Source organism: Mustela erminea, chromosome 11 (assembly GCF_009829155.1).
Source record: "Mustela erminea isolate mMusErm1 chromosome 11, mMusErm1.Pri, whole genome shotgun sequence".
In the NCBI taxonomy this organism is placed as follows: domain Eukaryota; kingdom Metazoa; phylum Chordata; class Mammalia; order Carnivora; family Mustelidae; genus Mustela; species Mustela erminea.
In genome coordinates this window covers 105,712,997-106,289,712 of record NC_045624.1, presented here as the reverse complement: position 1 = coordinate 106,289,712, position 576,716 = coordinate 105,712,997, and the positions used below count along the sequence as shown (strand labels likewise).

General features: G+C 41.7%; 2 protein-coding genes and 5 long non-coding RNA genes across 8 annotated transcripts; 2 read left to right on the top strand and 5 right to left on the bottom strand.

Moving 5' to 3' along the window:
* Positions 1-125,341: 125,341 nt before the first annotated feature.
* LOC116569583 (AP-2 complex subunit beta-like) lies at positions 125,342-127,319 on the bottom strand. The gene has a single exon (XM_032305907.1). It carries the CDS (start codon positions 127,202-127,204, stop codon positions 125,732-125,734), a length of 1,473 nt encoding a protein of 490 aa, XP_032161798.1. The 5' UTR covers positions 127,205-127,319; the 3' UTR covers positions 125,342-125,731.
* Positions 127,320-151,819: 24,500 nt separating this feature from the next.
* On the top strand, positions 151,820-522,762 carry POU6F2 (POU class 6 homeobox 2). Of its 2 annotated transcripts, none has more exons than XM_032305906.1 (10): positions 151,820-152,092; positions 152,840-153,011; positions 277,308-277,399; positions 280,440-280,668; positions 403,245-403,594; positions 468,705-468,842; positions 494,763-494,969; positions 507,460-507,628; positions 516,607-516,775; positions 520,371-522,762. In XM_032305906.1, exons 2-10 carry the CDS (start codon positions 152,846-152,848, stop codon positions 520,765-520,767), a joined length of 1,917 nt encoding a protein of 638 aa, XP_032161797.1. In that variant the 5' UTR covers positions 151,820-152,092; positions 152,840-152,845; the 3' UTR covers positions 520,768-522,762. The 2 variants fall into 2 exon arrangements, with proteins under 2 accessions (XP_032161797.1, XP_032161796.1); XM_032305905.1 differs by having other exon boundaries at positions 520,263-522,762.
* Positions 312,228-326,387, bottom strand: LOC116569586. The gene is made up of 6 exons (XR_004277088.1): positions 326,338-326,387; positions 324,876-324,968; positions 322,935-323,065; positions 321,909-321,911; positions 316,922-317,065; positions 312,228-312,392 (listed from the first exon to the last, which is right to left on the bottom strand). It is a non-coding gene; the product is annotated as an uncharacterized LOC116569586 (long non-coding RNA).
* Positions 378,357-403,581, bottom strand: LOC116569587. Its single transcript, XR_004277089.1, has 3 exons — positions 403,497-403,581; positions 383,611-383,745; positions 378,357-380,160 (listed from the first exon to the last, which is right to left on the bottom strand). It is a non-coding gene; the product is annotated as an uncharacterized LOC116569587 (long non-coding RNA).
* LOC116569585 lies at positions 427,937-434,428 on the top strand. Its single transcript, XR_004277087.1, has 2 exons — positions 427,937-429,057; positions 429,790-434,428. It is a non-coding gene; the product is annotated as an uncharacterized LOC116569585 (long non-coding RNA).
* LOC116569588 lies at positions 469,199-479,471 on the bottom strand. Its single transcript, XR_004277090.1, has 3 exons — positions 479,406-479,471; positions 472,184-472,307; positions 469,199-469,593 (listed from the first exon to the last, which is right to left on the bottom strand). It is a non-coding gene; the product is annotated as an uncharacterized LOC116569588 (long non-coding RNA).
* On the bottom strand, positions 494,965-500,578 carry LOC116569584. Its single transcript, XR_004277086.1, has 3 exons — positions 500,033-500,578; positions 499,295-499,383; positions 494,965-495,826 (listed from the first exon to the last, which is right to left on the bottom strand). It is a non-coding gene; the product is annotated as an uncharacterized LOC116569584 (long non-coding RNA).
* Positions 522,763-576,716: the final 53,954 nt, after the last annotated feature.

The following is a 576,716-nucleotide window of genomic DNA, read 5'->3' as shown; positions in this document are numbered from 1 at the left end:
AAATTTTACCACTCATAAAAGATTGGTTTTTATTCTTTGTGTTCCAACTCTGTTTCTTCTGGCACTAAAGTGGGCACACCAATTTTCTTTTGATTATGATTTACATAGATCATTTTTGTTTTTATTTTCAAGCTTATGTTTCTTGTAGATGACATAGAGCTGGATTTTGGGCTTTTTAGCCAATCTGACAATATTTCCCACTTTCGTAGATTATGTGGTCTGTTTTATGTTGATGGCTGCTTACACAGATGGATATATTCCTATCTTATTTTATGCAGTTTTTTTCTATGCAATAGGCTGGGCAGGCAGAGCAATTCAGGGGGCCATTGCAGAAAAGATTTCAGTGCTTCTTAGTCATTAAGAGAAGGCCAAGAAAACCTCTGTGGAGGTTTGGACCGCAGATTAATAAGCAAAGGGAGCATTGCGAGGAAGGAGATTTTAAAACTAGTCAGGGAAAGTTTTTGAGTAGGGGAACTGTTACAGGCTGAATTGTATCCCTCCCAAAGTTCACATGTTGAAATCTTAAGTCCTTGTACTTCAGAATGCGATTTGTATTTAGAAACAGGGTTGTAATTAGTAGTAGTATATGTGGTCACGTGTGTGGGCCCTAATCTGACATGAGGAGTATTTTTATAAGAAGAGGCGATAAGGGGGCACCTGAGTGGCTCAGTGGATTAAGCCTCTGCCCTCCGCTCAGGTCATGATCTCAGGGTCCTGGGATCAAGCCCCGCATCAGGCTTTCTGCTCAGCAGGGAGCCTGCTTCCTGTCCCCTCTCTGCCTGTCTCTCTGCTTACTTGTGATCTCTTTCTGTCAAATAAATAAATAAACTCTTAAAAAAAGAAAAAGAAGAGGCGATAAGGACCCAGACACACACAGGGGAAGACCGTATGAAGACACAGGAGAAAGCAGCCGTCTACAAGGTAGGGAAAGAGGCCTCAGAAGAAACCAGCCCCACTGATGCTTTGAGCTTGGACTTTCAGCCTCTGGGACTGTGAGAACATAGGCTCCTGCTGTTAAACCATCCAGTGCGGGTACTTTGTGATGGCTGCCCTAACAGATTCACACAGGGACTGGCACCTTGTGATTTACTTAAATATTTAATTTCGATTACTGTCAGGTAGTCACCCCCAAGTTTACGTTGTGTGTCAAACAAACATCAGGTTTTATCATGTAGAGAAACTACTGGTAGATGATCCGGCTTTTTAATAGGAAAATACTAAACACCAAGTGAAAATATTTTAATCTGCTGTTAAGAATGGCTGAGATTGGTAAGAAAAATATGGATTAATGGCATTTAATTTCTTATGCCTTGGACTGTCAATTTGAAGTCTATTTTTTAAATTTATTTTATTTATTTTTTATTTTTATTTTTTTAAGTCTATTTTTTTTTAAAGGTTCTATTTGTTTATTTGACAGACAGAGACCACAAGCAGGCGGAGAGGCAGAGAGAGAGAGGGAGAAGCAGGCCCCCCGTCAAGCAGAGAGCCCGACTCAAGGCTCGATCCCAGGACCCTGAAACCACGACCCGAGCCGAAGGCAGAGGCCCAACCCACTGAGCCACCCAGGCACCCCTAAAGTCTATTTTTTAAAAATATCTTTTATTTATTTACTTTAGAGAGAGGGCCAGTGAGCACGGGGTGGGGAAGGACAGAGGGAGAAGCAGGCTTCCCGCTGAGCAGGGATCCTGATGTGCAGCTATATCCCAGGATCCTGAGATCATGACCTAAGCTGAAGGCAGACGTTTAACATAATGAGCCACTCAGGTGCCGCTATTTAGAGTCTATTTTATGAAGCATTCAGTAGTTAGAACGTTACAGGATCAGGTGTTCTACTGGGTAGCTAAGTTGTAGCTGATAGCTGTGGGCTGGTTTCAGTCTACAGTCTTGTCTTGCTGTCATCCTTAAAAAGACATCCTTAGATCATGCCTATCTTTTGGAAGAGTTGGGCTGGGTGGTCTTTCAAATTTTGTTTCTTTCAAATTTCATATTAGACGACTCTGCTGCTTCTCAGTCTGCTCTGTTTACCATGCTCAACATTAATGCCACAGGAATCTTGAAGTTGCAATTATTTTCTCAGGCGGGAAGTATTAACCTTCAAATACTCATACGCAAGTTATAGGCAATGCTATTGTCTGTGTTCGGTGGTTGCAAAACTAAGATTTCTTGACATCCTATTCATGGCACTGGGTGGTTAAAGTAGTTGTTCCCTTTGATGCCCTTCAGCCTGCTGTTGAGGAAGACATAATTGTACCCACAGAGGGAAATGTGTTGGAAATATTCAAAGCAGGATATACTTAAAGTACCTCGAGTTGAATAGAATTACATTATTCAAGCTGAAAACCTTATGAAACATTTGTTACAGGGTTCCTTAACCAGTGAGATGTCTCATTTGGAGGGACATGATAATGATTTGTTATTTATCATGAAGGGTGCTTTTTATATCTGTAATTGAATAAAGTACATAGCAAGAGATGTCTCAGATCAGAGTTTTTTCAGAGTAGCAGCAGTGGCTTCAAACACAGTGTTAATCATTTGCTCTGACGGGAACACAAGAAATAACAAAATATCAATGGTTTCATTTTGATCGATGGTTTCCAGCTAGTTACTGAGCACGTGGTAGATATTGGTAGATATTCTGAGTTGAGGAGTACAGAATCAAAGGACGGTGTTAAGAGAAGGTAAACATCCTAGTTTGGGAGGGTTCAGGAGAGTACATTTAGAAGAACTGCAGTATAGCCAGAGGTCAGGATTTACACAGCTCAAAAAAAAAAAAAAAGAAAAAGTACAGTAAGAACCCAATACAAAAGCCGTCCAGCAAGAACCTTAGTAGGAATTGTGAGGAAGTTATAAGAAGAAAATTAGAAAAATTAAGTTGAAACTTGAAAAAAAAGATAAAAGAAAGTGAAAGGACACCTGGGTGGCTAGGTCAGCTAAGTGTCTGACTCTTGATTTTGACTCAGGTCATGATGTCTGGGTTGTGAGATCGAGCCCTGCGTGGGGCTCTGCCCTGAGAGTGGAACTTGCTTAAAATCTCTCTCTCCTCCTGAACTCCTCCATCCCTGACTCTCCTTCTCTTAAAAAGAGAGAGAGAGAGAGAGAGAGAGAGAGAGAGAAAGAAAGAAAGAAAAGAACAGAAAAGAAAAGAAAAGAAAAAGGAAGTGAATTTAAGTGGGGATCTTGGATGACTCTCTTCATATAATGAAGATATCAATGATTTGCGAATTAATGCAATCCCAATAGATACATTTGTGGTATATTTCTGGCGATTTCTCTTCCCTTGGTTATGCTTTCCTGGAGATACTAAATTTTATAAAAAGAGTGTATTTTTTAAAAATCAGAAATACAAGTTATTAGAATTTTACTCTGCTCATAATTACAGTAAAGTTCCTCTGTGGGTAATCTCAGGATCTAGTGTCTTTAGTTGAAACTGCAGGGCTACTCTGCTGTGCGTCTCTGGGAGTACCATTCTCATCACAGTTTATATGAGTATCACTCTCTGGAGTTGTGCAGTCCACAGCCTAAACTACTGTACAGGTTGACCTGACCTGGAACACTGAGTGATTTTTGTTCTTGCTTTTCCCCGAACTCCAAGGAAAGCCTTCTCTTCTTTCTCTTTAAAACCAAAACAAAACACCCCATTTATTTTTAGTAGATAATTTACTTTACCTGAGAGGTCACATCACCAAGATTGAAAGCAGGATTGTCGTAAAGCTCTGAAGGTATTTTAAAGCTTTCCATTGTTTTAATGAAAAAACAGCACACCCCATCAAGAAGTTTCTGAACCCTAGCCAGAACTCTTCACCTAGAAGGGAATTTAAGTGCTGGTGTGTTGGAAAGCCAGTCATTAGCTGCCCGTCACTCAGCTGACTGGTAGCAGCAATGATGCCAACACTGATTACAGATAGTGCTGTATAGAAAGGACAGATTTCGGCTTTAAGAAACCTACTGAATGATTAACTTTTGTGAGTATGTAATTCCATACTTCTTTGCAAAATCTAAATATCCAATACAGTGTACATTTTTGGTTTTTCTCATAAGTTCTAAACAATGTTTGTTTCCTGTGTCCCTCACATAGCAACAGCGAATCTCCTGTCCAAGTTGCGCATGCCACCTAGATTTCACAGAGGCTGCACATGTGTTTTCTTTGATAGGATCAGAGCTTTAACTTAGTGGACCTACTGTTTCCTTAATAATTCAGTGAAGAAACAGACATGGCCCAGAAAGCATGTTTTACCCAGCAATGTATTAAAAAGAGGTTTTCCAGCAAAAAAAAAAAAAAAAAGAAAGGTAGAATAAAATGTGGCAATAAATAAAACTGACCCAAAAACTTGTAAAAAAAAAAAAGAGAGAGAGATTTTAATTTCCCAAATTTTTCTACTGAACATTTAGTTTTGAAAACAAGGAGGAGATTAATTTTGAAAACAGGACGTTTTTATTTGGTGAATTAATTTACTAACGAAAATAAATAATTTTCAAATTAATCTTAATTTTAATCACAAGTCATACAGTATGAGGCTTATAATAGAAAACAGCCACGCCTTCCTAGCTTCTTCTAGCAAGAAGCAACAGGTTTCGAGCTTAGTTTTCTCTTTTGCTATTTGGCAGAGAATAACTTTCTCTTCCTAAGATAGTTGCAAACCATAATTCCTGATTTAGTCTTTTATTGGGGCTTTATAAGCATGACTATCAATTAGGGTCCATCAGGAAAGTACCAGTTGGAATAGCCATGTGCACTGCTGTAGGCAGCCGCCATAGAATCTTCTCTCATTGAGTGGTCTATTCCAAGTAAGTGACTTTTCAGATCAAATGGGTCAAAGTTGTACCTTAAAATTGGTACCTAATATCTAAAGATGCCCACAAAGCTTTTTGACTCTTCTTATGGGTGCACGATTTGTTGCTTACTTTGGAAGAAATAGGCTCACATGCTCTATAATACTGAACCTTCAGAAATATCAGAGCCAGAACCTTGAGACTCTGACTCTAGAGATTTACCCACACCTTTCGGTATGCTGATATGTCACCAGGGTATCTAGGGTTCCTGATTCTTCTACCTCTCCATGCCCTTTCAGTAGGATGTCATTAAGATAGTGGACCAGTCTGATGTCACGTCTTGCAGGAATAAACTTGAGTTCCTATATTAACACAAAGCATGAAATTGCAACTATTGACTATGTAGGATTCACTTAGGGGGTTTTGCTTCATCTCTTTTCCTCAGTCCTCAGTTTTGGGGTGAAATATCAAAACTTGAGGTCTACCTTATGCTTATTTCTAATCTATCTCTTAAGTCATTATTTGTGTCACCTGTATTACCTTTCGAAATCAAGTTGCAAAACCAGATATCAATAGGGCTAACATCATCCTTTAGGATCATATTATGATCTCCTCAAACCCCTGTCTGTGGAAACTCTATGGTTTTACCAAGATTTCTAAAAAAAATTCAGAAGTTTGCTTTCATCCAAATTACTTACGGTTCTGGGTTTTTAAAATTCATTTTACATTCCTAGCGCACTGTCTCCCAATCATACAACAGACCTCCTTCTCCTTAAGTCTTCCATCCTTCAAAATGCTACTCAGCCAGGGAGGAGTTCTAGGTAGCATAAAGCCCGTGGTGGGAAGGTGGGGCGTAGAGTTGGGCTCCTTCCAGTGCTACAGAGTGATAACCCAGAGCACAAGACGTTTGTTTTGCCTGTTCCTAGGAAGCCTCAATACTATCAGCTCAGTTGCAGTCCTCACCAAGGTGTGCAGCCCTTTCCCTCTCCTCTCTTCGTGGCACCCACACTCAAATTCCCACTCAATGATTAATGACATTACTGACTATGTACTCACTGCCTTAGATAGATTGTCCACCCTCGCAACCCTGTGAGTTGGGAACAATCATCCCCATTTTACAAGTGGGATATTGGAGGTAGAGAAAGACTCCATAAACTGACCTGAAATACACATTTTATAATTATCTTTACTTGCTATCTAACCAGGCTTACTAAAACACTGCCGTAAACAAAAGTTTCTACGTTAGGAGGAAGTCTGGTGCTAGTTGATAAAATAGATCTCCTTAACTCATCCACTATGTGTACTTAGCCATGACCCCATGTTCTATAGGTTTTATTGCTCTCTGTCTCTTCTTTTGGACCTCTTGGTACCCAGACTTGAATTCCTTACCTTTGGTTACTTTCACTGAGCTAAAAAATATTTATCTGGGTCACTCTGTGTATGCATATGTGTGTGTGTGTGTTTGAGACTTACTTTTTTTAGAGCACTTCAAGGTTCACAGCAAAACTGAGAGGAAGGAGGTACAGAGATTTCTTATATCCCTTCTGCCCCCCCAACCCATGTATAGCCCCCCACTACCAACAACCCCCTTTATGACGTACTTTATGACAACTGATGCATCTCACTGATGTATCTTTATCACCCAGAATCCATGACTTTAGAGGTCTTGACTTTGGTATTGGTATTATAAATTGTCTGGGTTTAGACAAATGTGAAATTACATATATTCATCATTATTTTATCATATAGAATATTTCACTGCCCTAAAAATGCTCTGTGTTCCACCTATTCGTCCCAGGTTCCCATTCCCTGATTCCTAGCAACCATGATCTTTTTACTGTCTCCATAGTTTTGCCTCTTCCAGAATGTCATATAGTTGGAATCATACGGCATAGAGTTGTTTTTTTTTTTTTTTTTTTTTCCAGATTGGCTCCTTTCACTTGGTAATATGTATTTAAGTTCCCTCCATGCTTTTTTATAGATCGATAGCTCTTTTTTTGTGGTGAGGGGTGGCTACTAAACAGCATTTCACTGTTGGGATAAACATGTTTATCCATTCATCTACTGAAGGACATCTTGGTTGCTTCCAAGTTTTGGCAAGCATGAATAAACAGCCATGTGCACGGCTTTGTGAGGACATAAATTTTCAACTGCATTGAGTAAATACCAAGGAGGAAGAACGCCAGATCATATGGGATGAGTATGCTTGGTTTTGAAAAGAAACCACCAACCTGTCTTTCAAAGTCCCTGATCCATTTTACATCCCCCCCCAGTAATACATGAGAGCTCCTGTTGCCACACATCATCACCAGCATTTGCTGATGTCAGTGTTCTGGATTTTGGCCATTCTAACAGGTATGGGGTGGTATGTCATTGTTGTTCTAATTTGCATTTCCCTCATCATAAATGATATGGAACATCTTTTCATATGCTTATTTGCCTACTGTATATTTTCCTTGGTGAAGTGTCTGTTGAGGTCTTCCACCCATTTTTAATCTGGTTTTGTGTTTTCTTTTTTAATCAATTCTTTGGGTAATTTTTGGATCAAGAATATAGTAATAATATAGTAATATCTTAAATTTTTATGTTCCTGAGAACATCTCTCTGTTTTCCCACAGAAAAAATAATACATTGACTGAATGTAAAAATGCTGTAGACATTAGCTTAATATGATCTCTTTCTTTTGGATAAAAGTCTGATATGACAGGGGTACCTGGGTAGCTCAGTTGTTAGGTATCTGCCCTCAGCTCAGGTCATGATCCCAGGATCCTGGAATGGAGCTCTGCATTGGGCTTCCTGCTCAGTGGGAAGCCGCCTTCTACTTTCACTCCCCCAGCTGTGTTCCCTGTCTCACTCACTCTCTGTGTCAAATAAATAACTAAAATCTTAAAAAAAAAAATTCTAATGACAACATAAATTCCAAATATTTTCAAACATCCCAAAGTTACTAACAAAGAAATGGGAAGATGAGTGAGAAATCAGGTATGACAAATTAATTAAGACATTGCAACTATCTTCTAGAAGAAAACAAGGCAAATTGAGAGGAAAGAAAATGTATTAGACTTCACTAAGAAAATTTTTAGATTTGAAAAAGACCCAAGATAGAAGATTAAGCACAAAAACCATGTGCCAAGAAAAATTAACCATGAAAGAATTTTTAAAAAATCCAACTTGCGAACTATTTTCTACCCAACAGTGGGAAGATACTAAGAGGCCACACACTATTTTTATTTTCAATTACTTGTTGAACTTCCGAAGGGAGTGGTACCAGATAGGAGAGCTGGAAAGAAATGAAACAGGAAGCTCAGGGCCAATTTTATAGCTACTGAAAATTATCTACTGAAGAGAGAAAATAATGCATTAAAGAAAGAGCTAAAATGTGGTAGAATAGACATTCTACACAGGAGATTTAGAATAAAAAGTAAGTAATATTTCTGGGCCATGGATGTTCATTGTCCCAACTCAATCCCCAAAGACCCGTGAGAACCCAAGTGGTTTAACAAAGAACCCAAACTATCAACACCCAGCCCCCACACCACCCATTTTTAAATGGGAATGATTCAGTAAGTGTGTATGTATACCAAAATGAGAGTCTAGAAAGACCCTGCCATTCCTATTCTTGGCAAAATCATGGATATGGATGTGAGGGCCCCATTCCAACATGAAGAACTAAAAACCAAAAATGAATCAACATAGAACCCATGGAAGCATCTTGCAAAGATATTTAAGAAATAAATAAGAAAAATGTAGACTGCCAACCACAGATTAAGGGTATTTTTTTGAAGAATTAGAAAAGATCATTTTTGTACAGAAATAGTAACTTAGGGAAATTTCAAAGAACTTGAGTGCTGTGAAAGCACCAGAGAATATGTGATATAGTAAGAAATGAAAATGGAACCATTAGAGCTATAAAAAATGGTAGATATAAAACTCATTACATTTTTTTGTTTCAAATATCTTTTACAGCAAGAGACATATAACAGGATAAATACAGCTAATGTGATCTCCCTTTCCTTTCTAATCCTTCCATCCCCAAACATAATCACATTCTAATTTGGTGTGTTTCCTTTATACCTTTACTACAAATATATGTGATTATAAGTAATGAATAACATTATTTTATGCTTCTGGAATTTATATGACCCCTATCATTATATAAATTACATATTACTGTTGTAACTCATTTTTTTTTAAACTAAGAACTACCTTAAAAAAGTTTTTTTCCACATTGATCTATTTTGGTCAAATCATTGTCTAGCATTTCATTGCATAAATAATCCTCAGCTTATTCATTTTCCTACTGATATTAGGATTTTCTTTAATAACCTCTTGTTATTACAAATAGCTCTGGAATACGTATCCCTTTATTTCTCCTTAAGCTCATATAGATACAAAATCTCTTCCAGAGAAGACTCCTAAAAGGGGGTCAAAACTATGTACAACTTTGATTTGACAATGTATTGTCAATATTTCTCTAAATTATATTCTCATCAGAATGTTAATTGTTCTAATTTCCTACCACCCTTGCCAAACACTTGACAGTTTATAACATGAAATGGTAACTCAGAGTGATTTCAATTTGCATTCCCTGATTGCTATGTGGTTGAACAAATTTTCCTAAGTTTCGTAGCCCATCATGAGTCCAGTTATGTGAATTGCTCATTCATATATTTTGAGATTGGGTTAATTGGCTTTTCTTATTGATTTATTAGCCCCTTCATGGGCTAAAGGCATTGCAAATACCTTCTTGAAAAGGAATGACTTTTCTTTTAATGTTTAAAATTGTTTATTTTGTTAGGTAGAAATCTATAACTTTAAAATGCACAGAATTTACCATTTGTGATTTGTGGTTTTATGTCTAAAGACACTATTTCTTCTCTTATGTAATAGAGTAATCTCATGGATCTTCTCAAAGTTTAAACTTTTTCCTTTTCATAATTAGGCCTGAGAAATTTTTTGAAAAAATCGTAAATGTTTGTTGAATTTTATCAAATGCCATTTCTACAACTATTGAAATGTACCAATGGTTTTTCTGCTAATCTGTCTATATAATTTAATACATTAATAGATTTTCCAATTTATTGGGAATGCAAGCCTTTTTTGCATTCACAACACTCCTACTATTTATGATATTCTTTGATTACTAGTATTTTAATATGATGAGAAAAAGAGATAAACCCCAAATAATTTGCATTTCCAAATACCAACCCAAGTTAATGAGATAATCTAGAGGGCAACTTGGAAGAAAAGGAGTTGTCCTTGCAAAAGTTATTTTGTAAATAAGATAAAAAAGTGACTTCCAAATTAACTGTATAGTACAATGCAAAATCACCTATTTATCCAAGGCATTGCTGCATTTGGTTTTTAACATTTTATTAGAACTTGGAGGCTTTGGTTAAGTGAGACTAATGTATCATTTTCCTTTATTGTAAGTCCTTGTCCAGCATGTTAAAAAGATTGTAACAGGTTATAAGAGAGTTATAATAATTACAGATTACTCATTCCTTGAATATTCGTTAGGAGTGTGAAAATACCTGGGCCTGACACCTATGATGGGTACATACTAAACTACTGATTTTTCATCATTTAAAAATTTTCTGGTAATTTAGATTTTTACATGACATTGTTCATTTCAACTGTTTTCTAATGCATGGGCATGAAGTGTTATAAATTGTTATCGTTGCAGGGTTGCAGGGTTGCAGGGTTCTTGTCACGGGGTGGAAGAATGAATCTCGCCAAAACAAAAGGGTGAAATGAAGGGAAAGTTTATTAAGGGAAGGTGAGAACAGAAAGAAAGAAAAATTCTCTAGAGTGAGAGAGGTCCCAAATGGTTTGTCACTGAGGTTTTTTATGCTTGGTCTTTTGTAGAAAACTGACCAGGAAACTTGGTAAATACCTTGTCTATAGCACGTAAGACAAACAAGGAGGATTTGTAAATACCTCATCTATACTTAGAACAAACAAGGTCCATCTGTTATGTTCCCTGCTCTCTGGTTACTATCTTGTTTATAACACATCTCCACACCTGGGATTTCTTTGAGCCTAGTTATGTAGCTCTTTACCTTTCTCTCCCTACCTAGCCTCACCTGTCCCTTACTCATTATGATTCTAAAATCTCTCTTGGATCTCTGATAATCTTCACATTTTTAACCCTAAGATTGTTCATTTTCATGTTTTCATTTTTGAGATAATCATCACAGTCCAATAATGTCCATTTTATTTGTTTTGTCAAGACAACGAAAGAGCTTTTCTGTGGAAGGGAAGGGACATCTCTTCCTCTAGAGAATATCTTTAACTAATAAATGAAGGAATGATAGGATAGACAATCACCATTTGGTGAGCACCACAGTAATAAACTTGCAGGCAAGAATCATTAATAGATGCTAAAATTAATAGGTCAAAGTTTGATTTTAAAAATGGGATATTTGTGAGTCTTAAATTATCTCCCCACAAGATATGTGTTAAGTACAAAGAGTAAAGAAGGCACCTTCCATTGGAGAAACCTCCCAGAGATCACCTTACCAGGTGATCAAAATTAACATTCTTAGTAATGAACTATACTGACATCATGCATCTTCTGTTATAAGGAGGAGAGCATATGTTGTTTCTGTGGACATTTTGCCAAAACATGCTTAACTAAAGTTTAAATATAAGGAGCATCAGATGAACCCGAATTGAAAGACATTCTACAATATAGTTCTTCAAGATTCTCATGTTTATGAAAAACAAAGGAAGAATACCAACTTTCCCAGATTAAAGAAACTTCGAGAGCACAACCACTGAATGCCGCCTGGAACCCTGGATTGAATCATGAGCCTAACAAAAAGCAACAGCAGACACCCTGTAGATAGAATAGTTAACGGTATAGTATTAACTGCATTAATTTCTTGGTTTCAATAAAATTTTTAAAAAGATTTTTTTTTAAATTTGAGATAGAGCAAGAGTGAGAGAGAGAGAGAGCTTGCACAAGCAGGGGGAGCAACAGGTAGAAGGAGGAGCAGGTGCCCCACTGAGCAGAGAGCCAGATGCGGGGCTCCATCCTGGGACTCCCGGATCACCACCAGAGTCAATGGCAGATGCCCAACTGACTGAGCTACCCAGGTGCCCCTTGGTTTCAATAATTTCACTATCATTAGTAAAGTGTAAGTTTAGGCAAAAACTGGGTAAAGGATATATGGAAACTTTCTGTGATATTTTTGCAACTTTTTTGAGTCTGAAATTGAATACAAAGTGAAAAGCAAAAAGCAACACCCCAGCTATTGTATTTTCTTGCTTCTCCCTAATGTCAGTGGTTACTTTTTTTTTTTTTTTAAAGATTTTATTTCTTTATTTGAGAGAGACAGAGAGTGAGTGAGAGAGAGAGCACACAAGGCAGGGGGAAAGGCAGAGAGCAGGAAGCCTAAGGGGAGACTCCATCCTAGGACCCCGGGGTCAGGACCTGAGCCAAAGGCGGAGACTTAAACGACTGACCACCCAGGCGTCCCCATGGTTACTCTTATTATTTCCTTTTTATTATTCATTCATTCATTCATTCATTTATTTTGATTTACTCTTTTTCCTTTTTTTTTTCCATTTTTAATTTCTTCAGTTGGATGCTTAGCTTGTAATATTTAATTCTCTGCCATGTCCTGCAAGGGTCTTTGTGTTGGTCATGTGTTTCTGCATAAAAAACGATCCCCAAAGTTGGTAGTTTAAGACAACAAACATTAGTAACCTCACGATTTCTGTGAGCCAGGAATCTGGGCTCAGCTTAGCCAGTTTCTCAGGCTCTGGGGCTTTCAAGAGGCTGTAGGGAAGGCTCTAGCTGGGACAGCAGTGAGCTCAAGGCTGGAGCTGGGAAGGAAGTACTTCCAGGCGCACCGACTGGGGTGTTAGCCGATTTTAGTTCCTCACGTGTTGTTGCACTGAAGGCCTCAGTTCCTTGCTGGCTCTTGGTTAGAGGCTGCCCCGGGTTCCTTACCCCCATGGGCCTCCCCTCACAGCAGCTCTCTGCGAGGCAGCTTCAACAGTGAGCAAGGGAGAAGAGCCAGCAGGGTGAGCAAGATAGAAGTAACCATCTCCTACATCTCCATGTTCTTATGTTCTATTCATTGAAAACAAGTCATTAGGTCCGGCTCACACTCAGCTGGACGGGATTACACAAGGATCAAAATACCAGGGCATGGAATGAAGAGGAACCGTTTCCGAAGCTGCTAACCACAGTATTTGAGGATATATATTTGCACTCTTATTACATTTCATACACTGATGTCATTGTGATGATCTCACTGTTCATTCTAAGTATTTTATAATTTCCAATATAATCATATCTTTAATCCACAAATAATTTCATTAAAAACTTTATATATTTTATTTATACCATCAAATGTTTTGCTTTATACTTTATACTTACAATGTATACTTGTATACATTGTATATACAATGTACAAAGCTAAGAGTGTATATTTACAATGATGCATTCCTTTAATATTTTTTCCATTCTTGCCTTCTATTAAGTGGATTATACTTTATTTACTTTTATCTCTATTGGCTAAGTCATATTACTATTTATTATTATTATTATTATTAGTAGTAGTAGTAGTAGTAGTATTGCCCATAAAAATTTAGCATGCATACTTTATACCTACAGATGATCAATTTTTATAACTTTCTTCAGAATAATAAAAGACCTTTCAATATTTTAACTCCAATTTCCATTCCTCCCATTTTATAAGTTACAGTTTAGTACTCTAATTCCACCTTATATTTATATCTAATCCACCATTAATGATATTTTACTCTTTCCCCTCCACTCTTTGCTTACTTAGATCCATCCATGGTTTTGTTTCAGTTTAGATTTTTTTTAAAATTGTCTGCACTTTAAATTGTGGTTGTTTGTTTTGGAATCTTTGGGGGGGTTTACAACTGGTTCTTGAATCCTTTGCTCTGTTTTCATGTATACGATCATGATATTTCATGTATACATGTATACAATATGATATACATGATATTTCATGTATATCATTCATGATATTTCATGTATACAATCATGATACTGATTTCATGTCTACAAGAAAACTGAAGAGTATAGTTCTTTTAGCAACACTTCCAATACGTTGGGTATATGTTGGACCCCCTTTTGTTCCTGTTTCTTAAGTGCACTTGTATAACTGTCATCTTGTGTTTGAGCTCCCCCTTTTCACTTCACTGTCTGCACTTACATTTGCTATTTAGTCTGTCCCTCAAGCTTTGAGTATAGAGAAGTTTTTCATTACTAGAAGATCTGATTCTGTGACCCTCTTCTTTTCCACTGGTTTTCTTCTTTCTTTAAGATTTAGTACCTTCTTTCATTTGTTTAGTTATTACAATCATACCCACTTAATCTTTTTTTTTTGAGAGAGAAAGAGAGAGGGAGAGAGAGAGAGAGAGATTGTGCACGAGGGGGTGGGGCAGAGGGAGAGGGAGAAGGAGGAACTTAATCAACCTCCATGCCCAATGCGGAGCCTAGGGCAGGAGTTGATCTCAGGACCCTGAGATCAGGACCTAAGCCAAACTCAAGATTCAGAGGCTGAAGAGACTGAGCCACCCAGGTGCTTCCCATTTTATTATTTTTCAATCTAAAGTGTGTGGGGTGTTTATTCTCCTGTTTGTTTTTTCTGATTTTTCCTCTTGGTGGATACTTTTGTCATATATTTTAATTTTTTTTTAATTAGAAGCTCATTTTTTAAGTTTTTTTTTTCCTGTAGGAATTCTATATGCAAAAAAATTATGACACTATCTTCTATAATAGTTTTGTATTTGCTTCTGTTGGCTTCCCCAGGTAAGTCATAAAGCTTTGGATGAATTTTCATTATAATACAATGTAAATAAACAGAAGAAGTAAATTCATGCTTCAGACTATTTCTAGTTGCTAAGACTAGCTTTGGGTTTCAACCAATTGGAAAGATGAGCTATATAAAGATGCTTGATTCCATTTCACATCTATCACTACCCAGAGGCCTCATTATCTGACCTTAACAGGGCAATAAAATCCCAGTCCCTCTTCATTACCAAATATAAAAGCTCATTCCCTTTAAGAAACGAAACAAATGAAAAGGGGAAAAAAGAGAGTGAGGAAAACTGAGAGAGGGACTCTTAACTATAGAGAATCAAGTGATGGTCACCAGAGGGGTGGCAGTGGTAGGGGGATGGGTTGAATAGGTGATGGGGACTAAGGAGGGGGGGCATTGGTGATGAGCGCCAGGTGTTGTATGTGTTGAATCACTAAATTCTACACCTGAAACTAGTATTACACTATGTTAACTAATTGGGATTTAAATAAAAACTTGAAAAAAAAACCCCACCTCTTTCTTGGTGTTTTCTTGTGAACTCGATTGCTTGCTATGTAGGTTTCCCACTTTCTCCCTATTTGTTTCTCTAATATTTCCCTTCCTTCTGATCAGACCAGTTTTACTTCTAAAAATGTACTGTTAAATGATATCCTAACATGTGACATGTACAGTTTGAAGTGGGCTCAGCAGAATTACCTGTCCAAGGAAAGATCCACACATTTGCTGGGACTAGTGTGTCCCCAGTGGGAGATACTGCATCCAAGCCCAAAATTTCAGACAGATGGGAATGCCCAAATTTTCCAGATACTCATATCTAAACACAGACTATTTGGCACTAAAGCAGCTTTTTTATCCTCAAATCCTATAAGACCACTCATACTTTCATGAATGGTAACCATGACAACAGGAAGGGGGCCCTCTCCTGAAACACGGCCCTGTGTTGGCCACATGGGCCTCACCCAACCGAGCAGAAAACCATAGAAAGGAAAAGGACTAATAGATTTAAGTGATTATATAATAAATGCTAAATATGTATAGCAGAGAAAGAAGGTTCAAATGATACATACACAAAAAATGAACAAAAAATACTCATTTCCCACAAATGAAAGACTGAATATTTTCAACAAAAATAGCTTATCTTGTTTCTGAAAAATAAATCACTAGACAGACAGACATAAAATAACCAAGAATAAGTTTCATTTTATGCTATATTTTACTTATTCTCTAGGGTAAAATAAGCACATAATTACATTAATATTATCTTGAACCACAATATTTATTATAAGAGAAAACAAGAGATGAAAGCATAAAATAAGTTACAACAAATCTCTAATCTTAAATTTTGAATTAGAAATATCAGTGTGAACTCAGGATTTTTCTCCCTTACAATTTTTCTTCCTAGTTTTGACCTCTGAAACAATGTATAATCAGTGCTTCTATGTACCTTTCTTCTCTAAACAGAACCTAGAGCTGCTATAGTAAATGTATAGGAATATTCTGGAACATCTTGGCACAAAAAACAAGGAAGATACCAAAGGCTAATGGATTGTGTCGAAAGTACATACTGCCAGCTTGATGGGCTCCCATGGCAAAAGATGCGACAATTTGAACATCAATGAGAATAATGATTGCAATTGTTTAAAACTCACTAAAAAAATATAAAATTCTCTGAGTTATTAGGCATATTAGAAAAAGAATAAAAAAAGAAAGAAAGTATAACTCATTGCACAATATCGGAGGTTACCAGGGCACAAAATCATTTTGAAAACTGATAACAAAAGGAAAAGAACAGCATTTATCCTGTCTTTGCAGCATGAACTGTGTGTTTCAGAAGAATCAAATATCTTCAGTGGATGGGAGCATGCTTTGGTCTGTATAAAACCTGTTAATAAGTGCAGAAAGAGTTCCAGAATTCAAAAAAGCACCGTTTTACAACTTCTAAAAAATAACCACTTCAGACAACTTTCATCAATGGGCTATCAGACTGCTAGATGAAATGTCGATGGAAATTTTTATAATGAAGGAAACAGTGTCAGCACCTGAACCCTGAACCCAAGTACCTCTTAAAAGTGAGACAACCAGACTTGAAATGCCTTCTACTAAGATGCAGTGCGAAACGATAGCACCATCCACGATGAAATTTGAGTCTGAAATATAAGCAGCCCTCCAGACCCAACTCCCAGGAGAAACAAGTTAAATCATATTCAGAGAGAACAGTTGGGAAAATTCAGAACAGGGAACAGATTCACTTTTTTCAACATTTAAAGCAAAAAAAAAAAAATTTAAAACGAAGAATGTTTTATAATAAGAACTTAATGCGAAACTAAGCAATATAAGAAAATACAAATAATGAATTTGAATTTGAATTTGAATCTTATTTGAATCTTTGTTCAATCAAACTGACAGGAAAAAGACATTTTTGGATAAAATATCGATTTTGAAAGTTTGAATATGGGCTGAATATTATAACATTGAACATTAGATAATATGAAACATTATTAAACAACTAATAGTATTAAGTAGGAATGTAACCAGCTTTTATAATGTAAGAAAATGTCCTTTATTTTTTTAATCCACACTGAAGTGTTTAGGGGTGAAAGAACATGACATCGGATTTCCTTTAGAATACTTTCCCCAAAAAAGCAAAGTCTATTAATGTGGATGGTTGTTGGGGTCAAAGGGTAGTTACAGAGTTTCCTTGTACTCTTTTGTGTATTCTGAAATTTTTCCTAATAAAAGCAACAAAAGAGAATGATGTGTCTCTTAGCAGAAATTTAAAGAAGAAAAAGGAAAACTCTTCAAGTAGTTATGCATATGAGGCTGGTCACCCACAAAATTTATTTTCCTCTGATAAATTAAACAGCAGGAAATCAGAAATCATGGAGAAATGTCTAGAAGGGTTGCCAAAAACATAAGGCAATCCAAGGCCCCTTTACCCAACCAGGAACTTAATTACAATTAAGGCTACAGAGAAAATGCATTTAAATATGCAATCACTCAGGATTGTAATAGCCTAAAAATCCAGTTTGGAAAAATAATCCAGTCTACTTCAAATTAATCAAAATCAGGAATCTATGAATGGGGGATTTGTGTTATGGTGAAAAGCACGAGTCCAGTCAATCATGAGATAATTCGAAATAATTGTGCTAATTATTTTTGTAAAACATGATGTAGTTTTGAAAAATTAATGATAAGGGATGCCTGGTGGCTCAGTTCATTAAGTGTGTGCCTTTGGTTCAGGTCATGATCCCAGGGTCCTGGGATGGAGTTCCTCATCGGGCTTCATGCTCAGCAGGGAGCCTGCTTCTCCCTCTGCCTGCCCTTCCCCTGCTTGTTCTCTCTCTCTCTCTTTCTCCCTCTGACAATAAATAAATAAAATATCAAAAAAAGAAAATTAATGATAGAAGAGCGCAGTATTCCTTAACATACCTTTATAGTATTTATCATAATTATTTATAAGTTTATTTCACTAAGATCTGACTCCACTTAGCAGTCTATAAACTGGTTAACAACAGCAGGGGCCACTTTCTAAAAGTGTGTTTAATTTTCATCACAGCAGGCTCCCAACGTCTAACATAATGCCCCCCACATAATAGGAATTTAATAATTTTTTGAATAAATAATTAAATAATAAATTGCAATTATTCATTAAGGCAAAATCCCCAAAGATGAATATAACATCTCAGAGTTGGGAAAATTTTACTTTTTAGCAGCCTTATTAAGGTATAATTAAAACACAACAGACCGCCATATTTAAAATGTACACTTTGGTACATTTTGACATGCGAGCCATGATTATATTCCTTGGAACACTCACCACAATCAGGGTGGTGAACATATCTATCATCCCCAAATGTTTTTTTGGGACACTTTTAACTCCTCCTTGCTCTTCCGCATTCTGTTCCCGGCCCCGTGTACAGGTCAAAAGTTACCAACTAGCATGTTTTAAATACGGCAGCTTGTTGTATATCAATTATACCCTTATCTGCTGTCTGTTGCTATACACTAGTTTGCATTATTTAGAATTTTATATATCCAATCATACAGTAGGATTTTTTTGTACTATTTTTTAATCTAGCATCTTCTACTCCAGATAATTATTTTGAAATTTATTCATGTTGTCACATATATCAACTGTTCAATTATTTTTTATTCCTAAGTAACTTTACAAATAAAGGTGTTATGAACATCTGTGTACAAGTCATAGAATGGACATACGCTTTCATTGTTCTCAGATAAACACCCGGTAGTGGAAAGGCTGCACCATGTCAGAGATCTGTTTTTAACTTTTTAAGCAATCCAAACTTTTATAAAATGGTTGTTCCATTTTATATTCCCACCAGGAGCATAAGGGAGTTCCAGTTCCTCCACGTCTTTGCCCTGATTTGGGATGGCTCGAGCCATTCCAGTAGGAGTGCAGTAGCTTTATTAGATATATAACTTGCTGGTATTTTCTACCATTCTGTGGTTTGTCTTTTCATTCTCTTTACAGAGCTTTTGAGAAAAGTAGTGTTTTTAATTTTTTTTTAAAATTTTTTATTTTTTATAAACATATATTTTTATCCCCAGGGGTAGAGGTCAGTGAATCACCAGGTTTACAGACTTCACAGCACTCACCAAAGCACATATCCTCCCCAATGTCCATAATCCCACCCCCTTCTCCCAAATGCCCTCCCTCCAGCAACCCTCAGTTTGTTTTGTGAGATTAAGAGTCACTTATGGTTTGTCTCCCTCCCAATCCCATCTTGTTTCATTGATTCTTCTCCTACCCACTTAAGCCCCCATGTTGCATCTCCACTTCCTCATATCAGGGAGATCATATGATAGTTGTCTTTCTCCGCTTGACTTATTTCGCTAAGCATGATACGCTCTAGTTCCATCCATGTTGTCGCAAATGGCAAGATTTCATTTCTTTTGATGGCTGCATAGTGTTCCATTGTGTATATATACCACATCTTCTTGATCCATTCATCTGTTGATGGACATCTAGGTTCTTTCCATAGTTTGGCTATTGTGGACATTGCTGCTATAAACATTCGGGTGCACGTGCCCCTTTGGATCACTACGTTTGTATCTTTAGGGTAAATACCCAGTAGTGCAATTGCTGGGTCATAGTGCAGTTCTATTTTCAACATTTTGAGGAACCTCCATGCTGTTTTCCAGAGTGGCTGCACCAGCTTGCATTCCCACCAACAGTGTAGGAGGGTTCCCCTTTCTCCGCATCCTCGCCAGCATCTGTCATTTCCTGAGTTGTTGATTTTAGCCATTCTGACTGGTGTGAGGTGATATCTCATTGTGGTTTTGATTTGTATTTCCCTGATGCCGAGTGATATGGAGCACTTTTTCATGTGTCTGTTGGCCATCTGGATGTCTTCTTTGCAGAAATGTCTGTTCATGTCCTCTGCCCATTTCTTGATTGGATTATTTGTTCTTTGGGTGTTGAGTTTGCTAAGTTCTTTATAGATTTTGGACGCTAGTCCTTTATCTGATATGTCATTTGCAAATATCTTCTCCCATTCTGTCAGTTGTCTTTTGATTTTGTTAACTGTTTCCTTTGCTGTGCAAAAGCTTTTGATCTTGATGAAATCCCAATAGTTCATTTTTGCCCTTGCTTCCCTTGCCTTTGGTGATGTTCCTAGGAAGATGTTGCTGCGGCTGAGGTCGAAGAGGTTGCTGCCTGTGTTCTCCTCAAGGATTTTGATGGATTCCTTTCGCACATTGAGGTCCTTCATCCATTTTGAGTCTATTTTTGTGTGTGGTGTAAGGAAATGGTCCAATTTCATTTTTCTGCATGTGGCTGTCCAATTTTCCCAGCACCATTTATTGAAGTGGCTGTCTTTTTTCCATTGGACATTCTTTCCTGCTTTGTCGAAGATTAGTTGACCATAGAGTTGAGGGTCTATTTCTGGGCTCTCTATTCTGTTCCATTGATCTATGTGTCTGTTTTTGTGCCAGTACCATGCTGTCTTGATGACGACAGCTTTGTAATAGAGCTTGAAGTCCGGAATTGTGATGCCACCAACTTTGGCTTTCTTTTTCAATATCCCTTTGGCTATTCGAGGTCTTTTCTGGTTCCATATAAATTTTAGTATTATTTGTTCCATTTCTTTGAAAAAGATGGATGGTACTTTGATAGGAATTGCATTAAATGTGTAGATTGCTTTAGGTAGCATAGACATTTTCACAATATTTATTCTTCCAATCCAGGAGCATGGAACATTTTTCCATTTCTTTGTGTCTTCCTCAATTTCTTTCATGAGTACTTTATAGTTTTCTGAGTATAGATTCTGTGCCTCTTTGGTTAGGTTTGTTCCTAGGTATCTTATGGTTTTGGGTGCAATTGTAAATGGGATTGACTCCTTAATTTCTCTTTCTTCTGTCTTGCTGTTGGTGTAGAGAAATGCAACTGATTTCTGTGCATTGGTTTTATATCCTGACACTTTACTGAATTCCTGTACAAGTTCTAGCAGTTTTGGAGTGGAGTCTTTTGGGTTTTCCACATATAGTATCATATCATCTACGAAGAGTGATAATTTGACTTCTTCTTTGCCGATTTGGATGCCTTTAATTTCCTTTTGTTGTCTGATTGCTGAGGCTAGGACCTCTAGTACTATGTTGAATAGCAGTGGTGATAATGGACATCCCTGCCGTGTTCCTGACCTTAGCGGAAAAGCTTTCAGTTTTTCTCCATTGAGAATGATATTTGCGGTGGGTTTTTCATAGATGGCTTTGATGATATTGAGGTATGTGCTCTCCATCCCTACACTTTGAAGAGTTTTGATCAGGAAGGGATGCTGTACTTTGCCAAATGCTTTTTCAGCATCTATTGAGAGTATCATATGGTTCTTTCTTTTATTGATGTGTTGTATCACATTGACTGATTTGCGGATGTTGAACCAACCTTGCAGCCCTGGAATAAATCCCACTTGGTCGTGGTGAATAATCCTTTTAATGTACTGTTGAATCCTATTGGCTAGTATTTTGGTGAGAATTTTTGCATCTGTGTTCATCAAGGATATTGGTCTATAGCTCTCTTTTTTGATGGGATCCTTGTCTGGTTTTGAGATCAAGGTGATGCTGGCCTCATAAAATGAGTTTGGAAGTTTTCCTTCCATTTCTATTTTTTGGAACAGTTTCAGGAGAATAGGAATTAGTTCTTCTTTAAATGTTTGGTAGAATTCCCCCGGCCCTGGGCTTTTGTTTGTTAGGAGATTTTTTTTTTTTTATTAAAGATTTTTATTTATTTATTTGAGAGAGAAACAGTGAGAGAGAGCATGAGCGAGGAGAAGGTCAGAGAGCGAAGCAGACTCCCCATGGAGCTGGGAGCCCGATGCGGGACTCGATCCCCGGACTCTGGGATCATGACCTGAGCCGAAGGCAGTCGTCCAACCAACTGAGCCAGCCGGGCGTTAGGAGATTTTTAATGACTGTTTCAATCTCCTTACTGGTTGTGGGTCTGTTCAGGCTTTCTATTTCTTCCTGGTTCAGTTGTGGTAGTTTATATGTTTCTAGGAATGCATCCATTTCTTCCAGATTGTCAAATTTGTTGGCGTAGAGTTGCTCATAGTATGTTCTTATAATAGTTTGTATTTCTTTGGTGTTAGTTGTGATCTCTCCTCTTTCATTCATGATTTTATTTATTTGGGTCCTTTCTCTTTTCTTTTTGATAAGTCTGGCCAGGGGTTTATCAATTTTTTTAATTCTTTCAAAGAACCAGCTCCTAGTTTCGTTGATTTGCTCTATTGTTTTTTTGGTTTCTATTTCATTGATTTCTGCTCTGATCTTTATGATTTCTCTTCTCCTGCTGGACTTAGGGTTTCTTTCTTGTTCTTTCTCCAGCTCCTTTAGGTGTAGGGTTAGGTTGTGTACCTGAGACCTTTATTGTTTCTTGAGAAAGGCTTGCACCGCTATATATTTTCCTCTCAGGACTGCATTTGTTGTGTCCCACAGATTTTGAACTGTTGTATTTTCATTATCATTTGTTTCCATGATTTTTTTCAATTCTTCTTTAATTTCCCGGTTGACCCATTCATTCTTTCGAAGGACGCTGTTTAGTCTCCATGTATTTGGGTTCTTTCCAAACTTCCTCTTGTGGTTGAGTTCTAGCTTCAGAGCATTGTGGTCTGAAAATATGCAGGGAATGATCCCAATCTTTTGATACCGGTTGAGTCCTGATTTAGGACCGAGGATGTGATCTATTCTGGAGAATGTTCCATGTGCACTAGAGAAGAATGTGTATTCTGTTGCTTTGGGATGAAATGTTCTGAATATATCTGTGATGTCCATCTGGTCCAGTGTGTCGTTTAAGGCCTTTATTTCCTTGTTGATCTTTTGCTTGGATGATCTGTCCATTTCTGTGAGGGGAGTGTTAACGTCCCCTACTAGTATTGTATTATTGTTGATGTGTTTCTTTGATTTTGTTATTAATTGGTTTATAAAGTTGGCTGCTCCCACGTTGGGGGTATAGATATTTAAAATTGTTAGATCTTCTTGTTGGACAGACCCTCTGAGTATGATATAGTGTCCTTCCTCATCTCTTATTATAGTCTTTGGCTTAAAATCTAATTGATCTGTTATAAGGATTGCCACTCCTGCTTTCTTCTGATGTCCATTAGCATGGTAAATTCTTTTCCACCCCCTCACTTTAAATCTGGAGGTGTCTTCAGGCTTAAAATGAGTTTCTTGGAGGCAACATATAGATGGGTTTTGTTTTTTTATCCATTCTGATACCCTGTGTCTTTTGATTGGGGCATTTAGCCCATTAACATTCAGGATAACTATTGAGAGATATGAATTTAGTGCCATTGTATTGCCTGTAAGGTGACTGTTACTGTATATGGTCTCTGTTCCTTTCTGATCTACCACTTGTAGGCTCTCTCTTTGCTTAGAGGACCCCTTTCAATATTTCCTGTAGAGCTGGTTTGGTGTTTGCAAATTCTTTCAGTTTTTGTTTGTCCTGAAAGCTTTTAATCTCTCCTTCTACTTTCAATGATAGCCTAGCTGGATATAGTATTCTTGGCTGAATGTTTTTCTCATTTAGTGCTCTGAAAATCTCATGCCAGCTCTTTCTGGCCTGCCAGGTCTCTGTGGATAAGTCAGCTGCCAATCTAATATTTTTACCATTGTATGTTACAGACTTCTTTTCCCGGGCTGCTTTCAGGATTTTCTCTTTGTCACTGAGACTTGTAAATTTTACTATTAGGTGATGGGGTGTGGGCCTATTCTTATTGATTTTGAGGGGCGTTCTCTGAACCTCCTGAATTTTGAGCTCGTTCCCTTTGCCATATTGGGGAAATTCTCCCCAATAATTCTCTCCAGTATACCTTCTGCTCCCCTCTCTCTTTCTTCTTCTTCTGGAATCCCAATTATTCTAATGTTGTTTCGTCTTATGGTGTCACTTATCTCTCGAATTCTCCCCTCATGGTCCAGTAGCTGTTTGTCCCTCTTTTGCTCAACTTCTTTATTCTCTGTCATTTGGTCTTCTATATCACTAATTCTTTCTTCTGCCTCATTTATCCTAGCATTGAGAGCCTCCATTTTTGATTGCACCTCATTAATAGCTTTTTTGATTTCAACTTGGTTAGATTTTAGTTCTTTAATTTCTCCATAAAGGGCTTTTATATCTCCCAAGAGGGTTTCTCTAATATCTTCCGTGTCTTTTTCGAGCCCGGCAAGAACCTTGAGAATTGTCATTCTGAACTCTGGATCTGACACATTATCAATGTCTGTATTGATTAGGTCCCTAGCCTTCGGTACTGCCTCTTATTCTTTTTTTTGTGTTGAATTTTTCCTTCTTGTCATTTTGTCTAGATAAGAGTATATGAAGGAGCAAGTAAAATACTAAAAGGGTGGCAACAACCCCAGGAAAATATGCTTTAACCAAATTAGAAGAGATCCCAAATCGTGAGGGGGGAGAAAGGGGATAAAAAGAGGTTCAAAAAGGAAGAATGAAGAAAAAAAGAAAAAAGAAAAAAAAAGAATTAAAAAAAAGAAAACAAATAAGAAAAATATAAAAAAGAAAAAATATATATATTAGATAAACTGGTTAAAAAACGTTAAAAAAGAAAAAGGTAAAAGTTAAAAAAAAATTTACCAGAAGGCGAGAAAAAAACCAAAAAATTAAAAGAAAAAAATTAAATTAACTGCAAGACTAAAAAAAATCACAGGGAAAAAGCCATGAGTTCCGTGCTTTGCTTTCTCCTCCTCTGGAATTCTGCTGCTCTCCTTGGTATTGAAACCGCACTCCTTGGTAGGTGAACTTGGTATCGGCTGGATTTCTTGTTGATCTTCTGGGGGAGGGGCCTGTTGTATTGATTCTCAAGTGTCTTTGCCCCAGGCGGAATTGCACTGCCCTTAGCAGGGGCCAGGGTGAGTAGTCCCCTCGGGTTTGATTTCAGGAGCTTTTGTTCCCTGAGCGCTTTCCGTAGAGTTCCGGAGGACAGGAATACAAATGGCGGCCTCCTGGTCTCCAGCCCGGAGGAGCCGAGAGCTCAGGGCCCCACTCCTCAGTGCACCCTCAGAGAACAGCACCAGTTACTCCCGTCTGCCTGACCTCCGGCCGCGCTCCGAGCTCACCGAGCCTGCGACCGGTTCAATGTTACAACGAGCTGTGAGCTTACTGTTGGCTCTGTCTCTGTAGCCAGCTTTCCCGTTCCAATACCCGCAAGCTCTGCGACACTCAGACACCCCCGATCCTTCTGTGACCCTGCGGGACCTGAGGCCACACTGACCTCGCGTGGGCTTCGCCCCGGTTTAGCCTCTGGAGTGATGTCCCTCAGCGGAACAGACTTTTAAAAGTCCTGATTTTGTGCGCTGTTGCTCCGCCGCTTGCCAGGAGCCAGCCCCTCCCCCCGGGATCTATCTTCCCGTCGCTTTGGATTCACATCTCCACCGGTCCTACCTTTCAGAAAGTGGTTGTTTTTCTGTTTCCAGAATTGCTGTTCTTCTTCTCTTCGATCTGCCGATGGATTTTCAGGTGTTTGCAATCTTTAGATAAGCTATCTAGCTGATCTCCGGCTAGCTGAAGTAGTCTCAGCCTGCTACTTCTCCGCCATCTTGACTCCTCCCCTCAGTGTTTTTAATTTTGATGAAGTCCAGTTTATCATATTGATCTTTTTTGAACTGTGTTTTGGTTTCATGTTAAGAAATCTTTACCTACTCCATGACAGTGGAGGTTTTTCTTTTATTTCTCCTAAGTATCTTATAGTTTCAGGTTTAACATTAGGTCTCTGATCCACTTTGAGTCCCATTGTCTTATAGTGCATAAGGTACAGCTCAAAATTCATTTACTTTATACATGGAGCTATCTAATTGTTCCAGCATCATGTGTTGAGATTATCCTATGAATTGGTTTTGCATTTTTATAAAAACTCAGTTGTCCATATACACGTGAGTCTATTTCTGGGCTCTCTAATATGTTCCACTCATCTCTTTTGCCTGTCTTGATGCTGGTACTACAATACACTGTTTTGATAATAAGTCTTCATATCAGCTAATGTGGGTCCTCCAACTTTTTCATCATGTTCAAGGTTGTTTTGGTTCTTCCAGATACTCCGGCATTCAGATGAATTTTAGAACCAGTTTGCCAGTTGCTACAAGAAAGTCTGCTCTGCTTTTGATGGTTACTGCATTGACTCCATAGATCAATTTTGGAAGAACTGATATCTTAACAATATCGAGTCTTCCAACCTATACAGCATAATAAATCTCTCATTTATTTAGGTGTTTAGTTTCTCTCAAGCAATGTTGGGTAGTTTGTAGGATACAGGTCTTTCACATTCTCTGCCAGATTTATCCCTACAGAATTTCCTGTTTGAACACCATTGTTTCTTAATTTCAATTTCTGATTGCTTCTTGCTAGTATCTAGAATTGCAATTGATTACTCTATATTGCTCTTGAATTTGGCAACCTTTCTGACCTCACTTATCAGTTCTAGTAGCTTCTGGGGGTAGATTTCATTAGCTTTTCTACATCAAGTTTTAAAAGGTTAGTTTTAATACAATAGAAGTATAAGTATGCTAGTTTTCCTTAACTTTCATGGGAATGGGAGGAGATAGGGATAAAGACATTCTGAGCCCTTTTTCTGTAAACAAAGCAGGGAAAGGGGGGTGGTGATACCTGAAAGAGATGCTGGGGGCAGGTGCTTTAAGAGATAATCTAGAGTGTTCATTATGTTAATGGGAATGATCTGCCGGAGATAGGAGTTTTACTAATGGAGGAGAGAGAGGGTAAAACTGTAAGGACAAAATCCTAGAGTAACTGAGAGGAAATGAGATCTTATGCACAAGTGGCAGCGTTCTTACTCAGAAACAAGGATGGGTCAACCATTATAGCAGAGGGAAGGGAGAGACTTCAGTAAAATTGCCTGCAGATTGGCAGTTTCGGTGGCAACAATGGGTGGACATTCTCCACTTCTGCAGCTTTGGTGAAAGCAGAAGGGAGGCTGTCATGGAGAGGATGGAGGGGCCCAAGATTGCTACAGGCTTAAGAGGGAGAAGGAAATGTGGAATCGTCAGTTGGAAAGTGAAAAAAGGAACTTGACTGGGAAAATGGAGTCATGGACTGAAAGCAGCACCAAAGGCTCCTTTGAGGTAAACGTGTTTGAAGTGAAACCAGGGGGCAGGACTCTGTGTCCTACCCCTCCTCCATTCTTCTGCAAGAAGAGTCCAGGGATTGTTGTATTGAATGTGGGCTGGGTTCTGCTATTAGTATGACAGGTGAAGTAGGGGTCTTGGGTTCAGTTAGACAATCAAACTCATGAGACTCAATGGGCTTCACTTTGGGTTAAGAACGAATAAGTGATGGGCAATACAACGTGTGGAGTGATAGCATAGAAGATGTGTATGACTCCTCTATGAACGTGATTTCCCAGTCATTCCGCACTTGGGAATTACCTAGTCCCCAGATGACATCACCTTGGGGAAGCCATGGGCTCGGGATCTCCCCAGCTCTTTTACCTAGCTGGCCATGAAGCCTCCTCAGGGGCAAGTTCTCAATTTACAGTTCCCAAAGGCTTGGTCTGGTGCCTAGTCCTCCACCAGATTTTCATTCTTCAATCTGGCATGAGGTGAACTCCTAACAATTCTTTGCATTAAAGTTGCAAGTGGCCTCAACCACTAGTCAAATTCTCTGTCCATGAGGCTAGAGGAACACTCATAGAAACAGCTGGCAATCCTTTCCTTCCACCAAGAAAATGATTGTAACTATGACCCATGAAATGTAAGCTTTTTTTTTTTTTTTAAAGATTTTATTTATTTATTTGACACAGAGAGATCACAAGTAGGCAGAGAGGCAGGCAGAGAGAGAGAGGAGGAAGCAGGCTCCCTGCTGAGCAGAGAGCCCGATGTGGGACTCGATCCCAGGACCCTGAGATCATGACCTGAGCCGAAGGCAGCGGCTTAACCCACTGAGCCACCCAGGCACCCGAAATGTAAGCTTTTTAAGGAGGGAATGACATCAAGGACAATAAATAGTTGTTGGTGGGCTCTGGGTATGATGAGGAGCGGGTGGCTGACGTGGGGTAGGGACGAGAGCTCTGAGGATGAGCTGCTGAAGGGCTAACGTCCTGGAAGGGTTGTCCACTGGTGGGTAAACCAATAGAGATTAAAGTAGATTAAATGCTACATTTTTTACTACGTGGGTTTGTGCTGCTGCTTCTAGGAAGTGTTCAATTTGTGCTCAAGGAGACTGCCAATACAATGGGTATTTAATAAGATTTATCATTTTGTTTTGTAGCCTTTAGAATAATCTGTTCCTTTAAGTGTGATTTTTGTGTTTTAAGCTACATTCTCATCTTATTTCCAGATCAACTCTCCTCTTCACTCGGGCCCAGCCAAAGGCCCGTCTTCACTGGACTCTTTCTTGCTCTCAGCGTCCCTCCTTCTGGTGAATCCCACCATTGCTGCAACAACAGCATCTGTAAATATGAATTCATTCACTAATGTGATGTGTGAAACAAAACAAGCTCTTTGCAGGGTTTTATTGATGTGCTTCTCATTTCTGTTTCTATTTGTGTCCTCAAATTTCTGTATGCTATAATAAACACAACTACCATAGTTCTTCTCTATGCCAAGATGACCACCTGTTCTTTTTATGTAGTTTTATATCTTGCAAGTGTTCTTTCTCATTGAGGAACAGTGTTTCCAAAAATCAACACTCTGCCTTAAACTCCAAGTCATATGCACTATATTCTGTAGGAGGAAAGAAAGAAAGTGGAAGAGGGAATTACAATTTGTAAGAATGTCCCATTATTCCGGGCACTGGGACAGGCATTTATGAAATGTTCTCTTCCAAAACTCTATACAACCAGGGCACCTGGGTGGCTCAGTCGGTTAAGTGGCTCGCTCTTGATTTCAGCTCAGGTTGTGATCCCAAGGTTCCAGGGTCAAGCCCTGAGTCCAGCTCCACACTCACAATGGGTTCTTTCCTTCCCTCTTCTTCTGTCCCTCCTGCTGTGTATGAACTCTCTCTCTCTCTCTCAAATACAGAAATGAATCTTTAAAAAAATAAATTAATTAAACTTTATACACTTATTAGGCCAGCTGAAGTCAGCCTGTCCTTTGACATGTAAATAAAATGTATGCCAACCTCCCTATCATGCATTACTCAGGGATTCGAGAAAGAGTAGTGAATTCTCAGGGGTTGTTACGGTAGACTTCCTTTTTATTTTCCTGCTTTTCACCCAGCATTCATTCTCCTTTTCCTATAACTCCCGATTGCTGTTATACGTGTTCAGGGCTCCTGATTCTGTCTCCAGCCAAAGATCACCACAGTGGGTCATACATCCTAGGTGAAGCCGTCCAGTGTGTTCTGCCATCAAGGGCTGGATGTATAACCTAGTCTGGTCTAATCAGAGAGAATCTCTGGGCATTTGTTTGGACATCTGAAACAAAAGCCCTGTTTCAGATGATATGGCTAATGGTGTGGTGTCAGGGCTGGCACAGTTAGAACCATTGCTCTCTTGGAGGAAGCCATCTGAGCCAAACTGATGCTCAGACTGAAAGAATCAAGAGACTGATGGAGAGATGTAGCTCTACTGACATTATAAACAGTTAGATCAAGCCAGACCCGAAGCTTACCCACTTCTGCACTTTCCAATGTGGTGAGCCAGCAAACTCCCTTTGTTATTCGAAAAAGCCAGAGTCTGGTTTTGCATTTCTTGCATAACAAATACTAGTTTACCTGCTGTCACTCATTCAGGCTCTGCTGGAACTCATGACATCTCACTTCCTGGGGCTCTTCTGTCTGCTTATGGTGACTGACTCAGATGTGGCATTAAGCTCTTCCTTCAGCCAAAAAAAAAATTATCTCTCACACAAGGGTTTGTGTGTGTAGCAGAGTTTGCTGCAGGTTTGGGAATCAGAGTATATGCAGTTGCAGGGAAAAACAACAGTGGCAACAACATATTAAAAAAAATACTGAATGTTAGCGATTCTTGCTTGTAAGAGTCTCTCTGATTCACCTCATGGGGTATGGTGGGGAACATCTCACCCACTCCCACGCTCTCAGGCTACTTGCCCTTCCTTTCTGTTCTTCCTGACCCATAATTTAATTTTATTTAGCTCTGTCTTTGTTACTTTGTCTTCTTCTACCTTGTCTTTAGACATTCCTGGCTAAGCAGTTCATCAAATATTTTCCTGAAGAAATAAAATTCCCTCCCTAAAAGGATAATCCTTTTAGAATTTGGACTAGTGTGGTACATGATTATGCTATGATACACATTAGGTTCTGTTTCATGACTGTCATCTTTTTTTGGTCTAGTACTTCAACTGTAGTTTTATAATCAAATAGCTATTTCAGAAGCATACACTGTATTTTTTATGTTCTGTGTTGATTTGTCTATTTGACTTGGGGATTTGGTAGATACAAAATGTTGTCACTGGAAAGGTTATTAAAAGCCCAACACCTTGCTCAGGCACAATCCTGTAAAGTTGCTAGTGGTAGAGATGGTAGAGGAACCAGACAGTTTTGCTCCTTTGGACTTGACTTTGAGGCATGTGACTGTCACTAGGGACGCTCCTGAATTACTGAACAAAGGGTTGATACTCATCACACATTTATATGGCATAAAACTTTTAAAGACTCTAATGATTTTTACAACACTCCCATCTAGGAGGCGTTTGATAGCTCAGTTTACCCAGATATAAAATTATCGTTTTAGGTGGGTTCATCTCTAAGAAACTTTGCCTCCATAAAAGTCAAAATACTTCAATCACTGTCCTCATTTGTAAAATCAAGATAAAAAAAAGTCTGCCTTCTACAGGTGATGTGAGGATGAAATATGTGTGTGTGTGTGTGTGTGTGTGAAGTGCTTAGGATAGTTGGCATATAGTCAATACTCTAGTATGTCTTCAATTCTCAAACTTTTAGGTCTTGGGATTTCTTTACACTATTATAAAATTTTCTAGCACCCCAAGATGTTTCTGTGTTGTGGGTTACATTTATCAATATTTACTACGTTACAAATCAAAACCAAGAAGCTTTTAATCATATTTATGAAGTCATTTAAGGTAGTTACATAATAACATAATTTTTTTAATGAAAAATAACCGTAGTTTTCCCTAAACAAAACAATTAGTTAGAAAAGTGACAATGTTTTACATTTTTGTGAATCTTGGTAATGTCTGACTTACTAGAAGATAGTTGGAACCTGCTTCTTCGTTCAGTCTGCTCAGAAATCACACGTCGGAAGCTTTGGGAACGTCTGTTATACTCTCCTCAGAAACCGAAAGTGGAAAGGAAAATCGCACTTTGACGTTATTTTGAATGAGCTCTGACCTCGAGGACCCTCTGAAGGGATCTCAGGAACCATCAGGAGTCCTCAAATTAAACTGTACCTTGAGAACCACCCCAGTACTTCCTGTTTTTATTGTTATAATTATTGATGAGAGTGTTGATGATGGAAATTAATGCCCCGAAATTAGAGCTGTGGGTTGTGAAGTTCTCGCACTTGGCTCCACGCACCCGTTCATTTAGAAATCTTGTCTGTAACAGACAGGAACGCGTTTAAGTCAAAGCGCTGTTAACCTATTGAGATGAGGAATAAAAAGACAGTAGTATTTAGCTTTTTCAGGCATGTGGAGCTATAGCCATGAAATAAAGAGGAAAAAGTCTCCCTGGCGTACTGTAAGGAGACAGAGGCTGTGTTTGTACCGCCGTGGAGAATTTTCATGAGAAGTTATGTGTTAGCATTTGGACTCAGGCGCAACACTGCGGATAGTACAGTGAAACCCAGGAGCATTTCAAAGCCTCTTTCTGAGGATGTGCAGGCAGCAGAAATATTTCTGCCCAGCCACAACCAAAGCACTTCTTAAAAGGGGCAAATGGAAATTAAGGGATAATTGGCTACTGGCGCCAACTTCTTCTGTTTGCGATCCGGATGCAATCTCCTGGTAGAAAAGGTGACGAAGTCTGGGGTGTGATCAGGCATTAGTATGTTCACGGGTCCGGAGTCAACAGGCTTTTGGACTCTCAGCTAGTCATTTGAAAGGTAAAATCTTGTCGCTGTCTTTCGGGGGGAAAGCAGCAATCCCAATTCCTGTAGTAGATGAAAACTGCATAAAAGGTCCTCAAGGTCAGTAGCATGTGACTCAGCACAGCCAAGCCGCCCCCAGATCTGCAGTCCTGGGTCTTGGCGGGTCAGAGTGACCCTCCTCCCACGCTTCTCTTCTAAAAGTAATCATATTGCTTTGGGTCCTTATCCCATGCTCCTTTTCCCTAGAAATATGAAAGTAACAACAACGAAAGATCCCAGGGTACAGATTAATTATAACTGCTCAGGGGCCTGTGGAAGTAAAATCTGTCTCCCGTTGCTTAAGGAAACTAACAGATGGAGGATAGAAAGACCGTCCCAGAGAAATGGTCTACAAAACTCGAAAGTATAGCAAAAAATGTGGTATTGAGGGGAGTACAAAGAGAGAAAGCAACAGATCATTCCAGAAACTGATGGCACCCAGTGAAACCCCAGGAAAAAACAGACCATGAAGAAAGAGGGCAGGAGATGTGTCTGACAGTGGCAAACCTAAGACTGTGAGGAATGGAGCCACGGAGAAGACTTGACTATGTTCTACGCCCCTAGGACTGTCTCCTGTCCACCTGTTACCTGGTTCCTACATCAGCCTTGATGTCACGTGACCGCAGCATGGTGGGCATACTCTAGAGGATGCTCTGCCATGATTCATATTTTAGGAAGAAGGCCAAAGTCATGAGGACACATAAGAAGAATGGGGGGAACCATTCTTCCCCCATCTCCCCCCATTTCCCCCCCAAGATCTGGGGGAAAATATAAACAAATGAGCCAGAGGAAGGGTGAGGTTTGTCTTGGAGAGACCAGCAAGCTGAAGAATGGAAAGCAAAGAGTAATAAAGAAATGAGAAAATAAAAATGGAACAAAGGACTGAACAATACACATGAGAAAGAACAGATTTTAACAGAGAAAAAGAAGAGGAATATAGGATTGAAGTAACCCCACGTGTTGTGATAGCATGATTGAAAATGTACCAAGTCCAATCAGAGTCGATTCCTCTTGGTGACTTCTTAAACCTTTGCTTCTTTTGGTTTTTCTGTTCTAGTGGTTCTCAGCTACATTATCTCTTTTTACCTTAAATGTTGCTAGGATTCCTTGAATGACAGATGTGACCAACAACTCCAACTGTCTCCTGGTCCCCTGCATAGCATTGGTCTCTCAGGTTTGGTGATTAAGAAATGAAGGGTGTCCTATCCTGGGAAGCTGGGGAATTGGTCTGATTTGTGGTGACCTGTTGCTTCTTATATTCAAGATCACCAGCTGCTGAGAAAGGGCAGGTATGTCCAAGCTTTGAGGCAAGGAGAGAAAGCACCATATTTGCTGATGGGAAGGGTGAATAAATTCACTTAATCAATTTTCCTTGCTAAATTCTAGTATGGAAGTAGGAGTAAAAATTAGTTCGCCCTTCTTTGGTTTTTTATTGTTCTAACCCTAAAAATGGCGGCCACCCACACGGATGGAGGAACAGGAGCTTTCGTGATGCTATTCCCTTTGCCCTAAATAGAAGATTCCCTCTGTTTCTATCACAGTCAAAATCCTTCCACCCATCTTCCTCCGTTCCCAGCCAAATTAATCTTTCCTACCCCTCTGGAGTCTTCCCATATGGGAAAATGATTAACATTTCCTGGTTAACTTAAAAAGTATAACTCAGTAGCTCTTAGGAACTATATCTCCCCAAATTCTGACAGTACCATTGAGGAGTTAGAAGATGAGAAACTCAGGACCCAGGGAAGTGTCCAGTTTCCTGAGGCCATGCCTAGTCAGAGGGTAAGGGTTAGAGAGGACCCAAACCCAAGCCTGTATATCATGATACCTAAAAATAATAAGCATCTTTCACCAGAAAAAAAATCAAACAATTCTCTCAGATAAATCTTTTATGCATTCGGCTTATTTTTTTAAAAGCAATTTATGCTGAATTTAAGTCATTTATATGTGTATCTGTGTTTCCCACTAGATTATGAATTCTGTCAGGAAGTGGGTCTTATTTAAGTCTCTATATTATCCAGCAAGCATATTAGGAGATCTTATTCACAGTAAATATATAAGTTGTTAGTTGGATAATTCAAAACTACCTTTGTGTTTTTATCTGTACATCCTTCTTGCCATGGCCATGCTATACCTAGAAATTAGTCCCTCCGGATTATTTGGGCAGGGGCTTAGGGTCCCAGCCAAACTTTCTCCTTTGGCGAAAGGAGATGCCTTAATTCATGCTGTCTGAAGACTCTTCATTATGAGGACTGGTTCTTAGGAGAATGGCTCTAGCCATCAATTTTACTTTTGTTTCCTGGTAGGAAGATTTTAATCAACTGGAAAACCCCAGAACCACCAACTCATTTCAAAGCAGTCTTATGCAAGGGTCAAGAACCTTGATTTTCCCTCAGAGGAAACTTACCTGCTCCTCTTTGGTCATGGGCAATGTTGTTTTATCTCTCAGACTCTAAATTTTTCACCTGAAAAAGAGGGGGAGGGGCTCATCATTCTTACCCTGAGGATTGCAGTGAAAATAAGTCTCCAACCAAAATGATCATTCCTACTGCCCTTCCTCAACCCTGTCTTCCGCCTGCTCCCCTAGCTCAGTGAGTGGCATCACTAGCTACACGCTTGTACACACCAGAAGGAGACCCGTCTCTCTTTCAAGTTCCACTGTCAACCAGCCACTGGGTTCTGTGAATGATACGTCTTGTTTTGAAACCATCCCCTGCAACACCAGCACCACCACCCCATAGCTAAATAAGCTCACCAAATTCACTTTTATTACCCATCCCCTCAACACACACTCCTAGCTTTTCATTGTATAACCAGAGACATCTTTCAAATTTAAGTGTGAGGGGCCCTGAGTCGCTCAGTGGGTGAAGTGTTTGCCTTTGGCTCAGGTCATAATGCCAGGGTCTGGGGATGGAGGCCCCAGAACCCCACCACCAGCTCCCTGCTTAGCAGGGAGTCTGCTTCTCCCTCTGCCCCTTCCCCTGCTCATGCTCTCTCTCTCAAATAAATAAATAAATTCTTTAACAATTTTTTTTTTAAAAGGTATGAGACTACATGCTTATTCTGATGCTTCCCAGTGCATAAGGTAAAGAATCTTGGATACAAACTAAGAGACTGGGTGTGCTCTGGTCTTTGCCTCCTGCCTTGACTTGCGGTCTGTGCTTTCCTTAAGCTTCTCCAATCAGCCATATACCTCCCCACCATTTGCACATTTCTTTTTCGGAGAATGTTTATCCCTATAACCCCTTTCCCTTTCTCTCCTACCATCTTCGAGTTCTAGTTTAATTCAAGTCAATTGCTCAGGGAAGTTTTGCCCATTTCCCTTTGCTTTGCTCCTTTCCGTTTGCTCACATACACACTAGACACTAGGTCAATTCCTTTGATACAGGTTCTTCTATTAACTCTTTTCCTTTCCTCCATAGTTTTAAGAATAGTTTAACATTTTACATTTCTGTGATTATTCCACAAATATCTGGCCAAACTACTCCAATATAAGACCCCTGAGGAACTGTCAGTATCGCTATACCTCCAGTGCTTAATATAGTACCTAGCACGTAGTCCAGTTTCAATACATAATTGTTGACTGAGTCTGTACTTTATATATAGTAACCATTACCCTGAATGTTACCAGACTCCCGAGTGTCTTCTGAAAAACTCCAGCTTCAGATTCAGAGCAAGTTCAAATCACGGTCCTGGTCCTCTCCAGCAGTTATCTTTTTGTGTCTCCTCTCTAAAATGGGAATGATTGTACCAGCCCTACCGAGCTGTTAGGCGGATCTAGTAAGCTAACGTCGTGTCCAGTGTCTGACCCGTACTTGGCAGGGGGCTCCAGCCCTGTGCACAAGCGAGGACTGTAATTAATACAGGCCAGATGGTCATGTAAATGACCCGAGCGCCGGCACACAGTTGTCCCTTTGCCTACCGGGACCACCCTAATTTGGAGGGTGGAGCTTCCCTGGGGTCTTGGCCTCATCCCGCAACCTGCACCCCGCACGCCCCTCCCCGGGGAGGCGCCCGGGCGCCGAAGATCTCGGCGGGAGGTGGAGCTGCCGCCGACACCCGGGCTCGGACGCTGCGGGGCCGCCGCGCGGCTTCAAGCTGGGCTCCCGGGTGGGCGCGGGCGGCGGGGGCGCGCCTCTGGCAGGGCGGGGGCGCGGGGGCCCGGAGCGGTGCAGGCCGCTCGGCGCGCCCCTCCTCCCAACTTTCCCTGGTCCCGCCGCTCTCCGCGTCCCGAAAGGCCGCGCTGGCAGCGATCGCATCGCCCCCCCCCCACACCCTGCACCGCTCCCCCCACCGTCCCCCCAACCCCTGCGAGCCCGCGGGCTTCGGGCAAGTGTGGCCCGGCCCTCGCCGCTGCCCACGGAGGCCCGGGCCCCCGCGGTCCCAGCTCGGCTGCCGCTGCCTCCCCTCCCCGGCCCGGGGCGGCCGCGGAAACCCCCGGGGAAGTCTGAGGTCTGTGCTACAGGGGCGCGGAAGGACCGGGTTTCCGCGCGAGCTGTGCCTTTTAATCACGTTAGGAGGACCTTCCCAGTCGTCGGTTCCCAGGAGGGCTACCCAGTTGGTGCACGGTTTCGTTTTGTCTGGTGATCGACTGTGTGTGTTTGTGTGTGTGTGTGTGAACCTGTTTATATTGTGGGGCAACTCCTAACGAGAAGTCTGTGAGACTTCAACCTTCCGTTCTTTCCTCTTAAAGCTGTCTTTAGAAATGTTGCAAAAAAAAAAAAAAATGTTCTTTCTTACTTGAAATTCCTTTTAATTAATTTCTGAGCAATGACATAATACGATGCTAGAGTATACACGTGGTCTCTAGTCCGTATTAAACGTTCCTCAAAACCGCTCTACCTCTCCGGCTTGATGTTAGTTTTGAACCTTGAAAAAGCGCCCCCATTTTAATAGCACCAAGTTTCCCTGCAAAATTTTTTCCCACAAGTCAGGAGTATGCCAACTGATGAACTGAAGTTTAAAAAGCCGACACATGCCAATGTTAACAACTTCCCAAAGCCACCAGATTAATAATCACTATTCGTGGCTTTGGATTGCCAAGGGCAACTTGGCAATGCCTATCAGGTTGTGTAGGAAATCGGGTTGTGATCGCAATCCTGAAAGGGTTAAAAAGATCGAAGTTACATACATGTCACCCTTATAACAGCTGACCCATAATCCATCAACAATCTATCCTCAAGTGTGTGGGATCAAATAGCTTAAATTAAATGAAAAAGAGTTGAAATCTTTGTCATCATCTTACATCAGTTTAGATGAGCTGCAAGTAAATCATTTCCTAACCTTTTAGAAAGTGAAAAGTTTAGTGACGACTATTTACACGCTTTGAATATTTTATATTTGAGTGGTCATCACAGTTTACACAAATGATTGTATATATCCATTTCCAATCAACAAATATCAGGGTATCCGTGTTATGCGACGGTTAACATTTCAAGCTTTTCTGTAAAGGTGACGTTATAGAAAACTGCAAAGATTACTGCATCTCGTCCAAAGGTCATTTAGAGAATCTGAAAATAAAATCATTAGGGACAGCTTCTCAGAAGTAGGGTGATGACTTATAATTGAAAAGAATGTATGTGCTAGAGTATCAATCAAAGCCTCAATTATCACATGAAATAGTTAATTATGTTTTGGTTTTGGTTTTAAACACAGGTTGCTAGAGCATTACAAAAAAAAAAAAAAAAATCCTCAGAGGTTTGTTAAACCTTTAGCGGAAGATTACAGCCAATGTTTTGTCTTTGGCGAATAGCTGTTTGTCTCACTTTATTTACTTGGTATTGGATATTTGTCAATGTCATTTCATATCTACAGAAAATTCTTAAGCTCTATGGAGGTAGTGAATGTGTGTGTGCGTGTCTGCCGGAGGTCACATGACGGTTTCATCCTATTTGGTGGAGCAGCTTGACTTTTTTTCCCCTTGCTTTTGGTGATGGTTGTGAGTGCAGAAGTTGATTGACAGATGCATGCTAGAAACCCCCATTCTCCTTTTCAAAGACAACATATGATGGATTGCGATCTCTCAGCCCAGCAGGATACGGGGACCATGCAAGCTGTAATTGGTCAGGTATGGAGTCAGCCATTTCTCAACTCCCCTTTTTTTCCACAAGGGTCTCACCATATGATTCACATAATTCATATTTACAGTACCATCTTTCTATCTGTATCTCCAGCGACCTGCCACGTAGTGCTGAAAGTGCGAGAGGCAAAAGGCACCCAGTAAATCTAGCCAGGGAACCTGAGCCTCAAACTTCCACGCCAGGCTTCACAACAAAAATTAAAACAACAGGGGGAAAAAAAATCTAAGGATGGCTCTAATTTATAATTTGGCCTGGATGTTTAAAAAAAAAAAATCTATGTCTCAGAATTTATTTTCTGTTGAGATGGTGAGCTCTGAAAGAAACTGTGAGGAGAGAATAAAGTGCTATGTTTCCTAGGTAGTAGTTAAAATTGTTCTGTTCCATATTTTTATTTGGGCTGTATTCTCTCTCTTCCTCTCCCTCTCCCTGTCTATATGGAAAATGGAAATACAGCTACACACGTGCCTTTACTTCTAACCCAGATAATGTGGGATGGAGCCTGGTAAACGTGGCAGTGGTCTTGGCCGCTGCAGAGGGACAGGCAGCAAATTAAACACTGCCACACTTCGAAAGGTCCAGGTGGTCTGCTCGGCTTCCTAATGCAATCCAGCACCAGAGCTTTAATAAACAGCTCTATTTAGTTCCCCCTCCCTGGATCCAGGGAGGTGAACTGGTCTGGGGCTGCTGTGATGAAATGCCAGAAGAATCTCTCTCTGAGGCCTCACAAGCTGATTTTTAGAGCTTTGCTGTTCTGTCGTCTTTGTCTTCCAAATGGGTCAGTGAGTCTTGATCTTTCCGTTCGTTCCGCGTTTTCTGTGAAATCGGTACTTTATGTTTGTGCTTAAATGTTTGCGTTGGGAGCTCAATCAGGAGAGGAAGGGATCTTTGTATTTTCATTTGCCTTCCAATAACTGAGGAGGGGAAAGGAATGATAGTGCTCAGCTGCAAAGGAAGGGTGATTTTTCTGTGATGGGGGTGGGGTGAGGAAAATGAGAATATATGTGGTTTCTTTCTTTCTTTTCTTCTTCTGGTAATGTATTTTTGATCTGATTTTTTCTGAGTTATCCAGACTTCCTTATGAACTGTTACCTCATCAGTCTGAATGGGGTTACGAATATTGATAAACTCCTAAAAGTTTTTTTTTTTTTTTTCCTTTGCACACTTTCCAATCGAGACAAGCTGCCAAAGGGATGCTGTGAATTTGTTTGTTGTATGTTAATAGCATGGTGGAAAATATACCGTTTGACTCTGTTTTCAACCAAATTATAGCAAAGTACTTTCGGGTTCTGAAGGCACATGGTTTATTAATACCAGCATGCTTCATAATGTATTTTTAGATGGGAAATGTCAGATACATAATACCTTGTTTCCACAGGCTCACACTCTTAAAAGCAGTAGATATCTGCTTTGGTGGAACAATATTTTTTAAAAATTTGCAAGTTGGTTTTTGTTATATATACAGATATAAAGTGAAGTCTCTGGGCATATATTTGGCAGGGGAAAATATGTAAAGACTGATTTTACAAGTGGCTAATACCCACTTCAGTGTTAAGTGTTCACTGATGAGCAAGTAAGGATATCAAGTTTATCTAAAATAATCCTGACATATAGGATTAAATAAATAACCTGTTAAAAAAAAATGACCTTTTTGTAGATAAATAAGGCTTGAGCTCCTGATAACAGTTTTGTCCTGTTTAATAAAACTTTTCTCAGGTTGCAAACACGTTCTGTCTCCTGCATGTCATGGTGTGGTCATAATCTTGTGCAAAATTACTGTATCTCAGTCCCAGAAAATAAATAGGATTTCATTTCATGTACATTTCCCTTAGTTGGGAAAAGAAACTTGGTTTTTAAAAAAAGACAGGAGAGATATTTTAAACTTGTAATCAGTATTGTTTTTTGGAAATAGTTGCAAATGTGTATACTTTTTAGAAGGTTCAACTATATACTTGAAAAAAGGAAATTGGTATAGATTTTACAGATGCCAGATTTAAGTTTCTGATTTGTCAGGAGTTAAAATTGGTTGTTATTATTACATAGCTTGGTATTTTGTATGTACTCTAATTTTTAGAGACTCACTAGGTCCAGGAATTACGCATGTAATGACTTGTCACAAATACTTTCTAAATAGTTGCATCAAAGTAGCTGCATGTTTTCTGAAGATTTCATTTCTCATAAATTATTTGCTTAAAAAAACTCAGAGATTTTTGTCAAGCTGGTAAATTATAAAAGCAGTTTTTCTGAAGGTTATACAAATTGTCTGTATTAAAAATGTACAGACTACAATGCTTACTTCTTCTGAAACTGAAACACTAGTGTGCAAAAAGAAAGAAAAATAGCAAACTACCCCATCTGCATATCATAAAAGTCAGAAGCCTAAATTGAGCCCCTGTCTATAGATGCAAAATGAAGAGGGCATAGATATTTGAAATGATTTCCTTTTAATTGTTGTAGCACAGATAAAAATACTTTCCCAAATGACTACTTCAAACAATGAAGAGAAAGTGACAATAATATTTACTGCTTTTCAGTCAATCATAATAAAAAAGAAATGTCTTTTTTTCAGCTGTATCATACCTACTCAGCAGGTGTGAATCGTCCCATTTGATCATGCAAATGTTTGTTTGCATTCCTCCTCAGATACATATTAGAATGATAATTATTTCTGCCCCTTTTTTTTTTCTTTTCCCTGTTCTTGTTCTGTTCCTAAGTGGACTTGGGTTAGAAGAGCAGATAATCCATTTTTCAATGATATTTTCCATTCAGAATACTGAAAGATTCCCACGAAATATGATCTTTTAGGTTTTTCATTCATGTCTAGGATCAAATATCCAGTTGCTTCCACTGGAGGGAAAGAGTGGACTTTTCTGTGGTGCTGGCCATGATCCAGCTCGAGAGAGTGTCCTGGCTCCATAGAGCAGATATTGTTCATAAATGTCTTTCCCCCAGGATTTTCTCTCCCCCAAGCAAGCAATTAAGCAGTCTAGTACTTAAGAACAAACTCCCCGCCTAGGATACCAAGATCAAGAAACTTGGTTCATTCATATAGTTCTTGGAAATCAACTGGATTTTTGAGAGTTACCTGTAGCACGCTTCCTAACCCTTTGAACTACAGGGTGGCTTGCTGCCTTCCGATGTTTTTTCAAATCGACTCCAACTAAAGAGTTATTCAGAATCTGAGCCATGGGTTTGAATACGATTTAAAAATGAGGACTCGCATTTCCACCTCTCATGGTCATTAAATGTTTACTGCATTTTTTCTTTTTTGCAGACCTGATCTTGTGAGTGACAGATTAGTTCATCAGTATTACAGACTTCCTGGTTGTCTTTTTTTCCCCCCCTCATCTCATGCAGACGGGTCACTGTGTCCAATCCTCCTTCTGGCACTGCTGTCCCCAGAGGACCCTTGGCCAGCCTGCCATCTTGATGTGCAGGCCTGAGGGTCTGGGCTGGATGCACGCTTTCTTATACTGGCTTCTGCAGATATTACAGAATAGAGGATATTAAATTAGTTCTTAATAAAAACAACAGATGAGGCAAATTAGATAAAGATATTTATCAAGCATATCTGAGAGTTTGCTAGGGATGGGAGAGACACAGCTGGGTAAAAGTGCTCATGGATCCACGTCCAGTGGATGTGGTGAAGGGATCCATGGAAGAGTGGAGAAAGGAGGCTTAGTAGACTGGAAGTGCATTCAAAAGCTTTTGCAGTTTTCCTTATCAGTAAAATGGGTCTTTTTTTTTGTTTTCAAAAAATTAAAAAACCCACTTACACAGTAAGTGTAGACAACTTAAAGTGTTTGAAGGTGGCACGTTAGAAGGGGAATGTCGTCATCTGAGACTGGCCTCAAGTGTGTGCACTGATCAGTGCGTGGTTTCTCGCATGAAGATTTTAAAACAGAAATATTTCGTTGTTGTGGTAGTAAAACAATTGTGTGTGTGTGTGTGTGTGTGTGAGGGGGTTATTTATACTGTTCCTGTTCCCAAAAGTATTTAGCATGGCTCTGAGGACAATATGTTTAACCAGTACATACCCAGGCTGACATGAAATGAAAGTGGCCCAGGGGGAGGGGACCCCGCAGGTATGTAGACCATGCACTTGCCTAGCGTCCTCAGTCCATTTTGACTGATTTTCACGCCCTTCATATAAAAATTATACTTGAGGGCTAACTTAACCCTGTTTTACCCATGCCAAGCCTAACTTGCATGTGCTCTAAAAACTCATTTTTGGAGGTGTGAACGCCCTTTCTTTGGGAAACCAACGTATCACTTCAACGGATTCATATACTTGAGGGCTCTGAAATTGTTGTTTGGATCTAATGGAGAATACTTCTCTTCAGGGTATTATTGGTGAAGAGTATACTAGAAAAATACAAATTAATTAAGGATTATTCTTTCTGAATACAAAATGGTGCCAATGCCCTTTTTATAAGGAATTGAATCAGTACTATGTATTTCCAATTGAGTCAATACTCTCAGGCTTAGAGGAGAGTTGGCTTTTTGTGTTCTTTGAATGGACTCAATTTGTATTACCTTTAAAATATTTTAAAATTGAAGTTCAGGGTGTCACCTGAGCTGTGTTTAAATTGTAAAGCCAATTTTTCCCGTTAAAGTAACAATGTCTCAATATAGTAATGATACTGTACAACAATGTCTTTAATAATACTGACCAAGCCCATGAGAGCTGGTCTTGAAATCACACTTTCTTTTCTATTTCTAAGATCACTGAATGAAACTCTATCAGGGTATAGATTTCAGTGGTTAAGAATTTGAAGCTTTTGGATTCACGTCTCTAGAATATGGAGACAGGTTGCTGGAACACTGAAATATGAGTACTTAACAAAAGAAAGTTTGAATGTAATATGTTTCCTATATATAAGTTCTTCAGTACTTGCTGGGGAGGTGAGTGAAAGAAGGCATCCCTCCGTTGACAGTCACTTTGCCATGTAAACTGCATTTTCCCCACGGGTTGAAAGCACTTTTCTATTTTCGTCTTTATGGTTTGCCAAAATTGGAATTTTAGAAATGTCTGCAAATAGCGAGAAGCTTCGCCTTCCTTGTATTGTGACATCATACCTGTTCCTTTTTTCTAACACCTGAGTAAAAAGTAAAATTGTGAAATATAATGCAAATATCAAAAGATCAGACCTGAAGAAAAATGGGCAACAAGGTAAATACTGACCATCATTTTGAACACTAACAGAAAATTTAAATGATACGATGTTGAAATTCAGTTTTATTTTGGGGCCAAGCTTTTACCTGGGAGGAAGTTAGTAGCTGTTCTCACTATAATTTCGCATTTTCACTGATGTACTTCCTTTTTTTTCTCCTTCCTCTCCCTCCTTTTTTGAGGGGTCTCGGGTTGGTGAAACATATGTCCAAGAAAGTAAATTACCAAACCCCGTTCTGGGATCACATGTCAATATCTGTTCAGAGTCAAGTTGTCTTGAGCTGGTCCAAAATTATAATCAAAATTTGTGCCAGTGGTGCTCTTTACACATTCTTCTGAACTTCAGGTTGAAGAAGGAGCTCTGAGAAACTGTCATTCCATTTCACTAAAATTCATTTTTTCTTTTCTAATATTTTCTTAATCTTCCTGATTCTTCATTGGGAACCAATGATGGTGAAAAATGCCTAATTTTTATCTGATGAATTCCCCTGTGATTTGCCTGGTGTTTGTGTTATTTTCTTTACTTTACCTATAAAGCTATAAATGGCCATATTATTATTTCAGGCCCACCACTTCTAAATATAGAACCATTGCACGCAAAGAAGAGCAAAATAATTGAAAACATTTCTGATTATTTATACCAAAGACAAATCTCCAGGGTTTAAAACAAGTATTTTTCAAATTGGTTGGCTTCAGAAAATAGCTTTTTGTTTTTATCACTAGCTTTAAAACCCCTGTGATAGGAAAGACTCTTTAAAAAACTGAGATTAGCTGTTGTTACTTGGTACTGATTCTAGGTGAACTGCAACCCGATTCCCTTCTGCCACATTTTTTCTAAACAGCTAACCAAAAGCACAAGAAAAAAAAAATTGAAGATCCACAGAATATTTTAAATTTCACCTATTTCAGTGTCTTCCCACGCCCAACCCCAACCAGGGGCTGGATTATTTTGGTGGAGAAAGACGCCCATGCAATTTCCAGCTCCCACCTCCTAAGGTCAGAGATGCAAATAAATGTGTCCACACCTTCAGTGAAGGAAAAGGAAATAGTAACTCAAATGCATTGCTCTGGTGTTTTGCTCTCTTCCTTCACTGTCATCTCTGCCCTCAGCTTTTCCTCTCTTCCCCACGGTAATCCAGAGTCAGTTTGATGAGTAATAAGTGAAAAGTGAATCCTTGTGGGCTGCCTAGGCAGCAAAGGGCATAAGAGAGAGAGAGAGCGAGAGAGCTAGAGAGAGAGAGAGGCGAGACCAGAAGCAAAACAAAGCAGACACGGAGCAGGAAACTCACCAACACTCCATAGTTAATATTTGTGTGAAGTTATTTTGTAAGCTGATTTCATCTCACCTAGTGATTTCCGATCCCAGAAATAAGCAGCGAGACAATTACTTTAGAACAAGACAAATACAATTTTAAAACAAAGCTGAAAGGGGGGGGGAAGCTTTGCAGTACTAGTGCCATGAAACAGGAATTTTGAAATTAAGGAGCACTTGCTCTCTGGAGCTTTTTACTAGAGTTGAACAGGTGCTTGGGCGCCAGGGAAGAGCAGTCTTATGAAAATAGGTGTTTTGTGTGGCTAATAGAATGTTGACTCTGCAGATTGGACAACTTTGATTTTTCAGGACTAATGAGAAAGTATTTGAAGGAGAAAATATCTATGTCTAGCACCTAAAACCTTACAGAAACAGACCTACTTTAAAAAGATTAAATACTTGTTAAACGGTATTTTCTCACCTTTTTAAAATATAATACTTTATTGTTGAGAGTGAGAGGCAAATCGCCAACAGAGAAGCATGGATATCAGAAACCCTAATTAGAATGGAAGGTGTGTGGGGTGGAGGGGAGTAGATGTTTCTTAGATTGTCAGTTGTATTCTTTCAAAATTGGATGTCGGCGTGGGCGTGGATGGGGCTGGGTACACAGTCCTGGGCTCTGGCTGGCCAAACCTGCTACAGATAGACCAGTTCATTTCATAAGCCTTAAATAATACTAGCAAAGGAGGCTCTCTCAGCCTTTTGGAGAAAAGGTTGAGGGTCGGGACAAATGTAAAACCCTGCTTACCGTGCGCGAATTAAGCCAGGAACATCAAGCTCATTTCACTTAGTGTCAGCCCTGATGATTCATCATTATGGTCAGAGCAAACTGTGGTCTCTGGGCTGAAACAATTTTATCCATTTTTTTTTAAAAAACAATGTTGCAGCTTGGATCTTATATCCTTAGGGTTACAATATTGAATTCTGAATCGGGAAACTTAATCTTGCAGCCAGATTTGACAAAATGCTGGTTGAACGGGAGGCAGTAGTGATTGTAAGGATGAAACGCCCCAGGTCAGAATTTGGGAAAAGAGGAGATTTTGTGGAAATTTGGCTGTGTTGGAAGAAGCCCAAATTTGAAAATTTCTCATCTCATATCTGCAGATGGTGTTCAAGGGTCTGAGAAGTACATCTTTGGCTGTATTCATTTTTTCTGTTTCAAAGCTCTCATTAATAGAGTTAATTTTTACACATTCTGAGATGTATTTCTTAGTGTCTTACTGATGTTGCTAATATATAGGTACTGGAAATACTATTCAAAAGGTTTCTAGGAGCAAAAATGAACATTATTGCTCAAATCCAAGACAGTTGTACTGTGTTTCTTGGCAAAATGTTAATACCTGATTCAGGGACTAAAGTTTCTCTGTTTTGAAAACTTTTTCCACTTGTAAACAAACCTGTATGTAGATTTCCAGGGACTAAAGAATTTGGAATAAAAATGAAAATGAGGCAATCAAATTAGTGAAAACACACATTTGGGAATGTGCTTATTTAGGGAATACGTGCTTTTGGGAATACGTGCTTATTTAACTTCTAATAATACAAAAATATTTAAACTGTTTTCAATTTTAATATATAAAAAAATTATGTTCGGTTTAAAATTTAAAATAAAATATGATAAATAAAATATAAAATAAAATAAAAATAAAATATAATCATAAAAATGATTTAAAACACTCTTCCTTTCAACTAAGTTGTTCAAGAGAATGGGAAAATACTTTGCAAGTTCTAGAAATCAGGATTACTGCTGAGTACATAGTTGAGAGAGCTATACTGGGTGATTATTATGGTAATGGATTACCATTACATGGTAATGTACATGTACAAGATACATTTGGTACCTTCCAAAAACAAGGACAATTTGTATTTCCATTTTGTAGCTACTTTTTACAAATGTTGAGACATATTAACTGGGATTGTTTTCTTTCTTTCTACCATAACCCATCAAATAGGAGTTAAATAGCTAGTTCAGGCAAGGAGTGGAGCATCTGAGTAAAACCTACAGAACATGAAGACAATTGTTATATGCAGATGATTGAGGCGAGTTACATAGTAGAATCCTAAGAGTCTCTTTAAATGTTTTATTAAACAAATTATAAAAGCAACATGTGCTTATGACAAACAATTTCAACAACACAGGAGAATAAAAAGTGAAAAGTAAAGTAGCCCATCATTCCACCCCACAAATAACCATCATCAATAATTCATCATATCTTTCCAGAAATTGTCTATGCATGTGTAAGCACAGAATATATTCAAATAGCCCAAGTAGATTCATACTATATACAGAGTTCTACAACTGCCACAGTTTAAAAACATACATTCAACATCTCATATTATTATGAATAGGTTTCCATCTTTCTCCTTGGAATTCCCTCGTACAGGTAGACACTGACCTATTTAACCATTTCCTTTCCTCGTTGAATTCTAACTGACATACAGCATTATGTTAATTTCAGGTGTGCAAGATAGTGATTCAACATCTGTGTGTATTGTGAAATGATCAGCAAAATATGTAACCAGTTCTCTCCTGATGACTGTCTACTTTTCAGAAATAAGTTAGCCTTGGCAATAAGACTAACACAGAGAGATGTTTTGTTTCTCTTAGCTTCCACAAATCCCAGAATCTTCTAACTGGGGTTTGCTTTACCAAAGGAACTCATAAGGAGTATCTTCTAAGAGAAGATGATGAGTGATGTTAGAGGTGAAGGTTAGCTTTATGCCATAAGAATACAGATTTATCATTTCTATATTGAACACTCAAGGCCATGAAAACCCCAGTAAAGATCGCAACATCGTATTTAGTGAAAGAAGTAAGACTAAGTGATAACGACATAGGGAGCCAGTTCTCAATCAGATGCATTTTGACTTTAAAACTTCTGTGTTTGTTTCGAGCCACCAGTTCAGCTGAACAAAACGCATAACTGATTTTCTCACATGGGTCTCAGTGCTATTTATTAAGATAATTGACAGAGATGTATGTTTCCAATGCATGATTCAGTTAGTACACCTAGATTAGTGAAAAAGAGACCAGAACAAATTCGTGGTAATGCATGTCAGTTAAATTCCTGTTTTCTATATTTCATAATGTCAGACCAATCCTTCAACCGTGATTCGTAGGTTAAATAATGCAGTCAGGAGAAGGCCGGATCAAAACCAATCAAACATAGCCCTTGAATTCAGTTAATTTAGGGTTTTGGGGAAGGTGGACAAAACATAGGCTTCTTAAATATTTAAGAGAATGTGAAGTTATGCTTTACATTTCTTTTAGAATTGGTCTGTGCTCATTCATCTTAACCACATCACTGCACATTTACTAAGGAAAGGAAGTGGGTAGTAATCTTTATTTGTGTAAGCAACGGGAGTGTGAGCTAACTGGGATGTCTTTCGCTGTCCAGATTCCCAGCTCTGAGTCCTTGGGTGGGTGGATGGACAAGTAACCCGAGTAGGAAATAATCGTGCTTCATTTATGAGTTTAAAAGTAGCTGGCTGCCTCACGCAGCGCTCAAAAGTGGCTCCCAAGAACAAGTTGCAGAGCAAAGCTTGGGTCCTTCTGCTTTCCTCTGCAATCCACAGCTCTGAGAAGTTAGGTGTAACTCATCATTCCCGTTTTATGGAAGTAGAAACCGGCTCAGAGAGGTTAGATGCCTTCTTCACAGCCATATTGCCAGTGAAGAAAGAAATGAGCTACAAATTTAGAAATCCTTTCTAAGGGTGCACTGTTTTCCTCTAAACCATTTCTTACCCCGGCTGCCTTTTAGAACCACCAGGAGCCACTGTTGGAAAATCTACTGGTATCCAGGATCCATCCTCAGAATTTTTTTTTTTTAAGATTTATTTTATTTCTTTTTGAGGTGGGGAGGGGCAAAGGGAAAGGGAGAGAGAGAGAATCTCAAGCAGGCTCCTGACTGAGTGTGGAACCTGGCATGGGGACACCGAGATCATGACACCTAGGACACGGAGATCATGACCTGAGCCAAAATCAAAAGTTGGATGCTTAACCAATAGAGCTGCCAAAGTGCCTCAGCCCCAGAAATTCTGATTCAATTTATCTGGGTAATTTTAAGGCAACCTATTACAGTGCCTCTTAAATTGAATGAATGCTGTTTTATTTATTTTTTAAAAATTAAAAAAAAATTTTATTTAGTTATTAGAGAGTGAGAGCACAAGCTGGTGGAGTAGCAGGCAAAGGGAAAGGGAGACGCACGCTCCCTGCTGGGTAAGGAGCCTGACATAGGGCTCAAACCCAGGACCCTGGGATCATGACCTGAGCTGAAGGCAGTTGCTTAACCAACTGAACCACCCAGGTGCAGTGAATGAATGCTATTTTAAATAATAAAGTGAGATAATGAAAATTAAACACTGTCTTCCCTCATGCAGGCACACACACAATCATAAATCTATAGCAAAAGAATGGAAGGAGTTTAGTCTGGTATTCGTTGTGTGTGTGTGTGTGTGTGTGTGTGTGTGTGTTTCAGTGGTAATCTTGAATGTTGGAAGCTGTGTTGAATATCTAAGTTAATGTTTAGTAACAATTTTTTTTATCCAGAAAAGAACTGGGTATTTAACCATCTTGAAAATAACAATTATGATAATGATCTACCAATTAGTAAGCACTTCCCAGGTGTTGGGAACATTATAAGCATACTTTAAACCTTATGATATCTTTGTGAGGTAATTACTGTTATTATTTCCAGTCTACCAACTAGGTAACCGAGGAATTGACACAAATTTGTCCCAAGTGACAAAGCTGGAATTTCAGCTAAGGATGCTGGAAGCCTTTAGTCATAGACAAAAATCACAGAAATGAAGCATGGCCATACACATTACCTGTGGGAAAGTATGATTCTCAGTATCATCCCTTGATGAAAGCAGAGTTTATGACAGAAATGCCTTTCGTGTTCCTGTCTCTCCACCGTCCCTTCCTTTTCTCCCTCTCTTTTTCTGTTTTCTCCTCCCCTCCCTTGAGGAGAATCCATGACTTAAGTGTTTCCCACACATGAATTTTATTGTTGGGATCATGACCTGTTGTAATTGGGCTGTACCTGGTGGTCTTTTATACAGAACAAGAGAAGAGACACTGAATGGAAGGATGGAAGAGAAGTTGATCCTCCGTGGTAGGCTTCCATAGAAACAGCTGCTGCTACTAAACAAGGGGTCACCCTGGCCTCCATTTTTTTGTGCTCCGGGAGATGTGCCTTCAGACACAACAGACTTAAACAGAGCACAGCAGGCACTGTTCTGCGTGTATGAGGAACAAAATTCCCCTGGTTTTGGGGAGGGCTTGAACATTTTCAAAACAAATTGATATATTTATATTATGTTATATGTAACATATTATAATATATAAATATGTAAAATAGAAAACAAGTATGTATTTTATATATAATGGTCCTCACTATTTGAGATTGTCTGAGGACTCTGGTTTTTATCTTTTAGCTGATTAACATTCTGTTTTTTAACTGATAACAATCTTACTTGCATTTAAAGTCAGCGAGTTAAATTTATAAGATGACCTTGCTTTCTCTATTAATTCTTCATAAACATTTAAGTAAATTCTAGGGATGCCTGGGTGGCTCAGTTGGTTAAGCATCCAACTCCTGATTTCTGTTCAGGTCATGATCTCAGGGTCCTGAGATGAAGCCCTGAATTGGGGTCTGCTCTAAGCATGGAGCCTGCTTAAGATTCTCTCCCTCTTTCTCCCTCTTCCCCTCCCCCTGCTTGCTCTCTCTCTCACAAAAAACAAAACAAAACACAAACAAAAAAACAAAAACAAAAACATCCAAAGCAAACAAAACAAAACAAAAACAGGAAAAACATAACTCAAACTAAATTCTAGCCGAATGTGCATTGACACTTTGAAACTAATTTTAATAAACTAATGATGTTGCTGTAATTAAGATTATGGTGGTGGGAAGTCTGTGATTCTCCCAAGAAAATGTTTCTTAACTCAAATTTTGGAAAACTTTAATAATATTGTGGCATTTTTCCTGTATCAATTCCTTTTTTTGTTTTTTTAATTCGGGTAAATAAAGGGTTTCTTCTATCCTGCTTTTATTTTCAATGAAATTTCTTCCTGTCAAGCGACATTTTTGACATTTGTCTCCCTGGAGGCAGTTGTGGGGCTGGAAAGGAGAAATCTTTCTCTACCCAGTAAAACATTAATTCTGTTTACATTTGTGTGTAATGGATGTAGGACCAAGTAGAGTTTAGTTTTTTTTTTTTTTTTAAGATTTTATTTATTTATTTGACAGAAAGAGACCACAAGTAGGCAGAGAGGCAGGCAGAGAGAGAGGAGGAAGCAGGCTCCCCGCCAAGCAGAGAGTCCGATGCGGGACTTGATCCCAGGACCCAGGGACAATGACCCGAGCTGAAGGCTCAACCCACTGAGCCACCCAGGCGCTCCTAGAGTTTACTTTTAAGTACCTTTTTAACCTTTACATCTAACGCAGTTAAGTTAGGACCCACGGATATGTGGTTAGTAGTAGGATGGTTTGGTGAAATGAATCACCACAATCCTCAACAAAGCACTCACTGCTTTGGAACACCAGAAGTGAACAGAACACTTGGTAAAGACAGTTTGTGCGGCTCCTGGGTGGCTCAGTAGCCATCTACCTACCGCTCAGGTCATGATCCCAGGGTCCTGAGATTGAGCCCCCTGTTGGGCTCCCTGCCCGGCAGGAAGCCTGCTTCTCCCTACCCCACTCCCCTGTCTGTGTTCCCTCTCTCTTTGTGTCTCTTTGTGAAATAAATAAGTAAAATCTTAAAAAAAAAAATGATAGTGGTTTTGCCTGGAGCTTGTAATCCCCTGTGGTATAATCCATCTTATACCTTGGCCTGCCACCTCTTTGAGACCTACACCTCTTCTCCGTGACCACTGTGCATCACGGGAAGGGGACATGGGAAGGAGACATGGTTGTTGACCTGACAGATGAGCTGAGTGTGGCTAACACCTTGGGCAGGGGCCCAGCACTGGGAGACACTGGGTTAAGCTTGTGGAGAGGGAGTCAAAGTGAGGTGTATGCCCAACAGCAGAATCTACAAGGTGCTCTTAGTTCACTTTTCATTCAAGCTTCATTTGCATGCAACGTAGAGGGGAGTGTGCATGCTGAAAACTTCTCTTCCTTGTCCATTTCTTATACTGTAGACCACCCTCGGCTCTGCTCATTAGAAGAAACAGGGACTTCTAGTGCTGTCTGAAATATAGCAACAAGAATATGGTCAGGGGCGGGGGGTGTTTCCTCTTCTCCTGTGCCACATTCAGAGCACACCAGCCGGGAGGGTGGCTTGGCAGTTACCACGATATTGGTGACAAAAGAACTTTTCTGCATACCTAAATTAGGCTAACCAGATCTGTCAGACTTCTGAACGTCAAGATGGTGACCCCGCCAGGACGTTTCCCTTCCTTGGACAGTGTCAGTTAGAAGCCCTACTAGTAACTTAATTCTCTTATGTTAACTCATGAATGTTGTTTCTCTTTGGCTCTCTCACTTTCTCTCCTATTTTTACCCCAGTTGACCTGGTACAGGATAAATCCATGAATCCTAACGGCTGAACCGTCATCTGGTAGGGTAGGATCATGGCCACGATGACAAATAAATACAAGGCAAGTCAAACCTGACACCGGGACCCTCACAAAACAGTGAAGGATGTGCTAGAAAAAAGAGAGTAGATGAGGATATGAGCTGAAGAATTTGGAGGGCTTCTCATCTATTCACACCTCTGACCCTTCAATATTTCTTGGAAGTTTTTTTCCTCTTTTCAGCTGGACCAAATTTTTATTAGAGAGTTCTGAAGGAAACATCGAAGGCAAGAGACCATGCTACCTCCTGGTTGTTTGGTTAAAATCAGCGGGAAAAGTTGATACCACATCACAGAACAGGGGCTTATCTTATGTTTCTGAGCAAACAAATAGAAGACTGTATCCCTGACCCATGAGCCGTTATTTAAGGTTGGGAAAAATTATGGTTATATACTAATATAAAATAAATCGGTGCCTAATGTGCTCATTTCTTTCACTGGGATTTTAATGGACAGGAAATAAGACCCTTTCTTTAATTCTCAGGTTTATTTTCCCTGTATTACTTACAGCCACATTGAAAAATGTGACTTCATGTCTGCAGCCAGAGGGGCCTGCTAATTGCTTATGGCCCTAAATTTTGATCTTGGGAGATCAAAATATCTCCCAATTTGATCAAAGGAGAGTTTGCATGGGACGAAGAGACCTATTTACGCAGGATTTCTGTCTCCTGTGGGGAGTGGGGTCAAGAGGGAAACAATCAAATTCTTTACTGATGTGGAGGACTATGTGTATCACACTCTTTTCACCCACCAATGCGATACAGAATTCCTCCTCTGTGGGGGTGAGAAGTCCATTCACATGAAAACAAGAGGTCAAGAGATCAGCGCCCCCCCACCCACACCATTTTTCTGGGCAATTCTATGTGGCCTATTTTTACAGGAAATGGGTGGTATTGGTATCTTATTGGAGTTGTTGTCAAACTGAGAATCCAAACAATGGGGTTTGGATAAAATAAGGTCCTGGGATTTCTGCATTTCCCTCTCCTCTGCTGCTGCTTCTTCCTTATCACTTTCTTTCCTCTTTTTCTTCCTTTCTCCATCCCCCCCTTCCCTCCATTCCTTCCTGCCTGCCACCTTTCTTTCTGTGAAATAATTGGCCCACAGTCACCTGAGATGAATTAAAGGAGTTGCTAGAGATGCTATAGGTTTGTCTTCTTTATTCTCACTGTCTTACCCTCCCCTGCCCTCCACTTTTCACAACTCTAAGTCTTTCTGGAGGTACCGGCTGGCATGTCTGGGCACCTGGTACCCGCTGCAGAGCTCTTCTCCGTTACAGCTCTCTCTCTCCTTTCTAGAAGTAGAATGGGCTTCTCAAGAGGTTTGAAGTCTTGAGTTGTCTTTGCTTTAAGTCTCCTCTCAAAATTCCTTGTCTGGGAATTTTTGTATGTGTCTTGTGCTACTAATTTCATTTTAGAATATGGAAATAGGACTTGAAAATTATTTTCCATTTTCATACTGCTTTCTGAAAGGAAAGTGGCTTCCTCACCACACAATTTGTTATTCAGATTTCGTATTGTGTTTAATTTAAGCCACCATCCCCATGATATCCAATGGCTGCTTACTTTTGGCACATCTTAATGTTGAATCTTAAAAAATGAAGGAGGGATACAAGGTCTTATTGAGAAGACTTAAAAGACCAAGAGAGGGAGACTCACCATAAGAGACTCTTGAGTAAAGGAAACAAACAGTGTTTCTGTAGAGGGGAGGGATGAGGGGACGGGGTAACTGGGGGATGGGCACAAAGGCTGGCAGCTGATGTGATGAACACTGGGTGTTATATGCAACTGACGAATCACTAAACTCTGCCTTTGAAACTAATAATATACTATATATTAAGTTAAAAAAAGACAAAGAGGAGTGAGGAAATGAGGGCATAGAATTTGTGTTTCAGAAGTTTATGTTGACTAGCTGTTAAGTTGTATGTGGATCAAATAAATAAGACATGATCAGAACAACACAACTCAGGGACACCTCATAAATCCGATATCATCATTTTCAGAAGTTTTATGAAAATACTCTTATATTTGTTTAGTGATAAAAACAAGTCTGTTTAACACTTCGCCGCTTCTAAACATGTTCCTTAAAATATTACTCTGAGTGGAAATCTTGTATTACTCCTCACCTTAGTAGTGTTTTATGCAACACAAATCAATTGACTGTGACTAATTTTCATCTTTCCAGTCCAGGATATCGATTATTCAAATCATGTTTTAAAACTTTTAATACAAAAGGCTACAGAAGATCCTGTTAAGTTGGCAGCTACACGTGTACTTATAAATTGAAAAAGTTAATGAATAAGGAACATAATGAATGAAGAAATTATTTTGGTACTTAGAAAACAAAGGCATGAATTTAGACTACTCTAGTTGATTCTTGAATAAAATTTTTTTCAAAATAATGCACAAGTACAGTTATGTTAATGAACTGTTTCATAATTTACATTTCAGTGGGATAAGCAAATAGCAATATCTGAATATTTGACATTTAATTTTTTTCTTGGTTTTTCATGCTGAATTTTAAACATAACAATGAAGAGAATACATATACTTATATATGATTGTCTATATATCCTTTTTTAATGAAATAAGTATTGCTATTTTGCATATAAATTGAGGGAAACGAAATATAGGCTTACTTAGAGGGAAAAAAAGAGTTTTACCAGATTAGTAAAAAACTGTTGTTTGTTTGGATGAGTATGGTGCCGAAACAGTTAGGAGCTTCGAGTCTCAAATTAGAATTCTGTAATGTTATAAAATATGAATGGCATCTAAAAAGAAAAACCATGAAAATGTCAGAAATAATGTCTAAAGGCAAAACGGGGATTTTTCAGGGGTTATAGGTTTAGGCTTACAGTTCCAAAAACTGAAAGGAAAGTCCATCTAAGATCTCAAGTGAGACTGAACAATACAGATATTTGAAGTTCAGGATTTTATACACACACACACAGGTATGCACGCATGTATAAATCAATGGTCTTTCCATATAGAAAACCTTTACTTTGTTTTTCCTCACAGAGGTCAAAGCTTGTGAAACCTTCATTTTAATCTGTCAACATGGAATTCCATGGAACAGGATGAGTCAGGTGCTTGAGTTCATGTTTCAGAACATTTGGCCAGAGAAGCAACATGCTCTCAGGAGTTTGAACACTGCCCCCCCCACCCCGGCGCACCTACCCCCCACCTTTGGGGCAGGCAAAATTTAACACCATTCTTTGGTACCGTTACTGCCCTCTGTAATATGCATCTTTTTTTTTTTTTTCCCCTCTCCTAAAATGAGTCTCCTTGGTGGAACAAACATTTTATTCACCTGTAATTCAAAGTATCCGAGGCTAATAAAAGGGCAAACCGATCGATTATATTAGCGCCAATTCTTCTTTGTTAGTCTCAATTAGTTCAGATTTGGATGAATAGCATGTCATCCCTTCCAAAAAGGACGGGAGCCCGAGTTGCAGGAGCGCCCCTGGATGAGGGCGGGAAGCAACAGCCCGGAAACAGGGAAGGCCAGCCTGAAGAGGCGCTGTGTGTATTGTGGTGGGGGCGGAAGGACTGGCAGCTGGCTGGTTCCAGGTGAGGCAAGGGGCCCCTGGGGAGGAAAATGAGTTCTACAAGACCCAGAGGAGAAAGGGAAGGGAATTTAGGCCAGGAGATGCAGCCCCCCGGGACCAGGGTGCAGAGGGAGCGTTCGGGCACAGAAGCAAGATGGTGGTCTGATTGTGACTCTCAGAGCAAGGGATAGAGCAGGACTGGGTTACAATGCTCAGGACAGAGGTGGCTAATGCTCCTGGCAGACCTGAGCGTGAGGCACTGGTCAGCGGCTCTCTGGATAAGGAAGGGTGGTGAGGGCGGAGAAGCAGGCTGGCCTTGTCTGGTTTTCTGTTTTGCCCAGTTTCTTCCCCCTTTTCGGTTTCCCACCCTGGCTCAGCCCCTCCTCAGCTCAGGCCTCCACTCTCTTCCCTGTTCCTTCAATCCCCAGGTGCTCACATGTGCCATTTTGATCTCATCACTCGTCTGCTCAGGCTCCCCTCCCTGCCACAGCCTCTGGCTACTGTGGCCAGATTTGTCCCCTCTGCCTCTAACACCAGCTTATTTTCCTTGGGCCTGACTTCCAGCAGCCCCTGCTCCAGGCCGGTCTCCTCAGATCTCCTTATGGTGCCTTCTACAGGGATTCATTCCCCAGGGGAAATCCTCTGAACAAACTAGCACTTGTATAAGTCACAGCCTAATTCATGAGATCTTTCCTTTATCTCATTGATCTCATTGGGTAGCATCTTTTTTTTTTTTTTTTTAAAGATTTTATTTATTTGACAGAGAGAAATCACAAGTAGATGGAGAGGCAGGCAGAGAGAGAGAGGGAAGCAGGCTCCCTGCTGAGCAGAGAGCAGAGAGCCCGATGCAGGACTCTGAGATCCCAGGACCCTGAGATCATGACCCGAGCCGAAGGCAGCGGCCTAACCCACTGAGCCACCCAGGCGCCCCTCATTGGGTAGCATCTTGATGCCTTTGGGCCTCAATTATTTCTATTTAAAAAGGCATGTTAACTACAGAGTTGCTTCCCAGAGATTCCTTGGGATCACGACTGTGTATTAGTTTTATCTGTGTCTTGAGGTATTACTAGAACTATACAAACCAGTACAATTTCATTAGAAAAATTGAAACTTTGGGCCCCAAGTGATTTTTTTCATACTCAAAAATACTAAAATGTTATTAAAGGAGCTAACTTCCAGGAATTTCACCTCTGAAACTTGTCTCTTTCAGTGGGCTATCTGTATAGCATTTGTTCATCCCACATCCTCGAGAGAATATTGCCGAGTGGTTAGGAGAGAGGGCTGGGATATGGGAATGCAAGCCTTGGAATACCAGGCCCATGACCCTTTACACCTTGGACAACTTACTTGGCTTCTTTGGGCTTCAGTTTCTTGAACGGTGAGGTGGGATATTGAACTTCTCCCCTCAAAGAGTGATTTAACAAGATCATTCATATGAACAAAGTGCAGTGCTGGGTGCACTTAAACACTACCGTGCCTTCACTGTTCTAACAGTTGTCATCCAATGACTTTTCCTTGTCCGTTCCCTCTCTACTGGAACTTTCCTTATAAGAGAAATGGAAGTAGCCCTCCACCTTTGCCTTTTGTGTGTAACAGTGCTGAACACACTTCTTGAAGCTCCTTAGCATCTTGGCTTCCTCTACCCCAACTTGATACTCCTAGTTTTCTTACCTCTCTTCTATTTAACTTGATACTTACTTTGTATCCTTTCCAGAAACAGGCATCTCCCACGGTTCAGTCCTGGGTTCTCTTCTGTTTTCTTCTATATTCCCATCACCTTCAGTAACTTCAACTAGCATTTTTCTGCACATCTGTTCTTGAATCCACTTCCAGCCCTGACCACCTTTTCAACCGTATTGACCTGGACACTCGGTTTCTCCCTTACTAGCATCATGTTGGAACCTAAACACATCTTTCCTACAAACCCATTCCACCTACAAGAATAATGATGAGAACTTATTAAACTCCCACTGTGTGCCAAACAGTGTTCATAACTTTACATGTGTATCTGGCTCAGCAGAAGCAAGTGGCAGAGTTGGGATTCAAACTCTGGTGGTCTATGTTTGTAGCTCTTGATCTGCTCATTTCTGCAGAGGATATCACAGCCTTCTCTTCACCTCAGTTCCTCCCTCTCCCTCACCTCCCACGTTTCATGAATGGGCAGAGCTCTCGGTGTTGCGCTCTCCCTGCCTGCAGAGATGACACAACACCAACACACACACAGGTCGATGCACAAGCTCTTGTTTATTCCCTGGTCGGTCTTTCTCCTCCCCTTGCGGGGAAGTTCCCTTGCCTTATATAGGGCATAACAGCCAATCACAGAGGTGTTCACGTGAACAGGAGGTATCTGAGGCTCATAGGCAGTGGTGGCATGCGGTGTTCATGTGATGAGCACGAGGTCACGTGTGGCCAGGGCGGATGTTTTTTAGGCTGTCTGTGCTGCTCGGGCTATCCAGCCGGCGCCATCTTAGGGGCGCGACCCGGACATCTCGGGATTTACCTGGGTTGGAAATCTCTTTGTCTATTCTTGGTTCCACCCTCTCTTTTCAGACTTTTGTTCCTCTCACTTGGACTACTAAACTAACAGCTGCCCTCCAGTCTCTCCGTTTTACATCAGTGACCTTCAAACATTTCTACTTTCAGAAAAATTTTACACAAAAGCCCTAAATGTAGAGAAAAGTTAGTGGAGCTCTGGCAGAAGTTAGGAGAGGAACCCCCATTCCAACCTGCTCTGTGTTGACTTTGTCCCCTGTGGTGGCTCCTGGTGCCTCAGTGGAAACTTTGAGGTAAAAAATCCACTACTGAGCCAGCTGCTGGATCATTTTTTGATGATACAGCTCTGAGTGTATCCTTCCCCATCTGGAACTCAATGGTTCAAAGTCTCGGTGATGTCCCACTCTGTTTTCCAGTTGTTTGTGTCCTTTCACTGCTCCCACTCTAGTCTAGAGGAACTAGACTGTTCCCTTTCCTAAAACATCATTCCTCGTGTCGTTCAGTTTTCACCACAATTTCTGTTTATTGAAACACTGTCTATTTTTCTGAGATGACAGCTCTTCCAGGAAGCCTTAACCCATTGGCCTAACCATCTGAGCCCTGAGAGAGTGATGGGCCACCTTGTGGCATCCACCTTCTGTTTTGTATTGGGATTATTGTAAATAAGTGTTCAATTTCCCCTTAGATGATACCCTCACAGGGTTTGTCCACTCTGTATCCCTTTGGCACCAGCACTAAACATAACAGCCTTAAACCCAGACCTACTGAACCCAAACATATTGCATATGACGAAAACAATTCAGCCATTCAGTAAGGATTTCAGGGTATTTGTTGGGCAAGTTTTTAGGCCCTGGGGATACAGGGTTCCAGCTATTATGGCACTGACAGCAGGTATGGAATAAGCAGAAATGGTTTTCCTCTGCAGACGTATACATTTCACGTGGTTATAGAAGTTGTAGATGAAGAAGAGGTCATCGAGCCCAATTCACCTAAGCCCCTTGTTTTGCTCAAAGACATGAAGTGATTGGACCAAGGCTAGTGGCCAGGACTGGGTGAGAAAGATCCCATTCTCTAAGCATGATGTCACAGCTTTTGGGCCACCCTCTGATTGGTCCCTAAGCATAATATCTTATTAGTTTAGAAAAATGTGCAAAACAAAGATTGTTCTTTGCAAAATTACCTTTATATCCTGTTTTCTCTGTTTTTATAATGAACTCTTTTCCCTTTCCCCCTCCCACTCTTCCCCCCTATCTCTCCACCCCTGCCAGCTCCCCGCCCCCACCCTAAACAATCACGTGAACAATGTATGTAGTTATGTATTGCTCTACTCCTCATGCCAGTTAATAAATTACCTGTGACATTGCCTAGACCCTGAAACTTCCTGAGGTTAGGAGTCAGGAAAGGAATCTTCTCCCATATTCTTCATCAGGTACATTCTAGCTTGAGCTGTCTTAAGTGATTAAGGTGTGTTAGAATGAATTTTAACAACTCAGGAAGATGGGGTTGCAGCCAAATCCCAAAGAGAGAGGGAGCTTACATGATATATAATATGTCTCATGTTTAAAAAGTATACCTATATCTAGACATAGGAATATTTTGATATTTATTGAAATTTCCTGGAATACAAAGGTATACATTAGAAGACCTGAACATGTATTATAAGCATAGACATGCTCTATAAAATAGTTTTAATGCAAGGGGGATGAGAGAAAAATTTAAGCAGAAAACAAACATGTTTTGATGTTAATTGTTTTAGTTCCTTAAGGGTGAGTTAGAAGGGAGCAAGGGAAGACAGGTAGACCATTAAGCTTAAAGACCCAACAGTGGAAAGCCCAGTAATGGGCATTAGAGGGTTAGCTATAGGAGACTAAGCTAGAGTTGAAGTAGTGGGCATTTGGGGGTCGATTCTAATAACATTTCCACTTTACAGACTTCTCCACATGACATTTGAAGAATATTGTGACAAGTTTCTGCTGTCTAGCCAGAGGAAGGAATTCCCCATTCTTTGCAGAACTGTATGGTCCCAGTGGATATATTTCCTTATAAGCTACTTGAGGCAGGGGCCGTATTTTCCCACAGCCTCTAATACAATGCTTAACACATAGTAGGCACTCAATAAAGATGTGTCAAGTGTATGAATGCATAGGGTTTCCATAAAGGCATGATCCAAAGCTGTTCAGGTGATTCTTACTCCTTTTTTATTGCCATTCTGAACTTATGGCTCCCCTAGCAACTGTAACTTGTACCCCTGGAGCATATGTAGTATTTAGTATTTCTGTATGTGGTGTCAACTCTCATGTCATAATATACTATATATGTAACTGGTTAAGTTACAGTTGTTTTGGGAACCACGGGCTTTTTCCCATCGAAAATAAGCCCTTGCTAGCCATCCTGGTCTGTGACGAGGTAACATTCACTGGATGACCTTTTCATCCTTACCTCCCTCCCCCTGACCTTGGACTCCCAATTTGGTAGATACATCCAGTTTCAAGCATAGGTACTGAGTATAATGACAACACAGTGTTTACTAGCCTTGTGCTAGTTGCACTATGCCATTAATATTTCTTATGGCCACGTTCATATTTACTATTCTTTTATTGGGGGGGTGCTTTTATGTTGACCTACCTTTGGAAAAGAGGGATCAGTTCAAGAGCTGGTCTGGTTCTGTGAGATGTTCCGAAGGACAGTGACATAGAACACCCATGTTTCATCCTCCTGCCTTGTCAACCAAAATGAAAAGCATTGGCTGTTTTCCTAGAGTGGATACTCTTAACTTTTCCTCTTCTGTTCAGCATCGCAAAGTTTTAAAAGGGAGTTTCTTGACGCCTAGAGAATTGACTAAACTTCATCTTAGTTCTTCTTGTAACTCAGCTTTGCAAACAGAAAACCAAAGAAAGGGGGCAGTGTGCCGGTGGGGGGCAGTTAGGGGAAGTGTAGTGGGGTCTAACATTCTCTTCCCCACATGCCCAGAAGCAAGGTGGTGGACATGGGAGCACACTGTTGAAGCGAACTGGCCCCGAGCCAGCAGATATTTCTGCTTGGTGAGTTATCTGTTGTACTCTCAAGGGAAAACCGCAATTTATCTATGTCTTCCTAAATTGAGAGCACCTTACTGTTTCAGGCTGATTTACATATAAGGCTTTTACCCTTCTGGTGATGACTTAAACAGTTAGTGAAACAAGTATGATTCTTTACCAATGCTTATGACACATCAGCAACTAGCATCAGACTCCAGTGTGATTCTTCTGCTAAATGTTCTCTTCGTCCCTTCCATGTCTCCCGCCCTCTCTATTCTCTCAACACGCATGTACGCACACGTGGGGACACCACCCTCCCCAAATGACAGCTAGATACCAATCTCTCTCTTACTTTTGAGCCCTGGCCTCCAGACTGAATGTTTATGATCTTTGTTTCTTTCGTAAGACATAAATGGGTACACTCAAACATATTTGTTGCAATGGAATAAAAATGCTCTGAAATTTTAATTATAGAATATCTAGGAAAGGCTGGACTTAAAGGAGGCTTTTGTTCCCACTACTGTCCATTGGTGAAAACTTCATGGCCCCCATGCACAGGGTCTGGTGCAGTGTCTGTACATCCTTCTCAACATCAACAACACAACCTTCCCTTTTCCTCCTATCTTCCAATACCTCACCTCTTGCAAGTCAAAAATGACCTGTTCTGTGTTCTCTGTTCAAATAGACTGATAAATGAATTTATACCTAAGTGTTAATATGTGAATTACCACACCATATTTATAGTTTAAAAGGAGTTTCATGACATTATAGTGTATTAATCTTCAATATTAATGTAATGATGGAGCTTTCACATTAGGCAGGTGAGACAGATGTTTCTGGGTGAATAGTTCACTCAACCTCTCAACCCGTACCACTTACAAGGCCACTTCCTCTGCCCTTAGGCAATGCTTGTACTTGATAGTGTCTGTATGGGTTGCAGACAGTTTAAAAATGACCGCTTATGGGTCTGGAATCACTCAATTCCCATGCTGAGACATTTTCCTTTTCCTTGTGTCTTTTTTTTTTTTTTGCATTGGGTTAGAGTTCACAATCAGAGTTGACGACAGGTCAATGATGATTGATTAATTAATTCATGTGATTTTTATTGAGTACTGGCTATGGGTCAGGCAATAGATAATGCATGGGGGATAGAATGATAACCAAGATAATTGTGGTCATTGTCCTTACCTAGATTGCAGTGTAGATAAGGAAAGAAATGAAAAACCAGTAAAAAGTATAGAAATAAAAAAGCTGTGATAAGTACCAGGAAGGAGATAAAAATTTTTGCTAAGATGGTAAATTATGATTGAAGGTGTAAAACCCACTTTATTTAGATGGGGACATATGGGAAGGCCATGTTTAAGCTAAATCCTAAAAGTTGAATGGTCAGCTTGTGGGGAATGGGGCTGGTGATGGGGTGGGAGAGATGAGGATGATGATGGACTTGGTGGTGGTGGTGTGATGGTGATGATGGTTGATGGAGGTAGAGAAGGCAACAGTGCTTACAAGCCATAATGACAATTAAAAAAACAAAAGAGTAAAAACAGGTTAAAAAAAAGAAAAGAGCTACATCAAATGTTACTGCTTGACATTTTAGCCAAGAAGACCTAGAAATAATAACGATTAGAATGATATTAAATAACTTATTTAATCGTACCTTTGCCAGGGAACAGTCTACCCTTGAAACTATTCTTAGTAACAAGAGAACAAGAAATACTTCCATAACTTCTGAATTTTCTTTTGTCGATAATGAATCCTAGAAAAATACAAGGTGACTGCTATGATTCTGTTCTTCTTTAGGCAAAATCCCGGAGTTGTGAAAGCAGTTTCTTAATATAGTACTAGTTTTGCCTTGAGGTCAATGATTTTACAAGTATCAGGGAGAAGAATAACATTTTGGGGCAGCAAACTGATTACTGACATGCTATTTTGATAATTTATTGATTTGATCAATTTCTTCAAAGCACTAAGTTTATTTTTTTCTTCAGAGAGAATTTCTGAATACTTCCTGATGGTTATCTCCTTCTTTCCTGCCATGATCTTCCCTCTTTTCCTTCCCCTCCTGCTCCTGCAGAAACAGCCTCAGCATAGAAATGTGTGGATTTCATTAAGGACCAGGTATTAATGTTAAGTGACAATATAGAGATAATAAGTTTTAAAATTTGCTGAGTTGCTGTTGATTATATTCAGTCTTCTGCATTACCTATGGCAGAGCACTAGTGGAAAACAAACACATTTTATTTCTCTTTTGTTTTTGAATTTGAGATTTAAGAACATGGAAAAAATCTCAGCTATTTTTGTTAATTGAAAAAGCAAGTTATAAAACATTATGTACTAAATGTTTCAATTTTATAAATACAAAAACATAAAACATCAAGATTATGATAAAATGTTAATCTCTTACTAAGTGGGATATTTTGAAAAAAATTTTTTTCTTTTTCTAAATTCTAAAATTTCAGCAATAAAAGGGATAACTTTGAAATAAACTACAGACAAAACATTGGCTTGTTTGGGCCTTTGACCTGGTTATTCTGGTCACTTAGAAAACAATCAGAGATTTGGGTGAACAAATTGTGTTCCTCTTGTCACTTATATGAGCACTTGCGCACAAAAAAGAACTACCTAGTGTCTAAAAGGAGGGGAGTGGTTTAATATACAAAGGTAAATCCATAGATCACATGACATCAAAATTATGGTTTCAAAGACTTTGAACGACTATTATAATGTGTAATGTTAAGTGGAAAAAAGTTAGTTTTTGTAGTAAGATACTAATTACATAAAAACGAAAATATATGGGTGTAGGATAAAAGACGATAAATAAATAAGCACACTTTGGCTATGGTAATTTCTAGGTGTGGGGAATCATGTTTCTTCATTTTTCCATGAATAAGCATCCCCTTTAAAATGAAATACATAAATGTATATACATATATAAAAATGTCTTTTTTAACGAGTCAGAACAGGATGACCCAGACAGGAATTATTCAGATGTTTTGGTGAAAATAATTAACCCTTCACCATCTAACTTTTCCTCTGCATTCATCCAGTGGCTCAAGTAAACAATAGCAAATAATAGCCTTGAATTTCTCTGATAAGTTTCCTTGTCAAAACTCTAGAGAAATTCAAAGAAATCCCAAGCTTCAGGGCTGGACTATTGGCTTGTCTAACCGGTCACAGCTCGTAGGTATTGTTGTTCATATGATTATTAGACATGTTACCCACTCTGTGCAATTGATCAGGAGAGTTCAAGCCCATCAGAAAGCCACAGAAGAGTTGCCTAAAGGCTGTCTTGCATACTGGACGTATGGAATAAGAATGGGCTGTACTGACCTCAGTGCTCCTGTTGAGCTACAGGACATACCCATTGTATGAACTGACCAATCGCTTGGACATCCTTGAACCTCTGGCACAGGGGACGAGGACTGTGGACTAGCGGCACCCCATACAGAGGAGGTCCTTATTATACAGGTGACTGGTCAGGGGCACCTAAAGCACATTTGATCCTGACCATCTCCCATCCCAGGGTTTTGACTGCGAAGTAGATACTTTATGTATGCTGTTTACATGAATGGTCCCTGTCTGGGGTAAAAAAGTGAAACCAGGAGGAGTAATTGTATTAACAGTAATAAAAAAAATACTGAAAATCCCGGCTGCCAATTACTGGGCCCCTGCAGCGCGCCAGGCCCTGCAAGAGAGGCTGGGCGTTTGTCTTCCCGTTTACCCGTGGCGCCCACCCCGGGGCTGCTCTGGGACTCGCCTCTTCCTGACGGCTATAGCAGGTGCAGAAACAATGGCCAGGCTCTCGGCGTCCGTGATGTCTAACGCCCTTCACCCCCCCCCCCCCCCCCACCCCGCGGCCCACCGTTCCGTTTTGGTGCGCACCCTGATGGTGTTCCAGCTCTGTCCGAGGCCGATGAGATTCAAGGTGAGAGAAAGAACAAATCCTGTAAGGGAATTCTGTCACTCACCTCATCTTCATAATCTTCCCTGAGCTTCCTCTGTGGCTCACCCTGGTATTGATCGAGTCCCAGGCTGTAGCCGACCGAGGCAGGGGGCTGAAAACCTTTCCGCGCCCCCCGCGCCCCTGTGCCTGTTTCAGCTCCAAGAAGAAAAGCCTGCTGTGAAAACAATCAGTGCATTTGCTTTAGATCTAAGTGATTCCAACTAGGTCGATGCTTCATGCTGATGTGTTGAAAACATTTAAAAAATTTCTCAGAGTTTGATTTCCACGGGAACATTGCGGTATGTGTCTGAGTGTCTGCGGTTGTTTTTTTTTTTCCTCCCCCCACGAAGGCCGCCGACAACTGCTTCCTGCCACAGCACACAAAAGCAGTAGGCAAAGGAGGCTTTTGTCTGCGTGGAGACATCCTACGAATGCTTTTGGGGAAAGGGAGGACGTGTGCACAGGTCTGGTTCATAGCCGCGTGCGATCTTGACCCACGGGGGTGCGGTTTTGTTTGTTTGCTTCGTCCCTGAAGTGAATGTGATCCAGTGTTGACTGAGTGCAAGCGGGAGGGAATGGATGACTCTCTGGTTTGGTTATGAGTTTTGAGATTTTTCTCGCTTTTGGCACAGACTTGTAGCAGGCCAGTCATTGATAATAACGCCTTCTCTTCTATGTGGTCCATCGGATCTCTGCAAGTCTAAGTTTATTTTCAGAAATAATTGGAGTTCTTCATCACATCTTTGCATCGAGTGGTAAAAGAAGCATTATAGAAAGGAGCGATCCCCACCCGAATTAATATTTATTCAATCTCTGCTGGGGGGAGGTGGGACTCAGGACAATATTTAATGATAGAAACACAGTAGCACATTTTCCACCTGAAAAATAATCCCTGGAGGACGGAAGCTTGTACCAGCATTTTGGTGGTGCTGGGGAACATGATTAGGGGTGAGAAGTACAATTTAAAATTGTGGGGGTCAGGACATCCATGCACTGATTAAACCTGGTCGCCTTTCCAAATTCCTCATTAATAGCAGGTTATTAATAGCAGAGCCCAGATCCCTTAAGAGCAAACCCAAACCCAAAACTAATCTACCAGCCACATTTTCCAAATTACTTTTCCTTTATTGGAGATGAGGTCAGAGGACTGACATAGGGGTTTCTGGGTTTTTTTCCATACAGTTCTTGGGAGATCTGTGGCCGAGTCAGAGGGAACTCAGGGGCTCAGTGTTCCATCCGCCAAGTCCTATAAAAACTGCTGTGTGTATCTTTTCAGCTGAGTTTTCTTTGCAATGCCATCATTGAAATCAAATGTTGGGGTTTTCTTCTAGGCAGGAACTCTCTGGGGTTGTGTTACCCTGTTTTCTGTTTACTGTCAAGACACTGAGAGAATGTTCTTATAATGACCCAAGAGGAAGTGGCAAATGAATGCTCTTCTTCAGGTATTTTGTTGATTTTTCAGACTGCCTACCAATAGGAACATTTCCACAAAACCATAACTTGTGAGTTTACTGTGTCAATCTGGGAGAAAGCATGGTCATGTGTTCCCTTTAGTGAAATGAGTATCATCCCCTTTCTGGTCTGATGTACTGTTTCTCTCAAAGGTTAAAATTCTTTTTTTTTTTTTGGCCAGAATTATTCCTAATTCATTGCCTGGTCTTGCCTCTGGTTAGTTCTGTATCCACGAGTGCTACTGGGGTTTAATTTGCTGAACACCTACATCGAGTACATGTTGTTCATACACTGGACTGTTAGAGCTTAGATTCTGAACACAAACTGTGTCTAGATGGCCCCCTGTGGAATTTTTATTTGCTATTTTTATATCTCATTTAAAAGAATAAGATAAAGGGGGTGTGGCTTTCATGGGGAAAGATGCTATAAATCTTTGTGTGTTACTTTACACTTGTATTTTGATAGATCTTTCTATCTGGAAAGCCCAAACGCATTCCGGGGATTAGTTCAGTGAAACTCATAGCTTTCTTATGAAGAAGAGGGGACAAAAATTTCAGCTGAATGTACTCTTTGAAGGCACGAAAGACTTGTGATTAAGGGCAGCCTAGGTCAGTGCTCCTGGGTCTGGGAGCAGGACTTGTCTGCAGCTTTCTAGTTTTAGAAAGTATTTCTAGTATTAGGTATTGCATCTCTAAAATGGGACAACACTTTAGAATGTCTTGATCTATAGAGTTTTAGACCCTGGAGATAATATAATCAGCAGAGTTTGCCGTGATAATGTTATTTTGCGGTGGTCCCTAGCTGAAAGAAAGCATCATTTATGTAAAACTGTGTCCCTTTTTCCCCAATAACAGCATTTGGCTAAAAGCATTAAGAATGTAGAGCTGCTGTAAGCTGCTGTAAGAGTGAGGGCAATAATTCTGAAATGTCATCTCTCCAGGACCATTTCATTCATTTAAAAAACGAACTCCTTGGGTGTGCTGCCGATCTCCTATTTGTACTTTAAATGTACTATCTAGAGCCCTATTTGTAAAGAATTTATGCACTTAATTTATGTACTCAGCTTGTCAAGTTACTTTGTTTCTGGATTTTTCCCCCCAGAGCAATGGGGAGAGTCCACATTGAGCTGCTGCAAAGAGAAAAACTATAGGCTTATAATAAGCTTATACTGGCTCATGCGTGAAGCTTAGGCTACTATAGATTTTCCAGAAAATCAAATATGGATGTTGCAGAAATATCTTTTCTTGCCAGAAGAAGCGACTCATTATGGGACCGTTAACTGTGTATCTCTTGGGAGTGTCCTTAAGCGGTTATTTAAAAGCCAGTGTTTACCAGCAGAACTTTCAGAGAAGCATAACCCGACACTAGCAGTTGAGCAAAGCTGCTTTAAATGAACATTTCCCCACAGGAGATTATTTCAGATGAATCTGTGGAAATGGCAGGTGGCATGGAGTTCTCTTTCAGCTGATTGGAAAAGCAGGTTTTCATGACCGTAGACATATTACATTTAAAAATGAAGGTGAACATACAGTAAAATAAATGGATAAAATTAGTTTTCCAGAAATAATAAGATTTTAGATACTCTACAGCAACTTATAATGTTAAAAATCCTTCTGTGCCTTGGGTAATATGAAGATGACATTACTGACTTGCATGGGATACTTGTGGGTAGGGCATGTCTTACTCCAGCTGATGAATCCCATTAAAATACTGTATGTGGAATCTCATAGATTCAGAGGAAACTGAACTATATAGACTTTTCATACTTGGTCAACTTACTTTTTATTCTTCTGAAACCTTCTAATTGTCAGTATGGCTCAGTCCTAGAAAGGGAACTGCAGGCTCTTGTTTTTGTGTTTCGTTTGCTGGGCTTCCTTGGAACTTGGAGGATCATGTGGAGCTCCGTCTCACACAGGTTGGAGAGCTTTTTTTCACAGAAGGCAATAAAAATATATCCCTGGTTTAATAAATGGTGGGTCCTCCCTCATTCTTAATTTCCTTTTGGCAAAAGCTGAATTATTTCCATAAAGCTATTGCTTCCTTCTTTCTAGCACTAATGACCCTTTTTGGTTTTTTTTTTTTCAGAAGTATGGCATATGAAGATAAATAATTGTCTTCTTTCTTGTAGTTCCCATTCAGGTGACCACTGAGAATATTTAGCTTCTTTTACTTATGATGTTAAAAAAAAAATTGAATTTAAACAATTATATCAGTAACATTGTCAGAATGTTGTATTTCATTGACAAGCAGAATTTCAAAAATCCTTGGATGCTTACGAATTTCTTGTTCTTCAAGTCTATTTTCTCCTTCTGCTTAAAAAAAATATCATGAAGACTATTAATTGTACCTGTAGCTCTAATTATGTCTATATCTCTTTTCTCATGATGTAAAGTAGGAGGTTCAGTTTGGAGGTAGGAGTTGGTTTTTGGAAACAGATTAATTTGCTTATTCATTTGTTTACTCATTCATTCATTTGTTTTTTTCATTCATTTATTCTATTCACTCACCAATAATCAATGGTTATTTGGTAGGATTTTGTTGAATACTGAAGACAAAAGTAAAAACACATGTTTTTTGCCCCCAAAGAGCTTATGGTTTATTGTAAAAAAAAAAAAAAAGTCAACACATAATTACAATGTAATGATATTTGCCTTAATTCATTCAACCTCAAATATTTATTGAGTCCCTACTATGAGCTGAGCACATTCCTAAGAATCATGGTATGAGGAGTAAAGTCTCCGTCTTCTTACCAGACCACCTCATCTGCCACACGTCCCTTTGACTCTGACGTGGCTATTTTGGGCATTGGTCCGACCTTTTTCTGTTGCAATGGCAGAAACCCAAAACAAGCTGTTAAGCAATAGAGGGGCTAATTCCTGGCTCACCTAATTGATGAATCCAGGGATAGGATTATCTTCAGACAGAGGCAGACTCTGAGGTTCAAATAATTCTATTGGGGCTATGTCTCTGTCTCTGTGGCTCACCAGTATTTTCCTTTCTTTCTCCCATTATGTTCTTCTACAGTAGGAAATATGCAATGGTTCTGACTGCCCGTTCAATTTCTGTCTCAATTGGCAGGAGTAACCCTGCTTGAGGCAATGACCTGAACTTATGTGGTTACAAAACCTCACCTGAACTGGTATGTTCAGATCATTCAAATCACTTACATATTTTTTTCTGGAGAAATGTTAATTAGTGCTATGTTCAAGAATGTGCTGGACTATGACTTAATATATATCCTAAGCATTGTATTATGCTTGTAAAATCTCTCAGATTCTGAGTTCTGACTCATATCTTGCTCCAGTGGAATCATATAAGAGATTGTGAGCCCATATAATTAAGTTTTTATATTTATCCGTAAATTGAGTCTAAAAAATCAGGAAAAAATTCCAGTATTTGAAATAGTCACTATAAAACCAAATTAAGTGGTTTTTTGTTTGTTTGTTTGTTTGTTTTGTTATAAAACAACAAAAAAAAGGGCACCTGGGTGGCTTAGTTGGTTAAACATCTATTTCAGCTCAGGTCATGATCCCAGGATCCTAGAATCAAGCCCTGCATCAGACTCCCTACTCAGTGAGGAGTCTGCTTCTCCCTCTCCCTGCTGTTCCCCCTGCTTGTGCTTGTGCTCTCTCTCTCTCTCTAATAAATAAATAAAAATTAAAACAACATCAACAACAAAAAAGTGTATTTTAAGACATAGAATCTTATGTCTTCAAAGCAGGGTCACTAAAAGTAGAAATAGAAAGTTGGAAGTAGGGAGGGAAATGGAGCAGGATATTTTTACTCTCGAATATTTTAATAAGCTTTTGCCTTTTCATGAAGAACATTCACTTCCTCTGCCAAGAAATTCATTCCTTAGAATTCATTTGTTTTTGGAAACACCCTTTTCAGAGTTCCCTGGCTCCAAGTTCTGTTGTAGCCTGGCTTTCCAGATCCCCTGCATGGCTATCTTCTGGAATTTCCTTTCATTTTGCTGCCTTATTTGGTCCGGGGTTTCTTAAATCTCTTATTTTCCTCACTCTTGAATTCCATTTTTTGTTGTTTTTATTCTTGGAGTACATTTTCAAGTAATTCTTTTTTTTTTTTAAGATTTTTTATTTATTTATTTGTCAGAGGGAGCAAGAGTGAGCAAGCACAAGCAGGGAGAGTGGCAGGCAGAGCAAGGAGCCTGATGCGGAACTCGAACCCAGGACGCTGGGATCATGACCTTAGTAAAGACAGATGCTTAACTGACAGAGCCACCCAGCCATCCCTTTATAAGAACAGATCTGTAGATGGTAAATTTTGGGAGTCCCTGCATGTCTGAAAATGACTTTATTTTGTCATTGCTCTTTATGGACAGCTAGAATTTAGTCTCAAAATTGTTTTCACTCAGAACTTACAAAGGCATTGCTCCACTGTTTCGGGCATATAGCGCTACTTAAGAAATGTCCAAAACCAATTTGGTCCTTCTTTGTTTGAAGATATATGTAATCTCTTTGGGAGCTTTTAGGATCTTCTTTAGAATCCTGATGTTCTTGAAATTTTATAATAATGTGTTCAGATTTCCCCCCCCTTTCTTTCTGCTCAGCACCATATAGAATCTTCCAAAATGAAGACATATTCTTTTTGTTGGTTTGTTTCATCTTTGGATAATTTCATTCTTTTTATTCCTTTGGTAAATTACTCACATCCCCTTACTTCCCTACCTCTTTCTGGAACTACTAGTAGATAGATGTGGGTCCTCCTGGATTGAGTGTGCTGAAATTCTTCACATTTTCTGATTATTTGTCATTTTTTCCTAGATTCTGCAGTTTCCTTGACTTTTTCATTTAGTATTCTATCAAACTTTCAAATGTCAAGAATTACATTATGAATTTTGATAAACCTTGTTCTTCTTACCATTGCAAAGTGTTCTTGTTTTATGAATAAAATAATTTGTCAAATCTCCCTCATAAAACCAACTAAAATTATTTTAAGATTCCTTGCTCTTCCTTGAATTGTTTCTCTTTCCTCTAGCAATAGTGGATATTGCTGTTCATTTGGATTCTTTTGGTTTATTTTTTTTAAAGATTTGATTTATTTATTTGACAGATGGAGATCACAAGTAGGCAGAGAGGCAGGCAGAGAGAGGGGGAAGCAGGATCTTGACCAAGCAGAGAGCCCGATATGGGGCTTGATCCCAGGACCCTGGGATCTTGACCTGGGCTGAAGGCAGAGCCTTAACCCACTAAGTCACCAGGCACCCACTTTTGGTTTATTTTTTGCTATAATTTTTCTCAGGTATCTGACAATAGTTAATTGTCCAGTTGTATTTATGAATAAAGCATAGGGTAAGCATTACATGTTGCTTTCATGGCTTTCCTTTGCTACTTAGCTATGTCAGACCTCACCCTAGGTTGTGTGGAACTAGAGTAGTTGAACAGGTTGGGTGTGCCCTCTCAGCCCCAAAAGAAAGTTGGCCCCCACTCTGGGGTCCCATCCTTACTCTGAAAGCCAGTGCCTCCATTTTGAAAAATGTTGACAAGGATCAGAGGGGACTGCCTTATTCAGGCCCTGATTATATAATGAAATATTTTTATCAGGCAATGAGATGAAATATGCAGAATGGTAAGAAAAAGGGGAAAACAATATTAATCTCAATACTCAAATATCTAGTCAGGATATTGTTACATAACAATCAGGTATCACCCATATTATTTTCTCAGTCTACTATTGATGTGATTTCTTTCATTTCCAAAGTCTGTGCAGAAGTGTTAATTTCCACAATTACGGCAGTAAGGACCAAGTGTGGGCTAACTGGTGTATCTGCTTAAGGAGTTTGTTGAGATGGTCTGTATAGCCTTATCCATGATTCCTTTTCATTATTGTTCCCTGGAAATTTGAAAAGAATATGTATTTTACATCTGTAATATATGAAGTTTCTCTCTTACTCTTTCTCCTCAGTAAATCAAACTCATAATTGTGTTATTCAAGTACTCTGCATTTTTTATCTACTTGATCTGTCACATTTTGAAAGAGGCATGTTATTTCCCTTAAGACTGCAGTTTCTGCCAATTTTTCATTGTATTTCTAAAAGTTCTTCGTCTAATATATTTCGTGATTGGTTTGTTTTTTTTTTTTCAGTGTAAAAAGTTTCTTGACATATCTGTTTGGCAGAGTGTACCTTTTATAAAGAATAAATATATAAATATCCCATTTAGCGCATTTTGCTTCACCTTTACTTTAGTAGTAATACCACTTGCTTTCCTTTTGTTTCCATTTGCTTTCGATATCTTCAGCTATTTTCAACCTTTATCATTTTATTAAAATGTTCTCTTAAACAGCCTCTGAAACGAGGTTTGCCTTTCTTCTCTAATTTTAGACATTGTCTTATATACAGAAATTTAGTTCATTCCACGTGTTATGTTAATTGATTTGTTTGGTCTTGGTCTTATTCTTACCTGATACTTTTTATGTTTTGTGGCTTTCTCTCTCTCTCTTTCTCTCTCTCCCTCCCTCCCTTCTTCCCTTCTTTCTTTCCTTCCTTCCTTTCCTGGGAATGATTAATTTTTTTCTTACTGATTTAATTCTACCTCTCATTTATCTTCTACTAGTGAGGGGTTTTTGTAAGAAATGTACTTGGCCAACTTTTTTTTTTTTTAACAACAAAATCTAAACTTGTATTTGTAGCCTTTCTCCATAATCCCAGGATAAAGTTAAGAATTTTAATATTAATTCACTCCATCCCAGTAATGCCATCTTTTATTAAAAATATTTAAAATTTGGGGGGCACCTGGTTGGCTCAGTTGGTTAAGTGACAAACTTGATTTTGGGTAAGGTCATGATCTCTGAGTCATGAGTCTGAGCACAGCATCTGGCTCCACACTGAGCCTGAAGCCTGCTTAGAATTCTCTCTCTCCCTCTCCTTCTGTCCTTCCCCAGCCCCCACAACCTTGCTAGCTTGCTTGTTTTCTCTTGCTCTCTCCCTCCTTCTCTAAAAAAACGTATATGAAATTTTAGCTCCAGAATTTATTAAAAAGAAGTTTATTTTTCCTTTCAAAAATCCTTTCTTCATAATTGATCTAGGTTTAAAAATACATTGTCAGTAATTTCTTACACTTAATATTTATTTTCTTGATTTTATTCCCAATGTATTTCATGTATAGTACAAATTCCTTTTATTCTGTCATAATTATGTTGATTCCCATCTGCCTTAGTGATTTTTTTTAATAGAAAGACCATAGAAGTCTCAATCATTGCATTAAAAATGTGAAAAATTATGATTTATGTAAGAATAGAATTCCAGGAAAGTAGTTCGTTTTGCTAAATATTTCTAGAAATCTTTCTGCATTCCATAGTGTTAGTTGGAAGATACTTGTGAGAAAATTTTTTTGACTTACCTGTAAAGAATTGAGGCATTAAGGACAATGCGTATATTAGTGTGAATATATGTATATACTTTCATTTTTGAGGAATGGCCTGCCTGCAATTTTGGCATATTCTTCCTGTTTTTTTTTTTTTCATGATATTAGGTGATGGTGATAGTAGAGGAGATATTTTAAGTACTGTACGTGTGCAAATAAAATTTGGCAAGCATTTCAAGATTTTTTATATTAGTTTCTAAAATCCAATTCTGGCAACCCACAGTTCTAGCACTTTTTTTCTATACATATTCATGATTTTATCTTTATCCTTGGAATCCAGAAATTTGTCAGGATATATCAGGAGATGGGCCTTAGAGAATAATCCTGCCTTGCTCCTGGAAGGCCTTTGGATAGAAGGACTTGTGACTTTCTTCAATTCAGGAAAAATGTCTTTATTATATTCTAAGTAATGCTTTTCTTTGATTTTCTCTGTTCTTTTCTCTTTTCTTTTGTGATATCTTGTATGTGCTATTTTCTGCATTCTTTTCTCGGGCCTTCCAGTTTTTAATTGTCTTTTCCCCCATTTGCCAATTGTTTCTTTGTCATGCCTGGTAGCTCCCCATCCTTTTTTCTGAATAAAGTGTTTTCTCAAAATCCACTGAAATGGCTTGAATATATGTCTACTTAATGTTGTCCAGTTTCCTACACTGATATTTTCTATACGTGTTGTTAATTCTGATTGCATAGCCTGATTACCTCCACACCCCTCATTTTTTATAGTAAAACACACACATATGTGCATTTCAGTCAGTTTTGACATGTGTGTGTCTTGGTTACCACCAACCCTACCAAGGCATAGAACACTCTCAGGGACCAGAAAGCTCCCTAGTGCCTCAGAGATATTTGTTATTTGAATTTTGTCATTATAGTTTATGTTTTTCTTGTTCTAGAGCTTCATACAAATAGAACCATACAGTGTGTTCCCTTTTATGACTTGCTTCTTCCCCTCAGCATAATGTCTACAAGATGAACCAAGCTACTTTCCTTCCCTCCTCCCTTCCTTCCTCTCTCCCTTCCTCCCTCCTTCCCTCCTTTCTTCCCTCCTTTCCTTCCCTTCCCTTCCCTTTCCTTTCCCTCATCCTTTTCCCCTTGAGGAGTACTGAGGAATATTCCACTGGGAGATAAACTTGGAGGAGTGTACCATTGGCAGATAGACCTTGTTCATCCATTCATCTCTTAAATATTTGGATTGTTTGAAGTTCTGAGCTTCTATGAATAAACTGCTATGAACATTCTTCTGCAAGTGTTTGTAGAGATATATGCTTTCATTTCTTTTGGGTAAATACATAGGAGTGGAATTGTTAAGTCATAGGATAGGTATATATCTTTGTAGGAAACTGCTGGCTTTCCGGAAGGTTTACCCATTTTACACATCTAATAGCAGTGTATGAGAGTCTAGCTGCCTCATATCCTCACCAGCACTTGGTATGTTTGAGTCTACCTTCAGCCATTCTAATAAGTATGTAGTGGTCCTTCACTGTGGCTTAAAAAAAAGATTATGTATTTACTATTTGAGAGAGAGGGAGAGGGAGAGAGAGAGAGAGAGAGAGAGTGTGTGTGTGTGTGTATGTGCATGCATGACTGGGGGTGGGGCAGAGGGAGGAGGAGAGAATCTCAAGCCAACTTCCTGCTGAGTGCTGAGCCTCAGGGCTCAATCCCACAACCCTGAGCTCATGACTTGAGCTGAAATAAAGAGTCCAGTGCTTAACTGTCTGAGCGACCCTCATTGTAGTTTTATGTTGGATTTCCTTGATGAATAATGATGGTGGACATCTTAATATACTTATTGACCATTTGTGTGTCTGCCTTTTTCAAGTATTTAAGTCTTTTACCTAGTTTTTAAAATCCATTATTTATTTATTTATTTTTAAGACTTATTTATTTATTTTAGAGAGAAGGAGGAAAGGGGGAGGGAGAGAGAAACTTAAGCAGACTCCACCATTCATCACAGATACTGATGTGGGGCTCCATCTCATAACCCTGAGATCACAACCTGAGCCAAAACCAAGAGTTGTATGCTTAGCTGATTGCACTGCCTAGGTGTCCCAGAATTCATTTTTAAAGAAAGAATTATTTTGCTGTAGTTTTAAAATATATATGTATGCTAGCCCTTAATGGATATCTGGTTCTATATCTATATCTATAGAGAGAGGATTTTTAAAATCAATTTCTAGCTTGCATTTTTTAAAAGATTTTATTTATTTATTTGAGAGAGAGACAGAGACAGAGAGACAGACTCCCCCTTAGCAGGGAGCCCAATGGGGGGCTCGATCCAGAACCCTGGGACCATGACCTGAGCCAAAGGCAGACCCTTAACTGACTAAGCCACCCAGGTGCCCCTGCATTTTATTTCTAAACAAAAGTTTTTCAGAGCAGATATTTTAGATTTTGATAAAGCCCCATGTGTTATGTTCTTCTTTTGCAGTTGCTGCTTTTTGTATCTTGTCTAAGATGCCTTGTCCCCCAGTGGCCACTTGGCAATATCTGCAATGTCTAGAGACTTTTTTTTTTTTTTTTTTTTTTTTTCACAACTTGGGTAGGTGGGGAGCTACGAGCACCTAATGGGTAGAGGTCAAGGATAGTGCTGAGCATCATGCCATGGACAGGACAGTTTCCTCACAACCCAGAATTATCCAGCTCCATATGTCAATAGTGTCAAGAGAAATGTGGTCCAAATGACTTTTCCATTTTTCTTTTTTTTTTTTTAAAGATTTTATTTATTTATTTGACAGAGAGAGATCATAAGCAGGCAGAGGCAGGCAGAGGGAGAGGAGGAAACAGGCTTCCCGCTGAGCAGAGAGCCCGATGCGGGACTCGATCCCAGGACCCTGAGATCATGACCCGAGCCGAAGGCAGCGGCTCAACCCACTGAGCCACCCAGGCGCCCAGACTTTTCCATTTTTCTTTTGGAGGTTTCTTATTAGGAAGTTTTTTCCATTTTATTCATTTCCAGTTCATTCATTTATAAGGTTTTGTAATCTATATTATACCATAGCTCCATTCATCAAGCATATCCTATATACTCAATGTCTGGCAAGTAGGAGTTCTCCCCACTTTACAGATAGAGAAACTGAAGCCAGAAAGGGATTTTCAGAAGTCAAAGAACCAGGATGTCTGTCCAGATCAGTGTGATAGTTTCCTATAAGGCTCAAAGTATTCTTTGTGTTTATTTTCATATGAAATTTAAATTATCGCTTAAATTACTAATTGTATTTTAATATTATAATTATAATAATACTGATACTCAAAAAAAGGTGTGCTCTGTCTGCATTATGATGATAGAACACTTCAGGTTGAATCATGGGGCGGTAAGGAGATAGATATTTTCATTTACACTTTAGAGAATGCCAGGTTCGGAACAGAAGTCAAGTGCTTTCTCTGATACCCAGGAATGAATTTAGGCAATTTACTGTTCTTCCCTCTATTTTTGTTTTTGTTTTCTATCTGACTGTCCAACTTTCTGATGACTGAAAGTAGTATAGACTAGGTTTCTCTTAGGATTAATAAAAGATATAAGCAATTTTTCCTGACAGCCCAGAAAACAATGTAAATAAATTACTTATGAAAATTGTGGTGTACTTCCAGAGTGTTTTGAGCAATTTGAATGAGTAATAGGAAACATATTTGTATGTGGACACCTTTGATGCTTCTTTGAAAAATATTGGTTACCTTTGATACTACAACTGGATATCTTTCCCAAAATCCCACCCATTACCACACATTGAGCAGGTGTTCTCCAAATCACTCATTAGGCTTTCTGCCATTATCCAACTGCATTGATGTTCTGTGCCCATGTGATGTGAATTAAGATTGTGGTCCCGCAGAGTTCAAAATCCCATTGTCCACAAGAGCTGTTTTCAACCTGTGCCCAAGCCTGAGGAATACAATGTTGTGTCCTCAGGGACCTCCAAGGAGAGCAAAGTGGGGGATTGTGCCCACCTGGACCAAGGTCCTCTAAATTCATTTAGAGCAACTCTGCTATTGTGATTTCTTTTTACATTTCCGAAGTTCAATTTCAAGTGGTTTTATGATTAAAATTGCTTGAAAATTTTTGATATGTGGGACAAAGCACAAACATTTAACACTGAAAAAATGGCAGACTGTGAGTTACCTCTTTGACAATGTTGCTGATCACTTCTGTTTCTCTCCTGCATGAACATGCAACTGGAGCTCCATCCATAGAAAGTTTGTGTTGTTCTGGAATCATCTGAAGGTGTCTTATTTTTTCCATACTTCCTTCTCTTAGTACATGCTGGATTGTTTTGTTTTGTATTCTTTGACATTCCTTTCTATTTGGGGTATTCCCATTCCCGTGTTTAAATTTAAAAGATAACACCAGGGGGGAGGAGTCAAGATGGCGGAGAAGTAGCAGGCTGAGACTGCTTCAGCTAGCCGGAGATCAGCTAGATAGCTTATCTAAAGATTGCAAACACCTGAAAATCCATCGGCAGATCGAAGAGAAGAAGAACAGCAATTCTGGAAACAGGAAAACAACCACTTTCTGAAAGGTAGGACCGGCGGAGAAGTGAATCCAAAGCGACGGGAAGATAGACCCCCGGGGGAGGGGCCGGCTCCCGGCAAGCGGCGGAGCTACGGTGCACAAAATCAGGACTTTTAAAAATCTGTTCCGCTGAGGGACATCGCTCCAGAGGCTTAACCGGGGCAAAGCCCACGCGGGTTCAGCGTGGCCTCAGGTCCCGCAGGGTCACAGAAGGATCAGGGGTGTCTGAGTGTCGCAGACCTTGCGGGTATTGGAACGGGAAAGCCGGCTACAGAGACAGAGCCGACAGTAAGCTCACAGCTCAGTGTTACCTTGAACTGGTCGCAGGCTCGGAGAGCTCGGAGCGCGGCCGGAGGTCAGGCAGACGGGAGTAACTAGGGCGCTGTTCTCTGAGGGCGCACTGAGGAGTGCGGCCCTGGGCTCTCGGCTCCTCCGGGCCGGAGACCAGGAGGCCGCCATTTGTATTCCCGTCCTCCGGAACTCTACGGAAAGCGCTCAGGGAACAAAAGCTCCTGAAAGCAAACCCGAGCGGATTACTCACCCCGGCCCCGGGTAATGGCGGTGTAATTCCGCCTGGGGCAAAGACATTTGAGAATCACTACAACAGGCCCCTCCCCCAGAAGATCAACAAGAAATCCAGCCGAGACCAAGTTCACCTACCAAGCAGTGCGGTTTCAATACCAAGGAGAGCAGCAGAATTCCAGAGGAGGAGAAGGCCAAGCACGGAACTCATGGCTTTTTCCCTGTGATTTTTTTTTAGTCTTGCAGTTAAATTAATTTTTTTCTTTTTCATTTTTTTTTTTTTTTCTCGCCTTTGGGTAAAACTTTTTTTTTTTTTTAACTGTTACCTTTTTCTTTTTTAACGATTTTTTACTAGTTTATCTAATATATATATTTTTTCTTCTTTACATTTTTCTTAGGTGTTTTCCTTTTTTTTTTTAATTCTTTTCTTTTCTTTTTTCTTTTTTTTTTCTTTTTTCTTTTTTCTTTTCTTTCTTCCTTTTTGAACCGCTTTTTATCCCCTTTCTCCCCCCTCACGATTTTGGATCTCTTCTAATTTGGTTAAAGCATTTTTTCCTGGGGTTGTTGCCACCCTTTTAGTATTTTACTTGCCCCTTCATATACTCTTATCTGGACAAAATGACAAGACGGAAAAATTCAACACAAAAAAAAGAACAAGAGGCAGTACCGAAGGCTAGGGACCTAATCAATACAGACATTGGTAATATGTCAGATCTAGAGTTCAGAATGACAATTCTCAAGGTTCTAGCCGGGCTCAAAAAAGGCATGGAAGAGATTAGAGAAACCCTCTCGAGAGATATAAAAGCCCTTTCTGGAGAAATAAAAGAACTAAAATCTAACCAAGTTGAAATTAAAAAAGCTATTAATGAAGTGCAATCAAAAATGGAGGCTCTCACTGCTAGGATAAATGAGGCAGAAGAAAGAATTAGTGATATAGAAGACCAAATGACAGAGAATAAAGAAGCTGAGCAAAAGAGGGACAAACAGCTACTGGACCACGAGGGGAGAATTCGAGAGATAAGTGACACCATAAGACGAAACAACATTAGAATAATTGGGATTCCAGAAGAAGAAGAAAGAGAGAGGGGAGCAGAAGGTATACTGGAGAGAATTATTGGGGAGAATTTCCCCAATATGGCAAAGGGAACGAGCATCAAAATTCAGGAGGTTCAGAGAACGCCCCTCAAAATCAATAAGGAATAGGCCCACACCCCGTCACCTAATAGTAAAATTTACAAGTCTCAGTGACAAAGAGAAAATCCTGAAAGCAGCCCGGGAAAAGAAGTCTGTAACATACAATGGTAAAAATATTAGATTGGCAGCTGACTTATCCACAGAGACCTGGCAGGCCAGAAAGAGCTGGCATGATATTTTCAGAGCACTAAACGAGAAAAACATGCAGCCAAGAATACTATATCCAGCTAGGCTATCATTGAAAATAGAAGGAGAGATTAAAAGCTTCCAGGACAAACAAAAACTGAAAGAATTTGCAAATACCAAACCAGCTCTACAGGAAATATTGAAAGGGGTCCTCTAAGCAAAGAGAGAGCCTACAAGTGGTAGATCAGAAAGGAACAGAGACCATATACAGTAACAGTCAACTTACAGGCAATACAATGGCACTAAATTCATATCTCTCAATAGTTACCCTGAATGTTAATGGGCTAAATGCCCCTGTCAAAAGACACAGGGTATCAGAATGGATAAAAAAACAAAACCCATCTATATGTTGCCTCCAAGAAACTCATTTTAAGCCCGAAGACACCTCCAGATTTAAAGTGAGGGGGTGGAAAAGAATTTACCATGCTAATGGACATCAGAAGAAAGCAGGAGTGGCAATCCTTATATCAGATCAATTAGATTTTAAGCCAAAGACTATAATAAGAGATGAGGAAGGACACTATATCATACTCAAAGGGTCTGTCCAACAAGAAGATTTAACAATTTTAAATATCTATGCCCCCAACGTGGGAGCAGCCAACTATATAAACCAATTAATAACAAAATCAAAGAAACACATCAACAATAATACAATAATAGTAGGGGACTTTAACACTCCCCTCACTGAAATGGACAGATCATCCAAGCAAAAGATCAGCAAGGAAATAAAGGCCTTAAACGACACACTGGACCAGATGGACATCACAGATATATTCAGAATATTTCATCCCAAAGCAACAGAATACACATTCTTCTCTAGTGCACATGGAACATTCTCCAGAATAGATCACATCCTCGGTCCTAAATCAGGACTCAACCGGTATCAAAAGATTGGGATCATTCCCTGCATATTTTCAGACCACAATGCTCTAAAGCTAGAACTCAACCACAAAAGGAAGTTTGGAAAGAACCCAAATACATGGAGACTAAACAGCATCCTTCTAAAGAATGATGGGTCAACCGGGAAATTAAAGAAGAATTGAAAAAAATCATGGAAACAAATGATAATGAAAATACAACGGTTCAAAATCTGTGGGACACAACAAAGGCAGTCCTGAGAGGAAAATATATAGCGGTACAAGCCTTTCTCAAGAAACAAGAAAGGTCTCAGGTACACAACCTAACCCTACACCTAAAGGAGCTGGAGAAAGAACAAGAAAGAAACCCTAAGCCCAGCAGGAGAAGAGAAATCATAAAGATCAGAGCAGAAATCAATGAAATAGAAACCAAAAAAACAATAGAACAAATCAACGAAACTAGGAGCTGGTTCTTTGAAAGAATTAATAAAATTGATAAACCCCTGGCCAGACTTATCAAAAAGAAAAGAGAAAGGACCCAAATAAATAAAATCATGAATGAAAGAGGAGAGATCACAACTATCACCAAAGAAATACAAACTATTATAAGAACATACTATGAGCGACTCTACGCCAATAAATTTGACAATCTGGAAGAAATGGATGCATTCCTAGAAACATATAAACTACCACAACTGAACCAGGAAGAAATAGAAAGCCTGAACAGACCCATAACCAGTAAGGAGATTGAAACAGTCATTAAAAATCTCCAAACAAACAAAAGCCCAGGGCCAGACGGCTTCCCGGGGGAATTCTACCAAACATTTAAAGAAGAACTAATTCCTATTCTCCTGAAACTGTTCCAAAAAATAGAAATGGAAGGAAAACTTCCAAACTCATTTTATGAGGCCAGCATCACCTTGATCCTAAAACCAGACAAGGATCCCACCAAAAAAGAGAGCTATAGACCGATATCCTTGATGAACACAGATGCGAAAATACTCAACAAAATACTAGCCAATAGGATTCAACAGTACATTAAAAAGATTATTCACCACGACCAAGTGGGATTTATTCCAGGGCTGCAAGGTTGGTTCAACATCCGCAAATCAGTCAATGTGATACAACACATCAATAAAAGAAAGAACAAGAACCATATGATACTCTCAATAGATGCTGAAAAAGCATTTGACAAAGTACAGCATCCCTTCCTGATCAAAACTCTTCAAAGTGTAGGGATAGAGGGCACATACCTCAATATCATCAAAGCCATCTATGAAAAACCCACCGCAAATATCATTCTCAATGGAGAAAAACTGAAAGCTTTTCCGCTAAGGTCAGGAACACGGCAGGGATGTCCATTATCACCACTGCTATTCAACATAGTACTAGAGGTCCTAGCCTCAGCAATCAGACAACAAAAGGAAATTAAAGGCATCCAAATCGGCAAAGAAGAAGTCAAATTATCACTCTTCGCAGATGATATGATACTATATGTGGAAAACCCAAAAGACTCCACTCCAAAACTGCTAGAACTTATACAGGAATTCAGTAAAGTGTCAGGATATAAAATCAATGCACAGAAATCAGTTGCATTTCTCTACACCAACAGCAAGACAGAAGAAAGAGAAATTAAGGAGTCAATCCCATTTACAATTGCACCCAAAACCATAAGATACCTAGGAATAAACCTAACCAAAGAGACACAGAATCTATACTCAGAAAACTATAAAGTACTCATGAAAGAAATTGAGGAAGACACAAAGAAATGGAAAAATGTTCCATGCTCCTGGATTGGAAGAATAAATATTGTGAAAATGTCTATGCTACCTAAAGCAATCTACACATTTAATGCAATTCCTATCAAAGTACCATCCATCTTTTTCAAAGAAATGGAACAAATAATGCTAAAATTTATATGGAACCAGAAGAGACCTCGAATAGCCAAAGGGATATTGAAAAAGAAAGCCAACGTTGGTGGCATCACAATTCCGGACTTCAAGCTCTATTACAAAGCTGTCGTCATCAAGACAGCATGGTACTGGCACAAAAACAGACACATAGATCAATGGAACAGAATAGAGAGCCCAGAAATAGACCCTCAACTCTATGGTCAACTAATCTTCGACAAAGCAGGAAAGAATGTCCAATGGCAAAAAGACAGCCTCTTCAATAAATGGTGCTGGGAAAATTGGACAGCCACATGCAGAAAAATGAAATTGGACCATTTCCTTACACCACACACAAAAATAGACTCAAAATGGATGAAGGACCTCAATGTGCGAAAGGAATCCATCAAAATCCTTGAGGAGAACACAGGCAGCAACCTCTTTGACCTCAAGCCGCAGCAACATCTTCCTAGGAACAACGCAAAAGGCAAGGGAAGCAAGGGCAAAAATGAACTATTGGGATTTCATCAAGATCAAAAGCTTTTGCACAGCAAAGGAAACAGTTAACAAAATCAAAAGACAACTGACAGAATGGGAGAAGATATTTGCAAATGACATATCAGATAAAGGACTAGTGTCCAGAATCTATAAAGAACTTAGCAAACTCAACACCCAAAGAACAAATAATCCAATCAAGAAATGGGCAGAGGACATGAACAGACATTTCTGCAAAGAAGACATCCAGATGGCCAACAGACACATGAAAAAGTGCTCCATATCACTCGGCATCAGGGAAATACAAATCAAAACCACAATGAGATATCACCTCACACCAGTCAGAATGGCTAAAATCAACAAGTCAGGAAATGACAGATGCTGGCGAGGATGCGGAGAAAGGGGAACCCTCCTACACTGTTGGTGGGAATGCAAGCTGGTGCAGCCACTCTGGAAAACAGCATGGAGGTTCCTCAAAATGTTGAAAATAGAACTGCCCTATGACCCAGCAATTGCACTATTGGGTATTTACCCTAAGGATACAAACGTAGTGATCCAAAGGGGCACATGCACCCGAATGTTTATAGCAGCAATGTCCACAATAGCCAAACTATGGAAAGAACCTAGATGTCCATCAACAGATGAATGGATCAAGAAGAGGTGGTATATATACACAATGGAATACTATGCAGCCATCAAAAGAAATGAAATCTTGCCATTTGCGACAACATGGATGGAACTAGAGCGTATCATGCTTAGCGAAATAAGTCAAGCAGAGAAAGACAACTATCATATGATCTCCTTGATATGAGGAAGTGGTGATGCAACATGGGGGCTTAAGTGGGTAGGAGAAGAATAAATGAAACAAGATGAGATTGGGAGGGAGACAAACCATAAGTGACTTTTAATCTCACAAAACAAACTGAGGGTTGCTGGGGGGAGGGGGTTTGGGATAAGGGGGTGGGATTATGGACATTGGGGAGGGTATGTGCTTTGGTGAGTGCTGTGAAGTGTGTAAACCTGGTGATTCACAGACCTGTACCCCTGGGGATAGAGTATTATGCCTCCATCAGAAAGGATGAATACCCAACTTTTGTAGCAACATGGACGGGACTGGAAGAGATTATGCTGAGTGAAATAAGTCAAGCAGAGAGAGTCAATTATCATATGGTTTCACTTATTTGTGGAGCATAACAAATAGCATGGAGGACATGGGGACTTAGAGTGGAGAAGGGAGTTGGGGGAAATTGGAAGGGGAGGTGAACCATGAGAGACTATGGACTCTGAAAAACAATCTGAGGGTTTTGAAGGGACGGGGGGTGGGAGGTTGGGGTACCAGGTGGTGGGTATTATAGAGGGCACGGACTGCATGGAGCACGGGGTGTGGTGCAAAAATAATGAATACTGTTATGCTGGAAATAAAAATAAATAAAAAAAAAAAAAAAAAAAAAAAGATAACACCAGTTTGTCTTTCAAACGGATATACCGATTTATGTTCTTCCAGAGCATATATAAGATGGTCCATCGACCCCTGTGCTCTCCAATACTTCGTGTAATCAAATTTGTTAATTTTTTCTAATTTAAAGAGTGTAAAATTGTATCTCATTGTTTTCTAATTGGATTTCCCTGAGTATACATGAGGTTAAGCATCTTTTCATACATTTATTTGCCCTTTCTTTTTTATCTTCTTTGAAAAGTCTATTTTTTTGTTTAACTCACACTTTATATTGTTTTTCTCATATTACATATTCATTAGGTACTTAAAATACTAATATTTTGTCTGTAATGGTCATTCTAAAAATATTATCCCTATTTTTGCCTTAGATTTTTACTTTCCTTATGGTGCATTTTGGTGAGCAGAGCTTTTAATGTTGATGCAGAGAGAATAAATGTTAAAACTATTTTATGTTTGTTGCTTTTAGTGTTGTGATTCAGAAATCTTGACCCACCTCCATGTTTTAAAGATACTCTCTTATATTTTTTAAACATTTAGACTTTTACTGTTCACATTTAAGTCTTCAGTCCACCTGGAATTATTATTTATTTTCATTTGCTGGATACAGGGATCAAATTTCATCTCTTCTTTTCTAAATTGATAACCCAATGTCTCAATCTTTTCTCACTCCTCAATCTTTTCCCAGTTATCTGCCCTGTTACCTCTGTCATAGACTAAAATTTCATTTATGTGAGTGTCTGTTTCTTAGCTTTTAATTTTGTTACTAACATTCTGTCTTAATTAACTCTACTTCATAAAGATCCTGATATATGGAAGGGCAAGTGCCCAAAATCTTGATCAGGTTTTGACTTGAAAGGCTTTTTTAAAGAATTGGGGAAAATTAACATCTTGATGTCATTGAGTTTTCCAATCAATGATCATCATATACCTCCTTAATTAATAGGATTCACTAATATATCTTCATAATAATTTATACATATTCATAGAGAAATTGTACAGTTCTTTTTGTGAGATTGTGAACTCGATCCCAGAACCCTCAGATCATGACCTGAGCCAAAGGCAGAGGCTTAACCCACTGAGCCACCCAGGCACCCCAACTTTTTTTTTATATGTAGAATCATCTGATCCAATTTGTGTGTGTCTGTATATATATATACACACAAATTGGATATATATATACACATATATATACACACATACACAAATTATATGTATAATATGTATATATACATATTATATATATATATATATATATATATATATATATTTGAAACTAAGGATTTAATTTATTTAATAATGATGCGAGGTGTCCATGCTTTAATCTATTCCTGAGTCTCTTGGGAGACTTTTATTTTCTGAAAAATTATCAATTTGACCAGGAATTAATATTTATTGGCAAGCATTGTTCATTTCTCATTATCTTTTCAATATCTTGGTATATTTAAATTTGATAGCATGACTTAATTTAGGAGCTGCTTACACTATCTGTTTTATTTGTAGGTGTATTTCCATTTTTATTCCTAATATGGTTTACTTGCACACACTCTCTCTCTCTCTCTCTCTCTCTCTTTTTTTTTTTTTTTGGTCTAGGTTGTTCTTGCTTCAGATCGGAATGTTTATTAGCTTGTCCAAAGGAGCATTTTTTTTTTTTTTGCTTATCTCTATTGAATCATGTTTTTAAAGTTAGCTGAACTTTCTTATCTCTATTAGTTATTTTCTTCTACTATCTTTGAGTTCATTAACTATTGAAGTGAATGTTTAGGTCATTAATTTCCTCTTTCTTATTTTCCAATGTATACATTGAAGTCTGTAACTTTCCCCAGAAGAACTATTTTCTCTATATCTAACAAATTTTATTATATAGTATATTCATCATAATTCAGGTCTAAGTATTTTAAATTTCTGTCATGATTTCTTCTCTGACCTATGAGTTATTTATTAGATTTTCTAAACATTATCAGATATATGGAGATTCTGAAAAAATATATTTTGACATTGATTTCTTTTTTAAGGTATTATTTATTCATTTGAGAGAGAGAACGCATGAGCAGTGAGGTGGAGCAGAGGCAGGGGCTCAATCCCAGGATCCTGGGATCCTGACCTAAGCCGAAGGCAGACGTTTACCTGACTGAGCCACCCAGGTGCCGCCTTGATAGTGACTTCTAAATTAGTCATATTTTGGTCAAACAATGCAGTATACTTGAAGTTGATTTTTTGAAATTTGAGATCTGCTTTATGACCTTGTTAGTTTGCATAACTGTTCCATGTTTTTGAGAATATTAATTTTATTATTACTAGATACAGAATTCTGTAGAGGTCCATTATCTCAAGCTTGGTACTGGTCTTATTCACATTGTCTGTATTTTATCAATTTTTATATGTTTGTCCTAGCAAAAATAGAGATATATGAAAGAGATATATGAAAATCTCCCACTCTGGTGGTAAATTTAAAAAATGTCTCTACAGGTCCATTATTTCTTTATATATTTTTAGTCTGTTTTGGTGAGATGCATTAAAGTTTAATATTTTTTAGCTTTCAGATGAACAATTATTGCTATCTAGTGATCATCTCTATCTAATAAGTTTTTTCTTAAAGATTATTTGAGTTAATATAGTTTGTCTTCAGCTGTTTTGATTAGTACATGTCTGATATATGTTTCTTCTAACTTTCATATTAACCTTCCTATATTTTATGTTCTTATAGTTTATAAATGTCTCTTTTAAAACAACACAGAACTGATTTTAATAATGTCTGACCATCTCTTTATGAAACGGTGATTTGAAACTGTTTACATTTATGAGGTTTATATAAAATTGGGCTTACTTTTTTCAGTTTATTTTTTATAAACTTCTTATTTTTCAGTAAACTCTACACCCAACATAGGGCTCAAACTCACAACCCCGAGACCAAGAGTTGCACACTCCACAGGCTGATACAGCTGGGTCCCCCTCATTTTCCTTCTTCTCCCCCCACTTTCATTTTTATTTACAATCTACAACTGTTTCTATGCATTTTTCTCTTGGGCTGGGTCTTTTTTTAAAATCCTTGTTGAGACAGTTTGAGTTTTTGCGGTGTCTGTTTCCTTTCTCTCTCATCTCAGCTTCTTATCTCTACTAAACAGTATTACATGCTCCCACACTGTTTTGATTCAGTAAATGGTTACATTTGGTATTTCTACAGGCATATTTAACTTTTACAAAGACCTGAACACTTCTAACTTCTAGCTTCTAACACTTCTAACTTCTTTTAGAAATAATAAACGGATAGTTTAAAAATCTAATTCCATTTACTTTCTTCCCTAGTTACATGTTACTTGTGTTTGATATTTTAGTCATTTTGGATATTCTACAGGTTAGTCATCATTCTTTTATATAGATATGTTTGCTTGGATTTATCTACGTGTTAGCACTTTATTTATATATTTATTTTAGTAAGAGAGGGAGAGAAAGAAAGGAGGGCTAGAGGGGGAAGATAGAGAGAGAGAGAGATTGAGAATCTTAAAACAGTTTCCACACCTGACACAGGACTCTGTCTCACGACCCTGAAATCATGACCTGAGCCGAAATCACGAATTGGACACTTAACTAAGCCACCCAGTCGCCCCATGGTTAGGATTTTAAGCATTTTCATTCTTCTCTCTTAACTACATTTTTTTCCCCCTCAAAGTTCTTATCATGAAAATCTGTTGGTGGTAAATTTCTTTATACTTAACTAAAATGTCTCTTTTTCGCCCCTGTTCTTGAAAGGTAATCTCTGTAGATATATAACTCTTGTCTTCGGTGTTCTGCAGTTCCACTAAAATACGTCCAGGTTCACACTTCTTTTTATTTATTTGTTTTGGGAGAGGTTATGTTTCCTAAATCTGTGAATTTATACTTCCAACCTTTCTGGAAAATTTGGATTAGTCATCTCTTCAAATATTGCCTTCCCTGAATTCTCTGTATTCTCTCCTTTCAAGAATTAAAGATATGTTGAATTTTATGTTATCCACTATGTCTCTTAATTTCTCTTTCTTATTTTCCTTCTGTTAGTTTCTCTGTACCTCACCCCAGAACATTTCTTTAGCTATATCTTTCAGTATTTCAATTCTGACTTTGATTATACCTAATTTGCTTTTAAATGAACCTACCCCACAAAGTGCAGTTGAAACAGAGCTACAAAGGCAGTTTGGCTCTTTAAAGGAGAAGCATCTTGGCAGAGGGACAGCAGGTGTGCAGATTCTGAGATGAGAGTGTGCTGGGGGGTCAGAGGGATTGCAGGGAGGCCAGGGCAGCCACCAGAGGGAACCGGTTGGGGTGGGGGCGGGGGGATAGAGGAGGGGGTGCAAGGCTAGTGGACATACCCTGCATGGCTTCTAGGTCATTATAAAGACTTTGGTTTTTCCTCTGAGTACGTTAGGAAGCCATCAGATTTTAGTCAGAGTGCCATGACACGAACAGCGGATCCTTATTGATGGTCTATGACAAGGGTGACAGCAGGGCGATCAATGAGGAAGCTGCTGAGATAATCTGGGGTGTAGCGGCATGGGCCAAGGCAGATGTGCTAGAATCGGTCACAATTGTTTGGATCCTGGGCATATTTTGATGTGTTGTTGGATTGGCGGCAGGATGTGAGAAAAAAAGACCCATGACCCAGAGACTTTGACCTGAGCTGCTGGAGGGCTGAAATTGCCATTTGCTGAGATGGGGAAGCCTGTAGGAGGAGCAGGTTTTTCAGGGTGAAAAGCGGTCATTCAGTTTTTGACAAGTAGAGCTTAAGAGGTTATTAGATACTCAAGTGGAAATATATTGAGCGAGTAGTTGAATGTTTGGGACTAGCACTTAGAAACCAGCTCTAGGCTGGAATTAAGTATTTGGGGATGTCAGCACATGGGTGGGCTTTCAAGCCAGGAGGCTGGGGAGTGTCTCTGAAGGAGAGAGGATGGAAAGAGCAGAATCAGGAGACCGGACCCACGGGCGCTCTAGTGCTCAGAGGATGGGCCAGGAAGAGGAAACTGCAAGGGGACAGCGGAGGCCTAGAAGGAAAAGGGACATCTAACAATGCAGCGTCCTGGAAGCCAAGAGGGTTTTCAGGAAAAGGAGTGATTGATTTTGTCAAAGGCTGTGAAAAGGTCAAGTCATATGAGAACTGAGAATTGACTATTGGATTTAGAAATGTGGCTGATCTGGTGACCTTTAGCAGAGCAATAGCCAGTCAACAGTACCTACCTCCTTGGGCTGTTGAGAAGAGAGAAACGTCCAGCACCAGCCACCATGTAAACGAGCGCCCCCTCACTGTTGGCATCCCCATTAATCCGACCAATCCAGAGCTCAGCCTCTACCTCGCTTTGGAGGAAACAACTGTTGCAAAGAACGAGCAGTGTTTCCACCCAGCCACGTACTGCTGCCTCAGAGACACAGGGTCTCGGTAACACACGAGTGGACAGAGGACACCTCCTGTGCTCTCCCAGTGACAGAATGCCCTGGAGCTGTGGTCCATGAGGATGGTGGCCAATCCTTTTCCTCTGCTTTGGAGCAGCAGTGGCACTCCAGGCAGACCACAGCCAGGCCCTGGAATATAGTCAGGGGCTGTCTGTTTCGGCTCAGGTCATGATCCCAAGGTCCTGGGATTGAGCCCCACATTGGGCTCCCCACTCAGCTGGGAACCTGCTTCTCCTTCTGCCTGCTATGTCCTCTGCTTGTGCTCTATCTCCCTCTCAAATAAATAAATAAAATCTTTAAAAAAATAAAAAATAAATAAAAACTCCGGGGACGAGTTGTTTGGGGAGACACTGTTGCTCTTACAGCAGAATTAAAATCTTGATTAAGTAAAAAATAGTGTTAACCCTGTCCCCTTCCAATAACTGGCGTGGACAGAGTATGGATTGAGTTCTGCAAGGAGAGAGGATGCCAGGAAAGAAGCTAGGGGGAGCCGATGTTACAAGTTTATGACTGATAGTCTTCAAGAAAACCCTAGGATGTTTAGGAAAAGCAAAGGTGATTGAGAAGGAGTGGTGAGGGGAGTAGGAGGAGAGCCTGGCCAGGGCAGTGCCCACATGCGGCATATGGGTGATCTGTGTTTTAACAGAGAATCTCATTCAGTGCTAAAGAAAGCCTTTATCAGTAGACCAGATGGCTCTGTTAGCACTTCATCTCACATTTGTACACCCAAATAAATTCCAGATGGATTTAACAGTTAAATAGAAAAAGAACTAATATTAAAAAGATAGAATAAAAAAATAGGAGAATATATACCTGCCCTTGGTTCAGGAAGAAACTTCCCCAGGTATAAAGAAGCCCAGGAAAAGCTGCTGAAGTGAAAAGCTAAGAGATTTGGCTAAATAAAAATGTGAAATGTCTATAGGCCAAACATGCTATGAACAAACTTTAAAAGACACTAAAAACTCAAAAATATATGCATGAATATGACAAAGGTTGGTATCATTCTTGTAAACAATTCCCCCAATCGATTACTGAAATAATACTCCAGGGTAGAAAATGTTCAAAGAAATGATAAACACACACAATAAAAAATACATGAAATGTCTAAACACACCCATAAATTAAAAGAAAGTTAAATGTATGAGATGCTATTCTACATCTGAGAAGTTTCCAAAAATGAAAACAATTGACAATATGTAAAATGTTCAAGGAAGAGTGTGTTGAAATGCATGGTACTTAGACCTTTTTTGGAAAAAAATTTGACATTATTTGCTTTAGTCAAAACATTCTGACTAAAATTCTTATGATTATTTAAATTTTTCATATTAGAAACCATTATGTGATTATAGTGATCCAGGCTAAATATGTTGAACAAAATAGACATCTTATTCCCTTTAAATACTGAAGTATTAGGGCACTGGGTGGCTCAGCTGGTTGAGTGCCTGACTCTTGATTTCAGCTCAGGTCCTGATTTCAGGGTCGTGAGATGGGGCCCTGTATCGGACCCCATGCTTGGTATCGAGTCTGCTTGGGATTATCCCTCTCTCTCCCTCTGCCCATTCCCCCACTCACTCTCTCTACAAATTTTAAAAATCTTAAAAAAAATTAATATATTGTAAATAGCTTTAAGTATCCCACCATACACAGTGGTTACCTTAAAAATATTACACAACTGTGATGGTGAGATTCTTGAGGAATATTGAGTGGAAAAATGGCAGCAATATAATCTTTTTTTCCCCTAAGATTTTATTTATTTATTTGACAGAGATCACAAGCAGGCAGAGAGAAAGAGGGGAAGCAGGCTCCCCACTGAGCAGAGAGCTTGATGCAGGGCTCGATCCCAAGACCCTGAGATCATGACCCAAGCCAAAGGCAGAGGCTTAACCCGCTGAGCCACGCAGGCGCCCCCAGCAATATAATCTTAAGGGAATGAAACAAGATAGTAAATAGGCTATATGATACCAAACTTGCCTTAGTATGTACGTATTAAAGAAATATATCATGTAGTGTGACTGTGGGTGATATATTTTTTCTATTTTTTATATACATAGGTAAATATATATATATGCATTTTCCAAATTCTCTTCAATAAGTCTGTGCTTCTTTAAATATTATTTAGTAATATATGAATTCTTATATTATTAGTACTTCTAATAATAAGTGTTATTTTAATGCAAAGAGGCAAAGAGAAAAAAAAAAATAAAACCAAGGAGGGATATTACCAAGGACTGTAGAATTCATCCAGGGCCATGTAGGAGGTAAAGGGGCATTCTCTAAAGCAGATACTTTTTCTATTTTTCACAACTGTCTCTAGAGAACTGATGGAGTTGATTCTTCCCAAGCCTTGAGGAAGTTGGTCCAGAGACATGAATATGATGATTTCCATTTTTGCCTACGATTATCACTGGATCACTGAAATCATTTCCTTGCACAAAGAAAATATCTCCAAGTATAAACAAAATGGGACAAGAAAAACTACTACATTTACCAAAACCTTGATGAAGCAGCTGTGGGCCAGAGGGTGGGCGAAATGGGCCCTTTTGGTGGTTGGCACCTTCTGTGTGTCTCACGGTCACCTCAGGATGTTGCCCAAGAGGCAGGGCCTTTGGCCAGAACCTACCATTATATTGACTTTTAGAAAAATTATCTGTAAGCCTCGTCTTAGAAGCTTAGTAAAGGACAATTCTTAGAATCAGCAAAATGAATTTGTGATACTAAGAATACTTCTCAGGTGTATAATTCAGTTTGAAACAGTATCAGAGAAAACATGTCACTTGAGGGTTCCCATGTGAGTGTAAGCATGAAAGAAAACACCTGCTCCAGACCTCTATGTGTTAGTGTTTTATTCATTAAATGGCCCTGATTTATCCTTTAACTAGGAGCTGAGTTTCCTCCATCCTATCATTGAGCTTTCTTTCTTTCTTTTAAGATTATATTTATTTGTTTGAGAGAAAGAGAGCACGAGCACAGAGGGAGGGAGAGAATCAGACTCCCCACTGAGCAGAGAGCCCAATGTGAGGCTCAATCCCAGGATACTGAGGTCATGACCTGAGCTGAAGGCAGGTGCCTAACCAACTGAGCCACCCAGGTGCCCTTCATTCACCCTCTCTTAGAATTGCTCTTCTCATCTGATAGTTATATCTTGGGACTCCATCCTTTCACAGTCCCTGACTTGAAGATTTTGTGTTTTTATATTTCACTAGTATGTTTTCCTGGATCTGACTTGTGAACCCAAAAGGATATTACCCATTTTTTTTAGATCAATGTTGTGTTTAGGATACTTGAATGAAGACACATACCCCTAAAATGTTTAGAGATGCTAAGAGCTGGTTCTTTTGCCATCCCCACAGACCTTCCTGCGGGCATGAATGGTGGACTTGATGGAGAACCTTAGACTCTTAGAACTCTTCAACCCTCTAGTCAGAACTTTCTCCTTTCCTTTCCTTTTCTTTTTTTTTCTATTCTTTTCTCCTTTTCTCTTTTCTTTTCTTCCTTTTTTCTCCTTCCTTCTTTCTTTCCTTCCTTCCTTCTTTCTTTCTGTCTCTCTTTCTCTCTCTCTTTTTTTTTTTTTAAAGATTTTTTATTTCTTTATTTGACCAGAAGAGAGAGAACACAAGCAGGGGGAGCAGGAGGAGCAGGGGGGAGAAGCAGGCTCCCGCTGATCCATGAGCCCCATGCCAGGCTGGGTCAGAGGACCCTGGGATCATGACCTGAACCGAAGGCAGACACCTAACCGACTGAGCCACCCCGGCACTGCCCGTCAGAACATTTCACAAAGGCCAGATTATGGGAGAGCTTATAATCATAGTGAGTCCTTCTACCTGCTAAGAGAAGTTAGAATCCCTCCCTATTGTACCCAAATGAGCCCCAATATAGCATTATTCAGTAAAAAGTGGGAAAAGGTATTTAATGAAAACACTGCCACAGCCTCGCCCCTGGAAACGTCCTCGCGGATGGAATTCCTCACGCGGGAGCTTTAGCAGGCCAGTGTCTTGAACGGGGTACCTGTGCACGCGTCACACCCGTGTGCTGGGGTTCCACACGCCCATCCTCCTCCTGCCCTTCTTGGAGCCGGGATGCTGTCCCCGAAACGCGGTGCACTGCGCGGCAGAGGCTGCAGTCCCCAAGAGCTGTCCCGAAGTTGACTCCCTCACCACCTTGTCCGGAGGACGAGGAAGTGCGGCCTGTGGAGCCTGCCTTGCGGAGAGTTCGCTTTGTTTTCCAGGACGCAGGCTGTCCCGCATGCTCCGAAGCCCCGAAACGCCTCGCCGGCACACAAGCCGCCTTTTTCACCAACCAGTGTCACGCGGCGCAGGGAGTCTCCGCCACGCGCGGCTCGGGTCGCTCTAACCGGGGGCCTCCCGGGAGCAGTCGGTCCGCTCCGGGCCCGTTTTCTCGTGATGCACATCGTCTGTGTAGATCTTTAGAAAGGCCCCTGCGTGGTAAAGGGCGTGGACACCCCGATCGTGAGCCCGGTGACGATCGTGGCCACACCAGTTCCACGTCATAGGGTGCGTGTGTGACAACACCCGGGTGGGTGCTTTCCTTGGTCTTTGCGTAGGGACAGACAAGTATTCCTGGAAGGACAGTGACCCCCACGATTCTGAGCACAGCACAGCTCGGGTCATTTGAGGCGTTGAGGGAGTGTGCGCCACGCGCGGACGAACAGGCGCCTCAAAGGCACACGGGTGCCTGTGCCGAGTGCGTCAGCGGCTGCGGGGAGAAGCGGTGTGCTTGGAAACACGGTGTGCGTGCGCCTATAATCACATCTCCCTCTTTCCTCTCCACCAGGTTACAAGCAGCTTGTAATTTTCTTTTTCTAGTCGCAGCCAAACATTATAATGGCACACACCGTAAATCAACATCCACACGGAGCGTTGCTGAGCAGATATAAATGTATGTGCGTGGCAGAACTATCCGGGATGACAAAAATAGATCAGAAGTCAAAAGTAGCTGGTCGAGAAACGCTACGTCCTTAGTTTATTGAGATTGTTTGGAGGGACCTAATGTACTGTCACTGAAAGAATAATTTTTCCTTTACAATCTACTTAGCAAAGATTTATCGATCCTTTCCCCCTTCATAGAGAATTACTGATCCATTTTAGAAAATCAGATTTTCACACCTTTCAGGAGAATGTGCCCAGCGCCGATCTCAGGGGACTGCCCGGGGAAGTTGACTTTGACACGCAGTCCCTTGGAGCGCTTGCACCGCAGCCCGGAGTCTCATCACTGATTTGTTGCACCAGGCAGTAAAATACTTTCATACATTTATAGAGAAATGATTGTACTGCAAGGACTTATTTTTCCATGCTAGTGGATGGATTCAGGGTCCCGTATTTGTGTAAACAGCGTTTTTCAGATGTGGTGCTTTTTCTTTTTCTTTTTTCCCCCCTGTCTTCTCGGCTGTGATGTTATGAACAGTGAGGTAAGATAAAAGTTGTTGAAATTCATGCTGCAAAGCCGTGGAATGCTGTGGAATTTCTCCATGTGTCTCTCTGTGTGTGTGTGTGCGTGTGTGTGTGTGTAAATAACTTTTTTGGAGTCATACATTTCTGCTCTCCTCTCATTACCGGAGTACCTGAGGTAGCGAGGGAGCCTGCATGGTATACTGAAGAATGCATCATAACGAAGGTGATTTATTATAATTAAAACAGTGTGGAGGGGAGCTTTGTATTAGATGTATTGTTTCACAGACGAGCTTAATAAAGAGCGTTATTATTAGTTATGGATTTGGGTAAAGGATGTTGTGTTCTGGGAGTCACCTGAGTGTTAGTCAAAGTCTGAAGTTGCTCTTTCAGTCGCTCTGTATCGGGAGGGAAAGAAATGTTCAGTAAATGAGAATTTTAATAGCAGCAGGAGGCTAGGGTGTATGTGTTTGTATGCAAGCAGGAGGGGTCGAGGGGGAGAGAAGGCTAGAGAAGATGACGTGCACCTGAATTGTTGTCGGCAGGAGCAGTTCTAGAATACTTTATTACATATCTATGGAGACAATGGCATAGACTGTAAGTAGCTCCTGTCTCTTGATATAATAATGCACATAAAGTCGGGGTCAGACTGGGTTCGCTCTGGGCTTTGATGCTGCAGAAGGTCACTAGGGGAATCGATGGACCAAAATGAGCCCTGAGTTTCATGCAATCAATGTGATTTTTCTATTTAAAGTGGACACTGCTGGGTGGGAGTCTCAAGCTTCAAATGTGGTTTGGCTCAGCTTTTCGGATCAAGAGTAGATTGCAATGCAAATGGGCTGTTTGTTGATTATCATAATTGAGGTGGGAGGCTACGTGCACATAGAACAGGAGAGGCAGTCTGCAAATGCTTCTTTGGAGTTTGGAGCCCTGTTATTCGAGCAACCAAATTAGTAGCCACTTGACTGGTGGGGGATACCTGGTTCTCTGCTTATGTTGCTAATTTTAATGAATCGAAAAAACAAGTGAACACTCTAAAATGAAAAATAAATTGTTACCAATACAAAATCATTTCTGCATCTTTTCTAGATTCTCTTGATCCACCTATCCATCCAGCCATCTACCTATCCATCATAAGGGTTTGTTGATTAAAAGAAAGGTTCTTTAATGTATATTTTTCATGACTATGACTTACTTATCAATATCATAGCAATATTGTGTCAGTAACATTTGGTTATTAGTATCGTTCCTCTACAATTAAAATTTTTAAAGTTTGATCTGGTCAGAGTGTGGAGGGAAGATTTTTTGATTGCCCTCCAAGCTAGAAGAGGTCTGATTTTGCACTGATTCTTCGGGCTCTCTGAGTCTCTGCAGTAGCCAGCAGTTTCCTATTTAGAAGAACAAATTATAAATGCGGTTTTCCCAGTAGAATGAAAGTTCTGGAGCTGCTGAAGGATCTTTCATGGGTTTCTCTTCATCATGTCACATCACCAGTGAGAGAGGCTTTGTGTCATTTAGGGAAACAGATTGCTGAAGGAAGGCACTGTCGTTTTCTGTTTAGGGGAGAAGGCAAGTGAGGAAGGACCAGGATTTATAAAAATACTCTATGTAAGTCTCTGACGGACACCTTTTTTGTTCTCTCCCCCAGGTGGACTGGCAGGGACACAGATGAGAGTAACTGGCAGATTCTGCATTTTACTTAGGGTAATACTTTTCCTCTTCCTGCAAACAGGGTTCTTCTAATCCACTGAGAAAAATAAGCCAAAGACTCTCAGTTATTGAAAGGGCCAAAAGCTGGAGAAATTAAGGAACATTAATCTTCCATTAAATTGGAACACATTTACCACTGACTTGCTACTTGATGTTTTCTCTTCCACTCTAAGCGACCTGGCTTTTAATTTAAACTTAATTTGATCTGAACTTTCAGATTTTAATTTAGTAAAAGAAGGTGGGAGGAAATAGGTTGAGATCACTGTTGGCCCGTGGTGGAAAGCCACGTTCACCCTCCCTTACTCGGACCTGGCAGCCTTGCCCATTCAAATAGACTTTTATTTATTATTATTATTATTATTATTATTATTATTATTAACCCAGAGCTAATTTGAGTATAGTATATGTAATAGTACAGGTCAAGTACAGAGGTCGAAGTTTATTTGCTGAAACTGGAAAGATGCCCCAGAGAATAGAAGGTGGTAAGACTGTGGGGTGGTGAGGTATTGGAGAACAGATGAAGGATTTTGCCTGTGGGGTATTGGCCGCCCTGGACAGGGGTCTTAGCTCTCAATTATGGGTCTTTTGATTCTTTTGATTCTAGGGTCCAACTGGAACATTTGGGTTTATCCCTCAAAAGTCTTCTTTTAATGACCTCTAGAGATTTTTTTTTTTTTTTTTTTTTTTGCTTGCAGTGCGAATGATTAGGATTTTTTGCCCAACCATTTTGAGTTTGTGTATTTAATTATTACAATCTCCAAACAACTCAGAAATAAAGCTATGGCATTTCAGTGTATGTTTCTATTGGGTGAAACCTTAAGTCTCAGGATTTTGAAATACTATGTAAAGATCTGGTGTGGAAAGCATGGTTTAATTATAATTAATTGTCATCAGTGATGCAGTATTGTCTGACTCTAATTACTGAGCGACTTTCTTACGTGAGTCCTCAGTGTTTATTCTACATAATACTAAATACAAAATTCACTCATGGGCAGAATGATTTTCTTTTCTTTGTCCTATCAGTGGTTTTACAAGACATGTGCCCTTTAAAAAGGAGAGGAAGGGGAAATTTTGAAATTTGCAGTTGTGATTCTTTCCAGAATAACTTTATTTGTGAAAATAATAGGATGCTTAAGTTTTCCCCAACATAGATTTCTTTCTAACCTTGTTTTATTTTTTTAAGATTATCCTTATTGATTTGATAAAGAAAGAGAGAGAGAGAGTGAGTGAGAGAGAGAGAGCACAAGCAAGGGATAGAGGCAGAGGGAGAGGGAGAAGCAGACTCCCCATTAAGCAGGGAACCTGATGTGGAGCTTGATCCCAGGACCCTGAGATCATGACCCAAGCCAAAGGGAGACACTTAACTGACTGAGCCAACCAGATGCCCCTGAACCATATGTTTATATTCCAAGAAGGAACACCTGATAAATGGAAAAGAGGAAATGTACTTTACATGTGAACCTACAACATATGCCATTTTGTATTTTGCAATATATGATATGATATTTATTTATATTTTTATGTTATATTTATCATTCCCTTTATACATACTATTCCTTAAATTTATTATCTTTTATATTTATTATTATATTTATTATTCCACTTAACTCTTTAGTGTCCTAGTATTTTAACTTGGGAAAGTGAAAAAGTACCCTCTCATTAATTACGATTTTGATATCTTTCTTACATAGCTTTCATTTGAAAAATGGATTTTAGAGGCTCAGTCCCTGTTTAGAAGCACAGAGGTCTTTTGGGGAGGGTGAATGGGTGAAAATTAAGCCTGCCTCTGAGATGTTTCTTCCTACAAGATCACCTCTCTTCAGATGAGGATACTGGGGTAATGGGAAAACTCTTAATCTCAAAAGCATCCCTGAATGTGCCACCCTGAAAATTAACCTCATTTATCCCCTTCCCCCACCTTCATTTTTTTTTCTTTTTTGAGATCTCAGGAAAATTGAGGATATAAATTAAAGTGTCCCTTTAGCTGCCCTACTTTATGTGACTGGCACTTACTCAACAGAACCCCAGGCTCAGTGACCTTGACAATCTCACAGAGGTCATATTTTCATCCAGATGAACTGCTCATGTGCAATCAATTCAGTGTCTTAGACCCAAAGAGGCCTTTCCTAGATTTCAGAGATGAAGGCTGCCTTCTTTTTTTTCTTAATATTTTTTGGGGGTGCTCTTTCTGGGAAATTCCCACTTTCCTGTCATGTTTGCTTTCTGCGGTACTTCTCCAGCAATATAGCAGGTGAGTAAAAGAGTATATGATCTTATTCTGCACTTCCATGTTTTTATTTTTATTTGGAGGCATCCCTTCCTTATTGTCAGTAGTGCAGATAAACAAGTCATATTTATTGATTTTTCTCAAAAACTGGTTTAGTCCTAAGGAAAGGGTTTGATCCATGAAGCTCTCTGGAGAGATCCTTTTACCGATCGCCCTGATTGGTTAGAATTACCATCGGTAGAGGTTAGAAAATAAAATATCTCCTCACCACTTATCACCCCAGCTTCAATTAGGCAAAGAGGAAATGTGTAATTAGCAGTTTCCCATAAGTCTCCCACAATTCAAATCTGTTGATGGTCTAGAGCAAGAGGCCCTCACTGGAAACTTACTCTCTTGGATAGTCTACTGAAGGGACTGGTTGAATTGACGGGTGTTGCCCACAGACCCATGCCAGTTGAAGCTGCAGCTAACTGAGGATTCACAGATTAAGGAAGAGAGTTGCTTCTCGATCCTCGAGTCCATCTCGTTTGCAGCATAGGATTGTTCTTTTCCACTGAGAGGAGCCATCTGTGGGACGTTATTTCCCACCAGGATATAGGTGCTGCTCATGCTTTTCTGACATGTCTCCTCATTTTTGAGTCACCCTTTCCCCCTATTTAGCTTATCTAGTCCTTCTGGACATTAAAATCTTGGTGGACATTAAGCTATTTCTAAGGAACTTGAATACTCCTGTAGATATTTGAAGGCCTTTATTTATCACAGAAAATGGTAGCTTTATTTTGCCAAGAGTAAATATATGGAAATCCCAAAAGTTTTATGTGTGAAAGAAGATAACCAGTAGCAAGAATCACCCACAAAAAGTTTCTTTCCCTAAACCTTAGCCTTAAGGTAATTTGGATCTTGGAGAAAAGTCTACCTACTTCTCAAGATGGCTCGACTTTATTAAACCTTGGAATTCAGGGCAGTGTTTATTCTTTCTTGTAGATCCTTTGAAAACCTCTTTAGTAGTGCTGCTGAATTCCTAAAAACTTTGCCTCCATACCTATACTCACTTGAATTTTTCCTGTTCCCTTAATTAAATCATTCAGTCCCCTAGTTAAAACCTAGCTGGTGTAGAGTGTGCCCCAATGAAAATAACACTTTTTTGGGATGACTTTAGTTATACCTTCTTGATTTCTCTTGGGCAAATGAAAAAGCTTCCTCTTACCCTGGCTTCCTCTATCTTCTGCTGATGGAGAATCTTACATCAGTAGAAGGGAAAATGGGGGTGCTTAATAAGGGTGGAAGACCAAACTGCTTACAAAATGCTTTTAGTTCCTTGGGAAGAGGTAATATATAAATACATGGATTAAGGGCATACATTCAAGCCAGTCTGAATTCACATAACTTTTGTTGGACAATTGTATCACAATATTGACTCAAGTCCAGATTAGGGCCTCTGGGGTGCCCCTTTCTCTACTGATTTGCAGTTTATTGGTTCTGCGATTCCATTACTCTCTATCTGATTTTCTCAACATTTCCCTTGCTATTTCACTGTGGTCAAAAGTTCTATTTGGGGATGACAGATACAAGGGGTACTCTTGTTCAGAATACCGGCATCACATTTAATTTCCCTGATTCTGGGACACTCACTTTGTTCTCTACAGTTTATTAAAAGAAGAAGAAGAATCAATAGTTGGGCAACCTTAATAGTTAATTTCCATTGGAATCTGACTTTTTTTTGGTCATCTAAATCTTCTGACAGCGACATCTTTAATTTTGCGAAGTACAGATGAGTCCCCTTATGGATGCATCAAGTAATTGCATTGGGTTAAAGAAAAAAGGAAGAGACTATTTTTTTTCCTTCATTCATTCATAGTAGACATTCTCCCTAATTGCAAAAAGAAAAGTACAATAGCTCTCCCAAGGAATCTTAATTAGTTCAATGGATATATGAGCTCTATCAATTACTTAAACAACTTAAGGAGTGGGGGCGGGGGGGGGGCGTGAAGAGCCATCAGCATTTGGACTGGTGGTCCCAAGTAAAACAATTGGCTTGCAACACAGGTAACGTACTGCACTCTAGTCTCAAGATACCTCTTGAGTGTGGTACCCAATGAAAGATGGCTGAAAATTTGCATTTCCTGTTTTTGAGCCAAGGGTAAAGTGAAGAATGCATTTGGAAATTAGATTGGGGTGTGGGGGGGTGTTGATTAGGGTGTGAATTGCTGAAGCCAAAGCTCCAAGGGATGACTTCAAATGCCTAGGGACTGCAGGTGTCTGGAATCCGGGGCTTAAGCGGTTGTACTGAATTCCCTCACCTGCCTTTTATCAGCAGCTGTATTGACAAGATTTTCATTACTTCCTAAATGTCCTAAATGTCTGTGCTGGCTTGCTTTATTTTTCTTGTTAAAGTTTTATATATATATATATATATATATATATATATATATATATATGCACATATACATATATATGTGTGTGTATATACATATATGTATAAAAGCCATTGGTAGCTCTACCATTTTAGTCACCACCAATCTCATCATCCTTCCCATTTATTAATGGCCCTGTTTCCTCTCTGATCCTTCTTTTCTTCCTGACATATCTGTGAACCCATCTTTTCCTCCTTAAACTCCCTTATCTGGAATTTACCCAGTCATCTGCACTGTCTTTTGTGTCTGCTGCAAGCATCACAGAGCCAACAGTTCTCTTCATATAAGATAATGTGTGTGTAGTAAAATCTATAACAAATCTCTTTTTTTTCTCTACTGCTATAAACACTTACCTATATGTTTTTAGTAAGATGAAGAAATGAAAATTGGTGACATAGTATTGGCCTGAACTGCATTGAATAAAATGTAGTCATCCTCTCTCTAAGATCTATTTTGTAATCTCACATTTCATCAATAATTAATGCCACTCCTAAGAAAATAAACAACACTATTTCCTAAGGAAATAATCTGAAATGGAGGCAGAATTTATGTTAACAAATTCCTCATAAAATGTGAACTTGTTTGAAAAAACTCAAAGCCTTGTGTTTCTGGGAAAAACAACTGAAATACTCCGAAATATTACAGTGAAGTAGAAATAGAAGAAATATGGATAATTTATATTTTCCCTTTATTATTTTTCATATTTTGCAATTTTTCTATAGTCATAATATATTATTTCCTTAATAAAATTCTTAAATCCTAACTTAACTACTGAAGCAAAACATGTTCAGTGGGACAAATTCAAACAATACCAAAGTATGAAAAGTACAAAGTGGCACTTTGCCCTTTGTCCCACTATGGTTCTGCTCTTGTTTCTGTTCACTCTTTCTGATACTTTTTTCTGCACCTCTATGCTTATATGCAAATATACATGCACATATTTACCTACTCACACGTGCATATGTATTTTTTTTATTTTTAAAAAAGATTTTATTCATTTGTTCCAGAGAGGAGGTGTGGAGAGAAGCAAAAGGAGAGGGACAAGGAGACTCCCCACTGAGTGTGGAGCCTGACACAGTCTCAATCCCAGGACCCTTAGATCAAGACGTGAGCTGAAACCAAGAGTCTGATGCTTAACTGACTGAGCCACCCAGGCACCCCCACACATAAAAATAAAAATAATCTCCTATAATGGCCTCCAGAATTTTGTAAGCCAATTAGTAAAGTGTTAGTGGCTTCAATTCAGCCATGGTGAGAGGTTTTACCTCACGGATATCAGCAACACTAATCAAAGCTTCCTCTTTAAATGAGAGCTGGTTTCTCAATATCCCACTGACCCACAGTATATATTTTATTCTATAATTTGCTTTTTGCTTAGTAATGCAAACCATATTCCATGTCAGTACTTACAGCTCTTATCTGAGTCTTTTTCTCGTTGCATGATCTTCTTTTGTATGGCTCTCTCTATTGATAAAATTTTATGCCTTTTCCAGAAACAATACTATAAGATGTATCATGCTTATATCTTTTGATGTATTTGTGCAAGTAATTCTTTTTTTTTTTTAATTTTATTTTTTCAGTGTTCCAAGATTCATTGTTTATACAACACACCCAGTGCTCCATGCAATACGTACCCACCACCTGGCTCACCCAACCCGCCCCACCCCAAAACCCTCAGTTTGTTTCTCAGAGTCCACAGTCTCTCATGGTTTTTCTCCCCCTCCGATTTCCCCCAATTCACTTTTCCTTTCAACAAGCTTACTGAGTATGTATAGTTAACTGTGGGATCTCCAAGTGAAAAGATACACTAACTTCTCCCTTGAAGTGTTTACACATTCATGATAAGCACCACAGGGGCTACAGTTAACTTGATATTCTAGGCTTTTGGTATTTTAGCTTTCTTTTTTCTTTTTCTATAATTTTTCAAATTTTTTTTAATAAACATATAATGTATTATTAGCCCCAGGGGTACCGGTCTGTGAATCTTGTGCAAGTCATTCTATAGGACACATTCTTAGAAGTGGATGTTCTTTGGTCTTAAAACATATACATTTCAAATTTGACTGCTACTGGCAAATTGCTCTCTAAAATCAGTGTTCTAGTTTGTACATCAACCAATTCTCTGTCTTCTAACCACAACCTGATATTATCCATCTTTAAAAACTTTCTAATTTATAGGCAAAATAATTGGTACTCTGTTTAATAAGCTAATCGTATTTTACAAATTTATTGTTCACATACATTTCTTCTTAGTCTTTTGTTACTGATTTATAGGCACTTTTTACACATTATGGATACTACATTTCTGTTATATGTGTAGGAAATATTTTCTTCCAATATATTATTTTTTCTTTTATCTTATTTAAGGCTTCTTTTGCCTTATGAGAGTTATAATCTTGTTTCATGATATCCAAGTTTCCTGTCAGAATTATAGTTTTCTCTAATTAGGCCATAAAATTGTTGGGTAAAGTCCTTAGACTTCTTCCCTCTTTTTTCATGGAAAAGGGCACTTCAATTCTTAATCAAAAACGCAAGGAATGCTGGAATGAGCTCCTCTCTGCTTATTTGCTTGCCCCTGTGAGAGGAGAAATTACTAATTTGATTGGTGAGAATTATGAGTGTTTTGGAGCCAGATTTACAAATGTGTGACTTGAGTATTAAAAGTCATAGTTTTCTGTGGCACCGACTCTTGGTTCTTGGGCATATACACTAAAGCACGGGAGTAGGAGGTAGAGGAGGTGGGCAGAAGAGGATGTGGAGAAAACTGTTGGTCTTTCATCACACAGTTTTATAGAAGGAACTTTTCAGTGCTTGTTAAAACTATGAAAATAAGAGATTTGGGGAGACAAACAAACATAGAACCAGTTAATTAGAATGTGAGTGGTTGGGTTGCCTGGGTGGCTCAGTCGTTAAGTGTCTGCCTTAGACTCAGGTCATGATCCCAAGGGTCCTGGGATCCCAAGGGGTCCAAGGGTCCCCGAATTGGGCTCCTTGCTCAGTGGAGAGTCTGCTTTTCCCTGTCTCACTCCCCCTGCCTGTGTTCCTCTCTTGCTGTCTCTCTCTTTGTCAATAAATAAAAAATAAAAAATAAAATGTGAGTGTTCAAGATGTGAGATACATAGGAAGTAAAACAAATGGCAATTTCATTTATTTATTTACTTACTTGCTTACTTACCTTATTTATTTACTTAGGCTCTGCGGCCAATGTGGAGCCCAGCTCTGGGCTTGAACTTAATGACGCTGAGAGCAAGACCTCAGCTGAGATCTAGAGTCAGATGCTTAACCAACTGAGCCACCCCAGCTCCCCCTAAATGGTGATTTCAAAATGCTACCCCTCAATGTAGCCTACCTTCCTAGTGTTTGTTTTGCTGGTCCGGAAGGATTGGGCTTTTTTGTTCCTTTGGAGTTAGAGAGAGCCATCTGACAGCTTGGCAGGTGGACTGTGGGGAGGAGTGATGTGTGTTACTGACCAGCCAGAGTGTTCACTGGAGGCCGTGAGACCTTCAGCAGCCGTGGTCATGGAAGCATGTGTTGAGGAGCCTCTGTCAGCACCGTCTCTGAGTGACTCTGTGAACAGAGACTCTGGCAACACAGAGCATGTAGCATGAGCATGAAAACAGCCCTGTTTTAACGTCCCTGAGATTCCGATGTCGTTTATTACCGCAGCCTAACGCAGCCTGTGGTGCTGTCCCATCCGCCCGCAAATGGCGTCAGCCCCACCCCTCAGCTCATGCCTTTTAATGTCAGCCTCCTTAGTGGAGTTCGCCTTGCGCCACCTGTCTCCAAGTGGTAAATGGATCTTATCTGAGCCTGCTGGCAACCCAGTGAGATGCTTGCCCCTTCCCTGTTTCAGCTTTTCATTTCCATGTGGATGGCGAAGTCATGCACACTTGACCTGTTTTTAATTGGGGCAGAGTGAATAGAAACCTTTTGATCTTGGGCTCTTTCCTGTGCTGCCTCCAATCAGAAGGCCTGCCTTTGCGGGGAGGGTTGGGGGAGGGGCGCAGGGGGTGGTGGTATCGGGAACACCTGCCAGGACATGAATAAAACTGGCACTTTGATCCCATTGGGCAAGTGATCTTGAATGTGTATATGTTCTCTGTAGGCTGGAACCCAGAGGGGATAATGGAGAGTACTGGACTTTTTAATATTCCACGGAAGATATTCTCCTTCATTTTATTCTTGTAAGAATTTTATATTTAGATCATAGAGTGAAGTTTTAACAAGTTATATTTTGCACATTATTGTGTTTAATGTGACACATTTAATTCAGGAATGCAGTCCTCAACTCCACCACCTTTCAATGTAAAAATGGCAAGGAACTCCATTAGAGAAAAAAATGTAACCCTTGGCAATTTCACTCTCTGGCTGAGGAATGGACACCAATACTGCAAAGTAGTAAGGACCATTTGTGAGAGCAATCTGTGTGACATTATTCTGCTATCTATAAATATGTCCTGGATGCAAGACGACCACAGAGGGTGAACTGCCCTGTACTGCTCACTTAGTGAAGAGAAGGGCTGCTTTCCAAACCAAGGTAAGTGCCATTGCAGTAATGGGGCATCAAACAGGCAAAATTGTATGTGTTGTCAATGGCTACAATGTAATTTCATTGATTTACAATGTTGAAAGTGAAGACATGATTTCTAGCTTCTATAAGGTGTCACATTGGAGTAATTGCACCCCAACTGGATTTTATGACCAGAAAAGAACGTGGTAATGCCCACACAGATTCCTCAGGCTGCCTGCATTTATGGCTGGTGGTAATCAGGGAGTTATTATTAGCAATTGTCATGCTTGAATACTCATCGAAGGCACAGATGTTGTGTGGCTTGGATTGGGTTTTAGGACACACATTTGAATCATCCTAAGAAAAGCATCTTCCTGTTGTTTTCTTGGTTTCATCTAGACTCCTTCTGTCCCTTTGGTCTCCAACTGTCCACATTTTCACCAACATTCTCTGTTACACACTTCAACATACCTCAGGCTCTCCAGTACAAAAAACTTCAGGAAATACTGCTCTCTTTCAGCAGAGCACGTGAGTCTGGAGTAATGTTGTCAAGGTGTGATTCTCATATGACCTGCATCAGAATCACCAGGTTGCTAGGCCTTGACTCAGAGGTACTGAAGTAGACTCTCAAGGGAGTGGGGTCTTGAGAATTACATTTTGAACAAACACCCAAGGAGATTCTTATGCCCAGCAGAGTGTGGGTACTTGGAAGTAAGGAAAGATGAATGTAAGCAATGACTCAAATGAAAATATTAAAGAATGTGTAAGTTTGGTTGCCTGGGTGGCTCAGTTGTTAAGCATCTGCCTTTGGCTCAGGTCATGATCCCAGGTCCCTGGGATGGAGCCCCACATCGCATCAGGCTTCCTGCTCAGGGGGAAGTCTGCTTCTCCCTTTTCCACTCCCCCTGCTTGTGCTCCCTCTCTTGCTGTGTCTCTCTGTGTCAAATAAATAAATAAGATCTTAAAAAGAAAGAAAGAATGCATACGTTTTACTTTCATTATCATCTTGTTTTACATTTGTATTGTACCTTTGTTCAGAGAAACCTGGAAATCCAAGTTTATATCAGCTTTCCAAATAATTTTCATACTGCTTTCAGGCACAGTCACCTTAAAGATTTGTTGTGAATAAGAATTCATGCATAAGAATAGATCTTATATATGTATATTTTATGTAAAGATCTGGTTTGGAGTTCACCTGTGATATTTTCAACACTGAAATGCTTCAGGATATTTTGAGAGAATTGCATCTAATGAAGGAGCAGAATGTAGCATTTATATTGGAAATTAAAACATGTTAGTTTTTCTGAGACTGATCCAAGTTTATAAAATGATCTTAAAAATATTGCCACCTCTGTCGTGAAATAATAAATGTTTTCTGAGGCTGACCACTACTGTGATGTGATTAAATTAGAAATTAAATTTCTCTTCTTACAAGTTGTTGTGGTCAACATGAGATGTCATTTTTCATAGGCTAAAAGTTGCTGACCGAGCCATGAATAAGTTGATAAATATGGACATTTTTTTCTGCAGAAAAAAAATGTGCTCAAGTTAGTATTCAAAGTAATTCATATGATGTTTTATAAGAAGGGTGTGATGTATTTATTTTCATTTTTATTGTTTTGCAATTGTGATTGGTTTAGCTGGGACACATACGAAGCAATAATTACCACCAGCCCTCCTTGAAGGTGCAAAAGATGGGTTCCTATTTGTGATCATTCCACAGGTGTGATCTGACCCATTTCTGAGCCCTTACCAAATGCAAATCTTATCTGATTTACTTTGGAGCAATTGTGTGAAGACAGGCTGGTGTGACAGGTACATGGCTTTCTAGTTTGTGACTTCTCTGCATGTACATGCACCACCCCACACCTTGCAATACTTTTCCTTGAAACTCTTTAAGATTGATAACCCAATATTATGACTCTAGTACGCTCCCCTCTATCAGTTTCAATTTTGCATGCTATGAAGTCGTGAATTCACACCTAGACCCACATCTTGAGTTGAGGACTTGTCAGCACCTTGGTCAGCTACAGGTCCCAGTAGGTGGAGGCCAGAGGAGGGGGCCAGGAATTCCCACCTTCGAATGCTCCAGAGCACTGTGGCTTTCTAAAAGCAAACTGGTGGCCAGTCCATGTATCCTAAGAGGTGGAAGGAGGAGTTTCCAGGCTAGGCTATAGCTCTCTTGATTCTCCTCACCGGGATTCTCAGCACACTGCAATTAGACTTGATGGTATTTTCCAATGTCTGTTTGCCTAAACTTTGCTCTCTTCTGACTTCTCTTCCATCATTACCTGCATTTTCACACTGAGACTAGATTCTTTGGAGTGATGGCCAACTTCAATTAAAAAAAAAAAAAAGAATCTTCATTGAGGCATAATATTCATACCATTCATTCACTCATAGTGAAGGTGCCACTCTGATGATTTCTAGTAAATTTGCAGAATTGTGCAGCCATCCCCACAGACCAGTTTTAGAACATTTCCATCATTCCAGTGTTTCCTCATGCCCACTGGCAACCAGTCTCCGTTCCCAACTCCCACTATTCCCTCCCAACCCTTGATCTGCTTTCTGTTACTACAGATTTGCCCTTTTCAAATGCTTTATTTATCTGGTTTTAATTTAATCTCCACCACATTTTATTTGTCCATTCTCAGTTGATGGACACTTGGATTATTTCCAGTCTTTTGCTATTATAAGTCATGTTGCTATGACCATTCATATACAAGTCTTTGTACGGACATGTGTTTTCGTTTCTCTTAGGTAGATTCCTTGGCGTGGAATTTCTGGGTCATATTGATATAGTTATGTTTCACTTTTTAGGAGAGGGTGTGGAGTTTTGTCAAGTGTCTTTTCTTTTTCATCTATTGAAGTGGTCACATAAGATGATTTTCAGATGTTAAATTGAACTTGCATTCCTAGGATAAATCTCAGTTGGTAATGCTATAAAATATTTTTTAATCTGTGGTTTGTGAATTTTTAAGAGGACTTATGCTTCTATAGTCCTGAGGAACCTTGTCATACGATTTTATTTTATTATGATGTTTTTGGCTCTCATTGCATGATTTTGAGATTCTTTTCTCTCTGCCTGTTTTCTGGAAGATTGGTTTTTGAATGGATGATAGAATTCACTAGTGAGGTGATCCAGAATTAGGGCTTGCTTTGTAGGAAGATTTTAAAATTATTACTTCAATTTCTTTACTAAAGATTTATACAGATTTTCTATTCCTTCTTGAGTCAGCTTTGAAAATTTCTCTTTCTAGAAATGTCCATTTCATCTAATTTGTTACATTTTTTGTTAATAATATCTACTTATTATCTTTTTCATTTCTGTAATGTGTTCTCTATTTTAGTCTTCATTTTGTCAATTTGAGCCTTTTTTCTTTCTTCTTAATTTCACTCAAAATATGTCAATTTTATTGAACTTTTCAAAGAATCGCACTTTGGTTTCATTATTTTCCCTATTTTTTTTTATATTTCTTTGATTTCCATGTGAGCCTATGTAATTTCTTTCTCTGTTCGGGTTTAAATAAAAGTTTAGGTTATTGATTTGAGAAGTTTCTTCTTTTGTGATATAGCTATCAATTTCCCTATATGCACTGCTTTAGCTGCATGCCATACATCTTGATATTTCATGTTTTTGTTTTGATTCAGTTCACAGTATTTTGCAATTCTCTTTGACCATGAGCTTTAAGAAGTGTGTTCTTTAATTTCCAAACACTTGGTGATTTATCAGATTTCTTTCTTTTGTTGATCTATTTAATTTTGTCATAGTCATAAAGCATATTACATGACTTCAATCCTTTGAACTTGTTGAGATTTGTTGTATAGCTGAGCACAAAGATCAGCAAACTATGGCTTGTGGTCATACCTCTTTTTTTTATTTAAATTTTTTTATTTTTTTTAAATAAACATATAATGTCTTATTAGCCTCAGGGGTACAGATCTGTGAATCGCCAGGTTTACACATACCTTCCCCAATGTCCATAACCCCACCACCCTCTCCCTCCCTCCCCACCCCACTCAGTTTGTTTTGTGACACTAAGAGTCTCTTATGGTTTGTCTCCCTCCCGATCCCATCTTGTTCCATTTATTCTTTTTCTACCCGTCAACTTTCTCCACTTTCTCATATCAGGGGGATCATATGATAGTTGTCTTTCTCCGATTGACTTATTGCGCTAAGCATAATACCCTCTAGTTCCATCCACGTTGTTGCAAATGGCAAGATTTCATTTGTTTTGATGGCTGCATAGTATTCCATTACATATATATACCACTTCATCTTTATCCATTCATCTGTTGATGGACATCTAGATTCTTTCCATAGTTTGGCTATTGTGGACATTGCTGCTATAAACATTCGGGTGCATGTGCCCCTTCGGATCACTATGTTTGTATCTTTAGGGTAAATACCTTGTAGTGCAATTGCTGGGTCATAAGGTAGCTCTATTTTCAACTTTTTGAGGAACCTCCATGCTGTTTTCCAGAGTGGCTGCACCAGCTTCATTCCACCAACAGTGTAGGAGGGTTCCCCTTTCTCCACATCCTCACCAGCATCTGTCGTTTCTTGACTTGTCAATTTTAGCCATCCTGACTGGTGTGAGGAGGTATCTCATTATGATTTTTTTTTTAAAGTCTCCCTGCCGAGCAGAGAGCCCGATGCGGGGCTCGATCCCAGGACCCTGAGATCATGACCTGAGCCGAAGGCAGCGGCCTTAACTGACTGAGCCACCCAGGCGCCCCCTCATTATGATTTTGATTTGTATTTTCCTGATGCCAAGTGACGTGGAGCACTTTTTCATGTGTCTGTTGGCCATCTGGATGTCTTCTTTGCAGAAATGTCTATTCATGTCCTCTGCCCATTTCTTGATGGTTTATTTGTTCTTTGGGTGTTGAGTTTGATAAGCTCTTTATAGATTTTGGATACTAGCCCTTTATCTGATATGTTGTTTGCAAATATCTTCTCCCATTCTGTCAGTTGTCTTTTGGTTTTGTTAACCGTTTCATTTGCTGTGCAAAAGCTTTTGAACTTGATGAAATCCCAATAGTTTATTTTTGCCCTTGCTTTCCTTGCCTTTGGTGATGTTCCTAGGAAGACGTTGCTGTGGCTGAGGTCAAAGAGGTTGCTGCCTATGTTCTTCTCAAGGATTTTGATGGATTCCTTTCTCACACTGAGGTCCCTCATCCATTTTGAGTCTATTTTCATGTGTGGTGTAAGGAAATTGTCCAATTTCATTTTTCTGCATGTGGCTGTCCATTTTTCCCAACACCATTTGTTGAAGAGGCTGTCTTTTTTCCATTGGACATTCTTTCCTGCTTTGTCAAAGATTAGTTGACCATAGAGTTGACGGTCTATTTCTGGGCTCTCTAGTCTGTTCCATTGATCAATATGTCTGTTTTTGTGCCAGTACCATACTGTCTTGATGGTGACAGCTTTGTAATAGAGCTTGAAGTCCAGAATTGTGATGCCACAAACTTTGGCTTTCTTTTTCAGTACTCCTTTGGCTATTTGAGGTATTTTCTGGATCCATATAAATTTTAGGATTATTTATTCTATCTCTTTGAAAATAAGTGGATGGGATTTTGATAGGGATTGCATTAAATATGTAGATTACTTTAGGTAGCATAGACATTTTCACAATATTTGTTCTTCCAATCCAGGAGCATGGAACATTTTTCCATTTCTTTGTGTCTTCCTCAATTTCTTTCATGAGTATTTTATAGTTTTCTGAGTATAGATTCTTTGCCTCTTTGGTTTGATTTATTCCTAGGTATCTTATGGTTTGGGGTGCAATTGTAAATGGGATTGACTCCTTAATTTCTCTTTCTTCTGTCTTGTTGTTGTTGTAGAGAAATGCAACTGATTTCTGTGCATTGATTTTACATCCTGACACTTTTCTGAACTTCTGTACAAGTTCTAGCAGATTTGGAGTGCAGTTTTTTGGGTTTTCCACATATAGTATCATATCATCTGCAAAGAGTGATAGTTTTACTTCTTCTTTACCAATCTGGGTGCCTTTAATTTCTTTTTGTTGTCTGATTGCTGAGGCTAGGACTTCTAGTACTATGTTGAATACCAGTGGTGATAATGGACATCCCTACCATGTTCCTGACCTTAGTTGAAAAGTTTTCAGTTTTTCTCCATTGAGAATGATATTTGAAGTGGGTTTTTCATAGATGGCTTTGATAAAATTGAGGTATGTGCCCTCTATCCCTATACTTTGAAGAGTTTTGATCAGGAAGGGATGCTGTACTTTGTCAAATGCTTTTTCAGCATCTATTGAGAGTATCATATGGTTCTTGTTCTTTCTTTTATTAATGTATTGTATCACATTGATTGATTTGTGGTTTTTGAACCAACCTGGCAGCCCTGGAATAAATCCCACTTGGTCATGGTGAATAATCCTTTTAATGTACTGTTGAATCCTATTGGCTAGTATTTTGGTGAGAATTTTCACATCTGTGTTCATCAAGGATATTGGTCTGTAATTCTCTTTTTTGATGGGATCCTTGTCTGGTTTTAGGATCAAGGTGATGCTGGCCTCATAAAATGAGTTTGGCAGTTTTCCTTCCATTTCTATTTTTTGGAACAGTTTCAGGAGAATAGGAATTAATTCTTCTTTAAATGTTTGGTAGAATTCCCCTGTGAAGCCGTCTGGCCCCGGGCTCTTGTTTGTTGGGAGATTTTTGATGACTGCTTCAATCTCCTTACTGGTTATGGGTCTGTTCAGGTTTTCTCTTTCTTCCTGGTTCAGTTGTGGTAGTTTATATGCCTCTAGGAATGCATCCATTTCTTCCAGATTGTCAAATTTGCTGGTGTAGAGTTGCTCATAATATGTTCTTGTAATTGTTTGCATGTCTTTGGTGTTGTTTGTGATCTCTCCTCTTTCATTCATGATTTTATTTATTTGGGTCCTTTCTCTTTTCTTTTTGATAAGTCTGGCCAGGGGTTTATTGATCTTATTAATTCTTTCAAAGAACCAGCTCCTAGTTTTGTTGATTTGTTCTACTGTTTTTTTGGTATCTATTTCATTGATTTCTGCTCTGATCTTTATTATTTCTCTTCTCCTGCTGGGTTTAGGCTTTCTTTGTTGTTCTTTCTCCACCTCCTTTAGGTGTAAAGTTAGGTTCTGTATTTGAGACCTTTCTTGTTTCTTGAGAAAGGCTTGTATCGCTATATATTTTCCTCTCAGGACTGCCTTTGCTGTGTCCCACAGATTTTGAACTGTTGTGTTTTCATTATCATTTGTTTCCATGAATTTTTTCAATTCTTCTTTAATTTCCTGGTTGACCCATTCATTCTTTAGAAGGATACTGTTTAGTATCCATATACTTGTGTTTTTCCAAATTTCCTCTTGTGATTGAGTTCTAGCTTCAGAGCATTGTGGTCTGAAAATATGCAGGGAATGATCCCAATCTTTCAATACCGGTTGAGACCTGATTTGTAACCCAGGATGTAATCTATTCTGGAGACTGTTCCATGTGCACTAGAGAAGAATGTGTATTCTGTTGCTTTGGGTTGGAATGTTCTGAATATATCTGTGATGTCCATCTGGTCCAGTGTGTCATTTAAGGCCTTTATTTCCTTGTTGATCTTTTGCTTAGATGATCTGTCCATTTCAGAGAGGGGAGTGTCAAAGTCCCCTACTATTATTGTATTATTGTCAATGTGTTTCTTTGATTTTGTTATTAATTGGTTTATATTGTTGGCTGCTCCCTTGCTAGGGGCATAGATATTTAAAATTGTTAGATCTTCTTGTTGGACAGACACTTTGAGTATGATATAGTGTCCTTCCTCATCTCTTTTATAGTCTTTGGCTTAAAATCTAATTGATCTGATACAAGGATTGCCATCCCAGCTTTCTTCTGATGTCCATTAACATGGTAAATTGTTTTCAACCCCCTCACTTTAAATTTGGAGGTGTCTTTGGGTCTAAAATGAGTTTCTTGTAGGCAGCATATTGATTTTTTTTAAATTTTTTAAATTTTATTTATTTCTTTGACAGAGATAGATCACAAGTAGGCAAAGAGGCAGGCAGAGAGAGGAGGAAGCAGGCTCCCTGCTGAGCAGAGAGCCTGATGCGGGACTCGATCCCAGGACCCTGAGATCATGACCTGAGCTGAAGGCAGAGGCTTTAACCCACTGAGCCACCCAGGCGCCCTGATTTTTTTTTTTTTTATCCATTCTGATACCCTGTGCCTTTTGATTGGGGCATTTAGCCCATTTACATTCAGGGCAACTATTGAGAGATGTGAATTTAGTGCCATTGTATTGCCTGTAAGGTGACTGTTACTGTATATTGTCTCTCTTCCTTTCTGATCTACTACTTTTAAGCTCTCTCTTTGCTTAGAGGACCCCTTTCAATACTTCCTGTAGAGCTGGTTTGGTGTTTGCAAATTCTTTCAGTTTTTATTTGCCTGGAAGCTTTTTCTCTCTCCTTCTATTTTCAGTGATAGCCTAGCTGGATACAGTATTCTTGGCTACATGTTTTTCTCATTTAGTGCTCTGAATATATCATGCCAGTTTTTTCTGGCCTGCCAGGTCTCTGTGGATAAGTCTGCTGCCAATCTAATATTTTTACCACTGTATGTTACAGATTTCTTTTCCCGGGCTGCTTTCAGGATTTTCTCTTTGTTGCTAAGACTTGTAAATTTTACGATTAGGTGATGGGGTGTGGACCTATTCTTATTGATTCGAGGGGGGTTCTCTTTACCTCGTGGACTTTGATGCTTATTCCCTTTGCCATATTAGGGAAATTCTCTACAATAATTCTCTCCAATATACCTTCTCCTCCCCTCTCTCTTTTTTCTTCTTCTGGTATCCAAATTATTCTAATGTTGTTTCATCTTATGGTATCACTTGTCTCTCATATTCTCCCCCCGTGCTCCAGTAGTTGTTTCTCTCTCTTTTGCTCAGCTTCTTTATTCTCTGTCATTTGGTCTTCTGTAACACTAATTTTTTCTTCTGCCTCATTTATCCTAGCAGTAAGAGCCTCCATTTTTTATTGCACCTCATTAATAGCTTTTTTGATTTCAAGTTGGTTAGATTTTAGTTTTTTTATTTCTCCAGAAAGGGCTTTTATTTCTCCGACAGTCTCTAATATCTTCCATACCATTTTCGAGCCTGGCTAGAACCTTGGAATCATCATTCTGATCTCTAGATCTGACATATTACTAATGTCCATATTGATTACTTCCCTAGCCTTCAGTACTGACTCTTGTTCTTTTTTTTTTGTGGTGAGTTTTCCGCCTTGTCATTTTGTCCAGATAAGAATATATGAAGGATCAAATAAATACTAAAAGGATGGCAAAGACCCCAGCAAAAAGTGCTTTAACTAAATCATAAGATACCCCAAATTGTGGGGGGGGGGGGAGAAAGGGGGTTAAAAGAAGTTAATAAAAAATGAAAACAAAGAAAAACTATAAAAACGAAAATATATATATATATATATATACATATTAGACTGGTGACTAGAACAGGGTTACCCACTTAATTTTGGGAGAATTTTGGTCTCCTAGAAGAAACTACCTTCCCAAATCTTAGAGAATGAAAAACACATATAAGGGTAAACACAATGATGGAATATGACTATAAAGATGCAAAAAATTTTTTTTGAATTTCTAAAAAGGAGTGGATAAGGTAAGTTGGTTGGGAGAATAAAGAAAAAAAAAGTGGAGAGAATTTGCTCAAGCTGGAGACTAGAACAAGCCCAGTGAGAGATCTAGGGTGTATCTTGATCTATTAGAATAATTTGTACCCTAAGTTTTTTAGAAGAAAAAACCCTATATGTATACAAAAAATAAAGTTAGATACAATGAAGGATAAAATAGGACTACAATAATGAAGGTTCAAAAAAAATTTTTTAATGAGAGGTATTGTTAAGATCAACTTAAAAAACGTTAAAAGAAGAAAGGGTAAAAGTTAAAAAATTTTTCAGCAGAAGAAAAAAAATTAAAAGAAAAATATTAAAAAAAATTAATTAACCTTGCAAGACTAAAGAATCATGGGGAGAAAATCATGAATTCTATGCTTTGCTTTCTCCTCCTATGGAATTCTGCTGTTCTCCTTGGTAAATGAACTTGGGCTTGGCTAGATTTCTTGTTGATCTTCTGGGGGAGGGGGCTGTTGTAGCCATTCTCAAGTGTCTTTGCCTGAGGCGGAATTGCACCGCCTTTACCAGGGGCAAGGCTAAGTAATCCCCTCTGGTTCGCTTTTGGGAACTTTTGTTCCCTGAACACTTTCCGTTGAGTTCTGGAGGATGGAAATGAAAATGGTGGCTGCCCAATCTCTGGCCGGAGGAGCCGAGAGTTCTGGGCCCCCCTCTTCAGTGCGCCCTCAGAGAAAAGCACTCAATCATTCCCATCTCCCTGGTCTCTGGCCGTGCTCCGAGCTCACCCCGCCTGTGACCAAGGGTCTCTGTCTCTGGCACACAGCTCTGCCTGGAGTCCCTGAACCCTCCAGATCCCTGGGCTCTTCCAGGGGGGTTCTCCCTGGATCTTATGGAGACTGCACTTACAGAGCAGTGGTCTGTGTCATGGATTGTGGTTCAGGGTAACCCCGAGTTGAGAGCTCACTCCTCAACTCTGTCTCTTTAGCCAGCTTCCCCGCTCTAATACCTGTGAGCTCTGCGACACTCAGACACCTCCCTTCCTTCTGTGACCCCACGGGACCTGGGGCCACGCTGACCCTGTGTGGGCTTCACCCCAGTTTAGCCTCTGGAGCAATGTCCCTCAATGGAGCTGACTTTTAAAAGTCCTGATTTTGTGCTCCATTGCTCCACCGCTTGAGGGGGAGTCGCCCCCCCTCCCCCCGCCGCCCACGGTCTATCTTCCCGTCACTTTGGATTCTCTTCTCCACTGGTCCTACCTTTCAAAAAGTGGTCGATTTTCTGTTTCTAGAATTGTTGCTCTTCTTCTCTTCGATCTCCTGTTGGATTTGTAGGTGTTTGTAATGGTTTGATAACTATCTAGCTGATCTCCTGCTACCTGATGTCGTCTTAGCCTGCTACTTCTCTGCTACCTTGACTCTCATCCATATCTCTTAACTTATTACACTCTGCCTCACCATAATACTAACTGAATTCTACTGTGTCATATCTGCCATTGAGCCCCTGAAGTGAAATTTTTAGTTCAGTTCTTGTTTTGTTTTTTTGTGTTTTTTTACTTCCAGAATTTCCATTTGGTTTTTAGAAATAGTTTGTATATATTTATTGAGGTCCTTTATTTTGGTCATTGTAATGGTACTTTAATTTTTTTTCCTCTTTCTTTTTTAAAGATTTTATTTATTTATTTGAGGAAGAGAGCATGCACACAAACGGAGTAGGGGAGGGGCAGAGGCGGAGGGAGAAGCAGACTCCCAGCTGAACAGGGAGCTCAATGGGGTGCTAGATCCCAAGACCCCAGGACCCTGGGATCATGACCTGAGCTGAAGGCAGACAATTAACCAACTGAGCCACCCAGAAGTCCTTTCTTGAATTCTTAAATGTAATTTCCTTTAGTTCTTTGAACATACATATAATAATGAGTTGAAGTCTTTATCAGCTCCATCTGACATCTGAGGACACTAAGCAATTTCTATGTACTTCCCTTTCCCCCTTCGCTCTGGATAACACTTTCCTGGCTCCTTGCATGGCTTTTTGTTGAATATGGAACATTTTTGGAAATCATATGATAGCAACTCTGGCTTCTGACTTTTCCTTCCCAGAGGGTTATTATCATTGCTGTTTTAAAAAAGTTGCTTAGATCTTTATTTAATAACTTCTTTAGGCTGAATTTTTGGAATTCATATCCTCTGCAGTATGTGGCCACTGATCTCTTGGCTCACTTCTCCCCTCACACCTTGCTCCTGTTTTTAAGCCCAGCCTCTTAGGAGTTCCTCTCTTTCTACATAGCCCAGTGGTGAACCAATGATTGGTCAGAGGTTGGGCTCAAACATCTTAACACTGGTAAATCTCCTCCTCTTAGTTTGTGGGTTTGTATGTGGGTTCCTGAACACATTCAAAGTGTAAACAGTTTTCAGATCTTTTCCTTCTCTTCCTTCCCACCAGACATTCTAGTATCCTCTCTGCCAATACAGGAAGGCTCCTGGTACAAGATAGGTATGTGAATAGGCTGGGCCTCCATTCTTCCTCATGCGTGCACCTGCCCTTCCATCAGTCAAGAATAAGTCAAGAATGTCTCTATGACTGTCTCATTTCCCTGACCTGTTCAAGTTCTGGTTGACCCACGAGGTCTACCAGGTTTGCAACCTCAGGCTATTGGATATGCTGACTGCCCCAATTCATTTGTCATTGAGATTGTCACCACCGATGAAACTGGTAGGCATGGAATTTTCCAACTACTGCTCCAAATCAAGTCCCTTTCCTCCTACAGTTAAGCGGATGGAGTCCCACTGTTTTGACCCCAAATTTAGTAGTTTTTCATTAATCTGTGCCTATTTGTTTGTCTTAAGCATTTGGTCCATTTCTAGGGTACTCTAATTCTTGTTTTTGAAACATTTGTCCAGTTTTATAATAGCTGTTTGGTGACCCCCTCACTCCACCAGTCCACTTGCATTGTATTTTGGGTCCCCACAAACTGTAGCATCTCGGATTATTTCCTGAGAACCTGCATGTCCTAAGTTTAGTCCAGGTCATAAAATACCTCCTGTAGCCCAGTCTAGTGCTCTAATGATGGGGTTCAGGCCTCCTGGAGAAGATAGAATTAAACATGTTTTAAGTCATTTGTATTTTCATTCTGGTGAGCCTCAGGTCATTACTTAGAGTGAGTTTTTGATAGGCAAGGGTGATAGCAGCAAAGGAGGACCCCAAGGAAAGGAAGAACCCCAGTCGTGTTGTAGTGAACACAGACAACTCACTTTCTGTTTTTGTTAAAAATCAAACTGTAGAGCTGGCTACTTTTCATGCTGTTCTATATCCTAATGTATATGTTTGAAAGGGTTTGGTTAGAAAGTACCCATAAGATCCTGTGCTCAATAGTCTACTTGTTAGTTTATATGCACATAATACCCAGAGTGCTGAGGTATCTGCTGGAAACCATCAGAACATTTGAGGAATGTTCATATTTTTGTACCCATGCTTTTCAGAGATACTCTGCAGAAATATTTGTCTTGAAAAAGCAAGTCAAAGCTTGTGGTATAAGAATTGAACAGTGTTTGAGTAGGGCATTTAGTAATAATCTTTGAGACTTTTATGGAGAGATTTTTTTTTGCACTGAGGTGTAACTATTCCTTTCATGTTGATTGCTATCCTCTCCAGGAAAAGGAAGTGTGTTCCATTGAAAAACATGTTATTAAGGCATATTCTCAAAAGCAGTATGGATCTAGTGGGTTGGCAAGGGAGCAGGAAGTGCCTGACAAAGTGTTTGATTCTATCTCCTTACTCAAATTCAATGTATCCATGAGTAATTTACTCCTCTCTAGTTCATTTAGTCTTTCATTAATGAAGCTAAAGGTGTTCTTGTGATGCACAATATTGTGTTGAGAGTTGCAACTCTCAACTACATATACAATCACATACATAATATATTTGCATTTGTATAGCTGTTTACCTCTCACGTACTCATGGCCAGGCTCTTTCCTTCCAGTAACTGTGGCAGGTCATGGGAAAGTGACCACTGAACATTTGAGTGTCAGAGGACCCAGCCCTGGGGCACAGGACCTACCAAATGACACAACTTTCAGGAATCTTGGGATAACAGCAGAAGGCAAGCATAGGCTGTCTTTGCAATGTTTCAGGTGCTGTACTAGACTAATTTAATTTAGTTTAGTTTAATGTCCATTATTCTTAATCTTCAGAAAAACTCCATAAAATAGATATGACTCCAGTATAAACTTGAGAAAAATTTAGACATGGAGAAACTAAATAATAATCCAATGTGACAAGGCCAGTAAGTAGAAAGCAAGATTTGAAATTTCATGTATCTGATTGCAAAGCCTGTGCTCTCACCCACATTGATATATGGCTTCTATGGGCCATTCAGGGAAGCTTAGCAAAATCAAATGTCCCTCATTCATTTAGCCCTTCATTTATTTGTATATTCAGTATTTTTAGGGTGCCCCAAATGTGCCAGAACCATGCTATTTCTTGGCTTGGTCCACTCTCTTAGCTCTTTTGAATGACTAAGATCTTCTGTCCTTGCCTTTGGGCTTTCGGAGCTCCTGATCCCAAAGATAAGGACCCCCAGACCAGCAGCCTCAGCATCATCTGGGAACTTAATAAAAAAGGCAAATTCTTGGGTCTGCACCAGTCCTAGGAATCAGAAACTCTAGGAATATATTGAAGAGGCAGAATCTCTCACCTTCTCTGAAAGGCCATGGCAGGGCCAATCTATGATGGAACAGTCCCTTAAGGATGATGGGAGAGGAAAGGATTGGTTCTTTTGCAGACGTAACTCCCAAAGTAAAGAAGGAAAATTTAAAGACTACATCACAAGTCTATCATATGGACCTTTTATGTTTATTCCGGAAAATAGGTTTTCAATGGGGGTAGTTTACAGTGTATTAACTATATCAAACTTCCTTTTCTACATTTAATTCCTGGTAACTTTTTGTCCATGAAGATACTCTATGGTAGAGAATGGTAATTCTTTTCTCTTTTCTTTTCCTCCTTTTCCCTTTCTTCCTTGTCCCTCTGTCCCTTTCTCCCTATTTCTCTCCTTCTTCCTCAGCTATATGAAATATATATACACATCTGACAATACCACCACTACCCTTTTTCCTCTTAGAAGATTCCAGGGTGAGGATGGATTACTTAATATATAAAATGTTCTTTTTCTAAATACATGAATTGGTCACATGTGCACTGGATGATCTTTAAGCATATAATATATGTAATTGCCAGTTTTTTTATGCCTTTCACCATTAGTTTTACCATTCTTTGGAGGGCATTAGAAAGTCTTCAGGCTGAAATGCTGTATAAATAATTTTGAACCTTCCATGTCTCTGATTTAAAAGAAATCAGCACTGGCAAATGAAACAACAAAATGAAATTTGAAAAAAATATTCCCTTGGGGGCACGTGGGAGGCTCAGTCAGTTGTGCCTCCTACTCTTGATCTCAGCTTAGGTCTTGATCTCAGGATCATGAGTTCAAGCCCCAATGTTGGGCTCCATGCACAGAGCCTACTTAAAATAAAAAATTCTTAAACATTTTTAAAGTTGTATTTCTTCCTTTTATAATCAGAACTACTACAAGGCAATTTTCTACATCTTATATTTAGATATGACTAGTAAAATAATGCCTTTTGCAAACAATAATGATTATTCTCTTAATTATCATTACACAATCCTTTATAAAAAGTTATAAAAGTCATTATCCACTCTCACCCTCACAACAGTCAGTGAAGGTATAATTGTTTCTATTTTATAGGTAAGCCTAATAAGCCACAGGAAGCTTAAGCAACTTACTCAAACCTACAATATTATGGTGACATTCAATAATGGAGTGAATGTAAATCTAAAATGGGGGTGTCATTTTGGATCTCTGATACCTTCAAAATAACCAGGTTTTATTTAATTTTCTGGGATTGAGAGGTAAAACATAGTTATAAATTAATATACGTGACATTTCTTCAAATATGGGCATAGAGTTAGAGCAGTCAAATATTGAGAGGAGAGGGGAACAATGGCTCAGAAAAGGCTGCCCTGAGGAAGGATGTTGGTACAGAGACAAAAGTTGAGCCAGAGACAGCTTGAGCCCTGGTAGGGATTGAGGAAGAGGAAGAAGGAGAGAAATGCTCCTCGCAGAGCATAGGCAAAGATTAGACCTTTTGAAGGAACTGAAATAACAACAGTGTAAGCCCCAGGAAAAAAACTGTAGAAGTTGAAGAGAGGTGGGAGAGGGCACATCGTGTAAGGGTTATTCATTATTCTCCAGATCATAGAAAGTCCTGAAGAATCTTAAAGAGTGCTAGAGTCTGTTGGTGGGGGGAGATTACATGATCACATTTGCCACTGAAAATGATCACTGGGTACAGAGAAGAGAGTAGATTGAATGGGGGCAAAATTACTGGGAAGGGACTTGGGCTAGACATGGTGGCCTATTCCTTGCTCAGCGGGGAGCCTGCGTCTTCCTCTGCCTGCTGCGCTCACCGCTTGTGCTCTCTCTCTGACTGACAAGCGGATGAATGAAATCTTAAATTAAAAAAAAAAATGAAAAAAAGAAAAAGAAATGGTTGCCCATGGGCACAAAGTAGAAACAGTCAAAAGACATCAGGAGAATAAATTTATTAGATTTGGGGATTAAGTGTGGTTGGTGAGCGAGGGGAAATAGTATTTGAATGTGTGGCTTTTAGAATTTTTTTTTTTTTATTTCTTTAAGCTCTAAAAGAGCTGTGTGGTGCTATGATTTATACATCATTTGCAGCTTTCTCTTTGGATATGAGAAAAGATGCAATGGCAGGCTTTCTTCCTAACACAGGAGATGATTCATCATTGTATCCCAGAAGCCACCAGGCTTAGAACACTGCCAGATTTAAATCTTATTTTTTTTTAAGATTTTATTTATTTATTTGACAGAGATCACAAGTAGGCAGACAGGCAGGCAGAGAGAGAGAGGAGGAAGCAGGCTCCCTGCCAAGCAGAGAGCCTGATGTGGGGCTCGATCTCAGGACCCTGAGATCATGACCTAAGCCGAAGGCAGAGGCTTAACCCACTGAGCCACCCAGGCGCCCCTGAATCTTATTTTTGACAGCAAATCCCGCTTTTCTGAACAGTAATGGACATATTAGTAATTTAAAAAAATTTGTCCCTCATAAGTGAGAATACTAAATAAATATGTAATTGAGGTTACTCTGCCTGTTAAGGATGTTTATTCTTAAGCCCTTCAATTAGGCAAATGAATATTTCTTTTTCCTTCAAACCATGACTTTTTCTTCTTCTTTCCCTTCTCTGTTAAGTCCTGTTTCTTTCATTTCATGGTTATATTCTATATGTTTGACCAAAACAAACATTCAAAACAGGTAAATAATATTCTAGACAATGATAGAAAAAAAATACTCCTAAAACTGAAATTAATAGAATGCTTCTAGATCCATAAAAACACAACACACTGTTTTCTTTTTTGGATCTAATAATATTATTGTGTCTTGATGTTGACTGTTCTGTCAATTTTTCCTGAGGCATGGTGGCTCTTTCAAACTTAAGGGTCAATTCTTCTTTAATTTCTAAAAATGTCATTAAATTATGCTTTGTTTTTTCCCAATATTTTGGTTCTCTTATTCTGGTACTCAGTTTGAATATTTTTTGTCTGGATTCCTCCAATAGCTCTCCAACCTTATAAAAAATACAGCTTTTTGTTTTGTTGCCTTTAATTTTGCTTGGCTTTCGGTGCATTCTATTTTTAGCATATCTGTTTTCACAGGTGTGGCTTCAGTTTTGTTTTTATTTTTGTTTTTCTACTTTTCTCTTGAGCTCTGCCAACTCATGTTTTATCTCTGTGGTCTTATCATGTCTTCCCAGAGTTACTAAGTCCCTGTTTTGTATTCTTGTTTTATATAGGTTATTGTTCCATTAGGTTTAAAAATTGATAACAACATATTTTGACATGTTCTTTAAACTCTTTCATGACAGAAGTTTTCTGGTATATGTTCCTTGCCTTTTTTTTTTTTTCCTGGTATCCCATCCTTTTTATAGTTTTATTTTTATATAGATAAAGTTTTGGTTCCTTTTTTTGTTATTACTGTAGGAACTCAGAACTTTCTAGAACTCAGGATTAGAGTGAAATTGAAGCTATACGTGTATATTGGGAGCAGTGATGGTGATGGCAGTGGTTGACAATGCTGTGTCTGTGCCAGCAAAAATTTATTTAGTGACAAGATTCTGCATATGGGGGTGCTCTTTTGGACCTTACTTCTCCCCGTCAACTGAGAACTGAAATAGGCACTGCAGGGTTGCTCATAAGCTGACAATGTGAAATTTTTCCTTACTCTGTCTTACCAGTAGAATGCTTTTTGAAAATATGACTTGTCCGTGTGATTTTTTTTTTCTTTTCCTTTTGGAATCAAACAAGATTGAGAAGAGCTTCATTTCTCTGTCAGCTCCTGTTTCCCAGTTCCATTGTTAAAAAGTAATGATTGTTGGTTTTGACCTTAGAATGTACCCTTCATCTTGGAGAAGGGTGCTTGACAGCATTTTCTGAGCTCTGCAGATGTGGCTGTCCTCTCAAAGTCCTTCCTTACCCCACTATACTTTCACTGCTTTATGGATAAAGGATTTAGTCTTGTTATCTGGTTGAAGGTGAAGTTTGTGACTTCTATTCCTCACTATCCTTACTTCTTTTCATGCCTTTAAATAGCTAATTGGGGAAGCGTCATGTTTACACCTCCATTTTAAAACCAAAAATATAATTATTTTTTTTAATTTTGAAAAAAATGGTAGGTTGTGATTTTAGTCTATTCAAGCTGAAGTTATCAGTCTCAGACTATCATTTGCATAATTGTTTTAGAGTGTTTTTAACACAAAGAAATTCAAGTTTTGTGTAAATTGATATTGTGATTTTTTTTTTCAGTGACACTTTTCCTTGCTTTAATATTTTTTGTCTTTTTCTGCTTTTGAAATGAGCTCTCAATTACAAAATATCAAACTACACTCAAAAATGCCAGCCACTGGCACACTATGGAGAAGCTCACAAGTAAGGACAGATCGCAGCAGCAGGTGGCAGGAGGTGGGACGTGATCGAAGCAGTGGTTACAAATGTTCACAGGAAGCTAAAACTATCCAACAGGTTGTGCCCTAATGTTAGCACAGGTTACACTAGTCACTACCTTGGTGGGCGGCCTCAGTGTGTTTGGGTTCAGATTCTACACGGCAATACGACTTCTTCCAGTTAAGAGTTCTTGGCTTTGCACCAATCACAGCGTGGCCGGAGGGCCCCGGACCAGTCTATTAGTTTTTCAAAATGCTGTCGTAGACCTGATAGATGTACTGGGAGACTTCAGGAGCTCTGCACTTCAGTGACAGCGTATAATTTGGGTTTCCTGGCTGGATACGTAGCTTAGCCAAAATCCAAATACCATTAGTGAGCTTCAGGGATTGGTACAGCATGTCCTGCCCTTCCACATTCCTCTTGGCAATAGTATAAACATTGTTGTTTTGCAATTTGCTGGAAACAATGTCAGCATTTAAATGACATTCCTTAATCTGAAACTGAAGTTCATTTTCATTGGGAATATCCTTCCATGTGGCAAGGAAGACCTGGCGCTCCATTTTGCCATCTTCTACAAAAAGCACATTGAGTGGGATGAGGCAGCTGAAGTAAAAGACATCAATATTGTTTTTCACAGCCACCTGTAGGTTATTCAGAGGTTCCATCTTCATGACTGGGCCCAAGGTGTTGAGAGGCAGGGAGACGTCAATGCTCTGGTTCGGCATCAGTGGTGTATGGATGGCCAGAGGAGTGCTAGGGATGACACCAAAGCTATTCTTGTTAAACTGGATTGCAAAGTCTGTCACGTGTTGCAAAGCTTTGTTGGTGAAGTTCATTTCCATATAGATGTGCCCTTGGCAGTGAGTAAATGTTCCGGAAATCTCCAAGCCTTTAGCTTTTACTGAAGGCAGCCAGACAGCCTTAGGAGCCACATATCCATCAGGTGCCATGCCTATTCCCGTGGAGAGTTCAAACAGGTCATTCAGACCACTGCTGACGACAGCAGGAGTAGGTGAAGGAGCAAAGGTTGCAGGCACTGATGAGGGGATGAAGGACTGTCCCACCAGACTATCTAGTCCTCCTCCCAAGAGATCCACTGCTCCCATCTGCATGGAGGACACCTGTGGCACATTGACTGGGGGACCAAGGTCAAGGTTTAAAAGGTCTCCTAGAAGGTCACCTTGAGAGGGGATGACCTGAGGCTGTTCCAGGTTCATGGCAGTGGTGGTGCCAACAGGGCTGTCACCTGCATCAGTGCTCCCGTGATGTATTGGCAAGTGTTTGCGATGGATTCCATGACTTCCTTCCACAAAAGCATTGGGAGGCTTATGGTACACGGAAGCCAAAGATCCAATGTGGCAGATCAGCTCATCCAGCAGAGTTGGCTCGATAAGATCCGTCTCCTCAGAGATCAGTGGCTTCTCAGACAAGACTACTCCTTTGGCTGTGACAGGGTCCGTTGAGAGAAGGCGCCAATAAATATAGCCCTGGTCTCGAAGGTCAGGATTATCAGAATCCTGTGTTGCCAAACTCAAGACTTGCTGTACCAGCTCCTGTGTTTCTGATGGTTTCTTGAGAAACAGCTTCACGATGGCAGTAGGCAGAGTGAGCTGCACCTGGGTGCTCTCGTCATGAAAACCCTCCAGGAAGGTCTCTAGTAACTCATCTGCATTGTCAATTCTCTCAGCATATTCTCCCACAATCCAAATCATAGCTGCTCGGGTGTCTGGTTCATCCAGCGAGTCTAAATTCTCACACAGAGTGGCAATGATACTTTCATACTTGTTGGGGTATTTGCGAAAGATGTCCCTGATGATGACAATTGCCTCTTGGACCACATAATTTACTTTGGTCTGGATGAGATCAAGCAATGTGCTCACACAACGTTCTGCAGATTGCTCCACTTTGATGGCGCATCCACCCGGATGCACCCCATGGTCCTGACTGCTAAGGCCCAAATTAGAGGATTGGGATCTTCACAGTCCTTCACAAAGCTGTTGACAGCCATGATGGCCATGTCTGGCTGACTCTTGGCGTAGTTCATCAAATAGAGATAAACAAGTTTCTTTAATTCCAGGTTGTCAGTTTGCATACAGTTCACTACATCTGGAAACAGAGAACTAACGTCCTTCCCCACAGTCATGGCAGCAATCACTTTCTTCACAGCCTCCTTCCTCTTTTCTTTCTTTTCATTATTGAGTTCAGCCTTTAATTCAAAGATTTCTCTTTTTTTATTGGTTGTGAAGTACTTGGAGTCAGTCATGGTTTTGGATCTTTAATGTGCACCGGAGGCGAGGGCGGGGGTGGCGGCAGCAGCCAGAGAGCACGGCCAGAGCGGTGTTGTAATGGTTTCCTCGATATTGTGATTTTTAATTCTTTTTTTTTTCACTGCTTTATGATTAGAAAATTGTTCCCTATTCTAAGACTTGTTAATTTTCACATTTTATTGTATTTTTATTTTAGTTTTCTCTTTTATGTTTAGCTTTTTATTCTCCTTGAATTTATTTTAGGTTTAATGTGAAATGAGATTTTCAGTTGAGAGTTCCCCAAGTAGTCATTTTTCCAAAATCATTCACTGAAACTCTTTTCCTTTCCCAGTGATTTGTGGTGTTTTTTATGGTAAGTGTTTTCTAACATAGTCTATTCCTCACATAGGGAGGCTCACACTAGATGTTGGTTTATTACTCCGGATGACGATCGGTATTGTCTCCAGCAGTCTTCCTGTCCACAGCTCCTGGCTAACCAGTGAGGTTAATGAATAGAATCTGTCTGCCTCTTGTGCCCAACAGATCCTCAGACTATAAAGTCTGGTAGACTCAATTTAATGTTTCTCTTCTTCCAACTTTTGGATTTTCTCATCGTTCTATAAAGCCAGTAATGGTGTCTATTTGCTCTTTGTTTAAATGTACCTACAGCATAGCATCCTCCAGCATATATGCTCTTCTCTAAACCACCTGCACTTCCTCTATGTGACTTTGTCTTCCAGAGAGCAATACACGAGCATCTTAGTGAATTCTGTGCTAGGAGTCAACCAAAGTCTTATGGATGAACTGGGATAGTGAAAGGAGCTACTGAGGGGAGGGGGGAGTTAGAAGAGAAATTAGAAGAGAAAACGTGTAAGATTCTTAGTGGTGAATCCTGACGTATCAGGAGTAGTCCAGACACAGGGCAGTTTCCTGCACACCTCAGAGTGCCTACCTTGTGGGAGTGCATTTCTGCAGTGATTTCAATTCATCACCCATCACAGGCACTGCAGCTACTTTGTATCTCCCCCTGGAATTTGGGAAATCATCTTTTTTCATTAGTCTGCATTCTTGTTTCTAGAATTTCATCATTGTCAGGTTCTCAAGGACTAGGATTTGGGGATGAGTGAATCTATCACCATGGAAAGCTGAAACTACAAGGAACAGTTTTAGATGATTCTAATACTTGCAAAGTCTTAGGGAAATTAAATATTTTTATATGATTAGATATGTATGGGGTTAACTTACTTATCAGTTTGGCATTGCAAATAGTCATTAACATTTTCATGTAATTTGAATGATGAAAGAAAGATCTATGAAAATTCAAATTGTGGGTAATTTGTAATTCGGAAAGGAGTTTTGTTAATTTTGGTATTCATGGCTCCTGACTCCAAACTAACACTCAGAATCTTCATTTTAAAATCTTTTTTTTTTTTTTTAAGGTTTCATTTATTTATTTGACAGACAGTAGGCACAAGTAGGCAGAGAGGCAGGCAGAGGGCAGGGGTGAGGGGGGAGAAGCAGGCTCCCTGCTGAGCAGAGAGCCTGATGCGGACCCTGGGATCATGACCTGAGCCGAAGGCAGCGGCTTAACCCACTGAGACACCCAGGCACCCATTTTATTTTTTATATTTATTTTTATGAAAGTCAAGTGTTTAATTTCCTGAAAGGGTAAGAAACAGTCTCAAAGAAGTAGGAAAATAAAAATGTAAAAATACACACCTTTCAGACAGATGCTGTCACAGCAAGCAGAGGTTCTTGGAATGTTCTATGTGGCATCTTTTTGGTAAGCTGACAAAACAGTATGGAAATAATGAAACAGCATAATCATTTCCATGACTTTTCAGAGAATGAGCCAGTCATTCTTATGTGTTCACATAGAAACTCAAATCATAAGCTGCAAGAAGAATTTTGGGATATTACAGATAAGACAAAGCTTTTAATTAAGGAAGAAGGCATGCCAAGGTCCTTGAGACCAAGTTCTCAGATAAATAAATGCATATGTATTCTAGAAGGCTCAGGAGAACCAAGAAAAGAATCATAGGCTGATTGAAAAACTTCACAGACTTGCATGTAATAGTTTAAGTGAATGACCAGATTTCATTCATAGGTGTAATAATACAAACATTTTAAATTGCTCAGAACCGCGATGAGATACCTCTAGGATGCCTACGGTTTAAAAAAAAAAAAAAAAAAGAAGAAGTGGAAAATCACAAGTGTTAGAAAAGATCTAGAGAAATCAGAACCTGTATGCATTGTTGGTGGGAGAAAAAAATGTCGTAGATGCTATGGAAAACAGTAGCAGTGCCTCCGCCTCCAAAGTGAAACATATATTTACCATATAATCCTATAATTATACTCTTAAGTATATTTCCAAGAGATGTAAAAACATATGTATATAAAAACTTGTACACAGTGTCTATAGCAACATTACTCACGACAGCCAAAAAAAAAAAAAAAAAAGGAACAATCGAGATACCCATCAGTCGATAATTCATACAATGGAATAGTATTCAGCGTTAGGAAGAAAAGAAATACTAACACATGCTATGAGTTGAATAACCTTGCCAATACTGTGCTAAGCTAAAGAAGTCAGGAACAAAAGGTCTCATGAGGAATGACTCCTTCTATACAAGATGTCTAGAGCAGGTAATCCACAGAGGCAAAAAGAGAGATTGTAATGAAGTCTTAAGATCCAGCTTTTTGATCTTAAGACTTCATTACAATCTTACAAATTACTAAAAGCCGCAAAGAGTTTTCATTTATGTGGATAACACCTATTGATGTTTATCAAATTAGAAATAGAAGGTGAGGAAATTTTGAAAAATTATATTAATACATTTAATTTTTATATAAATGCATTTGAAATAATAAAGTTAGGTGTCATCATAGATGTTTTTATTATTAAAAACTCTATTTTTCAAATACAAGAATTTAGAAGGGTGACAGTTTTACATTTTGATAATTTTCTTTAGTAAAAATGTTATAGAAGACCATTGCTTCTCTATTTATTCTATTGTGCTATGTTCCTTTGGTGGAGATTTATGAAGACATCAAGTGTCACACAGATAGGTGATAGGAAAGGAAAGGAGTACTTTAGTTGCCTTCTAGGTCAATTGTGATTATTCTTTGATACACCAAAATCTGACAAGTGGCATTTTCATAAAGCTTCATTGCAATGTAGTACCAAAAGCCGTACTAACACCATTTTTGTTCGTTAACATTAAAATCCACTAATCTGTCTTGTGCTTGGAAAGGACCTTTTACCAATGCATAATTTTGCAGCATCATGCATTGGTCATCTGGAAAATATTGATTTAGTGTGTTTGGCAGGTTTTTCAAACATTTCATTGCACAATAAAAAAATTAATATCACTACTTTATTTTATCAGAAGCTTTAAGTATTGGGCAGTTCTTAAACTTTTGGTGGCAAATATGTTTCTTAAATTCTAATTTTCTCTTTAGTGCTTGAATTTTCTCTTTGGAAACACATACCTTCAGTTGGTTTTTTTTTTGAAGTGACAAGCTCATTTCATTCACTCCCCTCCCCAAGTTTGCTTGCCAAATACCCGAGGTTGAAAAACCATAGTTTGTCTATTGCTGGTCTTTCAAGTGTATGACTCAAATAATCATGCAAGTACTTTTCTTTGAAGCAATCATTATACTTTGGTATGCAGCCAAGGTGCTTCATGCGTACTTAAAAAAAATATATGTGTTCAAGGCTTGGAGTTTAATCATATTAACATTTTTGCTGCTCCATCAAGGACATTTTTAAGTAAAATTAACTTTTTAAAAAGATTTTATTTATTTATTTGATAGAGAGAGAGCAAGCACAAGCAGTGGGAGCAACAAGGCGAAGGCAGAGGGAGAAGCAGGTTCTCTGCTGAGCAGGGAGCACAATTCGAGGCTCCGTCCCCGGACCCTGAGATCATAACTGGAGTCAAAGGCAGATGCTTAACAACTGAACCACCCAAGCGCCTCTCTTTTTTTTTTTTTAATTTTAGTGTGAGTTCATGGATACTACAAGCGTAGTTTGGTGCCATTATTATGATTTATGACAAGCCTCCAACAATTTTGTCCCCCATTGCTCTTGCGTCATGAGTATGAATGACAACTCAGTGAAAAGGCAAATAACGTCTAACATTACCATGAAGAGTAGTTAGCGTCGCAACATTACAGCATGACTATGAAAATGATTTTGACCCTGCAGCTACCTTGAAAGAGTCTCAGGGACCCCAGGGGATTTGCTGACCGTCCTTTGAGAACTGCTGAATGGAATAACTTGAAAGGTGTCCCTTTTCTCACGGCATATCGCATTTGAGACAGTTTGAACATGAATCAAACTGTGAACCTTCCTCCACTCTTTTTTCCCCTTTCATATATTATTGCCAAAAATAACAGCATAGAAAGTAGAAGGGAGAAGGCAATTGGCTGTTCTGTCCTGCCCTAGGAAGTTTACCCATGAAGACAGCGAGTGGCGGCAGAGAGAAGCAGAAGCCCACGAGTCCCGCATGCTAGTGACAGCACTTTTCACGTAGGACATCAGAGGGGTGGACGGTCAAGCAGAGGGAGCAGAAGATCCAGTGTCAGTCAAACTCCAGAGAGCTGGAATAGATAGAGAGCCTTTTGTGGGAGAATGGTCATGGCAGGGAAACAAACAGAGTAGACACAAAGAAGAAGAATTACAGGACACTGCAAATGAGCTAGGAGCTCTCCGGTAAGCAACCCCCTGGTTACTGTAATCTTGAGAAACAGGTTCGGGTATCCACTTATGTGGACTTGGAAAATGTGGCCAATGTCACCTTTTGGCTTAGTAAATAATAGCTTGGATAGCTTTCTTTTGAGGTACAGATAAATAGAAAAAAAATTCTAATATTGGACTTATGTAAAGATGCTATGGGGCAAGGACATTATTATGAACACTCAATAAAAACAAGCTTAGAGATGTGATTTATGGTATGAATCAGAAGAAGGCTTTAGAAAATCCATTAGTATTAGGTCACTTGGTTAACAAAATTAGAGGATCAACATGTAGGCTTCCCATTGACAAATTAAGTGAGTGTATAGGGAGAGACTCAACAAAACTCTTGCAAAACAGAACCAGAGCAAGAGGACCTTAAAATGGTGAGAGATACTCATTTATAAAGGACAGAAAGTGGACAACAGTCTAAGATTTCCTGAAGACTAAATGGAAAGAATTTAAAGCATTGGTTATTGCTATAATGATGTAAAACTTGAAACTGAATGGTGGAAAAATACCCAAGAAATGAAGATTGAGAGGATTCTCTCAGTTCTAAGATAATTGGTGAAAGAGACCCACCAATTGGGTCTTTGAACTTTTTTTGCTTTAATAACAAAGAGAAACAGAATAATTTTATAAGAGTGTGATAACAAACAAAAATAAAGTTATTTACAAAGGAACCAAAACTGGGTTAGTCTCAAACGTTCCCATTTAGAGCAAATTTCAGGGGACATTTGAAGAATCTCTGTAGAGTTTCAAGTGGCAGTATAAGAAATTTACTCAGTCAAGATACCTTCAATGTGGGAAGGCATTGGAAAGACATTACCAGATAAATAAGAACTTGGACAATATATCACATGTGTAATTTTCTTTTAGAAATTAGTAAGAGGCAAATAAAAGATGATTCAAAAGGGGAGTCTATTGAACTTGGGCTGCTATTGAACTTAGAACCCAATTAATATAGAGTAGACTAAATATTAAATATTATATATTTAATAGTTAAGAAATTAAATACGAAGACAAAATAATATTGAAAGAGCACTGGGTGTGGTGCAAAAACAATGAATACTGTTATGCTGAAAAGAAATAAAAATAAAAAGTTGCAGAATACAAAAAACTTCTATAATAATAGTAAATTTGGTGTAAAATGCTAAGTTAAAGACTTGAGTGGTTGTATACAGCTATATGAAACCATTCTTTAAAAAATAATCTTAAAGAGAGGTGGTGCTTTATTGGTATCATTATATTCTCAACTACGATAGTTAAAATGAAAACCTAATATATATACTTCTAAATTTTTAAATAGTGACCACTTAAAGGACTAAAAGCAGGATATAAAACTTTAAATTTCTAGCAAAGATCAATACAAACACACAGAAATAAAACAAAAACCAGACAAGATAAATAAAGAGGAAGAGTAACTGAAAAAATTAAAATAAAATGGAAAATAAAAATAATAATTAAATATAGTAGAAATAAAAATAATAAAAAATTATAAAATTATAAATAACTGAAAACAAATGCTGAGATAACTGAAATAAGACCAAATATACTGATAAATGAACATAAATATTTTAAATTTATTCATGAGATACAAACTGCAAATTTGCATTAAAAAGATCCATACACAGGGGTGCCTGGATGGCTCAGTCCTTAAGTCTCTGCCTTCAGAGCTCAGGTCATGATGCCAGGGTCCTGGGATCGAGCCCCGCATCGGGATCCCTACTCCACAGGAAGCCTGTTTCTCCCTCTCCCACTCCACCTGCTTGTGTTCCTCTCTTGCTGTCTCTCCCTGTCAAATAAATAAATAAATAATCGTTAAAAAAAAAAATCCATACACAGGGGCACCTGGGTTGCTCAAGGTAAGTGTCTGTCTTCAGCTCAGGTCATGATCCCAGAGTCCCGGAACTGAGTCCCCCACAGGATGCCCTGCTTAGCGGAAAGTCTGCTTCTCCCTCTCCTCCATCAAATAAATAAATAAAATACTAAAAAAATAAATTAATTAATTAAAATTAAAAAATCCAAACATCTTAGTAACAGGAAGTTTAACTAAAATAAAATATTATAAAAATGGTAAAAGCAAAGGAAAAACAAATGTTTATTAGTAAAATTTAAAAAACAAAAAGAATTCAAGACAAGAAATACTATGGGATAAAAATAAGATAAAATCAATGGCTGACTCCTCATATTTTCTATATAAGAGCAGTAACCATATACATAACTTTGTTATAGACAGAGAAATCGATTTTATTCAAAACAGGAACAAAACAAAATATTTGGAAAGTTTTGGAGGAAAATGTCTGTAATAAATATGAAAAAACCCCATACACGACTGATAATAATAAAAGACAATTTAAATAAATGAAGAAAAAGGATATTTCTTGGTGATGACACTGAGTATTATAAAGATGACATTTATTTCTCCTTTTTTAAATTTTCAGATGTGACAAAAGTGATTCTAAATTTCTCCTGGAAAATAAATAGCTGAGAATATGCAGAAATTTTTTAAAAAGAAGAATATAGTACAGAGGATTTTTGCTCTAATATATATATTACATAATATATAATACACATACAATTAGTATAAATATATCTTAATATAATTTCTAAAATGTATATATTATATATGTTGTATATTTTTATGCTTAATACATACATATGGTATTATGTGTAGTCACACATATGTATCGTACAAAACCAGGCCTGAGTTCTATTAGAATGTTCCCTTAGATTCCATTAGAACTTGGTTTTTGATTAAAAGAAAAAAAAAGCATAATAATCAAATGGGTTACTCAATTAGTTGTGATCTAAAAATGTTCTATTTGGGGAAATTTAACATTTTCAGTTAATGCCATATGCTCACACAAATTCCAGACAGATTCTAGACTTACACTGAAACTAAAAACCATAGAAAATAAAAAAAAATTGGTGAATATGCCTTCTCATGGATGATTTCTCATCATAAAAGCAATAGAATGGGGCATAAGGGAAAGAATTGATAAATATGACTGGATAAGAATTCTTTAAATCTTTCTTTAAAAATCAACATCAAAAAAGTCACAGGGAAAAACAAATTCTAGAAAAAATATTTGGAATTCTTACAGCTTGGAATCAAGATGACTGCCAATTTACATGTTATTTAACTTCATTCATCTCAATTTCATCATCAGTGAAACAGGGATAATAACACTCTTGTTTGTTGAGAGGGCTAGAAATAAAGTATATACTTAGAGTAAAGTAAGTGTCAGCTGTTCTTTCTTGTACTCTGTATCTATAGAAAGTTCAATGTGGAAAATACTTAGACCCTAACAGAAAGACAGGTAAAGGATGTGAGTAATTTATGAAAGAAGAAACTTAATTAGCTAATAAACTTGAAAAATTTAACCTTGCTAATGAGATGCAAATTAAAACAGTAATAAAATACCAGTTTCCATCTAATAAATTAGAAAAAATTAAAAAATATATATAATATAAAAGAGAAGCTTCCTCATACACTGGGAGCATAAATTTCCCACCAACTGACCTTGAAAGCAATTTGGCAATGGGCCACACTCTTTTACCTGTAATTTCACTCCTGAGAATATATTTAAAACTGTCAAAATTTTATTTTTGTGTGAATAATTGGACACATCTTAAATCAAGGGACTCCAAGGTTTTGTGATAACTCAGCTTTATTGATGAAAATAATTTTTGCTATATACTTTAATGTATGTAAGTTTTTTGTTTATGGGTTTTGGTACCATTTATTTTTACCACTTAAAAACATACCCCAAATAGAACTGAAAAAGTTGAAATAAAAATCAAAATTTTAATACTTTCTTCCTGCGCCTTACTTACTCCACTGTTTTGCCTAGTTCCTAGCGTGCAGGGATCCCATTTCAAAGACCACAGCCCAGAATATTTTGCAGTTAGAAAATAATTAAATAAATCATGGCACATCCATCAGTAAAAACTATTTAGCTGTTTGAGATCACAATTTTGGATAATGTTGAATTTGAGAACATGGTTTCTATATAATAATATCTGTGAAGGCGAATGTAGTGTCCAGCTGGCTCCCTGTTTGTCAGCTGGTAGCGCAGGTTCGGTCTGCAATAAATATTTCTTGAAGGAAAAAAGGAATTACAAAAGCAGGACACTAACTTGTATATGCAATGTGGATCTAAAAGTATGAACCAAGATGACAAAAATTGTATACAGACATACTATATATGTGCGTGCATATACACATATTATGCATATATATAATATAGAGAGATAATTTTCAAAAACTCCTACAATGCATTACATAATTATAAACTAAAAGTCAAGGTAGAAATGAATGAAAAAAATGGAACTCGAAATATAACTGTCAAGATGAACGACAATTTTCAAAGGATAAAAACCGAGAATATGAAATAAACAGTTCAAGACCTCAAATTGTATGACTCAGAGGACAGAATAAGAGGCATTCATAGAGGGTTTCTCCAATGTCAAAGTTATGAATCTGGGTAGTGCTACCGCATGCTTCCTTCTGAAAAGCGGGGGAAACTTGATGATGCTTTCTGCTCTCTGTCTGGGTCCTTAGGATATGCCCTTATGTTGGGAGTTCTTGCATGTAAATGTTCTGAAGAGTTTCCTGAGGAACGTGTTAAAAGTGTAGATTCCTGGTTGCCTAGGTTGCTCAGTGGGTTAAGCCTCTGCCTTTAGTTCAGGTCATGGTCTCAGGGTCCTGGGATCGAGCCCCACATTGGGCTCTCTGCTCAGCTGGGAGCCTGCTTCCTCCTCTCTCTCTGCCTGCCTCTCTGTCTACTTGTGATCTCTGTCAAATAAATAAATGAAATCTTAAAAAAAAAAAAAAGGTGTAGATTCTTGAGCCCCTCCCTCTGCAACACTGACTGGCAGGTGTGAGGAAGGGTCCAGGAACCTAACCCTGCGACCTGCCCCAGCTGGGTCTGATGCCCAGGACTTGATACTCACAGTTGGGGGTTGTGGAGAGTGGGACCAAGCCCTTGCCCTGAATCACACAGAATCTCAGCGACACGGCCCATCCCAGAGCGGATGGCGACAGAGAGATGGCGTAGACTGGAGAGGAGGCTAGAAAGGCACACAGAACCCAAAGCTGCCTTATGAAGAGGACTTGAAGAGCAGAAATTCCCAAACTGAAGTCCGTGCAAGCTATTAACAGTTGAAAAGGGTGCTTTTTATCCTGTGGAGATCAGAGAACCCAAGTGACCACAAGAACTTGCTTCCAAAGCCATTCCCAGGCTTGGGAGGGGCCTTAATGCCGAGACTCCTGTAGGTGATGGTCTTTTTCCATGTGTCATCCTTAAGCCCCACTGGGAAGTAACAGATATTATTTTAGATGAAAGAACTACTCAGGTTAAAGTCCCTTTTCTAAAACTTCACTGGGGTCTATCCAGTCGAGTGTTCACAAGGACCGACTCAGTGATGTTGGGGACTCCCGCCTTCCTCACCTGGCCACTCCCGGCTGCACCTGCCCGCCCCTGCCCAGGGGCACTTCGGTAACAATCACGTCAGGCCTCACAGGTGAGCAAGCAGACAGCCAGTACAGGTTCTACCAAAGCAGCTAAAGCCAAGAGACAGTTCATTTGATAAATTTTTCAAAAGAAATTAAGTTGACAGGCTGTGTGATAAGGTAGTAAGAAAAAAAATGTGGCTTAAATTTGGGTTTTTGTAAGATTTGAGTGCATGCCTTCTGCAATCCTGTGTTTAATTTTTTAAATTAAATTTAAAAATTTTTTTAAACATATAATGTATTTTTATCCCCAGGGGTATAGCTCTGTGAATCGCCAGGTTTACACACTTCACAGCACTCACCATAGCACATACCCTCCCCAATGTCCTTAACCCCACCCCCCTCTGCGGCCCCCCTCCCCCCAGGAACCCTGTTTGTCTTATGAGATTAAGAGTCACTTATGGTTTATTGCAAACCTTTATTTCTAACGAAAACTTTGTCTGGAAAAGGGGCCACAAAGAAACTTCGGGAGGTGATGGATGGGTTTATTACATATATTGTGGGGTTGGGTTTACACAGGTACGCATATTGGGTATGCATATGTTCAAATTCACAAATTGCATACATTCAATATGTGCAGCTTTAAAAATATCAATTATAGCTCAGTGAAGTTGTTAAATTGTTTTTTGTTTTTAATCTAGTACCCAAATGACAAGGTCTGTCCCTCCATGCTTCCTTCCTGTCTCCCCCACGAAGCAGCCTTTTGAAAGGTAAATCAGATCCTGTCACATCTTGGTTTCCCCTCATGCTAGGAATGTTTTCCCATTCCCAGATGGTTTCTCCTCATGTTGGGAATTAAATCCCAGGTCCCCACAGTAACCCAGAAGACCCCACCTGATCTTGCCCTTGGCTACTTCTCCGGCACCCTCTTCTCTGGCCTCACCTGCAACCACGCCCACCCACCTGCCCTCAGCCACCTTGACCTCCTGGTCCCTGGAGACCACCAAGCAGACTCCCAGACCAGGGCCGTTTTCTCACTATCCCCTGATGATGTTCCAGAGCCTCCCCTCGCTCCCTTATCTGTGTGACTTCTCTCCTCTTACATGATTTACACACCCACATTCCTCTGCATACTTGACCCTGCTTTATCTCCACTTATAACACTTCCCACTTTCCAGCACAGTGGTACCGCCTCAACGGTGTTTGTCCGTCTCCCAGGCTCATTTCAGTGTGCGAGGGCCTGCATGTGATCCGTCTCGTTCTGTGATTTGTGCCCAGTACCTTGAAGAGTGAATGGCATGGCAAGCAACACTCCCTCAATACATATTTGTCAAATAAATGAATAACCAGCATTTAAAAACACTCCCCCATATCAAAGTTAAATGGGGAGGGGAAAAAAATCTCCCATAATTCTCGCACAACAACAAAGCAAACCGTTTTCCACCGGATCAAAAACAAATGTATTCGATTATTAAAAACTGATTGTAATTGACTATTTTTGTATTGAAAAAACTCGAAATTGGTTTCCCAGCTATTTCAGTGCTCATTTGAATTTACTTTTCTGCTTGTTTTTAACCAATAAGATGATTTCTTGCTGATTTCTTTTTAAGGGAGTCCTCTGCAGCTTTGCTTGACATACCAAGGAAATGAGCTCCCACAAGCAAACCCTGAAAGATGAGAGCCAGGACCCCAGATCCTAAAGGGCTGCCCAGCAGGGAATTAGAGCCATGGGTCCCATAGCTGGAGTTAGGTAAGAAGTAAGGGAACCTGACAACAATCTTTGTCTCATTTGTTTTGTGCAGGAGACAGAAAACTTTTTAGGCCAAAGGCATGGGCATGTAGAGGAAGAATACAGAAGGTCAGAGGAGCAGAAGGAGAAAGGACTGTGTACCCCTGGTACATGGATGTCATTGGAGTAGACCCACTTACCCATCAGATTTGGGATAAGTCAGCCAGCACTGAGTTGAAATTGTCTATTTTCAATCTATTGAGGATTTGTCTGAGCAAATTCATGGCAATGGGTTTAGAATAGGGAAAAAAGGCTTCCAAAGCCACTGAAAAGAGTCAATCGTTTATAAAGACCATAACCCATCTATAGTATATATATTATATACATAAAATCTACATATATTGTATATTATATGTATGTGTGTGTGTGTATATATATATAGAGAGAGAGAGAGAGTGTGTGCCTTACTGATTTGTTAAAAATGGATGTTTTCCTCTGACAACATGTTATCTATTCTTTTTTTTTTTTTTTAGATTTTACTTATTTATTTGACAGAGAGAGAGAGAGATCACAAGTAGGCAGAGAGGTAGCAGAGAGAGAGGGGGAAGCAGGCTCCCTGCCTAGCAGAGAGCCGGATGTGGGGCTCAATCCCAGGACGCTGGGATCATGACCCCAGCTGAAGGCAGAGGCTTAAGCCACTGAGCCACCCAGGCGCCCCAACATGTTACCTATTCTTAATACTCTAGGTACTTGAGGATATTAGGGAAGAGATTCTTTAAAAATATTCAGTGACACAGTAGTAACTCCGATGCTCATCTATACCATAGGGGCAGGCCCTCATTGTCAGTGATCCTGCCGTTGGCTGTATTGATAACTTATTTTTATTGTGGAAGTCATCAGTTCCCAGATAGCTCCCTAAAATAAAGAATGAGGTCCAGAAAAGGCCAGTTGGAGATCCCTGGGCAGAATAGCGTGTTTCTCCGTTAGCGTCCGTAAAACAGTGCTTTGAAGAAAGGATGTTGTGTGCGCGTGTGCGCACACGTGCTCCACGTGCTGGGTGTACATCGCTGTTTTACAGAACGGGAGCGTGAGGATGCCGAGAAAACTTTACGTCTGCGAAAGCAAGTATACTCGGCTCATAGAAGACGCTGAATACCGTTACTCTCTTTCCTTCGCTGTGGTCTGCTGGACGGCGGAATTTTTGATGGTAGCAAATGTTTCTTGATCCTTTCATTCCCCACAGTCCCCAGCACAACAGTTGGCACATGATGAATTGTCAGTAAAATACTTCTCGAGCTACATCCGTCCTGTCTTAGTAGACTTGTCTGAGTACACCCTGATTCAGGACCATCGCCCCAATCCTGCGAACTAAAAAGGACATAAATAAATATTAATAAAAGCCAGCCTTGTTTTAAAGTCACCCTCGATTTCGAAGATTCAAAGGAATATTTAGCTAAGTCTCTTTTTATAGTTTGGGCTGGAAACAAAATATTTTTAATAGTGGTTAGTAAGATAGTTAATGGTGTGGGGAGAACCCCTAAAAACCAACGTCCCAGCTCAGGATTTGTGAGAGCCCAAAACCTCAGGAAGGGGAACATTTAGCTAATCTTTGCAATCACCCTCCCTCCCTCCCCACCCCCGCTCCTTGGAATTATGTTATCTCAGCTCCTTTTAAAAGCTCAGAAGCCTTTTGAATTGGAGCGGCATGTAAAGGACAGTCAAGGGTCACCCTTGGAATATTAAAGGCAAGTGGATTACAGAGAGGGAGGAAGAGGGAGCAGCTGGGCTAGGCGGAGCCCCGTGCAGACCCAGGGCGGAAAATGGGAGGAAAGCTCCCGAGGAGCTGCGCCAGCCGAGAGCGCGTCCGCATGGACGCGAGGTAGTACCGAATATCACAACCCACATTATTCGTGTCCAGGCGCTGCTGCTGCAGTCTGAGAGGAGAGAAAAGCAAAACACGTATTAGCGAAATCAATTAGGCTATGGCCCTTTGAACAGAAACAGAAGGGTTTCTTTAGAGACCGCGGATACAGGAACCTTGAACCCTGAAAAATTAAAAGCCAAGGGACTATTTTAATTCAAGGATCCAGTTGTGTAAGATTTACAGACGGTGGACCGATACTTCTTTCTTAAAATAACAAGGGCTTAAGGTTTATAAATTCCTTCTCAAAAGATGTCAGAGTAATTTACTTTTTAGAAATCCGTGTTTTGACCTTTCTTCCATCATTTATAGGTATTGATCCTTATTTTTGTTTTCTTAAATAAAATCAATGAATATTTAGCGGGGACTTAGTATGTGCCAAGCACTGCCCTAAAATTTGGAAAGGGAGGATGTACAGGGGCAGGCGCCTACTTGTCAGCTCTGATTCCCTCCTGATTTGGGAGGAAGGAGGGGGGATTGGCAGATGGATCATGAATCCCTTTGAAAATGTGCTGAAGACGAAGGAGTTTCTCTGTAAAAAAATGCACACGCGCTCAGTCTTTGTCCGGACAGTTGCTAGACAGAGAACAGTATATACATCTCTGATTATAACTATGCAACGGGGTCAACTGTAAGCACTTTCTGTGGATTATTTATTTAGACGCAAACCTATCTTGAGAGGCATGTATTATTATTCCCCTTTTTTTTCAGGGAAACTGTGCAGAAAGATGTGTTACGACCCTTGCCCCAGGTTCCTCGGGGAGTAGCAAGCGACGCCGGCGCTAGCACAGGCTCTTGGCCCCAGTGGCCAGTGCTGGCCTGGGGACTTGCAAGGTCCCGGTGAGGCTGACCACCGCTGCCCGGGGTGGGCCAGAGCGAGGGCGTCTGTGAGGGGTAGACCAGGTGGTCCGCTGACATTGTATCATCATCTGCGGGAAAACCACCCCAGTATGTTTACAACGCTTAGAAAGATGTGGCTGATGCATTCTTTGGCCAAGCAGTGCCTACCCACATGCCACCACCAGGGGAAAGCTGTACCCTGGCTGAGTGTGGAGGGTCTGGGGTGCTAAACAGGAATTTTGACCCAACTCTGAAGGTGCTCCGAGACTGTCAGGTTTCAGAGCTGGATTTTTTAGGAATGTTAGTCTGTCAGCAGGGGGCAGAATGGATTTTTCTATTTATTTATGGAAATTTGAAACTATAGGGAACTGGGCTATTTTTTGAATCAAAAGTTTTTTGCCCCAACTGTGTGTTCTTTGCCATTCGTGCTGGAAGAACAGAATGAAATGGATCCCCGTATTTAATGTATTATTCATTTAAGTGAGTATTTGCCTCTGAGAAAAATGATGGAGTTAGAGAATTTGTAATAAAATCTTCTTTCTAATATGCTCAGAGGGTTTGGCGACACTTCCCCCTGAATGACATGAGAGCCAATTGTGTAGGAACAGTGTTAGACTCCCCTTGGTGAGTTGGGGATTCTTATGGGGTGAACAAAGGAAATGACAGACCTAAGAGGCCCAGGCTTGGGTTGGGGGGGGTGGGCTCATCTGGGGCCACCCCAAGCTCTAGCATTGGTGCCCTGCTTGGGAGATCTTATCTCTCCTGCCAGTGGTAGCTTTTCTCCTGTTCAACCTCAGTCCTGGGGGAGATGAGGGGAGGAACCTTTCTTATTCCTTTTCAGTGTCTATATTAAATTCTTCCATTTTGTCCTGTGATAAAGTAACACAGCGCACAAGATCAAACTCACATTTTTGGAAGCCGGATGCAAGTCAGTGTGTATGTGTGTGCACATATGTGTACCACATACACTTTCCTTCCTTCCTGTCTGCCTTCCTCACAGTCATTAATCAGTCATCAGTCAACCTATCAATCAATCCAAACACATTTATTAAAAGCCTATTTTGTATCAGACACAATATTCAGAACTCTGAGACTTATTTACCTACAAAAAACTCAAGCATCTCAGCTTGAAGCAAAGGCTTCCGGAAAAGGAAGTGATTAATCAATGGGAAACTGTCATGATTTTACTGCATCAGTGATGCGTCACAAATAGGTTAAGATGGGCAGAACGGAGACCTTTTCTCCAAGTATATTGGAAACTCCACCCAAAATGGATGAGAGGAGCCAATATGGTGGTTCAAGGCTTGGAGTGGAGGCTTTGGTCCTCCCTTGCCTCTCTTGGAGGTCCTGGAGGCCCCTCCCTAAAACCTGAGAGCTTCTCAGTTCAGTGCTCAGTTTGCACACTCTGAAACTAGAGGCAAGGTCTTTCCATTCTGTGAATTTATGGCATCATCCACTTCTGCAGAAGATTGCAAATGTTTGAGATTATATGTAGTGAGTACCTCCAGAAAGAAAGCATTTTTAGGACAGAGATTGGTTGTTCTTTCTTTGTACATTCGAACCACTAAATGCCAGTTCACTTTAATCTGAGTTGTATTCTGATTCAATCCGATACCTATTTGAAGCCATCAGATTATGAAGAATGTGTGAATAGAGGGTGTGCATATGCGGTGTCAATACCACTATGTAACACCATTACCAGAAGACCAGATCTCAAAAAGTCTGAATAGAGCTTTTATTGATGCTTTTTCGCAAAGCAGCAGAAATGGAATTGATGGCGTTATTAAGTTATCAATAACAGTGTCTCCCTTTTTTTTTTTTCCCAGATAAGTAAGTATACATGAAGCCTCAACCACACCATCATTTTAACCTCTTGGGGCCAAAAGAACTCAGACCTATAGAGGTTCAAGGTGATGATCTAGATTTGTGTCTGAGTGCACTCTAGAAGTCCAGAACTCACAGACTCCCATTTGACTGATGGTTACGTTGTTATTCCAACTTAGAGGTTGGTACTGATGAGCTGTTTTGTTTATTTGCTTGTTTCTGTTTAGATGTAGTTCCATCTAATACTCTTATCTTTAATTGGAGTCCTCATAAATGTGTTGATAGTTAACCCTGAACAACAGAAGTATAAGCATAGTGAAAAGGAGGTGGGGCTAGGAGAAAAATAGAGCCGCTGGGTGGTGATTAATAGGGGAGGAGGAGGTTGCTTATTTGAAGTTCCACAAAAAGACAAGAGATGCTTCGACTCTGCCCATATGTACATTTAAATTAAATACCATCTTCTGACATCCAGGCAAATCAGATATTTTGCTGTCTTATTTTTCCTTTCAACATGATTGTGGCCATCTACCTTAACTAAACAAACCTGAGAGAGTGTTGGAGATGGGTGGGGCAGGAAAGAGTCTAATTTGCCTAGACCATCTTCTGAAGAGGGGACCCCATTTCACTCTGTAATGACCTGCCCGCCCCTAAGACAACATTCCTCTAACTGGGGATATATCTAGTAGGGTGGGTTGTGCTGCAAATGGCCTTTTTACACACAGCTGTTGGGTTCTTTCTGGTGGATATGGTAGTCGGTCACGGTTACAGGTAGATGAGGGCTTGCTATGTCCCCAAAGCCTTGCCACCTGCTTAGAATGAAAATAAGCTCTGAGGCCAGATATTGCCATACATACAGACATTTATTGAGCATGCTTTTATTAGCAGATAATGCCCAAATTGTTCGTTCAACCTCTCTCAAAGCTTGAAGAAGTTATAACCATCTGTCGTTTTAGGTGAACCTAGCACAGCATGCCTGGAAGTTCTCTTAAGGCAGATAAGGCAAGATTTCAGAAGCAAGGTCTGTTTCTCTCACAGCATCAGGCAGCTAGAATTCTCCGAACCATAGACTGGATGTGGGATAGTTTCTAGCCTGAAACACTGAGGCAGCAGGACTTGCTAGGTTCTTCATATCCTTTGATTCCACTCAAGGAAGGGGAATGTCCCTAAAATATTTGAGCTAGGGCATATATCTTGAATGTGACTAACTAAATGAAAACCCATTTCTAGCTTCCAGTAAGGCTGGTCAATAAGATTCTAATCTCACGAATATTGATATCAATTATACAAATCAGCAAAATGCAGGGTGAGGGAGTGGTGGATGGTGAATGGAGGTAACTGAATTTGGATGCCTGAGGTATCCAAGCCTGAGGTAGGGTCTTTCTGAGGAAATGGTAGCTCCCAGAGAAGGAGCATTGGTTGAGGCAGCTGACTGAAGCTAGGGTGGAGCTCAGGAGTCAGAAAACCTTTCCTGTCAGAAGACAGAGAGTAAATATTTTCAGTTTTGCAGGCCACACAGCAAAATGGAGGCTGCCTCCTGAGGAAGAAACATGACCTTGGAGAGGCAGCTGCCTTCCGGGGAAGGCAAGTCCTGAGGGAGGACACAGCTGTGAGCCATCTCAGCCAGCACTCGTGGCAGCTGGGAGAAGATAGTGCTGGTGGTGAAGGGGGTTCTGGGAGGCACACCACGGCATCCACCGCAGCGTAGACTTCTGGTGCAGCTGGACCCTGGTCTGTTGGATGCCTCAATGTGGGAGGTGGTGCGATGGAAGGTGGTGTTTCTGTACAATGCATCTATCTTTCTAACCATATTCATGTGCATTATCTGTGCATCACCTCACTCAAGTCTTGCAGGGTCCCCCTTGAGAATAGAAAGCCCCGTTGGTATGGAAACCAAGATGCAGACATAGTGACTCACTCGTGGTCATGCAGGTGCTTGATGCAAAACCAGAGAACATCCACGAGCTCTTGGGAAGCCTCCTTAGTGATTTACCCTCAAACCCAGCCTTTCTTTTGAAGTTTGAATGCCTGCTTGATTTGCACAGAATACTCAGCTTGTTTCTTTTGGGATGGGGTCCAATAATATCCCAGCCACACTGGGAGGTGGGGAGGTGGGGGAGATAGATTAACAGTTGGAAACCTTGGGCTGAGGACAGAAACCCAGGTTGGTATCAACATTTCACTGTGAAAATCTATTGTGAGATGAACAAGAATGTGTTTGTGTAAGCTTTGTAATTAAATTCATTATAATGTAAATTTCTATTTATTGAATATTTGTTAAAAACGGGTTTTTCTGCTTTCTTCAAAACAATTTTTGTTCGCAGTTTAGAAGGTGACATTTAAAATGAAAGACATGGCAGTGGGTGAATTTACGGTATTTTTAGTGTTTTGATCGTTACTAATTTTCAGAATTTTCAACAATAAATATATATACTTACAACAGTAGAAAAAATATAAAAATAAACAATGGTCTTATTTCTTTTCTTTTTTTTTTTTTTTTAAAGATTTTATTTATTTATTTGACAGAGATCACAAGTAGGCAGAGAGGCAGGCAGAGAGAGAGGAGGAAGCAGGCTCCCTGCTGAGCAGAGAGCCTGATGCGGGGCTCGATCCCAGGACCCTGGGATCATGACCTGAGCTGAAGGCAGAGGCTTTAACCCACTGAGCCACCCAGGCGCCCCACAATGGTCTTATTTCTAAAAGTAAAATAGAATGTCTTTACAAATTATTATTAAAAAGAGGAAATATTGCATGGTTATAGAAATGCCTTGTAACTTTCGAAGGAACGATTCTTCAGTACGTTAACTATTTTAATGAGAACCAACTGACTTAATAATATTTCGTAATTGGCAAAAGAAAGATAAAGATTGACTTCATGATCAAGGTAACAAAATTCACACTTCAAGTTTTCTTTCCCAAAACCCATGAAAATCTAGTTTTATCCTCTTAATTATCTGTGATTTTGATTTTACCTCTTCTCAGCAGGAGAAATTAAATACAAAATATGGTGCTGTCTTTGCATCTTAAATGAGCTGTAGGTAAATGCATCAACCTTTTTCTAAATTGAAAAGTGGTCTTCTAAGGGGGTGGGGGAAGGCCTGATACATTTTTTTTCTTTATAATGGATATAATTTTTCTATTGAATTCTAGAAATAGCTCCGTTGAGCATCACTTCACCATACTTTGGCACTTGGCAAACAAGTGAATTGTTTCCTCAGATTTGTGAAACCTGCCTGTCTTGTTTACATTTCCCTCAAAATCTTCTGACTGCTTGCTTCAGAGTTGGTTTGTATGTACATAAAAATATGCTGGGCCCAGTTCAAGCTCGGTTTAGATGGGGGTGGCTGTTTCCATCACGTGGGTGCCACTGGACACGGATGCTTTGCTGAGTTAATCATCTTGCTATCTTAAGTTTCTCTGACTTCTCAAATGAGAATGATTCTGCTTACAAACACTCTGTTGGCTAAATTATTGCAGGCCTTTAGCTGAATTATCTCTTTGTTTATTGGGGGTTATTGCTGACAGCTGAGTGAAGGCCCAAACTGAATCCTCTTCCTTCATACAGTGTCCTATATCTGCTCTTCAGGTAAAGGGGGGATTACAATGGAAATATACAGGGATATATTTTTTTTTATTAAAAAATTGTTTTTATTTTGAGAGACAGAGAGAGAGCACGCGTGCAAGCGGGGGAGGGGCAAAGGGAGAAGGGAAATCCCAAACAGATTCCCATGCTGGGCACAGAGCTGGACGTGGGGCTCAATCTCATGACCTCAAATCATGACCTGAGCTGCACAGGGACATCTGTATTTTAAAATTATATTAAAAGACATCAGGAATTAGTATACAGTGAGAATATAGACAGTTAGTATATGCTAAGTTGTATGTGACCATATAGAAATGAGCTGTAGGTAAAAGTTATTAAAGTGTGGGAAGCACCGGGCAGATGTGTACTTGCTGAAGGCTTCCGGGTAATTATTGCAGCATCATTGATAGTTAGAGCTCTAGTTTACATTAGCAGTAATGTGAATGTAAATTTAGGAGAAACTCTAAAATGAGTTTCAAGAGGCACCAGATCCAGTGGACAATGCAACAGAGATTACAAGGAGAGGTCCTTCCACGTTCAGATGATTTGGGGAAATGCCAGGGTTAAGCAGAGTTGAATTGGTTTCTTTCCTGGAAGTCTCGTCTGTTGCATTTTCCATGCGGGTATGATTACAAAACTCTTTTAAGTAGAATATTTTTTGGGAAAAATGTCCTGGGGAATGCACTTTGGGAAATGCTGTTTTATTCCAACCTTTTCATTTTCCAGATGAGAGAATTGAGGGTATCGGTAGTCAAATGTTTTGCTAAGTTTCTTTAGACCATGAACCTGAATGCAAGCCTGGAAGTTTGACACTATCTGATGTCCTGTCTACTACACTGTATCATCCCATAGATTTCACACGAGCAGTGTTGGACAGAGAAGTGTTTTGTTCTTAGACTCTGCAGGGAGGAAGGCACTATGCACAACATGCTCTGGGAATCAGTTATCCAGGGTTTAATGCCCTTCAGGGTTCATAATTCAAGTTCTGGGACACCCCATGAGTTACTAAATTTATGAGCCTTAGTTTTTCATCCAGTGCCTACTGGGCAGTATTAAAAGATGAATCTACTGAAGTTCAAAATACTGCATCACCACTCACGAGCTGTGTTGGGACAAGTCACTCGGCTTTGCTGAGTCTCAGACCTGTGTCCCTCAAAGGGGGACTAATGCCTTGCACAGTTTGGGTGACATTATATACATCTGAAGTATCTCTCTTCCTTTGAGACATGGGACCGATTTTTGTTCTTTGACAGTGCTGGGATTTCAGTCATCGCTTGGTGGGTGTGATGTTGATCACAGTCCTTTCATTGTAGGACATGGCGAAACTTCTTGTTCAGATTTTGCTCATGGAAGCTGCTTCTCCTGTTCCTTCTTCTCTCAGCGTCTGGCTCTTGGGTCTCTGATGAGCCTCATGCTTCGTCATGGATTGACCTCTATTGACACCCGCCATGTCCTGTTCTTAATACCTACTCGCCACTCCTCCATATTGAACTAGTCATTCTTCCTCTATCAGGGCTGATAAAAGAATTGCAGAGAAGTCCCAGCTTCTTCGCCTGCAGTCATGACAGTTTCTGATTTTTAAGCAAGATGTCTTCGCCACTTCTATTTTTTGCCTCTCTTAGCTATTTCCGTTCCCGCAGGCTGCTGCAGAGGTCCTTGTGCATGGTACCATTGCAACTCTCTTGCATTCCCGCAATCACCTATGTTGGTGCCTGTTGGAAGATCCTTTCTTTGCCCTGGCAGAAAGGATTTTTATGGACTGCCATCCCTTTTGGCAGGGGAAGAATGACTCCTGAGCCGAGTGCTGCTTGAAAGAGGCACTCCCGCATCACTTATGACTGTGCTCAGTGGTTACTGCTTGTGACACATTTTCAAATGGACCCCCCACTGGCTGCAGCTGTGATTAAAAGCTGTCTGCTCTCTGCCTCACTGGGGGTTTGCTGTTTAACCATGTCATGCACATATAGATGTGGGCTACAGCTGCATCACGGAAAACGTAGAGTGTTTTGTAAGATGAAAAATCAAATGAGTACCTGGTTGACAAACTCCTGAATTTCCTAAGCTCGAGTCCCCGAGAGGCACTAGTTGGGAACCGAGCCATGTATGAGGTACATAAAAGTAATTTAAGGAAGAAGAGCTAATGGTCAGTGAACACATACCATCCGCCAGCACATGCTTTGCGCACATCAGCCAGACTGAACGCCTTCAAGATTTAAGTGCACTTGAACTTAGCAGCCGCATTTCGGCTCCTCTGCGTGCTTCAGAATTTAGTTTGACCATTCACAGATAAAACAAAAAGGAAATATTTTTTGTTTTGGGGAAGACTACCCAGATATTCTCCGATACCGTGTTTGGTTGATTCTGGGGTTTGAGTGCCATTCTAAACATACGTTTCCCATGAACGCTTTCTTAAAAAAAAAAAAAAAATGCCGAAATGAGCCATGTGGCCTCAGAGATAGGGTGTCTCAAAGGCACAGATCACAACCCTTCCTCTAGATTAGACAGACTGAGTATTCAGCCTTTTGTGAAGTAAAAATGTCCTGGAATTTAAACCTGGGCTCTTTACTTCAGGTGAGGAGTACACTTCACCAAAAGCGGGAGGCAAAGCCATGTTCCCTTTCCTCCCCACCCTGCTCCAGGAACTGACCCAGAAGAATCCAAACACATTCCCCTAGCTGCCTAGGAAAGAAATCGGGGGTGGGGAGAATTTGAGAATTTCGAGTCTCCTTTCCCCTGCCCCTGCATTCCTCCACCCCTGAGAGTCAAGCACTCCCCATCTCAGTGGCCAAACACAGTCAATGAAATGCTAATCTATCACCAGCAAATTCAGGCTGACAATACCGAGAATCGACCACATTGATGACATTGATTATATTTCAAATATTTACAATATGGTGAGACAAGCCTAATTTATTTTCTAAAGAGTTCAAGGTAGGTATCACCGATCCAGAGGGGGGAAACAATGGAGAAATGTTTGTGGTTGCTATCTGCAATCATCTGATGCTGACAGAGAGTAGTATTTTATTTAGTAATTAACAGTGTAAAGGGGAGAGGAGCTGTCATGTTGGTTCTTAAGCCGGGGAATGTGATGAAAGATGATATCTACGATCTCATCCTTTCCACTTGTTTAGGATTGTCAGGATGAGAAATGTCAGCATTATGAAAGCCCGGCTCTGCTCTTGATATGATAAAACCCTTCAAAAGCCAGTCTTTCTCTCCCTCGTCCCCCTCCTTTCCCTCTCTCTCTCTCTCTCTGCACTTGCTTTTTTATTTATCCTGTTTTGTTAGATGGCAGAAATATAATTCTTTTCTTTTTTCCTATTATAAGCCACCATTTTTGTTTTATTATATGTTTCACAACCCCTAATGCCCCACTGAAAATTACCTTGTTAAATGACAGTGTTTCGAAGCCATGAATCCTTTCCACCATTCCCTCAGAGGTTTGAAACAGTCAACAGACTGTAAAGAATAAATAATAAAAAAGTATTGATTATTTTGATGACTGTGAGATTCAATTAAGTATTAATTTTGCCCTCCAGTGGACCTATCAAGGTATTCAAAAGGGAGGATTCGGCTCAGCTAAATGCGTGCTGAGTGCCTCAGCCTTAAATAGGGAGAAAATGTGTTTACCTACAGTATTTGAAGAAGAAGTGCATTGATGCACAGAGTCCAATATTAAGTGCTGTGCACATTAAGCCCTGGTGACAGTGACATTGTTTTCAGTGGTATGAGTATTGACTAAAGAAGTGCATTTGATGACAGCTTAAACTATTTGTATTGATTAACATTTTCATAGATTATCATGTGTCATATCAAATTCACTTTTCAGGCATGAATACATTAAAAAAAAAATAACCACAGGCATACCGGGACCAATATAAGGATGGGACAAGAGAGCCTGCCGCCCCACCTGCTCCTTTGCTGGTCACCTGTTTCCTGCTCAGGAACCACTTAGGCATGAACTTGGCAATAAATAGCTCCCAGATAACGCAAAAAGGGCACTTCTTGCTTTCCTTTGCCTTCTGCAGCCGGCGTTTGTGCCCAAACAGTATCATGCATCTTAGTTGGCAAATGGAAGAGCCGGCTCTCCTTGGGAAATATTTCTGATCCCAAGACGCCCTCCTAATGAGCTGAAGATAAAGCAGATTCAAATTATTGGGAAGAGGGGGGGAGGCTTGCCTTTTTTGGAGGTGATTTTTTTGCTTTCTTTTTCTCTCATGCTCGGGGCATACGATGCTCTGGGTTTCGGGATTATTGAACACAGTTTGTAAGTATTTTTCCAATTCCTTAAAAAAATTTTTTTAAACCAATTTTCATCTGTTTTGCTGTGTATTGTTTGGTTTAACATGTTCGTTGGCTTCGGGGTCAGCTTCAGTCCCAAATCTGGGAACAGCAAGTCAACTTCTAAGGGTGCTGATGGAATTTACATGAGAAATCTCTTTTATTCCATTGAAAGCCTTTTGAGGACTCTTTTCTCCCTATCTCTTTTCTCTGCTCTGGGGATAGGGTTTAATTGCTTCTCCCCCAGGGAGAGTGCTTCTTAAAATAGCCCCTGGTTCCTCCATAGGGTGCTCCTTCCTTTTGAGTGTGTTGCTGAAGTACAAACCCAGCACTTTCTTTTTTCTTACTGCATTAAAGACTGAACAAGGTGTAAAAACATTCGTACAAAAAAGCACATCCCACAATTAAAGCTGTGTTGGTTAGGTGGCTTTCAAAGAAGTTTTTTTTTCTTTTTTTTTCCCCCTTCTTCCCTCCGAAGCTTCCTGAATCTCTCACATGCTAGCGGAGCTTTAATAGGGTGGGGAGTAATGGAGAACTCCTCGGATCTGTAATAGCTCTTCACTTGACTGCAGCCGGCAATAACAGCGGGAGCAGCCAGAGATAAGAGAGAGAGGAGAGAGGGAGAGTGTGTGTGTGGAAGAGAGAGAGAGGAGAGAGGGAGAGGGAGAGAGGACACGCACACTAAAGCTGCCACTTTTTTTTTCCTCCCCTTCACTCTTTTCCCCCATCCTAGGATCCAATGATAGCTGGACAAGTCAGTAAGCCCTTGCTGTCAGCGCGGAGTGAAATGAATGCGGAGTTGAGAGGTGAGGACAAGGCTGCTACTTCAGACAGCGAGCTGAATGAGCCCCTGCTTGCGCCTGTGGAATCAAATGACAGTGAGGACACTCCCAGCAAGCTCTTCGGTAAGTCTGTCTAGGTATTTCATTTCAGCCCTACCATGTTGTCCGGAAGAGCAATCCACCCCCCCCACCACCACCTTTTCTCTGTTGTTCATTCAATTTTCTTGTAAGTGCTAAAGAGGAGCGTTGCATCTTGGAGGGGCCGAGCCACCGGAGCCCACTCCGGGCGGCTGGCAGGATGTCCTCCAAACTTTTCCCAGCAAGGAACTTCCTCGCTGCTCCTTGGGGCTTGCCAGATACTGCCAGAGTCCCCGGGCTAGAAATAATAAAAAAAAAAAAAAAAAAAAAAAAAAAAAGGAAAAGAAGAAGAAGATGAAAATGGTAATAATAATCAGGAAATCAGTTCCATTGTGAGAATTGGTTAACATTTATTGAATAAATATTGACTCGGTTTCGGGTTGCTTCGCAGCCTTTTGTTAAGGGGAAGGAGAGTTAAGAGTTATTATCTGTAGTCAAAAGACGAAAGAGGGAACTGGGAAATATCGATACAAGTCTCTGTGTGCCAGGTAAACAAAGGTGGCTACAGGAATTGCTCAGAGAAATAACATTTTTGTGATCACGGTTGGAGTGGGCATGTCTCCTTCTAGCAGGGGACCGAGGGAAGAGAAGAGGTCCTTTGCAGCCCTCCTCTGCCCATCTTCCCTTGACCAGGTGTTTACAGGCTCTTCCTAAACGTGCAGGCAGCCCAGGACCTTTCAGGAATCTTTGTTCCGTAAACAAAACAAGAGCGAGCAGAGTGCCACTCCAGCAAAGACATCTGTCATTCAAACAGATGACACTCTGTAAGCCAACTCAAGCAACTGTGATCTCTAATCAGAAAGGGGAGCGGGCTGTTGAGGCGCGTGACCGAGTGATGGATGGCAAGAGATGTCTGGGCTGGAGAAGCACTTTGTGGGATAGAGTGACAGTGGGTTTTCAGAAACCTTGCTCCTGAAACACTTGCTTTTAATTATTTTCCAGTGTTTGTATACTCAAAACACTGAATATGTGTATGTACCTACTAACCTGCTTATACCGATTTATATTAACCTGATATATACCTGATTTTATAGATAGAGGGATAGATAGATAGAGATACATGTATACTAAGCAGAGCGCTGCTGGGTCTCAGGTTAAAAACACAGCCGTGTGCCTGAATGTCAAAGAGAAACAACACCGCTGCATAGACGGCTTTGTTGAGAAAGTCGTTAATTCAGCTAAAAAAAAAAAAAAAAATCCTTAATTTTTTTTTTTTTAGCCTCTAGGAAGAAAGCAGTTTCGGTGTTCAGCAACTCTAGGCCAGCTTCAACAGAGGAGCTTTTCTTTGATTTGAAATGCTCACTCAGTCAAACACGAGAGGGGTGTTGCTGAGAAACTTTCTGTTTCAGATTTTCTATTGGTAAAATATAGCTTTACAGTTCAGAGTAGAATAGATCTCAGTTTCAAGAAATTCTTGTCGAACTACATTTTTTCAAAAAGCAGCAATTCCACCTGCCACATTGATTTTTTTTCTTTTCTACACATAGGCATTAAGGTTTTAGCATTTGCCCTCTAAAGGAATATCTTGTTGTAGTTTCAGTTTTTATGTGTGTAGGGAGAGCCATGTCCTAGAACACTCATTTCCTTTCAGGGAATTAGGGAGAAAAGTCAGATAAAATTATAAATTACAGAAAGGCAAAGCCACGCTCCAGTCTTTCTGATGTTGGGGATGCTAATACTAAGCATTTTGACTTTTAAACAGTAATCAGCTGCGAATTCAACAGAACTGTGGATAGTGGGTTACTTCCTCCTAAACTTTGCATGCATTTTAGAAAAGTAAATACATTTTGGAGACTTTCACTTATAACCCCAACTTGTTTTGTTTTGTTTTTCCTTCAAGTAAACCAATGGAAGGATGATTCATTTGGCTTCTCAATATTTGTTTAGATTTCCCGCTTTTGAAAATTGTTATAGATCTGTTATTTTACCTGGGGAGGGAAATAAACTTAAAATTTTTTTTTTAAAAACCCGAAGAGAGTCAAAGAGGGTTGAATGAAAAGTTCATTGAAAATATAATCAGAAGTGGAATATTTACAGGGTAGAAATCATGGTGGGTGTTCAAAGCACTCATCCTCACTTTAAAATTCCCAACTTCTGAATTTGTGAGAGGGCACCAGGTAAAATCTCCATCTTACATCTATAGTCCTTATAGAGTCACTTAATTTTGTTTGGTCTCTAGAGTGCTTTTTGAACACAGTGTGACTATTTTCCAGTTTCCAGTTCGGTAAAGAAGCAACCAGTAGGTTAGCAGTTTTGAAAACTGCTGGAGAGGTTGGGAGGCAGAGGGACTAGAAGGTCCACTGAAGGAAGCACACCCAATGTTCCCTGAGGCTTCTTGAGCTTTTTATTGTGTTCTATGCTGTTAATATCACCGAGACTTCGCCTTAGAAATCCCAGCTTGTGTAACTGACTTAAACTTTTTAGAATAATTCTCTCCCAGGATTTTTATCAACTTTGGCTGCCCTTAACAAGTGACCATTGAATGGACCATCGTTTTATTTGACATGAATACACTCAAGTGGTTCTGTTCTTATCCGTGGTTTTCATGATCCTCTTAGCCTGACAATGAAGAAGTACATTTTTTCCCGAATAACTGAGAGCATCCAGGTTTAGCTCTCAACCGTGATTTCCTAACACACTCCCTCAAACAGTCACCCTCATGGTATGCGTATTGTGTTCTTGAAAACCCTGCTTCCCATAAGGAAAGGAGCAGATTCAGACAAACTGTGACATCGATGTTCCACTTTTGTGGAGAGACATTTAACAACAACAGGAGGCAAGAAGAGCTCAGTTTGGTTTTTTTGTTTGTTTTTTAGTTTTAGTTTTTTTGTTTGTTTGTTTGTTTTGTACTGTCCCTGAAATTTCAGTATTGATGGATTTCTTTGGTACTTATTCCCCCTTCTGTGCCTCATTGAAATCAGCAGCCCAGAGCACAAGCCTGTTTCTGTCACAGTATGGGCACCTTCAGCCCAAAACTGCAGCAGAAAGGCTAATACGGATGCCCTCTATGGATAAACAAAGGAAATTCCAGGAACCGGTGGGTCTTTTATGCCTCTCCTGAAATTGCACCTCTGCTCTTAACAGCATGGAAAGGGAAACACAGTGTCCAGGATGTTTCCGTGCCCGGTGCAGCTCAGAATACCGGAAGGAGAAAACCAGAAGCCATATGCCAGCCTCAGTAGAAAGTTCAGAAAAGGGCCCTTGTGTTTATGAAGTAATTACATCAGAGGTAACATTTTGCTTAACTTGAACAGCTATGAAGACTCAAGTACACTTAGGAGAGCTGAATCCACGTTTCATTGAGAAACGCGTCGGGAGGTAGTTCTCTGTGATATCATTAAGTGGTATGTTATTTATTCTTGGAAAGCCTGTGAAATAACTGTCTCCTTCTTTTTGGTCCGTGACTGTATTCTGCTGAGCTCTGAGCTGTAGGAAATAGTATGGAGGAGAAGAGACTTGTGTGTCGATGGTGTGTGTGTGGGGGGGTGCTATCAGAGAATGGGGCTCCCCATCTCCCTGGGTTTCCGTTGCAGGATCGAATGAGCGATGGCACACGGGGCCAGCCATTTAATATGTGACCAGTGATGTACATATTCGAAACCATTCTCAGAAATGGCCTTTGGCAAAGGATCTCAAAAGGAAGAGGTTGCTGTGTTTCTCGGGTGACATTTATGCCCCCGTCTAAATGTGGTGCTTCGTTTTTAGTCATGCTCATCAAGAATTCAGTGGTCCCCATTCCGTCAAGTTGGATGCTAAAATTCAAATGGTGGAGCATCAACAACTTCATCGGAAAGATGGCCACAGGAAGGATAAAAGTAATATATATCCCCAGAAAAATATCTGTACTAAAGTTTTCCCATGCAGTCTTGGCTGGAGAAGCGAGAGCGCATAAAACAGGCCCTAAATATTTTCTCCCAGATATATTTGAAATTTGAAAGATGATTTATTAACTGTGCTCCTCCTGGGAGTAGTTTTATTGTTTCAAGATAAACCTCATGATTGCTTTTCTTAAAGTCGCAACGACCTCGGGTGGCTGGGCCCCTGTCTTGCTCCGCTGCTCGTTTGTACCCCACTCTCCGTGAACTGGGCACACGGCTCCAAAGCCCTGAGCTGAGATGTAAACAGAAAAAACATTTACACATATTGGACCCGAGGTAAAGAGGGATGCTTAGTTTTCTGTCATGCTGCTGTGTTTTTTCTGCGTTAAGAGAAATTGCATATAAGGATACGTGCAGGCGTGGGTGTTTTCAGTATCATTTACCTGTGAACTTTCAGATAAGGGTTGAAAGTTGGGTCAGTGATTCTTCCTGGCTGGAAAATGTCCCATCTATAAGGTTTTTCTTTTTCCCTTCCTTTCTGTTATCTTTCTCATAAAAAAATGCTTTATAAGATTTTTTTTTTAATTGCCAGTCAGTTTGACTTGATTAGAATTTATGGCAGTGGAGTCCTTTTCAATGACAAAGGGATAAAGGATTAAATTGTCTTGTCACCCCTTGAGACAGTGGTCCCTGCAGGTCAGCATGGAGGTCACTGGTGGGGCATTATGGGGGGGGGGCTGCTCTTTGTGGCCAGGCTGCCTATGATGGTATCACTGTATGACTTTATTGAAACCTCTCTCTCAAGGTTCCAATGTCTTGGATATTTATAATATTCTGATGAAATATGCTGGGGCCAGTAACCAGGACGTCTGGCTGAAGCCCAAGAAGGATTTAGCTGGCAGGTGATGGGGAATATTCCCTAGAGAAATAAATTTATTTACCTTATGCATTGTACTTCTATATTTTTATGAGTTTTGATAGTCTTTTAATGGAAAATGTACACTATTTTTTCACTGAAGAAAGTGTATGTTGCTTGGGAAATATCAAAGAACTCTACTTTTAACTAAATAATTTGGAGAATAGATTCTATGCCCAAATAGCTATTTAAAAGAAACCAATAGAAACCTATATTTGTGTAAGTAAATGAGATGCATGATAAAGTATTTGTCGAACCTATTGTTTAATAGGCAAACAAACCCTTATGGTGTTTTTCTCTGACTACTGAGGGGGAAATGCACATTCAGATACATTCCTGAACATTTAGGGCAACCTAACGCACCTAGGTATTTCTTTTAAAAAAAATCCACTCTGTGTGTATAGACAGACTTAGTTTTAGTGTTCCTCCCCATCCCCCCGAAAACCATTGTGATACTACCTTGATAAGTAAATCCACTTGAAATAGGGTTAATGTGTACGTTTTGAAATACAAATAAATCATTGGCACTAGCACGGATGTTCAAACTTTTCACCATATTTGTTGGTTGAGCCATGCTCATTTCTAAGTGACACTTGAATGGACGTGGTACGTAACACGAGATTCAGTGGGGACTCTCTTAGTGTCTCCCTTTCTCCCTTTTCTGTTTCTGCCAAGCCTGGGGTGCTCAGGTCAGACATCTGTTTATGGAATAAAGTTCGATACTGCAAGTGTCTGAAGACGTTGTCCGTGCTAACACATTAGCAAACTAAAATGCTGGCATGGTTTTACGTTTTTCTTCTACCTTGGTGGCCACAATTCTTCTATTTTGTTGTCATTGAGTTAAACGGTCCTATATAGGATTGGAAATAAGACAAAGTATTAGAAATTACATTGATCTGCATCATTCCTCCCTTTAAAGGCGTTCATTTTCGTCTTTTTAGCATCTTGGATGTTTCTGACTTAAAGGTTACGGGGCACAGGAGAGGTTTTATCGTTCACCCAGCTCAGTTTATGTCATAATTAATAAATAGAGGTGCATTCCAGATTCAAGCTCCCAAGGCTCGGCCCTTAAGTAGATTGCCTTCTTTCTCAATTACCCGATTTAATTATAGAGATCGCATTCTTCTTGTAAGAACTGGCCAAATAAAAATTTCCCTCACTTGAGAAATGAGACTTAAGTGACTCTATCAAGTGCACCTTGCTTGCTTGCTCTTAGACAGTAAACAAATAATTTGCGAGAAGACTGGTACTTCCTTTGATTGGTGATCTTGCTGGCTTATGTTTGGGGATGAATAATACATCAGATACCCACACATTAAAAAGAAAGTGGGTATGAAGGAGGAAAGAGGAAGGGTGCCGCTCTGCTGTTGGGCTCCTGATAATTCCCAGGCCTTCCCTGGGTGCCGAGACCAGCTGAGGAGCAGTCACGTTTGCCCAAATATGCACCTGGCTCCACTTACCATGTTTCTTGATTTTCTTATGCTAAAGAAAAAGATAGCAAAGTGTTTATACCAAACTGGCACCCTGTCAGGGGGCAATCTGTGTAAAGTTTCCTGCTGTCAGGTTAATAAATTTTTAAAAAATATCCAAAGGCAGACGTAGGGAGAGAGAGAGTTCCTAGTAACAGTTGCCATTCTGCAGCATGGCTCTGGAATTTTCTTGTTTGTTGTCTTCCGAGGGTCTCTACTTCGTTGGTGTTTTTGTTCAGCTTTCCTTTTATTAATGACATTTTGGTCTTACGTTTAAAATGTTTATCCTTTAAAATTTCAAATGTCTTTTTTTTTTTTTTTTTTTTTTTTTAAAGAGGGAAGTGAGTGAGCGTAATTTGTTGCAAGCTGGTGTTTACAGTGGGGCATGTCCCTTCGTGCTATGAGCTGGGCGGTGTTCTGCGTCTGTCAACACTGGACTTCTCTTTGGAAAGACCATAGTAATATTTATATTAAAATTTGTTCAGAAGGAGTATTTGGGCTTTGGCAGTGTGGGGGCTTCTGAGGATGCCTGTTTATTACGCATGTGGACTTGTCTCAGCCTTTTCCATGTGAACTCCCACCTCCTGACTCCCAGAGTCAGATTTTATAAAAATATGAAACAAGTGCAGACTGGTTGGGTAACAGCTCTGCCTCTGTTGTGATACTACTGTGAGCTATCAAAAATCGACTCAGCCATTTTAATGCGAACACAGAGGTCAGCAAGAACAACACTGACTCTCTTTTGGTTGAAGTCTGTCATTCTCAAAGAAATGGGGAAAAAAAAGTTGTTTTGTTAGGTATTCAAAGATCATTTTTAAAAGCCACCTAATAAAGATGCGTAGCTTTTGACACCTCTTTGTAATAGTTAGCTGCTACTTTTTGAACATCCTGGTATGTTATATGAATGTCTTTATTTTATTTGAGAATTTAAAAGAAAAATCCAGCCTCAAATGGCTCTTACAGTCTTGGTGAGAATATATTGGTTTTTATTTTCATTAAAAAATTAGCCACCTGGAACAACAGAACTAATGCAATCTAAGTCACTTTTCTTAGAGGACTGCACTGCCCTCAAAATGAATTGAAAATATAGGGGAAGCGATCACATTACAGTGAAGGAATTAAATGATAGCACTGCACAGAAAGTAAATGCTTAAGTCTCCTTCCATCCTGAAGTTCATTGGAAAGTGGGATTCTGTGATGAAACTTGCCTTCATTGAGATGGTGAAAAAATGTTCTTGGTAATGAACTACAGCAAAACCTGCTCATTGAGCCTGAGGACGAGGTACACTATTAAGGGATTTTTAGGACACTCAGAATGTGCCAGTGGTAGCCACCATGAAAAGATTTCACAATCTCGGGAATGTATTTGTCCTCCTCTGTGCTGTTTGGCATTTCTCAGTGTTACATCTTTTTCTGAAATAATGTTTTTTAGGTGATTGTGCTTTCCAAATCTCTTGCGTTACTTTGATTTCTTCCTATTAATGAGGAGAAATGGTGATACAAGTTTGTGAAATCCAAGAAACTCATATTTTAAGACTAATAATATTAGCCTAGTATTTTAGAAGAACAGTTCATGTTTTCTGTTTTATCACTTCCATACTTTGTTTCCCTGTTTTCTTTCTTCAACACCGTGAATACGTAGTGAATTAATGCAGTGCTATGCATGTAAAACGTGGGTGTGTCTGTGTGTGTTCTATGTGTGTGTGTGTCTATAGCGTATTCTCCGTATTTTCTCTTGTGTTCATGTGATACTTCAGATTTGTCTTACTCACTTTGTCATAGGCATGTCTTTATCATGAAATTAATAAAGCCTAATTTGTAATAATAGGCTTTTTTTTTTTTTTTTAGTTCACACGATCAATTAAATGTGCTTCTTCTGTACCTATGAACTCTCAAAGACATAGTTTCCAGGTAAAATTATCAAAATGAATAGTTTACCAATAAAGGACAACTAATCATATTATATAGTATTGCTTCGGGCATAGTTGGGCTATTATCCAAGCTCTAGTGTCTTGTTTGAAGCTGCTCTTTACTGAGCGGAGGAGACAACAGGATTTCTTAGAATTTGTGCAGTTAATGCAGCAAAGAGATTTGAGCATTTCTTCACAGTTTGATTTATAGGAAATATATATATATTTAAAGCATGCAAAACTTGCCCAAATGAGAGAAAGACACTTGGAATCTAAATATTAGGAACCTGAGTATTTGTTTACTTGTGAGTATAAGCACCAAACATTTATCTTTTTCTCTTTTAAGTAAAAAGCATTTGTTCTCTACACTGAAAACACAATTTTTGCCTGGAAGGATTTCACGGACCTAAATGAACATTTACCTGGACACACATCAAGATAGAATGGGTGTCTGATGCACAATAAAGAAATCACATTTTAAACATTTGCTATTAAAATAGCACGGTGTACTGAATCTCCTTTCGCAGTTCTTGATGGCCACGTATATGCTGATTTGTCTTTGAATAGCAAAATGGCAAGATTTACTTTTATGAATGAATGGTTTGGGGTGACTTATTGCAGGAGAGAATCACCACCGTCAAAGTAGAAGGGCTGTGAGGGATTAATTTGATTTAAAAATGCAAACATGTGAAGCTGTTTATAAAGCATGAAAAATTATTACCACAGAGTGAATTTTTGCCAAAATCAACCAAGGGTAGAAGAGAATAAAAAATCAAATGGAAAAACACATTTTCCTGTATTTAAAAATGTGTAGTGGTATGGGAAGGGGGTGAAATGCCCTTTTCCAAACCTGCATTTTCTCTTTGATAGATCTAATTTCATAGAGCAAAATATTGTGAAATAGAAACATGTCAAAAAAGGAAGCCCGGTATTTTCAAAAGGAGAAGCAGGAAAGAAACAGGGAAAAAAGCGAACATGCTATCCTTTAATCCCTGCATGAATAGTCAGAAAAGAGATTATCTGGATTATGTGGAAAAACTTTCATAAACTTTTGGAAAGAAACCTACATCACTATTTTAGAATTGACTGGCTCCTCTCTTTCTGATGCCTTAGATTAAATCAGGTTTTACTCTTAAGAGTCACCAAAAAATTAGATTCTCAGGGATGCTCGTCTATTTCCTTGCCGTAGGTCAGAATCTCTCTTTCAGCCATTAGAATCCACGTTTATCGTAATTTGCGAACAATCCAATCAGAATCCACAGGCAATCAGAAAAGTGTCAAAAATTGGCTGCCATGCCTCAAAAGGGATTAATGGCTGTGGCTGCCTGCTTAAAATAATCAAACAAGCACACGTGTACCCACGCGCGCGCGCACACACACGCAAACACTCACAAAACCAGAAATGGTCAGATTGGCCATCGCTGATGGCATGGGGATGGCCATACAAGCTTTGGCTGGTGGTCACCTCTCTTGTCATCTGCAGTGTATCAATATGTTTTTATAATGATACAATAACCCAAAACCTGTAACAGTTTATGGTCCTTCTGAGAATTCTTATGGATTCTTAGAGTGATGGAAGTCTGAGAAAAGATCTTGAAAGCATTCACAAAATCTGGCTGGGTGACAGAAAAGTAGCATGCCTGTGATTTAGCTCCTATGGAATCCTGTTGACTGGGAGCATCCTTAAACTTTTAAGTTAAAACAAAACCCGCAAAACAAATGGTAGACACGAAAGGTGCGGGGCGCTTAGAAGGACAGCAGAAATTAGGAAGTGCTAAAGGCACTGAGGGCAAAGGCCAAATTCCTTCAACCCCGTGTTGAACTTGATACCCTTCTGAGACATGGGTTTCCATTTATGCACGGTTCCAAATTCCGCTGTAGGGCCTTTCCTTCATGGGATATCTCAGACTGGGGTGTTGCAGTATCAATTTCCCGGGACCTTTTTAGTCCATGATAAATAAAGAGCTGAAAGTTTGAATCCAGCACGCGTGAGGAAGGAAACAAGCCCCAGGCCAGCAGGAAATAACCACGCGGTCGCATCAGCGTACGCACAGCGACCTCTGTCCTCTTAACGTGTGTAACACTGCTAATTTCTCTGGACTTTTAAAAAATCCGCTTCCACATGAGCTCTCAAAACCCATAAAAGTGTGGCATGTAAAGTAAATTGTTTGTCACTTGCCGACGACCTGCCATATTTATTGTCAGGAGAAATGGACATTAGTTGGAGAAGCAGTTGTTAAAGGCCAAACAATTTTTAAAGATGGCAAAGATGCGCAGCGGCTTTTCCTTTTTCTAACAATGAGCCGCCCCTTCAGACATCAAAAGACAAGATAATAAGACACTTCAAGCACAATTCAAGATTATATTCAACATCTAAAGGCTCATCTCTTGTCAGTTTGCATTTACTCTTCCAAGGATGTGATGCTTCTATCATCTTTCTGTCAAGGGGAGTCTGGCAGAAGAGGCGAGAGCTCTCATTTCACACACTTAGGGTTTTTTATCAAATAGCCCACACTCGTTCTGATTCCACCAAAATGGGGGGATAATTTGAAGGAGGTCAGGAGCAGGCACAAAAATCTCATATTGATTTGTGTGATTAGAAGGCATTAAAATTGCACGTTTATGTTAGTTGCTCAGATGTTGTGTCAGTTTATTTGGTAATACACTTTTGCAGCCTGGGAAGAAGAAGAAAAAAAGATGACTTAAAATTTAAAAAGAGACAGCCGAACGCCCAAGTTGGTTCTTGTAATGTGGCCGTATTTGAACATTTAACAAGTGAATGTAAAAATAATTGAAGGGCTTAGTTTAACAATATTTGAAAATTAGCTTATCTAATGAAATTCTTCATTCAGCACCAAAACAAAACGGCCTAGTTGTACCTATCGGAGGAAAGAAATACATAGGTGAGATTATTTTTTAAATATTTGAAACATTGATTTCATATATTTAATATATAGGTAAAAGGGGATGACATTTTCAATATAAATGTAATTATGAGGCTATTTTATGCTGTCATCAAATTTTTAACATTTGCTGCTCTTTGAAATTACAACATCATTATATTTGTCATTTTACGCCATTCTTAGTATATGTGCCCTTTCCCAGGGAGGGCACTAAAGAATAAATAAAGGAGTTTTAAAATTATTATTATTATTCTCTGTCAAAATTTATCACATTTCCTCCTTTGCTCTGTGACAGTCACAGAGCTATATCAGATAACATTCTTTTTTTTTTTTTTTTTTTTTTTGGTGGAGGGAGTGCATCTGTAGAAGTTAGAAGAGCCAGTTTTTGTCTCAAAATAAAACAACTGATGAAAATAAGACCATGATATCCTGGGATCATTTCTATATTGAATCTTCAAAATTACTTTTCCTAGGAATTTTCCTCAAAACTCTGTGTCTGTGTTTCTTATATTTCTCTTTTATGCTGCGAAGTGTTTTGAAACTAACTTCCCTGCTCTCGTGCTATGTTTCACGTATCAAGACAAAGGAGATGAGCATATGCCCAGTGTAGGTACCTCACAGCGTTGTAGAAACCCATCATTTGTTCTGTTTGTTATATCAGCCTTTTCCGTGCCGTGCAGTGTGTGTGTTCCACATTCAACAGTGAATTCATCCACTCAACAAGCTGTGTGTTCTGTGGTAGGAGCGGTGACGTGCTCTGTGGCCTCAGGGGAGAACACACTGGAGAGAATCAACTGTCCCGTCTTGAACACCCACTACCCTGGATGCTGAGGAGGCAGACAGGGTCGCTCCCTAGCCTAAGACCCACATGGCGTATTGACATTCCGCGTTTCCCATGCCTCTTCGGGAAAGCTTCACCTTCAAAACCATGCGTAGTTCATTGGTCAGAGGCCGAAACAGTTGAGAAAAACAATTACCTCCAAAAAAGTGAGGAGGAAGAAAGGCTTCTTGACGTGATCCGGGACACACTGCGTCCATGATGTTTTCATCCCAGGGTTTGGTGCTTATGCTCTAAAACACAATTGGGATTCTTCAGCCATTGTTTCTCAGTCTTGTCCAAAGGGAGAATGAACTGGATTTATCTTTTCCTCCCCATCTCTCCCGCTTCCTTTCTCCTCCCAAGATTCTTGTTTGTCGTGTAATACAATGTAGTGGGTCCAGGCTTTGGAGGCAGGATGCTTTTTTGTTGGCTGGGTGGGCGAGGTGTGGAGCATGTCCAGGCCTCAGCTTCCCCATTCCTGTATGCAGCCATTGATGGTACTTCCTTCATGGGGCAGCCTGATGTCGAAATGAGGTGACGTGTGTCAAGCCCAGCATTCAACAAATATCAGCCATCCCACACTTTTCTTAAGAGCTGAAACTCAACTTGCCGTTGTTAGAAGGAATCAATTAAATTTTAGCAGCAGATATCAGAAAACCAACAGGGAGATTTCTGAGGCCTGCGGAATTAGCCACACTCCTCCCTGAGGAAGTGTCAGCCCCCAGAACTCTCTGGGCCAAAGTAAAGTTCTGGGGATCTTTTTTCTCCTGGTGATAACACCCCTTCCTTCTTTAGGACATAAGGTACTGCTTTCCTCCACAGTCCGTTGAAGAAAGGATTCAGACTTACAAGTAGATATCAAACAAGTTCTAGAGGAGGCAATAATTCACTTTTTCATCTTGGGGACTATGTGGGCAGTGTGATGGGCAAAGATGGAAGTGGGCAGTTATATATCTTACTCTTCTCTAAATTTAAAATATTGGAGTGTGTGATTCTTTCAAATCATAGAAATTTTAAAAATAATTTTGGCACTGAGAAGTGACATGAAACCAGATGTCCGTGGGCGACAGCAAATGCTTCTCTAACGTGTGGTTAGGTCACTACCCTGATGGCAGCGTGCCTCTCGGTGCTTTCCCTCTGAGGCGAGTTCATTGTCTCTCCAAGGGCACTTGCCAGATCTCAGGCCAAGCCCTTATTTCTTTCCTCCTGGACCACATTGTTGCCAAAATTGAAAGCAAGCATAGCATTTGCCTCAGAGATCTTCTCAGAACATCCTCTGATGTTCACCATAGCAAGGTAAACTCTGCAACATTTCAGAGAAAGAAATATTCCATTGAACTCCCAGGAAGATAGGGGAAGAATGGCTTGCCAGAAGGATTGTAACCAGGGCTCAAAACACTGCTCTTGACCTACACAGATGGGTTTGATTTCTTGTACGCCCATTTCCTCCTCTGTAATGTGAGAAGTCAGATCACATATGACAAGGTGTTGAAAATTATATACCAGAAGGCAAGTGAGGTGCCTGTACTTGGGTGTGTGTGGGGGGGGGGGGTGGAGATTTCAGAAATGTGAGGTTCTTTTGCCCACTTCTTGGACCAATAGTGTTCTCTTTCTCAGGTCTGAGAAATGACCTCACAGGAAGTGTGGATCAGACATTAATGGTCAAACAAGGTAGGTGTTTTAAACACTGAGTTCTGTCTTCCTAATCTAACTTTCTCCATAAAAGCCATACCTGGAGCTAGGTATAGAGAGAATCATCTCTGCTCCAGAAGTAAAGAGGATTAAATTAGCTGTGGGTCTTCTCTGTCCCAGTGGGGAGCTCTCTTCTGTCTCCACAGTAATGCCCTCTTCTCAAAGCGTTGGTTATGTGTTAAGTATTGGAATTGAGCTGCAAGTAGAAATCCATGGTGTCTTCATTCCTTTGAGGATTTTTTTATAGCCAGTGTTTAATTAGGACTTTCTAATCTTCCACAATGAACCCTTTATACATTCTTTTTTAATGAATAAATCTAAAATAAAATGACAGCCTCAAAAAGTCTTTCAAAAAGCCACATTTTTAAGAGCTGAACATGCTGTGAAATTTAAGTAGGTTAAATTGATATTTGAGGCCATATTTAGGGGGCAATATGCTATGACATTTATTAAGGATATTTAGAGATTTTGGTTGATATTGCTAAAACCTACTTCCTTTTATAGACACCACCAAAGAAGTCAGGATCACTAGAAGAGCATCCTTCTGTTGTGGTTACCATGACAACCCCACACATTTTTAATTACATATTTATCCATGCCCCCTGTACATTTGTCAGAAATTATTGGCACTTCTGAGGCACCTATGTGGCTCACTCAGTTGGGTTTCTGCCTTTGGCTCAGGTTGTGATCCTGGGGCCCTGGGATCGAGCTTCTTGCTCAGCAGGGAGCCTGCTTCTTCCTCTCCCTTGTGCTCTCTCTCTCTGTCTCTTTCTGTCTCTCATTCTCTCAAATAAATAAATAAACAAAACCTTTAAAAAATTTTTAAGTAGAAGAGACAAATTTTCCTTGAAGTTCATGCCAGTGACCCTCCCCTTCATATAAAGTGTCTATTTGACAGTTCTGAGTTTCTTTCACTGAGTGTATGTATAGGATGTTTTGTCTCTTACTGGTCCCAGCTTTTATCGCCCTCTGTGATCTTTTGTTTTGGTGACTGTACAGACCTGTCTCCACTTGGCTGTGCCGTTGGGTAGTAATGAGCCTGGAAAGGATGATGTTGGGAAATCTAACACGAAGCTTGGCTCTATTAAGGGTTTGTACAAAGAGAAGGGAACTCCCCTCTTCAGACTGTGCTGTAGATTGGGTACAGGTTTTATTTTCTGAGCCTCCCCTCCAGCTCTGATGTGTGTTTCCCACACCCGTGTCTTCTAACCACAACCTAGACGATACTTTCTTCAAGCAGTGCATTCAACAGCCGAATGGCCCAATTTTTCATATTTTTATGAAAGTTAAGTTGCTGGGTACCTGGGTGGCTCAGTCGGTTAAGTGACTGTCTTTGGCTAAGATCATGATCACAGGGTCCTGGGATCGAGTCCCTCTTCAGACTTGTCCCTTTGCCCCTCCCCCTGGTTGTGCTCTCTCTCTCTCTCTCTCTCTGTGTCAAATAAATAAATAAAATTTCAAAAGAAGAAGAAGAAGAATGAGGAAGAGAAGAAGGAGAAGAAGTTGTTAAGTTGCCTTTTTAATCAGTCCTGACTAAAAGTCAGTGCTTAGGAGAAGAATTGCTTCTTCTAGGTTAAGACCTTTTTCTTTTTTTCTTTTTTCTTTCTTTTTTTTACTGATTTCTCTGCTTTTATGTCTGGTGGCTCAAAAATCTTCAAGACCGTAACATTCTTAGACACCCCTAGGAGTTCATAGCTTACCTTCTGCATTTAAATACAAAAGTGGCACGTATTGCATGGAGCACTGGGTGTGGTGCATAAACAATGAGTTCTGGAATGCTGAAAAGAAATTAAAAAATAAATAAAAATTAAAAAAAATACTAAAGTGGGCTTGTATTAGACCTTTTTAAAGGCGATTTGCCTCATGAAAATGGCAATACTTTTATACTACCTTTTGGAAGGACCCTTAAGGTTCTTGGTCTTATGACCCCTCAGAGAGGGATTTTTTCCTATTCAGGTATCACTCTGTTAGAGAAAAATCTATAGAATCTATATAGCCATACTCTGTTAGCTACCATCACTTCATTTCAATTAGGTGAAAGGGGTCAGGGACAAATAACATTTAATATCTTGATGTGTTCTCTAAGCTGCTTATAATGAACTTATTGAGAGGTTAATTTATTTAGATCCACTTACTGAGTGTGTCCCAGTCTGCTGTCCCTTCCCCTTTCTGTGGTCAAAATGTTTTGGCCAAGCTTCTTGATTTCACACGTTACGATGAATCTTGCCTTCCCTTGCTTTCCAACTATTCCCTCATTTTTTTTAACCTCTTTTGCAGCCATTTCCACTGTTTGCCTAGTATTATAATGACTTGTGCATTTGTCTGCCTCCCTTGCTGGGTAGCAAGCCCCTAGAGGACAGATAATAGATCTTGCATATATTAAATGCCAGATAAATGTTTTTTGAATTGAACTGCTTCTGAATTGGATGTTTCTAGACATCATCCATACCTGGTAAATACTTACTGAATATTAAGGGGAAATAGACTCTACCCACAGGAGTCTACTCTTCAGCTAAAGGAAGAATGTGTGTGTGCGCGTGTGTGTGTGTGTGTGTGTGTGTGAGCAAAAATGAATCACAAAAGGAAGTAAATAAGGGTTTGTTCACATATTCAACAAATATCTATTGAGCACCTTTGCACTAAGCATTGTGCTGAGGGCTGAGAATGTCCTGATGAATTAGACTTTGTTCCTGTTTTCATGGAGTTTATAAATGGTAGGAAATTTACCATAGTGAGAAGTACTTTCCAAGAGAAGCACTGGATGCTAGAGAAATGAATAACTGAGGGCCAGGACTTAGTTTGAAAGATCAGGTATTGTGGTGGACATTGAGTGAACAATTTGTGGGTATTATTTTGGCAAAAGACCCCTTTCCAGTGAAAGATAGTCTTGCTGGAACTATCAACCTAGATGTTCCATCTTCTCCTGGACAAAGAGATTGTATGTTCCCCAAAGTAGAGAATTAGTTTGCTTTCTTCTAGGAAGAGAATTCTTTTTTTTTTTTTTTAAAGATTATTTATTTATTTATTTGACAGAGAGACATCACAAGTAGGCAGAGAGGCAGGCAGAGAGAGAGAGGAGGAAGCAGGCTCCCGGCTGAGCAGAGAGCCCCATGCGGAACTCGATCCCAGGACCCTGAGATCATGACCTGAGCCGAAGGCAGCAGCTTAACCCACTCAGCCACCCACGCGCCCAAGGAAGATAATTCTTGAACTGAGATATCCAAGGACTGAAAAACAGCTGGAGTACATCTAAGATGGCAGTGATCCTAGAAACTGCCTGTAGTTTTTACCACCTTGATTTCCTAGAAGTCTTGATTAATATCTTTTCGAAGATCTAGATGTTTAGCTTTTTGATTCCATGAACAACTCCAGACCCACCCTTACAACAAATCCTCCCCCCCCTTTCTTGTTTTTGCTTAAGTAGGCCAGACTAGGGTCATGTTATAAGCAACTGAATAACACCTGTACTTGTATGTTCATGATCTCCAGAGCTACATTTAGACAAGACATTTTTCTAAGATTGATTATCTCCAAGTTAGAACAGAGAAGCCATTCCATGGGCAAAGGGAACAGAGTGAGAGAGTTGTGTTCAGCTATAAATTTTTCTGATAGGAGGTAAGGAATGAGAAGAATTCTAATTCATCCTGGTAGAAAGAGGGGTAGGGCCAGGTGGAGTGTTAATTACAAAGACTGAAATGGGCCTTCTGAATTAGCTAAGCTGGGAAAGTTTGAGAGAAGCAAGGGCATAGGCTAGAATTCTCAACGTTCTTCCCACTCCTCCTCCCTAGCCTCAGACCTATCCAGAGCACCTACCACCAGCACTAATGCCTTCTACTGAAGTGTCATTGCTTCTTGAAGTAAAATACTGTCATTACAATCATAGGGTTGATCACATTATCTGTGGCTGCATTATTACCCAACCCAAAACTTAGTGGCTTAAACAATGACAACAGTTATTTTGCTCACAAATCTTTGCTTTGCTGATAAGTTGGTGGAGTCCATGCATTTTTCTTACACTTGATGTCAGCAGAGGCTGGGGGTTGGAACTGTCCAAAGGCTTGTTTCTTCACATGTCTGGCGGTCGATGTCAACTGTTGGCTGGGATCTTTTCTGGGGTTGTTGACTGGAATACCTACATATTCTCCATGCGACCTGGGCTTCCTCTCAATGTGGTGGCTGTGTTCCCAGGGCAAAGGGAGAGAAGGAAGAGGAGAATCTGGCTTTTATAAACTAGACCTCTCTGCCTTGTCCTTGGAAGTCAACAGCATCTCTTCCACTACTTTCTCTTCATTAGAATCATGAGTCATTAAGGCTCCCTCATATTCAACAAGAGGGGAACTAGTCTATACTTTTTTGATGAGGAGACTGTCAACAAATTCATGGAAACTTTCAAAATCACCACAAAGGCACTGTTACTTCTACACATCTATTCCTTTTCTTTCTGATAAATTAAAATAAGTAAATGTCATTTTTTTTTTTTGGAGGGGGGCATGTCCCCTTATTAGTGAATAGGTATTCCTAGGGAAATCAGAAGACCTTGTTTGAGACAAGGGTAAGTGAAGGATATCTTCTACACCATTTAGTGAGCATATATCAATATCTTTTAGATATTTGTGTGTCTTGTTCTCCTGAAAGTTACCTCCTTATCACTTTCATTTTTCTTAGAGATGAAGAGGTTTAGTTTAGGTTTTGGAAACTGGGTTTTTATAAACACAAGAAAAATAAAGGAAGTCTCATCTTAGGGTGTCAGGGGTAGAAGGTAGAATCTGAAAGCCCACTATGTCCACACTTATGACAGACCATTGGTTATAGCAAATGAAAACAGATTTCCCAAACCTAACATATTAAGTTCAATACATTTCTCTTTGGTAATAACAGACAGAAATTTCAGTTATAATAAACCATTTCTGAGCCTTTATGTCTACCACTAGACATTCTAAAGAAGGATGTGCTGGTAAAAGGAAGTTGGTATGTTTGAAGGCATTTCATGTAATTATTGTTGTTTGTAAGAAAATCATCTGTACCACAATTTTCTAAAGATCTTTTGAAATTAAATGAATTCTACCTTTGAGGGTTTTGTACTTGAAAATTTTTTTCTGACTATATCTAAAATAATCTTTCTTTAAAAATCTTGAATTCTTAATTGATTCCACATTTCTAATGTATGGAATTTCTATAAAGAAGGATCATCAGGGGCAAGAATGTATGTTCTTGGTATATTATTTTTTGTTTCTTTTTAAAGATTTTATTTATTTATTTGACAAAGAGAGAGCACAAGCTGGGGGAGCAGCAGAGTGGGAGGGAGAAGCAAGTTCCCCGCTAAGCAGGGAGCCCAATGTGGGATGATCCCCAGGACCCTGGGATCACTGCCTGAGCCAAAGGCAGACGCTGAACAGACTAAGCCACCCAGGTGCCCTGTTCTTGGTGTTTTACACAGACAGGTATATACGTGAAATATAAGGTTTTTTTCTAGTTGTGAAAAGTGGGGAGCAAAAGGCTCCACTAAAACTCGGAGTTACCTGTTACTATTTTAAGTATGGATTCAGCAAATTAAAATCTGCTCAGCCGCTCTGAGTTTTTCAAATAGTGGCCAGACTGAGGGGTTTTTATTACCTGAAAAGTCATAAACTGAATTCTGAGGGTTTTTTTCACCATGACAAAAATTCTAGCTCAGAATCTTATTTTTCTTGAACCAGTATCCTCCAGCCCTTCTATCTCTCAGGAGATACATGAGAAGCCAGGATGGAACTTCCCTCAGTGCCAGCCTTCACATGCAATGCTGTCAGCAAATGAGCCCACATGGGAAGGGGAGCCCATGGGAAAAATGTCCAGTTTGTTACTTGTAACCATCCTCTATAGGTCGGGGCATATGCCACAAATATGAAATATGAAATGCCAGTCTACAGAACCCTTCACAGAAAGATTTCCTTTAAAACCAATGAGAAGAACTTCATAGTAAAGTAGATTTCCAAAGCTGTCTACAAGCTAAACTTTTTTTTAAAGATTTTATTTATTTATTTTAAAGACAGAGTGAGAGGCAAACATTTTTCTAAACAAAGATTTTTAGCGGCACCAGGGTGTTATAGTCAGTTAAGCATCTGCCTTCGGCTCAGGTCATAATCCCAGGGTCCTGCATTTAGCTCTCTGCTCAGTGAAGAGTCTGCTTCTCCCTCTCCCTCTGTGTGCACTCTTTCTCTCAAACAAATAGATCTTAAAGACAAATAAAAAATAAATTATTTTTATAGCAATAGCTTAAATGACTATGAAATATTTTATCATATGGATGTGTCTATTTATTTATTTATCTATTGGCTTTGTAGCAAGATAGTGTTTTTTTCATTTTAAATTTTTTTAAAAGATTTTATTTATTTGCAAGAGAGAGAGCATGAGCAGGAGGAGGGGTAAATGGAGAAGGAGAAGCAGACTCCCTGCTGAGCATGGAGCCCAACGACATGGGTCTTTTTTTTTTTTTAAAGATTATTTATTTATTTATTTGAAAGAGATCACAAGCAGGCAGAGAGGCAGGCAGAGAGAGAGGAGGAAGCAAGCTCCCCGCTGAGCAGAGAGCCCGATTCGGGGCTTGATCCCAGGACCCTGGGATCATGACCTGAGCCGAAGGCAGAGGCTTTAACCCACTGAGCCACCCAGGCGCCCCAGCGACACGGGTCTTAAATGGAAGGCAGTTGGGTAATTGACTGAGCCACCCAGGTGCTCCTATATTAGTTTTTCTTTAATAAAAACTTAAAATTAAAGTGTGCTTGGGTGGCTCAGTGATGTGTTGTGCTTAGGTCATCATATTAGGGTCCTGGGATCGAGTCCAGGATCATTAGGGCACCCAAATCCCAAAGCCTTTTCCCTCTGGTAACCACTGGTTTGTTTTCTATATGTGAGTCTCTTTCTGTTTGTTTCATTTGTTCATTTGTTTTGTTTTTTATATTCCGTATATAAATGAAATCACACTGTGTTTGTCTTTGTCTGATTTATTTCACTTAGCATGATACCCTCTAGGTCTGTCCACATTGTTGCATTTGGCAAGATTTTATTCTTTTCTGTGGCTGAGTAATAGTCCATTGTGCATATAAATCACGTATTCTTTATCCATTCATCTAGAAATGGACATTTAGGTTGCTTCCATATCAGTAAATAATGCTGTGAAGAACATAGCATGCAAATCATCATTTATTTATTTAATCCCCTGTAGTTGGACAGTTAGATTGTTTCTAATTTTAATTTTAATTTAATCTCTGTTATATCCTGAATCGTTTTCTTAGGGTTAATTAACTAATTAACTAAGGATAATTACTAGATTAATAAGTATACACATTTTGAAGACCTCCATAAAAGATATGCAAATTTATACATCCATGAACTATATTTGAGACTAACCATTTTCTGAGTCTTTCACTAAACCTGAATTTTTAAAAATTATTTTTGATCCTGGATAATTTGTTAAGTAGGAAATGGGATTTCTTTTCCTTTGCATTTCTTTGATTACTAAATCAGGTTTAAATAGTCTTTTTGTGATTTTTGGCTATTGGTAATTCCTCTGTGAATTTCCTGTTTTGGCTTCTTCTAATGGAGAATCCATCTTTTTTCTTTTTGCTTTATGTAAGCTTTTTATATAAAAGGACACCAGTATTAGTTTTCCCATACTTATAAACTTCCCTAGACTTTGCTACCTAAGAACAAATGAAACATAAAACAAGAATATGGTAGGAAAACATTTCCTTTTGAATTAGCTAGTTATCTAAAGACCAGCAATTTCTATACATGGCAAAATATTATAGTAGTTGTTTTAGTCAGGATCCTGGCAAGAAAGAGAAGGCACACTCAAATTAGGTAAGCTGAGTTCACTAATGGTACTATTTACACAAATTTAGATAGAATGAAGGGAAATATAAGGAATAGTGGAAGCCTCCTCTCCCAAAGATTAATAACACAGTGCCCTTATCACCCTCAACCCTTAGACCTCATCATCCCTGGACCCATGGTTTCTCCCTTTACTTAAAAGGGTAAAGTTATCTTGAAATGATTTAAAGTTATCTTGAAAGGATTAGGCAGGTACCAAAACCTAGAAGGGGAGTGTCATTTGGATAGGACAACCTCTGTTGGATGATACAGGCATTCTTAGACCCCACAGGAAGAGAGATGAGGGAATAAATGTCCCAATTTTGTTCTCTTCCTTCCTTCCATTGACAAAACTCAACTAGAAACCAGAGAGAAAAAGAGGTTTTGATGTAGCCCATATAGGTCAGTTTCCTGGGGCACTGAGCAAGATGGAAAAGAGGAGAGTAATAATCTGGAGAGACACTTGGTTTCTGCACAGTGGAATATAACTGTGATTCTGAAACTGGTCTCAAGAAGGCTCTAGTCCCCAGCCTTGGTACTTAACTGTTACTTAACATCTATGACCTTCACCTGTAATGTGGGGCATACCATAGTACCTGTATCACACTGCTACTGTGATAGTTGGAGTTAAAGCCCTTGATACAGTCTTGACATGTAGTGTATCTAGTATATATGCAGTTGAGGGTCTAAGGAAGCTGGAATGTTTTCTTTCTCTTTCTCTTTTCTACTCTTCTTTAATAATCCCTGTTTCTGTCCTAGCCTGGTGGCTGGTTGAGATTTTGTTGTGCACCCAGTGTTTAAATCACCAGGGGCCAACCTATTCCTTTCCTCAGAGCTCAGCTAGAGAGTTTGTGGCAATGGCTCCCACCCAGAATCCAGACAGACCTACACATCTCCCTGTGGATCCTCGGACCACCGACCCAGGGGAGACTCAGGGCTGCCCTGTGTCATGCCAGATGTTTTATGACATTCCTTTGGCATAGGTACTCTCAACTGTGGCACACACACTCGGGTGCTCTTTCCCAGAGATGCTTTCGACTTGCTCAGAGAAACTGTGAAATAAAATAAATGTACTTCTTACCAGTTAGTTTTTTCTTGTTCTCACAATAACCTTATGACTTGGGTCTCTAGAAGCTATCTACAGATTTTTTTGGGTTTGTTTCAATGTTCTTTTTCTGGATTAAAAAATAAAATAATCAAACCAACAAGCTGAGTATGTGGAGAGGTGTATTAAGTATGCATTAATACATGTAGTTACCTGTACTCCAGATTTTCTAAGTAATAATTTGCAACAAAAAGTATATCTCCTTTGTAGCATTAGTAGATGAATTTCCTGATCAAAACCAGAAGAAAATTTCAAGCATAGAGGTATGAGCAGAAATTACTTTGGTTGTGTATTAGGCTACTTGAGTTTACTGTTGGTTACTAATTTCTGAATGAAGTAAAGATAATTCTATATATAATTATTGTCATTTTAATGTTCACTAATGGTATGAAATTGCCACATTGTGTTTGTTGGTATGAATTCAAGGTATTGATATCTAACCTGAGTTGGTATTTGGGAAGCAATAAATTCTGCCTGATAAATATGAGCATAAAGTGAGATATTCCCTCCATCTGTTTGATGGGGAGTTTAGATTATTCTAAGAGCAACTTTAATTCTTGTGTATGGGCTTACAGTGTTTTTATAGCATTGCTGACAAGAATTGTTTGGTTTCATAGAGTAATTTATGTCACATTTAAATGACTCAGAATAAATATTAGGGATGGTGTTCTGGTACATTTATTTGCACAGTAGGAAATGTAAATCATATGAGTGGCATTACTGATGAAGTTACTTTGGATTTAAATTTTGAGTAATAGTTCCAGTTCGAGTCAATGATTCTAAAGCTCAGGGAGGAGTCAATCAAGGTAGATTCTGAAAACTTGAATCTCTCTCCAGGTCTGTCACCAGTGACATGTTGAAGCCAGCTCACGCTGCCTTGTGAGAGATGATTGTAAACATTCAGGAATTTTTTTTAAAAAGATTTTATTTATTTACTTGACAGACAGAGATCACAAGTAGACAGAGAGGCAGATAGAGAGGGGGAAAGCAGGCTCCTCGCCGAGCAGAAAGCCCGATGCGGGGCTCGATCCCAGGACCCTGAGATCATGACTTGAGCCGAAGGCAGAGGCTTTAACCCACTGAATCACCCAGGCGCCCCACATTCAGGAATTTTGTGAGCCAGTTGTTAAACAAAGTCACTACCAAGAATTAGATTATATACGTCTAAAATTACATAAATTATATTTTAAAACAAAGATAGTAAATGCTCAAAATTCATCATTTCCTAAAATATTTTTCTATACTTTATTAATCTTATGTATTTATTGTATTCGTATGGTAGGATACAATGATATTGTGTATCTTTCCCCAACCTTACATTCAACGAGATAACTTTGGTAGCTTGAAATTGGCCATGGAGGGAGCATACCATGGAAATTTGCAGATGCTAAAAATCAGGACTTCTATTGATTGTGTTATTGATTATCTGGACTTGAGAAAGTGATGGAGAAAATGCTAATAATGGAAATTAAACTTTAAAGAGTGCCGTCTTGATAGGTATTAGATTGTGATGAGCACAAAGAAATAAACAAATATTCTTCTAGTATTCAAAAAATATAATACAGTTCTACAAGGAGATTGCTTACATCATTGATGAATGAGTGAATTTCCAACATGAGACTTCAGTATTTCACTTTCCTTTTGCTAACATAAATGAAACTATCATTCAGTATTCAGTCAGGATATTTGTTAATGGCATGAGTGGCTTTTTGTTGAATCACATAGTAATCAAACACTTATTTGTAGTCTAATTTTGTAACACTGCTGTTGGTGATAGAAACTTACAGTGAATTTTGCAGGAAACAGTAAAAGAACAGAATTAGAGAAGTAAAGAATTTTAAATAAATAATATTGTACATTTTGTTATTATTTGTAAACTGTTACCATTCTTTATAACAGTTTATAATAAATGCAGGCACCTATCTATATGCATAATTTTTATTTTTCCCAGAATGCTGGCTGGGAAGCAGTTGCCAGCGCACAATTGTTTGGACGTTACTAGTTCTTTAACAAGTCTGGGACACTCTGCATCTTAGTCTTAACATACCAGCTGTAGGTTTGTGGGGATCCACACAGAGATTAAAAAGTTTTACTAAGAAAAGTTTGACCCCAGAAATATCCTGAAGACTTTTAGGAAGAATTTCTATAGTAGCATTTTGCCTTTAATACTAATGCATTTTTTGTTTTCCTGAAAGAAGAAACTGTTTATGAATGATTTAGATTTCTGTGGATAGTAAAATTAAAGTGAAAATCTAGAAAATTTAGATGAATATAGCCTTTCTGCCCAACCTCTTAGTTCTTGGGGTTCATGTTTCTCTGCATAAGGAATTGAAGGATAAAAAAGGACTTGAAGAAATATTAAAATCATGGATGTTAGCTATTATATTCCACAGCTATATTATAAGCATATATACATACATTGATTGCAGGTACAGATATAAATATACATGCTATATATAAATATAAATATATGTATGGTATATATATGCATATATATGCTATATATATAAATATAAGCTAAAATGACACAATTCTCTTAAAAGTGGAGAACATTTAGCTCTAGACACTGCTCTGTTTAGAAAGTACAGAAATGCAGCATGTTCAAATGAGAGTGCCCTGGAAAAAACAAAGGATTCACAGCCATGGCACAGAAGGACTGAACAGTGAAACAAAACATTCAGTCTGCACTCAAGAGAGCTTGGAGAGAGGGCTGTAAATATTGGAAAGTTTTATTAAAATGTTGGAGAAAGACTAGGTTTATTCTAGGTGGTTTCAGAGGGCCTAACAAAGCCCAACGGATGGAGTCATGTGTGTGTTTTTTGGGGGGAGGGTAGATTTGGTCCGATGTAAGAAACATTATCCAGTAGTTAGAACTGTCTAAATGAAAATGTGCTTCCTAATGAGGCAGTGATTTCTTCACGTTTGAAGTCCTCAGGAGGGGTTGAGAGTTGTTAAAGATGGGATGCAGTTGACCTCGGACCTTTCCAATTCTGTAATTCTGAGTGACTCGACTTCTCACTTGTATATTAAACACAGAGCAGGAGCGAGTCCTTGTGAATGTGCTTATCTGAAATTTGCTGAACATGGTGCCTTAGAAAGTTAAAAGTTGAAATTAGTCTTGCAAGTATGATAACTGAAATATATACAAGATCATATACTACTTCTAAATGAATGAGCTCAAGTAAAATCCCACTGGAATAAATCCTTCTACAAAGAAGTGCACTCTATAACAAAAAATATTTATGAATATTGAAGGTAGCACATAGCACATAAGCCCTATGATCTCTTAGCAGTAGATGATACCATTGTATTCTATGCTTATACTATTAGTATTCTGCTTGATCACAAATTCCCACTTTGCCATCCCTTTTTTGGGGGATACAGTTATTTTATAACCAATGAAAAGAATAAAGGGCAGGGCAGGGATAAAACATTGAAAACTACTATTTGAAATGATTTGCGACTGGCCAACTATTTCAATAAGTATCCTCATAGAATTGCTTAAGGCATAAGAATTGGGTGGGTTTTTTCCTTCTACTTTTAAAATACAGTATACCCTCTAGGGGCCAATTATAGCTCCCAAATCAGTGGTTTACTTGAAAAAGTTCATAGATCAAATGAACAAAAATGAATCTTGACTGGTACTTTGGAATATTAATTAGACTTGGCATGTAGCAATATAATAACTATGTACTGAAAGGATCTGTGTTGATTAGCAATGCTAATCAGATTTCTAAAGTTTCTGTTCCCCAGAGAAAAGATACTGCCATCTTAAGCTATTATGGATTAGATGTTTATATTTTTAACCCTCTAATTAACTACTCTTGAATTTTACAAGGCGGTTGAAATTTTTAAGTTGTAATTTTACTCTTACAGGAAAAAAAAACACCTATTTCCAGGGATAAGAAAACTCATATGAATATCCTGGTTTTATCTTTGAGCCAGTTTGCAATATAAATTTCAAAGAAATGCAAGATATTAAAAAAAATGGGCAAAACTTTTAAAGTATATCATTGTCTTGACATTAAAATCAGAAAAATGCCCCTTGGTGCCCACTTCATGAAAATACATCGCCATTGTTTGTAAAACAATGAAATGAGGGAGAAGAAACTGCTCTTAGTTTAGTTTTGACTTAATTTGACTTTAACTTAATTTTTTAAAAGATTTTATTTATTTATTTGAGAGAGAGAGTGAGCAGGACAGAGCAGAGCATAAGCTGGGGGAGGGACAGAGAGAGAGGGAGAAGCAGGTTCCCTGCTGAGCAAGGAGCCTGATTTGGGGTTCAGTCCCAGGTCCCTGGGATCCTGACCTAAGCTGAAGGCAGACGCTTACCCAACTGAGCCACGAAGGTGCCCCATTTAATTTAATTTTTTAAGCATCAGAGATAGAAGAGAGAAACACTCTAAGTGTAATGAATGGGTAGAATTTACTAGAGTTTTAATACCACATGACCAAACCATCTTTTCCTGGGGCAAGCGGTGAAGTCATAGAGGTTCATTGCTGCTGCTGGTCTGCTACTGCTTGAGGTAGCTCACTAAGGGAAAAACATACCTCTGCTTCTCCTCAAGTCTGAATAGGAAGGGAAGAAAACATACAAGGAGGTAAAACAGCAAAGGAACAGAACATCTTCCCTAAAATTACGTAGAGGAAACAAGGGCTGAAATGGGCCAGGGTGAAATCAGGGGTCCTGAAGATGTGGCAACCAACCCAGTCGACTCACAAATGAGGAAGAAATTTGAAGGATCCCTGGGTGTGATATCACAGCATCTCCTGCCCTAGATGTGTTTCTTCTCATTGCAAATTGGCTGTTGAGAAACTGAGCCTCTGAAATAGCTCATCTCTTCTTTCTGTAAGCTGGGAAAAGTGCCTCATTTCAATGAAATCGACCCTAGATCAAAGTCCTCTGAGAACCACGCTTACAAGGGAAATTCACCAGAGCAGGTTTGTTTCCAACATGGCGCATCGCTGAGAGTCACAGGCTGACCGAAGGTGAGCGAGCATGGAGAACAGAGCACCCATCATGAGGAAGGAAATTCGAGGAGAATGCCAGGTCCAGAGCACACTTGAGATACGCAAGGGTCAGCAGGTTATAGCTCTTAAGAAACACTTAATCGAATGCTAATTTGGGGCCCACCAGGAAACTAGACAACAGGGTTCAACAAAGAAGGCGCTAATACATGAGGATCTAGGTAAACGTAGATTGAATATGGACACGGGAGTCCACAGAAAAGTGCCGAGATCACACACACACACACACACACACACACACACACACACACACAAATAAACATTACAAAGGAAGTCACTGGGAGAAGCCAAATTTCTTTGTCACTTTTGTCATTGTTAACAACCAAGTGATAGTGGTGGTGCTGGTCATGATTATCACCTTTCATCTGACAGGAAAAATCTTATCCATCTTAGAGTAATTTAAATAAGAGGCAAACTCATTCATCTATTCTGAAGGGTTAGAATGAATATTTGACTGTAGGAATTTAGCATTTACCCTTCATGGGTCAATGGATAGGTGAGTCTTAAAACCTCTTTAGGTGGAGATTATTCTAATAGAAACTTCCTCCAGCCCCCTGCCTTTCAAAGGCCCAAAGCAATATTCCATATTTCTTAGAAGAAATAAGGTCAAATGTGGGGAAAGTGCAGATAAACAATATCATTCACATGGAAATCATCACCTGGACTTAATGAAAAGGTGATTTTTCTGAAAAAAAAAAAAAAAAAGAAAGAAAGAAAGAAAGAAAGAGATGGAATTGATTTTTGATGGTATTAAAGGCCAGGAATTTTATTTAAAAAATTGTTGCTGGCAAGGTACCGAATTATGATTTTTCTACCCTAAAAAAGAAGTTGTTAACCCTTACACCAAAGGAAGATTATTGTCTTTAAATGCTTAATCGTAATAATAAATATTTGTGCTGGAAACACCAGGCTTGCTGTCAGTTGGAGAAATTACTAATGTAGCTCTGCTGACGAGGAATTTTAAATTTTATAGAAAATGTATAACCAAGTAATCGCGCACATACACATGTGAGCACATATGCTGATAGGGAGGTAGGTAGATACGTGTGTAGCGATGGGTTTGTGTTATTTGCTTGTATTCCTTTCATACAGGTATATGTTTTAGTGACATTAGGTAGCAAAAATATATATAGCAGCTAAAAGACATATAATTAGTAGTTTATGTTCCCAGTTGTGGAAGAGAAGAGAGACACCCCAAGTACCACACAGGCGTGGAAGTCAAACCTTTGCAATGATTGCCCCACTCTTCACGTCACAGACAAGGAGTGTGGGATCATGAGCCCCTGATCACGCCGCCACTGAGGCACCCTGTAAGATCTCTTTTTGAAAAAAGACACCTTTGGGGCTCCTGGTGGCTCAGTCGGTTAAGCATCTGCCTACAGCTCAGGTCATGATGCCGGGGTCCTGGAATCGAGCCCCGCAGCAGGCCCCTGCTCAGCGAGAGAGCCTGCTTCTTCCTCTCTTCCCAGCTCATGTTCTCTCCCTCCCTCCAATAAATAAAAAAATCTGAAAAACAAAAAACATTTTTCTCTTTGTATAATGTAGGTATCTAACCCTGGCAGTGGCTCTTCTTCCCGGGATTATGGAAGAATTTATTGGATTATGCACCAAATTCAAACTTGAGCACTTATTTTCATTCGCGGAAAGTAGGAGATCCTTCTGAGACTAAGTAAGCCGTTCACGGCCTTACAGTGAATTGGGGCAAATTGACCCAGCAGAACTATACCTCCATGTGGGCATCTTTGGGCGCTAAACCACTCGGAGGCAGCTTGGTCTTGATATCATGGTCACCACGTGCTTGTTGGTTACTTGTTATCAAGCATTTACAGGTGCCAGGCACTTTGCTAAGCCCTTGACATATACAACCCCATTCATTCTTAGAGACTCTTTGAAATAGGTATTGTCTCTGTTTTGCAAATGAGAAAACACAGAGACAGGCTAACTGTTTAACAGTACACAGCCAATAATGACAGAAGTGGGATTTGAACTCATGTCTGTCTGGCCCCCAGAGCCCTCCTCTTAGCCACTACACTACCGATCTGCATAACCCAGACACACGTGTGGTACCTTCCCCTCACCAACCACCCCAGGCCCTTCTTTTTTCTAGAACATCTTTCTCATTTCCTTCCAACATCAGGTCCTTGAAAATCTCCGTAAAAAAAAACTTCTTATTTTCTTATTTATACCAAGACTTCTGTGTGTTAACACCTCCCAAGAGTACTTGCACATCAAGGAGGGGAAAGTCTTGGGGGGAAAAAATTTTAACTAAAAGTAGAATTTTAGGCAGCAAGTCAGACTGCAATTGTGGGAGTTTAGAGTGGATTAGAATCCTATCCTGAATTCTCTGAAACACCGTTCCGTAGTGGATACCTTCTTTTTTGTATATTGAGCCTGAGAAATCTCCTTTTTCAGGTGAATTACAGCCAGGAGGTCGTGTATTCAGTTGAATATCAATTTTTTGTACTTTGAAAGATAGGCATGTTTCAAGAGAATTCTGTAGCGTGTACCCAGAAAATTACTTTAAAGAAAAAGATTTTATTTATTTATTTGAAGCACAAGCACAGGGAGGAGCAGAGGGAGAGGGAGAAGCAGGCCACCCGCTGAGCAGGGAGCCTAATGCGGGACTCGATTCCAGGGTCCTGAGATCACGACCTGAGCTGAAGGGAGATGTTTAACTGACCGAGACACCCAGGCACCCCCAGAAAATTACTTAATAGCAAGTGAATTAGTGCTTCACTTGTTGTATCATAAATCGTTATGATGATAACTCTGTGTGGTTGCTGACAGTTTGGGTGTAGGGGTATAAGAAGCAGAGAGATAAACACAAATGCTCCACAAAGACAGACACACTTGAATTACCAAATTACCTTGCTGGGAAACAAAGTCCCACACTGACCCCATCAGGGGCTAGACCAAACAAACAAGTAAACAAAACCAAAAATACTACAGTAGACTTTTAGTTAAACATGGGAGACTGAACCCATGTATTTCTCTCCACTTGTACTGAAACATGATGAACATCCCAAAAAAGAATTTTAGAAGTTGTACAACTGTAAGTTCGATGTGGAACCAGAAGGAGATGAGCCTGAATGGGACATGTCTGTGAGCTTTCAGAAGGGAAATGGCTGAGTAACTGAGGAGAGAAAGGCGAGCCTTTCCAGCCAGCAGGAAGAAAAGCCAGCAAGAGGGGAGCCAATCCTCACACCGGAGCTCCTGTGCTCTGTGGACACAGGGATGCCTAGAACTTCCCCACAGGTTGTGTTGGGGTATAGCTGCCAGCAGGACAATTGGCTGGAAGTCCCATAAAGGGCAGTTAGAGCTTCAAGACCTTTCCTGCTTCCCCCTTAGAAGGTTAGAGATTCTTTGCCATCCAGCGGAGTTGGGAGTCTTACTCTTTAGGGAAAATGAAACTGAGAGATTTCAATCCCAGGAACAACCAGAACAGCGAGGAGGAAACACACAGGACTGAAAACAAAGGCGATGAATGAAAAGTTGGACATATGGACGTCAGACCCTTGATTCCTTTTCCCTGCTCACTTTCTACAATGCCAGTAGTTGGTCTTATGCCCTTATACCAACACCGCTATATACCCTCTTAGCAGACGATTAGAGGAATCTTCTTGGGAGAAATGGTACGGTCCAGCAGAAAAGCCCCACAGGCTTGATGTTGGTTGTTTTCTGAAAAATAATGGGTTCTCAGTCTAACAATCATAAGTTGATAAAACTCACCTATGCATAGACCAATCAGCATTTTATCACCCTACTTTTAAACAACTGCTACTATTGAGGAAAACTTTCAATAGGAAGGACAGATAATAAAGATAATAAAGAAACAGGTTTTGAAGAAGGAACTCTGAAAAAAAAAAACATGGTTAACAACAAAATAAAATTTGGAGAAAAGAACAACCTCCTCAGCAACTTGAGACATTACAATGATGAAACAAGAAAAGGATGCTACAGAAAAGGATGTTCAGATATCAAGAAAGAGCTCTTGGAATTAAAAGATGATAGTAGAAATAGAAAATTCAACAGAAGGTTTGAAATGCCTAATTGAAATCTACCAGTTGTTTTCATAACATACAGAGATTGAGCATAGGAGAGAAGAGACTGAAGAGAAAATTAGCCAATAGTACCAGGAAATTCACTGTCTGGTTAACAGGAGGAGCAGAAGAATGAGAGAAATTTAACAACAAAATGACATGAGAACATTCCCCATATATACATGAAGGACAGGTGCTTCCAGATCAAGAAGGTCTACCAAGTACCCTGCATACAATGAATGACAACATATCACCTATCATGACATTTTAGAAGGTTCTACACATTTTCAGAAATAACAGGACACATACTTGGAATTGAGATGGTGGCAGATTTCTCAATAGTAACTCCGCCAGTGAGAGGACAACAGAGCAATGGTTAGGGTCCGAAGCACAGTCAATTATGGGAGCAGGCTATAATTTTCAAACACTCATGCTCAACTTTCAGAAAATGTATTTTTCATATGCTGCTTCTTGGGAAGCTATCAGAGGATGTGCTCCACCAAAATGAGAAGATAAACCAAGAAAGAAGACCCGAGAGTCCTAAAGAGGTTGTGACCTGGGAGATGGGCGGAGAGAATTCCCAGGAGGATGATAATGCAGGGTCTGCAGAACAGGAGGTCCTCTTTGGAAGAGGAAAGAGCTGGAGTGCCCAGGAGTGTCTCTAGGCACCATTAGATGCCTGCTGTGTTCGACAGTGCTGAAGACATTTCACTAAAGAGAAGAAACAACGATTTACTGGTAGAGAATTATTAAATCAATAGACAAATCAATGATTAATTACTGAAAAAGTTTTAAGAAATATATATAATAACTGCACACTAAGAGTCTCAATTGTGAAATATAAATGCATAATAATAATGTAGGCATCAAAAACTGATTTTTTCAGATATTATTTTTATTTTATTATTGAGCCCCGCAGGCTGGGCTCCCTTCTCAACCGGGAGCCTGTTTCTCCCTCTCCCTCTGCCCCTCCCCCTACTTGTGCTCTCTCTCTTTCTCTCTCTTTTCCTCTCTCTGTCAAATGAATGAATAAAATCTTTTTTTTTTTTTTAAAGAATATTTGTCATGAATGGTTCAGATGCAGGGCAATGTGTTGAAACCAAGGGCTTGTGATTCACAAAAGAGGAAGGTGTCTATGACAAATTAAGGTTCCCCATGCAGGGGAGCGGCAGGCCTCAGTTTGATGCCCTGACTTGACATGGCATGAAATAAAATCCAGGCCACGTGGAGGTGGGGTAGGAAGAAGTTGTAAACCAGCTCTTCTCTGCAAGCACTACCAGACATTTACTGACCGAAAAACCCTTTATTTCATGGGTAAGACAATATCAAACAAATTCAGTACCATATTAAACTTCATGTATCTGATTATAGGCCCTATATACTTCAACAGTTGCTTATAACATTAGAATAAGATACCAATGAAGGCAATGGACGATTACCTCTCTCTTTTATGAAAATTCATACTGTGAATAAAAAGCAAGATAATATCATATGTAATATATTTCTGATGATTATGTCAACCTGTTGAGCAATGGAATACATTGTTTTTTCATAGCTACTCTATAATAGAAAATAGCTGAAGGGAAAACCCAAATTTTCTAATTTATTGACTCAACAAGGTGATTTTTTTAAAAGATTTTATTTACTTGAGAGAGAGAGAGCAAGAAAGAGAGAGCACAAGTGGGATGAGGGACAGAAGGAGAAGCAAACTCCCTGCCTCAGGGAGCCCAACTGGGGCTCAATCCTGGGACTCCAGGATCATGACCTGAGCTGAAGGCAGAGGCTTAATTGAATGAGCGAATCAGGCGTACCCAAGGTGAACTCTATATTGGGTGGAAGGGGGAGATTAGATAGATAGATAGATAGATAGATGAATTGATCGATCCAGAGTCCTGGGTTCAAGCCCCACATCGGGATCCCAGCTCGTGTGCATTCTCTCTCTCTCTGTAAAATCAATCAGTAAATAAAATCTTAAAAAAGAAAAAAAAAAAAGGAATAACATAAATCAGAGAAATCTGGGGCACCTGACAGACTTCCCAGTCAACTTGCAAGATTCTGCTAGGCTACTCAGTTATTTTTCTCAATCCCATGAAAGTGTTCTAAGCAACGTGGGTGAAGATGGTCAAAAAGTACAAACCTTCAGTTTTAATATAAGTAAGTCCTGAGGATAGTACTATAGAGTGTGGTGACTTTAATGTGTTTTGTTTGTTTTCATCATGACCCATAATGAAAAAAATGGAAGTTATTGTTGTAAAACTTTTGTTTCAATGAGATCTCTTTCCCATTAATAAGAATAATATTATTATTATTAATATTAATAACTTGGGAAAGTTATTTACCCTTTGTGAACCTCCCTTTCCTCGCCTGACAAGTGGGAATGTTCGTATAGTTCTCACATGATGCTTTCCAGGATTAAATGTAATAATCCCTGTTACAGTGTTTTTCCTAGTTCAGAGCAGTAGATGCTGGTTTTCATTATCAAATGTTTCCTCCCACCCAGATTTTTGTCTTACCAGAACTCTTTGTAAAGGAATGTAGTTAAGACTGGAAATTTATTTTTCCCAAGTAGGTAGAAAAGATTGGTCAAAGCATGGGCTTCTCGGGATGCCTGGGTGGCTCAGTTGGTTGAGCAGCTGCCTTCGGCTCAGGTCATGATCCCAGTGTCCTGGGATCGAGTCCCACATCGGGCTCCTTGCTCCGCAGGGAGTCTGACTCTGCCTGCCACTCTGTCTGCCTGTGCTCGCTCTTGCTCGCTCTCTCTCTGACAAATAAATAAATAAAATCTTTAAAAAAAAAAAATGGGCTTCTCATCATTCTCCCTCATCCATTACCCTAGAACAGGCACATAATCTATTGCTGTTTTCTTATTTAGTTTATGCTTTTGAAAAAATAATTTATGCCTCTTCCCAGTGTATCATTGTTAGTAATTTTGTATGTCCATCCAGGAGGAAAGATTTGTGTCCATTAACTTAGTTAAGATGATGCTGTATGCAGATAAACGATTGATCACCAGGTTATCAAGGGTAAGATTGTTCTGATTCCATCCCCATGTTCATACCTAATTTTTAAGGCAATCTTAAGCCTATCATTTGAGCCTTTGGGCGAATATCTGTTTTATGAAATGTGTAAATAGATACATATTTTTTCCAGAGGATCCTACACTTCCTGAAAGTTGTATTGCAACCTACCTGCAAGTCATGAATGTCCCTTGTATGTTCAGAATGTGACTAATTTATAAAATTCAAACAACTCACATGGACTGGAATTTGGGTGAAGCCCAAGAAGCAGCATGACCTAGTGGAAAGAACACATGCTAACTGCTAAAGGACTCAGTGTCCCCTTCAGTTGAATGGGCATGTTCAGAGACCACTGTGTGAAATGAAGACTGGCCTCATGTGGAATGAGCCATCAAAATGTCTTTTAAAAAAGAGCATGAAGGATGCAATTAAAAATAGTAGGTCCTTAAAAAGTGCTAAAATTATGCAAATGAGGTATCTAGGCGACAGAAGCCATTGTGTCCTGTGTAGTGTGACTTTCGTGTGATTTCTCAACACAGATACACACACCTCATCCCCCAAGGACAACCGGCAGATCGGTTCCTCTGTCAGTGAAAATAGGAAAATTCCAAATGCAAATCTAAGTTAATAATCAAGAAATCACATGTTCTGAAAGTTGGTAGGAAAAAGAGCTTTGTTTGATTAGATATTTGTGTGAAAAAAAATCTGTTTTCTCTGCTTTGGGCCTGAATAACACACCCACCCCTAACATGTAGTTCCTTCAAGTTAAAACACTATTATCTCCAATAGTAGAGAATCAGTTGCTTGGGAATTGGGGACTTTTCAAACTTTTTGTGGCACTTTCTCTTGTTGTCCCTTTGGTCTGGCCAGGATTTAAAAGATAATAACATTTCTATTATCTCTTGCTCATTTTCAAGATGTCTTGGGTACTTTTAAGGCATCTATTTGATTGTGTCTGCTCCTAGCAATGATTCCTCAATTTCAGAGAGGAAGTTTCAGTTTTCCTTGACCTGGCCTTTATTCTATTTTTTATTCTTTTTTAAATTACAGCTTATATACCGACATTTTGACAACTTCACATTTATCAGGAGAAAAAAATCAAGTAACTAGTTTTGAAATCTGTAAATTACTAATAAGTGTGTGTATGCCTGTATAGGATGTAGATTAAACTGCATACATGGGTACCCACATGAGGCTACATGACTAAGAAACGAAAAATGTTCTTCAGTCCCTACGTGACCTTGTGCTACCTTCATTTTCCCATCTGTAGAGTGGACTTTTCCTGACTTACGCAGATATGTGCAGATGAATGCATTCACATCTATGGAACGTTTTATCTGAACCCTTTGGGAAATAAGGTCAGTGGAAAAGAACACTTCAATTCATGGTTAGTTTGCTATAAAATTCAGTTTGCTACTAAATCTCCACTGATATGGAAATTCTGTTTCTCCTTACCTAGTAGAAGGAGCACATGCTGTGAGGCAACCAGATTTCCACTCAAAAGACCAGGGGCGCCTGGGTGGCTTGGTTGGTTAAGGGTCCACCTTCGGCTTGGGTAATGATCCCAGGGTTCTGGGATGGAGGCCCACATCCCGCTCCCTGCTCTGTGAGGAGTCAGCTTCTCCCTGTCCCTCTCTGGCTCCCCCTGCTGGTGCACTCTCTGTCTCTCTCTGAAAAAATAAATAAATCTTAAAAAAAAATAAAAAAATAAAAAAATCCACTGCCTCCTGTGGGACCTTCTGACCTTCTGCACACTAACGGTTGAAGAGACTCAGTTTCCCTTTCCCCATCTCAGTTTCCTTTTATTATTTTCAGAAATGAAGTTGCACATGCAAGTGTAGCATGTGGTGATCTCCAACTATCCCTTCCATGAAACAGCCCCTTATATTTTGAAATAAATAAGAGAAGCTTTCCCTTAAGAGACAGCATGAGACAGCCATTGTCATCCTCATAGCTGTCATCATTCTGGTGACAACAACAGTGGCTTCTGAGACATCCTGGAGAATGTAATTCCTTAGTGTCCTCTTGTACCCCAGTAAGGTAGAAGCAGATTAAAAGTAAATTACAAGGCTGGGTCTGGTAGCAAAACTACCACAGACATTCAGTGGACACAAATCATGAGGCTCAGAGTGACTGAATAGTGATGGAGGCTTCTCTACTAGGTTTTCCTATCACTGTAAAGCTGCATGTATTTTCAGAAGTTGAGGTTACCTACATTTTGGTTGGGATGATGAGCTTTATATTTTCCTTACATGGATGTTTGTGTATGGAGGAAGGCAAAATCGATATTGCTCATAGATACATTGATACAGTTCCCAAGACCAACCAAGCGTGTGTCAGGCCCCTTATGTTAAATGTCTGCCAAAATGTCTATCTATTATATAATTTATATAATCTATAAAATTATAGATCTGGAACCTTTACTTGAAAATGCTTGTCACGATGCTCTTTATTTTTCCTTTCTTTTTATTTGCACTTAAACTCCCATGGAAAATATTATTACTCACTTGACAAATGAAAAAAAAGACCATGCTGTTAGACTTGAAATCATATACTAGTCCAGTACTTACCTTGAAACCTGAGGACCGTGTGTAGGGGAGGCAGGTATTTTTGTATCCATAGCAGAGCTCTCACAGAAAGATTCCCATACAGTTGGAGTTCAATGTTAGATGGTATTTTTAAAGCTGAAATTAGATTCTCTGCTTTGATTATTTCATTGTGGGTCCCCAGTTCTATTTGAGTGTCCTTCACCCTTTCCTCTTTTATTATTTATAACCCGTACTCTTTGAGCAATGACCAGTACTAATCTGTAACCTTCTGTCCTTCTGCCTGATTCGCTGCCTTTTTTGAAACTCCAAGATTGAAGCATATATTCTGAGATTTTCTGTTAAAAAATATATTACATTTTTTTCATATTTCTGAGCCTGAAATAAGAGTCAGTCGTGGGTTTGCTTGTCTCATTCATTTTCACCAGGCCAGCTTCAAAAACCCCCACCAAACAACCCACAAGAAAGAAAGGAGGGGGAGGGTGGGAGAGAGAAAAAAAGTAGAAAGAAGTCACATTTTTATATTCATTATAAGAGCTGTCACGTAAACACACAAATACACTTTTGCGTTTCCATTTGTAAAAAAAAAAAAAAAAAAAAAAATTTGTTGTGTTACCGTGATTGCTAGTTTAAAGAATTAGGTCTTTTTTGCTTTCCTTGTTTTTGTTTTTGTTTTTGTTTTCCTCCCCCCATCTATAGTAGCTGGACCCAAATAATAATAAAAACAAGGAATAACAATTCATTTGTACTTTGTGTGCAGTAAAAGAAGTGGGGCATAAAGCAACATTAGTGGCAAATTCCCTTGAGGACCAAAGACTCCCACTGGGTCCGGTCTCCTGAATGGTGCCTGTGCTTCCCACACAGCTAATGACTGAAATGGGATCCATTGCCACTGGGAGCTTTTAATTTCTTTACATTGTTCAGGTTGCTCTGATGCGATGCAAAGTGACAGTTTCCATTCCAGTCTGGCTCATTATCAGCTCTTACACCAGACAGCAAGGACACACCAACCCTGGCCGCCATGAGAACAGAATTCGGCCATGGCTAAGGTTTAAGGTATAAAATAATGTGGGCATGCGTGCAATCCAGAGGGGTTGGGAAAAAGAAGAGGTATGTGGAGACCAGGCCTGGGTGCCTCAGGATTCATAAGCTGAAAAACTTCTGTTTGGTTGAAATTCCCCACTGAGAGGTCAAGAACACTTCTGAGGAAGGTCCAGTCGTGAGAAAGGAAGGCAGATTGAGTATGTGGATCTGGAAATGGGACCAGGGCTCCTCGGTTCTCTGTGATGACTACTGGTGACCGTCAAAGTGGTCCAGGAGTGCTCAGTCATTGAACAGAAGATCTAGTTAGTCCATGCCCATTAAGCATGTGGGGTGCATTTCTTTTTCTTCTAGCAATGGCTTCATGAACTGTGCCATGGTTCATGGGTTTCTGCCACATTCAGCCTTTATTTAGAAATGGAAATGATCAAATCTAGCCTGAGCTTTTCCTAAGCAGGCCTCAGCCAACCACTGAGATTCTCAGTTTTTTGGTAATCGAGTTCCTGGAAGCTAACACTCTCTAAGGCTGCTCGTGAGAAAGCTGAAACCACTTGTGTGCATCATTTCCTAGAATGTGCACAGGGATCCACAGAGACGTTCCAGCCTATGCCAGGATCTACTTATCTGCAAGGGGCTAATTGGTACTGAGTATCGAGTATAGATAGGAGAAGTTAGATCCGTGGGCTAAAAGAATGGATGAAGGACCTAACACATAGGTAAAATATGCTTTGGATATGCTTTACTGGCACAGCCCAGTAGAAATTAAATGTGAGCCTCACAGGTCATTTTAGATTTTCTAGTAACCGCACTTAATAAGTAAAAAGGAACAGGTGAAGTCAGTTTCAGTAACCTATTCTGTTTGAGCTAATGCACACTAAATGTATGTATGAGCTAAAAATTATTGAGATGGTTTACATTATTCCTTTTTGTATTTTGTCTTTTAAATATAGTATGTTGTTTTCATGTATAGTGCATTTCACTTGTTCCTGCCACATTTGAAGTGCCTCAGTAGCTACACGGGGCTCATGGCTGCTGTAATAGCTTTAGACAGACAGAGTGACTTGGAAGGAGCTCAAGTGTGGCCATGTTAAAAATAATGAAGAGGGGATTGTCTCAGGCTGTTCAGGCTGCTATAACAAAACACTACAGATTGAGAGCTTTAAACCAAAAAACCAGAAATTTGTTTCTCATGGTTCTCGGAAGTCCGAGATCAGGGCGCTGGCATGGTGGGTTCTGATAAAACTCTTCCTTTGGGTCATGGGCTGGAGAGGTCTCACTCTGCCTTAGCATAGAGGAAGGGGCTCGGGATTTCTGTGGAGTCTCTTGTTAAGTAAGAGCCCGCCACCCGCATGACCTAAGCACCTCCCAGATTTCTTACCTCCTAATACCATCACATTGGCCATTAGGATTCCAAAACTAGAATTCTGTGCCTGGGGTGGGAGGAGTGTTGGGGGAGGGAATGGGGGGGGGCAGGGGCAATAACATTCAGACCATAGCAGGGATCTTGATTGCATCTCAGCTTAGGCTGGAAATATTGGATCAGTTTTATTCATTCAGCCAGTATCCGGGGCCCATCATATACCAATCATGAACTTTTATGATACATGCAAGACATGTAAATGGATGGATTGGGGACAGTGTGTAGAAGTGGAAGGGACAAACAAGGTCTTTTCTGCCAGGGAGTTGACATTCCAGTGGGGGATAGAGGAAGGGAGACCAATGAATATTTTGGAGACAAGGGTTATAAAAAAGAATAAAACAGGGAGAGAATTAGAGTGTGATGGGGTACCATGCTAGGTTTCAGGGGACTACACAGGTGTCTGATAAGGGGACATTTGAACAGAAGCCTAGAAAAAGGGAGACATTGAGTCCTGTGGCTATCTAGAAAGAAATTGTTGCAGGAAACAGCTGCAAAGGCCCTGAGCCAGGAAGGCCCTGCCTCAAATGGTCCCATGGGCCACTATTTGAGTTTTGAATCAAGAAATGATAAGACTATCTAGATTCTCTTTGAAAATAGACAGTTTGGGGATTCTGGGTAGAGAGGCCAGTATCATTTCGATATACATGCATGTATATGTTTATTTCTTTGTATTGGTCCATTTCCCTTTGAAACATTTCATCTCTCCAAGATTAAATTCAATAGGAGGCAAAATGACATTCCTGCATTCTACTCAAACAATGTCATTATCAACTATGCAACTAATGGTGAGATATCCATCTCAAATAGAGAGGAGCTGCATCCCAGACAAACCTTGCATATTCAGGCTGATGCAAAGATCAGGCAGCTCATCTGAACACCAGCAAAAATTGGAATGTGCAGATTATTACCTAAAAAATGGGTTATGTTAGATGTGTCTCTTAATTTGCTGGTTATTAATGGGGAATATTTGCACACAGAGACTTCTTACTCAGACTTGTGGGTGCATAAATGCAGAACTCTAGTCTTCTGTCAGTCTTCACACAAAATTCCGATTATCATCAGTGCTGAATGCGCACAGGGTGAAACTGGTGGTATTTTATTCTTATTCAACATGTGTATTGCTAGGAAACAAGAAAGAAAACCAAAGGGTTTCCAGTTACTTGGATCTCTGATTGCCATGTGTTCTCAGGCAGCCCAGCCTTATCTCCTATTAGAATCATAAGTTATTCCTGCTCTCTGCTTTAAGTTTTCTGCAGAGTGAGGAAACTACATTTCCCTCCGAAAAAGAATTGAACTGAAATTCTGTGGGAGTATATTGGACTCTAAGAACAAATCTCTTGCCGGCATCCTTATTTAGTAAAAGGTTCTCTAAATACAGTTAGGATGAAATCCAAGATCAGAATACGAGTGGATATTGCTTCTGGAATATCATGGTGAAAATAAACATATCTGAAGAGACATGAATACCCCCTCAGGAGTTCAGACTGAAGAAAAGGCCGCCGATGGATTCAAAGGGGATGCTCTTTATCTCGGTAATTGGCCATTTCTTAGTGTGGTCTGAAAAATTGTTTTTAAGGTTGTGCCTGGCCATCGTATCTGTGCTTTCTTTGAAGAATAGCTTTCTCCTTGGAAATCCCAAGATTTAGTAACACCAAAGAAGTTTTTTAGAATCCCCAGTTCCACGAGAGCAGAAACTGGGCCTGTCGCATTCACCAAAACATTTTTAGTGTCTAGAAGGGCACTTAGCCTACAATGGCTGCTCTATAAATACCAGTGAGGGGAAATTTGACCTGAATTGGTTTAAATATAAAATATCCTTTAGGACAGTCTTCAAAATTACATCTGTTTCCCCTCCCTGCATCTTCACTGAAATTTGACTGTTAAGTAAGGGACAGTCCTTAGCATTTAAACTTGAATTGTAGTATCATAATATCATCTTCAACCCGGTAACAAAGCCATGATAGATGGACAGACAGATAGATAGATAGACAGATAGAAAGGTCATCAAACTCCTTACTCATTATTTTTCACACAATTTGAAGGCTTCCCCCCCCCCTCCGCCAAATCAGGTAACAGTTCAAACTTTAGCATAATTATAATTATTTTTTTTTACAAAAATATTTTTACAGCACAGACTCAAGTAAAATATCATTAAAAGAACTAAAAAAAGGCACGTGTGTATCTTCTTTATTAACTGGGAAAAATGCTATTTCTTATAAGACAAAATAAAATCAACAGAGGTAATCAAATTAAAGTAACTTTTGGAAGGTAGGGAAATGCCACCTACCTATAGATTAGGAGACCTGCGATTGTCCTTAAGAATTTTACTCTTTAAAAACAGGATTCCTGATTTAGACAAACAGAGGCCGTCGTATCTGACTTTGTGGACAGTGTATGCAACCGCATCATAGCTGTCAAAAATCCAGTAGAGAGAAGCTATATCGGTACAACCAGCCTGCCGAGTTCAGCGACTATGTCTCAGAATTTCCTGATTCAGAGTGTTCCCTCAGCTCCCTACACGAAAGTAAAATGAAACGACACACAACAAATTAGGGGATCTTTCAGGTTTTTAGAAAGAAGTTTTGTGATTATATGTGGAAAAGACACTGGATCCCAATGAATTTTATTACTCAGAAGAATAACACCCTCTCCATCCCCCACCAAAAAACTAAAACAAAAACAAAAACAAAAAAACCCACATTTTTTCCCTAAAAGGAAGAAAGTAATTTGCTTAAAAACGATCTTCTCTGGACCTCATCCTAAAACAGTTCTGAGCTTTGGGATGCTAAGTAGGGCTTGTCACCCAAAATGAGCAAGTGGTGCCTTCAAAGAGACAGTTTAATTAAAAAGGCTCACGTGGGATTTCGGATTTGGCTTCCGTGCTTTTGGGAGGAATCGGGACCTTGAGCGCTCCCACCTGCTGCCCGGCATGCTGCGAGGCTTGTCGCTGTGGCTCCCGGATGCAGGTGAACCCAGTACTGAACCACTTTCACAGTCCAGAAAGCATGACATTCCCTGTTACCAGTGGGAGGAAAGGCTAATTGAGAAGTGTGTATAAAGGCTGTAATGAGTAGCATTTACATGTATTGATTAGAAGTAGGGCCACCGTTTCTCATTTATCACCACCAGCAGCTGTGAAATTTTCCCCACGTCGATTGGCACGGCTCATATTCCCGCTCCTCTAGTTCTTTATTGCTTTTTTTTCCCCTTCCCCTCCTGAACCAGAGTGCTGATCCACCAGCTGGAATGGCCTGGTAATTACTCCAGCTCCTCCGCCAGCTGCCACAATCGCCAAACCGCTGGAGTGAAAAATTCCATCCCGCATTTCCGATTTTTTACATTACCATTGCATAATCATATTTGACGAATAATTAACCTGGGTTAATACTTCAGGGAGCCATTTGCAAGTAAATTGATAAGCTGAGTGCTGTCTCGGGCGCCTGAGGGGCTCAGGACTTTGGCCATGGCACGGGCTGCTGGAGCCTGGTGGCTGGAGATCAGAGCTCCTTTCTGACCCCCTGCAGGGACCACGGCTGCCTGCTTTTTAAAAAAGCCCTTGATGGTGGCTCAGTTGGGTCAGAAGAGCAAAGCCTCGAAACCTCAGGTCCCCTTGAACGACTGGGGTCTTCTCTTTGTTCAAGGACAGTCCTCACTGTCCACATCCTGGATGTGGGATGAGGAGTGTAAGTACCACACTAAGCCCATTTTGAGAAGTGGCTTGGTGTTGAGGAAATTACTGACTTTATTTTGCCTTATCTTCTGATCTCTCACCTATACAATAGAAAGGCACCTTAGACACCCCCCTACTCCCCGCCCCCACCCCCACGCTGAGCCATCCACTCACCTTTCTATGAGTGGCAACCATTTTGGAAGAAAAGGAGAGATGTACTAATAGGTCCAGGAGCGCGTGTGAAGGTGCGACGGAGAGAACTGGTGGGAGTCGTGAATAACAACCGTATTTCCAAATCAAAAATCACTTGGCTGGCCATTTTGGAAAACCGTTGATAAGGCTGAAGTAATAGAAAAGCATCCGAATCTACCCATCTGAATTCAGAAGTGCTCATGACTCTATTTTTCGTGACCAACTGGGATATTGAATTTGTTTTCAGTTGCTTAATTCTAATACCTCTTGATTTCTTTTCTTTGTCCTTGTTCATTTTGGGCCATGCTCTCTTTCAGGGCTGATCAAGGGGGCAAGTGATGACCCTGTGATTTCAGAAATAATATTTGTATCGTGTGGTTGGGCTCTGATATGTGAGCTGACTGTTCTTGGGGTAGACTCCGTATGTACGAGCCAGACAGAAAGTCAGCACTCTGCACGTGTCACTGTGGAACATTGCAGGGAAAAGCATTTCCTTTCAGACTCAACTGTAGCACTAAGTAAAATCAATGGCCAAACAATCTAACACAATTGGTCACATATTGATAGAATTAAACACTGCTGTTAACGTGACTTGTCATTGATCTGACAAAAACAGAGTTCAGGGTAAAAGTAGCCTGAAGCCTTTAGACTCTGGGTTTATGGGGCAGGGGAGAGAGCAATGAGAATTGTTTTTGCTCCATCTACTTACAACATGATTTTTGTTTTCTTTAGTCATTGTACATCACTGTGGGAGTCAGGACCTTTACTCTTTCTCCATTGGTGGCATAGAGGAAGGAACTTGAGATAGCTCACTCTAAGAGATTAGAGATGGTATTACCCTCAAGGAACATCTTCTTGCTGGCAGGTGACATTACCTCTTTGACAGAAGTCCTACGGATTCCTGTGGACAATGAAACAGGTCAACCTAATGCATAAAACATCACATTCTACTATAGCCCCTATATCTATGAGCAGGAATCTGCTTGTCAGATATAATTTCTGGAAATGTTTCTGTCATTTGCATGTAGTCAAAGAATATTGCAAACTTCTGTGGCCAGGAGAACCAGGCCATATCATTCCTCATGGTGCTTCTGAACATTATACTCAGCTATTTCTGGGGCTTCTTCTGCCTTAAGCCTCCTTAAGCATATAGCTAGTAATAGAATGTCCCCATCACACAGAGAGCTGCTGTGTGTAGCCTGAGTGTGTGTTTTGAGTCTAGAGTACCCACATCAATTGCTGTGATTTTTCAAGTGCTGCTGAAGAGAGAGCAGGGCTGTGTCAGTGTCTTGTTTCTGCAGTGAGTAAGGTCAAGAGAAACAATATGGTGGAAAGGGAGGCATCTCTTTCCTTGCTTTGTTTCAAAATGGCTGTAGATTCATTGGTGAATATACTTAAGGATTTGAATGTGAAATGGATGTCTCTATTGTGTAGTCGTTTAATTTCTTCAAAGCCCTCTTAGAATTTATATTTATCTTATGCATTTGGTCATTTGCCAGGTTCATGTGGGTCTCCCCCAGTAGAATGGACACTCCATGAGTACTGTAACATTGTCTGTCTTGTTCTCTGTAGCATCACCCTAATGCAGAGTAAGAAACTATGGTTTGGTAGACTGTGTTGTGCACTGCACTACTCCGGGGGTGTTATTCATATAGATTATAATGTACCATCTGCATAAGCTCTACTACATGAGAGGCCTGAGGAGCTAGAACACAGTAGATAATAAACACTGTGGATAGATAAAATACCCTCCTTTTATGACTGAACAATGAATAACATTAAGCCTGTTGTTCTTTGGCATGCATGAGAATAATCTAGAAGGTCTTTAAAAACACAAATTGCTGAGCCTAACTCCCAGGGTGCCTAAGAGAGTAGATCTAGAGTGGGACTCAAGAATTTACATTTTAACAGTTTCCTGGTAATGCTAATGCTTCTGGTCCAAAACCACAGTTCGGAAACCACTGCTGTCAGGCCCACAGGTAATGATGATGACAACAGTGATGAGAGCTGATGACAATGACAACTCTTTTTTCTCCTTCTTCATTCTGTCTTTCACATTGGAACTCTAGTGATCATATCCCGAAGAACTGATCTAATCGAAACTCCAACCCTGCTACAAACTTTTGCTCACCCTTTAAATCTATATCACAAGGTCCAAATCCCTTCACATAGTGCTTACACCCATCTGTCGTCTTTGAGGGACACCAGCCATCCTCTACTACCCCAGTTTGGACCCTGTGTGCAAGCTCCAGGCACAACTCTGGCTCTGTGTCAGAATCACTCACAGAGCTCTCAAAAGATGCAGATGCCTGGACCTTGTTCCAATGAGTCTGGTTCCATAGGTCCCAGATGAGCCCTGCCTTTTCAAAAAGCTTCACGAAGAGTTCTTGTGTACCGCTGCCCTAAACTACCAGTTTATAGGATGTGGGAAGGTTATAAGCAAAAGCATGTTCATAACTTCATAATCTTTCACTACAAATAAATGAATAAAAACAAATGAAAGAGGCAATGTTAGGAAATTAGGAAGAGAACAATAAAAGAAAATATGGAGATGGACATGAAAATGAGGACAAGAGGATTCAGTAAATTAGCAAACAAACAACAAATAGTGGTGCATGGTGGCTCAGTCAGTTAAGCGTCTCTTGGTTTTCGCTCAATTTGTGGGTGAGACCTGGGCATTGGGCTCCCCATTCAGCGGGGAGTCTGCTTGAGGATTCACTCTCTCCCTCTCCCCTTATCCCTGTTGGTGCACTCTCTCTCTCTCTCAAATAAATAAATCTTTACTTATATAATAGAAAGGAAAAAGAAATCTAGACCATGGATCTTCAAGAAACTGGTAAGGCACAAGCCTCTGATAAGTACATGAACAAACATCTACCAAGAAATGTGAAAACAATGAAACAGAACATTTTGTGAGGAAGCACTTAATGAACACTGACTCAGTTATAGTCTATTAACTCAACATAGCTGAGTTTGCCATTACTGTACACCAGGCACTGTCCTAAACAGAGGAGTGTGAACAAAACAGATCCCCCCCAAAAAAAAACCCAAACAAACAAACAAAAAAGCAAAAGCCCAGACCTTGTAATTTACTTTTGTGAATTCGAGTGTCAAACCCCCAAAACCCACACACAGAAGGCAATAGAGCAATCATATATAAAGATGGGAAACTATAAGTAAAAGGAAGCTACATTCAACAGTACATTAAAAGAACACTCATCCATACTCAGTCCAGGATTATGATAGTTTAATGTTAGCAAATGCATTAATATAATGCATCAAATCAATATATCCACTGATTTTAAGAATGTTGATCTCTGTAGATGCAGAAAAGATATTCAATAAAATTAAATATTTATTGTATCTTGAAATAGTAAGAGGAGGAGAGTTCCTTTACCTGATAAGGGATATCTGAATCCAAGAGCCAATGTCATACTTCATGGTGAGACAGTGGAGGCATTTCCATTTAAACCAGAAACCAGAGATGAATTCTTACTGTCACTGTTGTTATGTAGCATTGTCTGAAAGTTCAGCCAAATACAATAAGCCATGAAAATAAGAAGAATAACTATAGAAAGGAGATATAAAATTATGGTAATATGATGACAGTATGATTAGACACATCTAGGAAATCCAGGGCAACAACTAAATAATGTTTGGAATTAATAAGCAAGTTCATCAAAAGTGAATGGCTACAGGATAAGTATGCGAGAACAAGTGACATTTCTATATAACAGCAATAAACATGTTAGAAGATATAATGGCAACTCAAGCTGTGAATTATCAAGGAATGTATGACACCTGTGTGAAGCAAACCACACAATTTTACTGAGCAATAGCAAAGGAGATTTGAATAAGTGGAAGTGCATATTGTATTCTTTGATGGAAATACTGTAAAATCAAATTATCTTACTTCCTCCCTAACAGTTCTCATATTCCCACTGAAATCCATATGGGATTATCTGGCTGGCTGGACAAAGCCTACATGTAAAAAATAAAAAATATAAAAATGTCAAGAAAAATTTGAAAAATGAATGGTAGAGTAAGCAGAATAGGATTTGCCTAGATAGTAAATACTGAAATGTGTTTTAATGGTGTAAACATTGAAACAGCAAGGTACTGTACTGAGATTTAAAGGTCAGTCCGAGGAAGAGTCACAGATACTTCTGAGACAGATCCTAGGATGGGATATGTGAATGTTCCAGGCAGTGTTAATGGAAGAGCATGTGCCAAAGTCCTGGGGTCGAAGGGGATCAAGATGAGAACTGAAGCCTAATGACCCTGGGGTGTAAATAAGTTTAGTATGCATTGAAACCAAATTTTTTTTTTTTTAGTTGAAGTATAGTTGACACATGTTACATTAGTCTCAAGTGTGCAACATAGTGATTCCACAAGTCTACATTATGCCCTGCTCCCCACAAGTGTAGCTACCATCTGTCACTATCCAATGCTATTACAGTACCACTGACTATACTCCCGGTACTGTATCTTTTATCCACATGATGTATTCATTTTATAACTGGAAGTGAACTGTCCCCCATGCCCCTTCATCCATTTTTCCCATCCCCCAACCCCTTCCCTTTGGCAACTGTCAGTTTATCCCCTGTGATTATGGGTCTGATTCTGCCATCTGTTTATTCTTGTTTTGTTTTTTAGATTCCACATATAAGTGAAATCATATCGTATTTGTCTTCCTCTGTCTGACTTATTTCACTTAGTATAATACCCTCTAAGTCCACCCATGACAAAATCTTGTTCCTTTTTTTATAGCCGGTGTGTATGTGTGTGTGTGTGTGTGTGTGTGTGTGTACCACGTCTTCTTTAACCATTTCTCTGTTGATGGATACTTGAGTTACTTCCGTATCTTGGTTATTGTAAATAATGCTATAATAAAGATAGGGTGCATATATCTTTTTAAACTAATGTTTTGTTTTCTTTGGGTAAATATCCAATAGTGGAATTGCCATATATGGTATTCCTATTTTTTATTTTTTGGTTTTCCTCAGTGACGGCACCAACTGACCTTCCTATCATCAGTGTCCAAGGATTCTTTTTTTCCATATTCTTGCTAACATCTGTGGAACAAACTTTTAAAAAATTTTTTGAGAGAGAGAGTGTGTGAGTAGGGGTGGAGAGATGAAGAATTTTAAGCAGGCTCCATGCTTAGCATGGAGCCCAACACAGGGCTCAATCTCAGGACCCTGAGATCACAACCTGAGCCAAAATCAAGAGTTAGAGCCTTAACTGACTGAGCCACCCAGGTGTCCCACAGAACATACTTTTTTTTTTTTTCTTTAAAGATTTTATTTGAGAGAGAGAGAGAGAGAGCAAGTGCATGCATGAACAGGGAGAGAGGCACAGAGGGAGGGAGAAACAGACCCCCCACTGAGCAAGGAACCTGATGTGGGACTTGATCCCAGGACCCTGGGATCATGACCTGAGCTGAAGGCAGACACTTAACTGACTGAGCCACCCAGGTGCTCCAGAACAAACTTTTTAAGAAAGTGATTTTCATATGCTTTTAAAACATGCAATTTTAAATATAACAATAGTCTTTGATCCACAGACTCTTCCTCGAAGAATCCTAGAAAGGAGTAGTTAGAGATACAAATCAGTTGGGACTAGAGATGTTCCTTGAAACACTGTCAATAGTAACATTGAAACTCGAAACAATATAAGTGACCTCCAGCAAGGAACGTGTCAATAAATTATGGCCCTTCCATAAAATGGAATTCTTTGAAACTATTAAAAAATGTGATTTGACTGATCCAGATATGTTAGGTGAAAACCCAGGATTCAAAACCATATTTACTATAAAATCCCACCTTTAATCGATATGCACACATGCAAAATATCATAGAGAGAAATGTATCTAATTGTCAATAGTGATTACTTCTGAGATGATGGGCTTATAGATTTTTTACGGGTATAAAAGCCTTTAATTTGTCAACTTTTCTAATTATCACAAAAATAAACATTAACAAACATAAAATAAACATTAAACACTCATGTCATTTCACGCCCAGCTCAACTATCACCTCATCCATGAATTTTTTCAAATTTCCCAATCAGAATTAATCTCCCTTCTTCAAGCTCCCATAAACTGCCTGTGTCTCTTTGGACCTCTCTATATAATACTCCTGGGCGAGGTACAGTTAAGTGTATGCATGTTGATGGTTTCATTTGATTCTAGGCTTCTCGGGATTGCGTGTCCTAACTAAGGACCTCCCTTGAGGTACATTATGAGATTCCGGAAAATGTCTGCAAGTACAGAGACCTGTCAAGACGTCCTTCAGCATGGACGTAGAATGGCATGAGTGCAAGGCAAAGTCTGCCCTAGCGAGGGGGTGTGTTCGTGTGTATTACAGTGGGCGGGGCTCAGTAATATTTTGCTGTTCATGTAGGTGGTGGTGCTTCTCTGGATGCTTGTTGAGTGTAAGGCAATGGTATAACGTAGTAATTAGGAATGAGACATTTGGACACTAGACCCAGGAAAATAAGCAGTTTCCTCACCTATAAAATGGGGAGAGCACTATTATGCACTCATGGATGGTGGTGAGAATTAAATAAGATGATGCAGGTTCGCAGGGAAAATGTCTGACCCACAACGAGTCTGTTATAACAGAAATACGCCACCCCAAGAACACTATTAGTTACAGCAGTCTGATGGGAACATCCGCATCTCATCTTTTACATCACAGAGTCATAGCTAGAGAGCCTCCCTCTGGCTTTGACACAGTAAACGGTCATTGATCACCTGTATGGAGAGGGAGCTGCCGTGTTTTTGCACGGGCAGCTGCAGGAGCTTGAGACCCAAACATTCATAAAGGGCCTGGGCACAGAAGGGTTTATGCTTTGTGTTTCATGCTCTACTGTCACCATTGTGACATTTTTACTAATTTTGTACCAGGGGTTCCACATTTTCAATTTGCAGTGATTGATGCCAGTGACGTAGCCAGCCCAGTGAGCTCTCTGGCGGGCAGGTTACGCTCAATGGTGGACTAGTTGTTCCTAGATTCCCCAGGCATCAGGGGCTTATAACGGTCTACCTTCCCTCAGAGGTAATAAGAAGCTGCCTTTGCCTTAAAGGGGCAGTGCCTGGAAGTGGCTGGGATGCTGACGTTTTATTGCTCATCCTAGGAGTCTGGGTTTAAATCTCTTCCATTCCGCTTGTGCTGTCTGTGACCTGATTTCTTCCGAAGAGTGGCCATGATTCTTTTGCAATGGACACTAACTGTGGTTTGTTTTTGCTTATTTTTTATACATTCCAAAAAGCCACATTGCTCCTGCCACTGGTGGTATTTGTACTTTCTCATCCCGAGGCTCTGGACAAGGTTCCCCTGTCATTTGCACTTAGATCTCCCTTCTCCTGTGAGGACTGCTTCAGAATCTAGGCTGGGAAAGTCTTCTGAGGGAGTGCTCTCCTGTGCAAACACAAGAGGGTTTCTTGGCTTTGGGGCAGCTTGCCGAGTTGTTCTTCATTGCTTGTGAACACCGGGAGAGGAGAACACAGGGAGAGAGCAGCTGGCCCGTAGTCCTGGCTTGCTCTGGGACGTGTCAGTTCTTGATTTACAGACTGATCCGGCCATCCCTCCTAGAACGATATGTGAGTCGGCCTGGTGCTTAATGGCTGTCCTACATCTAGGAAAGCCTCAAGAGCAACCCGTAGCAAGACAAGTTGAACCTGGGTTGGAAATTAGATGCCGGTGCTGCTTTTATGGGACACTGAACATTAGTAGATTTGGACCAAAAACAAGGAACTACAGACAGAGCCATGAGCCTAATGTTGTCATTGACCAGCTGTCGGGAGATTGTCTCTGAGCCCCAATTTTCTTATATGGAAAGGGTGGTATTATTTCCTTTCTTTTCCCTATATCTTAGGGCTATTGTGGGGATCAAATGGGATGTGGACAAGCCCTCCATAACCTGTAGAGCCCTGTGCATGTGTACGATCTGCTCCTGCAACTCCTATTTTATGAATTGAGACACAGAACCAGAGTTTATTTCTATTTTTCATTTTGGTATCCCTCCACCTCCTGACTTTGAGTGGACAGGAGTCTCTCAGCAGAGGGAATAGCCTATGCTAAGGGCTAGAGGTGAAGTAGAACCATGTATTTGGTTAATGACAAATCGGTTCGGAAGGCCAGGGTCCAGAAGAGGTGGAAGGGGAGGTTGTGTGTTTGTTTTCTGTGGCTGGTCTAACAAACTCCCACAGCCCAGGGGCTTAACACAATGGAAGTTTATTCTTTCACAGTCCTAGAGGCCAGAAGTCCCAAATCACAGTGTCAGCTGGCCGGGTTTCCTTTGGAGGCTCCAGGGGAGAATCTTTTCCTGCCTCTTCCCAGTTTCTGGGGGCTGCTGTCATTCCTTGGGTTGGGGCCACATCCCTCCAGGCTCTGCCTCTGGGAACATCTTTCTTCCTCTTCTGTGTGGTCAAATCTCCCTCTACCCTTCCTCTTTTAGCGGCATTTGTGATTGCATTCAGGGCTCCTGTAGATAATCCGGGACTTTCTCCCCATCTCAAGATCTTTGACTCTATCATATCTGCAAGGATCTCTTTTTACTATATAAGGTAGCATCCGCAGGTTCCAGAGAAGAGGAAGTAGATACCTTTGAAGGGCCATCATTGTGCCTACCATTAGGGGTAGAGACGGAGGGATTTTGATCTGGGCCTTGCTTGGGAGTTTGGAATTTATCCTGAGTGCAGTGGGGAGGCACTGGAGGCTTGTAAGGATCTGAGGAGTTGGGATGAAGGATCCAGCACAGAGTAGGAAAACTTGTTAGAGAAGTACTCCAGTCCATGCCTGGGTACTTGGGGGGGGGGTGCTGTGCCCCCTCCTCTGACTCTGGAGAGAGTGTCTTTTTGGCCAGTTTTAAAGTCATAAATTATTCTGAGGTCATCTGGGTCCTCTGACTTCATCCACACCAGAGCCTTTGAACCCGAGCTCAAACATCCAAGGGACAGTGTTCTTCCACAGGGCACACCCATTCTTTCTTTCACTAGGAGAGAGTTAGCCCATGTAAGCTGGACTGATTAATGCTGCAACATCTCACCTTTCCCAGGAATATTTTTAATTTAATGAGCACAACATCTTAATAAAGCAAGTTGGCTGGGATTTCAGCCAGCAGGAAGCAGCTATAAGAGGGTAGGGGGAAAATGGACTTTCTTCCCACTGTGGGGAGGTCCCAGATCCCAATGTATGCCAGATATCTGGGGCTTCCTTATGGTTAGGATGTAGGATGAGGAAAGGCAGGGAGACTCAAGACTAAAGTTCTCTGATTTATTTAGTCTTCAAGATTACCAGTAGCCTCATTTAATGAAGTCTTATCATATTCTTTATATGTATTAAACATAATTCTGGAGATCTTTGGTATTATGTCATTTTATCTTTAGGGTTTATGCCACTGTCCCAAAGCATATATCCTAATACCACAAGTAAAAAAATTTCTGGGATTAGCTACCCAATATATTACCAGTAATAATCATGATGAATATTTGCATCATTAAAAAATATGTTTACAGATGGGACCTCATGAATGCTATAAAAAAAAGTATCACCCATACTGTCACACTGAACAACAAAATACGTAAGTGTCCTATAATGTAGGGCTCAGCTCTCTACCCAATTCTGCAAAAGCATCCGGTGTGAGGGCTGCCCTAGTGGCCAGGAGCTTGAACTCTGCCTTTGTAGACAGAGTCTGCTCCTTGCTCTCAGAACATTATACCGATGAGCCAGTAGAGAGAGTGTCACGTTATTGTCTTGCTACTGTCATGTCGTACCTTCCGTCAGGCAGAGAGGTGGGTAGTGAGCGGCCGAAAATTATTTACATGCTTGTAGATGTTCCTTTGCATTTGGCTGCAAGTCTGTTTCAGAGGAAGAGAAGGAATCACTCTGGTAACTAATGAAAAAAAGAAAAGACAAGGACCGCTTTTTAGACACATTATAATATGACAATAGAGTTCACATGATGAGATTAGATTTTCGTGAAACTTCATCTACCCTTGATTTTGTTTCCTTATTGATGTTTTGCTGTTGTTGCATCATAAAACTCTTGGCTATCAGAAATACATGGAGTCACCTAGTTATTTCCCTGGAAAAACTTTGCATTTTTAGCTGAAGTCCTCTACTTGGTCATCTTATTCTCCTTGTATCGGAGAAAGGAAAAATAAAGCCACCCCACCTCCTTCATTTTAAATCAGTTCCCTGAGCTAATGGATGTGAGCAGTTGTGCATACAATTTTCCACATGTTATGTGCTTTGTTACCTATTTAAAAACATATGTAAATATATTTAGATTTACAAAAGCACACAGACATTTATTTATTTAATATACACTTACTTAAAGTAATAATTTATTAATTCAAAATATTTTCATTGGACTGTTTATGCATCCAGTACTGTTCTGGATGCTGGGGATATAACATTGAACAAAACCAAAAAACCACTGTCCTCACATTCTAGTGGGATTGTTGTTGGGTTTTCGTTGTTGTTTCTTTTGATGAAAGTTTCAAGATCTGGAATAACTTTGGTTTAGAGGAATATAGGAGATGAAGGTGTGGTGTTTCTGAAACCACTTTGGGGGTCACCTCTCTTGGGTGGTCTTCAAGTCAGTCCTCCCTGTGACAGTTTTGAGTCAGGAGGAAGCTGCCAGAGGGAACGTAGGGCTTAAAGGAAGGAACAGCTCAGTGCCTAGCAAGGGGTGGGAAGATAAGGATATGAACTCCCCAGCAAAGGATTTGGTTTAATTGAGGCGATAAAATGGTTATGCACGGTTTCCAGAGAACTGCTGACTGGGCACGCAGGGAGGATGGGCTGAAGTCAGATTTGGTTCATCAATGAAGGATTCCTCAAGGCTCAGTTTGTTACAGACTTTGAAGATGAAGAATTTTAAAAGTAGCAAAAAGGAAGACTGTTGTATGCCAGACTAACAGCAGCATTTACCCAAGTGTATCCTCTTGACATAGCAGAGGTGAGCATTTGGGGGATGAAGAGCAAATGAAGGGGTCGGGGACCTGGGGGCAGAGGGTTTGCATTGGCCCTTGAATCTCCCAGATCTAACTGGGGTTTTGGTGTGTGATAGGCACTCAGATCATTGTTTAAAGAAAGAGAAGGGGGCTGGGGGTGGAGGTGAAGGGAGGAGCCTTCCTGAGGGTCTGGACCGTTGGATTCAAGAGTCTGAGCTTGAATTAGCGTATTCTAGGTGGCAGGATTATTGAATTATGACATCTATGGTGGCCTTCTTAAAGGTTCACTGACAGATTGAAGAAGCTGAGTTCCTGAGAAGTCTTCAAAAGGTTTCAAAAGTTGAATGGAGGATTTTGGACAAGTAGGCAAAAGGAGCGGACATATTTAGGAAGTCTCAAATGCTAGGGTTACCACCACAAGCCAAACAGCTGTAACATCAGAACAGCCCTTCCTTCCTGTTCTTCCTCCCTGCCTTCTTCAAATATTTATTAAGTAGCTGTTACCAGGTGCCAAGCATGGAGAAACTGAAGTGAAACACCTCTTGGCCTCTGCCTTCAAAGAATTTGGCTTTTTAAGAAAGCTGCTGTACTCTCCTTACTTCTGCATGATGTTGTAGGGTGGATACACGAAAAAGCTCATTTTTAATAAGGAGTATCTATGTCTGACCATCATATATCAGAAATAAAAGTGTTTATCTGAAAGAAAAAGTTTCTACTGCATAATTGACTATTTCTGAAGAACTGTGGGCAAAGACATAATTTCAAAACGAAGTCATGTTTCCCTTGACATGCATTAGAACTTTGTCAGAGCTTTGTTAATTAATCAGGTAAGAGGCACCCGGTTGGCTCACTTGACTAGGCATCTGGCTCTTGATTTTGGCTCAGGTCATGATCTCAGGGTCCTGGGATTGAGCCCCCTGTATGATTCTGCGGTCCCTGAGGAGTCTTCTTGGGATTCACTTTCTCCCTCTCCCCACCGTCCCCTCTCATACACTCTCGCTCTCTCTCAAATAAACAGATCTTTTAAAAACTTAATCAGTTGATTGCCAATGGCCTTTGTGTCAGTTTCTTCCAGCTTTATTCTGTCATCCTGTTCACCCTCTTTCCATCCCTAATTGACACTCCAAGTAAATAACTAGATTATTTGGGAAGCTGCCGTTTAAAGAAATATTTGTAAGGTGAAGTGGCATATGGAGTGTGAGTAGTACCCCATAATTTATCCGCAGTCAGGCAGCCCCTTCGTGAGTTTCTCTAGTGGCTTCGATCGTCTCTCTTGCTCTCATATACCTCATGGAAATTACCAACAATCTTTCTCAAAATACTTACTTTTTACGTGGAAGATCTCAGACAAAACTCTCATTTAGTGTAATTGTTGTAACAGATCTCCTGAGAATTACCCAAGGCTGTAATTCTTCTTCTAAGGTGTTAGACATATTTCAGGGGCACAATTCTGAAGATTCGGAGGCTTCTCTTGGAGGCATCATTGGCTTATCCTTGCGTTCTTTCTCCAGGGGAGACCAGGGGTCTTAGGCCATTATTAGCTCAAAGACATGGATGGCTTTTTCTAAAGAAGGCCTTGCTTCTCTTGCACGGCAGCTCGCTCAGTCCCTCACACTGGCTTTTCCGGACCGATTTCCCAGCTGCACTTTCTTCAGACTTCTTTCTCCACTTAAATCTGGTAATTCAAGACAAAAGTAAGCTAGTTTTTTTTTTTTTGGACACTCTAATATCCTTAAACATTTACTAAAAACCAAAACAAATTATTCCCTCCAGAAATTGACAATCAACATGCTCATTAAGAAATCTGCACCAAGACCAGGTAGTATATAAAATCAGGTTCTGGAAATAGTTGTAGTCCCTTTTAGAAGACACTGGGAATTGGTGGGCATATGCATTGGTGGGCAGAGAAAGAGCTGCGTTACTCCTTTTTGACAAACCTATGTCACTTACTAGATGCATCCCAATACAACCTGCCCAAGCAGAGAAAAATAACTGGTGCATTTGTTGGGCCTGTTTGCGAATGTGCAGAGAGGACATACCTGAATCCTGACTTTTCTGCTTCTGTCTAGCCATGGACCTCTCTGTGCCTTCTTTGGGAGCTACTGTGTATATTTTTAAGAAGGTGGGATTGTGGATGATTCTTACTTTGTTTTTTATGTTTTCTTCAAGAAAGAAAAGCATTTGTATTTATTTATTTATTCATTCATTCAGTCATTTATTCATTTCCTTCCTTTTCTCTGCTTGGATACAGAAAGGTGGTGAGAAAGTTCACCTTAACAGAATTTAAAGGGAAATGACATTTAAAATACAGTCAGCTTGAACAATGCAGGAGTCAGTATACCGACTCCCCGTCTAAAATCCACATATAACTTTTGACTCCCTAAAACTTAGCCTACTGTTGGCCAATAACATGAGCAGTTGATTAACACGTATTTTGTATGCTATAAATCAAAAGGGAAAAGAAAATGGTATTAAGAACCCATAAGAGAAAATACATCTACATTACCATACTGTACTTATCAAAAAAATATTCACTTTGTTGGTGGCCCCGTGTAGTTTAAATCTGTACTGTTCAAGGGTCAGCTTCATTTGAAGAAGGAAACAGGCATAGATAAAATCATTCATTTTTTAACAGATATTTATTGAGTGCCCATTTTGTGCTAGTATTGGGCTATGTGCTAGTAATGAACTACACGGTTCTGCCTCTGTGGTGGTTTGGGTCTAAAGAGGCAGCTGTCGAAAGACCACGCGCACACACGCACGCACACAGACGTACACACTAGGATAAGTGTTATGGGAGAAGGAGAGCAAGAAACTGTGATCTAACTAACAAAAGGGAAGGAGGATGGATAGTATCAGCGTTCCCTAAAGGCTAAACAAAGATGAGCTACTTCTGCTGAATGTGGCAGTCACAGGCTGGGGGAACAGTGGACACCGAAGCCCCCAGGCCTCAGGACTTGATGTCTTTCAGGAACTGGAAGGTGTTGGACGGTCGGAAGGCCAGTGAGCACAGAGGCTGCCTGGTGGCGGGGGGGTGAGGGGGGCGGGCGGTGGGGTTAGGGGTGGTGGTGGGGGACCTTGGGAAGGGGCTTTAGTAAAGCAATTATGCACCACTGAAGAGTATCATCCAGAGAACAAGGTCTTAGATTTGGTTTTTGTGCTTTCTTTCTTTCTTTCTTTTTTTTTTTTTAAGATTTTATTTATTTATTTGATTGAGAGACAGAGGGAGATCACAAGCAGGGGGAGTGGCAGAGAGAGAGGGAGAAGCAGGCCAGCCAAGCTGGGAGCCCAATGCAGGACTCGATCCCAGGACCCCGGGACCATAACCTGGGCTGAAGGCAGACGCTTTACCAACTGAGCCACCCAGGTGCCCTAGCTTTGTTTTTACAATAACAGCAGAAGAGAGGTAAAATGAGGTTGAGACACAGCGAATAAAGTTTCATATATTTGATAACAGGGTCACAATGTAGAGAAAAGAAAATGAGCCCAGCAATGGGCAGAGAGATTGCAGGAGAGCCTGGGAAAGGAAGCGCGCCTGAGGGACCAGGGACAGCTGGGAATTCAAGTCATGAATTTCCTCCATGGAGGTGGCAAGGTGGGTTGGTGAAATTATTTTGTTCCTAACTCTCAATCAATGCACAGGAAACCAAGAGTCAGAGAAGTACAGTGACTTGCCCAAGGCCATACAGCATGTTAGTGGCAGAGCAGACCATCCTCAGGCGAGAGATCTTCTCACCAGGCTCATTTTTATGCTTAAAATGGTCAGTTCCCATCACTTAAAATAGTCTTATAGAGAATTTAATAGCATAAATATTTTTCAAATATATAACATTGTATGAAAAATTAAGTTATGTAACACTAGATACAAATAAGAGTTTGACTAAGTAAAGACATTTCCATATACTTCTTTTTTAAAATTCTTTTTAAAATTTTTAAAATTTTATTTTTTTAAGGATTTTATTTATTTGAGAGAGAGGGCATGCGTGTGAGAGAGAGAGAGCATGCATGGGAGGGGAAAGGGGCACAGGGAGAGGCAGACTTCCCACTGAGCAGGGAGCTCAATGTGGGGCTCAATCCCAGGACTCTGATATCATGACTTGAGCTGAGGGCAGATGCTAAACCGACTGAGCCACCGGGCACCTGTTTCCATATACCTCTATGCATGTTTGCATATACACATGGAAAACACATGGAAGAGTATATATTAGAACACTATTTTATCTGACTAGTAGGATTATAGATAGACTTTATTAACTTCTTTCCAGTCATTTATATTTTCCAAATGTTCTACAAAAAGCAATATATTTTTTTAAATAATTAAAAATGATTTTATGTTGTAAATATTTTCCTGTCTGAAAAAATTTTCAGGGAAATTAAATATAGCATAATCAAGTAAATCCTATGGCAAGGTTAGAGCACAAGCATGTGCATTTTATTGTAGGAAACACTCCGTGAGCTATTGGAATCTGAGTGTAGAGAACACAAACATCCTGGAAAAATGCAATTTTAACCTATACTTTAGCTGAAGTTGCTTATGCATAAATAAAGAAAGGACAAGGAAACGAGTTTTCATTGGTAAAGATGGATTTCATAAACCATGCCTTTCACGGGAGCGGGAAGGAGCCCCAGACCAGGGTAGGTGTGTCTCCACACCATCCAGTTTTCTCTCCTCCCCTCCTCCTTGCCCTCCCCCATGGAAAAAATACTCCAGTGCTTGTGCATTTCTATTTCCCTCCCCAGCCTGCACATAACTGAGAGGGATAGGAAGGGCTAGGTTACTGGGAGAACTTAGGATGCCCTGGAAATTATAGGGGGCAATCATTTAAAACAAGAGAGCAAATACATAACCTTGGGCTACAGCTTGTAGCCTACTTTCTACCATATACTTTCACCCCATACTTCATTTCAGAAGACATCCTTATCACACAGAACCCATATACCTAGAAGAGATGAAAATCTGCACCGACGTTCACGTTATGCAGGAAATCACACACACACACAATCTTCAAAAAGTCGTTTTTTAAATATTTTAGATATTTTCCAAAGGGGGCTTTGCTCCCTCCCACCCCCCAGGCACTGCTCCCAACCATATCCTTTTTCATCACTTTCACAACCATGAACTTGGCAGGAGCTCTCCTTGGGAAATAAAGATACTTTTCACAACTGGGACAACTCCCTCTGCCCATTGACAGAAAGGTTGACCCGGAACAGAGGAGTTTCCATCTTGACTGGGGTATGATCAGCCTCTTTGCCACGAGCACTGCCCTCTAGACAGGTGGCTCAAAGTTCAGGTTGGATCTCCTTTGAGAGCTGAGAGGATAAGGCCTGGGGAGAGACCTGGGCATTTAGATTCAGAAGCCTGTTTACCTTCTGACTGTGTTCTGATCTCTGGCTGCCCCTTACTGCTCACTGGATTTAGGCTTCCACATTCTCACTCTCAATTTTGTTACCTCTGGCACAATCGTTTGCTTGTCCTAGGTTCAATTTCTTTTGTCAACACTGGTCTTGGATTCCCTCCCCAGTAAAGTGTTAACTTTGATGATGATGATGACTTCTTTTAGAAAAAAAAAGTATGAGATAACTTGAGCATACTTTCTTTTAGAAAAAAAAATTTATTTGAGATAGAGCAAGCTGGGGGTGGGGAACAAGTTGGGGGAGGGGCAGAGAGAGAGGGAGAAACAGCAGGGAGCTGGATGCAGGGCTGGATCCCAGGACCCTGGGACAGACGCCCAACAACTGAGCCACCCAGGCACCCTGTAATTTGCTCACTTTAATGGAGCTAGGGCAATGCACACCTGGCATTCCAGTCAAGCATCTGACCCCAAGGATGCAATCTGGTCAAAATACTTCTTGGTAACCCCGAATAGGGTGGTAGGGCATGGGTGAGCTGGGGTGGGAGTTAATGTGGAGACTGAGCAGTTAACAGGTAAGAATTTTGCCCGTGACAGTGGAAGGAATTATGTCAAAGGATAGAGGGCTTGCATTTTGATAGTAGAAACTTGAGCATATGTATCTACGGAGGGGAGAGCCCTAGTAGAGAAGAAGGTGAGGATCTGGGCGGGGGTATTGACGAAGGGAGTGGTGAGCAAGAAAGGAAGAAGGAATTGAGGAGGAAGCAGACTCTGGCTGAGGCACTCTGGAATCGGCATTCTGTAGCTCTTGCTACATTTGCTTTGTTCCATCCATGACTGTTTCTCTGGGTCCCTCAGGCAGAGAAGCCCATCACATCTCCAGATAAGATGTGGGCTTGCCGTCTCTTAATGATCATGGGGCATCCATTAATGAGCCCATATAAAAGTGCAGTCTATATCCAGCCATATGCCTACTTGCAGGAAGTTTTATGGTAAAATCTCCTTGGAATTCCTTTTGAGAAAAAAAAAATAGATGAAGTAATTCACTGAATTGAGGGAAGTTTCCTCATTCTGGAAAATAAAAGGTTTTTCTGGTAATACAACTTGTTCCTGGGGGATTATATGGGATTGGCTCTTCCCAGCCCCCATTCTCTTGGAAATCTCTAGTCCTGTGGAAAGTGGGGAGCTCTGCCCTCTAAGGTCCCATGATCTCAGATACAATGCTGAGGTGGCATGACTGTCTTTGCTATTAAACAGGGCTTTTTCTTTTGTTTTTTCTTTCTTTTTTTTTGCCTCTTCTGGAAGGTTCTTTTCCTGCTGGAGGTCAGCAAACTGCAAGGTCTAGCCATGATTGATCCCAGCCCCGCATGACATTTTACAGTCTGAGCCACTGCACAGTAAAAGTGGTTTTATGTTTCCGATGTCCGTCCTAAAGTAGCTTTAGAGGTCAGCATTAATCAATAAATCATTCTGATCATATGTATCCTCTCTGGGGGCCCATTAGCCAGTGGTGATGACTTAAGTCATCTCACCATCAGCTTCCTTAGACCAGAAGTCCTTGGGACTGTGAGTTCAAATCCCTTTTGAGCTAGGGTAGCTCTTGGCTCTTCTGAGGTAGATAAATTGAGCTCCACAGAGTTTGTTGTATAGAGATTTCTACAAAACATCAACTGCTAGGCAGTGGCAGAACAATATCTCTGACCCTTTTTTTTTTTTTTTAAAGGAGACAATGCCTCATCCTCTCCTTATACCTTTTCTTTTCATCCAACTGTCAAATAAGGCAGATCTATGGCTTCTGAAATGGCTGGATTCATTTGATTCTTTAAAGAAGGACGTCATGCCAAGGACGGCCTTTTGTCAATAATCCCACACTTTTGACTGTGCCCAGATGCTGAAAAATAGACATTTTTGATTGCAAAACCAGCGATCCCCAAATTACAGAAGGTGGTCACACTCAGGACTCACTAAAGAATGGGACAGTTGTAAGCCGCCTTGAAAAGATGGGGGCTGGCCTTCTACCGCATTCTGCCACATGTAGTCCCAGGCAGGGCTGTCAATGAAGATGTTGAGGTCCTATCACCGGGATTCTCCCTATCAGGCGCTAACAGAGATTTCTGTTAGGTATTTTTTTTTTCTCTCCGTGTGGCTTGTGACGGGTGAGATTATCAGGATGAGAGTAACATTCATGCCTTATTGTCCTTCTGTCGCCTGGAAGGCACATGATAAAGAAGGAGCGACCTGAAGGCCCAGGGACCTTGCTCACACTGTGTATTTACACCACACGCTGGTGCAATGTTAGAAAATGCAGCCGACTATGATTTACCTTGAAATAGAAATGCAGCTAACTATGAGTTTTAGTTGGGTACGGTTATGACTAAAACTGGAATCTGAAAGTATCAGAATAGTCCCCTAATTGAGATGTTCAGCATTCTTTAAAAAAAAGTCCCCAGCAGTCTATACATGATGAATCCTCATCCAAGAATCCCTGGGAAGTCAACCAAGGGTCAATATTATCTTCTGGGCTTGTGCATAGAGAAGGAGCCCCCGGATGGTCGTTAGGGACTGACCATGGCAATTGTTTATGTCACCGGGCTGGAAATGGCATAAGAACCGTTTGATCCCCGAAGGCCTTGCCCATTGTCCTGGCCTCTGGAGAAAGATGTGAGCAAAGTGTGGGGCTGCAGTTCTGTTCGGATCCCAAGCCTCTCCTACGTTGTCCTTCTACCAAGGACTCTCTCATTCCTGTTGGTAGAGCCCACCAAGGAGGTAGCAGGTGGGCAGGCAGTGAGCAGCCCAAGTGCGAGGGCTCTAGTTTCTCTGTGGCTAGGCTGCCTGAGGTTTGCAAGGTCATTCGGTCAGATGCTGCCAATGTGGCAATCAGTTCCTAGGTCCCCTGACTCCACGTCCTCCTCTCCATCCATTAGACCATGCAGCCTCTCCCCGCCAGGGAGACACACTCAGGACACTTTAATTTCAGAGTCTGATTCGATGTCTATTTTTCAGCTATTTGCTACAACATTCTGGGAAAGTAAGGCTTGAATTTCCTACAATCCAAATCATTTTCTAGTTTACTTATAAGTGATTCTGAAACAGTTGGCCCTGGAAAGCTGACAACTTGATAAAATGTATCTTTCAAATCAACCTAGTGCTGCCTTTATATATAGTTAAATCATCCAAATCCAGGGTGCCACGTTAAGAAAGGGAGATCTTCTGTTCTCAGGCTGCCTGTCACTTTGGGTAAGGAAACACACAGAGTTATGCTTGCTTATGCTTACTCAAGTGCGGTCTCGTGGGAGAGAAATAAGTGCTAGCTTTTGGCAGGTTTATCTGCTTTTAGCCAATAAGAAATGGTTTCTGCAGTGATGTGCATTGGACAAAGATGGTTTGGGAAGACTTAGTGTCAAAGACAGCAACCGATGTAATGTTGATGGAGAAAAAGGTTATTTATATATATATATATATATATATATATATATATATATATATCTCCTTTCTATATATATCCTTTTATACATATTTTATGTATATATTATATATTTTTATTTATTTATTTGTTTGTTTGTTTGTTTATTTATTTATTATTAAGGTTACAGGTGGAAGAGTGATCCAGAGCTTTTAACACCAATCATGGCAGTTTCTACTGCTTTAAAAAAATAAATTGATCTGTACTTGAACCGATATGACATCTGTTCATGACGCCAGGCAGAGAGATATGCAGCACTACCCCAGCACCAACCACGGTGCCCAGACACAGCAGCTTCTCTCATTTTGCTACAACAGATTGCATCCTATTATTTAGGACAAAGGGGCCAAGAACATGAAAAACCGAAGTCATTTCAAAACATAGTGGATTTCAACAGAAGGGTTGTGATGCATTTCTATTTTGGGGTAAATCAGGGAAATCAGTCTTCATACCAGCCCCATACTTGAGAATTAATTTAAACATTAATATAAAAAGGGTACGGGTATAGTGCAGGGATTTAACTGATGGTGTTTAGATTTCAATAGCCAGAGTGAAAGTGTGGTGCTACTTGCTCAGTTTTCTTCCCTCATTTTTGCATGGTGCTTGTTTTTCTAACCAGTAACAATTTAACAGTCCGGAGCCAAGTCCCTGGGTGTCCTGGCAAGGGGCTACAGTACCACGACTGGCCTCTGGGACAAAGAGGCTGCGTTGGACAAACGCATTCAGCAGGGTTGCCCAGAGGGCAAGGGACCAGATGGGTTTCCTTGCTCTGGGTGGTAAGGAGAAGGGAAAGCTAATCTAATATTCTCTGCCATATATAACGTCAGAGCCCGGGCTTCTGAGAAAGGAAGACATGGGTTTACCTCCTGCTGTCACAATGCTTTACAACCTTGGTATGTAAGCTCTCTTGGCCCCAGAATAATAATGCGCAGGTGAGATTCTTGTACAATTAAATGAGCTAAAATAGATACAGGTCTTGGCTTAGTGACTGACATAGTAAGTGCCCACCTAATAGTGCCTATTACTCTTACGTGCTTTTTTACGTGTCTGATCATTATGTCTCAGTTCAGGAACATATAAGATCCTTAAGGACAAGTCTTACATCATAGTCTCTTCTGAAGAACCACATTTGAGATACATTTGAGAATAGTTGATTCATTTTTTAATTATTTGGATTCAAAATTGCAACTATGGGTAGAGCCACTTCCAAGTGTTGACAGACCCTGAGCACAATAGGAATTCCTGCCTTTCTTTTGTACAGAGGTTCTCTGGGTGAGGTTGAGGTCCCCTGGCTAAGTTGAAATGAAGACAGCGTTTGGGGAGGACAATAATCCCCCCATCGCAAGGGAAATGCTGCTAAGTGTCCTCTTTCATGGCTCGGTGATGATAGCCATCTGTTTGCTGCTAATCTAGGGAGAACCAGACCACCGGAGAGCCCAGTTGTATGTTGCCTTATAGAGATCCCAGGCATAGAAATTGGAGCATACTTCGACATACCTCGTCTAACCAATGCTGTGTGCTGATTCACGCTTCCAGGTTGTAGGAAAATTGGATTTGTGTAAAGGAGGTGGACCTGTAGGATGAAATGACTCCAGTACATGCGTACCCCAAGAAACAAAGCAAAACAAACCCATCCCATACCTGAAGGATCCTCTTCATAAAGTCAGGTTTAGCAGTGACTCTCCCAGATGACTGAGGCAATGAGGAGAGTAATAAAGCAACCTCCTCCCCAAAGCAGACAAAGCAAAATCAGACTGAAGATAAAGCATTCGGGGGTTTGAAGGGCACTGAGCAACTTTAGAAAGGAATGATAATTCTAAACCAATATTTCTCTTGAATTTATTGATTTTTTTTTTTTTAGGAGTTCTAGAGGTTTCCTCTTTTTTTCTTTTTTCTCCTTTTTTTTTTTTTCATGAGTTGGAGTAACTTTTGTTAGGAAGTAGCAGAAGGGGGGCTTTGGAAAGAAAGTATCTTTTTCACTATAGCTGGAATGTCCTGCTTTCTAAAGGTCTAAGAAGATGGTAAAAAGTAGTTTTCATTTTGGGAAGGGCAGGAAGCGAATAAGAGGGTGATTTTTTGGAAGGCATTTCTGAAAGAGTATAATTTCACTCAGAAGAACTCAACTTGCAAAAAGTAATCTCTAATATAGCAAATGCCTTTGAAAAACTTTGTTAGCAGATTTAAATCAAGAGTATTCTGTAGTATTTATCTTAAACTTGTTTCACGTTTACTGTTAGGTTTTAAATTTGAGGCCATTCCATGTCATGTCAGAGAATAAACTAAAAAAGGAAAAACACCCAATAGTATAATTCACATTATAATTCAATGGTCTTAATCTTTGTCCCCTAAGCTTTCTGAAAGGAAGACAGGCTTGAGAGAACACTGTTCATTGAAAGGTTAACCTATTATTTAATCTTTATTCTGAAAATTTAATTTATATGTTTAAGATAAAATATGTAAATAACAATATGGCAAACACCAGGCTACCAGCCCCTCGGATTAAGCAATGTAACACTGCCTACCGTTGAAGTCCCTGAGTCCCCCTCCTTGAACAAATTCCCGTCCCTATTTCTAAAATGTAACATGTAGGGGCACCTGGGTGGTTCAGCCAGTTAAGTGTCCAATTCCTGGTTTGGGCTCAGGTCCTGATCTCATGGTCAGAAGATCGAGCCCCAGGTCAGGGTCTGAGCTCAGCACAGAGTCTGCTTCAGATTCTCTCTCCCTCTCCCTCTGCTGCCTCTGCTCATGCTTTCTCTTCTCTCTCTCAAATAAATAAATAAATAAATAAATAAATGAAATGTGACACCTATCTTTCATCTGGTAGGTCATATTATTTTTCATATCAAATAACTATCCAACATTTTCCCACAAATGCATATCAATTACACAGTTGGGCTGATAGGGACCTGATGACCTAAGGAAATGTCTGAAGGTATCTCGTCTAAATCACCAAGTCAAATCCCAATTGTGAGTTTCTTGCCTAGCACAGCATATAATACAAGTAATGGAAGGCTATATAGCCTGTGGCCGAGATTTCTGGATTATGGTGTGATAGCTAAACCCGCATTTTGCAAAAGGCCATCCTAACCACAGACCTGCATCTTTTAATTAGCTGAATGAGCATGAAAGAATTAGTGAGTGTTCATTGACTTTTGAGACTTTTCCATTATTCAGTAGTTATTTTGCAGTTTCCTGTGATTCTGCCCTCCTAGCCCTGTCACTGGTCTTCATCATAGCCTCATATGCCCAGGACTGTGCTTGTGATGAATTGGGATAATATATTAAAAGGGTTTGTGAAACTGTACAGCACGAGATAAATGTCGTTGTAATTGCTCTGTTACTGACAAAGAAGCCAGAGGTGCAAAGGGGCCCGTTAAAGGAAAAAAAGAACAAAATCTCAGGGTGGGCTTTGCAAACGAGTTATTATACATGAAGGACTTAGTCTTAGATTTTTTAGAGCTCTATGGCTGGAAGGAATCTTTGAGATGGTCCAGTTCATCCTGTTCATATAAAGATGAGAATCTCAGCAGAGAAGTTAAATAACCTGCTCCAAACACTCAGGATCCTTTGAGAGGATTCAGGATGGAAACCAGCCCTCCCCACCTCCAGGCTCTCCTCCCTTCCCTGCTTTTCTCTGGGAAGGGATATTTAGCCAGGAAGGAATATTTAGATTTGAACCACGGGCCACATAGGTACAAACACCTTCACCTGATGTCAAAATAATGCTTCTGTTTCTCCTGGCCAGGTGGCCCCAAAAAGAATGGCTTTCTTCCTCATCAGACTTTGTAAATACCTCGCATTTTCCAGTAGGGTTTTCCTTTGTTTCTACTTCAGAGAAAGTGCTCTTTCTCATCCTAGTCACCACCAGGTATGTCCTTAGAACTTCTTTGTATTTATTGTAATCTGTGAATATTGTGTTTTACAGCTTGTAAATTAGATATAGAATTGGATACTGAGGCAGAGCACTGAGTGTTAAAAATGTTCAATTCCAGCGGGGGAACCAGCGAGCGTTTAAGGCCTGCTGCATATAATGTTAATATTACATTAAGTACTATGTTATTGCACGAGATGCTTATTGTTAATGTCTGTGGGGAGGACCCGTTCCAAAGATTTCAATTTCAATAAACAGATTACGCAGTTCCACCATATACAATTAGGGGGGTGGTAATGAAATGGTTATAAAGTCCCTGGTGGGCCTGTCATCTTTTTTTTAATTTTGTAAATAACATCAGAAGCACTAGAGGGAAGTGCTTATGCATTTATTTATTATTGATTTTTTAAAAATACATTTAACTTTACTAGTTATTGCAAATCCAGTCTCCGTGAGTTGAAGATAAGCTGTTTCTACATTATTAAATGCTGAACGTATAGGGAATTGTGAAGTGGTATCCTTCATATAAATATATTAAATATTAATGAACAATGATTGCAAGAAATTAATTTGAAGCTACATTTACTCAGCAAATAAAACCTTTCCAAGGTTTTGCCCTGTTGTTGCACAAAATGCACATTGTAAACATCCCTCTGGTGAATGGTTTGGATGATGGCAAGTGATTCTATCCTGTGGCTGGATCCTGAACAGCCATAAAGAATCGAGTTGGATTAAACATGCACTTTTTTAATGGGCAGCAAATTGTTGGAGGGGTGACTTCAGTAATCTTCCAAACATTGAGACATCCCTAAATAGTTAACTTCTCTTCCTTCTCAGGACTGTAGTAAAGCAGGAAAAATGAATGCTAGATGGTTACCAGCCAATTTTTCTCCTTGGAGTAAAATGCTTCACAGAGTAGATAAACATTCAGGATGCCAGTCATTCACCCAGGAAACCACCCCTCGCTCAGGGGCGGGGGTTGGAAGCAGGCTGCCTGGATTCCATTTTCCCAACTTCAGCCAGTTGCGTAACTTCTCTCAACTTCCATATCTTCATCTGTAGGATGAGAGCAGCGATGACATATTCCTCCTGGGCTGGGAGATAGAAGGACTAGCACCCAGTAAGCATGGAACAAAGTACACTGCTCGTGGCGCTCAGTAATCACTAGCTCTTTTTAAAGAGTGGTTTTCATTCACTTTGGTGAATTAGGAAGTAATAATAAAAATTAATACAAAATTTTTGATAATAAAAATTGTATTAAGTTGTAGTACGGAATTGTTAACTATGCCACCTGGCAGGCCTGAGGATACAGTGATAAATATTATTCCTCGAGTTTCAGGAATTTTGCTGAGGGAGTTTAAATGCCCTCCTCCAGCGATTTTATGGGACTGTTGTGTTCTTGTAGGCTCCTTCTTGTTTTTCTTTTTTTTTTTTTAATTTTATTTCTTTGTTTATTTGAAGTACAGGGGACATCCAATTCACATTAGTTTCAGGTGTACAATGCAGTGATTTGAAAACTCTGTACATCATGCTCTTTTGACCACAAGTGTAGCTACCATTGGCCACCACACGATATACTTATGGTACCACTGACTATGTCCCCGAGGCTGTGCCATTCATCCCCAGGCTTGCTCTCATCATTCACTGGCGCTTTCTAATTACTCAAAGATGTAACAGCTGCTTTTTCTTTCTCTCTTTCTTCCCCAGTCTGGTCTTCAATGCTCATCCAAAGAGTGCTATTGGCCAGAAAGGGTCCCCGAAGTCTCAGCTCTGTGGAGCTTCTGAATATAATTAAGCCTCTCAGAATATATTGTTCAGAGACTCACTGTTATAGCCTTGCCTATCATTTTTAATTCCCATAGAGAATTTTCTCTATGAAGGTTCATATGAAGGTTCAGTGTTCTCTGAAGGTTGAAATTGTATGTGCCTTTCTATGGGATAAACAGATAAGCATATAACCCCATCTACATAATTATTGCAGACCTACTCTGTGCATGGCACTTCAAGAAAAAAAATGCATGAAACATGTATTGAAATGGGTGTTATGTTAGGCAATGCAGCGGGAAGAGGTAACAAAAAGGAAGATGATAGATGAGAAATAGAAAAGAGAGGAGTTGGGAGGGAAGTCAAGGAGAGACGAAGGTAGGGGAGGGAAGAGAAAAGAAAAGAATCTACTTAAACTTGTTGAAATGAGAGAGGACCGGGTTCCCAACTAGAAAAACATGCCTTCTCAGAACCTTAGGATGGCATGCACCGTTTGAACAAGCCAACCCCCAACCTGAGATTCTCATATAGCACGAGAGGGCTGCCGAGTGTGTCTGACGGTGTGGACAGAAGTGGAATCAGTAAGGGACACTGATTTGGGGAGTTGGGGAGCTATCAGGAAGAGACCCAGGGCAAGGTCCCCAAAGTTGAGAGACTATTTCCAAAAGAGGATGGGGCTCCATGTTAGAGCTCTAACATGTGGCAAATACTTACTAAATGCCAGCTATTAAAATTACTCATAAATCCCGTATGGAGCATCCAATAAGGGGAAGAGTGGGAAGAGGCAAGTGGAATTTATAGTTTCCATAAACTGGTGGTGGAAGGCTTATTCTAGAGCTTAGGGGATAGTAGGGCAAGAGAAAGGTCACTTCATCCCTCCTTCATGACTCTTCTTGTTCCTTCCACCTTCGTGTCTCCAACTGGTCTCTTGGCTTGGAGCAACACAAACCCTTCAGTGTCCCCCTTCCCGGTCCCCACTACTCCATGACCCACTCCTCAGTCATCTATAAGAGGGGGCCCTTCTGTGTTCTGCTAATGGGACACTGCTTTATTTGAACCTGATATGCATCTCAAACTGGGCTTCTGTCTCCTCACTCTGGATCCCTGCTCAAGCCTATTCTCCCCTCTGTTCATTGAAATCCACCCACAAGCTCTATGTAACTTCAGCATCCTTCATGAAGATGTTGCTGAGTAATTCTTGGCAAATGGTTTCTTCATACAATTTAGAATACTATACTTGTTCTGAAAGCATGTGTAATATTCTAACTCATATGAAAGTTGTGGAATTGGAAACATTCTCTTGCTGGAGGTAAGCCCCTCGGAAGGGCTGGCGACTGGAGTGTTGTAAGTTCCCAGAGTATGACCTTTGTCAGAGAATTGTTGAGAAAGAACATTCCGCCTTTTTGTGCCTCCCTGAATACCCAACATAGTGTTTTGCACGTGACAATTACTTGTTAAAACGATGTTGACTTGAACTCATGGCAATCACAGATGTCTTCCATTAATCTTCAAGTCTTCATACTTGGGGCACAAATTGGGAATAAATTACGATGAAAATTCTGGGTCAGACTATCAGAACTGTGAGCGCTTGGGGGAGTAGCAAATGCTGAAGAGGGGATTCACCACGTCCTATTTATCTCTTCTCATCACCACGTATTCTAGTCACTATCTAGTCACCACCACAGTCTCTCAGACTCTTTTCCTCCTTTTTTGCTTTCTTTTCAATGCCGAGATTTATCATCACAAATCTCTTGATAGAGACATGGCTTAATACCTTAACACTTCATCAAGTCCTTTATCTTTTCAAAAGCGTATCACCTACGTTGAAACGGATATGCTACTCGAGTCATCTCCATCTGCCTCGAGTATATTTCTTCGTGCTCACTTGGTCTCATTTCTGCAAAGGTCACTAGAATTGTAGTACTAAAATTTAGTATTTCCCCAGCTTTCAATCTGCCAAAGACAGCCATATGACAGATATGTTGGCATAAGTATTAACCTTGCGAGACAGATCTGTATTGGTGTCTTTGTTTTATAGGTGAAACAAAGGAGCCCAGAGAGGTCAAGTGATTTTTTTCAAGGCAGCTGGCTGCGGAATGGCCCATGTAAACTGATGAGGTAAACTTCAAGTCCTGAGAGCAAAGCCAAGTGGGTGTCACTGGGTTCCTGGTCCCATTGGTCAGGGACAGTGCCTCATCTCCCCTCAGCTTCATGATAGAAAAGCACTAATCTGGAAGCTAGGGACTATCAGGGAAAAAGTGATGAAGAAGAGGAGAAAAGGTAAATATCATGCATGAGAGGACATAGACTGCCCTGTTCTTATGTAGGTCCATTTTGCTGTGGTATTTAGGGTAAGAACTTGGTGTCTTCTTTCCCATCAGTATCGCATGTACTAGTCATCTTCCTCAATGTTCACTTAATCTGCATGGTGTAGTAATGCTGCCCTTTAATCAGAAAACATGCTCCTGATCCGCCATCCATCATGACACAGGCTTTGGGTGGTTTTTCCTTTTGTGGGGATTCCTTTCCACTGGTCTGTCTATATGCTTTCATGGAGTTTCCATGGCAACCCAGGATACATTATTACAAGACACATGGTTAGGGGCTATGGGTACCGTCTGTGGCTGTAGAACATGAAAAAGCAAAGTGCATGCAGCAAGAGAGAAACTTTATAAATGCAACCACGTAGTATTATGGAAATTGCCCGGGGATGGGGAGACGTGACTAAGACTTAGTGAGGAGTATTTAAAGTAACTCAGGGCACTTTCTTTTCTTTTCCTCCCTTCCCTTCTTCCTTCTCTTCATTTGTTTGTTCCTTCTTTCCTTCCCTCTCTTTTTCTCTTCTTTCTTCTTTAAATTTTTGTTTCTCACAATGGACGCTCTATAGAGAAATGGTACATGTCGACTCAGCAGGCGTGATTGCACGCCAAACTGACTGTGTTCTATTTCCGGTAGCCCTCATTTTCCCCAAGAATCAGATATTCTCCATGTAGCAATTCAGATAAATCCCCACGAGGCAGGCTGTTCTCAGGCCTGTGGTGCTGTGTTTCTCAAAGTGTGTTCCACGGAGTACCACTTCAGCAGAATTTTCACAGGGATAAAGCTACAGTTCTGGGGCTAAAGAAGTTCAGTATAAACTAAATTTAACAGTCTGGTCTTCTCAGAGTCATTGTGTCATTCCGCTGGTTAATTTCTGGGGTGGGGGCCGGCTGGTATTCAGGGTTTCCCAGACTTCTCAATAAATAAAACACTTTTCCTAGAACATACATTACGATCTTTTGAGACACAAAGACATGGCACAAATCGTGTTTTGTAGGCACCACCTGTGACATCAGTCATTGCATCACCCCAGGAAAGGTAGGACCCAGTCACTGCTTACCTCTCCTGCCTCCCTACATATGCTGGAAGGTCTGCATGCTGCCCTGCTGTCTGTCAGAGAGCTGACTTGTGACCCTTTGCCAGCATGACTTTAAGTTCCCTTCAGAGGCGACTATAAACACAAGGTGTCGGAGAGGGTGTGGTCAGATAAATGCTGACAGAGGCGAGATGAGTATCAAGCCCCAGTGCATTAGAGGATTTCTGAAAAGTCCCCAAGAAGCATGTCTAAACCCTTGGTATCGATTTAAAGGAGCTGCTCTGGTCCCCCCCACCCCGCCGCCGCCTGATTCTCTAGGGGACACAGCAGGTTGCCTGGTCATGGCATCGTGGAGGAGTTTCTAGAGCATGTGGTGGTGGAAGAGGCAGCACAGAGAACCAAGCATCGAGCGTGAGGCACTGTAGGTAATGGGTGAGGTTGTAGAGGGAGATGCAGGGTCTAGTTCCTGCTTTGATGCTTTCCTTAGGAGATGACTTAACACATGCCTAAAGCCTCTCCTGGCCTCAGTTTCCTCTTTCACATACGGCAGTGAAACCACTGATGATTTTTGCCATTTCTTTTTTCCAAACAAGATTGTGTCTATAGAATGGATAAAGGCTGTGTGCTAAGATGGAAGTAGGGCTCAGAGTTCCACTGCTCTGCCGTCCTGTCCCCTCATTCCCCAGAGGAAGCACCAGCACACTCCCAGGAGCCCCAGGCAGGACTCTGGGGGCCTGGGGATATGAGCATTACTGCCCCTTCAGGCCCCCTCAACCATCAGGCCATGCTCCCACTGAGTCCCGCTGGGCCCAGTGTCAGGTGGGCAGGAAGACCACAGGCACTTACCACCCAAAGCTTCTGGTAGTCATTAGAGTGTAGGGGGCTGCAGGCCCAACGCCCATGAGGAGGGTATGTGTGGGGCCATCCCGGGTCAGGGAAGGGATGGAAAGTGCATGTGGGCTTTACCTGTTTATATGGAGGAAAGCAACAAAGACAGGAAGGAAAACTCAAGTCTACCCCTGAAGTTAAAACTGGGTTTCTAATAGAGCTACCCTACGAGCCAGCAATTGCACTACTGGGTATTTATCCTAAAGATACGAATGTAGTGATCCGAAGGGGCACGTGCACCCGAATGTTTATAGCAGCAATGTCCACATTAGCCGAACTACAGCAAGAACCTAGATGTCCATCAACAGATGAATGGATAAAGAAGATATGATATATATATATACAATGGAATACTCTGCATCCATCAAAAGAAATGAATTCTTGCCTTTTGTGATGTTGTGGATGGAACTAGAGGGTTATTATGCTTAGCGAAATAAGTCAATCAGAGAAAGACGATTATCATATGATCTCCCTGATATGAGGAAGTTGAGAGGCAACGCGAGGGGTTTAGGGGGTAGGAAAAGAATAAATGAACAAGATGGGATTGGGAGGGAGACAAACCATAGGAGACTCTTAAACTCACAGAACAAACTGAGGGTTGCCAGGGGGAGGGAGGCAGGGAGTGGGGGTGGGGTTATGAACACTGAGGAAGGTATGTGCTATGGTGAGTACTATGAAGTGTGTAAACTTGGCGATTCACAGACTTGTACCCTGGGGCTAATACTACATTATATGTTAATAAACAAATAAAAATTTAAAAAAAAATTGATAGGGAAAAAAAGTGGGTTTCTATCAAGGACTTTGTAGACTTTGTCTACCAAGTATGTCTTTACAGGAGACTTTACCATGTGGTGTGGGTCCTGCCAGGAGCCAGGTAAGGCTCTCCACCCTGAGGGGGCTCAGTTCCCACCTCGGCATTGGGTAGGGCCCTCCTTTTCCTTCTCATTCATACCAACCGCCACACCATCCATGTTTCTAGCTCTTCAAAGTCCTCCTTGGCCTATTTATTTCAATTATGCAAAGAGTTTGAATTCCCCAAGAGTACAACCTCACTGGGATCAATGATTGTGTTACGCTTCCCAGGGGATTAAGCCCACTCTGACTGCAGTCCCGCTCAGAGTTTTCATAAGGCTTTTCCAGCCTGACTGTAATCTAATGTACTCACTGGAGAAGCAGCCACGCCACCCAGCCCCTCAAAAGTACACCCCAGTTGGAACTACTCCTTCATATGTTAACCCTTTTAAGCACAGCTTAGACTATGTATTGGTTAGAGTTGATGGGAGTAAAGCTAATGGAACTCAGAGGCAGAGATCATGTGTGTTGCATATTCTACGCTGGCTCATATGAGAGAATGCAGAGATGTGACTTGCCAAAGTAGAGGTGAGATGATAATACAGCCCTTTCTAAGCCTCGGCCATGTGCTGAGCACAGTCTAAGCACTTTCCATATTATTGAGCTTAATTTTCTCTAACATTGCCAGGAGGGAAATAGCAGCCTCACTTTGCAAATGAGCAAGTTGAAAGTCATGGAACTTAGGTCATTTGTCCAAGTCCATAAAGTGGCACGTCAGTGGAGGGTTTGACCGAACCCCTTCTGTTTGGCTCAGAGCATATTCTCCCTCACCTCCCCTGCTCCCCATTTCCCTACCTCCCTGCCTTCCTGGCCCCACTGCAATGCCTAGAACTGTGGTACTTGACTTGCCTTTTTGTTTTTTATGTTCTTGTGCTATATTATTAAACTAGAGTTTTTGGTGGCTCTGCAATTGAAAAATGCAATTCTTACAAGAGAAAGAAAGAAAGGGAGGAGGAAGGAAGGAAGAAAGGAAGAAAAGGAAGGAAGAAAACTAGAGGAAAACAACCCGCCTACAATGATCAGTCAGTCTCGCTGTCAGATTGTATTGCCCTCTTGCTAGTGCTGCCCAGTGCCCAAATGACACTCTCTTCTTGATGTGTATCATTCTAGCACATTCTGGATACGAATGTGCTTAGATAGGAATTCTGGTTTTATTTTTTTAAAGATATTATTTATTTATTTGACAGAGAGAGAGAGAGAGAGAGATCACAAGTAGGCAGAGAGGCAGGCAGAGAGAGAGGAGGAAGGAGGCTCCCTGCTGAGCATAGAGCCTGATGCGGGGCTCCATCCCAGGACACTGGGTTCATGACCTGGGCTGAAGGCAGAGACTTAACCTACTGAGCCACCCAGGTGCCCCAGGAATTCTGGTTTTAAGTTTCATCTGCTGCAACTATCCCTTTTCACTTCATATCTTTAAACTTTTCGGCTCCCAGTTCTGTCTAATGGGTATCATAGTAAATATCTCTTCAGCTGTAGGACAAGTAAAGATATACATTCATCAAAATTTGGAAGCCCACCCCGCTTGGGTTTGCAGACCACCCCTAGACCAGAGTACAGCTGTGAAGGACTGGTATAGATTAAGGCCAAGTTCCTGAACCCTGGTTGGGCACCGTTCATATTATACCTGCGCTGGGATCTATGTACCTTATTAGTTTCTTCTCTGCACCAGAAAGATTATTTTCTTTGTGTATCTCTAGGACTAGTATCATGCTCCAGCATTATTTAGGAATTTTTAAAAAGACTTTTATCTATTAGTGACAGCTTTTGTGAGCTAGCCACCATTAAAACAATTATTATTTTTTTATTAACATATAATGTATTATTAGCCCCAGGGGTACAGGACAGTGAATCATCAGGCTTACACATTTCACAGCACTCACCATAGCAATACCCTCCCCCATGGCCATAACCCCACCACCCTCTCTATACCCTCCTCCCCCTGGCAACCCTCAGTTTGTTTTGCGAGATTAAGAGTCTCTTAGAGTTTGTCTCCCTCCTGATCCCATCTTGTTTCATTTTTCCCTTTTCTACCTCCCAAACCCCCCACTTTGCCTCTCAAATTCCTCATATCAGGGAGAGCATATGATAATTGTTTTTCTCTGATTGACTTATTTTGCTTAGCATAATACCCTCTAGTTCCATCCACGTCATCTCAAATGGCAAGATTTCATTTCTTTTGATGGCTGCATAGTATTCCATTGTGTATATATACCACATCTTCTTTATCCATTCATCTGTTGATGGACATCTAGGATCTTTCCATAGTTTGGCTATTGTGGGCATTGCTGCTATAAACATTCAGATGCACATGCCCCTTTGGATCACTGCATTGAATCTTTAAGGTAAATACCCAGGAGTGCAATTGCTGGGTCGTAGGGTAGCTCTATTTTCAACTTTTTGAGGAACCTCCATGATGTTTTCCAGAGTGGTTTCACCAGCTTGTATTCCCACCAACAGTGTAGGAAGGTTCCCCTTTCTCCACATCCTCGCCAGCATCTCTCGTTTCCTGACTTATTAATTTTAGCCATTCAGAATGGTGTGAGGTGGTGTCTCATTGTGGTTTTGATTTGTATTTCCCTGATGCCGAATGATGTGGAGCACTTTTTCATGTCTGTTGGACATCTGGATGTCTTCTTTGCAGAAATGTCTGTTCATGTCCTCTGCCCATTTCTTGATTGGATTACTTGTTCTTTGGGTGTTGAGTTTGGTAAGTTCTTTATAGATTTTGGATATTAGCCCTTTATCTCATATGTCATTTGCAAATATCTTCTCCCATTCTTTCAGTTGTCTTTTGGTTTTGTTGACTGTTTCCTTTGCTGAGCAAAAGCTTTTGATCTTGATGAAATCCCAATAGTTCATTTTTGCCCTTGCTTCCCTTACCTTTGGTGATGTTCCTAGGAAGAAGTTGCTGTGCCTAAGGTCAAAGAGGTTGCTGCCTGTGTTCTTCTCAAGGTTTTTGATGGATTCCTGCCTCACATGAGGTCTTTCATCCATTTTGAGTCTATTTTTGTGTGTGATATAAGGAAATGGTCCAGTTTTATTCTTCTGCATGTGGCCATCTAGTTGTCCCAAACCCCATTTGTTGAAGAGACTGTCTTTTCCATTGGACATTTTTTCCTACTTTGTTGAAGATTAGTTGACTATAGAGTTGAGGGTCTATTTCTGTGCTCTCTATTCTATTCCATTGATCTATATGTCTGTTTTGTGCCAGTACTATACTGTTTTGATGATGACAGCTTTGTAATAGAGCTTGAAGTCTGGAATTGTGATGCCGCCAACTTTGGCTTTCTTTTTCAACATTCCTCTGGCTATTTGATGTCTTTTTTGGTTCCTTATAAACTTTATGATAGTTTGTCCCATTTCTTTGAAAAAAATTTATGGTATTTTGATAGGGATTGCATTAAATGTATAGATTGCTTTAGGTAACTTAGACATTTTCACAATATTTTTTCTTCTAATCCATGAGCAGGTAACATTTTTCCATTTCTTTCTATCTTTCTCAGTTTCTTTCATTAGTACTTTATAATTTTCTGAATACAGATTCTTTGTCTCTTTGGTTAGGTTTATTCCTAGGTATCTTATGGTTTGGGGTACAATTGTAAATGGGATTGACTCCTTAAATTCTCTTTCTTCTGTCTTGTTGTTTGAGTATAGAAATGCAACTGATTTCTGTGCATTGATTTTATATCCTGACACTTTACTGAATTCCTGTACAAGTTCTAGCAGATTTGGAGTGGAATCATTTGGGTTTTCCACATAAAGTATCATATCATCTGCAAAGAGTGATAGTTTGACTTCTTCTTTGTCGATTTGGATGACTTTAATTTCTTTTTGTTGTCTGATTGCTGAGGCTAGGACTTCTAGTACTATGTTGAATACCAGTGGTGATAATGGACATCCCTGCTGTGTTCCTGACCTTAGCGGAAAAACTCTCAGTTTTTCTCCATTGAGAAAGATATTCAAGTGGGTTTTTCATAGATGGCTTTGATGATATTGAGATAAATACTCTCTATCCCTACACTTTGAAGAGTTTTGGTCAAGAAAGGATGCTGTAGTTTGTCAAATGCTTTTTCAGCATCTATTGAGAGTATCATATGGTTCTTGTTTTTACTTTATTAATGTATTGTATCACATTGATTGATTTGTGGATTTTGAACCAACCTTACAGCCCTGGAATAAATCCCACTTGGTCATCGTGAATAGTCCTTTTAATGTTTTATTGGATCCTATTGGCTACTATTTTGGTGAGAATTTTCTCATCTGTGTTCATCAAGGATATTGGTCTGTAATTCTCTTTTTTGTAGGGGTCTTTATCTGGTTTTGGGATCAAGGTAATGCTGGCCTCATAAAATGAGTTTGGCAGTTTTCCTTCCATTTCTATTTTGGAACAGTTTTAGGGGAACAGGTGTTAATTCTTTAAAAGTTTGTGGAATTCCCCTGGGAAGCCGTCTGGCCCTGGGCACTTGTTTGCTGGGATATTTTTGATGACTGCTTCAATCTCCTTACTGTTTATGGGTCTGTTCAGGTTTTCTATTTCTTCCTGGTTCAGTTGTGGTAGTTTATATGTCTCTAGGAATGCAGCCATTTCTTCCAGATTGTCAAATTTGCTGGCGTAGAGTTGCTCATAATATGTTCTTGTAATTGTATTTCTTTGGTGTTTTTTGTGATCTCTCCTCTTTCATTCATGATTTTATTTATTTGGGTCCTTTGTCTTCTTTTTGATAAGTCTGGCCAGGGGTTTATAAATCTTATTAATTCTTTCCAAGAACCAGCTCCTGGTTTCATTGATTTGTTCTACTGTTTTTTGGTTTCTATTTCATTGATTTCTGCTCTGATCTTTATTATTTCTCTTCTCCTGCTGGGTTTCTTTGTTGTTCTTCCTCTAGCTCCTTTAGGTGTAAGGGTAGGTTTTGTATTTGAGACCTTTCTTGTTTCTTGAGAAAGTCTTGTACCGCTATATATTTTCCTCTCAGGACTGCGTTTGCTGTGTCCCACAGATTTTGAACTGTTGTGTTTTCATTATCATTTGTTTCCATGAATTTTTTTCAATTCCTCTTTAATTTCCTGGTTGACCCATTCATTCTTTAGAACAATGCTGTTTAGTCTCCATGTATTTGGGTTTTTCCAAATTTCCTCTTAGGATTGAGTTTAGCTTCAGAGCATTGTGGTCTGAAAATATGCAGGGAATGATCCCAATCTTTTGATACAGGTTGAGACCTGATTTATGACCCAGGATGTGATCTATTCTGGAGAATGTTCCATGTGCATTCGAGAAGGATGTGATTTCTGTTGCTTTGGTTTGGAATATTCTGAATATATCTGTGATGTCCATCTGGTCCAGTGTGTCATTTAAGGCCTTTATTTCCTTGTTGATCTTTTGCTTGGATGATCTGTCTATTTCAGTGAGGAGGGTGTTAAAGTCCCCTCCTATTATTGTATTATTGTTGATGTGTTTCTTTGATTTTGTTATTAATTGGTTTATATGTTGGCTGTTCCCATGTTAGGGGCATAAGTATTTAAAATTGTTAGGTCTTCTTGTTGGACAGACACTTTGAGTATGATATAGTGTCCTTCTTCATCTCTTATTATAGTCTTTGGCTTAAAATCTAATTGATCTGATATAAGCATTGCCACCCCAGCTTTCTTCTGATGTCCATTAGCATGGTAAATTGCTTTCCACGCCCTCACTTTAAATCTGGAGGTGTCTTTGGGTTTAAAATGAGTTTCTTGTAGGAAGCATATTGATTTTTTTTTTTTATCCATTCTGATACCCTGTGCCTTTTGATTGGGGCATTTAGCCCATTTACATTTAGGGTAACTATTGAGAGATATGAATTTAGTGCCATTGTATTGCCTGTAAGGTGACTGTTACTGTATATTGTCTCTGTTCCTTTCTGATCTACTACTTTAAGGCTCTCTCTTTGCTTAGAGCACCCCTGTGAATATTTCCTGTAGAGCTGGTTTGGTGTTTGCAAATTCTTTCAGTTTTTATTTGCCTGGAAGCTTTTTCTCTCTCCTTCTATTTTCAATGATAGCCTAGCTGGATATAGTATTCTTGGCTGCATGTTTTTCTCATTTAGTGCTCTGAATATATCATGCCAGCTCTTTCTGGCCTGCCAGGTCTCTGTGGATAAGTCTGCTGCCAATCTAATATTTTTACCATTGTATGTTACAGACTTCTTTTCCCAGGCTGCTTTCAGGATTTTCTCTTTGTCACTAAAGCTTGTAAATTTTACTATTAGGTGACGGGGTGTGGACCTATTCTTATTGATTTTGAGGGGGGTTCTCTGTACTTCCTGGAATTTGATGTTTGTTCCCTTTGCCATATTAGGGAAATTCTCTACAATAATTCTCTCTAATACACCTTCTGCTCCCCTTTCTCTTTCTTCTACTTCTGGAATCCCAATTATTCTAATGTTTCGTCTTATGGTATCACTTATCTCTCGAATTCTCCCCTCGTGGTCCAGTAGTTGTCTCTTTTCCTCAGCTTCTTTATTCTCTGTTATTTGGTCTTCTATATCACTCATTCTTTCTTCTTCCTCATTTATCCTAGCAGTAAGAGCCTCCATTTTTTTATTGCACCTCATTAATAGCTTTTTTGATTTCAATTTGGTTAGATTTTAGTTCTTTTATTTCTCCAGAAAGGGCTTTTATTTCTCTGGACAGGATTTCTCTAATATCTTCCATGCCTTTTTCGAGCCTGGCTAGAACCTTGAGAATCATCATTCTGAACTCTAGATCTGACATATTACCAATGCCCATATTGATTAGGTCCCTAGCCTTCAGTACTGTCTCTTGTTCTTTTTCTTGTGGTGAGTTTTTCCATGTTGTCATTTTGTCCATAGAAGAATATATGAAGGAGCAAATAAAAAGGGCCAAGACCCCAGGAAAATGTGCTTTAACCAAATTACAGGAGACCTCAAATCATGGGAGCGGGGGAGAAAGGGAGTAAAAAGAAGTTCAGAAAGAAAAAATTAAAAAGAGAAAACAAATATAAAAAAAGAAAGAAAAAAATATATATATTAGACTGGTGACTAGAACAGGGTCACCCACTTAATTTTGGAGTATTTTGTTCTCCTAGAAGAAACTACCTCCCAAAATTTTAAAGAATGAAAAACATATATAAGGGTAAACACAATGAAGTGATGGAATGTGACTATAAAGATGAAAAAAAAATTTTATTTTAATTTCTAAAAAAGGAGTGGATAAGGTAAGTTGGTTGGGAGAATAAAGAAAAAGAAAGTGGAGAGAATTTGCTCAGGCTGGAGACTAGAAAAAGCCCGGTGCTAGATTTAGGGTGTATTTTGATCTATTAGAAGAATTTGTACCCCAAATTTTTTAGAAGAAAAAATCCTATGTGTATACAAAAATTAAAGTTAGATACAATGAAGGATAAAATATGACTATAATGAAGAAGGTTCAAAAAAGATTATTTTCTATGAAAGGTATTGTTAAGATAAACTAGTTAAAAAATGTTGAGGATAGTGTAAAAGTTTAAAAAAAAATTAGCAGAAGAAAAAAGATTAGGTTAATTAACTTTGCAAGAAAGGTTAATTAACTTTGCAAGACTAAAGAATCATGGGGAGAAAGCCATGAATTCCAGGCTTTGCTTTCTCCTCCTCTGGAATTCTGCTGTTCTCCCTGGTAAGTGAACTTGGTCTTGGCTGGATTTCTTGTATTTCTTCTGGGGGAGGGGCCTGTTGTAGTGATTCTCAAGTATCTTTGCCCGAGGCAGAATTGAACCGCCCTTACCAGGGGCCAGGCTAAGTAATGTGCTTGTGTTAGCTTTCAAGAGCTTTTGTTCCCTGAGCACTTTCTGTAGAGTTCCAGAGGACGGGAATGAAAATGGCAGCCTCCAGTTCTCCAGCCCGGAGGAGCCGAGAGCTCGGGCCCACTCCTCAGTGTGCCCTCAGAGAAAAACGCTCAATCACTCCCATCTCCCTGGCCTCCGGCCACGCTCCTTGCTCACCTCGCCCGTGACAGAGCATCTCTGTCTCTGGCACACTGCTCTGCATGGAGTCTCCAAACCCCACATATCCCTGAGCTCTTCCAAAGGATTCTCCCCACATCTTGTGGGGACCCCACTCACAGAGCAGTGGCCTTTGCCATGGATTACGGTTCAAGGTAACCCCAGGCTGAGAGCTCACTCCTCAGCTCTGTCTCTAGCTGGCTTGCCCACTCTAATACCTGCGAACTCTGTGACACTCAGACTCCCCTGAACTTTCTGTGACCCCGCTGGACCTGAGACCACGCTGTCCCCGCATGGGCTTCACCCCGGTTTAGCCTCTGGAGCGATGTCCCTCAGTGGAGCAGACTTTTAAAACTCCTGATTTTGTGCTCCGTTGTTCCGCCGCTTGCCGGGAGCTGGCACCTCCCAGCGCTGTGTATCTTCCCGTAGCTTTGGATTCACTTCTCTGCCAGTCCTACCTTTCAGAAAGTGGTTGATTTTCTATTTCTAGAATTGTTGCTCTTCTTCTCTTCAATCTCCTGTTGGATTTGTAGGTGTTCGCAATGGTTAGATAAACTATTGAGCTGATCTGCTACCTGATGTCGTCTCAGCCTGCTACTTCTCTGCCATCTTGACTCCTCCTTCCCCACCTTGCAATTTTATCCAGATAAGAATATATGAATGAGAGAATAAAATACTAAAAAGGTGTCAAAGACCCCAGAAAAACATATGCTAACTAAATCATCAGAGACCCCAAATCGGGGGGAGAAGGAAATGAATAAAAAGAAGTTAAAAATTAAAAAAAAAACTATATATATATATATATATATATATATATATATATATATATATATTAGACTGATGAATAGAACAGAGCCACCTACTTGATTTTGAGTGTATTTTGGTCTCTTAGAAGAAACTACTTCCCAAAATTTTAAAGAAAGAAAAACTTATATATATATATACATATATATATATGTATATATATATATATACACACACACACACACACACACACACACACACAAATAAGGGTAAACACAATGAAGGGATGGAATAAAACAGTAAAAGTGAATATTTTAAGAAGAATTCTAATAAAGGAATTGATAAGATAAGTTGGTTGGAAAAAGCAAGTGGAGAGAATTTACTCAGGCTGGAGACTAGAACAAAGCCTTGTGCTAGATTTAGGGTATATTTTGATCTATTAGAAGAAAGTGTATCCCAAAAATTTTTTAGAAGGAAAAACCCTATATGTATACAAAAAGTAAATTTAGATACAATGAAGGATAAAATATGACTATAATAATGAAGGTTTAAAAAGATTTTTTTAGAAAGGTATTGTTAAGATAAACTAGTTAAAAACTGTTAAAAGAGGAAAGAAGAAAAGTTTAAAAAATTAGAATAAGAAAAAATAAAATTATAAAATTTAATTAACTTTGCAAGACTAAATAATCATCGGGAAAAAGCCATGAATTCCATGCTTTGCTTTTCCGTCCTCTAGAATTCCGCTGTTGTCCTTGATCAGTGAGCTTGGTCTTAGTTGGATGTTTTTGCTGATCTTCTGGGAAAGTGCCTGTTGCAGTGATTCTCAAATGTCTTTGCCCGAGAGGGAATTGCACTGCAGTTTCCAGGGGCCAGACTAAGTAAACTGCTCAGGTTTGCTCTCGGGAGCTTTTGTTTCCTGAACACTCTCAGTAGAGCTCTGGAGGATGGGAATGAAAATGGTGGCCTCCCAATCTCCAGCCTGGAGGAGCCAAGAGCTCGGGGCCCCACTCCTTAGTGTGACCTCAGGAAAAAGTGGTCAATCACTCTAGTCTCCCTGATCTCTGGCTACACTCCAAGCTCACCCAGCCTGCGACCAGGTGCCACCATCTCTGGCACACAGCCCCATTTGGAGTCTCCAAACCCAGCAGATTTCTGCCTCCAGAGAAGGAAGGTGGGTCTCCCTAGATCTGCCACTTGTGGGGGTCCCTGCTCAAAGAGCAGTTGTCTGATTGTGCCACAGATCACAGTTTAAGGTAACCCCAAATTGAGAGCTCACTCCTTAGCTCCATCTCTGTAGCCAGCTTCCCTACTCTAACACCTGAGAGCTCTGCTATACTCGGACACCTCTAATCCTTTTGTGATCCCACAGGACCTGAGACCACACTGTCCCCACTAGGGGTCCACCCCCCCTTGGCCTCTGGAGCGATGTCCCTCAGTGGAGCAGACTTTTAAAAGTTCAAATTTTGTGCTTTGTTGCTCCATGGCTTGCTGGGATCTGGCCCCTCCCCCTGCAGTCTATCTTTCCGTGGCTTCAGATTCACTTCTCCATACGTCCTACCTTTCAGAAAGTGGTCGATTTTCTGTTTCTAGAATTGCTGCTCTTCTTTTCTTTGATTTCCTCTTGTGCTTGTAGGTGTTTGGAATGGTTTGATAACTATCTAGCTGAACTCCTGCGACCTGAAGTCATCTCAGTCTGCTACTCCTCTACCATCTTGACCTTGTTAAAACAATTATTAAGTTGCTTTGTGTAGTTTCAAAATTTTTATTTTATTTTAATGAGTATTTGTCAAGCATTTGAAACCTATCCAGTATACTCTAAGCATTGTGAAAGGGAGCAAGGAGGTGTAACACGCACTCTTAGTCCTTAAGGAGCTTCTAGTCTGCATGACATAAAATCAGGAAACAGCTTAAACTGAATGCACAAAATAAAAAAAAAAAAATCATCATGGGTGGTAAATGCCCTCAGAGCTATTCAGAGAAAACAGTCTATGGATTTCAGGGACTTGAATTGGAGCTCAAATGGTGGGCTTGACTGTGACAAATAGGAGGAGAACATTCCAGGTCCAGAGATGTCAGGGACATGTTAAAGAGCCACACATGAGCCTGTGCACACAGGTGACTCAGTCGGGAGGGGTTGGAAAGGCTGTGGCTAAATTTACTCTGCAGCTTGAGCAGTCCTGGGAGATAAGGGTCACCTTGAAAGGCCCAGAGCCTGGGGTAGGGGTCTCAGAAACTCCTTTGAAGACTCATGCTTTCTCCTAAGGGTGGTGCAGAGCACTGAAGGGTCAGGAAAAGCTTAATGACAATGATGTGTGATGGACGGGTGGGAGCAAGGGGGGAGCCAGCAGGGAGAGAAGTCAGGAGCTCATCATAGCAAAACAGGCACGAGGTAGTGAGAAGCTAAAGAGTTGGTGGCTGGGGGAATAAGGATATGAGGTGAGCTGCCAACAGAGATAAAACAAAAGTATATGATTATTAGGTGTGCGAGATGAAAGGGATGAGTTGAAACTGGCTCCAGGATTTCAAACATGAGTATTGGTAGAGATCCTGTTTTGAGGAAGAAACCCAAAATTTATTGAGACTCTGGTTTATGAACATAGTATCACACATTGTAATAAAAGCTTTCTATGCATTGGTTCATTCATTCCACAGATCGCCTTGAAAATCAGACATAAATGCAGAATTTTCACTTTGAATGTGAGGATTTTCAGGCTCAGTGAGGTTGCATATCTAGTTCAAGTTCATACAGCTGACAGAGCTGACATCCCAGCACTGGTGACTATAGCTTCAAAGTCCACATTCACCAATCTTACCATACCTACCATACTTACCATACTGGATTGCTGTGAGATGACCCCCTTGTTGGAAAAGCCAGTGGGCTTCTCACTTTTCTTGTTGGTTCGGACACAGTTGGCTCTCTTGTGACCATTTCTCTCCTACCTTGGCTCTGTGACATCATTTTCTTCTAGGTCTTTTCTTTCTTTCTTTCTTTCTTTCTTTCTTTCTTTCTTTCTCTCTCTCTCTCTCTCTTTCTTTCTTTCTTTCTCTCTCTCTCTCTCTCTCTCTCTCTTTCTCTCTCTTTCTTTCTTTCTTTCTTTCTTTCTTTCTTTCTTTCTTTCTTTCTTTCTTTCTTTCTTTCTTTTTCCCTGATAGTTTCTTCTGTCTCTACTGGTTTTCCTTCCTCCACCTTCCACTTAAATGCTGGTGTTCCCAAGTGTTCTGTCCCCATGCCCTTCCTGGGCTTTTTCAATCCCAAGCTTTCGTTCCTATTTGTAGGATTCCAATCTGAGTTTTTCTATCTCAAACCTCTGTCTGGAGCATGGGACTCCCATCTGTCTGTGTCCAGACCATCTCCACCTGGATTTTCCATAAATACCTTGAATTCAATCTGCCTATGATTTTTCTGCATGGCTTCCTTTTCCTTCTGTTGATTTTGTGGTTGCTGTGTTGCAAGAGGCACCACCGATCTTAGAGGACAATTCATCTGATCCATCATTTCCCAGATCAGAAACATCTCCAGGCTACTTTGTAAAGTCCTCTCTTGTAGTAACCCCAAACATGTGGAGAGATGAAGCAGATTCCCAGGACCCAATTTAACCACAGGCAGGGACTTCTCTAACTTAGTAGCCTCCAATTTTTCATACTAGAAAGAGGTGAAAGGGAGTTACTCCATGCTCCTGAGCCTCTCGCATGTGTACAGAAGGTATGCATATTATTAAATGTTATTTCTCTTATTAAAAAAATAATAATGAAATAAAAGGATGTGAGAGCTGGGCAGACAACTAGTATCAGAGTGAGAGCTCTGGAATGATTAACAGTTGTGTTCATGTTTCCCAGCCCAGGATGGAGGATGTTAGAGGGGATTATGTGTAAATGATTTTTAAACTGTTCCATGCCTGGCATGGGTATTTCCCAGAACCTTGTGCTTGAATTTTATCCCTTAGAAATACTTAGTTTCTTTAAGAAAAAAAAAAACGTACTAAGCCAGAAAATGATGATAGTTCTGAGAAATATATACAACTTGCAGGCCATCACCTTTTCCCATCATGCAGAAAATTCCTGGTATTAACTATTATGCAATGTGAAAATTTTGTTCAGGATTTTTAAAAAAATTCAGGGCACCCCTCCCCTGGCCCACAACAAAGAGGGCTAGAAAATGAATTACTTAATGGTTCCCTTGTACTAGAAATATGTTCAACTCCCAAACTTCCTCTTTGCCCTCAGCCCCAACTGAAGACTATATGAGGGAATGTATTTCCACTAAAATTTGAAAGATTAAAGTTAGACCAGTTATAAAATTATAAAATTAATTGCCTAAAACAGTGATATTTTACTTGAGTCCCTGGATTCCCTAGAGACTCTGAAGACAAGAGTGACAGTTCATCACCCATTTTTCTTGTTTCAGAAATCAAATAAGAATTGCAGATTTATTCATGGTAAGCACCTGGAAAATCAGATTTCTTTTGTTAGGCTGAAATGATATTACCTTTGTAGAAACATGGTAAGCTGTAACTCTAAAAGATAGTGTATATGTGTTTGTGTGTGTGCTTGTGTGTGTGTTTAGAAAGAGAGAGAGAATGCACGTGCTTGGGGATGGGGAGGGACAGAGGGAGATAGAAAGAGAGAATCTCAAGCAGGAGCCACACACAGGGCAGAGCCTCACACAGGGTTTGAACTCACAACCCTGAGATCATGACCTGACCCGAAATCCAGAGTTGAGTGCTTAACGAATTGGGCCACCCAGCTGCCTCTCATATGTGTTTTGTAAATAAAAGTGAAATGAAGGTATTATTATGGTTAAGTAAGTGAAGTTTATTTGGCAGAAAAGTTTTCTAAGACCTGTATCCCTTTGAGGAAAAAATTAGTCACGCTCTTGATGGTGGGAAAACCTGAGAACCTAAGAGAAAGAAGGGGGAGGAAAAACAGAGTTCTTCAAATAAGGGATCTAGGTGAATAAAGATCCAAAGGCAAATATAATAATAATAATAATAAGCCAATAAATATAATGAAATCAGGAACTGATCAACCTCAGTGAGTAAAACTTTTCTCAATCCCAACTCACAAACGCATGTCAAGTGTTGTAGATACAAAGTGAGAATTCTTGATTGGTGATTAGTAAGCAGAGCCTCCAAAGAACCTCTCGCTATCCATTCTCCACCCCTTCAGGATTGCTCGTGTCAACAATCTGTTCCTGATATATCTCTGTCATATCTCTGTCATTGTACCTAGCCACGAATTTCTCATTGTGTTTCTCTAATCCACCAGACTCTGTCAAATATCTTGACATTTTCAGTACCCAGCATAGTGTCAAACACAAATCAAGTATTTCATGCCTGTTGGTTGAATTAATTAAAAAATGAATGAGCCTTGCTGCCAAGACCTAGGATATTTTATCATTTTAGTCCCATTTTTCCAAACTAGTATCCTATAGACAATGGTTTGGTTTGTTGGTTCCACAATTAAAAATAACTTTGCAGTATGTTAGATACCATCATCATTTATAGATGTTCATAGTACACTTTACATATTAGTAGAAGTAGTTGGACATTCTCACCAAGATAAATTTGACTTGACTTGGTATTTCCCAAACTTATTTGATCATGGAAATTTTATTTACCCACTAACTTATAGTTCCCTGGGAATTAATGTTCTGCAAGACACTAAAAACACTTTTTTGGAGAAGGAAGTTGTGATTAGGGAGAGATGCAGTAGACTTTCATTTTTGTCAGAGCCCAAGTTCGGTCTATCACCTGTGAAAGCTGGATTATATCACTAATGATTAGAAGACTCACACCCCAAGGGAACTGGGACCTTGTCCCTACCCGTTCCCACTCCTGGGCTCTCTGAAGCTTTTTCCTTCCCTAGGATCCTTGTTTCCCCTAACTGATCCTTGTTCATGACGGATGAACTGTTAAACCTACCTGTGAAATGCAGTTGGAATGTTCAACTTGGAAAGAGACTTTCTAGAGGATAAAAGAGACATTTCTCTTATCAATAGGGTCCCAACTTTGAGGGGATTTCCTTACAGACTAAGCTCAGTGAGTTTTATATATGGATAAAAAGGACCAAGATCTTGGGGAATTTTTCTGGCCTTTGCTGCTTGCTTATAAGACATGCTCTTGGTAGCACAGTCAAAAGTTATAGACTTCTTCCCACATTCCTCATGTCCCATTTATTCTCCAGTAAACATTTCAAATATTTTGGTTTAAATTCCTCAAGACTTTGTGCGTATTCAGGCAAACTTTTTTTTTTAAGAATTTATTTATTTATTTGAAAGAGAGAGACAGAGATAGTGAGAGAGAGAGAGAGCACATGCAAAAACAGGGGGAGGGGTTAAGGGAGAGGGAGAAGCAGGCTCCCTGCTGAGCAGGGAGTCCGACGTGGGGCTCCATTCTAGGAACCTGAGATCATGACCTGATCGAAGGCAGATGGTTAACCAACTGAGCCACCTAGGAGCCCCCAAACTCATATATACATGAAAGTAAATAGATAACATATAGGTCTACAAAAATACTTTTGTTACTAAGTAGATTCATCCTAGGAATATCATTTAGAACTTTTGTTTTTATCTAACAAAATATCATCCACATCTTTCCATGGCTTAGTTTCTGATATCTACATAGTATCCTAGTATCTCAAGATATGGATGATTCATAATTTGTTTAAGGAGTCTCCTATTGATTGGTTTATCTTTGAGTCATTTGTAAAATATTTACCTGTAAAGATAATGTCCCCATGAATATGCTCCTGTAACCATCTTCACGTTAGCATGACTTTTACCATAGAAGGGACATCTAGAAATGAAATTTCTATGTCCCATGTATGAATATCTTTCACTTTCAGAGATACCACAGACTTGCCCTTCAAAAGGACTGTACCATTATATATACTTCTCCAATTCCCAAGGCTGTTAAGCACCTTTTCTCATGTTTGTTAGCTATTTATATTTCCTTTATGAATTATTTATTCATGTCTTTTGCTATTTCCTAATAGATTATGTTTTTATTGTTGATTTACAGCGATGTTATATTGTATGAATGTTAGTACTCTATTCTATATAAGGAAAGATCATATACCAATTCTTTATGGTCTTCCAAATTCATTTGTGTCTCAGAGAAGTTATAAATCTTATATAGTTACATATGTTACACTTTTTCTTTTGCCTTTTAGGTTTATGTTATGCTATTAAGACTTTTTCTAACTCAGGCCTATAAAACTATGCCTATATTTTCGTTTGGCACTTCCTCAAATTTATTAATTTTTTTTTTACAAACAGATATTTAATCTATATAGAATTTAATTTGGGGGATGGCGTGCAGTAGGAATTTTCAAGTTGGGAAGGATTTTAGCACTATCTATTACATCTTACCAAAGAATTTTTAAAGTCTTAGAAAAATAAAATCAGATATTTTGGTCAAGTATCATTTCAGTGAGAATCCATGTTTATTTTCTTAAGAGTCATATGACAAAACGCTTTGTATTTGTGAAGATCCTTAAAATCATCCGAAAATTTTTGTATCTGGATTCTCTTTTTCAGCAGGGTAGACAGAGCAGGAGCTACTATCTATCTCAAATGACTTGTCTAAGGTCTCTGAGATAATTAATGTTGTATTGATGCTAGAGGTCAACTCTCTTTAAACCCAGTACTCTGTCTATATACAGCATTTATAATCTGCTCACAAGGTAGCATAGTCAAACAACATAGATGTTTTCCCTTGTCTGCATTAGATGTCTTCCCTCCTTTCCGCATAAGAACCCCCAAGGCAGAAAGTCTTGACTATAATCAAAATGAAAGACGTAGGTTAAGCAGTATAGATTTGTTAAAACTATTGGTCATGAGGCCTTTCTGCCCATCTCTGTCCTAACATAAATGACCGTGACTGAGTTACATACTTGCTGGAAATGGGACAAGGCTGGGTGCAGGTGCAGGCTTACCTGGAGAGGTACAAATTGTGCCCCTGTAATTCCTAATACAAGCCAGGAGAAAATTGCTAGCACAATTGAGAGTTGTTAACACAATAGAAAGGACTCTGGAGGAAAACCTGATGTGTGTCTCCTGCATCTTTTTGTCCCCACTGCCATTTTCCGAGGGGATAAAATGAGATGACATTGGGAAGAAAAGTACCACACCAGAGCCGGCGGTGATTGCTGCTTTGAATGCCGGGCAGCTGCGCCAGCGCGGCCAGATTGATCCATTTCAAAGCAATGGTCATTATATTGCATTTTACTCTGAAAATGCAGTGCATTTCTGTTTCCCGACTTGTCTGTTGTGATGGATGGTGTGATGCTCTACCTCAGTACATTATTTTATGTTTAACAATCCTACATTGTGGAATTAGCGGAGATGTACATTTCAATAGCACAGGCCCCGCCCCTGTCCTATGCAAAGAAAGTCTGGACCATGAAGAGAATGCAGATCAGGCGAGAGGAAGTTTGAACAGCAAAAGAGAGTTTTATTTCCTTTGGACAACTGCTCTTGAGATCTGATTAGATCCAGCATCTAAATTTCACACCATTATCTTAACACCTCCTGATTTTTATTCTCAGAGAAAATTCCTGTTCTTTAAAAAAAAAAAAAAAAAAAAAAAAAGATTAGAAATCCCCTTTGATTTCTCTCCTTTATTACTTAATTTTTAAAAGTCATTATGCTTTGAGAATGAAAGTTTTGCAGAGAATTGTTATGCATGTACTACATGCAATGCAATCTGTGTACTATGGATGAGTTCATATGACCAGAAGAGCTGAAAATTTCCAATTTCCTGGCTTTGAACAGCGTAACCATGCAATTTCAATGTTGCAAAATCCTTATATGTATTTAATCGGAGAGGAGAAACAATAGACACAGAAGACATATTGAGACCTACCTAATCTTCATTTAATCCAAGAACCTCCATATCTCCTTAGAATGATGAACCATTTTAAATTACTTTTTAGCAAATATGGAATAAACATCAGAATTAAAATGGAGTTTACTTAAATCTTAGATGTATTTTATAGTATATATTTATCCCACAAGTTCTGCTATGTAATACTGTTGTGAGTTCTGCTATAAGATTATTAGCTAGAAATTAAATAATTTTCTTTAGTCAAAATGTTTTAGTAGCTGTATTTAAAGACAGAATACCTGACTTTTAATCATCAGGGGGGCATTTTAATTTGGAAAACAAATAATCTGTAAGTTTTAAGATTTCTATTACTTAGATTTAGATTTTTCTTAGACAGTTTTAGCAAACATCCCTCAGTATTATGTTATAAAAAGTTGAATCAAAAAGAAAGAAGAGGAGGCTGTCGGATTAAAAAAAAAAAAAGAAAGATGTTCCACTATAAAACAAAATAATCCTTCAGTTGGTTAATGGCCATCCTTAATAGACTCTAGCAAGAAATTCAAATTCCAAGTACTTAGCCCTAAGACACCCACCATTATTTCTTTCCATGTGGTTTCAGATAGGAAGACCTGGTAGCCTGTTCTCTGGCCCTGTCTTTGGCAGCAGCAGCATCTACTCAAGCTCCTCTTTGAAAATCACTCCAGGCTTTAACACATCCAAGTGTTAGCAATTTTGAAAGTCAGGAAAGACATCCTTATACAGGCATATCTCGGAGACATGGATTCAGTTGCAGACCACACAATAAAGCAAATAGTGCAATAAAGCCAGTCAAATGAATTTTTTTTGATCTCCTGGTGCCTATAAAAGTTATATTTACATTATACTGGAGTCTATTAAGTGTGCAATAGCCTTATTTCTAAAAAAAAATTATTCATACCATAGTTGAAAAAATACTTTATTGCCAAAAACTGCTATCATCTGTTTTCAGGGAGTTGTAATCTTATTGTTGATGGAGGGTCTTGCCTTGAAGTTGATGGTTGCTGGCTGATCAGGGTGGTGGTTGCTGAAGGTTGGGGTGGCCCTGGCAATTTCTTAAAATAAGACAATGAAGTTTGCTGCCTCAATTGACTTTTTCTTCCTCAAATAATTTCTCTGTAGCATGAGATGCTGTTTGATTGCCTTTTGCCCATAATAGGACTTTTTCAAAGATGGAGTCAGTCTTCTCAAATCCTGCTCTACATTATCAACTAAGTTTAGATAATATTCTAACTCTTTTGTGGTAATTTCCATAATCTTCACAGTATCTGCATTAGGAGTAGATTCCATCTCAGGGAAATTCTTTTTTGCTCATCCGTGAGAAGGAACTCTTCATTTGTTCAAGGTTTTGTTTTGTTTTTTAAGATTTTATTTATTTATTTATTGGATATAGAGAGATCACAAGTAGGCAGAGAGGCAGGCAGAGAGAGAGAGAGAAGCAGGCTCCCTAGGGAGCCTGATGGGGAGCTTGATCCCAGGACCCTGAGATCACGACCTGAGCCGAAGGCAGAGGTTTAACCCACTGAGCCACCCAGGCGCCCTCATTTGTTCAAGTTTTATCATGAGATTAGAGCAATTCAGTCCCATATTAAGGCTCCACTTTTTACTCTAGTTCTCTCCTGTTTCTACCACAGCTGCAGTGACTTCTTCCACTGAAGTCTTGAACCTCTCAAAGTCATCCGTGAGGGGTGGACTCAGCTTCTTCCAAATTCCTGTTAATTCTGATATTTTGATTTCTTCCCATGAATTGTGAATGTTCTTAATGGTCTCTAGAATGGTGAATCCCCTATAGAAGATATTCAATTTATTTTGCTCAGATCTATTAGATAAATCACTATCAGTGGTAGCAATAGCCTTATGAAATGTATTTCTTTAAGTAATAAGACTTAAGAGTCAGAATTACTCCTTGATCCATGAGCAGTAGAACGGATATTGTGTTAGCAGGCACAAAAGCAGCAATAATCTCCTTGTCCATCTCCACTGCAGCTCTTGGGTGATCAGGTACATTGCCAATGAAGAGTCATATTTTGAAAGGATTTTTTTTTTTTTTTTTTTTCCTGAGCAGTAGTTCTCAACAGTGAGCTTAAAATACTCAGTAAACTGTGTTGGAAACAGATGTGCTGTCATCCAGGCTTTGTTGTTGCACTGAGAGAGCACTGGCAGAGTAGATTTAGCAAATTCTTAGGGCCTTTGGGTTTTCAGAATGGTAAATGAGCATTGGCTTCTACATAAAGTCAGCAGCTGCATTAGACTCTAAGAGAGTCAGCCTGTTCTTTGAAACTTTGAAGCCAGGCCTAAATGGCATCATCTTCTGATAGAAGTCTGTCCCATCTACACTGAGAATCTCTTGTTTAGTGCAGCCACCATCACTTAGAATTTCAGCTGGATCTTCTGGAGAACTTGCTGTGGCTTCTACATCAGCATCTGCTGTAGCACCTTATACTTTTGTATCATGGAGATGGTTTCTTTCCTTAAACCGCAATAACCAAACTCCTCTAGCTTCAGACTTTTCTTCTTCAGCTTTCCTTACCTCTCTCAGCCTTCATGGAGTCAAAGAGAGTTAGGGCCTCTTTCTGGGTCAGGCTTTGGCTTAAGGGAATATTGTGACTGGTTTGATCTTCTATCCAGACCACTTGAACTTTCTCCACATCAATAGTAAGGCTGTTCTGCTTTCTTATCATTCGTGTGTTCACTGGAGTAGCACTTTTAATTTCCTTCAAGAACTTTTCCTTTGCACTCACATCTTGGTTTTTTGTCTTGGCAGGCCTGTCTCGGCTTTCAACATGCCTTCTTCACTAGACTTAATAGTTTCTAGTTTTTTATGTAAAATGAGAGACATGCAACTCTTCTTTTCATTTGAACACTCAGTGGCCACTATTAGTTGGCCAAATTTTAATAGCCTTGTATCTCAGAGAACAAGGAGACCCAAGGAGGGGGAGAGAAGTGGGGGAATGGCCTGTTGGTAGAATGGTCAGACACTCTGACATTTATCGTCAAGTTTGTCATCTTATGTTTGTGGTGCCCCCAAACAATTACAATAGTTACACCAAAGATCACTGATCACAGATCTCCATAAAAAAATAATAATAGTGAAAAAGTTAGAAATATTGCAAGAATGACCAAAATGAGGCCCAGAGACATAGAGTGAGCAAATGCTGTTGGGAAAATGGCACCAAAGGACTTGCTTGAAGCAGTGTTGCAACAAACCTTCCATATGTAAAAATTGCAACATCTATGAAGTACAATGAAATGAGACAGGCCTTTATTTAACTTAACTTCCTCATGTTCCACAGTTCTATGATTGCCAGAGAGTTAAAGATTTCTTCAGACAATTTTTACAATTGTTTTTTGTTTGTGTGTTTACTTGCTTATTTGTTTTTAATGTCAGTGGAGGAGGAGAGCAGAGAGGCTGGAAAAGGAAAGGTTGTTGGCTTTGCTAAAGCATCATTTCTTGAAAAGAAACACTTGCTCCTGGTAGAGAAATCAGAAAGGTATAAGGAGATTAGTTATCTTAGAAAAATCACCCCAAACCTTATTCTTCCCAAGAGATAGCCACTGTTAACATTTCAGTGCTCTGTTTTCTACTTTGTCCTTGTACATATATGTTCCCATAGTTAAGATATATAATTCCCGTAGTTAAGATAATAGTATACATTTAAAATTAGATCACAAACATTTCCCAGTACTGTAAAATCTTAGATGAATCATATTTAATATTTTATTTAACATTTCATCTCTGTAATTTCCACATATTCTGTAATTTCCATAACCATTCTCTATTGTTGGATATGTAGACTGTTAATGATTGATCATAAAATTGGTTTTTTAATTTAAATTCAATTGAATTAACATATAATATATTATTGGTTTCAAAGGTAGAGGTCAGTGATTCATCAATCTTTTTTTTTTAAAGATTTTATTTATTTATTTGACAGAGATCACAAGTAGGCAGAGAGGCAGGTAGAGAGAGAGGAAGGGAAGTAGGCTCCCTGCTGAGCAGAGAGCCCCATGCAGGGCTCGATCCCAGAACCCTGGGATCATGACCTGAGCCAAAGGCAGAGGCTTAACCCACTGAGCCACTCAGATGCCCCAATTCATCTGTCTTATATAACACCCAGTGCTCATTATATCGTGTGCCCTCCTTAATGTCCATCATCCAGTTACCCCGTCTTCCCAACTCCCTCACCTCCCCCAATCCTCAGTTTATTTCCTATGATTAATTAAGAGTCTCCTATGGTTTTTCTCCCTCTCTGATTTTGTCCTGTTTTATTTATGACATGTTGTTTCAGACTGAACTCCTACTTCAGTTTAATTCCTTGCTTGCATAGCCATAAACAGCTTACTCTACAAAACTTACAGGATTACTCTATAGAACTTAATACACAGAAGGTCATTCTTAACTAGAATGTTATTATTTTTAATACATATGTAACCTTGGGAGCATAGGAAAATACTTGAAAATTAGTTACTACGTATCTCTCCCCCATGTTTCAGAAAATTGAAGATGAGACTTGCCAAAGGTTTACCCCTTCAGATCCCTTTTTAAAGCTGTAGAGAAATGCTGCCCCATAAAAATATGACATGAGCCACAAATGCAAGCCACAGGTATAATTTTAAATTTTCTATAAGCCATATTGGAAAAGTAGAAAGAGAAGAAATTAATTTACTTTACTTATTCCAAAAAACCCCCAATATATTATCATTTCAAATGCAGTCAGTCTAAAAACTTAAGAATGGGATATTTTATTTTATTTTTTAAAAGATTTTATTTATTTATTTGACAGAGAGAGATAATGAGCATGCACAAGCAGGGGGAGTTGCAGGCAGAGGCAGAGGGAGAAGCAGTCTCCTCACAGAGCAGGGGAAGCCCAGTGTGGGACTTGATCCGAGGACCCCAGGATCATGACCGAAGGCAGTGGCTCAACCAGCTGAGCCACCAGGTGCTCAAGAATAGGATATTTTACAAATATTTCTCATACTAAGTGTTGGAAACCTGATGTGTATTTTATCCTAACATCACATCTCTATTTAGTCTAGCTACAATTCAAGAGCTCCGTATTTATGTGGAGCTGGTGGCTACCATATTAGAAAGCACAGTTGTAGAGAGAGAAAGGATGAGCAATCGATAAAAATGTGGACTCCATCTGGAGTCTGAGCTAGTTCTATCACTGATTATCTAACCTCAGGCAAATCACTTAACTTTCTTAATGAGTTTTCTGTATCTGTTACATGGGAATGACAACAGTAACTACTGTGTAGAGTTGATGTAGGGATTCATGAGACAATCCATGAAGTACTCAATAAACATCTTGTATAGGGAATCCCAAAAAAGTGTAGTGAGTGATCTGACTCTAATTTAACCAAATAGTTTCAGTATCCATGATCTTCCCTCTTAATCGTGTCACTATTTTTCCTAATAATGAATTATTTAGAAGATAATCACTGCTCTCATGCTTTGGTTTCTCATGGAAGCCATTCCCTAATAACCAAAACAACATGGAATCCTGTAGCTCTTTGTTATTTTTATAAATTGATGATGGTCCTTTTCTGTGACTCAAATTGGGCCTCTTTTAGTAAAGGTCTGCACTATTTCCTTGTGGCCTATATATGTTCCAAATATGTTGGATATATAGGTACCAAATACATACATATATGTACCAAATATGATAATATGTTCCAAACATAGTTCCTCTAAGTGGTGGATGGGAATCACAGATTCTTAGCATAGACACCTTCTTTGCCTGCAGGCTGCCATGATAGTGTGCAAGGACTATATAGAAAAGAGTTAAGCCTATTCTGCCTCTCTTCTTAACTTCTAATATTCCAGCCTGAAACAGAAACAACCAAAGACTTCGGCAGAAATTTCTGAGTCACAGAGCTTGCTTTTCATGCTGGTTCAAGTGTGGGTGTATCAGTGCTTCTGCCAGATGAAGAGAGAGACCCCATGGAGAGCCCATGTGGGGGATGTGAATGAAGAAGTCTCCCTTGGGTTCACCCTGGAAGTGGATTGGATTCCGTAGAGCAGAAGGACCATGGTTGCACAGAAAAGCTTTGCTCTTGGAGAATGTGCCAGAAGCTGATGGAAATGCTATATTAAACGCAAGCACTCTTGCTGACCAACAGACATCCCCAGGCAGAATGAACTTCACAGGCATAACTTGGAACCCATTGTTGAGTTCAGAGGTCACAATAAAGTATGAATTTCTAAGGGTTGCCACTGCTGTCAGCTCTGCAGTCTTGAAAATTGGGTTTTAGTCCCAATGTTTTTATATCGTGTATGTAAAGAGTCTTATTTTTAAGGGTAATTATAATTAGAAAATCATGACCAGCACTGTCTGATTTTCATTGCATTCATATATTATTGTGATCTCTTTATTATCTTTGTACTTGGAAAACACCTCTAAACTTACCTGCAGCCATACCTGTCCTTGCTCCTGTTCATGTAGAAAAGGTGTTCCTGGTTCGGTCAAATCTCCGCAGGTGATTGCTCCTCTCTCCTCAGTATTCAATGCTGATCGCTCTCAACTGGCTCCTTCATATCTAGTCTTTCATCTACTCATGTCCTTCTTTTTTTTTTTTTTTTTTAAGGATTTTATTTATTTATTTGAGAGAGAGTAAGCATGAGAGGGGGAAGGTCAGAGGGAGAAACAGACACCCTGCTGAGCAGGGAGCCCTACATAGTACTTGATGGCATTCACTCAACCAACTGAGCCACCCAGACAGCCACGACCTTCTCATCTTAAGAAAAACAAAGTCCCCACATCCTCGCCTGTTATTCCCTGCTCTCTCTCTTCCCTGTCAGGGCCCTGACAGCTGAGGGAGGGTGTTACTGGCTGCATCCCCTCCCCCACCCCATGTCCTCTTCAAGTTACTGTCCAACCACTGCAGTCCCATTTCTCTCACCTGGAGCAGCAACGTGATCCTTGTAGCCAAAGCCAGAAACACTTACTCCCCTTCTCATGTGACCTCTCTTCAGGGTTCCATGCTGTTGTCTGTTCCCTCCACCATCAAATTATTTTTCCTTGGTTTTGCAACACCACACTATTTTCTCTTCCTACCTCTTTTTTTGTTTGTTTGTTTCTAGTAGTCCTTCTTCTGTCCCTCTCTGGAATGTGCTTTCCTGGGGTGCTGTCTTTCCTCCTCTGTTTTTCTCATATGTTCAGTCCCATGGCTTTAATGGGATTTAAATATCAATAGTTCACACCCTATATTCCTCCAAGTCTTTACTCAGACTTCCAATCGTACCATCAGTGTTTTACTAGACACCATTCAGATGTCTCAATGGGCACCGAAATTAAGTGTTTCCCAAACATAGGGCATCACTGTAAGTTGACCATATGTTTGACCATCCAAATTAGGTCAATTTTGAATGTGAAAATGGTACACTACTAACAATGAAGCCGTAAGAATAGACAAGGCAAGGCCTTGACTTCCAGGCAAGTCAGGACACATGTCTAGGGCTAACTTTGTTAGGCACAATAGGTGAAGCCCAGTGACCCTGACACTTGTAGGGTCCCATGATAATGTTTTAATTTTAATTGTGCTTAAGATCATAAGAAAAACAAATGTAATAAAGGTATTTGTAGTTTACAAATATAGCACATAAAAATAATAATAATAAACACATATAATAATAAATGTAATAATGAATACCCCAGATTATAGCTGTCTTTATACCAATGCAGTCTTAAAATATATTTATTTATTTATTTATTTAATTTTTTTTTTTTTTTTTTTTTTTTTTTGGTGGAAGAAGCTTCAATATCTAAGGATCCACAAAAATCATTGTTTCCTTTGCTGGTTTCTTCAGCTCACAGACTGACATCCTCATCCTCCATTCAAAAGATCCCAAACTGAACACCTGGATTTCACCCTTGCCTGCCCTCCACCCCTCCCTTTCCATGCTCATACAACTTACCAGAAGGGTCCCTGTGATTTAGCCATTCTGTCGCACAGGTGTCTTTATCTGAAGTCAGTCAGCAAAGCAAAGAATGTTGTTTTGCCAGATTTATTCCCATTTTTCTTGCTCTCTTCCTTCATCTTTTCTCCTCTCCCTCCTTCACAGCTGTCAGCACCCTTCCCTTCTCTGGGCCAGCGGCAACATACTTAACCTCTGCCACACAGCCACGCTGGCCAGCCGGCCCCTCCCTGTGCAGGACCCTGTCTCCTCTTTCCCATGAGTAGTGGGGGAGGAACATCTCCTACCTCAAGATTCCTGCAGTGCTCTTTGGGTCTGGAGGGCTCATCCCTCAGCCTGTAACTTTGTCAGAGAGAACAAGTATGGCTCACATCACCAACGCAGCCTCACGCTTTTCTGGACTATTCCTTATGTTTGATTTTGAGAGAAATCGCAGCTGTAGAGAATGTTGATTTCTTCTTTAATGGGATGGCTAACGAGAATGGGAATTCTCTGCGGTGCCTGGATTTTGCCTGCCTGGAGGGTTACTCAACACCATCGCTGAACCCCCTCTGTTGTCACATTTTATCTGGTGACTTAGCATCTGCTCCACAGATTGGTCCCATTAGGCAAGACTAGGGCAGGCAAGAAAGTTTTCACTTCCTAAAACATGCTTCCTCAATCATCACTGCTCTACCGGTGTCTAACTGATAATGACCTGTGTCTGGGGGAGGGGTGTTCTGGGGGAGGAGTTTCATTAGGGGAGTGAAAGCCACCTTTTCCTAATTAAATTGCTTCCGGGTCAGCTCTGAAGGTCTTCTGGAAGCCTGAGTTTCCAGGGTGCTGGACTGCAGATAATTGCAGAGACAGTTGCATTATGATAATGTGATTGTATTCACTTTATTATAGGATTATTGATCAGTGCAGAAAACCTATGTCACCACTACTGTATTGAGACTGGTGTCTTTCAAGTGCTCTGGTCCACAAAGACCAGGGAGGGCATGCCTTTCTTGCCCCAAGGAGGTGGGCTCAAAAACACTCATGCTCATGCCACACTATGTGGGTTCAAATCCCAATTGTGTCACTGTTACTTGGGTTGGGCAAAGTCACTAACCTCCCCATGCCTTGAGCTGGTTGTTTGTTCAAGATAGACTGCAACGGCGCCCTCCTCTTCTCCAGCTGCACCTGGCATAGGAAGTAACTGAATTTGCAGATATTATGTGTAATAATATCTACGTGAGGCTTTGCTGTTGGTATTGTTGTGAGACTCAGAAAGACCACACACACACACACACACACACATGATCAACAGCAGTGGCTCTCGAAACCACCTGGAACTTTTTCCCCCAGTTATATGAGATATAATTGATACATATACAGCCCTATGTTTGTTTAAGGTCTAGCATCATGATTTAATTTCCCTATGCCATGAAATGATTGCCACAATAAGTTTAATTAGCATCTGTCCTTTCACGTAGATACAAAAAAAAAAAAAAAAAGATTTTTATCCCATTATGAGGATTCTTAGAATCTTCTCCCTTAGCAACTTTCAAATGTATCATACAGCAGTGGTAGTTGTAGTCATCACGCTGTACTTATTTCTCCAATGACTGGCAGTTTGAACCTTTCCTCTGTCTCCTCTCCTCCAGTTCCCCCTTCTACCACCCTCCCACACTTCTCATGACCACAAATAGCTTTTCCTATGAGTTTGGGTTTGTTTTTTTTTTTTCTTTTTTAGATTTCTCCATATAAGTGAGCTTATCCAGTATGTGCCTTTCTCTGACTTATTTCACTTCGTATAACACCTTCGAGGTCCATCTGCGTTGTTGCAGATAGCTGGGGATCTTAAATCTGGGGATCACAAATTGTGATCCTATAGGTCTAGGATGATCTAAGATTATGCAGTCACTGCCTGCCCATGGACCATGCTGAGTCGTAGGGCCCTGGAGCAGACCAAGAACAGTGTTTATAGCAAATACCAAGACTAGAAAATTAACGTGGCCCCCATTACAATCACTCTGTGTCCACTGGCTGGTTCTCTGCACCGGAGGGGAGTGGGGAGGGTCCCACTCTGGCCCGCGCGGCCATGGACCACCTGCATGTCACATCACTCAGGGCCTGCCACTTAAGTGCATCGTATTTCATTTTTCCGTCTTCCAAATGGGGATAATAATACTTGCTCTACCTACTTCACGAGATTGTTGTAAGGGTCAAATGAGAAAATGTATGTGAAAGCTCTTTGAAAAATTAAAAGTGCTGCCCAATTGTAAAGGGATCAATAGTAGCGAAAGGAGGGGCTGGCTGAGTGATGTTTGGCTGGTAATGGAGAGCTCCCCGGAAGAGTAAATTCTGAGCTGGTGTTGGAAGGAGGCGGCAAGAGAGGCCCATTCACTGTTACTCCAACTGAGAAGTAACTGCTGGTGCAGAAAAGGGCACAAAGACAGCAGCAATGAAGTCCAGCTGCACGTGCCCAGGCACACAGGAGGACAGCAAGCTCCCGGGGTCCTCCATGAAGAATTAATGGGCTAGTGGGTTTTTTAGAAAAGTAGTCAGAATTGGGACCCCCTGGGTGGCTCAGTAGGTCTGCCTACAGCTCAGGTCATGATTCCAGGGTCCTGGGATTGAGCCCCGCTTTCCGACTCCCTGCTCGGTGGGGAGTCTGCTTCTCCCTGTCCCCCTGCTTGTGCTCTCTCTCTCTGTGTCAAATAAATAAAATCTTTGAAAAAAAAAAAAAAGTAGTCAAAGGATAAGAGCATAAAAGAGAAGGTAGAATGCCGCATCTCAACTCTCCATTGAAACCTTTTGACAAAAGGAGGAATCGTGTGACCAAGCATTTTCCATGTTTCTCCTTTAGCAGACAGAGCTCTCAAGCTCCCAAGCACGACATAGAGACCTCTCCACTTACCTCCCCACTGATTACTGGCTCTGTTAGGCCCCCGTGCTGCTAATGATTAGCTGGTCCCTGCACCAAAGGATGGATCCCAAAATTGCACGGGGAACTCCTGCTTTACATCTTTGCCGTCTTGATCCCTTGCCTCCTACTTGGGATAGGGCCAGCCGCTGGCGAGTGTGGTTTGGGCAGCTGCACAGGCCCTGCCCTCAGAAGGACCTGGGTTTCGTTTCAGGCTCTGCTGTCCTTGTCTTGAAATTCCTAATCATTTTGAACAAGGGGTGCTGCCTTCTCGTTTTGCACTGGGCCCCACACTAGCTTCAGTTCCTTCCTCTCTTTACCAACTACCCACTGCTGACCTTCCTGCCAACCTTTTCCTTTTGCCTTCTAGAATACCTTTTTAGGATAATTAGTCCCATTGACAGTTCTCAAGTGACTATCCATCAGGATCAGCTGAAGCATTTTCGGTAATACCAGTATTTGGGGAACCTGGGTGGCTCAGTCAGTTAAGTATCTGACTTTTGATTTTGGCTCAGGTCATGATCTCAGGGTCCTGGGACTGAGTCCCACATTTGGCTCTGCGAGCAGTGGGAGTCTGCTTGGGGATTCTCTCTTTCCCTCTACCTCTGCCCCCCCTCCTTCTCTTAAATAAATAAATGGATCAATCAATCAAAACTAATATTTAAGTTCTACCCCAGACAATCAGACTAGTAAAAAAATCTTGGCTTTCTATAGTGGGTGTGGCTTTCTCTAGAGTGCTTTCAAGTAGAGACTGCCATTCTTGTCCCGTATATACAGCATGGCATCTGCCAGTCAGTATCGTCACGTTCCCCAAATGTTGCAATACACCATTACTCCTCTGTGGTAACCCACGGAGAACCTTGCTCTTCTGGGATATACTACAGATATTGCTTCTGTTACTGAAGGTGATGTTCTTTGACCCCCTTCATGCTATGGGACATCATCTTCTCTCTGTGGACATGCACTGTCATACCTAACTCTTGTCACCTGACACTCTTCCATTTCAAAGATCATGGGCTGAGCTTGGCCTCGTTCTAAGGTCATTTCTCAGCCCTTATTCCTACCATGCCTATGCTCCCACTCAAAAAAAAGCAACACCCACAGTTTCTGGGGATTAGGAGACGAATATGTCTTTTGGGGACCCCCTGTCTTTCACTACACAAATATGGCTCTGCAGACTGGAACCACACAAAACCAGGAATTTCTTTAACCTGTCCTGTTACTTGTTCACAAAAGCTCACATCCCCACTGCTTTCAGCGGCTGTCTGGAACCCTGGAATCAAGCTATTCCTATCTCTCTCATAGCAGATGAGCTGATGTCCTCCTTCACTTAGAAAATTGAAGTAATCAGGTTTCTTCTCCACCTGCTTCATTCAAACATGCTCATTCTCTTTCCTTCTGGTCCCAAGAGTGATTTTTCCTTCTCCTTGTTCAAAGCCAGCACGTGGCATGAGCTCTGGGTCCATCCCCTCCACTTCTTTGAGGTCCTTATTCCATGAGGAGCACCAATGTTTTTACTAAAAAATTTTAACCTTTCCTTCTTAACCATCTCCTTCTACCCAGATAACAGGCTTTCATCTGTACTTTCTTTAAACAAACAAAAAACTTAACTCCAAACTTTCTTGTTTGTATTTTAGTCCAGAAGATTTTCCAACTTTTTAACTTTAATTTGCAGTACAAAACACATTTCATAATGCATTACAAAACACATTTGATCTTAGTGTACACATAAATGTAGCTGAAACTAAAAACCTCTTAAAACGGTATTTGCCCTTAATATGTTCCAAACATTTTATTTCTATCTTATTCTACTCTATTCTATTATATTCTTTACTATTATGTGTTTTTTAAATGCTGGTTGCAACTCACTTAAACTTATTTCATACCCTCTAAAGACTATACCCTAAATTTTGAAAATCACTGACCTAAACTGCCCTGTTTAAACACATAGTCTATACTTCACTTCCTGTAACATCCCTCCACTCCCTGAAATGCACCATAAGTTTCCATTATTCCAATGGAAGTGCTCATGTTAGCCTTTATCATTCTAAATAGTATTTTTTTTTTAAAAGATTTTATTTGTTTATTTGACAGACAGAGATCACAAGTAGACAGAGAGGCAGGCAGAGAGAGAGAAAGAGAGAGAGAAGCAGGCTCCCTGCTGAGCAGAGAGCCCGATGCGGGACCCCGAGATGATGACCTGAGCCGAAGGCAGCGGCTTAACCCACTGAGCCACCCAGGCGCCCATATCATTCTAAATAATATTTTAAGTAGTTAGGATGTGTTAACATATTTTAAAAGAAAAAAAAACCCGTATTTATGAGTCTAGTAGATGTCTTTCTCTTCTCTTACTTGACACTTCAAAGCATTTGGGATGACCAATGGTACCGTCCTCTGACTGAGTCTTTCCTTCCTTGGTCACTAAATGACTGAACCCTGAAGTCTTCTCCCCTCAGTGAACTCCTGGGCCCATCTTTCCTGCTGCAATCATGAACTGCTGTTGTTCTCCAAAATTGCATCTTTAAGTCATGGCTCTTCTAACTCACTTGTCCTGGGAGTTATCCACTCTCTAGTTTTTATGTGCCCCCTGTTTGTTGATGGCTCCCGAGTCCATGTCTACACATAGCCTCTCTTCCTTGAGCATCTGGCAGGATCAACATGTCCACAGGCCCTTTGGATGCATTACACCCAAACCTGAACTTTTTATTTTGGGAGAAATGCAGCGGAAACAATAGTGGGTTCTGTAACCGGCGTTGGCAGCTACTGACAGTATTCTCTAGACAGGTAATTCCACATTTCCTTAGCCCTGAAGATGCCAAGAGTTCTTGTAGGCTACCTTCTCCTAGAACTATCTTCTCCTACCTTGCCAAAGAATACATTTAAAACTTGGCATTGCTATTCATGATCCACCGTGATGAAGGTAATTCCTTATTATTATAATACAGAATAGGCTATGCAAATCTGAATTAGTCTTTCGTGCTCCAAGCCCAAGTATGAACACTACCATGTTCTTAACAGAAAACCACTAAGAATCTAGGATCCCACCCAGCCTGATTAAAGGCTAAGTAAGTCCAGGATGATACTTGCATTCTCCATCAAGTCTCATAAATTTATGCCAGGGGCCTCCTTTCCCCAGAGTCCCATTACTGTTCTGATAGATAATAACAAGAACAATTTCTTGTATCTAGTCCATGGGAGAGGACAAACAGGTCCGTGCAAATGGACCATTAAATCATGGACTTATTTGCACAGCAATAGAACCATCATGAAGATTAGAGTGACCCCCGTCCATTAATTTTTCTCTTTCTCTCTTTTGGTTATCTTTCCCCCCTCAGGTGCAGAAAATTTGGATCAATGCCAGTTTGTTTAATTGGATTTTTAAAATAAGCATAGATACAAAAAAATACGAAGCCGTCCTTCTGAGCTCTTTCAGTGAGCTCAACAAGGGCTGAATCAATTAAGCAAATTGCTTTAAAAAATAATCTACTGGCTCCAAAGAACTTCTTCCTTACTTCAGAGATAGTGCCTGCTAAGGTTTATGCAGGACACATTTTTCCAGCTGAATACCAGCTTCTCAAAACTGGGGATTTACAAGGGAAATGCTGACAGGAACTTCAACTGTGGTTGCAAAAAAGAGTGCCGCTCTAATCCAGCAGCGTCGTTCTGACAGCAGTTAGGGGACAAAGCCATACCAGGCTGGACGCCTGGATGCTCACCCAGCCTGTGGCTGTGGCCTGATTTACTTGTGCCCGCAGTAGGGCACTCCTATTAGAACTATCTGCACTCTTTAGTTTCCTTAAATAAATAGACATGAAACTTGAAACACCACCTGGGTAGAAGGTTCCACGGTTTTCTTTTTCCCTTTGTTTGCCGCCCCCCTCCCCACCCACCGTTTAATAGGCAGAGCACAGGGCTGTGTTTTCTTGTGAGCAGTAATATGTAACCAGAACAAACAGAGGACATAGGAAAGGTGGAGAAAAGTTAGATATATAAGCAAGAAAAAGTGAGTTATTGATTTTATTGACTGGTCTGTTAACTCCTGACATTGCAATAAAGTCTTATTTATTTGTATACAGAAGACTCAATTACATAGATACATATCATTTTAACAACTGGGTTATTTACAGGAGAATTGCTGCTTCATAAATAATATAGACCTGGGATTTCTAGAGCTGATGTTTATCCATTGTTACCCAAGGAAGTTGCAGACAGGGCATGCATACACCTGCCTGTGGTCATCAGAACAGCATGACAATAGGCTATGGGGAAGAAAGGATTGCAGGCAAAAGAGCAAGAATGAACTGAGGAGGGGGTCTTGGCCCAGCTAAGGTCTACAGTAAATAATCTTGGGGGTAATCAGATGGCACACAGAGTCACTGAATTATTACTCTTTTGGCCAGCATGGGAAAATTGTCACTGGAGATGGTTGGCTTAAAGGATCCAGGTGTTTAAACTTCCTTTTCAGTTATACAAGCCATTATGATTATAGTCCAGTCTTTGTAGTTTTTTTTTTTCTTGCAGGCTTTAGATTTTTAAACATGAAGGGTATGTCTCAAAGGAAGTTTGATACGAATAGGATCAAATATTGCCGAAAGTCTTCTCTTGACGGGGCAACTAGTGGAAATGGAAAGGACATCCTGGGGACTGTTCCTAGTTGCCTACAGTTCCCTGGAGCCTTGTTCAGAGCCTCTTGAAATAACTCTTAGTTAACTTTGTTTAACTCTTAGTCCAATGCACAGCTTCCCTGTTAGCTGGAAGCTCCAAAGGCCCAAGGGTCTTGCCTGGTCATCATTCAGTAAACATTTGTTGAGAATGAGTGGATTAGTTAAACGATGAGGAGAAGTGGGACCACACACTATCCTTTTTACATGTCTCCAGCACCTTGCAAAATAGCCCCCCACCTAATGTCGTGGATAATGAATGAGTGAAGGGTTGTTTAGCCTCGCCATTTCCCAGAGGAGGTGGCTAGCATTCGGAGTCGGTTGTGATCCTGGAACTCGGACACACGTCTTGGGCCTCAGGGTCCCCAAGAACAGCTGCCCCACAGAGCAAGAGCCAGAGAGCAAAGGCACCTTGTAAGAAAATGCAAGCGTATCTTGGCTATTGTGAAGGATACCACAATCAACATAGGACACAGTCTCTTCGAGATCCTGATTTCAATTACTTCAGGGATATACCCAGAATGGAGATTGTTGGCTCAGAGGGCAGTTCAATTTTTAATGTGGGGAGGTGAAGGAGGAATTTTTTTACTGTTCTCCCAGAAGCTATACCATTTTCATTCACACCGGTAGCATGCAAGGGTTTCAGTTTCTCCAATCCCCTCCAACATTTTCTAATCTTTTTTTTTGGGGGGGGGGGAGATGGTGATAATAGCTATCCTAACAGGTGTCAGGTGGTAACTCATTGTCCACGGTATCCAAGGTATGGAAACAACCTAAATGCCCAGCCATGAATGGATGGATAAAGAAAATGTGGCGGATCCATAAAACGGAACACGTCTCAGCCTTTAAAAAAGGAAGGAAATTCTGCTGTACGCAACATGGGTGTTATGTTAGGTGAAATAATCCAGTCCCAGAAAAAAAAAATACTTCATGATTCCACGTATATGAAGCATCTAAAATAGTCAAACTCATACAAATGGATAGTAGAATGGTGGTTGCCAGGAGCTGGGGTGGGGGAGAGAGAGGAGGGGGAGTTGCTGTTGGGTGGTTGTAATGTTCTGGTTATCTAAGATGACTAAATTCTCTAAGCACAACATTGTGCCTATAGTTAACAATACTATTCGTGCACTTAAAACTTCATTAAGAGGGTAGAGCTCATGTTAAGTGTTCTTACCACAATAAAATCAAATAATAAAATAAAGCTTACCCATGAGGACTATGACCACCTCCTTTGTGGCTTGGTCTTCCTGGACCTTACGTATTTATTTTGTCTTTCTTTCTTCCTTCCTTTCTTTCTTTCTTTCTTTCTTTCTTTCTTTCTTTCTTTCTTTCTTTCTTTCTTTCTTTTTTAATTTTTTTTTATTTATTTATTTGACAGATCACTGGTAGTCAGGCAGGTGGGGGGGGGGGGAGTAGACTCCCCACTGAGCAGAGAGCCCAATGCAGGACTTGATCCCAGGACCCCGAGATCATGACCTGAGCCAAAGGCAGAGGCCCAACCCACTGAGCCACCCAGGCACCCCTTGTCTTTATTTTCTGAGTCCACCTGTACACACATCTGTGTTTCTTTGCCTTACTGTAGAGCCAAGTTCTGTTTTGGACTCACATTCAGACACTACCCCAACCTATGTTTGATTCCTAGTCACAATGGAGCCATTTTTGACCAAAGCCATCCCCACCAGATATTGCCCTGAAAATCATACTTCCCACTCCAAGAGTACCATTTCTTTCCTTCTTTTCCACGTCGGCCCCACATGACTATAGGTACTTCTGTCCCCAGTTCTGTCTCCCTTGCATCTGAGCGGTGCCTGTCATGCCTGCACCCCCAGAGCCTTTGCAAATGCTAGGGGAGGTTGCTGTCAGGTGCAGCTCCTTCCTGCCTCTGTGTTCCTTTTCCTGACACACCTGTGGGCTCTACTTTGCCCTCGAGGCATTGGCATTGTCAGAGGTGAAGGCTCGGCGGGTTGTCAAGTCTATCAGCTCTGGCCAGTTTCCCACGCATTGCGTGGAGCACTGCCTGCTCTGTGTTCCGGAGCCCTGCGATGCATTGTGAAGCCCAGGCTGAGGGGTCTAACTCCCCCCAAACCCAATGGCTCACATTTGCTGCACGTTTACTAGGTGATGCAACTTACTTGTGTGGATTAGTGTACTTCATCCTCATTTCTGAAGAGGGTACCATTCTTATTTCAATTTTACAGATGATGAAATTGAGCTGGCAAGATTAAGCAACTTGCTTGAGGTCCCACATCTTGTAAGTGGTAGAGATGAGCAACCTGATTTCAGAGCCTCTGCTCCTCATCGTAAGGCTCTCATGGTCTCGTTAGATCCCTCCCTGGGGCTGGCCAGGCAAAAGGAAGTTAGAGATTTATTTTCGGAGGATGTGTGATTACAAGGGCGAACACGAATGGAAATTGTGCAGTTAGGAGGCATTGGAGCTTTTGAGAGAGGAGATGCTGTGTTTTTTTGGACCCGTGGGAGGTGTGTTGTTGAGAAATACTGGACAGGATCTCAGAGGAGTTTTTAGATATAACCATTTAGATTTTGAAGACATCCTCATTCTCCAAGCTTCCAGCACTGTCTTCCCCTTCCTGAATTCATTCTTGGACATTGGCTGCCATGTATCTGATTTTTTCATGTTCCTCTGAAGTGTCCCCTCACTGCAGGGTGTCCTCTGTGGCCACATGTTTTCCTTTCCTTCTTTCTCTAGATCCTTTGTAACAATACTCCAGTTATAATTGATCATGACAGCTAACACTGTGAAGCATTTATTACATTCCAGGCACAATGCTAGGCTCTTTCTACTCAGTACTCTGTTTCAGAGTACTAAGTACTCTGTTTCTACTCAGTACTCTGTTTCTGCTCAGTACTCTGTTTCACCTTCACAGCTGTAATGCAATTGCTATGACTACCTCCATGTTACAGTTGGGAAAACTTAAGAGCAGAGAGGTTGAGTAACTTATCCAAAGTCACACAGATGGCACCCATGAAGCAAAGTTAAAAACACAAGTCATTCTGACACCATACTCTGTCTAAAGACTTCTGTATCCTTTTTGTGAGTTCTATTTATGGGCTCAAGAAAATGATTTTTCTCACATTTTTCAGAATCCTACTTTCTAGACATCTGATTCTGCTCCACATTTCTGTTCTTGACAAATAAACCGTCTAGAAATACAGTCATATTATCCCTGGGATCCTGTTACTTCAGCATGGCCCTGTTGCTGGGAATTCAGTCTAGACTAAGAATACCACTTCCTGCTTGTTCAGCCTCCCAAGAGATGAAACTGTCAGACAGACTAACCAGGAGCTTATCAGATGTTCTGCTTTTAGCAGACACTCCAGGAGAAACCCTTCATCACCAAACATTTCTCCCCAACAAAAATTTTATAATTTGCATTAGATAACATCATCCATATCTTCCATCTGATTTGGGATCCATCAGATACCCTCAAAATGGAAGTAATATTTTTTTAACTGAGGAAGAGAAAAGCAGTCCCCAACATTCAGGAGCTGGCCTGGCACTCACCTCATAAACACAATCTCATAGAACATCAGCGTCAAACAGGACCACTCTGTCCGTGATGGGTCCGGACAAAACTGAGGTCACACCATAATCATATCTGAAGACAGACAAACACAAGAACACGGTCCAGACTACAAAATGACCAAATAGTCACGCATCCTGGCTACAGTGAGTGAATACCATGCTCTCACCAATAAACAGCTTTGGTTTGACTTCGCCTTTCCTGTCTTCTTCGCGAGACTTGTTAAAACACTCAATCATTAAATTGCCACCACTCCCAATGTGGAGCAAAGTCCCACTTCCCTGAACCTCCCCAAATCACTTGACCTAAGCCCAAACCCTCTGAGTCATTCCTTTCAACACCTTCCTACCGCGATGCCTCTTGGCTTCCATGGTAAGCATTCTCCCTCCTTCCAGTGAGTCTATAAATCAAAATTAGTTCAACTACATGATGGTCCTTGCTGAAGAACTGACCTGCCTAGACACTCCTCATCATATACATTCTTAGATTAGCATATAACCAAAGATTTGCTTACAAGGCAGGGTGGGATTGAAAGAACACAACAACTTGACCAGATGTGAGTTTGAATCCCAGCTTCTCCTCCTTCTTCATTTTAAAATTTATTTTATTTTATTTTATTTTTTTATTTTTCAAAGATTTTTTATTTATTTGACAGACAGATCACAAGTAGGCAGAGAGGCAGGCAGAGAGAGAGAGGAGGAAGTAGGCTCCCTGCTGAGCAGAGAGCCCAAGGCAGGACTTGATCTCAGGACCCTGGGATCATGACCTAAGCTGAAGGCAGAGGCTTTAACCCACTGAACCACCCAGGTACCCCTTTTTCTATTTTTTTAAACAAGCTGTGGACTGGGGTCAGTTACTTAAATTTCCAGAGCCTGAATTCTAATGTCATGGGATTGGTATGAGGACTGAAGGAGATGACCTATGTAGAATATTCTAGTGTGTTGTCAGACTCTTGCCTGATATTCTATGACTGTTACCTTTCTCTGGGGTCTTCCTGGGATCCCTTCTTGACTGGATTGGTTCGTTCTAAGTAAGGAATTTTATCCAACTACCATAGTCCACTCACAAATCCTAACCCACCAAATTTTGAAGATATTTAAACATTGTATGTAAAATTTCCAGTTTATTCTATTGGATGTTTTCTGTGCCCAAACTTATAGATATAATCAAGTCAATGAGTACTAATGTATTTTATTCATTCTGAGGAATACAACTGATCCCCCATATTTTAATGTGATATCTTAAAAGGAAGATTTGGGGATAAAAAAAATGGATGTGTATTATAATTAGCAGCATGTCACAGTTTAATCGGGTGCTTTTCTCTTTCTTAGTGAAAACATAAAATATTCATGAGTTATACATCAAGAGCAGTCGAGATTTGAAGAAACCTGTATATATTTGTAAATGAGGCATATGTTTTCTTTCACTATTTCACCTTTTCACAGTTGTAGTTAGTGGTTTGCTGTTTCTTATTTCAGTTCTGACCTTACCATTCTCAAGTCAAACGTAAACTCAACAAGCAGATCTTAAAAATATTTGGACTTAAAACCTTACAGTTATCGCCTGAGTCCAAGTCACGTTTGGGAGGCACATTTTTACATTATGAGCTCTGACACAGATCCAAAAATAAGTTGATATAACAAATAGAAATTGTAACACATTTGATACTGTCATGTAATGGAGTGAAAATAATGGTAAAAAACAATACGAACAAGTTCTGTGAAGTTTTTGTTCTATTTGACTTTAAGTGGAACGAAACCTTCAGAACAAGAGGACAACAAAATAATGCTTTGCTAAAAGGATAAAAGAATATGACCTAAGTCTATTAGCGATATAACACTCTATGAATGCACTCAAGTTAATAGCATCTTTTAGCAATAGATACTTTTTCAATTACAGGAATGGTAAGGGATAAATAGACTAAGTGAGAGAAAAATGGTCACGGACACGGGAATCAGATGAGACGTTTGCCTGTTTGGTTTTTTATAACCAACTGTGGGGGAAAAAACATCTAACCAAGGATCTATGGATGGGGCATGAATTTGCATTTTCTATTCTGGATCCCTTCAATCGTGTTACAGTTGCAGTGTGCTGTCACCCCTTCTCTGAAGATTTGGTAGCACTTGGTAACTTGTTCGCAGTGAGCTGTGCAACATCCTTCTGTCTCTTCCCATGCAGTTTTGTCACAGAAGCTCTGGGACCATAAGGGGTTGTTAACTAGGGGGGATGCTGCAGGCACACACCATGCAGTTCCTCTGGGAGGCTTTCCTTCCTGTGCTTTGCTGAGTTTTGCATGACTCCTCTTCCACCCGTCTTGAGCTGCGCACGAGAATGATCGCAAACTCTACACTTTCAGTGGATCTGTAGAAATGTGGTTTTATTTCAGCTTTAAGAGATTTAAAATTTTTATTCCCCCTTTTTAAAGTGGTGCTCTGGCTACTTTTGCAAAGAATGTGCTGTTCTAAGAGTAAATAACTGAAATGGAGAGGCCAGACTCTTATCTACACAGATCCTCACAAATGGGAAAGCGAAGATGTGGATACGGAAGGAGAAAGTGTCAGGAAAATTGCCATAAATCACAGAGCAAGAATACGGGGCTGCATCTGGCATCAGTTTTGTTGTGTTTTTAAAAGGATAAATATGCCTCCCTTTAAGAATGTGGGACCCGCGCTTCCTGCTGCGAACCTCTTTGCTGGGGGTCCTCCCACAGGTTGCGGGGGGCGAGGACTTGTCGAAGGTTATTACTGTGACAGAGTACTTCTCTTGAATGCGTTCTTCTGCATCCCCATGTGCCCCTGCCCTGGCTTCTGTGAGATAGGATACCACAGTCTCCTGTGAGCGCCTGGTGAAAGTTAGGTGTTTTAGGTATGTTTGTGCTTAAAGGCCACGCAAGTGAAGGAAGGAAGGAAGGAAAAGAAGGAAGGAGGGAGAAGGGAAACAGGGAAGGGATGAGGGCAGGAGAAAGCAAGAAGGAAAGGGGTGGGTGGGAAGGAACGACTTATTTTCAAACTCAAAACCAGTACTTTGCACACTTCACTGTGGGTGTGAATTACCTGGGGATGTCGTCACAATGTGGATTCTGATTCAGTGGATCTCCGGCCTGGATGGGCTGGGACCTGCGGATGGGCGTTTCCAACAAGGTCCCTGGTGACGCCTTTGCTACTGGCCCAGAGATCACGCCTTGAGAATGGAGACCCTAAGAGTACAGCTGTCATAGAGCTAGCTCATTATGGACATTATTTTAAGGAAGATAAGGGTGTTTATTTCTTAGGAATTTGTCACAGTCTCTCTGGGAAAAAATGGGGCACAGAAAAATCTTGTAAACGGTGGGACCCACCCTTCGCTGTCTTCCCATCATGTGTGCACCGTTTCTAGTCTGCCATCACCCTCTTTCCCACACCTGGAACCTAGAGGTCTCCAGAGCCAAGTCCCACTAGGAAAATACCCGAAAAACATCATCTCTATCAATTGTGTTCCGTCTCCCTAAAACATTTGCGTTTGATGCATGGGTTAGTGTAGCCTTGGTGTCCAGTAGAGCTGGGTTCATATCCTGAAGCCATCACTCATTAACTCTGGGACCACAGATGAGTTACTTAGCTTGTCTAAAACTTAGCTTACATATCTGTCAGCTACACATCTGTAATGGGAATGATAATCCTGACAACACGGGGCTTCCATGGAGATTAAATGAGAAAATGTACATAAATACTGAGCAAAGTGTCTGGCCTTCAGTAGGTATTCAGTAAGTGGTAGCTGTTTTGTATTTGAGCAGTAGATAGTCAAGCTGATGAAGACATGGGCTTTCCATTGATCAGATGGCCTGGGGTAAGGTGTCATTTAGTTATTATGTGAGTGATAGTGAGTTAACCTCTATAAAGTTTAGTTTCCTGTGTAAGTGGATGTTAACAGTCATAAACTTGCATTACAGGGTTATTGTAAGGGTTGATAAAATAATATATACAAAGAAATCAGTGTATTATTTAGCACATAGAAGTTTACATAAAGAAAATTATACGGATGTCTCTAAAAATAAGGATGGAGGGGAAAAGAGGGATTAGTTATTTCAAGAAGAAATATTTTCAGAGTGTTTGTCAGATAGATTCTGTTTCTGGAGGGTGCTAGGGAGAGGCACACTGAGTCTTTAAACAAGAAGTATGCAAACAAGAAGATCCCCAGTGCTCTGTGACACACCAGTGTCTCCTAACATTAAACAGACACTGTTTAATTGAAAAATGGAAAAAAAAAAAAAAAAGCCCAACACAGAGAGTTTTTCATTAGTCTAATTTTTTCTATTTAAAGGATTGTCTTTTAAATGTAAACACACCCATGGGGTCCCAGGGTGAAGTGTCTGCCTTTGGCTCAGGTCATGATTCCAGGGTCCTGAGATTGAGTCCCCCATCAGGCTCCCGGCTCAGCTGGGATCCTTCTTCTCCCTCTGCTTCTCCCACTGCCTTTCCCCTCCACTTGTGCACTTTCTCTCAAACTTCTCTCAACTCTCAAACAAATAAATGTAATATTTAAAAAAAAAAAGAAATGTAAACACATCTTTTTGGGTAAGAGAGGAACATTAAAATGCCTTTGTTTGATAACAACAGTTCCTGGCAGGTTTTTTTTTTTTTTTAAGATTTTATTTATTTATTTGACAGACAGAGATCACAAGTAGGCAGAGAGGCAGGCAGAGAGAGAGGGGGAAGCAGGCTTCCCGCTGAGCAGAGAGCCCTATGCGGGGCTCGATCCCAGGACCCTGGGATCATGACATGAGCCAAAGGCAGAGGCTTTAACCCACTGAGCCACCCAGGCGCCCCTGTTCCTGGCAGTTTTTAAAGATATTTTTGCTTGGCAAAATTAAAGCTAAGATCTTCCTAGCCACACGATTATTAGCATGCCCCTTTAATTTGACTGATCTGTGACATACCAGACTCTGGGAAAGTCCGTGGTCTGTGACAATCCAACCACCTGATCTTTGCATCAGAAATGCACCCACCGAAGATAGAGGACCGCAAGTTTCTGCACCAGGGTAGGGAGATGTCTCTGAGATCCTGTATTCTGAGTATTTTATCAGAAGTAAATGTACCCAGAGGCTATCCTTTCCAATTGAAATAATGATTTATTCCATTGTAACTAACGGTTAAATCATGTTCAGAACATGGTATCATTGGCCTCCTTGCAGCGGAAGGGTGGTGCTGAGTTCAGGACTCTGGAAGGCATCTAGGGTCACTGAGGAGCAGAGCGGGGATGATCCACTACTGTGGTTTCCAGGACACTTTGGTGTGAGCCAGGATTTGGGGCTTACGTTACCATGTCACAGCAATGTCTGTTTGACATCCCCCCTCCCTTTCAGGCTTGGGGTTTCCAGGTATCTACATGGGGCTGCTCAGTGAAGAGCATCGGAACACTGAAACAGTCTAAATCTGCTACTGAGAGTTCTGGTGGGGCAGCCCTACAGACTGCTGTAGGGCTGCAAGAGAGGCTTGCAGATATTCAAAAACAAACCTGAATGTTGCTAGATGAGGCTGGAGGATGCACTATCACAAGAGCTCCCATGACCTCTACCCCATACCACTGGAATGCCGCAGCGCTATAGCACAGGTGTTATGTGGGAGAAGGTAGATCAGCTTCCCCGGTTTTGGCCTCATCTTCCTATTCTGAAACACACATGTACACGCATGTGGACGCACACATGTACACACACGCGCGCGTTTTCACCTAAGCTTTTAAAGCAGATTAATGAACTACTCTGGCCCTCCTTCAAGGACATTTAAGGTCAGTTCTGAGGCATTCTTGCACGTTGTACCATCAATAGCTAATGTGGGAGAACTTTTACAATAGGCCGATTATATTGTCCTGGAGTATTTAGATCATGTCCCCTTGTCAGCAAGCTTGGTGAAGGTCCAGAAGCCAGCTAGTCAGAAGAGAAAGGGTGCGAGTTTGGTTTTTTGTTGTTGTTGTTTTTTGTTAGTGAAAACACACTGTTCAAAAGTGAGGTCTACAACTCGAGAAGATATGTGACATGTTCCTATGATTTCCCTTTTGCTGGATGCAGGCCTTGTCCTCCCAATTTAGGGATAGGTAACTGAGGAGTCATAGGAAACAAAGCCATGTTTTATCTTAATTTTCTACCAAATGTTTATGTGGTCATTGGTAGTGATGTCTAATAGATGCGCTGATGATTTGTGAGTTCAGTTTCTTGTTGGGGAAAAAGACCATATCTAAATTCTTTTGTGGATGCAAACATTATTTTCAAAATTTGTATTGATTTGGAAAAATGACTCCCCAATGTGGGTACAGGTGCAACTTTCAAAATTTGAGGACCCTTTATAAGGAAGTCCCTCGACAGAAAACTAGTAATCCAAAATTGTCAGTGGGGGTTGACAGCGAGCCAAAGGCAGGGGTCACTCTATGGGCCTGGGAGCGGCTGTAGGCACCTGGGACTCCTCACAAAGCGGGGCTCTGAGACCACTGTCTGGCCATTCTTAATAATTTACCTTTGAAATTATGTCTTCTAAGTCAAGACTGATGGGACAACAAAAGTGAGTGAGTGGGTGGGTGGGGGCTTAGAGTCTCTGGCAGTCTAGCTGCTGTCTCCTCACCTCCCCCGGGACCTGCTCCCTAGCCCTGCCACCCCAGGACCTCTGGAAGCCTGGCTGTGACTGTCACTCTCTCCATCCTGCCTTTCCAGGGGGCCTAGGTCCGGTGCACAGAGGGTCATCTGCTCAGTGTATGACTCAACAGAGGCTCCCCACCTACCCCGGATTCAGGTGTTTAGCCCATCCCAGCAAGGAGGTTGCAGACCTGTGGGTCTGTTCAGGTGCATGTGGGGAACAGCAGTCTCGGGAAAGAGGAGATGGACTTCCCAGCCTCATACAAGGGACCTGCAGTTTTATTTGGCAACGAGCCCCACAAATTATGTCAGCAGGGCCTGGTGTAGGGTTAAGCATGGAAGGAGGAGACTCCACACATAGGCCTAAAAGCACAGGGGACACTCGACCGTCTTCTCTCTGGGCTGTGGCAGAGTCCTATCAATCAGCGGAGAGCAAAGACTTCTTCCTTGAGTTGGAAATAGTGTTGATTTAAAAAGGCATTGTAAAAATTAGACAAACCATTTTCAGGTGGTTTAAAATCTGTGTCTAGATGTGTTCAGTTCACTTTGATACAAATCTCCATCATTTTAAGAATACCAACTCTTGGGGTGCCTGGGTGGCTCAGTTAGTTAAGCGTCTGACTTTGGCTCGGGGCATGATCCCAGAGTCCCAGGATTGCGTCCTGCAGTGGGCTCCCTGCTCAGTGGGGAGTCTGTTTCTCTCTCTGCCTGCTGCTTCCCCTGCTTGTGCTCTCTCTCTCAAATAAATAAATAAAATCTTAAAAAAAAAAAAACCCAACTCACTAAAGCATACATATACACGGGCATGCATGCATATTTTCCCATGCACACATACATGCATACCTGTGGATTTACATACATGCATGGTGAAAAGCTGGCCTGCAGGAGATGCGAAGGTGAGTTAGAATCTTTGCCCTGGAAGAACTCCTATTCTTGTGGAGATAGAAGTCCTCAAGGAATAATCCATACCCCAAAACTCCCTCTGTGCCAGTAGTATGTCATGGAATTTTGCTTAAATGGGCTTGATGACTCTCTATTTTTTCATCTATTTTCCTAAAGGAAGCATTTACAGAAGTGGAGACCTTTACTGGCCTAGATATCACAGGAGTTCAGCTCTGCTTTTATTAGATGGATATGAAAACAAATGATAAAAAAAAAACTGTTGCAGGGAGACTGGAGAGAGATTTAGTAAATTCTGAGAAAGGAAAAAAAAAATGTCTTTATTCTCCAGCACGCATAGATTAAGCCCACTGGTAGAGCAGAATTTTCTACTTCGGAATAATTCTGGTAGATATTACAAAAACACCTGAAGATAATCAAATCCAAATAAGGGATTTGTAGGATTTCTTGTTATACTTTATCGAGATATCTCAAATCTCCCTTCAACTTCTCATGTATACGTGCAGCCTTTAAATAAATATCAGCCTTAAGGACCACTGAAGACTTAGACCCTCCCTCAGAGAAAACTGGATTTCCCTCCACTAAAGGCCAGGGAAATCACCTGCTAGAATAAAGAAATCCATGTATCACATGAATGTCATCAGACCTCTGTTCTCCAGGCTTCCATGAGTGAAGTTATAAGTACTTCTCAGCAGGACTTGCAAAAACACACAAACCCTTATGTGAATGAACGAACGTTTAATTTCCAAGTGCAGCTTATTACTCTAGAGTCTCCAATTCTACCAGGGGTCTGGACGGCGTTCTGTATATAAATTCATGTGCGGCCTGTATCCTAAAGAAATCCCAACCGGCAAAAGCAGGAGCAAGCCATGGGAGAGGCTTGAAAAAGATTTTTATAGACACACTCACTCCCTCGTTGGCATTTAGGAATCTTGAAGAAACTGAAAGAAAACAGAGTGTAATTGAGGGGGGCTTCTGCCCTGTTTAGCTGGGTTCACATACCCAACATGAAATAATAATGCCTTCAACTGTCCATCTTATAATAAGCAACCTTTGCGTCCCCTTGCTGGCCAGTGAAAATTGCTAACAGTGGGTAAGGAAGGTCCGAATACCAGAAAAAGCTACGTTATCCTTGCGACCTTTACATGATTATGTCTGTGCTAATGTGTAGAAGACAGAAACCCAAACTCTTTCTCTCTGAAAAAAAAACAGGTTTTAAAAACGTATCCGTGGGAGGGATGCCCACCGCGGGGGAGAAGGTGCAACTGGCTTATTCCGGATAAGCTATCCGTATTTGCAGTTCTGGTTCCTTCTCAGTCTATATTGGCCTCGTAGTCTCTTCACAAAGGGAACAGGATAAGGCTCCAGAAAGGAGTATACCCTCTCAGGATTAAAGATGTTATATTTGCTTCTTAAAATGGCTTTTTTAGAAAAGTCAACTCCCAAAAGGGCTGGAAGGGGAGAGGGGTGGCTGGAAGCATTTAATCCTTTACTAGAATATATATTCCTTTGTTACCTGTAGAGTAACAGGGAGGTGCCAAGCCTGGGTTTGCCTTAGTTAATGATTGTATGAAGAAGAAGGAGAAGGAGGAAGAGGAAAAGAAGGGGAAGAGGAAGAGGAGGAGGAGGAAGTTGGGAGGAGGAAGAGGAGAGGAGAGGGGGAGGGGAGGAAGAGGTAGAAGGAGGAGGAGGAGGAGGAGGGGGAAATTTTGCAAAAGAAAACGAACCTGATATAAGGAACACAGTGAGTGGTAGCTCAGGGAACTCCCAACTTGAGCTGGGCTGGGGGTGGAACTTGCCAGGCTACTTGAGGAGTAGAGGAGTCTGGGAGAAGGACGGAGTCTGGGTGTCCCCCTCTCATTTCTGCAGACCGTCCATTCCCTCCACAGCAGAGAGATCTGTAGGCAGATTTTCAGATTTCAGATGTGAGATCAACACCAGAAAGACGGTGTGGAATGAACCCATGCTCTGACAAGCAGGCATCTCAACAATTAAAAATAAGTTTTACCTGAGCGTAACTCCTCAGTGTTGCAGTGTCTCACCATTTAGGATCTATCCTTTCCTTAACAGACTCACACTAGGGGTCCCTGTATCTATAGAGAATGGACTCCTATTGTGTAGCTACTGAACATTTTATCTTATAATCCCTTTAAAACCCGTTTCCACACTCAAATTAGTCCTTGATTCCCTGGGAACAAATCCTGATTACGAAATTGACATATTTGAGATGGTTCTTCCCCTTGCAAAGCTAGAAGTCAACCAGGATCAGACAGAAGGTGGTTCCGGGTGCAGACACGTGGAAGGCGACAGGGCGGTGCCACATCGTGCCCCATGTGCTGATCATGAACTCCTCACGTGTGGGTCCTCCGCACAAAGCAGATCCGGATTCGTGTGGGCAGCACCTACACCCCTTGTCCCCTCTGGGGTCCTCAGTCATTGGTGGGTTTCAGAAAACACACGTGTGGGCAACGAGTGATGTGAATCTCTATGTTCAAGAAGCTCCACGAGTGATTCTGGGTCTCAGGCCTGGGCAGGAACTCAGGTCCAAGCCCTGGTCTGTGAGAATCCGGAAGCTGTTTGCCAGTATCATTTTGTCGCATTTCCTGATCACGTTACCATGGACTGAAGTAAGGGTTCTATGTAAACCTCTAGCTTTGTGGGCTCTTATGGTTCAATGTCATACTTTCATCAAATGATATAGAATACACAGTTAGGGTAGCATGGGTGGGAACGTGGACCATGCACATAGGGATAGGAGTATGTATTAAGTTGACTTGGGGAATGTCATGGGAAAATTAAATAATATTGGGACATTTGGGTGGCTCAGTCTGTTAAGCATCTGCCTCCAGCTCAGGTCCTGATCCCAGAGTCTTAGAATCAAGCCCTGCATCGGGGACCCTGTTCAGCGGGGAGTCTGCTTTTCCCTCTACTCTCCCTCTGTTCTTTATCTCTCTCTCTCAAATAAATAAATAAATAAATAAATCTTTTAAAAATTAAATAATATTAAATACATTAAAAACAAATTGAGTTAAATAATAGTAGTCAGCAGAATTAGTACAGACATGCACTGTCCCATGAAATTTACAAACCTCTGTGCTCATTTAATCCTTATAAACAGCAACCTTATGAGGGAGGCATTATTATCATCCTGGACTTATAGAGGAGAAAGCTGATGCATGAAGAAGTTGGAAAACAAGCCCCGGTTCACATACCTAGCTAAGTGGCATAAACTGAGACCCAGGCAGAGCTTAAAGTTTAAAAGAGCCCTTGCTTTTAACCCGGACATCAAACTGCTTCTCGTCTCTGAATTGGAATTGAGGTAGAATCGACCAATAAGCTAATCATTTAAAGGTATTTCCTGGCTTATACTAAACAATAGTAGATAGTCAAGTGGATGTCAATGCCTGTCTTCTGGGAATTCTACCACTCCCAAATTAAAAGCCAAACCTCTATTTCCACTAAGTGAAGATTTCAATCAGTGCAAATACCCTGTGTGCCTTAGGGACTGGGTGTGCAGAGTGCAGACTGTCCCTGCTCCACGAAAGCCCACAGGTGCTGCCTGATAAGTGCAGCCTATTATACTCAGAACAGGTCATGGAGAGCACTCTGGGCATCCCTGATCTCCAGAGAGGTAGTGTGTGTCTTGGGATCCTGATCAAGAGGAACTTGCCCAGCCTGTTAAAGTTCATGTTTCCATGTCTGTGGCACGGGAAATAGGTGACATCAGAGTCTCCCCTAACACACAGCTACGTGCTGCTTCAAATCTCTTGGAAACCCTTAGCCAACGTCCTTTATTCATTCTGACTGCTGGTTCCCCAGCTCTGGCTCTGAGAAGGCCCCTGAATTGGGAGTTGCCTTCCGACCAGACAGATCCGTTTATGGTCCTACAAGGTTAAGCATGATACATGTGTTTGGGGAAAATGGAGATGTGCATTAAGAACAAATATTACTTTTTGATCCTGGCAGGAGAGCATACATAATCTCTTCTAAAGCCTGTGAAAGACTTCATTTTACACATGAAATTGTGTGGAATTGCCCTGTACTGCCCTGAACATGGTTTTTGAGAATGATCAGCCTCAAGACAAGCTGCCCTGTGCTGGGGAGGACCTCCAGCAACAAAGAATAAATTGTAAGCAAATGTAATCTGTGTAAAGTTATGGACAACAAACAAGAAACAACATCTCATTGATACAGCGCCTGTTCGGGACAGATCATATCCCTTACAATGGTATATCATTAAGAATAAGGTCCAAAAGCAGACCTGGTCCACATGAAAAAAAATTGAGGTCAGAGGGCCTGTCATAGCATAGAAAAGTTTTGAAATTAAGACATACATGTGTTTTAATGGTGCAGAAGGATTTTTCTCTCTTTCTGTGTATCGTAAAACTTTCTTTCCGCAGTCTGGTGTTAAAATCCATGCCCAGTGGGAATGAGGAAGCCACCCCAAAATTTTGAAGTGTCTTCAAAACTAAACAAAAGTGGGTTTTTAGCTACTTCAGAATATGCCTAAGTGACCAAAAGCATCCCTCGGGGACATGGGTTTGTTCTATAAAAGTCCACAATGCCCTGCTGAGAATTTTAAGGCAAAGTTGGACTTGGTTATATGAAAACAGAAAATATGAGATTCAACCAGCAGAGTTCACCGTTTAAAGTGCCCTACTACTCAAGCATAATGAGTACATCACCTATAAAAAATTTAGAAGAAAGGTCTCGTGCACATTATGAGGAAATTGTTGGCGTCTTACGATGGGTCATCTTAGCCTTGTTATTAAATGACAGCAATCATTAAAATGCCAAACATATTTTGACAGAATTCACTTTATAAAATGTCAGCAAGTCTGTGTTTTTATTAGTTTGTTCCAAATCAATTTAGAAATTTCAATAGAATGCTTGTAAGTATTCCCTAAGCAATGTCCAGTCCTGACTTTCTGCACAAAAAAAATATTACAAATTAATCAGATTTTCAGATTTCTGCATAATGGCTTTGCACATTTATTGCTTAATCCTATTATAAAATGCTGTTATGATTGACACATCGCAGTGGAGATAGAAGTCAATTGAATAATATGTAGCAGTCAATTTTATTTGTAGCTTAATGTGCTGAAATATTTTTTTCCACATTTCCATTATTTATAAGTCTGTCCCTTTGGAGAATATATAGAAGAATTTGTTTTAAATGAGCCAATAATACCTTCTTTAAAATTTATAAGCGTGACAGAATCGTATCTTTTTTTCTCCGCCGTCCATGGCTTGCCAGTAAACAGGGTTTGAATTGTCTCCCACTTGCTATTCATAGGACAAACATCAGGAAAGAGGATCTTGTTAAGGGTGGCTTGGAATTGGATTTCAGCCACCAAGAAAACAAAAGCTACTGAGTCAAGCCCCCCAAAAATGGCAGCCAGATCTATTTATTTATTTTTTGCTTACCTATTCATCTGTTTATGGTTCCTGCCGCTATGTTACCTGCTCCCGTCTGTCCAGAAAACAGAGCACACCGCCACACACAGAGAAACTACTCTGTTTGAAGAAGATGTGAAAGACTTGCCATTTTGGTGGGAATTCATTCTTTGTGCTTTGGCATCCAACAGGATTCTGGCACAAGCGGGAAGCTGTGATCCACACACAGCACAGCGGGGATCCCCGGAGTTAGGGTGTTATTCCTACTGTTTCATTTAGCGCCCAGGAAACTGGCTTCAGGACATCCCTATGCTGTCCAGGGTATCACCTAAGGTGAACTGGAAAAGGCCGTCTCTAAGAAAACACATTCATAGGAGTTGGTATCTGCGATGGGTACAGAGAAAAGGCTTCCGAGGCTCTGCAGTCATATTAAGGGATAGTACGGATGTACTTGGTCACGTCTGAGATCTCGTGTTCTCTGGCTTTGGGAAATTAGATTAGCTATCGCCCGCCTGTGCATAAAGGATGCGGTTTCCCACCCACACAGCGCATTGGGGTAGCGGTGCAAACCGATGGATCATGCAAGCCTGTTAGCGCGACTGACGATGGTGTCACTTCCCCCGCCCCCGTCCCCGGTCCCAGCCTTCTCCCTCCCGGAATGACTGGCCATCCTGAATATCCATTAGCATAATTTATGCAGTTGACAAGTGATTTGAGCACTGGAGCTATTGATAAACCACTCTGGCATGTCATCTGTACCTTAATGTTATGTGACATCACAGGAAAATGGGGTCATGGGCAGTTCCCGGGCTGGATCTTCTATTAAAGGGAGCACTTCTCTTTTGAATTCCAGGGGCCAGAGGAAACCCGGCTCTATCAGACCCAGGCACTCCTGACCAACACCAGGCCAGTCAGAACCACCCCCCTTTCCCGGTTGGGCCGCAGGTCAGTATCTCTCCACTGCTTTTCCATTAGGCTGCATTTAGGATGGTTTAACCATATAAATAACCGAATAAATAGTAATGAGTTAAATCCAATCAACTCCAACAGAGCAAACATGGTGATAAATTTTTGTGTGGGAAACTATATGACTGCATTATTTATTAAATGCCATCAAGGAAAAAAAAAAGTGTTTGCAGAACTCCTCTCTTTTTAAAGGCAATGTTGGTTTTAATCATTTGGAAACTTTTTTTTTTCCATCTTCTTATAACCTACTTACCAATGTGCCATTGGTTACCATGCAGTTTTCGAGAAAGTAAAACTTTAATGACTGGGGTGTGAAGAAAATTAAGTTATTTCAACCTTACTGGAACCATTTTTGAAATACAGGATGTGATTTAATATAAAAAAGTTAATGCAATTTTAATGCAAGTTCAGCTTATTGGGTTTGACAATACTGTACATCACATACAGCTCTTGCATTAATAAAGAAATACATTCATTATTTTTTAAAGTCCAATATTTGTTTTTTGCAGCCTGGTATGGTTATATGGAGGTGTAGAACACAATTATGAGAGCTGGGCTCTTGGCCGTTGTTTTAGCTCTGGCATTTAGTGGGAAGCTTTCAGAGTTCACCTGCTTTTATGGGAGAAGAGGCAGCTATGGGAGCCCATCTCTCCCCTTTACAGTCATTGTTACTGTAAATTAATCACCTTCAGCCCTTTGAGGGTTGACCATTTCAAGATTTGGAAACCCACGTGTAGGGCTTGGGGTGGTCCTCCCTTTTGTTCCAGTAGCCACTAAGTCTCCCTGTGGTCTCAGGTCCTAACGTCCATCTCAGAGCATGGATGCCTTGGTGCTCAAGGACAGAAAGGCTGGGGAGGGGTCTGCTTGTCTATGGAAGCCCAGAGAAGGTTCTACAGGGACCCCCGGAAGCCGGAATCTCCTGGCATGCCTTTTCTAAAAATTCCACGCTTGTGACATTGTGTGTATGTGCATGCATGTGTGTGAACATACCAGGGGTGACAAAGTCATGCCTCCGGGTCAGTAAGTGTGTGACAGACCCAGACAGTGAGACATGGTTGGCAGCTTGACAAGCTGGAGAATGCATGCCCTGATCCACCCCAAGAATTCAATTAAAAAGAATACTACATACCAACCCCCTAAATCTCTGACCTGCGTGGTCTGAGAGAACCAGCCATTTGCCTCCCCTCTTATCATGATATTGCTGTGGGCAGTGATAGGAAATCAGTGATCTGAGGACGAGCTTATCACTTTTGCATTTACTCTTGGAAAATATGTTGGTTTTGTGCTTTAGGGCAGCTTTATTTATTTATTTATTTTTCTAAAGAGAGGCAGTTACTTTTTGTGAATTTAGTAGACACTAGCAAATAGGGGCTAGGCCTGTGGAGACTGGAATGGTCTAAAACCAGGCTGCATCTGGTGTCGCAGGGCTTCTGCAGAGGCCTCACCAGAAGGAGCCATGAGGGGAGGCTGTAGGCAGCAGCCAGAGGTTGGGTTCAGCTCTCCTCCCCTCCTTCTGCAAATAGAGCAGCCCTACTTCCTCTGAATCACTTCCTTGCATGACAGGGCGTGGCCAGAAAAGGGTGAGCCATGGGTTCTGGAGGAGCCTGCCTTGGCATGACCCCACCCTCCCACGCCCACCAGATATGGGGTTCTGGGCAGATTACTAATCCCTCTGTATCTCACCAGTAGTACAACTGCATTAATACACACATGGCAATATTAGAATAGTGCCTGCCTATATTTCACTGGGCTTTGTATTATGCCTATATTTAATTACTTGCCACCCCTCCAAGAGAGTTTTGTCTCCGTTCCTCCAGAAGAAAAATGGATGTGGCATTATCTGTCACGTGGTTCCCAAAAGAGAGCAGTGAAGGTCCCGGATAGAGGACTGTAAGACCAATGACCCTTCCATTCACATGGCTTGTTCAGCACAGGAATACTGCCTAGGCCATCCTGGTGGAGAGCCCATGTCCGGGCTCAAATACGCCTGGTGCCCACAGCGCACACTGGCGGCGCTGCCTTTCCACTTTGAGCAATGGCTATTGGATGAAGGGTGGACACAAACCCGTGTTTCTGATCTATGAACTGAGCAAAGCCATATTCAAAAGCTTTTCCAACTTATCCACATCAAATGCCAACACTTTTCTTTTCCTGTGCTTTTTTCAGAACTGTTAGTATACAGACACAATTTTACCATTTTAATGATCTCATTGTCACTGTTGAATGATTATCCAGTTGTATTATAAACATTTTCTGTTTTTCTAAAGAGGCGGCCATAATGATCCACTTTAAAGACCGTGTAATATCTTGTCGGGTTTAGTACTGTAACAAAGTATTTTTCAACATTTAAATATTTTTAAATGTAATGCATGTTTTTATGCATTTGTTTTTTGTCTTTCTGAATGGTATCTTCAGGCTACATCCCAGGAGTATATTCTGAGTCAAGAGGGGCTGAATATTTTGCAGCTCTTGATATAGATTTCCAAATTGCTTTCCAAAAGGCTCACAACTGTGTGTGCGTCCTAAATCCACATAATGGTGACACTAGAGACCTACCAGCATGTTGTAACTATTTTACATCACTTTTGCTAACTTAATAAATAAAAAATAGTATTTTATTGCTACTTTTGAGCCAAAACAAAATAAAACAAAACCCTCTGATGCCAATGAGTTCTTTCTGGAACAAGAAAGAACAAATTAGCAAAGAATTTCAAATATGTAAGGTTAAGATCAAACGGAAATTTATTAGAAGAATAATGCATAAACGTAAGGTTTTACTTTTAAATGTATTCGAGTTCCTCAAAAGAAATCCAAACCAAATGAAATTTGCCAAGAAAATGAAATGTGATTTCAATTTTTTTTTTCCTACTGGTTCGTTCTGGAACAGAGCATGTGTGTTTACTCCTTGTTCAGGAAATTTTGGACCCTGCTTAGAACTAGACCCTAAGAAGAAAATGCTCTGAAAGGCCACGTCTTGGTTCTACTGGAAAGTGAGCTAGGATTATCTGTTTCCTTGCAGCCACTTCTGACAGCACAACAGTTAGCCTCGGCTGTCGCTGGCGTGATGCCGGGAGGCACGCCGGCCCTCAACCAGCCCATCCTCATCCCCTTCAACATGGCCGGACAGCTAGGAGGACAACAAGGACTGGTCCTCACGTTGCCTACAGCGAATCTCACCAACATCCAAGGGCTGGTAGCAGCCGCTGCAGCCGGAGGCATAATGACTCTACCATTGCAAAATCTACAAGGTAACCCATTGTCTCCTTGGGCCATGTAGGGCTCTATCCGCTGCCCGTTGTACTCTGCAGTGCTCACATGCCCTCGGCCGGTGAATGTGGTTCAGAGCTGCCCCCATTATCAAGGGAGATGGAAGGCTTGTGTAGGAAGCAAAGTTTCAAGTTCTGTGTGAATTCCTGGCTTGCTCAAGCCCTGAGCTTTGTCAGTCCTGCAAATCATCAGAAACTTAGATGTAAAATTATTGTGTTATTATTTGAGGACCCAGATTATGATTTTGTGACTTCTTCAGTGTAGCCATCTGCAAAGAAAGATTTGTTTGTGTGAGAAGTGATTGGAACATCTCCAATACAAGGTAGCATTTGGAATTCTTAATTATTGTTCTCTTGCTAAGTATTTTTAGTTTTAATTATTAAACAGAAATGTATTATTTGGGATCCTACTTTATAATGAGAAAAACAGACTTGTAGATCGGACCTTTATATTATGTGGGCATTTAGTAAGAGCTGGACTCATTTAACTCTGGAAGGATATTTCTTTTGGTTTTACAAAGGGTTTCACTTTTCTAGGAAAGATTTGCTAACACTGATTGATAGACTGATTTACAAAAGATTCTGTCGAAGGAAGAATTTTATGGTGAAAAATGGCCTGAATGTGATAGGATTAGGATGCCTAACAAAGAGAAAATGAATTCGTTTGAGGCTGCTCAAAGGTGTTTGTTTTCCCCATTGATAGGAATGTTAGCAATTAGAAAGAAATTTTTCTGCTTGCTTGCTTTTTGTTTTTTTCAGAGTGAGTTCAATGGATTAAGTTATCAGAGTAACAACTTAAAGCACTTTTTGTAGTTGGTCAAATGTCATCAGTCCAAAGACTAAGAAACGAACCATAGAAGAACTGGTTAATTCTCAACCCAAACTTTTTTACACACTGTATGTTCTAATATCCCTCCTATTGTTGCCACTTCTTGACTTTCCCTTTAATGTTTAAAACGAAGTCTCTCTCGTACCATTAAATTGTGCCAAGAAGCCCGCCATTCATAAATCATGCATGCGCAGGACACGCTAATGCACAAACTTTACTTGTTTAAAATTTGAGAGTGCCTGGGAGCCAGGATCCCAAGATTAAGCAAATAAGGCAGGAATAAACAAGGTGAAAGCAGAAGTAACAAAGTATAGGGAGAGGCTTTCTAATGCAGGTGGATGATGAAATCTTAATGAAGAAATGGGCATTATCAAAATGCAACCTTCCATTTGCAACATCTGTGCTTATGGGAATATTGAATATTATAAATAAACATAAGCTCACAGAACTCCTAGGTCATGAATTAATCTTGCTTGGTTAAAGTAGATGCCAAAGTCAGAGTCCAAAAAAATCAAGCTTGTTGTATTTTTATTATAGTTTGGTGTTCTTAGGATTTTATTACCTGGTTATTTTAAGGGCTCAAAGTTAGTGACTGTGGACTAATGTGGAACGTGGACTTCCATCAAGATTTTCTCTTTTCTTTAAATATCAAATTTTGGAGTGCTTATAGTTTGGAATTTGGTTCTTTGGGGCACTTTTGGTTTCAAAAAAGAAATCCTAAGATTTGTGTCCTGAGTGAGTTGGTTCAATAAGAGTTCTGACTCTTTACTGCTTGGTGCTTCTTACATGATTTTCTTAATGGTCTCATCTTCAGAAGTGTGTTGATTGGAGTTGATGGTCAAGCTCTTGTCTACTGCACAAACACAAGGAAACATGTCTCCCTTTGTCATCCCAGTGACGCTGGAAGGCAGGTGGTAAGGTCATTAAAATAAAACACCTCCTGGTTGCAAGGCAGCCTATTCTAAGGAAACCTTCCTCATCAGTCTTAACACTCAAGCCTCTCTTCCAACACTTTGTTCTTTAATAACCTTGTGAATGAATCCCCGTCCCCGAGTCACTGTTAGGATCCACATAAATTTCCATGCAGTTCTGTTGGGCCTTCCTCTTCCTTTCATATGTTCCCACATGATTTCTGGACCACCCAGACCTCACTAGTTTGAGAAGTAACCAACTATCCTGGTTTGCTGGGGACTTGGGCTTTTCTGGGGACATGCGACTTTCACTGTTGAAATCGGGATGGTCCTGGGCAAACAAGGAGTTTGTCACTCTGCCAGAAGTCCAAGGGCAATAAGAATGAGAATCAGGTAAATGTCTCAGATCTCCACAGTGCCCAAGATGGATGTTCACCACCAGAAGGGCAATGGCAATTGGCTACCTTGTCAGCCAGCATCTCAGCCCTTTAGGAAACCTACTGTAGTCCTTGGCAATCCACAGGCAGTGTCTATGGTTTGTGTGGTTTTCCAGGCTATATCACAGAAGGTGGTGGGACTCTAGGGATGGTAGCTGGCTGGCTGGAAGTCCATCTGCCAGAGTCCTGGTTGACTTTGAGACCGAGCCAATCCTAGACATAATCCAGTCTCAGGCTCTTTTGAGGACGGCAACCTGGCTCATGGGCTATGATACCCCAGAGGAAGTCCTTACACACATTTGTGTCATTGACAGGGTAGAATGCTCCGCCCCTCCCCATGGCCCACCTTAGACAAGGAGCACAGTAGCCTCCAAGGCTTTTATGAGTCTTGAAACCACTGGTAAGTCTCCCCAACACTAATTAACACCACACCATCTTGGGTGGTTTTATAAAAGAGCTGTGATCTGTCCATGTGAGGGGGAGGGACTTAAGTGTTAAACCCCTGCTCTGAAATAGAACCTGTTTCCAACCTGTGCACTTAGCCCTGGATGGTTCCCCCTTTCGTCATTGTGAAACGTTAAGGTTTATTCATGAAAGAAGCCTGCCAGCTGGAATTATCTCTGACTCTCCTCCAGCCTTCTTGCCCAGCCCTTCAGCCTGTCCATGCTTCTAGCTCAAAAGCTACAAATTTGCTATGAAAGAAAAGTGCTGACATCGGTTTCATCGTGTTTTGGCATTCAGGGATAAGTTTTCAAGTATTTTGTTTACTAAAGGGATTGGGAGCCAGTTCATTTACTTTCACTGTCAAGTGACACGGAATTGCTCTCAGACCCTCAGAGGCCATGATTCATGCATGTATTTTAATGAGCACTAATGACATCATGTTACACTGAGCAGCTTTTCTCTGCTCAGGCAACAGGGGTCCTATCACTGTCTCCTCCTCTGAGGTACTTCCTGCCAGCCGGTATCAGCCCCTCCTGGGAGCTTATTAGAAATGCAGGCTCATGGAACAGACTCTGCATTTTAAAAGAGTCCCAGGAGATTCCTACTTACACAACAGTTTAAGGAAGCCTGGACTAGGGACCTTTTCCAAAATCTGTTTGGCAACTCCCCTGTATCTCCAGCAGTCTGCCCAGATTCTGAGCATCCTAGGGTGATGGGAGCCATGTGCTTGTGAGGAGTGCCCTTGTTAACTTTCCAACTCTAACTCACCAAACCTGGCCTCTAATGAGGAGAAGGACTGAAAGGAATAACTTATTTGGGAATTAACTCATTGCTCCTGTTAGGACAATCACGTCCCCAAGACCAAGAGGCGTTCTCTTACACAATTAAAGCCCTTGTTCTGAGATTTTATCCAACAAAAGCTTGCATTGCTGAAAAAAGAGACCTGTAGGAAACCCAACTGCACAGCCTGCGGATTGTTTCCCCTTTCTCCTCAGATCCTTCCAGGCAGGAAAAAGAGCACCCCTACGCCATCAAAGAAGGGCTTTTCTTATAAGGAAACGGCTGGGAATTAGGAGATAGAAATCTTGCAGAATCCCAGGAACACCTTATGGCCCAGCCTCAGGGGCCCAGGACATGAGGTTTGGGGATTAGAGGACCCAGTGAGATTAGAGATTAGACAATAGGGATTAGAGTTTGGGGATCAGAGAATCCAGTGAACCACCAAGTAGCAGACTGTCTCATTCCCTCTGAGTAGACAGGCCTATACCCCTACTTCTAAACTGTTTCCACTCTTCCCTGTACCTCCATGTGACTCTTCTCTACTGTGTTGGTTGACTTCTGACTAGCCCCTAATTTTAGTTCACTCATATTCCATTCTGTCTTCTTGGAGTACATGCATCTTCCCAACCCATGTACCTCTTAGGAACACTCCATTGCTATCTCTAGCATCTCTCTCTTTATCCCCATCTCCATGTCTATCAACAGCTCAAACTCACCAACATTCCAATTCCCAATGGGGTGAGATTTTGCATTCTAGGCTATCTTGTAGGTCATTAGCCAGACTAGAGATTGACTGCCCTGTGTGGAAGTATGCATTCTTGTACAGTCAGGTGTAATGTGGGTGGAAGGGGGAGCCAGGATATGTGAGATGGAGCATGCACAACATGCTGAAGAGAAACACTAGGGCCTCCCTCATCAGTAGAAGGGCACCATGGGAGAAGGCTAGGTATTGGCCTGTCTGCTGAGATTACCATACAGATCAGGAGGCCCTCCTATGTGCCTGGGCAGAGATGGAGAACAGCTCTGAACTCAGAGATGCCACGGGTGGGGTCTAGGTTCTGAATAATTTAGAGGAAGTCTGTGGAAGTTCTGGCTGGGATTCAAGCCCAGATGTGCCCTAAACTCAGATGAGACCTAGGAATGATCTACTCCTCAACACTCCATGTCCTTGCATGAAATAGACACAGTTTTGCATTCTCTTCCCTCTCCTTTGAGAGCCCTGCCCCATGCCAAGCACCTCCCACCATCACCACTCTGGGTCCTTCCATCGCTGTGTCCTTTGTCTGTCCTCTGCTCACAGGGATTCAATTTCAGGAGACTATCAGTGAACCCACACCAGTGAGAGGAGACTCATGCTGACTATGAGGCTTCAAGAAGGAAAATGTCTCAGGAAGCTCTGTCACATACTTTGTGAACTTTGTTAAAAGTCAGGCTTCCATTTACTTACCATTCTGACACACAAATAACAGGGTTAAAAATATAATTTGCATTTGTCCTAGTGTGGGAACTAAATTATTATTTGATATGGCAGAATAAAGTCCCCATGATGGAATTCATGCAAATGGGTTGTGTTTTCTACTTTTTTTCAATTGAGGCAGAAAATGCAGTCAAAAAGAACCCCCAAACAAGTGGCAAGCAGCAGAAGGGTTGATGGGACAGCAGAGGTGGGTCTACGTCTAGGACAGATGATTCAAGTTAGTGACTTGTTCTCATTGCACAGGCTGAGAGATAACCCACTAATCACTGTGGGCAACATAAATGGAGAATATAAATGTGCTACGTAGGAGATTTATATCTAAGTGTGAGCATTCCAGTTCAGTCAAGCATAACATTTAAATTAATGACCAAAAATACATTAGAGAGAGATGCGTAATCTGGACATGGAAAAGCAATTAGGTTCAAGGCAAGTTGAAAAATGAAGACCAAGGGTGGTTTTCCTGCCCTTCATACTGGCAGGAAACCAGCCCTGGTTTTCTCTCACTCTCCAAATTAAAGCTTGTTCAGGGTAAAGTATGTGGGAATGTTTTTGGTTTTAGGAATTTCATGTACGATTCACATCACAGTTCCTTTTTGTTTGTTTTGTTGGTATTTGTTGTTTGAATTGAGGCTTCATTTACATACAATAAAATGCACGGATCTTGGGAGTGTAGCTCAATGGGTCTTGAAAATTGTGTGTACCCCTGCAATCTCCGCCTACCACAGTCAACACAAAAGACATTTCATTCTCCCCAAAAGGTTCCCCTGTGTCTCTTTGTGGTCAATCCTGTCCTTCCAACCAGGCAAGCAACCCTGAACTGCTTTCTATCACTATGGATTGGGTTTTGTTTTTTTTGTTTGTTTGGTTTTTGTTTTTTTTTTTTTTTTTGGTTCTAGAACCTCATGTAAATGGATTTTTATAGTATGTATGCTTTAGTTTCTGGCTTTTTTCACTCAGTCTCATGTTTTTGAGATTCCACCATGCCATTGTGTGTGTCAGGGTTTCCTTTCTTGCATTTCTGAGCAGTGTTCCATTGTAAGAATATGCCATAATTGGTTTATCCATAGCTAGTCTGATGTCTTAGCAGGGCAGATATGGTGAAGATTCCCTTCCCTGGGGGTAGGAATAGGTTCCCCCATTGGACATCCCTTGGGAAGCATGCTTGGCCATGGTTCTCCTTGGTCCTTCTCTCTACCCCTGGAAGATTCTTCCCTGTCCGTTTTCTTTCTTGACTACACCTGAAGAGAAAGTTGAGAAATATGCCTTTATTTGAGCACTTCCTCAGTTCATGTGTGGCTTATGGAAGCTCTGGGGGCTGAAGCGGTTGCTTGAAATTTCCAATAGTTAAAGATTTGTAGCTTCCTTGGGAATGTGGTTCTCTCAGAAACCGAGAATGCTTCCGATCTTTTTGCTTTCAGTCAGTTCCAGGTGCCACAGTTTTTTCCGAGGCATACATCTTCAGTCTAATTTATTTTTGCTTTTTCACTTTCACGGTTCTTTCAACTCAGTTGGCCTCAGGGTGCAGGTACTTTGACCTCCTTGGTGTTTTCTAAACACACACATACCCAAGGGCCTTTGCACAGAACATTTCCTCTGCCTGAAGGACTCTTTCCCCAGAAAGCATCAGTCTCTCCACAGCCCCTCAATACTATTGTTCCCCCCTACCTACTTTCCTTTATTTCCTTTGCCCATAATACTTATTACTTTCTACAGAGCCTTAAAATCTAGAAATCGTTGAGACAGTTTTGATTCTTTCTCTATAAGCACTTTGGGTCATGCTTCCTACAGCCACACCGGACAGTGGTAGCTGTATCGTGATGCTTGGCACTGATGGTCTAAGGGACGATATCTGCATCCAATGTGTTTGTAAGATGTAGTGTTTTTCTGGTCCTCCCCTCAGAATGTAAGCCATACAATAGGCATCTGTGTTTGGTTTGGTGATATGGTCCAAGAACTCAAACAGTACTTGGCTCATAAGTGCTCAAGGATTGATGGATGGATGCATGGATTTTAAAGTAGGAGTGAGTTAAGTGAAAAGAAGTAAAAAGACATTCAGTGTAGAGGAGAAGAAGACATGGGGAACATGGAGTCTAGAGTCCTCTGAACAGTTTTGTTGGTTGTTCAAGTGAAGGTCAAGAGTCTGAGGTGGCAAGAAATCAGACCAGAGGGGCAGGAAGGAGGGCGCGTACACCTTGCCTGTGCATGAGGAGTGGGCATTATAGGGCTAATGCGTGAGAGATGAACACACTTAAAGACGTGTAATTATGCAATGATATTTTCGTTTTATTTTCTATGTATTTTTTATATAGTTTTGCATTTATATATTATGCTGGTGTAATTCCAAGGACTCAAAGCAGGTTTCATATAAGAAACAAAAAAGTCCAGACACTGTTTATTAGAAAAGGAAGAAACCTAGATGGAGATTTGGAACAATGGGACAAGTTGAAGAGGAGACACATCACATTCCATACTTTTAATTATCTGACAGTAAATAGAAACATACCAGCTTAACAAGAAAGCCTTATTTATTTTTGTTTTTTCTTTTCACTGATTTTATTTATTTACTCAACACTGAGCTTCCATAGCATATTAGGTCATGATCGCAGCTTAGGGTATAACTAAACAAAGTGAAGAGAGTCTCAGAAGCCATCTCTGTGCTCGTGCAGGGGATAAAGAAGATGGACAGGATGAAGGGTGGCAGGGATGGGGACAGAGACAGAGACCCAAAGGACGTGAGCAACAAAGCCATACAATATCTGGATGAAGAGTGTACCGGGTTGAAGTTGGAGGTGCTAAGAAAAGTTAATCACACAGATTGCCAATGAAGAAACATGGAACCACCTGAGGGGCAGGACACTGGTTCTCTTTGAGCTTTCATGAGGTCACACTATAGTAACAGACAAGCACAAAATCTCAGTGAGGTACAACCAAGATTTATGTCTTTATTTAATAATACATTTTGGCTGCAGTCAGCAGTGGCCTTGCTGTCCATGTACATTCTAGGATCAGGCTAAAGAAGCAGTCTCTTCCTGAGATAGGCCTTTTTCATCACAGAGGGAAGAAAGAATGGCAGAACAGCAATGGCCTTCAAAGCTTTGGCTTGGAAGTGGCCTGTATCACTTCCAGTCAGGTCCTTCGCAAGCCTGCTGCCATTGGAAATGAGGATTCTCCTAAAGGGAGGGCTTTTCTCCAGCTCATAATTAGAAACTGTATTACAAGGTGCTACATTGCTCAATGGAAGATACACTGCATGAACATTTGACTTCAGTCCCCTGGAAGATTCCTCCAACACTGAGAATCTACAGTTCCATTAGTCCATGAGGTAACATGGGCTATCCATGTGGTTCCTTTGAACACAACACAAGAACAACTTCTTAAAGTGTGACATTCAAATGATAAATATAAAAATAGATTACAAATAGATGGAACAATTAGGGGCTTTTAAAAATAGCCCATGAACACATGTAAAAGCATGACTTCACTTATGCAGCATTCAGGAAAAGGCAAAATTACAGCGACAGAAGGAGATCAGTGGTGACCAGGGGTGGGGCTGGGAATCAGAGTTGATTATAAAGCAGTGCAGGGGAATTTGGGGGGCTGACGCGATGGTGCTCTTGTCTTGATCCTGGCGGTGGTTACATGACTCTATGTGTCAAACTTTTAAAACAGAATGCTGGAAAGGGTGAATTTTACTGTATGTAAAATGTACCTCAATTAAAAAAAAAAAAAGGGAAGTAGGTGACATGGTGTTTATAAAATATCAATAAAATACCAACTTATTTTAAAACATAGAAAAGAACATGGGAGTACAAAACTGTTAATGAAATGAAAGCTGGGGAAAGCTTCATGGAGATGAGAGACTCAGGCTCTCCCATTAAAGTGTTAATGGCTCTGCTTCTCAGATGTACAAATGAACTCTAAAGTAGTAAAGATTTCACATGTGCACAGTTTGATCCCCGTTGTTTGAAAGAAACCCAAACACACACATACCCCACAGAGAGAGGAAAAGAAAAATACTGCATATGACAAAGAGTTACCAGGAGACTCTGGATAGTAAGAAATGATGGCTGATTGCTTTCCTTCTTATACTTTATACTCATTTAGGTTAAAAGTCATATCCAAAGCGTCATCATTAGCATTGATGAGCTTATGTCTATATAGGTCTGCCATCTTGACCTTCTAACCACCTTTTTAAAAAAGCATCCCTCAACTCAAAGTGGATTAATTCTCAAATTAACAATACAACCACAAAGCAACTCTGTGCATTTATTATGTATGAGCAATCTTTAATACCAGTAAAATTGCCTTTAAATGTGCCTGATTTTATTGATCAAAGGAGGATTTATTGTCCAGGAGCGGGTGAGGAGTAGAAACGAGTGCTGAGCATTCTGGTACCGTTCTTGAAGAAGAAAACAGTAGGTGGCCATGTGTGCTGCTTTTCCTAATGATTTACTTTTGTGCTATTCGAGTGGTGCCTACACTCAGAAAGTTGCATCCCCAGGGACCTCGTGAGCATGATACCACTCACAGAAAAGACAGTGCAGCCCGTGCTACAGAAACAAGAAGGATGGACTCCGGCTTTTAGTATGCAATGATTTCTCAGCCTCTGATAGGTGGTTTGCTGTCACAAAGTCCAATATTAAAAATACCTAGTGCATAAATTTATATTTCCGGTGTTATTCAGAAGAGCCGCACATGACACAGTGTACAATAATACCGCATCCACCATAAAGAAGTTATGAAAGTTGTTGCGTGTGTCTTAACTTCGGCAGTTTTTCAAACCTCCGTATCTCTGAGGCTTCAGACTTCTTATTTAAAATACCTGGAGAGCCGGTCTGCAGTACATTATTCTTGAAGCAGGCGTCACTGAGGCACTGGGGTATGGATTAAACTGGAAGCACATGAATGAGGAGTATGACTAGTATACTGTGTATTTAAGAGATACTGTCAATGGAATAAAGCATTGTCAAAGGATAATGGTTTCCAGCTGCCACATAAATGTCAAAGCAAAGCCAAAGCATTTATTTTCAAAGCAAAAGGCAGGGAAGTAATGTGATCCCCAGTTTGTACATAATAAGGCTGTAAATCCATCAGGGCTCTTGATGGTATGCAGCGATGTGTCTACACCAGGATGTGCAAACTGGATTAGATTCCAAGGCAGCAGCCATCAGCGCTCTGCTCCAAGATGGCTGCCGCTAGAATGGCACTGAACATAAACAAAGGAAAAGACTGTGCTCGAAATGCTTCTCAGTCTCACTCCGTTACCAAGGGTGAGAGGGAACCGGGATGGTGTGTTCAAATTTCCTCTGGAACCAAAATAAAAATGTCTTCTGTATCTGAGGGAAGTGAGGAAGGGGCTGGCAGGGACGGGGGAGGTACTGAAAATAAGGAGGAGGGAGCTGGTCCTCCCTTCTCCTCTGCCCACTTTTCAGAGAATGAAGAGGTAAAGTTCGCCAAGCAAGTCCTGTCTTTTCTTACGTGTGTGATTCTTACAGGGCAGCTTTCCAGTGAGAGGTCACAGCTATTATTTCTCAGCCCCTCCAGGGCAAAGCTTAGTCCTCGTTTCCTGTCCTGAGCCATGCACAAAGACTGATTGATCGATTTCACAAACATTCACTAAGCATCTGCTCTTTGCCAGGCACTGTGGTAGGCATTCAGGTCTAGTTAGGAAAGAGACTACTGTGGTAATCCTGAGAAAGGGACACGGTGACAGTGATGAAGAGCAGAAGATGAGTTAGGAGACATTAACGAGGTTCATTTGGGAAGATTTGGTGATGGATTAAATATAGAGGGGTAGGAGGCCAGAGAAGGAGATGGGTAGTTCAGCTGGACCTGTAAGTTCATTTCCTGTGGTTGTTTTAAGTGGAGACACCAGGAGCTGGTTGGAAATACATGGATCTAAAACTCAGAATGGGGCTGATGCTGGAGACCCTGATGTAGAAACCATCAACGGACGTGATAGAAGCCAGGGAGGGAAGAATTTTCTGGGGAAGAAGAGGTTAGTGAAGGAACACAGTCCAGGCCATCAGAAGAGGGAGATGCAGACACAGCACAGACCCAGGAGAGAGGTCCCAGTGCGTTAAGATTGCTCCATACCAGCGGAATGTGGGGCTCCTGCGGGTCTTTGTGTTTGGATTCTTCTGTTGGACATAATCTACACATTCACCTCAGAGTTTTGGTTGTTGCTTACCCGTTTTATAGCCAGAGTGCCACAAGAAGGAGCCAACAAACTGTGCTGTCAGTCTGATCTTTATCTTCTGAAGACCCGCCAAGTTTCCATGTATAAAAGAAGCTATTTTGAGAGCATGTACATAAACGCTTCAACGGTATTGCTCTTTTGCTGAAAAGTAACTCCACTGATTTAAATCTATTATTTAAAAATGTCGTTGTCATCTTAAAAATCTCAAAATGAAAGTGTTTGAGTCTTTTCTTCCCTGCCGTTCTTCTTTTTAAAGCACTTTGGGTCATGCCCATTATAGCCACGCAGGGCAGAGCAAGCAGCAAGTTGGGCTTAGCTCGAGGGCACTGGGGTTTGGGTAGAAGAGGATATCTGGGCCTGGGAAAAACTGTAGTTCAGATAATGTAATTTTAATTTTTGGAAATTATTTCTCTTGAGAAATGACGTCTTGTTGCTAGCAAAATTAGTCTCTGAACATCCTTTAGTTTCATGTTAACCTTTCCTTTGATATTAGTATCATCATTACCCCAATTATATTAATCAACCAGGCTCACCAACTTTCTAGCCAGAATTTTCAAAACACCCCCCCAAAAACTTAGTCCATTTGCCATTTGCCACCAGATTAGTATTAGCACAAATCTGCAGGTCCATTAAAACATTTTTACGTATCTCTGTTCCCCTGTGTGCCATTATTTTAGAAATTCTTAGCAGAACATATATATATTCAACACTTGACATAAGATAATTTGAGTTTGCTGTGTTTGGAAAATAACTCACATGGGAGAAAGTTGCATTAAATAAATAATAGAGATAAAATTTATACTTCTATATATTTCAAAGCTAATGTTGCTAACTTACAATAGAACGGTAACGTGAAGACACAGTGCTATAATTTGATTGATTTGTTTTGACAGCAGTCAAATAATTGAGAGTGAAAGGTGTCAGCACAGATGAAATATTGTATAAGCCACATTCAAAAGGCAGCCCTAGCAGCAGCAGCAACTAGAGTTTTATTTCCTTTGATTCCGTACTGGTGCTCACCTCCAGTTTATTAGGAAACCATGAAAGGTGCACAACTTCCCCAACTAGGGAGACTTTTATGGAGAGGCTAGAAATAGAAGTTTGTCAAATAGTTGAACAGCAGCTATAGACAAAAGGATGGGAAATGGCAAGAGCGTGCCAAGCTGAATGCTATAAGACTGTCCCTTTCTTTGGCAAGTTTGCTGCTCTCTTGCGTTTGGGCTCATTCTGAAGACATCGTGAGTCAGGGCAAGTATTAGATCTCATTTTTCTGGCCCTGGACAGGAGATGGGCAAAAGGAGGGGTGTGCTTGGCACCATTTCTGAGTCCAGCAGATGGGGGAGGGATATTGCCCAACTGAAAACCCTCATGCCTGGTGGACAATAAGATTGGAGGTGCTTGGTAAATGTAGAAGCTAAATGGCCAAGGGAGGCTTGATCAGCAGAAGGCAACTGTTGAGCAAAGGGTTAACAGAACGTGGGGGGAGGAGTCCGCCACTTGCTCATGGTACCAAACACTGTATGTCCAGTACTATTTCCTGTATATACCTAGCTATGCTAAAGTTTAATTTATAAATTAGGCACAGTAAGGGGTTATCAGTAGTAATAGAAAACAGAACAGTTATAACATTATACTGTAATAAAAATGCATGAGTGTGGTCTTTCACTCGGAATATCTTATTGTACTATAATACGTCCTTCTTGTGCTGATGTGAGATGTTCAAATACCATGTGATGAGATGAAGTGAGGTGAATGACGTAGGCATTGTGACGTGGGATTGGAGCACTGCTGACCTTGTGATGACATGTCAGAAGGAGGGTCATCTGCTTCCAGACCACAGTTGGCCATAGGTAACAGAAACTGTGGAAAACAAAACTGCAAATAAAAGGGGACTACTGTACTTTTATTACTTAGAGTTGCAAAGTCCACAATGAAACCCATGAGCCACATGTGGCATTGAGCCTTTGAAATGTTGCTCCTCCAGTTCTCTGTCAAATAAAGAAATACAATCTTTGGAAGGAAGAAAGAGAGGGAGGGAGGGAGGAAGAAAGGAAGGAAGAAAGGAAGGAAGGAAGGAAGTCCAAACTGACATATGCTATAGATGTAAAATCCAGACAGTTGCAAATATCTCATTAATATCTTTATCTTGATACCATGTTGAAAAGATGTTTTGGATATATTAGTTTGTTAAATTTGGATAGAATATGTTGTCAAAATTAATTTCACCTGTTCTTTTTAATTTTTTAAAATATGGATACTAGAATATTTTAAATTACATGTGTGGTTCACGTTTGGGGCTTGCATTATATTTCTATTGGACAACATTGGCCTGGCCTGGAGGATCTCCCTAAATCCCATATACATGGGGCACTAATTAAAAATTATGTTCATTAAAAATGAACATTTTTAGCATACATTTAAATTTTGGTCCCTCATACAGAAAAATCACAAAGGATCTGCTTTGGTGGCAAAAATTAGAGAGAATAAAATTTGGAGGTTCTCTGCTGAAGTTTAGCGACTGATTAGGAGATACTGTATCTATATAATTTTTATTAACAATCTCCAGTGATCAGAATCTGAAGTTCTCTTTCCTTTTTAAAAATTATTGTACTTTGTACTTTAAAATATAGAGGAAATATATATATATATATATAGAGAGAGAGAGAGAATAATGATCTAGAATTTTTAGCCATTAACATTTTGCCACCTTTGCCTGAAATCTTTTATCTTAAAAAAATGAAACATCAGGGCACCTGGGTGGCTCAGTGGGTTAAGCCGCTGCCTTCAGCTCAGGTCATGATCTCAGGGTCCTGGGATCGAGTCCCGCATCCGGCTCTCTGCTCAGCAGGGAGCCTGCTTCCTCCTCTCTCTCTCTCTCTGCCTGCCTCTCTGCCTACTTGTGATCTCTCTCTGTCAAATAAATAATAAAATCTTTAAAAAAAAAATGAAACATCATAAAAAATGCTGAAATCCTCTTCTACCTCTCTCCAGTCATTCCATAGTATTCCTACTCCTAAAAGTAACCACTACCCTGTGTTTATAAATTTACTAAATATATATGGTTATATATATATTATATATACATATATACATTAAATATATAGTACATTTACTATAAAGTATAAGTATAGTATACTTACTATAAATATATGGTATTATTTGGGGTGTATTAAAATTTTACATAATGATAGCACACTCTAGATATATTTTTATATTTTGCATTTTCCATTTGAGGTTTGTCGTATGTTGATACATGTAGATAGAAATTATTAGAATTATTTCGATCATCTTATTTCGTGTGGTTTTTTTCATCATGCTTCTTCTGCCCTTTTTCTCCTTCCTTGCATTCTAATGGATTTGTTGAGTTTTCTTTTTTTCCACCTACTGGATTAGAAATGAAACATCTATTTTTATTCTTTTCGTTGTTATCCATATATTTGGAACATGTGTTTTAAGTTATCACATCAGTATTTTCATCTTTCCTCCCAAATAACATTGCAAAGTTTTGATCACCTCCTCTCATCTTCTATAATGTAACTCTCCAGCATTAGTTTTTTCTTTGCACTGTTGTGTTTAGAATCTCCCTTAGCTTTCATTGCATTTGCAAAATTCTTTACCCTTCATTATGTCTTATATCCCATTACTTCCCTTCAGAGCTTTCTGATTCTTTTAAAGGAGGTTTTTGAATGATAAGCTGAGTTTCATTTGCTTAAAAGACTCTTTCTGTCCTTATTTTCTATTTCAGCTGGAGTTAGAATTATAGGTTAATAACTTATATTTTCAGCAGATGAAGAAATTATCTTCTGGGCTCTACTTTTTGTTGATAGTAAGTTTATTGTCAATTTAATTGTCATTCCTTCATGGACGAAATGCCTTTTTTAATCATGGCTGATGTAAAGATTTTTCTATTTGTCTTTGGGATTCACCAGTTTTATTGTGAAAGACCTTGGTCTTGATTTATTCTTATTTATCCTGCTTGGTATTTGGGAATCCTGACATTTCCATCATTACGTCTTCTCCCCCAGTCTTTCACTTCTTTCCTCCCAGAACTCCTGTTACATGTCTGCTGTCTTCCATATCTCTGAGCCTTTCATATTTTCTCTCCCATTATATTTTGTACTGTATTTTTCCTGTAATTTCCTTAGATCAATCATCCAGTTTTCTAATTCTCTTTGTAGTTATGTTTAATCTTATGTGTCACTTTAAATTTTTCATTTTAAAGACTGTATTTTTCACTAGCAGAAACTATATGTTTTTTCCTTTATGGTTTCTGGGGTTGTTTTCCTAGATTTTTAAAATCACTTTAAGTATGCTCATTTTATATCTTCAGGCTGTCTTTTAGCTTAAGTACTTGAGGAGCTGATTAAAGAGACAGCAGTCTCTCTCTTATTCATAGTGGAATATGTCTGTCCATATATGGTAAGAAATTTTTTATTTTGAACTCACTTTAAACAGAGATAGTTTTTCTATAAAGTCCTTTGAACTTTGGGGTGCCACAAATATTGCTAAATATTTATTTGCTTGTGCCAAATTCCCAACAAGTTTCATAAATGATTTATTTCTCTGCTTGGAGATACCTGCACCATATACATAGCATAAATTTCAACTACATTACGAAGTATTCTCACAGAGTTTTTCCTACTTGAGGCCATTAACAGAAACAAACATTTCTGTTAATTCCCTGAACTAGTAAATGGGATCCATCTCATCTCTTTTCACTGTTGGGGCAGCTCCCCTTTCAAGTTTCGGAATTTTAGAAGCAGCTCAATTCAAACAGCTTTTTTCCCATGTGCCCAAGTCCCCGGATCTTGTCCCTTTGTTGGTAGCCAAACATCAGCCTCATGCTGGCCAGGCCTAACTCATGGTCTGGCCTCAGAGGACCAAGGTGTCAGCTAGTTGTCTTGCTGTTCTTGATTTCTGATGTGTAAGGGTTTCCCTTTCTGCTTGTGTATCTAAATTTTTGACATATTTTAGGTATAATTTCTATATATTGGAAGCAGAAAGGTTGTCTATGTTAGGTCAAATATTTTTCCATGAAAAGTCTCTTCCTCTCCCTTTTTTCAATTTCTGTAAGTAAGTCAAGTCTGGATAACTAATCCTTAGCAGATAGATGATTCCTAAACATTTCAAGCATTCAGTTAAATTTGGTAGTGACTTAAATTGAATTTTTTCTGGAGCTTTCAGAAATTTGTAAATACTCTTTGTGGAATTATTGGAAACTTTTAGAAAGAAAGCACGAGACCATTACGAATACTAATATTGTAATCCTTGGGATATTCTTGAATAATAGATATATCTGTGGTTTTTATTAAATAAACCAAATTCTGTGTGGATGTCTAAAATTATTCAGCTAAGCTTTGGTCTCAAAAATAAGTAACCAGCAGGGATCATGAATAAGAAATTTCTCAGTTTCAGAAAAACATAGTTTAGTTTTTGTTTTTAGAATATTTCTAAATTCTGATATTGATTTTAAAATAAATTTTAATTGGGCGCCTGGGTGGCTCAGTGGGTTAAAGCCTCTGCCTGCAGCTCAGGTCATGATCTCAGGGTCCTGGGATCGAGTCCCGCATCGGGCTCTCTGCTCTGCAGAGAAGAGAGCCTGCTTCCTCCACCTCTCTCTCTCTCTGCCTGCCTCTCTGCCTACTTGTGATCTCTGTCTGTCAAATAAATAAATAAAATCTTAAAAAAAAAATAAATAAATAAAATAAAATAAATTTTAATTTATTAATTTAATAAATTTTGTATCTATTAAGGATGTGGAAGTTAATTCTGAATTAATTCTGCATTTTAAAAGTTCTTATTATTTTTATTCTGAAGTATTCAAGCCATAACAGAGGACTATAGTAAATACCTATGTGCAGTGTTCTATCAAATTCTAACATTTTTCCCTTCTTGCTTCATATTGCTTCTTTAAAATATTACAAATATTTGTAAGTGGTCTTTATAATACTCCCAGATCCCATATTCCTCCCTCATATTTGTTTTTTGTGGAATTTTTCTGCCCTTTTTTTTTTTTTTTTTGCTATGGTTAAAATATACATAACATAATATTTAACACTTTAAACACTATTCAGGGCATTACACACATTCACATTATTATGCAATCATCATCATCATCATCTCTAGAACTTTTTCATCTTTAGCAGTTGAAACTCTGTGTCCATTAAACAATAACTCCATTACTCCCTGCCTTGGGCAACCACCCTACTATTTTCAGGCTCTATGAATTTGAGTGCTCTGAGTATTTCATTAAGTGAAATCACACAGCATTTGTCCTTTTGTAACTGACTTATTTCACTTAGCATAACGTCTTCAAGATTCATCCATCTTGTAGCATGTGTCAGAATTCCTTTCCTCCCTAAGACTGGATAAGTTTCCATTGTAAGCATATGCTACATTTTGTTTATTCACTCATCTGTCAATAGATACTTGGGGCTGCTTTCACCCTTTGACTATAGCAAATAATGCCACCGTGAATGTGGGTGTACAAATAATCTGTTTGTCCCTGCTCTTAGTGCTTTAGAGGTACACACCCAGAAATATAGTTGCAAGATCATATGGTAATTTTGTGCTTAGCTGCCTGAGGAGTCGCCATACCATTTTTCTTGGCAATAGCACCATTTCACGTTCCTACCAACAACGCACAGGGTTGCAATCTTCCACGTCTTCATCAATACTTGTTAAAATCTGGTTTTTTTCTTGTATTGTTTTGATAGTAGTTCTACTAACAGATATGAAGTGGTATCTCACTGTTGTTGAAAGAGCCTTTTTGAGACAATAATTAATTATCTACTGACTTCTCCTGATACTGCTTAATCACATATGGGTATATTCCAAATAACCTAATAACCTAGGGAGAAAATAACCCTAAGGAGAGAATGTACACTTTAGAAGTTGCCTTATTTCTGCTTCATGGCCTGCAAATGGTAACTATTATAGGTACAGTTATAGGTATAATTGCAGTTGGATTTCCATTTTCAAGACCTATAAATGTATCTCATATACAGGTGAACACTAGCAACGTTCATCATGAAAGAAATCCCTTCAGTGCAAATATTCTTTTCCTATTGACTTCCCTTACAATTAAAGAGTCCACTAAACAAAAAATGTATTTACCTGTAGATAAAATGAAAACTTTACTTGAAGAAGATTTTCAAGCTGCAGCCCACTCCCTGGGATTCTGATTACTGGAATCCAATGGAAGGACTCTATGAAGACATTCAGGGCCTAGACAACAGTTGTCCTTTCCTTTGTGGCATTTTTTCAATCTTGAAATGTTCCCTACCTTGGAGAGCTCTCTAAGCACCTTTCTGAATCCAAGAATTCCTTCCATGCCAGGGCACTGCTTTACTTTCTGTTTTGAATGTCACAGATGTTTCTACCATGTTTATGCTTCGGTCTGGTAGAAACTACCCTCAAATCCTTAAAAGGCTGATGTTTATTTTTCTAATAAATTCTATACTCTAGTTCTTGTTTTATCCTAGCCTCAATTTTTATCATTGAAGGCTTCAAGTTCTATTTAAGAAGTAAACTTGTTCCCCACTTTACGTAACATTTCTGTCCAATCATACATGCCTAATATATTTCTTAGACATTTCTGGTGCCTCTTCATGTGCAATAGGTGGTATTGTCTGTCAAGTGTAAACTACACTTGGAGTGCCTGGGTGGCTCAGATAGTTAAGCATCTGCCTTCGGCTCAGGTTGGGGTCTCTGGGTCCTGAGATTGAGTTCCACATCAGGCTCCCAGCTAGCAGGGAGTCTGCTTCCCCCCTCTCCCTCTACCCCTGCTTGTTCTCTCTCTCTCTCTCTAATGAATAAATAAAAAAATCTTTTAAAAAAAAGTGCAAACTATGCTTAGCAGAGCTACACTTCACCACCAAGTTTTGGTCTGTTTATCATTTTCATAATCTACACAGGCTGCCCTCTACTCTCGCAAGGAAGAGAATACAGGGTAAGGTAGACAGCTTACCTCAAAGAAAAGAGCAGGTGTACAAAAGCCCCTCAAAATCATAAAGTCATTGGTGCTCATAAAACTGTATTGCACACTTTTTCAGGAGATTAATGAGTGGGTCATAAAACAGCATTAATTTTTTGGCCAAATTCCAGTCAGAAAGTTGTGTGTTTGCCAGCTGCCAGAGATTTGCTCTGAGAATATTTGCAGTTCAAAACACTAATGCCATTGGATTTCTTCACTTGGTAAAGAAATAAAAATAGGAAAAGCAGTTGTGGAAATCATCAAGCTAGCCAGTGTTCCTGGCCAGGTGTGTGCTCAGGTGTGTCTTCAGCTAAAGTACCCCCTTTGTGGGGAGGAAAATGAGGATGCTGGAGCAGAATGCTAGCAAGAGTCCCCAACACACAGATCTTAGACCCACAGATGCATGCTTACCTTATCAGTCCCCAGATTCTGTCACAGAGTACATATATTTTACTCACATGGTACAGAAAGAGGACAAGCCCACCCACCATCACAGCTTTTCAGAAATTCTGGGTATCCCTCGGTAAATGTGACTGAGTCTGGAAGTGCAGTCTTCTCTCTGAGACCTGGGACAAACTTCCATGTTGGTTCTTGCCTCCTGAATGTTCTGGAATATTATAGGACCATGTGACTTACTTATTTACAGTCATCTGTCAACTGTATTTTAAAAAATGAGAAGTCGAAGCACTTTTCACCTGAAGTATTTCAATACCATCTTCACATAGAAATACCACTTGTGAATTTAAATAAAAAAAAATAACAACAACTTTAAAGCACTTTGACTTTCACAGGCTCTTAGGAGAAATTAGGAATATTACAAAATGTAAAAAAAAAAAAAAAAAAAAAAAAAAAAAAAACCCTCTTCAATTCAGAATACCATTAAAGTAATAAATATTTAATTAAGGAGCTAAAACTTGAAAAGAGGCCTGTTTCATAATGATGTTTTTGTCCATAACTGCCCAACTTCTTCCCACATTATTGTTGTAATCAAGGTATTTTATATTCTCATAACAGAAGTGTACCATGGCCTTTTTGGTCTGAATATTTCTGAGAAAATCTCAGTGCACTGAGTCTCAACTCCTTCTCCATTAATGAGAAACCCAGATTCCAAAGCACATTCCTCTTCCAGGTAAAATTTCCACATCCAAACATTCATGGAATTAGCAGATAGGAAAGACACAAAGACTTTATTAAAAAATTGTTCTATAATTTTATTTTTTTTAAGATTTTATTTTTATTGGGGTGCCTGGGTGGCTCAGTGGGTTAAGCCTCTGCCTTCGGCTCAGGTCATGATCTCAGGGTCCTGGGATCGAGCCCCCGCGTCAGAATCTCTGCTCAGCGGGAAGCCTGTGCCCCCCTCCCCCTCTGCCTGCCTCTCTGCCTACTTGTGATCTCTTCCTCTCTATCAAATAAATAAATAAAATATTTAAAAAAATATTTTAAGAAAGATTTTATTTTTATTATTTATTTATTGGAGAGAGAGTGAGTGAGACAGAGAGAGAGCACAAGCAGGGGAAGGGGCAGTCAGAGGGAGATCGGCAAGCAGACAGCCCACTGAGCAGGGACGCGGGACTCGATCCCAGGACCCTGAGATCATGACCCGAGCCAAAGGTAGACACTTAACCGACTGACCCACCCAGGTGCCCCTATCTATAATTTTATTTTTAAAAACTAGACTATCTAGCCACATGTTTCTGTATGTAATATATATATGTATATACATGTGTGTTCCTTAGCAAATGTGCTGTATTTTTGGTGGTGTAAAATGTTGCCGTATTTGTCAGTTTTGTCATGACAAATATTTGGCCACAAGTGATTTCATGCCTTACAAATAATACATCTGCATTTTAGGGGGGAAATAGGATGCCTCAGGTTTCATGCCAGATTTTAATGTACAATTAGTTCTTTTTAAAAAAAGACTTTTAAAAACACAACATTTTTCTAATGTACATTAAGGATGTTGGAGAAGTTCACTGAAGCATATGCTCTGAGCTTTCAGGAGCAATCTGTAGTCAGGCATTTTAAATGAAAATTGATTTGTGATTTACATGGTCAGTGGAAAGAAAATTAACTTATGGAAGGTTGTAATGAAATATTAGACAAGTAAAAAAGTAGATGGTGATCTAGTGGAACTAAAAGTCCCATCTGGAAGAATTCTGTGACATTTTTACATTTATCTGTGTTCTGCATGAGTTGTAATGTTAGTGGTAATTTTATGGGACTGAACTGAAATGAAAAGGGTGTTATCACAGATTGCCTACAATATAGGATTGTGTTCAGTGGAGAGTCCTGTATCCTTTTCTCCATTTTCCTATAATATGACTCATTGCACTTTTTTCAGCTACTGTTGTTGAATGCATTCAGCCTTTTACTTGAGGTTATTAAAGAAGAACATCAAACGCTCACAAATACAATCTAAGCGCACATTTCAAGCAGTCTTGCAACTTCCGCTTAGTTCTGCATTGTCTAGGTCACGTCCAGGAAAGAACCTCCAAGATGTACACAAAAGAACCAAGGACACTGAATGTGAAGCTTGTGCCCTACACTGGGTATTTGGCCTGGGGGAGGGGGAGGATTCAAAACTCCAATTAACCCCTCACCAAAACCTAGAGCTTGTTAGCAGAATGGGAAATTCTGACCTCCCTAGAAATAAATCATTCAGAAATTGACCATTTCCTCTCCTTCTATTCCAATTTTGTAAAAGCAATCCCTGTTGTTCTGTTGTCAGAGAAGTATGTTCTGGTACAAAAAGGCGAAGAAGACTCTCTTCTTTTTCTGCTGAGGAAGAAACATCATCAGATTTCAGTATTAATTAGTGGATATAAATCTTATAAGGGAGAATACCTAGTGGGTGTAAGTCCATATGCTATTCTTTTTTTCTTCCTGCATTTACTGTATTTGACAGATGGCCATAACTTTTCGAAAGTATATAATTTCTGGATTACTGTAACTTAAACATTTGATATCATCTAAATATGTTGACCCTGCGCTAAAACATAGGCCATGAAATTGTTTACCCTAGAATTTCAAAATCCAAATTCTATCTCTTTTATTTTTTTTCCTTTTAATCGCCTGCTCCAGGAACCACAGCTGAGTGTAGGTAGAACTTCCACAAATTCAAAGATTAAGGTCTTGGGCTAAATTGATACCTACTTGTGCGTATTTAAATAAATCCACTGCATGTAGGGAATCTTACTTTTAGGAATTGGCAGTTTGGATTTTCCTCTTTGAAATTATTTTCATCAGTATTTCTTATTTGCAAAGTTTCTCATTTTTCCCTCACTGTTTTCTCTAATAAGAAAATAGCTAGTTATTTCAGTAGATTCAGCAGGACCATCTTTATTTCAACCAGAGTGGCAGCTTTCTATCCCTGTACACTACAGTGGGGTGGGGATGGGGGGTGGCTCTCAAGCAGGGATGCCCATCAGAATCACCCAGAAGCCTTACAGAAAATGTCGCTGTCTAGGTCCCATCGCAGAGTTCTGATTTAATGGGTCCAGGGTCAGTGCTGACATTGGTACCTTTTAAAAACTCCCTAGTGGAGCTAAATGCACAGCCAGGAATCAGCCTATAGTCTGTAAGAACAGGTCCTAGAGAAACTCTTTGTGAGGTTACTCTATTGTACGTGTGTGGCAAGAGGAGGGAGCTGGATTCACTCGCTTTACCCAAGGGCACAGCTCCACCTTGTCCCTCTACATGCAGTTCTTATGGTCCAGGAATCGTTATGGGACCCTCAGTATGTGGATGTGTACATGCATAATCAGATTCCCAGAGACTTCTGCGTTGTTTAATTGCATTTTCAATCATATGCTCAAAATACACTTTGAATTTTTTTTTTCTTTAATGACTTAAATTGAGATTTCTGATCTGGTTTAAAATAAAAGACTAGAAAACTTCAGACTTACTTCTGAGAGCTAGGTGAAGTGTCTGTTTTTGGAGGCAGAGGATGGCCTATGGTTTCCATTCTTCTTGCTTGGTTTTTAGTTGTCTCCTACAAGTGGAAAGCAAACAGAGCACACCCCACCTTCCACCCCCCACCCCCGATCGAAATGTCCTTTAACGTCAGAACCTAAGATCGTGGCTGTGGCTGCTGACGTAGCATTTAAACAGCCATCTGACATCCGTCGCTCCTGTCATTTCTACAGCACATTCGCTTCATAACATTTCTAGGGGAAAGGTCACGGATCTGTCACCGCAGTGTTCGTGGCACTCAGAAAATAAAATGGGGTGGTTAATGATAGCTGGGGCAGCCCGAGTAATCACAGGATGCCGCCGAGGTCAATATTCCGTATCGGCTTTCCGTCCGTCCATCCGAAACAATATACTGGGTAAATGCAATCAGTAAGTGGTTGCAAATGAATCTTTTAGGGACATCAGCATTACAGAAACAAGAGATTCAAGAGGAGATGCTAAGTGGATCTTTGGGTTTGTAATTGCAGCCCTGGGAATCATTACCCTAATTAATAGCTGTTAAACCCGGGACCCTTGCTGCTGGGCGCATGCGTGAGTTTGCCATCAAGGTCCTGGGAGTGTCTCTGGGCTCTGCCCGAAGTGTCAGAGAGGTAAACAGACCCTGGGGAAGGCCTCCGGACCCCCATCTTTTCCTAACCCCAAGAACATCCCCGGTGATCAGACAGCTCTCTTAGCACAGACCACAAAGTGGTGAAAGGTGGCCGCGGGGTGGGGTGACGGGATCCGTCTCTGCCCTCAGCTCCTGTTTGGAAAAGAGAGACTTCAATGTGTGCTGCTTCCAGGGGACTGGAAGCTCTGGTGGGGAGACAGCGGCCCTCTTGACCTGTGCCTGTGCTCCTGGAAAGAGCTGGAGAGACAGAACACCAGGACAGATCATTTTGGGACCCTCCAGTCCTACTTCAGTATTTTTAAGAGATGAAGACAGCGTCTCCTCTGAAGGGCGGGGACCTAGGCAGAACTGTGACCAAGGCCAAGTTTGTTTCCTGGCCCTCCGTTTTCCTTTGCTCTCTTCAGTAATGTTCACTTTTTTCTGTCCTCCTCACCCTCCCCCCAACTGTCCAAACGGGTGGCTGCCCCTGCTTCCTCTTCTGGTCCAAACCTCTTCTTGGAAAAGATTCCAATGAACTTGCACATTTGAGGTATATTTTCCCAATAATGCTTCCAGAAATACTTAGAAGAAAGCAAATTCGCAAGCTGGGCATCAGTCAGCTGGGTTTGGGCATTATTTTGGAAGGGGTAAAAAAAATATATTCACCTTATAGCCTCAACCTGTATGTGACCTGATCGACTTCTCTAAGGAGGTATTAGGTACTGAGGACCTGCTATCTTCATTGATTTATTGATTTCCTCATTGGGTAAACTGATACCTGCAAATTGTATGAAGACCCACTGGTGATCAAAATTTTCTCCACAATAATCCAAATACCATCTACACAAAAGATGTCATCCACATCCACGCTTTCCAAGTGTATGTGTTAAGGAAGCAGGTGGGTGTTTTCTAAGAGCCATAGGTGTCTCTATTTACCCCACAATCTTTGCCCTAAACAAGCCGTGTGGTCCTGGACATGGTGAGGGGAGGGGGAAGCTAATGAAAATATTATGAGGATGTTAATGGTGGTGCTCCGATTCAGATCCCATTCACATTTATTGAGCCTATGCTAAATGCTGAGTGTTCTCAAAGCTCATCTCCCTTTCCTCCCACCGACTCTCTGTGAGTGGACATTATTCTCCTCACTCTGCACACTAGTTAGTGGAGGAACAGATGTGCTTCCAGGATTTCCCCACAACAATACAACTAGAAAGTAGCCCCCCTCTAAGTCTGAACTTGAAGTCTCTGGCTTCTCCTCCATTTCTCCTTCTACTAAAATGTTACAGTGGCTTGGAAAGTCTTTGCCTGCCATTGGTTTGGAAGATTGAAAATGGCTCCCACAAGCTCTATAAAAAATTCAGGATGGTGTGGTTGGATTGCATAATCCCAGGATGCTAAGCTAGCAGTAGATGCTCAGTAAAACAATTAAATGGATTAATTAGAGCAGCCTCATGCCTCTTAATACAGCATTTCTTCTTCCCACAGCAGTGGAAGAATTTGTAAGTCAATCCAGAAAGGGAGGTAATTCTTAGGGGTCCCACAGCAGTATCAGAATTGATTCAAATCGTTTTTGTTATTCTGAAAATAGATAAGCAAAGGAAGAATATCAGTCAGTACCAGTCAGTATTCTTAATGTGGCTTTTTGTGTGTACATCTGATGCATATTATTGCTGGAATTTTAAAATGAGAATTAAAACCTCCCCACAATAAATCAGTGTGCTAATAGAGTTAGAAGATGCAAAGCAAAAGATTAAAGCAATGGTACTTTACTGAGAAAGAGCCCCTAACGCCTAGCAGGAGACATTTGGTAATTTCTAGAACCAGTTTTGTTACCATCGAGGGTGGGGCATCCAGAGGGTAGAGACCAGCGATGTTGCTCAACATCCTATAATGCCCAGGACAGCCCCCACAAGGAAGAATTTTCTGGCCCCAAATATCAATTGTGCTAATACTGAGAAGCCCTGAGTTAGAGAATTAATGTTAGGGGGGGGGAAATGACGAAAGGTAAAGAAATGTGATTGAATTTATAATCTCTAAGTGAAAGTATGTTCTGGCTAGAAATTGAGATAAGAAAAGAGTTTTAATATGGTTAGTTTGATTGAAAAATTATTTCAGTATCTTTCATAGTTTAATGGGATTAGCCTCATAAGAAATTTCAATCAGCCATGGAGTCAAATTCCTGGAAAACAGCCACGATAAGAAGTAGTATGTTTTGACCACCTGCCATATGCCAGGCATTTACTGCATGCTTTACAAGTATCTTATTGAACCTTCACAACTCTCTGAGATGCACAGAATTTTACCCTTTTATATATGATGAAATTTCGGCTTGTGAGAGGTGGAACAGTGTAGAAGAGATATTTAGTCTTGTGTCCACCAAACCCTCTTTCCTTTTCCTCCTGGACCATATTTTCCATCCTCTCTTGCACATAAGGAAGGCTCTATGTCTGGTCCTGGCCAAGGGAATGGGTAAAGTGGGTTGGTTTCCAGGACTGTCTCCTAAAAATCTCTCCGGTGCAATCCTTTGCATGTTCTCTCTTCCCTCAGCTGCTAGCCAGATACAAAGAATCCAATAGAAGACTCCAGGGGTCCTACAGAATGGCCTGGATCCTGAATGACTGTGTGGAGCAGAGCTCCCCTGGCCCCTTGTGGGGCCTTAATGTGTCAGAGAATAAAACTTCTATTGCTTGCAGCCATTAAGAAATTGCGATTGTTTCTTGGAGCAATTGATGTGCCGTGACAACAAGTACCTATTAAGTAAGCTGGAATTTGAACCCATGTTTTTCAGTTCCCAAAACCCCAGGTCATGTCTACTACATTATGCCACAAATAAATGATTATTAATGTTTTTAAGACATGTACAAATTATTTTCAAACAATAGATAGGAAAAGACATCTATAATTTTCTCGGTGCTCCTTCGGTATAGAAAAGTCAAAGTATATAGCTATCATTGAAATTTTCTCATTATGATGATTTCATAAATCAATACAAATACAGCCCTGGAGTGTATAAATAGTCAACAATTTTAGAAGTAGATAAAAATATGTGATTTTATGATTACGATATGAATAAACACTGTTGTTAACATGTTCCTCAGATATTAACTAGATGCCTACAAGTTGTTTCACTTTCCAAGCACAAAAATGCAGGTAAATGGGTTATAAAGATTTCAGAAAAAAACGTGGAGAGAAGAGAAAAAAGGTTTCTAGACTAGAAGAACCAAGTGCTGCTTACTAGTTCCTATTCTAAATTAAATAAAAATGCTGACTCTTGATGAATGGTAGGGGCCATCAACTAGAAAAGCAAACTTTGCATTTCCAAACTGAGAAACCAAGAAGAGAGTCTCTAAGACTATGACCATGGTTGCCTGGTTGAGAACTCACCTATATAGAAAAGATGAAATTTCATAAGAATATGTACAGCTTCCTCCAGCGTATAGGAAGTATTCAAATACCTATCGAATGAATCTGAATAGTACTCTATTATTATAGTTCTCAGATCGAAAAACAATAAAACCGTACTGAATTTGTTGGTAAGGTTCTTTTCACTTCTTACTGCCAATGATTTCACTGAACTCAACATACCGAGCAAATACTATTACAGTAGCAGTCATTTTATATTGCCATGACATGCTAAAATCAGAAGTAGGTATAGTTCATAACATTTGCCTGGAATGAGGTTATGTGCTAAAAAGGGAGGAATCTTCTAGTGTGGCCTCAATTTCCATGGCATTAATCTAAGGACTTGCCCATGAAATGAAGTTTTGTGCTCTCTCGGGAACACCAACAAGATTTCTTGACTCTTGCATGTAAATATTTTCATTCTTTAGGGGACAATTTTTTGGTGTTTAAGCTTTGAAGATTATTGGCAACACTAGTCTAGCTTACTGTGGATACATTTAAGATGTTTTCTTATAAATTATGTGCTTTTGATTCACTTATTCATTTATGGATCAGACGTTTTATTAACTAACTGCCCCATGCTGTGTTCCAGTTACCAGTATCTCACCCAATTCTCGCTGTTGTGATATTCTTTTTTTTTTTTAAGATTTTATTTATTTATTTGACAGACAGAGATCACAAGTAGGCAGAGAGGCAGGCAGAGAGAGAGAGAGGAGGAAGCAGGCTCCCTGCGGAACAGAGAGCCCGATGCGGGGCTTGATTCCAGGACCCTGGGATCATGACCTGAGCCGAAGGCAGAGGCTTTAACCCACTGAGCCACCCAGGCACCCCGCTGTTGTGATATTCTAACACAAATAAGACAGAGCTCGTAGTTTAGAAGGAAAGTAGACATATAAACGGCAATTTACAAAATAATTTAATAGAATATGGAGATGAGGGCACCTGGGTGGATTAGTCGTTAAAGCCTCTGACTCTTGATTTTGGCTCAGGTCATGATCCCAGGGTTGTGAGATCAAGCCCTGCATTGGGCTCCTTGCTAAGTGTGGAGCCTGCTTAAGATTCTCTCTCTCCCTCTCCCTCTGTCCCCCCTAAAACTCATGCACACATGCACGCGCATGTTCTCTCTCTCTCAAAAAAAAAAAAAAATATATATATATATATATACACACACACATACACATACATACTATGCAAACAAATGATAACTAGAGAAATGATGGTCTCATTTCTCTTGCCCAAAATATATTCATCCTAAACAGTAACCAATCTCCATTAGCATTTGGTTTTTCTCAAAACTATCGTTAACGTTTTTCCTTGTTGAGTTGCCAATATTGTCAACAATGTAAAACTTTTTTCTTAGAAATCTGTGACTGCAAAGCTTCTCACACGATTTGTTTTCATTCTCGGGGGCTGTAGAAAGAGTCTGTCCCCAGGATGATCCTTGCCCCTCCCTGATTACGCGGAGACAAAAGCGTGTCCAGGGGTTAGATGGTGAGCTGGATTTTAGGCTAAGGACCTGGGGCTCTTTATTTTTTGCTGCGTTCCCTCCATGTGATCACACTATTAATGCCAGTGGCCAGGGTTCTGTGAACGTGAACCAGTGTGGTCACATTACTGAACCTCCTGATGACTCATTTTCTCCCGCATAGCTGGGTCTTGAAAAAAAAAGCATAAAACCCGATAACTTTAATTATATCAATCCATCTGCTCAGTTGTCCCCCTCTTGTGTTTTCCAGGCTCCCAGTTGTGAAATCAAGGCATGTGGATATTTCCTTGGAGACTTTTCATTAAATGGTATTCAGCACAGAGAAAGGCAGTGTTGAATCTTTAATGTTCCACTTCCCATAAAATGTGGGCCTCCTGTCCTGCTTGTCAAGGTATAAATTTTATGGAAACTTCATCTTTAGGGTATGCTAAGCATACAGTGCCATAGGAGCCCAACCCTGTGGAAAGTAATCCAAGGGTGTTGTAATTTCTGTTGGGCAAAACGCATGCCTCGCTTTTAATGAGGAAATTGGTTCACTCAAATATTGAATAGGATGGTACCCTCAGGATTTCTCATGATTAAAATTAGATTATTGAGGGAGAAAAAGAGTCTGAATGGAGATATTCTATGGGCCTCTCATCAGCGAGCACCGTGGTTACTGTGTTCCAACGAAGGGCCCTCGTCCCATAGAACACAGTGCAAATGGCGCCCCCTGCTGTTGTGCGATCCTATAGCCCGCCCCCTCCAAAGCCTTTGCCTCAATGAGTTTTGATGTGTAGAAGATTCATTTCCATCAGTTATTGAATTTAGTGATATTTTCAGGTGAGCACAAAATACAGCAGGGTTGCTGCGTGCTCATCTCTGGGAAGGAAGCCAACAGCAAAGGAATTAGATCACAGTGTGATGCTTTGGAAACTCTCTTTTCTTTGTGTTCTTGCTTGTCTATTGGCTGCCTCACGCACAACCTCTCTCTCGACGCAAAAGCATCTTTGGTTGCAGTCCACTCACTGCTTTTTTGCATGAGCAAAACTACTACTTAATCGAGACTTATCAAGAAATTTGTTCTCTACTAATGTCAATTTTCTTGCCAACACATTGCATTTTCCATGCATCATTAATGCCATTGTTCTCATCTATTTCTGTTACACATAGCATTTTTTCCAGAGGTAAAACTAACCAGATAAGGCATCCACCAACAAAATAACTTTTTTTTTTTTTTTTTTTTTTTTTTTTTTTTTTTTTGCGAGACTGCTAAGTGAATATGAGCTATCTTGCACATTACTCCCTGGGCTTGGCTTTCTTGCTGTGTTCAGAAACCTGTGCTTTCATGCTAATCCAACAAAAACATCTCTCTTCCTTTTTTTAGTTCCTGCATTTCTGATGCCTTGTAGATCCCTACTCTGCTGTCTTTTTGATGTTATACTCTATACCTCCAAGGTGGTGATTCTGGTTCAACCTCTCACATTCTATGATTGCTACCCTTACCTTCCTAATTAATATTATACCACCTTTCCCTTTCCTCGCTGTATACATACCTACTGCTCACATGCTCACCTCTCCTGGCAGCCTACCTTTATCCGACCTGGATCTATAGCCACTCGTTTTTATAAAAGAGAAAGGTAGCAACAAAAGCAGTGTAATAGATGTATCTAGGCAGATCGGTAATAAAAATAGCTCCCAAGTATCCAGTCCTGTGCGCACGACTTTCCATCTATTATCTCATTTATACACATTATGATTTGCTAGGTAGTTATTGTCATCTCAGTTGTTCAAGGTCACACAGTAAGTGGTGGCATTGAGATTCAAAACCAAGGTCTCAGGGCACCTGGCTAGCTTGGTCGAGAGAGAGTGTGCCACCCTTGATCTCAGGGTCATGAGTTTGAGCTCTGTGTTGGGCACAGAGATTACTTAAACACAGACACACACAGACACACACACACACCCCCCAAAGACTCCCTGCCTTAACCATTCTGCCACACTGCCTTTTCTCTTTCCAGTTCTCTGGGTCGTCCCCCCCGCCCCGCCCCCGGAGTCACAGTCTCAGCCTGTCTCCTCATGGAGGTCTTTGGTGTTGACAAGGCCTCAGTCTAGATCAGATTAGTTTTAGCCCTTTATTCCCCTTGCATTGTCTCCACTGAGCTTTTTAACATACAGGGAGCCCTTTCTTAGAATAGCTGTCACCTAGGTCTATTGTAATTTATACCTATTGACACTATGCTGCGGGTAATTCACCCTTGCAAACTGTCACTGTGCACTGTCACCCGAAGTAGCTAGCAAAGGGAAATTGTATGCATGGTGCCTATCAACAGAGGACCCTGGTGTTCCCTGACGCAGCCCACCCTTATGTGTGGGAAGATGAGTCTGTACCTCTTGGATCACCTGTGTGGTTTTTTTTGTTTGTTTGTTTGTTTTTGCTTTTTGTTTGTTATTTCCCAATAAGAGCATCATTTGACGACTTGGGAGCCAGTAGAGAGAATTAGCTCCTGAGATATGATCACTTTTGAAATGAAATACTAGACAGGAGCTTCTGCATTTCCTGGAACTTCCTTCAGTAGGTCTTTTACATGGGCAAATGCAGTTATAATATTCTCCCAAGAAACTATTTATATGACATATGTTATGAGAACAAAAACTCTACTGACCATTTCCTTTTGAGTGCTCACAGATCAGCATCAGAGAACCGCTGAGCTTTTGTTAAATGGGAGAGACTTTAGAAATTATTTGCCCCTACCTTCTGTTTAGCAAGTGAAGAAATTGAGGTACAGAAAGACTAAGGGATTCACTCAAGGTTAAATACGGCGAAGGCTCCTCAGATATAACTCAAGTGTCTCTCTCTCCCCTCAAATTAATACCGTGACAGTCATATACATTTCCATGCCCCTTAATTTTCTCTGCTTCAGTGGTGCCTATGATAAAAATAATTTATAAATTCAGTAACAGTGGAAACTTATTTCTGCCTTCAGATGGCGTTTGCATTTTTCGCTCATTCCTGTGGTTTGAAACAATTAAAGCATCATCTGCAACCAATATGCAGCTGAATTTGAAATTTACTGTACGATGCTTCTGCTTTTCATTTTTTACCATTTCACACCTTGTCCGCATCTTGAGCAAGCTTGTAAGTTTCCAGCGCATCTACTTCTTGTGATGATATATTGTCCTGGTGGAAAATTTCATTTACTGGCTGTGCCCTTTGCTGAACCTGTTGCTAGTCAGAGAACATGATAAGCGTATAAGTAGCATGCTACTTCATTTATCATACATCGTTTTAGACACTCAAATATCTCATATACAATTCTGCATTCGGCACCGAGTGGAAGTACCTAAGTCACAAGGGGGAAAAAAAAAAGATCTTCAAATAAATTGTCGGTTTATGATGTATAAATGTATCCTCTTAATAAAAATTAATCATAGTTTATACTAAATCTGTAAGTACCCTTTATTTTATTTTATTTTATTTTTATAACCCTGCTAACCACATGCTATCAAACACTCATAGAAAAGATCTGGCTTTTGTGATTTGGTCTATAAGAGAATTGAAAGATATAAAAATGCTATTTTCAGTAATTGAATTACACTGTGTAATAAATCAGGACTATGGGGAATCTCCACAGTGCTTGAAAGGTTCTGGGGAACCACCCTTCTCACCAAGGGAAGGGTTACCACGTTTCTCCTTTACGGGAGTGCTGCCGTGAGTCAGAACCAACACATTGAGAAGTTTGAATTAAGCTGGAGAGAGACACTATGATTTGGGGTTTCTGTGGGCATCTGTGAAGGGAGAGCAAGAAAAACACAGCTCGAGCAGCTCCCTTCGATAGTCTTTTTTTTAAAGGGTGATTTTCCAAGGCAGCTCCAGGAGGTCAGGCCTACCTAATTTCAGTGACTTTTCATGTATTGATTTCTGCCCTTCCCCGCCTGTCATTACCGTGTTTTACTAGCACCCATGTTTTATGCGGAGCATAAAAAAAATCTACGTTCTGTCAGAATAGGGCCCTTGAAATTTTGAAAGTGAAACTTGATTTACATTAAACACGGCTTAGACTAATTAGGGCCTTTCTCAAAGGAATTGTGTCCGTGAAATACAGTTCACAATTACACAGTTGCTTGTCTCCCTGTTCTTCAGTCTAGGAACGAGCTCGGCTGAATGGAACCTGAGCAGACAGATGATGGTTACAGGCACTTACTTAAAGATGTAAATATAGACAGAGGCCCCGGTGTTCTTATTTATATAGGACCACAGTCCTTCAGTGGGTTTCAGCCTGAGTTCCCTTATTTGCATGTAAATATGGCTCAGCCCGGCCTGCCTGGCTGGCAGGAGGTGTTCACATAAAAGGGGAGATGTCTCTCAAATGAAAACTCACTTATTGTTTTATTTAAAAAAAAAAAAAGTCCCTTCCTGGAATATAGGATTAGGATGCAGAATTTAAATGGAACATCACTTCTGGCCACTGAGAAAACACCTTGACTACATAGAAGGCAACAAGCCATTTGGTTTTCTCCCTTCCTTGTGTTAACAAAACTGTGGCTAGGTCTTGTTTCTTCCTGCTCTTTGGATTGCAAAGTCTTTGAGATGCTAATGAAAGCTGTGGATCTTCTCCATAGAAAAATGCATACAGTGGGGACACGTAGAGGTCTGCATATAATACAGAGGCTCTGAGCTTCAGCTGGGGAGCCCTGAACACTGGGGGAAGAGCACCGCCTTCAAATCACTAGCCACAGACTGGGGCAGGTATTTTGGCCTCCTTGAACTCAGTTTGCGCATCTGTAAAATGGGCACAGAGGTGATATTTGCCTGAGTGCACTGTTGTGGAGAGGAAACAAGGCAATATGTGTACAAAGACAGACTCCACCTGGCACGTAGTGCTGTTCCATTTAGTGCCCATTGGGTTGGCTTCCTTAACCAGGAAGCAGCGTCAGCCATGGCAGAGCAGGCTGGGGCCAACTGATCCATTACTCGTGTTTCTAAATAAAGCTTTATTGAAACACAACCACCCTTATTTGTTTACAGATTGTCTGTGGCTGCTTTAAGGCTGTATGTCAGAGATGAGGGGTTGTAATAAAGCTTACATGGCTCACAAAACCAAAAGTATCTACTATTCAGGCTCTTTACAGAATAAATTCTCTAGGGTTAGTTGATGCTCTGGTTGTTGGCAGGTGGTGGCAGGAAGGTCTGATAGTTAAGACTCTGGCTCCAGACTGGAATGGACTCAAATATCCATGGGGAGGAAATGGATGAGACATCGGTACAGGGACATAGCATACTGCAATGAAAAGGATGAACTAGAAACATTGGGCCAGCAAAAGTAGCTGGGTGTAAAGGAGCACATTCGGTTCCTTGACTTTTCATGAAGTTATAGAATGTGCAAAATTAATCATGAAGATGCAAGTCAGAGTTGTGGGGGAGAGGATAGTCCCTGGAAAGAGGAGCAAGGGAGACCTTCTGCTCAATACCTTGATCACTTAGCTCAAGATGGTAGTGACGTGGGCAGGACTTTGTTGAGCTGTATGTTTAAAGTCAGTGCCCTTCCTGTACTTGGTATGTTGTATCTGAATGCACAAGACTAAAGGGACAGGAGACAGGAGAATGACAAAGCAGAGCTCTGAGAGGAGGCTGCCCAGAGGAGGTTGAATGCTGACTCCCCTCCAGGCCAGTCATGGGACTTGGGGCAACCTCTTATTTCCTCCACTGTGAAATGGTCAAATAGTTGTATTGCCCTAAATTTCCTCATCTACAATTCCAAAATCCCAGACATCTCTGAAAAGCAAAAGGTGTTTTCATAATTCATGTGGCAGCAAAACTGAGCTGAACTAGTATCAGGATATTTAGAGTTCTTATCGGTCTCACTTAGTATGAAAAGTAGTAGGTTTTGTTACAGAATCATTGATGTGTTTGATTATGGAACCCTGCCCTAGATCATACAGAGGCTGTTAGGTGATGTATAGTACATATTTTCCATATTAACTTTTTAAACTATAAAACATTCTGAATTCTTAAACACCTGCCGCAGAGTTTCTTATAAGGGATTGTGGGTTTATACCTGCTTCCTGGAGATTAGGAGAATGAAATTAGGCAATGCCTAAGGAGCACTTAGAACAATGCCTGTCCCATGCAAACAGCAAACACAAGAGTAATATTATTATTAACTGTGGTCTCTGCTTCCATTCCAAGAAAGGTCATAGCTGTTAGTTTCCATAGAGCTAGTTGATACCCAATCTCCAGGGCCCATAACCTGTAAACTTTTCTTGGAGCAGCTTTGATGGGAGAGAGGTGGAAAGCTCATAGAGGGGCGTGGGACTCTCTTAAGAGAGACTGTTTTCAACCACATCTCAAAGTGGCAACTTCTTCCACTAAGACAGAAATTGCTAAGTGTCCTTGAACAGGGCAGGAGGGTTTTTCTGAAGGACTAGGTGAGGGGTTTTATCTAGTGCTGATTCCACCTGAGATTTTTAAAACCACACCATTTCTAGAGTTCCTGCTGTGCCGTGTGTGTTTGAAGCATTCCAGTGAAAGGACTCCAAGATCCCTGACATCTCTGCTTGCTAGAGCAGTGAGCAGGGAAATTCCCCCAAATTAGGACAAGGGAAAGAAAAGTTCACCAGAGAAGCAAACTGCAGAAATGACCCCGCACCAGGATTTTCCAGATGTACCTAGAAATAATCAAAAGAAGAGGTCCCTGCTTTAGCTGAAAGGGTACTGACATGTTTGGTTCTGGGGACCAAACCCCGCTCTGGCTTCTGTCACTACTCTCTGAGCAGTGTTGGACGAGCCACTTAAACTCTGCGTGCCTAAGTTTCCTCGTTTGTGAGTCAAAGGGATCTTGTAGATTGAAATGAATTCCTCACCTTTTCCCAGTTCTGTGAATTTCTGATGGTCTCAATTTCAGAAGGCCAGAAACCAGTTCTTACCAATCACTTCAAAATCCTACATATGACATAAGGTAAGACTTAAGGATCTACAGATGGGAGGAAGCTTACAAAACAGTTATTTGAACACAGGACTTTGTTTGGTTTACTGTGGTATCCCCAGTATCTAAAACAGGGCTTGGCACAAAGTAAGTGCTCAAAATTATTGCTGAATAAATGAATGAGTGGTAATTTTCATGCTTGCTTCTTTGATGAATAGAAGGAAGTTTATGTTCTTCCATGACTCTTGTAAATAACCAGTAAGATACTTCCAGCCGTATGGAAAATTACATGCAATAAGAATTAAAGCGGTAAAATCAACTGAGTGTGAATTATGACTTACTTTAAATTACCTGGCTATAGGTAAAACATATCTCATGAAAATATCTTGTATCTTACTTACAGCATTGGTAATAATTGAAAACACCTCCATACTAAAACCTACACTGTAAAAAATAAGGCTTTGCAGATATTCTGTATTTTTATTATAACTTAGGTGTTTTGTTAAAGTTTGTGAATATCACCTGCTTATTCACAATCCATTATGCTCTATAAGTATCAGTTTCCCATCAATTAGAACAATTGGTTTTGTTGTATGTGCAAATATATCAAATCATTATATGTGGTACACCTTAAATGGAAACAATGTTATATGTCAATTATATCTAAATAAAACTGGGGGAAAACAAAACACACAAACAAAAAAAGAATTAAAGAGGTAGACAGCATCCATATTGGCTCATTCAGGGTTCAAGAGGCTCACCAAAGACTCAATGTTCTTCTACATTGTACCCCACTGTCTTTGGCATATTAGCTTTCTCGCAGCTGACTCACCTATTGTTGCAGAATAGTTGTAGCAGTTTCCAGGTGTCACCTTTTCCAGAAGATTCCAGCCGACTTTATCTCATTTCTTATTGACCAAAATGGGGTCACATGCCTACCCTTCATCTATCAGTGGCAGAAGGTCTGGGATCCCTGCTGTATTAGATAATTAAGAGGCATGGTTATCTTCCTGAAACAAAATCAGGATCATCTTACACAGAAGGAAGCAAAGGAATAGGCTTGCATAGGAATAGGTTGATCATAGTGATCAGCCAATAGCGATCACACCTGTATTAGTTAGTACCTGATCAATAAATGAATTAATAAATGAACAAAAGGGGAACCATGGCATCAAGATGAAGACAAAACAAAATAACATAACAGCCAAGTGAGTGATCCAAAGAATAAATGCCAAAGGAGTTTTCTGAAGATGTCACTGGGGATTGATGTGAGCAGCAAGAGTCCACTGAGATAATAGCATATGCCTGAATTTGGATGGTTTGGTATGGCTCAAGGGCTGCTGAAGTTATTTTATTTGTCAGGACCATTTGATCCAACATAGGGCAGTAGAAACACATAAAACAAGTGTTATGACAAGGAGGACAGATTGAAGAGAGGAAGACTCAGTGGGGGACAATAATTAAGGATCAGTCTGGAAGAGCAGATTTTAATGCTCGGCTTATTGGAATGTCTTTATTCTATTGGTAATGGAAAGAACTGGGTATTTGTCAAGTTCTTTTCTTATTAACATGTAATGTATATTATTTGCTTCAGGGCTACAGGTCTGAGAACCATCAGACTTAACACAATTCACAGCACTCACCGTAGTACATATCCTCCTCAACGTCCATTACCCAGTCACCCCATCCCCCCCCACTACTCCAGGCACCCTCAGTTTGTTTTCTGAGATTAAGTATCGCTTATGGTTTGTCTCCCTCCCCAGTCCCATCTTGTTTCATTTTTCCCTCCCTTCACCCACGAACCCCCACCCTGCCTCTCAAATTCCTCATATTAGCAAGATCATATGATCATTTGTTTTTCTCTGATTGACTTATTTCCTTTAGTGTAATACCCTCTAGTTCCATCCATGTCATTTGATGGCTGCCTAGTATTCCATTGTGTGTGTATGTGTATATATATATATATATATATATATATATATATATATACCACATCTCCCTCTTATTGAGCTATACTTTACATAAAGTAAAATTCACCCTTTCTAGTATATTTTCCGTAAGTTTTGACAAATACATCCAGCCGGTGTAACTGCTACCATAATCAAGGTAGAGAATAGTTTCCAAAACTTTCTCGTTCGTTTGCAGTAAACTCCCCCTTGGCCCCCAGCTCCTGCTAGCTACTGCTCTGTTTTCTGTCCCCAACGTTTTGACATTTCCTGAATGTCATATGTGGTCTTCTGAGTGTGGCTCCTTTCACTTAGTTCATCCATCGGAGCTTCACTCATGCTGTGTGTAGCAGTCATTCATTTGATTCGAGTGAGATTTTATTATATGGATTTTATTATATGAAAGGTATTTGGACAGTTTCTCATTTCCTAGCAATTATAAATAAAGCCACTACAAATATGTGCATACAAGTTTTTCGGTGGACATAAGTGCTTATTTCTCTTTGGTAAATATTTAGGAATGAGACCACTGGGTCGTACGGCAAGTATTTATTTCACTGTATAAGAAACTACTGAATTATCTTCTAAAATGCCTTTACCATTTTATCTTTTTATTTTTTTATTTTTTATTTTTTAAAATTAGGCTCTTTTTTTATTTATCATTTTGTAATCCCATCAGCAATGTCTGAGGGACCAGTCACTCCACATCCTTTCAGCATTTGGGTTTAGTCAGTTTAGGTTTATTCTTTCTCTCTCTCTCTCTCTCTTTTCAGTTTAGTCCATTAACAGTTGTCTAGTGGGATCTCACTATGGCCTTAATTTTCATTTCTTTAAAGACTAAGAATATTGAGCACATTTTCATATGCTTCTTTGCTTTCCATTTATTTTCTTTGGTAAAGTGCTTAATGAGAAAGGTCTTATTTATTTTTTCTTTTTGTATCATGACATGGTAAAAGCAGAACTTAAGAAAGATGAGTCTGGGTCTGGAACAAGGTGCCGGTGAGGCAGAGATCGGATAGAGGCTACTGCACAAGCTGGGTTGGAGGCGATGAGTTGGGCAGAATATCTCTAGCTGGTATATTTGTCCTAACACGCAGACATCCAACATGAAAATACCTTGCACTGTGCCTGCCTAGAAAACAATGACTTCTACCATTTGATGACGCCCGAGACACATGTAGGCACACATATACCTTTACAGATCTTCACATCACACTGTGGGGTTCTAGTTCTCTCCCCTGTTTTATATCTGGGGAAACTGAGGTATGGAGAGCAAAACCACTCACTTAGGGTCATATAGCTAGTAAATGGCTGCTGGGGGATTTGAATGCTCGTAATCTGTCTCTGCCTGCCACACAATACTGCCCTCCTAGAAGCACCTCCGTTCATAGTTGGTGAATTAACCAAATTAATAAACGATGGGAAATCATCAGTCATCCCTACTGAGAATCAAAACTGGCCCAACAAAAACATTAAATGTAACTCTTCTCCATAATGTCCAGCACATATGCCATATTGTTTGAACAATAATAGTGATGATGTTCTTTCTTCTTTCCAACTGGATTAAGATCAGCGGCCCCCAAACTTGGCAGACTGTAGGATTCTTTATCAATTTTTAGTGATTCTGGCCCAGATTTAGTCTTCTGCTGATAGAAAGGAGACACACCTCTTCATTCCTTCCTCACTTAGCCAGTGCATATTAGAGCCATTTCCTCCCTCTCTCCGGTCCATGTTTTCACGGATGTCCAGCATCACTGCTTGGAGCACTTATTCCCTTCAAGGGCATGGCAGCATCCACCTTTGAAACCACTTGTATGGAGCCAGAAGGATAAGGGAAAACAAACAAAAAAACATAACAAAAAGTCCTTTTATCCTTTCTCATTTCTTGGCCCAGTTATAAGGGAGTTGTTTTGCTGAGTTCCCCAAGAAGAGATAAGAGGTGCTAATTGTAGTATCAATAATTTAGTCTACAGATCTGGGCAATTTGTGCTACTAGATCAAAATGAATACATTTTTAGAGATTGTATATCGTAAGAGTGTGAAAAGCCCAGCTTTGTCAGGATAGTATGTTAATCCCCAGATATGAAGTCCCTGGAATCTATCTGATTTGTCCCTCAGTCAGTCAGGAAATTGAGAATTTGCTCTTTTTTTTTTTTTTTTAAACTGGGAAACTCCTTTGAAACAGGTTTAGGATACTGTGCTCTAGCAAAGATTCCTCTGTGGAGAGCGAAGGCGTAGGAGGTTGTGTAGAAGTGTCAGGCCCATTTGGGAGGGCAGAAAGTTGTCAGGCCATTGACAATTCAAGACTTACAACAGTGGTCTTCAACTTTTTAAGACCAGATCTGCTTATTGAGAAAGGAATTTTTTTAATCAAAAAGGTAACAACATTTGACAAATTTCTATTAATTGACTTAACATCTCCTAAGTAATATTTCTCAGTGAAGTAGAAAAACAGAAACCCTCTAAAACCTCCTATTTAAAAAAGAAAAAAAAATTTGCGGTGAGATTTTATAATGAAATCTTTAACTTTGTGCTGTGTCTTTCTGAGGCAGAGTCATATTTAAAATTGCTTCTAAGAGGAAGACAGAAAACAACACCTTACCCCCTCAGTATATGTCCATACTATGAAAAAATCCCACACATACCCATTTGGTTAACTGTGGAAAATCCGATCTGGGGGCATGAACCAGGTTTTGGTACTACCCCACTCACTGCCTATAAGCCACGATGAACTTCCTTCTCTGAGACCAAATTTCTTCATCAATAAAGTAGCATGAGAATATTTATACTTAGGGTTGCAGTGAGGCTTAATTACATTAGTGTGTGAACCTTGAATAGTCATTGACTTACTCATAGCCCTTTTTCCTAAAATTCTAAAATTATGAAATCTCAAGGAATCCCATAAACACTAATTGTTCATGATGTGTACACACATACACACATATGTTTCAGATGAACTGTGTAGGGTTAATACAGGAAAGATCCTAAGATGACCTATCATGTGAAGACCCCAAATCCAAGTCAGGTGTCTAAAGTCATGATTCCCATTACACTTACCAGGAGCAGATTCACCATCTCCAGCTCAGAGGACCCAAATCACCATCATTTCTTCCTCAGTATCACTTTACAGCTATCCCCGCCCAGAAATGATTCCTCCATTGTGGAGAATTTGGTTATCAATTAAGATTGAGGGGGGAAAAAGGGTCCTGAAGGTGTCCGAATTCTCTAAGATTGAAATTAAAATTAAAATTCTAATAAAAATATATGTTTATAAAAAATAAAATATTAAAAAATTAAAATTCTATAACCTTGCAGGTATTTCATAGAAATAATGTGGGGCTTAGATAATGAATTACTGAAAGTAGAATTTTGTTGAGTGAATTACTACCCAGCAAAGCTAAAGTCTACTTTGGTTCTTTAAGTCATGGAAATAAATCTCTAAAATCATGGAAGTAAATATCTTTAAAGGTTAAGCCTGCTTGGGGGAAAATATCTGGCTCTCCTTTAAGATCTTGAGTTGAAGATAATATCAAAATTAATTTATTCAGAAGCAAGCAGACAACTTCATAAAACTTGACCCATGTAGAATTTTCTTGAGGACTGCCCAGTTCTGCTCTAGTTTTAGATTCTGAAAGGTGTAAATGATGTGTGATCACCTGCCCTTCCACTTCTGCACCAAGTCATTGGGGTCTCCCCATTCTGTTTGTTATTCAGACACACTGGGAGAGTATTAGCGAAGTCATGAGCCTCATATAATGCCTCAGGAACAGTATTTTCCAATCTGAAAGAAAAATTTTTCTTTATCACTGGATTTTTGATCAATTTTTCACTTCTCCTTTAAACCAATGAACAAGAGATTGCTGTCCCTGCCACCATCTGGCAGTCTCCTAACTCTATCTGCTGAGTCAGATTGAACATGAATACAAGTCTCTATCCAAGGAAGAGCTTAGTTTTCTCAGAAAATCATGTTGTCAACCTCAGTAAAATCCTCAGTTGTCTCCAGTGTAACATAAGGGACTGTCCGTGGCACCAGCTAGATTTTTAGTAGAAGGCACTGGTGGGGAAAGAATTCTTAAAAACCAGGAAAAGGACCAAATGATTTTACCAAGCTTATCTCATGGTCTTTGTTGCTTCCTTTACCACTATTTCCAACCCTTTTCTACCAACATGGTGAAGGGGACAAAGGTGGCATTTGGAGATAAGAAGTGGGGATATAGAGGAGGAACTTCAATATGATGTATGTTTCAGCTTCTTTCCTTTCCCCGCGAAACTGCATATCCCTAAGTCTTGGGGTAACTGCTAAGAGAGAAAGAAGTAAGATTTTGACATGCTTTAGACTGAATCCAAGGCCTTTTTTGCCACTTGATATCACCAGCCTTAAAAAATTATCTCATTGGATGGCTGTTGGTCAACCAACACAATCAATGAAATCATGTTTTCCTTCCATCAGGGAATACATACTGAGTCCCTTCTATGTCCCAGGCATGAGGTAAGCACTGGGACTATAATGCAGGATGGGTACCCCAGGGACATTCTACTAAAGAGCATTCATTTAACCAAAGAAGTGAATGGTCAGCATAGTACCTATTGGTAGTATAAAGAGGGAAAACACTGTCAGGGTAGAGAAAAAGGGGTGTGTAATTTAGATGAAAACAATTCAGGTTTACCACATCCTGAAAGTGACATGTAAGGAACATTTTTGGAAGGCAGCGTGATGGAGTAAGCCAGGCTGGCTAGTATTGGGTCTTATTTGACCTTGGGTAAGTCACTTAACCTATGCATATGTTTCCTTCGCATAAAATTAGGATGACAATAATCACTTATTTATCTGATGGAATTGATAGGATGATTCTCTAAGAAGGCTAGTTTTTAAGAAAAGGTTTAATAAATATCAGCTACCATCATCATCATCATCAGTGGTGGTGTTGCCAGTGGTGATAATAGTAACAAGTGGAGACCCAGGGAATCTCATAAATCAGGACAGTCTTTTTCACTCAGTTTTTCTGTAGCCATTTGTTCCATGGATGTTTCTAGCCAAAGAGAGAGAGATTGAAAAAGGTCTTTCCGCTCAGTTTTGAGACACACTCCAGCTTACCTCAGATCCAGGATGACTTTATTTATTTATTTATTTATTCATTTATTTATTTATAGCCAGGAGTCACTCTGATTAGGGAATGAGTTAAAGAACAAACATTTCTTCACTGCCTACTAGTTGTAGAACAAATATTTCTTCACTGCCTGACACACTGTGTCAGGCACCCCCTCAGCAGGCCATTGTTGGACAGGGGTTATTATTTCTTCTGTACAGATGGGAAAATGGAGGCTCACAGAAGCTCGAGATGTTTGCTTAGTGTCACACAGCTAATAAAGGACAGAGAAGGATCTAGAGTGAGGCTATCTGACCTCAAGTCCAGTGCCCTGTCTCCTTTTACATGGTCATGGACACATTGGTCTGTTCACTGACATACGAGTGAACATACTCATCAACATCTACTTAATGACCAGCCTCATTCCCAGAAGAGACTATGATGGAATTTCAGAAACCACCCACTTCCCTGGGCTACCATTGGCTTCAACCAAAATCAAGATGTTCCAGACTTTCAGGTTAAAAGGTTTCAGACTTTACAGATTTCAGGTTCTGACACAACGTTCCAGGGCATCTAGTACGTGTTTTCCCTGTCAGAGTGTGGAAGTCCTCTATGATTTCCTGGGCATCCCTAGATCTTTCTATTTTTTACTGCCATTTCCAGGTAGAGATTAGATATTTCCTCTAAATCTGAGATGGATCATTTTCCTAAGAGGTTATAAACTACATAAAATCCCTTAGCATGTGTCACAGGTGGAAGCCTCAGAATATACTAAAAAGTAAAGGGAAGATGTGCTGTGTTGATTCTGACAGATCTCACAGTAAGTGTGCTGTTTCCCAGGACAAAAGGCACAGTGGCATTACCCCTCCAGGGGAAGGGGCCATATTGACTTACTAAGATACTGTTGACGTTTCAAGTGCCAGCACAATGTTTAACAGGATATGGGATGAAATAGTAGTTCTGGCCGATGAGCTCACTTTGGGACTAAGCATCAGCAAAAGGAAATGGGATCTTCCAATTAAAAATGGAACAGTCCTGAGGAAACAGTCCTTACCAGGGAGCTAATAGAAACATTTCAAAATGGTGACGTGTGTTTAGGAATGCACACAAGATGAAAGATCATCCATGCTGCTTCTCTTGGCTTTCCTGTCCTTGGCCAATCACAGAACTCCAGCAAGAGGATGCTCCCAGGCCAGCCAGATGTCTGTGCCTCTCTACTGCAACATGGTGTCCCAGGGATCATGGAAATCCTTTGCACACTGAGTGTTAAAGCCCCAAAGGCCCTCCTCCATGCATGCGTGGATAAAATTTTTTGGTGGATCAATTTTGTGGAATGCATCCTTCTATGTTGCACCCTTATCATCAGAATAACCAGTGTGCTTCCAGCTGTTTATAGCAACGCTGTTGTTTAATTTTCGGAACACAGACATAAAACAACCTTCATACCTACCGTTCACTTAGAGGCTGAACTCACTTGCCTTGGTGGCCGCGGAGGAATCATGGGTCATATGGTGAAAGAGACAGGCAAGCGTCATTGGTCACCATACAAGGGTCTCTCCTGTACCCCCTGAGCTGACTGCCCAGCTTGCTGGAGGGTTTTCAGGGCTGAAAACAACAGCCTTTCCCACCCTCCCCGGGACAAGAATGTGTATGGATGGTTTTTCATGGATCACCAACAAGGAGCTCTCTCTTGCCTCTTCTTAACTTCCAGATCCCCATTATGATGACTCATTGTGGCCCATGATTTTCCTACCTGGTTCCCTGTGTGCCGGTCTCTGTACTCCCCTTGCCCAACCCTCAGACACAAGGGGCTCTGTATAGCTGTCAAATCTTCACCGTGAAAGGGCTTAGAAAATAAGAGAAAAATCTTATCCATATTGTTGCCGACTCCTGAATGTTCTGTCCCATGGCTTTGAGTTCCTTTCTGACTGAATTAATTTCAAGGATGGTTTCTGGCTTTATCATTAAATTCTAACTTATAAGCACTCCCCTCCCCAGAACCCACCCGTAACAGAGGCTATTAGCATTTTCCACCCAGGTCCAGATGGGGTCTCTCGCTTTATCTTCGGCGGCACCCCTGGAATGTGCGTCTTCCCCAGGAACCACAGACGCTCTAATGTGTCTCTTTCAAAACATACGGCACCCACTCCATTCCTGCTCTCTCTAAAATCATGTCTGGGGAAACTGAGAGGCTCCTTTTGAAGGATTACATTACGGCTTTGATTTTTATTTATAAAACATAAAGGACTAATATATATCCGTTAGGACATTTTGCTTCCAAAGTGCATTGTAGCAAAATAATTGGAAGGCAGTTGCGGTGTGAAATATATGACAGCTTTACAGGACATAAAAAGCAGCTTTTTCTTTGTAATAGTGTAATTGCCTTAAACCCCACAATCATAATTGTTATCAAAAAATAATCCCAAGGAAAGGCTAATATAAGGTGAGCAGACTATTAGAAGAGCTCTAATACACTCGATTCCTTGAACAGCAAACGCTGCTCTCAATCTCCCGGTGCTTTTAGTGTCAGTCAGAGAGCACTCAGTCATTTCTGTGCATCAAGCCTGCAGTATTGATTTTTCCACTGACTGAAACAGCCATATAAGCATAAATTTTGCATGAGCCTTTCACTTTGTAGACTCTCCTTTGGTCAGATGACACATGATGTGAACATGAAGACTGTATAATAACAATGCATGGTCAACCTGCAGGCATTAAAGCGTGGGCTCTCGCGGCTCTGAAGGACAAAAGCTGGCTGGGGCGGGGGCTGCCCGGCCGGGGCCGCACCAGGGAAAACAAATTCCATCTCCATCTTGGCAGCCCGCGTGCCATTTTATTTTCTCTTTCCCTCCTTGCGTTTTCACGGATCTCCTTTTCTGAAAGCGCTCCTCCACCCCTGCCCGCCCCCCACCAACACACGCGCTCGCACACTCGCTTGCACGCGTCTGGCGGTCTCCACCCACTCTGGGGGGGGGGGTGTCGCTCAGCTTTGTGGACAGAGCACCCCTGCCTCGGCCACTGAACCCCCTCGCTGCACCGCCCTCTGGTTTTCTCCACGTCGTTCGCCGGCGATCCGACCTTGATGTCATTTCTTTTGTGTCGGCCCCAGAGACTAAACAGTGTGTAACAACATCGGATAAGATCTGGTATCGGGCTGAAAAAAAGCCTTATCGAAAGATGTGGCTCATTGATACGCAGGGACAAGAAAAACCAACCTCCTTAATAGCCGCATTCCATTTAACCTGCGTGGGCCCTCTTGGAGCGCTCCTTATTCATTAATAGTTCTCTAGCTTGTGTCCTCATGATTTAAAACGTTCCATGGGAAGTGCAATCATTCTGTTAGGGGATTGTGCCCCTGGAAACAAGAGGCGAGTCTAATCCTCGCCACCCCCACAAGGATCTGATTCCCCCTCATTCCACGGAGGTCCCTTAGCCCAGAGGAGTCACAGCTACCCTGCCCCCTCGCACCAACTTAAGCAATTTGATGTAATTAACTTACATTATGGGAAGAATTCTCAAGTTGAATTGGCCTGGGAAGGGAAATTATCTATTAAAAGAACCAAGAAAAAAATAAAAAATAAAAAGTCCCTGTTGGCCAGATAGAGTCAACCAGAGGGAAACACCATTTTATGTTAAATAAAAATCATGCTGCAAAACAGAGGCTTGCTCTAATGAATAATTGCAAATGTGTTCGCTTTTTCCTTTTGTGTAACCATTTGGAATAGCAAAAATAACATTCACCTTGAAGCCTGCTAACCTGGGGGAAGAGAGGAGCTACAGCCAGAATAAAGCACTTCAAACTCCAGTATCTTATAAAGGCTCCCAACTTGATACATAGGAGACATTAGCTTATGGTGAACCTAAGCACAGTCTGATTTTTTTTTTTTTTTTTTTAAGAGAACTGGCCCGGCATTTATCTGGAATTTGTCCATTGCTCAGAAAGGGGACACGATTCCATCATTTTTAATTCTTTTAATATCTGCCTGCCGGTGGCGGCTGCCTGCTTTCTGGGATCGGCTTCATCAGTGCTGCTGGTTGTTTGAAAAGAGTTTTGAAAATTATTCTTTTTATTTCCAGTTGATGGCATCACAGGAGATATTTCTACTTAAAGCAAAGTTATTATAGCGAGCAGTGTTCTCTGAAATGAGTTTTGGCCGAGGAGAATGAGCAAAATGACACTGGTGAGCCAAGCTTGGAGAAGAGTTTGTTCTCAGGCTGGAGTGTGTGGGGGAAGGCAGGCCAGGCTTGTCTCTTCTTTATAGGAAACTAGAAATCTGTGGAGAATATCCTAAACTTTCTTGCTAATGTCTTATTTGATGGTCTCCTACCCTGAAAATTGGCTCAAGTACCTACTGGTCAAAATGAGTCTGTTTCAACGTTAAAAAGAAATAAAACGGGAAAATGGCTCCTGGCCCCAGCTGAGCTCCTGCTCTGAGGGGTGTCTCTTGGGGAGGAAATTTTAAAAACGCAGTCGCAACTCTGGATCCTGGGACATACTCTCAAAGACCTGGGGGCCAGGGCAGGGGCTAAGACTGTGTCCCCCAGAAAACAGAACCTGATTCCCAGACCACCAGCCTGGGGAGGAAAGGGGCTCCTTCTTCTTTCCTTTGTCTTGTCTTCTTTCCTGTCTTTGTTTTTTTTTCCCTCTCCTTTCCTTTCCCCTCCATGAAACTGATCATAACCAAAGGAAAAAAATAAGGAAGCTCAGAGTCATCAAAGGGCTAGAGCCGACTCTATAGTGGTTCCCTTTAGCGCCTGTTGCCTCGAATCTATCCCTTCATCTAAAAACTGTTCCCCTCTGTTCTTGGCCTGTCTGAACTGTGATGGCCAGCCCTACAGACTTCTGAGCACGTGGCTGTCCTTGTGTTCCTTCTCATTCCCCTAGAGTCTCTGTAGAGAGATCAGGATGTAATAGGGAAGGAAATGAAGTGACTCCGTGGCCAGAATCTGGCCCAGGAGCCCCGCCCCTTCGTGAGTTTCTCAGCACTTCCTCATCCCAGGGCAAACACCCCAACAGGCTTCCCTTTACTTGTTACCTGAAAGCGGGCCCAGCCCCACTGAGCCAAAGAGGGGGAGGCTGGGGTTCTCCTACAGGAGAGTTGCAATGTTTGCATCCAAAGGTTTTATAGCCTCTCCACAGTCACCAGGAACACACACGCTCTCACAATTTTGAGCAGCCCTAGAACTTTCTTGCTCTTATGGGTTTTTAGGAATGAGCATTATGTAATGCTGCCAAAACAGCTTCCCAGAGCCTCTTTTGATCCCAAATCCAATCAGATGTGGGGTGTGTGTGTGTGTGTTAGGAGAGAAACAAAGAGATAGAGAAAGAAAGGTGTGTGGGGGTGGGGACTACTCTTTATTGAGTGACAGCAGGGAGCTAGGTATTTACAAATGCTAACACTTGTGTTTAGAAAAACGTACAACCTATGCTTTTGTTCCCATGTGCTCAGAGTCTTTGTGTTTGCTCTTCCCTTCCCTTGCAATGCTTTTCCCTTCCAGGTCCACATGACCCTCTTCCTCACTGCCTCAGTGAGACCTTCTTGAACCACCCTATATAGAACAGAGCACCCCCCCTCACCCCACTGGCATGCCTGATGCCCTCTCCTGGCTTTATTTTTAGCCATAGCTCTAACATCATGTGAGAGACCATATATTGCCCTGAGTATTTGTCCATTTTCTGCCTCCCTCATGACGCATGAGCTCCTGCAGGGCTGTGACTGTGTGTGCTCTCTGCTGGCCCCTCAGCCCCCAGGAGCATCCCATCAACAGCCACGCACCAAAAGGAGACTCAGTAGTTCCCTGCATTTCTTTATCCAACTGAGGAAAGACCCATTTGGGAACAAAAATGTTCCTTCTGTCTCCAGGGCGTTTGAGCTCAACAGAAAGACCCCATGGAGGCACTGCTTGGCGTGGAGGTTCAGAGGCTGCAGAATTTTCTAGGAGGTGCGAGACTCTAGACATATCTGCCACCCTCTGGGCCTCTCGCAAGAACCTCAGATAAAGAGGGCCTGTGCATGGACAGAGGCAGGGAATAGGGTAGTGGCTAAGTTTGCTGACTGAGGTGACTAAGAGAGCCTGATTAACAGAGCCTCTATTCTCTAAAGCTACACAGTGGCTTGTGAGAGACAAGCTTTATAAAATAACAGCAATAATAGCTTTTATTTAATTTCAGTATTTCTATATTTTTTGTTCATTGCCTTTGGGCAGAACGCAGCTTTAATAAATAAACAGACACCTTATAATGAGGGAACGAAATTACCGAATTGCTATTCAGCCCAGAACAACAGCCGATCACTACTGCCGGCTGTAGGAGTGAGAAGCAGGTAATGTAGGTCACAAGATGGGGAAAACTGGGCCCCCAGTCTCATGCAAAGTGGTGGAGCTGGTAGAGGAAGGCTCAGAGCTGGGAGGAGAGAAGGCACAGAGATGCCTAGAGCAACCTCGGAAAATGGGACACTGGGAAGAAGGCTATGCTTCCTTTCCCTTATAAGCGGAGGGCAAAGTTAACTTTTTCCTATTATGCTTCTCCTCTGAGGTCCCCAAACCATGGTTTCCTTCTAGAATTTACTCGCTACTAGATTTCTGCCTCTTTATATCTGGATTCATCTGCACTGATTTGCTAACATTGGTCTTGCCTGGAATGCACTCGTAAGTACCTGACCATGAACCACAAGGAGCTGCCATGAGCCCATTGCAAAGGCAGGACACACTTTAAGGTCAGTGGAAAATCAGTACAAGGGAAGTGTTCATGAATCTAGGCTTCCTTTCATCATTGCACATGCTGCTTCGCGTCATAATTTCCTCACTGTGCAATCTCCCCAACCCCTTCCCTGAGGCTGGACATCTCCAGGGTAGGCACTGGCTCATTCCTCTCTGTAGTTTTGACCCCTGACACAGACCCTTGCACAAATATTTGATGAAGAGATGAAACACTGAGGAATTTGGAAGCCAGTGACAATGAAATTTGCTTTCTTTCTTTCTTTTTTTTTTTTTTTTGCTAAGATATTACCAACAGTCTAATATCCACCAAGCTATAATCTTTGCACCATTTCTTCCCAAAAAAGGGCAGCTCTTGCATACCAAATTTGTCAAATGGGAGAATCAAGATACTTAGAATCAATGAGCTTGAATATGTCCACCCTCCACTTCCGTGTTAGTTACTGTGAGTGAGAAGCAGAGGCTGGCTTGGGTTGCTTCAAGTAGGAGGGACTCTGTTATGGATATGAATGAGGATCTCTAGGCATGAAATAGCAGAACAGTTGTTCTGAGAAGCCAACTTTTGAGAAACCATCTGGGAAACCAACTTTTGAGAAACTGTTTGGAGCTTCTGGTGGCTTGTATGTGCTTTTTCATAGCGTTCTGGCTTCTCTTCCTGATGATCTTGCCCTCCCTCCCCAAACTGTCGAACTCCAGTGATTTCTGAATTCCCTATACCTTCCGCTTCTGGGACCATGCATCTCACCCCCAGTCTGCTTTCTGGGTCCTTTTGGTAACTTCAGGTTCAGGTCCCATCACTAAAGTTTTTTCAGTTCCTAAAGTCAACTTTCAGAGAGAAATATGATTGCTTCTGCTTATTCATTTGAGCCACAACACAGACATCCTCTAAGAGAGATTTAATTGTGAGCTGGGATACTGTGGAAGCTTCATGGGACCAGCTCATGGCCCCAGCAGGGACAGAAGCAACACAGACATCCTCTAAGAGAGATTTAATTGTGAGCTGGGATACTGTGGAGGCTTCATGGGACCAGTTCATGGCCCCAGCAGGGACAGAAGCTCTAGACATGTCAAAATCTAGAACATTTCAAAATCCTGCTGTAATTCTTCTCTACCCATCCAGGTCATTTTGCAGCCCAAGAACAACTACACAGATTAATCTACAGAGGTCAATACTATGATAGATTTATAAAACCATCTAGACAAATTTTGAGGGTGTGAGTGTATCCTTTGATTCATAGTTGAACATAAAAATTAGAAAGGATAGTTTGAAACCCTCTCAAAAAGGAAGCTTTGGTTTTAAAGAAATTATTGCAACTTTTGACAATGAATAGTAGTTTTTTGTTTTTGTTTTCTAGTACAAGTGGCCTTCTCACTTAATTATAAACACTTACTATTGTTAAAATTACTTTCACTGGGATTCAGAAAGTCACAACTATTAGATTAGAAGAAAATCTTACAAAGCTAGATAGAAAGATAAATTATAAAAGGGTATCTTCACCAAGTGGATGAGAACACAGTCCACCAAATTAACAGACATACCTAATGGAAAGGAAATACTTTATTCTCTGGGTTACAATTCAGGACAAGGAAAAAGCCTTTTTCATTTTTGTGTGTCTGGTGTGAAGCTCAGAATTTGACACATATTTGGTGGTCAATCAATGTTTGGGAAATTAATAATAAATGACTCTGGTTTTAATATTTTGGGAAATGGAGCAGAATGTAAACTACTTGGGGGAAGTAAAAGGTTTTAGCTCAAGTTATTTAAAAATTAAACTAGCTAAATGCCTGGTTTGGTTTCACCAATCACCAGACAAATCATTGTTCATCTGTAATTTGTCTAGCTTTAGAAGTGACAGTATCTTCCTAGGCAAGGAATGACATTTCAGACAGCATCCGTCCAAAGCCGAGGGTGCTCTGGGAGACTCCAGAAGACTTCTTTTGAAGAAGGTGGTGGGTGCTTATCTGTCTTCTCCTTTCCTTCCCCTTTAAAAAGAAAGTTCCTCTCTTCCCTCCCAGTTTTTGGACTGTGAGCTCCCTCTGAGGAATAAGTATATCCTTCTGCTTTTCTGCCTTCTAGCACAGTGCCTAGTATGTGTTTGCTGAATGAATGGATTGCCCCATATGTGGATAAGATAAAAAATCACCTAGAAATATGAAATAGGGTTTCACTGGGTTGAGGCATTTAAGAGGGCTACAAGTACAAGAAGGACTTCTGTGCTTTCCAACTAGGTCCCTTGAGTCCCCTCTGATGTTTCTTCAGTCCATGTTGAGATCATTGCTGTACTCCTCTTTCCTGGTCTCTATCATTTTCTCATTCATAACTTTCATCCCTATAAGCTTCTTATGTACTTCTCCTTCATACAGCACATGGCTTTATGTGTACCTAGTACTTAGTATCAAGTATCAGGAATATCTAGTAACAAGGACCAAAACGATGGAATCTGATGGAGCCAAAGAACAATGTGCTCAAAGGCCAGGGAGCAAAGGAAGGCTCCCAAGAGAGGGAGTGCCTGGCTGGCTCAATCAGTAGAGCATGCAGCTCTTGACCTTGGCATTGTGAGTTTGAGTCATCAAGAGATGACTTGCCCCACCGCTGCTGGATTTGAAGCTAGAGGAGGCAGACTGCGAGCCAAGAAATGTTGGGGTTCCTTGGAAGCTGGAAAGAGGATCAAAAGCAGATACTCCCTTCCAGCCTCCAGAAAGCATGTAACTCTGCCAACACCTTGATGTTGATGGTAAAACACGCTTCCAACTCTTGACCTCTAGAAATCTAAGATAACAAAATTCATGTTGTTTTTACTGCTAAGTTTGCGTCATCTGTTACAGCAGCAAACAGAAAACTTATACATGCCCTGGGAGTCTATCATGAAATGGCACGTATGCACATAAAAGTTCAGTGGCTCTTTCATGGAGAACTCCCATCAGACCCTCTCAAAGGCAGGCGCTCACATCTGGTGGTTTCCAAGCCAGAGCTAAACTCAGCAACCACATATATTTATATTTTGGGAAACGTGGCCTAGATAACAAAGAGGAATGGGTTCTCGAGGGAAGGTACCGGTGGAGATTTTCTGCCGATTGTGACCGATATACTTCCTAACACATTAGGAAAAATGCATTGTGCCCAGAGTCAGGCGTAACTTGAGTTCTGAAAAGCCTAGATAATATCAGCCACTGGAAAGCCTAGTTAGAATTTCAAATAATTTAATATGCATAGATATAATTTTTAACTTTTGAAAGGGAGATGACATCTTACTCACACGGTAAAATTCTAAATTGCTATTTGGACTGGCTTTCCTCTCCCCACTGCCCAGGTGAAGATCATCACCCACTATCCAGTAACAAAAACCATCATCAACCTTCCTGAAACTGCCGACACATTGTCTCCACACGATGGGCACCACCAAGCCAGCCACGGGTGGGCGTGAAAGGCACACCCTTGGACTCCACGCATACCTAGTGAGCTTCAAAAAGACACCTTCTGGGAGATAAAGAGCAAAATTAAGAAGATTGCAGAAACGGGCTCAAATTAGAGCCTGAAACTGCAAGCCCAGCCCTTGAACACCTGAAATAAAAAGATGTTTATGCATTGGAATCAAAACCACGTGCAGCATCCCATCTTCCACTCAGAAAATACACATTACTGAACCTTTGTGTGCCTAGGAGGCAGAATGAGAACAGGGGAAATGTATATGTGCCCCATACCCCCACGCTGATTCTATTTTTATTCTCCTTCCATAGACATGTTTTCATGCATATAACAGCTTTCAGACATCTGTAACTTTTATGGAAAGGCAACAAAAAAATTCTGAAAGGAAAATATCAGTGCTGAATGCTATTTACATGCACAATTTTGAAACTAAATTATTGGGTCCACCAGTGTATCTCCCCGACCCCCCGCATTTGGTACCAGTACCAGATTTGCTGTGGAAAGAAAACTTAAAGTGAGACTGCACAGAGGTGAGGACATCAAATGTTCTAGGCACTACTATGCTTGGGTGGTGGAATTCATTTCCATTGGTTGTGACGGTAACTCACGGTAGAAACAATAATTATGTATTTTTATGTTTTCATTTGTTTGCCTCCCCAAACAGAAAAAAAAACATGGAAAGGCAACAGCAGATGCTGATTTGCCTTTTACTTTTTGAAAACATTTCCCAGGTATAGAAGAGAAAAATAGGAAGGAATATTAACAATACCTTTATTCTGGAGTTTTGGATTTTCATCCGCAGATTTCCATGTGGGTTTTTAAACTATGTTTCCCTTCTCTCTGTTTTCTCTTTTCTAGCTGGCTTGAGCCCCAAGTTCCACATTTTAAGAATCTTATGCCTAAACCTTGCATATAATGAATCAATCAGAATCTTATGCCTAAACCTTGCATATAATGAATCAATCAACCTATCCTTTTTCTGGTTGTTTCAGTCCACAGAGACTCATCTAGGACAATCTGTAGTGTGGTAACATAATTGTTGCTTGCTAACTTTTTACTGAGCTCAATTAATTTTTTTATAACATTTTATTTGTTTATTTGACAGACAGAGATCACAAGGCTGGGGGGGGGGGGAGCAGGGAGAAGGCTCCCTGCTGAGCAGAAAGCCCAGTGCAGGACTCAGGGATCATGACCTGAGCTGAAGGCAGAGGCTTTAACCCACTGAGCCACCCAGGCGCCCCTGAGCTTAATTATGTTTAACAGCTTTCCGACATGTCAAGTATAAAAATCACCCAGAGCTACAAAATGTTTTCTTCCTGCTTTGTGTGTTTTTACTCTAGATGGTAAAAAGCGGGGGGCCAGAATTTGTGATGATCTAAAAGAGGGGTCCAGGTAGACACAAAAAGCCAGTGGCAGCTATAAACTACTTCGCTCATTTCATATGACAAAGAATGTAAAACATAAATGAGAAAGAAGGGAAGCTGAAAAGAAAGCAAGCTAATTGTAGGCCATTTATAACTGTTAAGAATGGATAAACATATTATCCTTCTCCCAGCATAACACACCGTTCAGGGTGAATTGCACCTAATTTTTTTCTTATTATGCCATTTGAAGGCCAAACTCATTCTTCACAGAAATCGCTTCAGGGCCTGAGGGTTCACATAACTTGTTTAATCATGATTGTTATTTGATAGCATTACCTGGTAATCACTCCATCAGAAGTTGGATGATTATCTAGAAGCCATGTTAAGCAGAGACATTTAAAGACCACAGATTGATTGAAAAGAAAAAAAATCTGGCCAACTAGGCCTTTATAACAGTACAGTCTATCGAACTTTGGAGCAGCTGATTTTGGCTTTCCGGTCTCAGTGTTGTCCTAGAATGAGGGAAAAAACCTAAATTAACAGTGGACAATCTTTTAAGCCCATTAACTACTTCTTTGCATGTAATACATCTGGTCCTAGTAGGGAGGTATCAGGGCTGTTCAGATTGTGTGCAAGGTTAAAGGCAAGAAGCAAGCCTGGACATGGCCCAGTGGTATGCAACAAGCTTGGGGGACGCGCCCAGCCCCGACCCTGTAGGGGGTCACATTCATCCTTGAGGACTCCCAAGGACAAAGTTGCTCCTCTGAAGTCAATGCTGATTAGGTGGCGTGGCACATGCATGCCCAGTTTCCCCAGGCCCTGAGAGCAGATGTGTGGGACCTGGAAAAGCCCACTGAAGCACCAGTCGAGCACCTCTTGCCCACAGTTTCTCTGAAGGAAGCTTTTCTCCTCCCCAACCACTACTTCCCCATCCCTCCACCTCCACTCGGACCAATCTGGCATTTCCCTGCCAAGTACATACTTGTGCATGCCCTAAAACTTTCCGCCCTTCACCAGCCTGCTCCAGATTCTAGCTCTTTGTTGGTCTCCTTGTACTCTCTAACAGCCTCTGCTGCTCCTTAGGGAGATTTGTGGAGAGCTCATTTCAGCCGTTTGCCCACCCCCAGCTCCCAGCTTTGTTATAACTTGTGCAGAGCCTGGATGCCTAGGGATTCCCCAGCCTGTGAGCTTAACCACCACCTCAGACCCAGTTGGGAGCCCATGTACATGCATGTGTGTGAGTGTGCACACTTACACACACATACGCGCACTCGCAGACATGAAGTGCACACACACAGGCGTGCATGCACACATACGTGCACACGCAAACACGCACACGCACACATACGGCCCAAGCGCAGACACACGCGTGCATTCACACACAGGTGCGCATGCACACCCCACATGGGTCTGTCTCCTGCCTCATTCAGCCAACAGCAAGAGCTGCCGTGGAGACATCTAGGCAAGAGTTCTGGCAGCTCTGATTCCACAGCCAGCCAGCAGGTTGCCTGTCCTGCTGGAAACGTGTTGTAACCAGCGGCTCTTCCTGCGCCACTGGCTCGCCTCCCTTCACTGAACCGGGCATCTCTAAATGTCAAACTCCTCCCCACCACCTCTGCTAACTCTTCATGTCACTTTATGAAGGAGCAAATGCTAATGATCACCTTAGAACTTTTCCAAGCCATGATACGTGTTTCTCTATTTGCTTGGCACCAACTTCCTCTTTCAGGCTGCCTTGAGAAAAGAGCTTGTCCAGAACCCGCTTGTAGAAGGCACTGTTCTCATCAGTTTGCTAGATGTGACCTGCTCAGGTGGGTGGTGGTGTTCCCGATGAGAAAACGGAGGCTCTGAACTTTCATTTGTTCAAGACCGCTCAGCTGGCAAGCGGCAGAGACAGTATTTGAGCTTGGACCTGACCACATTGCCCTCTGCTGCCATGTCTCCCCTAAGAAATGGCGAAATGAGCTAGCGATCCCCAAGGTCCTTCTCATCTGTATAGTTCGGTGATGCTTCCATACAATGCCAGTCAGGTAAATAAGCTTTTATTTTTGTCATATTTATGCAGATTGGCTTAACCAGAAAATACGCTAGTGCTTAGATCTTTAAGAAGACCCAGTAGATATAAAGGAAATGAGCCAGTAAATTTAAAACACATTCAATATTTTCTCCCTTCTTGATTTTAGGCCCCATGGGAATCGGTGTGAGAGGGAGAGCTCGAAATGTGTTTTCTGAGTTGGCTGCTGCAGACAGCAATGCAGAAGTGTAGAGTAACCAGGGGTGAGGGGTCTGGGGCACAAAGAAAAGGCTGCTCAATGGGATCAGTTTGGGGAGACCTCTTGAGGCTCAAAATCTTTCACCTTAAATAAATTTAAAGCCAAAGATGAGCTTCATACATGACAGAACTGAGTTGAAAACAGTGGCTCAATAAGGTTGTTTTAAGCTTCAGTAAGACCTCAAGAGGAAGAGACTCAACTACCAACAGTCAGATTTGGGAAAGAAACAGCTTAGCAGGACAGCAACGAGGGGCCTCTGTACCACTCCCATGCACTTGTGCCTAGGTCACAGTGGTTAGAGACAACAGGCTCAAGTCCCATCACCTGCTTGTTTACACTCAATTTTAGAATCTATTTATTTTTCTCAGTGTGCATGGATATTATTAAAGGTCATTAGACTCAAATTCAGAAGGAATGATTAAGTTTTGAAAACGGTAGGAAGTCTGAAATTTAGATTTTGGCTCATTTTCCATCCTTCTTTAGTTGGTTAGCCCTGACGATAATGTGTCTGGTAATATTCTAAATAAATTATTTTGTTGTTCTTTGGGGGGAAAAAAAGGTCATAAATGGAACCTACATTGGATCATTGTTCAGCTATTTAATCTACAAATGCCAACCCACCTTTTTGTGGAGCAACTTGTGCTCCTTTTTATAAATAACTAGGACTTTTTTTTAGTTCTTACGAAAAGCATCATATTATACTAATCAACGTCACACTGGGAAAACTTTAAAGTTATCAGCTCAGAAAGGTGTAGAATTCTCAGATCAGAATATAAACTTCTTCACTTTTAAGTCTTATAGTATGCATTTTATTTATAGTTGTTGTTTTTTTTCCCCAACCTATAGGAATCATGAAGTCGGACTTTTTTAATATAAAATGCATTGGCACCTATAACATATACTTAACAAAATTACCCAGTGCATTTTCTGTGAATAGTACCCAACTCCTTTTACCTTCTCTTCTGACAACAAGAGTGCTATTGCTCAGAAAATCACCATTTCCCTTCACTTTTATTTGACTGAAAACAGCCGAGTTTCTATGGGTTTCCTAAGGTACAGTGTTCAGCTCATCTGATACGAGATCACGCTAAAGATGATTGTGGCAATTTGTTTCTTCTTGTTGTGAAACCACATGCTGTCCCCAGAAATTCAATCACATTTTTAGAGACCTCTTTTGTGTGCTTTTCATTATTATAAAGACATATATGCACAAATTGAAAATTCAAAAAATGCTGAAAAAAATTAAAAAGGAAACCAAAATCACTCCTAATTTATCATGAGATTAAGGAAAATTTTATTTCCTTCTTTCTCTTTCTAGCATTATTAAAATGAAAAAAATTTGTTTTAAAATCACTCAGATTCTTTGAATTCAGTTAACTACTCGTAATATTTTGGTGTTTTTCTTTCCACTGTTTTATCTCATCACACCTATATAGTCTATGTCTTAAAATTTTTAAATCCCGCTTTTTATAGGAGCCAGGGATTTTCATTTAGCATATTTTAAATGTATTCCTCAAGCTGTGCCTTTAGCTTTGAACGTAACTGGACCTGTATACTTCAGAGGATTGATATATTTGTTTCATTAAAATAACAATGGTTGTATAATGTGGCTTCTTCTTGACTATGGTGTACTAGATAAAGAAAATAGAGTCAAAAGCAGAATTCTGATATAATGTACATTGGTCTTTTTTTTTTAAGGATTTATTTATTTATTTTAGGGAGCGTGCACATGAGCGGTGGAGAGAGGCAGAGAGAGAGGGAGACAAGCAGAGTCCCCACCGAGTGGGGAGCCCGATGTGGGGCTCGATCCGAGGACCCTGAGATCATGACCAGAGCTGAAACCAAGAGTCAGATGCCTAATGGACTAAGCCACCCTGGCACCCCATATTGGTCTTTGAGTTATGAAACCACGAACTATGCCCATGATCTCCCACATGCACACGCACGTGTGCACGCGCACGCACACACACACACACACACACACAGGTGTGCTTCTGTCTTCATACTCATTACTTACTGTGCCTAGAATTTTCTTCCCATGCATATTCACATGGCTCCTGCCGTACTTTCTTCAGGTCAAGTTTCCCTCCCCAGAAAGTCTTGTCCTCCACTCCTAAACCACACGTGTTCTGTCACCTGCCCTGCTGCCTGTTTCCTAATCGCCCTTATTACGGCTTATCACTCCCAAAGATAACCTGCATGAAGCCAGAGGCTCTGTTTCCATCCCTCTCATACCTCCAGAGCCTAGAATAATGCCTGGCATATACTAAGTCCTCAATAAGCCCTTGGGGCATATAGACCCAGGGCCACTTCCTGTTTTGCATTCTACCCCTCGGTCTGGCATCTGGGGCCAATTCACTGATTTTCTGCCCACAAACAGAAGAGCTGACTGTAGCAGCCTATATGGCTCGATAGTCCCAAGGTGTCTGGGAGATCAAAACCGGAACAGAAGTACAGGCCACTCAGTGTCAGGGTCAGGAGCTCGGGCCCCAGACCTGACTTCCTGGGTCTGTGCTCTCCACTGGCACACTTCCTACCTGTGCGGCCTCTCAGCCACCATGTGCATTCAATGAGTTAATATCCATGAGATTCTTAGAATGAGGCCTGGCATGTAGTAAGTACTCTGTTAGCATCAGCTGTTATTAAAGGAAATCAGGGAGCAAGTAGGGAAGTAGAGGTGGAAGCGCTCTTCCCAGGGACTTGGACACCCAACCCAGACGGGTCCCCATTTTTGCCCTTGCCTCCACTCCTCGTGTAAGCTGTCACTTCTGGGAAAATGTCATTGGACTACAAAGGCAAATGAGAGTGTGTGTCTCCTGGAGAGTAGGTAACAAATAGGGGTTTGAGGCCTGGACATGGGAAATTGGGCAATTTTCAAAGAAAGTAAATTGCCTGATTAGAAAATTCAATCCTTGAATTATAATGAAGGTCAGAGAATGCCTCTTTGACTCCAAAAGTGGGCTTGCGGTCCATAAGATTATTCTCAGAGTGTGTTGTTTTGGATGTGGGGAGAGTCCCACTTTGTGCCTAAATGGTGCATGCCCTCTGATTCTGTCTTGCCTGGCCATGTAGGAGCCACTGGGGGGCCGGGCGTAACGTCATCCATCACTTATCCATCTGCCCCACCCCGTGTTATAAGTCTGCATCCCTCATACCTAGCCAGGGCTCCCCAGCAGTTTAGTATTCAGTATATGTGGAATGAATGAGTCAACAAATAATATGTTCAATAAATCGTCTAAGTGTTCAGAGTATGTGTGTATATGTATGAGTATGTATGTGAGTCTAGGTACAGATGTGTAATATAGATACACACACATACACACACACGGTCTATACCATGCAGAATGGTTCTCAAGAGTAAGTCTAAGAGGGTATCCAAAATTGATTGGAAAAACTGAAAATGTCTAGACAACAACAACAAAAAATTAGCTTGTATGGTCAGGTGTGGCCAGAGAAGGATTATGAGAGCAGTCATTAGGCCTGGAGGTGAACTTTGAAGGAAAGGTAAAGGTCGGCCAAGCAGAGAAAAGCTGGCCCAGTGAAATAAATGGAAAAGGTCAGAATGTGTGTCTCAGGCAGTTCGTGATCTACCGTTTCATCGAAAAGATAAAGACACCCCCCAGCAGCCTAGTGGAAACACTGGGACCCTCTGGCTCTGAGCATTTGGGATAGAAAATCCAGGCCTGTGATCGATGCCCCAGGCCTGGGGTCAGAGTGCTTGGTCAGCATTTGGACTGCCTCCACAGAGCCATCCAGGCCTGTTGGGTGATGTGGGTACGAAGCCAGCTTCAGGGGAGGCTTACTGGGGCGTTATCACCATTCTGCCCTGATTTCTCCAGGGAGAAAACCAGAGCCCCACAAAATCTCAGACCCATCTACTCTAACCCATGTTGCTCTCACTGACGTTTCGTCTCTTCGAAAGTTCAGTCCAAGCAAGTATGTACATGTACATGTGCATTTCAAGAGGACCATGCAGTTTTAAATAACTTATTCATATTGTTACAGTTGACATACTCCCTATTTTAGAAACTATTATCCAGGTTAAAATAATAATTTATTTTAATCAGCAGTGATTTTTATTTCGCTTGGGGCTCCCAGAGCCCGGCTTTATGCAGGAAGGCAGCGGCTCGGGCTGGCAGGCGACATTTCCATCTCACTTTGACTCCATTAAAGTAAGCTTCTATAAACAGACATCAATTACAACCAGTTTTAAGGGTTTTAAAATGTAATCCAACAGTGCTGCTTAACTAAATGAATCCTAGGAAGTGATCTCCAGTGAATTAATAGAGCAGTGTGCAGACGACTCACTGTGGGTCTGAGTTAATGACTGAAGAAGATCAAATTAATTACAAGTGTCTCCAAGGAGTTTCCAGGAAGAATTCTCCCTTATCAGTTAAAGTCTGTTTAACCCTTCCTGTTCAAAGTCCATACATTTTTTCATTGTTAAAATATCAGGTAATAATGGGGAAGAGAAAGGCTGGTCTGCCTTCTCCTTCCAACAGTGGGTTTTCAAATGTATCCAAACATCTCACCTCCCTAGGAAGGAAGAGTTCCCGTGAAGACACTGGAATCCTTCAGCCCTTTACATGGAGTGAAATCTGGCTGGGTTTGTGTTGGACCCACCGGTTGAGTGCCCTTGGCAAAGATCGACAAAGACTTTAATGTAGTTTTGGTAGTTAAAAAGGGTCCAGAAGACAACTTGAATTGGGGGCAGAGGAAATCCATGTGCTCAGGGGCAGGTGAAAGCCGTGTTGACCAGGAAGAAGGGTTCAAGGTCATCAGACAACATTTTGCCCCAGATTGCAAGGATGTAGTAGGTCTTCAGCAAATTGCTCCTGGGTGAGCTGCTTTCCCCAGGAAATCGCAGAAGGACACCCTTCAGGTGCTGCTCATCTACACTGTTCATCTGGCCTTCAAGAATCACCCTTAACCCAGTTCTGGGTTTGGCCCTTGCATTTCATGTAGCAACTTTGAGGTGAAATACTCCATCTTTTGAACACAAGCTGCCTTGTGTTTATTATCATCATGCCAAGAATTATCCTGGTGGGTGCAGGGGGAGGAGGGGTCGTGTGCTTGCTTGGAGAATGTAACCAGAGAGTAAAATGGCAGAAGTGTAGAAAACTAAAGAAGCAGGTAAAAAATGGAGTTGAGTAACAGTGTGCACAGAGAATGGAAATAAGAAAGAGAACACAGATGACACAAAAATTGTATCATACTGGAAGCAACCAAGATGTCCTTCAGCAGGTGAAGAGATAAATAAAACGTGGTCCATGGAGACAAAGGAATGTTATTCCGGGCTAAAAAGAAATGAGCTACCAAGTCATGAAAATACATGGAAGAAACTCATACACATATTACTAAGTGTAAAAGCCAATCTTGGGGCACCTGGGTGGCTCAGTCCATTAAGCATCTGCCTTCAGTTCAGGTCGTGATCCTGGGGTCCTGGGATCAAGCCCTGCATTGGGCTTCCTGCTCCTTGGGGAGCCTGCTTCTCCTTCTGTCTTTGCCTCTCTCTCTCTCTATCTTTCATGAATAAATAAAATCTTTAAAAAAAAAAAAGCCAATCTGAAAAGACTATATGCTATGATTCCAATTATATGACACTCTGGAAAACACAAAACTGGGGAGACAGGAAAGACACCAGTAGTTATCGGGGGTTAGGGGAGAGCAAGAGACAAATACAGAGGATTATCAGGGGCAACAGAAAAACTCTGTACGATTCTCTAACAGTGGATACATGACAGCATAAATCTGTCTGAATCCTTAGAATGTACCACATCAAGATTGAACCTGAAAAAATAGAGAGCCCTAATGTAAACTATGAAAAATGACAATGCTGCGTTAGTGCTAACAGTTGTAACCAACGAACCAGTCTGGTGGAGGAGGACGGTAACAGGTTGGGGTCTCTGCGTGAGTGGGGGCAGGAGGCATGTGGGAAATCTGTGTACCTTCTGTGGTGAACCAAAACCTTCTCTGAAAAAAATCAAGTCTATTTTGGAAAGTTTCATTGTAGAAAAACACAGTTGGGCTCCTGTTCTTCAAATACACAGCGTCATTTTCTATGGTGCCCATACCCTTTGAGCGCCCCTTATTTTCACTTGTTCCCCAATCCACTCTTTTATGTTTTGAATACATGTTCACAGAGCACCTCTCCTGAGCAGGACATGACCCAGGCCCTGGGAAGGCAGCAATGTTGCCTGTCACTGCGTATCCGGTGAAAGTCCAATCTGTGATCAGTCTGACACAGGGAGAATCCCAGGAACTTTCTGTCATTTGCAGGATTTCCCCTGTAAGGTAACATTTCCAACTGATAAGGACTATCTGTGACTTTGCGTGTAATTTATAATGTTTAATTAAGCACTTACTATTAACCCTCTAGCCATCTGCTAACATTCCAATTCCTCTCGTCAGATTTTTTTTTTCCCACTGTTTACTTTAGTCCTAATAAGAGGTTTATTGTCCAACTGTCAGGTCTTGAAACAAAGTGACTAACACCGGGCTCGCTGGTGAGTAGAATTTGCATAGAAGGGGTTACTGACGCCCATCCTTCAGGTGTGTCCTATAGCATCGCTGGGCTTCTCTTTAAAGTAAACTAATTCCAGAGAAGCATGATCTCTTGGTGACTTTCTCAATTTTAGCCTCCGAGATAATATACTGTGTTTTTATGTGTTGTGTGCATAGGGAGATGTGGCAACAGAGTGTGAAAGTCACAGACTCACGTGCCAGATGGACTGTGATTTTGTTACCGCTGTCGAGTCCATCAAAGATAATGGAAAGGAGATAAAATAAAATCACATGCCCGTTCTGCACCTACCCGAGCTGGAATTTCAGGGCCGGGACACTAATTGGCGCCACTTTAGATCTGCCTGATGTTCTCTTTATGAGTGTTTGTACGTGTGGGACAGTCATAGGAAGCACACCGGGGCTCTGGCTCATCCTGGTGAGGGAGGGAAGTACATAAAACACCGAGGCACAAGGCACGTGGTGACTTTTAGTGGGTGTTTTTAAGCAAAGAGATAGAATCGTCATGAGGTTGCTCAAGCAGAAGTAGGTACGGGCACTCCAAACGACCCTGTTTAGAAAGAACTCCTTCGTCGCCTCATAGTCCATAGAATAATGGGTGAGGGACGGAGAAGCTGATGTCCTCGGACAGGGGGCCGGCCTCGCACAAGGAAGACCGCTCTGATTCAGTGGGACTGAGTGTCCTGCCAGGCATCCACATTCAGGAAAAACCCTTTTTATAACGATCTGAACTGAAAAACTGAAAGCCAATCAATCCAAATGATTTTTTTGTACGGAATTAATATGCATCGAGTTTCCCAGGATGTGACTACTTGACGTTGACATCAAGGGAGGGCTGGACTTTGGCTTGTTTTGATCTGCCGCCAGATTTACCAAGAGTTTCCATGGCTTGGAGAAAGCCTCCAATCCAAATGCCACTGGGGGTGTTTATCTCGCTCACCTTGTGCTCCTGCATCATGCGCCTAATAGTGTAGTCTCTATGGGATTCAGATTCCACCTATAGGTACGAAAATCAGACTTTCTGTGTCTTTTAGAATAGTCATGCTTGGGCATTTCCAGGTGGAAATATGTGGCGTTTTTTTTCTTATCCATTATCCTCCTTTTATTTCTTCTTGATGGTATAATTGAGAGAGTATATTGATTATTTCTTAAGAAATTTTGTGCATAGGAAAGTTATACTGCTTCATTTTAGGCCAGTAAGTGGGGGTGAGGGGATCAGGAGGGACACCATGACCTTCCCAAGGTTCCCCATGGGACACACCTGAGCCCTGAGATGGAGGCCTCCTGGCCGGCGCAGACAATCTGCCCAGCCTGGCTTCGACAAGCCGGCCGACCGGGGACAAACTATTCCTTTAATTCCTCATGGCTCTCCTTTCTTCATTAGCTTCTTTTAACTCAGAGCACAGGATCTGCCTCCCAGGACATCTCGTCTTCCGGAGTCTGAGGCCAGACATGGCTGCCTGGTAACTCTTCTCCCTGGGAGGCCCGCCCGAGCCTGTGGGAGTGCCACCTGCTTGGGCTTTATGTTCAGTTCTTGATGTGGATAATGGACCTGCCGTGGGCTCTTTTGTGTATTGTTTGAGTGGAGAAGTGAGGCATCAGAGAGTGAGAGGCATATAATCATGGCCACTCCTGCTGTATTTTGTTGCCATCATATACCCCATCAAAAAAAAAAAAAAAAAAAGGAGAGTAGATAGAATGAAATCACGGTGCCCGGTTCCAGACTCCCCAAAGCTGGACTCTCAATTCCAGGACAGAGTCAAGAAGGACTCTCCACATTTCGTCAAACACAGGAAGTAGCCTTGTCATTATCGTCGCTGAAGCAGTAATCATTAGGAGAGAGGCCATGACAGAACACAGGTGAGCAGAGGGGTAATCAGTCCATAGCATCCCTGTGCATCTCTCCCTGTCTTTCCCTTCAGAGGACACAGAGCAACATCACAGTTAAGAGAATACGCAGTTCCAGTGGAAGGGAACTATCCTGAGCCTTGGTGTCGTGACATGTGTCACCTGCCTCTTAAGAGTCCTTCCAAGGAGGATGGAGAGAGCAAAAACCTACAGGTGCCTAGTCCCAGCGTAAGCACCTTACAGTAGGGACTCAATACGGTCTACAGAGAGGCTAAAGAATTCACCAGGGTCCCTTTAGGGAGCACGTGGTAGGAACGGCACATGAATCCAGGCAGCTTGATTTTGGAGAGCGTGCTTTTAACATCTATGCTATACTGTCTCTAGGAAGTGTATTTCGTAAATGGTAGTAGCTATGATTACTGTTGTCGCTATTTTTCTTCCATTCTTCTGTGGGGTGGAGGCGAGTGAACAGGCACAAGCCTTTGCAGTGTCCATGGGGCTTTTGTTTTCATAGCTTTTACCGCCAAGACCTGAGTCTTGTCACAATAATAAATGAGGCTATGGCGCACATTCATTCTGTTGGTCACTGTGACGCATGGAGGGTCACAGCGCCACTCAAATGTTATTTTCCTATCAATTATCTTTCATTCGCGAAAACGTGGAATAGTAGGAAGACTCCTAGATTAGAGAGGCAGAACACCAGTATTTTGGTCCCAACTTGTCCCCTAACCACAGATCAGCCGGTTAACCTCACCTAGACTCCCTTTGTTCCCCTGTAAAAGCAGACTGTTTAATTTCTATGTGCTCCAAGCCCCTTTCCTTCTTGAGGATTTCTTGGACTCTCTTTCAGAGTCCTAGGCCAGGGTACCATCACACACCCTACAGAGCAGGGAGCAGACCTGTGCAGGAGGGAGGCCACTGTTGCCCGGAGACCAACTGGGCGATCCTTCCTTGTATTCCTCTGAATCGGGTTCGGCCAACAGCCAGCAGGCCAAACCCAGCCCACCTCTACTCCCATACACCACGCGCTTAGAATGGTGTGTACTTGTTTCAATAGTTGAAAAAAATTAAAAAGCCAACAACCTTTTATGACACACGAAAATTACATGAAATCCAAATTTTAGCATCCATAAATGATGTTTTATTGGCGTTCAAGCTTGCTCCTTCTTTTACGTATTATTGCGTCTGGCTCTTTTTGCGGGCAATGGCAGAGGTGAGTAGCTGTCATCGAGATTATGTAGCCACAAAGCCTAAAGCCTGTTCTATCTGGCACTTTACTGAAAGTTTACCACCCCTGGATTTCGAGGAACAGCAAGAAGAAAATTTCCAGGTTGGATTTGTTTTGCTTTTTTGTTTTTTCTTTCCCAAAGAAAATCCCAGGTCCTGTCCTGTGTTCAGTCCATGAAACAAATAATCCTTATGAGCAGGGAGCCATCCCCACGGTCGAGAAATTACAGACAGCCCGGGCACTGGCAGCGGGCCACAGAAGCGGCCGTGTCAGCTGCGTGAGCCATAGGGAGCAATAGATTATCGCAGCCGCTTGAGCTTCTCGAAATGCCCCGGTCTCGTGCCTAAGGAAACCTGCTTCGTGTGCCACAACTTTCCATCAGGAACAAGCCTAAATGCTCATTTTCAAACATTATCTCCACCAGGAGGGATAATTTGCTGTAATGGGGGGTGGGGGTGAGAGATCCTAGCGGAGTTCAACTGGTCATTCTATTTACTTTACTCTTCCCTTGAAAAAAAAAAATAGTAAAAATCCTGGAAATGGAAAACATTCTCAGGAAAACCAATTTGCTGTGGAAGGAAAAAAAAAAAAAAAAAAAAGCTCAGAGATTTGATTATTTCTGATCAAGTAGGAGGCTGGATCCAGAAGATGAGGAATTGGTTTTTGTGAGTGTGAGTGCCTGTGTGTGTGTGTGTGTGTGTGTGTGTGTGTGGTTTTTGTTAGAACAGATTTCCCAAAGCCTGGTACTTCTGAAACACATGTCGGTGATAGACTTGGAGAGAAATTTAAGTATTAGGATGCCATAGACATTTGGGGGAGGTCCGGTGGTAGCTCAGGGTTGTAGGACAGAAACTCTTCTGTCGTGTTGAAGAAAACACAGCACTTAGCAGTTGGGTGGACCGAGAGGAGTCAGAAATACTGAATGGAAATGCTCTGACTCTTCAGTTCATCATCCTTGTGGCTACCACAGAGAGATACAGCCAGCTGCGGGACTCCTCTAGCCACCCCCACCCTGGCATCTCCCTCCGGGCCGGAGAACCCTCTCCAGGGCTCCCACAGCACACGGGGCACCCCCTGTCCATCCCGCCACTGCTGGATTGCATTGAATGACTCCCTAGATGTGTCTTCTTTCCCTACCAACCTGGAAATCTTCTTCACGGAATCCAAGGGCTGCCCTCAAAGCCAGAGTCATAATAGGCACCCAATAAATAAAATGTCTACTGAACAAAAACCAAATACCTAGTGAGCTCAACTTTGGTGAGGGGGTGGGAAGGAGGAACTTCTTGTTGAGTTTGGATCTCTCTGAAAATAAACAGTTTAAGGATTACAGCACCAAACATTATTTAAACCTAAATTTCAAGATCTAGTTCCTCAAGCATTGGTTAAACCCACATCAGCAAAAAAATGTGAGTCAATTTGCTATGTTTTACTTTTAGATTCATAATTATTTGTTTTTAGAAAGACTTACTTAAAAAAAAAAAAAAAAAAGGACAGTCCTTAAATAGAAATGGTAATTTTGGGACTAAATATTTCTCCTTCCCCTAAAATCTTCCATCCTAAAACAAGTAGGAAAGGAATCAGTGAATATTTAGATTACATTACTAAAGCAAGCTCGGCCCTCCACACTGGTGAGGCAGCCAGCAGGGAGGAAGTTAGAGCCACTGACTTCCTTCTGGAAGCCCATGATACTAAGGATGGAAGATGACTTTAAACAAACTATAAACCTTTTGGGGAAATTTTTAGGGGAAATTATGGGAACATAAGAATTCACAGGATGTTAACCAGGAAACCTAGACTATCAACCTGGCAAGTAACAACCTCACATCTTCCTTAAAGAGGAATTCCAAATAACATACATAGATGTGCCCCACCCCTCGGGACGTGAAGCTTAATTCTGCCCCTTTCCTTCCTTTATCCTGGTAGATTATAACATGTCAACTAGTTTCTCAATATAACACTTTTGCTGCTTCAGAAAAGATAAAGAATTTTCCGTTTTGTAAAAGTCTATGTTGAGATGAGTAAGTGTCTGAGGATCTAACGTAAAAACATGGTGACCGTGGTTGATGCATTGCATTGTATAATTGAAATTTGCTAAGAACATAGGACTTACATTATCTTACCAGATGGGGGGAAAATGATAATTAAAAAAAAAAAACAGGGCGCCTGGGTGGCTCAGTGGGTTAAGCCGCTGCCTTCGGCTCAGGTCATGATCTCAGGGTCCTGGGATCGAGTCCCGCATCGGGCTCTCTGCTCAGCAGGGAGCCTGCTTCCTCCTCTCTCTCTCTCTGCCTGCCTCTCTGCCAACTTGTGATGTCTCTCTGTCAAATAAATAAATAAAATCTTTAAAAAAAAAATTAAAAAAATTAAAAAAAAAAACAATAATTATGAGGCGATGAATGTGTTAACTAACTAGATGGGAGGAATCCTTTTACAATGTATCCAAAAAAAAAGAAGAAGAAGAAGAAGAAGAGAAGAAGTCTGTGTTGACAACAAAATTCTAGTAATTATCAATGAAAAAATGTAAATGAGTAAAAGATTATATAACAATACCACTTTATTCATCTACAAAATGTAAAGGTAAGAAGAAAAATAATGAAGAAAAATAGGACTAGTAACCCTATGGATATGACAACTTTGCGTGCTTACTCCCAACAAATTTAATTTGCTTTACATAAATAGCAACTGTATTCAAGAGTTTGGTGACCACTTCACTTCACCTTCAAACTACTCACCAAAATATTTATTGTTGCCCACTAGCATTTAATTTGAACGAACTATATATAAAATTCTCTTTCAAAACATTGCTAACAGCATTGTGCTTCTGGACAAACTGTGTCTCTCAATTGGAAAAACAATAACTAAGATTTAAGAAACAGTACAAGTTTGAGTAAACAAAGCTAGATAGGAAGATCTCTGTTTTTTTCAAATCCTCTAGCTAATAGATAGACATAATCAGAAAAACACACAGCATCAAGTCTCCGGGCCCCAGTGCCCTGATTTCAGCCCTGGGGGAGTAGGGAGGATTAGGATGGCAGAACTTTTGTCATTATCAATGGAGCTGGGTAGGCTCAGGGAAGAGGAGAAGACTGACTCCCAGGTTAACTCCCTTTCACACACATTCATCGGGGGTCACCAGTATGGTGGGAGGGAAGCCGTCCGTCCCGGGGAAGGTACATATAGGGCAGGACAAGGAGGACAGCATGTAAGGAATAGCTCCTCCTGGCCCACATGCAGAGGAACGCAGGGCAAAGGCAAAGAAGAGCATTTCAGGAAGATCCCCTGGGATACTAGCCTCTGGACACATCAGCATTTGAGTGTGGTCAAAAACTAAAAGTCCATTCCACTTCTGGGCCTAGAAAGCCCAAACCGATGGCGATGAGTATGTTACAGCTTATTCTTCAGTGTGGTATTAGGGCCAAGGAGGGCGCCCACCCTGTGTTCACCATTCTCCACAGAGATCGGAGTCCACAAGGCCCAGGTGGTGACACTCTTTAGCCTGTGTCTCATGAAGAGAAGTTATTGACAGTGGCTGAGCCCACACTCTTTAACGTGAGTGCTCTACAACTTACTGGATGAGGGGGGCGCAGTGAACAAAGGATGTTCAGTGGATGCCAATGCTGATTTCTAGATCTTCTTCTTAAGTAGATACGCCCTTGCACTTGTCCCATTCTGTTCCTGGTGGCAAGATCCCTGTGACTGCTTTAGGGCCTTCTTTCTGACTGTTGATAATCCTTTGCGTATTCACTCAGCAAAGCCTCCTCTCTGAGGGACTCTGTGCTCATGCTCCTTCTTCACACCAGTATTCACTCATGAACAAGACATGTGCTTGTCACTAAGTCAAGCACGTGACTTGGCTGAGATGCATTTTTGTGCATTTCTTCCCATGTATTACCTTTCTTAATCAAGGCATCAGCATCCAAAGTCCCAAAGACTAAAGAAGTGTGTCTGAAACGTCCTTCTCCCTCATCACCAACAACATCCAACCCCATGAACCCCCCATTCTAGGTTCTGTCTCTGAAATGGCCCCAAATTCACTTCCTACTCCTTATCTCCGCTCTCACGGTCTTAATCCCAACCCTCACTGGTTCTAACTGGGGTTAGGAGCTGCGCAGCCTGTCCGCCACTTCCCACTGGATTGATTCTCTCTGATCTGCCTGGCATGACACACATGGTCATTCAGAATTGGGCACTGATCACTCTTTCCCACCTCACCTCATGGCTGACCATGCTTCACATTTTGTATTCAAGCCATCTAGAGCTTCCCTTCCTGCCCAGCAACTTCTTCTCACACATCCCCCAGAAATACACTATTTCCACCAAGCAAACTCTGCACATGCCATGAGCCCAACTCAGACACCACCAACCAACCTTCACAGACACCCTAGGCACGCTAAAGGTTCTCATGATGTTCAAGGGCCTTTTATTCCAGTCATCCCCTTTCTGAGCTGAATTCAGTTCCACATCTACAAAATAGGAGAGAAAAAAATAACACCTTTCCCGTAGGGTGGTGAGAGAAATGAAATGAAATAACACATTGGTTTCTTAGGGCTGTCATAACGATGTATCTCAACCAGGAAGCTCATTGTCTCACAGTTCTAGAGACCAGGAGTCTAAAACCAAGGGACTGAGAGGGTCTTGCTCCCTCTGAACACTAGGGAAATCCCTCTTTGCCTCTTCCTAGCTTTTTGTGGTGTGCCAGCACAATCTGACACCCCTTGCTTATAGATACGTCCTCCCAATCCTCCATCTTCCCATAGCCACCTTCCCTGTGTGTGTCCGTGTCGGTACCCAAATTTCCCCCTTTATTAGGACACCAGTCTTATCAGATGAGAGCCCCCTGATGACCTCATTGTAACTTGATTCCATCTATAAAGGCATTATTCCCAAGTAAGGTCACTCTCTAAAGTACTGATGGTTGGGACTTCAATGTATCTTTGGGGGGAACTTAAGTCAACCCAAGAGAAATAATAAATAGCAGGTTAGGGTATGTACTAAGCCTGTGCTCTCCCACCATGCATTCAGATACCTTGCCCCTTCCACTCTCAGGAATAATCCCACACACACCAGCACAGAACAGGTGACTCAACATGTATGTTCGATAAAGGAAGGATAGTTGGTGCTGCTTTCTTCCCCTGCCTTCCCCAACGCATTCATAGCTCACCTTTAGGAACTCCAGAATCCAAAACTACATACAAACCCAAATATAAAGATTCAAATGGACCATGTATCCGAAACTTACTCTTTCAATTGCTTCCAAAAATTGCTAAAGAGGAAATTATAGTTGCATGTTGGTAATGGAAATAATTATGACTACTTTCTGAAATTATGTATTTGATACATTTCTCATAGGTAATTTAAGGGGGCAGTGAAGTAGGATATGTGGGTTCTTTCCCTGAAAGCTCACACAAGATAACTGAACAACATAATGGAGGAAGAAAACCACATAAGTGAGCATAAGATAATGCAACCAAGAGAAAATAAGTTAACACACTGATTGCTTTGGGATTTCACTAGAACTTCATGACTGGAGCACTGGGGAGGATCTGTGAGTAAAGATACCTTCTGCTACAAAGTGATCATCAAATACCTTTCTAGGTGCCCAAGATGTAGTGATCCACTTGGCAAAAACCAGTGAATTCCCAGACATTCACGACCTTGCTAGAATCCACAGCACCTTGATGCAAAATGCCTTAGGGTTACACCAAAGGACACTTTCCAAGATGAATGCATCATCAAGTTTTAATACTTACTAATGGAAAATACCAAGAATGCAAGACACAGAAGTTGATTCCTTTACCAATGAAGTCTGAGCCTTTTCCCTTTTCTACTGTCCAAGCCCTCCTCACCTTATAGAGATCCTACAGTCTCAGAGCCAGGAGATTTCCTTTGTAAAAGATCCCTGGTAGTGAGATTCATTTTCCCTGCTGGCACACGATGAAGATAGAGCCTTCTTATGTCTTTTGGAGATCTGGTTGACTTTAACACATCCTAGGCAGTACTGGGACAACTCTGTATGGGTAAAGGAGTATTTGTAACCCAAAGTCTTCACAGCGAGGAGCAAATGGACAAGGCAGGGATACAATAAACCCTTGTGAGCTCTGGGTTTTCAGCAGGGTTTGCAGCTGTGGTGGTCTCTGTTTGGAAGATAAAGGGATTTGGTGGGGTTTGAAATGGCCGCCAAGCTTACCTGTATTTTCTGCAGTGAACATGCTGTAGGAAATTTCTTCTGACAGGTTATTATGACTATTTTAATGTACATATGACCAGCTGTCTGGAAAGCAGTTCAAGTTATAAATTGTTCATAAATATACTGACATACTTGGCGACAGCACATTGCCGTGCCGAACATTTAATTTGATCTTTGTTCTTTAGAAGGGTGATACAGCCTTCTGAGTGGGAATAAGATGCTATATATCCTTTGGAGAAACACACAATCTCTTTTTCCATGTGCTTTGAAACACTTCTGTTTGGGAAGTACTCAACATTAACATCATAACGGGATTGGGTTTTTCCATGTACTCAAGGAATAAGAAAGGGTTTTTTTTTCCCCCTCCAAGTTAAACTGAGTGAAGGTTGGAAAGAACATGGTATCAGCCCTCTCAGGGGCTGTCTCCTCCTCCTCCCACTGAGTGAGATCTCCAGGTATATTTGTACCCCAATACGTGATGGCCTGACTCCTCAGAAGGGGGTGTTCTCAGCAGCGTTGCTTCTCACCCAAGCCTATGGGGTCCACACAAGATCTGAAGGCTTCACTCCCTCTATGCCAAGTTCATCCGTGGGCCTCTCCACATAGCTCTTGAGCTTGTAGTGCATGCTGTGAGGTCCTCACAGTGGATAACCTCCCATTCTGGGAACCCCAGCCTTTGCAGTGGATTGCCTTGGTCACACCAAAGCCTGGATTTCACTCCCAGGCCTTCAAATCCAAGATCAACAATTCTTTCTACTCTGCCATAGCTTTCTTTATTTGTTAGAATTTTCCTCCTCTACCTTTGTACCCCCTCACTCTGGATATCATATACCCCACTAAAAACTCTGGGACCATTGTTGGTATGTCTGTGATGCTGGAAATGAAGACAGGATATTTTGAGACTACCCCTAGAAACCTAGTATGTATGGCTGCTATATTCATTGTGTACCTAATGTGTTAGTCACCCACGGTTTTTTGAACAACTGACCAACCAGCAAAAAGACCTTTTGAACATGAAGTTTATTTCCATGGTCAGAAGCAAAGGTTTAGGAATTTCTACTTGGGAATATAGGCAGACTTACCAACTAAGTTTTTTAAAAAGTCATATTTGGGCAGGACCCAATTGCTATGTATTATTTCAAAAACCTAAATGTATGGATTTTCACACTTTTCAAACTCAAACACTCCCTTATTAAGAAACGAAAACCTTTTTCCTTTTACATATGATTTAGATTTTGAAAAAATATATATCTTAACCATAAAGTAAAGGAATCTGAAATTATAGGGGGACCTGGGTGGCTCAGTTGGTTAAGGGTCTGCCTTCAGCTCAGGTCATGATCCCAGGGTCTTGGGATCCTGCCCCACATCAGGGTCCCTGCTCAGTGAGAGTCTGCCTCTCCCTCTGTCCCTCTCCTGGCTTATGTTCTCACTTATTCTGCTCTCTCTCTCTCTCTCTCATACACACACAAATATATAAATAAATAAATCTTTAAGAAATTTGAAATTATCTAAAATTCCTTAATAGGACTGGCCTTAAGGAGATGCAGAGGTTTGTCAATACCATCTCAGGAATTCCATGTTCTCCCCTTAGTGTAGCTCCTCCCACCATTTCCTCTTCCCAGAGACCTCCTCCCCATCGTCCTATCTAAACCTGTATTCAGGAAGTCATCTGCTGCCTGGGGAAGGGAACATGTGGCTCTGTATTCCCAGTGCGTGGCATAAGTCGATGCTCATAGATGTTGATTGATGGCATGAATCAGTGAATGAATGAGTGGGTGACTCAGAGTCAGTGAATTCCTTCTCTCACCAGCATTTGAACTGGAAGCTTCATCTCTGCTTATTAACTGTACAGTTTTTCCCTTGGTAAAGGAAGTTTAGCCTTCAGAGCATCCCTGAGCAAGTTAGTTATGAAGTGAAGGGTGGGGCAAGGACCTCTGAAGTCATGGTTTTATATGGGCACACATCTGTCCTACTTACTTATGAGATGGGTCTCTGTGCCATGTTACATAAATTGGAAGACTCTAGAGCTGTTACCTGGGCTGAAGATTACAAAAGTATTACTGGAACAGGATGGCTGGGGCACACATTGGTTTTAAGCAGAAAACTTCTTGACTCCGCAGTGAATCTAAATGATTTTTATTATTTACTCTTTTTATGACGTTACTTCCTAATGTGGTGGTTTGAGTACCATAACATGGTTTAATCTTACCATCAAATTATAGGACAAAATCAACAAGACCACCCAAGACACAGATAGTGTTATAACACCAACCACTTGTTCCACAGAATTGTGTGTCTTTCCAGACACAGTGAATCTTCTCTCCCTTCCCCTGGTGGGGAGTTTATTGGTATGGACAGTCCACATATTTGGAAAGTTCTCCTTTCTATGACTCTGAAATCTGCTTCCCTGAAACTTTCACTCATTGGCCCTACCTCATCCGTGGACAGGAACATTTTCCCAAGTGAGACCCAAGGAGACCAGTTAAGAAGTATGGTTTTTGGAGTTGTGATCAAATAAGAAGGAAAATCCTAACTTAAAAGGGCAGCTTGCCCTGGGACTTCTCAGAGCCTTTATTAGACATCTGGATGCTGCGAATCCCTGTAAGGAGTGGGTAGGCAATAAGGTGTTCTCGTGACCGCAGCATCTCCTGTTCTACAGAGCATCTCTAAAAATTCATTCAGCAAGCAATGTTTGTAAACAGTTATGCAAAATAAACGTCAAGCAAATCTACTTTTCCTTCCACATAAAGCTCTCTAAATACTATCTGAAAAAAATCATAAGGAACATAAGTTGAAAATCCCCAATCGCTCCATTGGTAGAGAACATGTCTCTTAATCTCAGGATCGTGAGTTCAAGCCTCACGCTGGGCGGGAGCCTAGTTAAATTAAAAAATTAAAAAATTAAAAAAATCCAGCCTAAATATCCTAGTTTCTCAAATAACTGTGCCTGTGATAAGGTTTATAGACCTTCTCTGCATCCTAGACCCTCTCCCCTAGATTCTTCTCTAGATACATCATACCTCTTCTAACACACAACATGTTAAAGCAGAACTCCAAACCTGTAGTTGCTGCTGGATGTGTTCTTTTTCCCCTCTGGCTTTAATTTCCTCGCCTACAAGTATGAAAAGTCAAAGTCAACCAATCTCACTGAGTAGTTTTGAAAATTAAGTATGTTAATGTACGTAAAGCTCTACGTATGCGTTAGCTGTGGGTTGTTTTTCCATCTTCTCTACTATTTAGGACTTAGTTCCTCTTACACATGTTTTAGTCTTACCTTTCACATTCAGATTCTAGAAGACACACACAGAAAAAATATTGGGTCAATCGTGTAATGATCTAAATTTTACCTGTCCATGGTCATTATTTGGTTCCCAAGAGCTTGGCTACTCCAAAATCATCTGGGACCTGGTTAGAAATGGAGACTCTCAGAACCCAGCCTGGATTACTGAATCAGAACTCGCATTTCCTTGAGATCTCCAGGTGATTTGTGGTTATGTGGGCTGAGAAGCAATAGTCCACAGATGATGTGCCCAGCCCCGAGCCCCCATCCTTCACGTCACCCAGCCCAGGCTTTGCACACAGCAGGGACTCAATGGGGTTTTCTAGCAGCCATGCTTATTAACTGAAACTGCATGAAACTTGTTAGTAGGGGGGATTGATAACTGGAAAATTCTGGAGCCAGAGGCATGTATAGAGTAAACAGGAAGGGGCTTGCCTCAAAACAATTACTATAATTTGTCTACATAAGATCAAAGAGCAGATACAATTTTAAACACTAAAACATAAAAACCTTGCTTTTGAATTATTTTTTTATTTATTTGTTTTCTCATTACTTAATCTTCTTTTGATTATAATCAAATTCTAAATGCAAGCGATAGTGCTGACAATTCAGTGGGCTGTATTTATCCTTAGAAGCAATAAGAGGTAGGGTCAAGACTTTGTCTTTGCATTAAGACAGACCTGAGTTCAAAGCTTAGCTCCACCTCTTACTAACTCTGTGTCTATGTAATGTTGGCAAAGGAGGATAAGCTAATATAATATACACAGAGCTTCTAGCACAGTGACTCACATGTGAACAGCAAATCCACAAATATTCCTTCCCTTTTCAGCACGTTCCAACTTTCTCTTCATCAAAGCCATGATGGAGGGGAAAACCAGGAAGCTCTTTACATGTACAGCCCCACGATCATTGGTTTGGAAGCTCATCGTTGAAGCATGGATCATGACCACAGTGCTGTAGTCATCGTGGTGAGCAAAGGGAGGAGTTTTCAGTCCATTCTCCATTTACCTCCAGTGGAGACTACATGATGAAAAAGCAGTTGAATCAGCCCATCACGTGGGCTGGGACCATACCAGATACTTCATAAGATTATAGTGTCCAGTATAGTGAAGATGTTTAATCATTGTTTTCAAATCTATTCATCTGTTGGTCAATAAAATGAGAGTTATATATAGCCTTAGAGGATGGGTAGTCCAAGCCCCATTCAGTTCAGCTCTTCTACAATACAGGTGGTCACCCAGTCTCCGCCTGGAAGCCTAGTGGTAGGTACTAGGGGCTTCCGAAGATAGCACATTCTCTCCTTATAATCAAATTATTAAGACTTTGTGTTTGCATTGAGCCCAAATCTCACCTTCATCCAGCTTCCAAACATTGTTCCTGATCTTGCCCTAAACTAGAGCTACGCTACCTAAATATCATTGCTTTTCTGAGGAGAACATCTCAAAATGTAGCACCAATACCTGCCTTTTCCACTGATATCCCCTCTCCCCATGATCCCTTCCATGTTGGCACCTCCTCCAGCTGCCTCTGGTAGACACTACTGGCGATTCTGTCTGGCCACAGGTCTTCTATCCCCAGCGTCATCCCAACCAAACTACACTTCCCAGGGGCCACTCCGGCCCAGCACCAGAAACTAGACAGCAAAGGCCATATAGGCTGGTGTATCCCTGACTTAGATACTACTCCAGCCATTAATCCACCTACCACATCACCATTCTATCACAGTGTCAAATTGTTGGATTATAATGAAGTCTTCTGTTTGTTTCATATGAACTGCTGTGAAGCTAAGTTCTCCTGCTCTTTTATGCTTAGAGCTCTTTTGCTAACCTAAAAGCAGGACTTCACATTTTTCCCAACAATGCCCACGTTAAAAACTATCAGTCTTTTAGCAATTCGATTCAATTGTGGAAAATATTAGCTCTCCTCTTTCACTGATAACGTCTATCAGTGATCTGGTGCCTGGTGGTTTGCAATTCCAGTGTGGCTGTTGATCTTTCAACAACACGAACATGGTCTTTTAAAGGAAAATGTACGCAGTCAGTTTTTAATACTTCTTTCCAATAATCTGAATTCGAGGTTTGAAGTGATTGGCCCTGCTTTTCATAGTCCATTAGAACAAACACCTTGGTGTCACAAGATAGAATCTAGGTCATTTACAGTCAGAGATGTGACATTGCCATTATTATTTGTGGTTTGGGACAACCCTCATGGGATTTATTATATTATGTCTGGCCCTGTTCCTCCTAGTCACTGTCAGCAGGGTGAGCAGTGTTACTGTTAAGACATCTTAGTCTAACAACACGGACGTGGACCTTCCTACTGACCCCTGGGCAGTCCTGGTAAAACTTACAAAGAATAAGAATCATAACAACAAAAGGTGAATCTATTTCTTTTTATTAGAAATTATCAAATAAAACACCATCCAAAGTTGGGGGGGAAATACAACTTAAGGAAAAGTATATATTTTTTAACATAACATTTTATTGAGTTTATTTTAGGTCCTTTTTTGTCTACATGGATTTTGAGTTTTCTTTCATCCCTTTCAGATTTTGGGCTGTCAGCTTCCTCTTTCATACTAGTCTGTCTCCTTATTAGAGAATGGACCGAATTGCTTTTCATGGCTCCCACCGCTGGGGTCTCCCACCACACTTTCAGAATCTAAATCTCACTCCCAGGACCCTTGTCGCTACAGCCAGTCAGCTTTCCCCTGGGGCCTCTCTTTGGGGCTGGGTTAACAGTTATGGGTTGGCTGGACAAGCGTCTCTAGCAAGCCACTCCCATGGAGAATTGTTTTTTTTCCTCTGGGCTTTTGGCTCTTATATTCCAGATTCTAAAGATGAGCCATCTTCCTTTTAATCAACTTCTTCGAGCTGAACCTAGTGGATGGCTTTGCGAGGGCCATTTTTCCAAGACCAAACATACTGCTGCAAAATCAATAGATGCTATATTCAAAGTTAATTATCATTTCTGGTAAATTGAAATTAGCCTAGAATTTCACTGAGGGTTTTGGTTTGCTGTTGTCATTCTTTTTCCTCCCTAAGGAGACTGTATGCTGATCTTAAAGCCCATCCGGCCATGCCCTCTCTTTCCAGCCTCCTGAGATACTTGGTAGGACCTCTGTGGTGACTATAGGCCCATAATCAGGAAATAGAAACAAAGTGAAACTCACTGGCCCATGTTAAGACTTTGGTCACACCATATGGTTGCCAACCAATAGGAATGAGCCAAGCTAATGGAAATTATAAACGCTTGTGGAGAAGACTATATGATTGGCCCAAATGATGTCACTGTTATAAAGAAAACTCTAACTTTGATTTATCAATGCACTTTGGTCCACGTCTCTGTACTAACACTATTTAGAGGCAAAGGGGTTAGAAAGCAAAATAGCGCAGACTTACAAAATGAGGAACTCATTGTGATTGCTTAAAGGTTCAACTCTACGCTGTTATTTAGCTGTGGATAGAAATTTGTGTTTCAAGAGTACCTCTCTCAGCTGATAACTTACAGCGTTTGGCATATGTATGCTTAAAAAATCACAAATGAATTCCCATCTAGCTAATCATCATTCTCTTTCACTTCAGGAAATGCAAACATGAGCTAATTAAGTGAATCTTTTGGAGGAGGAATTATTTGACACTGTTAACCTACATTTGACCTGCTGTGGATGACATGTCAGACTCCCAGCGAAATCAGTGTGTTCTTTTACGTTTTGCATTATGTTGTTGTGGCCGGCTGTGATTACAAGGGAAATTTTTTTTTTTTTTCTGTAGACATGACACATAATTTGAGACGGCTTCCAGATCTCACAGCTCGTTTTATTTTCCTACTTATGAGATGCAAAGATATTGCCACCCTCCAATTACATTGGGTCACGAGATTTACACCTGCTATGATTTAATTACATTTTTGTTCATTCAGACACTTAGACTCCATGTGTGTTTGCAAATCATCCTCACGCTAGTGGCAATTCCCCAACATGGCTGTGGGAGAAAATGGCCTTTGAAATGGTGCTTTCTCTGTAGTGCTTAAGAAAGGAAGGCAGGACGTGAAGAAGAACCTCAGAAGATGAGGGCCAGGCTTGACGCACGGTTTCATTAATACTGGATGGCAGAAAAGGAGCCAAGTCCCAGATAATGAGGAAGGAGTTGCAATTTTTTTTAAAGCTATCTGGTGACAGGGAAAACAAAAATGACATTCAGCTGACGAATGAGCGGAGTTTGACCTAGCCTTTTGACCCTTGACAATCAATCTTACCTGCTACTTCATAAAGAATTATAGCTCTGCCACTCACATTTGACTCTGGATTTTTACTATTCCCTTTACCTTTTTTTTTTTTTTTTGAATACATAGTCCAAGAAGATAAATGTTTATGTTGTATACAGCAGAGAGGAGGAAATATGGGATCCTCGGAAGGGGGAAAAAAACTGAGAAAGAGAGGAGAGAGCAACAAGACCAACAGCCATAAAATGGTTTATACATGCAATTCAGAATTGTCAGGGATATTTTTTATGGGGCTGACCAAAATAGCAACTGGAAATAACGGATGACCCTGTACACCTGGTCTAGAGGAGACACCCAGAAGAGATGGGTGAGCTCTGAGCCTGCTTGCCAGCCCAGCCTACCTCTGCTCCCCACCTCCACTGGCCCCCAAAGGTGTCAAATGAATTTTGATGAATCCATCCCTTGTGTGCAGACTCTGATTATGGTGTGTGCTGGGAAGGGTTTCGGTGCCAACCATTGCAGGAAAGAGAGGACACTGTGTCCAGGCCACCGAGCTGTTTTCATTGTGCATTGAAGGCACCAGAAAAAGCACTAGACAGTGTGTGCTCCGTTCTCCCTTGGGTCCGCGGAGGGAGCGTAAATCAACAGGGGTGAAAAGTCTCTTGCTGGGGTGGGAGAGGAGACCTTACGAATGAGCCACAAGGTCCTCTTGGGCATTCAAAACGCTTTTTTTTAATAAATAATTTGACGCTGTGTGTCTTGAGACCCTCAAACCCAGGCTGATCCGGATTTATGGAGTTTGCCCGGTGCACGAGCTCGCTGCGGGGACGTCTCCTTGGCTTTATAGGTTTGTAGTTTCCTTCTCATGGCCGTGCTGGAGACTCCACACAAATTTAGGCTATTAGAATCAGAGTGCAATTTTTTTTTTCAGAGTGCAGCTTTTGACCATTTAATCCATCCCAGATCTCTGGGAACTCAAAGCCATTTTACTCATCTAGTCTGAGATAAGAGAACCAGGTTGGATGCCGGGGAGATGGATGGAGTCTTCCAGTAGCTCTCAAAAACAAAAGTGAAATCCTTGTGTTGGGGGGGGGGGTACATAAATGGGCTCTTTCAGGAGCCTGTTGCCAAGCCTGACTCGTGCACTCAGGCTGCCTCTGTCTTACTGGATAGAGACAGCTCCCAGGCAATAAAAAGAAGCCTAGTTATTATGTGAAATGCCACGAATCCGTCGCTGACACCTTTCTGGGTAAACAGGATTACACTTTGTTCCAGCCCCTTCCCAGACCTAGTCGTGTGTGGCCCCTCCTCAGCCTGTGACTGGGCCAGGCACACCTGTGCAGTCCCCTGGTCTCCCACCTGCCGCCCTCCCCCTCCCTGGCATGGAGTTCATTACCTCCAGAATCGCAAGGCTGACAAGCTGTTTATGAGGTGTTTCTGGGCTGTGTGTTCGCAAAGACTCTCCCCTCAAAATAGGGCGAGCTCGTTAATGGAGGAAGTGAGGTCAGTGTTCTGACAGTGCTAACAAGATGACAGAATTTATGAACCACTGCGGTAGAAAGATGGAGTTATCTACAGTCTATTCATATAATAAGGCCACTGGGGGCTGGTCGTTCCTCCCCTTGAATTTTCTTTTCTTCTTCATTCCTTTTTGTTGGCTTCCTTTTCTGATCCGCATAGAACATGATGACTCTGGATCCCAGCGTAGCTGAGGTAAATGGCGCAATTCCTCCTACGGCCTGATGGGCCCACTCTCTGGACTACATGGGAACCATGGGAGGTCCTGTGGGCCAGGCCCTTGGTCAGGTTTCGTATTAAATCTAAACATATTGTCAAATGGCAGCATCTCAAGACCAAGTTCAAATGTTCAGCTTAGCGTAAGAAACTTGTGGCAGTTCCTTTTTAAAGTCTGATGTCCTTTTAAATGGGGACATCTCTTTTTTCCATAACTCTGTGAAGTGAAGGTAAATTGTCTTGTTCCTGGAGTAAAACCACCGTGACCTGAACAATCAGGGAAGACTCCACATGGATGTACAAGTTGGATGAAATAAGGACAGAGCAAAAGATTTGAAAAGGGAAAGGGAAGAAGGAAAAACAAGAAGATAAGCAAAATCATTTCTGGCATGAAAATGAGGAGACAGTTTGCCAGTAGAATTATTACTTGGAAAAACTAGTCACAGACAAGGTTGACTAGTAACGGAATAAATTATTGCCTGTTTTTACATTTTGAGAATTCATTCTAATGGATCACGTCACTGTGGGAGAATCGAATGTCCGTCTGTCCAGAAAGCTGCCACCATGATGGAGGCTGCTGTCTCAGTTTTTACTTTGACTCAGTACGACTTGTCAACTGAAAGTATTAAAAGTAGGTGTCCTCAGCCAAATTATTAACAAGGTGCATTGTATATAATTTTTTCTGCTAACAGCATTTCATCATTCAGAAATGGTGAAAAAAGAAAGAAGAATAATTAGATAAATAAATAAAAGCACACTACTCTTTTTTCTGCCCATCTAGACACAAAGAACAAATGAAGAAGCAAGTGGTCCAAGTCTGTCTGACTCCAGAACAAAGCTTACATTAACTTAATTCAAAGAAAGTGAAAAAAGAACAACAAACATTCATCTTACTCTTGAATCTTATGGACTAAAAACATTTTTTGCTTAGTGTCTGTCCCATTAGGGTCTACCAGATGTATCCTGAGTCATTCCAGAGCTCAAGAAAGAGATTGGCTGATCGTGGTAAAGCCAGATCACCAAGGCTATGGGACCCAGAGCTAGTCAGCCTCATGTGGATGACTGCTACTTATGCGGCCTGACCAGCATGTGATGGATGTTTCATTTGACTTCCTCCTCCCTCAAGCCTGACTCATATTTGACCTCGGGAAAGACCTCTGGTGGGACACTCGCTGGATTGAGTCCAGGATAGGAGACTATTCCAGAGTCAGATCTGGGACTAGGCACCTGTGAATGCATGCAGTTGGATCAGGGATGGGGCCAGGAAAACAAAACAAAACAAAACAAATAAACAAAACCTCTCACATAATGGATTTGGAGAAAGAATTGTTAACGTGTTCTCATCTGTGAGTCATGTTGCTAATTACCTTAGCCAAAGGACCCCATTTACAGGTTTGAATTCTTGTCGTCCTAAGCAACATTATCTTAAGTGCTTTTGTTTTATTCCCCAAAATATTTAGTCCAAATTGTCTCTTTTTAAAAAATATTTTATTTATTTGACAGAGAGAGAGCATAAGTAGGTAGAGCCCAGGCAGAAAGAGAGGGGGAAGCAGGCTCTTTGCTGAGCAGGGAGCCTGATGCGGCGTTCCCTCCCCGGACCTGGGATCATGACCTGAGCCAAAGGCAAATGCTTAACCAACTGAGCCACCCAGGCGCCCCTCCAAATTTTCTTTTGCACAGTGCAGCATATAGCTACCAGGTTCCTGAATCATGAACCTGGAATACTGTGCATTTAGTTCTATAAGCAACACAGGAAAATCTGCTTCATGCCTTCTTGGGGTTGATGGGGGAACTGTGAAGTGACAAAAGGAAATTGGATACAGGGAAGAAAAAGTGGAGCCCTGGGGATGGTTGTCTCGATCAGCATCAGGAAGACCATATTACTAAAAATGATCTCCCTCATCTTTATACCAAATTGTCTAAAATTCATCCCTTAGAAATTTCTTCCTATATGTTATCGTACATGTTATTTCAAAACACAAGCCAGGTAGGACAAGTGACCTAGTTCCTTCTCTATGAATAACTATATACTGGCCAGCAGAGCAGACCTGAGGATGTAAGGAGGGACCTGGTCCCGGCCGCCACAGAGCTGCACTTCACAGTTTTCAGCCCTTCACACCTTAACGTGAATGAATTTGTCACATAAATGTCTTTTGGGAGGGCTTGATGAGAACAAAGTCACGTCATAGATTTAAGGGAATAGAAACCTAGAGATAGTAAGTTTACAATTTTCTATTTAGTGATTTCAGAGTGGAGTCCGGTTTCCCACATAAACTCCTACGGAGAATTCTCTGGCTTTTTAACTTTTGTGGAAACATGAGAAAACAAGAGTTATTTGATGCTTATTAATGATAAGAACTCTAGAGTTAATCATTTCCCCTCTATTCTCCCTATCAAACAAATGTTAAATCTTAATTTTTGTCTACCCTGCTAAGCACCCTGGAGGGCAAGATACTATGTCTTAGTTGTAAATGCACTTAAATAAGCCACTGTCCTCTCTCCCCTCCCCTCCACAAATCCCATCTGTTCTCCACATTGCAACAAAGTGATCTTTTCAAAAGCAGGTTGTACTCCTATAGACCTGGGAATCCAATCCCAAATCCCTAAACACAGTCCCCAAACCCTCATCTCTAGTACCATCTCCAGTTATGCCCACTTTCTCCTGCTCAGAGTTTTCGCAGGCACTATTCCCTGTGCCTAGAAGCTGATTCCTGCCTGCACCACTCCCAGAAGAAAGGTGTCTTTTTGGCATTTTTATGTGTGATTATGGACCAAATGTGTGTTTTCCCCTCTTAAAAGTGAGAGCCTCATAGCTCTGTGACAACAGGCTCAATGCCTGGTTTTGTTCACTATTGTTTCCCCAGTGCCTCGTCTGTATCAGACAGGAATGAATGAGTGAATGAATGAATGAATGGTTTAGCTGCTCCATTAAGGCTCAGATCTTATTGAAGGACTCTAATATGTTCTGAAACCCTAAGGTATCCCAACAATATGTAAAACTTGAGGGGCTTTTATTTTTAAATGATTTTATTTTATTTTTTTAATATATTTTATTAATTTATTTGACACATAGAGATCACAAGTAGGCAGAGAGGCAGGCAGAGAGAGAGAGGGAAGCAGGCTCCCTGCTTTTCATTCCAGTCTTCAATAAAAGTGGGTATCCGCCAATATTCCTACAAAAGAGCTAAGAGGCTGGGGAGAGGGTGGGGAGCGTTCAGGTAATGTCACTGTCGGTGTGGGCTGGGACCCAGCGCTGTCAAAGGAAGCCGCCCTTCCCTGGTTTCCCACCGGTGGCCTGTCAGATACTTGCAGTGTTAGTTTTCATCACTTGCTTCTCGTAATTTCTTTTCATCCCTTTTGAATAAACAATCTTCTCTGCCCACCCTTTTGGCTACTGCTGTGCATTTCAACCCTCTCGCAGAGATCTGCTCGGGTCCGCTTAGAGAGGGAGCCCAAATAATTAATAAACCCCATTGCTGCCTGAATTGTGCCCCCAGCCATGGCCCGTCTGAAAGGCACTGAAAATAAACAACATCGAACCAACTAGAAGTGTATCGACTTCACAGAAGGCCATAAAACGTCCCTCCCTGCCCCACAGGAAGCTGCTACTGGTAATGAGGGACCCGAGTTGTTTCAGACCTGCTCTGGGCTTCCTTCAAAACTGAATGTTAAAATTCAGAGATTGCTAGAATTAATACACTGGGTTTAAGGAGCCTTGGCTTACAACCTAAACAAGGCTGGGAGTTCTCCACCTCACCGATGTTTGCTCTGGGTTTGGTGCCCCATGTGGGTCCTCATTCAACTCCAAAGGGCCTTTCGTGACGTCAAGGTCCCTTAGGCAGGAAAGGCCTGGGAGAATTCTCCGGGGAGGAAAGCCATGGTGCGCTACAGCTTGATTGACCGAGCACCAGGTGCTTGCCCCTGGCGGCTTCCTTCAGGCCATGCTGTTTGTGCCAGAGAGCTTTTATTCCTCCTGCCAGCAGGCAAGACTCCACATCCTGCCTGCCCGACTGAGGAGACAAAGCTCTTGTTCCCCTCCTCAAGGCGAGCCTGACCGGGAAGACCCGTGACCTGGGATGTTTCCCAAAATGGATGGCCTTTAGTCACTAATGAGACCCTCAAGCCCCCTTAATACCCACCACCAGGCTTGTGTTGCGTGGAGCACTGGGTGTGGTGCGTAAACAATGAATCTTGGAACACTGAAAAAATAAAATAAAAAAAGAAGAAAAACCCTCAAGCCCAAGTACAGAAAAGTTATGTTCTTTCCCCAAAAATGTTGTAAGGAAAAAGATGAATTTTAAACTTTTAAAGTTTTAAAACAAAGTTTAAAACTTTGGCATGACTCCGCTAAGTGTTGTCATAAATAACTAGAAACAGAGTCACAATTCAGTCAGGTGTGGAATGGAGATGTCCCAAATAATAGAGGACATGCCAAGATTCCCTGAAGACCAGGGACTGCAAAGCTGGTAGTGCAGTGACAGGGACCTTAGAAAAGTGCTGGGAAGGTCTTGTGACTCTCGGGCCCATCCCCCCACAGCCAGTGACAAATGCTGGCACCAGAGGACAGCCAACACCTCATGGGAGTTCTGTAGTAGTCAGCTCAGGCTGTGTAACAAAGGACCACAGACTGAGGGGTTTAAACAATAATAATTTATTTTCTTACAGTTCTGGAGGCTGGAGGTCCAAGATCAAGGTGTCAACACTGTTGTTTCCTTCTGAAAGCATGAGGGAAGGATCTGTTCTGACCCCCTCCTTGGGCTGTAGACCACCATCTTCTCCCTGTGTGTTCACAGCATCTTCTCTCTGTGTCTGTATCCAGATTTCCTCTTCTTAGAAGGATACCAGTCCTATTGGATTAGGGCCCACCCTAATGACTTCATTCTAATGAAATGTCCTCTTTAAAGAACCTATCTGGCAAATACAGTCCTATCTGAGGTGCTGAGGATAAGGGCTTCAACATAGGAAGTTCAGGGGAGACACAATACAGCTTATAAAATCTCTTACTGCAAACTTTACCACTCTTTTGAAGTCATTTTCCTTGGAATGCTTTCTTTAATTTTATAGAGAAAATTGTACCTCATTTGTATTTTGAAGAAATGCTGTAGAGTAATTTTGTCTTTTTTATTCTCAGGATCATTACATTTCAGTCCTCTGTGATGGAAAAAGGCTATCTAGAGGTTCCAAAGTGTTTTTCAGTGTCATTTAATAGCATTTTATCTCCACTTCTTGGCCATCTTGTGAAATTAAAATTGACACATTTCTAGAAGTTTCCATTTTGTTTACTTTAGGGTCTTCCAGCAGCACCAAGAAAAGATGGATTCTTCTCAGTGCCCCTTAAAAGTCATGGCGTCCAGAACTGAACGCTGTATCCCCCAGTAGGACCTGACAGCCTTGCGTGCAGGTGGATTTTACGGTCTTTGTTCCAGACTCTGTTATTCTGTCAAACACATCAGCTTTGGGCAACTCTCTTGAAAGTTGCTGCTCTTTGTCATCCAGAACCCATAAGGCTGTTTCACGTGTGCCGCTGTCACCCTGGACCCCCATTCTATCATTTTCTGCAGAGGCACGTGCGTCAGTGCACGTGTATGTCTCTGTGTGTGAACGTGAGTGCGCACGTGTGCTTGTGTGCATGCCGGCATCAGTGCGTATATTTAAACCACCACATGGATTGTCGACTCTGTCTTCATCATAGGTTATTTTGTCACCTTCCATCAAAACTCTCGTGAACGTCTTAGACCCTCGTTCGGTTGTTCATCGCCTGGGCAGTCACACCCTCCGTACCTGTACTCCAGTCAGTAATGAACATGTTAAATAGGAAAGGTCAAGGGCAGATCTATGAGAGGCAGCACATCAAGGGCTCTGTCTGGCTCCACACTGCCCATTAAACAGTCCTCTGGGTTTGTTTGCTCAGCCAGTTATGAACTTGATGAATCCCCCAGTAGTCTATACTTTCCCAACATATTCACACAGACATATGAGAAGCTATTGGACTATTCTATCTAAACCAAAATAATAATAGAAATTTGTTTATAGCTTCCCCCAAATCTACAAAACTAATACGTTTTGCTATGGGGGAGGGGAAGTGAATTCTTCCTTTTAATTTGTTTGTTAATGTATGCCAGTTCTCAGTTAGTGCTCACCCTTTTATGCAGTTGCAAATCACTTATTTAATACACATGCAGTGAATTTTGTGGGAGAGAAAATTTAATTTCTCTAGTCTGCAGTTGTCAAAGACCATCTTCTTCCCTCTTTTGAAAGTTTTTACATTTTCTCAATTTCACACCCATTCTCCTAGGCAAGTTCACAAGTTAGAAAGGCAACTGTTGTTCAAATCAGCTTTGAACTAGTGTCACCTAACAACTCCCCAAAAGGAGGATAAAGGACTTGAGGAGAAATATGCCCCACTCCAGGAATAAAGACCAAAACAAACAGAAGCCATAACAAAATGCAGGCTTTTAATGATGATACTTATTTCCCTCACATGCCATGTTCTTGAGAATTTTTTGCCAAAGCCAAAATGTTTGAGTAAAAGTCATTTGACAAGAGAGAAGAAAGGAGAAACTCTTAAGTAGTTCAGAGTTGTACCACTGGATCGAGTTCTTAATCCACACCTTATCATGGCACTTTCTTTCCTGCACGTTTAATCTGGCCAGGTGAAATTCTAAATTCCTCAAGGGTGGGGGTCATATCTGATCTTTCTTTTGGAGCTTCCACCACGACTAGAAGAACACAAGACTTAAACAGATTTTTAACATATGCTAGTATGCCCGGTCTTGAAAGAAACAATCGATAAGAGCCAAGAAACTGGAATAAAATCAAAATTACGTTTTTCCTAAGTAAGGTGAGCACCTGTATCTTTTCTTTCCTTTCAGTTCAAGCATCATCAGGTGGTCACAGGCAGAGCAGAACCAGTGCTTGTAGAACGGAACACAAGTGTATACATTCATGTTTGTTGAGTGATGAGTGACTGTCAGAGTCAGATCCTAAATCTGAGGTCTAATTTAGTCCCGTGGTTCTGAAACTCAAACATGCATTAGAATCCTGTGGACTTGTAAGGACCCAGATTGCTGGGTTTTTCAATCAATTTTCAACCAATTGGTCTGCGATGGGGCCAGAGAATCTGCTTTTCCAACAAGTCCATAGATGATGCTGATACTGTCAGACAGGGACACCACTCTTGCTGATGTGTTGTTAGAACACAGGTGCCTCCTTTACTACTAACGCTACTTTAGGTCTCTGTTCCTCTGCTTGGATATTTTATATGACTATGTAGAAACACCTCACACTCTCTGATTGTAATTATTTTTATCCTTAGTCTTTTCACAATATTCTCATCCCTGTGGCTTTTGGAAGGTGCAAATGAGTTGATTTTGTGGACCAAGTTTATTGGGTGGACAGCACTCTGGACATCAGGCTGACTTCTCTTCCTTCAGTGAATGTGGGAGCCAAATGTTGCTATCAGCTATGTCCGATGTAGTGATGTGCACAGCACACCCAGCCTGGCTCAGCCCATCGAGCTGCATCCTTAGATGGGGTGCCTGGGTGGCTCAGTTAAGCATCTGCCTGCAGCTCAGGTCATGATCTTGGGGACCTGGGATCGAGTCCTATATCGCATTGGGCTCCCTGCTCTGCCGGGAGTCTGCCTCCTCCTCTCCCCTCCTCCCAACTCATGCTCTCTGTCTCTCTCAAATAAATAAATGGAATATGAGAAAAAAAAAAAAAGGAATACCCATGTGGTCTGCCTATTCACAGAAAAGGAAAGGAGGGAGGAAGAGAAGACTGTGCTTAGATCCTAAGAAATAGTCTCATCGATTCCTCTCAGAGGAAAAAAGTAGTTAGGAACTCTAATTTATGAAAGACCACCAACTCAAAACATTATGGATCTCCTACACTCGGCACTTCCCAACTCCCACTTCAACACACTTCATACCAAATATAGTATCAGATGAGTTGACCAAGGCACAGTCCTGATAATGTCACCCTCTTGCACCAGCAGCTTTCAGGGATATTAATCTCATCTCAAATGGGAATAGGCATTTTTAAAACTGAAAGCAAAAAAAAAAAAAGAAAAAAAGCTCCATTAGAGGGAAATCTTTAAAAATTTAATATACAAAAATGTAAAAGATTTTAAATTAAAAAAGCAAAACTAAAAAAAATTTAAAAAAGAGTTGAGACAAATATGACAGAAATACCTTTAATATACAAAGATTTTATAAATTAATAATGAAAGGATGACTCATTACAGGGAAAAAATGGGCAAGGACACAAAAGAAAAATATGCAAACTACAAAAAATCTTTTTTAATTAAAAAATTATTTTTTATTGAAGTATAATTGACACATTAGTTTCAGGTGTACAAAATACTGAATCAGTAATATATATACACAATGGACCATTACTCAGCCATAAAAAAGAATGAAATCTTGCCATTCACGACACCATATATGGACCCAGAATGTATAATGCTAAGTGAAGCAAGTCAGAGAAAGACAAATACCATATGATTTCACTTATATATGGAATCTAAAAAACAATGCAAATGAATAAATAGAAATAGTCTTCAGAGACCTTTTTAGAATTCAACTCAATATTTTTTGAGCCCACATCTGGTAGGTCTCTTGGAATGCTGAACAATCCAATCACCTCACAAGTCTCTGTGTTAAAAGGATCTCTCCAAGATCCTTACCCCAAATCAGAGCCAAGAGATTAAGTAAAACCAAGCAAAGTTTAAAAAAAAAAAAAAAAAAAAAAGGAGCAAAAGGGGCGCCTGGTTGGCTCAGTGGGTTAAGGCTCTGCCTTCTGCTTGGGTCATGATCCCAGGGTCCTGGTATCAAGCCCCAAATTGGGTTCTCTGCTTGGAGGAGAGCCTGCTTCCTCCTCTCTTTCTGCCTGCCTCTCTGCCTACTTGTGCTCTCTCTCTCTCTGTCAAATAAATAAGTAAATAATCTTTAAAAATTTTTTTAAAAAGGAGCAAAGAAATCAAGGCATTATTGTGATCTCAGTCCTGAGTGAAACTCAGTGTAAATAGGGTCCCCTGGCACCAGAAATGAAAATCATCTCCTCAGTTTTAGACAGAAATCCCTATCCAAAAATGATGCTACCTACAAGCCAAAAACGAACACAAATGTATGCTTTTCTATTTGGAAAGAAGTTCCTCAGATTGGAGTATTCTGCAGAAAACTCTCAATTCTTAGAGAGTTTCACTAGATACTTAGATTAGGTAGTGACTCCAAGATGTGAACCTAGAGCTAAAATTCCTGAGACAGAGATTACTATGGATGTTAGAACTCGTTCTACAAAGGGGAATTACACAGACCATCCTTTAGTTCAAAGTGTTTCAGTTCAGTAAGATACATTTAAAAAAAAAAAAAAATTTATTTCTTTAGGCCTATCCTTGCCCAAGTTCACAACCTAACTTTAAAAAAAAACAAAAAACAAAAAACCTTTTCTTCAGCCATATGTAATATACCAATTCATAAGTTAGCATTTTTGATGCCAAAAATCAATAGAAGTCTTACAGGCCAAAATAACAATGACCAATTTTTAATGTTTAGTGCTAAAATAAATTCTGTAGACACATGATTTCCTCTGTAACTTTATTAAGATGACATTCCTCTCCCATGTTACTCTTGATGAAGCTAATGCTTAATGAGATCAAGTTACTTGCCCAAGGCCATACCATTAGTAATAATAATGGCACTAATTTTGTACTTATTACTCTATAATCAAAGACAGCTGTTTATCTAGTTTTTTTTTTTCAGAATGTATTTAACTGGAAAGTGCTTCTCTTATAACTCTTAATGGGTAACAAAAATCATAATGGCACCTAATGTTATGCTAAACTTATTGACATGGATCCAGTATGAATGGGGTTGGTCACAGGTGGTCATGCCACAGGTAGAACATTTATACAGCTGTCCAGAAAACTTTAATGAGTTTCATTAGCAGTCCTTGACACAGGCCTTGTGGAGATTTTCAGGCATCATACTTACATCTGGGGACTTTGCTAGTGGCTTTTTCCCTGCTATGCAATTTCAATAAGAATATACAAGTACAGCCTGAAGGGAAAAAAGCTGGCTTAGGTTGACAATACACCTCAGAAAATGTAAGATAGTAAACAAGTCTTAGCTAATTTCTCCAGTGTGCTAAGAACATCCCAAAGCATGATTCCTTAAATTGTCCTCTATGTGATTTCCACCAAATATAAAAGAAGAGATATGAGACAGATTTGTTCCTGGAATATGACTCAATTTCCTTGCCTTTAAGAGTAGCATTCATTATTGCTTCTCTTTTCTCTTTTTTTTCTTTTATCTGTGGTTGCTTAGGGACAGACACTATATTTGCAAATTCACTCCATGAACAATATTGGGAATATTGTTCAAATATTGTTCGGTCTGTGAACAATATTGGAAATTTCCGGGCATGTAACAAAAAGAAACCAGGTTCAAAAATCAAGACAGCCCAACCCATTAGATCAACCAGAACATCCAGCCAGTCAGTAGCCAATACATTAGCATTATTGAAAATAAAGTCACCCTTGCTTATAAAAACAGATTTTATTAATGAGCCCGAGACTTTGACCTTCTAACAGCAGTGGTGGCATAAGCCCATAGAGGAATAATAGCTCTCTTTGGTGAGGACACGTTGGTATCCAGATACTTACCCAGAACACAGTATTTACTCTTGCTAACATCTTTGCAGGTAGGTACCATTATGCTAGTTTTATGGATAAGGAAAGCGAGGTTCTGAGAGATTATGTAACATAACCAGGATCACTAATGGTCCCTCCACGCCATTGCCCTGCCACTATTATACCACTACAGAGATGGCAGCTGAGACTTTTTGTGTGATTCTACTTTCTAGAATGTGTTATTACGCTCTGGCATGTGGTGTCATCATTGCCTTGGGATTTTTAGCTCCAAGCTCACTTTGGGGGGCATTACCTAATTTTAACAGTTAGCTAAACTCAGAAAAACTATCCAGGATTTTAGAAATTTCTACAGAATACCGAAAGCCTGGGGGCTGCCATCCCAGATGGAAAGGCATGCTGTTTGTGTCTGTTCTCAGAGTACAGGGGGCATCATTTGTTCATGTCACTCCTTGGATTGGGGACTTCTGTCCAAATAGGAGTTTCCAGTTCCTATTTCCTATGCCAGAGGGCTCTGTTTATTGGTTGCTTCTGTCAGTGTTGGGATTTACATTGTCCCTGGATTTCTTGGGTTCTGTTTTTAATTGTCTTCAACATCACAAACATTCGGCTCTGATTAGAGGTCAGGACTTGGGAGGATCCACTGGAAGAGGTGTAGAAGAAGTCGTTCATGGATGAGGTATTCAGGGGCATTGCATTATTTCAGATGTCCAAGAAAATCACCAAGTGTTGGCTTAAGAGATGTTGATTTGAATTCTAAAAAGCTCTCAAGGGACCGCTTTTGTAGTTACTATTGTACAGGTTAAATAATTGACAGCCAACCACCACTTTAAAAAGCAGACAACATTTTGCTAAGTCAGTATTTAACAAATCAGAATATTCTTTCTTCAGAGGCAGGTTTAGGGTTGTAGAGCCTGAAGCTTCTATAATTTGGGGAAGTCTTCATTAAAATATATATATATATATATATATATATATATATAAAATTAAGAATACGAAATTATGTGTTAGGGTTCATAGGTTTTTTTAGAATGGGCAAAGAAAGCAAAAGTATAAATGTTGGAAAAGGCTACAAGTATCACAAAACCCACAAGTATAATCAATATTACTCTTATAATATCACCTACATTTTTTGGTTAATATATTTTGATCACCTCCTCACATGACAGAAATTTTATAATATCACTTTTTGTGGTGATTTTTAAAAGATAATTCAGGGTTTCTTTTGTCCTGAGTAATATTTTAAAAAGAAATGATTGATACTTCAGAGGCTTCTTGGAGTTTCATTTGTTATTGGAATTGTGAAGTTTTAGGACTGTTGTCAAATTTGAGAAAAATCTCTATGGAGTCACTGTCACTAGGAGAGTTGTGACATTTAGAAGACTTTTTCACAAACAACTTCTCCCTTTGCACATTACATTCATGGCCTCTGATGTCCACAGACCTCTGGTGCCGGACACCATTGGACAAGTGCTACATCATGCATATCACAAGGCAGGTGGTAGGAATATCACTCGAAGCACTTCCTACTCTAAGACATCTAGCAGTAGTTAAACTATTCGTAGAAGGGAACTGCGGACTGCATAAAGACATCCCATTAAATCAATACTAAATATAGTCTCAACCCAGTTTTCCCACAAATGCCCACAACCACTCCAAGGTGGGGGGTGGGGCAGGGATCCACTGGAAAGACTCAGCAGGTGTTGCTGATTGTCAAGGATCTCAGTAAAGCATGTCTTCAGGCGGACATTCCCCAGGGGCTTTGAAGGTTTTAATGAGGGGCTTGGGGCTTAAGCTTCATTAGTTTCATGGGAAAAGTAAGATTGTCAGGGTGTCTCTATAAGCTTTCGATTCAGAACCCACCCCCAGTAGAGTCTGGATCATAGACATAAATGAGAAGGTAGTCTGTGTTTCTCTGCAAAAATAACCTCATGGTTCCAAATGGAATATCAGAACACTTTCCTTAAAATCAGTAAGACTTTCGGTTCCTTTGCTCCCCCACCAGACAGAAGCAGAACATCATCTGGCCCCAAGCCACTGGGGTAGTGCCCAAGGAGGGCACTTCCGGCTCTCCCAAGCCAGGGCCAAGGACTGAGGGAGGTTGCATCACAGGCCCGGGTACCCCATCGCATCTCAGCAAACGGTCTGGCTGCCCATCACCTACTCAGGGCCCCAGGAGCTGACCCACTCCCCGCCCTGTTTCCTTACGGCCTCTCATCTTGTCAGCACAGAGCTCTGATGGCTGTTTTGGAAGTTGTCCCACAGCTTTCGCCCTTATGTCCTGTGGCTAAAACACTGCCATCCCCCTCCTTTACCTTGATGAGGTTTTCCTAATAGGAAGTTACTGCAGGCAAACAGCCCTTAGAAGGCTCCTTCCGTGTCTTCCATCTCCCTTTTTGTATTTCCACTATGTAGATAAAAACGATGCATGCCTGCTTATAGATAACAAAGAAAAGGGCCTGGAATGGAGACAGAACTGGAAGAGACTCCACTGCTTTTTAGGGAAATCAGGACCTGGAGAAGATCAAAGGAATTTTCTCTCAGGAACAACCCAGGGCCCTCTGTGAGCGAGACCATGGTACAGAGGGTCCTGCCTCCCTGTGTCCACGCCGGGGAGGACCGAGGTAGGAGCGACCTTCGCTCTCGGGCCTCTCCCTTCTCTCCCCTAGTGCTCTGTTGCCCCATAGCAGGGTAGGCAGGAGAGGGTGAAGAAAATTCCGGGAGAGACAGTGGAATGACGATAGTGCAGGGGAACCCAACATGGCCATGGCCACTGGCTGGGACAGCCCATCCCCGTGGCTATCGGTGAAGAGAACACAAGTAAAAAGGTAGATTACCTCTATAGATATGCCACACTTTAAGAAAAAAATTTTCCTCTGGTTTGCAAACTGAAGGACGTTTAAAGAAAACTGAAGGGCTAATATAATGTCAAGGTTAACATTTTAATTGCATAAAACACCAAGAAAGCCTACGCTTGTCATTTTTTACAAGGTTACCTTTCCTGTACAATGGAGGCTTTTATCCACCAACTATATGTGAGTTGGAGCCATGACACAGAATGTGACTTACATAAATGGAAGAGTTCACACTCTTTTTTTCCATATAGCTCCTCCAGAAGGCGCCATCAAGTAGCTAAAGTAGCTAAATGGTGACCTTTTAAACCTTTCCTCACAGATAAGAAATGCACATACGTGTGTCGTTTTGTAGCTTTGAATGCACGGGGCCTAATTCTCCTGTAGTATGTCTGGCCCCTCTGTGCCCAGAGCCCATCAGCTTCAAAGAGGGGTTTGCAGGTGGACTGGCAGATAAGCCGTGGAGAATACAGCTCTTTGGGATGATGGGATCACATAACAAAAGGCTGCCGTAACCTTGCAAGAAGCCAAAGTTAAGGTTACTGTTGGAGCCTTAACTCTGAATTCGCTGAATCTAGGGCAGTCCAGAGGATACAGCCCACCGTGCCATCCTTCAGAGTGTGTCACAATGAGCGGCAGAAGAAAAAGGGAAAAAAATCTTGTAAAGGATGGGAAGCCTTTCAGATCTGTGCACTGGATCTAATTTTTTTTTTTTTTAATAACTCTGTGAGGTGGAAAAGTAACTAAAGTAAGTTTCAACACGTTAGGAAAATGACACTTAAGAAAAAAAAAAGCTTTACATAGAAGGTACAGAAAGGATGAGTGTCCTTATTGGTTTATACACAAATGTCTATTTATGTTTTCATCTCAGAAGACTCAGGAAGACACAGGAGTTTGCCATCCATGAACACAGACTTATTTATAAAAACCCTCCTTCCTGTAACAAGATTTGAGATAGAAATCCAGATCCTCAAGTGTTGATGAAAAACACCTGTTGCCTTAACTATCAATATGAAAATGTGCCCCCCATAAACGGAGATGGATTCTTTTAAAATGAAGAGAACACCGGCACGTGTAGGTTTCAACTTTGTGATGCTGAAGAACGGTATTCAGTTTCTCACGGAGAGCAGAGAAACTGCTCTCTCTTTTTTTTTTTTTTTCCACATAAAGAAGTATGTTTATCCAGCTGTCTTCCATGAACTCAGTTTTTAGCTAGATATCATGGTGGGGCAGAGTAAAGCGCAGACACGCGTGGCTGGAGGTGGGCTAGGAGAAGGCCGGGATGAAGTACTGAAGGGACACGTCTTCATGGAGCAAATCAAAATGGACGAGCTTGTTGCTGACAATGTTGCACACGGCCCGCGTGGGGTTCACTTGCTGCCCAGCGAGGAACTGCAGGAGCTTCCGGATGTCTATGCGCACTTCAGCCATCTGCTCTGGGTCTTGATCCTGGGAGGCGTCCTCAGAGGCCAGTGGAGGGTTCCCCAGGTCTTTAAAGTGAGTCGTAACACACACGAGTTCTGTTTCTATTTTCAAGTTCAAGTCTCCACTTAGGTTTGCTTCGATAATAAGGTGATTGCTGAGGTTCTGATCCCCCAGCCAGGAGGAAGGCAGCGCTACTGTCGTCACCCAGAGTCGAAACCATAGACTTGACTGATTGAAGACAAGAGCGAAAACCCACGGAGTCAAGAGGCACCAGGAGGAAATCCACCTGCCCGTGCCTCGGCCATGGGCCCCTGCAATCTTGTGCCTTTTCCACCTTCTGTTCAAGAGCCGAGCAAAGACTGCTGCTTGAGAAGAGAAAGTGAAGATGGAAAGCAGGGAAATGGACCCCTGCAGTGGACATGCTTGGAAGGGACCTCAACCTGAACTAGGGAACGATCAGAAGGAAATACCTCCAGAGAAGCAGGCTGCCTCCCTGTTTGGAGAGAGCCATCATGGTGCCTGGTTTTTAATGAGATCTCAGGAAGACAGAGTAGGGAGTGGATTATCTCCCAGGGTCTGCCCAAGGTTCCCACTGACCTCTTTCCCCTCATTCTTGAAGCAATGAAAAGCCCTCAGCTGAAGCTCTTTTCTGAAAAGCCAAGGAGAGAACCCATTCCTACTAAGCAGGAGGAAATAGTAGCCAGATGGGGCACAAACTATATATGTAAAAAAGCAGCTTGGGTACTTATTTTTTAAAATACATAAAATCACATCGGTCTTCTCAAAACCTTCTAATGGTTAACCTCCTAGTTGCCTTCTCTTGCTTCAGATTTTTTCTGTAACACTTACCACCTTTTCACACGTATGAAATGTACCTACTTATTATAGTTAGTAGCCTTCTGTTCCTCTCCACTAGAATGTAAGCTCCCCAAGGGCAGATATTTTGTCTGCTTTTATTCCTGATTTTTCTTTAGTACCTAAAATAGCAGCTGGCCCTTGCTAGGAGCCCAATAAATGTTGCTGAACTAATGAATTAGTTATCCATGAAGAACATTACAGCACTAAACAAGATGGAAGCAATTCGATGATGCAGTTATGTGGGTGTAAGTATAAAAATATAGATGAAAGTGGCTATGATGGTAGAAAAAAACACATGAAAAGGCAGATAGATACATAGGGTTACCTGGGTGGCTCAGTCAGTTAAGTGGCTGCCTTCAGCTCAGGTCATGATCCCAAGTTCCTGGGATCGAGCCTCACATAGGGCTCCCTGTTCAGTGGGGATCCTACCTCTTCCTCTCCCACTGCCCTCCTACTCATGCTCTCTCTCTATCTCAAATAAATAAATAAAATCTTTTTTTTTTAAAAGATAGATACATATGGGTAGATGTAAATAAAGGAGCACAGTGTGCAAAAACTAAGTGAAGAATTTTTTAAAAAGAAAGAAATCCTCTTGAAAGGAAATGAAAGAGAACATGAAATTAGTAAAGCAAGACTTCAAAGAGGTGATGGTGACATTGAATTAGATTTATAAGGAATTTAGGAGCTACCAAAACACAAAACGAATCAGAATAATACCATTTAAAAATAGATGAATAAACCAGAGTCATCAATGAACAGACTACAAAGAGCTGGTGGTAACATTGAACAAAATTTATAAAGAAAGAATAGAGGAGCTAGCAAAATACAACATGAATTATCAGAAACATCAATGAACAGAATATACATAGCTAGAAAACAGAATACAGTGTACCTTTATGTGGTGAAAATAAAAGAGTCATAGATTAAATCGACCAGAAGGGAAAAAAGATATGGAGAATAGACAATGATGATCCAACATAATATAATTGATTTTCCAAAGAAAATGAAAGATGTAATAGAAAAAATATCTGGACATGAATGAAGGACTGAATCAGCATGAAAAATACATTTGGGGGGAGTGAATTAATGCAGAATATTTGCTATAAGACATATTTTCGATACTACTACTGAACTTAAAGGTTAATTATTCAAACACATAAGCATCAAAAGGAACTTACCTAGAAAGGATAACTAGTAAGTTGGTCTCCAACTTCTAATATTTCAGAAGATGATGGGGTCAAGTCAATAAACCTTTGAGAGAAAAATGGCCTAAACATTTTATCCCAAGCCAAGCAATCCCCCAGCAATAAAATCACTACTGTGTAAGAACCCAAGGAACATGGCTCTACTGAATACCAACTCAGCAAGGAGATGGATAGAGACCCACCTGGCTCATAGTAAAAACCAAAGTTCTTACAATGGCTTACGAGATCCCACACCTCCTGTTTACTCTAATGTTTCTAACTCCATTCCCCACTCCCTTATTTCTTGCCCCATGTACTCCAGACTCACTCACTTCCTGGCTGATCCCTAAACGCATCAGCCACACCACCGGCCTTGCACTGTGTCCTCTTCCTAGAGGGTTTTCACTCCATGTTGGAATGTCTTATTCTCTCACCTGTCTTGTGCCCCCCTTGTTATCCTATCTAAAATTTCAGTACCCACAGATACCCTCTTTTTCTCCTCTCTGCTTGATTTTTCTCCTTAGCTATTATCACCACCTCACAGACTTTCCTATCTCTTTTCCCCTACTAGAACAAAGTTCCCTAAGGACACAAATTTCTATCTATCTCTTTATTCCTTTAACAGTCCTGAAGCATAGTAGGCATACAAATATTTACCAAATAAAGGAATAAATCCCCTGGACTGAAACTCCATCCCTTCCCATCAATCTCCTTACAATTTTGAAACCAGAGTGAACCCAAAAGTTGATGAGTCTGAGTAGTCTGAAACCCACGTCTTGTTAGGACCCCCTGAATACTGAGCCTTTGTGTTAATTGAACCTAAATGAATTAGAAAGAACATCCAAGAAGTCTTGTACTGCTTCTTTTGGATTGTTGTGAAAATAGTTTGGACATTTACAGAGAGGTAGTTTTTCAGTTTTCCAAGACAATCATCTTGCAGTCAGAGCTGATAATAGAATTGGCCTCCCTGCCAAGGAGGACTGTTAAAACAGAGGTTGGATGTTTCCTGAAAGGGACCCTAGGCAAGAAATTCTCACCATGTAGAGGAGTTCAGTCCAGCTCCTTTAGAGAGAGCCCCCAAGGTCTTCTCCTGCTCTGAGATTCTGTGATGCACGTGTGGTTCCATTGTAGTAATGGTGCTTTGCAGATGTTGACATCTGGGGACTGGAACTATACTCCTGACTGCAGGTGGCCGGTTGCTTCACCTGTTCCTATGGACTGCCCATTGAATTGCAGCACTTCCAGTGGACAGCTGGTTGCCTGGTCTTTCCTGAAAAGATTTACAATTCATCAGTAATTCCAACTGGAGAAATCCATCTCCTGTAATGAAGTAAGCAGGACACCTCCAATATCTTTTGAAAATTGTAACTACATTAATATGACCTCTAGGCAATTCCTCCAAGCTAGACGTGGGCCCTGGCTGAAGCAAGATCCTACATTTCCTGGCAGTGAAGATAAAAGACTTATAAGAAGGTGCTAAACTTTCTAAACACAGTTGAGCTGGTACCAGGCATTTCGGTGAGAGACACATTCATGCTGGGTGTCAGAAGGAAGAGCATGGAATGAATGTTTCTGTTTGTCTGCATTTCAGTTTTGTTGTGTTCATTTTTCTAATAATCATACTGTGTGGCTAATACTGTTTCTGAGTCCAACTGACAGAATACAGCCTTCATGTTCATTGCAACAGTGAAAATTTTGAACTCGTGTTGCTATATTAAACAACAACAACAACTTGTTTGTACTGGAAAGTTGGGAGCTAAATTAATCATACTTTTATTTTATGGGATACTTGAACTCAAATGTAGCAAAGATAGAGAGATATAAGGCTCTGGGGGAAAAAAAGAAAGAAAGGAAAGAATTATTCCCAATAGCTCTTCAGAAGTCCACCTCCTTAAGTTTCAGTGATGCCTTTAAGGAGGTAACTTTTCAAAAATCTCTTGGCCGTGGAACCATGACAGCGATAACCTTCATAGAGCTGGTTTGGATGAAGCTTCAGGTGATCAAAATTAAAAGACAACAAAAATCCAGACTTCTGTGGCCTTACGTACAACATTTCACTGTGTTTCGCAGCATTTCTGTGACTGAGATTTATGGTACTGCCTATTTTAGTATCCTGCTTTTACAGCCATAGAAAGAAAGGTTTGTGTTTCCAGTTCATTGCTGGGGGACGGGGGAGGCCAGCTATGTATAGGTTAGGACTTTTGAAGGAAGCTTCCTGGCTGTTCTAATTCTGTCAACCATCTGAGAGAACCTTTCTTTTGTAAATGTTTTCTTAGCAATGTACAATGCTGATTTTTCCAGGGAAGCATAAGGACTCTGGAGTCACAGCAAGAAGGATTCTGCTGGCTTGACTTGTGCCAGTTAACCACAAGGGGTTTTTGTAAGAACCATAGGAGATGGAATGCTGCATGTAAAAAGTGAATCATCAGAAAACTTTTTGGCTTATTACTTGGTGTTCTCAGATTGATAACTCTGCACTGTTAGAAAGATTAAGTCCACTAGTTTAGGGACAATTTCCATTCTCCTCTATGTTTCTGGCAGGCAGCCTTTCTGTACCAATGGCCTCTTATCGTAGCTTCTGCAACAGTGCGGCTCTGCTCTTCTGGGGGTCTACCTTCCCTTTTCCACCTGTCTCCCCTCCAGAGCCACACCCCGCTCCCGGCTTATCTCACAGACCTCCTACTTCAATCCAGCAGCTGGAGTCTCCAGCAGCAGAAACAGCGGTAGATTAGGGAGAAAGGAGGAAAGAACAAACACTTTCAATGTTCCTACTTTATGGATGGCTCTGAGCTAGGGGCTCTACATGGGTTATATCATTTGTGTTCATAATATCCATGTGGAGTCCCTAATTTTCCCAAGACCTAAGACTCAGTAAACCATTTGCCCAAAATTAATTACCCCATCCTTTTGCTATACTTGTCCTATGGGGAAATCCTGCCAGTTCAGGTGGGAGATGTTGGTGGAGAGCAGACTGAAGTCCTCCTTGAATTCAAGTTCTATTTAATAGTAATATCGGTAACAATGAGAGTAACAGCAATGAGAGTAGAAAAAGCGATAATAGTAACAACACTAACAACAGTAGTAATGACGGTAGTAGAAATCTCAGAAGGTTTATGCCTCCCCCTCCTATTGACAGGCTTCAATATTCAACTTGAGGTCTTTTCAGCGTTCCTATTCTAAATGCTCACATGGTACTATTCAGATCCCTCAGTCAATGGGTTTGAATTTATGTCATTGCCAAGGACCCCCTGAACACTAAAAAGGACATGGTTTTTGATTTCCATTTTAACTAGAACGCTAACAAAGCGATTGTGATCTTGTGCAGAGCTGCTTTTGACATTCATCCCAGCCAGATCCAGAGACTCAAATGAAAAGGTTTGGCAGCAAAGTGTTCGGATCTCCCGTAATGAGGCTGAGAAAGACCTAAGAACCCCGAGGCCCCTTTGAGCTCCTGGCCAGAGCCCAGTGGTTGTGTGTCAGGAAGGGGCAGGCAAATCAAGGCTGGAGGGCTGGCGGGGATTGGGGGGGCCATCACCAGCAGTTCCTACATCTGAGAAGTTTTTTGTGTCCAGCTCTGTATGACTTGGGAACACCTCAGTTGGTCTAGCACACGGTGCTCTAGGTACCGTATCTTCTGAAAGACTCATTTTCTTAATCATCTTTCTAATTTTGCATCCGCATATTTTTGAAGTAGGAGTTTCTAAGACAAGACAGGAGGTTCCTCTCTCCTCTGGCCCCACATTGCTGCGGCAGGAGTTAGATGAGACGTTGTGGCTATTCTGAATTCCAGGAAAGAAATTTATTGTATTAACTGTCTAATAATTTTAAAAAGGGAAAAAAGTTTTACTACTGTGGGTTTGAGTCTTTTTGAATATCCAATCTCTGGTTATATACCTTCACTTGAAAAGCAAGGGGCAAAACCAGAGAGGTCCCGTGCAACCTCCGCCCCAGATGACAGGAGCTTCCTGGTGATGTGGCGTTGTCTCCGTCTGAGAGAAGAAAGCATCAGGGGCTCCCCTTCCTGCAAAGATAAGCAATTCACTCTATTCCAGAGCAGCACTTTCTCTTTCTTCAATTCTTCTCCCTCTGCAGAAAGCCATCCTATAGGCCAAAAGGGAATAGGTATCACTGAAATTCTTTACCTGGCCTTGAATGTGTGGGAGGGGCTCTATTTCCCAGAGGACCACCTAATTCACTCGCAGATAAAATGATTCCCAGCTGAACTAGAAATACGCTGCCCACAGGGCTGGCCCTCACTGATGGTTTATGAAAGGCAGCAGACGCCCAGAGAGAGCCGCGGTCCCTTCTAACGTGCACACTGCCTTCTTTCACATGCCAGATTGCTTGGGAGAGGCCCCAGGGCCTCAGGAGGCCTTCGGAAAATATCTGTTGCCTAAACAAATGAAGATGTATACACGATTCAGTTTCTGTGCCAATGATATTTTTCAAGTTTAATAATTTATGGTCAAAAGCTAAGCGATAATAAATTACCATGGGGATTTTTTTTCACTTACTTGTGTTATCTGCGATGAAATAGTTCTTTAAGAAGACACTTTTGGAGGCCCTTCTAATTAGTTCACTCATTCAACCATGTGTTTGCCGGGTTATTACCCATTGGACTTGAACTGCCCCTAGAATTCTAAGCCAATAAAAGTCTACCTTGAGTATAAGCGGTTATTGGTTCAAAATATATCCAAAGTTTACAGATCTACAAGCCTACCTTTTCCTCTGTGTGCACTTGGGCCAATCATATGAGGTCTCTGGGTCTCATTTTCCTTATTTCTCAAGGGTGAGGTTGGGTGCAATGAGTTCCAAGGACCTTGCCAGCTCTTATTTTCATACATTTGGCAGAATCCTGGCAGAGGAATCATCAAATTAGAAGTCACCCTTTTGTTGCAGTTGGCCTCTTAAAGACTGCGTTCTATTTCCCTCCCTTGTCAACCTGATCTTCACACCAGCAGAAACACCCTTCTTTCTTGCCACTTGCACTGGGTTTTCTCTCTCTTTTCCCCACACTAATCCTACTGCTGTCCAGGGGTTTGTAAATGCCTCCAAAAGAAATACATACTCATGTATGTCAATAACTTACAGGCTATGTACATATGCCGCCAATCTGTTAGGCTTTTCTCCTTTAAAGATATTTATTTATCTATTTATTTATTTAAGAGAGAGAAACAGAGCACATCAGCAGTAAGAGGGGCAGAGGGAGATGTAGACCTCCTGCTGAGCCAGGAGCCCCACTCGGGGTTCGATCCTAGGGCACCAGGATCAGGACCCTAGTTGAAGGCAGGTGCTTAACCCACTGAGCCACCCAGGTGCCCCCAATCTGTTAGATTTTGGAGGGTAAGAAATATCCTTGGTTATCTGGGCGTTCCCAGGCACCCAGCACAGTGCCTAGAACCCCTTGAAGGCCAGTGCTACTCGAGGATGAACAACTTCCTTCATGTATCAGAAGCAGCTTGGTGAAAAGTGGTTAGTTCCTCAGCCCACTGGAGGTCTACCTAATCAAAATCTGTGGAGCCTGGAATAAGCATTTTTATAAGCATCCTAGGTGATCCCTCCACATCCCAAAAATTGACAGCTTCCTTAATAGTACAGTCAATAAATATGTGCCCAATGCTGAATGCATGTTTCCAAAGGAAAGGACACTTACCCTTTCTCCCCAACAAAGGTCTTGGCCTCACAAGGGCCACACTAGGGAGAAAAAGCACAGAAAAAGTACTGAGCACTCAAACCAGCAGTTACCAAGTGTGTACTGCAAAAGACCCTATCTTCCCTCTCAGGAAAAAACAAACCGAGGCTCTGATCCTCTAACATTAGTGTAACCACAGGCTGAACAAACAGGACTTGCTCAACGTCATGGTGACCCCTGCTCTCACTTCAAATTCATGGACTAAGGCTGGTTCTTCCCCTGCCTCCAGATGACAATTCACAGAGGTCCCACAGCTTCTTTGGCCACTCCTGAGTAATAGAAACACTACCTTGATTTATTTCTTTCTTTACTGAGAGAGCGTGTGCGAGAGAGAACATGCATGCAGAGGGGAGGGGCAAAGGGAGAGGGAAGCAGACTCCCCACTGAGCAGGGAACCCAGTGTGAAACTTGATCCCAGAACCTTGAGATCACGGCCTGAGCCAGAACCAAGACACAGACACTTCACCAACTAAGCCATTCAGGTGCCCCAACACCACTTCACTTTAATGAGAACAATGTCCAGATGCAGTAACAGGGGCTCCCCTTCCTGCAAACATCCCAGCTGTTCCCCACCTCAGGTTCCAGCTCCTTTACCCCTGACCACCGACAGGTTCTGACCCCTACAGAGGTGAGGAGGGCAGGGACACCCGACTTGACTGGCAGTCTGCCATCCAGCTTCACGCTCACTGGACTTGGAAATATTTATAGGGGACTCTTCTTTCTTTGAGGGGTGGTTTCGTGGATTTGAGAAAACCTCCAGTCCACCTCCCAGTCCTGGCCTTTGGACTATAGATCCTTCAATGTGGGTGATACCCTACCTCTAAATGCTCCCTGCTGAGACCTGTTCACCCTCCTCAGAACTCTCTCAGATGGGCTCTAAGATGGTCCACACCAGCACTCCCTCAGGCACCTGGCCCACACCTGGCCCCTAGGAAATCCTCACACAAACCTGAGGTGCCAGCCACTAGACCCGCCATCTTTCCTTTGTTTGCCCATCAGAGCAGCCAGTCAGCCTGTCTTCCACCTTTTGCATCGTCCGAACTAAAGCCCTACACAAGTCCAGTGTGTCTCCCCAGTGCCAAGATACAAATAAGCCCTCTGTGTCATTGTGTGAAACCCCTCTTTCTTGACATGAGGTGAAAGATACAGAGTCCCTACTCTCTACTCACAGAACACCAATAACTCTTTCCAAATGTACTATTTAAAAGTATTTTCCTTTATGATGTAGATGAAGAGTTACGAGACGCCCACCTCATTCACAGACAGCCTCTTTAAAAAATCAGCCCCTTGGTCCAGGAATGTTCTGTGGTGTCTGATATCTGCCATTATAGGATCATGTTAACCCCTCTAACAGAACGAGACTGCACTGGAATATTTTATCATGCCTTTACTAAAAGCTCAAAGAGTAAGCTGCCATCAGATAGTCTTTGAGCTCACTCAGAATGAATCTCCATGTGGCAGAGAGACCTTTAACTCTTCCCACCTGGGAGGTCCAGAGCATAAGCAAGGACTGTCGAGACCGGACCCAAGAGAATAAAACCATCAAAGGGGCTGGAATTCCCTCTGCCACCTGCAGCCCACCTTCCGCACTCTGAGTCTCGGTATGAAGACCCACCTCTCCACATCAGTGGACACCACTGGGGGCCCCATGTTTCAGAGAAAGCCAGTGCCCTTCACCCTCACCTGTAGCCTGATCCCAGAAGTTCTTACCTTGGGTAGACATCTATGGGTGGGCTTCACAGGCATCTGAAATCTCCTGAAAAGTTACGTTAAATTTTCAAATATGAACACGTCTATCAAGCACAGGTACGTATTTTTAACAGATTCTCAAGAGGGTTCATGATCCAGGCTCAACGCAGCCTCGGAGTCTCAACATGGTGTCAACAAGGACAACGACGCTATACTATAACACAGTCTGTGTGAGAGCTATGGAGGATATGTATACATCCCACAACCAGGACAGCATTGCGATGCACCTACTGTACACTCAAGCCATTCAGTCAGACTGGAGGTCTCATGTAGGAGAATCAGGGGAACAAACTCCAGAAAAGGGGGCTGAGGCTAAGCTGTGGGCGGTTTTAATGTGAAGGCTGAAGACTTATACTCATCTTGGAGAATAAGGCAAGAGGGGAATACGGTTAAACAAGAAGTATTAAACTATCACATTGTGTTGTGATTGGCCATCTGCCTGTCTTTCCCCCCTGGGTGGGTTGTGAATGAACTGTGGGAAATCAGAGTCTAATTCATGTTAATACTTCCCTCGCAATGGTAGATGCTTAATAACTTGTTAGAGTCAAGAGGGAAGATAGGGCAAAAGGAAGGAAGAGAGGAAAATGGGAGAAAGAAGGAAGAAAGCAGAGGGAGAAAAGGAAAGGGGGAACTGTACTTTCAAAATGTATTTTTTATTATATACATTTTGTAGATGGTAGCTACTCTTGTGATCAGCATAGTATAAAGTATAGAGTTGTTCAATCACTATGTTATACACCTGAAACTAATGTAACATTGTGGGCCAATTATGCTTCAGTTTAAAAAGAAACTGGGTGGCTCAGTGGGTTAAACATCTGTTTGGGGCTCAGGTCATGATCCCAGGATCCTGGGATGGAGTCCCTCATTGGGCTCTCTGATCAGTGAGGAGCCTGCTTTTCCCCCTCCCTCTGCCTTCTGCTCTCCCTGCTTGTGCACGCTCTCTGTCAAATCAGTCAATCAATCAATCAATCAATCTAAAAAAAAAAAGTAAAAGAAAAAGAAAAGGAGCACTTATAATATATAAACCATTGTTATGAAGCATATATGTATACACACACATACACACACACACACGTAATGGAAGAGAAAACAGAAGATCATTACATTGGTCCAGGCAAGCAACAATGAGAATTACTTATATTTATGAGATGCTAGTGTTGCCATAAAATTCAAATTCTCATCTTCCTCTAAACAGTTAATCTACAACATGTTCAAGATTTGTATTTAATGTCTTAATTCATTATAAGTAGAAAGGATCTATAAGTGTTGCTTTACCAACACTGTTAGTGACTTTACAATCATCCATCCCACACTTTTGCCCTGTTTCCCTGATGAACAGAGCATGCATTTGCTGATGGTGAGGAGTAGAGTGTGGGCATGGAGAGAGGAGACAGCCACTGACCCATGGGGCCTCCACATCTACTACATCTGTCCCTGCCCTTCTACTACTCACTCCCTACTTAACCAGCCAAAGCCCTTGTTATGCCTGGCTGACTCACAAATCCTGCTGGCAGGGATGTACTAAAAACCTGACCTTCAACTCAAACTCTCTAATCCATATGCTCTATGATGTTTCTTCTCAGATTAGGGGGAATTTGGATCAGTCCTGGGTTCTGATGACATTTTTTGCACTTCTAAGATTATGATTTCCTCTGTCTGTGGCAGACCCACCTGAAGCTCTTGGCTGTTTTTTCCAGATAACCTTTCAAAGAGCATTCTAAGCTTGTCCTTTCCTCTTTGACCACATTTTATATGCATACTTCATGTTGAATTTCTGTAGCACACCTTCAAATCTGGAATCCCTAAATGCTCATTCACTTCCTTTATGAACATCCTAGTTCATAAACAAAATTATTCCACAGAATTTTTAGGTCTTGGTCCAGGCTCCAGATGCATATGTCTACCTTTGCCTGTATGGTCACCAAAAAGGAACACAGGAATCCATACCCCTCCACAAAGTTGATTGTAAATCCTAGTCTTTTAGAAACCTCAGCAATGAATCTCTTTAACCTCAAGAATTCTCCCACGGCATCTCTTCTCTTGTGAGCCAAGCCAGAGCAAGCCAAGAGCAAGCCAAGCCAGAGCAAGCACATGACACAAGGTAAAAATAACAAGACGGGGGCGCCTGGGTGGCTCAGAAAGTTGAGCGTCTGTCTTTGGCTCAGATCATGATCCCAGGGTCCTGGGATCCAGCCCTGTGTCGGACTACCTGCCCAAGGGGGAGTCTGCTTCTCCCTCTCCCTCTACCCCTCCCCCACCTGTGCTCGCTCTCTCTCTCTCTCAAGTAAATAAATAAAATCTTTAAAAAAAAAAAAAAGGAACAAGATAAAGTGAACAAGTGGTAAATCAGGTTACATTCCCCACAATTATCATTTCTCAATTATTTAGTGAGCATCTATTATATGCAAGTTGCTGAGAGGAAGGAGGAAGATTAAGAAGGAAAAACAGACTTGACTGAAATGGTTACCTTCTGTAGGAAGATATTTGGCAAAAGAAACAACAGGATACACGTTATTCATCATAATGCGAGGCTCCCCATGATTGTCTCCTTACAGGCATGGGGAGAAGAGCAGTTCATTCTGGCTACAGTGGGGACCAGCCCTGGCTAGCAGGACAGAGTTACTCAGCTTCAGAACTTGCTGCAAGATCTTCTGGATTTTTATTTTTATGTTTATGTTTATGTTTATTTTTATTTTTTTAGAAAAATGAGCAGTGCATATTTTATGCAGGCTCTCCTGCTTCTTTAATCTTGTTAACCAATTCAGACTTTTTTAAAGCCCCATTTCCATAAGTTGTGCTGAGTTCTGTACCACCACCTTCGCCCTCTGATTTGGACATTGAGAGTTCTCAGGTGGGGTTAAAATGAGTCTGGGAAGGAGGGCTGGAGCAAAGACAGTCATTCTTGAATATGGATAGAGCACTCTGGTTCCATTCTCCGGATCATGGAAACTATCATGCAGTCTTTTTTTTTTCTTCCATTAGCAGTGTTTTAGGAAGATAATTCTGGTGGCAGATGGGCACTCAACTCATGACTTGATAACATTTGTCGAATTAATGAATGAGACAAGAGAGCAGAGAAGGTAAGCCATTAGAGGCCAGGTAATTAGGCTCTTTCAATGATCTAGACAATAATGAGGTTAAATTTAGGAAAACAAACATGGAAAGAGAGTAATAAATACAGATACTATCTGAGAGGCAGAGTGATGCCCTCATGCAGGTCATTAACTACCTCCCCCATATTTGTCTGGCTTTCCTCCTTCCTGGGAGTTGATGAGATGACACCTCCTAGTCTGGTGTTTTGTTTAGCACTGCCACGTGTTGTTAATGGCCAATGAGCTGCTATAGAAAGTGATGACATGACTTCTAAACCAAAGGGTTAAATCCCCACCCCTCAAAAGCTGTCATTCCTTCTGGCATCATCTTGGCCGCGTTCAAGATAGTGAGAGCTCCATCAGCTTGGACACGGAAGTGACTGCAACGAGCTAAGACCCCCTGCCAACTGATGATGACATGAAAAGAAATAAACTTTGTTGAGCTAATCCACTGGGATGTTAGGGCAGTTTATTACCACAGTATAACCTGATCTATCCTCACTGATCACGTTTGTGTTTGCCTTTTGCGTCCATACTGCATTAACAAAGTAAAAATAATGTTACTTTACTTCTCATGAGCAAGATCAACCAGACTGTCAGAAATCCACAAAATTTACTGCGAAAACACGGGTGCCAGCATAGGTGATACCATATTACATTCTGACCGCATTAATTTTCCAGCATCTATTGCTTTTTATGAATTTTCCAAAAATTCTTCTTTTGATGGCTCTGTTCTTCCAGTAGGGTTTTCATTAATATAATTATTTCGTTGAAACTAGTTTTCCTCTTTTTAACTTACTACATACGAAAGCTTAAAACAAACTATGTGAATTGGGTGGCTAATTTGCATGTCAATGCAACTTCATCAAATAAGCCTTGAGGTGTAGTAATTATTCTACTAAAGACTTTTGCTGCAGAGTTGGGAAAAGAAAATACAAATGAGAATTACAATAATATGGTGATGTAATAGGAGTAACTTTTTGCCATACAGTTAAAGTCATTTTGGAACAAGTTTCTTTTCAATGAATCTGGAATGGAACTGCAAATCTAGCAAGGACATATGGTTAATTCCTATGTTTCAAAATACAAAAATAGGTGTAGCTTAAGGAGAGTTTTATCACTTATTGCGTGAGCCAAACAATGCTAGGATACACGCGGTCCTAGAGTCATCTATAGATTCTTCATCTACAGACATCTTCATCTGTAAAGTAGGAGGAAATATATGCTATTTCCTCTTCTCGAGAAATAAGCAAGATCCCATGAGATAAGAACTATTAAGCCTTATTGGTAACCTTGACGTTGTTGTATGGGAACAACGGTGCATCACCTGTAGTTTGCCATTCAGTCCCCATAAGGAAGGCTTGTAGTACTATGCGGGAAGTGAAAAAGAGGAGAACCCAGTCCGATTCTTAAAAAGAACTCTCTTGCTATACATTCTAGCATCCAGAGCCTTCTAAAGGAATCAGCTACCGCATCTTTGTCACTTAACTTTTTTTAATCTGAACTGACAGCTCACTGGAGAATAACTGTAGGGAATAATCCCCACAGTGGCAGAGGGATGGATTAAATCAACCATGAAAATAAGCACTGGCCCATGTGTCTATAGCCTAAAAGAAATTTGAGTGAACATAGTGCTGTGTTTAAACCAGGCACCATATACTTTGAATCGCCTCTAATATTTTCTCCTGCAAATGTTCATTGGAAGGGAAAAGCAAAGAGAGACTGCTGTTTTGAAGGCCGGTGTACATCTTGCTTTGTCTGATAAGTGTAGAGAATTATGTTATTATTTTCTTAGCATAGGAATAGCAGATGGACATACTCCTTCTCTTCCCCCATACCCATAGCTCCCTTTTTAGTGAACACGGCTTCACTTCTACGCTAATGATTTGAAATTTTCTCTGGGAACACCACGCTCCATAAATGTTAGCTATAATTTTAAACCTTTTAACCTCCACTTAAAAGGTGGATTGGCCTTTTGAGAAGAGGTCACCGAGGAAGTTAATAACTGTTTCTCACATTTATGGGGGGAAAATAATGGGATCGAATGTTACGCGAGCGCTTCTTTGAGCTGCTTCTTATTCTAGCCAAATGCATTTTCTGTCATTTAACTCACATGGCATTTAAGAAGGTGAAGTGTCATAATCAGTGATGTTCTCGGACCCTCAAATCTTTCAGAACAAAACAAAAACCCACTCCTGATTATTCCTGTGTTGGAGAATGAGCAGAGCCTAGAGAACCATCACCCATTAGGGGTCTCATTGCTTTCAACCGTACTCTTTACTAAGTCTCTGCCGACTTCCAGAAGAGAAGGAAACCAGTTATTATGGAAGGGTTAGGATTTGCTGATGAATAAATTTGGTCTCATCTGCTGAACAAATAGATTTCAAGTCAAGAGTGAATGTTGCCATAGATAGTCTATGACTCCCTGCAGGTTATGGAAAAATCAATCAAGCAAAATCAAGGAACATGTAGAATCTATCCACAGGAATTTAGTCAAAATGCACATTCAAATCCTAGGCGTTCTCATTTGATATGCTATTAACACCCGAAGAAGACTTAAAAATTTGATGGGAAAAAGCAGGAAAAAGCAGGAGGGGGTTATTTAAATCTTTTTTGAAAGGAAGATCTTATTTTTAAAAAAGGTTTAGTATTGATAGAACAGCATTTTTGTCCTTTACTCATGTTGTATGCTTATTTGAAGAGCACAATATCCATCCCACGTTCCTCAACAGCTCACAGTGATGCTTTTCCAGTGCTGGGGAGAGTCTGGCTAGTTCCCAGGTTGTCCTAGCTAGTCAGAGAAATTTCCAGCTCTGGTTTCCCTCTGCACCTTTCAAGAACTTTTTTTGTATGTCTTTCTCTTTTCTACTTTATATTTTTGTCTAACTACCTGAAAGGCTTTCTTTGCCTTCAAGAAAACTGCATTGGTTAAGAAATCCATATGCATAAACCCCTCTTAACACCTATTTACATTTTTAATCAATCAAAGACATTTACCACACTCACTTACAGCTTCTCTTCAGCATGAACTAACTAGGTTTCACCACACTGCATAAATCTGATTACAGATTAATCCAGGCAGCCTTATTAGAGTGTCCACTGACAGATAAAGGATAAAGAAAATGTGGTACATATGTGTACCATGGAAGATTCTTCAGACATGAGAGAAAAGGAAATCCTGCTGTTTACAACAACCTGGATGGATCCTGAGGGCATTATCCTTAGGATATCCATATATCCTAAGCCAGACAGAAAGACAAATACTGCATGATTTCACTTATATGTGGAATCTTTAAAAAAAAAAAAAAAAAAAACCTCATAGATTCAGAGACCAGATAGGTGGTTGCCACAGAGAAGTGGTATTTGGAGTGGATGAAATGGGTCAAGGTGCTCAAAAAGTACCAACTTCCAGTTAGAAGATACGTAAGTTCTGGCGATGTAACGTACAGCATATTGAATATAGTTGACAATACTAGATCATATATTTGAAAATTACTGAGAGAAAATCTTACAAGTTCTCATCTTGCAAGGATAAAACAATTGTAACTCTGTGTGATGAAGGTTGTTAACTAAAGTTTTTCTGGTAATTATTTTGCAATATATAAATATAACAATCAAAATGCCATACACCTAAAACTAATACATTCAATTATACCCCCAAAAGAAAACAATTTTATTAAACTTATTTTATATTGAAAATAATTTATTATTTCCTCCAGAGACACTGATATATATATGTAATTCATATATATATAGTTATATATGCAATTTTGTATGGACATATACATTGTATATAAGTGCATTGTATGTATATGTAAATTGTATATATAAAAAGTATATTAAAATACATCATATACATATGTATATGTATTGCATATATGCATATTATGTATATGTGCATTATATACACCATATATATGTATATATATTATATTTGCACATTATGTGTCTATATTGTATATATGTACATTGTATATATATATACCTTGTATAATGTACATTTCTTGTTCACATATAGGTATATAATTTCTTTATTGAATGGTCATGTTTGACTACAACAGACAGAAACATCTTTAGATTACTCCTAAGTGGACCATTCACAGTATTAGTTCTACATATATGCATGCATAAGTTTGAGTCAGAAAAAGCAAGATGATGGTGTTCTAAGGTCAAGTGAGTTTGGTGAGTGTTGGATGAAAAATGCTAATCAGGTTTCTTTAATGCCAAAATTCTAAGTTATTGATATTCTAATGCTCACTGTGGGTTTCCAAATATAGAATACAATATACAGTATCTCTCAAATTATTTGACCACAGAATGCTGTTTTTTCATGAGATCCTGTGGAATGATGTTTGGGAATGTGTCTCACCTGAGGAAAGAATGTCTATTGTGGACTTTTTTTTTCTTAATTATTTTTTAATTTTTTTAAATTTATTTTCAGTGTAAAATAAATTCATTGTTTTTGCACCACACCCAGTGCTCCACGCAATCCATGCCCTCTCCAATACCCACCACCTGGTTCCCCCAACCTCCCACCCCCGCCCCTTCAAAACCCTCAGATTGTTTTTCAGAGTCCATAGTCTCTCATAGTTCACCTCCCCTTCCAATTTCCCTCAACTCCCTTCTCCTCTCTAACTCTCCTTGTCCTCCATGCTATTTGTTATGCTCCACAAATAAGTGAAACCATATGGTAATTGACTCTCTCTGCTAGACTTATTTCACTCAGCATAATCTCTTCCAGTCCCGTCCATGTTGCTACAAAAGTTGGGTATTCATCCTTTCTGATGGAGGCATAATACTCCATAGTGTATATGGACCACATCTTCCTTATCCATTCGTCCGTTGAAGGGCATCTTGGTTCTTTCCACAATTTGGCGACCGTGGCCATTGCTGCTATAAACATTGGGGTACAGATGGCCCTTCTTTTCACTACATCTGTATCTTTGGGGTAAATACCCAGGAGTGCAATTGCAGGGTCATAGGGAAGCTCAATTTTTAATTTCTTGAGGAATCTCCACACTGTTTTCCCAAAGTGACTGCACCAACTTGCATTCCCACCAACAGTGTAAAAGGGTTCCCCTTTCTCCACATCCCCTCCAACACATGTTGTTTCCTGTCTTGCTAATTTTGGCCATTCTAAGTGGTGTAAGGTGGTATCTCAATGTGGTTTTAATTTGAATCTCCCTGATGGCTAGTGATGATGAACATTTTTTCATGTGTCTGATAGCCATTTGTATGTCTTCATTGGAGAAGTATCTGTTCATATCTTCTGCCCATTTTTTGATATGATTGTCTGTTTTGTCTGTGTTGAGTTTGAGGAGTTCTTTATAGATCCTGGATAACAACCTTTTGTCTGTACTGTCATTTGCAAATATCTTCTCCCATTCCATGGGTTGCCTCTTTGTTTTGTTGACTGTTTCCTTTGCTGTGCAGAAGCTTTTGATTTTGTTGAAGTCCCAAAAGTTCATTTTCGCTTTTGTTTCCTTTGCCTTTGGAGACATATCTTGAAAGAAGTTGCTGTGGCTGATATCGAAGAGGTTACTGCCTATATTCTCCTCTAGGATTCTGATGGATTCCTGTCTCACGTTGAGGTCTTTTACCATTTTGAGTTTATTTTTGTGTACAGTGTAAGAGAATGGCCGAGTTTCATTCTTCTACATATAGCTGTCCAGTTTTCCCAGCACCATTTATTGAAGAGACTGTCTTTTTTCCACTGTATATTTTTTCCTGTTTTGTCGAAGATTATTTGGCCATAGAGTTGAGGGTCCATATCTAGGCTCTCTACTCTGTTCCACTGGTCTATGTGTCTGTTTTTATGCCAGTACCATGCTGTCTTGGTGATCAAAGCTTTGTAGTAAAGCTTGAAATCAGGTAATGTGATGCCCCCAGTTTTATTTTTGTTTTTCAACATTTCCTTAGCGATTCGGGGTCTCTTCTGATTCCATACAAATTTTTGGATTGTTTGCTTATTGTGGACTTTTCAAAAGGAGGTTTAAGTCACAGTTGGTGTCGCTGAAGGAGCACAGGGTGAAATTGGTTCCATCCAGCCCAGGGAGCTCAAGGAGTTCTATCTAATTAGTGTTGCAGAATGGATCCAAATATAACTATACTCTCTCACACCCAAAAAGACAGGTTTATAAAACGAGAATGTCTTTTTTAATTTACAAAAAGAAATATAATTGTTAAGTGGACCTGATATGATTGTCCTTTGGCGAACAATTTCTCTGCTTATAGAAGGACAAAACCATGAAAATTCTAATCTTGGCAGAAGATTTGCAGATGACCATGAATATGAAATTAAGCATGTCGATTATTCAAAGATAATATGGCCATGAATGTTTGCACAAGGAGGTATATCTGCCCCTCTGGGCCAGATAGGTCATGGTCTCAGAACACTATCCCAAGCCCAAAACTGGTTTCTGTAAAGCGTCTCTTTCTGTGCTTCTGGTGATAACTAGCCTCTGTCTGATGGCTAGTTACTTCCTATTGCTATGTTAAAACTTTCATCAGTTCAGGGCCTTCAGTGGAAATGATCTCTAAGCAATATAATAGCAACACCCTTTTCTGTTTTGTTCAATCCTCTATCACCAGCATTCTGTTCAGTAATTAATTGACCAAAGTATTAGAGGCTGGAGACCACCTGTCTCTTTAACTTGGCTTGGTGTATATATAGATATAAATATAGATAGATATACAGATGACATACATTATGTCTGTAGGTATGGGATTATATATAGATATAGTGGTGTAAATGCAGATATAGGTGGATATTATACAGATATGTATGTGATGGTGTATTTATAGATATAAATAGATATATCCTTGTCTACATAGAGAAATAGTCAAGGGGACCTGATATGGTTGTGTTGTGACCAAACCCTTATAGATGAGTTCATGCAAATTCATATCCTGTCACTTTGAAGGCATTTCTGAGTACCTTTCTGGGCCTGCTACACAGTATCATGACCTCTGGTGGTAATTATCAGATACTGTATGGTAGTTCTTAGGAAGTTCTTTGATTCTGGGGCACTGGAGTCACTTCCCCCCATTCGAGAATAAGAAGCTCCAGGAGTTTATGCCGCAGACCACCTGGAGGCAATGACTTCCTGGTGCAGGAAGAGGAGAAGATGAGCTTCAAGACAGGACAGGCTCTGAGTGCAGTTCATGCTTCAGAGCTCCTGGGGAGAGGATGAGATAGGGGAGGGGTGGGGAGTTCACCTAAAATCTCACCACCCTTTGCTTCTTGCCCTTCTCTATCCTGTTGTTCTTTACTCCCACCCTAGTTTCTTCTGGATGCCCTTCTTAATAAATCACTGGCACTTGAAGCCTTGGCTCAGGGTTTGCACTGGGAAAAATTGGATCTAGGAGACTGACTTTATAAGGTTATTGGGAGGATGGAAAAGAAATATGAGGGTCTAGAACCATGCCTGGCCCCAAAGAATTAGCTATTGTCCTACAAGATGCAGCCCAAGTGTTGACACTGATTTTCTAGAAACCTTTGTTGATGTAATGCAGGCATGTAGTTAAAAATCATTACAGTGAGAGGGTTTGTGAAGAAATGCAGCTGTACTCCTCCCTACCCTCAGGATTACTCCTCCAAGGTGAGCACATTGAACAATTCCCAGTTTCATTCAGGTCTTACGGTCTTATCTCCGTGTTTCTGAATACTTTCCATCTCTACCTGCCTCTTCATTTATTAGCTGGATGTCTCATCTGCTCATTTCCTGCTATGGTGTATGAGGGTTTAGTTCCTTTACAACATCTGCTTCCCTTTCCTCCCTTCCACTGATGGAAGTATAGCCCTGATCTTAGTTACCTTTATGACTTCAAATATCACCTTTAAATCCCCATTTGTTCGGTCCCCTATGGAGGGGTCTCTTGAGTCCCCACTTAATGCTCTGGTTCTCACTTCCCCTCCTCCCTCCCAGGAAATTTTCACTTCACATTGTCAAGGATTTTAGTAGTGTTTATGTTCTCATTAAATCTTGCATACCTTATTTACAGGCTGTTTCAAAACTTGAAAGCCAGTAAATACTTTTAACCTTAATATGGCTACCTTATTATTTCCTACAAAGCCAAGAAGTATGCTGTGATCACATGCCCTTCTAGTCTGGATTTTAGTGCCACTCAAAGAAAACATTCAGATAGACTCTCCTTTTGTCCTTCACCAAGTCCTCAAAATCACACCACATCTCACTGCACAACTGGGTCATGTTGTCTGTTTCTTTTATTGTTTCTTATAAAACCATACCTTGTTCTTATATTGTTTGTTTGTCTTGCCTGAAGTATCTTATTACCCATCTTTTTTTATTGTGAGAAGAAATGTATCCTTTTTTTAGGAAGTGGCTACCATCTTCCAGCTTCTTCTTTTTCTACAGCATTCAACCGGTTCCACCTTTCTCCTTGGAGCTCAGTGATTTCTTGTTCTGATTTGGAAAGACCCTTTCATTTCTTGATCATGGCTTTCCCAGAGAGCTTTTGTTTTTGCTAAAGTTTCTAGTTTCCTTTCTTTTTTTCCATATTTTCAAATTCTTCCATGCTCTTATATATTCTACCACTTCTATGGAATCTTCCTTTTTTTTCTGGAGAGAGCTCACCTAAACCTTGACTTCATGCTGCAATCTAGACTCATTGCTTTCTAGAACTTCCAGACACAGTTGTAGTGAGGCTTCTGGTATTTCTGGCCTGTGTGTCACACACTGCTCCCTGGGTCCTAAATATTCCTCTTTCTTGGCTCACCACCTTATTTTGTTGATTTCCTAAGAAAAGAGTGTGTAAAGATAGGATGTATAAGCTTTGACAATTTCCAGAATGGGCCTTACTCTGCTCTTGCTTTTGACAGAAAGTTGAGCCAGCAATAGAACTCTTGGCTGGGAATCATCTTCTTTCAGAACTTTGAAGGCAGTGCTCCTCTGATCTTAGCCATACGGTTTTACTAATAGGAGGTCTAATGCGAGTTTGACTTACATTGCTTTGTAGATTGCCTCTTGTCTCTCTGAAATTTTTCTAAGTTTTTAAAAAATCTTTATCTTTGGTATTCTGCAATTTAATAGGAAAGTATCCAATTGGTCCTCTCTTCTTCCAACTTGGTTGGAACACAGTTGGAAACTGGAATGGCTTCCTAAGGGCTTGGAAGAGTGTTGATAGCTCAGTGTATTGGGGTGATATTGGGAACTGACTGGCTTTTTCAGGGTACATAAGAGGACTTTACTTTGATGTGCCCACATCCACATTGGAAATCCTAATTCTTCCCCAGACATGCTTTTCAATTTCTTTAGAGAAGAGCCTTCCCATGATTTTTCCTGAGAGTTTAGGTTGTCCTAGCTCTGGTGATGGTAGGAGAACAGCTGTCACCGAAGGGCTCCCTGGCAAATCCTGCTGGACATTCCAGCAGGCCCAGCCACCTATGAGTCCCCAGCCTCCCTGATGCATTCTGGGAAGGTACGGCTGCCTTTGGGATGGCCCATGCTGCAACTTCTTCCTTTTGCTTTGCTATGGGTGCTCCTTTGCTTTTAATCTTCCTTGTTTAATGCGGCATCTGAAAGCTAACATTATGTCTCCATACTTAAATACTTGTAAAAAGACTTCAACAAGAGTAGCCCCAAATATGTCCACAAAGGCAGTAATGGGTGGCAAATTGCCCTCATATCAAAAAAATATGCTAAAGATACTGAAAGATTTCCCAGGTGTCTGTTTTCCCTTTTTTCCCAAACAGTGATTCTATTTCAATATTTTTTTGCTAGTGGAAGAACAGATTCACTTTTCAGAAGAACATTCTCAAAGTTATGGAGAGATGGCAAAGCAAGCTGCTCCAGTTGAAGGCCAGAGGAAGAGCCACTCCCTCTGGTCTGGGCTGCTGGCACCCACAATGGCAAGGGCTCTGGACCCCCTGGGTGGTGCTTTAGAATGCAGATTTTGGCCTACTCTCTGGAATTGACTTTTCTAACAAACTCCCCAAGTGATTCTGTCCACAATTTGAGATAGGCTGCCTAGAGCTGGCCAAAAAACAACCCACAAAAGAAAGAAGCTTGCGTGGTTCAGCACTAACTGGTAATTTGTAGAGACTTTTAATTGGAAGAATGTTTTTCTCTTTGTTTTCTCTTGCTATCCAAAAGATACTGAGAACAAACATTCCCCAGCTTGGAAGTTGTCTACGTAAATCCCAGCCAATGTAATTGATTCCTTTGGTGGTATGGCTCTATTGCGTGTGAGACTTCCAAGGAAACCCCTCACAAAGATTCAAAAGAAGAAGTTTTTTCTAATGTACAATTGATAAATAGAAACTGAGCAAATGGAGAAATGGAGGATTCTTGGCTCCTCCTTTGTCATATTAAATTATTTGGGAGGTTTCGAGCCACAGATTTTGTCATAGTGTTCTCTCTAGGAAGTTCAGAGTTGGCTGGAATTTTGTTTTATGTTTCTTTTTTAACACTGTAAGTTTAAAAAAAAAGCTAAATGACCTAATATAAATTTCTATGCATCTCTTTTTCTTTCATAGCTATTGGTATTGTAGTTACATTTTATATTTACCATCTACCATAAAAATCTTTAATCTTTCATGCATAAGGTCAGGGTTTCATTCCTAAAAATCTTCATTTTATCCCCATTCTCTGTAGTTAAATGTCTTTGAACCCTCCTACCGTGTGTCTGTATCTCAGTATGCTTTACACAATGAGCCCTTTAGACGCTCCTTGCTTTACCACTTTTTTTAAGCTTTTGTTTACATATTGTTATGTATGTGGCTTTAGTTCTTCAGACCAGAGTTACATTCTTGTATCACTCCCTTGTGCCTTTCTTTGCACCCAGTACATACCTGGACATATTTTATAGTCCACCACTTTTTGCTTGAAGATGCCTAATTAGTTTATGTAACTCAAAGAAGTTTTGTTTAGCTTAATTTAATGCCTTTCCAGGCAAGCTGCAGATTATGGGAAAGAAATAGCCAAGCAACGTGAACGCACCAACATAAAGGAACTAAGACACATTTGGAACCGTGTCTCATTAGTAGGTTAGGGTCTGCTGCACCTACCCATCTGCCAATACCTGTCTGCCAATATTCCTCAGTCTATCCTGCTTCTAAATGCTGATTTAGATAAATGCTTTTCTAACCAAAATGAAACAGTATGGTATTTAAGTCAACCATGAAAATAAGCACTGACATATGTGCCCCTTACCTGAAAGGAAGCAGGACAGGCTTGATTTGAATCAGGCAGGAGGCCAGATGCAATCAGATTCCCCAAATCTGTAAACTCACCAAAAGGAAAGATCAAACCCCATTCTCCTGGGACCCTACAGATTACGGGAGATCCTGGGAGGTCAGAATTGAGCGGGGCTCCCAAATCTTCAATAAAACGTGATTTTGTATAATAGGAATGTGCGGGTGACAAAATCAGGCCATTCTCTTGAGGTTCCAATACATGGGAAGACTTTTTCCGGAGGGACTTAATTTCTCAGAGCATTTTTAGGTTTGCTGCAAAACGGAACAGAAGCTTCAGAGAGTTCCCATTGACTGAGTATTTCACGATCTTGTCTCATACACACTGTCTCTACCTCTGGACTCCCAGAGCACCGCGGCTTCCATGCAAGGCAGGACATACACTGCAGCAAGTGCTGAATAGACCTAGAGTCATTCACCAACCCAGTGAGCACTGGCCATCCCAACCCGTCCAACAGGGAAGCTCTACAAGGGACCCGAGAGCACAGATAGGTATTTGATGCCCCTGGGAACTGTCAAGCTACCATTTTGCCGATACAGGTGTGCCTGGCTTTGAACAAACCCAATTTAAAAAGAAATACTAATAAACCAGATTATATGTTTAAAATCTGACTTAATATCGGAGACTAACTGGGAGCGATCTTTGCATCACTTTCAAAAAATAAGCTCTCTGCTTTCTCTAAGGTTTAAAGGCATTCAAACTTCCCGGAACCTCTGGTGCAGGCACTCCGTTCTCCACATTGTCCTTCAGAAATATCACTTAAGCCATGCGGTGTCATCTTGATATTTCTCACATTCCAGACCGTAATATCCTCTCTTCCTTCCTTTCGAGGAATGACCCTCTCTCTCTTGAACCCTCTCTGCTCTCGTTCCACAACCTCCATGGACACTGCCTTGGCCTCTCTAACCCACAGAAAACCCCTGGCCTGATTCCCTGGGTCCTTCTGGTCTACCATCAGTAGGGGTCTATAACAGTTACTCCCAGACCTGATTGTTTTTTATGAGTTAATCTTATCTCCATAAATAGACTATGAACTCCTTAAGGCAGGATTAAATCCTACATACTGCCTGGCACAGTACTGGTGCGTAGCTGATGTTCAATAAATTTAACAAAATGATTCTTAAATTTAGAGTCAGTGCTTGATTTTTTTACCAAATTCTCTAGGTGTTCTCAACACAGGGTTCAATGTGCACACACTTCTCAAGAACCTATTTGTTGTGTGAGGGCAGGTAATGCAATATTCCACTTTACAGAACCACTGGATTTTTTTCTAAAGGAGCATTTTTTAAAAGATTTTATTATTTATTTATTTATTTGACAGAGAGAGAGAAAGAGAGCATGCACACAAGCAACAGAAGGCAAACTTAGAAGCAGGCTCCCCATGGAGCAAGAAGCCTGATGTGAACTCTATCCCAGGACACTGGGGTCATGACCAGAGCCCAAGGCAGATGCTTAACTGACTGAACCACTCAATCATCCTTAAAGGAGCATTTTTAAAAAACAGGAACTCGTTTAATGTTACAAACAGGAGTTATTACTATTCAAATAGTTGACTAATTCTAAGTAAAGGAAAAGTAGGAAAACATTTCAGTCAAGACCAATGGGTTCAACATTGATCCTTGTATGTGTTTGTAGTAGTGTTAGAAAGCTTTTAGCCTGAGATTCAGGTAAAGGAGGAAGTGAACTTGTAGCAATAATTTTCTCTAGATCATTCATTGGCCAAACTTCACAGTCTTCCTGATGCAGAAACTGTCCAGTGCTAGATGGGCATAGAACAAATTTAGTGTGTTTAGTGTGAAGAAGCTCACCTTAGTTTTCAAACAACAAGGAAATCTTAAAAAGATGATTTTGTTCTCTCAGTTAAAAAGATGATTTTGTTCTCTCAGTTCCTGGCCTGTTTTTGAGGCTCTGACAGGTCATGTCTAGTTAGCACTGCAGAGTTCGCAGTAGCCTACTTTGACCCTTCCGTGTGGAGGTGAGGGGTGAGGGGTTTCTGCCTCTTTGATCAGCAGACAAAATATTCAGACTCAGGCTTTTGTCTCTGCAAAGCCAAGAAGTATGTGCCACGTTTAAGGAAAAAAAAAACATAAAAAGCCACCAAAAGCGTAGAAACTTGAAACAAACGTGTGAGCAAACGGGAGGCCCGAAGCGGCAGGTGGGAGAGGCGCCGTGGATGGGGCCTGAGATCCAAAGCAGACGACAGCTCAGTTTCTGTTCTTCACTCCGGCCGGGCACTTGCCGAAAGAACTAAACACTGGAAAGCCAATCTAGAAAGCGTTCGTGGCTTTCCCAGGCCAGCGTGGGAAGGAAGAGAGGGAAAGCGAGTAACGCTACTCCCACTTCTGGCGCAGCCCTGCCTGGCTCTGCTCGGTGCCCTTGAAAGACATGCCTGGCGGGGGACAGGATGGTCCCCTCCCAACGGCAAAGTCTCCCCCTCGAAGGGACTCTCGTCTCCCAGGGCCCCCACGACCCTCGCCAGCCGCGAAGAGACGAGGGCGGGCGAGCCAACCCTTCCGCTCGCGGCTCGCGCCGGACAAGCTGTCGGAGACCCCGCCAGCTGAGGTCGCGCGTGTCTCAACTCCACGTTCCCTTTCTCTCCTTGTAGCTACCTCATCCCTGAACTCCCAGCTCCAGCAGCTCCAGCAGCTCCAGCACCTCCAGCCGCCGCCGCCGCCGCCGCCCGCCGGCCAGCACCCGCCGCCCGGGCCGCACGCGCCCCCGCAGCCCCCGCAGCCGCAGCCCCAGCCCGCCCCGCCCCAGCAGCCGCCTCCCGCCTCCCAGCAGCCGCCGGCTCCGCCCGCTCAGCCCCAGCAGCCCCACCCCCATCCCCAGAACCAGAACCAGAACCAGAACCAACCGTCTCCAACTCAGCAGAGTGCAAGCCCCCCTCAGAAACCCAGCCAGTCTCCGGGACATGGCCTTCCGTCGCCGCTCACGCCACCCAATCCTCTGCAGGTATGCTCCCCGCCCCACCCTGCCGCGCCGGGCCTGCCCTCGGGCGGCGTCCCCCCCCCCCCCCCGCCCCCACACCCCACCGAAGCCCAGGGCCTGCAAAAGTTGGCATCCGGGTCCAAGGCGCCTAATTCGAATTGATGTCTCAGACCCAGGGAGGAGGAAGTGAGAGCAGGCAGCTGGGGAGGCATGTAAAGGAAACAAATAGAAGCCGCGGATGTTGCCCTCCGATGGATAAATGTTTTCTCTTTCCTCCTGTGAGAGGCCGGCGCTGGAAGTGCACTTGTAGCCCGTAATAATTCCATTTTATGATACTTTCTGAAGGCAGCAAAGATAGCATCCAATTAAAATTATTACTAGCACAGTTTTGTAGCCCCGTGGAGAACTACATCTCCTGTCCATGAGGCATGGTGGTTATTTCTCTATATTATGAATACAACAGTGTCTTACCTTAAGTACTTTGTGCTCTTTTGTTTCTATTTTTCTAAAGACTCTCTGGGGTTAAGAGGGTAAAGAAATTCAGCCCGTCTGGTCCCAGATTCCAACCATTCCAACCATGCTCTAACAAGTCCTCTAAAAGGATGCACGGAGCCTCAACAAATCCACATCTTTATAAAATAATAAAGCTTCCGGACATTTACTTTATTACCTTGAGGCTGTAGGCATCAAGAAAAAAAAAAGATATTCAGGCTAATTATGAAAGCTGATCTTTAATCTCCCCTCATTCAGGAGTACATAACTTTAAAGTTCAGAAAGCCATTCTTAACTTAGATGCCTTTAAAATAAATTAGCTTCAAAACATAATGGCCATGATGTCAATACCTCCAATCCAGAAATTAATAGCGCAGGTTTTGACTTGTATAATGATGGGCTCCCCGGTGAGATGACCAAGGATTTAGTACCAAGTGAGCAGCCTGGGCGCTCATTTCAAACACCGACTCAGCCCTCACCGTTGCCACTAACGGTTGCACTGCATCCTTAGGTCCCCAACAGCAAAGTATGCGAGGTCACGCTAGAATGACACACGGACAGAGAGGCAAGCGGATTAGAGACTTAGTATTTTAAGAACTGACTTTGTTTGTTGTCCCTTAACTTTGTTTCTGTGAACTTGAATTCTCAATGGTGGCCCAAAGTTTTCTTGGAAATGAAAGCATTTGAGTGAGATGAGTAATCGTATTTTCCCTGGCACTTGGGTCATGATTACTTTCAACATGAACGCTCTCTTGAGTCAGTGTTGAAGATGTGTTTTTTAAAATCTTACAAGTGTGAGAGAGCATAATACCTTTGACCTGGGACTGACATGAACACAGGCTATAAACATCTTCAGTGTGCACTTGACATCTACAGAGAAAAAAGGTACGATCAAACTTAAAAGATGCACAATCGTAGCCGTCCCAGTGTTTTTAGTGTTCGGAATTCAACTCTGTTAATCCAAAGAATGAGTTTAATGCTTTTCAGGAGCAGTTAAATTTGACGGACCTATACACCGTCCAGTTAAAGACTTCTACCTGAGCCACCTAAACAGGTGAAATTACCAAAGAAAAAATGTGTCCTTCTCTGAGGGGTGAGGTTGCTTAGCTCAGTCCTCTGTTGTCATGTAGAATCCGGTGTTCATTACGGTGGAGTGAAACTTTGAAATCTGTGGATAACAATCTTCTCGGAACACTGTCAACATCTTCTAGATCTCTATGGGCCAGTAAAAGCCTGGTGTAGACAACCATCTGAGTGGCTATTGACAGGACTTGTGGATGAGGTCACCGATCCGCCCCATGGAAATAAATTCTACTAGGAGAATTTCCCAAAGTTGCCCTAATGGTTTCCTATAAAAGTCCAGGGGCTACGTTTTGTTTTGTATTATTTTTGCAAGAAATGAAGGCTTGGAGCCACATTTCATTCCTTACATTATAACCTTGAGGGAATATTCTCATTTTTTGCTCTTGGGATTTTAACTTATAAACTTAATGAATACATTGTAACTTCTGTAGATCTAATGGATGACCACTGAAGGAATGATTCTATAGAGCTTTTAAAATTTTTACCCAGTAGATAGAGAACTAATTTAGAATAAATATATATCAGTGGACATAAGAGGATTTTTCCCTTCACGATAGACATATGTAAAGGAAATGGAGAATTCCATGGTTTTGAAATACCAGTTTTTTCTACACTAGTTGAAGGATTTTTGAGTTTGTGGAACATGAAATGTTTGAACTTTCTAAAGAGAAAACTTTAAAAGGACCTGCGAAGATATTTAACTCTCAAAGGTAATGATCTTCATGAACCAGAACACAGTGTTTTTGTTTGAATATTATTAAGGGGAACAAAGATCAGCTAAATTCATATGTGACGGTTTAAATTCTATTTTGTGATTCTTTATTTTCATGTGGGCTTTGTCCCTTGTTTTTCCCAACTCTGCTTGAGAGAAAGTAGTTAAGAACAACGCAACATAGATTGTCAGGGAGAACCAGTAATGCAGGAGGTTTAAAAAACCAAAAGCTTTGAAGGATAATAATTGCTTCTACAGTGTGCAGAGGCGGTCGTATCTTCAGGAAAAAAATAAATTAAGAGCAGTGGTTTGTGTGGGTCTAATTGGGTGAGGTAATTTCTCGAGATGAGAAAAAAGATGAATCGTGCTGGCAGAGAGGATCACTCTAGACTGAAATTCTCCAAATAGTTCTTGTCAGGTTTTTCTCTAAGACTGCCATATAAGGTTTTCACCCTTTTACTCAAGTCCATGAAATTGACTGCATTAGCAAAACCCAGTTGTTGCTTCCAGACACATAGGAGTCTCTAGGATGGTCACTTCCGAGAACTAATCTTGGTTGCTCAGGGTTATAAGGGAGCGCCCTGTCCAGCATGAATACCAGCATCTGGCCCCTGGAGGGCTGTCTTTACATTGAGGCTCAAAGACTACCCACCCACAAATTCATTCTCAGCAGGGGTGAAGAGAGAATTTACACTTCCCAGTATAAATAAGAAAAACAGATTGGATTGACAAAACATATTGGTGGGTTGAATTTAATCCATAGGTTCCTGTATAAATATCAATCCACACTTCATCCTTTTCCTCTAACCCACCGGCCACACGGGCTGTGCTGGAATCTAAAACTAGAAAAACAGAACGTGTTGGGTAGGAGCAAATCAGAAACATAAACGGAAGCAACTTCAGGGGCAGAAAACAGAGGTTCTCATTCCTAGGTAGGAAAAAAGTGTTCAATTCTAATTTGAGTATATAATTATGATCTGGATAAAGCCCCTATAAACCGAAGAATATTGAAATACCTCCTTTCTGTGACCTGTGAGATGGCTTGTCTTTATCCCATTCCTTGGGATTTTTTATTGGCCTGAGAGAAATTCTAAATGTGTATAAACACCCCGAAGTGTGCATGTTCCTTGGTCAGTGATCTGGGGTTGAGCCGGCCGTGGTTGGAGCCTACTCACGGTGCCCTGGGAAGGGAGCTCCCGGTTTTGAGGTTTCATACTCATCTGACCCTCTTCCAACTAGCTGACCATCTGGGACAAGTCACATGAGCTCTTGGACTTAATTATTCTCATCTGTTAAATGTGTGGTCTAGATGATTTTTAAGATCCCTTTCAGGCCCCAGAGTCTATGTAAATGTTCGTAGTCCTCTGTATTGGCCACTGAAAACGCGATGGTCCTAAGGAGTCTCTGGGTATTCTTCAAGGTCATGTTAATTTCTTCCCACTCAGCTGGGTGGCAGAGTGGAAAGAGAGTGGGAACAAACATAAGTGGGATAATAATAGCAGAAGCAGATTTTATCTTAGCCAGAGAGTCCAAATTAAAGTCAAGTTTTTATCCTCAGTCACCGCTGTAAGCTCTGGTCCCAGATTGCTTTTCCACACCTATGCATTATAGAAGCTTAAGAAACCAAATGCTGCATTTAACCTTGGCCTTCCGCATGCTGTCTTGCATGGCAGGAGGCAGGATAATCTTTTCCTTTTCTTGTTGTATTGCACATTTTAATAAATAACAGAGGGAGAGAGAGATCTGTGGAAGCAGTTAGGGGAGGGAAAGTTATCTGTGCTTGGATGAGGAATGAGGGGCATGGTCACCTCCTCAGAGGTGAAGCTGCTCGAGAGATAGTGTAAAATTGTTCTCGACCGTGTGCATTTGCCAAGGTAAAGGTCTTGTTACCACTCAGGCATCCGGGAGTAAAATTGCATCCAGATTCCACCTGTGCCATGTAGCAGACCCCCGCCTCCTAATCTGATTTGGGACATTTTCCCACTGGCAGACTTTCAGTACGAAGTTCCAAAGTGTGTGAGTGATGGAGAGGATGGTACAGTATCCCTTTATAAAGCAGAGACCTGGGTGGCTCCGTCGTTAAGGGTCTGCCTTCAGCTCAGGTTGTGATCCCAGGGTCCTGGGTCTGGCTCCCTGCTTGGTGGGAAGCCTGCTTCTCCCTCTCCAACTCTCCCTGCCTGTGCTCCCTCTCTCGCCGTGTCTCTGTCAAATAAATAAATAAAATCTTCTATAGAAAGGCTCTATAGAAGGCTCTATGTTAATTAACTGGAATTAAAAATAAAACTTAAGAAAAGAAAGGCTCGGTGCCCTGGGCCAACCTCCTTTTCTCTAGGGGTTAGTCTTAATTTAACATGGGATTAGTCAAAACTCTGTGGGTCTAAGTTTTTTTCATCTCTAAAGGGAGGGGGTAAAATGAAACTTTCTCGAGCTCTGCCTTCCATGGTTCTTACAGTTTTAGGTTACAAACCTCTGAAACTGTGTTGAGGGACCCATACAGGTGCAGGGGAAAACACAATCTTTTTTCTCTCTTCATTCCAGGTGCTCAGGCTGGGGCCCATAAATTTGCCTAACAAAAGCCAGACCCAACAGGAGGAAAATAAATAGGAGCTTATCAACTTGGGCATCACAGGTGGGAGCACTGAGTGAGGAGTAACTCAAAGGGGGTAGATTCACACAGCATTTTAGCAGAACAATATACTGGTAGAGAAGTGACAAGACAAAGGAGAAGGACTTAGAGCTTCCAGGGAAGGCAGATTGTGGGAAGGCAAATATGGGGAAATTCTTTCTTTTCTTTCTTTCTTTCTTTCTTTTTTTTTTTTTTTTTGATTTATTTATCTTAGAAAGAGAGAGAATGCGTGCACATGCATGTAATGGAAAGGGGCAGAGGGAGAGGGAGAGAGTCTTAAGCAAACTCTGTACTGAGCGTGGAGCTCAGAGCCCAAAGCTGGACATGGGGCTCCATCTCACGACCCTGAGATCACCACCTGAACAGAAACCAAGAGTAGGATGCTTAATTGGCTTTGCCACCCAGGCACCCCTGTACTGAGAATTTCACAGAAAGTAAAGGCTAATTTTGGCAAGATCTGTTATCGATTTCTCTCATGCTAGAAAGGTCTCCAGTTGTTCCTTGCCGCCAATTGCTGTCCTTCTTGGTAGAAAGGGGAGGGAGGGACATTTTAACACATTTATGTCCAGCTTTTGGCAAATAAGGAATGCTAGAGAGCTTTTCTTTTCTTTTTTTTTTTAATTTGATTTAATTTAATTTTTTTTCAGTGTTCCAAGATTAATTGTTTATGCACCACACCCAATGCTCCATGCAATCCATGCCCTCCTTAATACCCAACACCAGGCTCACTCAACCTCCCACCTCCTCCCCTCCAAAACCCTCAGCTTGTTTCTCAGAGTCCACAGTCTCTCCTGGTTCATCTCCCCCTCCAGTTTCCCCCAATTCACTTTTCCTTTCCTTCTCCCAATATCCTCTGTGTTATTCCTTATGCTCCACAAGTAAGTGAAACCATAAGATCATTGACTCTCTCTGGCTAGACTTATATCACTCAGCATAATCTCTTCCAGTTCAGTCCATGTTGATACAAAAGTTGGGTATTTATCCTTTCTGATAGAGGCATAATATTCCATTGTATATATGGACCATATCTTCTTTATCCATTTGTCTGTTGAAGGACATCTTGGTTCTTTCCACAGTTTGGCGACTGTGGCCATTGCTGCTATGAACATTGGGGTAAAGATGGCCCTTCTTTTCACTACATCTGTATCTTTGGGGTAAATACCCAGTAGTGCAATTGCAGGGTCATAGGGTAGCTCTATTTTTAATTTCCTAAAGAATCTCTACTCTTGCATTCCTACCAACAGTGTAAAAGCGCTCCTCTTTAGAGAGCTTTTCCTATATCTACTTCTCAGTTGTCCTCAACTCAAAATAATCCTCATGCTGAAGTGACACCTTTTGGGGTGGCATAGTCTGCTACCCTTGTAGGCATAGTCACATAACCCCTTTGGGGCCTTGGTTATTCTAAGAGAACTCAGATATCTCCATGCCCACATGAGGCTGAATCTCAGTGTAGAATTCTCCTGGCCTGGACCAAGACTAAAGTGAAGCAAGGGATGTACTCAGATGCAAAATTCAAGGTGCTCCCCAAAAATGTAATTGTCAAGATAGATATTTCTTTAAAGATTTTTGAAAATTTGTTTATTTGTGTGTGTGAGAGAGAGGGCAGAACAAGCAAGAGAGACCACAAAGGGGGGTAGGCAGAGGGAGAGGGGGAAGCAGGCTTCCCACTGAGCAGAGAGCCCGATACGGGGCTCAGTTCCAGGACCCTGAGATCATGATTTGAGCTGAAGACAGACGCTTAACTGACTGAGCCACCCATGCACCCTGACGATAGTGTTTTAATGCAGTATTTTTAAAAATCAAAATGAATGCCCAAATCCATGATGCACTAGATAACAAAATTTTGGATATAGGATCAGTAATAACCTTGACTCATATTGGAGTCTGAGACAAGATAAAAAGTCAGCAATACTGATTTTGTTGATCAAGAATTCTTTTGCATTCATTTTGATTTTTTTAAATATCACATTAGATTCATCTTGATAATTGTGTTTTGGGGGAAACTGTTTAATTTTGTGCCTGAAATTACTGCCTCACTTCCCACACCCTCAACCCCCACCATTTGGATACCAACTGTGTAAATGATTTAGTTGGCAAATATCCTCCAAGGCCAGTGACTTTGCATCCAACATAAATTCCATCCAGGTCTTGGATCCCACTTTCCAGTTGAACTTGACAGTTGTACCAAATTTTGTGCAGTAGAAAGGCAAGTGTGTGTGTGTTGGAGAGTAGCTCGGAGCAGGGGTTATGGTGGAAATCCATGCTCACTAAATAGTGTATGCATGGGTCTAATAAACCAATCATTTTGATTGAATTGAAATGTTTTTAATTTGGTTGATGTTTTTCACTGAACTGGTTTATGGTTTTATGAAAATGAGTGAGTTTGGTGACAGTGTTTACATTTATACTTATATTTATATTTATTATAGGCTATAAATGCGTGCAGCAATTGTTAATTATACTACATATATGAAAGAGTGTGAATTTATTTGGCTATACTACTGTCCAGGAAACTGAGGGTTTCATTTATCATTCACTCTTTCAGCAAGAGATTGGGTGGGAAATGGGAGTCCCTTTACCCAACCATACTCAGCACTGAGTAAAATAAACAAAACATATTTATCCACATTGTCTGCAAGGGACAATCTTTCCTTTTATGAAAGAAAGAAAATCTCCTTTAAAAAAAAAAAAAACCCTCAGTTCAACATTACTGACATTTCAAAGAATTTATTACAAGCATTTGAGATCCAGGAGGAACAACAAAGTTTATATTGCTTTGAGAGTGGCAGGGGGAAAATTAGTTTACAAAGAATATACTTATACAGTGCAGTGCTTCTTTGTCATTGTCTAGATTTACCATTTCTGGGTAGTGCTGTGTAGATTAGTCAAATCATGTAGAAAAGGGTTTAACAAAGCAGACAGCATGTTCACCCCACTGACTAAGGAAGCTCACGTCAAGTAGCGATAGATAGGAGGGGTGCCAGATTCAGAGAGGTGGAGAGATGATTGCTGCATTCGGACATGGCAAGTTACAACCTCCCCAGGGAAGCAGCCCACTCTGAGCATCACAGCGGGCAGATCCGTGGCTCATCGGCAGCGAGTGCAGCTCTGAGGCTGGAGCCGCACACGACGTCCAGTCCCATCACCGTCTGTCGGATGGGGCTGATAAGCGAATCTCAAAGTCTAGTTCAGAATATTTCTAAGCCATTTTGCCTCCAGGTGCATAGATGCAGGTTTTAGTGGCAATTTGAGATGTCCCAAATGGGCTGGCTGGCCCCTCGCTCCGAATGAGCAAAATACAGCCAGTATTTATGCTAACGTAATACCGTCTTCTTGGGGCTTGCCTGATCAAGCGTTATTCCTTGTGTTTGAGCCTCAGTTCACTTCCCACAGGTTTGGGATAAATTTTCCACGGACTTTTAAATTGATTTTCACAGTATAGACTTGCAAGTGAATATTCTCCAGGTTGTGGAGGAAGCACTTCTCTCATGATTTGCAAACATTTAGGGAGTGTTTGGGTGTGTTTACATCTATGGTGTGTTTGGGGGCCCCAGGGAAGGTTTGCAGAACAGACAGTGTGGTGCCATAGAGGACGTGGGTCTTTAGAAGCAGACAGACTTGAACTTGAATGAATGCCAGCTCTGCTGGGCACTCGGGTGAGGTCTGCCCATCCTTAGCCTCGATCTCCTCCTTGGCTGGAGGGATGATGACAGGGTAAATGAGATGACTTACATGAGGGTCTCTGATAGATAACAGGTACTGAAAAAATACCAGTATCCTGCCTGCCTTCTTTCCTTTCTTGGCTACCAATACTATCATCTGAGAAGGGGGAAAAAAAGACTACTTGAAGTTGAATAAAAAGCGAATATTCATGAGAATACAAAAGTCTACATGTCCACAATAGAATCATGCACAGCACACAACCAAAAAACCCATCTAAGCTAACATGAGGCTAATAAGTTTTGCAGAGTCCAGCTGGAGAGGCAAGGAGGATTTCTGAGGAGGGGAACACGGCAGAGCGGGGCTGGGCATACACAGCAAAGGCAAGTCTGCACAAAGGCCTTAGAGAAGGTGGGGAGCAAGAACAAATTGTAGCCATGCACTCCAGGAATCTTAAAGAATTAGCACTTCAACTCATAGAATGTCAGATTCTCCACCAATGTTATTAAGATCCCCAAATTATTTTTTTTCCTCCTAAATTCCCAAAGTTGTGGGTTTTTAATATGTGGTGAACAGGAAGAATCTTGGTAATCTGGATTCTGCCACTGACTGACCATGGACAAGTTGCCTAATCTCAGGACCTCCATTGTGTCACTTAGTATATGAAAACTTTGTATTAGATGATCTTACAGCCCTTTCCAGCTCCACATTCTGTTTATGAAATAACACAAATAAGGTGGTTTGAATTCTATGGAAAGAAAGAGCAACGTATGTACCACATCATAACCCAGAACAGGTATGCAATATTCCAGAAAGACTCCTGATAATATGTGGCCAGTATTTGCAGTGTGTTTTGAAATTTACAAAGTGCATTTTATAGACAGTATTTCATGCAGTGGTCTCTTGGAATAACCATTATCATTTATGGGTTCTATCTATGTATCTTTATACTTTCTGAGTACTTTGGCCTCCCCTTTCCTCCTCACAAGAGCCTGAATCTTCGGTTCAGATACAGGGAAGCAGACTGTCAGAAAGCTGAAGGGACTTTCTCAACATTATTGGCAAACCTCAAAGCATCTCTGTTTATATTTTACTGCCTCTGCTATTATTCATTTGGGTTGTTGGTGAGTTATATATTCTTATTCCCTTATTTGGCTGTCAGCATTTTCTAAGGCAGCATTCCCAAAGTGTCATCCCTAAAACACCAAGGCCAAAGAAATTGCATGAAAACAGATTTCATGGTAGTTAAGGAGATGACAGATAGATGGACGGAAGGGTGGATGGATGGATGGATGGATGGACAGAGAGAGAGAAAGACAGGAAGATACCACACACTGCATGCCACTCCTAAATATTTCTCAATGACTAGTAAGACACTAAAAGCTAAAACACGTCCTGCAGTAGAGATGTCTAGACAACATTATTTAACCAAGAAATTCTCAAACTTATGTAACCGCTGAACCTCTTTTTTTCACATAACACTAATATCCCATGAAAAAAATCCCTCAACAACTACTCTAAGCCTTCCTTCTCTAATTATCACAGCTGCATCCACACAACTAAAATAATCTTGCATTCTCTTACCTAGAACATTGTGCAAAAATCCACAGACCAAATCCTATAGCCTGGACAGTTGAGAAAACAAAGTATAGAAAAGTGGGGAAAGAGCAAAGAAAAAATTCAAAACCAAAGGAGGGAAAGCTAAAACCAAGCATGGTCCTTATAGTTGGCAATGAAAAAAAAAAAAAAAAAACTGGGTCGAAAAATTAAGGGAAGGTCTGCTTGGGCTGCCCCTCATGGCAGCTGAGGTATTGGAGAGCTTCTCCTCCAGCTGGGCTCCCCCATTTCCTCTTCTTCACTGCCTATCGTTCCTCGTTTTCGCACAGCACTGCACCTGGAGTCATGCCTACCATGCCAGGGCAAGGAGAAGTGACAGCAGGGGACCCTGGGACCCCATGGCCCCTGGCAACCCTGTGGAATCAACAGGGCAGAGAGAGCATGCTCTCTCCCCACGACACCCCCACCCTCCTGCCTTTTGACTGCTGGTCAGGACGTTTTCCCAATACCCTGACAACCACCTTCTCAACTCCCGGGTTTAAGAGTGATTGGAATCCAAGCAACAGGTCAAGTCAGTTTGGCATACAGGCGTCTAGAGTACCAGATCTCAGTACTCTCTGTCTGTGGGGCACTGTCTCTCAGCGGTAATGCTCCCATCCTGACTCTTTTCTTGTTTCCTATTTGAAAAGAGAGAGTTAGTGCCTCGGAGACACTGGTGTTTTCCTTCTCTTTCATCCTTCTCTGTGGAGAACTAAATTGGGCATTCTGGCTTCCGTACGGAGATAAGCCATAGAAAAGTGCCATGTTGAGAATCTCTTCTTTCATGTGTAAGAGGAATCCACATGGCAAAGGTTCGGGTGCTCCTTAGGGTGGCCGTCCACCGGCAGGGCATTTCCCAGACCTTGGCCCCTCGGTGGGGATGCCTGTGAGGACAGAGATGCACGCAGTGGTTGGGAGAGCTCCCTGCATGTAGATGCTGATGGCTTTCTTTTGGGAACAAGTGGCTCTCATCTGAAAGCCCAGTTGGGCTCTGATCAATGCAACTTTCCAGCCCGACACATTTTGCCGGAACTGTCATTTCACTGGGATCAACCATCACTTAGTTTTCTACACCAGAAGAAATGGAACTGTCATAAAAGAGAAGTCAAGTCAGGGAGCTCCTTCTTTTCTCAGCTGGGCTCCATATCCTCCCTGAGGCTGGCCGCTCTTTGCAGAGTTGAGCTCTCTGTCGTTGCATTGTGAGGTTATGAATGTGGCATTTAAAGAGAACAAAGCAATGTTGAAGAGTTCAGAGAGGAGAAGATTCCAGAGAAACCCTCTCACTTCCCCCAAAGAAAGCTCTCTTGAGTCTGGTTGTCTTGGAAACTTGTATGTTGTTAAATCAGAGGGAAAGTCAGTCATCTTACGGTGCCTCTGTCTGAGGTTTTAAAAATTAACATTCCTTAGTGTAATTACCACCATCAGTATCCTGCACACTATGGAAAGAATTTGACCAATCTAGTGCTAGAAAACCAAATTGTCCTTGGAACCAACCTGGACAAGGCAGAAAGTTATTAAAGGCAGAAAGTAAATATGGGGTATTTTCCAAGCTTCCCCAGTGTAAATATCACCATGAATACATTTTAAGCATCTTTAAGGCACAACGTGCATACCATTTTCATTACTACTGGATTTCCTTAAGTGATAAAGGAGGTATCTTCATACCGGAAAGGCAGACCTCCATGTATCAGATATTTTCAGGGCCATAGGGCCCCATTAATTCGCTGCCTTGTCTGACCCCTCTCCTTCCTCTTGGCTCACACAAGCAATATTATCTCCAAATAGCTGTGGCCATGCCCACACTGTATTTTGTTCATTTCTTTGTATTTTGTTCAATTCTTTTACACACTCAATGGCAGTGGTTCCCAGCATTAGCTGCACCTTGGGAATCCCCTGTGGGGACTTTTTTCTTCAATGCCAACACCTGGGCGAACCCAAGTGGGGTAAAGCATGGGCATCAGCATTCTTAAAGCAGCCCAAATGATTCCAACTTGGAGCAAGGGTTAAGGACAACTACCTGTTGTCTTGTAAATAGGCTCCTAATTATTCATTACTAAAAAGCAAATTCCTACCTTTTATTCATACAAAATTCCTTTTACATGAAATGTCCATTGCAGGAGTTGGTGCTAACTTTACTTCTATGATATAATAAAACTAGCTCTTCATTTCTAAGAAGATGGAGCCAGTGTTACTTCGACCCTCTCCCTCCCCAGATTCACAGCCCATCAGGAAATGAAAACAGCCATAAATGTACTTTGTTATCCACTGGAGCCTCTCCCAGACTCTGAAGTTGGGGTATTAGCCAATATTTGCAGAAGAATCTCACACCTTGTGATTCACCTCTGACACTCAAAATAGGAGAAATAAATAATCTTTTAACACCCTCTTGTTCCAAACAAGAACTATCTGCAACTGGCTGGGAGTTTATTAGATGTCCAGACTGCTGCTAGGTGATGTCTCATCCAATCTATACCTCGGCTTCTCAAGCGTTTCTTTGCATATGAATTCCCCTAGGACCTTGATAAATGTAGACTCAGATTCAGTAGCTCTGGGTTAGAAGGCCCACACCAAATTCTGCATTTCTAACCAGCTCAGGTGAGGCTGATGCACCTGGCCCTCTGCCCACATTTGGAGTAGCAAAGCTCAATGAAACTTATATGTCCCAACTGCTGTCTTCATGGCCAGAAGTTAGAAGTAAGGACCTTTAAGAGGCAAGATTCAAACCAAAGTCTGTCTGACATAAGACCTTGTCTACTGTGTTCAACTGCCTCTTTTTAGTCTTTTTTTTTTTTCATTGTGGATGTCCATCTGTTTGAAAAGATCTCATTTAAATCCATAATGATCTCACTTGCAGATAAAGATGGAGGTAATTGCACAATTAGAAGAAAGGCTCTCTCCATCCCCTCTTTGGTCTGTCTTATAGCTCCTGATCTCAGTTTCAATCTTATCATTGCTCGTGAACAGAAACTCTGAAGTTAGGGACGAGGGTACAGCCTCACATTCTTCTCTTTATTTGGTAAATCTACTAGTTTCTGTTGGAACCTTTTCTACCCAACTGAAACTGAAGTACAAAGAGATTGAAATGCTCTGTGACCACCAAAAAATCAGAGCTGTAAAGTTGGTGGGTCTCATTCCAATTTTTAGGCCCAAGATCGCCTGGCTATATGACTGGGAAGCTCACCCCTTCCTATATCCCCACCGTCTGTCATACAGCCACAGAATTGCACCTGAGACTCTGTTTCAGTTGGGGGCAAGGGAGTCTTCTACACCATCATTTCAATACACTTTTTCAAGAGCAAAAGCCAAAATCAATGTAAAATGGTAGCAAAATCATCCTCTAGATGTAGAAGCCATACAGAGTCAGAACATAGTTCTTTTTCCCTGAAGTTCGTTCCAATAGTGTGTTTTGTGAAAGCTCCTTCCCGTCTTCATCAGGAGTGTGGGAGCAGGGTACACAGTGACATTCACATCGAGCACTGTCTCTCCAGTCACATCTACTTTCCAAAATGGCTGTTTCTGTAAGAATGGAGAATTTGCTGTGTAATCATCAGGAGGAGTGCCATCATGGTGAAGTGATGTATTCTTCATAAAATGCAAGAGAAGTCTTCAAGAACATCCACCCGATCGAGGTTCTTAGCACGTCATTTTGGACTTCCTGTAAGTGGACATGTAAACCCAGTAGCCCAGGCAAATCCTTACCACTCACCCAGTGTCTGCCTCTACCAGGTTGGACAGGCGGGTCTTGCTGATTAAATGGCTTTAGGGAAAAAATAATCTCATTAACATCTTCATTTTCAAGGAACAGAAGAAACCTAACAGAACTTGTGCAAATATTAGTCGCTAGCCTTAGGATACACACATGAATGCATGGATTGACTTAAAAGAAAACAAACAGGGGAAATAAGCTCTTAACCCATGCCCACCCAAGCCCAATATGTGGATGGATGTGTATTTGCGTTAAAGCATTAGACTGTATGCGTATTACGTGGACCATTTTTTTTTTCTTTCTGAACAGTAAACACCTTTTTTACATGACCAGCGATAGGAGGGAGGAAAATTTATTTGTCTTCCCAGCTTTGATTTTCCTCAGCAAGAACTCTAGCTCCTTGCCCTCTAGCGCGGGTCCATCTACTCTTGGAGAGATGCGCGGGAGAAACTCACCCTGCTGGAAACGTTCCTCCAGAAGACTGCTGATCTAGGCATTCTTTTGCCTTTCCACATATTTCTTCCAAATTTTCTTTGATTGTTTTTTGTTTAGAATCTCTTCCTCCTGGGCAGTCAGGGTGGCCCCCTTCTTGCAGCCCAGAGGCAGTACGTAGTGGGACTCCTACCACCATCAGAGCAGGGCACTTTCCTTGCGCACAATATTGTTCGTCACTGGTACGGACCAGTTCCTTGTCAGAAGCATTGTAGACAACAACCCTCAGAGCCCCCAGGGATGTCCCCAACGTCCACCCTCAAGGCACAGGGCTTTTTCTGGCCTCCCTGAAAGCAGACGATGTGTATTTGGGCGGCAAGCCCCCATCATAATGTTGGCACTGAGGCTTCCCAGCTCATACTTCGTTTCTCATGGTAGGGCTTTCTCCTGTCCTCTGTCTTGTTCTGAAAGAAGCCCTTCACTCTCGGCGTTTGCTGCAAAAGACCTGTCACGTAGGCTTTCCAGTCTTCCTACTTTATATGTATGTGTGTTCCACATCTGTGTGTATATATAACTGCGTTTATTCAATGTATACACTGGCACATATTTACTTAATTTTTTTTTGAACACCAACTCAGGGATTCTGTAGAGTGTCCACTTACAGGGTTATCCATGTAGTCTGGGCAGATCAGCCGAGTGTGAGCCCAAGGGGAGAAATGACATTGTCTGCGGTCTTCCTTTCTTTCCTCTTCTGCGGGGGACATTTTGGAGAGAATGACTAAGCAGGGCCAGAGATTATGAATTTGCTTAAGTGTGAATGGCTGATTGCCGCGTGTGGTGCCGGCCCTCCCCGAAGGTGATTGACTGGGGCTTCAGGTCTTCACACTCGATGCCTGGATTTGACTCGGAAAGTCTGCCAAGTCTTTTACTCGGAAATTTATCTTAATTAGATCTGAAAGACCTGCCACAGCAGAATAGTCACACCGATTAAAATGAAAAACAGGAGAAATTACTGATCAAATTAATCATAATGTCGGGTTACAGCTGTAGGTCTGATGTAATTTGCCACTCCAGTGAGTTACATCGGCCCGGCCCGGGAAAGGGAGCTGGCTTTACGCTGATCCGTAACACCCGCCCGCTCCAGGCGCCCGGGCAGGAGGCTGATTCCATTCATTTTCCGGGCTGCCTCTGACCTCCCTGCTGCAACTAGAAACAAATCAGGCACCAAACAAATGGGGGTGGGGGGGCGGTGAGTGGGGAGGTAAGCCAGAAATGTTCTCTTATCCAAGTGATTGTACTCTTTCAACATGGTGAGCTTTTAAAAGTTAGCGGCGGGGCAGGCTGGGGGCTTTGTATCTAGTTGGGATTTTTGCTCTGGCTTTTTCCACTTAACCTCATCTTAGCTTTCCTTGCGGTGACCTGACATTGATTAGATGCAGAACGGGAATCAAAAGGTCATAGGACAAAATCTTTGGCTCTAAGCAATGAGAAAATAGGCCTTTAGAAAAATCTCCTTGCCAACAGGGCTCTACAACTAGGGCATGGATAGAACTAAAGTGTCCCAACAGAAGGGGCAGAAACCTCAGCTGTAAGAGCTGATTGTCCCCCAAGAGGGTGTGGTCCTGGAATTCTAATTTTTAAATAAACACCACTTTATACCATGTGTTGTGTTAGGGTGGGGCAGGGGAGAGAAGTAGGTGAATAGGTGGCTGTGCACTAACTTTTTTAAGAAAACAATTCAGAGTCCAGATTGTTTTCAACAGGAGCCTTGACACTGAGCAGTAATTCATTCAGTATTTACAAAACACATTGCCCTATTAGCAATGCAGAGAAGGCGCCCTAAAGGACATCCCAGTCTAGACTTTCCATTGGAAGACCTCAGAAGTTAGAGTTTAGGAGCAATGTAGAACTTTTCTCCAACCAGGTCTGCTTTATCGGGGAACTATAGATGCCTCCCCTGCGGAGAGCCCTTTTAAAACAGAGGTGACAGGAAGGTATAGAGAAAGGAAGCTTTCTTCCCAATCAACGGGGATTAAATTTGTTTGGGGCACCACGTTCTTCCTCTTTGACCTTACGATGGTGGCCCAAATCCCATCCATGAATCCTTATACCAGATGCTTATACCTTTCCATCCCCAGTGTGAAAAGGCCCTCGTCCTATCTTCATACCACCAGTAATAAATTGGGTACATTTTGTAAACGAGGGAGCTAGGCAGTCACAGAGACAATGGTGGCCTTGGCGCTCAAGAGACTCTGCTTCCTGCACCTTCCCTTGGATCTTTATGAAGATTTAGGTGGGACGACATGCCCAGATTGGGGGAGGATATAATAACCACACTTGGCATGGTTATTACATGGGCTTAGTATCTGGTTCGTAACCAACATTTTTAAAGAAAATAATAAAAGAGAATAGAAAATAACAAGACATCCTATCACAAGTAGTAAAGCTACATGTTTTTCTTGAGGCTCCTATTTAAAGTATATACATAGAGATACAAGTATATAGTTCCAGATAGAGATACATATAGAGAGAGATTTGTCCATATACGTTTGAGTGTATTTTCTATGTATGAATGTGTTAGATTGAGTTGTCAAGTGTATTTCTTACCATGAAGCAAGGTCAGAAGAATTTGAAGAACGCTGTCCTGAAAAATTGAGCTCTTCAGGGAGGCCAAGGTGGGAATTCTTTTTTTTTTTTTTTTAATTTTTTATTTTTTATAAACATCTATTTTTATCCCCAGGGGTACAGGTCTCTGAATCGCCAGGTTTACAGACTTCACAGCACTCACCAAAGCACATACCCTCCCCAATGTCCATAACCCCACCCCCCTTCTCCCAACCCCCCTCCCCCCAGCAACCCTCAGTTTGTTTTGTGAGATTAAGAGTCACTTATGGTTTGTCTTCCTCCCAATCCCATCTTGTTTCATTGATTCTTCTCCTACCCACTTAAGCCCCCATGTTGTATCACCACTTCCTCATATCAGGGAGATCATATGATAGTTGTCTTTCTCTGCTTGACTTATTTCGCTAAGCATGATACGCTCTAGTTCCATCCATGTTGTCGCAAATGGCAAGATTTCATTTCTTTTGATGGCTGCATAGTATTCCATTGTGTATATATACCACATCTTCTTGATCCATTCATCTGTTGATGGACATCTAGGTTCTTTCCATAGTTTGGCTATTGTGGACATTGCTGCTATAAACATTCGGGTGCATGTGCCCCTTTGGATCACTACGTTTGTATCTTTAGGGTAAATACCCAGTAGTGCAATTGCTGGGTCATAGGGCAGTTCTATTTTCAACCTTTTGAGGAACCTCCATGCTGTTTTCCAGAGTGGTTGCACCAGCTTGCATTCCCACCAACAGTGTAGGAGGGTTCCCCTTTCTCCGCATCCTCGCCAGCATCTGTCATTTCCTGACTTGTTGATTTTAGCCATTCTGACTGGTGTGAGGTGATATCTCATTGTGGTTTTGATTTGTATTTCCCTGATGCCGAGTGATATGGAGCACGTTTTCATGTGTCTGTTGGCCATCTGGATGTCTTCTTTGCAGAAATGTCTGTTCATGTCCTCTGCCTATTTCTTGATTGGATTATTTGTTCTTTGGGTGTTGAGTTTGGTAAGTTCTTTGTAGATTTTGGACATTAGTCCTTTATCTGATGTGTCGTTTGCAAATATCTTCTCCCATTCTGTCAGTTGTCTTTTGATTTTGTTAACTGTTTCCTTTGCTGTGCAAAAGCTTTTGATCTTGATGAAATCTCAATAGTTCATTTTTGCCCTTGCTTCCCTTGCCTTTGGCGATGTTCCTAGGAAGATGTTGCTGCCATTGAGGTCGAAGAGGTTGCTGCCTGTGTTCTCCTCAAGGATTTTGATGGAGTCCTTTCTCACACTGAGGTCCTTCATCCATTTTGAGTCTATTTTCATGTGTGGTGTAAGGAAATGGTCCAATTTCATTTTTCTGCATGTGGCTGTCCAATTTTCCCAACACCATTTATTGAAGTGGCTGTCTTTTTTTCCATTGGACATTCTTTCCTGCTTTGTCGAAGATTAGTTGACCATAGAGTTGAGGGTCTATTTCTGGGCTCTCTATTCTGTTCCATTGATCTATGTGTCTGTTTTTGTGCCAGTACCATGCTGTCTTGATGATGACAGCTTTGCAATAGAGCTTGAAGTCCGGAATTGTGATGCCACCAACTTTGGCTTTCTTTTTCAATATCCCTTTGGCTATTCGAGGTCTTTTCTGGTTCCATATAAATTTTAGAATTATTTGTTCCATTTCTTTGAAAAAGATGGATGGTACTTTGATAGGAATTGCATTAAATGTGTAGATTGCTTTAGGTAGCATAGACATTTTCACAATATTTATTCTTCCAATCCAGGAGCATGGAACATTTTTCCATTTCTTTGTGTCTTCCTCAATTTCTTTCATGAGTACTTTATAGTTTTCTGAGTATAGATTCTGTGCCTCTTTGGTTAGGTTTATTCCTAGGTATCTTATGGTTTGGGGTGCAATTGTAAATGGGATTGACTCCTTAATTTCTCTTTCTTCTGTCTTGTTGTTGGTGTAGAGAAATGCAACTGATTTCTGTGCATTGATTTTATATCCTGACACTTGACTGAATTCCTGTACAAGTTCTAGCAGTTTTGGAGTGGAGTCTTTTGGGTTTTCCACATATAGTATCACATCATCTGCAAGAGTGATAATTTGACTTCTTCTTTGCCAATTTGGATGCCTTTAATTTCCTTTTGTTGTCTGATTGCTGAGGCTAGGACTTCTAGTACTATGTTGAATAGCAGTGGTGATAATGGACATCCCTGCCGTGTTCCTGACCTTAGCGGAAAAGCTTTTAGTTTTTCTCCATTGAGAATGATATTTGCGGTGGGTTTTTCATAGATGGCTTTGATGATATTGAGGTATGTACCCTCTATCCCTACACTTTGAAGAGTTTTGATCAGGAAGGGATGCTATACTTTGTCAAATGCTTTTTCAGCATCTATTGAGAGTATCATATGGTTCTTGTTCTTTCTTTTATTGATGTGTTGTATCACATTGACTGATTTGCGGATGTTGAACCAACCCAAGGTGGGAATTCTTAAACATAGAATAGCGCAGGAAGCCAGCTTATTGGTGTTCTAACGTACTGAAAGTGACGATGAGCTCCTCAACACTGACCGCCATCCCCAACAGTCAAAAAGGACCTGAAGAGTTCTACCATCCACCCCCAGCCCTGCCACATACACAACATTGCAGGAGTCTTCAGCGTTATACCACAGCCCCCGTGGTGGAAAATTCACATAAAATTCATAGCTTAACAAACCTATTAAATGAGAAATGGAGCAACATATTTAAAAATGACAAAGCAGTCCCAGGGAAAGTGAAGAAGCCATTCTAAAGAGAAAGTGGAAAGGGGAGGGGAGAGAGAATGGGGTGGGAAAGAAGCCCAGGACCCCATACCGATTTGGGTTCCTGGAACATTAATCAAGGGGAAAATTCTGTCTTGAGAGTTACAGGGTGGGAGCGGGGTCCACGGGCTCTGGTCAGAACACTCATGGGCTGGAGAGCTCCACATCCAAAGTATGGGAACCTGTCTCGGTTCTCCTACCCTGGGGCAGAGCTAGCATCGTCCTCCCTGACCTGGTCTTCCTACTTCTATTTCCTCCCTGATCCTATCCACTGGGCAAACCATGTCCAAGCTAACATGCCTAAAAGAGCGCTTTGTTCCATCACCCTCATACTTAAAAAGCCCTCTTTGGGCCTTCTTAGCCTGGGTGCTCTAGCCCTCCCTTCCACTCCGTCTCTCACTGACCCCCGCCCAGGACTCCCCCCACCTCCCAGGCCTCAGGGGCCTTGTGCAGTCTACCTCACTGGCTGTGTGGGGCCCCTGCCCATTACCAGGCATGCCTGCTCTCCTCACCACTGCCCTGCATGCTTCCCTACACTTCCCTGAACTTCCTACTCCCTGCCTGGTTGTCCAGCCCTCAGTGAGTGCGCTCCTCTCTGACTCACACATTACTTACTTACTTACTTGAATTATAAGCCCCTTAAGAACGACACTATGTTTCACAGCTCGGTACATCCCAGGAATGTCAACAATGTTTTGGTAATTTCTCATGTCATAGCTACTCATTGCACAAATACACAGCTGTCTGTTATCCAACTACCTTAAATTTATTTGCAAAATTACTCCATGAAGATAACAAGTACTAATGAAAGAAATGTTACCCATTTATTTTTATATTTAGAACAATGCCTCATACGTAGTAAGGACTATGAAAACCTTAGATCTTGTTTTGAATGTGATTTCTTTTTTTTTTTTCCCACGTTCGTTTATTTATTTATTTATTTTAGTAATCTCTACACCCAACATGGGGCTTGAACTCACAACCCCAAGATCAAGAGTCACGTGTTCTTCCAACTAAGCCAGCAGGCACCCCTATGATTATGATTTCTTTGAAATGGTTTTAACACTGTTGTTCTTTGCAGTGTCTTCTCAGTGGGCTTTGGGAAATCCAGAACTCATTTAGACTGCTTCCAATCAGCTTCTTTCCTTTAGCGGGAAATGTTCATCAAAGCAAGGACCACCATTTTCCATTTAATCTTCTGTTTCCTTCTCCCTCATCTCAATGACCCATGGTGGTTCTTGATAATAGAGAGAAATGCAAGCCGCCTTAGTATATTATAGATCTGATTGATCTGGGAGTTAAGTCGTATTTTCCAAAGTGTAAAAATATTATAAAACAGATAGAAAGATGAAAGGGAATCTTCCACCAAGGGTGTACCTCAGGCCCCCACCTGGATACCAGAGACTCTCATGTGACATGCTCTGCTGCCCAAATCCCACTAGTACAGAATCTCCCAGTAGAAAAATGATGATCCAGTTTAAAAATGAAAATACCATTGAGCTTTTCATGGCAGGAACTGTGGTAGGTGTTTTGTCTCTGTTTTCCTACTTATGCCTTACAATCACTTATAGTAGTAAGAAAACCAAGACTTAGAGAAGCCAGTAATTCACCAAAAGCCCACAGCTTCTTAGGGGCTGGGATTTGAGTCCAGAGTGTCTGGCTCTAACCTGGGGGATGTCAAATAGTCTTTTAACTGGGATGGTCTCTGTATGCCTGTTGTCCAGTGTAATTGCTAATAGCACCCATTTCACACTCAGAACTGTCATGGTTTGGACAATAAATCATTGGGGTCCCTTCTCCTAAGCTCTGCTCTCTATGTCACCTCCAACATTTGTCCAAACTACCTCTACCTGTTTTCACCTCACAGGTGAAATGGTTCGGTCATAAAAGCAAAGGCATTTAGATGTCATCTTAATTTAGTGAAAAGATGAAATTAGTCATTTTTAGAAATATGTTGTGTTCTTTCTACTTGGCAACTTTAATAATTTTTCAAAATACAATCCTATTTGAGACAAGAGGAGGGCCACAGGAGACACCTTCTTTTCCCAAATGATTTGGAAAAACCTAACTGGGATGGTTCTTGGATCCTGGCTAAGGTGACTAACACCATGCTAACAGAATTGTAATTTAGAACAGAAAGCTTTACCAACCACCTCCTAAAAGATGATGTTCAATGAGGTGTTCAACACAACAATAAACCACCTCCCAAAGATGGTGTTCAACATATATTATAAGGAGAGGAAAAGTACTCACACACACATGCACAAAAAAAGAACTAATGATTTTTTTAAAGATTTTATTTGTTTATTTATTTAGAGAGAGAACATGCACATGTACATGGGGCAAGAGGCCAAAGGAGAGGGACAGAAAGAAATTCAAGCAAACTCCATGCTGAGTGTGGAGCCCAATGTGGGGCTCCATTTCACCACCCTGAGGTCATGACCTGAGCCAAAAATCAAGAGTCAGACACTTAACTGACTGAGCTACTTAGGCACCCCAGAACTAATGATTTTTAAAATCAAGGTGAATGGGAGCCAAAAATGCATATTATTAAAAGATTTGCTGGTGACATGGTGACAACATTTCCTTAACGAAAGTGGGGACTCCAGAGTACTGATTGCTCCAGCCTCTCTCATTTAGGTGGGCTTGGAGGGTGCTTCAGAGAAGCCGTAATTCCCAGATTGGCCACACATCAAAACCACATGGGAAAATTTCTGCAGCAAGTAAATCATAAGAAAGAGAGAGAAAGAGAGATTGAGATGAAGGACTAGAAGAGGTTGGACATGTAGATCAAAAGATACCACAAAGAATTTCATGATGTGGACTTTGTTTAGATTACAGTTCATGCAAACATGAAAAGAAAAAGAATGTCATTTATGAGGCAGTTGGAAATATGGCTGCTGATGGGATGTCTGATCATGTTTAGGGATTATTTTTAATATATGTAGGTGTAATGGTGGTATGTAGTTATATTTTTAGGAGTGTTTTCTGAAGATACATACTTAAATACAAGTGAAATGGTAGGATGTCTAGATTTTCCTCAGATGATATGGGAAGGAAGAAAATAATACTGGTGGAGGTTGTTGTGTAGAGTATGGATAAAAGTTTGGCCCTGAGCTGATAAGTATTGAAGCTGGGTGATGGGTCCATGGGAGTTCATGATAACATTGTGTCTTCTTTTACATGTGTTTAAAATTTTCCATAGGAAAAAATAAAGAAATAAGTTTAAATGACTTGGGGATTCTTTAATAATATAGATTCTCTTCACTCCACCCAACAACTACAAGATCAGAATCTCTGGGGTGAAGCCAGTGATTTTGATGATCAAAGAAGTTGAAGAACTCTTGCGCTATGGAACTATAAACAGTTTCATAGATCAGGATAGGTTGGCCAAGGCTCAGGGCAATATACAGATGAAAAATGGTTGATGGGTTGAAACACAGCATCTTAAGAAACAGGTTTTTTCAAGTGAAAGATTAAAAAAGTGAAGATGGTTATTAATATCTGATGAAATATAAGAATAGGAAGGGTACTAGGAAACTAAAAATAGAAAAGATCTTCCAATTCTCAAAAAGAAAAAGAAAATGGGAGGGCTTCTTCTTCAGTGAGGTAGATTGAATATGTACATTTATTTCTACACATCTTCTGGGAGCTGCACTAAAACAATACTCAAGGAAAAATTTTTTTTAATCATATAAGTCCAAAAGGACAAAGAGAAGTGTAGAAAAGACAACAGTGGGCAAGTAATGTCAACCAAATTCTGGAGAAGCAGGTGGAGGAGAAAACCAAGCTGAGAAAGCTAAACACCAAGGGTCTGAAAGGGACACAGCAAGAAGCAAGGCAACACTTGGGGGTTGCAGACACCAGGTGCCATGGAAGATGGGGATGGCAGGCCATGTTGCTGAAAACAAGGACATAAGTTAATGACTGCATAATGAACAGTTAGACCCTCAGCTGCTGCCCCAATCCAAGCAGGCAGGCAACAATCCTTCTAGCAACTTTATGTGTGAGAAAATGAAACAAGAGACCCTCTAGACTGGAGATATAGGTCTGTCTGGCTGCATACTAGAGAGAGCTCCTTACTGCTGACCAGGGCATCAAAGGGGAAGTCTATAACCTGAATGATAAAACCTGGCCTCCCTGGGTCACTTACATGGTAAGGCATACAGATGCTCGAGTATGCAGGCATCTCACTGCCTTCCCACCTCAACCACCCCAGGTAATTGGTGGATTCTTCTCTGGAGGAACCTGACCACTAATCAGAGAGAGAAAAGACTCAGTTATCAATATTTTCCATCTCCAACATCACCAGGTCCCTGCTATATTTTTATATGTGAAAAGACAACAAAGAATGACTAAATATTTGAGAAATGCCTTTATCTGAAATCAGAAACAAAAACAAATGGGAGGAGACATTTGTTGGAAATAGAAGCAATAGAGGAAGGAAAACAATTCAATAAAAATGTTAAAACTATTATCCTATAGAATATCCATAGAGATCATGTATCCACAAAACATGTAATAGGTGCAGTACACACGGAACACTTAAAAAATAATTCAGGAGATAGATAATAGTTAAAATAATTATAACAGAAATAAAAATTCAGTAGAAGGTTTAGAAAATAAATAAAATCTGTCAGAATGTAGAACAAAAAGATAAAAAAGAGAATAAATTAGTAAAACAAGGAGAAAATGGCAAATCAATCCAGGAGATCTAACTTCTGACTAACAGAATTACAGAATCCAAAGCAGGGAGGCGACAGAGAGAGAGAAAATTATCAGAGAAATAATCCAAGAAAACTTCCCAGACTTGAAGGATATTACCTCATTGAAAGTCTCACTGAGTAAATAATCAAATGAATGAAAACAAAACAAAACAAAACACCTGAAATGTATCATTGCGAATATTTTCTGGGGGAGAATAGATAAAATGCAAGGAATCAAGAATCAGAATAACACTGGGTTTCCATAGCAATTATTGAAGCTAGAAGACAATGAAGCTGGAAGAATTTTCCTCAAAACTTTGAGGGAAAAAAGTTTTTAGCTTGTATTTAATATACTGCTGAGCAATCAATCAAATATAAGAGTAAACTAACAATCCAGGTGTAGAGTCTCTGGAAAATTTGTCTCAAGTTGATCTGTCATGCATTCATCATCAACTTTACTGAAAGCATTCCACCAAGACAAGAGAGTAAGCCAAAGGACAGAAAGATTGGAGCTTTACCATCAAAAAAGCCAAGAAGGAACCCCCAGGCTGATAGTTACACAGCAGGCTTAGAAAGCAACCAGTTTCCACTGGGGCAGAACATTGAGGACTCTAGAAATGTTGTCCCTGGAGAAGAGACAGGAGAGGGGGAGGGAAGGGAGCAGATGAGAAACCAAGAGAACACCTGGTATGGTTAACCTAAAGGAAAGCAGTGTTCATCATTCTTGAGATGAGTTTGGGAAGAATTATGAATAGAAAGAAAGAAAACTAAGCAAATAGAAATGCAATGACTAACTTTGATAAGAGCAAAAATTTTTACAAGGAAGGAGGTGTACTAAAAGAGTCAGAGGTAAATAGAACTTTTGTAGTCCCCTTTGTGACAAAGTCACAAGACTTTGTCCCGTTCACTGCTACAATCCAGCAAGAGTCAAGTGCTCACACTGGTAGACCTAGGACTATAGGGGCAATCTCTAGAAAACAGAGCTTCCTAGGAGATATACACACAGAGGGGTGTGCTGTTGGGAAAGCCAGCGAGATGTCCCTCTCAGAGAAGGGGTAGCCACTTCAGAGGTTTCTGATTAAATCAGAAACTCTGTTGTCAGAACAAAGGGACGCAGGAGGAGGGGAAATAGGGAGTGGGTGCGTCAGTGTTCAATTCTCACCTTCCACACTAGAAGCCAATCGCTAGTGCCCCAAACTGGCAAATCAAGAAAAACAATTTAAGCTATTATTAGAAATAGGGAGGCAAATCCCAAAAGGAACATTTAAAAGATTTTGGAGAACATGGGGAATTTGGCTTTAGGAGTAACGAGTTACACAAGTTCAGTATATTTCAGTGTTCGACTTTCTACACCAAGACCCTGCGTGTTTATCAATCCCTCTGCCTGGACACTTTCCCCCAAGATATCCAGCTTGTTCCCTCACTTTCTTCAGGTCTTGCCTTACATTTTGCCTCATCAGGGAGTCCTTCCCACATGATCTTACATAAAATTGCACACAAGGCACCTCTGCTCCTTCATCCTTCTTCAGAGGTCTTATTGCTACCTGACACGCTATATGTTTATTTGATGACTTGCTTGTCTTTTTTCTTCTTCTGACTAGAATGGAAATTTCATAATCACAAGACTTTGTCCCGTTCACTGCTACAATCCAGCAAGAGTCAAGTGCTCACACTGGTAGACCTAGGACTATAGGGGCAATCTCTAGAAAACAGAGCTTCCTAGGAGATATACATACAGAGGGGTGTGCTGTTGGGAAAGCCAGCGAGATGTCCCTCTCAGAGAAGGGGTAGCCACTTCAGAGGTTCTCTTGTAGAGACATTGGACCAGAGGAGCCTGATGATCCCGTCCAGTTCTCAGATCCTATGGTCAGTCCTGAGGACAGAACAAAAGAGAATGTTGTACTTCTCCATAAAAGCAGGGTATGAGAGGATGATGCTTTTATCACCAGCTGGACTAAACTTTGCAATGCGTAATGGAGGAAAGTTAAAATATCTTCCTGGCAATGCTTTGAACTCAATTTCAAGTATTGAACCTGGCTCAAGTCTTACTGCATGGGTTTGGCTTAATTCATCCGTGAGTCTTACTTGCCTCTGTATCCTGCAAGCCTCACTTGGAACCTAGAACCCAGGGCATCTTTAAGGTGACCAGCTGAATGCCATGAAGTTCTGAGATTAGTTTTCTCCTGGAGAGGACTCTCATAAGGAAATGCGTGTCATTTTTTCCAGGTTTAGTATGAGAGGAGAGAGAAGAAAACTAAAGCAAATGTCCAGAAGTGTGTCAGGCAGTATATTAAGGATTTCCCTTGTTTGGTTTTAGAAAGGGAGGCACCATTTCATTACTCTGGCTTCTCATTGGCCCCATGTATTACACATGGTGTGTAAAGAGAAACGCCATGTAACTCAACAAAATACTCCAATATTTTTAAGGATTCTGTGGATTTCTTATAGAAAACCTTAAATTATAAAAGTTTATAGTTTGCAGATTTTCCAACTCAAACTATAAACAGCCTTTGTGTTAAAATATTTTTTATATGAAACATATGCTCTCAGCCCTAATTGGCACAAATAGGAAAATTGATATATTCAGGTCTTCAGTGCTTAAATTATCACATTCCTAGACCAGAGAGACAGAGAGGGAGAAATTGGGGGGGGGGGGGGGAACTGGAGGAATGAAATCTTGTTTTATCTTTTGGATACCTGGCGTTTTCTGTAACAGCCCATCAGGGTGCTGTGTCAAAGACACTGATGAGAGGTTTCCCAAAGTTAATTTTTCTCATAATACAATAACCAAATTTGTTTTAACACTTGAAAAGGCCCATCCATACTAAAAAGAATCAGTTGCTTAATCCTAAAATTAAAGGTTATTGCATGCAAGAGAAAATAATTACATGCTCAAAGTATGGAAAAAAGAAAACTTTTTTTAATATGTAGGTATTTGTATAATTAAAGACTAATCAAGCATGAAGGGCTGCTGACTAAACCAGAAAATGAGATTGTTGGCAAGCAATATTGTAATGTAAATGCCATTTTTGTTTAACTACTAAGAAGCTGGAGAAATGATATCCTGAACAGATTAAAAGCAAACAGCATTGATAATAAATATTTATCAGATTTCAAATGCAACACAGAGGATTTTTATATTTCATGTGCAAGATTGGCTTGCGGGGATGTTTCCAGGTACTTTTCAAGGGAGTAGTTAATGTCCTTATTTAGAATTGCATTTCCCGATAGGATCTTCGTTGTCTGTGAGAGGACCTGTGAAGTAGGAGCCAAGGCCAAGTGTCCCTCAGTGCCATTGTTTACCAATTAAGATTTTGTTGATTAGTATTAGTTACTGAGTATCAGCCAAAGACTTTCTCATGAATACCCTGAGTGTATTCTTAGAGATGAGTTACAAGCAAGGCACAGATGTGAACGAAACAGAAACGATTTCTGTAAACTCCAGGTACCTAATCTTTGAAGTCACATAGAAACGTTCGGAGACTTCCTACAACTGTGAAATGTTACATGGCACGCTCATTTGTCACGAGGATTAAATAAACAAAGGTGCTAAAGTGCCTTTCAGGAAGTAGAACGCAGTAGTCACTCAGCGCATCTGAGTTTGGCTCCCTCCCTCCCTTCTTCTCTGCTGACTGGTTCAACCGAACCACCCCACCCGTCTGTTCTCACCAAGACAGTGTTGCCTTTGGAGATGCTTCCAAGACCTCTGATTCTTCCTTCTGAGTGTGCACTGAGAGCCTGACCAAATCCGAGCCCCCAGCACTCCTGAGATGCAAGAGTACTCTAGAAGGTGGGGAGTAGAGGTTTTTCTCTCAGCCTGAAGGAACCCAGAAACACAACAGGAAAGAGCATACCACAAAGAGACCAAAGATCCTAATCTAATGAGGCCCTCACTGGAAAACTTCCTTTCCCTTTGTATGTGGTGATTTCCCTGTATTCGACTGGGCTCAGCCAGATTTGTCTCATAAATCAAGACTTGCTGCAAAATGTAGGTGGATCTCTGAAAAGCCGACTTGCTGACCTTCTGATAAAAATATGAATTAATTAATCAAAAGCAGCTTTTAAAACCCAAGTGTTGTGCACAGCAAGTAGGCTGTTTTCCTTCTACCACAAAGCATAATTATAGATAAGTTTTCAGGAGAAGAGGCAAGACTGTCATTTTTTTACCTTCAAAAACAGTAGAAAATTCACTTTTTGGTTTCTAAATTAGAATCTGTCACTTTGACTGCCTCTGTTTCTTTTGGGTGTACTGCACACGGTATGTGATCCAGAAAGTTGAAAGCTTGAAGACCTACTAAAATGCAGTGGGGGGTTTTCAGAAAAAGATTACTGAGTGACAATATGATAGCCTTCAGGCTTGCTGCTAGAAATTTTTATTTAACTTATTTTCTCCCTAATGTGGTAGTAACATATACCTATTTTCTGAAGATTGCAGAACACATCATCAAATGACAGTTCAAAAAAACATTTTAAAGTTTATTTTCTCCCTTTTTATGTAACTTAGTTGAGAGCCAGGAAACAGCACTAAAAGATGTGTTTCTCTCACCATGTTGCCCTGCTCACACAGTTTGAAAGGGTCACCATGAAATTGCCAGTTCTTGAGTCTGAAGAAAGAACATCCACAAATGTTTGAGCTCTGGTTTTAGAGAGGACCTGAGGTTATTTGTAGAAATGAGTGGGTCAGGCAATGGGGAAAAGCCCATAGAAAGTGTCTCTGTCACACAGAGACAGCACTTCCTTCTCCGACTGCCGGGGGACAAAGTCCTGAGCCATGCAGGACAGTTCTCCACTCCCTCTGGGTACCATCCCCCGGTGGCAGTGTCTGAGAACGTGTTCGTTCACTCAGCCTCCATCTCTATAGCAGTCTTTGCCTCCCTTGTCTGCAAATATGAGTTCCTGTTTTGGAGAGTCCAAACAAAATTATAATCTAGTCTTCGATGGCTCAAAAAATACCCTCCACTAAAAATATATCTTGAAGCTTCCACTCCTGCCCAAAACTCAGAGAACGTGCATTTAGTCAATGCCGTTTTATTTCCTATTGAAATCTATCAACTTCCAGGAAAAAAAGGAAGAGGGGAGAGGAGGAAATGAAAATGTTTATTGCAACACATATAAGGGTTGAGTAGCCCAGGAAAGAACCTCCCAGGTTTGACTTGGGAGGTCTCTCCTTTCTGGGCATGTCTGCTTAGAAGGATAGCAAATCCAGAAGGATTCGTGGGGTACCGAGATTCACAGAGTATTCTGGGATTCTGTGGCAAGCTAACCCAGACCTTTACATCTGGGGAACTTTTTTCAGATTCCATATTAGATTTCTCATGCCATTCAAATCCTTCAAGTCATGCATTCATTTATTCAACAATGATGCCTTGAGCCTCTACAGATGTTGGGAGAGAACCTGCCAACATATGGAGAGAATGGGCTCCAGGGGAGAGACCAGGACAGAGCCCTGAGCTAGGAGGGTGCTGGGCTGATTCCAGAAAGAGCAGAAAGGGCAACAAGACTACAGTCTTGAGTGAGGGTGGTAGTAGCAGCAGATGGGGCCATAAAGGAAGCAGGGACCAAATGATCTTGGAGCCTGGATGCCACTGTTAGGATGTCAGCAATTACCTTGAATGAATCAGGAAGCCCTGCAGACCCACTGAGGGGAAGAGACTGTAGGGGCTCAAAAGCAAAAATGGGGAGTCCAGTTAGGAGGCCACCGCACTGATTTCAACAGGGTGACAAGATCTTGTACCAAGTTGGATGAGGTAGAGATGGTATAAATTAATCAACCTGCATGTAGTCTGAAGACGAACTGACAGGATTCATTAAAGGACTGGCTTTGATATGTAAGAAAAGGACAGGAGGTCAAGGTTGTCTCCAATGACTTTGGTCTATGCAACGGGAGGCATGGAACTTCCACATGGGGAAGCTGATGGGATGAAGAGGTTTGGGGACATGTTCGGTTTTGGCATGTCAGTCTTGGGCAGGTTATGTTCAAGAGCTGCTAAATGTCTCGGAGGAAAGGTTGAGAAAACAGGTGGATCTCAAGTTCTAGAGAAAGGCCCATGTTGGAGATAAATTTGGGAGTTCATTGGTGTTCCCCTGGTATTTAAAGCCATAACCCTGAACCAGATAACCCAAATGGTGGGCCCAGATAGAAAAGAGGTTCAAGCATTTCTGAAGCACTTAATGTGAAAAATTCCTATAAAAGAAAAAAAAAAATCAGCCAAGGAGACTGAGATGAGGTCAAGGAGGAGGGAAGGGAGAAGCACCCAGAAGCTGAAGTAAATCTATACTTCCAGGAAGGAGTGATCAACAGTGCCAACTAGTTTTGACAGATCAAGTAAGAGGGGAGCTGAGAATAAACATTGGAGCTAGCATGTGGATGGAAGCAGTGCCCTTGACAAGAGCTTCTGAGGGGCGGTGGTAAGGGGTTGCAGGATTAAAGTGGATACCAATAAAAAAAAAAAAAGGACAAAAAGAGAAGAATTGGCGGCATTGAGAATGGACAACTCTTTCAGGCACCTTCTTCCAAAAGGAAGCAACTGGTGCACTAGCTGGAGGGGGTGGTCAAGATGGATCTGTTTTTTTAAGATGGAAATTGAAACATCTTGCTTACAGGCAGATGGTAGTGATCCAATAGAGAGGGACATTTGATGAAACAAATCAGGGGTGTTCTGGAAGCGGGGGAGGCATGGGATCTCTTGCACATAGAACATCAGGGGTTGGCTATTCATCACCCCCAAAGAAATAACTGTCCTCTTGATAGCTGAGTTTTCCCAGAAGAGCTAAGGGTCTAAACCTTTTAGTGCCAGAACTATAAAACTTGGAAAATGTAAATCACTTAAAAGCATTTCACTCCCATCCCCTGCCTTCTTAAACAAAGTATCATTGTAATAAAAATCTTCTATTTGTATCATGCCTCGTGGTTTACAAAGTACTTTCACAAACATTATCTCCTATTATCTACCAACATCCCAGCAAAGTGGGCATTTCACAGATTTGACAGATTGGTGAGATGGACAGTCGCAGGGGTGTGATTTGCCAGGTGTGGATTGAAAGGGAGCATAACTGCGACTCCCTGATGATGTTGGATCATTATTGTCAATATAAATTATATATGTTCTGGGAAAGCAAGACTCTTGTGCACTGTAAGACAACATCATGAAGGATCAAACTGGGTGGACAGACAGCAAGGGCTGTCAGAGACCAAGAAAGGAGCCAGCTGAAGAGGGGAATGTCTGAGAGGACTTTCTGGAGGTGGTGGAACTTGAGCAGGGCTCCAAAGTTTAGTAGATTTTAGAAGGGCAGGAAAATCCAGAGGAAGACATAGTAAGTAAACATGCTCCTGAATGTTTGCATAGTAGTTTATTCATTGAGATGGTCTCTACTTTGTGGCAGATAGGCACCACCACGTTGGTCAGTTGTGCCCTCTGTACTTGACTGGGCCATGGTGCCCAGATAATGTGCTCAAACATTATTGTGTGTGTTTCCATGAGAGTGTTTTTGGAAGGAATATACAGTTAAATCAGTAGGTTTTTAGTGAAGCAGAGTTCCTTCCATGCTGTGGGTGGGCCACATCCAGTCAGTTGAAGGCCTGAAGAGAACAAAGGACTGACCTCCCCTGAGCAAGAGGGAATTCTGCAGCAGATTCCAACTTGAACTTCAACATCAGCTTCTCCCTGGGTCTCCATCTTGCCAGCCCACCCTGCAGATTTTGGACTCATCATCCTCTATATTTGCATGCACCAATTCTGTAAAACCTATCTGTTTATCTATCTCTGTCTCTACATAGATAGATAGATAGATATAGATATATAGGGATACACACACACACACACACACACACACACACACACACACACACACATTCTATTGGTTCTGTTTTTCTGGAGAATCTGACCAATCCTGTCCCTTTCTCATGGATTATATGAAGACAGAAGGGGTACAGTTCTTCTCCAGACCTGTGGGAGAATGGAGGAAGTCTTTCCCATCAAGTCAGCAGGATCACAGACATTGCTGTATTTATTGGGGCAAAAGAATCCAAAGTCTGGCGAGTGATTCTCAGAGTGCATTCTGGGAGTAACCCAGTCTGGAGTGTTAGAAGCCCCATCTTTCACCCCTTGCTCCTCTGCAGTGGGTCTGTTATCTCTTTCCCCTGCAGTTACCCTCTGTCGTTTGACTCCACTGATAATTCCTCCAAGCACTCAAGCTAGGTGGATGATTGGCCAAACTAACCAGCTAGTTCAGGTTCAACCATGGGCTCATTGTTCTAGTGCAGGAGTTGGCAAACATTTTATGTAAAGGGATAAGTAGCAAATGCTTTAGGCTTTGTGTGTTGAGGAAAAATTGGAGATACTTTTATGTGCTTATATTATAATAAGGGTAAACAGATTTCCACAGATTTCTTATTGGTGAAATCCAAGATATAATAACAGTAACTGAGTAGAATTTTTTAATACAGGCTCCGAACGAGAACAGAATTCTGGTATTTTTCTGAGGGAGGTGTATTAGCTAGCGCTCTCCAGAGAAACAGACCAATAGGGCTGTATTTTCATATATATATGTATATATGACTTATCCCAGGAAATTACTTCATGTGATCATGGAAGCTGGCAAATCCAAATTTGCAGAGCTGATGTCCCAGCAGGAGTCCAAAGGGCAACAGGCAAGAGAATTCCCTCTTACCCAGAGGACATTTAGCTCTTGGTCTAGTCAGGCCTTCAACGAATTGGGAAAGGCCCACCCACATTGAGAAGAGAAGTCTGCTTGATTCAAAGCCCACTTATGTAAATGTAAATCATCTAAAAACACCCTCACAGAACTATCCAGAATAAGTATGACCAACTATCTGAGGCACCTTGTGGCCTAGACAAGTTGACACATAAATTTAGCCATCACAGGGGGATAATGTTTCATTAACTGGAGGGCAAAATTAGTGCTCCTCCTCACCAAGGCAATGGTAAGTGTTCGTCTGTAAAAACCATTCTTGGATTGTGGACTAAATTCAGTCTATGAGCAACAGTTTGCCAATAATGGCTATCGAATAATATTTTAATAATAATAATGACAGCACCCCACCCCACCAAACAAGGAAGGTAGTGAGAGAGGAGGCTGAAACCTGACAGTCTGTGCTGGGATCCTGACTTCTCACTGTGAGCTCAGGATCTTAGGCACGTTCCTTAACCCCTCTGTGCTTCCGGTTTTCTGCTTTCATAGATGCAAATAAAAGTATCCACCTCATTGGCTTCCTGTGGACATGAAAGGAGTTAGTTGTCTGTAAAGTCCTTAGAAGAACTTTGCCTGATACAGAGTGAGCACTGCTCAAGTGCTAGATGTGAAGCTGATGGTGGCCAGGATCATGGAAGAAGGAAGACCATGAAGAAGATGGCCAGTGAGTCCTCATGATGCCAGGGCCCTGAGTAGTTTCCACAGGCTTGGAGTGCTGCTCAAAAACTGGTTGCCTTCTGAGACTGGCCAGCCTGCCAAACGTTGCCAAATGCAGGACTTCCACTGGAATTCCAAGCACCGAGAGTCACGGTCTTGTGTTACAGTTCACTCAGCAAGATTATGAGTGTTTCTTTTGCTCTGGAGACCCTACGATCTGGAGGACTGTGAGCTGGGAGAGATGTGGGGCAAGGGAAGGAGAAAGTTGGCGCTTGAGCTCAGAGGTGATTCAGAACCCAGCACACAGGAGATGAAGTCCTGCCTATCTAGTAGTCTTAGCTAACTGTGAGTTTACTGGAGAAGTAATAATTTTACAAAGGGGGGGAATTGTGTCCTTATTGAATAAAGAATAAGTTCCAGATTTACATTCATTGATTTCCTATCCAGTTTCTATCTATGTTCATCAGGTTGAATTTCTCCTTAGTCTCCAAAAATGAAGCCATGGGGGAAATAGATGTATCTATGCGCCTGAGCCCCTATAATGCCACGACTTTGAAATGCAGCCAACTTTTTCTAGATCTTAACCCTTAATCGTGCTCATTCTGAAGAGATTTTTAAAAAGAGATAGAATAGATTCTGAAAAACAAAAGATCTAGGCTTATTGCTTTGATGAAGATTTGCCACCCATGACCCTTTAAATATTGAACTTGGACTATAAAAATATCACTTGTTATTGATCACATGGTTATTAAAGCCAGTCAAATGCTGAATTTATATGTCAAACACTTGTAATATTTCCTGTAAATATTAGGGCAAAGGGAAACGATGATAATGCCACCGTGAAGAGTCACATCAGATTTGTTCAACTTTACATAACTGAGAAATAATAAAAGTGTCATCAAGAACTTCATTATATATGCCAAGCACTTGTCAAAACCTGCTGCACATCATTTATGCATGTGTACGTGCTGGTGGATGAGCCCAGAAAGTGTGCACACGCATGTCCTCTAGAGGAGAATGGATAGGGGAGCCATCTGTTTGCCTGTCCACCTACGCCAGGCCCATGCCTCTCAGCGTCTGATAGCTGCTAGGAATTTGCAACAGGCCCTGCACACAGACACGTGTGGGTTCGCTTTCCTTGCACTCCAATGTGCTATGGGAGGCTGACCACCTCTCTGGGTCTGGAGGAGAGCCTTAGAACTCAAGTCAACGAATAATACTAATCACGGGCTTGGAGCTGATCCTTAAATCCCCTCTGATTCTCGAAGTTCTGCCTCATTCTATTCAAGAATGCTTCTGGGGAGAGATCAGCCATCATGATCCTGAGATCTCTTGTGTTTTCCCAAGACAACTTTCTATATAAGCAAATGTTTTCACGCGGGTGACAGGAAGGAACCATTAGTCAACCACGGGGGTCTTCCCTGGGAGCTTTCGATTGGAGGCCCAGGGCAGGCCCATGAACGGAGCAGTGTGTAGGCATTTCTAATGGCATTTTTGATGTACATGCACGAAATTGATGTCAGACAGATCATTGTAAAGTCCCAAACAGTGGAATATTGAGGACATTTTCAGGTGGCAGTCAGATTCTGGCTGGGTGAGCCCAGTATATTTTCTCATGTCACAGTTGATTAGGTTCACAGGGAAGTGGAAAGAGTAAAAAATTCTCTTATTACTACAGCAATGCCGTCTCAGCCTCTTTTCCCTTTGAATGCAACATTAGTTTTTGTCCAGAAGTCTAACTGCTTTCTACAGTTTGGGGAATTGTAAAGCAGAAACAATTTTCCCAGCCAGGCTGACCTTCACAGTAATGAGAAATGACTGGAATTTCTCTCTATTCCTCTAACATTTGGGGAGGTTTCGGAAGGGGTGGGGGAAAGAATATGCTTGTTTTACCTGATATTATGTTGTGGGCGTCCGTTTGGTACTTTGAGCCTAATTTTTTTCCATTCAGGGGATTACATGGGCTGTTGCTCCACATGACCCCACAGCCAGACCACAAGTGTATTGAGAAACGACAGTAATGCACTTCAAACCTTTTGTCATCACAACAGAGATGGTACTCTGTTTCGGCCATTAAATGAATAAATATGTTTCTCCTGGGGATGGCTATTTTCATTTACTCTCCAGGTCTTACTCAGGTGATGAGCACAAGGGCTGGCAAATTCAACCTTCATTTGGGCCGTGTCCCCCGAGTCTCTGGTGCCCTTGGAGTCCCCCCCAGCTCTCACCGCTGCCCTTGTCCTTTACCAGGATGTGAGAATCATTGAGCTCTTTGGTTAGGGCTGATGCTTCCTCCTTGATTTAAAAAAAATAAATAAAAAATCTAATTTTCCCACTTAGCTGAGGAAATAGAAGGGAAGGCAGAAGGTACAACTGAACACCGCCTCCTACCCGCCGTCCCCCCACAACACAGGAGAAGTGATTAGCCCTAAAGGAGAACCAGTCCCAAAAGACACACCCTGAGCAGTCCTTTGTCTAAGCCTTCGGATCAGCATTCCTGGTCCCTGCTACACTTTGGCAGAGTCGTTCACTGGGAGGGAGGTTGTCCTGTGGCTCCAGGCCCTCCCCCTCAAACTATCCTTGACCCCTCTCAGGAAGGCCGGAGATACCGTCATTCAGATCCTACTGCCGCTCACTAGCTGTGTCACCCTGGGCAAACTCCTTGAACACTCTGAACCTGTTTCCTCATCTGTAAAATGGAACTATCATAGTAGCTACCTGTCCAGGCTTTTCTGTTGGAAGGGAAAAAGAAACAACTTGGAAAAAAAAAAAAGAAAGGAAGAAAGAAACAACTTGGCATGACTGCTGTGTGCCCTCCATAAACTGCAGCTGGTATTATGGTGAACTCAAAAAGATTTGCAAGTATATCACAAATTGGGGATTAATTTGCCTTATGGAATCAGTTGAGACTCCACTGTCAAGCTGTTCAGTGGCAGGTGCTCCCGGATACGTGCCTCAGGAGGCCATCAAAGAGATTCATGGTTTGAACCTGACCCTTGCTTTTTTTCTGGACTGCAGGACTGCTTGAACCTTGCATGAGCTCTAACAGCAAGGGCTCAAAGTCTGAGTCAAAGCAAATGAACAAACTAAGTGCTGGCGGAGCAGCTGACGGGGTGCGGGGGGCACAGGATGGGGAGCAAAGGCTGGAGCATCTGGGCCAGCGAGCTGTGAGTGACAGAGGCTGCCTGGTCTTGGGGTGTCCACATGAGCCTTGAAAGCGTCTTGAGCTTTCTGCTGGAGGGGACTTGGTGTCTCCTGGATCCTGCACCTGAATGCCCCCTCTCAGCCACGCTCATTCCACAGATTAGGAAAACTAAGGCCCAGAGCATTTAAGAAACAAACCTAAGGGCCACATGTGCCCAGTAAGTAAATAATGTCTAAGGACTCTTCCACTTCTGAGTTTATGATCCAGTTGACTATTTGCTGTTTAAAATAACCGCAATCTCTTATCTGTGGTCTCCAGCGTCTAGCCTAGATGCATGCAACTCAAATGGACATCGAAAACATAATGCCAGATATTTTGCATAACCAGTTTGTCCACTGATAGATGTGTGTGCACATAGCCCATCTGCTGACGTGAGCTTGCTGGCCCCTCACCACTACTCTACCTCCCATAAGGATGAGAACATGCTGGGTGTCTGGCGGGTGGGGTGGGGGGGTCAGTTCGTTAAGCATCTGCCTTCGGCTCAGGTCACAATCCTGGGGTCCTGGGATCGAGTCCTGTATCGGGCTCCCTGCTCAGCGGAAGTCTGCTTCTCCCCCTTCCTCTGCTGTGCCCCCTGCTTGTACTCTCTCTCTTTCTCAAATAAATACATAAAATCTTTTTTTAAAAAATGATGAGATCATGTTTCGAGAGAGTCTCTGTCCCAGGAAACTGTGCAAGTCAAGGCACGGTTTTATGGGTGCAGAATTGTGTTCTCTTTCTCAAAATCATTCTCTTTTCTCTGTCCCCATTGCCGCCATCCCAGGTTTCCCTGACTCCATGCTTCCCTGAGGCCCCTCCCAACCCATTGTACAGACCAAGACAAACTTCTGAAACATGAGCAATGACCTACTCCTGTCGGAGGCGTGACGTGCCATGGAACATGGTGTGGCCTGGTATGGAGAAGCAGATGGCAGAGTGCAAGCAGGGGCTACCTCTGCCACTCAGTCTGGGTCCTGTAAATCTGCTATCATCCCTGAGCCTCAGTTTCTCCTTCTGACAAATGAGCCTATCAATAGCTCATATGAAAGACCCCATCGTTCTCCAGCATTGTGACATTTATCCAAGAAAATGTGGGGTGTCCCCCCTGTAACTGGGTCATTCAAACAGTGGCAGAAACTCTTCGTGTTCTAGGAGGACCCATGTGAGATCCTTATTAGATGATTTCTGATCATTTGAATGACAAAGCCATTCTTGACTATTAATGTGAGCGCAGAAATGTCTGACGTTCATTTTGTGACCCAATTATATGGTTATTCAAGATTTTCTCCTGTGGGGAAGATTAGTTAGACATAGAAAAGTCTACAGGCAGAACAACGAGATGATCTTATAATCCTCCAAACGAGAAGATATGGGGACCTGAATGAGACCACCATGGGTAGAAAGGAAGCAGAGAAGTGGATGGAGCTTCAAAATCTAAATGATAAGATTTAGTCGTTGACTGGAGCTGAGAAGTGGAGAGAGAGAGGAACTGGGGAGGAATGACCCAGGATTGAGGAGATGGGGTTCAGGGGAGGAAATTGAGTTCCACCTTGAACAAGCAGAGTTTTAGGGGCTGTTCTCCCTTCCATGGAAATAAGACAGCAGACATTTGAGATTTCTCTGGAAGCAGGCCAAGCTGGAGCCAAAATCGTAGATTTTGATATAGAATTATGGGGACTAAAATCTCTCCTGGGGCGCGCACGGCCTTTGCTACTCTGCCTGTCCTCCAACAACCACTGCCTTGCGTGTATATTCTTGGCTTTATAGCTCCTATTGTATTTTGGAGTCCATTTAGCCACTCAGCTCCCACCTTCCCCTTCTGTCCCTAAACGACCACCCTCTGTACCTGTCACCCACTTCCAGCCAGCCTCAGCTCAGCTCCTTTCCTCAAGTTCCAACCCTCCTGACATAGCAGTCAAGGAACATATGTTCATAGTTTATTGTCTTTCTTTTGCATGACCCACCACTCAATGCTCTTCAGGAAAAATTCTACCCAAGATCTCCAGTCCCCCAGTGGAGCCAGATAGCTCACAAGCTCCGCTGCTTCCCACCATGGTTATTATTGTTCTCCATTAAAAAAAAAAAAATTCTTTTAAACAAAAAGAAATCCAGGGCCAGTTTGCGTCCTGGTTCTACCAAGCTGCCTCCCCTCCATATCAACCATCACCAGCTCCCTTGGTTTTCAGAGAGAACTGTTCACTTGGGTCAATGTGTGCGAGGATATTCCTTCTCAAAATGAAAGCCCTTGTCATTTTGAGGTAAAATGCCCTTCCAGACAGAGCTGTATGACTTTCTGAAAGAGGGCATTTACTGAACCTCAAATAGATGAATCGTTTTCTTTCAAGCAGGGAAATGTATTTTACTCTTCTGCTTCACTGGGATTGAGCCCATTCATTTTACTTTTTTATGCTCTCCTGTTTTATTTAGAAATGATCTATTCATCCCAACCCAATTGAAGAAATATAGATAACAGGGAAAAAATTGTCATATTATTCACATGAGGAGTATAGATGTTCCCACTGAATATGTTCACAGCTCCATTTAATTTGGGTTGTATCAACCTGGCCTACAAAATTCACTTTTATTTGTGACACTCGAAGAAGGCAGCTAATCCCCGGAGTGAGTGAGACCCAGATTCTAATTGCAGCTGCTGCCATGACCCTTGGACAAGTTATTGAGCTTCAAGGATAATAGAATCTATTTTTCCAGATATTGAGGGATTCAATGAAATGTTAAGCATCTGACACATACGATGTGATGTGGTAAATATTATCACATGTAAAAAGTCATATTTTGCACAGATCTTTTTTGCATCTCCAGAACCGTCCATGTACATATGCTGCTCTGCACATGTGATGGAGAGGACACCATTTCACACCTTTGTTCTCAATTTCAGCACAGGACTGTATTGCAAATTGCAGGAGATGTTTAGACTATCATAAAATAAGAACATTGTCAGGGTGACAGTGCTCAATGCAAAAAAAAAAAAATCGCTTCATTATACATCGAGTTCTTTTTTACGTCACTCTATTTTATCATGGTATGAGCTACCTTCTTGTGTGATCACTCTCTGTACAGAGGCAAAGTCCTGAAAAGTTACCAAGGCACAGCCTCCTGCCCTTTTGCTCCTGGAAGTTCTCCCTTTTGGGGCCCCCTTTGCTGGGATATTTAATAAATGTCTTTGGAAAGACAGATTTCACAACAGACTCCAAGCTTCTGTTTCTGAGCACCACGTCTACCAGAAATTCTGCTCATACTACCCAGACCACTGGTTTCATCAGGGGTCTCTGTTAGAAATGCCACACAACACTTGAGGGGTGGGTAGGCTTGCTCCTCTTCAGTTACCCCTCCCCCAGATGAGATAGAGGCTTACCCATGAGCCCATATAGCATGTATGTCATGGAGCCCAGATACAATCAGCATTCCCACCTCTTGCGTCTTCCCATTTTTACATCATTGGTGGGTTCTTCCTCCTCCCCAGACACAGAAGTTTCACCTTAAGCCAGCTCTCACCAACTCATCCAAAGCTCTCCCAGGAGAAGCCCAGGAAGGTCTTTCATTATGGGTTGTAACAGACTGATCTGTACGTATTCAGTGTTTCCTTCTCAGGATATTTACAGATGGGTGGGGCGGGGGGAACCATGCCCCTGTTCCAATTTAAACAGAAAAGTGACCTAATTATGAAATGGAGTCTCATTATCAGTTGATTAGATTCCTGATTTCCACTTCTTAACCCAGCCTGGGTCTTTCGTAAAGTTAGACAAACTCTTTCTTAGAACCTGTTTATATCTTTAGAAATCTCTCGAGCTAACAGCTATGCCATTCCAGATGGAGTGTAAGAAAAACAAATTTTTCAGGGTAACACCTCTTTTATTGGAAATTCCTCCATCCATCAGCTTGACTCTTTGAAACAGTTGAGAACCAAGAGACAAGCAGAAAATAATAATAATAATATAAAAATTGTGAGCCCTTTGTCAGAATAGCCATGCACGTCCTTTAGAGGAGAGAAAAGACACATCGCTTCTTGGCCTTTTGGCTAAGATCAAGTGGAGAGAGAAGACACTTAAGCTCTCATCCAGAACCAGCCAAATGGACTATCTGGTTCCCAAAGCCATAGCAGATTATAAAACAACATATGAGAAGGGGTAGAGTCGGGGCACCTGGGTGGCTCAGTTGGTTAGGCATCTGCCTTCGGTTCAGGTCATGATCTCAGAGTCCCAGGACTGAGCCTTGCATCGGCCTCTCTGCTTGGTACAGAGTCTGCTTCTCCCTTCTCCCTCTGCCTTTGTTCCTCCCCACTGTTCGTTCTTTCTTTCTCTCATATAAATAAATAAAAGCTTTAAAAGAAGGAGAAGAAAGGGTAGACTTGCTTTTAGAAACAGACCCAGTGATAGCTGAGAAAAATAGCACTATTGGGACAGGAAGATCTAGAAACATACAACTCAGAAAGAACAGCCCTTTGGGCCTGTGTAGGATGGAAGCAAAGGGAGCAAATGCACATGAGCCAAGACGGCAATGCCAGCTCAGTGTCCCCGGTCTGGGACAGCAGGGGGAACCAAGTCCAGAGAGGAGACGCAGGGGAGGCAAGTAACTGGAACAGACCCCAGCTACAGACCCCAGGCAGAGGACACAGAGCACTGCACCCAGGAACTCCCCAGACACAGAGACAAACAGGCCCTACAGGACTAAGAAACAAAAGTTCAGGACAGAGTTGTGCTCCCTTGGGAGGCGTGGAAGGCAGAGCAGCGCCCAGCCTAGAAGAAGAACACCTAGCAGGTCTCAGGGGAGAACTGAAGCCAGAGAGAATGCATCAAGGACCCTGTTAGCAGAGCTTGCAGTCAGCCACAAAATTGGAGCGGCTCGAAGGATACAGTTGTCCTTCAAGGGTGGAGTTCCCCAAACTGAAATTCTTAAGCTCCTACAGAGGAGGGGACCTGGGACAAACAACCTAGCAGGGCCTACGACACTAATTGATTTTCAGAATGATGACCTAGAGTCATCAGAAAAAAGGAACGCCATTAAGCTTAGCGAGGCACAAAAATTTACTGGTATGACAAAATATGGATCACATATAATGCAGTTAAAAAAAGTGAAGAAAAGATTGCCTTGCCCCCCGCCAAGAAGAACCCATATTATGCTCCTATTACTGTTAAAATGTGCATCACCAGAGAGACTTATGGGACAGGCTTCCAAATGTTGGCATTGTTATCTCTGAGATTGGGGTAGTTGTAATTTATGTCTTGTTTGCTTGTCTCTATTTCACAATATTCCATGACAAACAGGTGCCTAGAGTATACAAAAAGTGATAAAGGGTAAAAAGAAGGTAGAGACATTGGCAATGCATTTTTTAATATTTCCATGTACAAGATTAAAACAGTATTTAAAAAATCCTCAGTCTAAACTCCTGGTGATCTGCGGTAATTCACGCCTCTAGGAACCCCAGACAGCTAAGATTTTCTTCTATCTGTGAAATGAGAACCTCAGTCTACACCACCGCCAACAGAATCTTCCCGTGCCACCATCTCCTGCAACATTGTATCTTATTCTTACAAGGAAGATGTTATATTTCCTTTGAGCAAAGACCTCTAATTTGTTAAATCCACCCATGCAAACTCTTTTAGCATCAAGATCTATTTCTTTGACATCTTTCCTTTCTACCAGCAGAGTATTAAAATCAGCATGGAGTCCATATAAGTCATTCAGAGGTGTTTATCCTTTGACCAAACCCTAGAAGGGTTACGAGGTGTCCTCAGTCACAAAACACACCAGTGATTACGGTGCTAGAACCCAAGCCCCTGAAGGCCGATTGCATTTCTACCTGCCAAAGCCGCAGGGATTCCCAACCATGGTGGGAAAGCTGCACGAGTTTTAAGTAGTCGGGGCTTTCTGCACCTGTAAGCCCCTGCGAGATCTCCCTGAGTTTCGATTTCTTCATTTGTCAGTTGCACACCTCCCAGCATCCCTGTTGTATGAGATCCCACTCAAATGCATGTTCAGTGTTTCTCTCACCTGTTTCTGCAAGAGCCACACATTTCATTCTATCACCTTCTCCTTAGATGCTTAATTTGAATGTAATCAACGCCCCCCCCATAGGGGTCTTGACATATGCGGTAAATCACAAACCATTGAAACACAAGGAACTCAAAGATTTCAATAACTGAAAGCACTGTCCGGATTAGAGGTCAGGGACTAGGGGATCAATCCACAGTAGCCCCAGTGGTTCTTGTTTGTTCCACTGACATCTGGAAAGAGGGATTTCTGTGGTTGTGCCGCATAAATTGGTAAAGACTCCATCCCTAGAAATTCTTGCAGTTGGTTCATGAGAGTTGGTCTCAGGGGAGAACTGAAGCCAGAGAGAATGCATCAAGGACCCTATTAGCAGAGCTTGCAGTCAGCCACAAAATTGGAGCGGCTCGAAGGATACAGTTGTCCTTCAAGGGTGGAGTTCCCCAAACCGCTCTGGAGCTTGGGCTAGCCACCACAGCCGGGATGCTTCCTTTCTTGCAAATAGCAACGACAGATCACTATGGTGAAAACCTTATCAAGTTCTTAAAAGTTTTAACAAAGCATGCTGCAGCCCAGAACAGGCTCACACTCATGGCTGAGGCTGAAGTCTGTGGGAATGGAAGTCATTAGGAGTCTGCAGGCGTCTTTTTGTGATTCTTTACCAAGGTAAAAAATTTTGCCTGGACACCTAGGTGGCTCAGTTGGTTAAGTGTCTGATTCTTGATTTCAGCTCAGGTCATGACCTCACGGTCATGAGATCAAGCCCTGCGTTCGGTTGTGCCCTGAGTGTGCGGCCTGCTTGAAATTCTCTCTCTTTGTGAAAAAAATTTTTAAAATTTAAAATTTAATTTTCTTAAAAAATTGCCATATGGGGGCGCCTGGGTGGCTCAGTGGGTTTAGCCTCTGCCTTCGGCTCGGGTCGTGGTCTCAGGGTCCTGGGATCGAGCCCCACATGGGGCTCTCTGCTCAACAGGGAGCCTGCTTCCCCCCTCTCTCTCTGCCTGCCTCTCTGCCTACTTGTGATCTCTCTCTCTCTCTGTCAAATAAATAAATAAAATATATTTTTTTTAATTGCCATATGTACTGGCTATAAATTGAAATAACTAATATCCCAATAATTATGCATGTTTTCAAGCATAGGGCTTGTAAACAGCCTTGCTTGTTTCTGCCTCTGGACCTTTGCACTTGCTGTCCCTCATATGCACAGTTCTATGTCCAGACATTTACATGGCTAGCTTCTCTCTTTCTAAATTCTCACTTCAAATCCCACCTTCTCACAAAAATCTTTCCCAGCTTCCCTATCGAAAGCAGGTGTTCCCTCTTCCCACCATCAGTCCCTCTAACACCTTTTCCTGTTCTGATTTCTCCTTTGCACTTTCCACTGCCTACTGTGATCTCGCCTGTTGCTTACCCATTTAAGCCTGTCTTCACTCAACTAGACTGGAGGCACTTTGTCCCCCACATTGATCTTGCCCTTTATTCCAACCGAATTACCTAGAAAATGCCAGGCACTCAGTAAACACATGCTGAATGGATGGTTCCACTTACTTCCCCTTTGTTTCAGCATTTATGTTTCTGCTGTGTGGGCCAAATTTAGGCAAGATCCCCACCATATCTTAGCTATGCCCCTGTAAATATCAGATGGGAGCAAATTATATTGGGACGAGGTGACTCAGAACACATTTAGAAGCTCTGCATTTTGTAACAAATGCTTATAAGTGGAGGGATGAATTTCATCAGGTAGTACTAGCCACATGTTTTGAAGGCCATGTTGCTATTTGCATATATGTAATTTATACCTGCCTGCTTCCAAAAGTGATCTGAGAGGATGTAGGATCGAAAACATACAATCTCAGAAGTAGAGTCAATAAAACAAACACCCAAATCCATGCAGTATAAAAAGAACATAAGACACTCAGTGCCAAGGCGGATAGCATTTCTACAGTTGCTCATTAAACTTAACCCAGGACCTTCTCAGGGCAAAGATGTAGAAGGAAACAATGGTTTCTGTAAATCTTAAATCCTTACAGGAGGAAGAGCTGAGTGTGTCACAAATGACCCTCCTCTTTTTCGTATATTCATTCAGCAAACACACATTGCTTTCCTGACAAGCCTATGTGCTCCGTGCCGGAAGTACAGGGAGGAGATAAGAGGAGAAAGACATGTCTCTACCCTTGCATTGCTCTGCTCATGGTCCTGGGGGAATGGGAGGGGATCAGACCAGGCTATAGTTAATTATGACTATAATTAATTATAATAAGATAAATATTCTATTAGAGTCATATACAAAGTGCAATGGGAGTAACGGGTAGGTAGCAATTCATTCAGCCTGGGGATACACATTGGAGGGGGGATCGTGTCGGCTTCGGGCTGGGAAGAAGCTCGCCAGTGATAGGGAAGTATTCCAGTCAGAGGCCCGAAGATGTGAGAGCGTGCTGGGGTCTCCTGGAGCAACGAGTTAGTCAGAGTGGCGAAGGGGTGTTGAAGACCTGTCACCCTGGCTGCTTGGGAATGCTCTTGTCACACAGGCTTCAGCTCCCAACAGCCCCTCTGGCATGGCCTCAGTTGCAGAGAAACCTCCTCATCCAAAGCCTTGCCCAAGGCCCTTCCAGGATGGTCCACATCCAGGGACCTATCCATGTGGGAGTTCAAAGGTTCAACTCTGGCCTCTCTTATGGACACTTCTAGCTCCAAAGCTTCCTCATGGGGTTGGCAGTGACATCAGGCCGGTGTCCCAGCTGGATGTCTCCTCACTCCTGCTTCTACCCTGCCCTCCCTCAGAGGTCAGCCCCAAAGGCAGACAGTCCTTGTCCTTGACCAGCAGTCTCAAAGTTGGCTTCCTGTCCAACCCACCTGTGACTCAGTCAAGGTGATAGGCTGCTGGAGCCTTGTTTAGAACCCAGACAACAGGACTCCAGAGCTCAACTATTTTAGTCTAGCCCTCTGATACCTGATGCAGAATGGAGATGAAGTCAGAATTATCAGTTTGGGCCAGGCTTTGAATGCCCTTTTGTGTCATCCCAAAGAGGTGAGATGTTATTCAAAGTCCAGAGGGGAACCAGCAAGGATTTTAAATGGGAGGGTGATATCAGCAAATGTTTAAGATGGTTTCTATGGCAAAATCACAGAGCCTGGACAATAAGGGAAAGGTCACCTTATCTCCATAATGGCTGTCGATGAGTCTCGCCTTCTTTACAATCCCTTCTTTAACTTTCTGAAAAAAATGCAAAAAAAACCAGACATAAATTGGATTAGTGGAAGGATACACAGGAGCACACTTACCCCGTGCATAATCCTCAGGTAGATGGTTGACTTCCAGTTTATCTTCAACACAAAAAGGTCTTTGAAGTCATGGCCCACAGGGCAGTTAGGAGATGATTGGAAGAGTCATTGCTGGGCTCCCCCTGCTTCTCCCCTTTTATTGGGCTCATGACATCAGTCTTGAAAGTGGAGTAAAAACAGTCTAAGCTTGAGCACGGACTGTTCAGAGGAGATGTAGGTCAACTGGGAGCACACGCTTCCTGGGACCAGTTGTACCAAAAGGCCCTTTTGAGCCCACATGGAGCACCTGCTGCTGGGGGAATGGGAAGCCATTGGACCCAAGTCATCCTCCAGGAAGCACCCAGGAGACAGCACTGCTCTTCTCTCCACGCTGGGTTGTCTCCATGAGAAGGCACTCGCAATCCTGACGTTATTGTCCATCTTCCCAACTTTGAACATATGTCACAATGGCAGAACCCAGAGAAACGTGGCTTGCATTTCACAGTTTATGTAGCTGAGAGTAGGTACTGCCTACAATTCCATTTTGGCTCCAACAAATCCATTATTATTCCCCTTTAAAGAATAGGGGATTGCATTGGAATGCCGGCCCTCAGTTGTTATGCTGGGGGCGTATTTTGTATCCAGAGGAACCTCCACAATGTTGAAGGTTTCCTGCCTCCAAACAACAGAACTGATGATCCAGGCCCAGTTACTTAGCTTTGTCCTTTGGGATAAAAAATAATTTCTGACCAAAGCAGTTGTCTTTGATACAGTGGTTCTTAACCTGCTGTCTTGATAGTGGAGAATCATGCTTTAATCAAACATTAATAAGGTCCTTTGAATGTCAGACACTGAGCTACCTGTAGAAGTCACAGAATGGACGCAGAATTCAGCTACTGCCCTCAATGTGCATGTCTGACGTGGCCGTCTGATTGCTGATGCTGCTTCTAGTCCACTGGCCTCCTGTCTCAAAAGTAACCATCCCAACTGTCTAAAAATCACTTCGTATTGTTTACTCAGAACATGAAGATAAAGGGACCCTCCCCAAAGCAGTTATTTCTAGGAAATCATAATCTCTCTCTTTATGGCCCCTCCATCGAGGAGCAAAATACATGTTTCTCCAGCCTTTATATGGAAGGGAATGAAGAGGTATTTGGCCGAAAGCAAGAACTGACCCCACAACCGCTTTCTGGGTGAGGGTTTTCCCTGCCTTGTGCAGCGCTCATGTGGAGAACTGAACCACCCCGGGCAGGACCAGAGGGGGCAACTCCACCATTCCTCCCAACCAATAAGAATCACCTCCTTGCTTCTATTATTTGAATGTCCTGTTAGTATCCTTGTTTGATTGCCAAAATGATTTTTTAAACCAAGAAAAGTTGGCTGTGGAAGGCCCTCTTAATGGTGAATTGAATTCCCTGATCTTCTTCTTCCAAGAAAAACAAAAACAAGAAAGTGGGGGCAAAGACCTGATTTTTCTGCCAAGTCCATATTCTATCTCTTCAGTTAAATTAATGGCTGGTACATTAACCCCCTTTTATATTCAAAATCATTTTTTCTTGAAATAACCTATTTTATAATGTATTCCGTGATTGCTATTTGAATACTAGGTGACAAAGTTCACAGAAGGGAAGTGCATTAGAAAATTATAGGATTGTTTCAAAAATTTTCTGAAATGGAATGCAATTTTCAGGACATTTCCTGGGTTTACTTACCATAGTTTTACTGTTTTACTTTGGGCAATTTGTAGACATCTATAGCCATCAGTTTACTGACTCCCCCCCTACCCCTCCCTGTGAAGATGTTTGCTGCAGAAAACTGTGTCCATGGTGGTCCTAGCGGGAGTAACAATGGCTATGGGAAGGAAAACTAGTGTTACTTGTTTTCAAATATAGAAATATAGAAGTCCCTGTATCCTGTTACTTTTCTAAACACTCAAGAGATAATTAGGAGAAAAGACAGTAATACATGATTCTCTTGTGTTTTGAATAAGTTTATTTCCCAGAGCAATAAATCCACATGCTTTGGTTTTATTCTGACATGCTTCAAAATAACCTTGACAATGACAAAGCTCTCAAACAAGATGGGTGGGGAGCCTAGGTGTCTCAGTCAGTTGAGCCACCAACTCTTGATTCTGGCTCAAGTCATCGATCTCAGGGTTGTAAGATCAAGCCTCGAGTTTGGCTCTGCTCTCAGCATGGAATCTATTTGAGATTCTCTCTCTTTCTTTCCACCCCTCTATTCCCTCTCTAAAATATTAATAAAATACAAAATGGAGTTATTTTAGAACCAGGCTTTTTAATTGTGATATTTCATTATAATTTACAATGATTATATTTTGTATTAAGGAAACTTTATTTTTTCAGGACTTTGGATATAGCCAAACCAATACCTTTGAGTAACTCACCTTTTTTGTAATTGTAAGATAAAGCAACCCATCCAGAGATGGAAATATATTTAGCTGCCAAGGTTTCAAAAAAAAAAAAAAAATGCTATGGTGACAGAAAATAAGGAAAATGAAAACCAAATGTGAATTGGTGAATTTGCTTCTTATTGCCCCAAAATATTTTTTTCTTAACTATATAATGTCCTGGATATATGAAAATATATTTTTCTTGGTTTCGTTACCATGGATGTTTTAAAAACAAAACAAAAGCTTTCCTGGTTACTTCCCCACTCTGCTTAGCAATTATCTTTAGGGCACACACAATAGAAAATAACAAAATAAAAATAATAATATAATAATAATAAATAATAAATAAAATGATAATAAAAATAATTTTAAAAATAAAAATAATAATAATAAAAGGACACCTGGGTGGCTCAGTTGGTTAAGCATCTGTCTCCAGCTCAGCTCATGATTCCAGAATCCTGGAATCGAGTCCCACATCACCAGTCTCAGCAGGGAGTCTCCTTCTCCCTCGGCCTGCCACTCCCCCTGCTTGTGTTCTCTCTCTCTCTGACAAATAAATTTTAAAAACTTAAAAAAAAAAAAAGACTAGAGTATTTATTTTCAAGCCAGAATTAGGCAAGTGAGGCAAGTTCAAAATGCGTAGCCTTCAAAATAGACACACATGGACACACACAGTGCTGTGTACGAGGATAGCCCTCCCTTCACGTGGGTTTCTTCTCTAACACAAGGGCTTGGTTTCTCCTGCACTCCAGTCCATCCTGACCTCAGCAGGTCACATCTTGGGCCACAGCAGGTGTTAATAGTGAGGACACCATCATGGTCACTTAACAGTGATACTTTCGCCCTAATGGTAATTTGAAAGTATTATCATCCTGCTCACTTAATGGTAACACATATGTGTTTGTGAATTCTCAAAGTGTGCGCGATCTCCAGGATTCTTTTTCAATCCATGAATTTTATCTTAACCAGTCTGCATGAACATTTGCAAAAGTACCAGAGGGAATTTTGTTCAGACTTAGATGGTTTGTGGAGCATCTGGGTTTGGAATATAGTCTTTCCTTTAGTTATCATAGATGAGACTAGCCAGGTGGATTGCAAGCTTCTTGCACTAGCCCATTTGATAAATCTGTGGACGACCAAGTAATAACATCACCCAACTTTTCTTAGATGGCACACCATGAAACGCAAGTTCTCGGGACATTAGTGGCAAAGGGGACAATACAATCAAATGTTGGGGAATGCTGAGTTCAATAAGATGAACAGGTTTCTTTACCTGTGGGCAATTTCCAGAACCATTACCATACCAAGATACACCATCCATCACCTAGAGGCAGATGCTTCCTGCAATGTTTCCCAAAACTATTTGACTCCCAGACCTTTTATTCTAAAGCAAATCCCAAGACCAGAGTCCTATTAAGCACACTTAGGGAATTGCTGTAATTCTCAAGGGTTCCACCAAAATTTCATTGCTTCTAGCATGTAGCGCTCTAAAGAAAGACATCATAGACTTCCACATTATTTTGATAAGTCCTTTGAAAGTACATTTCCCCTTTTCACTTCATGCCTCTTTTCTTAAAACAAAAAACAAACAACAACAGCAACAACAACAAAATCTATCTTACTTAATGTGTCCAAGTTCTTGAAACCAAAATTTAGAGGAAGTAAACCTGCTTATTTAATGTGATTTTTTTCATCTTCTATTTCTGTATTTTCAGTGATATTTTCTATAAAATGATTGTATAATCATCTCTAAATTTTTATTTTTTTCCCTTCTTTTTTTTTTTTTAACTCTTGGCCATTTTGCTTTATTTTTCCTTTGTGTACTACAATATAGAAACACAGGATATCAAGTACAAAAAAAAGTACTCTTATTTTTTTTAAAGTCATGTACCAAACAAGAAGTAAACAGCATACATGCTAATCTGAAAACTCAAACAAAGCATGAGGAAAACTTTCTATCATCCAAGCCCAGGAATATATCCCTCCAAACCTAAAGAATGGGAGTTTTATACTAAAGAGACTCTGAGGCTAATCCCCAGCAGGTGCGTCCACCCAGGTTTCCTAGTGGTGACCAGCCCTCCTGCCCCACTTCAGCGGTGGTTTTCCTCTGTATTCAGGCAGAACTGGAATATGCCAGTTCTTAGTCTTTCTTTGTTCTTGTCCTTGAAAGCCTTTTTTTGGTTGGCTTGTGGTAATTTATCTTTTAATACCAAGTAATCAGGTTTTTTCAAGACTATTTATTTATTTATTTGATAGCGTGTGCAAGCAGAGTAGGAGGTAGAGACAGAAGCAGAAGCAGGCTCCCCGCTGAGCAGAGAGCCCGATTCTGGGCTTGCTCCCGGGACCCCAGGATCATGACCTCAGCTGAAGGCAGATGCTTAAATGACTGAGCCACCCAGACATCCTGCCCCCACGTAATTAGTTTTTTTATTAAAGCTCTATCACAGATTTAAAATTCTACTGCTGATCTCAGTGATAGAACATTGGGATTGCTCTGATCGTGTTGGGGAGGCCGGTAGCCCCCCACCTCAACCATGTGCTACAACCATGTGCTACACCCTCCCACTGCTGCCTGGCGGCTGCTGGCCACCAGCCCAGAAGTCAATGAACAGCATGGTCATTTTGGGAAATTGCTTTAAGCCCTGACCTAAACATATTTCCAGCACTAAGTCCCCACATGCCAGGGCAGATCTAGAAAACATTTTGTACCTCTTACAGGAAGAGAACTGGAAAGAGTATAGCATTGTTCCAAATATTTTTCCATCGTTTTAGCATCACCATAGATTTTTACTGTTTGATGGAATCTTGGAAATCATCTTGTTCAGGGTTCCCAGGCCTTAGTGTGCCTTAGCTAGCACCCTCTAGGTTGCTGTTAAAACCCAGATGATTGCCACTCCCCCTTAGAGGTTCTGATTCAGCAGGTCTGGGATGAAGCCAAGAATTTACATTTTGCACAGTTCCCCTGTGATGCCAATGGTGCTAGTCCCAGGACCTGTGCCGGGAACCACTATCCTAGAAAAGCCTTTCTCCAGTCTGCTCCAGAGACTGAACATTCTTGGAGCGGGCTGGAAACCCAAACCCAGCAGAGCTATTAGTGGAGGTAGGAAATCATGAATTCTCCAGGCCTGCAGGCAGCCAGGGGGATGATGGATGGGTAAGCCTTACTGTTCATCAGGGGTGTCCATTAGGAAAGGCAAACTCCATAACACACGTACCCAAAACTGCAGCAGCTTAGCTGCCCTTCGGGGACCATTTTCAAGAACCACTGATCTAGTGGATCTAGTTCAACCTTCTTATTTCACAGACCAGCAAATGGAGCTTGGGCAGGCGTGGAGGCCCACACAGACCCCGTCAGCTGCAGACTCTGGAGGGAGTCCCTGTGCGCCCTGACTTCTCGCTGTTTCTGCACATTCCCTCGTCCCTTCCTGGTTGCCTGGTTTCTGCCTATAAATGCAGGGCCACTCAGTGCTCAGAAGTTACCATTATTGGCCAGAAATTTTTGAACCGATTTTTCTCCTTGCTGAGTGGGTGGATTGATTTCTCCAGGGACTTTCCGCTCTCTTCTCCCTCCACGCGGAAAATTCTGACCCAGCTTTGCTTTTGCTCTTGGTGAGATTAAGCTTTATGTTTTTTAACCTATGTTCCGTTTTATTAATGGAAACTTCCCGAACGATCTATACAACAACTTTTTATATTTTCCTGGCTTACGGCTCCTACAGGTAGTGGTTCTTACTGTTAGCTTAATGTTTTTAGAACAACCTATAACCAATATATTTTGTGAGCGCAGAAGAATTTTATTTACCTCTGAGCATTCTGGCCATGTTTTTTGCTTTCTCGTTCATGTACTTATCTTCTTCTTTCTACAGAATCGTATTTCCTTTAATAATTTGGACCATTCGTTTTTCCTAATGGCAAAAGTTCTCTTCTGGGCACGGAGGCTGCCATGGGTCTGGCACGGGTGGGGGCTCTTAGGATAGGCAGACATGCCCACATCTGCCACAAATCTCTGTCGACTCTTTACAGGGAAGGAAGGAACTCTTCCCAGGTTTTAGCACACCTCTGCAGAAGGAGATGGGGGTGACCTGACCAAAAATGGCATTTTCTTCATCTTTGAGTTTAAATGGTCCATCTGACCCTTATTGTGAATCCAGGGAAGTAGAAGTTGTAAAGGGTCAATGGCAGACCAACAGGAAATGGGTTGATTTCTGCTGATTTGCTGTCCTTGGGGAAAAGGACATGCATGAGTGACTCAACCATAGTCGTATTGTTTTGTGGGAAGCGTAACATTTCTTCTGACTAGCTTTTGTGTGCAACAGCTGTTCAGTGAATCCGTTTTATGAGGCAAGCAAGCCATTATGCATAATAATAAAAATCAGTAACAATTGAAACAGACTTCCCATTTGCCAGTGGAAGGATCAAACCACGATATAATGTGTAACAGTTACAAGCACATTTTTGTACCCAATGTGCCTATGGGGATGAAAGGAAAAAGAAGCATATGCTTTGTTCCTCCTAAGTGGTGAGTTTAACTGGTTTGCACTTAATAAAAAGTTTCGTGAGTTTCAATAGTAACATTACTATCTACCCATACAATATATATGTTTTCAGAAGTAAAATAAGTCCAAAGTAAATAAAGACTTCCATCTTCTCTGCGCAGCATGTCAGAGACCTAAAGTCTTATAAACTAATGCAACCTGTATAATTAATCTATAAAATTATAATTTCTGAATTCACAGCTCAGTCTTCACACAGGGACCCAGTTGTGGATACCAAGGTGAATACACAGATACAATGTATCACTTACCATCCATCTTTGTAATTTTTCATAACAGAGAACATTCTGTATTTTAAAAGATGATGACTTGTTTTTTATTAATCAAAATTCAATGGTTAATTTTTGGTCAGTCAGCAGTTTAGGTTTCCCTTTATATAAAATACATGATAGGATTTTATGACTCAATTACTATAAGTAGTGTTGCTTCCTGTGCCGCAAGGCTACTGAACTATCTCCATGAATGGTAATATTCAGGTACTTTCATAGCAACAACTTGTAGTGAAATCACTCAGGAAATGCTCTGTACCATAGATACATAGGCATGTGTGCTTCCTAATTTTTATCTTCCCACCTTCTTGCTCTGCCTTCAGAACCCCACCCAGAATTTTCCTAACCCCATTTCCTGCCCTAACTGTGCTCTGGCCCTTCAGAACACACCAGCAGGCATTCTGATGTTTCCATAACTTCATACTTATTCTTCTATTCTATCTGCCCTTCTTCTTTTGTCTGCTTTGTCGATCTGCCATTTTTTCAGGACTGAGCTCCTGTCAGTTACTTCGGGAAGCTTCCCTGACATCCCTCTTCCCCCACTGAACTAGTCAGTTCTCCAGTGTTCCCACAGCTAACTGAGCATATCCCTAGCCTGGCTCATACTCATTGGTTCTTTTTTTAAATTGATGTATAATTGACATATAACATCATATCGTTTCAGGTGTAGAACGTAATGATTTGATATTTGTATGGATTACAAAATGATCACCATCATCAGTCTCGTTAACATCCAGCATCACACATAGTTACAAAATTGTTTTTTTCTTGGGATGAGAACTTTAAGATTTACTCACTTAGCCATTTTCAGCTACACAACATGGTATTATTAACTATAGTCAATGCCATTACATCCCATGACTTATTTATTTTGTAGCTGGAAGTGTGAACCTTTTGACCCCCTTTATCCATTTCACCCCACCCGCCCATATTGGCAACCACCAATATGTTCCCTGTGTCTATAAGCTGGTTTTTTTGTTGTTGTTGATTTTGTTGCTCCATACGTAAGTGAATTCATACAATATTACTCTTTGTCTGACTTATTTTACTTAGCATAATGCAACTTGAGGTCCATCCATGTTGTTGCCCATGGCAAGATTTCATTATTTTTATAGCTAAATAATATTCCATTATACATATACATAAATGTATGTACACACATGCACACAGAATCACAATGGACCCTTAGGCTGTTTCCATATCTCGGCCATTGCATATATCTTTTCAAGTTAGTGAGTGTTTTTATATTCCTTGGATAAATATCCAGAAATGGAATTGCTGGATTACTGGACCCAGTAATCCTGTTTTTGACCTTTTGAGAAACCTCCATACTGTTTTCTACAGTGGCTGCACCAATTTATTCTCCCACAAGGAGGGCACAAGTGTTCCCTTTTCTCCACATTCTCACCAACACCTGTTATCCATTGTCTTCTGGATGATAGCCATTCTAACAGGTGTGAGGTGATAGCGTACTGCGATTTGCACCGTTGGCTCTTGATTTATGTGTCTGTGTATCTGCCCTCCCCGTACCTTGAAAGCTTTTTGGGGAGAAAGACCATATAGCAGTACCTGACTTATAGTTGGTGCTCAGTGTTTGCTGAATCAGTGAACCGTGAACCAGACTTCGTTCCGTGTGTGAATACAGGAAGCCACTGCCCTCCCCTAGTGCAGGGCCACCCTCTGCCCCTGTCCTGGCTCTAGCAGCCTCCTGTTCTCCTCTACCTTAGTCTGACCCAGTCCTACCCAGTTGGACTCCGTCTCCAAAGACTCTCAAGTTCAGATCTCATCACACCTCTCCACCCTTGCCTATAGAATGAAGGACAAGCCCCTTAAAGTGACAGTCATCCCTCCATAATCCCATGATTTACCTCGTCTCTGCCCTTTTCCTCTCTCCACTTTGTCTTCCCAAAGGTCTAAGTGACAACTGAGGGGCTCCATGTCCCCAAAACACCAGCCCTTGCCTCCAAGCTGCAATCCCACTATCGCTGCTGATCAAGAAGTTTTCTCTCCCCATCCCACCTTTTCCCTAGTCAACTCCTCATAATCCTTTAAAATTCAGTTCCCAAGTGGTCTGTTTGCCTGAGGCCTCATGAGGGCTCACCTGGGCTCGGGGCACCCCCTTCTTACAGGGTGGAAATCCACAGTTCTGGATCAGACTGGAAGCACCTAGGGCCAGAGGCTCTTGCCTTGTGTCTGTGCCCCTGTGATCTGGCTTGGAGCCAGTACCATAGTCATCAGGAAACAGATCATGTCCAAAATCGTCCGGAGGCTCCATAGGGCAGACCGTGCCTTGTCATTCTTCTATTGGGGAAGCACCGTAAGTACATTAGGTACGTCCGGGACGAACTAAACTGTACATTCCCATAGCTAGGAGCCAGAATAATGCCAACTACTCTACTGTCGCAGCAATTTATTCTTAAAAAAAAAAAAAAAAAAAAAAGTAAAGCCTTTTTCTTTCATCCCAGGAGTGCTCCCGATCACTTGTTTAAACTGGATGATAGAATAAAAAATACAGGAAGAGTAATTTTGAAATATCAACAAATTCACCTAACTAATGTGCCATGACAATAGGCAATTGGTGAGAGGAGCACTATTGTATGTAAGTAAGAAAATAGCGTGAAACTCAATAAAAGGATAGATTTTCAGGTTATTAAATGGAGGACTAGACGGAAAAGGAAATGAGATGTGTAAGCTTGTGATAACACAGTATTGGGCTCCATATAACTTGGATAAAATCTGATTTAGAGTTGGTATGTTTCCATAATGCTGACCTCTCTACTTCAAAATCAGATGTATTGGGTTGAGTTAAAAGCTGGTGTTTTGTTTTGTTTTGTTTCCCCCCTCAACTCTGGGCTTGACTGTTTTATCAGCAAATTTAAAAATAAAAGAGAAGTGCATCCTTTAGAAGAGCTTTGCCGTGGTTTGTTGCTAAGTCACAGTGCGCTGGCCACTTGTTTATTTCCTTCCCTTCCTCCAGTGTCCCCGCTTCCTCCTTACAGATCTGTTGATCATCCTGTGTAACCTGGGCCTGGGGGCCCCTGCAGGATCCACCTCTCTCTTGAAGGTACTTCTAGAATAGTCTCTAGGGCATCCATCTGTGCTTGCAGAGTCCCCTCTGTCCACCCGCAATGATGTTCAGGGTTTGTGAACCCATCTGGTTAGAGTCTCCTTTCTGCCCCTGCATCCAGGACTATCAGGAGCCATGAACCATCTAGATGCCCAAGTTGCCCAGCACTTCCTGGGTCCTACTCCAGTGGGACCCCAAGAAGAGAAAACATATCTCTCCTTAATAGATCCACACCCTATCACCTGTCTTCGAAGCATCATGGCTTGTGCCCAACGACAGATAGATCCATCTTTATCTGGGGAAACTGTCCCTTCTGTTCCCACCCTTGCTGCTGTCTACATGGGCTTTGCTCTATATAGCTTAGGTGGCTGGGCTGGGGAAGGAGACTCCCAACCCCCAGTTCCAATTCCACCACCACAGTCCAAGGATAAAAATATAAAATATATTTTATATAAAATATAAAAATATTAAAGCTTCCTTCTCTGCCTCCTTGTCCTGCAGCTTCCAGATACCTAAAGATAAAGCCTTCCACCCAGCCTTATCCACACCCAATTCTAGGCACACAGTTTCTAGGGATGTCTAGGGATTTGGGTCTAAAATGTCCAGGGAATGCCTGGGTTGTCACCTTTAGAGGCTGCCATTATTGAGTTTTATACCCTGGAGGATCCCAGGGTTCCTGGCAAAAACTCTCTGAGCCACTGAGAGGAGCCTGGAAGGGCTGCCTCACAGGAGGGAGGGACACACCAGGGAAGATTCCAGAACCTCAGGACTGCATCACCATGTTCGAGGCTCCTGCCAGTCCAGCCAGCGTGCCATGAGAGACTGTTAAGTGTGGTGCTGTGTTTTAAAAAAGAAGAGTTTAGACGAATTTGCCTCCCAAATGTTTGCTCTTTTCTGTAAATATTAAATAAAGGGGCAAACTCCCACTGAGGTCCCGGCCAGGCCTACACATTCTCAACTCACTCCTTCCTACATTCATTCACTAAACGTTGGTTAAGGGCCCCCTGGGTGCCTGGCACTGCTGGAGGAGCCCAAGACAGACCCATGAGCCGAAATCTACATTCTAGAGAGAGGGGTGATGGGGATAAACAGATGAGACTGTGAAGCTCTCTTGGTACTATGAGGTAAGCAGGCGAGAAGACAAGACGGCGAGTGAATAGAGTTATCAAAAAACTTTACGGCGGCAAAATTGCAAGTATATACAAAAGTAGAACAAATAGTCAAACAAACCGTGTATGTCTACCACCCAGTTTCCATGTGCTCAACCCAAGACTGCCTCGTCCTTCCCGCCATTCTCCCCATCCCACCACAAACTGCGTAGAAAAAAATCCCCGGCACCCTACGGTTTCCTTATACATGTCTTGGCATAAATCTCTGAAAGAAAGGGAATGACCTCTCAGATAGGGTGGTCCAGGCAGGTGCCTCTAAGGGGTGACCTGGGGGAGGAGACATGTAGACAGCGCAGAGAGCTGCGGATGTAGAGCCAGCAAATGCGAACATCCTGACATAGCTGAGGATCCAGTGTGTCCACCCTGGAGGGAATGAGGGCCAGAGGGGACCCAAGCCTACAACAGCACGAAGTTCAGGAGGGAAGATTCTTACAGCAAGACATCTATCATGCTCACAGTGTGCCAGAAATTCCTCCCATGTTTTACATATGCTGTGTGGTTTTTCCCAATACCCCTGTGACGTCATGACCACCACTAATGGTCCCCTTTTACAAAAACTGAGGGAGCCTGGATGCAGAAAGTGTGCCAGTCCTTTCAGAGACCACAGATTGGACGGCTTATAAATAACAGAAATTTATTTCTCACAATTCTAGCAGCTGGGAAGTCCATGAGCAAGGCACCCTCTCCATCAGGCTCTGGAGAGAGCCCTGGTCCTGGTTCACAGCACCTGCTCACCGTGTCCTCCCATGGTGGAAGGGGCTCGGGGTGTCTAGAGAGTCTCTGTTATAAGGCACTAATCCCACTCATGAAGGCTCTGCCCTTGTGACGTAAAGTCCCTCCTCAAAGCCCCTCCTCCTAATTCCATCTTTGGGGGTTAAGATGCCAATATATGAAGGAGCGGGCCCTAACATTCAGACTGTAGTAGACGGTGCTGCTAGTTACCAGCCAGTTACTAGCAGACTCAGAATTAGACCCCAAACAGTCTGGCTCCAGAATGCCACCTCTTAATCCTCTCAGGGAGAATGGCTTGTCTCTCGCCAGGCACATTTCTGTGCAACTTGGAGGAACTATAGGTGCAAAGACTCAGAGCTGCCCCTTCTAGGTCTCTTTGGACACACCACCCCAGACTACAACCCTCTCCAGGTCTGGATATCCCTCCTTAGTGAGACATCCCTCATCTTTTCCCATGTCTCCTCCCTCTCCACCAAAGGCTCTTCCCTGTTTAAAGCCCCATGAGTGTAGGGAGCAGATCAATCAGTCATCACACTGTTTCCCCTCATACTGTGCCCACAACACAGTGGGTGCTGAACCAGTGTTTGTGGGATGAAGACATAGTGAGTGGAAGGAAGTGTTGTTTGCGCTGTGACAGGTCATGATAATGTCCCACCCGGGTCCCCTGGAATTGCTCTTTTCGGTGAGCTGCCTTTACTCCTTTGGGGGCTTTCAACAACCAGCACCTGCAGCCCTTCTTCCATCCCTCAGCCCCCCATATATACTTTACCCCAAGAGCAAAGAGCCACCAAGGCCAGGGATTTGATTTCCAACCCTTCCTTGACCCTAAGGGCTCTCTCTCAACTGGAAGCATCAAGTGTCAAGGGAGAGCATCCAGCTTCCTTGCCTTAGGGTAGGACAGCTCTGAAACCTTAGTCACACTCCACAGCCCCTATGGGATCAGAATCCTTCCCTTCTCCACCCTGGTTCTGGGGACCCGAACCTCAGACATGAGATCACTTTAAAAATTTATCTATTGGGGTGCCGAGGTGGCTCAGTTGGTTAAGCAGCTGCCTTCAGCTCAGGTCATGATCCCAGGGTCCTAGGATCGAGCCTCACATCAGGCTCCCTGCTCAGTGGGGAGCCTGCTTCTCCTCCCTCTGCTGCTCCCCCTGCCTGTGCTCTCTCTCTCTCTCTCTCAAATTCATAAATAAAATCTTTAAAAATTTTTAAAAAGTAAAATAAATTAAAAATTTCTCAGTTACTGAATGTGGCTGGATAGTAGAGCATTATTTGGAAGTTATTATACTTACAGTTTTGTCAAAAATTTAAAAAAAAATCAAGTTTATTCTAAAACTATAGTGAAATCAGTGTGATTTGACATTGATGAACCAAAGATATTTTAGGGTATGGTGGTGCCTAGGTCATCCCTGCAAACCTCAGGCCCTCCAGCCAGAGACTTCTGACGGGCAGAGGGTCAGAGGGTTAGCATCTAACACTTCACCATCACTGCACAGAAGCGGGCAGACAGCGAGTGGAAGAGCCAGGCTTGATACTGAAACTCTCCAACTTGATTCCTAACTTTCTGTTTGTATCACAGAACAATCATGAGACCTAGGGGGAAAGCCTAGTAGGATAAAACCTTCATCAAATAGGTCGTTGAAATAAATGTGGCCAACCTTCCAACACGTGTCTACTGGTATTTCCTCCCCCTTTTAAGAGAAGACTTGAGGGTAGTGAGTGCAAGCACTGATTCGGTTAAGAGTCACAGGAGACCAAGAGACATATGTGTCACATCTAGAGCCTAAGAAAGACAAGGACCTCATGCACGTAAATGAACTCGGGCAGCCGTATTTGCCGTCCTGTGTCCAGGCAGCCCCTGCAAGTCTCTAGGACCTTCTGCGGGAGTGAGCGATGATGAATGCATTTATCAACATCCTCACTTAAAAACAAATGGCACCACAGTTTCCAGGTTCTAAATTGAGAAGTTAGTAGCAAAAAGAGCTGCTCCACAGTCCATGCTCTATGAAATCCACGTAGCTCACGAGGAGTAGGACAAAACTATACATCATGGGCAATTCTGCTCCAAAGAAATGTTTTGAGCCTGCTGCATTCACAGGTCCCTCTCGGAATAAAGGCATAAGCAGAATATGACACCATAGGTCAGGTGCCTCATCGTCCTGCCTTATTTTCATAAATAAGATTCATAATAATAGAATACTGTAATCAGCAATGTCTCCTGAGAAGTATTCTGACTGCTAATGCCCAGATTCAAGAAACCTGAATTCTTTACCAGGCTCTAGGTTGTGAGTCTTTCAGAGAAAGAGAAGATGGGGCAGGACTTGGAGAAAGACAGCCCTCCATCAGGGAGTGACATAATTTATGGTGACAGTTATACAGTGACCTACATATGACATCATCGAATGCTCCTGGAAGAGACTCTATCCGAGTTTTTCTTGTCATCACCATTTAGTGACCTCAGAGAACAAAGATTAGCACAAAGCTCTGTAGAGCTGGGAATATGGATTTTTTCTCATTATGAAGTGAGCACCCAATATCCATATTGATATGGAATATTTGGAAATAAACCATTTGGAAATAAACCATTGCGAATCCTAAGGAAAGATTTTTACAGATCTTTCTGCATGCCTTCACTCTCAAATCAGCAAGTGTGGGATAGATTCATTCACAATATTTTGACACGAGGCAGGAATTAAACTCCAAAATGGGTGTCCTTGTGGAAACCCAACAAATGCTGTCAATGAAGTATGAGGATAACATGCTAGAAAAGTACCCTTTTGCTGGTCCGTCATGAACAACCCTGGCCTCAGAGTCAGAACTGTGCCTTCCCCCTAAATTTCTCTATAAATAACCAACTACAGAAAGCCCAAGATAAGCAGGTAATGTCAGGTTTTCAGTACTTCTTTTCGATGTCCTCAGGTCCAAAATATAAACTTTTTAAAAAAATAAGTCAAATAAAATCAGAGAATACAGTTAAAATATCAAAATAGAAAATGCAATTGCCTGCATCCCCATTATTTCCAAAGGGAGAAAATTTTTGTAAAGGTGAGCCCTAATTCTGACATACTGATGAGTTCAAAACCCTCCTGCACCATATGAACCGTGAGAATGATAGTGAGCATGTATTCAGAACGTGGTAAATGTCAAGTATTATTCTAAAACTTTTGTCCGTATTAGCTCATTTCATCCTCATGGTAATTCTGTGGCTGGTACCGTCTTTATACTCCTTTTACCCATGAGACAATGAGACCTGATTTGCTAGAGGTCACAAGCCAATGCAGTCTGGTTTCAGAGGCAATGCCCACCCCTCCCCCAGTGCAAAACTATTTTTAAAAATTTCCCTGTTATGTTACTCTCTAATATTGTGGGGGAGGCAGGGAACTATCTCAAGAAGTTAGTTTTTCTATTAGAAGGTATTTAGACTACCTGTGAATTATAGAGCTAAAGCTTGATGTATTCACGGTGCAGATTCCATTTGGAGGCAGTGTGAGAACTCGAGCGCTCTGCTCCCACTTGCTTGGGGGGCGTCCACATTTATAAACAAGCCTGCCCCGGAATTCAGCCTGACTTTTGAGTCGCCGGTCTGTGGAAAATTCAAGTATGTAATACAATCGGACTTCATCAGGGCCACCCTTTAGCTGCTTAGGTACATCGGCAATGAAAGATCTGAAGGCATAAACTTGGAAGCGACTTCCTAGAATGTTGACTTGCTCATTATGTACATTTATTGTGCCTGGGCTCCTCGCTGTCCAAATCTACCCCGAGCCTCCAATCAAGGAGAAGGACTGATAGGAACACTGCTAATATGACATGACTGGGGACAATACAGAGTGACGTGACCGGAGGTGATGAAGGAAACACTTATGGTTTCCCGACCATTCCCTCCCCATCTCTGCCACAAATCTCGATGCATATTACATCCCTGCCTTGGCAGTCTCAGATAGAAAAGCCCAAAGATATTTACAGAGCTGCATCCGTCAACAACACCAATGGTCCACCTGAAAGGCTGTCAGTGTGCAGACCGACTCGTCCCAGCTGTCTGTATGCACCACAGCCCCTGCCTTCAGCTCTAGCTGTACTTCCGGGGTCAGGGGTGCATCTCCCCAGAGTCCCTACGCCTTTCGCAAAGACCTAGGGATGCAGGACAGGAAAGAAGAGAGTCACCGAGTTGGCTCTTGTTCCAGTAAGAGGGAAAGGCAGCAAAGAGGGGGGAACTAAGACCAGGATAGAGAGGAAAGAAACATTAAAAATCAACAAAATCCTTGTGTTTGTGGCTGCTTTGGCAACCTTCCAGAACAAGGCAAGGATACCTGTTCCTGCTCCCATGACAAGAAGGCTTAAGTAGCTACTTTGTTTCATATTCAGAGCCATAATTCATTCTTTGTAGAAGGTCTGAATTTACAGCAAATATATGGAACTACAGCTGAACATACACTCAAATCCTAAATGTAAGGAATTCTCCTAGGACACCACTGTCTCCAGAGAGTAATTCCATAATTTCCTATTTAGAATTTTTGACTGACCTAGATGTTAGGGAAATGTCTTACAACTTCTGAAAATATTTTCTCTTCATTAAGGAGGAATCACTGTCTCTCTTCTTCAGAAAACTTTCTGCACGTACCAATTTAAATTTTGCACCCAAAACTCCTGGACAAAAGGGCATATTCGACACAAACACCAAGCGGCACATGATTTCATTTTTCTCTGAGATTGAGAAGCATATTTGGAGATCTCTCTGAACCTGGGGAATTTCACTGTGATTTTAACTTGTATGGCATAAAAGAAGAGTAAACATAGCATATGGCATGTGAGCCGAGATAGTGTGCCTGTAGGCAGGGTCTGTCCGGGCAGTTTGAGGAAGGTATTCCCAAAGATCTTCTCACTTCATCAGTGGGGAAAAAGGAAAAAAAAAAAAAAAAAGGTACACGGTACAAACTCTCTCACCTAAGGTAGTCAATCCGTAAATAGGGAGGGCTCCACTTACCATCCACCACTATTTGCCTCATCTACACTATGAACATCGAAAGCCAAGAACACAGCCAACCTGAATTATAAATCCCATGGTGGTAATCTGGGATGAGACAGGGTTTCTTTGAGGCTGATGAATGAGAATTTTTTTTCTCCTTAAAAAGAAAATCATTCCTGTCTTTTAGGAGAGAGATAAAGGCAAAAGACACATAAAGTAATGAGCTTAAAATGGATTTTCACTTCTTTAAAAAAAAAAAAATGCACTAGGTCAGTGGGATTTTCTGTAGAACTAGTTACGTGAAATTCAGTTATAGATGAATAAAGAAACCAGAGAGATAAGGATATCACATTAATGAAAAAAGAATTCTTAAATTCATGTCCCTTTTGATGTTTCCCCTGACAATTAGTTTTCCCATCCTCATCGGATGATATAAAACTCTAGGCAAATTTCCAGAGGAGGTAAGCAATAAGATACAATTTGAGGGAAAGAGGGAATGAGGAAAAGAAAGAAATAAGAAAGACTAAGAGAATTGAGAAAGTAAAGAAGAACGTGGAAGAAAAGCTTCTGGGACCTGAATTAAGTATGGCATTAATTTTTTCTCCAAGTCTTAGTCTTAGCAGGCTTCTTCTAAAATGCAGGAATTTCATGGATGTGGGAACTGGTGATGGAAAATGCATTATTATACACAACAATCGTTGTACTTGAGAGGAACTATATGGGAAAAAATAACACCCTAGAATAAATACAAATGAAATTCATGTATCAAAACCAATACTGTGAAAATAGTTTAAATGTTTCTTGAATTTATATCTAGTCATTAACCTAAATGCAGATTTTAGTTCAAGCTACACTTCTGCCTCATGGTCAGAAGGCCTGAAAACCCGTGGCGTGGAAAATTGGCAGGATAAAGAATATTGAATTGGTCTCCATGGAAAAACGGGTTTTGGCAGCTATACCCTGCTCCTTGAGTGGGTCCCCCCACCCAAGTCAAATTCTCCTCCCTAATTCACCCTGGTCCCAGGAAGAGACCCAGGGAAGGCCACATACTAGTCCAAAGCAAGCAGCTAGGCTTCAACTTGGCCAATCACCAAAGGACCTTCCTCACTGGCCTTGAATCCCACGGTTGGCATGAGCCGCCCCTCCCCCCAGGTCCCAACCCTGGACTCCCCCTCTGAGAACACAGAGGTAGGAGGTTTCCATTGCTACTGACTTTGGTTTCCTTCAGAGAAGAAGGTGGAGTGAGGCATCTGCCTTTCGCCATGGGGAGCGACTCACAAATGAAAATGATAAATTCATTTAGAATTTAGTTAGAAATCCCTAACATCTGTTCCTCCTCTCCACTTCTACTCCCAACCTACGTGAATCCACATTCGGTCTGCTGGCCTCAAGGAAAGGAGACATTTTCCCAGAGTTTTAGGTAGGCTAGAGGACACAATCCAGGGACTTCTCCAAAATCGTTTATCCACCTGGCAAGACCCTGACAGCCCACCACTAACCCCAAGGCCCACCTCCTTCTCTCCTGGTGGGTGGAGCCTGTTTTCTTCCCGGCCTCATGGCCAACCTCCCCTAGAGCCCACAGCTTGTTCAGCAGGCTCCCTCCCGGAGGTTCCGGGCCCTTTGCATGAACCAGTTGGAGGGGGACCATCCTTCCCCCACGTGAATGTTGTACGGTGTGCTGTGCCTGTGCCTCTCTTGGTGGTTTCACCCTGATCTTTTCTCTCTTTGCAGCTGGTTAATAATCCACTAGCAAGTCAGGCTGCTGCAGCAGCCGCCATGGGCTCCATAGCAAGTTCACAAGCCTTTGGCAATGCTCTCTCCAGTCTTCAGGGGGTCACGGGTCAACTAGTTACTAATGCACAAGGACAGGTGAGTGGGAGATGGGAACAAGGTGAATTTTTATGGCAGATTGAACTCGGAAAGGAAATGAATTTCTTTTGCATGACAGTGATATGTAACTGCATCCATTTGAGGCAAATAAATAATGTTTACTAGCAATGTCAAGAATAGGAGAAGGGTTGGGAGGGGTTTCTATATTTTAGAAGCAAGAATCTTTTTTTCCTTCCCCTAGAATGGCTAAGTTTTCGTTTGTTTTTATTTCTGTACGATGGCTTGTGTTCTGACCTTAACTGAAGGAAAACACTTTCCATGACGGGGCATTCTTTTTTTCTTTTTCCTTTTTTTTAAGGTAATTTTTAAAATAAAAATTCAGTTTTCCTCTTTTATTTATTCATTCATTTTAAACTTGGACAGCGGGGGGAAACTGGAACGTTTCCTTCCCCAGTTGCTCTAAGATTTCTAAAGCAGCCCTAAGCAAGCCAGGTTCTGACTGTGTGTGGGGGGGGGGGGGGGCGTGATGGGAAGGACCAGTGCATTCTTGGGAGAGCAGCAAAGGGAAGGGGTGAGGGTCTCTTGCTGATTCTTCTGGAAGCCAGGCTGGGTCGCGTATGTCTAAAGGCTTGCTTCAGTCAGCCAGGGCCAGGGCCAGCAAACCTTCCTCATGTCATGGGCAGCGTGCTGGTCCCCTTACACCCCTCATGCGCCTGCCTCACGGTCCCGAGGACACTGACAGAGCTTCAGATGACGGGGCTCCCCGTTCAAGACCCCAGTAAACCAAAAACTGCAGAGAAAGCAAACCATAGCTAAAGCTGAGGGTATCAGAAGCGCCCTCCACTCAAAGGCTCGACATTGACCCTCAGTGGATAGAGCGCCTTGACCTCAAGTGTGGCCACTTCTGAGGGTGTGAGCCCAAGGTGGAAGGAGCTTGCACGCTCTCAGGATTTTCCCTCCCAGACTTATTTACTCAGCAGTGAGTTTACGGATCCCTGCTTGGCCTGCTCTGTGAAGAACAGGAATGGCGACATCTTGCACCCTGTTTTTATTTTACATAAAGAGTAAACAGAGATGCATTATAAGCTAAACCATCTCAATCTACGTCCCAGGGCAAAAAAGCTGACCTTGGTATATTTCCTGGGCGGGTGCGGGATTGTCCCGTCAGAACCCCGAGGGCTGAACGATGGAGCTTGTCAAAGAGCAGCCCCAGGTAATGAATCATCTTATCACAGGTGCACACCACACATATTAAAGGAGGGTTGTATGAACACCGTGCCCTCCACAGTCACCTCTCAATGTCGGCTTTAACCCTTGTTCCAATCCCTTTTCATCAGAGCATCATTTTATGCAGCCGGCTCTAAGTGGAGGCTCTCAAAAGCCTATTACGATTTCTGGAGGGATGGGGTTTGGGCACGGAGGAAAAGTTGGTTATAATATCTGTAACTCATACTCCGATCGGGTCGGTCCTGGAAGCTGCTTCCCAGAGTTCTGCCCAAAATAGAACACCCCGATTCATTCCTGCCAGCAGCTGGCCCTTGAGATGTAGATTTTAGGAGTTCCAGATAGAAAGCATATCCACTGATGTGTATTTCCCCCTGACTTTTCCGGTTCCAGAGTCCAAGGAAAATGCACCACTCTGCCCCACCGCTTGTGAGTTTGTGATGGAGAAAATGCTTTATTGCCGAGAAGGAATTATTAGGAGTTTATTCTTCTGGTGATTTAATGGCGGGTCATCTTGCCAGTTACAAATCCATCCCCTTCTGAGGGCCTAGAGTTACAGCCTTTCCACTCCGCTTGGCCTTTGCCAGCTCCCACCTCCGGGGATGGTTCTCCCTCCCGTGAGGACCCACAGGGAAATGAACTTCCCATTAAAGCCTTGATGGGCACTCTGCATATATCGAATAAGGGTTGGTTCTAATTTTAAAATTCTTCTGTCTTAGAAACTATGCTGTAATAGTTGATTTGATATGGTGCACGAACCTCCTAAAGTGAAAAAAAAAAAAAAATCACATCACAGAGGAATCGATACTGCCCACTCGTGAAGTCTTGTCTGAGAGTTTTAGAAACATACCCTGGGGTGTCATGTACTCCTCCTAGTGCTGGAAAAGACTGAGGTACTCAGTTTCCAAAGCTAATGAATTGGCCACGTTCCCGTAGTGCTGTGTGTGTGTGTGTGTGTGTGTGTGTGTGTGTCTGTGTCTGTGTCTGTGTGTGTGTGTGTGTGTCTGAGTGTGTTTTTAAAAAAACATAATATAAACACAATCATCTTTCCAGAAAAAAGTGCATGCTTTTTACCTCTTGGCATAAAGATACTTGTTTGAACCTCATGAAGTGGTGAGATTATAACAAAAAAGAAGGGCAAAAATTATTTGGGGTGTGTGTGTGTGTGTGTGTGTGTGTGTGTGTGTGTTCCTTACCCTTTATTAATGCGGTACAAAAAATAAGACTGCATTGGAATCAGGTTCATATAATTAGCCTTGCTCAAAAACCCATGTAAATGAGAATTACTTCACCCAGCCCATTTTCAATTCCTTAAAAATCTCCACAGAGCTTTACCAGAGAAGGTACAAAGAGAAAACTCTTAATATATTTATAGATCCTTTCATTTGAGTTCTTGACATCAACTATTTTTTACATTTGAAAGTCTGCCCAGAAGTCATAACATTAAAATCTACACCTAGGTTTAGAAAGCTTGTTTTACTCTGCTGATATTTGGGGGAGGTCGGGCTGCAGAGAAGGCACCGGTGGGGGGTCCCCTGAAACTTGCTCCCTCCTGCTAAGGTTCCCTCTCTTGGCTACTTGGAAACGGAGACAGTTTTACCCAGGAAAAGAACCCTGACTAAATTCAGACCTGCCTGGAATAGGGCTCAAGCTCTACATGTTTCTAAATTTGGACCTTGGGGCAATCAGTGATTTAATCTTTCTAAACCAGAGCCTCATCCTCAAAGTTTAAGACAACCTCGGTGAGGAGGCCCAGGGCTGTGGATCATGGTTTCTGGGCAAAAGGCTCTTGGTCTTCCTGCAGAGAAGGGGAGGGAGACATGCCCCCATCTGAACAGGGAGAAAGCGCCCCTTCATCGGGGACTTGCAGTTTTTGTCTCCTTGTCTTAGAATCTGACTGTTTCCATTTACAGGTTTTCAATGCATTTAAAGGGATGGGAAATCTCCATCTATTAAAGGACTTTAGTTTTTTAGTTCCTTTTTTTCCCCCTAACCAGTTCAGTCATTCTTTTCCCCTTCTGCCTCTGCCATCCATTTATGGTTAATTCAGAAGTTGTGCACTATTCCAAAGAGTGATTCATTTTCACAGAAACACTATATTCCGAAGTCACAAAGCAATATTGTACCCCATTTTTTAAAAATGGTATCATACCCACCTTCACTCTGAGGTGAAAAGGTAGCAAGTGTCCTATTGGTAATTCATAATCTTGGAATGTGTAATGACTGTCACACTGCTGAGAAGAACATTCTTGTTCTCTTTGCTTCCTAAATCAGGAACTCCTGTGAGTGTGGAAGCCAGACAAGGGAATGGGCACTAGCAAGACACATGTTTGAATCCCAGGTCAGCCAATAACTAACTAGCTCTGTGACTTCAAGCAAGTTACATGAGTTCTCTGGGTTTCAGTTTCACTATGAAATAAAGATAATAAAATCGAAGTCCCCAGATTTGAAGATTAAGTGGGGTCAGTTGTGTAAAAAGCCTACCATAGTTCTGGAGTATATAGTTAAAGACTCAGTAATAATTAGCGGCTACAGAAATTATCATCATCATCATCATCATCATCATCACGGTTTAGAGTTCTGTCTAGCATTTTCTGGAAACCTCTCTTTGGTTTGGATATATAGGAAGAGGCAGTACAGCACACAGGCAAAACCAGCACACAGCAGGTTTCCTGCTCTGGAACCAGGCAGCCATTCATTGGCAGTGAGACCACAGGTTGACTTAATTCTCTCATGCCTTAATTTCCTCATCTGAAAAGTGGGGATAAGGGGCACCTGGTGGCTCAGTCAGTTAAGCATCTGCCTTCGGCTCTAGTCATGATCTCAGGGTCCTAAGATCGAGCCCCAAGTCAGGCTCCACACTAGGCAAGGAATCTGCTTCTCCCTCTCCCTCTGACCCTGCCCCTCTCCCCGGTCATGTGGGTTCTCTCTCTCGAATAAATAAATAAGTAAACTTAAAAAAGAAAATGGATAAGAAGATAACCATCTTCTAGGATTAAATAGTTCAGCCTGTGGTCAGGCACATAGACATCATTCAGTAATGCTAACACTCAGTATATGCTGTTATTATTAATTAAGATGCTATGTGTTTTCAGTTCACACTGTGCACACAAACCCCCACTGTGTGTGCGAGGAGTTTTAAATGTGAGAATCTTAGCAGGAGAACATTAAATTATTTTAAGGAAATCTTAGCCTTACCACAGATAGTGCAGTAGGGGTGTGTGTGTGTGTGTGTGTGTGTGTGTGTGTGTTAACACTCGTACAGTGGGTATACTCAGGATTTGGCAAGTAGATTTACCATCGATTTGTTCAGCTATAGAACTGGCTTCCCTATTGCCCCTGGCAATATCTCCTTATTGGCATTATTGCAGAAAAGTAAAAGCAAATGAAATTTCATTTTATCCTGGGGCTAAGAAAAGCATTTTACATTTTAACTGAAGCTCAGAATGTTTCCTGATGAAATTAGTTCTCGACCGATGTGAAATTTTCTTAAGCGGCAACAAGTCAAACCAAAGTCCTTCCCAACCATCCTTAAAGAAACAGTCAAGTTAAAAAAAAAAAATCAACAAAACAAAACAACATTACTTTTTAAAATCTTTTTCTTATTTTTATTTTTTTAAATATTTTATTTATTTATTTGACAGAGAGAAAGAACACGGGCAGGGGGTACTGCAGAGGGAGGGGGAGAAGCAGACCCCTCACTGAGCAGGAGCCCGATGCAAGGGTTCGATCCCAGGACCCCAAGATGATGATTTGAGCCGAAGGCAGACATTTAATGGACTAGCCACCCGGGTGCCTTTACTTTTTTAATGTATAAAAAGGAGAAAAATTTAAAGGACCTACCCGTTCGCTTCATGACTTAAGAATACACGCAGCATTACATGAAGAAACAGTAGTTGAGCAGAGCTGCTTTGGCAAGACAGAAGGATTTGCAGTAGGGAGGCATTGCCGTCTAAAAGGACCAGGTCATGCTCAAAGAAAAGCAATCTCTCAGTTCCAGTAGTAGCCTCTGCAACGTAGCTTAGAAAGTACACCCTTGACTGTGCAAAACCATGGACGGTGAGTTGCCTCTATTCATGGCAGCCCTGGGTTGAAGAAGGCCAAGGCAGGAACACCACCGGTCCCGCGTCTGTACACATCAATTGGGAGACCATCCTAATACCATAACTTTCAAATATGTGAAAAATACATGTCTTAGAATTGAAGAATTCTAGATTGGGACATTCCTCTGAATTATAATCGTCAAAGGCTAAAGAGCATCTCTAGAAGGGAGTAGAGCAGCTTAGATCCCGGGCTTTGAAGGAAACAGGTTTGATTGGCACACATTTCTAGCTATCTGGCCTTGGATAAGTTACAGAGCTCGTCTGGGCCCCTGTCTCCTCATCAGTGAAGATGGGACTGATAAGAGATCTCACATACTTCATGGTGGGGTTAAACATGAGAGAGCAAGCAATGGGCTGAGCACAGTGCCGGATATGTCTTAAGTATTTAATAAAGTATATTGTTATCAATAAATTCATGTTATAGCTATTCTTCTTTAAATGAAAAGCCAGCAATTGGCCCTGAACTATAGGTGGCTAAAGTAATTCAACACATAATTTAAATGGAAAGAGGAGACTCTTTCAGAGAAAATCACTACAAGATGAACGAAGATGAAGTTGTAATAAATGCAAATTTCCGCCAGAGAATTGAGATGTAATACATTTATTCAATTGAGGTCCATTGAACCTTTCTGTGGGTTTTATTAGATCTGTACAGGAGAACAAATAAAGCCATAGCTGCCCACCTTTGTAAAACGAATTTCAAACCCTGTGCAAAGGAGATAAAGTGTGTTAACTCAGACAATGTGACTAGAGCAAATGGGGGGCCTCACACACACCCAGCTAGAGCGAGTGGATCAGGAATTTAGGGAGTTTCACACATATTCTTACTGTATTTTATTAAAGATTTTATTTATTGATTTGAGATCAAAAGAGAGTGAACAAGCGTGGGAGTGGGGGAGGTAGGGGCAGAGGAAGAGGGAGAGGCAGACTTCCCACTGAGCAGGGAGCCCAATGCAGGGCTTGATCCCAGGACCCAAGGATTGTGACCTGAGCCAGAGGCAGATGCTGAACCAATGGAAGCACCCAGGTGCCTCTTATTTTATTTTTTATAATAAAACACATTAGATGTATGAAAAGGTAAATATAATTTTTTCAGGAGCACTTGGGTGGCTCAGTCGGTTAAGCATCTGACTCTTAATTCTGGCTCAGGTCTTGATCTCAAGGTCTTAAGTTCAAGCCCCAAGTGGGCCTCCACATTGGGCATGGAGGCTACTTAAAAAAATAATAATAATAATATTTTACAAAAAAAAAAAAAAAAGGATCCTTCAGAGATGTTAAGTATTAACATCTTTCCATATAAGCTTTAGTTCTCTTGTTTATTTTTAGAAGAAATAAAACATTACTGATACAGTTGAGGCCTTGACACTTTCTCCTCATGCCCCTCCCTCCAAGGTGATAGATACTATAACACTGGTAATTCCTTTCATGCAAGTTTTACATCTTTACTAAAAAAGGAAAAGAAAAGAAAAGAAAAAAGGTATCTTTCTAAAAAGCTACAAAATCATATGTACAGAATACCATTTTTAATACTAAAAATAGACATGTTGCATAACTAAGAATCAAATATGTTTTGCTGAAAATTCAGAGTAGGTATCTAAAAATTCAGGGTTGGTGTCTGTATATTTTTGCCCAAATATGAACAGAACAATCTATTTAGATAATGGTTTTGGCCATGTTTTCTAAACCAAAACTCAAAAAACAGTCTGACAAAAGATTTTCTTTTCTCACTTGCAAATATCATTCTATAAAGTCTTAAAAAGGTGTAAAAATACAATCACATGCAGTAGAATACTTATCAAATATGCATTTTGTTAATCACATCTTTTTTTTTTTTTTAAGAGAGAGAGAAAGGGTGCATGTGCAAGGTAGGGAGGGAGACAGAGAACCCCAAGCAGGCTCCAAACCCAGGACCAGCCAGTTGGGGTGGGGAGGGGGGCTTCAGCTCAGGACCCTGAAATCCTGACCTGAGCCTAATCCAAGAGTCAGAGGCTCAACCGACTGAGCCACCAGGCGCCCCTTAATCACATTTTTTAACACTTTTAAAATCTGCTCTTTCCGGAGACTGGGAAATAAATGTTCATGGGGTTAGTAATATTATAAGAATTTTACCCTGGCTTCATCTGAGTAATAAAGATGAAACAATAACAACAATAAACAACCTCAATCTTTCTACTAACATATCAAATTTCCCCTTCGAGCCCAATTGAGAGCTTTATTTCCTCATTTCAGGAGAGGCCATTGCATTAAAGCCCCGTTTCCCTAAGTGTGCGCCTTGGAAATAAATGAGCCCCCCGGGGCGCTGCACGAAGGAGGGTCCCGGCCGGGAGGCGGGGGGGCGCGGGCTCCGCCCCGAGGGGCTCCGCCGGGCCGGGCAGCTGGGCTCCGACGCTCCCCAGACCCCTTTAACTTGTCGGACCCCGCTTTCCCCAAACTTCCTGTTCACCCCACATTTCGCAGAATGGACCTCTGCAGAGCACGCTTTGGGAAATGCTGCGGGGAGTCATTCGCTTCGTTCCTATCCGCGCTTTGGACTGCGAGCTGATGATTCAGTCCGAAAGAGCCCCCTCCCGGCTTTGAGGGCGCGCACATCCCAGAGCACGTTTGCGGGGAGCGGAGACAGGGAGGTGGACGGACGCCGCTCTGACCCCGCGGCTGCGCCGCCAGCGCGCAGGGCCATCGCAGGTCCCCTCAGGACGCGCCGCCCGGATCCTCCGGTCAGGGCCGGAGAGGAGGGGGCCGGCTGGTGGAGTGACCCCGGGCCTGGCCCTCGGGTCCTGGGTCCTCGCCCTTTTGAGGAGTGGGCCTCCCTGGATGGTAAATGGCGCTAATGAGCCCTGATGGCCCTGGGCTCCGCAGTGATTTCGCGGGAGATGGATTTGATGGGAGACCTTGCCTCTGCAGTGGCTCGCCTGCTGACGCGCGGGACATAATTGGGTCTCTGAGACGGCAGGAGCATGCCCTGGCCCTGTACGTGACAGTGAATGGTTCAGCCCACACCTTGGCTGCCGGGCCAGAGGTCGCCTCTCCCTCCCCACCGTGTGATTCCTCCTTACAGCCCCCATTTCTGAAATGAGAGGGTTAATCCTATTAAAGCCAACACCCTGGAGAGTTGGCCAGTTTGAACTAAAAATGAAGCACCCTCTGAAATCTTTCTTCCCACGCTCCACCCAGTGCAACCTGTCGTTCGCAATTAAAGGAGTGGCCAGAAATACACAATTTAAAAAAAAAAAATCTTGTTTTAGGGGATTTACCCTGTAGATTGAGCCAGAGAGAACCAAGTTCTCTTTTATCTACAGCAGAACTTTGGATGGTGGTGGTGTTACATTTTTTTTCTCCACTGCTTTTTTTTTTTTTTTTCAGTTCTTCAACATAATATTTCATTTTCCTGGGAACAGGGAAATGTGTTCTTGTGTAGGCTCCTGAATGGAGAATGGGCACATTCTTTCCAGATAAATAGGAAAGGGGCCAATTAACTAATGAAACAACCTAATTAACAGCTATAATTCCAAACAGGTAATGGGTTTCGAGATACTATTCACAGACAGCTTCCTCAGAACTGATCCGACTCCTCGCATCTTTGACTAGCAGCATTGACATTCCATCCCGACCGCAAGGTAGTATCACTAACCCGTGCACATGTAGCTCATTTCGGTGAGCAAAGCTCTAGAACCGTGTTAGTTCTTAGAAGAGCACGCAGTTTGATTACCCCGGCTGTGCACACAAGCAAACTTTTGAGATGAAACCTTAAGAAACTGGCAGAACTGAGATCTGAGCCCCAAGTCCAACCTCATCCTCCAGTACCATCATCACTTTCTTAGGTTTAAAGACCTGGGTTCATTTCCTGGATGCTCCGTTAGACAGGACACAGACTCCCAGAAACTTCCTCGCTCCATCGGCAAATAGTAACTGTAATTCTCACCCTATCAACCTCGAAGATTTCTCTTGAAGATATATAAACACACACTTGAAAACTACAAAAAAATGTAAACCTTGCCAAAATAAATATGTTATTTTAATCAGTATTCTCACCTTATTATTTTTGCTGATCTGAGGAACCAGAAAAGGAGGGAGTCTCTAAAGCAATGAGATAATCTTGAAAAAAAATGACCTCAGGTCTCCACTTTATCTTGCCGAGGGGAATATGAGCCCCAGGGCATCAGGGTCTGGGGGACTGCGGGTCCCCTGCCTGCCAGCCAGTCAGCTGAGACAGGCCGGAAAAGTGCATGCTATGTCCTTGATATGGGCGCTCAGCAAAGTGAGCCTTTCAGAGCCACATAGGAAACACCAGGTCAGTGAATGTTGGCTTGGAGCTTTTTGTAGTATCCCTCAGTAAAGTGATTTTGGAATTGAGGAAGCTCCCAGAGTGGCAAGGCACTATACATTTCTATATCCTTCTCTTTGGAAGCCTCCCTTCTAGGGAAGTAAGCTCTTCCAAAGAAAAAGAGTAATAGCTAATACTGTATTCTGAGTTTAGGAAGTCACTGATAGTAAATTAAACCATCAGTTTAAGAACAGCTTTTTTACAATGGAAGAAAATACTACCGCACTAAACAGATACATCAACTGTTAGGGCAACCTGATTTCACAGATATTAAAAATAGAAAAAATGTGGGACTCTTATAATTGAGGAAGTGTGTTATTTATTTGATAAATAACCTTAACCAAATACAATATCAAAAAGACTGGGCTGTTGACGATAATTCTCTTTTCAGTAATCACATTTTATAGTAGAAAGTCAGGGATGGAAGTAGAAGCTATTTATGTCTCAGTTTTCACAACTAGAGAATGAAAATTAAACCTGATTTGGGTCTGAGGGTGAGGAAAGAGAGGAAGTACTGAATTTTGACTTAGCATCCCTAAATCAATATCAGTTTTTTCAGTGAAAGATTTTTATGGTTAAGAAGAACATTCCTAAAGAGGAGAAAACATTAAATTTACATGTAAGATGCATTCAACCTCCAAATAAATGTTCACCCAACCGTTTACTACGCCATATGCCCAATGATACACCCAACTTTTTTGTTGGCCTGTCAGTTGTTGACACGACACATTCTTCTTAAAGACGTGGGCAACATGTCCTCAACTCACAGGCCAATAAGGGAGAAATGAGAAATAGATCAGAAGTAGGTAGGAATGGAAAAGTCATAATTCAGAACAGTGGGAAGAGCCAGGTTCAAGTTCAAACATACAGAAGGAGGCCTTTGCACAATCCAACCAAATTCAATGCATTCACATAGAACATTGCTCCAAATTGTGAATCAATTCATCAACTAACCTTTTCCATCTTGTAAAAGTAACAATATAAGTAGATCCTGAGATGTCGTAAGGTGGGGCATTCAGGGTGACAGCACAGTCGAGATGTGATACAGCTTTGTACCTAGAAGTCAATGCCATCAGTCAAGCACCACCCCGGTACACAAAGGAAACACATTACACACTCCCTACCTCTGACACTTCTCGATAGATATTCACCAGAACACTGTGTCTGAGAGTTAGAGGTGGAGAGTGGGAAGGCCTACTTGGTCCCATGGAAGGCGCCCACTGTAAAGAGTACAGGCTTCCAAGTTAGGGACCATCCCCAAGCAGCTCTGCCACCCCAGGCAAGGCAGCTAGTTTAACTCAGCGGCTGTCTTCGCTTCTGTGCACTGACAACAGTCCCTTCCTCTCTGGGTTGTTAGAGGGATTCGTACTAACAGTAATAAAATTCCTAAATTCCTGCCATCTATTGAGCACTTTCTTTTTTTTCTTTAAGATTTTATTTATTTAGTTAGTTATTTGAGAGTGAGAGAGCACAAGGTGGGGAGGAACAGCAGAGGGAGAAGGAGAAGCAGGCTCCTCGCTGAGCAAGGAGCGCTGTGCAGGGCTCAATCCCAGGACCCTGGAATCATGACCTGATCCAAAGTCAGACGCTCAACTGACTGAGCCACCCAGGTGCCCCTACTGAGCACTTTCTACATAGTAAAGATTTGCTTAGCATTCAATAATATTCTATTATTTCATTTCACCTTTACCCCAACCATGGACTATGCCTGATCCCTATTGTACAGATTAACAAACCTCCAAGATCACCCAGCTGATGGCAGGATGGAAACTCAATTCTTGTCTGCTATTAGTGATGGCTCTTATCGCTGTGATCTGATACGAATTTAAAACTTTCTTACTCACCGATGTATCGCAAGCGGCTAGAATGACACCTGGCCCACAGTAAGCATAAACATAGTAATAAAATCTGAGGAGTGAATGAATAGAGCACTTCATATAAGCTAATACGTTATTCGATAAGCATTTTACAAAAATTCATCATTTCATTTCATTCTCACATTGCTCTTGGTCTAATATCTCTAATTTACATCTGAGCAAGCACGGGTTCAGAGAAGGGAACCAACTTCCCAGAGCCACACAGTTAGTAAGGGAAAGAGTCTGGATTTGAGGGAAGATCTAGTTTCTTCGAAGCCTTCGAAGCTCGGCTTTCTTCTGAGTGAAACCGCTTTCGGCACCTCGGGAACAGACACTGCCTGCCATACGGCAGCCTTTCCATAAATATCTCAGGCTCTTCACCCGCATATATTTTAATCCACTTAGGGTGGCTGATCTAAAGTAGAGTTGTTAACTATATTGAAGTCTTATGGGGAAATGCTTTTAAGCACCCAGCATTAAGGTGCCTGATGAAAATGGCATTGTCTGTTTACTTTGTTCAGTTTTTTAAACTACTAACATTTAGGGGCTGCTGTAAGGAGTATGCAAGTCAGAAAGGATGTTAAATGCTTAACACAGCAGAGTTAGCCAGCAAACTCCACCCCTACTGTCTTGTTCCCTTGACCCCGTGCATCTTGAGACCTATGGTCACTCCAGCACATGGAGGGCCAGGAGGAGGATTTTGAGTCCACTGCCCACACCGTTAGTAACAGGTTAAGCTGGCTGCCTCGCTTTCTCTACAGTGTAAGCAGCAGAAGGCTAGGCAATGTGTACTTTCCCTCTCTATCATGACTACGTGGCTGCTGGACTTCATTTAATCCAAAGGCAGGGGCACAGGAGTATTATTACCTGCTAGGTTCATTTAACTACTGCTGCTTTCCTTGATGCTCTAGAATAAAAAACATATTCACCTGCCTTCAGTAAATCTTTAGGTGACATTAGCAAGCTCTCCCAGGCAACCAAAAGGAAGAGATTTAGTGATATGTATTGCTACCAAAACAAAACTCTTTTAACCTGACACGGAATTGGAAGATCTCATTGCAAGTTATGGATGGATTTTTAATGTGGGATCTTCTCAGTATTATTGAATTAGAAAGGAACTATTTGCGTTTTTTAATATAAAAGGTGACATCCTTGGGGCACCTGGGTGGCTCAGGTGGTTAAGCTGCTGCCTGCAGCTCAGGTCAGGATCCCAGGGTCCTGGGATCGAATCTCACTTCAAGTTCCTGCTCAGCCGGGAGTCTGCTCCTCCCTATCCCCCGCCCCTCCCCCAGCTTGTGCTCTGTCTCGCTCACACTCTCTCTCAAATAAATAAATAAAATCCTAAAAGGAACCAAACTTATTCCTGATAAAGCTATACTTCAAAAACAGCTTTTGAAATTAAAAATTCCAAAATTCATACCATTGGTATAAATTTTACATTACTGAGCTTAGAACAGGACAGTTAAAAAAATCATTACAGTGGTGGTTGATTCATTATGATAAATTACATTTTTTTGGACTGCATTGGAAGAACCTGAGTCAGTACACACACACACACACACACACACACACACACACATACACACAGGGACATTTAAAATAGGAAGCGCAAAACCATGAGAAACCACACCAGGACAGGTGCATTGGCCCTTTCAATCACATCCATCGACACCTGCCTGATGGCTGTGGCTAAGGGGGCAGATTGGTCACCTTTGAAAATGAGGATGCAATTTTATGAGAAAAACTCATCAGCATCATTCTAATGAGTTACCGTCTTTGTTGTGAGAAATGAGAAACTCCGTGGTCTCACCCTAAAGAGTATTAAAAAAAATTACTAAGAGGAAATTGAAAAAGTAATATATGTCAGAGTGATGAGGCAACTTTTTTTCTGATTGAACAGATAGATAAATATGGCAAGCAGTATCAAAATACATTTAATTTTGCCACAACAATGGATATTCTCTTGACAAAAAGCATATGAATCACCTCAGACTCATGAAACCAGGTGGTAATAAATAGATGCATTTTTTAATGATGCTTGGAGTGGTTTCATTCCCTATGCTTCTTTTTTTTTTTTTTTTAGATGCTTGTTTTCTTGTTTATATTTATTTAAATTCATCTTTACAGGCTGGATACCCTCACAGTACTAGGTAATGCTAAATATGGGCAGCACTTTTCTTGAGCAATTGCCAAACATTTCCTTCACTGGGACCCACTGCTCCAAAGAACCTAGAATGTTGGAGATCACTGGTCCCCAATTTATATTTTTTTTTGGTTTGTTTGTTTTTTGTGGGTTTTTGTGTTTTTGTGGGGTTTTTTTTAGCTCATTGCTATTGCTTTTTTTTTTTTCCTCCCATCTGGGAAAAAATATAAAATATACAGTTCATAGGTCCAGAGCTTCATCTAGGGATGTTTACTAAAGCTTCTAAGGACCAAGGCTGAGTCAAACTAAAAGGTGTTCTCCCAAGCAATAAATAACATTAATCTGATTTAGTCACTTAATCTGGCATCGGCAGGCAGAAGCAGAAATACTTCCCCACATTCTAGGTATTTTTTTGCTGGTATTAAAACTTAAACTCTTAGGCAAAGCCATATAAAATCTTACAAAGTTGGTCTGTCTGCAAAATGATGGCTTCACTACAGTGATGATCCTCTTTGGAAGGGAAAAATAATGTTTTCGGAATTCCACAGCGTTAGCAGCAGCAAAGAAAATAAATAGGACTCAGAGTTTAATTTGTAGTCGTTGGGGGAAAGGGAAAGATGATGAATAACGAATGTTACAGTTCATCCTTAAGAATCTGTCTTTGCTATCAACCCTCTGGGCAAATATAACGACTATTAAAAACGAAAATGTAAAGGCTCTGCAGAGAATTGGAAATTGGGGCATTAGATCATATTTACAAACATTTTCATTCCCTACCATTGAAAATCGAGTGAGAAGCCACAAATTGACACCTGGACCACAACGGCATGAAGGAATTTGCTTTGGTACCAGACGTCACACTTGCCCTTGTTATGTATTAACCATGGGCTGAAATATGCATTCTTTAAATTCCAGTTCCAATTCTCTATAGGAAAGTCTTGATACGTTCACAGATGAAGAGGGGGGAGCTGTGTGACAGCACAGTGACCCAGAGCCCTCGTTTACCACAAAAATGAATTCATACGAGGATCCCTGTAGTGGAATCAAGATAGCAGAGGTCTTGCAACAGGGTTGTGGTCGCCAAGGAGGAATGTCATTCTGTGCAAACCGAGGGGCATTCCCCACCACGTTCCTGTCCTTCCTCGTCTCCAGTGGGAAACCAGCAGTTTCTGTTTATGTTCTTGGGGACCAGAGGTCCCAATGGATCTACCTCTACCACCTCCCTGATTGCTACCTGATTGCCACCTGATTTTGGCAGGCATCAAATCCAGCTGCTGCTGCTTCTTTTTTTTTCCCTCAGTCTCCCAAAATGTAGAACAGTGCCTGGCCTTCTTCAAAGATTCAACAAAAACCCTGCTACTTTTCAAGAGAAAATAAGAACCTCTCAATGATGGGTGAATTCAGCTGTCCAATGACACATGTGAGCATGCGAACAGGCAGTCCTTAATAAGGGGGACCGCGGGAGATCACCTCAAGCCCCTTGGATTAAACCTCAGACTCTTTCCCCACAATTTTTCATAGACGCTTAAGGAAACCCAGTTTTCTAGAGTGACCTTAAGGTGCCAACAAGATGCCCCGTTCCATGACAGTACTCAACACTTGGGACCTAACTTAAACGTCCCACAGCCACCAGGCGGGAAGGGGGCCTCCTTCCTGCTGCTGCTGCTGTGGAAAAACATAGTCTTTCTCTGATCAGTGCAGCTGTTTCTTGGAAGGAGAAAAGAGGCTGCAGCCCCTACTCGTCAAGAGTGGGGGCTATGGCTTCATACAGTGGCTGCCATCTTGACCATCCGGCCTACTAGAAACCTCGGCTCTTTCTTCATTGGCCAGTTGCTGGTGCCATAGACAGCAAGCTTTACAGAATGCTCTTGTTAATCCAAAAGAAGGGATTTTCATGAACTCAGATGGCTGGGTGATTTCCCCGTCTTCTACAGTAGGAATGAGAGCAGGTGGTATAGCTGGGTGATGTGCACAGAGCAGACCCCAGAAAGGATTTGCTGAGTGAGTGAGTGAGTATATAAGTGCTTAACTTGTGCATGAAACAAATGAATGAATAAAGCAACACTTTTAATTTTGAAGCCATTCAGAATAAAACAGAGATGTTCAATTACCTGACTTTTCCAGATAATGTGGAAGAGATTTTTTCTTTGCTAGAATCACCTAGTCATTTCAATCCCCTACTCTTTCTGACAGTAAAATAGTTGCTAATATGTCTGTATTATCTCTTTATACAAAAATACTTTTAATATGTAAATATTAATATTCATATAAACAAACACAAATTGCTAACCATAAGCAATAAATTTCCAAGGGGAAGATGGGCATGGAACAAAGTGGCAATTTCTCCTTCCGTTTCCAAAAGAATCCCTCCAAATTCCACTTCCCTTCCCCAAAGAAAATTGCATTTAGTCCTGAAAGTCATGTTTATTTGAGCTTTGCTAGGAGAACCTTTTCTGTATCACTAGATATTTCTGTCCAATCACAGATGAAGTCAGTCAACTTTGAATTCCACATCAGGCCCAATAAAACTCTGAGCGAATATTTTACAAAATTCATTCTCCCTTCTTCTGTCTTCCTCTTCCCACATTCTAGTTAAGTAAAAGCAGAGTAGTAGAGGGAAAATAGCACCACAGAGAAATAAAGAACTCCTAAATAATCCAGAGCTTACCAATATGCCTTCCAATAGAGTAGATTTATAATTCAGATACAATTTTAAAACTTGCAGTGAGGGATGTCGGGTGGCTCAGTGGTTAAGCACCTGCCTTTGGCTCAGGGCATGATCCCAGGGTCCTGGGATCAAGCCCCACAGTGGGCTCCCTGCTCAGTGGGGAGTCTGCTTCTCCCTTTCCCTCTGCCTGCTGCTCCCTCTGTTTGGGCTCTCTCTCGCTCTCTGACAAATAAATAAAAATCTTTAACAAAAGAACTTGTGTTGACAGTGGGCACCTATACTGTTCTCAAGAAAAGGATTAGTGTCCTGGACACTGATCCCTGCCCACCAGTCACTCCACGAGTAAGACAGGCAGTCAATTACAATAACTCCCCACTTAATTCCTATCTCACTGTAGGATCATCTTGTGCACATTTAATTTAATCTTTAGACTACACTCTAGATCAAAACTTTTATTCTGCCAATGGTTCCTAATACTTGAGTACAAAACCAAATAAAAGATAGAATAGAAAAAGCTCACGTTTACAGTAAAATATGTAAGAACAGATGCATCTTAAAATTTTTAAAAATTGAGGGGAAAAAACAAACAAACAAACAAACAAAAAAACACCTGCATGCAGAGTGTTGAGTGTGCCAGATTCAGTTGTAGTGTTATTGTAAGAGAAACTGTCAACAGTTCAGACCGTGGCCGCAGCTGCTAACTTCATTTTGCCAAAGGACTCAAGAAAGACTCAGGTCCAATAAGAATGATCATTGTATCAATTGAGTTGACTCTTACCTGGGAGGCCTGTCAGTTCCCTGAGATGTGGAGTTTCTTCCACAGTGTTTGCTGCTAATGGGCCACAGAACCAGGATTCAGGCCATGCTCTATAAGCAAATCATTCCCCTCGTGAAAGTCGAGTGGGATCCCTTTCCCCCGACTCACCATTTGGAATTGGAAAACAAACACATTTACATTAGACTTTTTCTTTCTCGACAATTAAACAAATTAAAGACCGTGTTCCAGGCTGCGTTTGGGAGTACTGGATGGTCTTGTGCTCCTTAATCATATGTCTAATTAAAGATAAGACAGGAAAGGAAGACCCATATGCACACCTTTATCACATCTTATAAATCTGCTGTTGTTGATGAGAATGCTAAGATAACTTGCTAAGATAACTGCCAAACGACCGGGTTGAAATTCCCCCATTCTTCTGACCTTCCCTTGGGTGTTGACACTCTCCCCTCCTTTGGGGGCCACTGACTTTCCCTAGTGCAGCTCCCAGGTTGTGAAGAGCCTCAGTGGCATTTCAGCAATGAAGCCACTGCCATACTGTTCGTTTTTAAGTCGGCTGACATTTTTTTTCTTTTTTTTATTTAAATTCAATTAGCTACATAGAGTACTTCGTGAGTTTTGGATGTAGATTTCAGTAATTTACCGGCTGACCTGTCCACAGTCAGCACAGGCTCTCAGAACCAAACCAAGTTCATAGTCAATATAGTCAATATAAGTTCAATATACACGTGGGAATGTGTATATTGTGCTCACAGCTGTAACTCCTCCAGCAGCCGTCACTCTCTCTACACTTCTAAGCCTCCTTCTTGCCTTCATTTCTCCTCTACCTTGCAAGTGTTCTTAGTGAACGAAGTCCTGTGACCCACAGGGACTCCTTTTTTAGTATTACTGACCTTGATGACTGAGGTAAAGGCAGTCCCCTCTCTTTACCTCTTTTTAAAATTATAGATGAGAATGGCTTAGAAAATACTTGTTAATATTCATGATTAAGTCATGTTTAACTTATTTAAAAAAAACAAACAAACAAAAAAAAAAAACACTGAACTATGGTCCCGGAAGGACAAGCTTAAATCTCTTGGTCACGTAATTGGCAGTTATGAAGACCCTTCCCCTAAAGTGGGGAACAAGGACAGAAGTGATACCCAGCAGGGTAAGATCCTCAGAGCCTCTCACTGTCCCTGTCAACCGGCTCGGTGGCCACAGGCTGTCCCCTCCCCTTGGATTAAACCTCAGACTCTTGTCCTACAACTTCTCATAGGCCCTTAAGGAAACAGAGTCTTCTAGAGTGACCTTAAGGTGCCAACAAGATACCCCATCCATGACAGTAATCAACACTTGGAACCTAACTTAAACGTCCCACAGCCACCAGAAGCGTCCCCAGGTGGGCCTCCTTCCTGCTGCTGCAGCTGCTGCTATAGGAAAGGGTAGTCTTTCTCTGGTGGAGTGATTCTCCTTCCTTCAGCTTGCTGCCTCCATTCCTGACAAGGCAGGCTGAGGTGGGGAGAAGACAGATGGGCATAAATGCGGCCCCAGGTTGAACTGCTGAGAGACAGCCTCTGCCCTCTGGGCCAGCAGATGGCTCAAGCCAGCTCTCCCACGAGCTTGTCTGAGGCACAGCTGGGACCTTCCAACAGCTATAGGACAGTGCTACAGCTCTGTGTTATGTTATTAGCACAGTGCTATAGGCAATGTGTTTTCTTCCAGCTACATACTCCCCTCCCAGGGACTGGTTTTCTCCAAGTCTACTCTCCAAGGCTTTCTGTCCCAGTGCCCATTCCTCAAGGGGGTCCTCTGGGACAGGATTATAAATGGCTCAGACCCCTGATAATGAGTCCAGGGAAACACTCACCCGTCTTTGCCTGTTCTCAGTGGGAGGGTAGCAAGGGCCAATGCAGTAGAGCCCTCTCTCTCTGTCCCTCTCCCTCGCATCCCTCTCCTTTCTCTTCCTTCCTCTTCTTTGCTCTTCTTTTTCTCTCTTCCCTCCTCAGCTCAAAAACCATAGCCTCTCACCTTTAGATTCCTTATGGCGTATGTTCCCCAACTTTGAGAGAACACTATTTACTTAACTACCTTTATTAACCTGGAGGTGAGGGAAAACTCCCCATGCCCCCTTCCTGGGAGTGAGGAAGACACACAGAATTTTAAAATCTTTCTGTGTCTGCCCTCTGAATTCTAGAAATTGTCCTCCTGGTTTTCAGCAGCATAGTCTATTCCCGCCCTTGGAACGCAACACCTACTGAATCTTGGTGCTTCGATGGAAACTTTCAGCTTAGCATTCTATTATAAGACAGGAAGGATTTAACTATTTTTCATGGTGAACTACTGTTTTCTGTTCTTCTTGGTAAGCTATTTTCATAGTAAAGTCATACCACTCAGAAAAAATACAAGAGAGTTGTACAAATTAATACAAACGCCAGGAGTTACACACAGGCAATATAAACAAAATTAAGCTAAGAACAAACGTTTATTGAACATCAGTTTGGTTAGTGAAGTATTGTTTGGAGACTTGTGTCCCATTTCATCCTCACAATGCCCTTATGAAGTGGATGTCATTATTCCCATTTTACAGATGAATACCCTGAGGTTCTAGGTAGTGAGGTCATTTGCCAACAATCTCCCACTGGTTAGGGGCAAAACCTGGGTTTGCACCTGGGCAGTGGATAATTTAATTCCTCTATAAACATATCCTAAATTCCATTAAGCAGAATGATCTTTAATGGCTCTTACGAAGATTTTAGAGGATTATTTTTATTGATGTTATGGTTATCTTTACAACATCTGGTTTTCATGCAAATTATCCTTCTCCTAATGTGACCACAAGTGACACTGCAAAGATCCTGGCACTTCTAATTCTTTACTCTTGTCTGTGAGTGGGGGTCTGAAGTTGAAAACCAATCATCCAACAGGGATCCTAATTCTGACAGCAGGAAACACTGAGTAGGTACATATTCCCAGGGGTAGAACACCTCTCAACACCCAGAACACAAGCATCAAAATGTACACCTTCAGCCCTTCTTTTTCGCAGTTGCTCATTAAAGAACTACGTGGAGTCCCTTTCTTGCAAATTGGTCTGATATAATTTGCCTCATCTCCTGGGCTTCGGTGATACCACCTTCAGGCACCGCCATTCCCACTGCCCATGCCCAAGCCAGACATTGTTCATCCCTCATGGTGTTAGATTTGTCCTGAACACTGACACCTCCAGAGTTTGGGGAAGCCATAACCAACTGATTGCCGTTGTCTCCAAGATTAAACCCAAGGGTCCTTAGTTGAGCGTCTCCCTCTTTTGAGCTCCTTCATCTGCTTATCTTCGTGCCTTTACTGTTTTCCGGTTCAGATTCTCTGCGAAAGCCCATCTCAACACCCATGCCTCTCTTCTTCGCCATCGTGGACAGACTGCTAAATGCAAGAAGGCCCCAGAGCATCTCAGAAAAAAAGAATTTCATTTGGGGAGTAACTGTATTCTCCTACCTTTCCTGGAACCAACATCCTAATCGGAGCTGCCAAAATAATGCTAAGTGGGTTTAACCTTACAGTTGGAGCCCAGTGAAATCACACTGAATGTGTTATTTTTGTAAAATTTTATTTATTTATTTGACACAGAGAGAGAGAGCTAGAGCACAAGCATAGGGGAGGCAGGCAGAGGGAGGAGGAGAAGCAGGCTCCCTGCTGAGCAAGGAACCCGATGTGGGACTTGTCCCAGGACCCAGGGATCATGAACTAAGCCACAGGAAGATGTGTAACTGACTGAGCCACCCAGGCACCCCACACTGAATGTGTTATATAAAGAAGACAAAATCCTCCCTCAGAGAAAGAGAGAGAATGGCTGTTGCCAGACCAGAGAGGAAGGAGAAGGTAATGAGCTGTTTCTATCCTGGGGATCACTCATACCGGTTCCTTGGCTCTCTGGTGCTCTTTGTTGGATGCTAGTGTTAACAAAAGCCTCTTGACCAAAAAGTGCTGAGATTACACAAATATTTGGCAAAGAGTCATCTCTGCTGATGGACTGAAGATGCTGAGAAAGTCACCGATTCACAGCATTGATGGATTTCCTTTTCTTAAAGATACGTGCAATGAAATTACTTGTCAATGGTGACATCTGCAAACACATTCTCCGTGGCAGAGTTTAACAGCATGTCATAGACAATTATGACACGTGGCCCATCAGATGACTTGTCTGGGTGCCCTGGGCTTCTGTGATGCCAGCGTCTGCTGTTGCTGAGGACACCACATGTAGGCAGTGAATGAATTCAGTACATGTTATCTCCATCAGTTCTAATTCGTCCCTACTAAGCATCTCAACTAGTATGAAGTCTCTAAGGACACTGTAAAGATAACCACGTGACCCCAAATTGCTGAGATTTGCTACAGTTCCAAGACAATCTTTATGATGGCTAAAGTCCTCATTGCCGCTGAATGCACAACAGTCACTTTTATGGGTATGCCACCCAAACTTTTACAGGAACAGGGATTACACGTGCTAACGAACACCGGCAGTCACTTTAACTATATTTTATTAGTTGCTCTTGTGCCACAGACTTCATTTTCTGTTGTGGTTTATGCTTATAACTTTTCTAAGGAAAAAGACAGGTGGACACGAGCTGCAACAACCAAGGAAGTCCTCCGTCAAAGAGGCCAGAACTCTTTTTTAGATCTCAAGCTGTCATTACGATACGAAGGGCCCAACCCTAGTTACAGCATTCATCAGAAGATGAATCATTACAGTTAGAACCAGGGCAAAGACATCGACGATCATTGCAAACAATGCCTGAGCTATTTGCTGTGGGACTGATGAGACAATAACTTCACCCCAAAATTTCTAATTTTGTAACCAAGGCATAAAGTAGGCCACGCATTTTGAATTGAAGTGGCAATGACTCCAGAACCTCTCTGTCAAGGATTCATGGAGGCATTTTTCCTCACCCTTGGCCAGCTAGAATGGCATCCTGGCAATGGAGCTCCTATCCAGAGCCTCTCACTACTTCCGTCCACATCTTTGTCTTTATCCCAGAAGTAACTCCATTTCAGCGCTCCTCTCCACCCGCTCAAAAACCATCGTTGAATCTCCTTGCCCGGATGCAATTTGACAGCTTCCATGCTGACCTGTCCCTGATCCACTGTCTCAACCCTCTTGCTTGAAAACTAGTCAATGCCCCAGCCCCCATGTCTCTCATGGCCAGCTCGTCTGTTGTTTGGAATGGTTTCTCTGCCCTGCCGAATCCCACCCAAAATTCGAGACTCAGCTCTGCCCCATTTCTTCGGTCAAGTCTCCCTGAACTCCCTCATCATTCTTCCTCTGATACCACTCATTCATTCCCAACAGACCTTGGAACACTCACCACGTGGATATAGAGATTCTTATCAGTAGTCCTTGCTACTTGTTTGGTATATATCATTTTTCTGTTGAATTGATAGAATCTTTGCATGAGATGTGCCTGCCTTGTTACCCCCTCCTCTGTCCCTAATTGCTTCTTCTCAGTCTTCTCCATGGCGCATGATGCTACACTCCATGCAGAGAAGAGTCAGCAGGCACTAGGCTGCTCTGCCAAAGTCAGTTCTCTTGTTGCAGTTAATGCCTTGACCAGGAGTCACAGCCTACTGGCTGGCTTTGCTCACTCAGCATCTTTCCTTCAGAACTCCCCTAGCAGCAAATCCTTAGCTCTGTGAGCCAGAAACTCAGACTCCAAAGGGCTTGGTCTCCAGATGTCTCAGAAGCATCCCTTCTCTCTCTGCCCTCAAGAAGGAGCTCTCCAAATATCAAAGGTCAGTTTTAATTTCCTGATTTCCTTGGAATACGTATTGATGTAAATACTGCCCTTGAATATCAAAAGGCCTCTGATTTCAAATACAGTTTCAAATACAGTAAACTGCCAACTTTACACGAGTGCCAAGAGCCTCACACCATGACTGCCTCAGCATCTCTGGCTTCCTTGTTGAGATCTCTCTGGCATCAGGATCGGAGGAAGCTTTTTGGTGAGGTCTGTGGAAGTACTGAGAGGAGTCGGGGCCAACCTGAACAAAACGGGCACATCTGGCAATCTGTAGACCGCACTGTGTGATCATCTCTACCCTCAATGAATGGGAGCAAATGAAAACCAGCGTTCTGGTTTTCACTGGGGGATGTTGGGAAACCCCCACAGTGCACTGCCAAGTTCTTGCCATGCCCAGAAGGTCATCCCAACTCCCCTGCAAGGGGAACAAAAATGAGAAATGCACAGCTTCACAGAAGGCTTCCAGACCTTAGAACGGTCCAACCACCCCCCACCCGCCACCTGGCAGGCAAAGCCTCCTTATTAAAGGATTCCTCCAGGTGTGCAGTTCCAGATCCCTCTGGCTCCCATGCTAGCCACGGCAAGTGATGCTGGGCCCCCCAAAAGAAAAGAGGAGCCGGTGGGGAGGAGTTTTAGTGGCACTATGTTTTAGTAATGTCAAGCACAGTATTCGGAGCAAGGATGCACTTTGGGGAAAGGCTGGAGAGTCGTTTGCATTTGCCTTTCTTCTTTGCGCTGGGAAAGAAGGCAAAGCATCTCATTACCGTGATGGGAGCAGAGACTCGTGTCAATCTTCTGGGAGCAGAATGCCTCCCAGCATCACAGCGGGCTTAGCTGTCAGGCGCTGTGCCTCACTAGGAAGCCTTCTTCCGGCTTACTAACTCACACAGGCTCCTAAACACGCTGACATGCTGCCTAAAATAGAACCCACAACCCTGCCACCTAAACCAATCTGGCTTCTCTCGGCTTCCAACTCAGGCCAACCTGGTGGACTGGGGTTTCTCAGGTCGAAGATACGGGGAGGCCAGACCGGACAGGTGCATGTAGGTGTGGGAGGAGGAGCCTGCTCCCCAGGTCTCTACATACCACCCGTGGGGTCAGAGGGACAGCTTCTGGGTCCTGAGCTGCTTCGTGCAAGACCACTCATCAGTGCGGCACTTACATGCTCTCATCTATTGATGTGGACTCGTCCTGACCTGGCTGCCCTGCTGGGACGGGTTCACCGCTGATGCTGCCAGACGGACCCGCAGGCTTGCCCAGGGAGACCCGCAGAGTGACGGACTCCCTCAGGGCCTGCTGACTGCTCTCGCAGGCGTTACGTGACCTCCATCGGCATCCGCTGACAACTGCCGCCACTGCTTTGTATGCACACAGCTGCTCCATTAGCACCGTCCCTTGAGGGCTCCTGCGGTGGGAGCAACGGCAGCGCCAGGAGGATTCCCTCTTGTCGCAATCCTCACCACCAAACCGTGTTTGCCCTTGTGGTTCTCCTGCCAGTCTTGTTGCTTCTGGAATCGTAGGAGTAGCAGAGGCTAGAAACCATTCGTCCAAAAGACATGTGTTGAGAACCTGTGTTCAAAGCCCTCTCTGGAGGGCTGTGGGACCAGAAAACAGAGTCGTTTATAAACTCGGACTGCAAGCTGCATGTTGTCCCGACAGAAGTTCCCACGGGACACAGTGCCCTCCCGAAGAGTGGGCCCTCTCCCATGTCCTCCCTGCGGTGGGAAACAGATGACATGATGGAAGCGCCGCCATCAGGGGCTTGGTGCACATGGACTGCCCCGCTGTCACCTACCAACACCTCCATCAAGCAACAGCTGGGCCTCCACGGTCCCAGCCACTTAAAGGGGGCAGACTAATGCCCACTTCCTAGCAGAAGTAAGAACGTGGAAGGAAACGAAACCATGGACGTAAAAGCACTTCTGGAGACAGTATTATAAATATATCTAGGTGGTCCTCACGTCATGTGACCACGGTTCACCCTGGGGGGGAATCCTGGAATGTGACTACAAGAGCAGCCCTGCTGAACTTCCATCCTGCGCTGTGTGGGAGAGGAAAGCCTCCAACTGCCAGCTCCGTGACTCCCCCAGAAGAGTCCATAATTTTGGAAGACAGATCATCTTTTCATTCTGTACTGATTAAATTTGCCCTTAGCAGCATATGAATGTGATCCATGTTTCCAGCTTTCATAGACACCGTGACCATTTGCCATCTTGCCCACGCTCCCTTTGCTCCCTTCCTCCTCAGCGCCATCACCAGATCCAGCCAGGTCCCTCCTGCAACACTCCGCCCCATCCCCTCACTGAAGCCAGAAGCTGCTAGACGCAAGCAGAAACCTTCTCTGCCACCTGCCACAGAAGCCCTGAACTTCTAACCCTTAAGACCTGGTTGCAAACACATTATCTAAAATGCACATTTTCAAAAAGTGCCATTTTCAGTTGTCATTCCAACTCTATTTTAAGAGTTTCAGGCATTCGTTTATGATCCCAGTTCTCTCAAACCTTCAGAAAGCGGAAGCTCCCTGACTGAGCTGGTAGGTGGCCGAGCTGGGAAGGCAACCCCGTCTCCCTGATGCCAGAACTAGGGTGGAGAGACGCACTCCTGCTAGGCTGCTGAGGACCTTGGGGGAGGAGGATGGAAGGTGAAAGGATGCCGGGATGTAGAGAGCAGAGGAGAACAAGGCAGGGGAAAGATGTGAGGGAGCACAGCAGGTCTGAGATGCTCCTCTGGGGAAGAGATGTGGCTTCCCTGCTAGAAGAGGGTCTTGGGTGCCTGTGAAGTCCATCTTCTGGCTGGTTCTGAGACAACAAAGCAGATGTCTGTGAAACCCCAAGTTTGCGTCTTCGCCAAAGGTTGATTTTGTTTTCAAGTAAGGTGCTTCCCCCCGCCTTTCCATGCATCCCGTTCACGTGTGCTTATCTCTCCTGCAGGTGCTTGTTCCCTGCCCCTGCCTTCTACACCCTCCTCCAGATCTGGTCACAGTCTCTCCGTGGGCTCTTGGGAGGCTCCTGCACAGAGCAAGGCATGAGTGACCTTCAGCTGCATGTGCAGAACCAGAGCAGAGCCCGCCTCCTCACCTCTGGGCCCATCTCTTGCAGATTATTGGGACCATCCCTCTGATGCCGAATCCGGGGCCATCGAGTCAAGCAGCGAGTGGCACTCAGGGCCTGCAAGTGCAACCCATCACCCCCCAGCTCCTGACCAACGCCCAGGGCCAGATCATTGCCACAGTCATCGGGAACCAGATCCTGCCAGTGATCAACACCCAGGGCATCACGCTCTCACCCATCAAGCCCGGCCAGCAGGTAATGGCCCAAGTCCAGGCAGCCGTAGCTGCGTGGACCACCTCCTTCCCACTCGTCTTCTGTTTGCGCTCAATCAATGACGGGTAATTTTTATAAAACCACAGAAGATTCCAACCTGAATCCTAACACATCAATAATTTTAAAAGGCAAGTAGCTCTTATTACATTCTTAGAGAATATGGGTAAGAGCTAGTTCTCTAATCTAAAAATATGAATATATTAAGTTATAAACAAATAGCCGCCTAAAATTCAATAGGGATGTGTCCTTGCTTGGACACTGGGGATACTTAATTTTCAGAAATTTAAAAAGGGGTCAAGAGGAAGCCAAGTCCACTTCTGCCTTAACCGTTAATGAAAAAAAACTGCTCCATTGTGAAATAAAGCAGGAACTGTCCCATAGCAGGGCAGGTGTGTACAAGGTTTAGAATCATCACAGAGGTGGGAGCAGCCAACTCTGTCTGAGGAGTTTTGAGTTCTCACGGAGAAAATGGTTTGGGGACAGAGTCTTGATGAATGAAGATGGAACAATGATGGAATCACAACATGCCAGGTCATAGGCACAAAGACAGGGAAATATGAAGGAGGATGGAGCACCATGAAATAGAAGAAAGGCTCATAGAAAGGGCTCCATAATCAAGCTGGAAAGGATGGACTTCATGTGATCTTGAACACATTACGCATCATCTCTGTGCCCCAGCGTCCTCATCTGAGAAATGGAAATGACCAGTACCTGTCTCGCAGAGTGGTCACGAGGATTCAGTGAGTCCATCTGTATGAAGTGATTCGTGCCTGGTACACAGTAAACACTTACACGCTCATGATGATGGTGATGACCGTCCATTCGGCAGCCCTGAAAATCTGTAAGAGGTATTTAAAGGGAGGAGTGACATGTTCAGTTTTATTTTTCAAGAAAACAACTCTAACTCGGGGAGCAGATGGATGCTGAGCTGAAGTGGTGAAACATCGATTGTCAACAAACCATTTAGGAGACTACAGTAAAACGTGGACGGGAATTTATGAAAGCACATGCCAGATAGTTGAAACCAAGAGTCTGGAACTGTAGTAGCGCCAGGACAGGACCTGAGAGTCAGCGAGTGCATACATTGTCACTGAAAGCAAAACCAACTTTCAGAAAACTCATAAGAAGGAAGGAAGACAACAGAGTCACTTGGGGAAACATCAGCTTTTAAGGAATAGAAGAGGAAGGGAGAGATGGAAGAAATGGCCAGTTAAGGAGGTGAGGAATCTAGAGGGTAGTGATCGAGCATCCAAGAGTTTTTTTTTAAAAGGAGGAACCGACACAGTGTCAAACACTGCAGAGATGATATCGGGTAAAGCAATGGAGAAATATCAGTTCTCTCTTTGTTGTGACGCTTTAAAGTCTGGAGCTGCTCTGTTTGAAACATTTTGAAACCAGCAGCAGGGTGAGTGAAGAAGCCAAAGTTGGACCAGGCTGATACCCAGATTTGCAGTTGGAGGGTACACTACCAGGAAATGTGGTGGGAGAAGACAGATATTAACAGTGAGTACGTGACTGAGTACATGGCCTTATGAGTTGTTGGAAAACTCTATAATGGGAAGCGTCTAGCAAGGAAATAGGATGTGAAAGAAAAAGGAAGAAGAAAGCACTGCTCCATTCATCATTCATCTGTAACAAAGTAGAAGTATCTTTCCAGAGATCTCAGCCATTTGGCTTCTGATCCAGCCATGCATAGAGCCCATTCTTGGTGGCACTTGAAGGCTATGCTTGGAAATTCAGCTACATGTTCAATAAATATTTTTAAAAATCTGTTTTATACATATATATGTATAAAAATTTTATATATGTATAAATATTTTTAAAATATTTAAAAATCTGTTTCATACACATATATATATGTATAAAACAGATTTTTAAAAATATTTATTGAACAAGTAACTGAGTATGTATGTGTGTGTGTATATATATATATATATATATATATATGTATGTATATAGATTCCCACCTGCTATTTGTCAGGCACTGTTCCTGGAAGCTAGGCTCATAGACATGACATGAGACATGACAAAGACATGACATAGACATAGACATGTCATGTCATAAACATGACAGATACCATGAGTCTAGGGAGGAATATGGACATTCATCAAAGACTTGCACAAATATGTACCTGAGATCTCTAGTAAATGCTGAGGGAGTAGCGAGGGGATCTAGGAGCAGGTCCAGCAAGGACACCTCCTCCACTGAGGGAGGAGGAAAAAACCAAGTCAGGCCTGAACACACTTCCTAGAGATGGTGACTCTGGTCTTATGCCCTTTGGTTCTCCCACCGAATCTATAAGTCTACTGCCTGGAGAGCCAAGGCTCCCAGCACCCCTCTTCTTCCTCAGCTTAATCCTAGGCTGTGGTGCAGTCCCTGCCAAAATATACCACTGAGGACTTCGCTCCCCCTCCACACCCCTGTCTCTCAGCTAGCTTATCTCTTATACTATATACAAGATGCCATTGGACTCTTTACCTTCTAAATGGTTCCTTAAATAAGGCAAGAGATTCTATCTTTTATTGGCTTTTTAAGACTTATTTCTATCTGTTCAAACTTAGGCTAAAATTATCTCTAGGAGGGAGAAAATGAGATCAGCCTCTTTTCATACAATCTGCTAAAACTATTTCTGTCAGCAAAGCCAAGTTGTAAATTGCCACGAAGGTGATGAATTAATTAGAAATCATCAACATTTAGTACAAAGTAGTCTCGTTCTCACCTTGGATTTCAGTGGAGGGTGTGTAGGTGATAGACAATTTGAGTTACATAAAATTACAGCTCTAGATTTGAGGTAAAACGATTTTAATCCAGGAGAAGGACCTAACCAAGAAATGGCATTAAAAAAAAAAAAGGCAGAATATGGTACCATTCCTTCACTCTTTGCCCAAAGTACACATCATTGATCCATTTACGCAGCCTCTCTTGTGAGCACAGACACACCTCAGAAACGTTCTCACCCTGCACCTGTTGGTCGCTGGAGCAAACTTCACTATCACTGCAGGAACATTTGGTCCTCTGCTGCTCTAACCTCCATGGTTGTCTTCTTTACTGTAGAATTAGGACCCAGCAACTCCTAAGAAACAGCCAGCCCGGGACACCTGGGTGGCTCAGTGGGTTAAAGCCTCTGTCTTCAGCTTGGATCATGATCCCAGGGTCTTGGGATCGAGCCCCGCATGGGGCTCTCTGCACAGCGGGGAGCCTGCTTCCTCCTCTCTCTCTCTCTCCCTGCCTCTCTGCCTACTTGTAGATCTCTGTCTGTCAAATAAATAAAATCTTTAAAAGAAAGAAAGAAAGAAAGAAACAGCCAGCTAGCCCCTTGGGGGTGTGCCTTGCAAATCCATTTCGCGTCAGTTATAAGCAGGACTGTCCTGGACTGATGTGTGCACAAGAGCCTCTGGTGTACCTTCATGCTGAGAGAACACATGAGCACAGCTGGAGAAGAGTGGCAAGTGAAACTTCCTTAAACTCCAAGCAGCAGACACCCCGGGGCCCATCCTTCTTGTTCTAGCCACATGCCCATGGTCTATTCTAGTCCCACAAAGATCGAGGGAACCAAGGGTGAACCTGGTTGGAAATATCAGGAAATGGTGGAAAGAAATGAATGACTGGTACTGTTTCTTGCCATCCGCCTCTGAAACACCGTGAAACACCTCAGAGCACCTAGTATGGTTAACAAGTTGGGTGAACTGATGGGAGACAATCAAGTCTGAGTCCTGGACATAAAAGCTGGGATCCTGAGGAGAGCGGATCATAAAATGCCCAAGCGTCCAAGAGTAAAAAGCTCAGAGCTGGAGGTGTAAGGATAGTGGTCTTCAATTTTTTTTCTTTAAATATTACCCTTTACATTGAAGAAATATAATACAGACAACCACTAAAAAATAAAGGATTTCTATCCTACAGTAGAGAACTTTCTCAATTTATTTTTTCATGTGATTTATGACAAATGCCTGATCTCACAAGAGCATAGTTCCAACAGTAAAATACATCATAAATTATAGGAGCAGAAAGTTCCCTAACTCACACTCAGGAGGGAGTTCACTTTCATGGAGTGAAGTAGCTTGGATCAGATTGCTTGTGGTGATTTGTTTTAATTTAACAAAAATAATTACATCTTTAACTTTATTTTCACATCTACTTAGCATTAATTAAAAGAACCTGAATAAAATCTAAGGGTAGAATGAATGAATGAATAAAAACTAAGAGTGAACCCTCAGCTACTCTTATGATGATTTATGCCAATGATAAAAGTTACCAAACTACAAAGTTATCATCTGGAAAGCAAGCAAAATATTTCTTAAATACATACCATGACTTGATGGTCCTAGATATAGTCTTCACAGTATCACAGCGGAGATTCTTGGTGAGCAGTGCAAGAGAATTAAAGTCAGAAAAAGACTAGATTTAAAAAAAAAAACAAAAAAGGAAAAAAAAAAAAAAAGAGAAAGATGTAAGTATCTTTCTGTGCAAGGGGGAAAAAAAAAAAAGAAGAAGCTACTTAATCCAAAATATTTGGTGGATTTTTGAAAGGAGCCTTTTGTTCCTTCCATGGGACTCTACAAAGTGTGAGGCCCCAGATCCCTTTACAACTGTGACTGTGAATTAACGATGTGTCCATAAGCAGCACAGACATCCTTTTTATGTATGTTTATTCTCCCTTTAACTAAATTCCAACAAAATTTAGCAGGAGTTTTTAGCACGCTTAAGAGCGTGGGGACATTTGAAAGGAAAAAATGTTGCAATCTGTAAAATCAAAGCAATGGAATTTTTCGAAAATTAAAGGCTGTGGATATAATCCTTGGAGACTGCCATCTACGAAGGCACGTGATTTCTCTTCAAAATGTAATCTTGGTGTTAACAGGAAGCCAAAGGAAGGTAGTTTATTTAAATTGCCCCCCCAAATGCCATCTGATTACCCAAATACGTTCATTTGTTTTTCAAGTAAATACAATATGTACTCCCTTACCTGTTTTGGAACGTCAGCTGCCCTTCCCAGCCCCCACCTGCCTGTAACAGGGGTCCCTGGTCTCTTTCCGGAGCCACCCACCATGAGACACAAATGAGGCATTTCCACCCACAAGGATCTGAAGCAGCACAGGAATTCTCCTAGATGGATACAACGCCTATCACTGGCTCAACGCAGAGAGCCCTTTGACCTTCCCGCCGCACAGCTGGGCATCTTGCCTTCCGGTCTCCCCTTGTCACTCCCTGCCAAGCCCGGCCCGCAGTGCCCCCGCCCGCAGCGCCTTTCCCACCGCTTCTGTCTGGCAAACTCCTGCCACCGCCCCTCTGTCCGGGATCCCTCCTTCTCGAAGCTTCCCTACATGCTCCCTCATCTCTGCCTTCCCTCCGTTCCATTCATTGTCATCCCTTGTGCTGTCATTAGAAATCTACGCCGGCCTGAAGGACGGGGACCCGACTGACTTGGCCTCGCTCTGGGCCCTGCCCGCGGTGAGGGCTCAGTCGATGGCGTCCGGGTGAATCGCTGCCCACTTCCGGGCGGCGGCGTCCCAGAGCCGTGCTTCAGAGCAGCCCAGCCCAGGCCGTGCCTTCGGCCGGTTTGCTGCGGTTTCCACGGCCTCACCTGCGGAGGAGCCGGATAAGTCCGCACGGCGCGGCCTCCCCAGTCACCTCTTTGCGGAATGTGAACTCGTTCCTCCCGCCCGCCCACTCGCCCACCTTACCCTCTCCACTGCGTGGACTCCCTGGTTTTGTGCCCTGCTCTGTCCCATCGTTGCGTGTCCCCGCTGCTTTTCAGTACTGCCACCGGCCTTGCCTGCCTGTGTGCAGGCATCTCCCTGAATCCCGTCCCCACCTGGCCTCTCCTCACCTCCCCGCAGGCTCCAGGGCCTAGTGTGACGCCTTCTTGCGTCCAGCGGAAGCGGGCGTTTCCGCTTCCAGTGCGTAACTCCCCTGCAGACCGGAAGTGTCCGAGGGAGGCTTACATCTGGGGCTCTTCCTCCTGCCCAAGTGAAAGAGCTGTTTCAGGGTCATGGAGAGAACTGGAAGGAAAATTCAGGGAGTCTCCTGAATTTCCCCCGCCAAAAGGACAACTCCCTCCTTGCTTTTTTCAAGCCTTCTAGAAAGGAATTCAAATCTCCACTTCAGGTCATGTTCCAGGTCCTCAAAATTTTTCAAGCTGGTTTGTCCTGATGTAAACTCTAAATCTTGGCAAATCTAAGACCTGGGCTCCTGTCCTACCCACCGTAGAACGAGCATCTCAGTAACACAGTAACACTCAGGCGGTCCTCCTCATTCTTGAAGGTTCTGATTAAGTCCAAGCTGTTGTTTCTCTCATCTGGGCATAATAAATCCTATTCCTTTACCCTTTTTTGAAGAAAAGCTCCTTCAGAACCTTTGTGTGGTCCCCCAACCATGAGCATCACCTAGGAACTTGTTAGAAATACAAATTCTTGAGCCTCATCCCAGATGTACTGCATCGGACCCTCCAGGCAAGGGTGGGGTATGATCTCTGTTTTAACAGCCCTTCCAGGTGATTCTGACAAATGCTGTATCTTGAGATCCACTGACTGAATTTCTCTTTAGGCTATTATAAGGTACAGAGTAGGTACTCAGAAAAATGCCAGCCAGTGCAGGGAGGGAGAATCACCATGTCCTCCTTCATGCTCTTGTTCCTGCTAGAACTCTTGGGGTTGTGTTCACATTCTCATTGCACCACCTGGGGATACAGCCTGGCGTTCATTATGACTCCCTGACATACTTGTAAAAGGCCAGACCTCCTGCATTTGGCCTTGGCATAACTGGAGAGTTTTTTCTTCCCTGAATTAATCTCTCTATATTTAATTCCATTTGAATTCTACTCTTTATATGCACTCATTTTTCCAACTTGTCTAGCACATTCCACATTTTATTCCACTTCCAAGACACTTGTCACCTCCACTTATTTTTATAGCAATTGTGGATTCAATTGGAAGAGATGCTTTATTCCACAAACTAAAACATTATTAAGGATATACTATGTTACCCATGGAAGCTATACAGGGAGCCAAGGGCATAGAAAAGCAAGAACATCTATAAAGCATGCTTGCACTTGAATTTACTTTTGTTGAATATATTAAACACCCTTTAGTTCCAGCCAACACAAACAAACCAACGAAACCAGCCTCTGAAAAGCATGGAAAGGGAGAAGATTTTGCGACCCTGAATCCTGTCCTTCCCTGTTTGCCATTTCCTGGAGGAGATGGACATTCCTCCCTCCTTCCCTGGGTAATGCAAAGCCCAGGCTAACATGAATTGCCCCTTCCCTCTCCTGTTTTGTTGACTCTGTGCTCTCAGATTGTATGAGCCTGCTTGGGCTACCATAACAAAATGCCATAGATAGGATGAAGTTTATTGTCTCACAGTTCTGGAAGCTGGAAGTCCAAGATCACTGTGTTGGGGAGGGATGTCTTCCCCTGAGGCCCCTCTCCTGGGTTTGCAGGTGGTCACCTCCTTCATGTGTTTTCATGTGGTCTCCCCCCTTTCCCAGTCTGTGTCCTAATCTCTTCTTTGGCAGACACCAGTCATACTGGATGAAGCCCATCCTAAGGACCTCATTTTAAGTTAATTACCTCTTTGAAGACCCGATCTCCCATTATAGTCCCATTCTGAGATACAGGAGGTTAGGACTTTATCATACGAATTTGGGGTGTAACACATTTCAGTCCATAACACAGCCTATTTACATCTGACTTATAGCCCAGTAAAAGGCAAGCAAGGGATTCCTGGAACTTAATGAAAATAAACTCCAGCTCCTTTAGGCAGCACAGAGAGGGTGTAATGAATAAATAGAAAATATCGTCATATAAACAGGATACTGAGAAAAGTAAATTTGGGGTGCTCCAAATAACTGGGACTCATTACATTAAACAAAGGACAATCTATAGACAACCCCATCCGAGGTGTGTCCCAGACGACACTGAAGTAAGTCATAATGCTCTGGCCACCTCTGACTACCATGATTCCCTAAAAAATATGACATTTTTAAATACTTCAGGACCTGTATGTAGAAAATAATCCTAAATGGAAAAATACTTAAATTGTCATATTTAGCAAAAAGAGATGAGATGTGTTCAAAATGATAGACCACCATGTACGCTCGTGCTGATCAACCCTAGAGTGTAGCTCAGCATGTCCCGTTTGAACACACATTGTCTGTTCCCACACCCCCAGCTAGAGCTTCCTGCTATCTCCCTGACTCATACCTGCTTCCAGTGTAGACAGGAGCGGGGCAGCGGTGTGCTTGCTGGAAGGAGTTCTGGCTCCTGAGTCAGAATTCTCTGGACTCAAAGCTCAGTTATACCAGCTGTGTGACCCCAGCTAAGCCATCTTAAGTTTGTTTCCTCTTCTGTAAGGACAACACCATCATATAACCAAGAGGGCTAATACCAAAATTTAAAAGTACACTCAAAAACACGTGGGAAGCATTCCATCAATGGTACCCATGTAGTTGGCTTCCCAAGATCAAGGCAATGTAATAAAACATCTCCCTCTATAGAAGCTTCCAAGTTCTCCTTTTTCTCCAGGAAGGAAAAGGAAAGAAGCTTTTCCTCCAGGCTTCTCCTTATTCCCTAATTCCCTGCACTTTCTTTTTTATGGTCCATTATGTTTGAGGTATTTATACACCTATTTCTTTTGGTCCATTTTTATGGTCCATTATGTTTGAGGTATTTATACACCTATTTCTTTTGCCAGTAATTGCACGTTACAATACATGATTTTCAGATTCAAGTCAGGGTCTGCAAAGCTACATCTAATTAAATGACATTTTTCTAATGTTGCTTATTTAAAGTCTTTGAACTTTTTATATGGAAAACCACAGTTGTTTAATGAGGGAGCTTAAATCTCTGCTTTCCCTTTCTTTATTTGGTACATGTATTTTTAAGTATGATATTTCTAAAGATTAATGCATCAGAATCATTAGACTAAGAATATCATAGATAAAGCCTTTTTTTGTTATTTACCTCAAAGAATTACAATGTTAGGGTTGGGAAGTAACAGAGGTATTACTCTAACATCCTCTTTTTCTGAGGGAAGAAGTTATCAAAGAAGGTCAATCTCTGGGCTCACTTTGGTGTACAAAAGGCTATTCCATCTAAACTTACAAGTGATTCTAGAATTAACAGATACATGTTTATACATTCCCTATCTTGGAGTGAGACATATGGGCTCCAGTAAGGATGCTACTGCTTATATAATGTCAATTCTTGATAAGTAAGAACTTTTCAGAATTTTTCTTGGTCTCTCCATATTATCTGGTTAAACTCTGGAGGGAAAGCAGAACCCCAATGTCCTAAAAAGAAAATGCTTATTTTCTTTGAAAGAAATGTATCTTTCTTAAATTCTTAGATATCTTAGAGTCATCCCATTCTCTGACTGTGGGGACACCGCACAAGCTCTTAAAAGAACTATTTTATTTTCCCCTTGAATTTCTTCTCCTGCATAAGCCTTAGTTTGCTTTTTGAGTCCTTAGTGAGGCTGCAACCCATTAATTTGTTTCTCTACTGAGTTGTATCTGAGGAAGAAAATTTTAATTGATTATTGTCTTACCCAGTTCTTTGATGGTACTTTACCACACCCAGGGCCAATAAAATATTGATGGAATGGTAAAATAGAAGGCTATCTCATGATCCAGTGACTCAAAACTGTGAAAAGCTTTTGTCAAGTAACAATATTTAGAAGGACAACTGAATAAGTTAGAAGGGGTAGACTGACATGCAAATATCCATCACCTTTTATTAAGCAAATTAAAAATAGATTTAATCTTTAATATGTGTCCCTACAGAATAAAATTTACTGGATTCAATGTTGATTATGTGCTTGGTAGATTGGCTAATTACCTTGGGACATATACTTGATGCATATTAATTTGGGTTCCATGTCAATTATCACTATCTTTTATTCACAGTATAGCCTCCATTTAGCACAGTTCAGGAACAATAAGGACGTGCACTTGAAAGGTAACTTCAGGCAATTCTGAAGGGGGAAAAGATGGCACCCAGAAGGAGCCTGGAGCTATGAATGAGAACCCGGGTTCTAATGTGCTCTGCAACACATGATCTGGGCCAGTCATTCACTCCTTGTTATCAGGCTCGGTGTATCTGCTGCATGGGAATGTCATGTGAACCCGGAGAGCAAAAGCATTACCACGAGGGACCAGAAGAGGAAAGAGCTCCTTATGCACTTCCAGGGTAGCATCTTACTAACAGCTGTTTGCGGGTAAAACGTTAATTGGTGGTTAAAAACTCATTAAGGAATTTAAAAGACTGAGAAACCACAAACCTTGGTAAGGACGGAGAGCAGCTGGAATTTTCGTACATTTCTTGTGGAACACGAAATGCTACGACCACGGTGGAAATCAGTCTGTCTGATAATTTCTTTAAAAAGTTCAACATGCATTTATAGTACGAGACTAGAATTCCACAATTCCCCTCCCAGGTATTTACAGAAGAGAAATGAAAACACAGGTATACACAAACATCCGAACATCAGTATTTACGACCACTCTGTTCTTGATAGCCCCAAACCGGAAATAACCCATATGTCCATCAACAGGTGAACGGATGAGCAACTTGTGGCATAGATATCTTTATAAATATAGAGATATGCACCACAAATATATACTATATATACTACTCGGCAATAAAAAAAAAAAAAGCGATGACACTGCTGACACATGCAACAAAACGAATCTTAAAAACAATATTCAAGCCAAAAAAGCCAGATAAAAGAAGAGTACGTACTGTACGGTTCCATTCTTAGAATCATGCCAAATGAGTCCGTTGTGACGAAGTCCACTGTCCCACTGGGGGAAACTGATTCAAAGGGGATGGTTGAACTTTACAGAATGATGGGAAGGAAAGTTCTACATCTTGATTATGTTGGTGCTTTCACAGAGTATCTATTCGACAAAACTCTTCAAACTGCATGCTTGGAATGGGTATATTTTATTATGTATAAATGATCTCTTGGTAAATTTGAATGAAAAAATGAACACACAAACACACACACACAACACACAGGGGAAACAGTGACAAATGTGCAGTTGACACGTCCCAGGCTGGCTGTCAGATCCTGAGAAGGTGGTCAGAGATCAGGTGAGGCCGTGAACTTTGGTGGGAAGGCCAACCACTGTTCAGGGCCTGACCTGATTCTACTTCCCAGCTGCCTTCCTTTTGTAGAAACTCTGCTACACCTCTGTGAGTGTGAAGATGGCCAAGAAAGAAGTTCGTAAACCAAGGAGGGCCATCTCCAATCACAAACGACGCAATGGCTGAGGCTGATCGTGGACCTGTCCGGGGGGGGCCCTTGGGCTGCCCGCTTTGTGTCAACTTCCTGGCTGGCGGGGGAGGGGAGGGCAACATGCAGATGGAGAAAGACCCCTCCTGGGCCTTCAAGGGGACCTGGTACTTGCACTTGCTTCCCTTCCCTCCAACCTTCCTCTCCTGAGCTGGGCTTTTTCACCACCCAGAACAACCAGCCTTTGAGAGGCTCTAAAGGAGTCATGAAGAAATGGACATCAAGTCAGCCTTTGTCAAGGCACACTGAATTTTGAAAATTAGGTTTATTCTTGCTTCTGGCATGATGATTAAGAGCTCGAGCCTACAGGCCAGACTTTTTACATCCAGAAATCAGCTCCCCTACACCTACCGGATGAACCCACAAAACCCTTTAACCTCTCAGAGCTTTAGCTTCTTTGTCTGCAGAACAGAGGTGAAGATAACACCCACTTCATAGGCCAATGTAAGAATTAAATGAGCGAGGGTTTCAAAGTCCTTAACACAGAGTATCACAGAGTAAGAAAGCAACAACTGGAAGCTGCAAATACTACTGGATGTTTTTGTCCCGGCTGCCCCAAATTATCTCTCCATTTCCTACAGGACATCAGAAAACGTTTTCCCCCCACTTTACAGTAATCCAGCCAGATTCTTGGATCAGGGGGAACAGACAGTTCCTAGACTCAATTCACACTCAGCCTAAAGGGGAATTTTCCTAAAACTACCAGTTACAGAAGCCAAAATGCTTGGGTGCAGCCACACCTGTGAGCCTGAGCTGTGCATTCCAAGTTCATTGCAAACACTGTATTTTATCTGTACCTCCCAGAGAGGCCTGTCAAGTGCGCTATAATTGTGTGAACAGGCAGAAAAGAGTCCAGCCATACACTGTGGTCGAGAAAGGTAGAAAATTGGATGCTCCTGCCAGCCAAGTAGGAAATTAATAATATATTTAGGATTACTAATAAAATGCCTGTCAAGCAAGCAGCAACATATTATACACACACACACACACACACACACACACACACACACACACACACACATTCCTGCCAATTGGTGTAGAGTTTGCCCTGTTCTTGAGAAGTATAATGTTCTTGGAAATACAATGCTTCAACCCCAGATGAAACTTCTGCCCTCTGGTGTCTCCCCACCCTGATTTCTCACTCCTGTGTATTTTTTACATCCCCCTCCCATGTAGCTCCACCAACCCTCCCAGACGTCAGTGGGTCAAGCAGCCTCCCAAGGCAGCCTTCTGCACCTGGCTCACAGCCAAGCATCCATGTCTCAAAGCCCCGTCCGCCAGGCTTCCTCTTCTTCCTCTTCATCCTCCTCTTCCTCAGCTTTGAGCGTGGGCCAGTTAGTCAGCAGTAAGTATCCTTTCTGGCTCGGTTAAATCGTGGTGGCCTTCTTGTTGCCTATCTGCAATGCCTTCCCTCCTCTCTCTCTCTCTCTTTCTCCCCCTCCTCCTCCCTTTCTCTCTCCCCACCGGCCCTCCTTCCTTCATTCTCTTGTTCTTTGTCAACATCAAAGAGGAATTTCCTGGCCTTTCTAGGCCAATAGCAGAATAAGGTCTCTGCCCAGGGCCGGATGGCTCCTTAGGGAATCAGGGCCCCAAAGCACGCCCCCTTGATGAGTGTGCTCAGGGGCCGGTCTCTATCTCAAGTGCTTTCTGCCACACTGAGTCAGTCCTGCTGCTTTCAGAAGGGAGCAGCTGATCAGCTTGCAGGCCATGAGCCGCGGAGCTCAGAACTGAAATAAACCAACAACAGGCACTCAGCCAGCAGGTCAAGCTGCTTTTCCATGCGTTTGAAGTCCCCTGCCATTCTGTTTGTAGGTGTCAGAGGAAATAAAAGAGAGCGTGCCCGTGGGCGGGTGGGTGTGTGCGTGCAAGGAGCGGCCTCCAGGGGCACGTGGGGAAGCTGCCTGGGCTGGAATGAGATGGGAAATCTCTGAGCCACCATTCATAAAATAAAATAAGCCTACGGGTCTGCTTCCCTGAAGGGGCCACATATATACATAATTTTGAGAGCTGGTATGTGGCCCCACGTAAAGACAGCGTACGTATCACACGCAGATCAAAACAGCCGAAGATGACTGGGATGGTGGTCTGCTTCCAGGTTAGTCGCTGACTGTCGGTGCAATTTTTACCCGTGAATAGAATCACAGAATGTGCACTTCGATTATAATGCTCCAGGAACCGAAAATCCAGTAATTACAGGTTTAAAGGGCTAAAGTACTGCATAGACATCTGGGCTGTAAAATAAGGATACAGTGGAGTATCTGTGTTGATCAGGTGTCATGAATAACTTGTTATAATGGGAACAGCAGGGATCGTCACATGTCTGTGATGTGAAGCAAAACGGAGGGTTGCCATGCCCACCCCATGCAAGCAGCCCCACCTGCAAAAAAGAATATATATGTCCGTGCATGCAGACATGTACATTCAAGAACATGGATAATTCCAGCAAAAAGGACAGGGAAGGGAGAAGAGAATGAGGAATTATGGGAAGATATTAAAATGCCCAAGTATGTCAACTAGCTTGGAGGCTCCTGACCCCAAAGATGGGTCAACACCAAACACAGTGTCAGGGTGCACACAGAGTGGCCATCAACCACTTATTATAGGATTTTCGCATATACAAACCCTCTCATCTGGGCCAGAAACTCTAGTTTTACTGGAATAAAACCACAAAGTTAATTTAATTACAACCAGATTTTCCCCGATAAAGTCACTCCTCATAGGGGTGTTAGAAAAGGTTTCAATGTCATTCCCATTCAATATTCTGCGTAAGTTTCCTCAAAATACTCTAGTTGTAAATAGCAGCACAGTCTTAAGTGTAGGAGAGGCCTTTAAGCTTTGGTCCTAAAAGAAAAGGAACTGAGATCAAACAGAGAGAAGAAATAAGTTACAGGACAAAGCACCCCACAAATACAGTATTTTGCACAATGTTAAACACTCAGTCCATGTTGGAGATGAGTGAGTGGTTGAACGCATGGACAGATGGATGGATGATACCAGGTTCTTTCTCATCACTTTCTTGTCCTGGGCAGGAAAGGAGTAGCCTTTTTCAGAAATCCATCACAGAGTGGTGGGACAGATGAAATTTCAATTGCACAGTTGCCAATGGGGCATCTAAGTTTTGGGTGTATAATGAGTGAACCATATTACATATCCTGATATGAGATATAAAGAATGGGGACAGAGACTCCTTTACCATATGCACTTGAGGCAGGAAACCCCAAACTCATATGCAGAGCCTGAATGAGAAACCTCTCTGGAAGATACAGGAGCAGCTCTAGCAGTTGCATGGAGGGTCAGACTTTACAGAGACCCATTACTTGCCTTAAAATTGCTACCGATTTTGAGCATGTCGTTTAATTGACTTCTTTCTGTCTCAAAACCCAACTACACAGTGAATGATATACAGAGTATTTCTCGGATGCTGATTCCCCCCCACAACAAATCTCTGTTTAAGACTTGATTTGTAAAGTAGGGTTTTCAAAGCACTTTCAATACTCTGCTCATTTTAGTACACCAAGGCCAAAGAAATCCTCATTTGCAGATCTTGAAACTGACATCGGATAGCTCCTGAAAGTGCAACCCATTTTGGCGAACTTCTGTCCGAGGAACCACATTCTGTCTTGGCTGAGAGGCTGTGACACTCTGTGTGAAAAATCTAATGGGCTGCAGGCTGGGATGATAACCCAGAGTCTGATTCAATGGGTCGTACACATGACACACAGCACAGCTGCCTTAAAAATTAAGATGTTTACACATAAGGGGCGCCTGGGTGGCTCAGTGGGTTAAGCCTCTGCCTTCGGCTCAGGTCATGGTCTCAGGGTCCTGGGATCAAGTCCCATATCAGGCTCTCTGCTTGGCGGAGAGCCTGCTTCCTTCCTCTCTCTGCCTGACTCTCTGCCTACTTGTGATCTCTGTCTGTCAAATAAATAAATAAAATCTTTAAAAAAAAAAAAAAGATGTTTACACATAAATTTTATCCAGTGACATTTGACATATATCCAGTGGCATATATCAGATTACCTAAATAGTCCTCAATAGTTCTTTAAAAGCCTGGACTCATGCCTTACAATTAAAACACAGGCCTTTCCCTGAGATAATATAAAGAGAAAAACTAGACATCGTTCATGTTTTGAAATTGTATTCAAGCATGAAATATCCATCTAGAATTATTTTTGTCTGAGATGGCACTTCAACAAATCTGCAGATAAGATAATGTGGGGAGACCTAACCCCATACTTCAGATGTAGTTGTGATACAGGTTAAAATACAGAGGGTAAAAGGGTGGTTTGGTTAGAGGCTGTCAATTTAAAAATAAGAACACAGTGCCATATATATGCCAAGCACAGGAATAGAAATTAAGAAAGCAAAAATAAGTAATATGGGCTCCCTGCCCTGGGGGAGGTCATGAACCGGTAACAAAGAAACACAGTTATAATAAAAAGAAAGAAATGCTATGATCAACACATGAACAAGGACTATGGCAATACAGTCGATAGTTAACTTGGTTTTAGAGGTTGAAACAGAACAGAAGGACCTCCTAGAATAAATAATTCTTGAGTTGGATGGTTAATCAACAAATCCCTCCAAGAAACCAAGGCCATAGAAGGAACCAGGTCAAATTGAACTGGAACCCGTGGCCAAGACCTTGGTCAATGATCCCTCCCACATCACAGTCAAAGACTGTCATAATACTGCTCAACTTGCCGCTATCCCCGATAAAATGGGACCAAAAGTCACCCTCAAATCTTCCCCACTCCAGGCAAAAGAACCCAGAGTTAATGCCCTAGCAATGATAATGGGAGCTTCATATGCAAAGGACATCACATCTTAGCTCAGCATCACCAAATAAGCACACTCCTTACTTCCCAGAACACCTGCTGTGGGCACCTATTCTCTGTACCCATACAGCTTACCCTGTGCCCTGCGCTAAACCTTGCTTGGTCTTCACAGTCATCGGAGGTAAATATAGTTTCTAAAAGCAGGGCTTTTGGAAAGTCGAACAGAGTCAAATGACTTGACAAATGTCCCAAATTGGCTCAAGACTTCCACAGCACTATTTAAAAACAGGTAGATTTCAGGTTTGTTTGTTTGTTTTTAATTCCTTGCTGAGCTTGGTTTTGTATTCTTTTTCAGTACATACTCTTTTAACCCCTGGCCTGTAAACTTGATTTTTTTTTTTTAAGACAGCAAAGGACCACTGGCTATTACCAGAAAAAAGCAAACCATAAAGTGAACATAAAGATGCATGGTGATAGCCTATGGCACCCCTGATTCCCATGATCACGACTTCCACCATTTTCCACAATGAAGTCACCATATTGCAAGTAAACTGTTCTCCCAAATTACATTGCCCGTTCTCAAGCGGTTTCTTACTTCTCAGAAATATTTGGTAAATACACCCATTATTTGCTGTGAGAATTGCATAAAAAAGTAGACGGGTGTTTACCTAAGTCTGTTAATTCGTACTTGGCAGCTTCTTTAAAATTGCATATTATTCATAGGAAAATCCCGTAAGCAGAGGTTTTAGAAGGATGATGTTGATGGAGGTGATGGTTCAACCCACTTAGCAAACCCTTACGCTGATGTCCACATTAACTGGTAGAAGGAGCTAAATTTTAAAAATTAAACAAAACCAAAAAAAGCATCTGTGCTGGTCCATCCTCGGCCCTCAGGTTGGTAGGGACCCGTGGACCATACAACCAGATTCTGCAGAACAGGATTTTATTCACCCAATTTGCATTTAGTTACCATTAAAAAAAAAAAATGCTTTTCAGCCCTTGCATTCCAGATTTGATTTGGGAAACATCCTGCTTATGAGATCTTGCCAGTTTTCAAGGCCAGCTCATTCTAAATCTCTGGGCCAGTTAATCTCTATATGGGTTGATCTTCTGGCTCCTCTAGCAGGGGTCGGGTTTGGGGCAGACTCTGGCAGTCATTGCTGTTGCTTCCTGACCCTATACTTAATCTGTTGGTTTAACTTCATCAAGAGCAAACGTCTCGAAAAGGTGTCACTTCCTCCTCAATGCACAGAAATCCCAGACTGGGTTGACCTAGCCCTGGATCGATCCGGGAGGGGATCTGAGAGATCCTTCTGAGGCCCCCATCAAGGTAGCCCCAGAATTCTCCTTGAAATTAACCCAATCTCCCCAAGCCAGGAGACTGGGTGAGGGAAAACCAGACTGAGCTGTCCCAGGATGGAATGTCAATCTCTGAGCCAGACTGAGGGCTGATGTCATATCTCAGAGAAGAGGGTCCCATTACATTTCCCCCTCCTCAGACAGAAAAGCATATATCTCTTAAGGAAGAGTATTGTTCTGATGGGGCGGGGGAGGGATCCTCAAGAGTTTAAAACAGAAACTTTAGTATCAAAAAAAAAAAAGAAGAAGAAAAGAAAGCATCAATTTTTTTTATCAATTCAAAAACGTCTTATAAAAACCACCTCATGAATTCTCCCAAAGTGTGAAAACAATTCCCACATGTTGTGATCAGGATAAAACTAATTTTTGCCCAGGGGTGGGCCCCTTCTTTGCATGGTGAGGCCTTTGTAGCCTTGGGACTCATGGAGAAAACTGTAGTAAGACATTTTACCATCTGATTTTATGAGTAAGAAAAATAATATAAAGAAAACTGGGCAGCTCATCTCCAGCATTAACAAATTACACAAAGAAGGAGTTACTGGCTTCCCTTCCCTGGGCCTTTATCCAACAGATCATCAACCTATTTAAATTTCACAAGAATTCCTATCTCATCAGCTCTCTGAGTAGAATGAGGAAAAAGACAAGAAGGGAAATGTGTGAGAAGAGGAAGAAGGAACTCAGCTTCCTGGTATGATGAGTGTTCGTCCGGAGCCCCATGGAGGTCCCTGGGCTCAGTGGGGCAGGTGCTCACCTCTCTGAGCTCTAGAGTGACAGCTTTGACAATCTGTTCAGTGCAGGGAGTTAAGAGCCCACAGCTTTCTGGTCAGCCCTGGTTATCATCAGTAATCAGGCACATGGATAGATTTTGTTGCTAGTCTCCGGGAACCAGGAAGGATAATACGCATGAAAGGCAGCAGGCGAAGGGAAGAAGTAAGAGAACGGATTTACATAAAATGCAACCCAAGTCATAAACACGCAGAGACCACAGGGCTGAAGAGGAACAATGTTCTCCTAGATCAAAGACCCACCCCTCACGTGCTGAGTAACTCCACTGATTCCTGTTGATCTAGAGAGGGAGCTAATACAAGGCAACAGATTTACCTCCCGCAAGGACTACTTAGCTTGACTCAGAGAAAAACTCTCCCCCTAACTAGGGACTACACTGGCAACCCCAGTCCAGACGTTTGCCACTTGACAGAAATAAAGGAGTTGGGTTCAGGGAACGCAAGGGATGGGACGCCCACCCGGGGTCCCCCCTCCCAGTGCCTTTTTGGCTCATCACTCTTTACGCAGGTGGCACAGCAACCTTCCTGTGTCGTGGAACCTGGTGAATAAGGACAGTAAAGAGTGGAGAGAAGACAGCCATTTGCAGAGGGTGACGCTACTGGTCCCGGGCCAGGCCAGAAACATAGAGACCCCCATCTGTGGGGTCAAGGGATCCCCTGCTGCAGAATCATGTGGGGTACTTGTTCAAAATGCATGTCCTGGGCCCGATCAGGCGACTCCTAGTCCTGCCAAGGAAGAAAGCACCGTCCTAAAAGCTATAGCGTTATAAGGAAAGTCTGCAGTTTCCAGTTTTTCAGCCTTGATTTTGAACCTCTGCTGCCCACGCTGGTAAGCCTCCCAGGACTCTCAGGCTTCCTTCCCTGCGCCCATCTGCACCAAGTGGCCAGCTCAGTTCCAAACCAGATCTTCCTGACTACTATTTTACCATCACTTTCTTCCCCCACAAGAAGCCCTGTTATGCTTTTTTAAATCCCGGTTGCCCTCCTTCCCCCACAAAATGTTAATATCACAGATCTACTGCACATCTCTACTGTTTATGTCCCACAGGCCTCTGGGGGGGCCACAACCCTCCACATTGGGAATGCACAACCTGAACATAGAGTCTCCAAAATAGGCTGAGCCAAGCAGCGGGTGTAAGGGGGGCTGCCGAGGAGGAGGAGGACGAGCAGAACGGGCAGCCAGAACCAGTTCAAGCTGACTGATTGTGCCCAACTAAATGCCAGTGGAGGCCTGGTGCAGCCAAACCTTCTAAACATTTCAAAAGAACATAAAAAAAAAAAAAAAAAGATGTGTTTCTTGAGAAACCTCCCAATGTTTAAATGTTGGCAATTCCAAAAACCTATAAGCTCTAGGAAAGCTGAGCTGTATGTGCAAGCTGCTCATTTGCAACTTCTGCTCTAGGAATGTTTAAAGGAAGAAATGAGAGAAGAGGCTCCAGGCTGCTGTGTGCATGGACGCGACTTCCCAGAATCCTTAGCAAACCCTTGAAGTTGCTTCCAGGCTGCTGTGCTGGTGGGATTTAATATCCAGACGGCAGCCGCTCCCACGGACAACCCAAACAAGTCTCTCCTTAACCAGGGTTGCCAGCCCTCCTGGGGGGAAGTTGGCGGGGGGCAAGATTTTAATTAATCTTAATCAGTTTTATAGTCACCCTCTGCCCTGGCCATGGACACAGATTCTCAATGTCCTACAATGAAATAGCCGCCGCTCCTAGCACGAGCTCCCCAATCCAGCCGGCCAGAACGCTTGCAGGCACCTCGAGGCACTTTGCTCCGGCCTGTCTGCAGGCGGCTCCCACTGGCCAGAATGTGGCCCCTCCGTTCTGCCACAGGTGGCCATGGGGCAGGACCCACACGAATCCTCCCTCCAGTCAACCGACGCTTCTCTGTAAATTCTGCTGTGAGGATGACACCATTAGTTCTTGATTTTACTCAGCTTGGTATTTTTCATGGGTGATTCTCATTCCTAATATCGAGCCCCAACCCCCTATAGACCGTAAATCCCACAAGAAGCTGGAACTGCCTCCCCTATTTCTCCTGCTCCCCTTTAACACTCGGTTGGATGCCCAGGAGTATTTCTTAAATACTCACAGACGGGTCTCAGTGGCTGTACCCCTTTTCAATCTTTCCTCAACAAACTTACGATGAATGACGTGCAAAAATTTTACAGGACTTTTTTGAATGTGAAGATAAAGAAGGTACCGTGCAGAAGTGTCTTGCTGATTCTACTGAGAGAATCCATTTCCCCTGTATTGAGAAGATCTATACTAGGAAGCTCCAAGCCCCCACAGATATTAACATGTTTATTTAAAAGTCTTTGAACAATTGGCCCTTGAAATGCAAATGCTTATTTCTCTTCATGATAATGGGAGCCTCCCCGTAGCCCAAAAGGCGAATCTAGTCCACCAGAGTCCCTAGACAAGTACTTGAATTTACTGAAATTGATGGATTATTGTGCAGAAAGAAGAAGAGAAAAACTTTTCACCTAAGTCCGAGGAATGAGGTGGAGAACAATAGGGTCAGCTCTCAGGGAGAAGGACTTCGCGCCAGGCAGGAGCGAGCAGCACTTTGAAATTTTCCCCTATCCCCAACCCATGCTGTCTCCAGCTTGGTGTACGCTTTCATTTATCATTTATCTGGGGATCAGTAGCGGGAAGCTGGGGGGTTCGTTCTCCAGCTGTTGTGTCATTTCCCTTGATAAGTCCTAAATTGACCGCGTTATCCGGCACCAAAGGAGCCTTCCTGCAGTAGGCATTTTTTATTATGTGCCCTTTTAGGGGACAAAGACATCGTGTCAGTAAACTGCTACCAGGGGGAAAAAAAGACAATATTATCCTCACAGCTTCATAAGCACTCTCTTCTGAGGGGCTAAGGTGAACTAAGAAATTAGACATTACCATCTGGTAGCCTGACTGCAGCAGTGATCTGGTGAAGGGAAAAAAAAAAAACAAAAATCTTATTTTCTTCAAGGGCAAATTTCAGCCCTAAAGAACCCAGTTTAAGACATTTCACATTGAAACCTTTCCATGTTTATGTTTTTGCACCGTAATTGAACCTATCGACAGGCAAAATGGAGTTGCATCCCCTAGCTCTTGCCTTCCCCTTAACAGCTTCCCCGTTAAGCCCAGGGGAACAGGCTCTCGTATCATGAAAGTGGCCATGGGTGAACTACCCGTGGTTTTATCTGGGATAGAAACATCCCGAAGGGTGATTTGTGGAGGTGTAACCACTTGAGGATGGGGTCCCGGGCACCTCACTTGGGAGACAAAGAGAACATCCTGCAGGGTCAGTTTCCCCAGCATCTGCTGTTAAGAGAGCCGTTTTCTTAGAAACCGTCACAAACAGATATTACTTGGATGTGCGTTGACGTATTGATCCTATTTTTAAAAACATCTCCACAGATCCTCAAACGGCAGCGGGTGAGGTGGATGGGGTTAATCTGGAGGAGATCCGAGAATTTGCCAAAGCTTTTAAAATCCGGCGCCTGTCCCTTGGCCTGACGCAGACTCAGGTGGGACAGGCTCTCAGTGCTACCGAGGGCCCCGCGTACAGCCAGTCGGCCATCTGCAGGTAACCCGTGCCCACGTGCTGTCACCTCTCCTGGCCGGCCTGGGCCTCGTTTGTCCTCATGGCTCAGCTTTTCTTCTTCGGGTGGGCAGAGCTGGAGGGGTAGAGTATGGGGACTAAGTTTCGGGGGTGGGGGGTTGATATGGTGCAATCGGTGATATTGACAGAAACGAAGGTGCTAAAGCAGATTCTGGGGCCTGGCTTGATAACTCCTGTCAACTCACAAATAAGGCAGTGTCATTGGAAAACCCCCACCCACCGTGGGCCAGAAGCTTCCTTCTGGACCCACCCTCCTACCCACTGAGAGCCCCATCTCCCGCCTGCAGATGGGTAATCTGAGCAAACACGGTAAAGCTGCCAGTCCCAACATTCCTCCCATTTCTGCCCAGGGATGGCTATTGGGATTTTTCCAAGGAAATAATACCTTAAAAAGAAAATTAACCCTCATGTCACCACAAAGGAATGCTTTAACATTGCCTTCCCAGACATAACTCTAAAAGGCCTTTTTTTTTTTTTCATTCCAAAGAAGCAGCCGCTTTACGTGGCTCAGAAAGGGGTAATGAGAACCTGGCCTACTCTGTCCTCACCCCTCCAAATAAATAAATAAATAAATAAATAAATAAATAAATGACAGAATCCAGCCTTGGTTGTGTTCAAGTTGATCTGGGTCAAGCCGCCAGCAGCAGACCCCGTGCATGCCTCTGTGTGTGTGTGTGTATGTGTTGCACTAATCCCATGTTTATGCATGAGGTAACAAAGGCACTTCTGTAAGAGCTTTTCCCTCTTGGGCAATGCCTTATGAGTCCTCCTCCATCAGGAAAAGCCAAGAAACCAACTCTAAACTCATTTAAGTGGATTTTGTTCTTGGTGATCCATGAAATGCTGTCTTTTTATCTGCTCTTTATACTTTTAATGTATTCCCCAAAGGACGGAAGTGTACTTTTCCTGCAGTTTAAGACTAAGGTTATAAATAACATCAGTATGGGGTAGTAGCTGGCAGCTCACATTTTGCTCAATGATTTTCCATAAAACCCATTGATTGTTGTTAAATACAAAAAGCGCCATAGGATCCTCTCACTTCTATGGTCTCCCCTACTGTTTTTTCTTATAAGATACCTCCCTGCAGAAAATAACCTTTATTCAGTCTATACAAGGATACTACTGCTGGGAAATTTGTTTCAAGGCTTGTATATGTTATTCCCAACAACACGGAAAGAAACATCAACTAACAAGCAGCATCAATGATATGAATACTGCTGCTCCCTGCTGGGAAACATTAATTTCGTTTCATCTTGACAGCCTTGTGATGAAGGCAGCCACAGGTTTTTTAAGTTGTCAATTTGTTATTTTTGCCAAAGTCCTCTCTGGCTTATTTTTAGTCCTAAAATGTGATTTCCTTTTATTGGCTTAAGTGCCATCTAATGTTTTCACCAACACCCATAGAGTGTCTGGGGCATTCCCAATCGAATATGTAGATTTCTAAAATTTTCCCCAAGGGAAGCCAAGAAAGCTATGGCTGAAATGGAGAGAGAGAGAGAGAGAGAGACCCTGGGAATTCATATCACAGAATATGCCAGATGCCTTGACTTGACAGCCTTTCTCTAGTTTCTAGTGTTTGGGTGAGCTAGTTTTAGGAGCTAACTACTAAGAGAGAAAAAAAAAAAAAATGAAAGTCTTGAAAGAGACGGAGATTTGACATTGGAATAATTCACATTTATTGAAGAGGAGTGAAAGAATCTGCATTTTAGCCTGCACACCCAGGTATCACTTGGGCGACTCCTAGACACAGCTCTGACAAGTCCTCCGTAACAGAGATACAGAGAAGGAAACACCACCAACACGCTGAACATCCCTATTGCAAACTTTGTGCCTCATGCCCTGGCACTGTGAGGTCTACTGTCGTGCTGTCCAGAGTTTAAGCTCTGCAGCTTGGCTTCCACGGTAAAATGTGGTATGTGGCAAATTACCACGACAGAGCTTTGTGGCAAGCTCATTAAATGACATGACATGATTAGTTCATTTTCTATTGAAAGCAAAATGTACTTTTCCCCCCTTCGATCAGCAGTGGAAGTTGGGTTTAAAAAAATAATAATAACCCCTTGAATTCTATGGGGAAGGCAAAGCTATGGAAATCACATTCAAACTTGATACTCTTTGTACTGCTTATCACAGTATCTAAAAGCACAGTGTCAAAGATAAGATTATGGCCGGGAAAGGAAGCCTATCCTTTTGTGTCCTCCTGCAAGCATCCTGAAACATACCCTGACTGGCTAGAGCGGGTTCATTTTGGTTCTGTAAGATGTACTGTGCAGTCAGACTGCTGAACACTTAGAAAGCGTGTATCCAAAGGGTATCCAAAAGAGAGGATCTGTGTATCCAAGGTCGTCATACTGGAGGGCCCTGAATTTGGATTTAGAATAAACAAACGAAGGAAGAAAAGCAATTGGCACTTTGGTATATTTCATTGAGCATGAGGCTGAATTTGATACCAGGATGACCTCTTAAAACACTCCATATAATTTTGTCCCAAGATGCTTCATACTTTTTAAAATCAGTGTAGCAAGGAATTGCTGATGGCGATTGATACATAGAAGACCTCATTTCCAGAAAATGATATCATTGGAGTACAGTTTGCAGATATCACACATTAAACACAGCTTGATGCCCCAGTGCCAAAGTACACCATTACAATGGACAGCATTTGAAAGGCACGAGGTGGCCTTCGCACATCCAGGGAGGGGGAGTTCGTAGCAATTACAAGGTGTCCAGCTGCTCGGGTCCCCCCAGTAAAGCAGCAACGGGCTGTGTTTTACCTGGAAAGGGGGCAAGTTGTTAACTGACATAGGGTGCAAATTGTTTGTTACCAGAAAGGGCACAGGGGTGGGGGGAAGGGAGAGACAGACAGAGGGAGAGAGAGACTAAAACGAGACACTAAACAGAGATGAAAAGAGCTGCGTCCCAGTCGCCATCCCTGACTCTGGTAACATACAAGATGTTCATCACCGAGTCCATGGGAGGAGTTTCAGGAACACTAAATGCAACACACAAAAAAGAATCGTTTTAAATGAAAGAACATGACAGCTGTTGTCTCTGACGCCCCTTCCTGGGGTTCATTTTTGCCTGGAGGCTTCTGACGCTGGGGGGAGACCATTGCCAGGCGGTCGGGGTGAAAGCTCAGCTCCCAGCGCGTGCAGGGAAGAGATGGGCGGGTGGGTGGTCTGGGTGTGGGCGCCCGGGGCTCCCGGGTCCTGCCGCAGGCTCCCTTCCCCACCCCCCTCCGCGTGGCCGGGCGGGGGGGACTGCATGTGGGGCATGAAGCATGCGTGCGGGCTGGGCCGGGGGCGCTGGCTGGAGCGGGGTGGGGGGCTCCCTCGCAGCGGCTGCTCCTCCGGGGGGACGCGGCTCCGCCAGGCAGGCAGGCAGGCAGGCAGGACGCCCACCCTGGCAGAGGACTCAGTGTAAGACTGTTCTTTCTCAATTCTCCCCCCAGACACACCATCCTGAGAAGCCACTTTTTCCTACCACAGGAAGCCCAAGAGAACACTATAGCTAGCAGTCTGACAGCCAAACTGAACCCTGGCCTTTTGTATCCTGCCAGGTTTGAAAAGCTGGACATCACCCCTAAAAGTGCCCAGAAGATCAAGCCGGTGCTTGAGCGGTGGATGGCTGAGGCTGAGGCCCGCCACCGAGCAGGTGTGCAGAACCTGACCGAGTTTATCGGGAGTGAGCCGTCCAAAAAGCGCAAGAGGCGCACCTCCTTCACACCCCAGGCCCTTGAGATCCTCAATGCCCACTTTGAGAAGAACACACACCCCTCGGGGCAGGAAATGACCGAGATTGCCGAGAAGCTGAACTATGACCGGGAGGTAGTTAGAGTTTGGTTCTGCAATAAGAGGCAAGCCCTGAAGAACACCATTAAGCGCTTAAAACAGCACGAGCCGGCCACGGCGGTCCCCCTGGAACCCCTGACTGACTCCCTGGAGGAAAACTCCTAAACGGACGCCCCGCCCGAAGCAGAAGCAGACCCAGCAGGACCTTCCAGCTCCGACCTCGGACTCCGCAGCTCAGAATTCGGGAGAACAATTATCACTAAGAATAAAACGTTGGGACTAAAATCGAAAGAGAGCCCCAGTCGTCAGTAACCCTTGTAAGTAAAAAGACTAAGAAAACTACCAAGCGGACAGAATGGTTTATACGTGTCCGTGGGTTTTCCAAAAAGTTAGAAAAAACAAAAAACAAACAAAAAAACAAACAAACAAACAAACAAAAAAACAATTTTTGAAAATTTTTAACAAGGCGCACACCATACCTGCTGGTGTGTGCGGTAGCATAGTCCCCTGGCCCTACTGCCTCCCTGAAGCCAATTTTCTAAAGGACTTAAACCAAATAACCACAAACTTTTTTTGTGTATATTATGAAAATGTGAACACATTTTAAGGAAAAAGAAAAACAACCAAACCAAAAAAAAAAAAAAAAAAAAATACAAACGGAAAAAAAAAAAAAAAAAGGAAAGAAAGAAAGAATGGAAGACCCAACAACCAACAAGAACTTGTACCTGTTCAAAGCAAACACAAGCCTGCCACCTGGAGGAAGAACTCCGTTCTTTCAGGTTCCAAGTGCTGATTTCACTCTGAAACCCTATTAACCAAAGTCAGAAACATGGCATTGCAAACGCGATCTCCTTGGTCTACTCCTCTGCGTGTAAAGTTGTGTTATGAATTTTTACATTTGTACTTAAAGGAAAATTAAGAAGCCTGATTTCTCCCATCTTACCCATCTCTGTCCCCACCTGCGGGGTGGGTGCCATTGTTGAAGCCATTCTCTGAGGCTCACTGTTGATTTTCATTTGGGGTGAGAGGGTTCTTTTTTCTTTGTCTTGGTTTTGTTTTTTGGGGGGGGGGAGGGGGCGGAGGGAGGGGACGTCCTGGATCGTGTGCCAAAGCATCCACTGCTTTCTTCTCACTATGACTTGTGGGTATGAGAAAAGAAAATGGAGCTCGCATTTCCCATTCTTCCTCCATATCTCCATCTCCCTCGGTGCAGCCTCCACGGTCTGCTGGAGGGCCACAGAGTGGGAACGGTGTCTTTTCCACTCCGATCCCAGTGAAATGCAGGAGAGACTCCGAAATAACTAGGGCTTTGCTTGATGGACTGTCAACACTGGCATAAGCCGTCGTTATACTCACTGTCCACACCAGAGCTTGGGATTTTTCTCAGTCTGTTGGCCACGTACATGGAGAGCTGACCAAAACTAATTTTGTAATATAAACATAAACTGCACATTTGGTTCAATACTTACATCTATGTTATGCTTCTGTGCAAAGCAATTTCTCTCAGAAGTCTGATAGCCAAAGAAATGTCTCAAGATTTCAGTCAAAACACACACATAGCATGCACACACCCATATGCACACACACAAAGACAACAGGCCAAAAAGAAGGGATGGTAAGTGGATCATTAGAGGCCATCATGCATCCTGTAAAACCCATCTTTTCTGCTACTCTTGTCATTCCAATAGGGATGGCAGACTTTTTTCAGTGGGGGGAGCCATTGTTTTGGGGATATGTATATAGAGAAAGCAGAAAGTTGGAGGACGATTTAAACAATTAGGCTTGGGGGTTGAGTTCTTGAGGGGAAGAGAAGTTGTAACAGTGAAGCACCTCCACTACAAGGAAAATTCTAGAAGGAGCTTCTCTAACACATCAGAGTAGCCTTCACCATTAAAACTAGGGGATTAGTTCAGGTTTCAAGATAACTGACTCCAAAGGTCCGTGGGCCAAAATCGCCCAGTAAGCCAGAAGGAGGGGATGAGATGTGAGGACGGCTGGGCAGGTGGCCACGCAGAGCCCACAGCTGCTCTTTCCCGCGGGGCCACGTGCAATGTGTTTAGGCAAAAGGAACCACCAATCCGCCTGCTGTCTAGATGCAAATATTCCCGAGTAATTACTTACTAATCATGCTCACGTACTCTCTAGAAGTGAACTGTGAAAGAAAAAAAAAAAAAAACCTCAAGTTGCCCAACTGAACAGAAATGTCCTTTTCTTCCCCTAGCACGCTCCCTTACCCATGGAGTGTGAGTGGGCCCCTTTCCTGCCGGTGTCAGTGCGATGGTAGGACTGTCCCCACTCTATCCCCTACCCCCTACTCCAGAGGGTTCCTGTGCCAAGCAGGAGACCACCATCAAGGAAACTCAAAAAGAAATCCTGCAAGTGGAATCATTTGCTTGTAAAGGCATCTCCATTCTGCCAGTCTGAGGCTAACTGGACCATAGCTAACTTGATCTTCAATGCCAACAAGATCATGGTACCCATTTCTCCACCTCCAAAACTGCACACAAAGACCGACAACCCAGAAATCCAAAAATGTATCGATTAGACAGATTTTGTATTCTCCTAGGACCTGCTCCAAATTCCATCAAGAAAAGCTCCCCAGGAAGAGAAGTTAACAAGAGGACATATGATGGATGTTAAATGTTTAAACATACGCCAGCAGCAGTTACATAAGGCCTGCTCGGTTCGGAGATCTATAATTGGGAGGGTATAACTAGGACAGTGAAAATATAAAATAAAAGCAATCTTCCAGAGTGGAATAAAAAAGGAATATATTCATCCCACAGTCGTAAAACCATTCATGTGCAGTGCTTTTTTTTATAGTTTTATAATTTTGTATTGTTTTATAAATTATTTATAAGGTGTTGTAATGCTTCTTATATTAATTTTTTACAGATGAATTTTTTGCTACAAGGCATAAAAAGGTGCCTGAACAAATTCTTAGGAATATAAATTATACTGTGTGACTTGTAAGTCTTCGGGACCTCACCTACTGCTTAATTTTATTATGACATTTCTTATTTCCACTTGTAAACAACTTTGTCTCTGCCAGTATCTCTTAAGTGTCTTTTACATTTCCATGAACTGAAGGATAAGGTTGCCACTAACAAAAAAATAAAAGCCACTTCAGGCATACGTGATTGTATTTCAAGCTTCAATATTTTTCTTACATAGTCTTTAATCATGTCATCCTCATTTCCTTTCTTGTTTGATAAAAAAGAGAAAGCACTGATTCAACTTCACCCTTGTTTGTGGGCTTTTTTTTTTCCAACCAAAAACCATTTTGAACAACTGAGAGTTTTAATTGCATTGCAAGGTTTTGGTTTCTATATGTTGTAATCACACACCCATCACATGCATACACACACACACACACACACACACACACCCCACAAAAGAGAGAACAAAAAAGCAAAAGGAGCTAGGAAAAAAGAAAACCAAGTAGAGGCGTATCAAAGAACTCAAGCTATAACCAAAAAGAAATTGTAAAATGCCTTTGCTCATCTTCTCTACGCTGGACCAAAGCTCAATGTAGGTATATGCACATTGTACAGATATGGCTTAAATGTTGCTGACAATCTCGCAATACTAAACTGTTCCTATTTTAAGAAAAAAAAAAAGAAACACAAACTGTTCATCAATGTTTTACCTCAGCACTCTACTTGTACCCAGTTAATGACCAAGCTTAAAGAAATGGAGAAAAAAGAAATTGATTTTCATTTTAATGTTTGAGTGTAAAATCTGTTCGGATAACATTTTGTAACGAGCTTTTCGTCATGTGGTTTGCTTGTCTTCAACTTGAAATTATGTGAGGCACATTTGTTTTATTTGTTGTTGAGAAAGTGATTTTTTTTTCTTTTTGTCCTACGTGCTGTGATCTAGACTGGTCCCCAGGGTCACTAATGAGGCCCCACAGACAGCTGCCTACTCCCCCCACATTGGGGAGGGGGCAGCAGGAAGGAGGGCAGGAAAACAGACTGGGTTATTTTGGGAAAAAAAAAAAAATCATCATGATGAGAAGTTGACATGATGGACTTGTGACCAAGAAGCCAAACTTGATATTTAAAAGCTCCTTACTTGCTCTGACATTGAAACCAAAGCTGATTTATCTGCACAGGTTGCTTAACGTTTAAAAAAAAAAAAAAACTGACAAAACTGTACTTAATCTAGAGCAATATCTGTATGGTCAGTAAAGCTGCACTTTGTGTATTTCTTAACAGCTTCAGATCTGTCACTTTTAATTTGTACCATAAAAAATAAAGAATTGTTTGACATGAGCTTCTAGGCTAAGTGTGTCTTGAACTCAGATATGTCATTTAAATGGTAAGCATGTAAATGAGCGTGTGTTATGGCCCCGGGGGTTCAGGAAAGGCTGGGGCACCAGGCAGACTGGTCAACATCATGATTATTTTCACTTTTCAAATAAAATACTAGATAAATTAGGACTCCGCTGGTTGTAGGTTCCAGAATTCCAACTTGAACTTGCGGAGACAAAAAGAGCCAATGCTGTTCACGCCGACACGGAAATCCTGCTGGGGACCTCAAGCACCGCTGGATACAGTGGTTCCAAGGACGTCACCTGCCTCCCCTGCTCGGCTTCCTTCTCAGATGGAGACCCCCGATGTGGAGTCTCACACATGTCTCTAGACAAGGCGCCATGTTGGGGGGTGATGCATGGGAAACGGCCACTCAGGGTCACAGACCCACCATGTCTGTGGTTGGGGGATGGGGCCTCATGATGGCAACCCCACGGGACCCAGAGGATGGAAAGAGGAGGTTTCCACAAGAACCTGAAGATGGAAGATGTTAAACCCCAGGCAGATGGAGCCCACAGCCACCCCAGTCTCCTATTAACACTTAGCCGTGGGCCAAGTACTGCAGAGGATTCTGCTGGGAAAGAGCTTTTGCTGCCCCTAAGCAATGCCTGTTGTTGCATGTTCTGAAACATTCAGGCTTTTAGCATATGCTCCTGATTAACTGTAATGTGAGAACGAGAGGTAAGTTAACGTCATTTTATAGCTGACTAGATCAAAAGGAAGACGGGAATATCTTGCTAAAATGCCAGTAAAAAAAATTTTTTTTTAATTAGAATGACGATCTGCATACTTTAGTGAACTTCACAAACATTTCTTAGGCTTCAGGGAGGTCCATAGATGAACTTCATGTTGTGACTGATAAGAAGTGCTTTAGGACGAGCAACAGAACCAAAAATTGGAGTGATCAGACATTATAAATAGGTGAGGAAAGTGGCCAGGAAACTTCGAGATGGATTTCTAAGAGGAGCAAGAAGATACTGATGCTTCTGCCCTCATGGGTAGAGACAAGATACAGTCCTTGTCGAACTTTCTTTCCATTTCGAGTCCTCTAAAAGTACACTGGGCAAAAGCCATGCCCATGATTAAACCTATCATTATAAAATATGTTTGACAACATGTCTTTAAAAAGACAACCTTCTCAACTATACCCAAATTAAAAATAAAACAAGTATCTCAAAGAGAGATTTGGACTTTCCGTTTCATTACAGCACCATTCACAGTAGCCAAGATATAAAAATAAACTGTGTTGTCTTTTGTTCATTATACAAATGCTTATTATACTAAAGGGACACAGTTTGGGGCACCTGCGTGGCTCAGTCAGTTAAGCGGCTGCCTTCCACTCAGTTCATGATCTCAGGGTCCTGGGATCGAGTCCCAAGTCAGGGTCCTTGCTCAGTGGGGACCCTGCTTCTCCCTCCCCCTCTCACCCTCCTCCCTGCTTATACTGTCTCTCTCTCTGTCTCAAACAAATAAATAAAAACTTTAAAATGAATAAATAAATAAATAATAAAATGACACAGTTATTTCAAATGTCACAATAAAAAATCAAATAGTTTCCACCACCCAACACCAGTACCTTCAGCAGAGCTGGGTTCTACGGTCATGCTGACTGGAAGAGAAACAGTGGAATAATTGTCTCCATTCTAACAAGGACATAATAATACAATATTTGGACAACAACCACTGATATAAGTATAATCACTTTGTAACTATGTATCTGAATCATTGTGCCAATATTCTTTACCTATTAGAAGTCATGGAACAGGGCACCTGGGTAGCTCAGCCGGTTAAGCACCCAACTCTTGATTTCAGCTCAGGTCCTGATCACAGTCGTGAGATCCACCGCCACGTCTGGCTCTGTGCTTAGCAGGGAATCTGAGATACTCTCTCTCCCCTCCACCTGTCCCTTTCCCCCACTCTCTCTCTCTTCTTCAGATAAATAAATAAATCTTTTTTTTTTTAAAGTCATGTAACAAAATACGATAAAATAGACAAAAAATAGTTCAAAATAAAAGAAAAAATAAAGATACCCATCACTTAAATTCAATCATTTCATATTCCACCAATATGTGATAAACACTTCATATGTGACAGAAACTTTTTTTTTAAGATTTTATTTACTTATTTGACAGATCATAAGCAGGCAGAGAGGCAGGCAGAGAGAGGGAGGGGCAAGCAGGCTCCCTTCTGAGCAGAGAGCCGGATGAGGGCCTCAATCCCAGGACCCTGGGATCATGACCTGAGCTGAAGGCAAAGGCTTTAACCCACTGAGACACCCAGGCGCCCCTGTGCCAGAAACTTTTTGTTGTGAAAACCCAGAAATGAACAAAATGAATACCTGCCTTCAAGAAACTCATAGTTATAATGCAAAAACAGAACCTGGAACCGTCCCATGTTTCCTGTAATATTTCAAAAATAACACAAATTTCAGAATTAAAATTATGAAACATAGTTCTGACGCTGACTTTGAAACAGTAAATGAATGGAAAAAGACCCAGCCTCAGTTACAAGACAATCACCAATATCTGTTTTAAATGATTCCAAAAACTGTTCCAATAAAATTTTCTACTAAGCCAACCATCTACACATAATCTATTCAGTGGCAACTGTAGCAAGACAATGGTTGATGAATATAATCAAAAATCCATGGTTGGAAAGAGTTCAGGGGGAAGCTGTCACAAAGTAGATAAAACCAGTTCCTCACTAACACACACAGCTCTGGGCTCCTTATCCATCATTTGACCCCTTGAACGGAGTCTGGACAGATAGCCCTTAAGAACCATTCAGTTATCTGCAGTACCAAGAAGAAAGTTACGGTCAAGGGAAGAAGACACCTATGGAGGGTTTCTGGATATTAGATGAAAATCTACCTAGAACAGATGAAACACTGCTGTGTTTTCTTAAAGCAGATGGTGGACATAATTCACCCTCTTCTTTATGGATGCTTTCCACCTATTTGTTTTATCCTTGTTAATGGTTCCATCCCCCAAGCATCCAAAGCAGAGGTCTGGAATTTATCCTGACCCCATACACACCCACATACACACACCCAAATTACACCTGAAAATTGCGCCTCATGAATTCCTTTTGACACTGTTAACCCAAAAATGAAGAGCTACAATAAGAGGCGAATGAGAACCTATTCAGCATCAGAGAATTGCAATTCAGGGAGCACAGATGCAGAAAGAAACCCAGATAGTGTCCTGCTTGTAGGATGAAAGCAAGGGATTATAATGAGGGACAGGGGCAATTACATGAGTAGAGGTGGGGAGAAACCTTTTCTATAGGTGTTAACAAGCTAACATCTTGGGTTAAATATTCTATCTTCAGAAAATCCACAACCACTGGTCTTACGATCAGGATGTCCTTTCTCCCACTGACTTCTCAAGCCATTATTTAAACAACTGCCACTTGGCCCAGTCCAAACGAACTGGGCAGTTTCTCTGCATTGACCACTTACAGTCTGTTTAAAAATGGCTCTAGTCATGTCAGTTCTTCACAACTCTGTCTCCTTCTCTCCATCTCCCACTGCCTCTGCTTAACTCAAACCTACCCACTGCTCACCCAGACCACCGTGATAGGCTTCTCCTGGTCTCTCTACCCACCATAAGCGTGCCACCAAAGAAATCATTCTAAAAGGCCAATATGAACATATTTCTCTTTTATTTAAAATCTTCCCAATGCCTGCCATTGCCTTCAGAGTGGACAAGAAACTCCAGCCCAACATATAAGGTCTGTTAGGACCCAACCCCCTTGTTTACTTCTTCAGTGTCATCTCTCATCAACTCTCAAACCAAACTTCCTAAAATTTTTCCAATACCCAAGGAACATATTGTGCTTCTGCTTGGCCTGCCAGCCCCTGCCTTGTCAGCCTATCTAACTTCTGGTCACTCTTTAAGACTCCATTCTATTCCATTCCACAAATAGTTATTCTACTGTGTGCTGGGCACTCTGCTGCCTTCATCACAGCAGGCACTGAGTCTGCGCTTTTATCAGTCATCATTTACATGCTACAGAATCACAGACAGAGAATTCTAAATGCCCACAGATCTGGCTTACCTGTGGACTTGTAGTTTGGCAATATATTCTTTTAGCCTCCTGTCATTTGTGTGTGACAGTTATTCCTGTCTGGTAAGAGTAACAACTTTATACTTGTATAATTTGCAAAGTTCCTTCATGTACACTAGTACCCCCTTATCCACAGAGGAGATGGCCCAAGACCAAGCCCAGTGGATGCCTGAAACTGTGGATAATACTGAACCCTGTATGTACTATGTTTTTTCCTATACATACCTAGCTATAGTAAAGCTTAATTTACAAACTAGGCACAGCAAGAGATTGGTAACAATAACTAGCAATAAAGTACAATAATTAGAGCAATATACTATAATAAAAGTTATATGAATGTGGTCTCTCTCAAAATATCCTATTGTAGAGCAGTCACCATTCTTCTTGTGATGATGGCAGATGGTATAGACTGGCTATGTGACATAGCATTAAGCTACTCCTGACCTTCCGAAGACATGTCAGAAGGAGGCTCATCTGCTTCTAGACCGTGGTAGACCATTGGCAATAGAAACCACAAAAAGCAAAACTCTGGATAAGAGGAGACTACTGTATGTTTTTCTTAATTTTCTCCTAGCATAAACCCTTGGAAGTGTAGTAATTTCTATTTTATAGGTGAGAACTAAGAATCATAAAATTTAATGGGCTTGATGAAGACTCCAGAGTTCATGAGTAGAGCTGGCATTTAAATATATTAGGAATTAGAGTACTCAGCAAGGTGGGTAAACACTGAACCCCAGTGAGACAGTGTCTCAAAATCCACCAGTATACAGTATCTGATCTATGGTATAGTTCAGGAAAGGCTGTTGTTGAAGATAAATTCCAGTGGTCTAATTACCAAGTCCACTATGATTTAGATGAATACAGCCTGAATGATTACTGCTGCTTTGCAGAAATGGTAAGATACATAAAGGGAAATTAGAAATGCCTCCAATATGTCATGCTGTTCCATTACCACTGAGAGTCAGGAGCTCTGGGTTAGAATACAGAATTCTAATTGTTCCAAAGGCAAAGGCTGAAACCAGTTGAAAAGTGAAAGAGAAAGTTTATAAATCCTACAGGTTGTTTGACTAATCTCATCAGCAGGTGAAGAACAAGAATAAGTGTAGAATCAGGAATCTGACCTTGGACCTACAGCAGTGAGTCCACTCCAGAATTTTCTTTGCTACTCCCATGTCACCCTTAAGAATTCTGTGTGGGGGGGTGCCTGGGTGGCTCAGTGGGTCGATACTTCTGCCTTCAGCTCGGGTCATGGTCCCAGGGTCCTGGGATCGAGCCCCGCGTGGGGCTCTCTGTTCAGCAGGGAGCCTGCTTCCCTTCCTCTCTCTCTGCCTGCCTCTCTGCCTACTTGTGATCTCTGTCTGTCAAGTAAATAAATAAAATCTTTAAAAAAAAAAAAAAAAAAGAATTCTGTGTGTGCTCCCAGCTGTTAAGTTCTTCTAGCTTCCCCAAACCTGCTGATTCATCATTCAGGAACGTGTCACACCCTCTGCTTTATTTGTACTACAATAGTTTGGCATCTGTGTGGCAGCCTTTGTATATGTATAGGGGCTTCATTATCAAGGTCATTATCAAGGGCATAATCTCTGAAACTGGCAATGTGTTCAGGATGTTTGGTGATTTGCACACATGCAATAGTAGGGAGGCCAATATCACACACAGATCCAGAATGGAAGTAGTTTCAAAAACTGAACTCCAGTGCAAGATAAGACATCCACCCATATGCAATAACATTAGTGGTGAACGGTACTACTGATGTCCTTCACTGATACTCTTATTAAGATATTGGATACAAGCAGAAAAGAGAGAGGCATTTTTTAGCTTCCCACCATATGTAAGTATTACTGCCCTCATTTCCAAATCCTGCACTCTTATCTGAGATTCACAGCTTGCTTAGACTTACTTATGCTACCAATAAACATTCTCAAAGAGGAAGATCCATCAAGAGTTACTTACATGCAGACTGACTAAGCTCTTTAATGCATCATCGATGTGGATCACTGGGCTTCAGATGAGTCAACTTTGGATCCCGTGGTTCTGGTCACATGGACCACATCATGATTACAGATGAAGGACAAGATACTAACAGGGAAACATTTTTGCTTCCAGTTTTTCTTGTTATTGATATCTTATATTTTATAAATTACTCTGTTTGTTGGAGAAAAATCAGAAAATCCCAAGACACAAGGATATTTCCATTGTCAGCATATTATAGATCATCTGTTCATCTTTATATTGCTCTATTTCAACATTTACGAGCTGCTTTACATGACTGTCTTGAACTACAGAGATAGAGATCAAATTAGGAAATCAAAAATGGAACTCATGTATCTTAAATACCATCTCTGTGAAAACACCATAGCTGTGTGAGTTGTCTAAATTTAGTAACTCTTCACCCAGAACTTTAACTAGACCCATCATGCAGCTCATCTTGGAAGAAAACACAACAGACCCTGGTTGTCTGGGAGATATGATGCCTGACACTGTCCCCACAAATACTCTACTAACCAATCAAGAGATGGTAGTGAAGAAAAGTGGGTGTCCCCAGGTATTGGCAGGACTCTAGTGGCCAACATCAAGAATTCCTTCTTAGGATGAGACCCTCTACCTTACATTTAAAAAAAAAAATTGTTTTATCTTCAGATAAGTCCAAGCCGTATCAACACTTTGGATGTTCATACCATTTTTGCACTAAGTGTTTTACTCATGTACCCCATGGGGACCCAGTCTAAGCTGTAACAGCATAGAAAGACAACTGAAATCCACCAAACCCATTCCCTGCCATCTAATTTGACAACACGCACCCCAACACACACACACATCAGATATTTTCAATTGTTTCTTTCCAATGACAACAAGCTTCATGCTTACCTTCCAACTCCCACTATGCCATGGATGCTCATCTACTACTTCTGCTTTAAATGGAAAGAAGAATCCTTCACAGGCTCCTGGCTCTCCTCCTGGGAGGTTAGAGTACAATCTGTCTTTCCAAAAACGGATGTGGCTCAAACACTTGCCATGCATGTATGTATTCTTTATGTCTGCTACTACCACTATCAGACCTCTCAGGAGGAACCCAAAGAGGAAAATGAAGACTCCCAGAAGATACGAGCAGAAAATGTCTGCTTCACAGGAAGGATTAGCCTCTGAGGGAACTATTTATACTTCTGCAGACAGCAAAAACCTGGGGACACCCCAAAGCCACCTGGCCTGCCCTTGGCAGAACAGCCAACTGACCCCACTTCTTCTCTCCCTAGTCCTTTGTTTTCTGCCATGCTTTAAAATTTACTTTTCCTTGCTTTCCCCAAAACCAGAGGGGTAAGAAGCATCACCAGTTTCACCAGATGAGACCATTCACTGTTCCTTGTACACACTTCCTCAACTTTCTTAGCCAGGATCCCCTCCTTGCATTTTGTGTTCTCTCAGCCTCTTGGTCCTTCCCTGTTCTCACACCCAAAGCCCAATCAGCATCCGAAGTCCAGATGAGAACCCTAAGATGTGAAAATATAATTGTGTAATTGAATATTTAGAGCAGAGATCAAGAGGAGAATCTGTTATAGGGGCAGACAAATGTTTTCCATAAGGGGTCAGAGGCAGCACATACTTCAGGCTTTAAGGGCCATACTCTGCTATTTTTAGCACAAAAGTTCTCATTGTTAGTGTGTAAGCAAAATGGGAATTATTGTTCAATAAAACTTTATGAACAAAAATAGGCAGCAGCTGGATTTGGCCTGTAGACTGAAGGTTGCTCACCCTGGGCTATTAGATTAAGTTGGTTTGGGGATAACAGAGTCCCCATAAGTCTTCCACAAACTCAGATCCTGGCCTGCCTTCTGTTCCACTCAGACCCCCTAGAATCCTTTTACCTGTCTTCTATGCATCCTTCCACCTGCTTCAAAAACATTCACCCTCAAAACTGTGTTCCAGTGACTCTTCTTCTGGAAAACTACCCCAAACTACTGGAGTCAGTTTTGCCTTCAGGAGTACAGAGCTCCAAGTCCCTGGGAATGTATGTCCCCAAGCCCCCAGCCAAGGGAAGCCCTTAGCCTATGACTGATGGGTGCAGGAGGATGTCTGCCAAGCTCCTTGCCTCTGGTCTGAACATCTCTGAGGCTCCTGCACATTTCAGATCCATCCAGATTGAGCGATCGGGCTGCAGTTGCCCTCCCCAGGGATCTGCCTGGACTCTCTCCCTTGCTTGTCCCACCTCTCCACCCCCTTGCCAGTTTTTTCCTGGCAAATCTTCCTTAATAAATCACTTACGTACCCAAATCTTCATCTCTGGGGAACCTGACATCAGGCACCATCTCAGAATGTTCTAGGAAATTTTTGTCTCCATGAAATGTTTACTGACTCTGGAACAAATGGTCAGAGACAGACCACATTTGCACTGCATCTAGGAGCCTTATGGAAAAGACCTTTAACCCATCCCACAATGGAGGTTCAAATATAAGCAGAACACCTGAGACACGAGGGTCCCTCTAGAACCCAGATTAGAGGGAAAGAGGGGGATCCTTGAGAGGAGATGGGGGTGAGCATGGAAGGACCCAGTAGAGAGGACGAGCCTGAGCTTCAGCAGAGCAAGAGCACATGTTCCAGTAGGGGTGAAGTGGGCATGTGGGAAGGGAACAGGCTTTAGGAATAGAAAACTCTCCATCTCTAGAAGCAGAGCCAGGACTAGAGTGACACAGGTAAGGTTCCTAGGGCAGAAAATTTCAAGAAGAGCCCAAGACAAGCCCCTGAGAGTGAGCATCTCCTGAAATGTCACTTCCTGGTACCTCAGTGACCTCACCCTGGTGAGGGCCTTTCTAGGGGTCTGGTCCAGGAAGTGGTAGGAGAGTTTCTGCTGACCTAAGAAGAGCTTCAGAGGGCAGCTTCCATGCAGACATTGGCGGCTTAAAGTACTGGCTCCAGCTTTATGGTTGTGCTCTCCGTGGGGTACAAGGGACTCAGCCTCCTTGCTTTTCCTGAAATGTGCTGGATACCCACCCTGGCTCTGTAGTTTTTCCAACCATGTGCATTGCCCGGGAAGCTCCTGGTCTCTCTCCTTCTTTCAGTCTTTGCTCAGATCTCATCTTTCAAGTGGCCTCCTGGTACCCCCTTAAAGGAAGTCACTGGCTATACCACCAGGCCCCAACACTCCCTGAACCCTAACTCATTCTGCTTTTTTTCCCCCTCATAACACTTATAATCCTCTCCTATCCTGCACAGTTTAATTGTTTAATACCTGCCATTCATTATCCATCTCTTCCCACTCAAATATAACCTTCTCACAATCAGGAGTCTTTTTTTTTTAATATTTTCTTTATTTATCTGACAAAGAGATCACAAGTAGGCAGAAAGTCAAGCGGGGAGCGGGGGGAGGCAGGTTCCCCGCTAAGCAGAAAGCCTGATGCGGGACTCGATCCCAGAACCCTGAGATCATGACCCGAGCTGAAGGTAGAGGTTTAACCCACTGAGCAACCCAGGTGCCCCCACAATCAGCAGTCTTGTTCGATTTCTTTTCTATCAGCCAAAAACAGTGCCCGGAATTTACTAGGCGCTCAATAAAGATGTGTTGCCTGAGTGAATGAGGTTTGGGAGCATACCTGCTTAGATCCACCCGATTTAGCAAATAAACATACAAAGTTTAGCAAATAAACATACACTTGAATTTCTGATCAACAACAAAATTTTTTAGTGTAAGTGTAATATTGCCTGGGACTTCTTCATACATTATGTGTGTATGCAGTCTACCTGAAATTCAAGGGTAACCAGGCACCAGGCGTTCTGTATTTTTCCTACACGGGTTACTGCTACGACAACAGTAAGTACTATTTGTTGGCTGAACATTGTCACACACCAGGCACGGCACTGTGTTTTTACATCTAATCTTTACAACAACCCTAAAAGATACTACCAGTTTCTTCCCTCTTGCAAAAAAGAAAACCAAAGCAGAGAGAGGCTGTCTCCAGCCCTAAGTCCCACAGCTAGTCAGTAGGACAATGAAGATAAGAGACCAGGTCTGTATTTGCCAGGTCAAGGCCATACTGACATACCCTACACCCACCACCAAAATGCAGGTTCTCGCTAACCCAGATGCCCTTGGAATGCACGAGCACCTTCTGAGGCACTTCCTTTGTGTTTCTTCCCAGCACAACTTTGCCTCCCAACACCTGCCGCCTGGCCTATTCACTCTCCCAGTCTAATTATGATGGGACAAAGTGCAGTCATCCACATCGCTGGTGGAAACCCTGGGGCTGAGCCTAGGCTCTGTCCAGCTACAGGTGCTCACCCCAGATCCCACCCCAGACCTTTCGTCTGAAAGAGGAGGCACAAGGCCAGCTTGAGAGAAGATGAATGTCCTAAATAGTGACAGATACCACTATCAGAGTTTTCAGCCAAACTCTGATAAATCATACCAAAAAGGCCCAGCCTTCCTCTCCAGATCTGAGCAGAGAGAGATGGAAAGGATGCTCCCTTGTCTGTTATTTGGAAGCCTGCTGATGATAAATGTCAGCTTTGGCTATGACATTTGGAGGGCACTTTGGAGGGAATGCTGCTGAAGACAACAGGCATAAACAGACTTCCCTTCAACATTGGTGGTTAAATAAAATACTCATTTGGTTCTCATCTATATGTGGCTTTTAATGAGAATTAAAGTTGTAATAGAGGTCATAAACCCAAATGCTTACAGGGCTGTGAGATAATGTATATGAGTCAAATGAACCCAGGAGAACAGTATAAGCACAAGGATTAAAAGGAATTGACATAGGCGCCCAGGTGGCTCAGTTGGTTAAGCATCTGCCTTCAGCTCCGGTCATGGTCCCGGGGTCCTGGGATGGAGCCCCACATGGGGGTCCCTGCTCAGCTAGGAGCTCGCTTCTCCCTCTGCCTGCCGCTCCTCCTGCTTCTGTGTGCGTACTCTTTCTTTCTGAAAAATTAATAAATAAAATCTTAAAAAAAAAAAAGAAAGAAAGAAAGAAAGAAACTGACACTTGATCTCCATGCCTTGTTTGGACTTGCTCGAGAGAGTATCTAATGGGTCAGGACCCTGCCACAGACCTGGGAAGCCCCAGGAGGGGAGAGGAAAGCTTCCAGCCTTTTGCCATCAGGAGTGAGAAGCCAAGGTACCACCCATTGTCTCAAGAAGACCACACACTATAGGGATTTCCCCACTTGAGCACTTAGAATTGGACATTGGAAAGTCAAACAAATGTCGAAGTTCACTATAAATAGGGTATTTTTATTTCAAAAAATGTGGAATATCGCAGAGCAGAGTTGATATTCATACAATGTATACCACTGTTGGTCATTATCCACATCTGTTCTGAATGAAATGTGTTCTCAAACACGTTGATGATCATCCTGATGTCAACCTGTAAATAAAGCCTTATGAGGCAGATTGAACTAAATCAGATGGGTGTCAATGCTGGGTAACATAATTTTAGGTCAAATAGAAAGATGCAATTAATAAGCAATGAGACTACTTTCCCGGGATGGTTTACAAATATGCCCCATAAACAATTCCCAAACAGCCGTCCAGATTTTTTTTTTATTTTTGGCAGTAGCAGTAGAATAAGGAGGCTGCAGTGAGGGATAGTCTGGTTTTTGCTGGTTTTGTTTTTTGTATATAAATGCTGGTGTATTTGTATTGTATTTGTAAAAAGCCACCTTTTTACCTCATGGCGCCAGGATAAATGAAGCCACATTTTTTTTTTTCAAATCCTTCTTGCACAAAGACAGTATGGCTGGACCAGCTATTCTTGGTCATGAGCTTCTTAGTCAAACATGAGCTTTGCAAAGAATGGCAATAAGCAACATGGGCTAAGAAAGAGAGTAAAAGAAAAATGTCTCTCAAGGGGCAGTTCCTGTGTTCCAATCACCTAGCATCCACCCTAACAAGAGAGAGTCGCAAGGAAAGGCATCTGAATGAGGAACATGGTACGCGTGCTGTGGACCATAAGGATCAACAAGAAGAGGAAAGTAAACTGGACTCACAAGATAAAATTTTTAAAAGACACAACCACAGGCACAGGAGGGCAGGGGAGGAAGAAATGAAGGAATCAAAGCGAGTCAACACAAAATCTACAAAGAAAAACTGGATTCTAGATTTCAGGGATGAAAAAACAAACCACTAGGGCCACGGAAAGCCCCTGGTGGAGGCAATACTGTTCGCTGTACTAAACCCTTCCGATTTCATCTGCTTGCCTCTGAGTACCCAGAAAGGGGTCTCTGTCTACAGACCTCTCCCCACCCCTCAGCGTAAGCAGTCGGATCCGTCATAACTGAAAAGTTATCCTCATCCTGGTGAGGCCCATTATTCTTTGCTGTACTTTTAATGACAGTCAATAACTTGTCCCTTTTCCTTCCGTTCTCTTTCCTCAGTATTTATAGATGCTTCAGTGGCTTCTTTCCTTCAAAATGTGCATATTCAATTCCCTTGATCCCAGATGACTTCAAAATGCATGATTTTGAAATGAGTAGGAAGGAGAGAGTGAAACGAGGGTCATCTTTATGATCCTTTGCACATCCCCAGTTTATCAATGTCTCCTCAATAATGAGAAAGGCCAAGCTGAACCAGGAGTTTAGTGCTTTAAGTGGGCACATCTACCAACCCTCCCTACATATTGATCAGTTGATTGATTTTTAAGATTTATAGAAATGCACTCACTGCCAAGGTCTCTGGGCACCTCTAGGACAGTAACATTAAGCAACATAAAGAGGTAGAGGTTCTTTGTCCCAAAGGCTTCCTCTTGCCACTCAAGGGTTTGTTTTTTTTTTTAATGCACATTAAAGGATAGACTTTATGCCATGCACTGAAGGTCAAACCACCCAAAGAAGATTTGCTCAAGAGATCAAAAGGAAAGTTTCCTCCACCCTGGGCAGTAGCTTTTGCGTCACCAGCTTTTTTGGGGTCCTTCCTGGATATCTTGGATGTCCTAATGGATAGTCCTCAGGACTGTCACCACACGAATAATCGTTGCTTCCTTACCAGTGACAATCTTAGCCCCACTTCGTGCCTTTCATCTCCTAGATAAAAATTAGTGAGATTCTCCATCACTGAACTGCCCCCAGTTCCTGAAAGCTCCCAATCTAAAATGAGGCCTCACTTCCTTAAACCCTCTCTGCCATCACTGTGCACAAACCCAAGTCCTACAGCAAGTCTCTCCTGACTCATAGAACAAAACACCCACCCTCAATGCCCTACTTGCAATGAAGTGAGTTTTATTTGACTGTAAGAGTATTTCCAGTGGCTTTTCGTGAATAGGCTTCCACAGTACCTAGAAGCGAGGTGCCACCATACCAAATACTTACAATATGGTCCACTGGCTAGCAAGTATTTAGTACATTGGGAACTGGTCATTGGAGGCTGGGACGGTGGTATGCAGCACGAAGTGGTGAAAAATGGGCAAACCTGTCACTCAGATTATGTGGGTAGATCACGTACTTCATGAACTCACAGCTCTAGAGAGATGATCGGAAAACAGAGCATTAGTAGACATGTTGCTGTTGTTGGCTGAGGTTGACAAGGTAGCACAAGGAAAGGATGAGTTCAGAAAAGTGTTGGCAGGTGTACGAGTATGAACAAAACAGAAGTCTGGAAATTGAGGGACCTGTAGTCTGAAAGAAGAAAACCACTCGAGTCCAACTGGGGAAAGATAAAACTGAGAAGTCCTCTAAGCAATAAGGGCCAAATAATACCCAGCTTTATCTTGTAAGGGTGAGGTCAAGGCCACGTTATGAACTGTTGTTAAAAACTTTGAACTGGTTGAGGCATGTCAGAGGAATGGTTCAACCAAAGGTGTGGTGCACAGAAAATCCTTTCTGTCAGAAGGAACACTTCAGTCAATGGAGACAAAGTGTGGCTCTTCCACCCACACCCTGACAAGCTCAAGGGACTGGACAATTTGGATAATAGAAAGAAAGAACAGGAGAGGAGAGAAGAATGCAAAGAATTACAAAAAAAAAAAAAAACTTAAGAAGTACATCTAGAAAAAGCATGTGGGCATGGTCATGGAAAACAGAGGAATCAACTAGATCAAGGGTCAGAAAACTTCTCTAAAGGGACATACAGGAAAGATATTGGGTCTTGCTGACCATTGTGTCTCTGTTACAACTATGGGACTCCACTGTTGTAGGGTCAAAGCAGCTGTAAACAACATGTAAATGAATGGATGTCGCTGTTCCAATAAAACTTTGTTTACAAAAATAAGTGGTGGCCTAGATGTGGCCCACTGGCCATAGTTTGCTGACCCCTGAACTCAGTAAGCTTTGAAGTCTCTTGTACAGCCAAGGAAACCACAGACTTGATTAGAAAAATCTGTGACTATTTCAAACATAAAACAAGTCTACCCCTATTTCTGTTCCGGAGTTCTACCTGGGGCTCATTCCTATCATTTTATAGTCTGCCCCTGGTGACCCTAGTCCAGAGCTCCTTTGGTTGCAAGAAACAGTTGCCCACTTGTGCTAGATTGGGTTCAAAAGGGGGGGGAATTAATTACATAGACACAGCTTTGTTATTTATTACAACCTCTTGGAAAACCTGGAAGTTTGCTACTCAATAAATCTCTCCCCTCCTCCTCTCTCTCAGCATCTCTCTCACTCTCTCTTTCTTTCTGTCTCCCTCCATCAACCAGCTTTCAATGTTCCTCTGTGAATATGCTGGACTATGATCCTGGTGGTCAGACCAGCTATGACAGGGGAAACCCAGTCAGCATCACACAGCGTTGGATTTTGGACTCTCCCCTTGATGGTGAAGCAGTTTAGTGGGGGTCAGGGTGAAAGGGAAAGGACCAGGCTGTGTAGATAATCCTGCAAGCATCCTGTGAGGCCACATGACTCTTCCTGATGCAACTCCCTGCTACCCGTCAACCTCACCTGTCAAGACTCTTTTGTGATCTTTATGTCCCAGCCATCCCAGTCTGACCTTGCCATCCTCTTTCCCTCTTACTGTCCAGCCTTTACCCAGCTGGTCCATCTGCCTGGGAGCACATTTCCCTGTCTCTGGTTAACTCCTTCTTGCCTACCTGGTCTCCATGGAGGTAGAACTTCCTCAAATCAAGCTTCCAAAATAAAGTTCAGTGCTCCTCTGCTGTACTCCTAATGCCTTGTGGATCATCGTAGCACGGAGCACAGTCTACTCTATACTGATCTACCTTTCCAACTAGCCCGTAAACTTCTCAAGAGCAGTTTTCCCAGAAATAAATTTACACAGTTAAATTTCTACAGTTTTCCTGTACCTGCCTGGCACATCATCAGTGATCAATAATGGCTTGTTGAACAAATGACTCTACCAACTCCCCAGATTCCCCTTCTTCCTGGGCTCCACCCAGCTGAGCTTCCCAATCCATCATTCCAACAATGATTTTACAAACTTTCTCAGTCCCATCACGCTCTGGATCACTACACCTTACCAGCCCTGCTCATCCTCAACCCTGATTCAATTTAAACCTCTCTTTTCTTTCTGGGATGCCCAACACTGCTGGAAAAATTACAGACAGATGCTGGATGCTGCCATTTCAATCGAAGGTCTCTAGTCTCCGTGAAGAAATGAGTAGAATTTTGTAACAAACTTTCAGTTTGTAACCTTCCTCGGTCTCCTACATTTTCCAGCCTCTAGGCAGCTGTTCTAAAACTTTGCTGTTCTAAAATTTTCTTGGCATGGGTTTTAAGCTAAGCCTAGTTTACTGCTGTTGTCTTCTGGGCTGTGTAGACAGGCTGGGGAGCTATGGAGAGAGGGTTCTCTGAGGTCTGCTGACACAGTGACTCAGGTTGTATCCATAGTGGGGTTCGAGACCATTTAATGGAGTGAGGTGGGAGATGATGAGATCTGCAGAGCCTCCAGGATGGAATTCATTTCCAGCTCGGTGATGTTAACTGAGTAACAGAGCCTTAGTCCATAAAACATACTAAAGATTTTTTAGAACAGCAAGGCGGCTCATTCAGATGTATGCTTAAGCCAGCCCTTGAGGGCTTGTCTGTATACAAGAGAGAAAATAAAAAATGGAAAAAGCTGTTTCTTCTCACATTACAGCCCATGAAGCCCTTAGCAACACAGCTTTGGAGGACGCTAACGGAGAGTGCTCAGAGGGGTGTCAGCTGGAACTACCAGGTCGGAAGGAGCAGTGAGCAGGATCACAGCCCAGAGGAGCCACGAAGGGTCCAAGGCATGGCTTCTGTACCTAGTTATGCAGCAGCAGCCACCTGCTGGGGCCACTGGTGGAAACCCACAGTGCCCACGGGCATTATGGAAACTCTGACACTGTGGAGTGAATGTGTCCTTGAACCTATAAAAGATGCTCTGGTGGGGCACCCAGGTGACTCAGTCAGTTAGGCATCTGCCTTCGGCTCGGGTATTGATTCCAGAGTCCTGGGATCCAGCCCCACATTGGGTTCCCTGCTCAGCAGGAAGCCTGCTTCTCCCTCTCCTTCTAGCTGCCTCTCCCCCTGCTTGTGATCTCTCTCTCTCTCTCACTGTCAAATAAATTAAATCCAAAAAAAAAAAAAAAAGCTCTGGTAACCTCTGGGTACTTGGGGGATTTTGGAGGGGCTGCCGACTCTAATGAAAAAGGAGATGCAGAGCTAGAGTGATGACAGGAACAACTGACTGACTGCTCTCCCTAATTTTTACCCTGTCTTGGGGCACTGTGTCTGCCTCCCACTGCACAGAGAACATGCAAGCCCTGAGATACAGGCTTCCATAATTTCTTACCTCATCTCCAAATACTGAGCCCAAATTCTGGACGTGAATTCCTACAACAGGAATGACAGTAATGAGAGAGGACACACAGGCTAGAGCACCCTTCAGGAGTGGAGGGGAGTGTTAATGAGAAATAACAGAATTCGAGTGAACAGATCTGAGTCTAGGATGCCTAAACGCCAGGTCCGATCTCAGGGACACTGTGAAAGAAAACCCAGCCTCAGTCGAAAGCACCCCTCTTCCTTTAACATTGGCTCCTTCTCAATAATCGTTATATTTCCAGGGACAGATGCAAGTATCTGGACCCTCATAAAAACAAGATGAATAAATGAATGAACAAGTAGATGAATTAATGGTTCCCCAATTAGGGGAACTTAATGTCTCCTGAAGAAAAAAGATGTGAAAACGACAGACTTAATAGTCAAACCAATATTAGCCCAGGGACTTCATTCAGACCCATGAATATGAAGACAGCAGATGCTGCCTGTCTTCGGTACAGAGGCTCGGGCTCTGGGGAATGGGGGGAAAGCTCCTGAAATTCAAGCCATGTCTACATCACTGCTTGACTGTATTTCAATCGCAGGGCCCACCTGAAGGAGTCATGGCTGCCGTGGCTCTCCAGCATGAGGGTGAAGGTTGAGAGAAGGTGCTCTGTGTGGGGAGCAGGCTAGGCTAGGACATTCACAAAGGGAACAAAGTGAGAAAAGGCAGCAAGGAAACCAGAAGAAACAGCACACTCCACAAACACAAAACCAAGCCACGGCGGCAGCTTTGGTTTGGAAGGGACAGATGCCTTCATCTGAGCTGAGGTCCAACTCAGGAAGGGAAGGGGAGTTCCCCTTTATGAGGGCACCTGGGTGGCTCAGTGAGTTAAGCATCTGCCTTTAGGCTCAGGTCATGATCCCAAGGTCCTAAGATCAAGCCCCAAGCCATACTCTCTGCTCAGTGGGGAGTCTGCTTCCCCCTCTCTCTCCAGGTTCTCTCTCTCTTTCTCGCTCTCAAGTAAATACATTTTTTTAAAAAATGTCTTCCCTGGGCCTGGACATAAAATGGACTAGGGTTCTTCTTTTTAAACCATAGGGGGAAAGAAGGGGGGGGAAAAGGAGAAAAAAAAAACAAAAATCTTGGCCTGGTATGAAAATGCAATAAACTTAAAAGCAGTGGGTCTGTGATTTTTTTCTCTCAAGACTGACATTTATCAATAAATATCCGTTTATACCTGGCCTAGACATGTGATATTTGGCCATACATGTCACATTTGCAGTGAGAAAGTTCACTGACCAAAAAAATAAAATAAAATAAAAAATAAAGCAAATCATTTAAATTAAATATTTTCTTTATTAGATTTCATTTTCCAGCTGTTTTAACTTAATAGAATTTTTTTCCTTAATTTCAGACTATATCGTGCCTTTTGGCTGAACAATGATTATCTTTCCAGCCCAACGGCCTTTCTCTGTCAATGGCAATTAAATCCACAGAGATGATTTGCTTTCTGAATGCCTGAAGTTCTTGTTTTCCCACTGCACATCAAGAATTTTGCTCAAGTCTACCAAATTTTGTTTGGAAAATTTTATTTGATAAGACGGGTTCCAAAATCCCCAAATTGAAATGCAAATATCTTAGGGACATGCCACCGACACGGTGTTTTATTGTATAATTACTATGGGACTTTATACATGTTGAAAAGCTGAAAACCAGATCTTTTGATCTGTTCAATTTTGTTTTCTTGAAGTGCATTTTCTAGACTCGTGTCTCTCTTTGTTCTAATGTATATCTCCACAAAATTTTATTAATGTTTGGCACTATTGTATGACTACATGTTTTTCTGTTTGGGATTTTAAATCTCATTATTTCAAAGGATCATTACCACTTAGTGAGAGCAGGTGAATCTCTAAAAGTGATGGGATGTTTGGTGAGCCTAGTGGTGGGTATTAAGGAGGAAACGTATTGCATGGAGCACTGGGTGTGGTGCATAAACAATGAATCTTGGAACACTGAAAAAATAAAGTTTAAATATCAAAAGAAAAAAAGTGAACAGAACAGACCCTGAGACTGTTTTTAACCTGCATTTTAAAGTTCTTTTCAAACAAAAATAGCCAAATCAGAATAAAATACTAAGCTTTGATGCTTCCTTTTCCTCACTTTTTCTAAACTGTGTAAATCAACTCTATGTATTGATGTACTTTAAATGGCTTTTAAGATCTTGAAACCCATATTTAAACTCTTCATTCATTCTTCTGCCAACGAGATTATACTCATTGAAAACACACACAATCCCAATTGATCCCAGACTTGAATGCCCTGGTTTTTTCCTACCTGGTTCTATTCAGCCGTCAAAATACAACAGGATTCTACCAATGAGGAGAACTCGTTGCAGATGTCCAGAGTCTTGTTTCTATACTCAGTGCCCAGACAGGAAAGACACACCAGCGTGTGCACAGAAGGAACAGGCCAACTGAAACTGAAATGTAGTTTTTCTTCATCTCACTTTAACAGACAACTATCTCTCTGTTTCAATTTTTGTATTTTATCTGATTATAATGCCTTCTTTAAAAAAAAAATTTAGAGAGATAGAGAAAGCACAAGCGATGGGGGTGGGGGGGGCACAGAGAAAGGGAGAGAAAGAATCTTGAGCAGTGTCCACGCCCAGCATTCAGCCCAGTTCGGGGCTCCATCTCACAACCCTGAGATCATGACCTGAGCCAAAATCAAGAGTCAGACGCTTAACCTACTGAGACACCCAGGTGCCCCTACAGTAGTACAACAGAGGTTTTAGAAAAGCTAATTAGCTTTAATAAGAATAATAACTGTTACTTATTAACTTCCTGCCAGGAACTGAACTAAGCACTTCACAGAAAAATTGTGTGTATGTGTGTGTGTTTGCACACGTGTGTGCATATGCACATGCATGGACTTGTGGGTATTTAATTTCATGACAATGAAAGAGGCTTTATTATGAGAAAAAGAAAGCCTAGAAAGTTTAAGTATGTTACCCAGGAAAATGTTGGCAGTAGAAATCAAACCCATGCCTTTCTGACTAATAGTCTGTGCCCCGAATCTCTCCCCAAAAAGCCCTGTATCGTATTTGTTGTATACTCCTCATTTTTAAAGTGCTTCTCATCCAAGAACATGAGCCACCAGCCCCAGAATCACCAGAGGAAGGTCTCCATCTATCCTACTGGAAACAGAGCAAAAGTTCTCCAACTTTCCCAGGCTTCTAGAATTTCTCAAAACGGAGGTCTACACAGGCAATGAAGATTACATGCCATGTGTGTTCTCTAATAATCACTCACACCTGGAAGTCAGGGGGAAAGAAATAAAATAATAGTAACCAGTGTGTCCACCCCTGCAAACGACTCCCACATTGTAGGCTCGGAGGAATAATTAGCTGTTCTCGTGGCTTTGGCGACTGATTCCAAAACACCACTCCAACCCCAAATATAATAAAATGTTACCATCTTTCGAGAATCGAAAAGTGGTCTCACGCAAATCTAAATATCTTATTGCAGAGGAATCACTGATATGTTTTTAAAAGGGAGAACGTTTGGAATCTACAGTTAATGAAAGGTGCCGTTTGTCTCCATAAGGCGCTCCCTGTGCAACTGAGCGCTTCGGGTGAAGGTTGTTAAAGTGCTTCACTAATGTACAGACCTACTTTGATTTTTAAAAAGAAAAAAAGAGTTAAAAGGAAGAAAAAAGTGGTACTCTTTCAATGGAGCAGAAGTTTCCTTTAATTTGCAAGGAAGGAGAAAAGAGTTCTTCCTTAAAACAACATCTGTGTTGGGCACCTGGGTGGCTCAGTGGGTTCAAGCCTCTGCCTTTGGCTGGGGTCATGGTCCCAGGCTCCTGGGATCGAGCCCCATATGGAGCTCTCTGCTCAGCAGGGAGCCTGCTTCCTCCTCTCTCTCTCTGCCTGCCTCACTGTCTACTTGTGATCTCTGTCTGTCAAATAAATAAATAAAAATTAAAAAAAAAAATCTGTGTTAAGCGGTTGAAATGGGCCATTTCAATCACTGTTCCCTAAACACAAGGGATTTTACATGACCACTTGTTACAACCTGTAGTTTAACCTCCTCAAAACTCATTCTGTACTGTTCCCTTGTTCAAATAACGCTTGATGTATTCTTTTTTAATTGAACATTGCGTTGCTAAAGTGAAAAAATAAGGCAAGAATTTCAGGCATGGAAACTGTAGCTTTCTCCCGTTTTAGGTCAAGGCAGAGGGGAAAGAGCTGGATGTCTCCCACTGCGAAGGCAACAAGAAGGGAAGATGAAATTTCTGAGAATTTCCAAAATAATAATTGATATTCTTGCCCCATTTTTGAAAACTTGGAATTTTCAAAAGTTACTAAACACGAATTAGTATGTTTATTTCTCATTTATGGAACACGTACATGGAAACAGCTTCTTTGATGATATAAGAGAGGAAAAAGCAGGGGAAAAGATGAATTGCTAAAAACCGTAAATATTAGTCATAGCTTTGTTCTCAACAGTTTGGAAATGTGGATTTTTAGTAGGGCACGTAAGCATGTCCTGGAATGGTTTTAAGACAAAGTCCATTTTCATTTTTTATCATCAACCAAAAGAGTTTTCCCCAGGATCACATTCTGATTTAAGGATGAAAACAATAGATGAGTAATAATAATGTTAACAATTGTTAAAAGTATCTCCTAAACCAATACTTTCCTAGGAGCTTTGTATAAATTATTTAATTCTTGGGGCACCTGGGTGGCTCAGTGGGTTAAGCCACTGCCTTCGGCTCAGGTCATCATCTCGGGGTCCCGGGATCGAGTCCTGCATCGGGCTCTCTGCTCAGCAGGGAGCCTGCTTCCTCCTCTCTCTCCCTCTGCCTGCCTCTCTGCCTACTTGTGATCTCTCTCTGTCAAATAAATAAATAAAATCTTTTTTTTAAAATTATTTAATTCTCTCTTTACATATGCAGAAACTAACGCTCACAAGGGTCACAGCACCAGGAAGTGCCGGTAAGGGCTTCGTCTTGGTTTCTGTAAGATGCATAGTTGGCCCGATGGAGTAATTTTATGACTGTCACAGGCGATAACACGCAATGGCAAGAAAGAAAGAAGGCTCGGATCTAATAGGCAGGATGGCCACTCTTCAAAAGTGTCATGGTCATGGCCAGCTACTGGCCACATTTCATGAGATTGCCAGGTCAGCAAGAAACTGCAGATAGTGGGGAAAAGTTGGGAAGAAAGAATTTCCCACGGTTCCTTTCTTTAGATCCCTTCCTTTTCTTTGATTAGGGCTCTTGGCACTGCTTTCCCACAAACTGTCTGTGAGTTCTAGGCCATTCAGTCCTTCACTCACTCCAGTCGGACTATCTGTTCGCCTCCTTTCCACAAATCTATAAATCACTTCCTCCAGGACCGAGCTCTCAGCTTCCAGAAAGCCTTCTCTGACTTGCTGCTCCCCAGGCCTGAGCCCTCTTCCTTCCTTCTTGCATCACAGAGTTTGGAATCTTGCTTCCACAGCCAAACTAAGTTCTGCAAGGGTCAAAATTCTCCTTCTATTTCTTCTGTCATTCCAGGCACCTGTTAAATTAATGCACCAGTGATCATTTTATTCTCATTCAGGTTGAAGATGTTGAATGCAGGTGATATAACTTCCAAATAACACTAATCTATGAGGATACCCATGACTCAGGGCTCACTAATACTGCTTAATGCATTATTCAGTTTATTGATTTTATTTTCCATCTGTAATAAATGTGTCCTCTTTCCAAAAAAAGTCTCAGTAAGAATCAGGTAATTCAACCTCACTTAAAACCTGCCACTAGCTTCCATGAGCTACTTAAACACTTACTTTTTATGAACTTGGAACAGGAGTCCATCAAAATTCTTATCTGTGAATGAACTTTATTAATTACATCACTCTGGATTTTGATATCATTTCTCACTAAGTAATCCTTCCTACTCATCTGTATTAGTTTGGCTAACCCATGCTGTGAAATCAAATAAACCCTGATTTCTTGGTGGCTTATAATGTAAATTTAGGTTTTGCTCATACAAGTCCTTGTTTTGGAGAGCAAGGTCATCCTCTATCCAATAACCATGGCCGGGGAAGACAGCAGATGGAGGGGGGCAACTGCCCCCTCATAAGAGTGACTCCTGTCTCTTGAACTCATAGTTCATTGGTCAGAACTGGTCACATTGGTCTCAACCCACTTGCAAGGGAGGCTGGGAAATGATGGGAAGCACCTAGACACTTAAGAAACATTTACTAACAGTCTCTAATATCATCCTTCAAGACCCAACTCAAATGTCTTCTCTTCCACAAAGTCCTTTCCAATCTTTCTCAAATTCCCCACGTCCCAAGGACCCACAACCACATCTTTCATCGTTTATAGTCTCTGCCATAGGTGGAGTGCGCTTGCTTTATCTACACTTTCCAAATCCTATGCTCCTTGAAGTAGGGAGCCATGTCACATTCAGCTCTGTAAGGCCCCTTTTCAAACCTAGCACTGCTCAGGAATCTTTGCCGAGTTCACAAGAATCAAATAGGAACCAAACAGTATAGAAATCCGAAAGCACCTTTGAGAAAACAGAGGGGGAAGAAAAGAACAGCCATGTTTATTGAAATTCAGAAGCAAAAACCCCTCTTCCAAAAATCCTTCCTCATTTCCTCATGCTTAGTGGGCACAGCAAGATGGCATCATTAGAAAACATTGGCCATGACTGAACGATATATTAAAGATTTCTTTTATATTGGCAGTTTTTTAAAAAAAATGTTCCTTTGAACAGTCTCAGCAAGGCGAAGCTCTCTCTCCCGGCACTTCTTTAAAAGTTAGAAGGCAGCTCTCTGCCTGTTCCAAATGGCCAGAAGTAAAGTATCAAGTCATAAATGCCCCCCAGTGACTGACTGAGCTAGCTGGTATGGGTTTTTTCCCTTCTACTTTGCAGAAAGAAAAGACAGTAAAAGTTCCTTCAGTGAGCTGCCAAGGTGCTCCCAGGCCATTGTGCAGAATCATTGTCAGGTTAAATTAGGGAGTACAGACTCCATGAGTGTAAAAAAATCAATACTTGATGGAAGATTGCTCCCCGGAAAATCTGTTTTGATTCCAGGATTAATTCACAACCAAAGGCTTCTGCAAAATGACATGCCATTAGTCGGAAAATGAACACATTCTATCCTTGAAATTGGATGGAAATATGTCAGCTGATTGACCCATTCATTCTCCTCACTCTCTGGGCAGAAAGAGTGGGTGTGGTAGCTATGTGAATTAGTGCCCCAAACCCAAGTCCATTTTCAAAACAGGGTAAAAAATATATATTTTTTTAAGTCCAATGCAAGTTGGGAGTAGTCTCTAGGCCATTGTTGGAGAGCTATTGCTAATGTGTCTCGTCAAGGCAAATGCATTTGTCTGGAAGGCCCAACTCTCCTGAGTTTTCCAAGCCTCAGAATAAACCCTACTAAGAATCTTAAAATAAAACAAAGATTTTTTTTCCCCAAAAGCAGTGACCTGCAATATTAATGACAATGTAATATCTTTGTCACATATAAAGTAACACTCCTCCCTCTCCTGTCTGTTAGGTTTCTTCAGCTAAAAACTTCTGCAAGAGGCAAGTTTTAACTCTTCATGTGTGCAAATGTCACTGGCTTTCAGGGCCTCTCCCACTTGCGCAGTTGTATGTGGCAGGGAGGAATTCCCCAGACTCTACTACATGCAAATCCTCCTGGCTTTATTTCCTTCCAGTCAAATGAAGTCTGATTCCGAGGCCGTCAGTCTTCATTAGAAATGTCTCTCCATCCCCAGAGTGACAAAAAGGCTCCACCATTTTAACAGAGCAAAAGTTCGGGGACACCCTTCTGTTCTTCTGGCCATACTGGTCACCGTGGGGAGTTCTAGAAAGCAGGTGGTTCTGTCTCACTCAGAGACAGAAAACCTTGCCAACCTGAGAGTTCTGGAGGAACTCTGGATCCCCAAGGATCTGGATCCCCAATCCTCTCAGCTTTCTGCCATCTTCCCTAAGAGACATGCACCCCTCTCCGCCCCCCCTTGAGTCTCCTCAATAAGCTTTTTATGCCAAAAACCAACACAGAGACAAGGGGTTGCTTTCAAACAACCAAGCTTTCCATTTTGCTTGGCAAGACAGCACAAACTCCCAACTTTTGTATCAACATGGACAGGACTGGAGGAGATTATGCTGAGTGAGTGAGTCAAGCAGAGAGAGTCAATGATCATATGGTTTCACTTACTTGCGGAACATAAGGAATAATACAGAGGACATGGGGAGATGGAAAGGAGAAGTGAGTTGGGGGAATTCGGAGGGGGAGATGAACCATGAGAGAGTGTGGACTCTGAGAAACAAACTGAGGGTTTTGGAGGGGACAGGGGTGGAGGGTTAGGTGAGTCTGGTGGTGGGTATTAAGGAGGGCACATATTGCATGGAGCACTGGGTGTGGCACATAAACAATACATCTTAGAACACTGAAAAAATAATAAATAAAAAATTAAAAAGACAGCAGAAATTCCTGGTTAGTTTTTTGGATCGGGAGAGGAAAATTAAAAGGAAGATGGAACCCGCTGAGTATGTCAATAATGCACGTGCCTTCACAGGACTGCTTCTGCAGCATCTCCACCCAAGTGTCGGGCCCCCAGCCCTTGCCCACCAAGATGCAGGCTTATCTCCTACTGCAAAAGGACATTTTAATCTACTTGCTGATGTACTCTGGGCCCACACTGTGGCGGCTAACGGTGTCAAACATGCTGAATGCGTGAAAAGGGAGGGGGGGTCATGACACAAGATGTTTGTATTCATTTTGCTGGAAGAGGAATCGCCAAGGTGAGGCTCACCTCCTCCTCTGAGCGCCTTTCCCTGCAGATACCAAAGGCAAAAACAGCAGTCACACAGCTAACAACCAGGCAGCAGAAACGGTCCCTGCAGGAGAGGGCCACGGGGCTCAGCCTCATCACCCACGGTGACTTCATTAGACTCCTCTTCCTCGGGAGTAAGTAGAGATGGCAGCAGAATATCTTGAGACCTGCATTTAGGATCAAAAAGCTTCGAAATTGCTGTGTGGGCTCTGGTACTCCAGATGCTCCAAAAAGCGTCTTGTTATCCGAGCCTAACAGCTCGCTCTCCAGATTATGGCTCATGTGGACAATGTTCATTGTTCAGAGGGGGAGAAAAGGACCTTTGAGAAGAAAACAGAAGCTAGCGCCCATTGGATGGCCTGCCAGCCCACAGTCCCACGGAAGGCGTCTCATTTCCATATTTTAATTTGCTAGAGCAGCCTGAGCCCCCCAGGTCCTCCAATTAGTGACCCCTCGGTATAATTAAGATAGTATGAATTTCACTCTTCAAAAAAGTGTGGATTATTCTTAAACTGAATCTTGATGACTCAACACAGTTATGTGAGAATGCTTCCTCACCCCTGCTTGCAACTGGGAAGAGGAAATCACATTAAACACAGTATGTCCTAACACACAGTCATCTGAGGAATTACAGTATTCCTTCGCCTGGTTGCAGATCTGCTAGGCCCATCACAAAATAAATACAAGACTTCTGATCAAATGAAAAGAGAACTGTCAAAATCCAGCCCCTCGAGACATGAAAAAACAGTCGCAGCTGAAATGAAGACCACGGTCTCTGACATCTTCCCCTAAGAAAATGAAGACTGAAGAACTTGGCATGATAATTGATTATACCAAAATAATTTCACTTTCATAGAGGATCCTAAATATCAGGGCTCAGAAAGTCTCTCTCTTATTTCTACATTAGAACATCACCCTCCCACATACTAAAAACAGATCGAGCCCTATCCCAGTGCAATTTAAGGCCCGGAGCACTGAACAAGGAATCTGAAAATTTATTCTTTGGCCACCTTGTCTACTGGTTCCAGAATTCTGATGTCTTCTACAATATACAGGACGTCTCTAAAAGATTACTGGGAAGATTTTTAGATCATGTTCTCAGAACTCCTGGTACTCCCCTTTGCAAACTCTGAATAAGAGGTGTTTTCCATACACAAACACAATGATGATGTAGTATTTGCGTGCGTTGAGGGAAAGGTATTTACAGTAAGTCCTGTGGGGTCTCCAGATGTGGTTGATCTTGAAAAGTAAATGCTTGCCTAAAACAATGATTCGATCCAATCTCCCTCTGACTTTGTCAGCCCTGAGGTAACTTGATGCCAAAATTCTCAGCTGACTCGTAAAGTTTGCCAACAGCCCAAATGACAGTGCCTGTGCATGTCCTTGGTTTCTATTAAACCATACCAGTCTTGAAACAATGTTGAAAGGGAAAAAAGATATTCAAAATACATCTGCGACTAATTCGAAAGAGTCTTCTTTCTTAATCATTCTAAAAAGAACAAATTCTCGGTTATTCTTCCCAAACTATGGAGCGAGAAAGTGAAAATTTTAGGGCTATCAAGGTGAGCAGAAGTTTCTTAAGAAAGCCCTTGCTTCCGCTTAAGTAACATCCCTATATGTCCTCTGAAAAAGTCATTGGTGTACTGGAATCACATTTTCTGGTCTGGAACACTTCATCTTAAGCATTGTTGTATAACGGGCTACAAAGGCATAATCCCTAAAAGAGGAGCCCAGGCAGCATAGCAAAAGCCCAAAACTTCATGAGGAGAACCCATCTACCCGTCTCCCCCCTTCCTTTGTCCGGCCCATACTCAGACGGCTGGGAGGTCGTGGAGGCCACCAACCCGCTGTGCACCCGGGCTATCACAGAGCCCACTGTACATGCACCTGTCACTAGGCACGCGTGCACACACCGGCACCCCATGCTGGGTGCTATCTCAGTTATGGAAACAGGGATGCCACCGATGTTAGAATGGAGTTCCATGTTGTCCCACCACTGGCACATCTTTCTAATCTCTATTTTGACTCAAATTGTTCTACCTTTCTAATTAACTCAACTCACTGTGTCCTTTCCCTTCCTTCCATCTCAATCAGAGGCACACTGACATACATTGTTCCCTGACAATATTTTTTGGAGGTCTTTGCTGTAAGTGGAAGGGTGAAGCACTAGGGAGGCATGACTTTTGGAATCAAACTAAACTGGGATCAAGAGCTGATGGGGAGACCCTTGGAAAAATGACTTCAGCTTGCTAAGCCTAACTTCCTGGCTCATTAACCATCTGAGAGGTCTTGATTCGAAAGAATGGACTTGAACACTACTTCACGGTGGATGCTCAATACGTCCTAACCCCTCCCGCCCCGTACTTTGAGCCCTTCGCCACACCTTTCCGACTATACTGTGAGCTCCTCAAATGCAGTGGCCATTTCCCTCCTTAGGCACTTCTAAGGTAGCCTGGTGAGAGTTGAAGGTAAAGATAATGAGTTCAAATCCAAGCTCCCCCCCCCATCCACCATTCCTTTCCTTACCTGTGAAAGTTTGAACAAGTTATTGGGTCTCTTGAAGTCCCAACTACCTCAGCAGGTGAGGCTGAAATAATAATCATCACAGGGTTGATGTGAGAACCGAAGACAGAAGTACCTAACACACGATGGGCACTTGGTAGGTGTTCCAGAAAAGAATCACCTTTTTCCTAAATAAATCACTTTTTTCCTTTTTCCAAAAGAAACCTTCTTTAATTTTGATAGGTTGTGTCTAGATAACGCTTCTGCCTGCCCCATGATTCGAAGAGGGATAGGATTCAGTCTTTCAGTCTTGGGTCAAAAATTCTCCCAAAATATCATATCTCCTCATTCCTTGAACACTGAAGGTTCCTGACCCAGAAGAGAGCAACTTGACCTTGCATACAGCAGTCCAAACCAAACTGCTGAAAGAACTCATGGAGTCAAGAGACAGTTAACCTCAGGATTTAGCGTTAATCTTAGTGTTCCTCCTTCTCTTCTTCCCAAACTCATCCTCCTTAGAGGATGCAACAAGGAAGGCAAACTTAGGAGAAACTTTCCAGAAAGATCATTCATCTGTTCACCATGCTAGATGTTGAGAAGGTGATAGAGATTAATTTTAAAAAGCAAAGAATGCTGGATTATGAAATTCCATAAAGGAAAACTTGAATAAGATCTTACCACCAAACTAAATTTCCCTGAAGAAGCCAAGACAGTGAAACTTAGAACAATAATCAGATTTTGGATTTGAGGTTCATTTAGGCATTTCTCAAAATAATTAGTTTGTGGGCTTTTCCACTTTGTCTGATAAAGGACAATGAACTTTATGTGTGACTTTCCATCACACTTTGCAGATGTCGTTCACAGGAGTTAATGACTTTTTTTCTCTTCAATTTCACCTAGCAAGATAAAACAGAGCTGTGCTAGAATTTTCCTATAGCAGAGTAACTGGTCAATACCTCACTACTTGTTCTGTCAATGCCATCAAAATATTGTTTAATAATTTAGGAACAACATGTAATTTTCTTCCCTAGCAAGAGCAAATTAGGCACTTACTAAGTAATTGACAAAAAATACTTAATTCTAGGGATGTCTTGAGGATTTGCTGTTATTTATTCAAAAAGAATTTAGAATAAAATTCTCCTTCAACTATTCAACTATTTCATGCCTGGTCATGAAAATTATATTAGTCTCTACACCTCAGACAGACACACACCCTGATTTCTTTACTCAAAAGTGGCCTACACGTGTCTGTTTAGGGTGTGATGTGCTGCCCATGGTCAAGTTTACTGGGAAAAGTGGGTTGGGGCTTGAAGGGGTTGGACAAAGCACCTTTTCTTCAAGCCTGTCCCATCCAGGAACATGAACAGGGTATACCAAAAAGTTTTGATCCTCAGAGTGTAAGCTCAGGTAATGAGATGCTATCATCAACTACACTTAGACTCAGAAGCCTCGTCCCCTGGCTATCTGCCAAAGCAGGATCTCCCTCATCATCGGGCTTTCAGGCTGAGGTCTAGCTATGCAGTCAGATTCTCTCTTAAATATCCCATTTGCAGGACTTGGAGGCATCTTACTTAACACCTAGCTACTGAAATGCCCTGGGTAGCCTCACAGTTCATAGGACACCATATTAACCTGTAACTTTACAAGTAAAAAGGCTAGGGAAAGAGTAGTACGAGGTCTTCTGTTCCTGTTTCAGCAAACTTTCACTTTCTAGAGTGTTCTCTTCTCAGTGTATTCTCCCAAAAGGACAAGTCCAAGAATAATGTTTTAACTTGCCCAAACAAGAGAATTCTCCTTCCCTCTTTCTGCCCGTTTTCTCTCTCCAGTACTGCCCCATTGACCTAATTTCAAGGGGATGTAGGAGAGCCTCAGCTCACCTCTCTGACACGACCCTCTCCCCCGCTGGCCTATAAGCACCACAGCTTCCTCAGGAGCTGACATTTCTTTAGTGCCCATCATGGGCTGAGTATTATTCTGACCCCTTCAGAATCCTCTAACCCTTGCTCAGTTATAGAGACCCAAAAGTCATCCTGGGTTATTCCAGGCACGACCTTTATGGAGGATAATACAAACAACCAAAATCTCAGCAGAGAATTATGTTCTAGCAACGCCTAGCCCTTGGGTTGGGCAAGCCAGGCTACTTTTCCTATAGGATGTCATGATCAAATACACACATTACAGCAGCCATCGAGATAACTATAGAGTAGTTTAAACTGTTCTTGAATCTCTCAAGGAAGATTAACACTCAATAGCACTTTAAAAGTCCTGTTCTTTTTCCCACTTATCTCCTCACATCTCCTGGTCCTTGGAAAATGCTCACTCCGTACACCAACTTGTCTCAAATCCAAGGTCTTCTTGCGACCTACCCCCATGCATGCAGGCTTTGCTTTGGCTTTTGCTCCCTTCCCCTTTCCTTGTGCCCCCAGTCAGACCTTTTCTACCCCATCATAACAGCCTGGATGTTGCTGGCAAAAACAGCATTGGGCAACAAATATGAAGCTTACATTCTGGTGAGAAGACAGACAATAAGTAAATGAGGTGTGAGCAGAACCTATCCCCTAGGCTGTGTTTTCTGATTAACACAGTGCCACAAAGAAGGGAGGAGATGGTAAAATGCAAAGGAGAGCCTTTGGGGAGGAGGATCAAGGTCACGTGGATTAGGAGGCCAGGAGAGACATTTCTGAGGAGGTGACATCTAAGCAACAAGGGAAAGCTGGTCTTGAAAACAACTGAGAGAACTGTTTTGTCTGATAAAGGACATGCAAGGGAGAGGCAACAGCTAAAGCAACATCCCTAGAGCGGAAATAAGCCTGGCATGATTGTACTGGTACAGCAGAGGCAGGAACGAATGCCTGGAACTGATTCATAGAACAACCTCCTACTTCCTCCTCCTTTCAATGCTCTGAAGCCTGAAACAGCTGAGGAGGAGTCCCTAGAAAAGCAGACCTGATTACTCTGTACCAACATTCTCTTCCCCACCCTCCGGAGGGACTGTTCTGCCCACCTCCTTGAACTCGAGTGGGGTCACAGGACTTGTTTGAACCAATGATGTGTGATGTGTGTCACTCACAGGCAAAAGTTTTAGGGCCAAATTGCACTTTGTTGAGTCCTTTCTCTTCCCCACCTGCCAGGGCACAAACAGTATTCCAGGAAATGACAGTCCTATTAGACTGTGTTCTGGAATGAGGAAGGCAACGCTACAGAACAAAGACCTTGGCCAACCCACTGTCAAAGTAAAAGCAAGAAGTAAACCTTTGTTGTTTGAACCACTATATTGGCGGGGGAGGGGGTGGTTACTGCAGCTATTTTACCCAGCCTGACTGATACGGGGTTTTTGAGAAATGCCCTAAAATTATGCCAGTTCTAAATAAAAGTAGTTATCTAACTGGCCTCCCAAAACACCCCCCCAATACCCCGACACAACTACCTATGAGAATTCCCAGGGGCTACTGCATGTGGCTCATGGAGGAGCCTATCCTGGGTTAGTTTCCTTTCCTTTCTCTCTCTCTCCTTCCCCCCACCCCACGCCAGGCTCCCTCCGTGGTTCTAACAGCCCCTCTCTATCGAGGGATGCCATCCCCACCTGAGCAGAACTGCAGCTCCCTCTTTCTACCACCACTTCCCATCAGGACCCGCAAATGGGCTATAGTTTAGGATTTTGAGACACAGACAAGAATACTTCTCCTTGTCCTCTGTGTGTTACTCTATTTGAAGACTATGAGAAGAGCCCTGCCTACATCTTTCAGAATTTTAGTGGAGTCAGCTCTTTTGGCTGGTATTTGTAGCTTCCCACCCTCCTGGCCAGGAGGCCAAGCCAAGAACCAGGCAGGAGGCTTCACTCCGAACTGCTCCCCCAACACAAGGGAAGCTTCAGCTATTCTTCTAGGATGACTTCTTCTCCACACAGCTTATTAGTCCCTCCTACAAACAGTCTTCTAACAAGCCTGCTCCATTGGAGGAGAAACCCCACAGGGAAGAGAACTCGGGTTCCCAAACCCATGCACTGTGGGAGTCTATGGACCTAAGGACCCTGCTGCTGTGCTCTGGAAACCGTCACCGTGTCTGCCAAGGCCATGTTTCCCTTGGGTGCTCAGCCAACAACTCAGCATGGCAGGTCTCCCAAGGCAGGCCTCTCCCAGGAGATGCAAGTCCTCTCTAAGGAAAACCTCAGCTCAAGGACACCCACACAGCTGAATCTAACTTGCCTTAGACTGCAAGACGGTCTAAGGACATTTGCATCCAACCTTGCCTCCTCCTCTTCCTCTCATGGGATCCGACTTACTCTGTGGTCTGATGGCTCTCCCATCTTCTCGCAGCTCCTTTCCTGTCTTCTCTCACACAGATGCTTCCCCCAGTAAGCTACTCCACTTTTACTCCGGTCTTGACATCTGCTTCTCATTGGAACTCAGATTAACACATCCCGATAGATGATTAAATATTTAGTGACAGAAGTGGAGTATCTATCAGGTAGGAGAAGCATCAAGATGTCATAAATTTGAACCTCTCCAACTAATTAAAAAAAAAAATCAGTGATCATTATTCTGGAGAAACGGATACTGCAAAGAAGTATCTGACCAGATCCTGAAAGAAGACCTTTAGTGATGGAATAAAGGTAGATAAAAACAAGAACAAATTATCTTTGTCCCCTTTCAAATTGGCAAAAATGAAAAAAATATATATGATTCAGCTGCGGATCCAGGTGACTCTCCAAGGCCACTATCCTTCACACAGAGACTCAAAGATCCAGGCCTCATCGTCTGGAACTGAAAACCTCAAAAAAAAGCAGAGCAGAGATAGAAGAGAGGGGTGGAGTTTTTTACACCAGCACTTAAATGCTTCAGCTGGAAAATTACACAAGTCACTTCTACTTATAATGCATTAGCCAGAATTAGTCCTGTAGACCCGCCTACTACAGGGAGGGGGAAATGATCTGCATGTCCTAAAAGAAGAGAACTACACCCGAGCAAGCATTAGACATCTCTATGACAGAGAGGGAATATTTAGATTGTATTTTATGAAACAGGTCAGAGAAATTGCTTGCTTCCCCAACTAAAATATTCTTCCTCGATGTATACAATGGTCTTTATAATTTCTTCCTGATGCTTTTACTAAGCATCTTAGAATAGCATTTTACAGAACAAAGATCAAGTCTCCCGGGATTGTGGACTATCTACTCAACTTCTCAATTGATGGAGTCTAAAGAGATTTGTAAAAATTTAAGTCATTGTAAGCATGGAAGACTAAAGAGAGAACAGTGACTGTCAATGCTAATGTATGCTTTAGGTATTTGGGCTCTTTTAAAAATGGAAATGATCCCTCACTCCACTGCTCACCAGAATCATCTAGAGACAACCAGAGGGAAAACCACAGGATTAAAAAGCTGGACCAGAAAAGGCTGGGTCACCCATTGAACATCTGTAGGTCTTCTTGCTGTACAACTAAGAGCTAAAGGCATTTTCATGGTCAGGTAAGTATAGTAAGCGGTCAATTAAACAAAGTAATTAGGTTTGTATCCTCATAATTTTAACTAGAATCTTTAGCAAGCCAATTTGTCTTATGAATTTCATAATGAGAACATTCAATGGAGTGTCTGTCACACTCACTCGATCTTGGAAGTCTTGACATCTTGAGAAACCCTAACATTTGGCATAACACAGCTGAGGAAATTTGGCCCTGAGGTGAGATGCGGGATGTCCTCCAGGGTCTCCCCAGCAGTCTCAGGGGCATCATAGGCAACGTCACAGGCTATAAGCTAAAAACCGACACTGGTTTGGTGACATGAAATTGCCCTCCTCGCTGCACTCCTTCCTGGGCACCAAGCACTTCTCTCCTCTCAGCTCCCTGCTGGCAAACCCAGGCCGGACCACATCCATGTCCAAATAGGGATCACTGAGCTGACTCATCCACGCCACAATTCTCATTCCAAAGAAGCTGATGTGTGCTAGATCGTGCATGCCTCTGGGCCAAGTCCCAGCCACATCGGCGGCACTGTCTTCGAAGCAAAGCTCCCAAAGCTGTTTTTGGGTCAGTGTTCCAAGATCACTTAACACCAGGCTTAAGGTTAAAAGTAAGGTCCACGCATGGGTATATGGACCATTTATGAGATCAGTTAACACATAGATTCAAACGCCCCAGACTTCAGATCCATTACCAAAGCCAACTCACTCTTCAGATAGCCGGCCATCCTTGGCCAGCTGATAATCTAGCACATGGCAACAGTTGGAGCAGTGCTGACAAGGAGCTACTGTCAGAGAAGTGTCTCCTACAGAGAACACATCCACAAAAGAGCTAGACTTCCCAGAACCTGAAACTTCTCAGTCGAGTTTATAATCTCTATTGGTCACCACCTATAGGTCTCACACTACTTTCCTTCAAATCACTATTGTTAACCAATATATGTTTTTAAACTTAAATATAGACTTTCTAGAGAAATTTCACCGTCAGATAGCCTAATTACTATTTTTCTTAAGTAGGCTTCAGCCCAGCATGGAGCCCATGAGATCAAGACCTGAACTAAGGTCAACTGTTAGATGCTCAAGTGACTGAGCCACCAAGGTGCCCCTCAGACAGCAGGATTCTTAAGGGCCCATAACTGCTCCCAAATAGAACTGGAATTCAGCTGCCCACATCTGAGATTTCTGATGCCACAAAAACACCAAGCTGGGTCTTCCGTCCGTATTCCTATCTGAGTGGCAACCTTGTCCAAAGAGGCTGCGTGTGTACAGACTGGCAGTGTGGACCAGGGTCCTCATCAGTAACTTGAGAAGCTGAGCACCCCTCTGCACCCCCATTTCCTACTCTACAAAACAGAGGTCATTGCAAGCACTGCAGCCACCTAACTCCGTCTCCCCATCAGAAGATCACACGTGTCACGTTTTGGTGTGATTCCTCAGCCCACAGGAGTCATCCTAAACACAACATTTTTTTTGTTTATGAAGCTTTATGAATGAGGAAAGACAGTGCAAGTTAAAGATACTTTCTTGTACCTCTTAACTTCCCCAGGAAGGGGGAAACCTATTAAATTAGTAGTCAAACCCAGAGACAAAGGCACGTGGCCCCGAAAGGCTGCTAACGCATGTAAAGTCATTTCTTAATGACAGAGAATCGAGCAGAGGGGACCACAGTGGGGTGAAAGCCTGGAGACACTTACCTCCTGGCTGGTGCCTGAGCTGCAGAAGAGACTCGGGAATCTCCAAAGAGAAAAAAAAGTTTATAAAAATAAAGTTACCATTTCAAGAGGGCTGAGCAAAGTATCTTAGTCAGGAAACCTGCCTTCAGGTCTGGTTCCCCGAGAAGAGCGAGCTGTGCAGGACTTTTCTGGAACACACAGCATCGCAGCCCCTGCCCCGCCCACCGCACACGCACACTCACTGATGCTCACACTCATACGTACCCACATGCATGCACACACTCATGCTTACATGCACACTCGTGCATGTTCATATTCACACATGGATGTGTACGCATTCTACACCCGCACTCACTCGTCACGCTCACACTCATACACTCGTGTTCACTTACCCTCACATGCACACACACTTGCTCGTCTCACACTCATACTCGCTCATACTCACACACTCATACACACACACACACGTGCGTGCAGACTCTCACACCCTCATTCACACTCCAATTTCCAACAGACACGGGCAGCACAGCCATCACACCAAGCAACATTCAGAATAGTTTCAAAATCCAGTTTCAGACTCTTCCCTCAGAGCCCCTTTGGCGTGGCTGTGGAAAACACCCCTCACTACGGAAGTGCCTGGAGAGCCTTCACATTTGGGTGATGGGTACAGTATTAAACAAAAGAACAACAACCGTCCAGATGGTTCAGGTAATAGAGCCCCAGCAGTAAGCCTCTATCCTACCAGGGGGCACTGAGATCACGACGAGAGAAGTAAACTGCCTCAGGATTAAGCACGGCTCTAGCTGTTTTCTACTAGGAAAACCTCAATGGAGCTGACTCTTCTTAACTTCAAAAATGGCTCAATGAAAACAAGAGAAGACAAGAGAGAGAGAGGTGGGGAGGGGAAGACGTTGGTCACAGAAGGGGTTCGAAAGTAATTGAAGACAGCTGACACACAGAGGTGGCCACACGGAATCCATTTATCTGCCTACAAAGGAGGCCCTCCCAATTACCCACACAGACCTAGCAACGCCAGAGAATTTGCCAGTATTTTCAAGAATTACTAAAATGTACCCCATCTTTCATCCTCTCTATCGTGGTAGAAATTGGAAAGCTTGTGTGGTGTCAGAAATTGTCACTGACTTCTTGAGGGTGCTTGGGTGGCTCAGCCGGTTTAGCGCCTAACCCTTGATCTCAGCCCAGATCATGATCTCGGGGTTGTGAGACTGAACGCCAGACCGGGGCCACACTGGGCATAGAGCCTGCTTAAGAGTCCCTCCCCCTCTGCACCTCTCTCTCCCTTTGCAGCCGTGCACGCACGCACGCGTTCTCACTCTCTTTAAATAAAATCTTCACTTACTGTTTAATTGAGGTACAGTCATCACATCAAGCTTGTTCACAAGTAGTATGGATGGGACAGGATTCTCAAAAGGAGAAACAGGAATCCACAGTTAAGCCTCTCTTGCCACATCGGCGTGAACTTCAGTGAGTGTGCGTTTTGCGTGCCAACCTCATGCCTTGTTTTACGTTATTTTTCCTGCTCTCATTTCCTAATGGCTTTTCTAATATTGTATTGCGTATTTACTGTTGTCGGCCACATTTAAATTATTTTTAAAGGCTTGAACCATATTGCTTATATTTATTTGGGGTTTAAACCACGCTGCTGAATCCCTTCTGGTTTACTTTGGCTATATTCCAGAAGGGTACAGAGAGTGTCCATTCATCGCATCGTGAAGAAAACCCAGTGCCAGAAGAGGCTGAAGTTATGAATGTGGTTCTCAAAGGGGAGCTCCTGGACCAGCAGCCCGGCTTCACCTGAGAATTTATTATAGATGCAAATTCTCAGCTGCTGCCCACCAGATCCTTTTTTTTTTTTTTTTTTTTTTTTTTTTTTTGTTTCCTCTCTCTGCACAACAGATCGGCACAAATTAAGCCATTTAAAACAACACATGTGTGTTATCTCAGTTTTCATGGGTTAGGATGTAGGCACTGGTTTAGCCATGTCCAAATCAGATGAAAATCAAGGCATTATCAGGGGCTGTGATCTCATCTGAAGGTGGAGTCCTCTTCCAAGGTCACTGGTTGCTGGAAAAATTCAATTCCTTGCCGTTACAGGGCTGGGCTTGCCTTATTGCTGGCTGGGGGCCATTCCAGATCTTAGAGGCTGTCGCTGTTCCCTGCCAGGGCCCTCTTCCACACCATGGCAGCTGCCTTTCTCGAGGCAGCAGAACTCTCTAGCTTTGAATCTCTCCAGTCTGCTGGGACAAAGCCACAGATAACATATTGCCACGACGAGTGTCTCACCACCTTTGTCATATCCATAACCTCACTGAGGGAGTGACATGCCGTCATACTTACAGGCGCTGCCCACACTTAAAGGGAGGGGATGACAATGGGGTGCAATCTTGGGGTCCATCCCACAATTCTACCTGCTACGCCAATCTCAGTCCCCAATCTGAGATCCTGATGCCTTCCCCATATCCCCCACATCTTCAGCTTAAACTGAGAAACTTAAGGAGAGAGAATAATTTAAGGATTTTGTCACACAAACGCCCATTACGTCCTCCAAAAGAATCCCCGCCCCTGCAAATTGGCCCAGCGGCCTTGAGCTTCTCGGGTACATCTTGCTCCACGCAGGAAATCAGACTCTTCACCTGACAGCTGAAAGACCAGATCAATCAAGGGGTTAATTATACAGACCATTTTCCTGGCTCCCGTGGGCATAAAGGTTATAGATGGCCCCATGTTTATGCAGCGATTGTTAAAAATTCAACCGCAGTGTTTATTTCAATGAGCTCCTTTGACTATATGTTTAACAAAGGCACTCGGGGACTACATAAAACATTATCCCTATTAGTTCAAATTTTCTGACTCCTTAAAAGCTTCCGGTGACAGAAGAAAAAAATGCATGCACCTATACATACCCCCTGCCATTAAAAATATGTTTGCTAAAATACAAACAGTGTGTCAATAAGTGAGCACTGGGCACACATATGCACACACACACACACACACACACTCACCCACACATGCTCATGCACCCACACAGGGTAGACCGCATGTGGAGATTTTTTATAGCACATTACGTCTAAGAATTTACAGATACTAACAGACCTGGACAACATATCCAAACTAGCAAAATGCCCCTTTACGTTGTAATCAGTGTCTTCAGTGTTTTCTAAATACCTTCTATTCCTAAATGCACAAGGCTGCCTGTTACTGTCCACTGAGATAGCTGGGGGGGGTGGGCTTCTGCTCAGTTGGATCCTGAGTGGACATAAAGAGGCTGATGTTCCTGGGGGCGTTTGGTATGTCCCTGCCTGATTTCCAGCCCCAAGTCTCCTTCCAGACAGAGGTGGTTTCATAAGTATCATACTAACTCATATCCGTATTGTATGATTTCACATCAGATCCCACCTCTTTCCCACAATCTATTCAGGGACAAGTCCCCCCAAAGCATCAAGACTTTGTCTGAGTTCACTGACACAGAAGGAAGTCACCTTTGAAAGGGGAATAAAAGACATTTTTTTCAACACTGTCTGTGGTGGTTTTGCCCAGACATCACACAAGTCTGGAGAACATGGCCTCTCCTGGCGGACAGGGTGGTGGTGGCCTGCCCAAGCCCACACCTCAGTTATTGAGCCACATGCATTTAGAGAAGGCCAGTCCTGGCCACCTCTGAATAATACACACACTGTGCTTTTTCTGTCCTTCCACCCAGTATAATTGTGTCTCTCTGTAATCACCCCATCTTAAGTTGTGTCAACAGAGCCATTGTGTGAAAGCCTGACAGGACTCACTCTGCTAAAAATAACAGCCTGAGGTAGCAGGGCCACCCTGAGGGACGTCGCTTTGCCTATTGTCAGCACAGGTAGGAAAGGACAGTTCTCAATAGGTTCAGGCCCCCCTCATCCTCCTGTTTGTCTTTGTTGTAGGGACTGGAGAGACGGGGTCTCTGCTGTGGGAAGCATAAGCACTGAAAAACCCCAAACCCAGCAAGTTGGAGTAACACAAGCTGGAGAGTAGTGCATGTTCCTATCGTATTAGAAAGGCAAGATCTCGGGACACCTAGATGGCTCAGTCGGTTAAGCATCTGCCTTTGGCTCATGTCATAATCGCAGGGTCCCAGGATTGGGTCCCACATTGGACTTCCTGCTCAATGGGGAGTCTGCTTCTCCCTCTGCCTGTGCTCACACACTCTCTCTCTCTCTCTGACAAATAAATAAATAAAATCTTAAAAGAAAGAGAGAGAGAAAAAAGAAAGGCAAGATCTCAGGACAGGAATGTAATCCTTCCCAGTACTGATGAGGCAAGGGTACACCTCCTTTGAATGACAACTGATTTTGCTCACAAGCCATTGAAACCTGCAGAGATAACACCACAGCAAATCATTCTTGCCTAGATTCATACTCTGGTGTCCAAATACTGAGTTCATTTGCCTACATGATTTTCCCATCTTAAACCATATCCTATTAACTGAAGTTAGTGTGGTGATCATCTTGTAATACATGCATATATCAGATCATTATGTTGTACACCTTAAGCTTATACAATGTTATCTGTCAATTAAACTCAGGGGAAAACCATCTTCCACTTCCTACCCACAGGAGCGCAGGTTTATAGAACCCTTTTGAAGCCTTAAATGAAAAACATTGTAGTGTGGAGGGATATCTGTTTTCCTATAGAATCACTGGCTGTTTTTAGGAAGACAAGTTTATCTTAATCTCATTCCTAACTTTAGAATCAACTCTTTAAAAAGCTAATAACGTGGCTTCCCTGGTCTGACTGCTTCCAGAGGCAGAATGAGTTTCAATTTGCAGCAAAATGCTGAAATTGAGATTCCAAAGGAGACTATTGAGATAAATGGAATGAGCACAGAAGACCTAGGAGAAATGTTCTTTGTTTGGCCAAGGAATGACCTGCCGCCCAAGTGATGCCAAGCAAAATGACTAAAACTAAGTCGAAGATGCAGAGACGGTGCTCCCTCCCACCATCTTCTCCTCTCCCTCATCTCACAGAGGACCTTGAAACAAGGAGGAAATAGAGTGGGGAGAGAAGAATAAATCATTTGATTCCAAGTCAGCAACCCAGCTCCTGGTGCCCCCATCCTGGTTTATCCCCACTCAGGGGAGTTCTGGACTCAACCTGTCTTCTGACGGTAAGACCCAAACAGGAAATGACAGCAGGTGCACCCATGATGTGGCCCCAGGCAGGATGGGGTTAGACAAGGTGCTGAATCACTGATAGGGGGTGAATTGCTTGGTTCAAAAGTTGTACCAGAAGTGTGCCTTGGTGGGGCACCTAGGTGGCTCAGTTGGTTAAGCAACTGCCTTCAGCTCATGTCATGATCCTGGAGTCCCAGGATCAAGTCCTATATCAGGCTCCCTGCTCAGTGGGGAGTCTGCTTCTCTCTGTGACCCTCCCTCCTCTCATGCTCTCTCCCATTCTCTCTCTCAAATAAATAAATAAAATCTTTTTTTAAAATGTCCCTAGGTGACACACACCTTCCTCTAAAGGAGTGCCCACGACCACTCTGCAAGGATTTGTGTAAATCAAGCAATCCACAAGACGCTTCACTCTTGGCTGCTCTTTCCACGGACTTGACCAGAAAAGAGGTTAGTGGACACTTCGGATTTCGCTCCTTCCCCATCCTATCCCCAAAGTCCTTTCCCACAGGTTCACCAGTGCTTCCTGAGACCACCTTCGGTGTGCCTGGCTCCTTCTAGGAGTGTTTGTCGTTCTCTAACATGGCAGCCTCCGTGTGTCAGGCTCCTCCATCCACATTTCCTTGTGGCACACCTTTTCACCTCCTGCTCTTCTCTTTTCTGCCCCCTTGGATGCCCACTGGAAGTTTGTTCTCATTTTTAAATCTACCATCTCTGTTTTGAGATTTTATTTTCCTTATAACAGCCCTAGAGAAAAACACTTATGAGCACATTGAAGACTTCTAGGTAAGGGGGTTGCATTAAGTAATAAAGCCTGAGCTAGTGGGAATTCTCATCCCAGGCATCCTACAGTGATAAAGCTGGTTTTACTCAGTCTAATCCTGGGGGAAAGAGTTTCAGGGGACCTTATCTTCTTCTCTTGCCACTCTCATCCAATCTACATTCCTGGGCACCTACAACAGTGAGAGCAGGACTGAATCCACTCCAAAAAGCAATTTCATGTGAGATTTGTTTTCATTTTCCTTTAGAAAAACTGTGAATATTTTTTTTGCCACTCGAGACCTCAGGAAAGCTACAGTAGCTCCATAGCTTTAGGGAGTGTCAACTCTCCAGAGAAGGGAACTAGACAATTTGACGGGAGCAATCCTTAGCGTGAGCAGATAACAGGGTGCAGTAAGGGCAACGCTTGCCCTTCTTTTCCTTTAACCCACCGGTTAAATAAACAGCATCTCAGTCCCAGGTAAGAGCACGAAGTATTTCCAAGTTCAGTCCTTTGGCGCCACCTGGTGTTAATCTCGCTAATCGCGCTTTAGCCCATAAAATGAAGAATACCTTTATAAATTTCTTTTTTTAAAGTGCTAACTACACAAAAGTCTGATGAACACAAGTTCACATATGCAGGTCATGTTCAGATTAAAGAACAACGTTAGCGTTGCCATTCAGTTAGTGAATCACAGGGCATAGCACACCATACACGCTACAGCAAACTTTGTTTTTATGCTCACGGTTGTTACTACCCAAGAACTCAAAGGAGGGAGGCTCAGGAGAACTTGCAGTGTCAATGATATAGCAGCCTTTGCAAATTGTCAATGAATTGCCTTTTATGGGGCATAAATAATAGTTACTTGAAAATCTAACAAATATTCATCTGGGTGGCTAAGTTGGTTAAACTTTTGACTCTTGATCTAGACCCAGATCGTGATCTCAGGGTCATGAAATCAAGACCCCTCCCTTCAGGGGTGGGGGGGCGTGGAGCCTGCTTAAGATTCTCTCTCTGTCTCCTTCTGCCCCTCCTTTCCTCTCTCTCCTTCTCAAAAAAAAAAAAAAATGCAGTTTTATTGTTAAAGAGATAATGTGTTGTGTAATTAAAAATCCCAAAGGTGAGTTTTCCCTAGTTGAATTCTAACCATTAAAAAAGGTTAATGAAAATAACAAGTTTGTTTCTTTGCACCATTTAGAACGTCCCTATAAAGTAGGGATATTGGTGCCCATCCCCCCTGAGAAAATATAAGAAATAACAGAAGCTCTGATTCTTCCAGGATTACCTCAGGGCCTTGAAGTTATCTTTCTGAAAATAGTGTACACATGGAAGGCAAACACCTACTCAGAACTCGGGGTGTGCCTGAAAGCTGATATATGTATTTTATCATCATACTTTCCCTAAAACTGGGCACAGCAAAACATTATAGCCCGACTATATACACATGAATACACTATAAGTGAATGCCTCTTTGTAAATTCTTACATTTAACCTGCCCCAAGGATTCAAGGCCCAAAAGAAATCAATGAGGGCTATGATCTACCCAATAATGAGAAATATGTCATCTGGAAAAGAGTTCTCCAGTGGTGTATAGTTCTCCTATATTGGAATGGGGAAGATAAGAAGGAATTGGGTAAACAAATATGGGCATAATCAAAACAACTAACTGTTGAGCACTTACTCCCCATCAGCGCTGTTCTCGGTGCTGAACACGAGTCATCAGAGGTAATCTTCACAACCACCTCAGAAGATGGAGTGCCACGATGCTTTGTCACAAATGAGCTCTGACATGATGGCTAATGGAGACTGGTGTTTGTAGCACATCATGCTAGCCCATGCCTGATTCCTCCCGGCACATGAGTGTGGGAAAGTAATCACAGACACATGTTCTCACAATGAAAGAGGAGACTTAGCAATAAATAGAGACTTCTAGAAAAAGGGGGGAAAGTATCAAGTTGTCATTCTTTACTGTAAGCAAAGCCTGGTTTCGAGGCTTCAGACCACTCAGCTTTCCACTGTGCTGATCCATTTGGAGAAAACAACACGTGCTCATGAAAAAGGTGTGAAAATTAGCTTCTTTATTAAAACAGCACATTCATGAAAATGAGAAAAAATGCCCTCTAGGACCCACAACTTCAAGGAAGAACCACGAGTCCAAGTGTAAAGGCTGCTGAGCACAAACTGACCGAGATTTTAGGTGTTAGTCCCTGCAGGGAACCACACTCGTCCTTTTATTATTACTGGGACTCTTCATTAGCACCCTGATTACAGAGTCCTACAGGTCTTACTTGGCACAACCCAACCCTATAGTTCCCATCAGCCCTGTTACTTTGATCACATGATTTGGCAGAATGTGTGCTTTTTAGGAATGTGTGGAAGGCATATGATAGTAAAGCAGAAATACATATTATAATCACTGTCATTTTACAGTGAAGAAAACCGAAGCAACAAGAATAAGGCAATCTCTCCAGGACCACACAGCAATGATGTGACGAAGCCACCACTGAAACCCACCTTGGCTAGATTCTTATTTTGTAGCCACTAAATATGGCATTTTAAATGGATATTAATATACGTGGTCATTTTTAAATGCATCCACAAATTCTTTGATTCTCCTCCTTCAAGAGGTAGAACGTGGTCCGCTATACTCTCTTGAGTGTGGGCTGGACTTTACTCATTCTAGCCAAGGGAATATGGCAGAGGGATGGCCAATGGTCCCCTAGAAGTCAGTGTGGTTTCTACAACATCAAAATGCAATGTCTTCTTGCTGCAAACAATACCATCAAGAATATGACTAGGAAAAAAATATTTGCAACTCATATATCTGAAAAGAAACTTGTCTCCAGTGTATATAAAAAAAACTCATACAAGTGAATAATGAAAAAAACAGCCCAGTTTTATAAATGGGTGAAGAGTCTGAGCAAACATTTCTCAAGAGAAATGGGCAATAAACGCATGACAAAGTGTTCAGTGTCATTAATCATGAGGGAAATGCAAATCGAGAGCACTGCTTCATACCCACCAGGATAACTACACGGAAAACCTCGGCTCACGAGTGTCAGTGCGATGCGAAAAACTCAGAACCCCACACACTGCTGATGGGAATGTAAAATGGTGCGGCCAACCTGGAAAATGGGCAGTTTCCCCCAAATGTCAAACATAGAGTTACCGTTGGCTCAGCAGTTCCTCTACCATCTATAGAAGAAATGAAAATAAGTGTCCACACAAAAACATACGTGAACATTCATAGCAACAATATTCACATTAGCCAAAAAATGCCAACAACCCAAAGCCAATCATCTGAGGAATAGATGAACCAAATGTTATGCATAGACTGAAAGGTATTTAGCAGGGAAAGGAAGATACTGATGGAGGCAGGACTAAATGAGAGAAAAGGTTTGCAAAACCCAGGGAAAGAAGGTTCTGGTTACATCCAGCTTTGTACCTGCCCAAGCAGACCAAGGCTTCTTTGTTGCTGGCTTTGCAGTGGGTCCCTCCCATAAAGCCAGCTCAGTGGGAGTCAGACAGATTCCAAGCCAAGGAACACACTTCACTCTGGCAGACCAGGGAATCAGTGAGCTCTCCCCAGACTCCCATGACGGCTGTTCCGATGCAGGGGTCCTGCAGCAGAGCTCTTCTCCAAGTACATGGGTGACGCTGATGCTGATGCTGTGGGAGGGATGTCTCCAGAACATGCCATCAGACCAGGTGGGGCGGGGGGAGGGAAGAACCCCCATGCAGCTCTAAGCTGTCCGGTCATGAGAACTCAGTGCTTCCCTTGACCAATCCTGACGAGGAAAATATGTCAAGAAATGAGAACAGAGCCTGTCTCTTAAATACCTTTTCATATTCTGGGACCAGCACAATGTGGGATTTGGGATTTTTTTTTTTTAATAAAGAGACATATAAAACCAAAAGAGAGAAAGAGAGAGAGAGAGAGAGAATACTGATAAATGCTAGAACATGGATGACCCTTAAAAACATTATGCTGAGTGAAAGAGGCCACATATTATATGGTTCTGGTTATACAAAATGTCCAGAATATTCCAGTTTACACAGACAGAAGGTAGACAGTGGTTGCCAGGGAAGTGGGAAGAGGAGGGAGTGGGAGTGATGGCATTCTGTCAGGAGTACTGAAAAGTTCCGGAACAAGGCCTTGGTGACATTGGCACAATCCTCTAAATATACTGACACATCGAATCATATACTTTGAATTGGGTGAATTGGATGGTAGAGGAATAATATCTCAAAAAGATAACTTTTTTAAAAACTGTGGTTTCTGCCTTGCTCCTGCTTTCTCCTGGGTCACTCACTGCGGGAGGAGGCCCACCGCCATGTTGGGAAAGTCCGTGTGGCAAGGAACCCAGCCTCCGGGCAATAACCATGGGAGGGAGTCGTCTTGAAAGCAGATCTTTCCATCCCAGCCAAACCTTCCAGTGACGGAAGCCCTGGTTGAGATCTTGAGTGGAATCTTCCAAGATTCCCTGAGCCTGAACCACAGGCTGAGCCATTCCCCGGGGCCCCTGACCCTCACACCCTGTGAGATGATGAGTTTGTTGCTCGAAGCTGCTGAGTTTTGGGGTAATTTGTTACATAGCAGTAGACATACAGGCATACCCCAATTTATTGCGTGGTGTGCTTCACAGATAATTGTGTTTTTTACAAACTGAATGTTTGTGACAACCTTACCTCAAGCAAGGCCCTCAGCACCATTTTTCCGAATGTTTGCTCGCTGTGTCACTGTGTCATATTTTGGTAATTCTGGCAGTGTTTCAGACTCTTTCATTATGATTATTGTATTTGTGATGGTGATTACTATTATATTTGTAATGGTGATCACATTGCAACTCCCTAAAAGCTCAGATGCTGATTGACATTTTTTAGCAATAAAGGATTTTTTAAATTAATTACATACATTGTTTTTACATTGTATATGCATTGTTTACATTGTTTACATTGTTACATTGTATATACAATGTATACATATACATTGCATATACATTTTTTTTTAAGAAATAATGCTATTGCTCACTTAAGTGACTCCCGTATAGTGTGCACATAACTTTGATTGCAGTGGGAAACCAAAAAATTCATTTGACTTGCTTGACTGCAGTAATCACTTTATTGTGCTGCTCTGGAACTGAACCCACAATACCTCCAAAGCACGTCTACATTCTTGAATGGAAAAGCAAGTAGCGCAATATTACTCACACTATGATTCCTTTTGTTGCTGTTGTTTAAAATCTATCTATGAGGCTGGAGGGGAAGGAGGTGGGGGAGGGGGTAACTGGGTCCTGGACATTAAGGAGGACACGTGATGTTAAGGAGCATAGGGTATGATATAAGACTGATGAATCACAAATCTCTACCTCTGAAACCAATAATACCTTATATGTTAATCAACTGAATTTAAATTTAAAAAAGAAAATATATCTATGCCTGTATAGGAAAAAAATCACAGATATTGCTATCTCTAAGTGGAGAGATTGTTTGCATTTTTCCTTTTAACTTCTTTTTATTCTCATACCTTTCTATAATGAATCTTTCATAATAAAAAGAAATTGAAGTTACTTTGAATTTTTTATATATTACATGTAAGTCAGGGTGGAGAAAGACTTTTTCTGAAGTGTGGTTGGCACAACGTCCCATTAGTTTCAGGTGTGCAACGGTAATTTAACTGGTCTTGCCAGGACGCTGTGCTCACCACAAGCCTAGCCACCCCCTGTCACCACCCAACACTATTATATCATGGACTATATCCCCTGTGCTGTCCCTTTTGTCCCCAGGACTTGCTCATTCTGTAACTTGAAGCCCCTTCATCCATTTTGCTCATCCCCTCTCCCACCCCACCCCCAACCACCACCAGTTTGTTCTCTGCATCTATGGGTCTGTTTCTCCTTTTTTTGTTCGCTTGTTCATTTTTGTGTTTCCAGTTCCACGTGGTATTTGTTTTTCTCCCTCTAACTCATTTCACTCAGCACAGTGCCCCCCGCGCCTGTCCATGTTGTCACAAATGGTAAGATCTCATTCTTTTTATGGCAGAACAATACGTCATTGTGGAGGAAAACCTTGACAATAACTCAGGCAGGAGATGAGGGTTTTGGGCCAAAGAAAGGACCGGTGTGAGAAAAAGAAAACACAAGCTATGTTCTGAAAGAGGAGGGAAGAGGCAGGACTGAATAAATGACCTCATTCAGGAGATGAGGGGACGGGGGGGGGGGGATCAGGTCTACACAGATCTCATCACCCTGTTTTGTGATGTCCAGACCTGGCTGCCTGTCCCCTATGTCTCTGCCCACCATCCACCACCAGGCTGTTACCCAACCCCCTCCAGGGACACCAGGAATTTCTTCAGCCACAAGCACAGACCTCAGAGAAAGTTCTCTCATCCCTTGAGGAGGAGGAGGAAAGCACACAATCTTAGGAACACTAGCCTTCCCTCACATTACCATCTCCCGGGGCTGGAGGTAGGCTGTGGCTTCGAACATACACCATCTGTTGCACACTGTTTATAAGAGATTTCCGAGGGGCCAACAGAGAGCTCCACATACAATAATTTTCCCCTCTTCTTCACAACTTTCCTGCACATACTCTTCCTGCATTTGAGAGTGGAGGAGAAAACCAGGTAACATTACTTGTTCAAAGTGTCACAGCTCATTACCAGCGGAGAGTGGCCTGAGCCCACTTCTAGCAAAAGCAGTAGAAAATCCCGCCAGCCTCTCCCAGTTGAAGGCTCCTCCCTGCCCCAGAAAGTTTGGGGAGCTGGAGGGAGCCAGCCCTGGGTTCAGCCACTAACAGGGCCACTGTCTTCTGGGAAGGCCTTTGTCTCGCCGCCTGTAACTATCCCAGCATCAATAATTCAAAACCATAGACGCTGACAGGCTGCCAATAATTTTAAAAGCACAATCTGTGTCCATCCATCCTTATTACTGGGAACCAGTTGGACTCTAATTCCTCTTCTATTTATTAAAATAGAGACACGTGTTTAAACAAAAATGACTAGAAAGAACAGCTAAGGTAAATTTTTTTTTTTTAAGTTGTAAAGCCACTCTTGCACTGTGGCCATAGTGGTTTGAGCCCCAAGGGAGGGGGCCATGGTTATGGGGCAGGTTTGCCCCGCTGGCATTTTTTCCCACTTCTGCTCACACAAAGGAAGCTGGCGATTGTTTGGTGACAGAAAAGAAGGAAACGACAGCACTTCTTAGCAGCAGGCTCCGGAATCCTATGTCAGGAATATCCCACAGAAGAACAGGAGCCTCATTAAGCCAGAGAAAAATGTTAAATAAATCATGGTTTCCAGAAACAGGAGACCAAGAAACAAACATTTCTCAGGCCCTTGGGATGTTAACAGGAGTATGAGGAGAAGAGAAATAGAGGCCCTTTCTACCATGTTTCCCTCGTTCTAGATGAAAAGCAAAGAAGAAAAAGAGAAGGAAGAAGAGAAATGAGAAGGATCGTGAAAGAGCCTGGGAGAAGGCTGTGTGGGGAGGGATCCAGCTGGGGCGGGGGCCACAAGGAGCAAGAGCCAACACGAAGGAAGGAAGCAAAGAAAGGAAAGGGGGGCTGTGGGGGGAGAATGAGAGTCCTGGAGCTCTCACCAGGACCCCAGAGAGCCCTCCACACCTGAAGAAAGAGGGCCTTTGTCCAAAAAGACTTCACACGTTTCCCCTTGCATCCACATTTCTCTCAAGGGATTTCTGAGAGTGCGGGGGAAGCCTCCAGGCTTCAGCAAACACCGGAAGTTTGAGAAAGGTGCCCTTAATTAGTTTCTTCACCTCCAGAGTGAACAGCGAGTTTTGCACTACAGGCAGACTTTCCCTCGGATCCTACACACACACACACACTCACACTCACGCCCTCTCCTTTGGGAACCCCCAACCCCCCAGCTTTAAGCATCTACAGCCCCGTACTTTGTCACACAGTGGACAGACGACCTGGAGCCTGATCCTCCTCGGGAATGGTGCCCAGGAACTTGGGATCCCAACACCACTCCCCCTAGAAAGTCTGTTTGTCCTCGGTATGCTCCTAGAAGAAGCAGTTTAAGATTCAACCAATTCCAAAAGAAAAATTGAATTGCTTCTATCACTTTTTGAAAGAAAACTTGGGGAAAGAAAGAAAAACAGAGGAAGGGAAAGAGGGAGACAAGTCCATAACCTTTTCTAAGGGTCTGCAAGGTGCAAATGCTGTGCTAAGTGCCTCAGTCCATTTGGGCGGCTGTAACTTAAATACCATAGACTACATAGCTTATAAAGAACAGAAATTTATTTCTTACCGTTTGGGAGGCAGGGAAGGGGCGAGACACTCCCTGGATGCCTCTTCCATAAGGGCACTAATCCCACGCTGAGGGCCCCACCCTTATGACCTAATCATCTCCCGGGACCCACCCACTCTCACCTTGGGGATTAGGGCTTCAACGTGGGGACACGAACGTTTAGACCATAGCACTACAGAGTCTGCATCTGTCCTCATTTATTCCTCAAAACAATATAAGGAGGGAGAATTCGATTATCCCTTTTTGAAGATGAGGATACCAAGGCTCAGAGCCCTTAGATCATTTGTTCCAAAGCACAGAGTTAACTCGGACCCGGATCCGAATCAGAGCCTCCAGGCTCCGAGCATGAACTTGAGAAATGTGTGTGATGGAAGAGAGAGGCCTCAACGTGAAGGCTCCTGTGCCTGGCGCTCCCCAAAGGCGATCTGAGGAGCCCGTGGCTGCGAGCTCCCAACTTCGTCCAGGCTGGCTTCCCCTTGTTGACAGGCACCATTTTGTGGCCAACTCTTGTCTGACCTTCTTACCCTTCTACACTCTTCAGTCATATTTCCGGTCTTCTCCAAGGCCTTCGTGAAGCGCTGCAAAATATAAATAACTGACATTTGTTAAAACCTCCTTAAAAAAGAAAACATGTAAAGGAATGAAAAAGAAAGGCACTGACAATGTAGATTCCAAATATCGCAGGACAGGGTTGGTCCCACTGCCAGGCACAGCCTGAGTCTGAGCTGCGAGAGGGGCTGAAGCCAGCTCCATTTCCCCAAATCACACTTGATCGGCCATTGGTTTCCTGAATGATTGGGTCAGACGGTCAGTTGTTACTCTGCAAAGTGTGATAATAGCATTTCCCACGAGGTGTTCTAGAAAGGTTTTGAAGTGCTTGGGTGAAAAGAACCGTAATATAATCTTCTTTTTTGGGGCAGGGGGAGAATGTCAATACCTCATCACACCCACTTTTCAGTCACCTTTTAAGAGCCGCTGATGTGCGTCGTGCTCCAAGGCTGCTGACTCGGAATGAGGAACCAGTCACTGAAAGGGCTTCAGGGCTTTTTAAAAACAGCTACAAGAGCCCATCCAGGGGCTCACTCCCGGGCCCCAGTGAGGCCCTCCGGGCCCCAGAGTTTCTCTTGCAGGACAGCTCTGCCTCACACCACCCCAGCAGGAAGGGCCTCAGAGCGCAAGCTGGCTGGGAGCCGTCGAACAGCCCTGGGTTCAAGTCCTGGCTCCACCACTGAGTGGTTGCATGAGCCTGGGCACATTGTTTCAGCCTCGGCTTCTGTTACCTTATCTATGAAGTGGAAATAACAGCAGCAGCCCCCTCAGATTCACCACTGGGAGCAACCCAGGTAACAGATAGCAGGTGCGCACTCAGTGTGAGTCGAGACTCCCAACGGGATTGGCAGCAGCTGCGGCATCGTCTCTCACTCGTGTGTATCTGGTCTCTTCCACGTGCACTTTCTCAGACACCAGAGGTTCTGGTGGTAGAGGGGTCCATTCTGGACCTGGTAGGATGGGTGGGGAGCTCACATTGTCGACAGAAAACCTCTCCACATCACCTCCTCCTCTAGACACTCTAGATCCAACAATGTTTTCCTTAAAGCCTCGACCAATTACCCCCTGTGCCTGTGGGGCACCTTCCAGCTTCCTGTCTATAGGATCCAACCAGGCCACTGTCCCATATGAAAACTGAAGGCAAGACTCCGTGCAGCTGCCCGTCGAGAAACTAGGGCTTCTATGTTAGAGAAGACAGAAGTAAACACTTGGGACTTCTTCCTCTGCCTCTGTGTTTCTGCTTTTTATAGAATCTGGATCCTTGTTGTGGGATTGAGGAGACAACAAAATTAGGAGGGAAACTGGGGGAAAGATTGATGTTTGCACAAGCATTTGACCAGGGCTGTTCCTAGGGTGTGTTGGGCTCAGGCAAATATATAAACAATTATGTATAAACAGTTTGAGTCAGCAAAATCTGCCTATTAGCACATCTGGCAGCCCAATTTCAGATGATCTCATGAAAGAAATATCAGTCATGGGGTACCTGAGCCTTCAGCTCAGATCATCAACCTGGGGTCCTGGGATTGAGACCCTCATCGGGCTCCCTGCTCAGTGGGAAGCCTGCTTCTCCCTCAGCCTGCTGTTCCCCCTGCTTGCACTCTTTCTCGCTCTCTGACAAATAAATAAATAAAATCTTAAAAAAGAAAAAGAAAAACCAATCAGTCAGCAGGAGATATCTAATCTCCAGAACACCCTCTTGGAACTGGGTCTGTGTCCTGCTCCCAGTCCCAGCCTGGGGACAAAGTCACAGGCATGGCACTTGGATTTTCTGGAGCATCTGGTCAACCCTCCAGGAGTGATGGTGGATGGAAGAAAGCCCTGCAGGGGAGAAATCTGCACCAA

Coding starts and splice junctions, on each gene's coding strand:
- LOC116569583 (XM_032305907.1), bottom strand. CDS start 127,204: ATGATTTGGATTGTGGGAGAATATGCTGAGAGAATTGACAATGCAGAT.
- POU6F2 (XM_032305905.1), top strand. CDS start 152,846: ATGATAGCTGGACAAGTCAGTAAGCCCTTGCTGTCAGCGCGGAGTGAA. Junction 153,012..277,307: donor CACTCCCAGCAAGCTCTTCG/GTAAGTCTGTCT, acceptor TTTGAATTCCAG/GGGCCAGAGGAAACCCGGCT. Junction 403,595..468,704: donor CGCCACCCAATCCTCTGCAG/GTATGCTCCCCG, acceptor CTCTCTTTGCAG/CTGGTTAATAATCCACTAGC.